This window comes from Puma concolor, chromosome A3, assembly GCF_028749965.1.
Source record: "Puma concolor isolate L17-30 chromosome A3, mPumCon1.1.hap2, whole genome shotgun sequence".
NCBI lineage: Eukaryota > Metazoa > Chordata > Mammalia > Carnivora > Felidae > Puma > Puma concolor.
Genome location: NC_141669.1, coordinates 40,587,504 through 41,105,000, shown reverse-complemented (window position 1 = coordinate 41,105,000; position 517,497 = coordinate 40,587,504). Strand labels below are relative to the sequence as shown.

Genomic DNA, 517,497 nt, shown 5'->3' with positions numbered 1-517,497 from the left:
AGTTTTGCAAGGTTTTTGTTGAGTTTTGAGTGTCTAGGGTATAAGTTTGAAGTGCTCTTCTATAGTGCCTGTCTTTATTTCCTGCTTGGATATAATTTCTTTGTGCTGAAGGTGTTCTGGAAGGAGTTTAATGTCATGACCCTACAGAACCCAAGAAAAATAATGTATAGTGAAGAAGATGCCCTTCAGAGAATGTTCGAAACTATATTTGTTTCTATTCTGTGTGAATTATGGAACACAATGTGTGTTTAAGAATCCCAAAGTAACTCCCGCTAAGCCATAACTGTGTGTAGGATATTTACAGACCTCACACTCCTGGATATTTCATCACGGAGAACAATGGAATTTGGGATTTGACTGAAATGTAGAATCTATCTCATGACTTCCTCAGATTGTTTTTCATTCCATTTGCTAAAATATTTCAGCTCTTTTGAACAAAAAGAAACACCTATGATTTTTGTAGCTACAGTCGTAAGATACAATATCTGTATTTTATACAATGTCTCCAGTGAAGTACACAGATTTGTATCTAGATTGTATTGTTACTTAAAAAAAAAAAGAAAAAGAAAACATTTGGAACCCAGGTTTGTTACTTAACAGAGTAGCCGGTTCTTATTACATTTATTAGACTCAGATAATATAAAAAGTCCTTTCTCCCTTTGGCCCCCAAAGAAATGTAGCTTAGGGTAGCAGATCCAATATTACAGTAACTGAAGTAACACAAAACTGCATCCCATTATCTATTTAAGGGCAAGTAAATGGGGAGTTGGTCAAGGGGAAGGGGAGTGGAAGGAGGTGGCTGGAGAAAAAAGGTCAGAGTGGGATCCCTACCATTGAACATTGTTCAATAAAAAATAAGGCTAGGGGCACCTGGGTGGCTCAGTCAACCGACTGAGTGTCTGACTTTGGCCCAGGTCATGATCTCACAGTTCGTGGGTTCGAGCCCCGCATCGGGCTCTGTGCTGACAGCTCAGAACCCAGAGCCTGCTTCAGATTCTGTCTCTCGCTCTCTGCCCTCCCCTGCTCATGCTCTGCCTCTCTTTGTCTCAAAAATCAACATAAAAAAAATTGTTTAAATAAGTCTAGTATAACTGGGATCTAATACAATTAGTACGGCCCTATGAAACTGGACTATATAAAAACTAAGCGTAAACGAGGAGTAGCCACTAAAAGCTCTTCAACAAAGTACCAGTTTAGTAAAGGAAAGCCTACAACAATGTTTATATAAGATACCTTGTGTTTTTAAAGTATATGCTTGCACAGCTTTGGAGGCACAAGTAAAACTTACTTCACGGGCAGTAATAAGTAAAACACTAGGTAAAAAGTTTCCCAGAATTATATGTTGAGGTTAATGCTGACACAAAGGTCATGCTTTTCTGTGCTCTTTATAAAGCTCCACTAGACACTTTAAAACCACAACAGATCTCCCTCGGACGGACATGGTAACCAAAGCCCTGTCCCCAGCTTGGAGTGGGAAGGCGTTTGCAGTTGGAATGCAAGTCGAGCAGCAGTTTCCAGACTTTCTGAGCTTTTGTGACAATGTTACGAAATTCTGTGGCTTTAAACATGGCCTTATCTGAGTAATTTCATCACAGTGTCCCAAAGCCATGTTCAAGTGACTTTGTTTTTCAGTATAGTGTAAAAATCCAATTTCTTGTGCCCATCAGCTTCAACCATGCTTAAGCATCTAAATGCTGCTTTATCTTTGTTTCAGAGTAATACTCATCAACTCTTCGTTCTTCTTTTTCTCAGCCCGTCTCTGTTAAATAATTGTTCTATAAGTATATGAGCCTGGGGAGTTACTTATTTAAGGAACCCCACAGCACGTCTCGTATATAAATGTTTGTTGCCACGTCCTTCAGATTTGAAAGACTATTCATCTCTCAGTGAAGCTGGCCTGCAGGCTAGAATCCACATGGCATTTTAGTCTGTTGTTATCAGGTCGGTAGTGCCTTGGTTAGGTTCCTCATCTTACAAAGTAGGATGCTCCCTGCAGGTCCCCGGGTTTTACAAAGTCGGTTGAACTTTACAGCAACTGGTAAAAGATTCAGTTAAAAAGAAACCCTTAAGGGGCATCTGGGTGGCCCAGTCAATTGAGCGTCAGACTTCAGCTCAGGTCATGATCTCGGGGTTTGTGAGTTTGAGTCCTGGATCAGGCTTGCTGCTGTCAGCCCAGAGCCCACTTTATATCCTCTGTCTCCCTCTCTCTCTGCCCCTCCTCTGCTCGCACTCCCTATCAAAAAATAAAATAAACATTAAAAAAACATATTAAAAAAAATAGAAACCCTTAAGTATGATTTTGTGTCCCTGATAATGTTCCTCGGCACACAGATCGCACACAGACATTGATGAGCACGCATAATGTGATTTGAAAACCCCTGTGGACGTGTGCACAAACCCCTGCAAGGGCCACTTTCCTCAGGCCTAGACTGACGATTTTTCTCTTCCAGTCTGAGAGGTCTTTACTAATCCTTTACAACGCACCAAGGACCTAGTCTTGACTTTGTTTCCTTTGTAGACAGTGGATGTGACCTGTGATTGGTTGGCTCCTCTGTCTACATAAGCCACCACCACTCCTGTCCTCTCTCCTCATTCATACCTTCTGAGCTCTCAGTAGGTACAGGGCTTTGGTCTAAGCCTAAGCATCATTTACAACTTGCAATTTTTACACACATTTCCCTGTAAGAGAATTTTTCAGAAACAATTTCCTAGAAGAGCCTTTCTCCCTCACCCAGTTGGGAACGTTTTCAGGATCACCAAGTCTTGCATTTCATAGAGAAGGCGTCCAATCCGCTCTGGTGAGTGAGCTTATCCTTTTTGCTTTCTTCTCTTCTTTTTTAAATTTATTTATTTAGAGAGAGAAGGAGAGAGAATCCAAAGCAGAATCCACCCTGTCCGCACAGAGCCCGATGCAGGTCTTGATCTCACAAACTGAGATCATGACCTGAGTCAACCACTCAACCAACTGAGCCATCAAGCACCCCTGAGCTATTCCTTTAAATCTTGCTGCCAGCTTTGAGCACGTTTCAAATTCTGCTGGACACATAAAACATCAGTCTGCATTTACTAGCAAAGCTGGCCCAAAACAGTTGGGACATCCTCTTCTGTAAATTGGAGGAATACCCAGCTCTCCTTTCAGACGCTCTGACCACACCCTATATAAAAGGTTTACGGGAGGTAGAAGCAGCAATATTCCTAGGGTGAGATTTTGTAATCCTAAATGAGCAGGTGGACCAGGCCGCTGGGAAGCAGGCCTCAGCCACTATCTCTAGGGAATGAAGACTTCATAGATTCTTACACCCTAGTCACGTAAACTATCCTGGCCAGTCTTGAATGCCTTTAATTTGGTCTATGACAGCCTCTCATGAGACTAGTTGCACCAATAAAAACAAATTTCGGCGGGCAGTTGGCTGGCTCAGTCGGTAGAGCACGGGACTTGATCTCGGGGTTGTGAGTTCAAGCCCTACATTAGGTGTAGAGATTACTTAAAATCTTCAGGGCGCCTCGGTGGCTCAGGCCGTTAACCATCTGACTTCAGCTCAGGTCATGATCTCGCGGTTTGTGGGTTCAATCCCAGCGTCGGGCTCTGTGCTGACAGCTTGGAGCCTGGGGCCTGCTTTGGATTATGTGTCTTCCTGTCTCTCTGCCCCCTGCTCTGCTCACATTCTGTCTCTCTCGAAAATATAAATAAATAAATATCTTCAAGAGAAAAAAATCAAGCCATTTTCGGATGTGCAGTACTGATTAAAGTCTGTCGAACTGCAAATGAGCGTGTCGGAGCAGCCGTTGGAGTGTGGCCCAGCTGGATGGCAGCCACCTTCTTAGCGGACTACTCCTAGAAGCAAAGCTACCTTGGAAAATATCACACTGACTGCACAGTAGCATTTTAGAATAAATTGCAGACATTATAACGGGCTCCCAGACTACACTGAACCCATATGTGGATTATTTTTTGTAACATCACCACTTGGCCACCCAGTTTTTCCGTGATTTCTGATCCGAATATATTCTTGGGTGCATATATAAATAAACTGTGTTACGCACATCACTTTTCATTCATGTGGATAACAGAGCTTGACTTCAGTGGCTGTATCGTATCACTGTAAGATCTAAGTAGTGTCCTTGGGGCGCCTGGGTGGCTCAGTCGGTCCGACTTGAGCTCAGGTCATGATATCGTGGTCCGTGGGTTCGAGCCCCATGTCGGGCTCTGTGCTGACAGCTTGGAGCCTGGAACCTGCTTCGGATTCTGTGTCTCCCTCTCTCTCTCTCTCTCTCTGCCCTTCCCCCACTCGCGCTCTGTTTCTCTCTCAAAAATAAATAAACGTTAAAAGAAAAAACTTACAAAAAGATATAAGTAATGCCCAACCACAGACTCAGACATCTGTGGTACCAGTGTCTTAGCTGTTCTGCAGGGAATTTTATAGTATCAAACACCCCATGAATATCTTATTTCTCCTCTTGTCCCTCTCTGCTTCCTTTCTATTTCCTTCTGGCTTCTGTCCGTGCATGTATGTTTCATTAATGCTTCCGGTGACACCCGAAGTTTTAGCTCCGTTTGCCTACAGAATTTTCAGGTCCCGCCCAGATTACCCTAAGACCCATTGCTGATGTCGTTTAGGAAGACCACCAAGATTATGCTGACCCTGAGAGGTGGAGGTGTGGCCTCAGTCCTCAGTCCAGAAAAGGACTTTGGAATACTCACTTACACTTACTTACAACTTCACAGGGCGAGTGAGACTGGAAGGAATTGGGAAGAACTCGCCAGAATTTCATCATCGGCGTGACATGAGCCCCACCCACCCAAGACCAGAGAGAGGACAAGGCTTTGCTCCTTATTAACTGTTTTTCCTCTTCAGGGTCCCTGTTGGCCTCTTGACTGTTGTTGGTTTTCCCTTTTTGAGCACCAAACTGCCTCCAGGTAATAGTAGGGTTAAAAGTGATGGTGGAGGGACACCTGGCTGGCTCGGTGGGTAGAGCATGTGACTCATCTCGGGGTTGTGAGTTCAAGCCCCGTGTTGGGTGTAGAGATTACTTAAAAATGAAATCTCGGGTCGCCTGGGTGGCGCAGTCGGTTAAGCATCCGACTTCAGCCAGGTCACGATCTCGCGGTCCGTGAGTTCGAGCCCCGCGTCGGGCTCTGGGCTGATGGCTCAGAGCCTGGAGCCTGTTTCCGATTCTGTGTCTCCCTCTCTCTCTGCCCCTCCCCCGTTCATGCTCTGTCTCTCTCTGTCCCAAAAATAAATGAAAGTTGAAAAAAAAAAATTAAAAAAAAAAAAAAATGAAATCTTTGGGGGCGCCTGGGTGGCGCAGTCGGTTAAGCGTCCGACTTCAGCCAGGTCACGATCTCGCGGTCCGGGAGTTCGAGCCCCGCGTCAGGCTCTGGGCTGATGGCTCGGAGCCTGGAGCCTGTTTCCGATTCTGTGTCTCCCTCTCTCTCTGACCCTCCCCCGTTCATGCTCTGTCTCTCTCTGTCCCAAAGATAAATAATAAAAAAAAAAAAAAAAAAAAAAGAAATCTTTAAAAAAAAAAAAAGTGGTGGTGGAAATCACAAAATGTTGGCCTCTGGCCTGAACAAGAGCTTTAACCTGGGGCTCTAGAGCTTGAGACAATGAAGTAGGGTATCTGGGAAGGAAGGTGGGGTATATATTTTAATAATACTTGAAGCATATTTCAATGAGACTTTTAATTCTTTGTAGAGTTTTTGTGCAAGTGTTCACCGTTCTGTGGTTACAGAGCACCAGACATGTCCACCTGAGTAAACTAAAACCCACCGTGTAGACTCTCACCCAGGTGTTTGTCCAGTGGCTCTCGTGCCAGACATTCTCTTCACCCTACTCTGTTTCAGATTGCCTTCAGCCCAGGATTGGCTAAGATTTCTTTTCTTTTCTTTTCTTTTTATGTTCATTTATTTTTTGAGAGAGAGACAGAGACAGAGTGTGAGTGGGGTAGGGACAGAGAGAGAGGGAGACACAGAATCCGAAGCGGGCTGTAGGCTGCAGGCTCTGGGCTCTGAGCTGTCAGCACAGAGCCCCACGTGGAGCTCGAACTCATGAACCATGAGATCATGACCTGAGCCAAAGTTGGATGCTCAACCAACTAAGCCACCCAGGAGCCCCAGGATTGGCTAAGATTTATTAAAGGATGCAACCAATACCGATTTTCACATCTTATTATACTGTTAAAAAGCAGACGTTGTATACATCATTATGAGGCATTTCAGGTAGAGTTTAGGGCAGTATTTGACAAAGTATTTGGAAATGCTCAGCTTTTAGATGTTTTCAATTCTGTAACCAGACATAACAGATGGCAATCAGGAGAAAGAATGGAGCAAGACTGGTGGAAAGAAGTGGTTGGAAAGATTACGATAAATGAGGAGAATTGATAAGAATTTTCAGTTTTAGATATTAGGGTTTAGGGGTGCCCGGGCGGCTTAGTTGGTTAAGCGCCCAACTCTTGATCAGCAAAGAGCCTGCTTGGGATTCTCTCTCTCTCCTCTCTGTCCCTCCCCTGCTCATGCTGTCTCTCTCTCTCTCTCTCTCTCTCTCTCTCTCTCTCAAAATAAATAAACATTAAAAAATTTAAAAACAAAGAAATTAGGGTTGAACTCATCATCTTGAGGTTCCCTCTCCCATTTCATAAGTACCCAAATCGTGCCTGAATTAGGAGGTAAGTCCTGGGCAATAATTGGTCAGCCCATTCCGGACAGGAGTCTGAAATTTGCAGAATTCCCTGGATCACTGGTATTGTTCACCCCAAAGGAGGAAGAGGAGAAGAGATGGTGTTCCTTGGTCAAAGGTTAAAATTTAAAATTCATGGTGAGGATTAAGAGATGCACAATTTTGTGTCAAGAGTAGTGGCTCGAAATCAAGGTGAGTTACAGGTGACGTTTGGGAGAAACCTGGAGAATGGGGCTCTGGAATTAAAGCTTAGAGTTGGAAAGGTCCAGTCTGCCTCTGAATGCAGAAGTCGCCATGGAAACACTCCTACCAAGGGAACACCCACCCCAGAAAAGGGAGAAGATGAAGTGCAGTGGTTGGGAGCACAGATGGGTTTCAATGTTGGATCTACCTGCTTAACGAGCTGTGTGGTCTTGGTCAAGTTAACCTGAATTAAAAAGCATGTCTATTTCCTCACTATTAAGTGAAGCTAATGATAGTATTAAATACTGTGTTAACATAGTGCTGGGTGCAAAGTAACCATTCAATAAACAGTAGGTGGCAGGTCAGAAGGCAGAGAACACAGCCCAAGATTCTCCTGGGAACAAATCCCAGAAGACAGAGCGCATGCACCTGGGTAAAGGCAATACATTGATTCAATTAGCCTGCCTACTGCAAACATTTGTAAAAGATTCTGGCAAAAATCTCCATGAGAATTAGTGACCTAGTAAAAATCACACACACACACACACACACACACACACACGCACACACACACACAAAGCCACAAGAATCTTTTTCTGAAGAGTTTGAGACCAGGGGGAGGGAGGCGTCACCCTACATCTGGTGATCATAGGTGTCAAAAAATAAGCACTGGTAGAGGCCTTCCCGAGGATCCTGTCACCTTTCCATTTACTCATCTGGTTGAGCCCTACTATGTGCCAGGCATTGTTCTCGGCACGTGGGGTTCTGCCGTGAACAAAGCGAAGATGCCCCAACTCATCACATACCACGACTTTCTGTTCTTGCAGTTGCTTAGACCAAAAGCTGTTGGAATCATTTTCTACTCTTCTTTTTCTTCGAACTTCACATCCATTTAATCAGCAAATCCTGTTGGCTCTCTTGCCACAACTTATCCAGGAACTGGACCCTTCCCACCACTTCCAGGGCTGTCCCTGGCCCACACCAGTGTCATCCCCTACAGGGTCGGGGCATGCTGCAGTGTGGCATCCCTGTCTCTTCCCACTCCCTCTCAGCACGGCGGCTGGAGGACCTCGCTAGAACTCAGGAGACCCCATCGCCAGGAGCCTCAAATCCCTGCAATGGTTCCCATCTCTCCGAGTGAAACCAGAGTTCTCATCAGGGCCCGGGGCCCCGCAGGATGTGGTTCCTGTTACTGTCCTGTGCCCACCCCCTGCTATCTTTATTCCCTCCACTCTGACCTTGCTGGCCGCCTTGCTGTTCCTCAGGCATACCACAACTTGGGGACCTTGGTCTCTGCAGTTGTCTTTTCTTGGAAAGGCCATGTTCCCTCACCTCCTACCCTTTGTCACTGATGCCTTCCCCAAACATCGAAGGAAAAATAGCCATCCCATGGGGCACCTGCGTGGCTCATTTGGTTAAGCATCTGACTTTGGCTCAGGTCACGATCTCACAGTTTGTGAGTTCGAGCCCCACATTGGGGTCTCTGCTGTCGGCATGGAGCCTGCTTTGGATCTTCTGTCCCCTTCTCTCTCTGCCCCTCCCTTGTTGGCTCTCTCTCTCTCTCTCTCTCTCAAAAAACAGCCATCCCATGCCCGCCCAGAATTCCCCCAGCCTGCTTTATTTCCCTGCTTTATTGCTTCCCCATGACTTGTATCAGCATCACCTTCCCGTCACACACACACATGCACACAGACACATGTAGACACACACACATAGACTCATGCACACACATACACGTAGACACACGCACACACACAAACATACATGTAGACACACATATATGTACATGGACATACAATCATGCATCCGTACACACATATAAACACACACACACGAATGCCAGCTCTCTATCTTTCACCACTATATCATTATATCTACAACAATGCTTGGCACATAGTAGGTGCTCCATAACTAAGGGATGAAAGAATGAACATTGTGGGCCAGGCTCTGTTAAGAGTGGTTTTCATGATTTTTAAAAATACATACTAGTATATCGGAGCACCTAGGTGGCTCAGTCAGTTGAGCGTCTGACTTCAGCTCATTATCTTCATGGTTCATGAGTTCAAGCCTCACGTCAGGCTCTGTGTGAGCAGCTCAGACCCTGGAGCCTGCTTCCACTTCTGTGTCTCCCTCTCTCTCTTCCCCTCCCCTGCTCGTGCTCTGTCTCTCTCTGTCTTTCAAAACTAAGCAAATGTTTAAAAAAAAATTTTTTTTTCCTTTTTTTCAAATTTTTTTTCAACGTTTTTATTTATTTTTGGGACAGAGAGAGACAGAGCATGAACGGGGGAGGGGCAGAGAGAGAGGGAGACACAGAATCGGAAACAGGCTCCAGGCTCCGAGCCATCAGCCCAGAGCCTGACGCGGGGCTCGAACTCACGGAGGGCGAGATCGTGACCTGGCTGAAGCCGACGCTTAACCGACTCCGCCACCCAGGCGCCCCTAAAAACAATTTTTTAAATACACACCAGTATAAAATACTCAGCCCCAGCGGAAGAGTCTGGCAGTTCTTCAAAACATTAAGTACAGAGTCACTGTATGAGCTAACAATTCCACTCCTAAGTATGCACCCAAGAGAATTAAAAACATATGTTCACACAAAAATGCAAACCTGAATGTTCACAGCAGCATTACTCATAATAGCCGAAGAGTGGAAACAACCCAAATGTCCCTCGAGTGGTGGAGGGACAGACCCAACATGATACATCCGCACAATGGAATATCACTTGGCCATAAAGAGGAATGAAGTCCTGACCCATGCTCCAACTTAGATGGGCCTTGGAGACATTATGCCAAGTGATGGAAGCTGGAAAGGCCACATACTATATGATTCCATTTAAATAAATGACCAGACAAATCCAGAGAGACAGAAGGTGGATTCGTGCTCCCCAGGGGCTGAGGGAGCAAAGGGTGGAGAGTGACTGACTGCTAATGGGTAAGGGTTTCTTTTTGGAGTGATGAAAATGTTCTAGAATAGGTAGCCGTGATGGCCGCACAATTCTGTGAATACACTAAAAACCACAGAATTAGACACACTTTAAGATGGTGAATTTTATGTAAACTTTAAAAAAAATTTTTAAATGTTTACTTGTTTTTGAGACAGAGAGAGAGCACAAGCAGGGGGAGGGGCAGAGAGAGAGGGAGACACAGAATCCGAAGCAGGCTCCAGGCTCTGAGCTGTCAGCACAGAGCCCTACGCAGGGCTCGAACTCATGAACCGTGAGATCATGACCTGAGCCAAAGTCAAGATGCTTAACCAACTGAGCCACCCAGGTGCCCCATATAAGCTTTTTTCTAAGGTTGATTTATTGGAGGAATCTTTACACCCAACGGGGGGCTTAATCATGGCCCCCAGATCAAGAATCACATGCTCATCCAACTGAGCCAGCCAGGCACCCCTTATATGAACTTTATCTCAAAAAAAAAAAAAAAAAAAAAAAAAGATGATGTTAGATATTCCTTTTTTTATAAAACTTTTATTTATTTTTTAGTAATCTCTACCCCCAGTGTGGGACTCAAACTCACGACCCCGAAATCAAGAGTCGCATGCTCTTTGAACTGCAGCCAGCTGCCCCGTGATGTCAGATATCCCTAATAACCCCATCTTACAGACGACGAGGGTAAGTTTAAGAGAGCAGCTCTGCCCTGGCACCCAGCGACCTTGCACATGTCCACATAGGCAGTCTGGCACAGGGGCCGTGGCCCGCCCAGCGCTTCCTCCTAGAGCAGCTGGAGAGAAGTGGCCTAGTGGGCCGCTGCCCTGGGGCCGATTCTCACCCACCTCCCTATCTTCCCGAAGCCTGCTGCGGGGCCATTTCTCGTCCCTCTTCCCGGTGCCCGAAGTGCAGCACTTTCCCCTTCTCCCTGCTTCCACAAGACGTCTGCAGGCCGCCGCCTAAGTCCATAAAGCTGCTAGGCTAGAGGTGACACTTGGCTTCTGCACGGCAGAGTGGCACCCTGCCTGTGCCATCTGCTCTCTGGGTCCCAGCTCGGTGCCATCCTGTGGGACTAGGGACACAAGGAGCTGGTGCCACGCTGACTTTGCTTTTGCTGCCCGTGTAGGTAACAAACATCCTGTCTGACCCCGTGTGCTCAGCGTCTCCTTCAGCCCAGCCCGTGGAGGTGTGGCTGGGCAGCCCCGCAGCTGAAGTGATGATCCTTGCAGGGCCGCCGGCCACCGCCCAGCTGCTGGGGAATGCTTAACACGAAGACGGCAGATCAAATAAATTTTCCAGGTCTCGTCACTGCCAGAGCCAAGATCCTGACCCAGGTGGTCTGACTCAAATCGGACAGAATGAAATCCATCTGGCATGATATCTGATATGACGGTAAATTAAAATTAGGACATTTCTAGAAAACACAAGATGATTTGTTCTTCTAATGTCCTTCTCCAACCCCTTCAAAATCTCTGCCTTATCTTTACTATGGCAAATTCAGAGGAGCCAAGAGCTCAGAAAAGTCTCTCTGGGAACATTTAGAAAGCCATCCTTGGGAAAATTTTGGGATAGACACTTAAAGCCACTTGATAACTTTTATAAACTCTGGCCCAGGAATACACATAAATTTCCTTCTCAGGATTAGGAATTAAACTGGTGGCCTTTACGCTATTATTTGAACATTGTTTCCAAAATCTAGCATTCCGCAGGCTGGAGGTCATCGCCCATTAGGAACATTTGAGTCGTGGCCCTTCACCTACGCCTTCTTCAATTACCAGCCTGGTCTTCCAGCTGTCTCTTCTGTCCTCAAGATGGACAAGCTTGGCTAATTGCTGGGAACGAGAGGCCGCAGCTCATGATACGTTTCTGCTTGTGTCTATGGTTGAAGGGATCACTTCAGCAGTGATGGGGGTAGGTGAGCCAGGGGCAGGGCTCCCTTTCTGGGTCTACGAGGCTGGCGATCAGTGCCCATGAATGGGCTCTGTGTTGACAAGGAGGCAGGGAGGCTCTGCTCAAGTGACAGGGCCAAGCTTGGGGAGAGTCAGGTCTGGGACTGAATCCCCCCTCCGGCCCAGGCTGGCTGTCTTAAGGGCAGAAATCCTGTCCCGGAAGGCACCTGGTGGTCTCACACAACTGGTCCAGGAAGGAGAGGTTTGGGGAGAACACTTACTTCTATGACCCCAGCCTGGGGACGAAGGTCCTTCCAGCGTTGAGAGCAGTAGAGCATTCTCTAGTGAGGGACTTCTGAATCTCCAAATCACGGTCTGAGCCAGGCCTCCCATTATCTCAGCAATGTCTACACCTTTTACTCAACAGTGATCTGAGTCAAGCCAGCAAGAACCAAGCTACTCTAGTGGAGCATTTCTCAAGGAACCTTGAAAAGGGGATGGCCTACTGTTGAAGGCTGAGCCCCAACATTGGCAGCTGACTTCGCAGTTCACCCACTGTAGCACAGGTGAGACGGTGACAGTTGCCACCCGATTTATCTACTGATTTTTAAATTAAAAGTCTTTTTTTTAATATTTATTTATTTTGAGGGGCACCTGGGTGGCTCAGTTGGTGGGGCATCCGACTTCGGCTCAGGTCATGATCTCATAGCTCATGAGTTTGAACCCTGCCTCAGGCTCTGTGCTAACAACTCAGAGCCTGGAGCCTGCTTCAGATTCCGTGTCTCCCTCTCTGCCCCTCCCTGCTCATGTTATGTCTCTCTCTCTCTCTCTCAAAAATAAATAAACATTAAAAAAAATTTTTTTAAAGATTTATTTATTTTAAGAGAGAGACAGTGAGAGTGGGAGAGGGGCAGACAGAGAGGATACCAAGCAGGCTCCACATTGCCAGCACAGAGCCCCATGCGGGGCTCGAACTCACAAACCATGAGATTGTGACCTGAGCCGAAATCAGACACTCAACCAACTGAGCTACCCAGGTGCCCCTAATTTAAAAAAATAATTTTTTTTTAGTGACCTCTACACTCATCGCGGGGCTCGAACTCACCACCTGGAGATAGAGAGTCACATGCTCCACCGACCCAGCCAGTCAGGCGCCCCTCTGAGCATTACAGCACCAGAGCTTATCTTTTTTGGGCCCTTATTGATCCAGGAATTTAGTTGTATTAATTTATTTCATCATTTCACTTACTTTGCTATCATCACCCCATTTTAGAAAGGAGGGAAATGAGGCCCAGGAGGGTAAGTACCCAGTCCAAAGCCACACAGTGCTTTCTGAGGCCAGCGGGGGCATGCTTCCCATCAGGGTGATGTTGGAGGGTCTTTATAGCAGGGGCCAGAATCTGAAGGGTAGGCCACTGTTGGGGAACCAACGAAGATGAAGTTTGGGCTGTGGCCACGTGGGGGCAGTGGATCAACACGAAATGCAAAGGCAGCCCCGTGCCCAGCCCTCAGCCCTTGCAGGCTCCCAAGGGGTCATTTGAATATTTATTTTCTAGGTTTCGCAGGCAGTAGTGGGAATTGGGTAAAAGTGTGGTGTCTGGGGCCCGACTGCCTGGTATCAAAGCTGCCTCCATTTCCCTTGCGGACCCATTCTCCTCCCCTGCAGTGGCTCCCCAGCAATGGCCAGAGAGGACTCCAAGCAATACGGAAAGAGTGGCAGTGCTTAACTGCTTGAAGCCAGGGGGCTGCAATTATCACAGTGAGCAGCAAGATTGAAGTGGCAGCCAGCAGGGTCAGGGCGGAGGAGAGTTATGGAGGCAGTTAAGAGAACTTGGCATAACCACAGGCAAAATAGTCAGTTAGCCAACAAGGGTACTATTCAAACTGAACCATGGAGCGAGAGGAAACATCAAGGGTCATGATGATGAAGCTAAGAGCAGTTGCTCCAATAAAAAGTCACACTGCCTTGTCCAGTTGCTACCCAAAGTCAGTTTTCAAAACCGGAACCCGCTGATTGAAGAAGAGTCTAGAACTCCAGGATTGAAGGACCCTGTAACATGAATGTGGTACTTGAATGTGTAATGATTCCTTCTGGCCTTCTCCCAGAGGGACTTATGGCTATTTGCTTGGGTCATTGGGCATTGGGAAAAGGAAAATACCCAAACATTTTGAGGACCACTGGCCACAGACTCCCAGTTGACTTTGATGACCTGAGACCCAAAATGTAATCACGGTCCCTTGTTAGAATAGGAACATATAGGAGGTTCCTGGGGGCCTCAGTCGGTGGAATGTGAAACTCTTGATCTCGGCTTGTGGGTTCAAGCCCCATATTGGGTGTAGAGATTACTTAAAAATAAAATCTTTTTTAAAAAAGAAGAAGAATAGGAGCATCTAGGGATCAGGTCAGAAATGGCAATAAATGGAGTTCTGGCCAAAGTCCAGTTCGGAGTAGATGCATTGAGGTTTGTGTTACCCAGTGGACATTTCTCCGTCTCCCAAAGTGTATTGGTAATAGACATACCTGCAAAGTCGCCTAATCCCTGCAGTTCTTTTCATTATAGCCATCTGGATGGGTATGTAATGGTATCTCAATGTGGTTTTAATTTACTATTCCAGATTAGCTAATGATATTCAGCATCTTCATATGCTTGTGAGCTATTTGCGTATCTTCTTTGGTGACGTGCCTACTTTGCCCATATTTTAATTGGGTCGTTTGTTTACTCAGTTCAGTTCTTTATATATTCTAGACACAAGCCCTTATCACATACATGACGTACAGATAATTTTTCCCACTGGCTTATCTTTCCATTTTCTTAATTGTGTCTTTCACAGAGCGAAGGTTTTTAGTTTTGATGAAGTTCAATGTTTTTTTCCTTTGATGGACCATTCCTTCAGTATCATGGCTAAGAATTCTTCGCCTAACCCCAGGTCACCAAGATTGTCTCCAATGTTCTCTTCTAAAAGCTTTATGGTTTTACTTTATATGTTTATATCTACAAATTTATTTTACCACGAAATTCTGTTACATCATCCAAGAACTATACAATTAATTTTTATTGAGCTTAAACTCACATAAAATAAAGTTAACCATTTTAGAGTACACAGTTCAGGGGCACCTGGGTGGCTCAGTTGGTTAATCGTCCAACTCTTGATTTGGGTTCAGGTCATGGTCTCACGGTTTGGGAGTTCAAGCCCTGCACTGGGCTCTGTCCTGAGAACATGAAGCCTGCTTGGGATTTTCTCCTCTCTCTCTCTCTGCTCCTTCCCTGCTCATTCTCTCTCTCTCTCAATAAATAAATAAGCTTAAAAAATAAAGTATACAGTTCAGTGGCTTTTAGTATATTCACAATATTATGACACCACCACCTCTATCTAGTTCCAAAACATTTCAATTCTCCAAAAAGAGAGAAAGAAAAAGAAAAAACCTGTACTGATTTTCCCCTCCCTGCAACCCCTAGCAACCACAACCATCTATCTGATTTCTGTTTCTATGGATTTACCTATCTTGACATTGCATAAAATAAAATCAAACAGTATGCGTTCTGTTACTTAGCATGTTTTCAGGGTTCATCCATGTTGTAGCATGTGTCAGTACTTCATTCCTTTTAGGGCACCTGGCTGACTCCGTTGGTAGAGCATGTGACTCTTGATCATAGAGCTGTGAGTTCGAGCCCCATAGTGGGGGTAGGGTTTACTTAAAAAAAAAAAAAAAAGTTAAAAAAATGTCATTTCTTTTTATGACTGAAAATACCCTGTCACTTATATATGCCACAATTTAGTTATCTATTCATCCATTGATGGATATTTGGGTTGTTTCCATCTTTTGGCTGTTACGAGTAATGCTGCTATGAATACAGTATATATGTACAAATATTTGCTTGAGTACTCGTTTTCAATTCTTTTGAGTCAGCAGAAGTGCTGGGTCATGTGGTAATTCTGTTTAACTTTTTGAAGAATAAACTGTTTTTCCACAGTGGCTGCACCATTTTACATTTGTACCAGCAAGGTATAAGAATTCCATTTTCTCTGGTGCCTGGGTGGCTCAGTCAGTTAAGCATCTGACTTTGGCTCAGGTCATGATCTCACGCTTTGTGAGTTCAAGTCCCACATCAGGTGAGCTCCAGCCCTACTTTGGAGAAAACACAAGCCTTGCTTCTCCCTCCTTTTCTCTCTCTCTCTCTCTGCTCCTCATGATATTCTCTCTCTCTTTCTCTCTCTCTCTGCCCCTCGCTCATTTGCTCCCTCTCTCTCTTTATAAACAAACAATCTTCATCCTAAGTGGGTATGTAGTAGTATCTCATTGTGTTTTTGATTTACATTTTCGTAATGACTGATGATGTTGAACATCTTTTTCTGTCATTATTGGCAATTTGTTTGTCTTCTTGCCTTCTTTGGAGAAATATCTATTCGTGTCCTCTGATGCACAAATGTTTTTAATGCCCCTATAATCAATTTTGACTTAACTTTTTAAAGCATTTTTTTAATGTTTATTTATTTTTGAGAGAGAGAGACAGAGCACAAGCAGGCAAGGGGCAGAGAGAGAGAGGGAGACACAGAATCGGAAGCAGGTTCCAGGCTCTGAGCTGTCAGCACAGAGACCGACATGGGGCTCGAACGCACAAACTGTGAGATCATGGCCTGCAGTCAGATGCTTACCCAACTGAGCCACCCAGGTGCCTCAATTTTGACTTAATTTTAATTTATTTATTTTTTCCACGTTTATTTATTTTTTTGGGGACAGAGAGAGACAGAGCATGAACGGGGGAGGGGCAGAGAGAGAGGGAGACACAGAATCGGAAACAGGCTCCAGGCTCCGAGCCATCAGCCCAGAGCCTGACGCAGGGCTCGAACTCACGGACCGTGAGATCGTAACCTGGCTGAAGTCGGACGCTTAACCGACTGCACCACCCAGGCGCCCCTTGACTTAATTTTAAAAAATAAGGCATGAGGGGGCACCTGGGTGGCTCGGTCAGCTAAGTGTCTGACTCTTGATTTTGGCTCAGGGCACGATTTCATGGTTCATGAGTTTGTGCCCCACATCAGGCTCCATCAGCCTGCTTGGGATTCTCTCTCTCCCTCCGTTTGTCCCTCCCCAGCTATCACACAATGCACTCTCTCTCACACACACACAAAATAAATTAAATACACATATTTCTTAAAGTAAGGCACCAGGCAGGCACCTGGCCAGATCAGTTGGTGGAGATGTGACCCTTTATCTCTGGGTTGTGAGTTTGAGCTCCAAGTTGGGTGTAGAGATTACTCAAAAAAATTTTTTTAATTGTTTTTAATGTTTATTTTTGAGAGAGAGAAAGAGAGACTGAGAGTGAGCAGGGGAGGAGCAGAGAGAGAGGGAGACACAGAATCTGAAGCAGATCCCAGCCTCTGACCTGTCAACACAGAACCTGACATGGGGCTCAAACTCATGGACCGCAAGGTCATGACCTGAGCTGAAGTTGGACGCTTGACTGAGCCACCCAGACGCCCCTCAAAAATAAAATCTTTAGGGGCGCCTGGTGGCTCAATTAGTTGGGCATCTGACTTGATTTCAGCTTAGGGCATAATCTCATGGTTATGGGTTCCGCCCTGAGTTGGGCTCTGCATTGACAGTCTGGAGCCTACTTGGGATTCTCTCTCCCCCTGTCTCTGCCCCTCCCAAGTAGTCCCCTGGCTCTCTCTCAAAACAATTAATAAATAAGTAAACATTAATTTTTTTAATAAAATAGAATCTTTTAAAAAATCTTTAAAATAAAATAAACCATGAAGTTTAAGTCAAAGTGGGTTTTTTGTTTGTTTATGGATTAGAATTGTTCCAATATTATTTGTTGAAAAGATTATCCTTCCTCCATTGCACCAATGTCAAAAATCAAATCTCCATGTTTCTGTGGATACATTTCTGAACTCTCTATCCTATTTCATTGGTCTGCACATCTAAACATTCACCAATAGCACAATGTATTGATTACATTAGCTTTTTTTTTTTTTTAAGATTTTATTTTAAGTAATCTCTACACCCAACATGGGGCTTGAACTCACAACACTGAGATCAAGAGTCACATGCTCTATCGACTGAGCCAGCTAGGCACCCCTTGATTACTTTAGTTTCTTTTTTTTTTCTTTTTTTTTTTTTTAGTTTATTTATTTATTTGGAGAGACAGAGCAAGGGAAGGGCAGAGAGAGAGAGAGAGAGAGAGAGAGGGAGAGAGAGAATCCCAAGCGGACTCTACGCTGTCAGCACAAAGCCCAACACAGGGCTCAATCTCATAAATGGTGAGATCATGACCTGAGCTGAAATCAAGAGTTGGACACCCCAAGATTACTTTAGCTTTAAAATAGGTTGTGTAGGGGCACCTGGGTGGCTCAGTCAGTTAAGCATTCGACTTTGGGTCAGGCCACCATCCTGCAGTTCGTGAGGTCAAGCCCTGAGTTGGGCTGTCTGCTGTAAGCACAGTGCCTGCTTCTTCAGATCCTCTGTCCCCCTCTCTCTCTCCCCACCCCCCTTCAAAATAAATAAACATTTTAAACAAACAAACAAACAAACAAATAATATGGGGCACCTGATGTTGGCTCAGGTCATGATCTCACAGTTTGTGAAATCGAGCCCTGCGTCAGGCTCTGTGCTGACAGCATGGAGCCTGCTTGGGATTTTCTCTCTCCTCTCTCTGCCCCTCTCCTGCTCATGCTCACTCTCTCTCAAAATAAATAAATAAACTTTAAAAATAAATGAATAAATAAATAAGCAGGTTGTATAATTTCTTCAATTTCACTCTTCTTTTCCAAGATTATGTTAGCTATTTCAAAAAAAAAAGATTTTTAGCTATTCCTAGCCTTTACATATCAATTTTATTTATTTTATTTTTTCAAAATATTTTATTTTTAAGTAACCTCTATACCCAATGTGGGACTTGAATTCACAACCTCTAGATCAAGAGTCTCATGCTCCACCAACTGAGACAGCCAGGCACCCCTTTATATCAACTTCAGAATCATCTCATCTATGTCTACAAAAAACCTTAATGGGATTTTTGTTGGAATTGAGTTTAATGGATTTAGGGAGAACTAACATCTTTACTGTGTTAAGCATGCCAGGTCATGAACATGGTATGTTTCCCCATTTTTAAAAAAACTTTATTTTTGAATAATCTCTACGCCTAATGTGGGGCTTGAACCTATAACCCTGAGATCAAGAGTCATGTGCTCTACCAACTGAGCAAGCCAGGCACTCTCCTCCATTTATTTAGATCTTCTTTGATGAGTTTCATCAGGGTGTAGTTTTCCTGGGCATGTGTTATTAGATTTATACCTAAGCATTTCATTTTTTCGTATTATAAATGGTATTAATTTCTTTCTATATTTTGGTTTCCACTTGTGCATTGCTAGCATATACAAATATGATTTCCTTTTGTGTATTGGCCTTGTATCCTGTGACCTTGCTAAATTTACTTATTAGTTTAAGGAGTTTTTTTGTTGAGACCTTGGGATTTTCTATGCAGACCGTCACGTTATCTGATAATAGAAACAGTTTTATCTCCTCCTTTCCAAACTCTATGCCTTTTATTTCTTTTCTCTGCTAACCAAGATTCAATTTTGAGCCATTTTTAGTCACAACATTTCTGACACCAAATGTGTGAGTTTTTTCCACACCAACAATCTCTCTGACCAGCTGGGTGTCCTACATTTAATTCATTTCTGACACTAACTACCCAGAGTTAGCACAGACCACACAGGTTAAGGGCTAAGTCCCACAAGACTCTCTCGCCCTCCCCCTGGCCTCAGATATCAGTCACAAGTCCCAGGTTGCCATCTGCATTTCTGATAAACAAGCTTGTCAGTTTGTGTAACTTACTAGAATGGCTCACAGGATTCAGGGAAACGCTTTACTTACTATCATCAAATTATTATTAAGAATAATACTCAGAGGGGTGCCTGGGTGGCTCTGTTGGTTGAGCTCAGCTCTTGATTTCAGCTCAGGTCATGATCTCGTGGTTCGTGAGTTTGAGCCCCACATCAGGCTCTGTGCTGCCAGCGCAGAGCCTGCTTGGGATTCTCTCTCTCTGCTCCTACCCTGCTTGCTCTCTCTCTCAAAATAAATAAACTTAAAAAAGATTTTTTTAAAAAATACTACTCAGAAACAGCCAAATGGAAGCGGTGCCTGAGGCAAGGTATGGCGGAAGGGTCTCAGAGCTTCGATGCCTTCTCTGGGTGTGCCACCTTCCTGGCACCTCAATGTTATCAGCATCCTGGAAGCTCTCTGAACTCTATCATTTTGGGGTTTTACGGAAATTTCATTATGTGGGCATAGTTGACTAAATCACTGGCAGCTGAGGGGCACCTGGCTGGCTCAGTCAGTTAAGCCTCGGACTCTTGTTGTAGCCTCAGGTCACGATCTTAACAGTTGGTGGGATCGAGCCCCAAGTCGGGCTCTGCTCTGACAGTGCAGAGCCTACTTGGAATTCTCTCTCTCCTTCTCTCTCTCTCTCTCTGCCCCTCCCTGGCTTGCACGTGCTCGTGCACACTCGCTTATTCTCTCTCTCTCAATAAACAAACAAACAAACAAACAAACATTTTTAAAAACATCATTGGCAGTTGGTGATTAACTTAACCTCCAGCCTCTTTCCCTTACCCAAAGGTTGGGGAGGAGGGAGGTGGAGGAGGAAGTAAGGCTGAAAGTTCCAACCACCTAATCATACCTTTGTCTTTCTGGTGACCAGCATTCATCCTGAAGCTATCCAGAGGTCTGCTAAGAGTTGCCTCATTAGGGCAAAAGATGCTCTCATGTTTGCTAACGGGAAGTTCCCTGAGATTTAGGAGCTCCGTGTCAGGCCAAATATATATTTCTCGCTGTATCACAGGTTACAAAACAACTCAAACTTCTTTCCTGGGGACTCCTTCTGGCGCTCTCACTTGCTTGCTCTAGGGAAATCCAGTTGCCTTAGGAGCTGCCCAGTGGAGAGGTCCACATGGCAAAGAGCTATGGCAGGCCTCTAGTCAACACCCAGTGAGGAACTGAGACCCTCAGAAAAACAACCCTGATACAACAACTTGAGAAAGCTTAGAAGCAGACCCTTCAGCCACAGTCAAGTATTGGGTGAATCCTCAACTACTTCTCTATCCCAAGACAAGCAGACGTGTGTGGTGATGACAGGGGTGGGGGCGCTGAAAGAGAATGATGTCAGTGACAGGCCCTCAGGAGGGAACCACTGGCTTCACTAGCAGAGAGGGGTGACCTTCACACTCAGCAAGGCAAGAAGGCTGGGACTTGGTCCTAGGCCATGCTCCACAGTGCGGGACCAGCATACCTGGTTGGGCTAACGGACTGGCATGGTGCTCTTGGCAGATCAGGTGGTCGAAGTCCGGGTTCAAGGTCAGAACAGTCCTATGGCTCCAAGATGGCCCTGGAGGGACAGGAATCCTGGAGGGATTCATTAAACTGGGAAGTCAGAGAGCCACATCGTGGGTGGCCTGTCCACAGGCCCTGGTTGTTGTCAGGGCAAAATTCACAGGCAGAGGTTGACGAAGGTGCATGAGACCTGCAGGGGCCTACGGACTGGGCAGTGTCTTGGACCAATGGCTTGGAGCAGTAACTGGAACTAACGTAAATTCTGAAATCCTGACCTTAGGGAGAAGGGGCCACAGGGGGGAGGATCAGAGCAGTGGTGGAGATGGGAGTCATTGGCCCTATGACTCACCAGCCTTCCACAGACAGCTGAGCTGATGTTTTTTTTTAATTAAAAAAAAATGTTTTTTTAAACGTCTTATTTATTTTTGAGAAAGAGAGAGAGAGACAGAGACAGAACTCGAGCAGGGGAGGGACAGAGAGAGAGGAGACACAGAATCCAAAGCAGGCTCCAGACTCTGAGCCGTCAGCACAGAGCCTGACACGGGACTCAAACTCATGAACCGTGAGAGCATGACCTGAGCCAAAGTTGGACGCTGAACCAACTGAGCCACCCAGGCTCCCCTGATTCTGTTGTGTTTTGTTTTTTTTTTTAAGATTTCATTTTTAAGTAATTTCTCCACCCAGTGTGGGACTGGAACTCACAACCCCAAGATCAAGAGTCACATGCTCTACCAACTGAGCCAGCCAGGAGCCCCATGAATTTTCCATTTTTATTTAACAAATACTTTTTTTTTTTTTTTTAATTTTTTTTTTTTCAACGTTTATTTATTTTTGGGACAGAGAGAGACAGAGCATGAACGGGGGAGGGGCAGAGAGAGAGGGAGACACAGAACCGGAAACAGGCTCCAGGCTCTGAGCCATCCGCCCAGAGCCTGACGCGGGGCTCGAACTCACGGACCGCGAGATCGTGACCTGGCTGAAATCGGACGCTTAACCGACTGCGCCACCCAGGCGCCCCAACAAATACTTTTTTAAGACTAACTATGTATCAATAAGCACTTCAAACTCATTGACTTATTTAATCTTCACAGCAGCCCCCTGAGGGAGGGACGGTTATTCACTCCATTTTCCACGTGAGGATTCTAAAGCAATGGAGAGATTAAGTATCTTGCTCAAGGTTACTCAGGACAGGGATCCAAGTACTATCAGCCAGCCTCTGGAGTACTTGTACTTGACCACCAGGAGAGAAAATAATCACATTCCAAATTGGAAATCTCTATTATTTTTTCCTGATTTTGAAAGTAACTAAAGAGATATGAAAATATTTGAACAAGGGGTGCCTGGGTGGCTCAGTCAGTTAAGCATCTCACTCTTGGTTTCAGCTCAAGTCATGATATCATGGTTCATGGGTTTGAGCCCCGCTTGGGGCTCTGTGCTGACAGCTCAGAGTCTGCTTGGGATTCTGTCTGTCTCTCCCTCTCTCCCACCCCTCCCCTGCTCTTTTTCTCTCTCTCCCTCTCTCTCAAAATAAATAAACTTTTAAAAATATTTGAACAACATAAAAGGGTATACACAGAAATAGAAAATTAGCCTATGCTATGAATAGAGATGTGGACGTAGAGTCTACATATAGTTTTTAACACTATGGTTCATAAAGAGCTCTTTGGAGATTAAGTCAACAAGTCATAATGATGACAGCCAGGCTAGTGTGTCATGAGCCCAGGAAGTGGGGGAAGAAGAGTCTGGAAGTGGTGTTGAGTAGCCTGCGGGGCTCTAGAATGGAAAGCAGCGAAGGGCATACGGCGGGGCTCTGAGGACACCCACGGGAAGGAGGCACGGCACTTGCAAATATTCCAGTCCAGTGCTGGGCCTTTAGGGGTGCAGCCTCCCCCTCAGCCGTGGGCACAGCTGGGCCTCGAACTGGCAGGATGCAGGGGACATCCAGCCCAGGGAGATCTGCCCCCTGTCCCCCCTGCTCCCTGCCTGCTGCCTGGGTCTAGGGTTGGCAGGGGAGAGCTCACTTGTCAGGATCCCCACCCAGCTTCCCCTAATGAGCCCCAAAGGAGCTCCAGCTGTCAATCAGCCGGCTCCCAGCACGACCTTCGCATCAGGAACAGGCTATGGACACAGACGCCGGCACAGCAGCAGCAGGTCTGTCCAGAAGGGCGGTGACTAAGGACGTGGCAACGTCGTGGAGGGGCCAGCGCCCGTCCCCACCTCCAGAGATGAGGATCCTGGGCTCTAAGGAGAGCAAGGTCCCTGAAAAATCAGAATGTTTTCCTTCCCTGACACTTCCAAGGTGACCGAGACTGCTTTCCTCCTCAGGTCCCTGCGGAGTGTGAGGTTTCTGTGGGAGAGTGTGAAGCTTGCGGCCTAGGGAGGTAGCGCTCTCGCAGGGACGGGGAGAACAGGAAGAACAGATAGGCCCGGGGAGGACGGCAGGATGCGTGAAGCCGCAGGCAGAGAGGCTGGGGAGAGCCAGAGCAGAGTGGGTCTCGGGAGCCGCTGGAGATGCCACGGCCCGCTGTCCGTCAGTCCTGCTGGCTTGGGGAACCTGCTGCCCAGGGCCATGCATCGAACCACGACGTCTGGGTCTGGAGTGCCTTGCTCAGGTGCTCTTGGTGTCGGGAAGGGTATTAGGTTCTGCGGCCCACATTCAAGGAGGGACACAGGAACACTTGTGGGCGGGATCACTAAGGGCCTCTTTAGAAGCTGCTGCCCACAGTCCACGTTCGCCCCCCCCCCCAAATTCACGTCCGGATCTCATGCAAAATACATTCACTCTTTTTTCCAAGGTCCCCCAAAGTCTTTTTCCATTACAGCATCAGCTCAAAGTCCAGAATTTCATCTCCCAGGTCACGATCAGGTGTAGATGAAGCTCCTCAGGTGCACTTCCCGTACTCAGCCGTGGTCGGGCTCTGGGAATTTGTGCAACGAAAGAGGAAAGATATTTGCCCCCCCCGCCCCCACATGCGGTGGACACAGATGGGCTAGCTGCTGTAGACGTCCCTGTTGAAAAAGCAAAACAATGAGAGACAAAGGAAATCACTGGTACAGGGAAATCCTGAAATTGGGGCGCCTGGGTGGCTCAGTCAAGCATCTGACTTCGGCTCAGGTCATGATCTCGCGGTTCATGAATTCGAGCCCCGCGTGGAGCTCTGTGCTGACAGCTCAGAGCCTGAAGCCTGCTTTGGAATCTGTGTCTCCCTCTCTCTCTCTCTGCCCCACCCCCACTCATGTGTGTGTGTGTGTGTGTGTGTGTGTGTGTGTGCGCGCGCGCGCGCGCGCGTGCGCACTCTCTGTCTTTCTCAAAAATAAACATTAAAGAAAAGTGCATGTGAATCTACAATTGTCTTGAAAAGTGAAGGAAAAAAAAACTTAATGAAAAGGTTACATAGATTACACAAAGATGAAGAGGAAAATGATCCAGAATGGCAAGAGAAGGAGGCAAGGAGATAGAAAATATGAAGAGAAGTTTACAAAACAAGAAAGGTAGAATGGGAAAGTCCAGCATATGTCCATCAGAACTCCAGAAGGAGAGACTAGAGAGGATGGAAGGGTGATATCGTTGAATGGCTAAGAGACTTCTATGTACTGAAACAGACCAGACTCGCAGCTGCAGGAAATAAGACAAATAAAAAGAAGCCAACATCTGGACGCAGTGCAGTGAATTGCGGAGCTGCTGACATAGAGCTTATCTAAGAGTATCTTTTTAGAAGACCACAGAAAATGGTCAGGTCACCTACCAAGAAACTACAATTAGATAGTCAGTAGATTTCTCATAGCAATTATGGAAGCCAGAAGGTGGTGAAATATCTTTTTCTTAAAAATATAAGTGCTTGTCACTTTTTTCGTTTCTTTTTTTCCAAATAGATTTTCTTTTTAGAGCAGCTTTAGGTTCACAACAAAACCGAACAGAGAGTACAGAGTTCCCATGTATTCCACATGAGCCCAGGGTGGTGCATTTGTTACAACTGACAACCCTGAAAGGACACGTCATTGTCACCGAAAGTCCATGTTTACATTAGAGGTCGCTCTTCGTGTTGAACATTCTATGGGTTTTGACAAATGTACAACGACATGTGTCCACCATTGTAGGTTACAGAGTTGTTTCATTGCCCTAAAAATCCTCTGCTCCGCCTGTTCATCTCTCCCTCTCCCAATCCGTAGCAACCACTGATCCTTTTCCTGTCTCCATAGCTTTCTTTGCCTTTTCCCAAATGTCAGATAGTGGGAATCATACAGTATACGGCCTTTTCAGATTGGCTTCTTTCTCTTAGGAATAAGCATTTAAGAGTCCCCTATGTCTTTTCATGGCTTGATAGCTCATTTCTTTTTAGTGCTGAATAATATTCTACTGTCTGGATGTACCGCTGTTTATTTATCCGTCTTGGTTGCTTCCCGGTTTGGGCGTCTTGGTTGTGTCCCAGCTTGGGCAATTATGAATAAAACTGTTATAAACATCCTTGTTCAGGTTCTTGTGTTGACATAAGTTTTGAATTCATTTGGGTAAATACCAAGGAATCCAATTGCTAGATTAATATCTTTTTGTAAGTAGCTTTACTGAAATATGATTCACATGCCATATGATTCACCCATTTAAAGTACTCAATTCGAGGGGCACCTGGGTGGCTCTCTCGGTTAAGTGTCTGACTTTGGCTCAGGTCATGATCGCACAGTTTGTGAGTTTAAGCCCCACATCAGGCTTTGCACTGAGTGTACTGAGCCTGCTTGGGATTCTCTCTCTCTCCCTCTCCCTCTCCCTCTGCCCCTTCCCCACTCAAAATAAATAAAACAAACAAACAAAAAGTATGTACACAATTCAATGTTTTTAGTATAGTCATGGGGTTGTACAGTTATTAGTACAATCAACTTTAGGACATTTTTATCCCGCCTAAAAGGAATCCCACATCCACTAGCTGTCACTTCCCAGTCTCTCCTCTCTTCCTCCAGCCCCAAACAATTACCAGTCTGCTTTCTGTCTCTACAGATTTCCCTGTTCTGAATATTTCATATAAATGGAATCACACTATATGTGGTCTTTGAGTCTAAGCTCTTTCAGTTAGCCTGCTTTCATGTTGTATGGATCAATAGTTTCTTTCTTTCTTTCTTTCTTTCTTTCTTTCTTTCTTTCTTTCTGCTGAATAACATTCCATTGTATGGATATATCACATTTTGTTTATCCATTCATCAGTTGATGAACATTTAAGCGGTTTCCACTTTTTGGCTGTTATGAATAATGGTACTATAAACATTCGCATAAAAGTTTTTGTGTGGACATTTCTCTTGAAATAGATATTTAGGGATGGAATTGCCGGACCATATGATAACTCTATGTCAACATTTTAAAAAAATTTTTTAAATTATTTTTCTTTGTTTTTGAGAGGCAGAGAGAGACAGAGCGCATGTGGGGGAGGGGCAGAGAGAGAGGGAGACACAGAATCCGAAGCAGGCTCCAGGCTCCAAGCTATCAGCACAGAGCCCGATGCGGGGCTCAAACTCAAACTGTGAGATCATGACCTGAGCGGAAGCCGGGCGCTCAACCGACTGAGCCACCCAGGCGACCCCTATGTCAAAATTTTTGATGAACAGCCATACTGTTCTCCAAAATAGCTGCACTATTTTACATCAATAATAAGTGAGGGTTCCAATGACTCCAAATCCTTGCTGACACTTGTTATTGCCCATCTATTTCATTGTAACCATTTTAGTGGATTTGAAGTGGTATCTCTTTGTGATTTTGATTTGCATTTCCTTAATGATTGATGATATTGAGCATCTTCTCACATGCTTATTTAAAATGATCTCTTTAAAGGGCCAAGAGGAAAAGAAATACCTTCTTTTCAAGAAGAAGGAGGAAATCAACAGCTTCAGAGAAACAAAATGGGGAAAATGGTAAAGAGTAGACACATACAAAGGATGCAGTCGTGGGGTCAGAATCCTTCAGCACAGAGCCTGTGTTGGGGTTCTCCTGCAAGCGATTTATTGAGATAGTACTCTAAGGAGGAACCTTAGGAAGGAAATGAGGGACGCAAGAGTCAGCTGAAGTCCACCAACAGACTAATCCCACGGGGAGCTCTGGAGCACAAATGGCCCTTCCGAGTTGTCCCACTCTGATGCAAGGGGGCTGGCCTTATGTCCCAGCCCTCCCATCATTGGCTAGTAGTCATTGGCACTCCGTCCTCAAGGCAGGGCTGTGAGGTTTGGGCAGACCACACTCACTGCAGCTAGAGGAGTGGGCACACCAACCCAGGGAGAGAGATCTGGGTGGGGTACTGACAGTGTCTCCTCCTGTACTTCAGGAAGAAGAAAACGGAAACGCAAAAAGAAATAGCGAAGAAATCTGTACGTATATCGGAAATCTGAATATGTACTGTATATTATAATTAATTATTCTAATGCATAATTTGTAGAGTTAACCACAAAACTAAAATACTGGACAAATACACAAGATCCTTGGATTTTTTTCAAAAAGAGTGTTAAGATACTATCTCCACACTTTCTTATGTATACCTGGCTACTAAAAGAATGTAAAAGTGTATATGAATTCCCTACTAGCAGAAGGAAAAGATGGCAAAACAAAATTAAAATGTCATTGTTTTAAAAAGCCCCAAAAAGGGGCACCTGGGTGGCTCAGTTGGTTGATCATCTGACTTCAGCTCATGGCTAGTGGATTCAAGGCCTGTGTCCGGCTCTGTGCTGGCTGTGCAGAGCCTGCTTGGGATTCCCTCTCTCCCTCCTTCTCTGCCCCTCCCCCTCTTGCGCTCGCTCTCTCTCAAAAGAAATAAACTTTAAAAATAAAGAAGACTACACCATAAAATGTTAAAATCATATCAAAAAAGAAAAAAGAAAAAGGCAAAAAAAGAAAAAATGACATTTTGTTTTTATTAATGGTATTTTATTTTATTTTATTTGTGTCTCTGATTTCTAGTGAGAAATTTTTCATAGATCTGTGGACTGTTCATGATTCCTGTTTATAGCTTTTGTCCATTTCTTTTTAGATTCAGCCCCCCTCCCTCATTGATGAGTAAGAAAGAATTCTTTACATATTCTCCCCACAAATCTTTTATTGGCACGTGTGCTGCAAATGTGTGCTCCTTCCTTTCTGATATTCAACCAAACAAAGACGCTATTGGGTCAAACCTTCTTTTTTAAGTTACCTCTACACCCAACATGAGGCTCAAACTCATGACCCTGAGATCAAGAGTCGCATGCTTCACTGACTGAGCCAGCTAGGTGCCCCGGGGTCCAACATTTTTGGAATTTACCTTTGGACGCAATGATTTTTTCTTTCTTTTGATTCAGTAATACACACATATAACTTAGAAAGTCAAACAATGGCTAAAAGTCTAAGAAAATCATGAGTCTCCTGGTTCTTCCCTTCTCTCCCCTTTTCTTCCTGCCCCAACTCCCTAGCAGCAACCGCTTTCAATTATTCTCATTTTCTCTTAGCATTTACCTCTATATTTTTAGATAACATGTATGTTCTGCTAGCCCTTGATAATCAGTTTTACTTATTATCCCTTCAGTCTTCACTGACTTTCACTTTCTCCCTTCACTTTCTCCCATTGTGGCAGAAAGGGGCGTTAGCTCTCAAACTTACACTTCCCTCCTTCCTATGTCCTTTTTTTTTCTTACGTTTATTTCTTTATTTTGAGAGAGAGAGAGAGAGAGAGCACGCAAGGGCAAGAGAGAATCACAAGAAGGCTCCGTGCTGTCCATGCAAAGCACAATGTGGGTCTCAGTCTCAGGAAGCATGAGGTCATGACCTGGGCTGAAATCAAGAGTCAGATGCTTAAGCGACTGAGCCTCCCAAAGCACCCCTTCCCTTAGCTTTCAAATGTATCACGCTTTTGGGGCGCCTGGGTGGCTCAGTCGGTAAAGTATCTGACTTCGGCTCAGATCATGATGATTCGTGAGTTTGAGCCCCGTGTCGGGCTCTGTGCTGACAGCTCAGAGCCTGGAGCCTGCTTCGGATTCAGTGTCTCCCTCTCTCTCTGCCCCTCCCCCACTCTCTCTCTCTCTCTCTCTCTCTCTCTCTCAAGAATAAATAAAAAACATTAAAAAATTAAAAATAAATAAACAAACAAATAAATAAATGTATCACACTTTTGCAGGGCGCCTGGGTGGCTCAGCCGGTTAAGCATCCAACTTCAGCTCAGGTCATGATCTTGTGGTTTGTGGGTTGGAGCCCCGCGTCCAGCTCTGTGCTGACAGCTGGGAGCCTGGCGCCTGTTTCGAATTCTGTGTCTTCTTCTCTCTCTGCCCTTCCCCTGCTCATGCTCTGTCTCTCTGTCTCTGTCTCTCAAAAATAAATAAACATTAAATTTTTTTTGATGTATCACAGTTTTTGGTGAAATAATCGGTGTTTCCATTATTATACCTATGAAATACTGTTCACAACTAAGCCAGGTGAAGTATTTGGATTACATTTCCTTTTCTTTCTTTCTTTTTTCCTTTTTCCTTTCTTTCTTTCTTTTTTCCTTTTTTCTTTCTTCTTTTTTTGATTACCTTTTTTAAAATTACATTTCATTTCTAACATTATTTTTTGTGTTTGCCTCATTCTTTTTTTTTAATTTATTTTTCTTTTTTTTTTTCAATTTTTTTTTTCAACGTTTATTTATTTTTGGGACAGAGAGAGACAGAGCATGAACGGGGGAGGGTCAGAGAGAGAGGGAGACACAGAATCGGAAACAGGCTCCAGGCTCTGAGCCATCAGCCCAGAGCCTGACGCGGGGCTCGAACTCACGGATCGCGAGATCGTGACCTGGCTGAAGTCGGGCGCTTAACCGACTGCGCCACCCAGGCGCCCCTATTTATTTTTCTTTTTTTGGGGACTCTTGATTTCGGCTTAGGTCAGGATCTCACGGTTCATGAGATTGAGCCCTACATTCGGGCTCTATGCTGACAGCACGGAGCCTGCTTGGGATTCTCTCTCTCCTTCTCTCTCTGCCCCTCCCAAATGTTTATTTACTATAAACATTTACAACTAAAATAGAATTTATATTTAATGTTTTTTTAAAAATGTTATTTTTAAGTGATCTCTACACCCATCATGGGGCTTGAACTCACAACCCCGAGATCAAGAGTCGCAACCCTCCATCAACTGAACCAGCCAGCTGCCCCTGCCTCATTCTTATTTGTTTAGCTTTCTCCAAGTCTCTGGCCAAGGTTTCCTCTGCATTCCCACAGCTCCATACAATGCGTCTTGTTATGATTTTCCATAGGTTCAAATATATCCCGTCCATTGTTTTCCTGAAGACATTCATCTAGATTTCTCTGTCCTTTGTCCCTTTGCTCCGATCTGAACTGGTTGGTTTCTAGGTCTGATACACAATAGCCTTCTGAGAAAGGACACGTTGTTTTGTGTGTTTATTTGCTGTTTGGTTCATTTTTTACTTTGAAAATCTGAAAATGTCTTTATGTATACCTAACTGATAGTGTGGCTAAGCCAAGATTTGGGGTTAAAAGGCACCGTCGCTTAGAATTTTGTTTACTTTTCAATGTTGCCATTCCTTTTAAAATTAAGTACCATCCTATCTTACTTGAATAAATGTAGCATCTTATCTCTCTGAGAGTATTAATTATAATGTTTTTGAGGTTTTCTTTTGTTCATCCATCTTGAACTTAGAAGTCTCCCCCTGTCCTGCACCACCCCCGACCCCGTGCCCATTGAAACTAAATTCTAAATAGGCATATTCTGTTGCTATTTAGCCTCGGGTCACCACAGTGGATGCACCTGAAATGATCCTCAGGCTTTAGTCCCTTGAGGACTTTCTAGAAACTGCACATACTCTCCCTCACACCCAGATGTGTTGATACAGTGGGTCTGGGGCAGGGCTCAGGAATGTAAGCCCTCCAAGGCATTCTCACCTGAGTGTCTCCCCCTGGAAGGAATCATGCCTCTGGGCGTCTTGGGAATTAAGTCAGATTAGAGCTCTGGTCTATCTCAGACTTTGGAATTCACCCATCTGGGCCTCAGTTTCCTAGTCTTCAAAGCAGAGATAATATCTAGTCACCTTCCTCACCCCGTGTTATGGGGACTAATTGAGATGACGTCCAAGGAAATCTCTGTAAACCACTCAGACCTCTCGATACATCAGTACTGGGAAGATCTGTCTGCATTAGCAGGCTGAGGTCTGTGTGTGAGTCCCGCAGTGTACCATGTGACTGACGCTCTTTGGCTTCCAGGCCCCCGACAGTGAACTGCAGAGTTTGGACTGTCTGCCCATCAGAATCACCCGCGGACGGCAGTGTCCACCTCCGGAGATTTTTGGATCTAGTAGGTCTGCAGTAGGGCCTGAGCATCCGTTTGTTTCAAGACGCTTCCGGAATGAGTCTTATGCGCAGCCTAGGCTGAGCCACAGGCTAGGTGATCTGGAAGGCCTCTGTCAATTCTAAAAATAATCCAAGGCCTGCTGGGGTTTGCCAGGCCAGAAACACAGATGGTGGTACCGGATGGGCTGGGGCGAGCGCAGCAGTTTTTGGCTCCTGCATCTCTGCTCAACTCCGGCAGGACCCTCTCCCGGGCCAGCCGGGCCCTCGATTCACCGTGGCTAGAGCAGCTCAAGCTGCAAGGGGTCACAGCTGTGCACCTGGCAGGCAGCCCCGAGACACTGATCCTAGCAGCCTGCTGAGACTCCGGGCAGGCAGCTGCGGCTGGGGTGGGGGGCAGCTGCCTGGGGGGCCGGCTTAGTGCTGAAAAGCTTGCAAACCTTGGGGAGTGAGGACTTCCAGCTGGGAGGTGTATTTTAAAAAACACATTTTTGAAAGTTTTTTGAATGCATTAAAGTAACGCATGATCAATGTAAAAAACTTCAAAAATATAGAACAAGGTAAGGGAAACCCCACCCCCCCACACACAGCCAAAACTCACACAAAGTATTACTATCCAGCTACAATCACTGTTAACGTTTTGGAATATTTCCCAATGTCCATACATGTCATGACCCTGACAGTGATGTGTTGAATGTTTACTCGAGGGCAGGCACAAGCTGAACTGTGGGTGGGTTGCCTCAGGAGGTCTCCACAGGACGCAAGGAGGGAGGTACTCCCATGACTCCTTTCTTACAGATGCAGAAACCAACAACGAACCTGCCCAAGGTCAACTCTAGAAGGTGCTAGACTTCAAGCCCAAGTCTCTCTGGCCTCAGCACTCTACCACTCACTTCTCCTCCTCCTCCTCCTCCTTCTCCTTCCCCTCCCCCCTCCTCCTTCTCCTTCTTCTCCTTGTTCTTCTCCTTCTCCTTTTAAGTTTATTAATTTATTTTTGATAGACAGAGAAGGCAGAGAGAGAAGGCGAGAGAGAGAGAGAGAGAGAGAGGGAAAGAGAGAATCCCAAGCAGCCTCCACACTGTCAGTGCAGAGCCCGATGTGGGGCTCATTCTCAAGAACTGTGAGGTCATGACTTGAGCCAAAATCAAGAGTCTGTCACTTAACTTCCTGAGCCACGCAGGCATTCTCTACCACTCACTTCTACCACTGCTAAAGTCGATATGACACACATTTAAAGTATTGTCCTCCCTTGGGGCGCCTGGGTGGCTCAGTTGGTTCAGTGTCCGACTTCGGCTCAGGTCATGATTTCATGGTTCGTGGGTTCAAGCCCCGCATTGGGCTCTGTGCTGACAGCTCAGAGCCTGGAGTCTGTTTCAGATTCTGTGTTTCCCTCTCTCTCTCTGCCCTCCCCCACTTGCGCTCTGTCTCCCTCTGTCTCAAAAATGAATAAACATTAAAAATTTTTTTTTTGTAATTACATAAAGTATTGCCCTTCAAAAGAGAGTTGTGTCCTCTTTCCCCTTAAAATCTCCTGGGCTTTCCCCAGCATCATTAAAATGCTTCTTTAGATTCACTAGTAATCAAAGAAAAGCAAATCAAAGGAAGTTACCATTTTTCACATAACATATTGACAATACTTAAAAATATTACACACATGCATAGGAGGATTTTTTAAATGTTCAAATGCCTTGATGCAGTAATCCCGTTTCTAGAACCGTGTCCTAAGGAAATAGAGAGGGAGGGGAAGGTTTATTTACAAAACCACCCGTTGCAGCATTATTTAGAGCTGTGAAAAATGCTATGGAAAATTTCAATGTATAACATGCAGACTTCAGAAAATTATGCCAGCACTAAAAATTATAGCATAACGTATATTTCATGGTACATGAACAAAGTAGGGTATGATCCTGATTTGTCAAGTTTGCAAAATAAATCCATATAAATTAAACCAAAAAATTGAACGCTTCTTGTTACCCAGTAATATATAAAGGTGGAGGACAGAGTCTCTCGAAATGCATGGGGTACGTTTACGATGGGCTGATTTCAAATGTAAGTATACGGGGTGCCTGCCTGGCTTAGTTGGTAGATCTTGGGGTTGTGAGTTCAAGCCCCATGTGGGCATAGAGCTTACGTTAAAAGATATATATGGGTTTATGGCATACTCCCAATTCCCTTTGCGGGGAGTGGGCCCTGACAAACTGCGCAGAAATCGACAGCTAAGCAAGTTCAAGGACAGACCTGTGTGAGGGCCAGAAGGGACCTGCCCAAGTAAGATCATGAGTCAGGGCAAAAAAACAAAAAACAGAAAACAAAACAAAACCTGGTTTCAAACATGTGCCTCAGAACCACAGTGCCAGGGACAGAGACTTTAAATTACAGGTGCCAATCTGCAAGCAAGTTGCTTCTCCCACAGGTAACCGTGAGGTGCGGCTGCCTGAAGAGTGGCAGAAGGCTGTGTTTATTTAATGATGGTTAATGACACTCTTGAGCAATGCTGGAGAGACCAGGGTTTGCACATACGAATAGGAACAGCCTAGAAGAACAGTCCAATAATTGTATTTCTGAGTGGTGGGATTTACCGATAATTTCTATACTCTTTATATTTCTGTATTTCCTAAAATTTTTACTCTGAATATTAAATAATAGTTTTAAAAATTTAATAATAGTTTTAACATTTTTACATATTAAATAATATTTTAAAAATTGTCTTAAGGAAAATTCAAATACAGCAAATGTAAAGAGGTAGGGCACCTGGCTGGCTCAGTCGGTTAAGCATCCGACTTCAGCTCAGGTCATGACCTCGCGGTTCATGGGTTTGAGCCCCGCATTGGATTCTGTGCTGAGAGCTCAGAGCCCGGAGCCTGCTTCGGATTCTGTCTCCATCTCTCTCTGCCCCTTCCCTGCTCGCGTTCTGTCCCTCTCTCTCTTAAATGTAAACAAAACATTAAAAATTAATGTAAATTAATGAAAATGAAACTTCATGTGTCCATAACTTAGTTTCAACGTTTCTCAACATTCTGCCAATCTTACTTCATCTATCCATACCCCAACTTCGTTTGTTTGTTTTCTGGAGTATTTTAAAGGAAATCCCAATTGTCCCATCTTAGGCCAGTGGAAGCCCCTTCAGGGTGTCCCCTGTGCCCTTTTGAAATGACTCCATTTGAGGCGCCTGGGTGGCTCAGTCAGTTGGGTGTCTGACTTCGGCTCAGGTCATGATCTCACGGTTTGTGAGTTCGAGCTCTGTTCGGGCTCTGTGCTGACAGTTCAGAGCCTGGAGCCTACTTTGGATTCTGTGTCTCCCTCTCTCTCTGCCCCTCCCCTGCTCATGCTCTGTCTCTCTCTCTCTCTTAAAATGAAATGACTCCATTTGTCTTTTATAGCTTCAGTGCTTTTGATACAATATGATGTCGCTGCATGTGATGGATTGGTTTTTAAATGGTCACAAATTCTTTTCATTACTGTATGCATGCCCCTTTGCAATATGGCTGCAGCTTCTCCCATCAGGTTGCATTTTGAGATGATGAAAATGTTCCAAAATTGAATGTGGCAATAGTCACACTTCTCTGTAAATGTACTAATAGCCACTGAACTGAACACTTGCAATTGTATGTGAAATACATTTCAATAAAGCTGTTTAAAATTTTGTGTAGGGGCACCTGGCTGGCTCAGTGGGCAGAGCTGATCTTGGGATTGCAAATTCAAGCTCTACGTTGGGTGTAGAGATTACTTAAAAATAAAATCTTTAGGGGCTCCTGGGTGGCTCAGTTGGTTAAGCGTCCAACTTCGGCTCAGGTCACGATCTCATGGCTTGTGGATTTGAGCCCCATGTTGGGCTCTGTGCTGACAGCACAGAGCCTGGAGCCTGCTTCGGATTCTGTGTCTCCCTCTCTCTCTGCCTCTCCCTGGCTCGTGCTCTGTCTCTCTGTCTCTCAAAAACAAATAAACATTAAAAAAATTTTTTTAATAAAATCTTTAAAAAAATAAATAAAAATAAAAATTTTGTGTAAAGAAATCAATTACATTAAGCTAAGCTTAACTATTTTTTTTTTTTTTACTATTTTTTAAAGGAAGTTTGGCTAAAAAGTCATTTTTAGTTTTCAGTAGGGGAAAAAACACACATATTGCACATCACATCTCACTAACATCTTCTATAGTAGAAATTTGTAATGAGACTAGATCTTCTTGGATGATGTAAAATATCCAAGTAAGAATTCTTTTTTAAGTTTATTTATTTAGAGATATTTTATTTATTTATTTTGAGATATAGGGGAGGGGTGGGGCAGAGGGTAAGGAGGAGGTGCAGAGAGAGAAAGGGAGAGAGAGAATCCCAAGCAGTCTCCACACTGTCAGTGCAGAGCCTGACGCAGGGCTCTCTCCTATCTCCAGATATGATCACATGGTGGTTGATTAAGGCTTCAGGAGGTAAAATTTGAGGGGACACAAACAGCCATAGAGTTTCTCACTGCTTTTTACATCTATGCAGTATTTGATTGCATGAATGTAACATTTAATCAGTTCCTTATTGATGGACTTTTGTATTATTTACAGTCTTTTTTATTACAAATAGTGTACAAAATGCCCCTTGTTTGTATGTGAGATCGTAGTCTTACCTGTGAGTCTTTGGGATAGATTTCCTAGAAGTAGGATTGCTAAATCAAAGGATAAATGCATAGTTAATTTTGCTAGATATTGCCAAATTGCCTTCCATAAAGATTGTATCACTCTGCATTCCATGAGAAACATATAAGAGAGCCCAACTCCCCACATCTCACCATCAGAGTATGTTGTCAAACTTTTGGATTTTTGCCAATCTGATAGGAAAGAAATGTTATTTCAGAGTAATTTTAATATGCACTTCCTTTATTATAAAAAAGTTTGAGCATCTTTGCCATTTGCATTTCTTTTCCTATCTATGTTCATATATTGATCTCATTTTAAAAATCAGGAATACTTCATATCATACATTAAGAGCATTAGCCCTTTGTGATATAACTTATAAATACTTTTTCCCAGTTCATCAATTTGCCTTTTGAAAATTTACGTTCTCTCTCTTTCTCCCTGCAAAAGCATATTTACATCTACATAGTAAAGTTTATTAACCTTTTCTTCTGTTTCTTCTGATTTATCAAATTATTGTTTCCCCCACTCCCAAGTTATAAGGAAATGCACTCCAGTTTCTTTCTAGTATTTATACGTTTTCATTTTTCATATTTATTTGTTTATTTCTTAAATGTTGATTTATTTTTGAGAGGGGGGTAAGAGAGAGAGGGGGACAGAGGATCTGAAGTAGACTCTGCAGTGACAGCAGCGAGCCCAATGTGGGGCTCGAACTCACGAACTGTGAGATCATGATTGACACTAACCCACTGAGCCACCCACGTGTCCCCATGTTTCACATTTAGATCTCCTACTCATTTATTATTTATCCCAATGCATGAGAATAATGGATCTCATGTTATCTTTTTCCATATGGGTACACGGTTGTCTCAACTGGGAGTTGTCCAGTGTGTTTCCATATGGGTACACAGTTGTCTCAACACCATTTATTTAAAAGTTTGTCTTTTCCCCCACTGATTTGAGATACATCCTTTGTTGCATGCCAAATTTCCTTTTGCACTTAGGTCTATTTCTGGATTTTTTCTCTCTCTCTTTCTCTCTTTTTTTAAGTAGGCTCCATGCCCAATGTGGGGCTTGAACTCACGACCCCAAGAGGGAGAGTCACATGCTCCACTTACTGAGCCAGCCTGGCGTCCCTATTTCTGGATTTTCTATTCAATTCCATCCATCTGTCCTTCTGTCTGTTCACGTGTCACTTCTATACTGTCTTAGTCATACAGACTTTAATGTTCTAATTTCTTGGAGGCTAGCCTCTCCATGTTTCTATTCCTTGTTTATTCTCCTATAACATATTTATATTATAAACTTGTTTGGTTCTATGAAAACGAAAAAGCAAAACCCGATGGTAATTTCCATTGAAATCATGATTAATGCATCACATACATTAGAGAGAATTGACATCTTTATGATAGTAAGCCCTTCTATTCAAGAGCATGGTACATCTTTCCATTTGTTCAAGTCCACTTTTGTATCTTTTATGTATGTTTTGTAGTTTCCACCAATATAGCATTTGGACATTTCTTTTAGGTCTGCGCGAGATATTTTATTTTATTTTTGCTACTTTATTTTTATTTGTTTAAAATTTTTTTTTAACGCTTATTTATTTTTGAGACAGAGAGAGACAGAGCATGAACGGGGGAGGGTCAGAGAGAGAGAGAAGGAGACACAGAATCCGAAACAGGCTCCAGGCTCTGAGCTGTCAGTACAGAGCCCAATGCGGGGCTCGAACTCACGAACTGCGAGATCATGACCTGAGCCGAAGTCAGAGGCTTAACCGACTGAGCCACCCAGGCGCCCCTATTTTTATTTGTTTAAATGTTTATTCACTTTGAGAGAGAGAGAGAGTGTGCGTAAGCACGAGTTGGGGAGGGGCAGAGAGAGGGAGAGAGAGAATCCCAGGCAGGCTCCACACTGTCAGTAGAGAGCCCAATTTGGGGCTGGAGCTCATGAGCCATGAGATCATGACCTGAGCTGAAATTAAGAGTTAGATGCTTAACCAACTGAGCCACCCAGGCTCCCCTTGCTACTTTGTTTTTCAAGGTTTAAAAAAAAAAATTTTTTTTTAAGTACACTCTGTGCCCAGCATGGGGCTTGACCTCACCACCCAGGAGATCAAGAATCACATGCTCTACCAACTGAGCCAGCCAGGCACCCCTTTGCTATTTTAAATGAATCTTCTCTTTCATTATATTTTCTAATTGTTTAGTGTTTGTGTATATGAAGGTTGTCGATTTCTAATGTTGATTTTATATCATGTTACTTTACTAAATTTTCTTAAATAATTTTCTTATTGTTATGATTATTTTCCTTTCAACTCTTTTGGATGTTCCACCTGAATAATTATATTATCTGCAAACAGAGATAGGTTTTTGCTTTTTTGTTTGTTTGTTGTTTGTTTTGTTTTGTGTTTTTGCTGCGAAAAGCCTTATTGTTTCCGCTTGGTGCATGACTTGGGTGGGGGCTCCAAGGTGGTTGAAAGCCTCTTGGTGGCTGCAAGGGAAAGGTCAGGCAGAAGCCCAGACAACAGGGGAGTGCCGGAGGAACCACTTCAAAGTCTGCCAGAGTATGCACACTGTTAGTCTTACTTGAGGGATGAACCTTTATTTTTTAACGCTTATTTATTTTTGAGAGAGAGAGAGACAGAGTATAAGGCGGGGAGGGGCACAGAGAGGGAGACACAGAATCTGAAGAAGGCTCCAGGCACTGAGCTGTCAGCACAGAGCCCAACGCGGGGCTCGAACTCACGAACTGTGAGATCATGACCTGATCGCTTAACCGAGCTACCCAGGTGCCCCGGGGAGTGAGCCTTTTGAAGAGATCCTTGTCCAGCCTAGTGGCTGACCAGCCTGCAGAGGTGAGTCAGGTGGTTGCCATCATCTTGATGAGTTTCCCCTCCTCATCTAGGAAGTGGTTCTCCAGAAAGTCTCAGATGTGGGGGTCTGCGTGGGCAGAACCCCAAGCTTGCGGTTGTCAAAGGCCCTGGTTTGGGTTTTTCTCCAGGGGCACGGTGTTTTCTCCTCCTCCTCCCTTTTTGTTTAATCTAGTTATTTTGAGAGAGAGAGAGAACACAAGCTGCGGAGGGCCAGAGAGAGAAGGAGTTCTCACTGCACCGACAGTGAAGAGCCTGATGCAGGACTCGAACTCACCAACTGTGAGATCATGATCTGAGCCAAAACTAAGAGTCTGATGCTTAATGGACAGAGCCACTGGGGTGCCCCAGGGCACAGTGTTTTCTATGGTGTCCAGGGCTTAGCCCCACTCATCTTGGGGTGGCTTCTGCAGGTCTAGAAGAGAGCCACACCCTCCAGAGCCACAACCTCATGCTCAAAATAGAAGCCCAGGAGAGACAGGGGTTGACGATGCAGGTGCAGGTCGTCCAGGTGGTTGACGATGGCCTCCATGTAGGTGGAATAATTCGAATTTGGGAGCTCAAGTTGGTTGGTGACAAGTGGCTAAGCACAAAAAATGGTGTTAGCTGGTCTGGGAGGCAAGGGGATGGACGAGGAGATGGTCTGGAGATGGGAATGGAGAGGATATTGGGGGGTGTTCCTAGGCGGGTAGAAGGGGAATCCCTGGGTCTGTCCCATCCAAATACTATCAAAGCAAAAGACATCTGCAGACTGCCAGGTGTGCTGCCAAACGGAGATCCTTTCTCTCTTCTTTTCCAATTATTGTATTTCTTGTCTAAAATGCTTTCTCTTGTGTATGTTTTGGCTGATACTTCCAAAATCATGTTAAATCATAGTGGAGACACTAGCAGCACTGTTCCTGACTTCAGTATTTCTATATTAAGTAAGATAAGATGCTAACTTTTGGGCAGTTAAATATATAAAAACCAGGTTTGAATTGTGTCAAGTGCCTTTTTTCCATTATCTTGTAGGTCTTCCTGGAAGCAGACAAAAGATCGCCTTTGGGGAAGGTGATTCCAGAGAACAAGAGTGAAGAAGACAGAAATAGGGAGGGACACCTGGCTAGCTTTGTTGGTAAAGCATGTGACTCTTGATCTCAGGGTCATGAGTCCAAGCCCCACGTTGGGCGTAGAGCTTACTTAAATTTAAAAAAGTGAGAGGGGCACCTGGGTGGCTCAGTAGGTTAAGCGTCTGGCTTCGGCTCAGGTCATGAGCTCATGGCTCGTGGGTTGGAGCCCTGCACCGGGCTCTGTGCTGACAGCTCGGAGTCTCGAGCCTGCTTCAGATTCTGTGTGTCCCTCTCTCTGCCCCTCCCTCACTCGTACTCTCGCACTCTCCCTCTCAAAAATAAATAAACATTAAAAAAATTTTTTTTAAGTGAGAGAGAGAGAAACGAAGAAAAAGAGAGAGTACAAGGATGCATTGATGAACTGGCCACCACAATACGTAACTAGTGCTTGATTCTGTGGGACCATCTGAGAAGCCTGGAGGAGCTTTTGTCCACTGGCTATTGCCCCTATTGATGAAGATTCCTCACACTTCAGGATTGTACACGTATAACTAGGGAGAAACATCTCATGGCACCGTGTCCCAGAAGCCCTGGAACAGACAATATTTATTTTCTCACAGTTTTCTATGAGTCAGGAGGGCAGGAGGAAATTAGCTGAGTGGTCTTGGCTCAGAATCTTTCATGTGAGTGTAATCAGGGTATCTATAAGTTCTGCAGTCATTTGGAGGCTTAACTGGGGCTGGAGGATTCACTTTCAAGATGATTCATTCACATGGATATTGGCTGGAAGCCTCAGTTCCTCATCACATGGGCTTGTGGTTGCTTAAGTGTTCTCACAACATGGCAGCTAACTTCCCTCAGAACAAAAAAGAGACATTAGGCTCCGCCTCCTGAAGCAAGGAATGTGAAAGAATTTGTGGACATATTTTTTCTAAGAGTTTTTATTTTTTTAATTTTTCTTTTTTTTTTTAATGTTTATTTTTGCTGGGGGGGGAGGGACAGAGAAAGAGAGGAAGACACAGAGGCAGGCTCCAGGCTCTGAAGCAGGCTCCAGGCTGCGAGCTGTCAGCACAGAGTCCAACATGGGGCTTGAACTCATGAACCTGAGTAGAAGTTGGATGCTTAACTGACTGAGCCACTCAGGCACCACTAAGATTTTTTATTTTTTTTTTAATGTATATTTATCCTTGAGGGAGAGAGAGAGCATGAGTGCAAGCAGAGGAGGGACAGAGAGAGAGAGAGAGAGAGAGAGAGAGAGAATGCCAAGCGGGCTCCTCACTGACAGTGCAGAGCCCGACACAGGCCTTCACAAACTGTAGGATCATGACCTGAGCTGAAATCAAGAGTCAGATGCTTAACCAACTAAGCTACCCAGATGCCCCAAGATTTTATTTTTAAATAATCTCTACACCCAGCTTGGGGCCCCAACTTATAACCCTGAGATCAAGAGTCACATGCTCTACCAAATGTGTGGACATATTTTAAATTCAGCACGGCACTCCATGATAACATAGTTCCAATAGATCTGGACTATCTCAACATCCCGAAGAGCATCACCTTGGTCCACTATAATAGTGCATAGTGTTAAGTGGACCCTGTGAGGAAGAAATAGCAAGTCATGCTCACCAGAGAAGTGAGGTTAAATCCTTGGGAGATTCTGGCCCCACCACATTAGTAAAGTGTTTAAAGATCCACTGATAAGGAAGCACAACACTTTGATAGCCATTTTGGGTTTTGGAGATAGAATGTTTCATAATGGGGAGAACTGCTCTGACCTATTTATTGGATCACTTGGAAGGCTGACAACACTGGGTGGGGCCCAGGACAAGAAAAGTCTACAACTGACTCCCATGACATTGCAAGCAACCCTGCCATTGGACCATGTAATCCAGGAGACTGTGATAATGGAGGTTCCTACGGTGAGAAAAGACCTGTGAGGAGTGCATGGCAAATCCAAGACTATAAAACAGCTCCTAATGCTCCCGGACCATGACGGAGATGAAAAATCTGACTATGGGACATCGAGTGACCACGTGGCCAGAACTGCCTGTCATGACCCGGTTTCTCTCAGACCTACCAAGTTATAAGTTTGAGTGAGCCTGGCAGCAACTCATCATAAAATTTAAGTAGTGCCTATCAAGTTGGGCCAGAGGCCAAAGTAAGCTACCCAAGCACTTAGAGCCCTGTGTCACCCTCCTCTGATGCACCGATGCCTCTTCCTGAGACTACAAGCTCAAGATAGAAGCAAAAGGTTAAGGCTGATTCTTGGGTGAACTGCCTTGCTATGTGGGTATAAGCCAAAAGTGGACTGCTGGTACAGTACTGTCTCACCCAGGAGTGACTCTGAAAAAGTATTGGGGGGGGGAGTTCCTACCAATGGTGAGAACTTTGGGTGATACATCTGGTCACCTACTCTGTGTAGAAAGAGAAGTAGCCAAAGGTGAAAATATACAGAGTTGAAGGCAGTGGCAAATGGCTTCATTGACCAAGAACCTGAAAGGAAATTGGGGACAGGGTCTTGGAAAGGAGAGAGTAGATCAGTAGTCTGTGAAAATTTTATGTAAAGGTTCAGAGCAACTACTTTTGATTTCCAGGCCATAGAGTTGCTATTGCAACTACTCAACTCTGCTGTTGTAGTGCAAAAGCAGCCATAAACAACAACAAGTAAATAAATGATCATGGCTTTGTTCCCATAAAACTTTATTTATAAACAGACAGTGGGTGGATTTGGTCTGTGGTCTTTAAGTTTGCCAGTGCTTCATATTGATGGACCTAAGGAAGTGGCCAAATATGTGAATATTTTTGTACTGCATTTCGATGACCACACAAGAGCATCCACCCCCAGAAAAGCCACCAGACAACCAAACAGACAGAATGACTCAGGCAGTGGACGACAGCCAACCTGTTATCATCTACTCCAGTGTTGACCCAATCGGCTCAGGAATGGAAGAGTCATTGTGGCAGGTTTGGAGACTATGAATGGGCCCGAAGCAGGAGCTCCAAACCACCAAAGCTGGTCTAGCTACCACTGCTATGCAATGCCTAACCTGCCAGCAGCAGAAGCCAATGCTGGGGCCCCGATATAGCACCATCCCTCAAGGAAACCAATCAGCCACTGGGTGCCAAGCTGATTATCGGGTCCCTCTGAAAGGTGTGTTGCTTCCTCTTGACAGGAATTAATACATGTCATAGACATAGTCTTGCTTTTCTGCCTGCAGTAAAACGCCCTAACTGAGGACTTATGGAGTAATCTACCAGTAGGGAATTAATTCTGCATAACATCACTTCTGACCCAAGAGATCCAATTTACAGCAAGGAGGATATGGCAGTGGCTACATGATGATGGCATCTGCTGATCCTATCGCATACCATACCACTCAGAAGCCTCTGGACTGATAAAATGATGGAATAGCCTTTTGAAGGTGTAGCTGAAGTACCAGCTTAGAGATGATACTCAATAAGAACGGGACATTATCCTCCAGGATGCAATATACATCTTACATCAATGACCATTATATGGTATTGTGTCCACAACAGACAGACCACGTGAGTCAGGAAACCAAGGAATAAGAGTCAGAGTGGACCCGCTTTCCATTACTTCCACTGACCTACTTGGAAAATTGTAGCCCCGTATTCCCTCTATTTTAAGTTCTGGAGCTCCTGGTTCCTAGAGAAGAATGCTTCCTCTAGGGGACAGAGTAAATGTTCCCTATCGCTACTGCCCAGTCACTTTGGGTTCCTTGTGACAAGAGACTAGCAAGAAAGGAAAGACATAGCCATACTGTCATGGGGTTAACTAACTAATTGTGATCATCAGAAGGAGAGAGGCCGTACTCAATCCAGGTAGGAAAGAATGCATTTTCACCCAAGAGATTCACTGAAAATTCTCTTGCTGCTCCCTCGTCAACATTTATGGTAAATGGATAAAGGAAGTAGCTGTATTCTAAGAAAGTATGGTGACTATGGGCTCAGACTATTCCAGTATGCAGGATCTGGGCCATCCATCGGGTGAGCCATCTAGATTGCAGGTAAGAGAAATTTCAGACTAGAATGTGTTGTAAGGAGGGAGATTGTGGAATGAGTCGAGCTGAAGCAAGGGCTGTAGATGATCTTGCTAACCTTTTAAAAGTTCTCCCAGGAAATGAGATCATTCAGAAACCTAGAGCTGTTCCCAGATGAAGCGAACTGACTACAGAAAGGAAGCAGATCCAGATGGTGCAAGGGACAGACTATAGTGGATGCTGTGGTGTGCCACACAGAATTCCCCCTTTAGGACTCAGACACTCATCTCCTCGGCCACCAGTATTGGCTACCAATGGCTCATGGCTGAATCTTTCCCTAGAAATAGCTCTGGGCAAAGGGGAGTGGCCTTGCGCAAGACTTTGCCCCCACTCTCACGGCAGCCCATATTCAATGAGTAGACAGTGTAAGAGAACAAGGGTCTGGCTCCTTGCCTCAATCTGGGGCAAATCTAAAGGAATATTCCAGCTCCAGAACTCCCTGTGGGATCGAGGGAGTCTTCTGTTGCAACTGCTTTACAGTTCAGCTTTTCTATGGAACTCAACCCAGCCTGGTTCCCTCACTTGCAGATGTCGTTCCCGTCCCCAGAAACTTGCACACAAATCTTCTCAGAATCTGTTTCCTGAGAGCCTGACCTAAAACCGTTCTTCTAGCACTCACTTTCCACTCTTCCTTACAGCTGTGATACAGGATATATGACCCAGACTTTGGCAAGCGCACATCCTCACTTTGGACCTTGAATCAGGAGTCAATGAAGCAGAATCATGGCACGTGCTCATTGGTGCACTGGTAGTTGCGGCCTGGTAGAGCTCCCCTGGGGAGCAGGGCTGCAGGTCAGCAGCACCAGCCACCGTACAGAGCCAGCAATGGGGGAGGTGGAAACCGCTGTAAAGTGCCAGCCATGGCAAATGTGTCTTGCCCACATCAATTCTGCAACATGCTTTTGTCTCCTTTTATCTTTTTACTATTTTTTCAACATTTTATGAATTGTCCATTTTCTATTAAAAAAAGCACAATTTTTTTCAATATATATTTGCATGAACCTAATACATGTATACACACAAACACACATACCTACACACAGACAATGTAGAAGGTAATAGACCCATTCCCTATTAATTTATCTCCAGAAAATAGCACTGCTTACTGCTTGGTGCATATTGCTTCAAATTGTTGGGGGTGGAGGGAACCAATATTCCTTTCATAATTTGGAAAAGTGATAGTAGATTAATACTATTTAAAAACCCAAAAGAGGGGCTCCTGGGTGGCTCAGTTGGTTGAGCATCCAGCTTTGGCTCGGGTGATGATTTCACGGTTTGTGAGTGTGAACTCCACATCAGGCTTGCGACTGTCAGCACATAGTCCACTTCAGATCCTCTGTCCCCCTCTCTGTCTCTCTCTCTCTCTCAAAAATAAAAATAAAAATAAATAAATAAATACCCAAAAGATGGGGTGCCTGGCTGGCTTAGTCGGGAGAGCGTGCAACACTTGATCTCAAGGTCATGAGTTCAAGCCCTGTGTTGGAGCCTACTTAAAAATGATAAATAAATAAATAAATAAATAACCCCCCAAAATGATAGGAATTGGGATTGGCAAGTTTATACCAGAATTTGGTTGATCATAGGGCTCTGGTAGCAAAAATTAGTTCCCTTTATCAAAACTGGGTATGCCCCACTTTGAGATACTGGAATTCTTCCTTCCTTCCTTTCCTTTCCTTTCCTTCCTTCCTTCCTTCCTTCCTTCCTTCCTTCCTTCCTTCCTTTCTTTCTTTCTTTCTTTAAGATTTTTAAGTAATCTCTGCACCCAATGTGAGGCTCAAACTCACAATCCCGATATTAAGAGTCCCACGCTCCACCGACTGAGCCAGCCAGGTGCCTCAACACTGGAATATGTTTTAAGCTGCTGTTAGAGGAAAGGACTAGAGTGCCACCTCCTTTTTCAAAATCAGAGAGAAAAAGAAAATATCACTTATGTAATTTTGCTGAGAACGATAACACAAAATGATCAGAAGCTGGAAAGTCCACAGTAAACCGTGAAAGGAAAGTGAACTTATTAGAGGAAAATACTAAATAATAAGACTTATGCTGATAAATTGTCATCTCCTCTATACTTCATATTTCATATTTCCCCAATTGGAAACTGGGCCAAAGGTGTCCTTGACAACTGATTTGGCTGTATAATCAGGAGCAGACAGGACAACCCGTGGTTGTTTCCCTATTTCATAGATGAGGAAACCAAGGCTTCAGGACATTAACTTGACCTTGCTAGAATCACATAGTAATTATCAGAGCCCAAATGCAAGCCCAAATCCTCATGACTTTGGATTTTGCCTGTTCTCCACCTTAAGAACGCAGGAAAGATGGGTTCCTTGCACAACTTTATTTTTTAAGTCCAAAGAATGCTTAATAATCATTTATTGGGATGATTCAGTGGGATTTTTATAGATGGGAAAATTCTTCAACTCATTGACTTGAGTAGGCTGTGTCCTCTTGCTCAAATCTTAACTCATCCATAAAAATGACTTAACTCCGTATTTACGAAAAGACTAAATGGCATAGCTGGGAAAATTCATTATGACCACAGCAGATACACCAGGAACCTACCGTAGCAATGTGAACAGCCCTTCAAATGTATACTTCTATATTAAGCTTGGTGGTGCATGCCAGGAAACTTTTGGACCACCTGGAAGGAATATTCATTCCTTCAGAAATAGTAAACCAAAAAATACAACCCGGGAAAAAATTTCATCAGGTAGTTAATGGCTTGTAAAAGGAATCCAAAACAAAAAAGTAAATATTTTCTGCAAACTACTTGCTGGTGAATAATATAATAAATACTACAGGCTATAAACACCTTGTTTCCTCACAAGCTTTGTAAATTTGAGTGATACACATGGCATCTGAAACGTTTCATCCCTACCCCTGTAGAGAGTAGTGGCATAAAGCAACGAGAACACCACAAACAGTCTTTGTTGCAAGCACTAAACTCTGACATGATAGTGCGAAAGCAGTGAAGGCACCGTGTAAACTTAGCATGGCTATCTCTGTTCCATTAAAACCTGATTTATCAACACTGAGATTTGAATCTGATATAATTTTCATATCACAAACTATTTTCCTTCTTTGATTTATTTGGGAACCATTTGAAAATGTAAAAAAAAAAAAAAAACCCAAAATATTCTTAGCTCACAGGACTTATGAAAACAGTCAGGAGGCTGTAGTCTGCCTGCTTTGAACAGTTGCTTTTTGTTAGGCCTCTTTGCCTGATGTTGTTAGTCACCAAACGCCCCAAGAGGATAAAACAGTAGTAAATATAAACTCCCTTCAGTGAACTTTCCTTCTCTTTGACTCCTTAAGTCCTGGCTGATTTGATTGACTCTGATGCCTTCAAATCAGCTGGGTTTTGTTGTTGTCGTTTTATTTTAGCATTTTATCCAACATTTATAATGGTTCTTGTTTTTTTTTTTTTTTAAGTTTATGTATTTATTTGAGAAAGAATGAGAGGGAGAGACCATGAGTGGGGGAAGGGCAGAGAGAGAGAGAGAGAGAGAGGGAGAATCCCAAGCAGGCTCCACACGGACAGCACGCAGAGCCTGACGTGGGGCTCAATCTCACAAGCTGTGAGATCATGACCTGAGCCAAGATCGAGAGTTGGATGCTTAACCAACTGAACCACCCAGGGGCCCCTATAGTGGTTCTTGATGGAAAAGTCAATTTGACCTTAGTATTCCATTAGAATGGAAAGCAGAAGTCTATATACATTAATTTTAATCTGCTACTTTCACTATCACGAGCCTCTTTCCACATTGACAAGCATTTTCACAATGTCATAACATTCCATTGGATGAATGCATCATGATTTTATGTAACAATTCCCTATCTGGGAACAATGAGATTGTTTCCAGCTTTTTACTATGATGAACACATTTCCGTAGGTTTACTTGTGCGCCTGGTTATTTTCTTAGTATAAAATCCTAGAAGTGTATAGATGAGTGCACACATTTAAAGGTTTTTAATAGCTATTGCCAAACTTCCCTTCAGAAATGTGACACAACCATGCCCAGCAGCTGTATGTTTTACAGCACAGGGCCCAGTGCTGGGTGTTATTGTTTTCTGCCTTTGGCAATCTAGGAGATGAAAAATGGTATCTCTTGCTGTTTCAGTTTGCATTTCTTCAAGGTTGATAGGTGTGGCTGGCTGATAATGGCTCACTCCCAAAGATATGTCCAAGTACTAATCCCTGGAACCTGTGAATGTTACCTTATAAGGAAAAGGGGTCTTGCAGATGTGATTAAGTTAAGGATCTCTAGTGGGGAGATTATCCAAGATTATCTGGGTGGGCCCTAAATGACATCACAAGTGTCCTTCCTTATAAGAAGGAAGCAGAGAGAGATTTGACAGACAAAGGAGGAGGCAATGTGACCACAGAGGCTGAAGGTGGAGTGATGGGATGTGACAGAATGCTGGCAGCTACCAGAAGCTGGAAGAAGCAAGGAATATATTCTCTCTAGAGCCTCAGGAGGGAATTCGGCCCTGCTAACACCTTGATTTTGATTTAGTGAAACTCATTTTGGACTTCCTGTCTCCACACAGTGAGATAATGCATTTCTGGTGTTTTAAGCCACCAAGTTTGTGGTGCTTTGTTACAGCAACCATGGCAAACTAATATGTTTTACGGACCACATGAAAAACTTTGTTTTAAAAACATATAGGGGTGCCTGGGTGGCTCAGTCAGTTGAGTTTCAGACTCTTGATTTCGGCTCAGGTCATGGTCTTTCATGAGTTCATGAGTTGGAGCCCCACATGGGGCTCTGTGCTAAGTGCCTCTTGGGATTCTCTCACTCTCCCTCTGCCCCTCCCTGCTCACACTTGTGCTCTCTCTCTCTCAAAAAATAAACAACAACAACAACAAAATACCCGTCACCCATTTAAAAAACTTATAAAATTGAAATAGCACACAATAATGTGAACAGTACAATTCTATATGTGTGAAAATAAATTTGAATATTTGTGTATGTGTTTACACATGCCCAGGAAAAATGTCTAGAAGGATACACCTAACAAGTAACAGTGCTTAACAGGAGGGAGGTGTGGCAAGCCAGAAAGAGGTACTTTTGCTTTTACTCAAGATACTACTGGAGATCCATGGATATTGTTTGAAGAAGCTTTGAGACTGCATTCATGTATTAATTGTGTAAACAGGAGATAAGGCATCTCTGGTTGCTACAAACAACAAAATATGTAGAAAGCAGAACAAGACAGGCTCCTCTCCTCTCCACTTTCTCGGATGTATTTTTTGATAACTTGCGCATCTTCTCAGACTTTTTTCTGCGCAGGAACAAACACATGTATGCAATTTTTAAAAGACAAAAATGAATGAGTGCCATATACACTGACTTTCATTTAATGTTTCTCCAAAAATCAGTGTAGGATCCATATGCGCAGGGGCCTCATTCTGTTGGGCTGGTTGCTCTGCTGCAGGGGCCGGGCACTCGCTGTAAGACCCAGAACTCACCTTGCCAACCTCCCCGCTGCTTTGCACTTCCTTGTATCTGTGACTTTATCCCTTTGGGGAGGAATCGCTGTAGAAAACTCCCCTGGCAGTTTTGAAAACAGTTTTATTCCCATACTGCCTTTCAGTCTGGTCTTAAAATGGATGCTCTCACCACCAACAGTTCCTACTGTAGATGACACGGGATCTACTTTTTAAAACTTTCCGGAACTGGTTGGAGAGGGATGCTAGCTTAATGTAATTACAAGAGGCATTTCTTTAAGTAAGCATGAGACTGGTTGGGTATTTTTTTTTTATATGCTCCTTGGCTACCGAGGCAGCTTTGTGAACGACTCCAGAGATCACCAGCACACAATTTTCCTTCGCAACGAACCAAATCCGAACCCTTTCTGAAACCAAGACTGTTGTTCGCTTAAGGAAGGACCCGGTCGGGAACTATGGGGCGCAGGTGATCTATGGGATTTTAGTGGCCGGTGACGTTAGGCACCTGAACAAGGTCAAAAACCCGGGCTAGGGAGGGGGCGCGTTGGAACCCCACGGGAGCAGGAGCAGAAGGCCACCCGGCGTATTCCGGGATGCCATAAATAGGCCCGATCCTCTGCCCCACGCATCTGGCGAGGGCGAGCAGGCTGGCGGGGTCCAGTGCTCCGAGGAACTCCAGGCAGCGAGTGTCCGCGGCCAGTCTGTGTGTCCGAAGCTTTCCCGCAGGGGGCAGTGCCGCCCGCCAGCCCGCCGATGCGGTGGGAGGGGTGTGTGGAAGCGGTGAGGAGTTGTGGGGGTTCTTTGGAAGAAAGTTAGGGGATGCTTAGGGGGCGGGAGGGGTGGGCCGGAGGGTGGGGAAGGACCGCCGGGGGTGCGTGGCGAGGCGCAAGGGAGGGGGCCAGGACGAGGCTGGGGGCGCGGGGGTGTGCGCGGCGGGGAGGCGCAGCCCCCGGAAGGTGTGAGTGAGCGGTGTGCGAGTGTGAATGCGAGTGAGTGTGTGCGCGCCGGAGCTCTCTGGGTTCCGCGAGGCGCGCGGGTGTCAGCTTGCAGCCGGGGCTCCTCCCTCCGGCCCCCCTGCCCAGCCCGGCGATCCCTCCTTCCTTCGCCGCTCGCCCCTCCCCGGTGGGCCAGGCGCTGGGACGCCCCGGCGGAGCAGGCGGCGGCGGCGAGTTGGGGAGCCCTGGGCTGGGCGCTGCCGGAGGGGCCCGAGCCGAGCCGCCCCCGCCCCGGCCCGGCCGCGCCGGCCCGCTTCCCGCGGGGCCACGCCCTGTCAAACTTTGTTGCTGCGGCCGCCGCGGCGGCGAGCCAAGCGGGCAGGCGAGCGGGAGGGAGGGAGGGGCGGGCGCCGGGCCGGGCCGGGCCGGGCGCGGGCGGCGAGGGGCTCGGAGAGCGGCGGCCCCGGCCCGCGGCCCCACCATGCCCCAGCTCGGCGGCGGCGGCGGCGGGGGAGGCGGCGGCGGCGGCGGCGGCTCGGGCGCCGGGGCGGCCGGCGGAGGGGACGACCTCGGGGCGAACGACGAGCTGATCCCCTTCCAAGACGAGGGGGGCGAGGAGCAGGAGCCGAGCAGCGACAGTGCCTCGGCGCAGCGGGACCTGGACGAGGTCAAGTCGTCCCTGGTCAACGAGTCGGAGAACCAGAGCAGCAGCTCGGACTCGGAGGTAAGGAGGCTCCCGGGGCCGACCCCGGGGGACCCCGGCCCCGCGCCCGCTCACCCGCCCTCGCCTTTGTGTCTCCTCCGCAGGCGGAGAGGCGCCCGCAGCCCGCCCGGGACGCCTTCCAGAAGCCGCGGGACTATTTCGCCGAAGGTACGTGCGGGTCTGGGCAGCCCCCACGCGCGGGCCCCGCTGCGCCCAGCGCCTCCGCTCAGGCCGCCCACGGTTCCCCTCGCCCCGTGGCCGTGCCCCTGCTCTCCGTCCCCCGCGGCCACAGCCGTCCTGGAGCGCGGTCCCCTCCCCGGGTCCCCTGCTGCTACGCTGTCCCGGCGGCCCGGGCCTCACCCCCGCCTCGGTCTCACCCGCAGTGAGAAGGCCCCAGGACGGCGCGTTCTTTAAGGGCCCCCCGTACCCTGGGTACCCGTTCCTGATGATCCCGGACTTGAGCAGTCCGTACCTCTCCAACGGACCCCTGTCCCCGGGAGGAGCGCGCACGGTGAGTGAGGGTCGGGCCGCGCCGGGGCGGGTGGGGGGCCGGGCCGGCGGGATGCGCCCCCGGGCTCGGCGACGGGGTGGGGGATGGGGCCGTCTCGGGAGGATCCTGGGCAGAACGAGTTTGCGGAGTTGAACTATTCTGTGGCTGCCGAGCGTTAGGCTGCGCTGGCCAGTGCTTGCAGGAAAGTAAAGTTCCTTTAAAATTTACCCTTCTACTGGGGAAGAGGCTTTGGGGTCCATTTCTGGGGGTCTTCCCTGGCCTCCCAAATTCTTTGCTGGTAGTAAAGGAGAACTTGGATTTGTGCCCGCTTTTGGACGGGGGTGGGGGGGGGTGTCTCGCTTTCCTTCCTGGAAATCCGTCAGCTTTCCCTGGCAGTTGGGCAGTGGGCTGGGGGAGCTGGCTTGGCGACGTTGCCCCCGACTCCAGTTTCACTGGGCTGCTGCGAGTTCGTTCCTAAGAAACCCAGTATTCGTGGCGGATTATTCACACCCCCCTCCCTACCCCCAGCCGTCGAGCGGGGGCCTCAACTGTTCTGTGGAGCTTGGGATTTTAAACTCGCCTAGATGATTTCGAGGGTGACCCGAGGCATTCTTCAAGTTGAGGAACTTGGCTTTTTCCCCCTTTGTTGCCGGCTTTTCTCATTTAAAGCGAGCGCTGCGACACTTTAAACCTGTTAATGGGCGCGCATTGTGTGCTGCGCGCTGGCATTTAGAGCCGTGATTAAGCAAATTGACCGGGCCCCAGACGACGTGCAAATGAGGGCGGATTCCATCGCCCCCTCCCTGGCCCTAAACTCGCGCCCCCCGCGTCGCGAGGGGAGCAGCCCTGGGCAGGCAAGGCCTTTGTGTCCCCCGAGCCGCCGCCACCTCACCCCACCCCAGGGCCAGCTGCTCAGGTGCTAGGTCCGATAGCAGATCTTCGGTGAGCACCTACCTACTGAGACTGTGACTGTTGTCGGACTCTTGCGCGCCGCCGTCCCTTGGGTCCCACGAGCACCGTAGTGGTTCTCTTTGCTTGCCAGTGCACGCCAGTTCGTTCTTTTTTCGGGGGCGGGAGGTGTTGGCGCCTCAGGAGCAGGCCTGACAAACTCACTTTATGCTTAAGCTGTCCTTAAATAATGGTCGTAATTAAAGGGCCGCCTGAGAAACGCTCTGTACTGAATGGGCGCTCCCTACTGTCATGGTACAGGGTCGATGGAGAGTGGAGGCGCTCTCCTGGCCGGAAGGGATGTGAGAGTGGAGGTGGGGGGCTCTGACCTGGGGAGAGGGGCGTGGGACCACACACCTTCATCTTTCTAGCCGGGAAAGCCCCGCAGCTTTGTCCCTTCTTTGGAGCACCCCGGGAAGTCCTGAATATAAGCTGGATATGGGCGTCTGACTGGTGCCTTTTCTCATTCATATTGAAAGTGGGTAAAGTAAAAAGTTGAGCAAAACAAGCTGCAGCGACTTTGTTTAGGTGTTCACTGATTCTCTTCCTTGTGCACCGATGTAGCTGAGTTCTAAAAGGGTTTTGGAAGCTCAGGTTTGCTAGGGTTCCTGTAACAAAGCCCCATTTTTCCATTTACCATTAGATGTCTAGAGAGAGGAGTCTGGGAGGCATTAACGGCTGTGAGTCAGCACTGATCCAGGTCCTGGTGCAGATCAAGTCACCAGAAGTGTCCCAAATATGACCAGTTTTTCCCTCAAGCAGGCTGTTCCTTCCACCTACCCGTTTCTCTTTGGGGTGCTTTGACTCTGCCTCTTTGAAGGAGAACCCTGACAACTGCCTGTCTTCATCTGTTGCTCCCCCCACCCCCACCCCAAAGCCTCAGGGGGACTGGTTTTCTGTTTGTGTCGGTTCCCGTCTTTCCACCATCTTCTACTGCCCTTCTTTCCTTCTTCCATCTTACATGTTCTTTTGCCTCAGAACTTCCACAGGCTGATTTCTTGCTGGTCCCGGGCATTCCTGATTACCAAATCCAGGCCTGCGTGGGAATTTTGGAGCCCTCCTTGGAGAAGCCAACCTTCTCCTCTGCATGTCTGACTGTCCCTGCTCATTCCTGCAGCTGTTCACTGCCCTGGCCCATGTCACCATCCTTCTTTTAAGCCTCCAGGGACACTCAAGTCCCTGTTGTCGACCTTTCCTAACGATCTTAGTGTATCCTGTCCCACTCTCCTATATAATCTGGTCTCCCTGGTGAACTTCCCGTATAGAAGTAAGTTCAATCTCCCTGTAGTTTCTGTGCCCCTTCTGTGCCTTTAATTGTGTTAGGCCTGCCTGGTTCAATAGTTTATTGATATACTGGGGGAGTTTCCTGCAGTTAGCTGAGCTCAATAGAACCTGCTAATTTTGACCCTATCCTTGAACATCATGGGCTTTTCAGAAAGCAAGTGAGGAAACACTTAAGCACTTGATTGTCTGGACTATAGGGTCAAGATGATGCTTTTCCTGTGGATGATTATATGAACGTAATTAATGTGATTTTCACGGTAGGCAAACTATAGGTGCAGACCAAGTGGTCCTCTTTTGGGGTCCAAGCCTGGTAAAATGAATGTACATAGATAAGGGGTAGAAGAGGGGAGAGGGAGGTAACTGAAGCTGGACGCAGAGGGGTGCCTGGAATATATGATCTGCTCTCCCTTTTGGCATCCTGGGTCTTTTTTTGTTTTACTACTAGATTTCACAACCTTAGGCGTTGCTACTCTAAAACCTCTAAGTAGTACAAAACTGGGTGACTTCAGTTCTGTGCTGTTCTCACACTTTCTGGAAATACCAAGCCACAAGCAAAAGTAGGGGTTGGCTGGAGGTTTTCAGGGTGTTAATTGGCCCTAGGAATAGCAAGCAAGAGGGCTGCCGCACCCTCATGCACTGGCATAATTCCTGCTGGGATGACTGGGGGCTGGCCAGTCCCGCAGTTGGGACTTGTCTTCCCCATGCGTTACCTTTGCCCTCCACTCTGGTTTGGCTGGGAGGCTGGGAAGTGGCCTCTTCCTGAGGCTCTTTAGAGAAGAGGTCCCCTTAGCCTGGGGTGTGTGCCAAGCCTCCAAGCCATGATTCATTCTCCTCTGGAGCCCTGGGGACCCTGTGGCCTATGAAGAGATGAATAACTGCCACAAACCGTCTTTCACTCCCTCCAAAAGCCACCCTGAAATGACACATTCATTCATGAAAAGGCTTCACAAGTTTACTAAACCACCTTGGTGCTGTTGACTAGTTTTTTTGTTAGGAAAATGTAAGCCAACACAGAGGAAAGTGGATGTCAAAAATAGTGTAAGACTGGGGCGCCTGGGTGGCTCACTGGGTTAAGCATTCGACTTCAGCTCAGGTCATGACCTCTTGGTTCGTGGGTTCGAGCCCTGCGTCGGGCTCTGTGCTGACAGCTCAGAGCCTGGAGCCTGCTTCAGATTCTGTGTCTCCCTCTCTCTCTCAAAAATAAATAAATGTTAAAGAGTTAAAAAAAAAAATAGTGTAAGACTAATAAGAGCCAAAAAGAAAATGTTGAATGTGGTTCGGTGACTTAGCTATGAAATGGTAGAGGGTAGTTTGACCGCGACGTGTGCTAATGGCATTTTGGAAAAGAACACTTCTGGGTAGAGTTATCAAGGGAGTCTATGGCTTGGGGTTCCAGTTCATTAATTTAAGAAGCACTGTCATGCAGCTCAAGCATCGCATTGCTGGCACCTTTCTTGGAGACCATCTCGACTCAGGCTTCTGTATGAAGTTGTTCTGTTCTCCAAACGTGTGCATGTTTTTCAGTCCTTCCTATCCTGTCGCTTCCCATGGGAGGTCTTGCAAGTATCCTGGATGCTCTTGTTTTCTGCCCGACATGAAGGAACCCAAGCAGAAATCTATGTGTACAGATAGAGAAGTTGTCTGTCTTTAGAAGCTGTGTGTAAAAGCTGATAAGTAAATCTTTTTCTTCTGGAAGATCAGTATAAACATGCTGCTTTTGGTAAAATTCTTTAAAGCCATTTCATCTAAATATAACTTCTGTTCCATGTTTTTCTAAATATAACTCAGGGTTTAATGAGGGTTTTTTTTACATGGAATGAGCTTTTGCAAGGGCCCTGCCTGTGTGGCGGAACTTTTGGCACTTGGATTGCTGGGACAAATGAGGAGCAGTTCGGTGGAGGGGACTTGAACCCTGTCAGTCCTGTCAGTCTTTTTTCTTTGAGTAGGTGGATCTGGCAGGGTTACCTGACTTGCTTTACTGTTGGAAAGTTATAGGCTGGTCTCATTCTTCATCGATCTCACTTCTTGGGATTCTTGAGGAGAAAGTAGGTTGGTACACTAACAAAAAGTAACCTTTAACATAGTGTTCCTGCCTTTATAGTGATGTGCAAAGTTACAAAATTGTGACCTAAAAAATGACATAATGATGGACTCACTGGAAGATGCAATAATCCAAATATATATAATGCAGATATCCTACTTATATTCCAATTTATTTATTTTTTAAAAATGTTTCATTTATGTATTTGAGAGCAAGAAAGAGAGGGAGCGTGTGTGCACATGCGAGTCAGGGTAGGGCGGAGAGAGAAGGAGGGAGAGAGAATCCCAAGCAGGCTCCATGCTGTCAGCGCAGAGCCCGACACAGGGCTTGAACCCATGAACCCACGAACTGTGAGATCATGACCTGAGCCGAAACCAAGAATTGGATGCTTAACCAACTGAGTCACCCAGGTGTCCAATATAGTCATTCCAATTTAGAGTCAACTTTACTTGCCAAACTGGGGAAATTTAGATTGGCATTCTTAAGATTCATTCATAATTCTTCAATTTCATCTGATATTTACTGAGGACCTATCATGGCAGTGGCTCAAGGATATGGGAGATATGATGAAGTAGATCCAGCTTTGCCCTAAAGGGCTTAAAAATTGAAGTAGTGTTGGGGCACCTGGGTGGCTCAGTCGGTTGAGTGTCTGACTTCAGCTCAGGTCATGATCTCACAGTCTGTGAGTTCGAGCCCCGCATCGGGCTCTGTGCTGACAGCTCCAAGCCTGGAGCCTGCTTCAGATTCTGTGCTTCCCTCTCTCTCTGCCCCTCTCCCGCTTAATGCTCTCTGTCTGTCTGTCTGTCTCTCTCTCAAAAAGTAAATAAACATCAAAAAAAAAAATAAGCTTCTTGAAGAAAAGTTGTTTTGGGCTAGCATGATCAAGGAACTTAGGGAGAAGAAATTGTTTGAAACTAGTCCCTGAGGTGCCTGGTTAGCTGAGTTGGTAAAGCATGTGACTCCTTATCTTGGGGTTGTGAGTTCAAGTCCCACACTGGGTGTAGAGATTACTTAAAAAATAAAATCTTTAAAAACAAACAAACAACTAGTCCCTGAAACTCAGTCATTCTTTATTTTATTTTTTTTTAATGTTTATTTATTTTTGAGAGAGGGAGAGAGACAGAGCGTGAACAGATGACAGGGATGCAGAGAGAGAGGGAGACATAGAATCCAAAGCAGGCTCCAGGCTCTGAGCTGTCAGCACAGATCCCAACACGGGGCTCGAACCCATGAGCTGCGAGATCATGACCTGAGCCGAAGTCGGACACTTAACCGACTGAGCCACCCAGCACCCCAGTCATTCTTTAATTCAATGTAATTCTTGTTAATTATAAAAAAATTTTAAACATGCAGGAGTGAGAAGTGTTAAGTCTTCCTTCACCCCAATCATGAGGTGGAAGGCAGCACTGGGAGAGCAAAGGCAAAAAGTTCAGGGCTGTCTGGGGTAATACAAGTTACTCCATTTGGCTGCATGATGAGGGGCCAGGGCATGGGATGCCTTGAATGTCATGAAAGAATCTGGGCTTACTCCGGAAGTGGCTGAGAACCATAGAAAATTACACTGGGAAGTGATGTGGCTAGTACGTTTGCCTAGACTATAGTGATTGGAGGGAGAAGATCTGAAAGGAGCTACAAGGGTTAGGAGACTCACAGGAGTCTGGGGTGATGTGAAAAGTCTCCCAAGAGTAACTGGATGGAGAGGAAGGGTAAGATGGGAGAGACTGGAATGGTGACTTGAATTTATTCGGGGAGGGGAAGTAACCGGTGGCAGAAAGTGGCTGATGTCACACTTAACTCTTGATGTCTGAGCCTCGGTGCCTCCGAGGGAATGACTTCTTCCATGTGGGACCCTGGTGTGCCATCTTTGCCTCCCCCACCCCCCACGCGGAACGGATGCTCATTGACTATTTTGGCAACAGCAGAACTCACAGGCTGCGAGGGTCTTTCATTTGGAGGAACTGCTAAGTTTCATTGGAGACACCTGGGGTGTGAGCAGGTGATGCGTGGATAGTTAAAACTGCAGCCTCGGGATGATGCAAGGGAGCCAGAGAAGAAGGGACAGGCTGCTCCGAGCAGAGAAAGAAGTCCCTGAGGCAGGATGGAAAGGAGCTTTTGCCAAGGTAAGAGGAGCGACCAGGTCCTGTGACGTTAAGGAAGCTGGTCCTCACTGTCAGATGCCACAGAGAGGGGAGACAAGAAGACGGTGGAATGAAGAGAAGCTTTGGGAATTTAGCAACAGGAAGCTATTGGTGACCACTGAGACCAGCAGTTCAGGCAACGGGAGTGATGAAGCCGGGGAGGCAGAGGTACTAGCTCAGCACTTCCCAGTTGGGTGCCCAGGTGCTGTGTTGTGGACTGGTCCCAGGTAGTGGCCCATCCCTCACTTAGCCGGAAACCCAGACCAGACTTCCCTCTCTACCCCTGTGTACCTTACACATTTCCTGTCTACTGTCACCTGGACAACCCATTTAAGATGTTTGGCTATGGCAAGTAGAGGGAAGGGAAGAGCCGTGGGCCTTGTGGAGGGTGTGTTTGGGATGCTGGCGTGGGAGCCTGTTTGTAGGGCAGTAGGCTAGGGTGGAAGATGAATGGAGAAGACGAGGGGGAAGGGAAATGAGAATGGAACTGGGAAGAAGGCAGTCTTCTTTCATGGATGGAGGACGCTCAGCAGTAGATGTCCTTCCAGTTTTACAGACTTGCCCAAGAGTTGAAGATGGGGATGCATGTGCAGAGGTGGAGCTGGCCGAAATTGAGGGGCAGTGCCTTGGATGGTTGGATGGCTTTGTGTTCTCAAATCAGGGCAGGGTGGCTGGAGCGGGGGTCTTGGACACGTCGTCAGTACGGGCCCTTCCTCTTCACCCCACTATAAAACCAAAAATGTTGGGAACCTTCTAGCTACATGTTAAATGATGAACCTTTGGGCATTGATTGGAAGATAGGACCCACCTGGTAAGTGTTTCCTCTTTTTAATGTCTGGGGCTGGCTGATTTTGAAGGATGATAAAGGTGGAATCAAAATACAACTCCTTTGCTGTCAGGAGCAGATACTGAGGTATGATAAATAATTGGGGCTGGAAAAGGACTGACTGCTTAAAAGCTTATAGAAAACTGCCCCCAATTGGCTAATCTGATCATGTATTTTAGGAGGTTTTTAAATGTCTCACATGTTTATTATTATTTTTTAATGTTTATTTATTTTTGAGAGAGAGAGAGGGAGAGGGGCAGAGAGAGAGGGAAAGAGAGCATCCCAAGCAGGCTCCGCACTGTCAGTGCAGAGCCCAACGTGGGGCTCGATCTCACGAATCGAGATGAGATCATGACCTGAGCCGAAGTCAAGAGTCAGACACTTAACCGACTGAGCCACCCAGGTGCCCCATTATATGTTCCATGTTTTATTGTTTTCTCCCAAACTGGATTGGATTTAAGGGACAGTGATATAAATGCAATTTCCCAACCCTCGGCATTCGGGGATGAAGGGAACACAGGGAAGTAAAGGGGGCTTGCCTTTTCCTCTCTACCACATGTGCTACTTAGTGAACAGCTCTGGGATGCTGTACAGTTTCTTTCTTAGACTCATAAGTTGTTAGAATGCTCTGAGTTGTTAGCTCAGTTGACAGGTACCTTTAAGGTTCTAAAATAAATTTCAGAATCTTAAATCTTTTCTTTTCATTATGTATGTAGCCTACAGATTTTCATGGGAAGATGAACAGTTTGTTTAGAAATACATTTCAGAGTTTGAAAATAAAATCCTACAAATGTCTTCCTAGACATGGCCCTTTTCAGGACCTTTTGTGGAAGTGATAAGGGGTGCTAACTTTAGTTATCTGGAGTCCTCAGGACAGGAAATGAACTCACATTCATGCTTTCAAACTGTGCTATAGCATTTTGAAGTTGGCTTTTTTTTTTTTAATGTTTATTTATTTATTTTGAGAGTGAAAGAGAGAGTGTGTGTGTGAGCAGGGGAGAGGGGCAGAGGGAGAGAGAAATCCCAAGCAGGCTCCACACTCAGCACAGAGCCCAGCATGGGGCTCAATCTCATGACCCTGGGATCATGCTCTGAGCCAAAATCAGGAGTCGGACGCTTAACCAACTGAGCCACCCATACACCCCAGAACTATAGCATTTTAGAACTCTGTCTCATTCAAGAGGAACAAGGCGCCAAGTGTTCACCATAATTGTGGAAGGTAACCATGAAATAAATATAAACAAAGAATTCCCAAAAGAAGAAACTACAAATGACCACCACATGTGTGAAACTGTGTTCAACCTCCCAGGTAGTCAAACGATGCTAGAAAAGAAAAGAATCTTTTTTGTTTTATTTTCTTTTGGTTTTTTGGCCCGCCAAATTACCAGAGATTTTGTCTTAATGAGATTTTTAAATGCTGGCAAACGTATGGTAAAGTGGGTGCTCTCATTTGCTCTTCCTGAGGGGCGTTAAGAGCTCCACCCCATTTGGAAAGCGCTTGGCAGTAGCTGCTAAAACCTTAATATTTCTCATAGCTTCTGACCTGCTATGAAATAGATACTTATTCCTATTTTGCTGCTGTGCAGGCAGATTAGTAGAGGTCAAGTATCGTGTTCAAGGTCATGCTACTGATAATCGACCGGTGCAAAGATTTGAACTTAGTTGTGAGTTTAAAGTCTAGGTGTTCCCCGTTCCACCCTTGTGACTTTACCCACAGGCCTGATGTAACTAACTCCTCCTCTTGGGAGGACAGCTGACCTTTGTTTCGCAGTTCAGAAATCCTGATGTGAGTTACCAGTTGGGGTGGAGGGTGGCACATTTGTTCCGACTTTATGAACCAGACCTGGGAATGTGCCTTCCCAAATAGACCGTGTGTGAGTGAGTGGCTGGGGTTTGAGTTGTTCTATCACGACTGTGCTCCGGAAGACTTAAATAACCTTTAATGGGTGGCCCCCAGAGCTTTACCACCACTCATTACCCTCTTTGGGAGAAAAAAGTGGTTATCTACTAACATTGGAACTGTTTTGAACTTGGGACAGTTTTTCCTTGTTGAAGTGGGCGAGGGTTGGAAGATTACACAGTGTGTCTTTGGTGTGGAAGAAGGGGGAGGCATAAACGTGCTTGCTACCCCCTGCCACTTGGATTACAACATAGTTTGGTTAATAAACCGAACTCTGGTGAACCGAGCATGCAAATATTATTTCCCTGTTATTTATTTTATAAAATACTCTATAAATTGGTTGCCTTTTTAAAGCTAAGTTAAAAATCAGTCCCAGTCATTTATAACTATTACAGTAAGTTGAGTATTAAAGAAATAAATAACTAAACATTTACACAGAATTATTTTAAGAATTGCAGAGAATGTATTAGTCTCCTCCTTACTCCCCTTTCTGTGTGTGTGTGTGTGTGTGTGTGTGTGTGTGTGTGTGTGTGTGTAAGATGGTTTGACATCAGGATTCAGGTAATTCAGTGCTTTTTCTTTCACTTCCCAAATTATCTTTAGGTGGTTTCTTTTTGAAAACAATAGCATGGTGGAAAGATTAATTAGAAGGGCTTCTGAGTATGGTTGATAGAAGCTGGGGAGGCACTTGGGGTCCTAAGTAAGCCCTTCTTGAGATCTGGCTATTGCAAGACACTAAATCTTAGTGAGATAAATGTCTTAAACCTCATACAGTGAATGGGGTCATTATTTGTAGGAACGTCTATAAAAAAATGTGTGGAAAACAAAAAAACATAAATATGAGAGATAGAAACTGTGATTAAAAAATTTTTAAAAATATATGGATCTAGGGCTGCCCGGCTGGCTCAGTGAGTGGAGCATGTGACTCTTGGTCTCAGGGTTGTGAGTTCAAGCTCCATACTGGGCATAGAGCTTACTTTAAAAAAAAAAAAAAAAAAAAAAAAAAGATGGATCTAACAATGAGGAAGAAAAAAGAAGTAGGAATCAATGGTGTGAAAAGTGGATCAGTTTACAAGTCCATATTTGTTGGCAGTAGTGACTTCTGATGTTTGGGACTACATTCTTCTCCATAAATTGCAAAAAGTGTACATTGGGGTCACTAAGGTCAGATTTATAACACATACCTGCTAGGGTGGGTTGGGTGTTCTTCCCTCAGGTTCCTCTGCAAGGACCCTCTGCCTGGGTACCCTGTAGCCCTCTGAGCTGGAAGGGAGCATCCGGCCCGGCCCACCCCACCCATGAGGAGCATAAGCTCAGGATGATCGTGAACTTGCCTGGATCAAACAGTTAGGAAGAATGGAAGCAGGACTAGGACTTGCTCAGCTGCATCACTGGGCTTTACTTTCTCCACTGCTCCGAGGGGTCTACAGCAAGCCCTGCAGAAAGCAGTGCTACAGGGAAAGCACACCTCAAAATACTTCTTTATTAAACTGTAACACCTGACTCATGAAAAGTGACTTACAAGGGCACCTGGGTGGCTCATCGGTTGGGTGTCCAACTTCAGCTCAGGTCAGGATCTTGCAGTTCATGAGTTCGAGGCCTGTGTCAGGCTGTGTGCTGACAGCTCAGAACCTGGAACCTGCTTCAGATTCTGTGTTTCCCTCTCTCTCTGCCCCTCCCCCGCTTGCATTCTGTCTCCATCTCTCTCTCTCTCTCTCTCTCTCTCTCTCTCTCTCTCTCAAAAATTAAAACATTAAAAAAATTAAAAAAAAAAGTGACTCACAGACATTTGTTGAATGTTGACAGCATGAATATTTAACATCAACATTTAAAAAAAACAGCCCTATAAGCACCTGCAGTGTTCCAGGGCACTATGTCACACTGTTTACAACTGTTACCACACGGGACACTTGCGTGACTGCTACCGGAAGCTCTCTTTTATCCCTGAGTAAGCTGCGATAGAGCCTAAGTGCGGGGCCAGGATCACCTGTGTGGGAAGTGTTAGGGCCATCATTCCAGCCACAGTCCTAGACTGTCCCTGTACTGAGAGTTGGCAACCAAGTTAATGTGAAAATGCCATTTGGAACAATTCACAAAGCAGTAGTGTGTACAAGTAAGAGATGAGCGAGGAGTAACATCTCTGCATTTGTTCCTTTCGGTGTCATTTCCAGCCCTATCACAGAGGAGGCACTTTTAATCCCTGCTTCTGCCTGGGATAGTCAGAACTTTAATGGCTGGTCTCTTTACAGTTTCAGAGATGGAGTTAATTGTTGTCTCCATCTTTCTTTGCCTTGCTGTGCACTGCAGCTTTGCTTAATCTATTCCCTCCAATCCCCCTTGTGTTTTTCTTCTCACATCTTGAGGCAGTAAACTTGGTTCCTTAGATACCGTATATGTAAGATCGTCATGTGCATCTGTTGACTTGGTCTGTGGTCTGTTGTCTGCTTCCTACTCCTGACCAGCCCCACTCTGTTGCACATGTATGCGTTTTTTCTTCCTTTCTTTCTTTCTTTCTTTTTTTTTTTTTTAAGATTTTATTTTCAAGCAGCCTCTACACCCAACGTGGGACTCAAACCCACAACCGTGAGATGAAGAGTCACACGCTCCACCACCAACTGAGCCAGCCAGGCACCCCAGAGTATGACTTTCTGTGTATATTGGATAGAGTCTTTGCTTATCTATTTAACTGTTTTCTAGGAGGAATCCATGGAGGAGAGGTAGAGCATTAGAGCAGGAGTGTTAAAGATATGTGACACGAAAACACTTGACACCATAAGCTTTTGTGTTGTAAAATGCTTGTCCGGGAGGGAGATGCTGGTGCTGAAGCTTGGAGTTGGAAAGGGATCATGATAGCAGGGGTGTTCCCAGACCCTCCTAAGGAGAGTTAATGCAGGGAGGGGCTGGGATGGTAAGAGCACCTGGAGTTTGGGAAAGCCCCTTAATAAGCAGTTGCTTTTGCTTGACATTGAAAGAGGAGAGAGGAACTTGTGTGGAGAGCAGTGCAAGGCCTGAGGGGTAGAGGAGCAAACTGACAGGCCGCTCCTTTTCCCTCTGGGAGGCAATCTGGCTAAAGGGTCTGAGACTTGAGTCTTGGCCTTGAATCTCAGCCCAGCCATGGTCTGGCTCTGTGCCCCTGTGGCCCTAGGGCACTCTTTGGCAAAATGGGGATAATGGTGTATTTGAAGGTTACTGGATTAAAATTTTGGCTAAATAGACTGCATTTGAAAACCAGGGTTTGTACAAGGCTAAAACTAAATGCATCATAGAATCTCTGGGATATAAAAAGAAATGACTAATGTCATCAGAATAATTCATAGTATTATTACAACTTTATTAAGATGTTTAGCGGCCAAGACTTTTAGTCAATATCTTAAAAAGTGGATGTTTTCTTGCACTATTTTAAAATATTTTTTTTAAGTTTATTTATTTATTTAGAAAGAGAGAGCACGAGGGAGAGAGAATCCCAAACAGGCTCTGTGCTGTGAGCATGAAGCCTGATGCAGGGCTCTATCCCACTACTGAACCACCCAGGCATCCCTTGAAATATTTTTATAGGAAATGCTCAAATGGTATAGTCATGGGAGAACCAGGAATGCTTAAACAAAAGTAATTAGCACATCAACTTTCAGTACTTAATGCAGATTTTGGGCTTACATGGTTATCAGTTGCCTTTGGAAAGAGTTACATATTACTGTAACAATTGCCAGTTTATGTGAATTATTAATTAGTTGTCAACAGAATGATATATACAATTAGTTCATATATATGGAGTATATATGTTAATTAATTTTAACTTTTTATTTTGAGATAATTTCAGACACAGAGAAAGTACAAGATAGTATGAGGAATTCCCATGTGTTTTCCTCTAGATTTCACCAAATGTTAACATTTGCTACGTTTTATTTATCTTTCTTTCTATAACTTTTTCTTTGAACCATTTGAGAGTAAGTTGCAAATACAATGCTCCTTTACCCCTAGGCAACTTCATGTATAGGTCTAAAAACGGATAACCATTACCACAATATAGTTATCAAAATCAGGAAATTTTGTCCTACTGTCTCATCTATAGACCTTATTCCAATTTTGCCGGTTGTCTTCTCAATGTCTTTTCTAGCAAAAGAAAATATTTAAAAGAATTTGGGGGCACCTGGCTGGCTCAGTGGGTGGAGCATTTGACTCTTGATCTTGGGGTTGTGAGTTCAAGACCCATGTTGGGTGTAGAGATTACTTAAGAATAAAATCTTAGGGGTGACCAGATGGCTCAGTCAATTAAGCATCCGACTCTTGATTTTGGCTCAGGTCATGATCTCGTGGTTCGTGGGAAGTAGCCCCTGGTCATATTGGGATTCTTTTTTTCCCTCTCTCTCTGCTCCTTCCCTGCTCTGTCTTTCTCTCTCTCAAAGTAAATAAATAAACATTTAAAAATAATAATAAATCCTTAAAAAAAAATTGGGGGATGGGGTGTCCAGAATGAGCCAAGGTCATGTGGTATACTTGGTTGTGTGTCTTTAGACTCCTTCAATCTAGAACAGCTCCTCAGTCTGTTTTGTGTCTCTCGTGTTCTTGACTTTTGGAGATTACAAGCCATTTATTTTGTAAAAGGACCTTGAATTCTGCTTTTCTTCAGATGTTTCTTCACGAGTAGGTTCAGGTTGTATATTTTGGGCATGAACCCTGTGTAGTTGATAGCATGCCCTTCTCGGTGCTTCTCCTCATGAGACGCCATCTATTTTTCCCACTACAGTTGATGTTCCTTATGATCACTTGATAAAAATTATGTCTGCCAGGTTTCTCCAAGGAAGTTACTATTTCTCCTCTTTGTAATTAGTGTCTTGTGGGAAGATAACTTCGTGACTATGTAAATAACCCGTTTCTCATCAAACTTTCATCCATCGTTTTTAATATCCATTGGTGTTTCTTGCCAGAAATAATTATTACTCTGGGAGTGGCCAAATTGATGGTCACATTTTGAACGTTTGACATTGTCGTGGGAGAATAGTAATTTCACAGCTCTGTAAGTGCCTAGATTGTTTCTGTGTTGCTGTACAGCATATTTGTGAATTCACGGTTTTGAAATCTTGTGAAATATTGAGGTAGCAACAGTGACATTCTTCTCTACATTCTTCATAGGATGTAAAGAACTTCCTAATTAGATTTTTAGGTTTTTATCTGATGACTCCTATGGAGTTTTCTCACAGTCTGGATTTTGTTAAATGCAACCCCATGATATCCTATAACATGTTTTTCTGTCCTTTGTAATTCCTGAAAATTGTTAGCCGGATTTAGATTTTTGTTTTAAAGTGAATTGGTTTTGGGGCGCCTGGGTGGCGCAGTCGGTTAAGCGTCCGACTTCAGCCAGGTCACGATCTCGCGGTCCGCGAGTTCGAGCCCCGCGTCAGGCTCTGGGCTGATGGCTCGGAGCCTGGAGCCTGTTTCCGATTCTGTGTCTCCCTCTCTCTCTGCCCCTCCCCCGTTCATGCTCTGTCTCTCTCTGTCCCATAAATAAATAAAAACGTTGAAAAAAAAAATTTGAAAAAAAAATAAAGTGAATTGGTTTTATTGTTGAATTGAATTATTTATTTAGTGATTTTTGATTCAGGCAGCATCCCATCCAGCAAGTAGAGGGGAGTTGCCTAGATTTAGATTCTTGATCTGGATTTCTCTCTCTTTTTCTCCTTTTTAATTTGCAAGTCTTTTTCATAGATGTTGTCCTTATATCATGAGACACTTAATGTCTGGTTGTCTCTCTGTGAAATTAGCAGCCACCGATGATCAGTCACGTCCATTATTTACTTCATTAGCAGTTTTGAAATGGTTATAGTCTGTTTGTGTCATTCCTTGTTTATCTGTCAGCTATAGTATTTAAAAAAATTTTTTAAGTGTTTTATTTATTTTTGAGAGAGATGGGGGGGAGGGGCAGAGAGAGAGAGAGAGAGGGAGACAGAGGATCCAAAATGGTTCTGCGCTAATGGCAGAGAGCCTGATGTGGGGGTTGGAACCCACAAACTGTGAGGTCATGACCTGAGCCAAAGTCAGATATTCAACTGGTTGAGCCACCCAGGTGCCCCTCAGCTATACTGTTTTTTAATAGAGGAACTATCTCCGGGGGCACCTGGGTGGCTCAGTCGGTTGAGCATCCAACTTCAGCTCAGGTCATGATCTCACAGTCCATAAGTTCAAGCCCTGCGTCAGGCTCTGTGCTGACAGCTTGGAGCCTGGAGCCTGCTTCCGATTCTGTCTCCCTCTCTCTCTGCCCCTAACCCACTCACATTCTGTCTCTGTCTGTCTCAAAAATAAACATTAAAAAAAAAAAAGAGAGAGAAACTATCCCTTATAAACTATTAGTTAACTTAGATCAAAGATCAGCAAACTAAGGTTTACAGTCTAAATCCAGCCTGCTACTTATTTTTGTAAATAAAGTTTTATTAGAACACAGCCATGCTCATTTGTTTGCATATTGTCTATGACTGCTTTTCAATACAAGGGCTTAGGGGTGTAGTCACCACTGAGACCATTTGCAGCCCACAGAACTGAAAAGATCTATATAGCCCATTGTAGAAAAAGTGTACTGATCCCTATAGGTCATAAGGGGAAAGCAATTTACACGCTTCCTTCTTTCCCTTTCTTTACTAGTTTTCCATTTGGTTTCTTATTACCTGCAAAGGTGACCAATGAAGTTATTTTTTAAAACATTATGAACTCATGGATTTCAACCTATTTCATGTATTTCAATCCATTTATAAATATTATTTTTATTGATTTCAAATTGTTCCATCTTTACCTGGTGGGAGCCTCTTCAGGTTGGCTCCAGAGTCCTTTGGATACAATTCTAGTGGTCTTTGATGTTTCCCTGTTTAGTGTTATGGCAGGATGTTCCAAGTTCATCTTGCACATTTCCCATCCCAGACCAGCTATTTCTAGAAGGAGCTCTGATTCCTTGTAGTGAAATATGTTGTTTAGACACCATAGTATGAATGCTAAGGGTGCTTATAGGTTCTTTTTTTTTTAAGTTTATTTATTTTAAGAGAGAGAGAGAGAGAGAAAATCCCAAGCAGGCACCATACTGTCACTACAGAGCTCGACTTGGGGCTCGATCTCACGAACTGTGCATCATGACCTGGGTGGAGATCAAGAGTTGAATGCCTTACCAACTGTGCTACCCAGGTGCCTTTAAGGGTGCACATATAGTTTCTGAACGTTATTCTACTTAAACTTTTTTTTTTTTTTTTTTTTTTTTAAGTAGGCTCAATGCAGGTCTTCAACTCAAGACTCTGAGATCAAGACCTTAGCTGATATCAAGAGTCGGATACTTAACTGACTGAGCCACCCAGGTGCCCCCCTCCTTTTATAAAATTCTTAAAAATTTTTTTTGAATGTTTATTTATTTTTGAGAGAGAGAGAGTGTGTTTGTGTGCATGCGTGTGTGCGTGCATGAGCGGGGGAGGAGCAGAGAGAGAGGGAGATACAGAATCCAAAACCGGCTCCAGGCTCTGAACTGTCAGTACAGAGCCTGGTAGAGGGCTTGAACCCATGAGCTGGGAGATCGTGACCTGAGCTGAAGTCGGACGCTTAACTGACTGAGCCACCCAGGCACCCCTAAACTCTTTTTTTTTTTTTTTTGAAGTTATTCTGTTTAATGTTACAAGCACACCAAGCAATTCCATAGAGTTTAGAAGTAGAATGCCAATTGTAATTTAAAAACATTTATACGCACTTGTTCGAAAAGTATATACTGTTCTTTTTAAAAAAAATTTTTTTTAAGTTTATTTATTTTGAGAGAGAGAAAAAGAGAGAGAGCAGAGGAGGGGCAGAGAGAGTGAGAGAAAGAGCCTGAATAGGGGCTTGAACCCATGAACCGTGAGATGACCTGAGCTGAAATCAAAAGTCGGACACTTATTCAACTGAGCCACCCAGGTACCCCTACTGTTCTCTTTTTTAATGTAATCTTAATGTTAGTAATGCAGTTAATTAATCCTATTTAATAATTGTAGGTGTACATTGTAATTGTTTTCTGTAAAAGATTAATATGTTTCATGCTTATATTTTATTCTTTCAATAAAAAATAACATAATTCTGCCAACAGGTAACGTTTCAAGAGATAAAGCTCATAAGGAGATTTCCACTAAACTAAACCTGTTTTTTGAAAGGGCATGTTCAGATAATGATGACGAATCCAAACATGCTTCATTTTTTTATTTTTCACCTTGTTACATTACTTAAATATGTTGGTCACCCCTGTCACCACATGATCATTGATCAGGCAGAAGTTCACCCTTCTGAAGATTGAAGCTGAAGCTAAGTAACATTTCCATTGAATGCTGAGGCCAAGGCCATATTTTGATATATTCCTAGGACCTACCTCATAGTTGCAAAGATTAATTAAGTTGTACACAAGCATGGAGAACAGTGTCTGGTACAATAAGGGCTTTGTTAAGGTAAACTCATTATTAGCAGTTCTGAGATATTGTTAAAAACAACAACAACAACAAAACCACAAACTTTTTTTTAAACTAAACTTTATGCCCAGGGTGGAGCCCAGCGCAGGGCTTGAACTCACGACCCTGAGATCAAGACCTGAGCTGAGATCAAGAGTCGGATGCTTAACCGACTGAGTCACTCAGGTGCCCATTAGCTCCTATAAAATTTAGTCTTTATACCACACCATTCGTTGGGCACTTACTGATACTCAGTTTTGGATTGCTACTTTTCTAGAATCCATATTCTTATGCACCCTGGCTGTCCTCTGTCCCTTTTGATCATTGTCACCCCTAGCACAGTACCTTGTATACAAAATTTGCACAGGTGTATTTGTTATTTATTTACATTTCCTTCTTTATGCATCATGTGTAATAAACAGCAAAATCTGTCTTCCTCCCGGACATTTTAGGCTAACAAGGGCAATCTTTGTTCACGTCTGGCATCTTTCAGGGTTTAATCTTTGTAAAGTTGATCATTGGTGGTTGATCATTTTTACTTTACATTTTTGAAGGTTTTCTCAATTCATCCCAGTACTGAGGCTGTACATACATCTTTTCAAAAATAAAGCAGATGTCTGTGCTGGAGGTAGACCTTTGAATCTGGCCTGCTGGTTTCTAGCTGTGGATTTTCCTTCATCTGTGATACTGGGAGTGTGTCAGCAGTTGTGGAAGCCATATGTTTTTATAGGTCTGTGCCAAGGAAAATACTTTAGAATTACATTAGCAACTCCAAGGTATTTTGGCTGTTCTGAGAGGACACATAGTTTTCCAGTTCTATGAACAAGAGCTTTTGTTTTATACGGAAGGTTCTTGTAGGCTATGAGAACAATAGTGCCTCTATCAGCATTTCCCAGAGTAACATCCTTGGGATGTTAATAGGTAGGGCATGCTCAGCCTTATTTCTGCAGGACTTCTTGGGCCTTTAACATGCTGGTGTATACCATGAATGTCTTTATTTTTATTTTTATTGATTTATTTAATTTTTAATTTTTAATTTTTATTTTTGAGAGAGAGACAGAGCATGAGCTGGGAAGGTTCAGAGAGAGGGGGAGACACAGAATATGAAGCAAGCTCCAGGCTCTGAGCTGTCAGCACAGAGCCGGACATGGGGCTTGAACCCATGGACTGTGAGATCATGACCGGAGCCGAAGTCAGACGCCCAACCCACTGAGCCACCCAGGCACCCCTACCATGAATCTCTTACAGGGGAGTGTATTATGCAGGATTCCTCCGGCCTTGTGTTTGGAATACTACACTCCCACTCCCCCCACAAGCGTAAGTCTCCCCTCCTGCTCTCTGCCTCCCAGACTCAGATGTGGTTGCTTGCTGCATGTTGATGAGCTCCCTTTACTGTTGGTAAATAGGTGGCCTAGTAATTATCTGATACTTGTCTTTGTATCCTAAACTTACTGAAGTCAGGGAGTGGCTCTGTTTTGTTCTTCATTGTAGTTATAGCACCAAGCATTTAGAAAACCCTCAATAAGGGGCGCCTGGGTGGCTCAGTCGGTTAGGCGGCCGACTTCAGCTCAGGTCATGATCTCGCGGTCCATGGGTTTGAGCCCCGCGTCGGGCTCTGTGCTGACAGCTCGGAGCCTGGAGCCTGTTTCAGATTCTGTGTCTCCCTCTCTCTGACCCTCCCCCATTCATGCTTTGTCTCTCTCTGTCTCAAAAAATAAATAAACATTAAAAAAATTAAAAAAAAAAAAAAAGAAAACCCTCAATAAGTATTTGTTAGATGGGGGTACCTGGGTGGCTCAGTCAGTGAAGCGTCCAACTCTTGATTTTGCCTCTGGTCATGATCTCACAGTTCCTAAGATCCAGCCCTGTATTGGGCTCTGCACTGCGGAGCCTGCTTTGGATTCTCTCTCTCTTCTCTCTGCCCCTCCCACTCTCATTCTCTCTCTCTCTCACTCTCAAAATAAATAAATAAACTGAAAAAAAAAAGTATTTGTTGGATGGATGAAGGAACCACAGGATCCTTCATTTCCGTGTGGCATCTCCTGGGACTGGTGTTCCACAGAACCCATTTTAGGAACCCTGGATGGGTCTGTGCTATCATTATATTCCTGGTACTTCATTTTAGTGTGAATAACTGGAATTCTGCAGCTCTTCATAATTCTACCTAATTTACTCAGCGCACTCAGCTAGCAGGGAACTGTCAGCGTATTCAAAGTTACGAGGCTCCATACCTGGAATAGCTTGTCTCCGTGGCGCAGAAGTGAGTCCGCCAGGAGCGGGTCCTTAGTTTCCTGATACCTGTCTCAGGGCCCATTACCCACTTGCCCGGCTGCAGCCCTATTCTAACAGTGTTCGTTACATAAATAGGAACTAGTGTTTCAGATTGTTAGGGGAGGGTGAAATCAGATGCCCCTTTGTACACTAATTAATGCGGGCAGAACAAGGTCCAGCTTGCTTTTCAAGTTCAAGTTTGGCTTATACGTGGTCCGGGGTGAAGATTATGATCGTGGGTAAATTAAAAACAAATGTTAAGTAAGTCATACTAAGGTAGAAAGAGAGTTCAGGATTCTTGTTTTTAAACACTCGGGGTAAACAGACCTCTCTCTAAGGTAGATACTTGCCTCCCCTCCTCCGCTTACCTCTCCATCTTCGTGATTATTCTTCCTTTGCACTTAGATTAGCAAGTGGGTAGGTACTTACGGATGGTCTCATATCCGTGTACACAAGCCTTGTCTGCCACGTGGCTAGCTCTTCTGAACTGGGAAAATCGAAGTTTTGTCAAACCTGCTAACGCACGAAGTCGAAGGGAAGCATGCGTGTGGCAAGCTGCCCTCTTCCTTAAGAATGGTCCACAGCCATCTGCTGCCCCAAGGCAGCTTCCTTTTCCTCAAGTGTGCTCAAGGTGAGTGTGCAGGGAGTGAGCACACAGAACCCCCTGTGTTCTTCTCCCCGCCCAGGCCGAGTCCTGAGCACACTTTTGACTAGACCTGGGGAGCTTGCCCTGGCAAATTTATGCACTAAATAGGACTCTGTATGTGCAAGCCAAATTAAGTCTGCAGGCAATCTTTATGAGCACAGTAACTGTTTCACAGATGTAAAGACGCCCAGAAGTCCCGTGTGTGTGTGTAATCTCGGTCCCTGTAAAGTTTCCATGAACACATTGCAGGGGCTGTACCTGCAAATGTGGTTCCTCTGTTCTTACCTTGCTTAACTCTTCACTATCAGCATAAGGCATCCTAGGATTCCATGTGTGTCCAAGTGTGCATGTGTATCAGTGTGTGTGTGTTCACAACTAGTTCTCAACCGGGGCAATTTTGACAAGGTCTGGAGACAGACCCTGTGGGTTGTTAAGACTTGGGGGGGATGCTCTTACCATCCAGTGGGTAGAGGCCGGGGCTGCTCCTTCACATCTTAAAATGTACTGATGGATGCTTCCTCACAAAAAAAAATTACATTGTTCCAATGTCCTTGTGCTGTGCTTGAGAAGCTCTGGTGTACAGATACGTATTGTGTACATATAGGAAATAAACCACGTGAGAGTGTGTGTGTGTGCGCGTGCGCGCGCGTGTGCATGCGTGTGTTTTTAAGAATGGACCTTAGGATTGGGGCGCCTGGGTGGCGCAGTCGGTTGAGCGTCCGACTTCAGCCAGGTCACGATCTCGCGGTCCGTGAGTTCGAGCCCCGCGTCAGGTTCTGGGCTGACAGCTCAGAGCCTGGAGCCTGTTTCCGATTCTGTGTCTCCCTGTCTCTCTCTGCCCCTCCCCCGTTCATGCTCTGTCTCTCTCTGTCCCAAAAATAAATAAACGTTGAAAAAAAAAAAAAAAAAAAAAGAATGGACCTTAGGGGCGTCTGGGTGGCTCAGTTGGTTGAGCGTCCGACTTCAGCTCAGGTCACGATCTCGCGGTCCGTGAGTTCGAGCCCCGCGTCGGGCTCTGTGCTGACCGCTCAGAGCCTGGAGCCTGTTTCGGATTCTGTGTCTCCCTCTTTCTCTGACCCTCCCCCGTTCATGCTCTGTCTCTCTCTGTCTCAAAAATAAATAAACGTTAAAAATTAAAAAAAAAAAAAAAAAAAAAAAAAAAAAGAATGGACCTTAGGGGCGTCTGGGTGGCTCAGTTGGTTGAGCGTCCGACTTCAGCTCAGGTCACGATCTCACGGTTCATGAGTTCAAGTCCCGCGTCAAGTTCTGTACTGACAGCCTGTGCTGGAGCCTGCTTTGGGTTCCATGTTTTCCCACTCATGCTTTGTCTCTCTCTCAAAAATAAATAAACATTAAAAAAAAAAAATTTAAGAATGGACCTTAGAGATGCTAGTTGGATTTTACTTGGCAGCTAAAGAAACCCAGCCCAGAGGGGTAAAGAGAGTTGCTGATTTCATGGAGCTGGTGAGAAACACAGCAGGACTGGTCCTTGAGGCTCTCTTCTTCCGAATAGTGCTTCTTGCAGTGATAACAGTTTTATTCTTTGATTGTTCTCTGTGTCCCTGAGAAGAATTGCATACCTTCCCTCATTAATCCTCGGAATGACCCTGCGGGGACTGTGGTTATTCCTGCTTTATTCTTGAGGAAAGCAGACTTGTCTGAGGCCACCCAACAATCCAGGGGCAGGGACTGGCAGAGAACCCAGATTTGCCCAGCTCCTATTAGGTGGCACTGCCTCCCACTGGGCCTCACTTGATGGCTTGTGTGAATTTGAGGGACGTGGCATGTACAGGGAAGACGCTGAACTGGGTGACCCACAGAGTTCTTCCCAGGGGTTGCATTCAAAGGCTGCAGTTTGGAAATGGTCACCAGTGCCAGAGTTTTGTGTCCAAGAAGCCCTGAGCTGTAGAACCCTCAGCCCTGCTGAGGAGGCCTCTGGGTGGAGAGCCGGCCCCACCTGCACCTGACCGGCCCAGGGCCCATTGGGTGGGGCAGGATGGGAGAGACCCTGACTGGCTTTCCGGCCCTCCCCTCCTTTCTCCCTCCTTCCCTGCTCAGGGGAGGTCCTGGGGTTAGTAGGAGGTGAGGGGCAATTAGTGGGAATTACTCATCATTTGTGTAGACACGGGGCACAGCTTTAGAGCTGCCTCCTGGGACCAGAGAAGCCGGGGAACTTCTGTCAGAATGTTGCATGGAAGACCAAGAGGAAAGCAAGCCTTCTGTGGGAAGGAAGGAAGGTAAGGAGCCTTCTCCTAGGGAGGTCAACTTTAGATACTCCCAGGTATGAGTGAGGAGCCAGCCACACAGCTGAGTGTGCACCGGCAGTGTGGGCAGAGGATGAGGACAGCGGCTGGGAGACTGGCAGGAAGCGGGGTCCAGTCCGTGACAGCGGCTCACAGCCCTCCCTCAGCCTCGTCTGTGCAGCCGCACTGAGGAACTGACCAGTGGACAGACTTCATTTTCTTCCCTTATCCTTCTGGCAGGAGGTGCTTTAAACATAAGCCATCCGCTCCCCTCCAGGATCCCTCTGTGCTTTTTGGTTTGGTGTCCAGGAGACCCTCATATAGACGGAATCACATAGATTCCGTGCGAAGGTGAAACCTGTCCAGAGCACCAAGATCCAGACCTTCCGTGGGCTGTTTTCGCACTTTACAGATGTGTTGTGAGGAGTTATGAGCCTGTTTAAAAATAATTTTTGACCAGGGGCGCCAGGGTGGCTCAGTCAATTAAGCATCCAACTTCGGCTCAGGTCATGATCTTGCTGTTCATGAGTTTGGGCCCTGCATCCGGCTCCACACTGACATTGATGAGCCTGCTTGGGATTCTCCCTCTTCTCCTCTCTCTCCACCCTTCTCCCACTTGTACACTCACTCTTTCTCTCTCTCTCTCTCTCTCAAAAATAAATAAATAAACTTAAAACGAAATTCTGACCAAACTTTTTACAAGAGAGGTTTGCGGGCTGAGAGAAGATCCATCCACATTGCAAGCCCTAAGAAAAATCATTGTGCTTTGAGTTGCCAAAATTACTCTTGTTTCAGCCAGAATAGTTCTGGGGATAATAGTTTTCCTATCTCTTTTTGGGGAAAAAAACAAAAACAATAAACAAAACAAAACAAAACTCTGGGGTTTTCTATCATTGATGTATCTTTCATCTGTGTGTCCTGCTTTAATAAAATGTTATTATGCCTCTCTGTAAGTGGATAGTTGAGCAGAATAGCAAGCTGATTTATCCCTCAGCTAGCCCTGCGATGAGGCCTGGTTCTTTGGAGATGGTCCAAAACCAAATAGCCACAGCTCACCTGCCGAAGGGCCTCCTGGCCCCGAGATGGGCTGGAGCCCCCACCCCGCCTTTCTGTCTGTCAGAAGGTTGTTCTCCATCCCAACAAAGATCTCTGTTATTGAAGAACCGTGCCTTTAAATCTGACTGTGTTTCCATCTCTGGTACAGACTGTCTTCCCTCAGGCAAGTTTCTGGCTCGGAGTTGGCTGCGAGGATGTGGAAGCACAATCGGGCTTTGTGGTGCAGGAGGGCTTTGCCGAGCCCTGCAAGGTGGGGTTCAGCCTTGTATAAATAAATAACAGCAAGCTAGCTTCAGGAAAAGGGGATTCCTGGAATGAGAGAGACTGGCGCTCGAGACAGGAAACTCTTCCTGGGGTTTCTGCAGCTTCTTGTAGCCTGTTGTCCTTTCTTAGGGCTTGCAGGAGGCCCTGGGGCCTGTGTTCTCCTCCTGGAGCTGCCCTGACTCCCTGCGTGCCTTGGACCAACCACTGACCTTCAGGAACCTGGCTTGGGCCCCTTTTGTGGTCCAAAGAGATACACTTTGCCCCTTGCGTGGCCCAGCTGCAGCCTCGGTAGAGTGAGCTCTGGGTTACTCAGGAACCAGTTAGGCAGATACCTGCCCTGTTTTGGCTTTTCTTCACTCCTTACATTTCGGTCGGTGATGTCCTCTCCAGAAGGAGCCCTGGAGACCAAGAAGGGCATACCTGGCTGCTTGCACTTTGGAAACTCTGTTAGAGTTCGAAGGGAGACCGGTTCAGGCATTCCTTCTGTTTTCCATACCATTGCCGGCCCTCTGGCTGGTTTTGAGTGTAAGCCTTTTGGCATCAGAGATGGGAGAAGCCCACAAGAAATTAAAGATCATATTTGGGCCTTCTTGGCTCAAGGCCCAGGGGCATGCTTAAGGAAAAGTGGGACATCTGGTTTCCCCCCTCACAGCAGGTCTGATCCTAGACCGAGTGTGCTGTTGGCCGAGCTGTCCCGGCAGCCTCCTCCTGCCATGCCCGGCAGTTTCCCTCTGTCCCTCACCAGGTCCTTCTTGGCCCGGTTTCTCCATCTATTGCGTAGGGGCCCAGTTTTTTCTCGAAGTGTGTCTCCTGCTCCCCGGTTGGCTCAGCTTACTCCTTTTCCCGTGGTGGTCCCTTGGTTCTCGGGTTTAAGAGCCCACCTGCCCAAAGGGCTTTCCTGAGCTGGCATACAGGCCCTGGTAGAGCCCTGAGACACTGTCATAAGAGGGAGGAAGGGCATTAGCTGCGTGTCCTATCTTCTGCCAAATCTTGCCTCCTTCTACCTAAAGACTAGGCTTGGGGGCGCCTGGGTGGCTCAGCGTCCGACTTCAGCTCAGGTCATGATCTTGCGGTCCGTGAGTTCGAGCCCCACATCGGGCTCTGGGCTGATGGCTCGGAGCCTGGAGCCTGCTTCCGATTCTGTGTCTCCCTCTCTCTCTGACCCTCCCCCGTTCATGCTCTGTCTCTCTCTGTCTCAAAAATAAATAAATGTTAAAAAAAAAAAAAATTAAAAAAAAAAGACTAGGCTTGGTTTTCTTTTCAAGTAAAAAAAATTAATAAACAGGAAAATTGACTTCTTGGTATACAGTTTTATAAATTTTAACACATATGGATTCCTGTGGCCACTACCGCAGTTCCAAATCCCTAAAAACTCCTCGTGCTACCCCTCTGCAGGTGTCCTCCCATCCCTCTTTGCCCTGGCAACCACTGCTGTGTCTCCAGCACTCTTCCTAAGGATTTGTTGGCCAAGTTACGGGCATCTTCCTAGAAACTTCATTGGTCCATAGTGGTATAAGGGAGAAACATGAAAATCAAGTCCACTCTCTGGAAAGCACCCCAGCATCCTTTGTCCTTTTTATTCCGGCTGCACTGAGCGCTCACGCCTACTAGTGCTCCTTCAGTATGGACAAAACAGTGTTAACCCAACCTTCTTCCTCCTCAGCTGCACCTACAGCATGACATTTTTTTATCCGTTCCATCCCTGTTTCCCTGCTTATAATAAAAACACTTCTCTTAGCCCAGTGCTTCAAAACTTTGATAAGAAGACACAGATGAATTCTAAGTGTAAAGGAATGCTGTCAACAACAACAACCCGGAGCTAGAGATTGCCCAAGGAAGAAAGATGAGTTGAACAAAAGTACACGGGAAACTCTTGGCCGTGGATTTGAGCCCATGTTTTATTTTTGAAGTTTTGGTACATCTTGGAAACAAAAAAGTTAAAAGGCTTGCTTTTGTTCTCGAAGATCATGTGCAAACATTAGAGAGAACCTGTTTAGTTGGTGTAGGACAAGGGTGGTTGTAGAGGTCTGTCTGGGCTCCCCTTGCCTGTATGGAAGAATTAGGACAGGACGTATGATCCATCAGCCCATAGACATGAATCCCCTTGCTGGGCTTGCTGTGGGGAATATGCCTGTGTCCTTCTAGCAAAGGATTTATCATCCCCCTTGCTCTCAGAAAAAAATCTTCCCCAACTTGCCCAAGTGCCCCTGTCCCCCTGCCCCCCTGCCCCTCTGCACTTGAACAGCTTCATCTCATGCGAGATGTTTCTCAGTTAGTGAAGTGTTGACTCCAGAATGTCCAGGATAAGTTGCAGGTGCCCAGTATCCTGGTAAAATTTCAGATTCTCCGGCAGTCTGGGGACTTGAAGGAACTCAGGGTACATTTTAGGGTACATAAAGTTTTAAAAATGGGATTCACTCAAAGTGATTGGCCCTTGCAAGAGGGGAACAGAAGTCGGTGTGTAGTTTCCTTGCAGGTGGGGAGAAGCTGAGCTGTTAGGGAGGGGAGGTGCTCCTGAGTGGGCGGGGCCGGTCTCTCGAGCTCCAAGCCCTCCCTTGGTCCCCTCCTGCCTCCTGGCAGCAGAAGATGACCGCCCGGGATGGTGGTCTCCAGTCTGGGGGGCCAGGTGAACACGTGAAGCACACAGGACATACAGAAGTCCCCATTCATACTCTTGTGCATATTCAGTCCATGTGAAAGGGTGAAAATGATTTTCCACACTGCGGGCTGAGCATCTGTGGTGATTAACTTATGAGGCCTGCACTCTGGGCCGACTCCTTGGCCAGATTGCGATCAAGGCCCTGGAAGGGGGCTGGGCCTGGCAGTGCCCTTATAAGAACTCAAGCTTCTGGTGGCCAGCCTGAGCCTGGGCTGGGAGTCAGGTGAGCAGTCCCAAGTGGGAGACAGAGGCCAAGGGTCTCACTAGGCGGGCCTGGCAAGGCAAGCTGGTGGTGAGCCATAGTCCTGGCAGACTGCCCTCAGAAACAGAAGTGTGGAGATCAAAGCTGTGAGGTACCCCAAAGGTTGAGAATTACTGGCCCACCAGAGTTCCCTGGAGCTCACCTCCTCACCCTTTTCTGAAAGTGCACATGCCCCGCCCCTGTGCCCAGAATCTCTAGGTCGCAGGATGCCGGAACTTGTATTTGTTAGAAGCTCGCCTTTAAAAGTTTGTGCATAGCTAGGTTGAGATGCCTTGCTTTGGGCAGTGGCAGGGTCGGCAGGCTGCTGTGTGGCTACAGGCGGAAGCCAGCCCCAGTCGGGAGGTCAGAGAGCAACAGTGTCAGACAGACCCCAGCTGGGCCACCCCTTGTTAGATACCAGATTCCCAAACCAGGGGGTCTCCTATTTTCTTGGTCTCTACAGATGGAGTGTCTCCTATATTTCTAGCTGAACAAAATCATTTCAGTCCATGGAGCAAGCCTTCCCGTGCTCTTTTGTTCTCACAGAAGACATTCTGGTTTCTCCTTTGAGATGATCTCTGGGGGCACTTTCTGTTGCTGTGGGGGTGGCTTGAGTCCCTGCCCCTGTGTGTACCTCAGTTGTGGTACTCCTCACTTTAATAGCTGTCAACTTGGTTCTGGATCATTTTTTGAGTTCCTGGCACGTAGGAGCTTCCTAACCAAATCTTATTAAATTTGATGTTTTAATGAAAGGCATTTTTTAACTCCCTGCCCTCTTTGCCACCATCCCCCCTGCTCATCAGAAGTATAGCTCCACTCTACCCAATAAAGGCCGCCATAGACTGGACCTGTAAGAAATCAGACCGAGGCCAGCCTCAGCACGCTCCTGAGAACCACTAAGATAAACACAAAATGCACTCTCGCCGAATTCTGAGAAGGAAAGGCCCTCAAAGGTCATAGGGTCCAGTGGCTCTCAACCCTGGCTGCACATTAGAATCATCTGGGGAGCTTTTAAAAAATGTTCATGCCCAACCCCCACCCTCTGAGATTTTGATTCAGTTGGTCTGGGGTGGGGCTCAGGCTTGCGTGGAATTTTCTTAAAGCTCCCCAGGGGCTTCTAATGCACAGCCAAGTTTGTAAACCACTGCCCTAGGCCAAAACTCCTCATAGAATAGTTGAATGAAAGGATTAAAAAGATCTCTGCCTGCCGAGGTGATGGCCCCCCAGTAAGACCAGGGCTGGTGGTAGGTTGCCAGCAACGCACCCTTGGATTCCCTAAGCCCCTTATCCTCCACAAGACTTGGCCTTGGACCATCCCTCCTTCCCGGAGACCAGAAGCAGACTCTGAACAGAATCCAGTTTTAAACCGATTAGTGGTACATGTAAGGAGACATGGTGTGATGGGCTCTGAATTAAGAACTCCTTTTCCCAGGCCATAGATTTGATTTCATATGTTGTATTAATTTGCTAGGGCTGCTGTGTCAACTGCCACAAACTGGGTGGCTTAGCACAACAGAAATGTCTTCTCTCACAGCTCTGGAGACTGAGAGTCTGAAATAAGGTGTCAGTTAGCAGGGTTAGTTCCCTCTGAGGGCTGTGAAGGAAGGCTCTGTTCTAGTCTGTCTCCTTTGCTTTCAGATGGCTGTCTTCTCTCTTGTCTCTTCACATTGTCCTCCCTCTGGGTGTGTCTGTCCAAATTTCTCCATTTGATAAGGACAGCAGTCATATTGGGTTAGGGCCCACCGTGACTTCATTTTCACTTGGGTCCCTCAGTGAAAACCCTACCTCTAAGGTTACATTCTGAGGTACAGGGGGTGACGGCTTTGACTATCTTTTTGGAGACATATACAGTTCGACCTATAACAAATATCATCCAAGCTTTCTCCTTTTTAAAAAGTTTTTATTTATGGGCATCTGGGTGGCTCAGTTGGTTAAGCAACCGACTTCGCCTCAGGTCATGATCTTGTGATTCATGAGTTCAAGCCCTGCATCGGGCTCTGTGCTGATAGCTCAGAGCCTGGAGCCTGCTTCGGGATTCTGTGTCTGCCTCTCTGTCTGCCCCTCCCCTAGTTGTGCTCTGTCCCTCTCTCAAAAATAAGTAAACATTTTAAAAAATAACAGAAAGTATTTATTTATGTATTTGTTTATTTTTTATTAACTTGTTTTATTTTTTATTTATTTTATTTTATTAAAAAAATTTTTTTTTAATGTTTTTATTTTTACTTTTGAGACAGAGAGAGACAGAGCATGAGCAGGGGAGGGGGCCAAGAGAGGGGGAGACACAGAATCTGAAGCAGGCTCCAGGCTCTGAGCTGTCAGCACAGAGCCCGACGTGGGGCTTGAACTCAACGGAGTGTGAGATCATGACCTGAGCTGAAGTTGGACACTTAACCGACTGAGCCACCCAGGTGCCCCTATTTTTAATTTTTTTAAGTTTACATCCAAATTAGCTAGCATATAGTGCAGCAATGATTTCAGGAGTAGATTCCTTAATGCCCCTTACCCGTTTACCCATCCCCCCTCTTACAACCCCTCCTGTAACCCTCAGTTTGTTCTCCATATTTATGAGTCTCTTCTGTTTTGTCCCCCTCCCTGTTTTTATATTATTTTTGTTTCCTTCCCTTATGTTCATCTGTTTTGTCTCTTAAAGTCCTCACATGGGTGAAGTCATATGATTTTTGTCTTTCTCTGACTGACTAATTTCACTTAGCGTAATACCCTCCCGTTCCATCCATGTAGTTGCAAATGTCAAGATTTCATTCTTTATGATTGCCGAGTAATACTCCATTGTGTGTGTGTGTACACACACATATATATGTGTGTGTATATATACACCACATTTTCTTTATCCATTCATCCATCGATGAACATTTGGGCTCTTTCCATACTTTGGCTACTGTTGATAGTGCTGCTATAAACATGGGGGTGCATGTGTCCCTTCAAAACAGCACACCTGTATCCCATGGATAAATGCCCAGTAGTGCAATTGCTGGGTTGTATGGTAGTTCTATTTTTAGTTTTTTGAGGAACCTCCATACTGTTTTCCAGAGTGGCTGCACCAGCTTGCATTCCCATATGTATTTATTTATTTAGAGCACATGAGTAGGGGAGGGCCAGAGAGAGGGAGAGAGAATCCTAAGATCATGACCTGAGCTGAAATCAAGAGTCAGACACTCAGCCGACTGAGCCACCCAGGCACCCCTCATCCAAGCTTTCTACCTTAACTGCAGCCTTTACTGAGTAGAGCCACATATTTTTCTTTGCACCCTCAAATTGCTCAGAGCACAGAGCCCAGGGCTGGTTGGTTATCAGCATCCAGCACTAACTTGCTGACAGACTGACATCTGTTCTCCTGGTTTTGGGTATACTTGGAGGATGATAGTTTATGGTCAGGCTCCCCCAGAGATGGATAGAATTCCTCTGATTTCCTCACGGTGGCAGAAGCAGCTGAGAGCCTGAAAGGAGAGGTGAACTAATGAGGGGTGGGCCTCCCCTGCCTAAGATAAAGGCCAGAGTCACACGCTGATGTTAAGCATCGGTTTGAGTGGATGCATTTGTACTCTGGAGGAGAGTGATGGAGGTGATGCGATGGTAGGTCTTGGGAATGTACATACATTATCACTGGTAAACAGGTTAGGGAGTAACAAGGGTGTGGAGAGGAGGCAGCGTTTCATTCCCATGGAAATTCTACATCAACTGCTTACTCCAGAGGCTGTTCTTTGCATGAGCCACTGTGGACAGAATTCAGGGAGGCTTCAAACACTTGGATGGGGAAAAAAATTACATTTCATTTTCACCAACTGACAATTTGTGTTTCCTTCGATGACGAATGGAGACAATAAACCATAGTGACCTGAGCAGTACCTGTGACTACCACCAATAGCAGCTGCAGAGATTTTTTTCCAATATGGTAGAGTTGTTGTAGATGTCTCTAAATATTGTTACCCTCATCACTGCTTCAGAATTAAGGTGGTTATGAGGCTTATGGATGAGTCTCACCTAATATGTTAATTAAATATTACCATGGCAAAAATTTTTAAATATTTTGATGACTGCAATTTATTGTAATTGGCTGCCTTTGTAACGTTATGTATTTAATTTGTGCATGTAATGCCATTCTACGGAAGGTCTGCAGGTTTCCCCAGGCTGCCAAGGGGTGGTCTGTGGCATTAAAGAGGTTAAGAAGCCTAGTTTTGTGTTTGTAATAACTCCTTCCTGTCCCCAGTGGGTAGGTAAATCCTATAAATGGAGATAATTCTAGATTACAGTCTTGACAGTCACTGATTTAGTTGATATTTGTATCTTTTATTTTGGGCTCCTTGGGGCTAAGCCATGTGTGTATGTGTGTGCATGTGCACTCACGTGGACTTACTTTCAAAGACGTCAAGGATTAAGTAAACATTTTAGAACAAGCCCGGCTTTAAATATGCCCTGCGGTGCTGTCGGGCCCTGTTTGGGAAAGCTGGTTCCTGCCTTCGCCAGCCAGTCTCCATTGAGCAAGTAGGGTATCACTTATTCCTCCCAGAGCCAAATGCACTGGGACATGCTCCCCTTGGTCACTCTGGAAATGTGCAAGCCTCGCACGGATGACTGAGCTGCCTGTGTTGGGACTTGAAACTTGGGCTCACAGAGCCAGTTCCAGGTGGCCCGGGACAATGCTGAGGGTGCCAGCTCCCAGGTCCTGGTGGGTGTGAACATGGTCTGATGGCAAAGGATTAGGTTTATGGGTTTTTTGGTGGAGTTTTGTTTTTTACTTTCCTTTTGAAATAATTAGACTCACAGGTAGTTTTTAAAAATAGTATGTGAGAGTCCTGGGATCTCTCCCCAGTTTCCCCCAGTGGTGACATCTTCTGCAGCTCAAACTCAATATTAAAACCAGGTCATTGACAATGATACGTTGCTGTTACCGTCAGCTGGATTATAGACCTTAATCGGTTCTCACCATTGTTCACATGCCTTCACTTAGGTGTGTGTTTGTATAGTTCTGTGCAGTTTTATCCCATGCAAAGATTCATGTAGCTACCACCATAATCACAATACAGAACCATTTGTAGAACATATTTTTAAAACTCAGTTGTGAGGCACGCAATGTAGTGAATTATTATCAGTTTTGTGAAAGCACAGCCCATCAGCCTCGAGGCTGGAGGTAGTGGTTTGATGCATCTCCAGGCCTGTGCAGCATTTGGACCCTGTGCTAGGTGTGTCTGCCATTTTCAAGGTCCAATCTGGACCTGGAGTCCATTCGGTGGAAGTTGTAGGAGGCAATGGTGCTCGTGCTCCGTAGGCACAGCATTCTGCATCCCAGGTTTGGGATCAGGGTGTTTCTCTGAGCTGGGGAGTGGGGGGTACAGCAAAAAAGAGGCAGGACACAAGGGCAGCATCCAACTCTTGGGGGTCCAGAGCTTCATAGGGGGTGAGAGGACAGTTAGGGAATAAAGAGATGCCCCGACTGGGCCTGGGTTGTAGGGAAAGGTCCTATCTTGGTGGGCATGGAGGTCCCCGGGAGCCCTCTCATCCTACCCTGCATCCCTGAATTGACTGTGCTGCTGGGCCTGTCTTCCAGATGCAAAATGGGGATGATAGTTGCTCCACTGCCTGTGCCGTTGTGAGGTCTGATTACCATGGTAGAAGGGAGGACACTTGATAGAAATTCCAGGGCACCCTCCAAACTAAGATGGTAACTTTCTCCCAAAGCCATGTGTTTATTGTGCCTTTGGCATCGCTCCGTTTACCAGGACATCTGATTAAGTGGGAACACTCCATTCTCTAACCACATGGGATAACAATGCTTACCATGTCTGGGTTTTCTGGTTTTAGCCATTTGGGGATACTGGTGCACATGTATCTATTGTTATTTTTTTGTTTGCTGGTTTTTCCCAGTTTCTTTGGTTCAGGTTTTCAGCTAATTACTTAACCTTTATAGTCAGCGATAACACCTAGCTGTGTACCTGCAGTCACACACCCCACCTTGCTTTCCTCCTGGCTGATTCCAGCAACATGGGGCTGCCCGTGGTAAGAACTGGTACCTGGTACAAGTCCAGCTCTCGTGAGCCGGTGTTGGGACACTAGACTGAGCTACAGAGGGGTGTGGGGAAGGATGATTTAGTTAGGTAGGCCTTCTCCAGTCTCTGCAGGGGCTCAGTGAACCCAAGGAGATGTAATGCTAGTGCTGGGAAATTGGGGGAGCCTCACTGCTGCCAAGCGTGCATATCATCCATCCACTGACTGTCTGGATGTAGACAGAGCTTAGGAGCTACAACCCTGGGCAGGTTATCAGAGGAGGGCCTCAAACCCATTTGTAAATATACTTTTTAAAAAAAGTTTATTTATTTATTTTTGAGAGAGAGAGAGAGAGAGAGAGAGAGAGAAAGCATGAGCTAGGGAGGGACAGAGAGAGGGAGAGAGAAGTATCCCAAGCAGGCTCCGCACTGTCAGTGCAGAGCCCGACAAGGGGCTCAATCCCATGAAGCATGAGATCATGACCTGAGCTGCAACCAAGAGTTTGACGCTTAACTGACTGAGCCGCCCAAGCGCCCCTGTAAATACACTTTCCGAAACTAAGCGTGTAGCAGGAAGCCAAGGTTGCCACCATCGCAGGACAGAAATCTAATTGAAATAACATCCTGTCTCCATTTCCGTCACTCACCTTACCCTGCCCATTAGTATCCATCTTCCAAAGGCACCATCATCTTGTAAGTTCATTTCTGGGAAAGCAGCAAACGCCGTCTTTCACTTCACTCCCGGAGCCTGAACTTCAATGCCTGATTCTCCGGGCCTCCCACCTCTGACCTCACCTGGTCGGATCGAGCTCACTTCTGATCAGTCCTGAGCCGCACCTCTTCCCCGCACTTAGCGTGCTTCTGCTTCCCTTCCAGATGCCATCCCGCAGCATTCGGTCCCTTTTCTAACAGTGTTGACTTGGATGACCCGAACTCCAGATTTGCCTGCTGTCAACATTTTCTCCTGTGTACCTCACAGTCACACACAATTCTTTTGGCACATAATTGTATAGCCTTATGACTTGTTTTTTATCTGTAAGTGATTAGTGAACAAGACAAAGCATATTGTGTTGTTCTCTTAATTGTTTCTGTGCTTAGTCTTCCTCTTCCTAACTAGGGGGAGGGCAGGGACCCTGTGCTACATTTTTGGTCTACTCTCGGGCACCCAGTGTGGCTGTGTGCATTCTCCATCATTACTTGCTGAGTGAGGAATACAGCCAACTCCCATCACGAAGTGCCAGACGGCTCTAGTCTGGGTCCTTATTCTGCAGGCTCTTCCAAAGCAAACTGGAATTTATAACTATAGGCTCCCTGGTTAGTAGTCATTAGCTTGGAATGCAAGGGGCTGACAATCAGGATATTTTAGCCGCTGGTTTGGTTCTACTTGAGCATGAGATAGTTAAACTCATTTTGAGATAACTGAAAGATGAGAATTAAAAAAAGGAACAATGTTGTAATTAAAAGTTGAGGTAGCTGAAACCTTTCTGCCCATTTGAGTCTAGAGCACGACAAGGTAGACTTGAAAGGTAAGGACCTCAGAGGGAGGAAGATGAGGTCCCAAGGGCTAACAGATAGCTAACTCCCTGGGAGGGCTCCCTCAGTCCCGCGAGTGGAGATGTTCCGTACCACCTTCCCTTCCGTGGGGAGACGAGCTGACTTTGCTCTCCCAAGCCGTCTTACGGTTGGGGCGGAGACCATGTGTTCCCTAAGTGGGCTTCATTTTTTAGAAGCATCAAGTCTGGCATTTTCAACAAAGTGAGCAATCTCTAACCATAGAATTGAGTCAGTTTGGGTAGGAGGTAGGCCTGTCCACCCTCCTGTATATTCATCAAAAGAAAATTGAGCAATATAAAAAAGAGAGAAAAAAATTTTGAGGAGCAAAAACCCGGCTCATGGTTTAGAGTGTCAATTCATGGGTCATTCCTGGCTGCCATAATACTGCTCTAAAGCAAGTCAGAATTTCCGATTACGTTCAGTAGCTCTTCTCGGTCACTTTGTCACTGTCCTCCTGCCGCTATCCAAAGACTTATTGTAAAGGGCGAGAGTTCTCTCTGATTCTTCTTACCTCTCTGTCTGCTAACTTGAGCGACTTCTCTCTCATACACATCTTAGCAATGAACATCCAAGAAAGTAAAACAGGGCCCAGGAAGCTCACCCAGAGTGGAGTTTTGAAAATTAGTTTTTCCCACCTGCACAGGAAGCCTGGGCACAGGAGGTGTGAAAAGCCTTTCTTCTCTCCCCTGTAGTCACTCCCAGTCTGGAGCCTGAGCAGAACAATGGGCAGGCAGCCTGTGGACAGAATAATTCCCTTGGGTTTTCTGCCTAGGAACATCTCAGAAAATGCACTCCTTGAAATTTTTTATTGGTGTTTGCCAAAGAATAGCGAGGCGGTGGGTTTTTCAGAGTTAGGGGAAGGATTGTATCAGAGTGATGTGGGGTGGGGCAGGGCAATTCTGGGTGATTCAGGTTGAGGTGGGGGGATTCTGTTTTAAAATGCAGATTCTTGGGGCGCCTGGGTGGCTCAGTCGGTTAAGCGTCCGACTTCAGCTCAGGTCACGATCTCGCGGCCCGCGAGTTCGAGCCCCGCGTCGGTCTCTGGGCTGACAGGTCAGAGCCTGGAGCTTGCTTCCGATTCTGTGTCTCCCTCTCTCTCTGCCCCTCCCCCGTTCATGCTGTGTCTCTCTCTGTCTCAAAAATAAATAAACGTTAAAAAAAAAAAAAATTGGGGCGCCTGGGTGGCTCAGTCGGTTGGGCGGCCGACTTCGGCTCAGGTCATGATCTTGCGGTCCGTGAGTTCGAGCCCCGCGTAGGGCTCTGTGCTGACCGCTCAGAGCCTGGAGCCTGTTTCAGATTCTGTGTCTCCCTCTCTCTGACCCTCCCCCATTCATGCTCTGTCTCTCTCTGTCTCAAAAATAAGTAAACGTTAAAAAAAAAAAAATTAAAAAAAAATAAATAAAATGCAGATTCTTGGACCTCACCCTTGGATGTTCTGAGCCCGGACTAGGAATCTCTTAAGGGTGACTCTGACAACAGCCAGGCCTGGAGACCTTGGGGTGTGTGCTCCCACTGACTGAGCCCAACAGTGGACTCATGAGAAGTTCTGCCCCCATCAAGAACCTTCAGAGCTTCTGTTGTGGGTAAATATTGGGGGTGCCAGTCCTCTCCGTATGGTCCATGGGAAATATCCCTTCTTGTAGTTCAAAAATAGTTGATGAACAGCAATCCCATGTGGTTAGACTGACAGACTCATGAAGTGGGGCTGACCGGGGCTTGTAGTTGAGCTCTCCTGTACGCTAGCTTTGCAGCTTTGGCCAAGCCATTTGGCCTTTCCAAATCTCCATCTTGTCATCTGTAGGGAGGGGATTGGGACATCACTATTGCAAGATTATTGTAATGCATGGAGATGAGACATGTCAAGTGTCTCTGGTACTCAGTAGCTGCTGTTTTTATCCTATAGGAAAAACCTTCCTTATCTCCCCCCACTCCACTTCTGGCTCCAAAACTCATCCTTTGTTACGGCTTGAGTCCTGGTGGCACCTTGGAGAGACCAGTTTGTCAGTCTTCACTGCTCCTGTGTCTTCTCCTGAACCATCCAGTGAGATGGACAGTGCTATCCCTCAAGGCCTGTTTGAAATGTCTCCTTGATGTTGCCTCCAGAAGGCAGATTTTAGTCACATACCCACCATGAGACTCCCACGGTGCTTCCCATCTCAAGTCACATTCAGCTGTATGTCCAGCTAAGCACACCCAACAGAGTTGTAGGACAGGTAGGTCCCAGGTGAAATTGTTCTAGTAATGAAGTGACATTCAGGTAATAGTGAGGGCTCCCTCACGTACTTTGTTCCATCCATACTTCTTGTTCCCAAACCCACCGGGCACTTTCTTGTCTCAGGGCCTCTGTTCTGTGCTTCCTTCACTGAGAACATTTTCCCCCATAACCGTGTGGCTCTGGTTTAACAGTCACCTCCCCAGTTCTCTGACCACCTGTTTCAAACCACAGTACCCCTCCCCCAGCCTTTCTTATCTTCCTCCCTGGCTTTATCTTACTCTGTAACACCCACCACCATCATTTGCCTCATCGTTCACCCCATTCCCTAGGATGTCAAACCCATAAGGCTTGTTCACTGATCTGTCTTTGCACCTGAAGAGTGCTGGGCAGAGAGTAGGTGCCCAATAAACCATTTAAAATATTTTATTTATTTATTTTGAGAGAGAGAGTGTGTGGTGGGTGACAGGGGCGGAGAGAAAGAGAGAGAGAGAATCCCAAGCAGGCTTCGTGTGCTGACAGTATACAGCCCAACATGGGGCTCGATCCCACACACCATGAGATCATAACCTGAGATGAAATCAAGAGCTGGACGCTTAACCAACTGAACCACCAGGCACCCCTTACCCTTTTCTTTAAAGTAACAATTTTTAATAAGTGGCAGCAGTATTTAAAAAGATTCAAATCTGCCCACTTTGCTCACACAAACCTTGTTTCCAGGGAAAAATTAAACTTGTCACGTAAATTGCCCTTTCAAAAGGAGAATGAAGATAACAAGGGGATAAGGGCACCTGGGTGGCTCAATCGGTTGAGCGTCCACTCTTGGTTTCATCTCAGGTCCTGATCCCAGGGTCATGGGATCGAGCCCTGTGTTGGGCTCTATGCTGAGCTTGGAGAATGCTTAAGATTCTCCCTCCCTCCCCTCCCCCTCCCTCTCTGTCCCTCTCCCTTGTTCTCCCCCCACCTCTAAAATTAAAAAACAAAACAAAACAAAGTGATCTTCTTGGCATGTTTTTTTGCTCAGTCTCAGGAGAGGGGGCCTCACCCAGGTGCCTGATTGAAACGATGTGTTCTGAGCATTGACACAAGCACCAACCTGCACGTGAACAGCTGAGGCGCCGGGGGGAGGAAGCACAGCGATGGGGTGTTGCATGATAGCCTGGCAGTGAGCATTGGAGGCAGGAGACCAACAAAAAAGGGGCACCATACAGGGATATTGAGAAGCACTTCAGTGAGGGAGTATTATTTTTATTGTTTTATATGGTGCCCATCGGTTGATCATTGAAACAATGACTTTGAATTATTAATAAAGATTACGTTGAGTCAAATATGCTTGTATATGAGGATAGGGGAATAGCAAATACGTTTAAAAAAACTCCCATCAAGTCAGTTTTTTTTTTTATGTTCATTTTTATTTTTGAAAGAGAGAGTGCAAGCAGGGGAGGGGCAGAAAGAGGGGGACAGAGGATCCAAAGTGGGTTCTGCCCTCACAGCAGTGAGCCCAGTGTGGGGCTCGAACTCACGAACCATGAGATCATGACCTGAGCCGAAGTCAGACGCTTAACCAACTGAGCCACCCAGGCACCTCTCAAGTCAGTTTTTAAAAATAGCAGCTTCACTGAGATAGAATTCCCATACCCTAAAATCTATCCTTTTGAGGGTACCACTCAGTGGCTTTTAGCATAGACACTGTTGTGCGACCATCACCAGTATCCAAGTTTGGGACATTTTCATCACCCCATCAGCACTCACCGCCCATCCTCCTTTCCCCCCCAGCCTCTGGCAACCACTAATCTGCTTTCTTTCTCTGTGTTAAGTGGAATAATTCAATATGCAGTCATCATGACTGACTTCTTTCACTTAGCATAATGTTTTCAAGGTCTGTCCATGTAGCACGTGTCAGTGCTTCATTCCTTTTTATGGCCGAGTAATATTCCATTGCATGGATATGCCACCTTTTGTTTATCAATTCATGCGTTGATAAGCATTTGGGTTCTTCCTAGTGTTTGGCTACCCACTGAGCCATTTTGAAATGTAATGAAAGTCTTCGTGCTAATGGGGTTTCCTGGCTCCTAAAACGGAGGGGGTGCTGCCCAGGTGAGCACGAGGATCTGTAGTTGTGCAGACATCGCATCTAGCTGGCTGTTGTCCACTCTGAAAGTGGGCCTTCTCCACTGTGCCGGTGTATGATGTGTATGATTACCGAGTGTTCTTCTCCTTTGATCAGTGAGTCACATCTGAACTCAGCGGCCTCCTTACCACCTCTCCATTCTCCACTCCTGCCCAGCTGGTTTCTTCACACGCTGCTCTTGAAGGCCTCCACCTTGCCCCCGCTTTCATGTGTTCTCTCTTACAGGGGCAAAGGATTCTTCAGCAAGCAACCCCACTGTTCCTGCTCAGGACCCTTAGATTAGCCAAGCTCTTCAGGCCTTTTTGACATTACTACCCTGAACTGTGTTTAACTGTGTGTTTTCTTTTTTGTATGTGTGATTATTTTCTCCATCACTACAGCATGGCACAGACAGTGTCTTGTAATGCCCTCGTCCTTGGGCTGGCCTCAAGCGTCTCACAGTGGGCTCTCTGTGCATGCTGGCTGGTTTGGTGTCTGGGAGTTACGAGCCCTTTGCCATGTAACTGGAGAGGTGGAGGTGTGAATGGAGGCACCTGCTTAGTTGTATAATGGTCTTTGGAGCAGGGATCGGGTTTAAATCATTTCGAATCCTCTTTTCACCTCTCGTTGTTAATTCCTGGAAGTGCATGGCTGAGCTAGCTGGAAAGTAACCTGAAGTTTGCTCAAAACTTAAACTATGGATTTTCTTTCTGACCATGCCTATCTGGGTATATTTCACAGAATAACAGCAGGTGCCCAGCCACCGTTCAGTGGGACCTTTGCTAACTCCCTCTCATTCCCTTTCCTGCTGGTCACAGTCTTGAGCATTTGCAGTTAGGATTGGGGGGTGGGTGTGACTTAAGGAAATCAGTAACAATGAGGTGCGGCCCCATTCTGGGTGGACCTGTCATTCTCTGTTCTCCCGGTGGATCAGGTAATCTGACATGAGCAGGCACCTCGGTTGAGTGTTTTCACTGCTTCTCAGTTGTCTGTATTCATTGTCTGCTGAGATAATAGTGAACAGAGAAAGAAGAAAATTAAAATAGGAAGCTGGGAAGGGCAGGAAGAGAATCAGGAGGCCTGGTACACAAAAGTTGGCTGTAACATGAGCCAGGATATGGAAGTATGACCAAGTACTTTTGACCATCTGAGTGCAGGCCCTCCGCATTTTCATTTCGGTTGGCTTGTCTCCTTGCCTCACTGTTACCAGCCATGTTTAGCTTAGTCTTTGTTGTTGTTGTTGTTTTTCTTTGGCTGTCATTCCTGAAGAAAAAGAAGATGGCCAGATGGATCTCTTGGAATCTGAGTTAGAGACTGGATGGGACAATGTCAACTTCCTTCTGATAAAAAATTTAGGAGTTTTTGTAGGAGATCCTCTCTTCTCTTCGCTGTAATGACAGGTGCTCTCAGCCTTCCCCCTTTATGGGCAAGGGTGTAATATGGTGATGTTTGTAGGGCTTATTAGAGCAAATGAAAAGGCTGGAGGCAGCCAACCTTGGAGGTACTGAGAGTAGGATCTCGCTGACTGCCTCAGGCATATCCTGCCCCATTGTGGGGCCAGAAGCACCAACTGGATTGGAAGCTCTTGGTTAGCAGTGTAGGCTTTGAGATCTAGGTTTGAGGCTCCCATCCTCCACTGACCGTGTGTTTACCTCCCTTGCGGCACATAGTGCTAAGAATAAGAAGTGAGATCTGGAAGCCTCTAAGCCCTACCAGTTCCTGCAGGTAGGTGTTTATTCAGTACCTCCCTCCCCGACATCTGCAGGGTCAGGAGACTGGGGGCTTGGCAGTTTCTTCCCCTGTTAGACAGCTCTACTGGTGGGGGGATTCCTCCTTCTGTTCAGCTGTTATCTTCTTCATTCCCCCTCTGGAGTCCCCCACCGTAGGTCTCACCATCTTCCGTATTCCTGGCTGTCAAGCCTTCCTGTCTCAGGGTAACTGGACCTTAGGTGGGCTGTGCCCTTCTTACCTTTACATATCCTGGCAAAAATAGTGGCTTCTGCGAGTTGCATGTTCCAAAGGAGGATCAGTGGATCCTGGTAACCTGATATGTGTACCAAATACACACACATACACACACACACACACACACACACATACATATGTATATGTATATATACATATATATGTATGTATATATATTTTTTTTTTTAAATTTTTTTTCAACGTTTATTTATTTTTGGGACAGAGAGAGACAGAGCATGAACGGGGGAGGGGCAGAGAGAGAGGGAGACACAGAATCGGAAACAGGCTCCAGGCTCTGAGCCATCAGCCCAGAGCCCGACGCGGGGCTCGAACCCACGGACCGCGAGATCGTGACCTGGCTGAAGTCGGACGCTTAACCGACTGCGCCACCCAGGCGCCCCTGTATATATATATTTTTTAATTTGAATTCCAAAGTCCATATCCACCACATTGTATTAAAAAAAACAATGGTAATCCTGTCACCTAACAAACCTGTTCTTAGTTGAGTGTTTCCTTTGTCTTTATTCTGATGAATCCATATTAATAGTTACACTCAGAGTGTGTACACAGAGTTTCGGTGGTTTCTTCATTCACTGTGCAGCAATTTGCCCCACAGCTCTTGGGGCTTTGTCTTGCCATGCCTAGAGCACAAACATCTCACAGTCATAGTAAGCACTGGGGTGACGGCATCTCATTCTGTGGAACAGATAGAAAACCATTTATTAACCAGTGGCACCAACCAGTCAGTTCTGACTGGATCAATGATGTCGTGGTCCCCTACCCCTGAGAGGAAAGCAGGGCACGGTGGGGTGGGGGAGGGGAAGCGTGAGGTAGTGCCACATTCCAGTGTCCCAGGAACATGTCCATGTGTAGGACAATGAGCTCTTTAGAGAGGCAAGGAATACGTTTTTGAACTGTTTTAATCTTTCAGACAAAAAAAAAAAAAAAAAGAAAGAAAGAAAACAGTGCCCTTTTTACATACTTTTCAGAATTTCCTGTGTTTCATATTAGCCGGTTACTGTTTTGGCTTCCTTTCATGGTAGTAAACACAGTTTGTTTTGTTTAGCTATTTCCTTCCCCCTCAAATACCATCACTGATCAATCCTGCCTTTGCCAGAGTCACACATTCACGGGTCTCTTTCCTTCCACCTCTCACCCCTCAATTCACTCCATTTGTTGAGCTCCTGCTAAGCACTAAAGATTCCAGAAGGGGGTAGGGGGACTGGTTGTAGGAGGGCAGTGGGTGCTGGAATCCCAGCATCTGGATGCTTCCACCCACCCTTTCAGAGGGCTCACTCTCTCCAGGCCAGGAATGCTGACATTTAATGAGCACCTACTAGATAGTTATTTGTCGATTTTGTATCTAGGAAATTGAGGTCTAGTTGAGTCACTAGAATCAGGTTGGCATGGCCTCGACTAAAGCTCTGGCTTAGCTGTGGTTGCCATCACTATCCTGTTTGAGCTTTGAGAGCCATGGAGATAGTCAGGGCTACATTTTTCTTTTCTTTTCTTTTCTTTTCTTTTCTTTTCTTTTCTTTTCTTTTCTTTTCTTTTCTTTTCTTTTCTTTTAATTTGAGAGAGAGAGAGAGAGAGAGAGAAAATCTCAAACAGTCTCCATCCTCAATGTGGAGCCCAACTTGGGGCTTGATCTCACAGTGGTGAGGTCATGACCTGGGCCAAAGTCAAGAGTCAGATGCTTAACTGACTGAGCCACCCAGGAGCCCCTAGGGCTGCATTTTAAAACAGTTGTCTTAGATGTCTCAAGTTAGGGGTCGTAGTGGAGCCTCAGCCAGCCCTACTGGGCTTGGGCCTCCTGACTGCAGTCCTCTGTGGGTGGGTGGTGTTTGGGTGGAGGAGACCATCAAGAAGAGGGTGGATTGGAGGAGAAAGGGGCTGTTAACCCAGGATGAGAAAAAGTGGCCACCAGGAGTGTTAGGGCCTTTCAGAGTCCCCTCCTGGGAAAAGTACAGGTCCCGGATGGTTGAGCTGATGTTAGTCGGACATTTTTGAGCTGCATTCTCTCCAAAGCCACCCACATTCTGCAGGCATTGTTTTCTTTTGCACCATAACAGTAAAAAGAGAATAGTTGCCTTTACTGCCACGTTAAAATCAATAGAGCCACTCACCTTGAACTCAACCCGATGTTGACCTTTCCAAAGAAATTGGGAACACCTGGAGTTTGTTTCCTCCCAGGTGGGCACAGATCAGTTTCTCATTTTCCATGGAATGAAACACAGTCTAAATGCTGGAGTAATGGTTCTCAAAAGTATCCGAATCACCTTGCCGGGCACCGCTCCCAGAGTGGGTGATGCAGTCGGTCTGGAGGGGGGCCTTGAAAAGTTCTCCAGGGATGATGGTGTTGCTGGTCCAGGACTGCACTCTGAACACCTCTCTCAGGTTTGGGCCTTGGTTCCCCCTCTTCACCTCCCAAAACCAACACAGTTAGTGTGGTAGAGAGCCATTGTCTGAGAGAGGATTTATTTGCCTTTCAGCCTAGAGTAGTCAAGAGACTTTGGCTAAGCCCCAGAGCTAAGCTGTCCCCTGGCTCTGCCCCTCACCCCTACCCCCGGGGCTGACCCCCTCCCATTACCTGCCACCCAGTGCGGGGATTAGAGCAGGGCCGAGTGAGCCACCCTGGTGCGGTGATGGGTTCCTCCTTTCAGCACGTGGAATTTAACAAGCTAAGTGTTTTCCATGGTAAGTGCATAGAAAAGATTTATCACTTTTTGAAAGAAAGAACTACAACTGTTCTCTTGAGTCATAACTGTTGTTAGATGTTGAATGAAAAAAAAAGGCAGTTAATGTTCTTTTCTTCTAAACAAATTCTCTGACTTTCCTTAGCTCTCCAAGACCCCTAGAGTTAATTTTTAATGGTTTCAAGGATGTGGGGGATTCTCACTCTCCTGCTGAGCGTGTAGCTCAGCAAAGGCCCTGGGAATAGCTCCGAGCCCAAGTAACTGGCCAGGTGGGGCAGAGGGGCATCCACTGGGGAGAGGGTCAAGGACACCCCCTTTGGGGAAGTGGGGGAGAGACATGTGGCATGTGGCTGGAATTCCAATGTTGAGCCCCCAGGCTTTTGATCTGCAGAGTGCTCCTTTTGGTTAGCTTTGGGTTGGTGATGTGTTAGCCCAGAACCTGGCTGCCTATCGTGTCTGCTTGCGGGACCCTCGCCATCTCAGCCTCATATGGCCAGACTCAGGCTGTTATCATACCCCCTCGAGTGTGCATTATAATCCCCACCCTAGTTAATCCTTGGTTGTCCATACTGCATTCCCCCTTGGCCCTCACTCCCAGTGACTCCCCAGCCTCTCAGGGTCACTGTTTCTGTTAACACCTCTGCCACCTGCTTAGTTTGCTCCTAAGTTTCTCACCTCAGCTATTACAGGAGTTCCCAGCCAGTCTCCAATCTATCCCCTTCCCAGTCTGTCCTTCCTCCCTCTGCCGTATCGCTATGCTAGCTACCTGCTGAGCCCAGACTGCTCCTCAAAGCCCTTGACAGTTTCCCATGGCCCATGAGAAAAATTTCTTGGCTTCAGAGCTTTCCCACCTGGGCCCATCCTGCCTGGCCAGAGTGAGAGCGCGGATGCGTGTGAGGGCCGTGACGGTCACGACAGCTCCTGAAAGGAGTGCGTTTGGCAAGCTGACGACTTGCCAGGGGACAGCCAGCAGGGAGAGGGCTTGCTGTTCTGGCCCCAAGCGTGAAGGGGGAAGAGAGTACCAGAGAACTGGGGGAAGAGGCTGTGTCACAGGCAGTGGGGGAAAGCCAGGGAGAAGAGCCCAGTCATAAGGAGCCTGGCTAAGAAAGGCCCCATTCCGGGCACTCAACTCTCCCTGGGGATAGCTAAATTGGCCTGGGGAGCCTCCCACATCTGCTTTTGATGGTGCTTGTTCAGGGCCCTTTGGAGCATTCTGGGATGCTAACCCTTAGGTTAACCCAGACTGCTGACAGCGTCTACAAGATTAGGTTTCAGAAGGAGTTGGGGCTTAAAAAACTTTGCCGAAGACAATAGATGGGCTTTTTAGTTTTGTTTTGAGTAAATAGAAAGGCAGTGTTCCTGATGCTTGGATCCATGATGTCTTTTTTTTAACTTTTTTTTAAAGTTTATTTTTTTAGTATTCTCTACACCCAACATGGGGCTCGAACTCACGACCCTGAGATCAAGAGCCTCATGTTCTTCCCACGGAGCCAGCAGGTGCCCTCATGTTGTCATTTTGATAGAGAAAATAGGAGCATCCCAAAGCCTATCTCAGCTCTGTTGAGGAGTGGAATCTAAAACAACACAGAAGGGAACATGGTCTGAGTCTAGGAGGATTGTTGGAGGGGCTGCTAATGTGTTCTCCTGTCCCATCAGAGCACCTGGGTGAATATTGGGTCAGTGCCATGACTCAGATGTTAAGAGAGAATTAGAACTACTGGAGCTTGCCCTGGGGGTTGGCGGGGGGGGGGGGGGGGGGCGGGCAGTGGTCAGGTCGGGGCACCCCGAGGTCCTGAGTCTTTTTTTTTTTCTTTTTTAAGTTTATTTATTTTGAGAGACAGAGAGAGAGCAAGCAGGGAAAGGACAGAAAGAGGGAGAGACAGAATCCCAAGCAGGCTCTGTGCTGTCAGCACAAAGCCCAGTGTGAGGCTCAAACTCACAAACTGTGAGATCATGACCTGAGCCGAGATCATGATTCAGATGCTTAACCGACTAAGCCACCCAGGTGCCCCGAGGTCCTGAGTCTTACCAGAGGCGAAGACACTTTGCTGAGCTCTGGAGGGAAGGAAGAGAGGGAGGTGATAGGAGCTGTGCTTTGAATAAGTTGAAGGGTGCCACAGGCTGAAAATTTCAGCTCTTTAGAAGGGCAGATCTGTCTAAAGGTAGAATAAGTACCCAGCATCGATAATAATAGTTGCTTATTTTTTTATGGGACACTTTACAGTTTGCAAAGCATTCTCATGAGAGGCGGTAGGCCCTCCTTCTCTGGAGGGATTCAAGTCCAGGGAGTTATGGTGTTCAGGGCATTCCAGCCCTCCTGAGACTAAGATGGGTCCACATGGGTGTTTCCCAAATGTGTATCAGAATTGTGCTTTTAAAAATATCCAGTATTAGGGGTGCCTGGGTGGCTTGGTCGGTTGGGCGTCCGACTTCAGCTCAGGTCATGATCTCACGGTCCGTGAGTTCGAGCCCCGCGTCGGGCTCTGTGCTGACAGCTCAGAGCTGGAGCCTGTTTCAGATTCTGTGTCTCCTTCTCTCTCTGTCTCAAAAATAAATAAAAGTTAAAAAAAAAATTAAAAAAAAAATCCAGTATCCTTCCTCTTCTCATAAGTGGCCTGAGGCGATCTCTGTAAGTGGTTGGCTATTCCCTTGACCCAGAAAACACTACAAAATCATGCAAATCAAGAGGTTCAAATCTTCATGTTCACTTTAAGAACACACATGAAATTGCCCAGGCCGCCAAGGGTATGCAGATCCGAAAAGCCATCAACTATCTGAAGGTTGTCTCTTTGCAGAGGCAATGTATGCCATTCTGTGACTGCAGTGGTGGGGCTGGTAGGTGTGCCCAGGCCAAACACTGGGGTGGGACACAGGGTCAGTGCCCCCCCCCCAAAAATAGTGCTGAAGTTTTACTGCACATGCTTAAAAATGCAGAGAGTAATGCTGAACTTCAGAGTTTAGAGGCGCCTGGTGGCTCAATTGGTTAAGCGTACGACTCTTGATTTTGGCTCAGGTCACAATCTCTGGATTGTGAGATAGAGCCATGTGTTGTGCTCTGTGATGGGCGTTGGAACCTGCTTAAGATTCTCTCCCTCTGCCCCTCTCCTGCTCTCTTTTGCTCTCTTTTGCTCTCTTTTGCTCTCTCTCTCTCTCTCTCTCTCTCTCTCTCTCAAATAAAAGGTATTTAGGTGTAGATTCTCTGATCATTGAGCACATCCAGGTGAGCAAAGTCCCCAAGATGCGGAATAGAATTTACAGAGCTCATGGTCAGATTAACCTGCACATGAGCTCTCCCTGCCACATTGAGATGATGCTTACCAAGAAAGAGCAGATTGTTCTAAACCAGAAGGGGAGGTTGCATAGAAGAAAAACATGTCCCAGAAGAAACTGAAGAAACAAAAACTGATGGCCTGGCAGTAAATTCTGCATAAAATAAATGCAAATAAAAGTAAAAACAGAAGAAAAAAATCATTATCTTGGGGATTGCCAAGACTTGCTGAATTGGGGGGAGGGGCCTGGGAATCTGTATTCGGTACAGGTAGCTCGTTTACCCAGCCTCCCTAGGAGAATGTCCACCACACGTGGCAGGTGGACACGTGCCTATCGTCTTCACCTCTGGATCCCCAGTGCCTGCCACACAGTAGGAGCTTGACAAATGTGTGCCGAGTCCCTGTGCTGACATTCGCCAACATGATTACCTTGATCTCTTCTGCTGCCTTCTATGTTGTCGATGGTGTGGCCGCACCAAACTCCTTCCTGCTCTTTAAACACACTGGAGGTGTGCACTCTGCCTGGCCTTTGCTCATACCACTTCCTCAGCCTGGATCTCTCTTCCACCTTTTCTGCTACAGAAGCCCCACGTTTTTGGTGCATGCGGCAATACGGTATGGTAGGCTGCATGCTATATGTTGCTAACCCTTCAAGCCAGCCCATGACATGTGCTGCCCCCTTCAACAGGTCTTCTTCAACCTTTTCTCCTGTGTCCCCACTAAGGAGAGAGGTCCTTGGAGCTTCTCTCAGGTTGTAACATTTTTTTTTTTTTTTTAGAGTTTATTTATTTTGAAGTGGGGGAGGAGCAGAGAGAGAGGGAAACAGAGAATCCGAAGCAGGCTCCGAACCATCAGTGCAGAGCCCGAGGCAGGGCTCCAACCCACGAACTGTGAGATTAAGAGCTGAGCTGAAACCAGGAGTTGGATGCTTAACTGACTGAGCCACCCAGGTGCCCCCTAGATTGTAACATTCTTGATAGCACCTAGGTGCCCTCCCTGATGCTTATCAATGAAAAAAAATTACTTTCCAGCTCAAAAATCTATGTATATGAATACACACACACACATCCATACATTTTTTTCTCCGAAAACAGAAATCTGCAGAGTTGAAATGAACGTGTTTGAGTTTAATGCTGAATTAAATGGCTTCGCCATGTGAAGTTATCACCGCCCGCTCAGCTCCTTACTCAGCTCAGGTCCTGGGTAAGGGATTTGAAAAGATGGAACTCCGTCCAGCATCATAATCCCGGAGTTTTTTGGATGCTCTTCTATGGAGGATACAGGCTCGGGAGCAGTTCTCTGGTTGTGAGCACCCCTTTTTCCTTTATCTTCTGGCCCACACTGGTCTCGTCTCCTTGCCTTTCACATTCTCCCAGAGGTTAGTGACCTTCTGAAGTGAGGCTTGAGGAAATAATAACCATAATAAGAGTACCAGCTGACCTCTTTGGAGTGTTTCCTATGCACCAGGAGCTGTTCCAAGTGTCTGTATGTATTCCCTCTTGGAATCTTCATAACAACCCTAGGAGGTTAGCACCTATCAGTCCTATTAGCCCTGTTTTACAGGTAGCAAGACTGAGGTGCTGTGAAGTTTTATGATTTGCTTAACGCCACGCGGCCAGCCTAGAACAAGTAGCTAGACTGCCTCCTCCCTTGCGGGTTTAGAGCACGTGATTCCCCAGGCGCAGCCCTAAGTCCCACCTTGCTAAGGGCTCATGACAGATGCTCACCTTGGAGACATGCAGAAGAGCTGCTATGGGGGCGGTCAGCTGTTTCTCCTGCTAGAAAGCGAGAAAGGGGAGGCCGGTGATTTAGGTTTCCTAAATTCCTAAGGCAGGCTGCCCTGGGGCCCCTCTGGACTTGGGGCTCTTGTAGGGAATTGGGAAGAGAGAAGTACGATGAGCAGGGGGCACCTGAGAGAGAGGGCTGGATCACCTGGTGAGCAGACCTGCCTAACAGGAGTGGCCGGCATGCTGGGGGGGGGGGGGGGGGGGGGAAGGGAGGCGGGAATACATTCCTTGTTCAGTTTGGTGTGTGGCCAGAAATGAAGTGTAGGTAAGTAAGCCACATCCTTTAAAATTGCCCAGGAAAAGGCCCTGCTTTGGAAGGTTGAAGGAGGTCTGGGAGGCTCTCCGAGGAATGTGTGCTTCTGTGCTGGGCCCCGGGTCCTGCTTGTTGGTGGTAGCAGCAAAGGGAATAAATAGCCCATGGGAACAAAGAATTATGTGATAGGGAGAGAGTCCACCACAGCAAGAGAATCCCGGGCAGCCCCCTGGGGCCGAGGAGAAGCATTCTCTTTTGTGATGGAATAATCCTAGAGGAGCAAGAGGCTGGAGGGGAAAGGAGGGAATCTGCTTGGAGGAGAAAGTTTGGGACTCAAGTGTGCCCCCAGCAAAGAGGACTGGTTTGCATCTTAAATCTAGGTTTATTGGTCCGGTGGTTATATGTACAGTGTCATCAGGGTATCACTGGTCCCCCCAGTACCTCACTCATTGATCACTAAGCAGGCATTTAGTGAGTGGCCTTTGCCTGGTGCCCAGACTGGGGGTACAGGGAAGGCATGCAAACATAGGCCCTATCCTCCAGAAGAACTGTCTCTTATGAGGAGACACAGAACTCTGGGTAACACAGCTAAACCGTGTTGGGTGAGCCCGGTGGTGTCTGAGGCCACACTGAGAGTCTCAGATATAAAATGCCTAAGGGTACAGGAAAAGGGAACAGTCAGAGACACCTTGAGGAGTAAGTGGTATTTCATTTGGAAAGGAGAGGCATAGACGGCAAGGAGAGGCAAGGCCCTCAGACCTGAACTCGACTGCCATGGATGGCCAGGGGGACGTCCCAGCCTCTCAGGACAGCCTGGGACCTGCAGGAGCTGCAGGCACAGGGGCCCTGATATTCGCTGTCTGTGAATTCGGGCCCAGATTTGGGCTCTGGATGCCCTTAAAAGACAAACAGGCCGCTGCTGGTCTGGGGTGGCAGGCGGCCTGTGGCAGGCAGGAGAGCCGGAGGGTGGCAGGAATGTGTTAACACCAGCAGCTGGCTGCTATCTGATCCTGGCCCTGCAGTGACTTCCGCTTCCCCCATTGTTAACATACCAGCCAGGCTCTGAACGAATGAATGAGTGGGTAGAAAGGGTTCCTGTGCGGGCTCTCACAGCCAGGATAAAATAACCCCAGCCTGCTGCTCTCCAGAGAACTTTCCCCTGGGGACCCCCAGGCGGGAAATGGCCCCAATGAGTAGAAGCCCAGTGATTATTAGTGTTTTTATTGGGACAGAATACCAGAATACATACTTTACAAAATAACCCCTCAAATGGCTTAAGTACTGCAAGTTACTTTTTATCTCCAGTGCAGGTCTGTAGCACCGTGCTTCATTCTGGGACCTAGATCTTTCCATCTAAAAGTTCTGCCATCTTTTGGAGCAGCGGTTCTCAACTACATCCAATCCTGGAGGAGGAAAGAGAGAGCACAGAATTCAGTCATAGTGGTTCCACTTAATTCCAAGGAAGGCTGAGAAATGTAGTCTTTTTGTGGGCCCAGGAAGAAAATAAAATGGCATTGTCTCTGCCACAGCACGGGTCCTGATTGCACCTCATGTGTGCCTGAAATACTAGGTTTCAAAAAGCATTTTACATGCGTGGAGGAAATCAACCAAGATAAGTATTTGCTCGTGGTATAAGTGCCTTTCAAGAAGGCAGCATGTTCATGGAGGTCATTATTGAATTTCCAACTGGTCCCACCATGTTAGTATAGACGGGAGTCATTTGCGATTCAACTTCCTATGATGGATGGTCCATGGTATCCCTAGTCCAACCTTTATGTCTCAGGCCTCAAGAGGAATGCTGCACACAGTCGAGTAATTCTTGTACACGATGGACTTTGTTTTGGATGATCCCAGTTCCTTCTTGGTGTCTTTTCTTCATCTCTGTTGCCTGCTGACTGTCAGACTGAAACCCCTGCTTGCTTGTATAGGGCAGAAAGTGTTATGTAGTCTGACTCTTAGGCGTGGCCAATAGGCATGTCTTTTAGTTCAGACCTGATTTGGGGTAGAATCGGTGGGTGAAGCAGTGGGTAGTTGTCACATGTCTGCCTGTGCCTAGCACTCTAGAAGATGCAAGAGGCCACGACCCCAGGCCACTTTCAGTGAATTTACCTGGTAATAGAGGCCAAAGTCAATCCAAATAGAAGGAGGGCTCGGTGAGGACAGCAAGTGTGTTTGCCAGTGGTCGCATGAGAGAGCCCAGCTCAAGGTAGAGAACGGCCCCAACAACTCTGTATGGCAGGCTTAGTTCTGGGGGCTTCAGTTTCAGCAGGTCTTAGACAAACAAATGATAGTGAGGGGTCTGTGGGAGGCCTGGGTCTGGAGGAAATGGAAGGTGATACTGCACATTGGCCACCATGACCTTTTTGTAACGTCGTGGGAAGGGGTGTGATGTAACCAGTAGTCCCAGCGGGAGGACGACGGGAAGATGAGGTCAGAGTGGAAGCCAGATGGAGTGAGGTGGGTCTCTGACTCAAGTGTAGAAGGAGAGCTTTCGGACCACTGTCGCAGTCCAAGAGCACGGCACACTGCTACCTCGCACAGCACCAGAAGGGTTCATGTGGAGTTTGGCAGACTCCATCTTAAGGCCGTGTCTTTGGGAGAGAAATTGGATTACAAGAAAAGTGAAGTGTCTGTGAGGGCTAGAAATCTGTAAGGATCTTTCTGTGGAGTAGGTCTTCAGCCAAGCTATGAAGGCCAGTCAGGACCTGGGCGGATGGAAGGGGGAGAGGGTTTCATAGCACATACACAATTAAATCATTACATTGTATACCTTAAACTTACACAATGTAATGTGTCAATTATATCTCAATAAATCTGCAAAAAAAAGGAGGGGAAGGCATTCTCGTCAGCAGAAGAACCCTAAAAGTAGGGCACAGAAAGGGGCCCGAGGAATGGGCTGAGGTGGCCTTGACCGCCAGGAGGAGGGGCTGGACCAGGCCTGGCAGAGGCAAAGTTACTGAAAGTAGAGTCTGGTTGAGGATCATGGGATAAATATTCCAGGGGAAGGTGACCTGAAGGTGATTTTAGAAAACTGGTGGAGAGTGCCCAGATTGGGTGTTGGAGGGGAATGAAGGGACAAGGGGCACATTTAAGAGTCAGCCTGGGGGCTCAGTCAGTTGAGCGTCTGACTTCGGCTCGGGTCATGATCTCGCAGTCTGTGAGTTCAAGCCCCGCATCGGGGCCTGCTTCGGATTCTGTGTCTCATTCTCTCCCTGCCCCTCCCCCACTTGTGCTCTGTCTCTGTCTGTCTCTCAAAAATAAAATAAATGTAAAAAATTAAATTAAAAAGAGTCAGCCTGCAGGAAAAAGGTCTATATAAGTCTTTGGTAGTTCTGGCGTCTTCATGATGGTGGTTATGAAGAGGCTTCCTTACAACCCCGGCCCTCAGAGTGTGAAGGTAGGAGGTCAGCTTCCTTACTTGGAGAGCCCAGTGGAGGATGATCTCATTCGTCCGTCCTTTCCTGGCCCATCCTTGCCAGGTGTAAGCACAGGGCCGCAGTGTTGGTCCTCTCCCAGTGATACCCCTGTGCTTGCTCTTGAGATGGGGATGGGATGGGGCAAGGCAGGCTCTCAGCAACGGTGCTTCCCTCTGTTTGAGAGCCCGGTCCTCCGCTGCTCTGCCTGGGCCCACCCATGTCATCAGGAAGCGGGCTTTTGCCGGTCGACTTGGCCCAAGAGCTCCTGTTATGGCCAGTTGTGAGGTCTCTCGCGTGAGCCCTCCCTGCTGATCCCCACGGCGAGGTGAAGACTCTCGTCATCTCAGAGAGGTCAAGGGCCTGTCCCAGATGTCACAGCAAGGTTGAGTGCCAGGGTCTGCCTGTGTCTCAGTTCTCTGAGTCCGCATTTGGAGCTCACGCCAGCACTCAGAATCTTTCTTAAGCTTGGACGAAGAATTTTATGTTCCTTAAGACTGTGACTGCCTAGGCAGGGAGCAGGAGACGCCTGGGAAATCAGCTTTAGGTGAGTGTGCATTAGGAACAAGACAGACGATCATAATACTTAGCCTGCACTGAGGACCCCCTCTGCCAGGCCGGCGTACTAACTCATGAATCCACGTCGCAGCATTTCACAGCTGAGGCAGCTGAGGCAGAGAAGTCTGAGTGAGTTGCCCAGCCCCAAGCAGGGGCATTTAACCTCGGGGCAGCTCGGGCTCCTCACAGAAGCTCACTTGGCTCAGGGTGGCCTTTGGTCCCCAGAGGGCTGTCCTGCCTGTGCTTGTGACTTTTCTCAGGAGGCTGCCTCGAGTGAGAGAATGGCCGTGTCCAAGCCTGAGGTGCTACACTGCGCTTAGACTGTGGCAGCTCATGGCCTATGGCGGCTTTTTGTGACTAGCTGGTAGGAGGGAACATGGTCAGAACTAAGAGGGCCCTCACTGTATGTGTCACTTCCATCGGTTGAAGCCCTGCCTCCTGGTCTGTTTGTGTTCTCTGCTGCCTCATTTTGACTTGAGCGTCATATTCTCTGAGGAGCCTGACTAGGAGATAAGGGTTTCCTTTCCAGTCAGGAGAGAGTACAGGGAAGATGTTTTCAGGGTCCCTCCAAAGTGATATGGAAAAGCTGAGGGCTTGCTCCAACCTGCTGTGACTCCTCCTTGCCCTCAGGGGGTGCTGTGGAGACTTGATGCCTCCTCTCTGAACACTCTTCCCACGTGGATGGGGAAAACAAGCGACGATAGCCTTAGATCTCATGGGACCACGCTTTCTGGATTTAACATGTTCATTTCTGTTGTTTCTATGATGCTTATTCTTTAGGTTGTATGATACAAATTTATGGTTTGATAAATATGATTACAAGACCATACGACATCCATTGTGCCTCCTGAATTAGCATAGGTGAAAATTTTGATTCTACAGAATTTAGGGTTAAAAGCTCTTGATTGTTTTTGATTCTTTTTATATGTCCAATGCGTTTGTATCTAGGATACTCCAAGAGCAAGTTCCCAAAAGGCATTTGCCTGAGTAATTCTATAAAACATCCACAGAATAGAAATAATAAATCCAGGAAGGAAAACGCTGGATAAGTAATGAATACATCATCCATACTGTTATCTTATTTGAATAGAAATCATTTGTTTTGTGCTAGATTTGTACTATACTGAGGAAACATCCACAACCCCCTACCCTCTTATACCCATGTACACTTTCTTTTCTCTGCATGTAAGTTGGTGCACACCCTGTATGAGTGTCTGCTCACATTGGGTGAGTGTAGTTTGGTGAAAACGCATCCCCAGCATCACTGTCGCCAATGACTGTGAACCAGATGGGATTTTGGAAGGACTGACCTTGGCATTGTCAGGTAGATGGAACGTGTCAGAAGGTCATCTTTTTCCTCTGACTCCTTTCTAATGTCCTCTATTCCCATGAGTGTTTAGTGTTGGTTTTTTTAAATTTTCCTTCTTTATAGAGCCTCCTGTCAGCTGTCAACTGGAGAGCTCTTGAAATTTGACTCACCCCAAGATTTAAAGCTCATATCTTATCTCTCCCAAAGGAATTTTATGGAAGAGCCCCTAAGCCAAAGGTATGACTGTCTAATAGTCGAATTTCAATCACATGGGACACATCAGAGAAGATGTGTTAAGAGGCTCTTCCTGCTGTCCTGTGAGTTACAGAAACTTAAGTTATCTCCCTGAGTCCTGTTTGTTTTTCCCCCTAAAAGTTTTATAGTTGTATGTTTCACATTTAAGTCTAGGATCCATTTTTAGTTACCTTTTGTATAAAGTGTGAAATTGAAGTTGATGTTGATGTTATTTGGTATCCAGTTGCTCCAGTACTGTTTGTTGAAAAAGCTACACGTTCTTCATTGAATTCACTGTGCTGTTATCAAAAATCACCTGGGCATATTTGTGTGGGGCTGATTGTGTGTTCTCTCTTTTGTCCCAATTGATCTGTGTGTATTTTTCTCTACCTCCATGCTGTCACAATTACTGTAGCTGTATAGTCATCCTTCACATTGGGAAGAAAGATTCCTTTATTCTTTTTCAAAGATTTTTAGACTCTTTTAGGGCCTTTCTCTCATGTTCACAGAGCAACTTACACGTGCATGTTCATAGCACCATTACTCAAAATAGCCACACACTGGAAACTACCCAGATATCCTTCAGTGATGAATAGTTGAACAAACTTTGGTACATCTATACCGTGGAACGCTTGCTCAACAGCAAGAAGGAACAAATCACCAATACACGCAACGATGTGGACGGACGTCGAGGACGTGACACTGTAAAAAAAAGCCAGTCTCCAACGCCTACAGACCGCACTGCTTATTCCACTTGCAGCACATTCTTGAAGGAATAAAACTAGAGATGGGAATGGTTAAGTGGTTGTCAGGAGTTAGAGATGGGGTAGGTGAATGGTGTCCCCATGAAGAGGGTAGCAAGAGGGAGTCTTGGAGGGAGAGTATAGTTTAGTATTTTGACTGTTGTGCTTACACACAGCTACACATGAAAGTTGCACGGACCCCACCACCACACACACGAGTGCTTGTGAAACTGGTAAAATCTGAGTAAGCTCTATGGGTTGCGCCACTGCTGCTCTCCTAGTTTTGATCATGTGCTGTAATTATTTATGCAGGATGTTCACGCTGGGGGAGTCTGTGAAGGGTGCGTGGGATCTCCCTACTCACCGCTTTTCAGTTTCGTGTCCGTCTTTAATTATTTCAAACTAAAAATTAGGAGAAAACACACGACAATGTTATGGTCTGTTTATGTTGTGTCAGTAATGGCAAATCTGTAAAAACACGGACACGCTGCCTCTGCAGAAGGAGGCAAGTGGCTTCTTCTGGTTCTATAGCGTTTTATTTCTTTAAAAAAAGAAAAAAAAGAAAAGAAACCAGCAAATATGACAAAATGCTAGCAATTGTGAATTTGGGTTGGTGGGTTTATTGGTTTTTATGTTTCTCTCTGTCCTTTTTTTTTTATATGTTTGAATTATTCTATAATTTAAAAAGTGAAATCGGTGCCTGTCTCCGTGTTATCTTGGTCTGTTCACAGAATTTGTCTGAACACTTAATATTTCTTTAGTAAAACTGCTACTCAGTCACAGACTTCTTCCTTCTCTCCATGAATTTACTAACTCCGGGTCGGGAAGCCTAAGAATGCAATCCATCTTTTTTACTATGACAAGCTAATTTAATTTTAATTGCTCTTTATAGTATTGCATTATGAGGAGGAACTATCTTTAATTATCTTTTTGGGGGGTTGTTTCTAAAGTAACGTGATCTCGGGAGCTGAGAATCACCCTTTCCAGAGTAGCCACCTGACTGTGAGCGTAAAATATTTGTACGCAACAGTGTAAATAGACTTCTCTGCTCCTCTGACTGGCAGAGCCTGCCCCTCCCTTGAAGCAATTAAAAGAATTCCAGGTGGGTGGTTCTCCCCTTCCTGGTCCTATTTAAACACACAAATGTCGTTTCAGAGATTTCTTCCCCCCCCCCTCTTGAAAACGCTGAGTGGCACAAGAATGGGACCAGGTTTCTCCAATCCTCATTTAAATATTGGCTGCGCCCTTTCGAGATCATTTTTCTTGGTGACATGTTAAACAATCTCAGGTCAGCCAGAGTCCTTAAAGGTCACCGTGGGTGTCAGGAATGCAGCCCTAACCAATGTACAAGATAGGCACACGGAGGCGCCCTTCAGCGACTCTGGCCCAGAGCCCTATCTTGCTATGAAAGAAAAGGGTATTCTGTTTATTTGTTGTTTGTTGGATTTGCGTTTCTACCTCTACCCCCTCAGCTTTCTCCATGCACTGCCATCGTCCGCTGCTGTTACCCACTTCGAGGTTGGTGGGGGTGGGGGCGGGTACTGTGTAGTTGGCGCCCAGAGATGCCATTGAAAGTGTAGAGAAGTCTTCACACTGCTCTTTGTGGAGTGGTGGCCTCCCTTCCCGTGGGCAAACCCCGGGGCTGGAGCCCTCCCGGCTGCCCAGTGGCTTTTGTGTGTGTGCAGCTTTCAGCTCCTGTCCATCAGTTTGAATGGGCCCATTCAAGGGCATTCATGCGCCTCGGAGACCCCGGCCGCCTGGACACAATCAGCTGAGAAGGGCGCTGTGGGCCCTGCACATGAGAATGCGCCTGCTCGGCCTGCCTCCAGAAGCCCTGATTGTTCGGCGGAGGCCGGGGCCCAGGAGTGAGCCCAGAGGGGTGACGCTGGACCGCCATTTGGGGCTCATTCACTCTGCGCACTTGGGGGCTCAGGGAGGGCGGGGTGGGAATACCTTGCAGCAAAGGAGGAATGTACAAGCTTGGACCTGCTTGAGCTTATCTTTGGCTCTGACCTTCAGCTTTTATCTTTGTGTATCACCCATCTGATCCCCTGCTTAAGAACGGAGACCTTGCCTTTTTTTTTTTTTTTTTTAATCATCTTCGTAGTAGTCTTCTGTACCGAGGCAGCCACCAAGTGCTTGTTGAATGAGTGAACTAGGCTGGTGCCCCTTCCAATTAGGCCTAGGGTACATGGATGGAAAGGTACTTTACTGTTCTTTGATGAGACTACAGTGTCCTCTGTTCCTGGGGTATGGACAACCTTCTGAAAGAACTCGATCGTCTCCTATTTGGAGGGAGAGTAGAATTGAGACGCTGAAGGGACAAAAGGACATTTTCAAGGTCACAAGTGGCCATGGAGAAGGGTCTCGTGGCAGCCAGGGACCTGCCTTCAGAATCTGGAAGCTCAGCCATAGGCTGGTTTGCAGGAAGGGGCAGTACCTTGGGCCGACTTGGAACCCGTTGGTGGTAAATGTGGATTTGGGAGCATGGACTTAATTGACTCCTTGTGGCTTGTGCCATTTGGCAGCCAGAGCCCTGGAAACCTCTGGCTCTTAGCTCTGGCTTGTGTCCTCACTGTGGTTTGCTCACCCTAGGGCCATGCTGAGAACAGCGGGGCGGGGGTGGGGGGGGAATAGGAGGCACAGACCGAAATGCCAAGGGGCCCTTGTGTTCCCCAGCTTTGCAAAATTGTGTGTGGTGATCACGGCAGCAGGAGTGGTATTAGCAGAAGAAATAGTGTCTTCCATTCTTTGGGAACTTACTGGGTACGTGCTTTCTGTGTAATACTTCATTTGACTCAAGCTATTTTACACACACACACACACACACACACACACGTAAAATATATGCATTATAAGGGCTTTAAGCACTTTGAGGTAGGAAAGATTATTATTCCCATTTACAGATGGAATAGCTGAGGCTCAGAAGTATTAAGTGGCTTCCTCAGGCTAGTGGCAGAGCTTCAGAGGAGACAAGGGCTCAGGCTCATCGCAGCCAAGGTGAGGGCTGGTGCAGAGAACCACGTGATTGTCATAATTTCTACTTCAGTAGAAACTAAGTTTAAAGAACTAAGGAGAAAAGGAAACACACACCTTTATTGGGGCCATGCCATTCAAAAAATAGAAATCGTAAGAAGTCTTTCAGAGCGTCACGATTTAGCTGGGAAATGTTACAACATTTACAAACGCCGGCAGCCAGAGGCACAGCAGCATCTGTGCTGAGGACAGGAAGAGAAGAACTTTCCTACATGTCACATAACCTGGGAAGGTGGTCACAAATCCACTGGGACAAATGCATGGCCTTTCCTCCTGGGGAAGGAGTTGATTTGCCCCATAGCTAATGGAAGGATATGGGTCCACTTAACGTGATGCCTGTTTCAAAACACCTGGCCCCAACAGCTTCTCTTGTAAGGCGCCAGCACTATGTAAGGACTTACAGACGTCTGTCCTGTGCCGGCTCAGACCAGGGCGGGCCGTGGAACTGGCTGTCAAATGGGATAGCACCCTCATAGGCTTAGCCAGCACTTGATGCAGAAGTGTGTGCCTGGTACTCTTCTAGTGAGTGCATCAAAGGTTGATTATTTCACTGGATGTGGCCAATTTCCTACAGAGGGACTTCATATTCAGCTGCATAGGGCAGAGCTATGCATAGGGAGGGGACAAAAATTCAACTCCAGGCCACAAGGAGAGATTGTTTTGCAGCATGGGACTTGGTGTAGTTCTGTTTTCACTGTGGTCCCAGAATCCACTTCTCCTCTGCCTCGGGGACTGTGTGCTGCTTTTGACCAGAGCGTTCTTTTGCTATGCAGCTGTGCAACCACCCTGTGTCTGGTGGCCGCTGCAGCTTCGGTGGTCTGTCTTTAGAGATCTGCCTCCCTCTCACCTAGCAGGCTATTTCAATCTAGCGAAGGTTGGTCAGACTGCAAATGACAAGGCATGTTTTCTTCCATCCTTGTTTCTAATTCTGTAAGCATTGGAAAGGTCTTCAGAAAGTTACTCAACCACCACGAGCTCAATTTTTTCATCTGCAAAATGGGGATGACCGTAGAAACAGTTGGGTTTAGATGAGATGGTACATGTGAGACATGCATATAATGATCTAGTAAAGTAATGACCTAGTAATGACCCAAAGCCTGGGGGAAGCTGAAGGTTATCATAGTCATTGTGGCCCCACTGACTGATCACTTTCAATATACAAGGATTGCAATGCCCTTGGCTTCTCTGCCCTTTTATCCTCATAGTTTATGGAGGGTGGAGCCCAGAGAGGACAGTGACTTGTCCAGTCTGGATGGACAGGTCTAGAAATTGGGAAGTTTCGTTCTAAGCAGTGTTTAGCCTGGACTGAATCCTGGACCATGGGTTTGTTCTTTGTTTCTTCTCTCTCTCTCTCTCTCTCTCTCTCTCTCTCTGTGTGTGTGTGTGTGTGTGTGTGTGTGTGTGTGTGTGTCTGAAAGACATCACTGGGACAGTTGGCAACAGTTGAATAAAGTCTGTAGATGATAGTATTGTATCAATGCTAACTTCCTGATTAGGCAAATAAACTGGTAATGCAAGAGAATGTCTTTTTTAGACAATGTACACTGAAGTGTTTAGAGGGGTATCTTGTGTGCAACGTAGTCTCAAATGTTTCAGAGAAAAAAACTGTATGGAGAGAGGACAGACTAAATATACACATTTGGGGTCTTTAGTAGGTGGCGTCCATTGCACTCATGTAACTTTTCAGTAGGTTTGAAACTATTTCAAAATAAAAAGTAAAAACAAAAACAAAAAACAACCCTCATCTGGTTAGGGCCCATGTGAAATAATAGCCCTTGGGTGTTAGAGTTATTGTAGAGCAGACCTGTGATCAAGGTGGTGTTTCTAGCAACTCCTGCCCTTGTGTGGTAGTGGGGGGTTTGTGTGAAAGGGTGCAGGTGGCCCTCAGGAGTTCAGTGAGACAGACTATCAAGTGAAGAAAGAAGAGGGTGGATAAACTAAGAATGGCCCGTGAACATGGTACCCTTCCACCAGCAAAGGAGGCATTACTCGGAAATGATGTGTGCAGGGAATAGGAGAAACTGAGTCTGGCAGGAGAATTAGCTCTGATTTGGGCCTTAGCAAGTGAATTGGGTTCAGATGACAGGGCAGTAGATGGGAGGGTCAGAAGCTCTAGGAGGGGGACTGGGACCATGTGGTGCTTTAAGACCAAACTTGAGGAGTGGGGTGTTGGAGGTGGGCTGCCAGGTGCCCTGGAACCCAGAGCTTGTGTGATCTACACAACTAGCCTCTACCTGTGTGCCACATCACAGTAGACACCTTGGGCATGGGTTGTTACAGAACCAGGAGGAAACCCCTGGCATGAGGTGTGGCACTGAATCCTCCTCGGGTCCTTGGGAGGTGGCAGCAGGGAGCTACTGCAGGCAGCGGAGTCTCCGTTGCCAGGGCCTTTGGTGTGCAGGTACCCTAGTTCAAGTTTAATCGCTCCACAATGCTGCTTTATCTGAAAGTAGCACATGAATGGTTCCTGTTGTAAAAGATTTAAACCGGACAGAAGGAACACACCCACGGCCTCCTCCAACCCGACCGCCCTCCCCCTTCCCAGTCCCGTCCCAGAGGTAACAGGTGTAGACAGCTCCTGCAGTCAGTCCTTCTTCAGAGTATCTGTGGAATCGTGTTTGCCGAATGGCTGGGACTGTGGGCTCTGGAGCCAGACTTCCCGCATTCTCGAACCACCTACAAACTAGCTGCAAACTTTGTAACTTTGGGCACGTTACCTACCCTCTTCGAAGCCTGCGTTCCCTCATCTGTAAAATGAGATTCTTCGTACAGACCTAACAGGGTTGTTGTGGACACTAAGTGAGTTGGCACCTGAAAAGTATTTAGAACAGGGCCTGGCATATAGTAACTGTCTCAAGAAATGTTAGCCGTCCTTATCTACCGATCTATAAGGGCCAATTTTTTTTTTGGTTAAAAAACAAAAAGTCCTAATGTGAATATTTTTATCAGTAGGGTTCTTAGTTGCAAACAGTAGCTCTCGGCTGGCCGATAGTGACGGAAATTTCTTTAAAAGACATCAGGGTGGTCCCCAGTCTTGCTGTGGGCCCAGACTGTGGACACCAGGCAGCAGCCCGGACCACGGCCACCATTATGCCCCAAAACCAGGCTGATAGCATCGCTGCAGTTAATGTTACTGGTGGCATTTGCAGGCCCCAGAGTGAGAGGTGGACCTGGCCCCCACCAGGACTTGAAGAAGGCAAGGATTCCTAGATAGGAGGGAGTTCAGATGCCAGGGGCCCAGCATCTCCCGGAATAGCATGTTATTCACCCGAGCTGTCAGTGTTCACAGACACACACTGACTCAGCCTTTTTCGTGGTTGCATAGTATTCCCAAGACGGACATTGATGTGCCTGAGCCTTCACCTAGCGATGAACCTGTAGGTTGTTGATGCTTTTCGCCCTGTTGCAACATACCCCACTGAGCACACTTGTACACGTATCTTTACGGCAAGGTGGCTTTTCTGTTGGATAGATTCTTAGACCTGGAAAAGTATAAGTGTATTCATTATTGTTCAAGTTAATATTTCTTGTATTCTGTGGACATCGAAGGACATTCTGAATATGAGTAAACCGCGTTTTAAGCAGTTTTTTTTAAAAATTGTGGTAAAATATACGTAGCCTAAAATGTACTATCTTAACCGTTCTTAAGCGAATGGTTAAGTACTTTCACACTGTTGTGCATCCATCACCACCATCCGTCTCCAGGACTTTCTTCATCTTCCCCCACTGAAATTCGGTCCCCACTGAACAGCTCCCAGTTCCCTCTCCCCATGGCAGCTCCCTTTCTACTTTGTGTCTTTGTGGCTTTGACTGTTATGCGGTTGTTAGAGCTTTATCACAAAAGTCATCTGTACGGGAGTGATTGTGGGAGGGCTGTGGGATGATTTCGATTGGGAACTTGGGCATTTTTGGAGAGGGGTGGGAGTGAGGCCTGGAGATCCCTCTGTTGGTAACAGCTCAGAACTTTTAAGCACTTGCAGCGTGCCCAGCATCCTGGCCTGCTCTGATGCTTCCTCCTGCAGCTGTACCTCAATGTCGCTGAGGGAGCTTTAACAATGCGGGGGGCCTGGGCTAGGCCCAGCAGTGGACCCCACACGTCAGCACTTTACAAGGCTCCAGGTGGTTCCATTGTACAGGCGAGGTCAAGAACCCCTGCTCGAGAGGATAGCTGCACTGAGTCACTACCCCCATCTGGGGTAGGGATTAGGATTATTCCTAATCTGGGGTGCCTGGGTGGCTCAGTCGGTTAAGCATTTGACCTCGGCTCAGGGTCATGATCTCACGGTTCACGAGTTCGAGCCCTGCATCAGGCTCTCTGTTGTCAGCACAGAGCCCTTGCAGATCCTCTGTCTCCCTCTCTCTCTGCCCCGCCCCCACACTCTCAAAAATAAACATTAAAAAAAAAAAATCCCAAATAGTGAAGTCTCTCCCATTAAAAAAAAAAAAAAAAAAAAAAAAAAAAAAAAAAAAGATTATTCCTAATGTACAGGTAGGAAACCAGGTCTGAGAAAGTGTTACACAGCCAGTGAAGGCAGACCCGCCTCCTGGCTCAGACCCCTAACTGCAGTGATTTTTACTGCTGTCCACCCATAGATGGAGAGGGGAAGAAAACCCTCTGCCCTCATAATGGAGGAGACTCCTGCCTCTTCCTCTTCCTCAGCCTCATCCACCTGCTTTCAGATTGCCCAAATGCCACATCTCTGGTCTCCCTGCTTGGGGTTCGCTCTGCCTAGAATGTTGTTACCCTCACTCCTCAGATAGTTTTGCTCACCTGCCCCAACTCTAAATTAGGCCTCCTGTTCTTTTTCTTGCAGAATGCTAGAAACAGTAAGTGATGATGTATTTATCTGCCTTGATTCCCCAGCTGCTGGCATACAGTAAGTTAGAGATGCATGGATGGGAAGAAAGCAGTAAGGACCAGGAGCACATGCACAGGTGGAAAGTCAAGAGAACTCCCTGCTCACTCAATCATGGCGCCTAAGAACACACATGAGAGTCGCCTGCTTTTCAGGGGCAGGTGAGGGGCTTGGACCAGCTGGCTATGACTTGCTCAGAGTTAGGGTTACCTTCTGAAACTAGGGACGACAGACAGCTCTCAGGTGCCTCACACGTCAGGGTCACAGGGGAGCCTGACACCTAGGGCTGCTGGGCCCAGCCCCAGACTTGGACTGAACTGGTGTGGGCATGGGTCTTTGGTGGGAGGCGAGGGTATGGCTGAGTGACGTGGGCTGGAAGGTCGGGGGAATGGGGGGAGAGGTGTGATGCCCCAGCAGGAGCTGGGTGGGGAATATGGTGCAGGAGGCTGGGTTGAAGCTGTCCCAGCTTGTATAAGCAGGCACCCTCAGCCAGACCAGAGGGCCCTGGAAGGTTATCAGGTGATTTCAGAGTCTGTGCTATGGCTCAGTGCTATGGGGGTTTCTCAAATGTTGGGCTTGACTCTTTTTTTTTTTTTTTTTAATTCTCTTTTCACCACATAAAAATGTGCAACCGAAATAAAATCTGTCTGATTAAATACCCCACATTTCAACATACTGGAGCCCAACCGATGCACTAACTAGAACTGCCAGGGTGGCTCACATTGGGGCAAATAAGTCCCCTGCCTTTTTGTCTGTGTTGGAATTCTTAGAAGTGAGGTATTAGTTAGGAAGCTTGTAGGTAGCCCCAGGTTTGTTAAATATTCAAGCATGCATAGAACGCTCACGTGCTATTGTGCAGATACTCACCTGTGCTCTTGGTGGGCCCGGCTTGGGGTGTCTTCATAGCTCAGTGGCCAGTTTAATAATGTATGATGTGTCACTTTGTGGAAGTGTCTCACGATGGTTGGTTACAGGCTTATTGTTGGGTTTGGGTGCATCGTTTGATTTCTACATTTGTGATTAGGACACAAGCAGTTGTTTTGTATTGTGGGAGACCAGTATTGCCTAGTGGTTAGGGTGTGGAGTCTGGTCTTGATTCCCACCTCTGCTGCCCACTACCTGTGTGGCCTTGGGTAAGTCACCTGGCCTCTCTGTGCCTCCTTTTCTTCATCTATTAAACGAGGATAATAATAGTATTATGAGCTTACGTAAGTACAGGTCAAGTGCTTAGAATAGTGTCTAGCAACTAATCATTATTGTCTAAGAATTTTCCATTGTTTCCAGTTTTGCTATCATTTTTAGTAATTATACTTTGAAAGAAAATAAGTCTACCACTATTTCAAGCCTTGGGTCAATTGAACTCCTGTGTTCTCAACCAGAGTAGTATTGCCTCCAAGGGGACAAAAAAAATCTAGCTATGACAGTGGTGCGCAGCCCTCCGAAGGGTCACTATAACATAAAGAGATACACAGTATATCTATGGTGTTAAGATTTCGTGGAGGAAGGAGAGCACAATTAGGAAAAAATGTCTACCACGGCTCCTTAAGGGGGGGTGATAATGAAAGAAAGGTTGAGAAACTCTGATTTACCTTAAAGACTATCCTAAGATCAAAAGGCAGCCTCCTGAAAGCCTGTTAGCATTAGCTACTACTTATCTGTGGAAATCGAGATTTTTCCCCCGTTCTCTGCAATTAAAAACAAAATTCAGAAAGAAATTACCAGTGTGGCTCAACCGCAACCTTGAATTTCAGGCTGCAGCAAAACACCTTTGTTCTTCTCCTTGACTTCTCTGATGTTTATGGTGAGGATTTGCATACTCATAACAAAAGTGCCACCCCCGTGTGAGGGTTCCACCAGCCTCCTGGTTGTGCAGGGTGGACACCGTGGTGACTCTGGTCAGGTTAGGTGGCAGGTAAGGCCTGTCTGTGGCCTGGGAGGTGAGGCAGCTGCTTTCCTGAGCCCCGGGCAAGGTAGCAGACACGGAGAGGGGCGTGCAGGGGTCCTGGAGTGTTGTGAGCTGTCTGCGGCACTCCTTAGAAAGGTTCAGGGCCCACGTGCAGTGTGACAAAAGACAAAGACCCTCTTTATTGCCACAAAGGTGGGTGGGGGGCTGAAGCCCCCAGATGGGGTACAGGCTTGAAAACCAAATCAAGTTGACCAACAACCTTAGGTTACAGTCACGTGGCATCTCCATTACTCCTGAATTTCCCGTTTGGGGTTTTATTAGCTTGTAGTCAAAGGCGACATTGTGAAGAAACCCAGATTAGAATTCAGCTTATAAAACAGCTGAGAGAGGGAGGAGGGTGGGATGGAAGAGCCAGGAACTGCGCAGCAAGTCGTCGAGAGGTTACTCAACAAAATCAGAACCCAAACGACCACTGTCTGTGTTCCTCGCGAGTAGGGAAGGAGCTCCGAGCAGGAACCCAGGGAGAGGCACAGGTAGCTCCTCATTTCTGTCCTCAGGCCTGGAGGGTCCTCCGATCTGGGAAGAATTTCCCACGGCCGGTGACTGGGTTGGGGCCTGGACAGCCTCCCACAAATATACTAATGAACAACACACCCTGGCCATGACTTTGCCAATTGGAAACAGCTTTGGGGCTCCGACATGAATGTGGAGCCTAATGCAGACCTGACGGGGGTTTCACCAGCTTATGGGAAAATAATGAATATCAGATAAGCAGTGTTCCCAATAAGTGAGCACTTTGGGGTAGCTTACCTGAGATGAGGAGGTGAAATGAACCTCTTCTTCCCAGCCCTGTAAGGAAAACAGGTTTGTTTTGGGGAGGGGCGGGTGCAGAAGAGGGGTGGTTCTATTTTACCAAATCAGAAGGTGAAGACAGCAGACTTGAGAGTTTGCGGTTTTCCCAGACTGAGGCTCCATCCAGCCTTCCTGCCTCTGGTGCCAGTGCCCGGTGCTGCCTGTCCCTGCCACCCGTGCTGAGTGGCTGTTCCTCCTGGTTCAAGTTAGAGTCGTAGGTTCCCAAGGACGAAATTGTAATCCGATCCCCACCCCAACTCACTATGGTGACCTCAGTATGTGTCTTAGCCATTTTGTACTTCAGATTCTCTGTCTACAAAATGGCAACCTGCTGATCTTTTTTTTTTTTAATGTGGAAGAGACAATAAAATGAAATCCCAGTTCTAACAGCCAGAAACTGTGAGCCATTTAAAATTTTGTCTGTCTTATGTTTATGAGAAAGGATAAAATAGCAGATACCTAAACCAACACCAGGGACTCCTTTAAAAGCTCAAATTCTAGGGCAGAGGTTCTTAATTCTGGCTGCACGTTAGCGTCAACTGGGGAGATTGTGAGAAACACTAGTCCCTGAGCCCCACCCCAGACCAATTAAATTATAATCTCTGGGAAGGGAAGTCTAAGCATCTCTGTGTTTTGAAAGGCTCTCTCTGGGTCAGTCTAATGGGCAGCCCTGGTTGGGAACCATTGTTTGGAGTATGCCAGTGGATGTAAAGCTTTCAGGCTTTATTTCCAGAAACACTGGGCAAGATCATTTTTCCCTTTATCTCTTTATGTAATTAATGGCTTAAAAAATACATCCTATGTATTTATTTAATTGAGATAAAATTTATCTCTAAAATTCACCCTCTTATGAAAGTGAACAAGTTGGTGGTTTTATTATACTCACAGAATTGTATAATCATCAACACTACCTTGCTCTAGAACATTTTCATCACCCCAAAAAGAAACTCTTATCTGTTAACATTCCCTCCCTCTTATCTTCTTCCTCCAACCCTGGCAAGCACTAATCTATATTTTGTCTCTCTGGAGTTGCCAGTTCTGAACATTTCATATAAATGGTGTCATAGAGGGGCGCCTGGGTGGCTCAGTCAGTTAAGTGTCCAACTTCAGCTCAGGTCATGATCTCACAGTTCGTGGGTTCAAGCCCTGCCTCGGGCTCTGTGCTGGCAGTTTGGAGCCTGGAACCTGCTTCAGATTCTGTGTCTCCCTCTCTCTCTCTGTCCCTCCCCAGCTTGTGTTCTCTCTCTCTCTCTCTCTCTCTCTCTCTCTCTCTTTCTCAAAAATAAACATTATAAAAAAATTTTTTTAATAATAAAATAAATGGAGTCACAGAACGTGTATCCTTTTGTGAGTGGCTTCTTTAACGTAACATAATTTTTTCAAGGTTTATTCATATTATAGGATGAATCAGTACGCATTCCTTTTTTATGGCCCAATAGTATTCTGTTGCATGGATATACCACGTTTTGTTTATCCACTCATCTTTTTTAAAAAACTTTTTTAATGTTTATTTTTGATAAAGAGAGAGACAGTGTGAATGGGGGAGAGGCAAAGAGAGAGGGAGACACAGAATCCGAAGCAGGCTCCGGGCTCTGAGCTCTCAGCACAGAGCCCGACAGGGCTTGAACTCTAGAACTGTGAGATCATGACCTGAGCCAAAGTTGAACACTTATCTGCTTCACAGACTGAGCCACCCAGGTGCCTCCATCCAATCATCTGTTGATATATGTTTGTGGTATTCCCACTTTTTGACTATTATGAACAGTGTTGTTATGAACATTGTGTACAAGTTTTTGTGTGAAAATACACATGCATTTTCAATTCTTTTGGGTATATAGCTAGGAGTGGAAGTGCTGGGTCATACAGGAACTCTATGTTTAAACATTTGAGGAATTGCCAGCCTTTTTTCGATGTAGCTCACCAATTTACACTGCCTCTAGTAGCATGTAAAGAGTAGTTTACTGTCACTATTTTTCTCTCAGGTCTAGAGCTGAAGGCAGTTGATAAAGTGTGTATTGAAAGTCTTTGTTGGGGCGCCTGGGTGGTTCAGTTGGTTAAGTGTCCGACTTCAGCTCAGGTCATGATCTCGCGGTCCGTGGGTTCGAGCCTCGCGTCGGGCTCTGTGCTGACAGCTCAGAGCCTGGAGCCTGTTTCAGATTCTGTGTCTCCCTCTTTCTCTGACCCTCCCCTGTTCATGCTCTCTCTCTGTCTGTCTCAAAAATAAATAAATGTTAAAAAAAAATTAAAGAAAAAGAAAGTCTTTGTTTTCCCACAACAGAGGTACTACACCTCTGTTGGACCTATTGTCAACTAAACACTGAGTATTTTTTAAGTCTTGAAATGATAGATTTGCGTGCAGGTATATTGTATGCACCTGCACTCTGGGGGAATTGATATTTTAATTTTAATTTAATTTAATTTAATTTAATTTAATTTAATTTAATTTAATTTAATTTAATTTTAGAGAGAGAGCATGTACAAGTGGGAGAGAGGGGCAGAGGGAGAGAGACAGAGAGAAAGAGAGAGAATTCCTAGCAGGCTCAGCGTGGAGACTTATGTGGGGCTTGATCCCACGACCTTGGGATCATGACCTGAGCCAAAATCAGGAATCAGATGCTCAACCAACTGAGCCACCCAGGTGCCCCAGGATTGATATATTGATAGAAGCCTTTGGGGGCAGCAGGCAGGAGTGCTTCTCAGCTCATGTCCTTTATTCTAGTTTGTTCATATAAAGATTTCCAGGTGGTTTCTCCACTCTTGTACATTTTTAAAATAGTGGACATTATGTAAAAATTAAATTACCACTGCAGTTGGACCCTGGGGATTGATAAGTCACTGATAAGGACTGTCATCCACTTGGATGCTTTTTTTTAGAGCCCTGTTACTAAGAACTGACCAGCATTTCTTTCCTTGGCTTGACTCCCATCTGTAATTCACAGCTGACCTTTTATTATTGAGAAAGAAAGATAGTTCCAAATGAAGGTATAGCCATTTAGGAACATTAACTCTCACCTGTCGGGCTCCTGCATCCTGCCTGGAGGGGCTTGGGGCAGCGGCCATGGTGGAAGGTGAGGGCGTGTGTCCCTAGGACTGGCCCTGTGACTTGTCCGTTGGGATTCCATCCACCTTGTTGGGAAGTTAGTGGCTGTTCTTCTACTGACACAACATTGATCTTGCCTTGTTGGCGGCCCTTTTATCCCTGAGACCGTTTGTGTTGGATTTTGACCAGACAGGCTCTGCAGTCCTCCTGGGCCCTGTGGACTGTGACCACAGAATGTGTCAATGGGTTAGTGGTTTTGTGCCACGTTCAGATTCTGATAGAAGATGGTTAAGGTCATAATGCAAAAGCTGTATGAATATCTTGGTTCTGCTTGCATATTAGGGACAAAACAACAATCCTTCTTACTGATTAACCTGTCTGTTGATTAACTGCCACGTCCTGGGCTTCAGGATAGGTACTCTTCATAAGTTACTGTTTCATTTAATTTTCTGAAAAAGTCAATTCCAGAGCCTGTGATCCCTCAGCTAGCATGCGGCCCATACTGAATCGAGAGCGGGGTTTGTGCTAAACCAGACTAGCAAAATCTTGGCGAACTGAGGCCCTTTGATCTCAATAGACTTGTTTTAAAGGATTTTTTATGGGTTGAGAACTGTTCTTGGTGATAGAAATCCAGAGATAATGCCTCCCTTCAAAGAGCTTATAGTTGAGTAAGGGGGCCATCATTTATCTCATGCAACATAAAATTGTTGCATGTATTATAATTGTAGTAGGAGAAAATGAACCCGGGACACAAACTGATATCAGCTATTTGGTTCCAGCAGAAAAGGAAACACAGTCTTTTAAGTATTTGTTGTCAACACCGTGTACATTAAATCCAGTCTCCTAAATGTGAACAGTGACTCCACTCCCTGGTCAGAGATGCCATTTGGGGTGACGCTGGGAAGGAGCTGCATGATACGCTATCACCAAAAAATGTTTTAGCTACGTTTGTTTCTTCTACCAAGGTTTTCTCAGATATTTAAGAAGCATCCTCACTGATGCAGAAACAAATAGGGATTTCAACTGATTATTTTTTTTTTCAACGTTTATTTATTTTTGGGACAGAGAGAGACAGAGCATGAACGGGCGAGGGGCAGAGAGAGAGGGAGACACAGAATCGGAAACAGGCTCCAGGCTCCGAGCCATCAGCCCAGAGCCCGACGCGGGGCTCGAACTCACGTACCGCGAGATCGTGACCTGGCTGAAGTTGGACGCTTAACCGACTGTGCCACCCAGGCGCCCCTCAACTGATTATTTTAAAAGTAAATCTCGTCCTCTTTTATAATTGGTATGGGAAGAAACATTTCAGGATTGTTTATTCCTTGCTTCTCTAAATCTCATAAGCAGAGTTGATGCCCTGTTGTCTCCAACTGATTCAGGTCCAGGTTAGCACCTGCCTGCCTGACATGTGCACCTTGGTGATGGGAGGCCAGGAGTGGTCTGACTCCTTCTTGTCTCCTTTGTGCTGTTTTCTTCCTTGTTCCCAGCCACCGAGCTCTTCCCACTTTGAACCTTCCCTTGTGCTTCCCGTTCCCCACACTCTTCATCTGGGTAACCCCCTATCAGCTTCTGGGTCGCTTTCTTGGGAGGACTTCCCTGGTCCCATAACTTTAAAAAAGCTGTCACCTTTTTCTTTCTCACAGCTTCCTGCCCATTCTCCTTGTCTCAAACATAGGTGCACCTGCCAGGTATTTTGAATACCCACAGCTGTCAGGTATCTGTCTCTCCAGGAGCAAAACCCATGTTTAGTCTTTACCCTCATTTACAGAACATCCATCATGGCTTCTAGGCCATGGTTGGCCTAAGTGGGCCATGTACCTAGCACATGGTTGGTACTAAGTGGGTAGATATCTGGGAGAATGGATGGACTGGTGAATAGATTGGCAGGTGGCTGGGTTCCTTCCCGGAACAGATACTTGAGTGCAGTGACATGGCAGGCACTTTCAAGGTACTGGGCATGTAGCAGTGAATAAAATGTCAGTTCTCAAGTTGCTTACCTTCTGGTTGGGGAGAGAGACAATGAACAAATACACAATGCGTCAGGTGGCGATAAAGAAAAGAAAGCAGAGTAAGGCACGTAGAGGCTAAAGGTCAGGATGCTGTTGCACATGGGTGTTAGGAAAGGTCTTGCAGAGGTGATGTTTGGGCAGAGACCTGAAGGAAGTGAGGGAGTGAGCCAGATCTAATTCATCACAGAAAAGCTAAATTCTTACCATTCCTTGTTTTCAGAGTGATTTCTAGGTATGTGTTTATCTTGTCACACAAGCAGTTTTAGTTTTTGCCACAAGTCTGGAGCTGAATACTCGAAGTCCAGTGCAGGGGGAGCCTCTGGAATGGTAGCAGCTACCTTTTTTGGTGGAAGAAGCAGTTCCAGAAAGGAAAAAAAAGTTGTTTATGGACTACATTTAAAATTTTCATTTACATTTTTTATTTTTGACAGAGAGAAGGAACACGAGCAGGAGGAGGGGGGAAGGGCGGGGCTTGATCCCATGACCCTGGGATCATGACCTGAGCTGAAATGAAGAGTTGGATGCTCAACTGACTAAGCCACCCAGGTGCCCTTGGTCCCCAATTTTTTACCTTTAGTTTGTTTTTTATTATCTTGAGGAAGTGATAGGTCATGAAATTTTGATTTTATTTTTTCTTTTTCCCCTTGGGAGTCAATATGAAATTTATAAGAGCAAGGTTAGTTTTCAAAATATTCTGGGCTTCGCAGGTCCAGAAGCATTTGTATGTCATTGATTTCTTTTTCCTCCATATCTTTGATAGAATTTTACAGTAGTCACCAAATAATAGGGTCAGATATTTCTCTTAATCTAAAAAGTGCCACATTAAAACAGGTGCCTAGTTAGGAGAGTTTTCTCCAGTGGGGACAGATGAATGTACGCATCTAGTGAGAAAGCCGACGGGCCATGCAGGGAGGGCCTAGGTGGTGAATAAGGCCATAGATCCCTAGGCAGCATCCCAAGGAGGAAGGTGGTTGGGACTCACATGGAAACCCAAGTGACATCTTCACCTTCCTTTGCTCAAGCCTGTGGACACGGTTACACATGAGGTCACTGGCACTTGTCCTGTTTGGGTACATGAATGAGACAGGAAGACTCAGCTGGATGTTCTGTGGCCCCTTCCATGTCCCATCGTTTGGGGATGGGGCTGCGGTGCCAGGAGTTGCTGGCCGGCCTGCTTCTTTTCCTGTGATCTGCCCATTGTCCGTGCTCCTGGGAGGATCTGCTTGGACCCTGAATATCTGAAGGGACTTATTGGGTCAGAAGAGGGAGTAGAGAACTATAGGGAGGATGCTCAGAGGCGTCAGACCTGCAGAACCATCAGGACAGTGATTCTCAAAGTATGGTCCATGGACCTCTGCTTCAGAATCATCCCGGGTGCTTATTGAAATGCGAGTTCCTGTGTCTTCCCAAGGTACAGCATTGACACTGACAAGCTATCTCTCAGGGCTGGCTTGGGGAGTGCACCCTGGTAATAGGGAGCAACACCTTTGCATGGAAGCCTACTGCTGCAAATACTGCATTTTCAAATTATAAGATGACTCCCCCCACTTCCCAAAATGTATCCTACATGCACATTCCCCAGGAGTCCAGTGGAGCAGACGGGGAAATCAGTTAGAATGTTAATGAACTAGGAGTGCCTGGGTGGCTTAGTCTGTTAAGCGCCCAACTCTTGATTTCAGCTCAGGTCATGATCCCAGGGTCGTGAGGTCAAGCCTCACATCAGGCTCTGTGCTGTCAGCACAGATTCTCTCTTGGGATTCTCTCTCCCTCTCTCTCTGCCCCTCCTCAGTTCATGCTGGCTTGCTCTCTCAAAAATAAACATTAAAAAAAAAGGATGTTAATATATTAGGAAACTGTCTACCTTCTTTGAAAGGAACTCCATTTGAGATATGGAGGTCTCTTGGTAAGAAAAGACAGGATTTGAGGGATGCCTGGGTGGCTCAGTCGGTTAAGCGTCTGACTCTTGATCTGTGCTCAGGTCATGATCTCAAGGTTCATGAGTTTGAGCCCCTTATCAAGCTCTGTGCTGATGGTGCGGAGCTGGCTTGGGATTCTCTCTCTCTCTCTCTCTCTCTCTCTCTCTCTCTCTCTCTCTCAAAATAAATAAATAAACAAAAAGGAAGGAAGGAAGAGAAAGAAAGAAAGAAAGAAAGAAAGAAAGAAAGAAAGAAAGAAAAGAAAGAAAAGAAAGAAAGAAAAGGAAAGAAAAGAAAAAGAAAAAGAAAGGAAAGACAGCATTTGAATCTCCATATACCTAAAATCCTAGAGAAGGGGAGGATCTGGGAGGGTCTGTCTTAGGCTGCGCCCATGGGGACAGGACATAATCTTCCCAGGTCAGTGCTGATTCACCAGTACTTGAGTCCCAGCCCTGTGTCAGGCCTCATGGGGGGCACTCTTCGTGATATGGCCATCACTCACTCCTTATGGTGACCTCAGCTCTGCCTCTCCTTGCCTCCCAGGCCCCCTGTCTTGCCTGGCTCTTTCCCACACATACTGAATGTCCCCATCTTCATTCCAGATTCTCCTGGGAACTGTGTACCCTGTTGGGGAGGTCTTGGGCCTGTCATGGCTGCAGTCCCTCACTGGCACCCTGAAGTTTCTACCGATGGCCGGGATCTCTAGCAGTGTGTCAGGGTCATTGCCAGGTAGACAAGACGGATAAGAAGTGCAAGGGCCAGGGAGGGAGAGAACAGGGTTGCATTGGTACAGTAGCCAAGACAATAAAGACTGGAAAGCCAGAGGGAAAACAACCACTGTTTATAGAATGTCTACCTGGGAAACCCAAGAGGATCAAGCAAAACCCACCATAAACAATGGGACATAGCCAAGACCGTCCAAGGCAGGAAGTTTTCAGTAAGCCACTGAAGGAAGCGTCAGATGACAGTGTGGAGGGTTGGGTGCATCCGGGTTGTTCCCGACCCTTTGTCCTTGTCTGGTGGGACATCTCCCTTCCATGGGAGATGACAAAGGAGCAGCAACTTGAGGTTCTGAACAATAACACGGCTCCTGGAGTTCTGCCATGTGCCAGACCCGGTTCTAAACATGGATTTCAAATAATTTAATCCTCACACTGGTCCTGGGAGGTAGGGATCCCTAGTGAGCACCGTCCTCATCTTCCCATTTTCAGGTAGGGAAAGTGAAATGTGGGGAAGCAAGGAAACTGTCGCAGGGGTCACACTGCTCAGGAGTGCTAGAGCCCAGGGGCCGCACCAGGCTTCACCCACATGGTGCTGCCTCTTGCTACACAGCGTGATGGGTCTATTCCTGGAGACAGCTTTGCTTTTTCACTTTGAGAACAACCCCCACGTAGTGGGGGTTTGGCAACACTGCTGAATAAGCTCGGACAGTGTTCAGGCTTCAAGGCAGACAACATGGTCCTGAGAGCTCAGGGAATTTCGTTATCCAGGAATCCAAGTACTTTATTATTTACTGAGAGCCATTAAAACATAAACAATTCCTTCACTAATTAATTTGGGAATTGATTTCCCTGCCTGGAACCACCAAGATAGAGCATCTCAGCAGTTACCTATGTCTGTTCCGTGAGCTGGCAGGAGCATGCGTGGTGTGGCCACTAAAGTCTGTGACTTTAGGAAAGAGACTAAGCCCCTCTGAGCATCACAATCTTCATTCATGTAAAAAGAAAAGGCTGGGGGGGGGGCACCTGGGTGGTTTAGTCGGTTGAGCGTCCAACTCTTGATTTTGGCTCAGGTCATGATCCCAGGGTCGTGGGTTTGAGCTCCATGTTGGGCTCTGCACTGAGCATGGAGCCTGCTTAAGATTCTCTCTCTCTCTCTCTCTCTCTCTCTCTCTCTCTCTCTCTCTCTCTACCTCTGCCCCTCTCTTCCACTCTTGCTCTTTCTCTCTCTCTCTCTCTAAAATAAATTTTTTCAGGGGCATCTGGGTGGCTCAGTTGGTTAAGTGCCCGACTTTGGCTCAGGTCATGATCTCGTCATTCATGGGTTCAAGCCCTGCATCAGGGTCTGTGCTGATGGCTCAGGGCCTGGAGCCTGCTTTGGATTCTTTGTCTCCCTCCCTCCCTCTCTCTCTCTCTGCCTTCCCCTGCTCTTGCTCTGTCTGTCTGTCTCTCTTAAAAATAAATCAACATTAGAAAAAATTTTTTTAATTTTTTTTTAAGGAAAAGGCAGGGCACCTGTGTGGCCCAGTTGAATATCCAACTCTTGATTTAGGTTCAGGTCATGATCTCACGGTTGTGAGATTGAGCCCCACATTAGGCTCCACACTGAACATGGAGCCTGCTTGGAGTTCTCTCTCCCTCTCTCTCTCTGCCCCCCTTCCCCACTTGCAGTCTCTCTCTCTCTCTGTCTCCAAAAAAAAAAAAAAAAAAGCACCTAGGTTGATATTACTGAACTCAACAGGTCATTATGGGGATTAAATGAGCTGGTGCATGGAAGAGTCTAGAACAGTGCTGGCACATAGTAGGGTCTCTGTGTAGGTAAGTCTCTCCTCTGTTCTACCCAGGAAGTCATGAGGCTGTGAAGGGTTTCACAAACCATGATGAATGAGAAGACCTGCTCCTTGTCCTCCATTAGCTTATAATGTCAGTAAGAAGAGCTATCTGAAACCACAAACATTTAAATCATAATTCCAGGCGTGGGAAGAGAGACCTCACATAGCAGTGCCTGGGCAGTTGCACGATGCAGCGTTCAGAGCAGGCAGGACCCGTGGCCACTGTCCCAGTCTCCTTTCGGATATGGCCTGGGGCTGGAACTTTTTATAGAATTAAAGAACGTCATGTAAAAGGCCATATTTCCAGCACCTCTTGAAACAAGAGAGGTATAGAGGGTCTCAGAAGTGTCGCAGTGCAAGGCTCACACTCCTGCAGGGTAACAGCAGCACCCCTCTGATGGGCTGTACCCACCCCTCCCTCAGAGCCGAGTTGTCTGGGCTAAAGCCTGGGCCGGGCTCAAACGCTGGCCCCACCACTTAGCAGTGGGCATGACCTGGTCTCTCTCTACATCTGGGTAGTGATGTGCCTCCTACTAAGTCTTGTGGGTGTTCAATGGTTAGTTCAGGTGAAAGGCCGGGTGCAGGGCCTGCCTCCCAGGACACACCCGATAATTATTATTGTGGCTGCTGTTACTGTGGGGACTACACTCTGCCTGGCCCTGGGAAGCATTCGCATGTTCGACCTGTGGTTCTGGGGAAGGAAGGCTCACGAAGCCTGGGGTCTTGACGGTTTTTTCCAAGAGCTGTGTGTTGAAGAACCGTACTTGGGCGAGGGAGGAGAGAAGATGGAGCAGGGGGACCCGCAAGAGTAAAGTTTGGAGCGGGAAAGTGTGCGGTACCCAGTTGCTGCAGGTGCGTGCGGTCTTCCTACTGTTGAGAGTTTTCTCATGTTTCCGTGCAGGTGCACGTCAGTATCTTCAGTCCTTGAGGAGGGACGTCCTCAGTCACAGGCTGGGTGTGCACGGTCCTCGGTACAGCAACACCGACCCGCTGAGCCGGCTCTGGTCGGGGCCATGGTGGGGTCCAGACAGAGTCATGGGAAGGTCAGAGGACCCTCCTGTGTCGGTTACAGGATCAGGCAGTAGACCAGCCTTTTGAAACTCCCCCGAGACTAGAACCAGACACAACCCGTCCCCCCAGCAGAAGAGGCTGTTTGAATGGAGGAGTCCTGGAAGTGGGTGGGGTAGGCGATGAGGTGAAAGGGAGGTGCGCAGGCTGAGTCTGGGGAGATGAGGTGACCCAAGGGAAGCCCAGAAGATGGAGGGGAGAACAAAGAGAAGGAAGGAGAAACCTCCAGTTGTCTTGTGTGCTGGGGGCAATGGAGGTCTTTTAGGGCTGGATGTGGGAACGGACTGTAGCCTTTTGGATCCTGAACGGCTGCAACAGGAGACTGCTTTGGGCTTCAAAATGCTGAACTTGGGAGCGGCCTTTGTCTACCTCAGTTTCAGGTTCCGAAATTGTCTAATGGTCTTCATCACGGACAATCAGACGTATCCCCACAAATCAAGAATATGCTGTGATTCTACTCTTTCTCCATCCAAATGACACCTCCAAAAATATCCCTCGTGAAATCCCATGCCCTGATGTTTTATTTGGAAGTTAGGATCACTGTATTTATGTGTCAGCCATAAATACTTGGATGAGAGTATGAATTCCTAAGGGTCTGCCACTTCCGGCTGGTAGTATTAGATCCTTTGGAAGTGTCCTGTGTCGTAATATGCCAACAGATTTAGAATTTTAAGCAGTCATGGAAACAAACAGGTGTTCAGTGCAGCTAAAAATAAGTACCCTGGGAAGTGAAATTGGGGCCATGCCAAGGAGTTAAGGTGAGCAGCACTGTGCTTTAGGAGGTGGTCAAGACTGTGGGGAGAAAGCCAAGAAAAGAAAACCCTGCCCCCTCTCAGCACTCAGGAGTGTTCACCTTTCTCAGAATCTCTTGTCTGTCGTATTGGCCATTTTCATCCTCTCAACTGGAATTTCTTGCGACCCCAACCCCACATGCAGCTTTCCTGCCTAGATTTCCCAGTGAGAGGCCCAACCCAGCAGGGGCAGCTCCTGTGTGGGGACGGTGAGTGGGTGGCCTCCTCTTGTCCTAGGCGAGTGCGTCCCGCCGAGAGTCTCCTGGGGTGATGAGCGGTGTGAGGGTGACTGGGAGCGCTTTGCCTCAGCAGCCCGAACCTGGAGAGGACTTGGAGCCCAGACATTCCAGACCATTTAATCCTTCCCCTCCCGGGAAGGGCCTCAGCCACATCCTTCATGCCCTGTTGCCCTTCCTGAGGAGTGAAGGGTGGTGGCTGTCAGGGTGTCAAGGATGGAGAGTGACAAGTGGGGTAAACACAGCTTGTTACTACCAGATTCAGTTACCGGCAGTGCTTGAGGCTCAATGGCCAGGGACTTGTCCACCCCTTGAGGACAGGGCATCTTAGACAACACCAGCAGGGTTCTGGGAAGAGGGGTTACAAATGTCATGGGATAGTCTCATGAAGCTGATGTAGCAGGCAGAACTAATTATGTTATCTCAGCCTTTCATTGCTGGTAACTCTGAATCCGGAACCTTGCTTTGACCCTGACAATAACCAAAGTTCTACAGAAGACCTGTCTTTACGCCAAAGGCGTGATGTGTGATTCTGTTTGTTCAAAAACAAGCAAAAGTATATATGGTGATAAAGGGTAGAACAGTGGCTACCTTGGGGGCAGAGGAATGCTGACTGGGAAAGGGACATGCGAAAAACCTCGTAAAACGGGTTCTAGAAGGTTCCGTCTCTTCATCTGGCGGTGGTTACATGGGTTTATACATATGAAAAAGTAAGTTGAGCTGTACCTTTAAGATGTGTGCACATTACTGTATGTATATCAATAAATAAAAAAATGAAGGAAAACGTGCATAAAAACGAGGTCTATTAAGAGAAACACCTTGGCAACATTTGGTAGCCTAGCTTTTTTTTTTTTTTTTTTTTTTTACCACCCTCGGAGTTTGCTGTTTCGTGGCCCCAGGTCCTAAAATCTGACTTGGTTCAGCCAAGAAATCTAAAACACCAGCCACCTATGGAGAAATAAAGTAACCACAAGTCTCTTCCAAGTTTGACAGTCAAGAGAGTAACTTGGAAAGTGCCAGCCCTGCATCCTGAATGAGTCTCTCCATCATTCCACAGTTTAACAAAGTTATTGGGGCATCACGGTCAAGCTGACCCAACTTTAACTTGCTGCTCTGCCACTCAGTCGCCCTGGGACCTTCTAGAAAACTGTCGCCCTCTCTAAGGCCCAGTTTCTTCATCTGTGAATTGAGTGTTCCTCAGGGGGGTAGCTGCAAAGTACTCAGCTCAGTGCTCAGTACTTCGCCAGTGATGGGTGAAGTTAATGCTGCCACCACCTGCAGTCAGCTGCTGCTGATTGTCACTGTGGCCCTCATCGCTGAATCATGCAGGCTTGGAGGGCCTTCCGGGACCCGCACTGCTCTCCAGGGAGATGCTTTGCATCTCTGCAGTCGCTCTCCCAAACGCTTCCCACATGACCCAACTGTTCATACAGTTGGGGCTGCTCCAGGGCGCAGAGGCCCCCTCTGGCTTGGCAGGATGCTTTGGCTGGAGCCTCTGCTGGTTCTCAGAGCAGGAGCGTGGTCGAGTCGGACAACAGTGTACCCACGTTGAAGCAGCTGTGGCGAACATCTGGCTCTGATTATCTGGCTGGGAATGGCTGGGGGTGGGAGCGCCGTGATTTATAGATTGCTCCTCTGGCTGTAAATCCCATCTCTAATTGTGACTTCTCTGTCCCTAATTGTTTGCAGAGAAGAGAGGAGCTCAATGGCTTACAATCCCTGGCAGGGCCGGAGGCTGCTGGGGGGTGAGGTTTGTTGCTAGGACACCACCGTCTTTGTTTTGGTCCCTGCTCAGCAGTGTTTTTAAGGCCCTGTATACATTTCTCTGTATTGTTAATGTAATTTGTTCAGGCAGTGAACAGCCAAGTTCAGCCGAAGGAATCCGATACTCATAACAGAAACACCAGAGGCCAGGTTTTTGTGGTCAAATTAGGGTTTTGAGGCCTAGGAAGAGAATGAAATGTTTGAGCTGGGCCAGGGGGACAATCTCCCTTTCTCCTCTGTGCTAACGCTGGCCTGGGTTCAGCCTCCTTGCGGAGCTTGGCTTGGGGGGCACCACGTCCACCACATTCAGGGCTGTGTTAGGTGGGGAGCAGGGCTGCCCTTCTCCCAGAAAAGGAATGCAGATTTTATTCCAAAGGGATGAAAGGAGGCTCACAAAGTGTGGGTAAGTTGGGGCCCTCTCTGCCCAGCCTTCTCCTCACCCTGGCTCCAGGCACCTTTTATCTACCACTCCCGCCCCTGAATTACTGGACTGGTGCGGAAATCATAGTTGGGATCTGTCGAGAAGGTATGTAACTGTGCAAAATGCAATTGGCCCCTTTCCGTTGCCTGTGAAGACTCGATACCCCACTTACCACCTGGGAACTTCGCGCTCTGCTGTGCTCGGAGTTTTCCGGAATGATGGATTCCAAACAACTTTCAGTGAGTGGTTAGCGATGTTAACTCGGTTCATCCTACCTTCTTCATTTTGCCTCAAAACAAAACAAAACAAAACAAACACATCAGTCCACATTTTCTGCGCTTTCTTTTGCTTCTAGAATGCGTCCATGTTGTGAAATTAATCAGGCCAACATTTCCAACCCCTTTCCTGCCTGCATGCCTGCCTGCCTGCTTTGGAAGGATGCCTGGTGTGCACGCATCCGTCCATCCATTTAACAATTACTGAACACCTTCTGTGGTTACCAAGTAGAATATGATAGGGTCCTGGCCCTCAGGAGCTTAAAATGCAGGGGAACAAACAGGAAGACCAGTCTTTACAAAACATGTGACAAGTGGCTGGCAAAACAGAGTGGACCATCACCTGGAATACCTTCAGATTCTCTGTCTCCCCCCCCTCTCAAAATAAACCTTAAAAAGAATTTTTTTCTTTTAAATGAAAAAGGACTACTCAAGCCTGGAGGGGTGAGGGGGAGGCCCTGGTGAGGAGGTGTTCGGGCTGCGCCTCACAAGGGAACACTTAGCACGGGCTCTCGTCGTGGCCTGGAGCTCACTCTCCTTCCTTCCCTCTGTCCAGGGGCTGGAAGGACCCTGGGGAGGGGAGAGAGATGTCTTCTTGATGACCTCATTATCCCTAGAATGCTGGTGATTGGCCAGAAGTTTTCACAGGCTAACCATCTTCCATTCAGAAGGTGAATTGCATGTGTGTTGAGATTGACTCCTGGTGTAGACACCTCTTGCCCTCACTGTGTCTGGACTCTAACATCTTCAACTAAGAACACCCTTCTGCATGATGGGCATCTTCACTGAGCCTAAGCGTTCATAAATCACTTGACCAGATCATCCAGTGAACTATACTATTCTTGATCATTGCGAACACGAAATAGGCAGGATTGAAACCAACCAGGCAAATTATACCGACTTTCACCTGAAAAACGTAACCTGCTGTCTTAGCAAGATATTTGACTTTCATAAAACTAATTGTTCACAGAAGAGGAAAGTTAGGGTGTTCTATACTCTTAATTTCCAAGATCCTCATTTAAAGTGAAATGAGTCTGAAGGAGGGAAGCCACTTTCTGTTTCACTTTCTGTTCACCCTTGATGTCACGACTGGTGTCAGAGCTTCATGGCTTCTGGGCCCGTGTCCCAGCACCATGCTCTGAAGCCGTGTGACTTGCAACGTTCTACCGCTTACTAGTCTGTGCCTGTGTGCTTACCACTGCTTCTCAGGGTTCTGTTGGCATCGTTTACTCTTGGAGCAGTTTCTTGATACCCCCTACCCACCACTGACTTAGAAATTCCTTGCCCGATTGACTTCTGTACCCTTTCCCCCAATAATACCCTATACTAGCATTAAAGTAGCACTAGTTTATATTAAAACTGTTGTTTTCTCCTTTGCCTCCTCCATTAGATAATGAATTCCTTGGGATCAGAAATGGTGTTTTTCTGTCCCATGCCTGGAAGAGTACCTGCGAGGTGTTCACTGTGTATTTATGGGCTAAAAATTTCATGTATGTGTCTTTTATCCATTAAGAAATTTGGCTTTCCAGACGATAGATGCTCCCTCGTCAAAACGCTAAAATTAACTTTAGCCGTTTCAGTGGAAGTATTCTAAAATGCATCCTATACTTTTCTAACTTCTTAAATTATGAAGAGGGAATCTTTTTTGTTGCATTTTGTTTTGTTTTCGATGACTCAGGATCAGCTTTACGAACCCCAGTTTTATGCAGGGCTGAAGGGAAATGAATTTTTCACAGGCTTTTATGGTATTGTAAAACCATTATGTTTGAGTTGAAAGAACAAAAACTTTAAGCCATCTAGTTTATCTTATTTTACAGACCAGGAAAATGAGCTGGAGCCAGCAGCTAGGTCTTCTGAACTTCCTAACTGGGTGTATTTCGCATCATCTCACACCCCCGCCCACCTCTTCTTTCTGCCCTTCCCCCTCCCAAGTAATTGAAATGAGGCTGCTCTGTGTTCCCTGCAGTTGACTGCCTCAAGCTGGGAGGCTGTACATCTTTCTGGAAAGGTGAGGTGCTGAGATCTCTAACCTCTGTCTTGTCCATTTTTTGCTAATTCCCAGAGTTGGGAGTTAACGCCTCTCATCTAAATATTACACTTCTAGTGGATTAAGCTTCTATCATATAATCAAGATCTAAGAAGTGTTTAGTTTCACTGAAAAACTGACATAGTGTCCTTTATTAGAGTTCTTGCTCTTTTGTCTATGGGAGGGGTCCCTGGATCTTTACCTAAGGTTTACTAACTTGGTTAAAGAACAGTACTTGGTTTTTAGACAGCCTGATCGTTTTCAGATTAAGTGCAGGTGACCATCTAGGCAAAGGGAAACACTGAAGTAATAATACAGAAAGGTACTTTGTAATGGAGGGTAATGATGATGATATAAGATGTTCAGAAAAGGTTAAATGTGTTCTTTTTAAAAAAAAACATATGGGGGCGCCTGGGTGGCGCAGTCGGTTAAGCGTCCGACTTCAGCCAGGTCACGATCTCGCGTTCTGTGAGTTCGAGCCCCGCGTCAGGCTCTGGGCTGATGGCTCAGAGCCTGGAGCCTGTTTCCGATTCTGTGTCTCCCTCTCTCTCTGCCCCTCCCCCGTTCATGCTCTGTCTCTCTCTGTCCCAAAAATAAATAAACGTTGAAAAAAAATTTAAAAAAAAAAAAATAAAAAAAAACATATGTTCTTTACTTTCTGTTTAAAGAAAGATGCAGGATCAGAGAAAGGCAAAATTAAAACCATAATGAGGTGACAAATATTAAATTATGAGAATGCAGGTGTCAGCAAGGATATACATTAATAGATGATGCTTAAATCATTATAAATACCTTGAGGAATGTTTTGGCAATATCTAGTAATTGAAGATGCACAGGGATGCCTGGGTGGCTCAGTCAGTTAAACATCCGACTCTTGATTTCAGCTCAGGTCATGATTTCACAGTTGCATGAGTTTGAGCCCCACATAGGGCCCTGCGCTGACCATGCAGAGCCTGCTTGGGATTCTCTCTCACTCTCTGTCTCTCTCAAAAGAAATAAACGTTAAAAAAAAGTTGAAGATGCACATATCTTATGACCCAGCAGATCTCTCACATGTGGCACAAGAGACATGAACAAGAATAGCCTAAACTAGAACAACATAGTAGCTATTGATATAGAAAATAAATAGACACATAAACACAGCCATATAGTAGAATACAGGGAATTAACCAGATCTACATGTACTAACACACGAACACATTCCAAAAGTCTAATGTTAATTAGAAAAAGCAAGTGGCCAAAGAATACCTAAACTGTGCTGCCATTTATATGAATGTTTAAAACTCCCAAGAGAATGATAATCATATTGTGGTTATGTAGGAGAATTGTCCTGGTGCTTAGGAGATCCGTGCTGAGGTATATTGGAGGATAAGGTATCACAATGTCTATAAATTGCTTTCAAGTGGCTCAGCAAAATAAAAGTATGTGTGTGTACATGTATAGGGGAGAAAGGTAAACCTAAGGCAAATTTGGGAACATGTTAATGATGGTAAATCTGGTTGCAGGAAAGATGGGGTTTCATTATATTTCTCCTACAACGTTCCCATAAATTTGGAGTTTTTCAAAATAAAAAGTTGGAGAAAACCCCTAAATTGAGCCTGTAAATTGTAGATCGTGCATATGTAATGAAAGTATTAAAACATGCAGAGCGATGCTAAACAGCACGTTTGGAAAATAGTTATGTCTGGGGAAATGTATGGCTGAGACTGGGGGCTTTAGCTGTATTAGTATCACTTTATTTCTTTTTTCAAAAAAGTTAGGTGATGGGGTACCTGGGTGGCTCAGTTGGTTAAGCCTCAGACTCTTGATTTCGGCTCAGTTCATGATCACATGGTTCGTGGGTTCCAGCCCCGAGTCGGGCTCTGCACTGACAGCATGGAGCCCGGTTGGGATTCTCTCTCTTCCTCTCTCTGCCCCTCCCCCGCTCATGCACACACACGTGCACATGTGCGTGCTCTCTCAAATATAATTAATTAAAAAAATAAGGTGAGAATTCTAAGATCAATATGGGAAAATGTTACACTGTTTAATTTAAGTAATGGATATGTTAGTGTTTCTTTTTTATCTCTTTACATTAGATATCATTTTATTTACAGAGAGATGGTTCCTAACTGGAAATAACACTTTTTAAAACTACAATTAGGTAAATGAGTTAGTTTCATTTTTTAAATTAAAAATTATTGTTAGATAACTGATACCAAAACCCTGATACCAGACAAGGACACCATGAGAAAAGAAAATCACAGGCCAATATTCCTGGTGAATATAGTTGTAAAAATCTTCAAAAAAAATATTAGCAAACTGAATTCAACAATACATTAAAAGGGTCAAGTGGGATTTATTCCAGGAATGTAAGGATGGTTCAACATTTGCAAATCAGTGAGTATGATACACCACATTAGCAAAATAAAGGATAAAAAATCATATGATTGTCTCAGTAGATGCAGAAAAAGCATTTGACAAAATTATGATTCAAAAAAACCCTCTTTGGGTGTAGAGGAACATACCTCTCAAATAAAGGCCGTATATGACAAGCCCACACCTAACATTATACTGAATGGTGAAAAGCTGAAATTCTTTCCTCTAAGATCAGGAAAAGGAAGGAGTAAAACTGTCACTGTTTGCAAATGACATTATGTATGGAATACCCTGAAGATTCCATCAAAAAACTGTTAGAACTACTAAAGAAATTTCAGTAAAATCAATACAAAGATCAATACAGAAAAATCTGTTTGTATTTCTATACACCAATAATGAATTATCAGAAAGAAAAAAATTTTTCAGCCAGTTAAGTGTCCAACTTCAACTCAGGTCATGATCTCGCGGTTCGTGAGTTCGAGCCCCGTGTCGGGCTCTGTGCTGACAGCTCGGAGCCTGGAGCCTGCTTCGGATTCTGTGTCTCCCGCTCTGTCTGCCCCTCCCCGGCTCACGCTCTGTGTCTCTCTGTCTCAGTAATAAATAAGATGTGAGGGTGCGGGTATCCCCAGCTCCAACTGGATATAGGTGTGCTGAGAACAGCAAGGAGGGAGAAGAAGGAAGCCACGCCCAGGGAAAAGTGCACAGGGGACCACGGCGGTGAAGTACGGCAGACCGCAATTTAACATTGCGTGGCCTGCATTTGCTAAGTCTTCACAACGAACTTATTCTTTAGCCCTCAAAGCAACCCCCTGTGATGTGTGTGCTGGTCTTTATCTCTGCTGAACACTTGATGACACAGAGGCACAGATAAATGACTTCGCGGAGGTTGCCTGTTCGCAAGTGGCAAGGGCAGGATTTGACGCCGGGCAGACCTAGAGTCAGGGTTCTCGACGCTGAGTTCTGCTGCCCTTCGTGTCCATGCCGTTCCCATGTTTTGGTGGAAATCTAAGGCTGTAAGAGTTTGTCCCCCAACTTCTCTATCCTACCTGCCTTCCCATTCTCCTGATCACCTAAGGCAGTCTTCAGTTCCTCTTTCCCTCCTGTGTCCCATAATCATCATTCAGTCCCCAGGACCTGTTGAGTCTCTGCCACTGTCCTCCAATTGCAGAATCAACTCCAGCCCTTCCCTTTTTTTTATCCTCATTGTTTTTTAACCTGCTGCCACACCCTTTCTTCATACCACTGTCCTGCCTGCAACCCTCCAGAGCATCCGCACTGACCATACAATGAACACAGGGTCTCACTTCTAAGGCAGGGAGCAGAGAGTGGAGTTGGGTTCACATACCACCTCTGCCACTTTCTTACCCTGCAACTAATGCATGGTGTCCTCTGCAAGATGGGGACTTTGAGACGGTCAGATGTAGGAAAAAACGTGCATAGCGTGCTTGGGACAAGACAAGCGTTTGGGCCCAGAGTGAGTTAGTGCTGAGTCTTCTCTCCTATGTGGTTTTACTGTTTTTCTAGTATCTGCCTAAGAAAGCAAACTACAAAAGCCTTGCCTACTGAATATCTTTGGATTCCTCTTGGTCCCACACTGGTGCGCTTTGAGCTCTCATTACTGGTTTGGTCTCCTCTCTGCTTACAAAATCAAAACCACTCCTAGGACTCGACTCAAAGAGGGTCTCCCTGAGGCACTGGGGATCCGTTCCTCCCATAAACTACTAGAGCATTGGCCACCGGGACCCCACTTCTGGGTCTCCCAGACCATCCAAATTTCAGAAAACTTGGGTAAGGAGAGGGGTTGGCAGAACAACACCAGCTATATATAGCATTTGTACCAAGTGAAGAGATTAATTAATAGAAAAAACTACCCTCTACTATCTCCATAACTTCATTTCAAAAAGAAAAATTTAGTAACAATAATCAAGAAAAGGAGGGGCGCCTGGATGGTTCAGGTCATGATCTCCTGGCTTGTAGATTCAAGCCCAGTGTTGGGCTCTGTGCTCAGAGCCTGGAGCCTGCTTCGGGCTCTGTGTCTCCTCCTCTCTCTGCCCCTCCCCCACTCACGCGCTATCTCTGTCTCTCAAAAATAAACAAATGTAAAAAAAAAAACAATTTTTTTTTTTTTGAAAGAAAAGGCGGCGGTGGGGGTGCTGGGTGAGGAGAGAAAAGAAATCTACCCAGCCATGCAGAACGGTGCTGTAGGCTCTGTAAATGTAGCTTTAGGAAAAACTTTACCCTTAGTCCCTATTTCTACCATTTTGACAGGAACCACCGGTGTTGGCTACATCTTTGAATTCGTCTATGTCTTATTTCCCATCCTCCTTATAAGGTTTTGGGGTTCATGGCATTTGTCTTCACTGAGCAGTTTCTCAAATACTTAAGACATTTGATTGGCTTACAATCAGCCATAAACCATTTGGTGGTATTGGGTATTTGTTTTTTATTCAGTCATCATTGAGTAGCTGCTAGCAGTCTGGGGGTGTCTTAGGGACGGAGTTATAAGACAAGATCAGGTCCCCAGCCTGGTGGGACTGTATTTCAAGCGAGGGAGTGTCCAGTTATGGGTGAGGACGTGGTGCTGGGGAAGGAACAGCCTATGTGAGTATGGAACACAGACTGACTCCTAGGGAAGCCTTGAGGGAAGGGAAGGAAGAGTGGGTCGGGGCTCTGTCCAAGGTGTGCACCTGACTCAGGGTCCCCAAAGAGTTCTCAATGGTTTGGATTTAGTCAGGAAGCAAGGAAGCAGATGTTGAGATATGGGCTGCTGAGGTAACAGAGTTCTTAGAAATTAGGGCCTTGTTTTGAAGGAAGCTGGGGAACTATTGGAATAAGTGTGATATAATTCTAATTTTATAAAAGAAAGAAAAAAAAGAGAAAGAAAAGAAGGAAAGGAAGGAAGGCAGAAAAAGATGTGACCATCTGCATACATGTATGTTTATATGTGGGCGTACATTCTAGAAAGGAGGTAGGGAAGTTTCACACCGGTCTGGGGAGAAGCATGTACAGGGGGAATATTTCCTTGTGTTAATTGAGCTATTGGAAGAAAGGGAGGGAAAAGTAGTGTATATTAAAGAAAACTTGGATATTAAGGAAAGGTTTTTTTTCTTTTTCTTTTTTTCTTTTTTCTTTTTTCTTTTCCTTTTCCTTTTCCTTTTCCTTTTCCTTTTCCTTTTCCTTTTCCTTTTCCTTTTCCTTTTCCACATCACTTAGTAATCCTGTCACTCAAACATAATCATTCAAATATATTGGTCCAGCTTCTGGCAGACCTTTCTTGTGGTGTGTAAGTTTTATACTCCTTTCTTTAAGGGTCTTTGTTTCCTCTTTCTTTCTTTCTTTCTTTCTTTCTTTCTTTCTTTCTTTCTCTCTCTCTCTCTTTCTTTCTCTCCTTTTTTTGTGAGAGTGAGCACAAGCAGGGGAGGGGCAGAGAGAGAAGGGGACAGAATCCCAAGCAGGCTCCAGACTGTCAGTGCAGAGCCTGAGGAGGGGCTCAGACCCACGAACCGTGAGATCATGACCTGAGCCAAAATCAAGAGTCAGATGCTTAACCGACTGAGCCACCCAGGCTCCCCTAGACTTCTTTCTTTTTAACCATCAGTGTCTTCTTACTGAGGTGTAATTTGGAGTCTTGCTTTTTTCGTGTGATATTCTCCCATAACACGTCCATCTGACACACTTAACCATTCCTCTATTTTTAGAAATTTGTAGTTTTCTGGTATTTTACTGTCATAAATAATAATGCAAGGCGTGTCTATTACGTACAAAGCTTTTTTTCTGAATTTGGCATTATTACCCTAGATTCCCAGACATGGGCTTACGAGAGTAAAAAGCTAGGAACGTTTATACAGCTCTTCGTTGCCGAATTTCCTTGCAATGGGCTGACCCTGTTTATACCTCGGTCTCCCACAGAGTACCCATTCCTTCTGTACCTCTACACGGCACTCTCATTTTTGTGGGGCACAGTCAAACGGATTATAAGTCTTTAAAAAAAAGTAATAGCTTCAAGTTTTCACTGTTTTTCCTTGGCCCTACACTGTGTACAGTTGGCTTGGTTGTGTTGCCAGAGGAAAAGCCTGAGGGGGTGGGTGGATATAGCCTTCTAATTAGCTGTTAGTTTGTGTAAAGGAACAAATGTCTTAAGCTTTCCAAAACGTAGTCTAAGCTTGGATAGATCCCTTGACTTTTAAATGTCCGTTCCCTCAGGATTAGTGCTCTCTTCAGGGGGGAAGAACATATAAATGTTCCCAGAAACGTTATAGGGCACGTTGAAAATACTTTGAAACTGCAGGAATCTTGTTGACGGATGAGGTTGCTAAGCTAGCCTGAAGGAACAGCTCCTTTCTGTCACTGATGGTCAGCGCCCTTGGGAAATCAGGTCTGTTAGGATGCCTCCGACCCCAGGACTGCAATCCTGGCCCAGCCACAGAAGAACATCTCTTCTCCGAGGGCTGATGCTTCCTCCCAGCAGCCTTGTTTGTATTTCTTCTTTGAGTTGTAAGTGGGTTTTTCCATTCCTCAATTGCTCTTGGAGACCTGAGAATCACTTCGCATCTGAGAATAATTAATCACTAGCTGAGATCACAGGGCTATCTGGTCCAACAATTTGTTGTCTGGCCTCTGCCTGGACACCTGCAGTGATGGGGGCAGCCCAGAGCAGATTGAATTCCTCCTTGTCCACGTGACGGCCTTTCACTCTTCAGAAGACAGCCTTCTCCTGTTGTCTTCTCTTCACACTGAACATCTCTAGACAACATAGTTTTGAACATCTTCAGCCTGCTGCTCTAATCTGGATCTCCTGGAAGGGGGTGTATTTGAAAAGCAGAACACCATTCCCTAGGCACCATTGGAGGATGTCCGCCATTGAAGGAGCTTCCTGTTTCAGGCACCCGTGGGGCAGAATTGACTCCCCCAAAGTTATTGTCACATGTGTAACTGTGACATGTGCTGTCAGTTCAGTCATATCCCACTTCTATACCCTCGGTGGTGGGAGGTCTGTGGTTATAGTACTTTGTCTCTGTTAACTGTTGTCATGGATTTGCCCCCATTTTTCCGTAACATTTAGGGGTTATGTGTGCAGACTGTCAGGTCAGGATGGATTCAGATCCTACCCTGAGCTACTCAGATAGCTTCCCTGTGCCTATGCCTGTTTTCTCATATGTAAAATGGTAGGTACTCTGACCGCCCCACCTGAGATGGTCATTGTAAGGATTAACTGAGTTCATATTAGCACAGTACTTGGAACATTGCCTGGACATTGAAAGACAATAGACAAGTTAACTATCTGTCACTGTCACCCTGTTGAGATTCTTTGGTGTCTTCATTGTGTTCTCTTTAGGGCCAGCCAGGGAGCCTCCCAGATCAGCAGCCAACATGGCTCACGCCCCAGGGCTGAGTGGCTTAGAGCTGGAGAATTACGGCTCTTGTGCCTTTCCTTCTGGCCTGCCTGCCTTCTGTTTTTTTATTTTGAGGTTTATTTTGGCTTTGTTTTGTGCTTTATGTGTGTTTGGTTTTGTAATTGTTATTTTATTATTTTTTTAATGTTTTTTATTTTATTTTTGAGAGAGAGAGAGAGAGCAAGATCGCGTAAGCAGGGGAGGGGCAGAGACAGGGAGACAGAGGATCCGAAGCAGGCTCCACACTGACAGCAGAGAGTCAATGCGGGGCTCGAACTCATGAATGTGAGATCATGACCTGAGCCGAAGTTGGACCCTTAACCGACTGAGCCAGCCAGGCGACCCTGTAATTGTAATTTAAAATCTCAGGGGACTTAATAATACTGAACTTGACCCAATGGTGTGTGTAAATCCACCATGTCTTTCTTCACCGTTTCTCTTGAATCAGATTTTCTCCTCCGAGTTTCTGCGCTCACTTATTCATTACTCAACCAATACTGACTGTGCACCTTTGGTGGGGACCGTACTGTTCTGGACACGGGCCACAGGAGCGATCTGAGTGTCCTGATGAAACTGTCATTTCAGGGATATGGGTAGACATCAGGGATATGGGATATGGCCTCTGTGAGGTTGCGTTCACCCTTTGCATGAGGACCTTGAATTTGATCACTCCTGTTCAACATATGGCCATGAACCCACTTGAGATCATAACTGCTGTCCTTTCACCCTTCTTTCCACTGTTTTCTCTCCTGCCCACTAAGGAGCATCTCCTCCACTATTATTTTTCCTCAGTTGGCATACTCACAAAGAGCAACATCTCAAAAAATATAAATCTTGATGTTCCCCACCCAGTCGTAGTTGTCCTTAGAGTAGTTGTGATCATCCATCCAGCGCTTCAGATCTTGAATATGTTCATCTTTACCTCAACCTGGTTAGAGATCACAGCAACAGAGATTTAAAAGAGTGGGGTGTACTTAGAGCTTGGCCGCTATGATGTAGGAGAACAAAGCAGATTTGTTATTTTATCCTGGCCTGCAGAGTCAGCACACTGTTTTCTTGCTTGTTCTCTAAAGGGCTAAATTTAGATCTTATTTACTTATTTACTTACTTACTTATTACTTTATTTTTTACATACTGTGAAATTCACTCTTTGTGGAGTACATTTCTATAGGTTTTAACAAATTGTACCACCACACTTACGATCTAGAACAAGTCCACTCCGCCCCCCACCCCCCAAGTCCCTCTTGGCAACCCCGTTCAGTCAACACCTCCCCTACAGTTAGTCTCAAACCCCGGCAACCACTGTCTAGTCTCTATAGTTTTGCCTTTTCCAGAATGACATCTAAGTGGATTCATACAGTGCGTAGTCTTTTGAGTCTGGCTTCTCGTGTAGTCAAATGTATTTGAGACTCATTCACGTTGATACTTAAATCAGTAGCTCCTGTTCGTTACTGATTGGTATTCCATTGTGTGGATGAGCCTGTGTTTGCTGATCCATTCACCTGTTGAAGGACATTTGGATTCCTTCCAGTTTTTGGTGGTTCTGTATAAAACATTCACCTAAAATTTTTATGTGAGAGGATAATCTTTTAATAAGGCTTTTTGTCTTTGTGCTGATTTTACTTTTTACCTCTCTTGTTTAAAGGCTGCAGAAATTTTGGTAGAATGTTTCATAAATTACAGATGGCAGTGCAACTTTGGAAGGAATGCCTCCATTCTTGCAAAAAAAGAGATCTCAAGAATTCCCAAACAAATGCCGAAGCCTCTCTCATCTCTAAGAAGTACGGGTTTTGAACCACATTCACCATCCACTGGAATTCATTTTATGCCTGAAGTGGATTGTCTACTTAAATTTTCGTTCTTTGTTTTTGGGTTGATGTCTTTTTAAGTCACAAATGCACCACAATGCTGAGCAAATGATACAGATGCCAGAAGTCCAGGAATCACAGAACAAGGGTTTATCCTCTCAACTTTGGACATGTGGGAAGAAGGGTAAGGTGAGCCAGAGTGTGTAGACACACTGGCATTATTCTAGCACAAGGGGAGAGTGTGGGGAATGGGATGAGACCTGGGGATTTAACTTGTTTCTGAAGGGCATTCCCAAATCCTGCTCTGGAATAATTCCCCAACTACCATTTAATCAGCTCCATTAAACCCTGCCCTGTCTAGTGCACTGTGCTCCAGACACAGCTCTCCTGGGCTCTCAGTAATAGCTCAATTGTGTGTAAGTGACTGTGAAGAGGCTCTGTGTGCTGGATGAATAGCCCCCGTCTCCATGGAAACCGGTGCTGGCTGAGGGGCTGACCTTTGACCCACTTGTTGCCACCATACTGTTAACCACTGGTGCCTCTTGGGTGGAGAAAGAAAGCAAGGAAATGGCTGTCAAAGTTGTTTTTATTTTCCTTCAGTTGAAGCCTGGATCCACACTAAGTAGAAATAACACACCAATATTAGCTCAAAGCACTTGGATGTTCTGAGTTTAATTTACTTCTGGATTCTGCCTGTCCTCCCTTCCTCTCCCCCAAGCCTTTTCCGTATCTTACAGTGCACAACTCAGCCATGGGTGGTGGTATTGGTTTATCATCACTCTCTGGAGATGCCTGGGAGTATAGTTCCTAAGGGGCAGGGTGGAAAAGGAGCAGGTCCCCATACTGGGAGTCACCGTGGTGTGGCCATGGACACATTTCCTCTTTTGTACAATGGAGTGAATACTCTCTCTCAACCCAGACCCTCAAGGAACTTAGCTGAGATGTGGCCGAAGCATTACAACTGTAAGACTCACCATTAACCAAGGCATTAGGACCTTAAGGGCAAGGGTAAACCTTGTACCTTTTTAGTGATGATAAAAACCAAAAGCTTGGCCGCACAACAACCTGACAGGTCTGGCCAAGATGACTTTAGCAACGCTGAAGTGATTCCTCAGCTCAGGCCCCTCTGTGTCAGCAAGTATTTTAGTCCCCATGACACTTGCTGCACATAAGCAGGTTTCTTCTGGGCTCCATCCTTTGCTCTGAGCTAACTTGGGTCATCATGGTTGTCCTGGGCCCCTTGAAGACATCATAGACAGAATCAGGTCTGTCATTCCCAGGATTCCTTGCAGAGGGGTCTCTGACCTGGGTCAGACCCTGAGGGCTCCCCTCCTAGGGGTGTGTGTCTGGTTTGGATGGCGTGAACATGCTACTGTGTCCCTGGTGCCCAGAGGGAGGATTTCAAGAGAAGGTGTGTCAAGAGACTGGCAGGTGCTGGGCTTGTCAGGTTTCGGGCTAGAGCCACCCCGTAAGACAAGTCAGGTAATCTCTTGGAAAGGAAAATTTTTCCTTCTGTAAGTGGAAAAGGAAAACGACCCTTGGTTCCTACAGTACAGATTCCTTACTGAGGGTCGTTGGTGGTATGTATCTATCCCTAGGACAGTGTGTCATCCAGGGGCAAGTGGGAACACAAGAGCTAACAAGAACCCCAGTCTGAGTTCCTTGAAGGAAGTTAGTCAGAATGCAAAGTGACAGTTCCTCTTTTAGAGACAGAAGTCTCAAAACGTCCATGACTTTCCAGGAATTGTGGAGTGAGAGGGTTGGAAGGAGAACAGGGGACACTGGCCGTGATTGAGATTTCCCAATGCTTTGTTCCCTAAACCTGTCAACCATCATGGAGGTGTCAAAGCACCAGCTTCATCCTATATGTTATTTTTCGGACCTGAAGTCACTGTCGTGAGTTCTTTTATTAGGACTCTGATCTTGTATAATCCACATTACTTGGGGATACCACCATTACTACCGTAGGCTAATAAAGTAATGCTTTCTGTGTTTGCTTCCTCCCATCTTGCCTGACGTATGGTTGAGGAGGTCATTCTTTGAGGTAAAGTCTTAGGATGGAGAAGCCTAAAATACTTTCAGGGTCTTTAGTTACAGTTCTCAGATATTTATTAGAATTGGATAGTTTGTCAAGTGGAGATTTTTCTTTTTTTTAAATTTCCTGCAACTTGCCGCCAATACTTGGTCAAGCCTTGGACTCTACCATAGCCAAATCAAGGATGGGATGCCCATCCCTAGTTCCTGGTTGGAACTGTGTTCACCTGGAAGTCTGCAGTATGGCCACCTCTCAGTTCCTTACGTGATGGGGCTTTCATGGTGTGGAACAGCTGCTCTGTCTTGGGCTGCAGAAAGTCTGCGTGCACCCTGTGTAGGCACCCACAAGACCATTTGCTGAAAGCAGTTTAACGCTGTTTGCCATCCCCCGAAAGTACAATTATCAGCGTATGGACTATTTACAGGAGATCGGGTTGGGTTAGCATTCCCATTGCCCCAAGTTGTAGGGAGCCGGAAATACACATGCATTAACCCTGGGCCGGGGGTGGCGGGGAGAAATGAAAGTCCCTTCATTCTGCAGCTGTGTAAACAGTCCAGGGGGAGACAGCCTGCAGCTAAGGATAATGGGGAGGAAGGAGGGGTGCCATGTGCAGGGGCTGACCAATCAGGGGGCCTCCATGGGGGCCCTCCAGGACTCTGAGCATGATGGGGGAGGGGCTGGCACCATCAGGAGGCATGGGGGGTGCACAAGCTCCCAGATTTTTCACACGCAGAGGGCATACTCATGAAAGTAGGGGTGATGCTAAGCGACGAAAAGTGTAAACAGTCTGGGCCTACCTGACTGAAGGAAAGTGGAATGAGAGGAAGGTGATGCGGGAAGCCTGGGGAAGGGGGTGGCCTTCCAGATGAGTGCCTCTTCCCCCTGGACAGGCACTGGACCCCTGGGGGCAACATGAGGAGAGGCTCTCCTTGACTCAGGAGTGGGACATGAGCCCCATTCACAGAGTCCCTAAGCCGGTGGGAAGGAAAGGCCAGCACACCACCCTTTGTGTCCCAGGAGGAGTTTTGGAGGAAGAGGCAGAGAGCACCTGTGGTGGGAGGAGGGCCGAGGAGGCTTAGCTGGGGTATGTCTTCTAGATACTTAGGGAAGGGCCAGAGCAAACCGGCTAGAAATGGCAGCAACGGAGGGAGGAGACAGTGAAGCCAGACCCCAGGTGGAACCCCAGCCCTCACCAGGCCCTGCGTGCTCCTGGCTCCTCCATTTCCTCTGACACACAAGTAACTGTGGCAGCTCCCAGGGCGGCAAGTTAGGTGCAGCCGCTGTCCTGCAACCGGGGTCGCCACGCACTGCAGGGGCCACCGCTTGGGTTCCTCCGTTCACTCTTCATTCCAGCACTCATTTACAGATTGCCTTCTGTGTGCCAGTCCCTGTCCCAGGATCCGAGGTCAGGGCAGAAAAGCAGACAGTCCAGGGGCTGTGCTAGTGGGCCAGGGGCTACTTTAAACGGGAGGACTTTGCAGTGCCTATTTGGAGGTGCGTGCAACCTCCCTGCTCTACTGGCCCAGCAGGCAGGCCAAGGACCCCTTGCCACTCTGGTGCAGGCTCCCATCCAGGTAGGCACTGGGGCCCCGGCCCTCCCTCGGGTCCTTGTACCCATTCCCCCTGCTGCCATGAGGGCTGGAGCCCTGCTCTGCCATGGACACAGCCGGACAGGCAGATTCTGCCCCTCCTTTCCGGGCACAGGGCAGACCAGTTTTTCTCTTTATGCAAAGCTCTTCCCAGTTCCTCAGGAACTCTGTGACCCCAAATGCAGTGGGAGCAGTGGTTAGCCCAGGTCCGTCCCTGGCCCTCTGGATGACTTTGCATCAATCCCTGTAGGGCAACACTATCCAATAACAATATAACTTGAGCCATAGAGGTAATTTAAAATTTTCTAGTAGCCTCCGTAAAAAAAAAAAAAAATTAAAAGGAAACTACTACATTTTTATTTTAAAAAACTTTTTTAAGTTTGTTTATTTTGAGAAAGGGAGGAACAAAGCGAGAGAGAGAGAGAGAGAGAGAGAGAGAGAGAGAGAGAGAGAGAGAGAATCCCAGGCAGGCACTGCAGTCAGAGAAGAGCTTGATTCAGGGCTCGAACCCACGAACTGGAGGTCATGGCCAGAGCCGAAATCAAGAGCGGGACGCTCAACTGACTGAGCCACCCAGACACCCACCCCCTAAATTATTCCAGTTCATTTACAATATTATCATTTCAACATATAATCAATATAAAAATAATTACTAAGGTCATTCATGTTCGTTTTCCGTACGGTGTCTTTGATGTGTGTTTTACGTGTACCACACATCATTTTAAGTGCTGCAGTCACACGCGGCTTCCTGGGGCAGCTCCGGGAGACTGCCTTTCCTCATGGGCAGGATGGAGGGGATGCTGTCCCTTCACCTCCTCCCCTCTTGAATACAAACGAATGGGAGAGTGGGAGCATTAGGAGGCAGCGGAGATGTAGGATCTTATAACCTTTAGGCTGTCATCCCTGAAGGTGTGAATGGAAAAACCCAAAGGACTGATGTGGGAATTTCCCTCCTGATGGTGACAGTCACCATGTCACAAATGAGAGATAACTGAGAAACCCATATGGACAATTAAAGCCATAAATGGCCTAAAATGGTTGCATATGCTTATGGGCTAAGTTATTCAGGGGCAGAATTTAATGTCTCGCTGAAATTTGAGAAAGTAATCTTGCAGTTTAAAAAAAAAGGAGAGAGGGAAATGTGTTTTTTCCCTAAACCACGGTAACTGTAAAAACGTGTGACTTTCTGTTAAGTTGTATTTTAATAGAAATATTAAGTCTGTGGCTTTTGTTTTTGTTTTCAAGGAAATGGAGAAAGGAAGGAAACTGGAAGGTTTAAATTCGTTATGCTAGCTTTGGATTCTGCAAAATCAGGAAATCAGAAAGTACAAGTTCTCAGAGCAGTGACATTTAACTCCATGGGGAAGGGCACACCCAAGGTCACCCTTTTAAAGGGTTTGTCTTCCTTTTCAACGTTTTTATACAGCATGCCCTTTGGAGCTCAGCATTTTCCAGTGTGGGAACAGAAGTGGGAACACTAGGGTTTTCTCATCTGACTCTGAGAGTGCCCCATCCTCAGTGCCTTCTACATGATAGCACTGAATAGAAATTTGTTGACAGACTCACAGACTGTGGCTTGAGGAGGACACCCGGAGGATTGGGTGCATTTTTAAGCAGTCCTAGTTCCTGTGAGATAATTCAGGCCCCCAGGTATATTTTTAAATTTGTTGGTGACTTTAGAAACTTTTAAAATAAATTAAGTATAGGCACTTTATTTTTAGTATTTTAACTAAACTCTCTATTAGGACTTTATTTGGGCTTTAGGAATTGGACAACTACCTGGCTCTAGGAATAGCTTGTTTCTGTTTCTCTGTAAATATTCCTTTTCAAGTTTCTTTTTGCTTTCTTTCTTTTTTATGGCAAGGAAAGTTTTTGAATTATGCAGAGTCTAAAAACATCAAGCTATAAGAAGGTGATGAGAACTTCTTCCACTGTCTGGATCAGTTCAAATCCAACTAAGCATTTACCTACAGGACCCCAGCAGGAGGGAGACTTACATGTTACCCAGCAGGCCTTCCCCATCTCTGATCCTTTATGCTCCCTTAATCTGATCCCTTAATGCTCCCATGGGTGCCGTGAGGTTGGTAGCCTTATGGCTGCTGGCTTCCCTGGGGCATTCCTCCTAGCCCAGGGCTACCAACGGCCAATGTGGAACCCATGTCAGATAAAGCCCCAACCCAGTAAAATGCCAACATCCAGCCAAATCCCCACCTGTCCATTTGTGAACACATAGCACTCAAGAGTTTCCTCCCCTTCTTTTTCTGTGCGACGCCTCAAATAATGGCAAGGATGGTCCTACACTGCCTTGAGGAGTTTCTGGCTTCACTTCCTCATCCAAACCTGACACCGCGGCCATTATGACAATATGACTTCTGAAGCTGCACTCTGTCGGCTCCACATCTACTCTTACTCTAGGGGGCAGTCACTGAGGTATGTCTCCTGCCTTCCTCCTCCCCAAATGGAGCTCACCAGATGGCTCTCCGTTGCCATTTGTGGTGAGTGGGAAGGCCAGCACTGGTCCCCAGTCTCATGCTACTTGAAGACATTTTCCCCCTGAGCCTTTTGCTTGTGGGACCTACTCAGGTTTCTCCTTTTCTGTGCGGGATGTGTTGCTTGCATTTTTTCTCTTTGCGAATTTCTTTTTTTTTTTTTAATGTTTTATTTATTTTTGAGAGAGAGAGAGAGAGCACAAGCGGGAGGGGGAGTTGTCAGAGAGAGTGGGGAACAGAAGATTGAACGCGGGCTCTGCACTGGCAGTGGTGAGCCCCATGCGGGGCTCGAACTTACAAACCGGGGGATCATGACCGAGCCGAAGTCCGACGCTTAACCGACTGAGCCACCCAGGCGCCCCCTCTTTGCAAATTTCTAGTTTTCTGTCTCCTTCAAGAAATCTTCCCGAACACTCTCTCTCCCTTCTTTCTCTGCCTCTCTATTGTTAGAAGCAGCTATTTTGCCTCAGACTTCCCCGGTATGCTGCTGCATTTTTTTAAAAAACTCTTGAATGAAAGGGCATGGATTTTTTTTTTTCCTTTCCCCATTTAGATTACAGACCTCTCGAGTGGAGCCTCCTACAAGTCTTACAGACCTCAATGCAGCCAAGTGTCAGCACGCAGTAGTTATTCAACAATGAGTAACTTGAATTGGCTTCCACTTGAACCTCAGGTACCTTGGTTAACATGTGCAAGACTGGTATGCACTCAGCTGAAGCTTTTCCACCCTCAGTGTTTTTGTCATTTATTAATAATCATTTGGCATGGTGCTTCAAAAGAACTAATTCCAGAACGTGTTATGGCTACGGCTTGGCGTCATTACGTGCTTGAGATTCCCATGCTGCCTTTATGTGTTTTGATGAGAAGGGAGTACCGTGGTGTGTCCAGCTATCATTCAGAGGCGTGGACAAAACATGTGGCAATTTTAGCTTATTTCCAGGAATGGTGAAGCCAAATGGAGGCTTTTCAATAACTCAGATAGAGCTTCCACACTTAGTTTTGAGTCCCTAAGGAGCCATTTTGTACCTCACTCGTGAGGAGGCATTATGGGACATCTGTACTGGGTTGAAGGGGAAAGGGACTGTGGGGACATGCCCAGTGACGCTACATGGGGAATCTGTGTGTACCCACTATTTACAGGGGATCCATATTTTCGAAACTAAATAGCCCATTTCTCCTCTGAAACCACCGTCTGTGTCTGAACAGCACAAGAGGTACTGGAAGGTCAGCAAGGAAAGAGAGGGAGCAAAACGGGGGCGAGATGCTTGGACTGTGAGATGGGGAGATGAGAGTCACCTGGCTAAAGAGGCAGTCCCAAGGCAGGGGTCTCGGGGTCCAAGAGAACAGGATTCTTGCTCAGTGTGAAAGGTGAGCCAGGGTTTTTGGTTCACTCATTCATTCAGTAGGTATATGCTGAGCCACCCCTTCTATATGCCCTGCTCTATATGAGGAGCCAAGTATGCATATTTTGACACACAAGATACATGGTGCCTGTTCTCATGGGCAGTGCCAGCTAGCAGATTGGCCTTTAGAGTCAGACCCCTGCCGTCATGGACCACACGGTGAACAGCACCCCCTGGAGGTGTGAGACGTGGTGGGCAGAGGGTTCAGGATCCAGCCCCAGGGAAAGAACTAATGAGAAGGCAAACTGGAGTCCCAGCCCCCTAGTGAGGGTTCAGGGGGAAGCCACCCGTTAGTTCATTTGTTCGTTCATTCTTCTAACAACTATTTATTGAAGGCCTTTCCAGGGGCGTGACTTTTCAGTAAGGACTGAAAAGAGCCAACTGTCTAGCCACACAGGGAAAGAACATTCCAGGGAGAGGGGATGGTGAATGTGAATGTCCTCAGGCAGGATCATGACGGGCTTGTTTGAGGAAGCAAGGGAAGCAGTGTGGCCGCAGCAGAGTGCACAGGGGTCGGCAGGGGTGCATTGAAGGCGGTGTAGTCAGAAAGGGAAGTGAGGGCCAGTCGTGGGATTTTATAGGACACGGTGAGGACTTGGGTCATTTGCTTTGAGCAAGATGTGAAGCGTTAGAGGTGTGAGCACAGTGGTGAGGTGATCTCATCAATGTTTTTTTTTATTTTTTTATTTTTATTTATTTTTTTTTTTTAAATTTTTTTTTTTCAACGTTTATTTATTTTTGGGACAGAGAGAGACAGAGCATGAACGGGGGAGGGGCAGAGAGAGAGGGAGACACAGAATCGGAAACAGGCTCCAGGCTCTGAGCCATCAGCCCAGAGCCTGACGCGGGGCTCGAACTCACGGACCGCGAGATCGTGACCTGGCTGAAGTCGGATGCTTAACCGACTGCGCCACCCAGGTGCCCCTCATCAATGTTTTAACGGAGCTCCCAGGCTGCTGTGATAAAAGTAGACTGAAGGGGGAGGTAAGTGTAATTAGCAGGTCAGGGTAGTTCAGATGGTGGCAGTAGAGATGGGAGTGGGAAGAGTTGTCCGACTGTGGATGCATTTTGAAAGAGAAGTGAAGCAGGATTTTCTTGCTGAGGAAGAAAAGAGTCAAGAATACCTCCTGAGCAACAAACAGGAAGGATGGAAATGCCGTTAACCAAAACGGGGAAGCCAGGGACCAGCAGATCTGGGAGCAGGGGGACAACCAGGAGCTCTGTTTAGGACATGTTGCTTTTGAGCATTTTGGTCATCCAGTGGGGAAGGTGATGGGCAGTGGGTGAGTGAGTCTAGATTTCAGGGAGGAGGTCTGCCTTGGTGAAAGAGACTTTAGGGTCATCAGCAAATCGATGGCACCAAAAGCGTGAGACTGGAGGAGATCCCTGGGGGTTGGGGGGCTGAGTCCTGGGCACCACAGCTTTCACACACTGGAGAGGAGAGCAGGAACTGGTGACGGAGATTGAGAAGGAGCAGCCAGAGAGATAGGAGGATCAGGGACCTGGGGATCTGGGGACCTGGAGCCAAGGAAGAGAGTGAGTATATGAAAGAAGAGGGAGGGATCACCTGAGTCAGGTGCTGCTAAGAACCAAGTAAGGTGAGAGTTTGACCAAGGGGGGGGTCATTGCTATCCTCAAAAGAGCTATGGCAATGGAGTTCCCAAGATGGCCTAGGCACTCTGCTGGGTAGCAGGACAGATTCCAGAGCAGGGAATCAAAGCAGATACTGGGCAAAGCAGGCCCCTCTCCAAAATTCCAGGCATGCCAGGCCACTGAGGAGCCTCAGGAGAGTCCTTGGAACTCTGCACTGCAGGTTCCTGTGGCGAACAGGGCTGAGGCTCACTAGGGCCCAGGACTGGTTTCGGAGCATGAGACCTACGGGTTCCTCCTCAGAGTGCAAAGTGAAGGCAAGCCTCCTTCACCAGGCCTGTTACCATTCCTTCTGCCATCTTAGGTGGGGCAAGTGGGTGAAGAGACTTGCGCCGGCCACAGTGCAGACACAGAGCCCTGGACTGGCAACTAGCAACCATATGATGTAACCTCGAGCTCCTAGATCAGGCCCAAGACCTCTGTTTGTCATATAGAAACTGTTAGGGGGGCGCCTGGGTGGCTCGTTTGGTTAAGCATCCAACTTCGGCTCAGGTCATGATCTCACAGTCCGTGGGTTCGAGCCCCGTGTCGAGCTCTGTGCTGACAGCTCAGAGCCTGGTGCCTACTTCCTTGTCTCCGTCTGATGCCTGCTTTTGTGTCTCCATCTCTCTTTGCCCCTCTCCCCGCCCCCCCCTCAAAAATAAATAATAAACATTAAAAAAATTAAAGAAAAAGAAACTGTTAGAGGATGGCCTTGCCCCACGTGGGTATCAAGTGACTGGCCAGCTGTCCTTCCCACAAGACTGTCTGCATCTAAATGGCAGCCAGGTGTTCCTTCTGACTAGTGGCTTAGGGCAGAACCGTCTACATCCAGTGCTGACTCCATGCAATGGTGTTATTTATTGCTGCCGCTCGTGGTGGAGGCTGGCGTGGTTCTGGTCTCCAGATGTAACAGAGCCATCTCGAGAGCTTAAATCATACATCGGAAAGGAATTGATGACGGACATCTCAACACAAGTTGAGTGGGGTGGAGTCATACCTTCCAATTACGCACAAGCTTCACAGGCTTAAAGGAACCTTAAGCTGCTCTCAAAGGAAACCCAATTAGATCAAAATGGATTTAATTGCTTAATGAATTCTGAATGTGTTAAAATGTAAAGGCAAACCTGTTTGGGGGCCAGAGAGGGGAACGTACTACGATTGTCACATGCCTTTTTATGACAGTGAAGAAGGAAGCTCACCCCTTAACACACCCAGCCTCGCACCCATGGATGTCCCAAATTATATCATATATGCTTGGGTTATTGGCTGATTGACAGACCTAGGGACTAACATCCATTATCTCATTTGAGCCTCAACATAGTTCTAAGAATTAAGTGAAGCTGGTGTAATCACTCCTGTTTAATAGGCGATGAGCTGAGGCTTATCGGGGTGACAGAATTGCCCCTGGCAGGACCAGGCTGTCAACCCAGGTCTCCTGATTTCCACATCTGTCTGCTGCCTGGTGGGGGAGGGGATGTGGAAGTAGCCCCCTTGACAAGTGTATTCACGGATATTGCCACCGGCGTTTATTAATAACAGATGGGCCAAAGATTCAGCAGAACTACAATTCTAACGACTCCCAAGCATTTAACTCTCACGACATTTTTAATCTCGTGAAATTATGCCAGCAAGTCATTATCTGATACGTGCATCCCAAGAAGGGTTTCCTGTGCATCGGCTTGGTAGATGAGGATGACTAATAACCTTCCTTCCCTCCCGGACACTTGTAGGACCAGACCTTGTCACCACAGGTCCTGGCTACTCACCTGTTCTCTGTAAAGTGCGAATGCCAACAACTTTCAATGAGGTGTAAACCATTTGAATGGGAGGATTTTGTAGCTATTTTCTTCATAACTGAGACAGTTAATTGATTATGCTATCACGGAGTTCTGTTTGCCCCTACAGGGGCCCCTTCTGTCTTTATGCAGATGCTTGAGCAAGTACACAGACACCATATTCCTGGAGAAAATGATGAAAGTGAAACAAAGCTTCCCGGGACCTTGTCTCCCCAAAGACGGCCAAATTCACACAATACCTGTTGTTATTATAGTATATTACATATTACATATATTCTGGTATAAGTAGTTTGTTACCAATGTGTAGTAATATTACCATTGTTATTAATAGCCTCTCCCTCCTACACACACATTCATTCCTATACATCCTATTTCAGAAGATTTGTCTTTTTATTTCTTTTTAAAAGCTTATATACTTGGAGCATTTTACTTAAGAGTGAAAACAGGTATAGGAGACTGGAAAGCAACAGCAAAGCTCCAGTTTAGTCTTTAAATTCCAGAGCCTTATTAGAAGAAATCTCTTCCAATGATGAGACCTTTTTTTTTTCTTTTCCTGTGCCAGTGTGAATATTTTGAGAAACTTCGGATCAAACCTATTCAGATATTTTGTATTTAATTTGCAAAACTTAAACAAATGGACCTTTTCGATTCCATTGTTTCAGGATTCACAGGAAAAAACTAAAATAAAATCCAGTCTCCTTTTCAAGCAGCTAAATTTAAGTTTAAGCCAAAATTGTGAGGGTTTGAAAATCGGCTTTAAATTTAGAGCAAGCCCATGGTGAGGTTGTTCATGTGTCCTATGGCTCTGTAGAATTAGGCATTAATGTTGCAGCTGGATTCTATTCCTTTGTGAACATGCAAATTAACATCTTCAGTGGCTCCCTCCGCCTGCATACTTCTATACCAGGCTCCAAATGTGTTATTTGTTATTAAAATCACCATATTTATGTGTGGGGGTTTGCGGTGACTTCCCCAGATGCGCTGACCCTAATTGTAACCATACAGGTTATTCAAACATACTTGGTTATTTAAAACAGAAGAGAATCTAGGCCAGCGTGCGCTGTTGAGTGAAATGCAGAAGTGGAAGGAAGCTTTGTGGCACACTGCATTCAGTGCTGTTATGCTCTAAGAATGTGCCTTCCTCTGTTGGTTACATGAATGTGTAATTGACCTGGATCTTTCCAGGTGACTTATTTTTAAACCAGGAGTCATAATATAGTTACAAATCTTTAGGCTTTACTAATATTTGTTTTTTGTGAACGGAAAGTCTTGGGAACCTGCTAACTGGTTCCTGCAGTATGGAGGACAGGTGTTCCCCAAATGGGACTTCGGGGGAGTCTATGGGGTTTAATAACAAACAGTTGCCTGGTTATCTGGACTGTTGCTTGTCAAACTTGCAGGTGCGTGGAAACCACCTGAGGAGCTTGCTGAAATGCAGATTTCGATTCCCTAGGGCAGGAGAGGACCTGAGACTCTGCATTGCTAACGTACTCCCAGGTGCCGCTGTCGCTGCTTTGTGGAGCACACTTTGGGAAGCAAGGCCCTGGAGCCAAGCAAATAGGATCCAGTTTCCTAACTAGGGAGGGTCAGGCCCCCAAAAGACTGTTTCCATTGGTCCTAGATTTTTCTAGCCTCCTCCTCCGGCTCACACACATTTACATTTGCAGAAGAGAAAATGGTGAACATCTGACATTTGTTGAACTAATTCTGATCGTTCTGGGGCCCTTTGGGAGTTGAGGGAAGAAGAGCATCTCAGCCAATCCCCAATCCCCACCCCCAAAACCATCAAGATTGTGAGCATTGTGCTTGTATTTTTCCAAAAATGTGCATGATCATGGCGGATCCACCCACTCTGGCCTTATGATAACAGAGGCCACTCAGCCAAAAGTGAGTGATTGGCCCAGAATAAACCCACCCAGGGTGGCAGTCAGTTCTTACTGCCCTGTTTAGACCTGGCCTGAGGATTGACATTTCCTTTTACTGTCTCAAGTGAGAACTATCCTGGGCTTCTTCCAGCAACCCGTGTCTCCTCCCAGACTCTGCAATCCTGTGGGCGCTCCATAAATATTTGTTGACTGACTTGACTCATTCCCTGGACAAAAAAAAAAAAAAGAGGAAGTAGGGAAAAGGGGAGTGGACTTGATTTTCTATCTCTCCGAAGTATCATAAGGAAAGGCCCAGCCTAATGTCTGATTGTTCGCAGGATATAACTATTTTCATCGTATAAAGCAGCATTAAGACATTTAATTTTGGTTATTCATTAATTGCAGTTTCTTTCTTTGGATGCTGAAGGCAGAAAGCTGTTCCCTCCAGAATTTCCAACTGGGAATCCAGGAGAATCAGCCACTATGCCTGCATGACTGCTGGGAAAAAGTGGCCCCTCTCTGTCCCGTGATGTGCCCTGTTTCTTGTGCAGTTACCCTTGCAAGGGTGAGCAGAGGCTCTTTGGGGTGTTCCACATCCAACTTCTTGCTGGTTTGAGGGCTGGGTTTTTCCCTGGTTGGTTTGCTGTGAGAATCTAAGGATGTATTTGTTCTCTCATAATTGTACACTGTGCCTCCTTCCTTTTCTCCCCTCCAGAAGAGGAAGGGGGTTCCCTGGCTTTGACAGAGTGTGCCAGGAGAAGGGGGTTTGTTACAAGGAGCCCATGTAAAAACCCCTCTTCCTTAAGCTGGCCTGAACTGCCACTTAACAGTGTTCCCTGGGGTCTCTAGAACCCTCCTCAGAGTTGACGTAATTTTTGTCACTTCCAAGAACCCTTCCTGAAACAAAGCTTCCATGAAATGATTTGCTCCTGAGTCTGAACTCTGGTGGAGTGTTTTCTTCAGTGTTTTGCACATGGGCCTCCACCCAGGCCTTTTCAGAGGACAGTAGGAAACTCACGGGGTGGGGAAGAGCCCTCAGTTTCCTCAACTGTGAAAAGGAGATGATAATAGTTCTCTTGGGTATGAGGATTAAGCGAGTTTGCATGTGTAAAGACAGGACAGTGCTAGACAGAGGAGAAAGTTAAATGTTACTGTTTTTATGTGGTGGAACGTGTCCTGATGTGTAGTGTTCATCGATTTCCCGTTTTCCATGGTGTAAACACCCCCACCGTGACCAATTTCGAGCTATGGCGGCAGCGCTGAACAGAGTTAGGAACCGCTAATATACCAGTGCTGGCTGTCTCTAGCCCACCTTCAGGAGACGTCTGTGATAGCTGGGAGGCCGTCTCCCCCTACCTCACAGAGGAACTAGTAATTGGGCCTTTTTAAAAAGAACTCAGTGAGAAGATCCTGAACATAGACTGGTTCAAAATCAGGACTTTTAATAAACCTGTGTAATTTGTATTACACTGTTTTGTACAAGCCCCCAAGTTGTGTTGTCCCCTCCAAGGGAAATCCTGAATGCAGGGAATCAGGCACGTCTAGGGAACAGATAAAGAACCTTTGAGGGACACCTGGTTGGCTGTGTTAAGCTTCTGACTCTTGATTTCGGCTCAGGTCATGACCTCACGGTTTGTGGGTTCGAGCCCTGCTCTAGGTTCCATTCTGCGAACGGAGCCTGCTTGGGATGCTCCTCACTCCCCACCCTCCCCTGATTGTGCTTTCTCTTTCTCTCTCAAAATAAATAAACATTAAGGAAAAAAAAGAATTATTGAAAGAGTTTTCGGGAAAAGGAAAGTAGAAACAAGAGGCTCCGGAGGATAGTTTGAGTTCCGACTGAGCAACGGGAAGGCGGTAAAGAAATAACGAACAGCCCGATTCTCAAGAGCAGCTAAATTAGGGACCAAATGCCAAGAACATGGCCTGAGGCCACCGGTAGGGGGAGAGAGCTCAACCAGCCCCACTGCGGGAGTGAGACAGATGTTAGTTAGCATCAGGGTCCTGCTTTGTGTGTAGGAGGTTGGTGTGGTTTGTTTGTTTTGGGGTTTTGGTCTAATTTAACAATTTAGGAGTGGAAAGAAAAATTAAGCAATTATCATGCTGCCTGAATAATGTTTTGAAATAACCAAGAATAGGTCAGTGTATCAAGTGGGTAGGTCATTGCCCCCCTTAATGACCCATATCTGGGTATTGTCTAGAGGGATAACCAGTACTGTTCTCCGTACACAAAGAGAGGTCTTGTAGGAAAGAAATAAAAAGCCTCTGCGTTTTACTGTGCACAGTATATAATATAAACAGTGGGTGCTTAATACATGATTGTTTCAGTAAAGGCTTTTTTAGCAGCTGTACTCAATGAGGGGCGGGACCTGCCTAAGGTCACACAGCCGGTTGGGTGAAGTGACCAAGCCCAAGTCTCTGGGCCCGGCCTCAGCACTTCATAAGGGACCAGCCAGACAGAAGGGTTAATGAGGAGAGGATCAGACAACGGCTGTGTGTTAGATCCCCCTCCCTCACGTCTAAGATCACTCTTGTGAGTCTCTGCTTCTTGACGGCTCCCTGTTTCAGAAAATGTCACGATAAGGAGCTATGTTCTGCTACTCCTTAAACCAGCTGACCGTTTCTCATTCTCATGTAGATTGCATTTGAGAGAGACTCTAGCAGTTTCCCTGTTGGAGATGTTGTGTACGTGTTCGGAGGGGAAAGGGAGGGAGAAACAGGAAGGCTGAAGAGGTAGGTATAACAGAATGGACTGAGGGACCACATGGTCACCCAGGAGCACCCAGGAGCCCCAGATCTGTCCTCCCACAACATATACAGATTCCCCTGCACCTCTGGCTTCCCAGTGGTTCTCAGTTGAGAAACACTCAATCCTTCTGTTGAGGCTGTAGCCACGGACCTGAACTGGCAGCTGTGGGGACTGGCCCCTGAGCGGTGTCAGGACTCGTAGACAATTCGCATACGCTATTGCAGGCAGTTAAACCCTTTTCATAACGTGAAGACAGCTCTCCCGCACACAACACAAATGCTTGTGTGCTCCCGGTCTCCTTCCCGTTACACCTTAATCCGAGCCTCGGTGTGGCGCCTTGGCACGAACCTTCCAAAAGAGGCCCATGCCACGCACTTCTCTTCCCTGGGAGCCTGGGGAGTCCCTGGCTCCAGGGAGGGATAGGCTGAACCGAACCAAGAGGAAGAAGTCCATGGAAGAGTGTTGTGTGTAATGGAGAGGAGTTCCAGAAACATCTGCATACAAACAGTGTCATCTGAATAAGCGTGTGGTTCCTGAGCAGCCCACACCAGAAGCTCCGCCCGGAACCCTGGGCCTTTGCCCAGGCCCACCCCTACCTGGAGAGCCCTAGCCTGGACTCAGCCGCTCGTACCCAGCTTCATGGTGAGGCTCGTCCCAGAGCTTAGTCCCACCGCTCTTGGGGCGCAAAGTGCAGGCTAACCTTCTAGGGTTGAAGAGATGAGAGCCCAAGGGAGCAGTACTTTCCGATTTTAAAACCTCAGAAAACGTAAAAACTTGATCTTCATCACATAACTATAGGAAATTAAGGCTGGGGAAACAGCACAGCAGTTTTTCATAAGGCCTAAAATTAGAGCTACGCCACCCCCCAAGAGAGACCATAACTGTCATGGCCTGGAAGGGGTGGTCCCTGACCTCATGACCAATTTCCTTAAAAACAAGGTAGGACATATGGACAGTGCAGTGAGACTGTTGAACAGCACATTCTGAGCCTGTGTCACATTGAGTATAAACATGAGGGATCGTGTTTCCAAAGAAGAATCAGAAGGCCCCCGAAACCGCAGGGGTTTGAGATTACTCATTGTGTGGCAGACATACGGTGTAGTGTTTCATTAAAAAAAAAAAAAAAAAAAAAAAAGCGGGGGAGGGGGGGTGTTGGTGGTCATTTTCATGAGGAGTTTGGCACCAGGTCAGAAATGTAATTCCTGTTTTACCATTGTTCCTGAGGACAGAAACGGAACCTACTTACGATGGGTGGGAGGCTGGTTTGCACTGTCACTGGACCCACCTGGTGTGGCATCCATGCTTTGTCCTGTGTTGGTGAGTTCATGTGGAAAATCAGTGCACATACCAACCAGGTTCCTATGGATTGCCAGCATTGGGTTGAGCATCACAGGAGATTCAAAGATAAGTAAGACCGTGACTTACTCCGTGGGGGAGCTTTCTGTCTGACTTACTCCGTGGGGGAGCTTTCTGTCTGCCAGGCCAATATCAAGGGAACTAGACTAGTAGCTGAACTGACTGTTGGGCAGAGAAAAGTCAGTGTCTCAAGAGAGACATCTCTGAAAGAAGGAGGAGTGTTAGGGGCGCCTGGGTGGCTCAGTCAGTTGAGCATCCGACTTTGGCTTAGGTCATGATCTTGCAGTTTGTGAGTACAAGCCCCACGTCGGGCTCTGTGCTGACAGCTCAGAGCCTGGAGCCTGCTTCAGATTTTTAAAGTAGTCTCCACACCTACCATGGGGCTCGTACTGTATTCACAACCCTGAGATCAGACTTGCATGCTCTACTCCCTGAGCCAGCCAAGCGCCCTGATGGGGTAACTTTAGATCGAGGTAACACAACTAATAAGAGGTGTGGTCAGGATTCAGTCCTAGCTAGGCCAGACCCTGCTGTAGTCTATGACCTTCTGGGGTTTGGGGCAGGGAATAGCAGTAAGAACCCTTGAGTCTTTGGGACAGTTTAGACATTAGAAACACTAGGCCCAGCAAAGGGCAGAAAGCCCCACTGAGCACAGGGCAGTGGGACAAGTGCTTTATTTGAGGTTGTTGGTTTGTTTTTGTTTTTATTTTTAGTGTTTATTCATTTTTGAGAGAGAGAGACAGAGCACGAGCAGGGAGAGGCAGAGAGAGAAGGAGACACAGAATCCGAAGCAGGCTCCAGGCTCCAAGCTGTCAGCACGCACCCCAGCCTGGGGCTCGAACTCACAAATTGTGAGATCATGACCTGAGCCAAATGACCATGACTGGATGCTTAACCGACTGAGCCACCCAGGCGCCCCTTGAGGTTGTTCTTATATCATCTCATTGGAGATCATCATTTGTAGATTTGCTGCCACTGCAGACTGTAAGCCCTGCTCAAATCTCTGCAGCAATGACCGTGAAGAGATTCCCTTAACAGCACAGGGGCCCCCGGGGTGCTGTCTGGAAACACAGTTAATTCAGACTTGGAGTGGGTGTCAGTGTAAACGAGGAGGCTTCTGAATAATAAAACCTTTCTGAAGGAGCACAGGTAGGTTGCATTTGAACTTCACCAGGAATTAAAGCCAGCCTGGCCAAGGCTGTCTGAGCAAAGACCTGTGTGTGTCCATTACAGGTCAGCTGTGTTGTCACCCGCATCTGGAATGCACAGCCTTGTAAATATCCCTGTTGCAGTCTTTGTTGGCTTAATTTGTCCTATATGTAAAGAAAGGGTTTGCCCAGTAAAGGTAAACTCCAGCACCCCACCCAACCCACACTCTAATGAGTTTTGCTTGTGTAAACCATATTAATTGTGGTTGTTGCTTTTTAATTGTCCTTAAGTTTCTTGGATGTTAACTGCCTCAGGGCTGGAACTCTGGTTTCTGTTTCCACTGGGGGCTTTATTCCCAGCCCTGCCCCCAATAGCCTTACCAGTTTGCATCCTGCCCCCACCCACTCCCTGTTTGGTATTAGTTCTGTGAATAAAATGAGGATCAGAGAAATGGCCCAGACTAGGAGGGAAAAACAGGAGGGGAAACCAGAAAGTTTTCTTGTAGCTCAAGAGAAGAGGGACTGAGAGGGAGAAGAGGGATTGTGGTCTGGGGGATGTGGAGTTGGAGGGGTCCTATCAATATAAGGAAGGACCCCAACAGAGGTGTGGACAGCTAGGACTAGCTGCCTTGAGAGAAGAGTTGACACTGAAGAGTATCCAGAGGGTTCGGCCTCCTGATGAACGTGCTGGATCTAGTGCCTAGCGCACAAACTTGGTCCTCGACCCAGAGCTTGTTAGAAATGCAGCATCTAAGGCCCCATCCCAGACCTCTTGACTCAGAATCTGCATTTTAACAAGATCCAGGCTGATTCATACGAACATTCGCTTTGAGAGGCTCTGTTTTAGGACAAAGTTGCATTAGAATCACCTGGAGGAGATTTGTAAAATACTAATGCCCAGGCCTTTATCCTGCAGCCCAGCTGGGGCTGAGAAGGCAGTGGTTTAGGATGTTAAAGGGCCATTTCCATACCAGATACTTCCTGTTCTCTCCTCTTCCCCTTCTGACCTGCTGCTGCCTTTCCAGGTTCATGCACATGCGTGTACACCTGCACACGAGGGTAAGAAAATGGCATCGACGCAGAGTCACATCCGAAAGTTGCTTGAGTCAGGACTTGCCAAGAGAACCGGCAGCTTTCCCAGGAAGCCTCAGGGTCAGGGCCAGAGGCATCTGTGTCCTGCTGTATCCCCCGAGAGCTCAGTTTTACCTGGAGAAAGGAGGAAATCTAACTTGGGGGGCTGGGTCTGCCAGGCCTGCCCAAAGGCACCCCATCCTAGCACGTTAGCCCCTGGTCCCTGCAGGCCTGAATGCAGTCACCGCAGGGCCATGACATCCAGATTCGACCCAGTGGGGATCCTTTCCCCATTCCTTAGGCCCTTGCTAGGGAAGCGCACTCAGCCCACTTCAGTAGTCCTGCATGGGGAAGAGTCTGGGAGCCCCTGCCCTTGTGGGCAGTGATTGACTGGGCCTGGCGCCTGGAGCCTTTGTCTGAGCCCCTTGCATCCCTCCCCGGAGACCATTGTCTGGGTTGGTGGGTGTTAATCCACAGCCCCTGAGCCGCTGCCTGGCAAATGGGAGGTTAATGTGCAAACAGCAGGGAGCATTGTCAGCAAGTGAAGCTGGACAGCAAGTAGGAGGGAAATAGTTAAAATCCTATTCATGGTCTAGGAGTGGAGGGAGGGGTGGGCTCAGGAGCAGGCCCAGGCCTTGTGCTAATCTTGCTGGAATGTAACCAGTTTGGGCAGTTTCTGGCTTCGGTGTGCCCCTGCCTCAGGAGCTGGGCGTCCCTACAGTCCTCTACCTTGTGTAGGCCCAGCAGCCCAGGCACCTGAAGGTCACTCTTTATTTGAGCCTGCCAATCTTTAGGGGGTCGGAATTCGTTTAAATTGAGAGAATGGAGAGAGCTCCCTGCGACCCTAACTTGGCCCACAGCACTCCTCATGGGGAAGCGTCCTATCCGCAGCGGGAGTGGGGGTGCAAATCTACAGACCCTTTATCTGTTGCAGGAATTGGATGGGGGTAGGGGGTGGGCAGAAGAGAATGTTTGAGGAGAAAGACCCCAAACCTGTTTGGTCAGGCTGCGTCTCTGCCTGAAGGCCTGGGAATGCTGAGGGGGAAGCCCCAGCTTCCGGACACACAGAATTGTAACAGTGGGGCCTTGTGTGCCTATGGGAGTTACTAGTAGAGGGGGTCAAAAGGGGGGTCAGCTCACATGTCCTGTATTAATGCTTCACAAAGAGAATGTGTTCATGTGTCACATCTTCAATTTATAATCAATTTTTAAAACGTTCTCTATCTTGGAGCGCCTGGCTAGCTCATACATTAGAGTATGGAACTCTTGATCTCCAGGTTGGGAGTTCGAGCCCCGCGTTGGGCACAGAGTTTTTTTTAAAGAGTCTGTATCTTGGTCTGGGTGGTAGTTAAGTAATACGTATGTATTAAAAGTTTACTGGGCTATGTACAGGATTTGTGTACTTCTATATAAATTTTATACCTCCATTTAAAATTTTTTTTTAATGCTTATTTTTGAGAGAAAGGGAGACATTTAAATTTTTTTTTTTAATGCTTATTTTTGAGAGAGAGGGAGACACAGAATCTGAAGCAGACTCCAGGCTCTGAACTGTCAGCACAGAGCCCGACACGGGGCTTGAAACCGTGGGTCATGACCTGAGCTGAAGTCGGACGCTTAACCGACTGAGCCACCCAGGTGCCCCAAAAAGGTTTTTTTTTTAATCAAAATTTTAAAAAGAAAGAAAAAAGATTCCCTTCCAGCCCTTCAAGGCCTGGCCTGTGGGCCTCTCTGACTGCCCTGGGTGGCATGGGTGTCCGAGCTCCTGCCTTGTTGTTTGGAAACAGAATGAAGTCGCCCTCAGCCATACTCTGGGGCTTCCCCACCGCCATGGGCCACTTTGCTCTTGGGATTTGGAGGAAACACCAAAGGCAGCAGCTATAGGAAACAGCTCCCAGGGCCCTGCTTGGAGTGAGGTCACCTTCCCAGCCACACATGCCCTGGCCACCTGCCCAGCCCCAAGTGGCTTCCCCCGGAGCTGGAGCCTGCTGTGCGGTGGGAATGGCTCTCGGCAGGCAGGACAAACCCTGGATTCCTCCTCGGCTGCTGTCCACCAGCAAATCACCATTGGGAAGATCTGACATAATGAATTTCATGGTTCCTTCTGCCTCTGATTCCATGATTCACGATCAGGAAATATTTTCCTGAGAATTTTTCAGCCACGAGACTCAGTATAGCATTCAAATCCCGGCTCTACCACTCCTAGCTGGGTGGCCTTGGTTAAATTAAAACCTCTCTAATCTCAGTTTCCTCATATGTGAAATGGGAACAATAACACCGAGCTCATAGGCTTGACAAGAAGATTAAGTGAAAACTGATCGCATGTTGTATTCATCATCTGGGATAAAGGTTAGCCTCCAGCATCATCGTATTCAAAGCCACACGACACTGTGCCTCACAGTCTGGGGAACCCAGTCCTTCTCTGTACACAGTGTCCCCCTTAGGCCTGAGCTAGAGGAGCCTCTGCATGGACCCCCCCCCCCCCCCCCCCCCGCTTTACCAAGCCGGCTCTTTCACCCTCCTTCTTCCCTTCCCCTCAGACTAGAGCATCCATGGGGCCCAGAAGCCGAGAAGTGGGATTTTGAGACTGCCTCTGGTCCATCCTGCTGGGTGTGAGCTGAGCCCCTGGTGTGCACATTCCTAGACTGAGGGGGGGCCTAGGGGCTCTTTGTTTGTCTGGGGCTGAGGTGTCCTGGGCATTCCCATGTGTGGTCCCAAGACCTCATGATACAGGATGGAACTGAGGACAGGGCAGAAAGGAGAGGGTGCCAGGTCAGACTCTCCCACCGGCACCACTTTCTGGTCTGGAACTTGGAACTCTAGGAATTCTTAATTTGAGACTAGGGGCTCAAAGACACTGGGAAGATATTTGTCAAGGTAGGAAGGTAGAATGCATATAACATTTTGTTAGCTTGAGCTATAACTTTTATTTATTTTTTTTAAGTTTATTTTATTTTATTGAGAGCACAAGCTTGAGTGAGCACGAGTTGGGGAGGGGCAGAGATAGAGGGAGAGAGAGAGAATCCCAAGCAGGCTCTGTGCTATCAGTGCAGAATCTGACGTGGGGCTCAGTCCCATGAACTGGGAGATCATGACCTGTGCTGAAATTGAGTTGGACACGTAACCGACTGAGCCACCCAGGCACCCCTATAACTTTTAAATATGTCAGCATATGGGCTTCCATCTATATCTTGTCCTGGGCCTCACAGATTGTAGGGGTGGGCCACCCTGTGTGCCTGCCCATCTTTTCCCAAAGGGTAACGACCACTGACCTGTGAGACTTCCTCCATATTGTCTTTAGGAACACATTGCCCTAGATCCTTTCGGTTCAGAACTTTTGCTTATTTATTAATACATTAGTCTAGAATAGAGCCCTGCTCTGTGTAAATTGTCCAGGTGGCAATTTGATCTCCATTTTTCAAAGTCTAGGTCACATCCTACCTCTTATCCTTCACTACCCACTTGCACACTCCATAGCATTCATCACTTGGGGCGCAAGTCCTCTCTTCCCTACTGGGCTGTGGCCTCCTCCCAAACCACATTGGCTTTGTGTCCCCCACATCACCTCGCGCAGGGCTTGAGCACGCTAGATGCACAGCGAGTATTTGTGGAATGAGGGGTGAGCTCACTGCAGACTAATTAGTGTCCTGTGGGCCTGTGTTGATTTTCCTGAACTGCTGTGTCAGTCAGGGTCCGCCCCCCCCCCCTCCTTTCCATGTAAACCTTTTCAGACCCTGAAGAAAATTAGGCAGCCAGCCTCTAACAAGCCCAGCAAACCCCACGCTCATTTTTATTATCTTTGGGGTGGGTTTGCTTGGGAATTTGTAGAAAAACTTGTGTTTGCTGCTGCAAGGTGAATTTTTTGCATTCATGTATTCTTTCAGTGGTTTGGCCCCATGAAGCAGAAGGCCAGCCTGAGGGGAAATTGTGAAAGAATCCCAGTTTGTCTGTGGTGGTAGGAATTAAACAGCTTCTCTAGGCCTTGCCCTCAAACTTCAGCCCAGTTTACTATTGAAAATTGCGTCTCAAGGGGGTAAAGAGAGCCGTGGGATAATGGAGACTAAAGATTTGTGAGCTTTAGCCATTTTATTTTCTTTTTTCCTTGGACAATAATCTTTTGGGGAAAAAAAAAAACTTGGATGGAGACCCTTAGAACCACACAATTTTTCAAGATGAATCCAAGCCTCAAGTCGAGGCTTGATTCATTCTTTCTGAACAATGGACAGGCGGTGTGGGATGTTGACCGGGGATGAAAGGGGAGGGCAGAGAGTGCCCCTGAGCACCACACGCGCCTTGGGGGGAGCGTGAGGGAGGGGGCTCACAGAGGACCGGTGCACCCCTGCACACCTCTCAGGGCTCACCCAAATGGCAGGATTATCTCGCTTCTCCACTCCGGGACCACACCTGGAACTAAGACGTCCCCGGAGGGCAGGCCTTGCAAACTCACCCTCGTTCATTAAGGCCATCACTGCTCTGTCCACAGTGTGATAATAGCATAAACAAGAAGAAATGATGGTAATGGCTAATGACTCTCTAGATAATGGCTAATGACTCTCTAGTGCTTACGAGGAATCAGCACTGCCGTGTGCAGTAGCCTGGAATTTAAACAGAAGAGAGATTGATGTTTCTGATTCATCATTTTTTTGTTAAAGTTTATTTATTTATTTTGAGAGAGAGAATGTGTGTGAGCAGGGGAGGAGCAGGGAGAGGGGGAGGGGGGGGGGGAATCCCAAGCAGGCTCTGCACTGTCAGCACAGAGCCTGACACAGGGCTCGAACTCAAGAACCGTGAGATCATGACCTGAGCCAAAACTGAGAATCTGATGCTCAACCCACTGAGCCACCCAGACGCCCCCTGATTCATCATTTAAAGAAACCTTGTCTCTGAAGTTCAGATTAGGGCCTGGCCGTTTGTTAAAACCTGTTTGAAAGACGTTTTAGTGGTCATGTAACAAACAGATGCAAATAATGTGCTGTGTGATCTGTTCCACAGATACAGATGTAAAAGTAATAATCATCTGTCTTGCCTTCAGGAGGCTCAGGATCACCTCAGCCTTTGCTGGGTAGAACGAGTCCATCCAAATGGCAGACCGTCCTCCATGCTAAGGATGTAGAAGTAGTTCTGCTGGGATTTGGGGGTTTTATTGTAATTTCTACGCCTTTGCTCACCCTCAGTTATCACATCTACTGTGACAGGCCCCCAACAGGTCTGCTGAGATCTTCCCTGCCAATAACCTTTCTGCCATTTCTAATCAGTCTCTTTGTGGTTTACTTTTACAGTTACTGTGTAGTAGCTGAACATACACTCGAGAGCATTATTTTGGTTTTCAACTACTTACAGAATTATTTCTGGGGGGTGTGTGTGTGTGTTTTCCAAAGCCAATGCTTATAAAATTTACTTCTAATAATATCAGTAGAATTGTTTAAGCCCCTAAAACCCACCATAAAAGCGAACTGTAATACCAGAAGGCCCTCAGGCGAACCCTCTGGATTCCCCACGCCTGTGGCCACTCAGTGCAAGCATTAAAGCAAAGAGCATGTTCTGTGCGTTTGTGATTATGGAGCACATGAGCTTGGGCCACAGAGCCAACCTGCTGAAGAGTCTGCCATTGATACCTCCCTGGTTGGTACGAGAGGACGTTGTAAAGTGGGGGACAAATGACTCCACCGGTATCCATGTGTCTTGACAGCGGTCCTAAGTACCAGAAGATAGGCTTTGGCCGTAACCAAAAAGCAGCCTAAGCGATCAGGGCGAGTAGAAGCGGTTGTTGTCAAACCTAAGAAGGCTGTGCTGTGGGCTCAGGACTTCCTCTCCTAAGCCACTCCATCCTTTCCCCTAGGCCTCCAACGGGCCGCATGGCGGGAGGGAGAAAGCAGTCCGCAGGGTCAGAAGCTGTGGCTTGGAAGACCTTGTGTGCCTCGGTCTCCGGTACAGATGCAGGTGGTTCCAGGGCACTTCCCTCAAGGACTTGTTAAAGGTCCAGGCTCGAAGTCTCCCAGAAAGGTTTTCCCCTCAAGATGTTGCCAAAAGCAACAGAGAACAAACTGCAGAAGAATACATGGGTGACACGTGGCCACCCTAGGGTTTCCCAGGGACCCTGAAAGCAGAGAGCAGGAGTATGGAGATCGTGCCTGAGGCTGTCCTTGAGCAAGTCCTCTGGCAGGTTCCCTTTGGATACCCCTTGGGGACTGAGGAGTGGCCTAATCACTTGCTACTGCTGTGGCTTCGGATACCCTGCCCTTGCCCTGGATCTCCAGAAATAGCAGAGGCCGCTATAAGGGTCTTAGCGTCTGTCTCTCTTATGCACACTGTGATGGCTGTACAGCCTCCAGATGCACCTGGGGAGAGGGGAGGCCCCCTAGGACTCCTGGCCAGCATGGGCCACGAGCCAAAGGTGCCCAGGATGGTGTTCCAGCCCCGGGCAGAAGCAGCCTTTTGCCAAAAGCTCAGAGGTGTGAACAGTGAGACACTCAGAATAATGTGGGGTGACTGGCACGTGGAGGGAGGGTTTTATTGGCGGCTGGGGGCAGGTGGCTGGAGATGGCAGGAGCAGGCCAGGGACTTAATGCCCACTGAGCAGGCAGGTTTTGTTCTGCAAGCATTGGGGAGCCACCAGAGCTTTTGATGACACCATCAGTAGCGTGAAGGATGGGCTGGACTGAGGAAGGGTTGAGGTAAGAGGTCAGTTAAGGGTCTCTGTAGAGGTCCAGGGCAGCAATAAGGAGAACACACTAGGGCAGCGATTTGAGATATGAGTCAGAGTTAGGATGACAGGCCTTGGTTCCTCCATCAGATTTGAAGGTGAGGGAAGGAAAGAAGAAACCAAAAACTATGCCCAGGTTTTGTAGAATAGTCAGGGTGACCATATTCATGGTCTGCATTGGTTGTCTGGTATATTAGGGTTCTCCAGAGAAACAGAACCAATAAGGTGTGTGTGTGTGTGTGTGTGTGTGTGTGTGTGTGTGTGTGTGTGTGGACACATGATTATGGAGGCAGGTGAGTCAACAAGCTGGAGAACCAGGAGAGCCAGCGCTATTGTTTCCATGCAAAGGCTGACAGACGCAAGCCCCCAGAAGAGCTGTTGTTTCATTCTGAGTCCAAAGTCAGGAAGAAAGCCTGTGTCCCACTCCAAAGGTCATCCGGCAGGAAGGATTTTTCTCACTGGCCTTTTTGTTCTATTCAGGCCTTCAACTGATTGGATAGGGCCCACCTAATTGAGGGAAGGCAATCTGCTCTACTCAGATCTACCAATTCAAATGTTAATCTCATCCCCAAACACCCAGAATAATAATGTTGAGCAAATATTTGGGAACCCAATGCCCTAGGCAAGTTGACACTTAAAATTAACCATCACATCCAATATAATTGTTAAAAGTGTTCCCTTTCACTTGCAAAAGAATGCTGCTATGTAGGATACTAGGAAACTGGAGTGGTGCTGGGTTTTGATGAGTGTGTGTGGGATGGGGCTGCCTGTGGCAAGATGTAGAGGAGGCAGCTGGAAATGAGGGGCAAGGGGTTCAGGAGAAACATTGAGGGTAACCACAGAGATGAGAGTGATCACCATGTGGCTGCTGACCAGCCCGGGGGGTGGGCGAGAGAACACCAGTGGTAGGAGAGGGAAGTATAAAAACTAGCAGAAAGGGGGGAGGGCAGAATGTAAGGGTTTGTGAGGGAAGACACCTGAGACACGACATTGGATTTGGTTAAGAGGCCAGCAGCAACCTTAACAACAGCAGTGTCAGTGTTACGGAAGCCAGATTGCACTGGGCCAAGGAGTCAGAAGGAGTGGAAGGGACAAGAGTTCAGTGTCTTTGGTTTTTATAAGAAGACTATAGGGAAGAAGAGAGGTAGCAGCAGCAGGGACCCACCCAACTGTGGGACTGACCAACTGCACTGGTCTTCTTTCTTTGGAAGGAAAAATGGAAATCAAGGAAGAAGAAATTAATGACTTTGAGTCATGACTCAAACCATGACTTTGAGTTTAATTCAGTATTGTGTTTGAGTGACTCTGAATGAGTATGCCTGACCCCAAAGAATTGATAAGTAGTGTGGGACGTTTAAGAATACAGAAGAGAAGGGGCACCTGGGTGGCTCAGTTGGTTAAGTGTCCGACGTCAACTCACGTTGTGATCTCACAGTTCATGGGTTCGAGCCCTGAGTCGGGCTCTGCTTTGGTGGCAGAGAGCCTGCTTGGGAATCGCTCTTTCTCCCTCCCGCCGCCCCCCCCCCCCCGCCTTTGCCCCTTCCCCACTTGTGCGCTCGCTCTCTCTCAAAATAAATAAATAAACAAACATAAAAAAAAATAAAAGAATGCAACAGAGAAAACCAAGGTGAATCAAATAGAGAATTTGGCCAATTAACTGAGGGGGGGAAAAAAGCATTTGGATGAACCACACTTACCCAGTCTGGCTCTGTGTGCATGATGGGTCTTTGGACCCAGAGATGATATTGTCACCCAGTTCGGTGTTTGCCTTTCAGAGCCAGCGTATGGGGACCAGAGCCTCAGGAAGGAAGTGGCAGGGATATGGAAGCTTGGGGTCATCAGACGCAGGCCCTGAACAAGGCCTGACCATCTCCCAGCCCAGCTCCCCAAACAGCCTGTGAGAGAGTCAAGTTCTGTAACCAGCCTCATGCACCGGCTGTGCCTAGAGTTGGTGTGCTCCCAGGTCACTTGGGAAATGACATGAGATTCGAGAAATGCTTTAGGGCTTCTGTGCTCTGAAATGTACCCCCTTCCCCAATCCAACTAGCCTAGCCTGGATATTTGAAATTCCATAAAGACCAAGCCCTCAATTTGGTTGGAGAGATTGGGGAATGTGACACAGCCCCTCTCCCAACCCAGAAATGAGGCATGTAATGTGCTGACGCCATTAGGAATGTTCAAGGAATATGGTGAATTTGCCCAGTAATATCAGCAGGATTCACGGTTGCAGGCATTTCCCATCTAACCGCCCAAGCAAGGGCCGCTCTCAGGTTTTGGATACTCCATATTTACCAGAAACTTCCTCTTGGAGCATTATCCATATAATCGTTCTTCTGTAATAAAGATAGTATTCTGGGCAAGGATTTAGGCAGGGGTGAGACCTAGGTACCTGTCATACAGGAGCACTAAAAAGGTTGGTGGATGCTTGCTCTGGAGGAGAAGGAGAGTGGACAAGGGACAGGACCACAGATCCATGGATGCCATCTTTGGAAGAGAAGCCCAGGGTGTAGAACTGCAGAAAGTTATGCGGGGTGAGGGGGGGTGGTGGGGGCTGTAGGAGGAGGTGTTGTTAGCATCTGGAGAAAAGCTCACAATAGCATCACCTGGAGAGCTTTAAAAACAAACAAACAAAGGGATGCTTAGGCCCTACAAGAACAGTTAGACCATAATGGGGATGAGGGATAGGAATTCATTTTTGGGTTTTTTTTTTTTTAATGTTTATTTATTTTTGAGAGAGAGACCGATCAGAGTGGGGGGCAGGGTGGGCAGAGAGAGGAAAACACAGAATCTGAAGCAGGCTTCAGGCTCTGGACTGTCAGCACAGAGCCCGATGCAGGGCTCGAACTCACAAACTGCATGATCGTGACCTGAGCTGAAGTCGACGCTTAACTGACTGAGCCACCCAGGAGCCCCAGGAATCTGTTTTTTAGAGGTCCTCCAGGCAACTCTGATGCCCAGTGAGGTCCGAGCTCTCCAGCACATTGGCTTATCTCTACAGCTCTTCCCCTCTGAGGAGAATGGCACTCCAATCTTCCCCTTTGGGGGCTCCCTTCTGTGTTCAGGGAAGGGAAAGAGCAAGAGGAGAGCACCGAAGTGCAGGGCCAGCAGAGCGGACCCTTCCTCAACTGAGGACGGACGGGCCTGTGCAGCTGGCGGTCACAGCACCACGGGCCCAGCAAGCACATCTTGTCCTGGGAGCAGTGGAGATTCCTAAGTGGCTGAGATCACCCTTTTTCAGGCCCGAATGGGGATGGTTAGAAAGAATGGTCCGGGGCAGGATACTACTGTTCAAGGGGAAATAGCACGTGCAAGTTCAGAAATGTGAGACTGGAGGTTTGGATATAGATTCTACTGCTGTTGTTTTTTCGGATTGGTTTTGTCGGTCTTTAAAATGTCTAAGCAAAAAGTGATTTTCATTGCATGCGTTCGTTGTCACATTTTAAAAGCAGTGCACGTTTAGTCAAAAGAAGAAAAGAAAAATCACCCATAATTTTGTCATCCAGAGAAGTTCAGTTCACCTTTTAGAGTGATCTCTCTTCAGATCTCTCTCATCAAAACATACACAAAGATGCATATTTTTTTTTAAAATTTTTTAACGTTTATTTATTGAGACAGAGCGTGAATGGGGGAGGGTCAGAGAGAGAGGGAGACACAGAATCTGAAACAGGCTCCAGGCTCTGAGCTGTCAGCACAGAGCCCGACGCAGGGCTCGAACTCACCGACCGTGAGATCATGACCTGAGCCGAAGTCGGACGCCCAACCGACTGAGCCACCCAGGTGCCCCAAAGATGCATATTTTTTAAAAGTAGAATCAACACATGTTTTGTATACTGCTCTTTCACTTAACAGTATATAGTAAACACCTTTCTTTGTCTGTACATACTCACCTACTTCATAAATTCAGATAGCATAACTGCAGCATAATGTACTTAATATCTTTCGGCTATTATAAACAACGCTTCAGCGAACTTTCTTACAGTTACATTTTGCTCACATCCTTAATTATTTCCTTAAGATACATTCCTGCGGGTGGTAGACTTTCGGAAGACTTGGTACATATCTCCAAATTGCACAAGAAAGGTTTACTAATTTACTCTCCCACCAACAAGGTATGAAAAGTGCCCATGGTAATTAAAAAGGAGGAAAGCCTCTGCCAATTTGACGGACTAAAAGTATTTAACTCATTACTGAGTTCATAACATCTTAATCTCAAATTCTCAAAATCTCAAGAGGATCTTTTCTGTCAATCCCCCTAGGTTTCTGCCAACCCCCCTGGGTTTTCTAAGGCCGTTCCCTGATGTGGTTTTCAATATGACATGGTTTTGTTGTTGTTGTTGTTTTGTTTTTTGGTTTTTTTTTTTTGGAGCGGGGTGCAGGTGAGGGAGGGACAGAGAGAGAGAGGGAGAGAAACCGAGAGAAGTGGGGGCTCAAGATCACAGGATCAATATGGCATGTATCCTAATCCAGAGCCTTTGTTCCCCCTAGTCATTGGCCTAGCGTGCTTCCTGTGTTTGCATGGGAACCACCAGGGGGCAGTGTGGAACTGTGACCACACTCCATAGTGAAATCTTGATTAATACAATCATTCCTTTGTTGTGTGTTGTATTACTTCTGCTGGTTGGCATTCATAATGTTGATTTACTAAGAGAAATATTTTATCCCCTTCCAATTATTTTTATATTTTCCCCTGTAGTTTATATGTTGGTTGCAAAAAATAACCTGATCTGGTGTGCCTGGGTGGCTTAGTCGGTTGAGTGTCTAACTCTTGATTTCAGCTCAGGTCATGATCTCACAGTTTGTGATTCTCTCTCTCCTCTCTCTCTGCCCCTCCCCTGCTTGCCTGCATGCGCACACATGCTCGCTGTCTCTCTCTCTCTCTCTCTCTCTCTCTCTCTCTCTCTCTCGTTCTCTCTCTCTCTCTCTCTCTCTCTCAAAGATAAATAAATAAACTTTAAAAAATAATAATAACCTGATCCATACAAGCCCCAAGCTAAACTAATCACAGCTCTGCCAGTAGCCTGAGTGCCCTTATCTGACAAATGCCGGGATGGGCTGGAGGAGTGTTGCACTTATATTCTCCTCCAACACTAGTATAAATGAAAGTGCTAACAAGATGACAGGACTTGGGCAGGTTACTTAAATTCTCAATACCTTAATCTCTTCATCGGTTAAGTAGGGAAAATAATAGCATCAGCCTATGAGGCTGAGAGGGTTAAACGAAATAACACATGGAAATAGCTTGGTACAGTGCCTGGCACAAGATAACTAATCAGTAAATATTATCTTTAAAGAAATCTGTTTGCTCTTCTACACAGACAGTTTGCTGTCCTTGGCTCTTGCACTTACTTATCTGATTACCTGAAATGATACTAATATCAAACAATATGATTTCACTGAGCAACACAATTCCATTGCCATGGCCCCCACTACAGAAGACCTAAGATGTATCAAGTTATATTTTATAATCAACATGTACACTATAGGGGCAAATACAAAAACAGTTGGAAGCAGATTTGATATCAGCGAGTGCTTGATTTCATCAGTCTTACTGTATGAAGTAAATGGAATCTTGATTAGCTAGTAGATTCCCATTGGCAGTGGACAGACAGACCCATTCACTCTGTCCGTAGTCTTCCCAAAAGGCTGTGGCTACCACTGCTCTCACCCTGGGCCACCAAGATTAGGGTCTCTGGCAACAACCCCAGGAGCATGGCCACTGATGGTCTTTGGCTTTTGAATATATTTCTCCCCTGGAACTAGCTGGGAAGCAACACTTGGAGGGAGAGACACTCGAGTCCCTAATTAACTCTAAAACACGCCGCAGTAGTTACCAGGCACCTCTCACAAATGATGTACTGTGCCACGGGCCATGGTGATCCAAGGGACAAATGAATTCTGGTTCCTGTGCCCAAGAAGCTTAGGAGGAGGTAACACAGGATCCAAGAGTCTGGCTATGGGGCAGCAGAGTATGTGAATGACTGGGAGGAGGGACTGAACCAAGGCAGGGAGTGGTTAGGAAGCCATTGCAAAGGCAGGGGTGTTTGAAATGGACAAAATCCTGTGTCAGCCAATGGACAGGACTTAGTGACCGGCTAGCCAGCAAATAGTGAGGCAGAGGCAGGAGGGAAAGATTTCTAAGGTCTTGACTTGGGAGTGCACTAGCACTCTGAGTGGGTCTGAGTGAGAAGCATTTGGGAAGAAGATAGTGATGCGTCTTGGCACATGTTGACATTTCGATCTGCGTGCAGAACCTCTTCTGGTTCCTAGGGATATGGGGATATCCTCACCCATAATTTGCGCTAGCCTCCGCATGGCCTTAAACACGTGATTCTATAACAGTGTCCTTGAATGGCGCCCATACGCCACATGGCATCTATGTTATTTACCTAATGTTTTTCTTTGAGTTGACTCACTTTTTCCCCACTTTTTAAAAATGGAGCTTCAATTGGGGCACCTGAGTGGCTCAGGCAGGTAAGCAGCGGACTCCCGATTTCAGCTCAGGTAGTGACCTCACAGTTCGTGGGATCCAGCCCCACTACTAGTGCAGAGCCTGCTTCTGATTCTCTCTCTGCCTCTCTCTGTCCCTCCCTGGCTCGCGCTCACTCTGTCGCAAAATAAAGATATAAACTTTAAAAAAATGAAGAATCGAGCTTCATTTAAAGCAACAGTGTTCAAGACACGGGTTTTCCTTTTTTATATATAAAATATGTATGTATTTTAATGCCTGTTAGAACGAATAGTTTAAATACTAAAACAAAAATGGATATCATTTAATAGAATTGAAATGGGAACTGGGAAAGAGGTGCCAGACCCTCGGGAAGTGAGGAGGAGGAGGAGGAGACGTGTGAGTTTGGTGCCATGGTAAGATGTTTAAAGTATATATATACAGTCTACTCATAATAAATGTTCATTTCTTAGAGCCCTTCCACTATCCTATCCTAATTTCGGTGCCCTCACCTCAGTACAAATGCAGAGTCGTTCTGTAATGCCCTATAAGTGACCAACCCACTTGTGTCCACCTACCGCGCGCACACCAGGATGGGACGCGGGAATCTATACTTTAGGCTCCTTTATTAGGAGTGATGGTCCTGTGTGGAGATGGCCGGCATGGCCTTATTCTTAGCATCCTCTCTCGCCAGTAGGGTCAGAGAGCTCTCCCAGAACTGCACACCTATTGAGGGACCTCCCCAGACATGTCCCACTTCCTGGTGCCCGGGAGTTGTTGACTTTGGCCAGCCGCCGGCTGCAGGAGTGCTGGAGAAGGCTTCTGGAGAGAGGCCCTTGCAGCTCCGTGCGCTGAGAGGCGGCTCCAGGCCGCCTGGCTGTTCTTTTGTGTTGTGTGTTTTACTGGCCTACGATAAGCACTTCCTGTGCCCCATTGATTATACACAGATCCTGCTTCCTTTCTCCTCAATACCTGGGATGCTTTCCAGCTTCTCCTCCCACAGGGGAAAATCCATAAACTTCAGAATTCCCAGGCCTGCTCTTTGGTCAATGGGCTTCATGCAAGTCATCACTCTTTTTGCTATCCAGTCACATTCTTTGTGGTTCCTCCACCTCTGTCTGGAAACTTGAGTTCCTCAATGTGCCGGCCTGGAGACAAATGTTCCTGAGGCCTGGCCTTCCCCCACTCCCCCACCCCCCGGCCCCCATCTTACTAGCCAAGATATCTACATCGACCTTCAGGCTTAAATCAGACAGAATAAATAGACTGCACCTCCCAGATGAACTTGAATCAATTGTTAGTGGCTGCCTGGTGTACTGGGTTGAACATTCTGAGGTCTTCACATACACAGGGAAGAACACCATGATCTATTAGCAGTGTCCACCATGGGCACGAGGGGGTTGCAGCGGCATTCACGATCTGTATTTGATACCCTAAGATTCCAAGGTGAGACTGAAGCTTCTAGGTGACCAGAAACATGCTCTTGCACCTTTGGGTCATACCGTAACAGTCCGAAGCTCTGTATTCTAGTGCCAACTGGACATCAATGAGTTCATGACCATGGGAAATCCTAAATCCAGGAGCTTCCAGCAGGCTCGTCTCCCCCGCTTTTAAAATGAGGATGATGGGGGCGCCTGGATGGCTCAGCTGGTTAAGCATCTGACTTCAGCTCAGGCCATAATCTCCCGGTCTGTGGGTTCGAGCCCCACGTCGGTCTCTATGCTAACAGCTCAGAGCCTGGAGCCTGCTTCAGAATCTGTGTCTCCTTCTCTCTCTCTGCCCCTCCCCCACTCATGCTCTGTCTCTCAAAAATGAATAAACGTCAAAAAAATTAAACATAAATAGATAAAATGAGATGATAATACTGGCCTTATCTATCCATATCTAACGGTCATTAAGATGAAATGAGGTAATTAATATAAAATGCTTTAAGAAGTATGGGGCGCCTGGGTGGCTCAGTCAATTAAGCATCTGACTCTCGATCTCGGTTCAGGTCGTGATCTCACGATTCGTGAGTTTAAGCCCCGCGTCGGGCTCTGGGCTGACAGCTCAGAGCCTGCTTGAAATTCTCTCTCTCTCTCACTGTCTCAAGAAATAAATAAATAAACTTTTTAAAAAATGCTTTAAGAAGTAAAATAACTACAGAAGTGTATCTTGCCTGTGTGACCCAGCTCTTGTGCCACCTCCTGGATGAAGTCTTCCAGTCTTTCCATGAGAATCCTGCTCACCGTAACCCCTCTCTTCTGTGAACCTGTCATTTGCTGACTTACATTCTAGTTATTTAAGCACTCAAAAAAAAAACCTCCCCCATGGCACCTCACGCACCTGAACAGCCACCTTGTGTAGAAGGTGCCCATGTGACATTTATGGAGTGCTCTGTACAATTGCCATTGCTTCTCGACCAGTTCTATCAGGAAGGAGACAGTTCTGTAAGAATCGGAAGCCACCTGCCATCTTGAAATAGCTTAGTTTTTATATTTTACAAAGATATTTGTAGGGACAAGTGATGGGTGGACTGGGAGAGATAGGGAGGGAGACAGAAGCAGTGGTGCCACTATGGAGGAAGATTTGGGGCGCCTTCATCTCCATCCAACACCCTGTTCTTTGATGTAGACACCAGATGTTTTGTCCGTGTGAGACAAAGTGACCCGCACCACCACCCCCTTCAGACCGGCTTGCAGCCTCCTAGATAGAGTCTGGAGCAGAATCGAACCAGAGCCAGGAGATCAGAAGCAGACAGAAGGCTGCTGCAGCAGCCCTGTCGTGAAATAAGGAGGACCTGAATCCCTAGAATCTGGAAAGGGGCCTTGAATCCATGGAACTTCTTGGCCAACAGGAGGCGGGGAAAGCAAAGACGTGAAGGCGGATTCTGAGATTTCCCGCTAGAAAAACTGAAGGCATGGACTGGACAAAGAAAATTAATCTGGGATTAATTTTAATAGCTTTGCTTATTCTTGTTATGATATAGGACACGGTCATTGTAAAAATTTCTAATGAATAAGAAAAGCACCAAGAAAAAAGGAAATTTGCCTGAGTGCTGAAACCCAGTGGTGACATTGTGGTGACTGTCCTTACAGGTTCTTTAATTGGCTTTTCTCCCTGAACAGTTTGTCCGAGACATTTATTCAGGGCAATGCTGGTACATCAACCAGAGGGTACGAGGAGCCTGAAACCATAGGAGACCGGGGCGGGGGGCGGTTCCGTGCAGGAAACGTGTTTCCCCAGAGCTTCCAGATATGATGAGGCCTGAAGGACACCCACGGGATTTGGTAGGTACTAGGCCACTTCCCTTTCTCGGGTCCTCAGTGTCCTTGCAGGGACAGAGACAGGAGAGTTGCTGGAACAGAAGCCAGACTGGAAGGGGAGGAGGGAAAGCGCAGCCGTGCACCGTCCCCCGTGCTCACCCAGCTTGGAGCAGCAGCAGCTTCCTGGGCTCTCCTCTTCCCCTCCCACAGTCATCCACCCCATGAGCTGAGTCCTCGGCTCCTGTCAGATCTGCCCTTTATTCCCCCTGAGTGAAGGTCACGTGCACTGAAGGTTGCACAGAGCTTTGTAACTCGTGAGAAGCCACAGAGACCCCTCTCCTGCACAGCTCACCCAGCCTTCCATTATACCTGCAGATGCCATACCAATTCCATCCCTCCCCGCCACCTCGTACCCCCGCCTCATAAGCCTGCTTCCTCTTGTCTACGCACATCTCGTCTAGCCCTCAAATCGCTACCTACACATGTGGCAGTTCCCAGCCCCACTTGCAGCAAGAGAAATGCAAATTGGAAATAAGGAGCTACTTACTGTTTTCCACTTGTCCGTTTGGTGTCGACCAGTTAAGTTTGAGGACACTAGGCAAGGGTCTAAGCTCTCTTCTATGTTACTGGTGGCAGTGTAGACAGAGAAGTTCGAGAATACTTCTCAAAACCTAAATGGACGTACCTTTGACCTAGCAATTCCCCTCCCAGCTGGAAACGTATCCTGCAGCTGTTTTCATACGTGAGCGTAATGATGAGTGTTTGAGGATGTTCATTGCAGCAAAAGACCAGGAGGCACTTACATGTCTGTGAATATGGACTGTGTATTAGAGTATGGCCTTTCTGTACAGTGGATACCATGGAGTCATTACACGGAATTGAATCGGCTCTAACATGTTGCTACATGATCAAGATGGGGGTGCGTATGTGCAGGCCAGAGAACAGGGCCCAAAGCTGTGCCACGGCAGAGGTTCTCTCGGCCGCATCCGAGCCCACGGTGGGGGCCAGGACAGATGATCTTACGCGGAGGGAGGGGAGTGCTGCCATCATGCACCAGACAGGGCCATGACAAGACCCGAGGCAGAAGGGAGAGGAGGAGGGGTCAGGCAGGGTTCGACGCAGGGAAAGGAGGGCCAGGCGTCCAAGGTCAGTTCCTACAAAGAAGCTTCTCTGTGTGGGTACACTGTCAGGCACTGAGCACGGAAGCTGCCCGGGCCCAGCAAACCCCAAGATCACAGCCAGTGTGAGAGGCCACAGAGACTGAGGAGGCCTATAGCTCTAGGCTTCAGAAATGATGACCCAAAAGCAGTTTGTTTCACTTTGACTGTTTTTTTTGAATGCCCAGTGCTCTGGGGGCAGAGGTTCCCTGCTCCTTCTAAAAGGAGCATGCAGGGGCGCCTGGGTGGCGCAGTCGGTTAAGCGTCCGACTTCAGCCAGGTCACGATCTCGCTGTCCGTGGGTTCGAGCCCCGCGTCAGGCTCTGGGCTGATGGCTCAGAGCCTGGAGCCTGTTTCCGATTCTGTGTCTCCCTCTCTCTCTGCCCCTTCCCCGTTCATGCTCTGTCTCTCTCTGTCCCAAAAATAAATAAACGTTGAAAAAAAAATTTTTTTTTAAAAAATAAAAAAAATAAATAAATAAAAGGAGCATGCAGCTGCCAGAAAGATCTGCCTGGCCAAGTGTCCGACTCTGCATCAAGACCTTGGGCCCACTTCAGCCGAGGGCCACATGTATGAGAGCCTTCCAGCCGTCTGTGGGCAGAACCAGAAGCCCCCGTCCGCCAGGGCCCCTCAGCACCTGTCCGCAGGCAGTGGGTGATAGAGCCTGCTGCTACCTAGGAAGCCATTAGCTTCTCTTCCCATCCCTGCCATCAGGGACTCACCATGGTATCTTGACATCAGCCATGGTGGGAATATTTACACTTGTGGGTGGATCCCAGCAAATACTACAAAGCTAGGTTTGTGTTTGTGTTTTTGTTTTTGCTTAGAGGGCTGGCCGTCACACATTTACTAACACACCACTGAGCAGGACCTCTCATGTGAAGCGCCATGAGAGGAGTGAATGGTCCAACTCTATGTTAATTAGCTCTTCCTTGACCCTGGGTAAAATGCAGGTAATAGGCCCGTTGAACAAAAGGAAATTTAAGTCCTGGGGACTAAACACCTGTTTCCTAAGAGCTCTCCACGTGCTCAGCCCTTTGGTTAGTCCTTTCACAAGTGACTGCTGCACTAAATTAAAAAGAATTCTGCCAGATAGTAGGTGCTATTATTCCCATGTCACCGGTGAGAAACCAGAGGTTCTGAAGGGTGAGGTCGCTTCCTCAGGTACACAGCTTGTAAATGGGGACCAGCGAGGATTCCTGAGTCTATTTATTGAGTACCTCAACGCAGTCTCCACTCCCAGGAACCCACTGTGGTTTAATCAGACATTTCATTTTTTTTCTTCCAGATGGGAGGCCATCTGGTCCAGGTCCCTGCCTTCAGGCCAGTAAAATACTCCCATTTTAAAGGTGAAATGATCGAGTCCAGAGAGGTTAGAACGAGCCTGGGACTCTGTTCTCTACTTTCCATGCTATATCCTTCCAACACTGGGAATTGGCCTCTGCAGGGAGCCAGTTTTCATTTTTTATTTTTTTAGAAATTTTTGTAAGTTTGTTTATTTTTGAGAGACAGAAAGAGACTGAGCACCAGCAGGGCAGGGGCAGAGAGAGAGAGAGAGAGAGGGAAACACAGAATCCAAGAAGCAGGCTCCAGGCTCTGAGCTGTCAGCACAGAGCCCAATATGGGGCTCAAACCCACAAACAGTGATATCATGACCTGGGCCAAAGTCAGACACCCAACCATATGAGCCACCCAGGCGCCCCTGTTTTTAAAAACCAACCTTTGGTCAAGTCTGGTATGCAGAATTGCCAGATTCTCTGAGTTGGAAGAGGAAGAGAATGGTTTAAGGCCATCCGGGAAAGAAGGGAGATTATTTGAGGGTATGGGCAGGGAATAGGTGTTTATGGGAAAACTGAAACCCATCCAACCCACTCTTGAGTTTACTCTTCAGTCATGAAATATTTTTAGAGCCCCCTCCACTGCCAGTACACAGGAGGGGCTCCAAAAATATTTGCTGACTTAAATGCTGTGACAGGTGCCTCAAGAAAAAAGTCATTTCATTGGTTTAAAACATTGCAAAAATGCGGTTCTAAATAACTTTTCCAAGGAAAATTATGTGTGTTGTATTACATGAAAAAAGGATCTTGTATTAAGACATTTGGATTTATTTGTAACAGCTCACCTATTAACAGAAACTTAAGAAGGAACCCCACCTTCTGCCCATGAGTAAAACAAAATCGTGATTGTGTTTGGGATTTAGTGCCATCCACAGAACGAAGCAAATGCAGAAACTACTCATCTTGAGAAAAGAAAATAAGGGAGAGGAGTGTAAACTTTGCTTTTTATACTTTCGCTCTTGGAACTTTGTCTAATCCATCATGTTTGGAAACCAGTTCTCCTAAATACTTTCATTTTATCTTGTTCAGTGATTTCCTGAAATGAAACATTTGTTCTTAGTTGGGAGAGCGGTTCTGTCTCCCCACTAATGAGCCCATTGCTCAATGTTGGTAGACTTTCAAATTGAGATCAACTTATGTCCATTCTGACAGAAGACAGAGGATCTTAAACAGGCCTCCAGGAACTGGCAGGGTTGGGTATCAGAGCCTCCAAGCTGCATTTACAGATTCTTGGCAATAGTAGGCCAATTAACGTAAGAACCAATCACTCAAGAGTGAAAAGAAACTCCGTTAAATGCGTTCCACATCTCCAAAGGATTCAGGAAGAGGCTGGACAACCCAGTGTTACAGATGTGGAAACTAGGGCTTAGGAGTTTGGTAAACGCTTAAGCTCAAAGCGAGACAGGGTCTGGAAGCATGAATGCTGGCTTCTGGGCGAGGAACTGGGGATGTGGATGTGACCCTTGAGGAGCTAACAGTCCAAGAGACAGACAGAATTTGCAAGTGGATAACAGCCACACAGCATGACGAGTGCCATGGGAACGCCAAGCTGGCACAGAGGTGAGAGTGCCTGGCTCCTGTGGGGAGCTGCAGAAGGCTTGTCTGGGAAGGTGACCTTGGGACAGGGTTTTGAAGAAGAGGTTAGAGATTCCTGCTGGTAAAGGATACTCCAGGCTGCGGAGCAGCTGATCAAATGGCACAGAATATTGTAGGAACTTGAGTGCAGTTGGCGTCGGTGGGTGATGGAGGAGCAGGGGAGCCCTGAGGGATGAAGGCTGGAAAGATAGGTTGGCACCGGATTGCTGAGGACTTTGGGGGGCCCAGCAACCAACTAGGAAAGGATTTTTTTAAGCAAGGAAGATATCTGATGAGTTAGGTGTTTTTGTTGTTGTTGTTGTTTTAAGTAGGCTCCACACCCGATGTGGGTCTCGATCTCACAACCCTGAGGTTAAGGGTCACGTGCTCTACTGCCTGAGACAGCCAGGTGCACCCCGATGACTTAGTTTTTAGAAGATAAACTAGCGTTGAATTCGGGAAGCCACTGCAGTGGTCCTGATTCTATCCCCATCCCCAATTGTGGCAGAATGGAGAGTAAAGAGAAACTGATCACTGGTTCACATGTTTTTAGAATACGATTCTTCATGTTAAAAAAAAAAAAAAATTGCATTTTGCCCAATGTCCTTGTCACTCTGTGGTGGACAGCCTGTGGGGTTGGGTTTCTGGCCTGTTTTGCTGGGTGGCTACACCATGCAGTTTGCTAAGAGGGCGGTCTGGGGAAGAAAGCCCTCTTCTCTGTTCCAGGGGCCCTGGCTTTGGGGTCCCAGAGTGTCTGTTTATCACTGGGGACCAGAGATGCAGGAAAGATTGGTCATCTCCACTGGCAAGCTTCTGCTACTGAAGGGTAAAACCTGTGAGACGGTAAAGCCAGGGGGAAGAGCTCAAGAAGTGGACGAAATTCTGTGGAATGGCGTGTTCTCACCTGGGAAACTTTTGGAGAGGACTTCTTTCCTCGCTTCCAACTGTAGTGCACTTCGGCGAGCTCTGCTCTTGGCTTCTGTAACATGAAGCTTTGCTTCCTCTCTTGCCTGGGCCCTGCCTAAAGGGTTTTCTGTGAGAACCTGTGAATGGGAAGACTGTGGGTGGTACCCAGAGTCCTGTAGAGTCCTGTCCACGCCAAAGCAAGCTTGGAACAGGGGCAGATATGGCTGGGCGGGGGGAGGGGGAGGGGGGGGTCCCTACCTTCTGGGAGGTGGAGGGTTAATCTCCATAGCTCATTGGCAGTTCTGCCTCCGTACGGGGCATGCTGGGATTTCCTCCCAGCTGTTTTACATCATGAAGATTTGTATGTTGGGGAAATTCCAGGGCACAGCTGCAATTAATCTGCTGCACAGTCTTCAAGCTAAGCAGGGATCCTGTAGGACCGATTCTCTGCCTCCCTGCAGGAAAGGAGGTTCTGGCTCTTTGGTGAGAGCGCCCTTCAGAGGGACCCTTCCCTGGGGCCAAGTCGAATGGAAATAGCCCACCTGGCCAAGTATTCACGGCAAGGAGGGCACTAAGGGCACTAAAGAGGGGCCCCAGAAGCAGAAAGGGACCCAGAGCATAAAGAAAAAGAGGTACAGCCCCCTTTATAAAGAGTAAAGCCAAAATAACACTGATAGCAGCCCTTGAGAAAAATACCACAAAAAAAACTTTTTGTTCACTCTCCCTTAGGAATGTTGAAGTCAAAATCTTAAGAGACTCATAGTTTGCATTCCACAATACAGTACAAGAACGAACAAGCCACCGTGACCAAATAGGGTTTACCTGCGGCATGCAAGGATGCTTTCGTGTAAGAAAATCTATCACTATGTATACATCTCACAACTGAGTCAGACAGGTTCTAAACCACAGCCTCAGTCTACCTAACTGTGAACCATAAGTTCCCCAAGTGTGTTCTATGGAACCCCAATCCCCAGAAAGAGTTTCCCAAATTCAGTCAGATCAGGAAACTGCCTATCTGTCCTGTCTCAGAGAGTCACAACATACGGTAGCATATTAAGCAGCATGAGTAAATCGAGAGTGGTAGTACTCACCATTTGAGTCTAGTTTTCTCTTTCTGAGTATCAGAAGAGAATACTTACCTCCTAGTCAGCATCCCATGTGTGGTGGCCGTTGCTATCACTTGGCAGTCAGTTGCACTGGTGCCACACAGCTTCCATGGTCTACATTCCAAAGAGCATCCCGGGCAGGGAGGCAGCCCGCCGGCCCATCCTCACTGCGCTACAGCCTGTGCATGATAACACTGGTCAGGAGCCGGTTGTGGTCAGTTGGATGGAAAACCTAGACTAGGCTTGGAGAAACCTAGCATTTTTAATTTGCCCACGTGCCATTACCATACAAAGAATCTAAGCTCAGCCACATCTCTCTTACTCCCCAGATAACTGATTGTGGGCTGACTTCAGATGAGAATTGCAGCCAAAGAGAGTTTTGTTGCCCCTAAACATTGGGGTACGCCTGACCCAGGAATTCAGAACTGCCCGGCTACCTCCACAGATCTGGTGCTGAGGTGGGAGAGGCTTACAGAGGTGCTGCCGCAGGTCCCTGCTGCCCTGATCTGTGGTTCTGGGAAGCTCAGCTGTCCCTTTCGAATGCTCCTTTCTTCAGAATTGCGATCCAGGGGAGTTTGATGGCGAAGCTGCAGTGGGCCCCTGCGTCTTTTTATAGGTCTTTCCCCACCACCCCGCATCACGTGTTTCAAAATCTTAAAAAGGCAGAAAAGTAGAAAGGGGGAAGGGACTATCCTCTATTTCTTTATCGAATGAATCCTTCCTTGTACACATGCACACCCACACCACCCCCGCCCCCCACCCCCCAGATTTCCTGGAGCGGGAAAGGTCCTGGGCCAGATGTCCACCACTGCCAAAACCACTCTCCCCACCTGTCTGACAGATCTCTATGGGGCCGGGCTTCGGTCGTGGACAAGGCTAAAGATTTTTACACACTTCTAAGCTTCCAGGTCTCTGTTAAAGTCATTGAGTGAGAGGGAACCCTACAGAGATACGAGGACAGTGTGGTCTCTTCCTCCCCCTGGAAGTCCAGGCAGTGGGTAGGTAAGACACCAAGCATGTGATGGACAACCAAACACAGTAGCTATTACTAAAAGCACTTTCTCTGAGTGTGTGTGTGTGTGTGTGTGTGTGTGTGTGTGTGTGTCCATATGTATATCTGTACCTTGATAGCCCCGGCCTGAAGGCAGACCCTCATGGAGCTCATAGTAGAGCAGTGGTTCCCATTGGGGGACGGTTTTCCCACTCCCAGAGACATTTGGCAAAGTCTGGAGACCTTTTTGGTTGTCACAAATGGGCAGGAGAGTGGGCGCTACTGGCTTTTGGTGGGCAGAGGCCAGGGATGCCGCTAAATATCCTGCAGTGCACAGGACAGCCCCCACAATATCCCAAAATGTCACTAGTGCCATGGTTGAGAAGCCCTGAACTAGACTCCTAGAAGCCTGCTCTGCCTAACAACTCAAAAGGTCCACTAATAATGTTCTTTCCCAAACTAGGATTCAGATGGATTCCTATTTGATCTAAGAACATCCCTGGCCAGCAAGAATGAGGAGTGTTCAGCGTGTGTCTTTATGACGTCAATTAGGGAAACCAGATGCTGGTAGAGTTGGTGGGTCTCAGGAGCCCCTTCTACTATGTTTCATATTGGGGTGGATTTGGGGTACTTCTTTTCGCACGTGATAGTTGTGATTGTAGTTCAACTTCAAGAAAAACGGATAAATGCTCAGGTTGTTGCTTCTAGAGAAACAGTGTGATGAACGGTGTAAGCTTGGGTCACCTCAAGCGTCCCTACAGGAGAACATTGGTGTGTATATATTCATTCAGCTCTGAGGTTGCCAGCCCTGGGCGAGACAGAAAGGGAAGGAGAAAAACCCATGGGAGCAAAGAAAAGGCTGGGGGGGTGGGGTTCGAGAAGGTGATGTGATGACTGCTGTCGCAGTGAACAGCATGGAGTTGAAGCCAAGAGACTTCAACTTCAGTTCCCATCATAAATTTGGGCTAGTCACTCACCCTGTTTACCTCCATTAGCTCATCTGAAAAATTTGGGACAGTCACCCCTACTTGCAATAGCAGGGTTGTTGTGAAGAGGAAACTGGTTTATGTGTGTGGAAATGCTTTGGAAACTGCCAGTATGGCACAGATGTTATTCACTGAGGAAATGAGGGCTTTTTTTTTTTAATGTTTATGTATTTATTTTTGAGAGCCTGCATGAGAGTGCATGTGCACACGCGAGCAAACAGGGGAGGAGCAGAGAGAGAGAATCCCAAGCAGGCTCTGAGCTGTCGGTGTGGAGCCCGACTCGGGGCTCACACTCACAATCTGAGATCATGACCTGAGCCAAAATCAAGATTTGGGTGCCTAACCTACTGAGCCACCCAGGCACCCCAGGAAATGAGTTTTAACTCATGATTCCAGTATTTGTCCAGTGTTTTTAATTTGCCAAAGGCATTGAAATCCCAGTTAGTTTATCTACAAAGCGTAGGCTCTGGGTAAGGAAGAAGACAGGTGGGGGTGGGACGAATCAGCAGAATGAAGGGACAGGGATGATACTCGGTGTGGCCTCATGGATGGAGGGGCAGACAACAGAGGGCCCAGAGTGAAGACTGCCCTCATTTATAGCACCCCCACAACCCCCTTTTGTTCCCACCCCCCAAGCCTCCCACAGCCAGGCCTGATTGGTCCATCCCACCTGCTGTCTGTGCTACTCACTGGCCCTTTGTAGATGTGTCCTAGGGCCATTATCCTTGCCTGTGGACATTGTTTTGAAAGCCCAGACCCTGCCCACTCAGTCCATATTTGTGGACTCTTTGATGGAAAGCAAAGGGGCACGGCCCATCCTAGTTTTCTGATCCTGTGCACATAGCTCAAGGCCAACTCACGATTTCTTTTTCCCTGAAATTGAGTGACCAGAGCAAGGGATAACTCAGAAACTTATTTCTGTCTATGAAACTCTTCCTGGAGCCATCATTTCCTATTGGAGGTGTAATTTCCAAAGTAACCTCAAGAATTTTGCAAAGAGTCTGCATAGCTGGTCTGCTGCCCAGAAACACCATGTCAGTGTTGACACTAAGACAACATGTATGCTTTGCCCTTGGCAAAGACTAATGGTTTGCTTACGAAAATACTAGCTGCCATTTATCAAATGTCTCCCACGTGCGAAGCATTGTGTTCAATACTTGACATTGTCCCTAATCCTTCTAACAACCTATAAAGTTATTGAGAGTAGCCTTGCCTTACAGATGCAGAAGCCGAGACTCAGAGTTGTTAAGATGCTTGTCCAGAGTTGCACAGCCTACACTGGCAGAGTGAGACCCTGAACCCATGAGCGTTTGACTCCAGACCCCAGGCGGGCTCACCCAGTGCCCCTCTTAGCCTCTCCACTCATTCCTTTCCAGCCCTTGCCAAAGACTGCCATGCCAGGGTTGAGGAGAGGCTTTTTTAAATTATTTTATTTTTTATCTTAGGGAGAGAGAGCGCGTGAGCAGGGGATAGGGGCAGAAAGAGGGAGAGAGAGAGAAAGTCTCTAGCAGGCTTCATGCTCAGCTCAGAGCCCAGTGCAAGGTCTCAATCCCTTGACCCTGAGATCATGACCTGAGCCGAAATCAAGTTCGTTGCTCAAATGACAGAGCTACCCAGGTGCCCCAAGAAGAAGCTTTTTGTTTAAAGAAAGTATGTGCATGTGTATGTTGAGGGTTTGCTGTTTGGTTTGGATTTTCTGCAATAATACAGGGTAAGGTACTGGATAATCTTTTCAAGGCTGAGAAACACTGTAGCTAGAAGTTAAATCAGCATCGTTGAGTACGGACAGATATTACCCATGACCCTGCGAGTGTCGGGCAGATGGTTTTTATTCATTCCTTCACCAAATACTTCTGGAGGCTATTTCTTAGGGAGTATTGTGTGTGATGGGAATGAATGGGGCAGGATCACCATGTGGGAGCCCTTGGTCCCTAGATGTGCCCTGCTTGTCCCATGACTAGAGCAGGGAGAGCTTGACCCTCAGCGATATAGGTTCTTTGGACACTTTGGCTGGTTGTCCTGTTGTGTGTCCCCCACAACATGACAGAGGGGGCAGGTGATGGTAGTGGTGATTCTGAGTGTGTGCTCTCCCCTGAGATAATCATCTGGACACTGAGCAAGGAAGGAGCACGTGCGGTCACGGAGAACCAGCAGCAGCCTACCTGCACAGCTCCTCCTCTGCTCACTTGGGGGTGCTCGCGAGGCCTCATCTCACCAGATGCCTTGTGTTTTCTATCCCCTGTGCAGTACCTACAGATGAAATGGCCCCTCCTCGATGTCCCATCCAGTGCCACAGTCAAGGACACCAGGTCACCATCCCCGGCACACTTGGTAAGTCTGTTTCCCCTTCAAGTGCCAAAGGGATCTTCTCGCTCCCCTCACCCCATGTTGTTGCATCCCATAGACCATCCCGAAGCTGATGGGGTCTGGCGGTGTTGCCCCAAGTGTGTGTCTCAGGAGAAGAGCTGAGCAGTTGGGGTGTGGCCGTGTTACCTGTACGCTTTTCCACCCCTTCCACCTCAACACACACGCACATACCAGCTGTGATGTCGTATGATTAGAAATGCCGGCACCAACCCTGGCTGGTTCCCTGGTCCTTGCCGCTTCCCTAAGAACCCCTCTGCCCCCTCCACCTGGGCAGCGGTGTTCCTTCTCTCTTTTGGAGCTCGTTCTACATTGCTGCCACTTCTCATTGTTGCTGGCAGCAACAGTTGAAGAGGCTCTGTGCAAACGAAAACCCCAGTGGGGCAGCTGAGACCTTTGTGCCAAGCCCTGTGACAACTCAGGTCCCAAAGGAAGATCTGGATGGTCCTGGGAGGTGGGAGCAATGAGGTCCAAGCAGGTCTCGCCTCCTCAGGGCTTGCGGTGGACTGAAATAGACAAGAGATGGTCCTGGGACATTGCATTCCAGGACTTTTCTTAGGAGCTTGGGGCCTCCCTAGCCTTAAGACCCACACACCCCTCAAGCTAACTGGTGTTATGCATTGTACAGTGAGCCTCTGAGTCCTAGAGGGTACAGCTAGAAGGAACCCCACTGGCATGACCTATGCATTTTATAGACAAGGAGACCTGGGAAACATAGTGTTTTTAGAAACATTATTATGGAAAATTTCACCTGTTCCCTTTCACCCACACACCTCCTCCTACTACACTGGGTTGCTTTAAAATAAATCCCAGACATATTATTTCATCTCATTCAGGACATCTTAAGATACCCTGACAGTCCTTTTTCATTTAAAAGCTGAGAGTCTAGATATACAGAGAAGATAATTCGGGCTCAGCGAGCCTGTATGATTTCCAGTACATGTGAGAGCAGTTTACAGTGACAGAGCCCTTGGAAGTTTATAAAGCAGTGTCCTGTGTAGTTGTCAGATGACTGTCGCTGCCATCCACTGGGGAGACAAGTGGGGAGAGCTGGTTTCCGCCATCTCTAGGAGAGACCAGTGACTGTGTAGGGAACGGTGAGCAGCCAGCCATCTGGTTCAGGCCGCCCTAGGAACAGGCCGGGGTCGCGTCTCTGGTCCCCCAGAGTCCTGTGTGGGATGGCGTAGCGCGAGGTCCCGATGCCCTCTAGTGGTCGGTCCCAGTGGAGGACACGACTTCCCACATCTACCCTGCCACAGACCTGGCTTGTTGTCCCCTCCAGGCACAGCTGTCTCTCTTCAACTGTTTCAAATCTTTGCTCACCCCCCCACCTATCCTGTGGCATCCCCCAGACCACTGCAGTGGACCCCGAGATGGCAGGGCCCTCTCTCCTCTCTTCCCTCCACATATTCTCTCTGCATATTGTCTAAAATCTCCCCTACTTTTTTAGTAAGTTTTTATTTGTTTGTTTGTTTGTTTGTTTTGAGAGAGAGAGAGAGCAGGGGAGGGGCAGAGAGAGAGGGAGAGAGAAGATCCCAAGCAAGCTCCATGTTGTCAGCACAGAGCCCAACGTGAGGTTCGAACACCCGAACCGTGAGGTCATGACTTGAGCTGAAATCAAGAGTTGGATGCCCAACAGACTGAGCCACCCAGGCGCCCCTCTATCTACTTTAGAGGAAGTGAGTTCCCTTTAAAACTAGCATGGGGACTCATTGAGCTTCCCATCCTTCCTGCTGCGCAGAGCAATCTGTCTCTGGAAAATAAAATGAAATGTGTCCAGACCTCCTCCTGCTGCGAGCTTTATCTGATTTCCCATGTGGTGTCCACCACTGGCTTCTCCCACAAGAGCAGGACTTCCACCTCTGCCTCTGCATCGTTCGTTCTGCCAACCCACCGCGGCCGGGCTCGGCCCGGCTCAGCGACTGCGTCGCATGCCTCAGTCCAAGCGTTTCCCCTGCTTTTCCTCAACGCAGGTGGCATCGGACAGTGTTTGCAACGCTCTGCTTCCTGGACTCGGGCTTTCGTGACTCCAGAGGCCTGTATGCACACACGCTAACAGTTCCAGGCCCTCTCTACACCTGCATTCTCTTTCTGGACTATTTTCCTCAAATAAGTCAAGGTCCCCATTCTCACTTATTACCTCCATGTGAGTGACCTAAAGATACATGAAATCGCTAACCTCTCAGCAAGGTTCTGTGCCCATGGCTCCACCAGCCAGGCAGACGCCCATCCCCTGCAGATAGTGCTCTGCAAAAACTAATCCAGCTTGGCGGTCGAACAGGGGCCCCTAATTTGTCAGCGTGGAGAAGCATGAACAGTGGCTACGTTACACCGTAGGTGACAAAACGGCTAATTTTCTAGTAGGTTGTGTACTATCGCACTGTATATTCTGCTATAGTAAAGCAGGGGCACCTGGGTGGCTCTGTGGGTTGAGTGTCCGACTCTTGAATTCAGCTCAGGTCACGATCTCCGGGTCATGGGCTTGAGCCCTGCATTGGGCTCTGCCCTCAGCATGGAGCCTGCTTAAGATTCTCTCTCTCTCTCTCTCTCTCTCTCTCTCTCTCTCTCTCCCTCTCTCCCTCTCTCTTTCTCTCTCTTTGTCCCTCCAGCACAACCTCCGCTCAAGTTAAAAAAAAAAAAAAAAGCAGAGGGGAGCCTGACTGGCTCAGTTGGTTGAGTGTCCAACTCTTAAATTCAGCTCATGATCCCAGAGTCATGGGCTCAGCACTGAGCATGGAACCTGCTTAAGATACTCTCTCTCTCTCTCTCTCTCTCTCTCTCTCTCTCTCTGCCCCTCCCACCCCCGTCTCAAGTTTAAAAAAAAAGAAAAAAAGCAGAAGGGAGCCTGACTGGCTCAGTCAGTGGAGCATCTTAATCTCAGTGTTGTAAGTTGAAGCCCCATATTAAGTGCAGAGATGACTTAAGAATAAAAAAAAAATTGGGGCACCTGGGTGGCTCAGTTGGTTAAGCGGCCGACTTCAGCTCAGGTCATGATCTCGCGGTCCGTGAGTTCGAGCCCCGCATCGGGCTCTGTGCTGACAGCTCAGAGCCTGGAGCCTGTTTCAGATTCTGTGTCTCCCTCTCTCTGACCCTCCCCTGTTCATGCTCTGTCTCTCTCTGTCTCAAAAATAAATAAATGTTAAAAAAAAAATTTTTTTAATAAAAAAATAAAAATTTTAAAAAGGCATAAACGAGCCTCAAAAGCTCAAGGAAGGAAAATTTATGGGCAAAAACCTTAACATTAACTTGAAATCCTACAGTTTGGGAGAAGACCCCCCCCCTTCTCAATTTTCGGGTTGGAGCGTCTCATTCCAACTTCTGAGATACATGTATGTGTGGGAGCAAAGCCTGACACACCTGGGGGGGACCATCTATGTGCCAGAGAATGTATAACACCGTGGGTGTGAATCCCAGCTCCTCCTCTTCCTATCGGTACAGCTTTAGCCACATTTCCTCATTTCTCATTGCTTTGGTTTCCTCGTCTACAAAATGGAATAGAAGAGGGCTCGATCTCAAGAGTCGTGTGCAAACGAACCAGTGCGTTGTAATGATTTTAGAATTGCGCCTGACACGAAGTAAGCCCTCAGTAACTGTCAGCTCACTGCGGGTGCCATCCCCACTTACCGTTGCTGTTATTAAGACAAGGAAAGAGCAATTAAAATACTGCTTAATTAGCAGATGAAAAGGTGATGAGGGCCCGCGGTAGGTGCCAGTTCAAGTGGACGGATCACGAGGGTAAGAGAGATAATGAGCTTATAGAATCTCACAATTACTCTCCCAAGGATATGATTTAATTGGTCTGAGGCGGTGTTGGTATCTTCGTTTTTTAAGTTCACCCAGGAGGTTCTTAGGGGCAGCCAGAATGGAGAATCCTTGCCCTAATCACAAATCAGAGGCCAAAGGGAAGGAGCTAGAGACAACCCCAGTTTGCTAGGTGCCGGCTTCTCTAGGCTGGAGGCGTAAGCAGAACTTGGAGGTTCCCGGAAGTAGTTGTGGAGGTTTGGACACTGGTGTTTTTATTAGAAAGTTGAAGACGCTTGCTTATGAAGTTGCATTTAGAATCACGAGCAGAATATTTTAAGATGAGGTTGGCCCCGGGAGAAGGGCAAGTGAAGGAAACTGCCTGCGTACTTGGCAGAGATTTAGTGAGTCGTGTCAAAGCTGCCTGTCAAGGAAATGTGTATAAACAAGCCATAACTGAGCCAGGGTGGGGATGGAGTTAAGTGTTATTACTGCTTGGGTTTTATGCCTTAAAAACAAGCTCTAAAAACCGAATAGCTGTGATATTTTCTATGTAACGATTTGTAATATCTGATCACTGTAATCTCCTTGCACGTAGACTGTTACCCAGACCGTTACCATGGCCCCATGTGCCTGGCCCCCGTCTTTTCCCTCTTCTCTCCCTGGAGCACTGTGCCCAGCCACACAAAACAAATATATGCACTTCCAGAACATAACCAACTCGAAGATAGGAATCCCACCTGCTTTGGTCACGTTCATTCACCCAGCGCTTATTGTTAACACCTAACACAGAGTAGGTACTTGTAGAACATTTGTGAATGAATGGAAGAATAAATGATGGGGGAAAGGTTGATACCCCTTCTAAAGCCCTCTCTCCTTCTTGCTCCATTCCCTCTTCTCCTACAGGACTTTTTTTTTTTTTTAACTGAATCTGTTTTTGAACCCATAAACGTAATGCCCGTGTTGTGTAAAACACTTGGGAAGATGCAAAGTGCACAGAAAGAGCCCCATAATCCCACAACCCACACATGTTTTGTTATACAGCATTTCGTTCTCTTCTGTGTTTGTGTGTGTGTGTGTGTGTGTGTGTGTGTGTGTGTGTGTGTGTGCGTGCACCTGTAACTTGCTTTCTAGAAGATGACCAAAATGTTTCCTTTAAATAGTAAGCTCCCCATTCTGCCATTAAATATTGGGCCGCTCTCAGAAGCAACTGTCGGATTGTCAAGCCAGTGCCTGGAAGCCCTCCTCTGAAGAACAGCCGCCTCGCTGCTTCGCCTTCGAGCTGAGAAGTCTGACTTTGCTTAACATGCCAGTTCTCAATTTAAAACATTTATCGAGGGGGCACCTGGCTGGGTCAGTCCGTTAAGCATCCGACTCTTGATTTCTATTCAGGTTATGATCTCACAGTTAATGAGATCAAGTCTCACATCGGGTTCTGCACTGACACTATGGAGCCTGCTTGGGATTCTTTCTCTTCCTCTCTCTCTCTCTCTCTCTCTCTCTCTCTCTCTCTCTCTCTGCCCCTCCCCCACTTGCACGCTTGCACCCGTGTGCTCTCTCTCAAAAATGAATAAACAAAAAAAATTATTGAGGTTTCCCTTTAAAAAATTTTTTTTAATGTTTTTATTTATTTTTGAGACAGAGAGTGACAGAGCATGAGCAGGAGAGGAGCAGAGAGAGGGGGAGACACAGAATCTGAAGCAGGCTCCAGGCTCCGAGCTGTCAGCACAGAGCCCGATGTGGGGCTCAAACTCACAGAGTGTGAGATCGTGACCTGAGCCGAAGTCGGTCGCTCAACCAACTGAACCACCCAGGCACCCCTAGGTTTTCCTTTTTAAATTGTGCATAGTTTCTCCATATTCTTACTGGTATACCTGCTGTGGACCCAAAATACTTCAAAGCTCACCACATAGCTTGTTGCTGCTTTGGTTTGCCTCCAATACTGATTTCAATTCTTATTGTGCAGTATTAATTCTTTATTTGGGTATAATTTTAAACTTTCAGAAATATTACAAGAATAATACAAGGACTCCCATATTTTTTTTTTTTTAATTTTGAGAGCGAGCAAGCAGGGGAGGGGCAAAGAGAGAGGGAGAGAGAATCCCAAGCAGGCTCTGAGCTGTCAGTACAGAGCCCACTGTGGGGCCCAAACTCACAAACCACAAGATCATGACCTGAGCCGAAATCAGGAGTTGGACACTTAACCTACTGAACCACCTAGGCACCGTAGGAACTCCCATATACATTTATCCAGATTCAGAAATTTTTGTCCCATGCTTTGTCCCTCTCTCTTTGTGTGTGTGTGTGTGTGTGTGTGTGTGTGTGTGTGTGTACATGCATATATACACATGTACATATATGTACAGATTTTTTTAACAATTTGAGAGTAAGTTGGAGACACTATGCCCCTTTATCCCTGGATACTTGGGATGTATCTCCTAAGAACAAAGATATTGCCTTACAATGACTGCAGTACAGTTATCAAAATCAAGAAGTGAACATTTCACATTACTCTCTAACCCATGGTATATATTCAAACTTTGGCAAATGTCCCAATGGTATCCATTACAACCATGTGCTTTTCCCTGGCCAGAGTCCAATCCAGGATCATACGTGGCATTTACCTGCCATGTCCCTTGTCTCCTTTTATCTAGCAGGGTCCCTCAGCCTTTGTCTTTCCTGACCTTGATGTTTTTTGAGAAGTACTGAGCAGCTATTGTAGAATGTCCTCCCTCTAGGGTTTGTCTGTTTTCTCCTGGTTAGGCTCCAGTCATGTGTCTTCAGCAAGAACACTACTGCACTGATGTTGTGTCCTCCTCAGTGCCTCACATTGGGGGGGCAGGCTCCCGGTGTCCATCTGTCCCCATAGTGGAGATGTCAGCTTTAATCATTCGGTTAAGTTGGTGTCTGCCGTGTGTTTCCACTGTGAAGTGGCTCTTTCTCCGTTTGTAACTAATAAGTACTCTCTGTAGGGAGACGCTTTGCAGCCGTGTGCGTGTCCTGTTTTTCATCAGACTTTCACCCTCTAGTTTGGGCAGTCATTGGGGATTACCTGCCTCCATCCCTTTACTAGTTTCTGCTATGGAGAAGTTAGCTTTGGGAGATTCTTACTCTGTCTCCCAGCTCATGAATCTTACTATAGAGCAGCAGAGCAGTCATTGTGACAAGTCCAGTCTGTGCACCGAAAACACTCTGGAAAAGATGACAAGGTGTAGAGGACAGAAGCTACGAAAACAGTCAACAGATGTGTCCCTGCAAAAGAGACCGAGCCAATGAAAACGACAAAAGGCAGTGAGAGAGGTGAAGCCGGGCTTTAGAAACAAACACTTGAATTTATAGATCAGAAGAGTTCACCTGAAGAGAGTGGGGAGAGAGAATCCCAAGCAGGCTCCGCACTGTCAGTGCAGAGCCCAATGTGGGGCTCGAACTCACAAATCATGATATGACCTGAGCCGAAATCAAGAGTTGAATTCTTAACCGACTGAGCCACCCAGGCGCCCCTCTTTTGCCATTTTCAATGCCAGCAAACACAAGGGCAGAGAAGGAGAGTTTTGATAAGGAAAAAGATTTATCTCAAGAATTTTATGCACAGTCCACTTTGCGAGGACCTCAAAAATGTGACACTGCTTGGAAGGACCTGAAACGCATTCCAGTTCTCTAAACCTGGTCTCACCCGTTGCCCCACAGAGACTCTTGGTTTATCTTTACGTCTTCTGTCCTGCAGCACAACTGCTTCCCGCGGGTGAGGAGCCCAGAAAGCATTTGTTAATACAGTCACATGGAGCCCCGTGTCCTCATTTCTTCTTTCTGCTCCAGTCCACTGGCCTCCCTGTGGTTCTTCAAACATGCTGAGCACACTGCCCACCTCAAAGCCACTGCACTGGTGTTCCTTCTGCCAAAATGCTCTTCCCCTGTCTATCCACACATCTAGCACCCCACTTCCTTCAGGTATTTATTCAAAAGTCGTTTTCTGCTTGAGGCTTTCCCTGTTCAACCTGCGTCACAACCCACACTCCCTTCGCCCTTGACTTAGTTTTTCTCCTTAGCATTTCTCACTATTACTGCGCGGTTTATGTTACTTATATTCCATCTCTCCAATTAGAATATAAGTACCATGAGAATAGATATTTCTGCCTAAATAGATGAGTCTCTAGTGCATTCACAAGACCTAGAGCAAGCAACTGCTGGCATATAGGACGTACAATATAAATACCTGTTGCTCTTTGCTCTCTCTCTCTCTCTCTCTCTCTCTTTTTTTTTTTTTTTTTTTTTTGTTAGCGAAACAAGAAAGGAATTTATCCTACTGCTTTTATTGTTGTGATCAGTGTTTTCTGCAGAGCCAGGCAGTTAAGCAATCCATCTATGTCATCAGAGACCCCGAGTCTTCTGTCTCTGCTCTATCAGCCTCCAGCCCTTTGGCTGCCCAACTCAGTGCCTACGGTACAGACAGTCTCCACAAACATTTACCCAATACATAAAAGTGTAGATTTCCATTTCTCTCAGTAGAGGAAAAATCCATATAGGAGACACATAACTTCAGACTTCCTTCCCTTAATAGGATACAACGACAGAATGGCAAAAAGCTTACATTTTGCCTTTCAAGTAGTATTTGTTAGAGGTGTGTGTTTGTGTGTGTGTGTGTGTGTGTGTGTGTGTGTGTGTGTGTGTGTGTGCGCGCGCGCGCGCAGAGAGAATTGAGGTCCCCCCCCCCCACCAATTTTGATTAGGTTCCTATGTGGCCCCTGTTCTATTATATATAAATCTTTCAATCTTATTTGCTGCACTAACAACTGGCCAACTCCCTTTGGGATATTTTACTAATTTTTTTTTTTTAACGTTTATTTATTTTTTGAGACAGAGAGAGACAGAGCATGAATGGGGGAGGGTCAGAGAGAGGGAGACACAGAATCTGAAACAGGCTCCAGGCTCTGAGCTGTCAGCACAGAGCCCGACGCGGGGCTCGAACTCACGGACTGTGAGATCATGACCTGAGCCGAAGTCGGCCGCTTAACCGACTGAGCCACCCAGGCGCCCCTATTTTACTAATTTTAAGAAAGACATGGGGCTAATTTAGAGACAGGTGGCCAGAAAACAGTGAGGAGTCCAGAGACTGTGGCATATGAGGGAAACAGAAGACTTCAGAGAACAAGGTGTTTGTCTTCCAATGCTTGATGAGTTCTCGTCAGAGAGAGGGAATACTGATTTTATTAAGTGATATGCCCATCTATAGGGCTAGGAAAGAAACACGTAAGGAACTTAAGGAAACAGTTCCTAGGGCCTGAAATAGGGTACATGCAAAGAAAGTTGTTCTCTCTCCAAGCTTGAGCAGTGAATCCAGTTAGTTGTCTCCAAAAAGTTGTGCACACACAGGATGTTCCATTGAGGTACAGGTCAGAGGTAAAAACACTGTCACTAAAATCATTAGGAAGAAGTTCATCATTACTGTATGGAATGTGAGGGGGGATCAATAGCATGAACTTCACCTACTTGTTGGTTCTCAGCAAATGACAGTTCACCTGAGCCCAGCTACATCGATTTTCAATTTGCCGAGTTTTGTTTTTTTTTTAAGTTTATTTATGTATTTTGAGAGAGAGAGAGCACGAGTTGGGTAGGGGCAGAGAGAGAGGAAGAGAGGATTCCAAGCAGGCTCCGTGCTGTCAGCAGAGCCCAACACGGGGCTCGACTCACAAACTGTGAGATCGTGACCTGAGCTGAGATCAAGAGTCAGATGCTTAATGAACTGAGCCTCCCAGGCGCCCCACAAATTACCTAGTTTTAAGTAAAATAACCCATGAGGAAATGGACAAGTAGCTTTGAAAGATTCCTGCAATAAACTTAGATTGAAAATCCTACTAAGAACACAAACCAAAGGAACAAATAAGCAAACAAACAAAACATGGTAGAACTGACACTTTTTATTAAGTTGTGTGGTCAAAAAAAAATTTAGAGACCCCTGGCCCAGCTGATCGTCTGTCACTGTTAGAATTGGAGTTAACACTGAACTTTGTAGCGGGGGCCAGCAAGTCCTTGGAAATCCTCTTTCTTTGGCAGTTGACTGTTCTCAGCAGATAGCCCTGCGTTGGGAGAAACCAGTCCTCTTCTGGCCTTCATGACCACTTCAGACCCTCTTCCTCCCTACGGGCATTACAACGCTGTGAATAGGCTGATATTTTAGCAATTATTCCAGTTTCTTTCCCCCCACCCCCCTGAGCCCTGTGGTTAGGCATAGTCTCTTGAACACAGTTCCAGCCCCCACAGAGAAGGTTGTTTCCATCAGTAAACAGACAAATGGATGTAGATAGATTAGAGTTTTTAAATACATAAAATCAGATACAGTTAGCAACCTATTGGAACTCTCAGTATCTTTCCTGGGCAGTCTGTTGGCCAGTCTGTGCTGCTTTATGAGTGGTACCACAAAGCCAAGACTCATCTTTGCCTGATCTAAGAAACCTTATCCTTTTGATCTCTGAAATCAGGATCAGGAAGAAAAGACAATAGTGAATGAACAATAGGAGCCAGGAGGCTTTGTGGATGTCTCCAATGACCAGTTGAAGGAGAGGGGACTTGTGGAGGGATGGTCTCTCTGGCTGTGCTAGAGCTGTGTGGCGTTAGCTTTACTTTAAACTTGAAATTAAGTCTTTGATGGTGGGAGAGGAGGCATTGCTTCCTCAAGGACCCGGAGTTTAAGGAACTTTGGCTTGGACCAACTCTAGAAACAGATTAAAACATTCGAGGAGGACTTGAACTGGAAAAGGGTTGGGTATACGTGACTGCAGAAGGATTCAGGTCCTTCTGAATGGCTGTGAGATGCTCTTCCTCAGGTAAATCTGGACTCAGCTACTGTGCTAAGTGAACCCCGTGGCTTCGCCTGTGCGCATTATTTGTACTGAGGTTTCCCATTGGGAGGTGCAGAGTGGTTCCTGATATTCCTACACTTGGCCTGAGTTTATGCTGTGGACATCCTGCCACTGAGGGTGGCTGAGAGGAGAAAAGAGTGGGAACTTTTACTGGAACAGTAGCCTCTAAGGAGAACCTTCCCTGGGGAGGCAATTCTCAATTATCAGGCCCAGAGGCCACATCTTCCAGACTGATCAAGGAAAAGTTTACCCTCCTTTCTCTTTCTGTGAACCCACCACCTCCCAGTCCATTTTCTGGACAATGATGCCACCTAATGGGAACCAGTAATAACTTTCAGAGCATTTAAGTGAGGATGCCTACCTTTTTAATATAACTCACATTTCTCTGCTTTGTACCTTGCTACCTATTCAGTGCTGTTTGCAAGCTTCTGGTGAGGTCAGGCTCACCAGTACATAGGCAGTCAGGATTTCACAATACTGTTAAGTATTTTTAGATGGCCATAAATACATATATCAAAGAATCATACTGTACACTTCAAATAGATTTCAGTTTTGTCAATTATACCTCAGAAAAGCTGAAAAAAACATTAATTAAAAAAAATTGGTGGGGCACCTGGGTGGCCAGGTCATGATCTCACAGTCTGAGTTCAAGCCCCGCGTTAGGCTCTGTGCTGACAGCTCAGAGCCTGGAGCCTGCTTCGGATTCTGTGTCTCCCTCTCTCTCTGCCTCTCCCCCACTCGTTCTCTCTCTCTCTCTCTCTCTCTCTCTCTCTCTCAAAAATAAACATTCAAAAAATTTTTTAAAAATTGGTACAAATGATGTAAATTAATGTAAATAAAAAACCAGATGTACACAAAGTAGAAATGAATGGAGATATACCAAAATGATAATAGGGGCTGGATTAGGCTAGTGTGGTTGTGTTTTCTAAATGCTTTATAATACAATTTGTGGGGTTTTTTTTTTGATTAATCATAAGTGTACTTTTTTATATAGACAGTAATTACAGTTGGAAAATACAGAAATAGAAACAAGAAAAACAAAATCACCCATAACTCCACCACTCAGACATACCTACTGCTTACATTTTGGTGGGTTTCTTGTCTTTTTTTTTTTTTTTTTTTTAACATAGCGTTTATGTATTTTTTTTCTTAATTGTAATCATTCTGTGTGATTCTTTTATCATTTACTATTACTTTAGTAATCATTCTGTTGCTTTTATGATACCAAAAAATCATCCTTTAGACAAAGCTGTTTCCAGGAAACCCTAATGCACCATTTAAATACATTAGGTTCCAAGAAACCTGACCTTAAAATAATTCTTATACTCTTATTTGTGCTGTTTGTTCGTGTACATAGAGATACCTTCAAAAGCCAGTCAGGGAACAGGAAAAAAAGTAAGGAAATGATTTTAGAATTTATAGGTAAAAGTCAACTGAGCCCACTGGGATTGAGAGGTGATAGGAAGTGGTTCCAGATCCACAGCACCTGGTCATGTGCCAGCGCCACCTAGTGGTGTGGGTTATGAACAGTCTGAACTCTCTGCCTCGCATAGGCGGGTCTGGGAGCTGGACTCTCCTGGCTGGGGACCTTGCTTCAGTATTCTGCCTCTTCTCTCTGCTTAGCCTACTGAAAATAGAGCAAGACTACCTGTCAGCACACGGATATATAGACATACGGATCGAGATTTGCATTAGGAGCACCAAATGGGCACTGTGAGAAAGAAAGAAAGGGCTCCCAGAGTCTATGAAATGAAAAATTCAAATGGAAAGACAGCAGTTTGGAAACGTAGCCCTTGGGCTGCCTCCAGATCATCCTCCATATTGCACATCTCTTTTCAGAGCAAATCTCTTCTCCACTTGTATGTAATTCATTTACCTTATTATGCAGGAAAATGTATGTCAGTCCTTTCTGGCAGATATATGTTTGGGCTCTTGGGGAGGCAGGTAGGACCAGAGAAAACACTCTGGTTTGTTAAAGCTCTAAACGGCTGACATGAATCCAGTTCTGCCATTTAGTAGCTCTGTGAACTTGGCTATGGCTAAGCCACTTAATCTTTCTGAGCTGTTTCTTCATCCCTCGAATGGGGTCATCACAGCTTCTTTGCTAGGTTATAAGGAATAGATGTATTGCCTAGCCCTGTGCTTGTAGTGAAGGGCTCAATAAATTGTAGCTCTTTTTTTTTTATATAATAAAACCCTGATTGTTAACTCAGATTGGATTAAAACAATTTAATTCAGTTCACCAATTCTAGGACTTACAGGTTTTTCCCACTTTAAATCTCAGAAATCAGGATGTGTCAGTGGCATGCCAGTGGTTTTTTTCCTTCTTAACAGTTCTATAAAATAATGGTACTTCTTGCATTTGCTGGTGTTTTCAAGGAAATGTGGTAATTAGGTTAGCTGTGTTTGAAGTGCTACAGGGAGACCTGTTTTAAGTGCTCTTGGATTGTGTCTGTAAAGCCTGAACATGACAGCTGATTCCATGAGGTCTCACGGTGACAATTCCCCACTGGTCTGTTTCCCAGCCTCAGACTTGAGCTTGTGAGCTACTATTTCTATGAAATTTATTTGGAAAGGGTGTGTTGAACCTTTTAAACTTCACTGAGATTACACAGAGCACAGATGATAACTCAATCACCTATATATAGCATTTTGTACTGCACAGCATACATGGAGTAAATATATGTTTTTTTAAAGAGTAGGTATGTGGGAAGGTGAGTGTAATCCCTCCTCTAATTCTGTTGGTTCTGTCCCTGCTGTGTAGACTGCTACTTTCTTTCCAGGGCTGTCTGAGGGCTGGATGGGCTATTGCATGGAAAATACCTGGCACATATTGGACACAGTAAATAACAGCGGATTGTATTCTCTGTCTCCTTGGTAACTATGCCTAGTTTTTTTCTCTGTTTCAGTCTAATAAAGTTCCTGTTGTTCAGCCCCCGCATCACATGCACCCGTTGACGCCCCTCATCACCTACAGCAACGACCACTTCTCCCCTGGCTCCCCTCCCACACATCTCTCCCCAGAGATTGATCCAAAGACAGGTGAGTCATCTGCCGCCCAGGCTGGCCCCTGTGCAGAGAGCTCCAGTGGGGCAGGCTTGTCTTCTCAGGGAACATAATGACCCTGGAATCGGCAGCCCTGGGTTCAGGTCATGTCTTCAACTCCCAAGAGCCCATAACCCTGCCTACTGACATTAGCCCTTTCAGTGTTTTCATCCACACCTCCTGTGTCCCTTCCGCATCATCGAGGCATTGTGAGGATTAAAGGAAATTCTATGAGGCAGTGTCAGGGCCTGGCTCCACAGTAAGGAGATGGCACTCTTCTGCCATAGATTCTTTACTTTATTTAGACTCTCTTAATACTTTGGGGTGCAATGAGCTGGAAGTGGGGGTGGGTGGGAATCTTTTTCACTGACCTTGAACTCTAGCCCAGCTGGAGGCTGTGCCTTCCTAAACCAAGACCTTTGCCTTACACTGAACATTTTCAAATAGAGTTACCAATCTAGCCAGACTTCTAAGTATAGCTTTAAAGAGGTAAGGCCGAGCTGGATTTTTCTTTTCTTTTTTCTTTTCTTTTCTTCTCTTTTTTTTGAATTGCTCACCAGAACTGACCATCTTAGGGAAACATAGCTTCATCAAATTCCCAGAGTTGCAGTGGCTCAAAGTATTTTTGGAACCCCCCTTTAAGGAAATCAAAGTTACTGTAAGTTACAAATAATGAGGAGGACAAAAGTGGAATAGAAATCCAAAGTTTACTTCTCCATGAATGAGGCAGGTTTTCTAAAGGGGTAGTTAGCTGATGACTCCGGAGAATGTCTTGGGTCTCTCAGTCCAAGATTTCTGGCCCCTTTCTTGGATGACTCCTATGTAAGCAGCTGGAAATTACTCCTGCTGATAGGTGGGATCCATGTAGCCAGAGAGAGCTGGCTGTGTTTGTCCTGCCTTCCTTGAATATGTCCTTGACTCACCAGCCAGCAGAGCTGGAGAGATGACAGAAGGCAAGGACAATGAAAGGCCTTCCGTGCTCCAGCACACTTGGGGACATGGGGCAAGGGACTTCCCATTTGGTGTTATTTTAAGGTGCTTTGGTAGGGCCAGGGAACAGTCTGACACATGTCTCTTTGAAGCAGGAATCCCCCGGCCCCCTCACCCATCTGAGCTGTCTCCATATTACCCACTGTCTCCTGGAGCTGTCGGACAAATCCCTCATCCTCTCGGCTGGCTCGTCCCGCAGTAAGGAAACTAGCAGACTTTCTTACCCTCCTTCTTCCTCATGCTGTGCTCGGCCTCCTGTACCTCCAGCGTGCTCTGGGATCTGTGTGCAGCACCCCCACCTCCCACAGTGGAGCTCTCTCATCAAAGCCCACAGCTCAGACCTCCCTTCTCTCCCTTGGGCAGCTAGCTCCCCACTCTTACTTCCTACTTCCTGCCCTCTGTCTTTCATCCTTTCTTCCAGCCCCCTCTCCTTCCCTGTCCTGAACAGTCCCATTGTAACCAGTATGCTGACCAGATTTCCGTGCTCCCGGCCCTTATAGGCAAGGACAGCCCATGTACTCCCTTCCTCCTGGTGGCTTCCGGCACCCCTACCCTGCCCTCGCCATGAACGCCTCAATGTCCAGGTGAGTCCCGGGACTGGGGGCTGTGAGCATGAAGTTCCCTTGCAGTGAATGGTCCTCTACTCGTGTCCTTGTCATTTGTGACCATGAAAAGCTTTCTCTTGGCCCTAAACTGGGAGGCACGGGCTCACCTTTTCTCCCCACCCCTCTTTGCTGAGGCGCCTCCTCGCACATACTGTATGGTCGGAATGGAGACCACAGACTCGGCTCGTTCTTTGCCCATCTCTCTAAGGGAAGAATTTCAAAGCCCTAGTACTCAGCATCCCCACACGTCCCCCCACCTGCTGGGCTTTGTGGCACTGAAGCCAGAGACTGGAGATGATTAGTGTTTCCTGAAGTGATGTCAGGAGAGGGAACAGCAAAGGGGGCTCCTGTCCCAGGGGCCAGATCTACCTGACAATGGTACCTGTGGTCACAAAGGAAGTGGAACCCACGGCATATGGTGTGGTTCCCCATTGCGGACACTGGCCTCTGACCCGCCACACCTTCTTTTGGATTTTCATCCTACCTGCATCCAGTACGAAATACAGGAGTCCTGTGCGTTTGTGTGGGAAGGGGAGGTTTGTTGGGTGTTTCCCAAACCTGGTTCTGTCGAGGTCAGTGAATGGGCTTCCATTCCTCAAAGTCTGCCGTGGCAGAGGTATTTACCGAGCTCTGCCATAAAGGCAGGCAGCCACCAGGTCCTCTGCCGGGTGACAAGCATTCAGCCTGAACCCTCGTGTTGTCCACTTGTCTCCCCCCTGATACACAGCCTGGTTTCCAGTCGGTTCTCTCCTCACATGGTGGCTCCGGCCCATCCTGGTCTGCCCACCTCAGGGATTCCCCACCCCGCCATCGTCTCCCCCATTGTCAAGCAGGAGCCAGCACCCTCCAGCCTGAGCCCCGCCGTGAGCGCGTGAGTATCAGGCAGCCTGGATGGGATGGTGGCCAGTCTCCAAGCGGCAGATGCCATTTATTTTTCTCCCTGGTGGCATTTAGCAGGCAGCCAGCAGCCTCCCTCAGCCATACCCTTTCTCCTAGGAATTGCTCCCTTTGACTCTCTGTGTCCCCACCCTCTCAGACATCTTTTCTCACAGTGAGGAGAGTTTTACAGACAGGATTTAGAGGCTGAAAGAGGACCTGAGAATGCTTTTGGCTTCCTTCCCCCTCTCCCTTATGCATGAAAACATGAGCCCTTAAGGGAGGATTTTCTCCAGGTCCATAGCTGACCGGTAGCGGAGTTGAGACTACCAGCAAGGCCTGTGCTGTGTCCACTGAGCCATGAAGACAGCAGGAAAGCCAAAGTCCACGCCTCATGGCGGGGAGACTCCCTCTTGCTTCTGCCCAAAGCGCCCTGCCCCCTTTCCTCTCTATCACCTGTGACAGGGGGCTCTCACCAGCTCCTCTGCTCCTTCAGGAGCCTTTCATAGACTATGGCCTGAGGTCATCCCAAGGCTGAGGGCTGCTTGTGGAAGACACTCGGGGGCTGTAAGCAGCCGTGGCAACTTGAATGGATGACAGCCGGTCATCCCTCCTCCCCGCGGGCACTCGTGAGGGGCATGGATTGCGGGTCAGGTGACAGGGTGACCACTGACTCTTGCTAACCGACAGCTTTGTGACTCCCCAGGAAATCACCAGTCACGGTGAAAAAGGAAGAAGAAAAGAAACCCCACGTGAAGAAGCCTCTTAATGCCTTCATGTTATATATGAAGGAGATGAGGGCCAAGGTGGTGGCCGAGTGCACCCTGAAGGAGAGCGCGGCCATTAACCAAATCCTGGGAAGAAAGGTAGGATCCGCTGTTTCCCTCCAGGCTGTGCGGGTCAGCGACCCCCGCATTCCTGCTCCCCGTCATCTCTGACCCTCTCTCCGCAGTGGCACAACTTGTCCCGAGAAGAACAGGCCAAGTACTATGAACTGGCCCGGAAGGAGCGGCAACTTCACTCCCAGCTCTACCCGACCTGGTCAGCCCGGGACAACTACGTACGTGTCCCCTCGGGCCCCGACGGCAGCGTCTGCGAGAGGAAGCGGGGAGGGGGACGTGGCTGCATTTATAGAGGACACTTAAGGCCAGGGAGAGGCTCTATTGCTCTAGAAATAAGGAAGGCATTTTAATTCTCAGGAGGTCAACAAGCACATGGTGTTGACATCCTATGGACCGAGGTAAATCTGTACCCTCTCATTTGAGGTGGATTCAGCCTTCGAGTCCATAAGTCAAGGTGCAGTGCGAGCTATGTTCTGGCTCTGGTGGCAAGGGTGTCACCAGCCAAGGGTTCTGAACCTGGGGCTTGGAGAACAATGTATGAGCCTCAGCTGGCATTTTTTTCTAATGTTTATTTTTAAAAGAGAGAGTACAAGCAGGGGACGGGCAGAGAGAGAGGGAGACAGAATCCAAAGCAGGCTCTGCTCTGTCAGCCCAAAGCCCGACATGGGCCTCGAACCCATGAGCCATGAGATCATGACCTGAGCCAAAGTTGAACGCTCAACCGACTGAGCCACCTCAGCTGGCATTTCTAATAACTCTTCGAAACAAGACAGATTTTGTATGTCTGTTCTTATTTGCTTTTTTTTTTTCTTTCTGGTGAGAGGCCTCAGAACTGCCTTAGATTTTCAGTGGGGCCTGAGTCCCCTCAAAAAAGATCGAGAATCACACTGGAGCAGTGCCCAAGGGCACTGAAGGGTGAGGCCTTCCAAGGAGGCCAGGACACTGGGTTGGAGGGGGAAGAATCGAATGGGGAAGGGAAGGCACCTTCCAGGAAGGCTCCTCAGAGGCTTCTGTGGAGAGTGTGACCTGAGTGACTCCCCTCCACCCCCAGCTTCTCACCCAGGGTCAAGGGCAGTATGGGCAGTATGTTCTGTCCCCCTAAAGAGCTGTCCCTGGTTACCCCTTTCTTTGGCCATAATTTTCAGGGTAAGAAAAAGAAGAGGAAGAGAGAAAAGCAGCTGTCACAGACACAGTCCCAGCAGCAAGTCCAAGAGGCAGAGGGTGAGTCCTAAGGAGGGCGCTGGCTCTTCTTCCCGCCGTCACACTCGCGCTTGCCTGTGGGTTGTTCCTGGCTCTCTGAAGGGTACAGCGACAGCGCTGTTTCATAATAGCTGCCATTTTCAGGGCCTCTGCCTCTTGGGAGCCTCTTGCATACCCAGGTGAGTGTTCTTATTATCCCCTTTTTAGAGATGGCAGATTAAGAGGCTCAGAGAAGTTGGATCTTCCCAGTCATTCCGCTTGTTAAATGGCGGAGGCAGGATTTGATCCCAGCACTCTCCCACTTCAAAGCCTAGGCATTCAGTTCAGCTGAGTTGCATCTTATTTGAGGGTTCTCAAATAAATGTATAAGGTAAAAATTGGAGATATTTGAAATGACCTCTGGAATTCAGTCGGGAAGGGGGCGCAGCAGAGACCGACATGCCACCTATTTGTGAATCCAATAGAAGCAGGTTTCCTGCAAGGTTTGGTTGGTCGAACCCCGAAAGAGTTTGCTTGGTATGGGGACCGCTTTGTGCCAAAATGATGTGCTCTGTCTTTTCACACTGCGGCCACACCTGGCACGGAGATGCTCATGCGGTGACAGGCGTTTAGGTCATGCCCCTCACTTTGTGCCCCCACCTCATGCACACCTCTGGACGAGTGTAGAGCAGCTGGTACCAACATGCTGTTACTCTCTTCTTCCTCCCTTTCTCTTTCTTTTCTTTCGTCTATATAATTTGTACATTCGTTTACGTACGAGGACACATAAGTAAAGTGTGTACGTGCTGCCCAACCCACCGTATACCTCCCTGGTTAGCAGGTGCTGTGCCCTCTCTGATAGCACCCTAAGGCAGAGATTTTAAGGCACATTGAATGGAGATCTGTCTCCCGCAGTGGTAAGATTTAGGCAAGGAAGGTGACGGTGCGATAGACCGAGCTGTTTTCCCTGCTATCAGATGCTGAATAGGTCTTTGTCACTTTGACGTTGCCCCTTCTCCGTGCTCTAGGTGTCCCTGAATGCAGCTTCCTGGTCTTGAAAGCCTCAGATGTAATTTCAGGCCCTCCCTCCCCTCCCACTGAGCATCCTTGTGTTCTGCCTCACCCACAGCCACTAGCTGCTCAGCCTTTCGTGTATCTTTTTTCCCCCGTAGGTGCTCTGGCCTCCAAGAGCAAGAAGCCATGTGTTCAGTACCTGCCCCCCGAGAAGTCGTGTGACAGCCCTGCCTCTTCCCACGGCAGCATGCTCGACTCCCCGGCCACCCCCTCCGCGGCCTTGGCGTCGCCTGCTGCCCCTGCTGCAACCCACTCGGAGCAAGCCCAGCCCCTCTCCCTCACCACCAAGCCGGAGAGCCGGGCCCAGCTGGCTCTACACTCGGCCGCCTTCCTGTCCGCTAAGGCGACAGCCACCTCCTCTGGCCAGATGGGCAGCCAGCCCCCACTCCTCTCCCGGCCCCTCCCCCTCGGGTCCCTGCCCACAGCTCTGCTGACTTCCCCCCCCTCCTTCCCCACCACGCTCCATGCCCACCAGGCCCTCCCGGTCCTCCAGGCCCAGCCTCTTTCCTTGGTTACCAAGTCTGCCCACTGAGCTGCCCCCTGACCTATGCAGGCTGTCAAGTGACTCGTCAAGTAGTAATGATTCAGAAGAAACAACGGGGGAAAAAAAAAAAAAAGGAAACTTTATTGGTCAATATTTGACCACTCTGGACTGTTCTGTAAAGTGACTGGTAACAACAGCACTTTACGTTTTGTAGATGTAACCAGTAGCTGATCTTGAGGCTTTTTTAAAAAACAAAACAAAACAAAACAAAAAAAAAAAATCTTTAAAAGAAAGAGAACTGAAAAGTAGCGTGTTATTCTTCCTGTATGTGCAGTGGTGGATGGGCCTGGGCAGAAGACCCCCTTCTCTCTACCTCTTTCACTTTCTGCCCTGCTCCCTGTTCTCATCGCTCCCACGTGCCCCCCTCCCTTCCCAGTCCGCATGTTGGCCATCTCTGGGCCTCTAGCCTGCTGCCTCTTCATCTAGATGGCGCTCCTGGACATTTTCTTTTCCCTCACCAAGTGTTTCTCCTTTGCTCAGCTCCGTGGGTTCTTGCCTTCATCTCCGTCCTCTGCCCAGGGTAAGGCTGTCATCACGTGAGAAGCCACCTTTGCCTGATTTGTCTCCACCAGCATCCCTTTTTCCTCAGTGGGCCCTAACCCAACAACCTCCAGCTTTTGGTGGGAAGAGAGGTCCTCCGAAATGGTTCTTCCCCCACATTTAAAGGGATTCAAGGTGCCTGCCACTTCCTTGGTGAAGAAGTCTCTGTGCCACCCCCTCACCAGTCCAGACCTCTTCTCCTGGTCCCAGAGTGGCAGACGAGACCTGGCCCCCAGGCCTGGCTCTTGTCCCCTGGGTCAGTGCTAGCACAATCTGCCAAAGGTCGAAACTCCCTCCTCCCTCCCCCCATCACCTCACATGCTTCTTCTGTGTGTATTTCTTTTTGTTTTTATGGGGTTTTTTGGAGCAATTTAAACTTCCAGTTGTTTATTTTCACAAAAGAAAATAAAATTGCAGTTGCAAGACCTTTTCTGAGTATTTTAGTCCTTCTGTTGAATCAAGCCCCCATCTTCATACCAAGCCGTGTGCTGGATTTTTGTGGGGCCCGGGGAGGGGAGAATATGAAAACATGCCTGACGGAAAAATGCAACCCAACGTTCAGCCTCAAATGTACAGAGACCAGTCAGCATCAATAACTGAGATCCAAAGAGAGGAATCTTTATTTTCATTTATCTTATAATTGCCAAGATATAAGGGGGGCCTTTGTCATTTTGCATGGTACCTAACACCACCATTAATTTCTTGTCTAACAGCTTTATTGAGCTCTAATTCACATAACATGCGATTTACCCATTTGAAGTATACAATTCAGTGGGTTTTGTATGTTCAAACTTGTGCATCCATCATCACAGTCAATTTTAGGACATTTTCACTGCCTCAAAAAGGAACCGAAAACCCTTTAGAAGACATCCCTAATTCCTCCCCTCAACCCCCACAGTCCCAGGCGACCACAAATCTATTTTCTGTCTCTGGATTTGTCTACTCTGGACACGTCATTTTTTTTTTTTTTTTTTAAGCTTGTTTATTGAGAGAGAGAGAGAGCACAAGCCGGTGAGGCACAGAGAGAAGGAAAAACAGAATCCCAAGCAGGCTCCACGCCATCAACACAGAGCCCAATGTACAGCTCAAACTTGCAAACTGTGAGATCATGACCTGAGCCGAGATCAACAGTTCGATGCTTAACTGAGCCACCAAGGCACCCCTGCACATGTCATTTAAATGGGACCATACGGGGGGCTGGCTCAGTCAGAAGATCATGTGCCTCCTGATCTCAGGGACATGAGTTCAGGCCCCATGTTGGGTGTAGAGATCACTTAAATAAATAAAAGTTTTTAAAAAATAATAAATGGGATCATACAACACATGGTCCTTTTTCATTGACTTCTTTCAGCCTATGATTTTCAAGGGTCATCCATGTTGTAGCATGTCTCAGTACTTCATTCCCTTTTCTACTTGTGATGGTACAACATATGTAATATAAAATTTGCCATTTTAAGGGTGCCTGGGTGGCTCACGTAAGTTAAGCATCAACTCTTCATTTCAGCTCAGGTCATGATCTCACAGTTCATGGGTTTGAACCCCGCATCAGGTCCAGACTGACTGTGCCAGAGCCTGCTTGGGATTCTCCCTCTCTGCTCCTCCCCTGCTCACACACACACTCTCCCTCCCTCTCTCTTATAAAATAAACAAACATTTTAAAAATCTGTGGTTTTGTATTTAAAAAATTTTTTAATTAAAAAAAAATTTGCCATTTTAACTATTTGTAAATGTACTCAGTGGCACTCATTACATTCACAATGTTGTGTCACCACCAACACTATTTGCAAAACTTCATCACCCCAAACAGAATCTACATAACCATTAAGCAATAACCTCCCTCCATCCCACTGCCCCCCCCCACCCCAGCCCCTGGTAAACTCTAATCTACTTTCCATCAAATTTCCTTGAATTTGCCTATTCCAAATAGTCTATGTAAGTGGAATCATCAAACATTCGTCCTTTTGTGCCTGGCTTATTCGACTTAAATCAATGTTCTCCAGGCCATCCACTTTGTAGCATGTATCCAAATATGTTTCCTTTTTTATTTATTTTTTTTTTTTTGAGCTTTGCTAAAATACTTCAGTCTTCCTTTACCTTTTTGAGTACTTGCCAGGTTTTTTTTTGTTTTGTTTTGTTTTGTTTTTTTGTTTTGTTTTACCCTACTCAGACATAGCTTTTTTTTTTATTATAAATGTATATAATATAAAATTTACCATTTTAACTTAAAAAAAAATTTAATGTTTATTTTTGAGAGAGAGAGACAGAGCATGAGCGGGGAAGGGGCAGAAAGAGAAGGAGACACAGACTACGAAGCAGGCTCTAGGTTCTGAGCTGTTAGCACACACAGAGCCCGACGCAGGGGTCAACCCAAGAACTGTGAGATCATGACCCGAGCCGAAATCAAGAGTTAGACACCTAACCAACTGAGCCACCCAGGCGCCCCTTTTTTAACTTTTTAAATGGACAATTTAATGGTGTTAAGTACATTCACAACATCATGCACCATAACCACTGTCAATTTCCAGAACTATTTCATCATCCAAAACACAAACTACTCATTAAACACTAACTCCCCCTGACCCCCAGACTTCACGAACCTCTAATCTACTTTCTATTTATGAATTTTCCTATTCTCAGTTATCTCCTATAAATAGAATCCTACAATATTTTTGTCCTTTTGTGTCTGGCTTATTTCACTTAGCACAATGCTTTCAAGATTCATCTACATTGTGGCACATATCAAAATTTGATTCCCTTTTACAGCTGAATAATCCATTATGTATACAAGCCATTGTTTATCCGCTCATCTATTGATGAGTACATGGAGTTTTTTTATACCTTTTGGCTATTGTGAACTGCTTTGAACATATGAGTATGTTTGAGTCCCTGTGTTCAGTTCTTTAGGGTGTATATCTAGGAGTGGAATGGCTGGGTCATACGGTTAACTCTGTGTCAACTTTTTGAGGAATTGCCAAACTGTTTTCCATAGCAGCTGCACCATTTTACATTCCAACCAGCAATATATGAGGGTCCAATTTCTCCACATCCTTACCAGCACAGTTTTTCTTTCTTTGTTTGTTTGTTATAGCTATCCTGGTAGGTATGAAGTGGCATTTCAGTGTGATTTTGATATGTATGTAATACTAATAATGTTGAGCATCTCTTCACATGCTTATTAGACAGTTTTCCCAGACTATTCTATTTGTTGAAAAGACTTCTGTCTTAGCACACCCTTATTGGAAATCAGCTGACCATAAATGTAGAGGCTGATTTCTGGACTCTATTGACTTCTATCCAACTCATCTATATGTCTTTATGCCAGTACCACACTGTCCTGATTACTGTAGCTCTGTAGTAAGTTTTATTTTTTTAACAATGTTTATTTTTGAGGGGGGGAGGGGTAGATTACTTACTTAAAAACTTTTTTAAAAAATCTTTAAAAAAAAAAAAGGTTCATTTATCAATTCACTTCTTTTAGCCAGAACAGTCACATTTCTGAAATAATTTGGTAAAAGATTTCTCACTTCTCTGTGATTCTTATTCTCTCCTCAGTAATGAGTGTGTGAGAGAGAGATTTCTTACAACAGGAAAACATTGAGAAGCATGTTAAAGAGTTTTTAAATAACAAAGTACTTGGTCCTGAAAACTATATTTATGCCACGTACTGTTCCTTGAAATTCTGAAGACTTTCAACTGACTAGAACTACATGGCATATAACCTAAAGATTGTACTCAACAGACTATTACAGTGTTATTTCCCCTGGTGGTTGTAGTATTTTTTGGTAGGATTACATTTCAACCTTAGTTAACTGGAATATTTTCTGATGTACTTTTGTGTCTCACAAAGACTTATGTCCTGGACATCATTTACTCCTAATCTGGCTCTACTCCAGCCTCATCACCTGCCATTTTCCTTATTGTCTGTTATCTGGCAATCCTGTCCTCGTCTTTAAGACTTACACGAAATGTCATGTTCCCACCTGCCTCCAGACCTTTGCACACACTGTACACTCAGCCAGGAGAGCTCACCTTTTCCCCTCAACTTCACCTGGGAAATACACTCTTTGGCTCTCAGCCCAAAAGTCCCTTTCTCAACAGAGATCACAGTTTCGGCACTTTGCTTTCTTGGCATTTCTTAGAATGCATACTCACACACACACAATTTCCATAAATAATTAATATTTGTATTCTCCACTAGATTACATGCTCCATTAAGTTAGCTCGCCTGGCAAATGTTTATAAAAGGATTTCAAGCGGTAATTAATGTATAAACAACAGCACTTTAAACAGTGGGATACAACTATTTACCCAATAATATCAACTTGGAGGAAAATGGATATGCATAGAAAAAAATACACCAATTAAGACAGAAAAGAAAATGAATGCTTTTGTATTTGTTTAAAAAAAACTCACGCTAGATGGGAACACAACAAAGGTAAGTGGTAACCTGTAGAATGGTAGGGAGCAAAAACTTTCTAATGTATACCTCTTTTTTTTTTGTATACCTCTTTTTTAATATCCCATTTTGATTTCTGAACCATTAGAATATATTACCTAATCAAAAATATTAAATGTTTGCAAGACAGAAAATACACTAAAACTTTAATAGTGATTATCCTGGAAGAGTGGGACAACGATTTTGTTTTCTATTTCTACAGGTTCACTAAATTTTCTACAGTGAATATGAGTAATTTCCATGACCAGAAAAAGCATGTATTTTTTGGAAAAGATCTCTGGGGACCTCGGAGAGCAGTTTCTGTGGGGTCGGGAAAGAGAGGAGCTGGGATGGGAAGACTCCCGCTACAAAGGTGGCAGGATGGGTGTCTGTTTCCAGATAGGAGACACCAGAGTACAGCACGTTTGTGTGCTACAGCGAAAGAACCACGAGAAAGGGAGAAGTTCAAAATGTGAACACAGGTTGGAGCCAAGAGGGGCCGAACCCCAGTGACGTCACTCCCATGGGATCACCCGCGGACCAGGGAGCTCCTGTTCGACCTGTATCGTCTCGGAAGTACAAGGGGAGAGAAGAAAAGGAGAGTGATGTTTGTAGCGGCTGCTATGCAGAGAAGAAACCTGGAAAAGGAGGAGACTGTTAGATGCCTGCACTGAAGAATTGGACCACAGCACAGAGTAAGAGAGGAACCACCAGACGCTCAGGCCTTTTCGTAAGCTCCTCCCTTCGCCTGAGCGTGCGGCGGAAGACGCACGCAGGAAGGGGCGGAGCCAAGGGCACTAAGAGCGCGCACGCGCGGGTCTCGCGAGAGCAGTAGAGGGCGGAAGCACAGTTAGTGCAGGATGCGGTTCCTGGTTGCGTTGATCGTGCTGAGCGTCGTAGTGGCGGGTAAGACCCCCCCCCCAACTCCCACCCCAAATAATCCCACTCTCACCCCTAGGCCCACCATCCTCACCGCCCCGGGTCGCTCTCTGAGCTCGCTACTTCCCTGCCGTAGTCACTCCTCCGCTTGCTATCACCCACCTCCCCCGTTTGCCAGTTGCCTCGGTTTCATCTAGCTTTGAGGGCTCCCTTCTCTTGGCCTCCCTCTCTTCAGGGCCAACTGGTTTCTCTGTTTCAGTAGACCTACCGCTAGAAAACTCTAGCCAGTCGCAGCCTCAGGCTACGGGAGACGGCTCTAGCAAGGGGAAGTCCCAGGTGCAGTCCACAGAAGATGACTCTAACAAGGAGAAGCCCCAGCTTCAGTCCACGGGAGTTAACTCTAACAAGAAGTCTCAACTGCAGTCCTCGGGAGACGGCTCTAGCAAGGTGAATCCACAGCCACAGTCCACGGGAGACGGCTCTAGCAAGGTGGATCCCCAGCCACAGTCCACGGGAGACGGCTCTAGCAAGGTGGATCCCCAGCCACAGTCCACGGGAGACGGCTCTAGTAAGGTGGATCCCCAGCCACAGTCCACGGGAGACGGCTCTCGCAAGGTGGATCCCCAGCCACAGTCCACGGGAGACGGCTCTCGCAAGGTGGATCCCCAGCCACAGTCCACGGGAGACGGCTCTCGCAAGGTGGATCCCCAGCCACAGTCCACGGGAGACGGCTCTCGCAAGGTGGATCCCCAGCCACAGTCCACGGGAGACGGCTCTAGCAAGGTGGATCCCCAGCCACAGTCCACGGGAGAGGGCTCTCACCAGGTGGATCCCCAGCCACAGTCCACGGGAGAGGGCTCTCGCAAGGTGGATCCCCAGCCACAGTCCACGGGAGACGGCTCTCGCCAGGTGGATCCCCAGCCACAGTCCACGGGAGAGGGCTCTCGCCAGGTGGATCCCCAGCCACAGTCCACGGGAGACGGCTCTCGCCAGGTGGATCCCCAGCCACAGTCCACGGGAGAGGGCTCTCGCAAGGTGGATCCCCAGCCACAGTCCACGGGAGAGGGCTCTCGCAAGGTGGATACCCAGCCGCAGTCCTCTGGAGACGGCTCTCGCAAGGTGAATACCCAGCCGCAGTCCTCTGGAGACGGCTCTCGCAAGGTGAATACCCAGCCACAGTCCACGGAAGATGGCTCTAGCAAGGTGGAGTCTCAGCCACAGTCCGTGGGAGACAGCCCTAGTAAGGTAAAGCCCCAACCGCAGTCCACAGGACAGGGCTCCAGCAAGCAGAAGCCCCAGTCCCAGACAACGGGAGATGACCCTAGCAAGGAGAAGCTGCAGCAGCAGTCCTTGAACTCCAACAAGCTGGTCTCCAACCCCTCCTCTGATAACAAGGAACCCACCAATCCTGACTTAAACATACCAGCTGACAAAGATACCTCTCTGCATGCTTCTAGAGGTGAATCTGGGGAGACAGTATTACTGGACTCTGACCCCACTTCTCCACAGCAGGAGAGAGAAGGTAAGTCTTCAGAGCTTACAGAAGATGTGGAGCCCAAGAAGGCTGAGGAAGGCGATACAGAGCCTGAAGGTTCACCGCCCCAAGAAGAGAAAGAGATGCCCGGCCTTGCCTCCAGTGAGAACCGTGAAGGAACACTTTTGGATTCCATGGGTAGGGAGAATGATGACCTTTATAAAGACAGTCTTGGAAGTGCCAGTGCAGAGAGCAGCCACTTCTTTGCATATCTGGTGACCGCAGCCATACTTGTTGCTGTCCTCTATATTGCCTATCACAACAAGCGGAAGGTAAGTCAAGAGTTGCCTTAAGAAGAGGAATGGGATTTCCTCCACCCTGAAAGTTTGGTGTGTGGGCCGGTATCTATCACTCATCTGCCTATGAGCACTGGGGATTTTAAGACAAACTTCAGTTTATCCTCAGATTCTGCTACGGCTCTCTACTCTCATTTTATAAATGATTTGTTTTCATGTCAGATACCTTTGAGTGCCCTCTGCTGCTGTATTAGGTGCTAAGTAAGGACATTATTGTGATCTGACCTGAATTGGGGTCTCCTCCCATAATCTTAAACTTAGGTCCTTCCTTTACAGCCTTAGAGAACCTGAGTACCTGACAGTTCGTAAATACAGTACTCTGAAGATGGTGAATGATTTCTAGTTTCCTTTCCCAAGCTTTTACCTTCCGTCTGCAATGGCAGAAAGAGTGGTTACATAGTCTTTGACATCAACAGCAGAGAGCCCAGGGACTGTCTTCTACAGTCAGTTGAGTTTCTGATTAGAAGAATGGCCAGAAATTGCATGGAGACACTCATCTTTTACTACTTTAGCAATGTTTGGTGTACAGTAATATCTGTTGCTTAGCAACCACTCTGATGACAAAATGATTGCATTTCGTATTGAGTCCTAAGAATTTAGCAGTTTCTACAGCCTGGTTAAAATTGGAGCGTTCAATTTGTCAATATGCCTATGACTGTAAGGAATGAGGGAAGACGTTTAACAAAAAGGTGTTCCTTATTCTACAACCAGAAAGTAACCGTAGATGTGAAAGTGGTAAGGTTAAAGTGGAGCAAGTGTGGGGTGAAAAAGTACATTTGCAGATAAGAAATGATTATTGCTTGTGAGTAAAAAAGGAGTGTCTTATCCTAGAGCTTTCTGGGGAGGAGTTGGCAGATCTTTGTACTCTTGAGTAAATCATATAGACTCCCACAAGCCAAAGCCCAGAACAGTCTTCTTCCCATCTGTTACTTCATACTTAGTAGTATAAAAGATTCTGAGGTGACTGGAGGCCCTGTCCTCCTTAAAATTGTCATAACTTAAAGAGGTCTCTTTGTGGGTGTACTACTCTTTCACTGTCAGGGTCCTTAACAAATGTACTACCAGGTGATTACCTCTGATTTCAGAGACTGAGATCTGTCATTGTAGAGTCACTTGTTAATTTCATTTTCCTTTCCCCAGATTATTGCTTTTGTGCTAGAAGGAAAAAGATCTAAAGTTACTCGACGGCCAAAGGCCAGTGATTACCAGCGTTTGGACCAGAAGGTAAGGAAAGAAGCCCCAGGTCTGTGGGAGGGATAGGCAGTCTCAGATAGGCCCAGCAGAGCACTTATATTTGACACGATGGCCGTTGCCCCACCCTTTGCGGACCACAAAGTAGAGATGTCCATATGTACGTGTCTGCAATATGAGAGCTAGTAGAGACCTCCACGTGCTGTAAGTCAGCTCCCTCCCTTGACAGAAGAGGAAATTCAGGCCCAGAAACCTGATTCCTCCTCCCCGCCCCCGCACCGAAGTTCCCACTACAAATTTGTGTCAAAATCAAGACCTGATGGCAACCCCCTAGGCACCCATCCTGTGCTTTTTGCACCGAACCAACACTTCACAAATTTTAGTAGGCACATGAATCACCCTGGGAATTGTATTGAAAAGTCTGACTGATTACATATGGGTGGAATCTCTGCTTCTACGTTTCTAGGAAGTTCCCAGGTGACATCACATGCTGTGGAGCCATGCTTTAGGTAGCAGAGCATTTGATTACACTCCCCGAATACCAGTGAGTCCAGAAACATCTAGGCCTCCAACTCTAGAGATCAGCCCTACTAAACTGTGGACTCGATTTCCTAAGTGCAGCCAACTCACGCCTGCCAGAAAATAAAGCATTCTTTCCACCCCACAGAGTAGGAGCTGAGCAGGATTCTCTCCAAAAGCAGCCTGAGTGGGAACAGGGTATTTCCACTGCCTTGCCAGCACACACCCCTCCTTTCCCCTTCTATGTAAGGACAGTCAGGACATTGGTAAATAGTACTTGGTGGCTTGACTGTAAGTTTTCCTAAGACTCCCTACAGGTAACGCAGTTCACATGTATAGCCCATACCAGCAACAGAATAAACCACTCAGCTCCAAACACCTTTGCTAACTAGCCCAGTAGGTCAACTTCACAATTTAGCCTTGGCCTAGTACCTTTCCGGATAATTGACTTTAAGGATTCATTTCCCTTTCCTAATTAAAATGCACATGTAAACAATTCAAAACAACACAGAAATACTACAAAGCAGAGACCAGGATTTCCATATTCCTTTCACCAAGTGTGTATCTTTCTAGTATATGTTTGATTTCAAACTGACTTTAAAAATAATTTTAGTGCTTTTATTTTACCGATTGCTCTTTGTATGTTAGAGCGGCAGCTTATCTTAATTCTGAATTTTTTCCCTGAACTGCAACTCCTATAGGATCTTGCATTCCCCTAGATTCATAGCAGTGAGGTGTATTCCCCTGGAAGGAGATTAATGTCACAAATGAATTGTGTTGCTCTCGTTTCAGATTTGATTTCTGTGTTCTTGAGAACTTTGTCCTCCCTGCTGATTTGTTTTTAAATCAAGAGAAATGAAGAAAAAAAAGTACTGTGACCTAAGAGACACCCCCTCCTCTAGGGTTTGGTGGCAAATCGGGCCTGGCAGAGGCGGGGGGGTATTGCTTAGCTTTTTGCACCTGCACTTTGGTGACCTTGTACTCCTGTGTCCCCATCACCTATGCTGGTGTCTTCCATCCTTTCCTCCTCTGAGTGTGAGTAGAGGGAGCATGTGGGAAGCCAGCTATGACCAAAGGGAGACCTCAGCCCCAGGCAGGCTACTGCTGCTGACTGCCTTCCCTTGGGCCTTGGCCCTTTCATAGTTACCCCTTGAAAACAGCATTGCACCCACCACAAGTTATCTTTGCAGACCTAGGAGAAAACTCACCTGCAGGTTGAGGTGCTTCTATACCAAGGCCTCATCTGGAGGGACGTGCCCTACAAAAGATGTAGAAGGTGAATGCTGACGGGCAAAGGGCTACTTTGAATACGTAATTCTCTTCAAAGGCTTCAGCAGCAAACCCAAACAGCTTTTAAAAAGTGCTTTATTGCCTGCAGTCCAACCTGTCTAGTGTAAGTTCTTCACATTTTCCTGATATTTTCGTATTACTTAAGACAAAGTGAGTCAAATTCCATTTGGTTGTACTGAGCATAAAACTGAACTTGGGGATTCTGGAAGTAAAGCTGTAAAGCCACGGTTCCCGTCACAGATTTTTTAAAATATAGTTATGATTATTGAAAATACTGTGCTTGTCTATACTCATAATTGTAACAGGAACTTTTTAAAATAGGGTGAGCTCATACTTTGCAGCAGAAAATGTGCAGGAGGGTTTGGTTTTGACCTGCATTATTTTCCTAGGGTTTTATGAAAGGTTTCCCATAAACTCTGTTTGACATTTGTTGCCTAAAATAGACAAATTAGACTTGTAGTCAGAAACTAACTGTACTGTCTCTTTTACCTTAATCTAGTTAATGGTTCTGTATCTGATATAGGATGTCAAGGGTAATTAGTAAAAACTCTCCTTCCATTCCATGTCAGAGGTTGTTAAAACTTCAGAAATTCAGAGAGTTCCCCTGGGGTAACTGAGGGTAGTGTTTTGGATCATGCTGTGGTTTGAAGTTTTACTTAAGTCCGTTCTAGCTGTGCTACCTATTATAGAGAGCCTAGAGAGAGTTGTTCTGCAGAGAAAAAATGGAATTAGAATAGCTGATCTCAGGGAAATACAAAGAATGTGGGAAGTGAGGGGTGGGATGAATTCTGTGCTGCTGAAGTCATTCTGCAGAAAGGACCATCCTGTTGGCACATTACCTTGCACCTCACTTAAAACAGCATGGCTTTGAGTTGAGATTTATGGAGACAAGGAATAAATGAATGATCTCGGCGTCATGCCCTCTTCCTGTGCATCAGTCTTATAACACTTTCCTCTGAGGAATTTTCTGTCCGGCTCTCCTAGCATTCTATAAAACCACAGTTCCCCTTTGCCTACCTTTCCTTCTCCCCTCTGATGTTTTCTGTTTCTCCGTCTACACTAGCACCTTTCCTTCTACCTTTATGCATGCCCAGATTTCCCGTTCCCATCCATCCTGTTTGTTACTCCTTCCCTTCGTAACCTTTGTACACTCATGTCGGTCCCTGTCTTCCTACTAGTAGTGTTTTTCCTGAGGTTCAGATCGCCAAAGGTAATGGCTTATTCTCAAAGCTTAGTCTTGTTCTGGATAGAACTGAACATTATTGACCATCCAAATTGAAATTCCCCCCTTCTGGTTTCTTTGACTGACTGTCCTGGCTTCTAAGAACTTTGCTTTACCCTGTGCTGGTGGGGGAAGAGAGCTCTCAAAGGCTGGTTTCTCTCTTCCTTCATCTTCCCAGAAATTCATCCATCCCTCATCCTCTGAGTGAGTGACTCCCAAGTATTTATCCTTGGCCTGGTTCCCAAAGAACCAAATCCTGTTGTGTGCTGTTAGTTTGCTCTGTTGGCACTAAAAACTGAAGTTCTCTCTAATACCCATTAAGCTGCCCATCTCACCTGCCCATTTTATTTGTCTAAGCTCCAAACTATGTGGTCTTTTACCATTTTTATCTGTTACAACAGACCTATCCATTAACAACAACGACAACAACAACAGAAAGTCTCCAGTATAATCTTTCTTTCCATTTTCCTTGCTTTCCTGTTGCACCCCCACCATTTCACTTCTCTCCTGAATTCCCAACCCGCCCAAGAGGCATCCTAACTGGTCCTCCTGTCCATCTTCTGTCATGTACAGATTGATCTTTCCAAAATCCTTGCCCTGATCTAAAGCTTCTGTCTACCTCTCATGGCTTAGAGAATCTAGCTTTATAGACTGTAGTGTTCAGGACTCTGCAGATGGGCACTTTCTTGCCAGGTTTTCTCTGCATCCTGCCCAGGCCAAAGGCTCCTCTTGTCAGGCCCATCTAGGCCTCTGTGCCTTTTTGTTGTTGCTGTGCCCTCCATTCCCTGGCTTCCGTGGTTGTTCTTCAGTCAGGGCACACTCCTTTCTCTTCTTTCACTTGCCTCCCCAGATGTTTCTTCAGGCCCCAGCTCAGGTTTTTCCATGCACCTTCTTAACTCCTCCACCACGTGATTGTTGGCTCTTTCCATTCTATTCTAATAACTTAATAATGCCAATCACAAATTTTATAACTCCAGCAAAAAAGAGCAGACTTATCTGATGTCTGTATCTGGTCTCTCCTCCCCAAAACGAAGCTACTTGCAGGAGTGCCCTTGGCACCACCTGCATAGCTGCCTAGTGTAGTGACACCCCCTAGGTACTTCAGGAGTTCACTGTCTTCTTGCAGAGACATTTTCCTTGTTCAGGACGTCTGAATGTGACTTACCTGACATCTCATACAGCTCTTCCTGGCTACTGGTTGCTGTCCCTTACTGATAGACTTTGCTTGTAAGGAGGGTGAGTAGAAAGAAAGATTGGTTTCAGGAACCAAGAGGGTTGGCACCAAGTGGATGCAGAAGGATTCTGTGGAGTCCGCATAGTTCCCTTTTTTGAGCATCTGAGAAGTATCGTTTCTTGTGCTAAAAGAGTACAATAGAATTTAAGCTTCATTGTAGAAATTACACTGAAGGAACTTTCTTTTTTTTTTTTTTAATTTTTTTTTTTCAACATTTATTTTTTGGGAGAGAGGCAGAGCATGAACGGGTGAGGGGCAGAGAGAGAGGGAGACACAGAATGGGAAACAGGCTCCAGGCTCTGAGCCATCAGCCCAGAGCCCGACACGGGGCTCGAACTCACGGACCGCGAGATCGTGACCTGGCTGGAGTCGGACGCTTAACCGACTGCGCCACCCAGGCGCCCCATGAAGGAACTTTCTGACACCAGCGGAAAACTTTTCTCAGTAGTTGTCCTTTTGAAGATAAACTATTGATAGCATGTTTTTCTAGAGGTGGTGTGGATGAGGGTGAGCTGGCTTGAGGCATCTCTCAAGGTGGGGGCGGGGGGGGGGAAGGGTAGGGGTGGGCAGGGAAGTCCCTGGAGCCACGAGAAGCACCGCTATCTAGACAGCTATGTCTTTCCTGCCCCAGCCTTTGGTTGAAAATTGATTTCTAGTAGGAGGAATCTGTGTTTCAGTCATGGATGTCAGTAGAGGGGTTTCGTTTCTTGCTACAGATTACTGAGTAGAATTATTTGAAGATGCTCTTCTGGACTCTGGGGGAACGAAGGCCAGTCTATCTAGAAAGGCTACAACAACTCGGAAAGACCTGACAATGAGCTATATGTATGCTGACGTTTCTTTTCCCATAATGGCTTTTAATGAAACGTTTGGTGATAGAATTATAAACCTCTAGAATTCCCCTGATGGTGATTCTCATTTTTTTCTCTACTTCATGTCATCTAAATCAAAAAAGGAAGCCTGCTTCTTGTTTTTACAAGGTAACTTGATACATAATGCTGTTATGTATGTGTGATGAAAGCTAGCACGCTTCACACGTGTTCTGAATCACTTGAACGGGGAAGAGTATCTTGTACACCAGACACCAGATCCTGGTGTTCTTCCAGCTGTTTTCTGAGAAGTCTTGCTGAGAAGGTTGCCTTTGACATTGCCTTGCTTAAGGAAGAATCCTGGGAAGATTTCCAGGTTCCATTTAACTATTCATCCAGAGCAAGACAGAATCTCAACTCACCTAGTTCCTCAAGACACCTGTGAATTTCCTAAATGTCCCAGTTGAGAAACTCCTCCGTAATAGTGTTGGGTCTGAGCTGTGTAGCTACAAGCTGCCAACAAAAGCAGCCTCCTCACACTTAGATATTCCTTTAATTCAGAAGTTTCTCATGTTAAATAAATGATTGTTGAAGTTGTCTCCCTTTTTTGTTTACCGGATTAGTAGAGTGCCACTGTTTTTGCAATGTTTTATATTTTCAGCTTTTTTAACTTAACTATATGATTACTTAATTTTATTTTTTTAAAGCTTATTTGGTCTAATGATAAGTATTTTTCAGTACGTAATGTTTTCCTGAGCTTCTCTGAATGCCGTTTCAATGTAGTTTTGTATCACTGCACAGAAACCAAAATAAGTTTCAAATATTAAAGCTATAAAAACATTAAATTTATTAAAATGGCAATCAAATTGATAGAAATAAGGCCTGATACAAGTGAAAGGTCATTAAAAAAAAAAAAAACTTCAGCCTTTGTTCACCTTTCCATCCAGTCCCCCCCCGTATGTACCAATAAATGGGAACACCATCCCTGACCTTTGTACACTCGTTACGTAGCTTTCCACATTCTGATCCTGACTGATTTCCAGCCCCACTCCTCCCTGCCAGGCAGCCCATGTTCTAGGTCTAGGAGGTGGCTGGGTTATTTGTCTTACAGTCAGTTACCTCTGTGGTTGTCATCTGCTGTAACCTTGGCCTGGAACGTTCTTTCAGTCTGCTTCAACCCCCATGAACTCATCTTTCCAGTCCAGTGTTGTAACTGCTAACATCACCCTTTGCTGTGGATTTTTGGAAGATAAACTTTTGAGGCTCAGGTACTGAGCTCCATGAGGGTATCTTGGTGCTGACCCAGTGGAGACCCAATGTTACCGTGAAAATAAGGAAGACAAACCTAGGGCCTGGCTGCATGTGAATTGGATATTTCAATATATACTGCGCTAACGTCTTTACCCCCAACTCCCACAACCACGTTGAGACTACCCTAGGTGTTTCCCCACCCTCTGAAAGAGCCACTGGAACCAACAAAAACAGGCTCTCTGGGGGCCTCTGAACCCACGGAACTACAACCAAAACCATGCCCAGGTTTTGACAAAAACCTCTCTAGGCACCCTTTTCCAACAGCAGTATGGAGCTCCTTTGGTGCAGCAAGGAGAATGAAGAGAAGTCTCAGGACATCTGGCCCAATCTGCTTCAGCTGACCAAGACTACGGAGGGTTCTGTCCACCTGACCAAAAGAATATTCAGTTGGACTCTTCTGGGTTGGGAGGCGATGGGAGCGCAGTGTGCAAAGCACTGCTTGACCAAACGGGCTGCCCAAGTCACTGGGCCACCCCGGGCCTTTTACCAGGGATAGCAGTGTTAGCTCTGAGCAATCACCTGCCCAGCTGGAAGAGGTGCAACTTGAGAACTGTGATTGAAGAATTGTGACCTGTGTGTCAGACCTCTTCAGAAATCAAAAACAGAGTAGAGTGCCTTATGTGAGGAAAGAACGAGTACAGGAAGACATTATGGCTAAGTCCAGGGCTGTGCCATAGCACCAGCCAAATTCCTCAGACTCCACTCTGGACTAATTCTTCTGAGCCTGGATCCTTGAATTGAGATTCTTAAGGTCTAGGTACAAGTTCCGCTTCAGGATGGTGCTGCTGCATAGTAGGGCCCCTTGCAAGGCCCCCACCAACCCACAGGTGAAGACATCCTGGCCTAGGAGACAAGAGCACAGGCCCATGAGCATCTTCCCCAAGCGGGGGGACAGGGAGCAAAGGCTCTCCTGTTCATCCCTCCAAGCTAGGCCACCCACAGATGGCTTTACATCAGGACCAGGGTCCATAGCCTGCTGGGGTAGCCCATCCCAATGTGGAAGGCTGCAGGGGACAGTAGGATCTGCAGACAGAACAGAGTACTTTGGGTGACCGGGAGGCCTGGGGTTGTAGGCCCTAGAGAAATGGGGCAGTGTACCTGTCAAGTAGAGGTTGGGAATGGGGCTTTGGGCCCTCATGGAGGTCATCACATGAGGATGTAGGCGGTCCAGGTCATGGCTGGCCCCATAGCAGGCACCCCAGGGAGCAGCCAGATAGAACTGGTAGGTCAGCGGGGACCCTCCAACCACACTCTCCACCTGAGGAGACAAAAGGCAGCAGAGTGGGAGTGGGGCCTTGTGAGATCCTCGTTTCCTCCCTTTTCTGTTCTCCTCAACTGAACTGTATGCCTGCATGGGTTCCCTGCCCTTCCCTGGAGCTTAGTTATTTCAGGGCTTTATTTCCCTCCCCAAAAGAAAGAGCAGAAATGGCACCGAGAGGTATGTTGTCACTACCACATGGTCTGCCCGCCTACCTTCCCCTCCAGCTGTGGGAACAGTCTCATGACAACCGACATAGAGGCTTCAACAAAGGAGTTTTTGAGTGTTTCATAGTCGCTGTTCCGCTTTCCCTCTGCCTTCTCCTGCCACTCTTCAAACCACTCATAGCAGGTGGGCACCAGTACGATCATCGTGGACCGGTCTGGGGACACAGCTGGGGTTACTAATGCCAGGCCCCTTCCCTGCTCCGGCCCCCGTGCCGCCCCCGACCGAAAGGCCCACCTGGGAACCGGTCCTCCCAAGTGGGATCCTTGGCTGAGGAGGCGGCAATGAAGAGGATGGGCAAGTGCTCTGCAGCCTTTTCCCTGGGCATCGAGACGTAATGCTCCATCCTGAGGGCGAGGGCTGTGGCTGTCGATGCCAGGCCTTGGCTCCTCACTGCCACTGCCCCAAGGACAGGCCAGCCCCCGGGACCCCCCACAGGGATGAAGCTGAGGCCCGCTCCGTAACTGCTGCGGATTCTCCAGCGTCAGAGGAGGAGGCAAGAGCCCCATGGGCTGTGGGCCCCAGCTGACACCCTCCCCCCCCCCCCCCACCCCATGCACACACACGCCTTACGCCTTGTCGAAGTCTGTGTCAAAATACACAAAGTAGTTGGTGGACTGCAGCCCCAAGTCCTCCTTGGTGCCTCGTAGGCCGATGAAAACACAGAAGGCGCTCAAGCCAGGCCGCACCATCTCCAGCTGCTGCCTCACACCTGCCGAAGTGGAGGTGAGGGCCATGTGAACACAGCCGGCAGGGGGAGCCACTCCCTGCCTGGAAGAATTTGCTTGCTTTATCTGCAGCCTCACCCTCGGCGACCAGCCTAGCACCTGGCCATCTTCACAACTCTTGTTTTAATACTAAAATAACAGTGTTGACAGGGCCTGCTCTTCTCTGACTTCTGCCTGGTAAGAACACACCCCCGGGCTCCCACTCCTCTGCCCACCCCCCACTTCTGCTCTAAGTTCCCTTGAAGGCCCAGGAGGCCCAGCTTCTCTAAGCTGGCTCAGTGCCTGCAATCTTCCCTATTGGCTTTAAGTTACGAGCAGATTACTGGGCTCCACACTATACAGACCATACGTACGAACAGTAGTTTGTTATAAGCCTTGATTTCCATATTACATTGAATACAAGCCATCTAGGGGCACCTGGGTGACTCAGCTGGTTAAGCATCTGACTTCGGCTCAGGTCATGATCTCGCGGTTTGTGAGTTTGAGCCCCGTGTCGGGCACTGTCCTGACAGCTCAGAGCCTGGAGCCTGCTTTGGATTCTGTGTCTCCCTCTCTTTCTGCCCCTCTCCTGCGCGTGCACTCGCTCTGTCTCTCTCTCTCTCCCTCCCTTAAAATAAGCATTAAAAAAAAAAAAATGTAGGGGCGCCTGGCTAGCTCAGTTGAGTGTCTGACTTCGGCTCAGGTCATGATCTCACAGTTCGTGGGTTCAAGCCCCACGTCAGGCTCTGTGCTGACAGCTCAAGCCTGGAGCCTGCTTTGGATTCTGTGTCGCCTTCTCTCTGCCCCTCCCCTGCTCACACTCTCCCTCTGTCTCTGAAAAATAAAATAAATGTTAAAAACAATTTTTAAAAATACCACCCCTCCTGAAATAGGTGTTCAAATAGTAACTATAAAGGAACAACCAGATTCACCATTAAGACAACAACAAAATGAAGATTTCAAAATAAAAAAAGCATTAAAAAAGAATACAAGCCATCCAATGAGCAAATATACATAATTCCTAGTGTGCTGAACAGGCTGAACAAGACTTCAAAATGGTAAGCAACGCAGATGAACAAATGCCAACACCGTTCCTGCCAGCTGGCATTTTAGGTTCAGGTAGGGGAAGAGGGAAGAGCACTGTGGAAGCAAGAGCCTCTGTGACAGCCATCTGATGTCCCCTGGAGCTAAGCAGCTGGGCTCCCCCACCTCGCAACAAATGACCCCAGACCAGCCTTCTGGAAATGGCTCCCACAAAGTCTTACCTTTGTTCCCATTCCCAGGACCACCACCTGCCTGAGGGGTAACTGGGCCACTGGCTACTGTGCCTAATTTGTTAAACAAGTACTTGTTGAGGACCTAAAATGTGCTGAATCCTCTGCTAGGCTTTGGGGACACTACAAGGAATCAGATATGATGCCTGTCTCCTGGAAAAGAGGCTTTCCTGAAAGAAGCTGGCTTTCCTAATAGAGGCTACAAAGAGCTGAGTGCTATGTGTAGGGTGACCATAGGATTTATCATCCAAAACAGGCTTTTGAGAGTGAAAGGAGGCGGGATAGCAATTCCAGTAGGACCACAAGTAAGAGACTGACAGACCACTGGGCCATGGGGGCGCCATCAGGACAGAAGGGGAATGTGGGTTTCCACCGCCACAGGGAGGGATGGCGGGCTGCCCTGGGGCCGTAGGAGCACCTTCTCACCCGGGTTCCAGCATCTGGGGCTCATCTCACTGCCGGCTCCCCCTCTCCAGGTGGGATGGGGGTGATCATGGAGAAAACAGGGGGCCCAGGAGTGAAACCATCTAGGTCTCCAGAGGCCCTTAAGAACAGTAACTACCCCACCTAGCCCTTCCTTTCCCTTTTTCTCCAACTAGAAGGATGGGATCCAGGAACCACATACCTGGCAGAAAAATAGAACCTTGGGTCCCAAATAAGGCACACAATTATATCCAGGCTTTTTTCTCCATGCCAGCCTCAGCTTCCCTTATTGATACTGTCCGATGAGTCTTCCCCACTCAAACAACTTCCTCTCCAAACCATCCCCAGGAACCTCCTGAAGGCCCAGCAGTGGACTTAAGAAAAGTGCTCCTATTCACAGAGGCTCCCTCTGCCTGACCACCCCACCTCCACACGACTCCAGCCAGCACTGCCTGCCCCAAAGGCCACCAGACATCTGGTTCTCAACTCTGAGAGGTAGATAGACCTATGAGAACCCCCACCCCCAAAGCAGGTGGAAACAAAGGAGTCCCAGCACCTGGGGGTCTCCGGAGTTAAGCATCTTGGCTGCCACTGCCTGAAACGCTCTCAAACGGGGATTCATCTGAGGCAACATCCAACTGCTCCTCCTAAGGGGGCAAATGGTTTTTCAGCCAGGTGGGGTTTGTGCCATTAGATTAGATACACAAAAGCAGTAAACACTGTAACTAGAGAAGGGAGGGCAAGCTAAACTTGTAACTCCTGACAGGGCGCCCTGGGGAGGAGGCAGGCAGGAGGAGGGGCACTGGGACCCATCAGAGCCAGGGTTCAGGGGACCCGGGAGGCAGGGAGGCAGGAAGTACCAAACGCAAAGTCTGCCAGCTGCCCTGCCACCGGCCAGTCTGCCACACCCCACACAGTGTGAGGGAGGACAGGCCTTCTCTGGCAACAGACGCCAGTTGAGGCCCAGCTGAGTGAAGCTCCACGTTTCTCAGTCCGGACGGGGCCAAGGACCCAGGCTTTCAAGTCAGAACCACCAGTGTTCTCATCTCAGCTTTGCTGCTTTCACCTGGGTGGCCTTGGGAAGTCACTTCACCTGTATGGGTCTCACTTCTCCTCCGGCCCCATAAACATCAGGATGATGACATCTGTCTCCCAGGTGGCAGTGAGGATCACGTGCCACGACAAAGGTAAAGCCTCTCACACAGACTTACCGAGGAAGGGCTCACCCACAGATAAGCCTACTGCCCCTCACCCCCCAAAACCAGGCTTTTATTATGTTTGGACACAGCCTATTAGAAGAGAAGACTGCATTGAGGGTTATTTCTGTCCAGGCCACAGATTTCAAGCACAAGCCCAGAGCTCAAGGGACAGAAGAAAGCCAGAAGGGTACTCCCGCAGCTTCAGCCCCAGCAAGTAGCTGGTTCTTGAAAGAGGTTAAAAAAAAAAAAAAAATAGAACCTTGGGTCCCAAATAAAGCACACAACAATTATAGCAAGACTTTCTTCTCCATGCCGGCCTTAGCTTCCTTAACTGACGTCAGACCAGGCTTTCCCACTCAAAGTAAGTGAAGAATTCAGGGAAAAAAGTAGGATTCAAACCACAAACCCAAGCAGCGTTCCTTTAGGACGCTACCCACCATCATGAACTATTAGCTCTAAGATCTGGGGAAGCTGAAAACAGGCAACAGACTTGAAAGAGAAGAGGGCAAAGCGGGTGAGGTTATAGGGGATAAGGGGTAAATATGCCAAGGACGGAATGAGAGATAAGGACCGAGGGGTCTGTGGGGGTGATTCAATACAAAGAAAGCTGCTTCCCAACCCCTAAACACAGAGGTCTTGCTGGGAACAGATGCTAGAGATGGTGTGCTCGTGCTCACCTGTTCTGCTTAAGGATGGTCACAGGGCAGTCAAGAGGAGCAAGAACACCAGCCTGGCTGGGCAGGCTAGCCCCAGAGGGAGCACTGCTAGGAGCTTCGCAGAGCAAAGTAGCCCAGTCTTTTACCTGGCAGACAGCGGGCATTCTCTGGCAGTAGGTACTTGTAGGTATTGAAGAGTCCTGCGTTGGAGATCACGACGGGGCAATAGATGTTCACCAGCTCCTGACCCTTCTTCACAGTGACACCTGCAGGCACAAGAGCTTGGCTGAGGTTCTTTGCACTCCAGGTTTTACACAGATCTCTCCCAGCCTACACTTTATCTTCTTAGACCTGGGCATCCAGCCCAGCTATGGTCAGGCAGGCAGGCTCCAGGCAAAACTGCAAAGCAAGTGAAACATCCTCAAGCATTCTCCGCCTAACCCCACAGTCACTTGTGCACTTACCTTCCCTGGCTCTCTCCCCACGCCATGTGGGCACCCTTTTCTGTAGCCAAACCTCCACACTAACCGTGACAAAGCTCATGGGCTGAAGCCCTTCCACTGGAATCCCAGGCCCTTCTTCACTGCTGCCAGACTTCTATTTCCAAAATACTCTGAGACCCTCCAATGACACCACAACCTCTGTAAGATAAACTCCAAAGTCTTATACCAGCCTTCCAAGATCTGGTCCCTTCTGTGTCTCCAGCCTTGTCTCTGGCCACACGCACTAAACTATTAGGTGGCACCATATCAAACAGCTGATAGTCAACCACTTTGACCTATAAAAACAGTAGCATTTTGGGGTTCAACCTACTTCCAGATGCCTAAAAATAGTCAGCTCTTTCATGCATCCGTGCCTTCGCACATTCTGTTCCCCCTGCCTGGAACATCCCAAAAGCTCGAGCTAGCTTCTTCTCACCCTTTATGACCTGCCTCAAGCACCTCTGCCCTCCTTCCTCCATCCTTAGTCTGTACCTTTGTATGACACTTTACATCTCAATGATCTTCCCTATGATTAGAAACTTCTTGAATTACAGATTTTCTTTATAGCCATCTCATCTTTTTATCTCCATTTTTTATCACCTAGCACCTGAAAAATACGAGTAATATTCTGAACTGAATTTAATTGAACTGATAAACCCACCTTGCTTCAAGGACCTCTTCTGGCTGGAAGAGGAACTTGCTTGTGGACATCAGAGAAAAATCTCACACAACCAACCACCTCTCCGGTCTCACCCAGCAACTTCCTAGTCTCTTCTACAAATGTATTCTCAGAGATCGCTGATGACCTTTTCTCCCTTGATTTTTTTGTGCAGTGGGCCATCCACACACCTCCTCCTTGAAAGACTTCTCTGGTGAATTCACTGTCACACCAGCCCTCTTCTTTCAGGTCTCTCTCTGTCTCCTTCCCTGATGTTTCTTTAAGCACCCCCTAATCATGGATGGCCTGTTCTGTTTACCAGAGTCCTTCCCTGCACACACCCTCTCCTCACAGAATTCATCCACGGTGGAATTCTGATGCTCTGGGCAGGTGGCAGTAAAGACCCGAGCCAGGATAACGAGATTCTAGGCTCCACTCTGCCATTTACAGGTTGAGGGCAGAGCATCTCGCTGGCCTCCACAATGCCCTTTCAAGTGCCCAGGTTATTTATTCATCCCACCAATCACTAAACAAACATGTATGGAGCCTCTATTATGTGCTAAGATCTAGAGGCATAAAGACACAGCCCCCAGGACGCCCGGATGGCTCAGTCAGTTAAGCATCTGGCTCTTGACTTTGGCTCAGGTCATGATCTCACAGTTTGTGGGTTCGAGCTCCACGTCAGGCTCTGTGCTGGTGGTGCACAGCCTGCTTGGGTTCTCTTCCTCTCCGTCTCTCTCTGCCCCTCCCCTATTGGTGTGCGCTCTCTCTCTCTCTCTCTCTCTCTCTCTCTCTCAAAATAAATAAACTTAAAAAAAAAAAAAAGACACAGCCCCTACATTCAAGGGGATCTTGGATTGCTGGATCCCTATTTTTGCCTATGGAATAAATGATCAAATACTGGTCTTTGGGGACCATGCAATCCTTTATCCTTCCTGCGTCCTTTCTAATCGCTTTCCCTGAGCCCCTGCTCTGGGCAATTTTGGCCCTGAACTCCCCGTGAGGAGGTCGGTTTTTCTATACCTTGTGCTTGTTTCTCTCTGCACCCCACTTCTCTCCCACCCCAGCCCAGGAGCCATGAAGCACGATGAGGGGCTCTCACCACAGGCTTTCCCAGTGGAGTCCAGCAACACACTCTGCACAGTAGCACTGGTCAGGACAGCGCCCCCGGCCCGCTGAATCACAGGGATGGTGTGGAAAGCGATCTCACTGGTACCCCCTCGGGGATAAAAGGCCCCTTCCATGTAGTGGTTCACCACCAGAGCGTGCATGGAGAAGGCACTGTGCCTGGGGGTCACACCTACAGAAGGAAGGAAGGGGCGATGAGGCAAGAGCAGGCGGCAGCAGCATTTAAAGAGGAAGACAGATTCCTGTCAAAAAGCATGCAAACCTCGGTCTGCCCACCCCAGGATCCAAATGATCCCCAGGGCTAAGGGCAGCCAGAGGGCCTATCTATTGCCATCCAAACACAGGGTACCTTACAGATCCGGGGGCCAGTGGGAATGTCCTCCCTCAAAGTGACATGCTGCTGAGACGAGGGAGGACACGGTTGGCTGAAAAGGAAAAGCATCCAGGGCATGGCGCAGGGAATGTGTGCCAGGGAGTCCAGCAGGTAGGTGGACAGACTTCTCACCCAAGAGCTCCAGAGGGCCTTGGGTTTATCCTGCTCCACTTCAGTCAGTCAGGCAGGTTCAGGAAGAAAGATTGAGAGCCAAGAGGGCAACACCTCCTCCTCCAGGAGCCGCCCAGGACTCCAGGCCAGTACCCACCGTAAGTGGGGAAGATGTAGCTGAGCACCGCCCGGAGCTCCGGGGAGGCCGGCAGCTGCCGCAGGACCTCATCCAGGCTCTGGGTGGAAGCACGAAGAAAGGCAGAGAAATGGGTGAGCAGCCCCCACTTGCTGAGGAGCTGAGCTATGCGCAATGGGAGGGTCTTCAACAAGATGGCCAGGACGACTCCATGGGACACCGCCTGAGAAAAAAAATAAGCAGCGAGGAGCCACTGTAACGGAATCACCATTCCAATGGCCTGCGTACCAGCCCAGCACCGGGGCCCAGCAACATTTAGCCCTGGCCGAACTTGGATTTTTAAAAATCTGTACTCTGTGAATTTTTCCCATTCCACATTCAGATGAGTCCTTTTCTGAATATAAATATATTTTCTGAATATATTTGGGCAGAGGCCAACTAGGGTAGGGCTAAGTTCAGGGCAGACTTGACCGGTCCTCCCTTTCTGCCTCGCCCACCGGTCACTGCACTAATGAAGGTCAGCCTTGTCGGGAATAAACGGGGGGTGGGGGTGGGGGGGTCCTCAGCACATCCATGTTACCTTAACCAGCTTTATATATTTGTCAATGGCAGCTTCCTCCTGGGGAAACTTCTCCTTGAGGCCCTGAATGTAAGCTTTCTTCCCACTGTACATGGGGAACTCTTTTCGGCCGTTGGGTCCTTCTAGTACCATGATGTCAAACGGAGAAGACAAGGCGACCCATTCCAGCTGCCCCTCAGTGATCTGGTCCAGGATAAGACGGCTACTCTTGCCCTCTTGCATGTGCCCGACATAATGGATTCCTGTTGGGAGACAGAAGAACAAGGTGTCATAGGGATAAGGGAGCTGATCCCTGGAACGGTAGATAAAAGAAGCGAAATGAAAGAGGTAGTCCTGCATGGCTGAGTCCGTGCCCGGAGAGTGCTACCCACAACTTTCTGTGGGGAGGTGCTGCAGCAGAAACCACCAGATCTCTACCCAGTTCAGCTCCCCGCGGTGATGGCTGTCAGACAAAGAAAGTGGTGCCCAGAGAGAAGCTGGGGCCTCCAGAACAACAGAAACGTCCAGTGTCATCCCACAGTGGCTGCTCCAAGCCTCCTAAAGATACAGCCATGTTCCCAACCCCTTCCCACACAAGCCTTACCTGTGTCAAATTCCAGGCCATTCTTTCCAAAAGTATGACAACAGCCTCCTGCCTTGGTATGTTGTTCCAGTACCAGAACTCGCTTGCCGGCTTTGGCTAGAATCGCAGCTGCAGCCAGGCCCCCAAAGCCACTGCCGATCACCACTGCATCCAGCTTCTTTGGCACTCGGCTGACTGAGAAAGCTGCAGCAGAGGGAAGAGTTAGAGGGTGAGCTTCTCAGGCAGGGGCAGCAAAAGAGCAAAGACACGGAAACCAAGGAAGGCTCTGCTAGCTTATACAATGCAAGAAAACTCCAGTGCAGTTTGGCATGAAGCAACCGACTAAAATATCTCACACATTGCACCTGGGAAATACTCAGGACCAGCCAGGCAGATTAAAGACAGTGATTTGGTCTTACTGGAGCCGATTTAACTAAAACCAATATGTACCTGGGGATTTTACCTACTTTAAAGAAAACAAACACAAACAGAAACAGAAAGCTGACAATAATAATACAGGCTGAGAAACTTAAGTGCAGATAGAGAGCTAGGGAAGAAAGAAACAAGGAAACGGGGGACACAGGAGAGTGCTGTGGGCAGACTGTGGCTCTTGGAATTGTCCATTCATAAGTCGGTTATCTTTGAAAAATACAGGGTCTGTAGGCACCAGTGGAACAGCCTGGTCCTATGATGGTTCTTCAAGATCCTGAAGCAGAGGCTTGAGCAGGACAGAGCTGAGAAATCATTGCACCACCCTTTCATATCAGAGAAGTCTGGAGGCAGAACTAAGGGATCAGCACCTAAGCAAGATAAAAGGACAGCACATGGTGCCACGTGGGCACTTCAACACGTGATCTGTTCTTTAAAGATCATTCTTGAACTGAGATTTGGAATTTTTCCAAGCTGCAAGAGAACTTGGGAAACTTTTAACTTTTCCAACATTTTTAGAAAAACGTCTAGGGCGCCTGGGTAGCTCAGTCGGTTAAGTGTTCGACTTCAGCTCAGGTCATGATCTCGCAGTCCCTGAGTTCGAGCCCCGCGTCGGGCTCTGGGCTGACAGCTCAGAGCCTGGAGCCTGCTTCGGATTCTGTGTCTCCCTCTCTCTCTGCCCCTCCCCTGCTCACACTCTGTCTCTCTCTCTCTCTCAAAAATAAACATTAAAAAAAGAAAAAAAAAAGAAAAACGTCTAGTGAAAAACACATTTTATATCACAATTCAAAATAGAAATAAGTATATAATCTAAATAACGGGAGTTGAAGTTTCACAATAACTGAAATAGAAGTATTACAGAACTATGTATGATGACTCTGATATTTTCTGTTCTACTACATTTTGAAATACAACCTACTAAATCCAGTTCATGATCCACTAATAGATCACACAACCTGGCTGGAAAAAGTTACATCAGTCATCTCATTTTTATTTTTTTTTTTAATTTTTTTTTAATGTTTATTCATTTTTTGATAGAGAGAGTGTGGGTGAGAGAGGGGCAGAGAGAGAGGGAGACACAGAATCTGAAGCAGGCTCCAGGCTCTGAACTGACAGCACAGAGCCCGACGTGGGGCTTTAACTCACGGACTGTGAGATCATGACCTGAGCTGAAGTCAGATGCTCAACCAACTGAGCCATCCAGGTGCCCCAGTCATCTCACTTCTAGACCAACCCGAGAGAAGTGGAGTAATTTGCTAATAATGGCTATGCAGTAAATTAATGACAGAATCCAAGCTAAAACCCTCATCTCAGAAGTTCAGACTAACAGTCTTTCCACTTAAAACAGTATTGTCTCCGCCTGTGTCACAAGATGTATCACACAGAATCCTAAAATTTACAAGTGGGAGGGATCTTGGAGATCAAAGAGGAGATCTAACTTTTTTTTCTTAAAGCAGCACAACCCTTTCTTTAAACCTTATGAGGAACCCCAAAGTATGTTCTAAAGATGATAGTGGAGATACTCTGGTTGACCAAAGAGCAGCTCTCAGCCTGAGGCACCCTGTTGAGCCTCTCCCAAAGTTTTAGAACCAACCATAAGAGTTGGGACGAGGCATAGCCACTCAAATCACTTGATGGGCGAAATACAATTTCCCACACAGGTTGGAAGAGATGTGCAGCTCCTCCATGCCCTTGAACCATGGGGGAGAGTAAGGGGGAAAGTTAAGGTCTTATAACCAAGTGGGGGAAAGGTCTCTTCTTGTCTATCCTGCGGGTCGTGGACCTGTTCCTGGCTATGCCATTGGTGAGGGAGCATGAGGCAGGCTGAGGGGCAAAACACAATCTAGTACCCGCCCCCCCCCCCCCCACACACACCCAACTCCAGGTGGGATCTGTGTGATAATCCTTGGACACTCCTGGCTACCCAAGAACAAAGGAAAAGGGTTTAAGTGCTTGCCATGGTGATGTGGGAAACTAAGGCAAATGAAAAATTAAATTCCCTTACTGCCTACAGCCCAATGACGAGTCCTTGAAATTGGTAGAGTGACCTCCCTGTCAGAGCTTAGCTGTTTCAATGATGGCACTTTGCTAGGGGCAAAAGAGAACCTGAGCTTAGCACTGTCACAACCTTGAGGACCCATCTTGTAAGTCTACTTCCTTTATCTCAATTACCCCAAAATATATGTTGGCAATCATACTCCAAGCGTATGGCCTCCCAATATACATCTATGTATAGATGTAACAGAACCTCTCATGACTGAGGTTCTGTTAAACGGTAATTGGTGTTTCCCTAGGAACAGCTCGCCCCTCAAGGTCCTAGAAATCTTGCTTCCAAAATACCTTAGCGACTTACTCTATCCCTGACCCCCTCCCAACCTGAGGGTATATAATGAGTTAACTGTCACAACCTCAGTGCAGCTCTTCCTGCCCATGGGTCCTGTCCCTGTGCTTTAATAAAATCACCTTTTTGCACCAAGAATTTTTTCTTGGCCCCAGGCTCAGGACCACCCCACCATCACCCCCAAAACTTCATCGCCATGACCTCAGAAAGCGGAGGACAGGACATAGTGGGGCCACTATGGCCTGGGGGCCTGCTTGGGCAAAGTCTGTCACCCGTAGGAGACACGAAAGCGGGGCGCCTCCACTTTCAAGGAAGCCCTCCCAGCACTTTACATATGGGGAAACTGAGGCCCAGGTGGGCAGCGGATCGCCGTGTTGGAATCGGAACGCAAACCTGAGAGGCCGCCCAAGTACAGCCTTGGAGCCCTTCTCGCTGACCTTGCTTGAGAACCTTTTTCCTGGCCTCTTTGTCGGTCACCAGCGGCGCGGAGGGCCGCCTGACGTCCTCGGAGAAGGGGTTCGGGGAGCCGCCTGCGAACGGCCGCAGGTGCCCTTTGCAGAGGACCGCCAACAGCGGCACAACCAGCAGCAGCAGCAGCAGCAGCGAAAGCCACATAGCGCCGGCGGGGCCCAAGGACGGGGTCCGCAGATACGACCCCCAGCCTGTACTGCAGTGCCCCCGCCGCGCGTATTTATCCTTCCCGGCCAGGAGGCGGGGGCAACATCGACCTTTGATCAGCCAGAACCTTTCCGGCCTGGAGCCAGGAGTCCGGCGCGGACTGGCCCTCCGGGCGGCTCGTACTCCTGCAGCGCCAAGTTTCCCAGGCTGCCGGGAGGCGGGGCGCTCCGGGCCCGGAGGCTGAGCCGGGACGCCGTGCGCACGCGCGGGGAGGGGCGGCCGGGGGCTGACGGAGACTGGGAAGGCCCGGGAGCCTTGGCCGCGGCCCGCGAGCCCCCAACTCTGCGGAGGACGCGTGGAGTGGAGATGGTCGTCCCGGACCTAGACCAGCCTGGGAGCTGCAGGCCCGAGAGAGAATCCCGCCCGGGGCCCAGGATGCCTGGGTTCTGGTCCGCGCTCTGCCGAGGGCTCGCCGAATGACCCGAGGCAAGTTGCTTACCTGTTTTCAGTACCTAGTGGCGAGGAGGTTTCCGTCCGGAATCCACACAGCCCCAGTCTGGCGGGGTTTCTTGATGGAGTGAGATTCCTGTTGAGATCGCGAGTCACAGCCGGCGAGCACCCAACCCTGTGCCCCCACCCCATCCCCATCCCGCGATGGCCAATCGTTCAGCCCTCGACCGCGGCGGCCCCGTGGATGGCGTTGCCTGCGGCGGGGGCCTGGAGGCGCCCCCAAGCCGCAGGTTGGGGCCCCACAGCACCTACCCTCCTTCCGTGGGGTAGTGAGGGTCGGGGAGCTGCCAGCGACAAGCCTGATGAAAGGATTAAAGAAGGACTGTCAGACCTACGTGGTCATTTGTATTTAACGTATGGACCCAGTTACTGTATTAAATACCTATTCAGAGAGTGAAAGCTCCAGCAGGAAGTTTGAAAATCATATCCCTTAATGTAGCTCCTTGCCTAAAGTGGGTGCACCATAAATCCTTAATTTGGTAAAGGATCCGTCCTTAGAGCAAGGCCATTTCCTTGGGCCCAACTATAAGGAACTAGCCTAATGTTGCTGGGAGTGACTTCTTAACTTCCATTACTTGCTTATTTGACAGAATTTTTGCTCTTTTCTGTCTCTGATACAGATACTAACTGTACCTGTTGAAGCCCCCAGAGTTCCAGCCAGACCTGAGGCACTAGCAGGTGTGTGAAGCCGGTCATACTTCTAGCTGCTTGATTCATTTCATACACAGAAACAGAAGAGGCTGCTTGATGTCGCTCTTACCATACCTGCCTGTCACCTTCCCAGCGTTGGCTGATGTGTGAGTGTTTTGTTATATGGTGTCATGGAGGTCAAGGAGAAGGGAAAGGAAAGGGAACCAGATGCTGAGACCTCAGAGGATACAGTGAGAGAGAGCTAATTCCTGAGGTACCATGACCACCGAACACTGTCCTCCCCCCTTAATTAGAGTTACCCAAACGTCCAGCCTAATAGCCAGGAAATATTCCCATTCTTGGTGCTGGGAATCAGTGCATCTTGGCAGAGATTCTAGTTTGTTATTGGCAGCCAGTTCTTAGGGAATCCGGATCATGTTCCCACAGTGGGGAGCTGACTTCAAAGAGAGGCCACCCTCCTTCCTAAGTTACCCACATCTGTGAAGCGTGATTGTCAGTCAGTGGTGGACTGTCTGCCCACCTACGATCCAGATTGTTATAACAGGCATCCATGATGTCTAGCTCCTCCATGGTAGGTTATGGGCCTGTCCAGCCCCCTTCCCAAGGCGGGCTTGTAGGATGACCGCCTTAGAGTTAGCCACACTGGCTAACATGTACCATATTGGCGTTCACTGGCAAGGCAACGTGTTGGATTTTGATTTTCTATCATCATAGGAACCAGGCCTAGTATTCTAAGCCCCCAGACCCAACCCGTGTCTGAGACTTAAGCAAAGCCTAAGCATTTCAGCTAAGACCACCCACCAGGATGCCACCATTTGATAAGTTGCCCCCAAATCCCAGTGACTTCATGGTTAGAACTGACCCTACCACTTAACAGCGGTGCTTCTGCCTTCTGGACACTTGAGAATCCAACCCTCAGACTCCTACACCATCCCCTTCTTGTCATCGGGTGGCACGGATAGTAAGAGTTAGGATTTGGCTAAAGCAGCTGATTTATTCAGAGTAAGTTTCTTGCTTAAAAATTTTTAAAGTCAGTTTTTCTTAACAGAGGCTTTACCGAATGATGAAACTAGCTTTCTTTTTTTTCTTTTTTTTTTTTTAACAGTGCTGAGACTTCAGAGACTTCAGGGACTTCTTTCAGTACTCGCGGAAACCTCCCACACCCTGGTGATGGCACACAGGGACTGTTTTCCTACTCTTAGCCTGAATGACTGCCAAGAAGGAAGGCAAAGGCGGAACAGTTGGGTGTCAGGCTTTCTCCATATTTCTAATCCTTATTAAACTCCTTTCTGAGCCCAAGGACAAAGCTCACTTAACAAATGACTTTGAATCATGAATGAAAACTCTTGCTCTTTCCATGAGAAAGAATTAAGAGATGGACAGGTAAGCAAGTACTTCGATTTAGGGAAGAAGGTGTTGGTTGGGGATATATTGTTAATAGTGGTAACACAGAGGATGTATCACTAGAATGTAGAACTTTCGAAATGTTACAGGAAAACTTTCATTATAATGTTCTTTGTTCTATTAGGAGAAGCTTCTATTCATTCACCTCTGGGTCAGTTGCCTTTGCTGGTAGCTTGTGTTCTAAGTGGGTCATGGGATTTTGTTTTGGATTTGCTTGGGTGAGAGAAGAAGTTCAATGAGGAATCCCCCAAGGTATTTGTGACTCATCAGTTTGTTACTGTATTGACCCTTTGCCACACATATGCTTTGGCTTGATTATCCTCAGGACTCGGAGTCCAGGGTGATGACTTGTGAGTCTGGAAGCTGACTCTACCTCCCTTTCTCCCTCCCTTGTCCAGAAATGGTCTTACAGGGACCCTGTGGGATTTATTAGCCTCTGGGATAAAGCCTTTGCTTTGGGAGTCCAGGAAGGTTTTCTCTACTCTACTACAGAGAGAAGCCTTTGGCCACTGGAAGGGACTGAATTGGAGAGGGAAAGGAAGGATGAAATGAATCCTGAGTACACAGACCCCTACAGGGAGTTGTTCAGCATAATGAATCATCACATATTTTTGAGAACGCATTTTGTGCCAAATACTCTGCTAATGGGTGTCAGAAACAGGAAAGAAGTATAAGAGAAGATTCCTCCACTCAAAGCAGCAGAGTGTGATTTAAAGATAGACTGTGTTGGGGGGAAGTAAAAATTCTAGGTACCGGCCACCTGGGTGGCTCATTCGGTTGAATGTCTGACTTCAGATCAGGTCATGATCTCACGGTTTGTGAGTTGGAGCCCTGCATTGGACTCGCTGCTGTCAGCACGGAGCCTGCTTCAGATCCTCTGTCCCCCCCTCTCTCTGCCCTTGCCCCACTTGTACTCTTTCAAAAATAAATAAACATTAAAACAAGAAAAAAACTCTAGGTACAATTTCAGCATACTCACAAAGAAGGAGTCACAAGACTTACTACTTACAGACCCCAGAAACGCGGCAGGGGTGAATGTGCAGAGGGGGCAGGGAGCCTAGGTAAGGGTGGTCCTCAGTACCAGATCATGAGCAAGTACCCCTATTGCTCATAAGGTGGAGGTCACTGACTTCTCTTGGGCTCAACTCTAAGTGATTATTTTCAAAGATGCCCCAGAAAAAGCAAAGCAGGCACTCGTAGCAGGAATCCTAAGCCCGGGTCCCTGTCTAAATGTCCAGACTCTGGCTGTAAGCAGGTTTGTCGTACTGTCAGCCCTGAGGAAGCAACTCAGAAGAGCTGTTTCCTCATCATGCGGGCCTTTGGCAGGGAGCTTGTGCCGCCCACAGGACTGGCTGCAGGGCTGAGAGAAGGGGAGAGACCCTTGTAGTGTGGCCCCAGTGGGTAAGGTGGGCCACCTTGAGGAGATGCAGCTGATCTTAAAGGGGCCGGAGGACGCAAGAGGTGGCGGTAGGGGCGTATTCTGGAGGAAAACCACACAACCAGAGGGATGGAGGCGAGAGGAACTACAGCAAGGGTGTTCACGGGGGCGAAGTGGGCAATAACGGTGAGAAGGCATCGGAGTACCTGTGTGGCTCAGTTGGTTGAGGAGCTGACTCTTGATTTCGGCCCAGGTAATGATCTCACAGTTCATGGGGTGGAGTCCTATGTCGGGGCTGGGCTGACCTGCTTGAGATTCTCTCCCTCTTTCTCTGCCCCTCTCCCATCTTTAAAAATAAATAAGTAAACACTGTCAAAAAAAAATTCATGAGGGGGCATCATGAGGCCAGCGACAGAGGAGTTTTTTCAGCCATGGTGTGTTTCGGCAGCCATTCCTGTGTCCTCGTCATAAAAGAATCAAAGCTCTGTTTAAGGAGTAGTAGTTGGCAAACGTATGTGAGAAGGATTAGAGTAACAGAATAAGCTGGAATTCTACAGCTTTGACAAAAGCACTGATTTTTTTTTTTTTACTAGTTTTAATTAGTTTCTTGTGTTTATTTAAAAAAAATTTTTAGGGGCGCCTGGGTGGCGCAGTTGGTTAAGCGTCCAACTTCAGCCAGGTCACGATCTCGCAGTCCATGAGTTCGAGCCCCACGTCAGGCTCTGGGCTGATGGCTCAGAGCCTGGAGCCTGTTTCCGATTCTGTGTCTCCCTCTCTCTCTGCCCCTCCCCCATTCATGCTCTGTCTCTCTCTGTCCCAAAAATAAATAAATGTTGAAAAAAAATTAAAAAAAAAAAATTTTTAATGTCTATTTATTTTTGAGAGAGAGAGAGAGACAACGCTAGTGGGGGAGGGCAGAGAATGAGGGAAACACAGAATCCGAAGCAGGCTCCAGGCTCCAAGCTGTCAGCACAGAGCCCGACGCGGGGCTCGAACTCACAAACCGTGAGATCATGACCTGAGCCAAAGTCAGACACTTAACCAACTGAGCCACCCAGGCGCCCCTCTTTTATTTATTTTAGAGAAAATAACACATTCACATGGTTCAGACTCCAAAAAGCATGGAGGATGTATCTATAGTGAAAAAACTGCCTTCTACTCTTGTGCCCCGGCCACCCAGTTTTCTTCTGGAGGCCAAGTCACTGCTTCTTTGGGTATAATTCTGGACAACGTCTTGGCAGAGCAAAGCAAATGTATTTGTGTATTTTCTGAAAATACACATGGTAAAATAGCATATATACTCTGCCCTTTGCTTTTTTCACTTGATATATCACGTGGATCGTTCCATATTGTCCACAAAGTACTTTCTTATTCATTTTCTTTATGGCTATATTGGATCTCGTTGAGTTAATGTGCTTTCATTTGTTTAGCTAGTCCTTTAGTGGGCATTTGGGGTTTTTCTAGCCTTTTGCCATTACAAACAGTGCTACTGTGAACAGTGCTATAAGCATGTCATTTTGCACACGGACAAGTATATCTGTTGGGTAAATTCCTAGAATGCAGTTGCAGACCCAAAATGCACAAAGTGTATCTGATTCTGTCAGATATTATCAAGCTGTAGGGATGGAAACAGTTTACCGTTCAGAGTGTTCTAACACTTAGTTTGCTAGCCGACACAGTTAGTTTGCTAGCCGACACAGCGTGTTATCACACTTTTTGATATTTGCTAATATGATAAGTGAAAAATATTATCTCAGAGTAGATTTTTAAAAATTTTTTTGTTTTAATGTTTATTTTTTTTTATTTTTTATTTAAAAAAAATTTTTTTTCTTAATGTTTTTATTTATTTTTGAGACAGAGAGAGACAGAGCATGAGCGGGGGAGGGGCAGAGAGAGAGGGAGACACAGAATCCAAAGCAGGCTCCAGGCTCTGAGCCGTCAGCACAGAGCCCGATGCGGGGCTCGAACTCACAGACTGTGAGATCATGACCTGAGCCGAAGTCGGACGCTCAACCGACTGAGCCACCCAGGCGCCCCAATGTTTATTTATTTTTGAGAGAGACAATGTGCGAGCAGGGGAGGGGCAGAGAGACACAGAATCCGAAGCAGGCTCCAGGCTCTGAGCTGTCAGCACAGAGCCTGATGCGGGGCTCGAACTCATGAACTGTGAGATCATGACTTGAGTTGAGGTTGGACATTTAACCCAGGCACCCCAATCTCAGAGTAGTTTTATTTGACATTTCTCATATTTTTTTTAAGTTTATTTATTTATTCTGAGAGAGAGAACAAGAGAACAAGCGGGGGAGGGACAGAGAGATGGGGAGAGAGAATCCCAAGCAAGCTCTGCTCACGAACCATCAGATCATGACCTGAGCTGAAATCAAGAGTCTGTTGCTTAACTGACTGAGCCACCCAGGTGCCCCTGACCTTTCTCTTATGAGTGCGGTTGAGCATTTTTTTTGTATGTTTCAGTACTATTCGTGTTTCCTTTTCTGTAAGCTGTCCATATCCATGCCCGTCTTTCTACTGGGTCGGGTTTCTTTCCCTAACTGATTTGTAGGATTTTATTTCCAACATTATTAGTAAAATTAGCCCTGTATTGGTAATCTGAATTGCAAAAGTTGGTCAAGTGGTTTTTTTTACCCTCTGATGGGGCAAGGTTTAGCCAAAGGTAAGGGAACTGCCTGACTGAGCTTTACTTACTCAGAGCCCTGAGATGTTTCACGGAGCCAAGAAATCCGAGATAGCATTAACTAAGCTTTTTGCAGTTTTTCTTAAGACGAGATTAAGCAGGGGCGCCTGGGTGGCTCCGTCGGTTGAGCATCCGGCTTCGGCTCAGGTCATGATCTCGCAGTTTGCGAGTTCGAGCCCCGCATCGGGCTCTGTGCTGTCAGTTCAGAGCCTGGAGCCTGCTTCAGATTCTGTGTCTCCCTCTCTCTCTGCCCCTCCCCCGCTCACGCTCTGTCTCTCTCTGTCTCTCAAAAAATGAATAAACGTTAAAAAAAAATTTAAAAAAAACCCAAAAAACCAGATGAAGCAGAAGTTTTCCCTTACAGTGTTCCTTGTAGTTGACTTCTCAGGAGTTCAGCCATTTTTGTGTGTGTGGTATTGCGAAAAGGTGTGACATTTAAGCTGTCAACTTTGGAAGACCTATATGTGCCCAAGAGGTTGATCCTGCTTTGTCTTACAGGTTGAAAGTGTGTGTGCTGTGTGTCCTCCACCATATGACAAGGAAAACAGTGTTCTTCAGGCTTTCAGAGGAATTCCTGTACGTATCACCCAACTCCAGTACCTCCTGCCAATGCAGGCTTTTGTTGCGAGTTTGTGGTGCCGGGCACACAGCACGGCACAGACCTTGCTTCCAGGAACTCACACTTGGGAGCAGAGGTGTGGGGCACAAACTTGCAAAACAACCTCTAGCCAGTAAGATAATTGCGCTAGTGAAGCAGACTGTAAAGTGCAGTGGGAATACCAAAGGCACACCACAGTCTCAATGGAGTGACGTGAAGTTTTATTTACTCTTCAAGGAGAGCACATGCTTGTCCCCACATCGCGCAACTTGTACATCAGAGCGGGAGTTTTCCATGTGCTTCTCTTTTAAGATTGGCTTTAATCAACCCATCCTTCTGGTCTCCAGTTCCAAGGGTGGGAATTGGTTGTGTGGACGGAGGGGTGTGGATTCGCCCTCACACTAAAGGTCAGCTGCCCCTACAGATCTCAGAGTTGAAGAACCATGGCATCCTCCGGGCCCTGACTGCAGAAGCGAATGGATGGGAGCCAGGTGGTAAGGTCCCCTTCAGGGCCCTTGGAGCCTGGGTGGGACCCAAGTCAGAGCTCCCCATGTCTATTCTTCATCATTTGTACTTCTTTCACTACTTGTCCTATACAACTTGATAGATTTATCATTCTTCAAGGAAAATTAGAATCAACTCTGGATTAGGAGTCAAAAGGCTTGAGTCCTGATCTAGCTCTGCTCGTGGCTTACTGTGTACTTTTAGGCAAGTCATATCATCTTTGTGTCTACAGTGGGAATATCAATGCCTCCTTTATCCTCAGAGGGATACTGTGACAATAAAATGATTTCAGTGCATGTGAAAAGCCTTAGAGAAAGTATCCTATTTTATCGGCTTTATGATTCTCTCATGTACTGTATTTAAAGCTCATTTCACTTGCTGATTTATGACACAGAAATGCCCACTCATAGTTGAGAAACACCAATTCTGGAATCCCATGTCTCTGGGTTAAGTGCTGCTTCTGCCCACCAGCTATAGGATCATGAGCCACGTTTCTTAACCTTCTAACCTTTACTTACTTTATCTATGAAGCTGGGCGTGCATCAGACAGAATTGCTGTGTAACAGGAATTGTGTAAGGAATAAGTGAGCTAAGTAAGGTAAAGTGCTTAGCACACAGACTATAAATCTCATTGTATTGTCATCTTTAAATTCCGCAAACTGAAAATATAATCTCCAGAAATATGGGGCTTGCTAAAAATATTCTAATGTAGAAAAACTATTTGGAGATCTATGAAGTTTCTTCTAATAGAATTTTAACAGGGCACCTGGGTGGCTCAGTCAGTTGAGCATCTGACTTCGGCTCAGGTCTTGATCTTGTGGTTCATGAGTTTGAACGCACTTTGGATCTTCTGTCCCCCACTTTCTGCACCTGCCCCGCTCGTGCTGTCTCTTAAAAATAAATAAACATTTAAAAAAGAAAAAGAATTTTGGGGTGCCTAGTTGGCTGAGCTGGTTAAGCATCCGACTTTAGCTCAGGTCATGATCTCATGGTTTGTGAGTTTGAGCCCCATGTCGGGCTCTGTGCTGACAGCTCAGAACCTAGAGCCTTCTTCGGATTCTGTGTCTCCTTCTCTCTCTTTGCCCCTACCCCACTCACACTCTGTCTCTCTCTCCCTCTCTCTCAAAAACAAACATTTTAAAAAACCCAGAATTTTATCTTCACTGTGTGATGACAAACCTAACATTTATTAGACATCTTGCTTTAAATGCTAAAATATTTTATATTTCAGTACAACTGGCAGCTATATGCCAGATATTTTTAATCGCATTGAATGATTACACTTTTCTTCAGATTGCTCTCAGCTCATTTAAATTGATAGGGTTATGAGGCACCTGACTGGCTCAGACATACTGTGTAACTCTTGATCTTGAGGTCATGAGTTCGAGCCTCACGTATAGAGATTACTTTAAAAAAATAAAATTTTGGGGACGCCTGGGTGGCTCAGTTATGCGTCCGATTTAGACTTAGGTCATGATCTTGCAGTTTGTGAGTTCGAGCCCCACATCAGTCTCTCTGCTGTCAGCGTGGAGCCTGCTTCAGATCCTCTGTCTCCCTCTGTCTCTGCCCCTCCCTCTCTCTCTCTCAAAAATAAACATTTAGGGGCGCCTGGGTGGCTCAGTCAGTTAAGCGTCCGACTCTTGATTTCAGGTCAGGGCATGATCTCACGTTCTGTGAGTTCAGGTCCGTGTTGGGCTCCATGCTGAGTGCAGAGCCAGCTTGGGATTCTCCCTCTTTCATTGCCCCTCCCCCACTTGTACACGTGCTCTCTCTCTCTCTCTCAAAATAAATTTTAAAAAATAAACTTAAAAAGACAGAAACTTCTTAAAATAAATAAACATTGAAAAAATAAAATCTTTAAAAATTAGATAGATAGATGGGGCGCCTGGGTGGCGCAGTCGGTTAAGCGTCCGACTTCAGCCAGGTCACGATCTCGTGGTCCGTGAGTTCGAGCCCCGCGTCGGGCTCTGGGCTGATGGCTCAGAGCCTGGAGCCTGTTTCCTCCCTCTCTCTGCCCCTCCCCCGTTCATGCTCTGTCTCTCTCTGTCCCAAAAATAAATAAACGTTGAAAAAAAAAATTAGATAGATAGATAGATAGATAGATAAGCAAGCTTACTAACTCAGCAATGCTGTTTCCTGTGTAAGTGAAAGAGAGCCCAAATAAAGGAGGCAGTTGAAAGAGGAAGAAAGATAAAGACCTGTGCTAATGTGAGCTGCATTCACTATCCTGAAGATTTGTGTTTTGCCTCCACTTTTTTCTGTTAGTCAGGGGGGCATTAGTATTTAATGTCAGGATCATCTTTGGATGGAGGAGGAGTCTCCCTGGTTCCAAGAGGAAGGGGAGGAGATGCTCTTGCGTGCCTTGGACATTTGTCCCCAGTGTTTAGGCACCGGAGTGCAGTTGCCGGCTGGGACCTTATATTTCCTATTGACCAACCTGCAATCTCAGCAGATTCGTACACCTTCCTGGTGAGGTTTCTCCTCCTGACTCACAAGCTTCTGGCAAGTTCTTGGTAGGTGAGGGTATGTGGGGTGAAAAGTTGACCAAGTTGCTTGGAACGAGGGCCTGTGGTGTGAAGAGTCCGTGAAGCTGGGTGTTGGTGAGGGTGAGGGGTGACGAGGCCCTTGTCAGCACCATAATGAGCAGTCCCCACTGCCACTCCACTCTTCTCTTTGTTCAACCGCTTTCTCCCTCCTTTGCATCTCCCCGGGGTCCAGCATGCTGGAAGGAAGTTTTATTTTTTTCACCATCCAAGGTCAGACAGTCTGTATCCTGGTGAAGTGATCTAGCTTGGGAGCCCTGAGGCTCGGGGTCCCAGTCCACTCCAGACGGGGGCTGGCAAGATTGAATTTCCTAGAAATCCAGACCCATGTCCCCTGCTGCCACTACCCACTGCTCCCCTGGACCTGAACCCAGGACTGTCAGTAATACTAGCTGACACATACTGAGTACCCATCTTTGGGCCACATTCTGCCCTGAGAAGCTAAGGAGTCACGCCCCTCCTCGTGGCAGTGAGTGATGGCACATAGTCCGTGCCTCGCCCACGGAAGCACCGCTGGGGAGCGGCAGAGGGAAGGTGCCCGCCGGCACTTGGCTCTGGAGTGTGCTGTCAGTAACAGCCCTCCATGGCTTCCCAGCAGCACTCTCTTCCTCGATATCTGTTAGTGGTTTGAGTTTCTGGTAGCATTTTATTGATTTTATTTTATTAGCAAGTATATTTTCAAAACAGTTAATTGTCCTGTGCTATCCTCAGTCAAGACTGCATGGCCGAGAGGAGCTGCCCCCTCACTTTTACCACTGGAGGTAGAGGCTGGAGGGGTCGTGATTTGGGGTCTTGGACTCAAGTGTCTCTGTTTTCTCCATTATTTGTTGATTTCCTCTCTCGCAAACGGGAAAAGCCCGCGGCAGGACGTGCCACCAGCAGTCTGGGCTAAAGAGTGACAGCTGTGGTTTGGAGAAAGGGCTGGGTGGTGGCTATAGAGAACCTATCTTGCTGCTTGTTTTCTCCTGCTTTTCCAGTGCTTTCATTCATTTAGCAAACATTTGTTGAACACCTGCCCTGGGTCAGGCACTGAGCTAGGTTCTGGAGAACCCTGTCCTCATGTAGCTCCCAGTGTAGTGGGAGAGACCATTCCAGCACTGACGAGCACTGGGTGTCAGGAGTTTACAGAGGAGTGACTCCCAATCCAGATTTAATGAAGTCAAAGAAGGTGTGTGGGTGAGGGCCGGCATCAGAGTTAACTGGGGTGCTGACTTTGCGGTGGCAGAACTGTCTGTGCAGAGGCACCGAAGGTGGGAGGTGTGGAGGGATTCTGCATGCCCTACGGGACAGCTAGAGATGCAAGAGAGACCCAGACTGTGAACGTATTTAGATGCTGTGCTGAAGAGTTTGGGTTTTATCTTGAGAATTATGGAGAATCCCTGGAGGGTTTTGAGCAGGGGGCTGACATCAAAGGGGGCTGCCTTTTTGAACATTCACACTGGCAGCCGTGTGGAGAGGGTACCTGAGGGCAATGAGATCCAAGACAGGCAACCAAGGCGGGGGCTGCAGCAGCGATCCAGATATACCTAGATCTCAGAGGGTCTCCCTTTCTCACTGTTACAGCTGTGAGTGTGGAGGTGCTCAGAGCCCAAGAAGAATGGGAAGCTGTGGACAACATCCGGACGGAGACAGGTAACCACGGGAACGGCACTGTCTCCACACAGCCCAGCTGCTAGGAAGGGTGCCATCCACATGTGTGGCTAACATTTTTGTGACTCTGAGATTAGGAGACAATTACTGAGCATTTTCATTTTAGCCCTTTGACATAGAATAAAATATCTTCCCAAATCCAGAGATGATGACATTCTGCCTCTGGAGGAAATGGGGACGAATGCCATGGGGAAAGGGCTGCCATCCACTCACACCTGAGAGAAGACAGGGAGGACCTTGGCCAGGGTCAACTTCTGCAGGGTGATGAGATTGGGCAGAAGGATGGAGGCCAGCAGCCAGGGTCCCTGCCTAAGGTTGTTCACTGTACGGGGAGGTCTCTGGAGATAGGGGCTGAAGCCACCTGCTGGATGGCTCTGAGGGCTGGGTGAAAATGGTCTCACTTCCTTTTTTGACAGGTTTGGATGGAGCTATAAGAGGGTAGAACTGGGACCCATACCTGGCTTGAGTTTCCCTGGGGCTCCTGAAAAGTCATTACAATGGACTGTATCAGTCATCACCTATATTTGCTAACTGATAATTAATTCCCTGTGGACAGTACCAAAGGACAGAAAGGGGGTCATTCACATACAGGGTGTGAGAAGGGGCAAAGTAGCAGTTAGGAAAGGCCCCTAAACAGACCTTGGCATGCTCCCACAGGGGCACCTACTCCAGTCAGTGAGTTGCCTCCTCACAGATGAGTGGAATTTAGGGACCCCCCCTCCCCCACCCCCCGCAGGTCAGATCTGTCCCTACTCAGCTGCAGAGGTCAGCCTGGCAAGCCTCTGAACAGCCTGGTCTTAAAAGGGAGCTGGCCCAGCAGATAATGGTAGCCCCTTGAAAAAGAATTGGTTTTAGCTGTAGGTATCTGACGTTTGCAACTGAAGGCCAGCTTTTGGCTTAGAGGTGACAACCAGAGGGCCCTCAGTAAATGTTCGCGGATGGAATGACTACTGTTATAAATCCTGGAGTGTCTTCCCCTTTGCTATAGGTCAGGCCAGCTCAGACCAGCCTGGGCAGCTAATCTCCTTCAATGAAGCCCTGCAGCATTTCCAGACTGTGGACCTCTCTTCCTTCAAGGTATGAAAGTACTTTTGGGGTCTCAGGCAAAGCACCTTCTTCCCGGGGCCCAGGTTTCTATCCCACACTGGGCAAGCTAGATTGAAGCTTCCGGTTGAGGACCCTACCTCACCTAAGAAATCTTAGAGCACAGAATCAGGGGTAGCTAAGGACCCATGCTTCATACAGGACCCCAGTGGCCTTTTGGGGACTGTGCCCCAGAGTTCTTATGGCCCTGTCATCCAGAGGTCTGTGTTGCAGCTCCCTGTTCTTCCTCTGGAATCAAATGCTAGATGGCTCCTTAGGGAAGCAAGGCATCCTGTCTAGAAAGCTGAGTAATCCATGGCCATTGTAGAAAAATCTTCTGTTCCCTCAGGGAACCAGAAGTGATTTGAGAATTTTAAAAATATGTGAGGATTTTAAAACATTGAGGAGAATTTTATTTTTTTTTTATTTTTTTTTTTAATGTTTATTTTTTATTTTTGAGACAGAGAGAGACAGAGCATGAACGGGGGAGGGGCAGAGAGAGAGGGAGACACAGAATCAGAAGCAGGCTCCAGGCTCTGAGCTGTCAGCCCAGAGCCTGACGTGGGGCTCGAACTCACGGACCGCGAGATCGTGACCTGAGCTGAAGTCGGACCCTTAACCGACTGAGCCACCCAGGCGCCCCGAGGAGAATTTTAAAAACATTGAGGAGAATAAAAGCTCGAGGGCTTTCTGGAGCATCTTGAGTGACTACGAGTAATTTTAGAGGATTGTGATTGCAGATCTTCAACCTAAAACCAGGTTTAAGAAAGGCTGCAAAGACAAGAATCAGGTTGGTTTTTAGGACCCAGAGAGCCAGAAGCTACCAAAACCAGAAAATTCTAATACCTGCTGCAGTGGCCCTTGAGGCATAAGTCAGCACCACCTGGTTTAGGAGGTGCTGGTTGTGGTATGGACAGAACGCTCCAGCTACCCCTCAGGTATCCGGCTCCAAAAAAGTCCCCACTAAACACGCCTCCCCGCTGGCTCCCTCACCCTGGAAGTTGAGAGGACCTGTGAAACTTTATAATTTATGTTCTTTCCAGAAAGAGATAGACCTACAAAAGGGAAAGCGGCCCTGCCGGGAAACCTGGCCTGGCTTCTGTCAGACCAAAGCGGGGGTCCCCGCGTCAGCCATCTCTAGCCTCCTTGGCGGTCGGTGGAATAGGTAGCTCTGGAGAAACCCGGAGGAGCAAATGCAGACAACGGGCTAATAATGCCTATATCTCTTTCCTACTCACAAAAATCCTGGGGGCCAGAAGAGCCTGTCTCCAGAGATTGAGCAGGTGTTTCACAGCTTCGACCCCCTTTCACTGGCCCACAGCCCAGCCAGGTAGTTGGGGGAGCTACTTCTTTCTGCAAGAACAGTCCCTGTACTGATCCTAAAGGTCAGTTTATTAAGGCAGGTGAACTCAGAGGGGCGCCTGAGTGGCTCAGTTGGTTGAGCGTCCATCTCTTCATTTCAGCTCAGATCATGACCCCAGGGTTGTGGAATCGAGCCCTGCATCGGGCTCTGCACTGAGCATGGAGCCTGCTTGGGATTCTCTCTTTCCCTCTGCCCCTCTCCCCTGCTCATGCTATCCCTCTCTCTCCCTAAAATTAAAAAAATAAATAAAAATAATGGGGCGCCTGGGTGGCACAGTCGGTTAAGCGTCCGACTTCAGCCAGGTCACGATCTCGCGGTCCGTGAGTTCGAGCCCCGCGTCGGGCTCTGGGCTGATGGCTCAGAGCCTGGAGCCTGTTTCCGATTCTGTGTTTCCCTCTCTCTCTGCCCCTCCCCCGTTCATGTTCTGTCTCTCTCTGTCCCCAAAAAAATAAATAAAAAACGTTGAAAAAAAAAATTTAAAAAAATAAATAAATAAACAAACAAACAAACAAACAAACAAACAAGCAGGTGAACTCAGCCCTCTGCTCATTGCCTGCGATTTCCTCCCCAGAAAAGAATTCAGCCAACTATTCGAAGGACTGGGCTCGCTGCCCTCCGGCACTGCCTCTTCGGTCCTCCAAAGCTCCACCAGGGCCTCCGTGAAGAAAGGGACTTGGTCCTGACCATTGCTCAGTGTGAGTGCACGGGTGCTGCATCTGTGGTCAGGCAGAGAGCACTGTTTGCCCACCTGTTGTTGAGGCTAAGCCAGAGGTCTTTCATGTACCATGTCGTGGGGGAGAGCGGGAGCCGCGGGATGAAAATGGGGGAGAACACAGTGACGAGTACAGTCCAGATCTACCTTGTATCAACCATTTTCTGAGAAACACTCAGTCATCCCTTCAGAGGCCAGCAATCCGACGGGGGGGGGCGGGATGTGTTTTTGGGTAGGTGGCCTGGATAACCAAGACCCAATGCATGGCCGAGTCCTCCAGACCATCTATAAGAAGCTGACTGGCTCCAAGTTTGACTGTGCCCTCTACGGAGACCACTGGGAAGATCTGGGCTTTCAGGGTAAGAGACAGGAATGGTTCATCTTTTCCTTGACCCCTGATTCCACCACTAGAGCAAGAGCCCAGACAGTCTTCTTCCTATCATGCCAACACCCTGAGACTGGATATCTTGGGGGGAAGCATTCCAGGAAGGGGGTATGGGAAATGCAAAGGCCCTGAGGTGAGCATGTTCACTATGCTTGAGAAGTAGCAAGGAGTGTGACTGAAGTGAAAAGATCACTTGTGGCCTTACAGGCCATTGTCAAACATTTACTCTAAGTGAGACAGAAAGCATCAGAGTGATAGGATTTGGAATCTAGTGTTTTCTTTTTCCTCATTCCTTTTAACACAGATAAAAATTTTGCTTTATGCTATTTTATTTTTTGAGTGAAACAAAATGATTTCAGCTATTTTGGGATCATACAACTCTTTTTTCAAAATCGTATCAAGTTACATTTATATAGAATAGGAAAATGTCTTCATTTAAAAAGGAAGTTTTAGGGGCGCCTGGGTGGCTCAGTCGGTTGGGCGGCCGACTTCGGCTCAGGTCATGATCTCGCGGTCCGTGAGTTCGAGCCCCGCATCAGGCTCTGTGCTGACAGCTCAGAGCCTGGAGCCTGTTTCAGATTCTGTGTCTCCCTCTCTCTGACCCTCCCCCATTCATGCTCCGTCTCTCTCTGTCTCAAAAATAAATAAACATTAAAAAAAAAAAATTAGAAAAAAAAAAGGAAGTTTTAGGGGTACTTGGGTGGCTCAGTCAGTTAAAACATCCCTGCTCTTGATTTTAGATCAGGTCATTATCTCACGGTTCATGGGTTCAAGCCCTTGGGATTCTCTTTCCCTGTCTCTCTGTCCCTTCCCCACTTGTGTGTGCACATGCTCGCTCTCTCTCTCTCTCTGAAAATAAAATAAATAGGAAATTTTACATACCTATAACTAATTGGTCCATTGGCATTGACAACATGTTTAAATTCCTTTATCCTCCCTCATCTATAATATAATTATCTTAAAATTTTCCTCCATATGCAATGAAAATCATGTCAGTGTTAGGATTTTTGTTTTAACCATCAAACAATTTTAAAAACTCAAAAGGAGGAGCAAAGTCTGCTGTATTTGCCCGTATGTTTACTCTTTCCATTGCTCTGTCTTCCTTTTTGATATTCTGAGATTTCTTCTTTTATCATTTCCTTTCATTTTCAAGAACTTCCTTTAGCCATTTTCTAAAGTAGTCCTGCTGGTGATAAATTAGTTTCAGGTGTATAATAATAGTGTTTCAACAATTCCATCTAGTACTCAGTGCTCATCAAGATAAATGTACTCTTTTTTTCTTTAAGTTTATTTATTTATTTTGAGAGAGACAGAGACAGCGTGAGCAGGGGAGGGGCAGAGAGAGAGCGCGCAAGAGAGAGACAGACAGAGAGAATCCCAAGCAGGTTCCTTGCTGGCAGTGCGGAACCTGTCATGGGGCTCAAACTCACTCATGGAACCGTGAAATCATAACCTGAGCTGAAACCAAGAGTCGGACACTGAACCGACTGAACCACCCAGGCACCCTGTTCGGCCTCCGCTGATGCCACTGGCTAAGAGGGGCACAGGTACCAAATTACATGACTCATTACAGGAGTCCCATGTAGACTTCATTGACATCGCAAGGGTAGGGGGGCTCACTCCCAGCTCCCAGTTTGCTGAAACTACCTTGGTGGAACTAAGGGGCACCTTGTTACAGTCAGGCAGGGATGGAAGTCTAGACTCCCCACTTGGCCTGTAGCAAAGGTAATCAAGTCCTTGAAGCCCACGGGAGGAGGGACTTCATTTGGCATTGCTCGCCATCACCCTCCATGTCCTCATCTCTGTTGCAGGAGCGAATCCGGCCACAGACCTGAGAGGAGCAGGCTTCCTTGCCCTCCTGCACCTGCTGTACCTGGTGATGGACTCGAAGACTTTGCTGATGGCCCAGGAGATTTTCCGCCTGTCTCGTCACCATATCCAGGTGGGGCTTTGCTGGGAAGCCAGAGAAAGGGCTGTGGACCCAGGATCCGGGTGCATGATGCTCCTGAGCTATCAGGAGAGCCTCACGGGGGCTGTCTCTAGTGGTTGAGGGCTCTCAGGACAACTGGGGCCAAACCAGGACCAGGCTTCCCCCGCCAGCCTGACCTGCGCTGGAATCTGAGCTCTACCACTTGTTAGCCTGTGTCTCAAGCAAGTGCTTTAACTCCTCAGAGCCTTGGTTTTTTTCATCCATAGAATGGAAATCACGAACACTTCAGCTGGACAGTTGGGAAAATTAAATGAGGTTGTATATGGAAGCGCTAGGCGTAGCTGTGATATTAATGTGTCAACTCATTACCCTCCCTGAGGAAATCCCTTCAACAGTATTAGTAGGTTCTCCTGACCCTAAAGGAGAAGAGTTAGTCTTTATGTGCCCCAGAGGAGGAGATTTGCCTGTGAGGGTCAGGTGACACATGGTCTTACTGACAGGCCAGAAGTGGCTTCCTGTAGCCCTCGGTCTGTCCAAGCCTTCTTTGGAGTTAGGTTTCACGTTTTTCCCAGGTAGTAAAAGGTGGTAGTTCTACCATTTTGTTTTGTTTTGTTTTGTTTATTTTTTTTAAAGATTTTACTTTAAAATAATCTGTACACCCAATTTGGGGCTCAAATTCATAACCCCAAGATCAAGACTAGCATGCTCCATGAACTGAGCCATCTAGGTGCACCATCCCACCATTTTAGAAAACAAATTTGACCTGTTTCCTGCCATTCATCTATGCCAGATGCATGGAACATGGAATTTATCCACTATACACAAAATTTTAAGTTATTTATTTATGTATTTATTTTGAGAGAGACTGAGCAGGAGAAAGGCAGAGGGAGAGGGAGAGGGAGAATCTTAAGCAGGCTCTGTGCTGTCAGTGAAGAACTTGACTCGGGGCTCGAATTCACAAACTGTGAGATCATGACCTGAGCCGAAATCAAGACTCAGACACTCACTGACTGAGCTTAACTGACTGGGGCCCCCACGAAACAAATTTTTATTCAGCATTCCGTATGCTACTTATTGTGCTTAGTGCTTGGGATACATCAGAGGACAAAGTAAAGATCCTTCTAGCACAGAAGACAAGGCAGTGAGACTAACATGTAAAGGAATGATCAAGTATGCCCAAAGGTGGTAAGTGCTAAAGGGAAAGAACAAGTAGGGTAAGGTTAGGGTGCTCAAGGTAGCTCTCATGAGAGGGAGGGACTTAAACTAGACCTTGAAGGAGGTGAAGGTGTTGGCCCTTCACCTGGGGGAGGGCACTCCACGCAGAGGGAGTGACAAGAGCAAAGGTGCTGAGGAAGGAGTATGTCTGGCATGTGAAGGGATAGCAGGAAACCAGCTGGAGTGGAAGGAGCCCGGGAGAACAGTCGGGAGGGAGGTCATACAGCTAACGGGGACCAGATGGCAGAGGGCCTGGTAGGTTATGATGAGGACTTTTGATTTTACTCTGAATAAAGTGAGGGTTTTCAGCAGCCTGGAGTACATGATGCAACTCAACATTTTTAAATGTATCCTCTCAGTGGCTAGGTTGAGAATAGTCTGTAGGGAGAGCTTTTATAATCCAGTCAGAGATGATGGGTGTTTTCAGAGGAGGTGTTGTGAAGTAGTCAGATTCTGGATATGGGATCTTGAGCGTATGGGCTTAAGAAAGTAGAGCTAGTTGGGGTACCTGGCTGGCTCAGTTGGAAGGGCATGTGACTCTTGGTCTTGGGGTTATGAATTCAAGGCCCATGTTGGAGGGAGAGTTTGCTTTAAAAAGAAAGAAAGAAAGAAAGAAAGGAAGGAAGAAAGAAAGAAAAAGAAAGAAAGAAAATAGAACCAGCATATTTTTCTGATGGATTGATTATGGGTGTGAGAAAAAAAGATTTTTAATCTGAGCAACTGGAAAGATAGAGTGGCCATCAACTGAAATAGAAAAGAGAGAGCAAGGTTGGGGGGTTCAGTCTGCCATACAAATTTTATTTTACTTTTTAAGTGTCCATTCACTTATTTTGAGAGAGAGCACAAGTGCAGGAGAGGCGGAGAGGGAGAGAGAGAGAGAGAGAGAGAGAGAGAGAGAGAGAGAGAGACAGAGAATCCTAAGCAGGCTCCATGCTCAGCACAGAGCCTAACACGTGGCTCAATCTCACAAGTCTTGAGATCATGACCCGAGCCAAAATCAAGAGTCAGACACAACCGACTGAGCCACCTGGACGCTCCGCCATACAAATTTTATATTGAGGTTATGCATGTTTGGTAAGAGCACCACAAAAGAGCAGTGGCCTTCTCTGTGCCTCAGCTCAGGAGCACGTAATGCCAACATGTCTTACTGCTGGTAAGGTTAACCTTGATCATGTGGTTAAGGTGTCTGCCAGGTTTCTACACTGTAGAGTTATTATTTTTCCCCTTTGTAATTAGTAACTGTCTTGGGGAAGATACTTTGAGACTGCGCAAATACTCTGTTTTTATATCAGCGTATATAGATATTTATCTTTTTCTATGGGTTATAACCCAATAGTATCGTTACTTATTTTGTTGCTCACATTGTTTCAAGGTCTTCGGCCATTTTCGGAGCTCTTTCAGGTGGGCACCTGTGCCCTTACAGTGTGCCCTTTTCTGAGCACTGTTTAGCTTTCTGGACTGCAGAAAATGCTCTGGTCTCATCTTGTATTTTCCCCATATGATTTCCAGGCCTGGAATCACCCACTTCTCTAAGGAGCTCTTGCTCTTTTAGTTGGAGAATGACATTTAGAAAGCAAGCGTTGAGGGCCAGGTGTTCTCACTGCTAGTAAGTTCTGACCCTTCCAGGCCCTCTCTGTGGACAGAGCCCGGAATACACACATGTGCTACAGGTTCGTTCCCAGCCCTGATAGGGGAGGTCTACGGAGGCGAGTGTACCTGTCCCAGCCCTGGTGCAGGAAGGTGGTGTGCTTTGATACTGCCTGAGGGAGGGGAGCCCAAGAACAGTGGCTGAGCATCAGACCTGCAACACTTGCATCAGATCATCTTACCCTAGAGGGTTGGAGGTGGGCAGGCCTGAGTTGCCAAAACAGACCATTGCAGTAACAGTGTGGCTGGCCGTGTTTTGTGGTTCTCACAATCTCAATTTCTTCCTTCTTGTCAAATGAGAAAGTAATTCCAACCCTGCAGAATTATTCTAAGTTAGAGATAAACTATGTAAAGTGCCAAGCAACAGCCATTCAGTGAGTGTTATCAAAATAACTTAAAAAAATTTTTTTGGAAGTTTATTTATTTTGAGACAGAGCAAGCAAGGAAGGGCAGAGAGAGAAGGAGAGAGAATCCTAAGCAGGCTCTGCACTGTTAGCGTGGACACGGGGCTTGATCTCATGGTTTGTGAGATCATGACCTGAGCCAAAATCAAGAATCAGACACTTAACAGACTGAGTCACCCAAGTGCCCCTCAATGTAATTGATTTCCGTGAGTAAAAATACACGTTATACATGTTATGTGTAATAATACATACATAAATACATCTTATGTTTTTAAAGTCAGTTGAATACATATCTGTGTGTGCATGAGGGCACACATACACATACACACACACAACTGTTAGTAAAGTAGATGCCTTTTTAATTTTTAATTTATTTTATTTTAGTGTGTGTATATGTGTGTCTTAGGTGGATCCCTTTTTTCATCCAAAACTTCTTGAATACAAAACAAGTTATCATATGGTTCCTGCCACTGGGACACTTTTTCTTTCTTTCTTTTTCTTTTTTTTAATTGTTTATTTATTTATTTGGAGAGAGAGAGAGAGAGTGAGAGTGAGTGTGTGTGTGTGTGTGTGTGTGTGTGTGTGTGTGTGTGTGTGTGAGCGGGGAGGGGCAGAGGAGACAGAGAGAGAAAGAGAATCCCAAGCAGGCTCCACACTGTCAGCACAGAACCTGAGGCAAACTGTATGATCATGACCTGAGTCAATATCAAGAGTCCGATACTTAGCCAACTGAGCCACCCACGCGCCCCCTGGGGCAGTTTTACATTTCTGATGTCTACTGAATATCTCTGTATCTTTGGGAGGAAAAGCACCCATTAAGTTTTAAGGCTTCACTTATGCCTGTCTGTTCCAGGAAACACTGGAAGAGGCAAGAGTGGGACTTCACAAGTATCTGGTCTTGAGATATATCAGGGGCCTCACAGGGTGAGAATGTGGGCATGTTCTGTGGTCTTCACGATGCAGGGAGGTAATGTCTGGGGTAAGTTTGAGAACCGTACCTGGTAGCTTATGCCGTGGTCCCCTCTCTTGAAGTTGAGGAGTACCTCAGCAATCCAGCCCCTCATTTTAGAGGCATGGAAATGGAGACCCAGAGAAACCAAATGACTTGCTGAAGGTCCCACGGCTAATTGGTATTTCCTATGAGTTATCTCTGACCTCATTGTCTCCCTTCTTGTGATGTACGAAAACTCTGTTGTAAGAGCTGCCTACAGGAAAATGGATGCCAGGGTGGAGGGTATTGCCAACTCCGAATACCTCATTTGTTTTTAAGGACAGGCTTGAGGGAGGTGAGGGAGCAAGCCATCCAGATGTCTATGGGAGGGACATCCCAGGCAGAGGGAGCAGCAGGATGAGAGAGAGAGTACTGGGTACTTGATCTGCACGGACCCAGACTGACTGCTTTGACCAGTCCGTTTCTCATCCCTTCACTGGCTGGCCTTTATGGAACTTACTGGGGATTTATGTTTACTCCACAATATGCATGTTGGCCAGTAAGATGGAACAGCAGTTTAACCTAATAAGAGGGCTGGTATCAGGAAGCTAGATCCTGGTTCCATCTGCAGTATTATTATGGGGCTATGATGTAAGTCACTTAACCTCTCCGGGCCTTAGCGTGCTCTTCTATGAAATAAGGGCCTTGGCCTAAACAATTCTAAGGTCCCTCCCAGATTAATTTTAAAATTCCTTGAAGTAAAAGCAATGCCAAGATTTTAAAGTAAAGCTTCACCTCAGGCCCTTATGAACCTTGAAAACACCGTTTTCCAGGAGGCGTGTGCGAGATCAGAGTAACAGCTGGGGGCCAAAGCTCTGCCAGCAGCTGGTCCTGTACTCTCCTGAGGGGAAACGTAAAGCCCCACGTACCCACGGTACATCCTGCTAAAGGGGAACTGGCAAAAAAGTACAAATGCCGGGGCGCTTGGGTGGCTCAGTTGGTTGAGCGGCTGACTTCGGCTCAGGTCATGATCTCACGGTCCGTGAGTTCGAGCCCTGCGTCGGGCTCTATGCTAACAGCTCAGAGCCTGGAGCCTGTTTCAGAATCTGTGTCTCCCTCTCTCTGACCCTCCCCCGTTCATGCTCTGTCTCTGTCTCAAAAATAAATAAACGTTAAAAAAAAAAAAAAAAAAGTACAAATGCCAGCGTAGGGGGGCAGACTCCCACGAATCCCAGCAGTATGGAAGTGTTTAGCCCACACCATGCGGAGAAGGGGTGCTGTCACAGACACCGAGGGGTGCAGGGCACATCGGGCTACTTGCTGGCAGGCGAGGAAGCACCTTATGGTAATGCTTGCTCACATACACACTTCAATAGCCTTCCGCGCACTTTCCATGCCTTGTTTCATTCCGCCAACATGACAGGCCTGCAAAGAGGTAGGGTAGAGATGATCCTTATAGATCTCTTTTCCAGGCAGAGAAATGTGAGGGTCAGAGAGGTAAAGCTAGTAAGTGGTGAAGTGGGGCCTGGGACCTACACCTCCTGACAGCTAGCCCAGCAGTGGGCTCCTCATAGCAGCAGTCGTCAGCCGGCAACTCACTTCAGAGTCACCTAGGGGGTGCAGGTGCCCAGGCCCCTCCCCAGACTACTGAATTGAATCTCCAGGGATGGAGCCATGTCAGCAGCCACCCCAAAAAACGATCTGGTCTTCTTTGCATCAGTATTCAAAGGTGGTTAAGCCAGAATGTGACAGACAAAAATGTCCAGGTCTGGCTTCCTCCGCTGTCTTTCAGTCCGTTCCTCAACACAGCCTCAGTATAGTATTTTAGCTCTAGGCAACACTTGTCAGGGGCCAAGGAACTGCTGAAGAAAAGGAGGCATTTAGATCTGAATTCCAGTTTTTCACTGCTTTTTAGTAAGTGGGCTTGGTAACAGTGTTCTCAAGAGTGAGCAAACACTGGGTTTCGATCCTCTGTTAATTATGTTGCTACCATATTCTTGTTCCCGTGTTTATTTTTAGACTGAAAAAAGTCTAGGGAGGGAGCAATCTTATACGAGTATATATGGTAATTAAGTAGGCAATACATGAAGGTATAAATGCATTGCTGCTGACCTCAGCTACTCATGTTGAGGAAAGGATAATTATGAACATTTGTTAACACTTCCTTAGGCCGGCACTGTGCTTAGTATTTTGCATATGCGATCTAATTGCTCGCGACGATAACTCTGAGTAGGTTGTGGAATAGATAATAGAAAATGTGAACTGTAGGTAATAAAACCGATCTCATAGCATTTTTGTAATGAATAGTGACTCGACTCCACCCAGCTTGGCCCTTTTGTCAAGGTCCCCAGGACCACCCCTAGGTTCGATGATTGACTGGGAAGATTCACAAGACTTGGCCTATAGTCACACTCATAGCTATGATTTATAGGAAAATCAGCAAAGGGAAGGAGTGCGTGGGACAAATCCACGGGAAATCGGGCATGAGCTTCCTTCCAAGAGTCTTCTTCCGGTAGAACCACACGGGAAACACTTAATTCCTCCAGTATCGAATCACGCAGCACAGGAAATGTTGCCAGCCAGGGCAGCTCACTAGAGATTCAGTACCCAAGGTTTTATGGGGGCAGTCGTGCACACACCCTCTGTGTAGCACACACCAAAATTCCAGAGTCAGAGAAAAAGCAGATATTCAGCATAAACCACATTGTACAGTTAAGGCACATGAGTCATCCTGAGGGGATGGTGGAAACCCTCCCAAAATCCAAGTTCCCAGGTGCCAGCCAAAGGCCACCCTTGCAGGCAGGTTTTTCTAAGGACAGCAGTCTCAGGTCTGGTGCGTTAACTCTTTCCTGCGCAGTCCTCAATGTTATTTCCTTTTTGGTTCTAAGAAACGGGAAAGCTAAGTCTCATAGAGTTTGGGTGGCCTTCCTAAGGACACACAGCCAGCAGGCGTCCAGGCCAAGATCTGGAGCCCAGATGTCATGAAGACCCCAAGGAAAATCTTTGCGGAGCCAGAAGACCGTCTACAGTTCAGTGCTGTCAGATAGTTCAGTGTAGAACTTTCTGCAATGAAGGGAGTGTTCTTTATTGGCACTGCTCAATACAGTAGCTAGCTACTCAGCACAGATGGCTATTGAGCACTCTATATATAACGAATAGGACTCAGGACTTCAGTTTTGTTTTTCAAAAAAATTTTAAGTTTACTTATTTATTTTGAGAGAGAGAGAGAGAGTAGGGGAGGGGCAGAGAGAGAGGGAGAGAGAGAATTCCAACCAGGCTCCCTGCTGTCAGCGCCGAGCCCCACTCGGGGCTTCATCTCATAACTGTGAAATCATGACCTGAGCCGAGATCAAGAGTCAGACGCTTCACCGATTGAGACCCTTGGGCGTCACGGGAGTTCAGTGTTTTTTCAACTAAGGAGTTGAATTTTTGTTTATGTTTGTTTGTTTGTTTGTTTGTTTGTTTTGAAAGAGAGAACCAGCAGGGGGAGCAGAGAGAGAGAAGGAGACAGGATCTGAAGCAGGCTCTGTGCTGACAGCATAGAGCTTAATATGGGGCTCAAACTCATGAACCATGAGATCATGACCTGAGTCAAAGTCGGAGACTTAACCGGCTAAGCCACCCAGGTGTTCCGAGGAGTCGGATTTTTAGTTTTGCTTAATTTTTAACTAATTTATATGAATTTTAAGTTTATTTACTTATTTAGAGAGAGCACAAGTGGGGCAGGGGTAGAGAGAGAGAGAGAGAATCCCAAGCTCAATGGGATGAGATTGGGAGAGCCCGATGCGGGGCTGGAATCACAAACTGTGAGGTCATGACTGGAGCTGAAGTCGGACGCTTAGCCGACTGAGCCACCCAGGTGCCCCTAATTTTTAACTAATTTAAGTCGCTCTTTGTGGCTACTTGCTACCCTACTGGACAGCACAGTTCTGCATCATAATGTAATGGCTTTTTCTTAGGGGAAGCAGATGGGATAAAGAGACTTTGGCTCTTGTTCCCAACTAAGGAGTGTACTGATCTGTGTGTGCCCCTCAGGGGGTGTCCTTGGGTATGTGCAACGGTAGAAACTAACATGTAAAGAGCCGGGCTGCCACTGACCCTGTGCCCGCTCCATTCCAGCAATTCCCCTTCTGTTTGATGTCCGTGAATATCACCCGCATCGCAATCCAGGCCTTAAGGGAGGAATGTCTCTCCAGGTGAGTCCCCACGCTGGTCAACCCCAGCCAGCTGATGAGAGCCACCCAGCAGAACCTGGTTCCCTCCCACCCCCTGCCCCATTCTCCCAGCCCCTCTCCCAGAGCCCCAACAGAGTCCAGTCCCAGCAGAGTCCAACCCTACCCTGAGGTGAAGGCTGCCTGAGGAAAGGCTCCCTGGGGGAATGGAGGGCAGGAGGCACCTGGCTGTCAGCTTGTCTGCTGCGGGGCGGGTCACCCCCCCCCCCCCACCCATGTGCTATAGGGAGTGCAACCGGCAGCAAAAGGTGATCCCGGTGGTGAACAGCTTCTACGCCGCCACCTTCCTCCGCCTCGCACACGTTTGGAGGACTCAGCAGAAGACCATCGCAGACTGCGGCTTTGTCCTCAAAGGTGTGCTCTTTTGTCTTGACCTAGGAGGTCTGAACTCCTAGGGTCCCCAGGTTCAGGGACCCCAGGATAGTTGCTAGACTGGTTTGGGTTACAGTTCCCTCCCCCTCCCCCCCCCATTCACACTTTCTCAAACTCCAGCTTCCCAAAGTGTCCGTCAGCCCACCCTCTGGAGCCTGCCACCTCTCCTCCCTTTCTGACCTCAGATCATATTTACTGAATCAAAAGCTGGGTCCATCGGGTGGACTGACCATTCAAAGTCGAGACTGCCCTGGTCAAGGTAGAATGTGCAGTTCCTGTGGCTTCCCTGGTCCGTCAGCCTCCCTCTCTGGAGAGCTCTCCACCTTGGACCCTTTCACCCTTCTCTCCACAGGGTCTGGGTTGGGGGGTGCCCCCAGAGCTGCTAGGCCTGGACTGGTGTGCAGCCCAAAGCCCCCTCAAGCCTTTTGTTCTCCATTCCTCTGTTCCAGACTTGGAGGTGTTGGCCAAGAAGAGCCCGAGGCGGCTGCTCAAGACCCTGGAAATCTACCTGGCTGGAGTGTCAAAGGGACAGGCCTCATTGTTGGGAACACAGAAGTGCTGTGGGCCACAAGCCTCTCACTCCAGGGATCTCACCTTCACAGGCGTGTGTGACCTGCCACCACATTCATCCAAAGGCACGCGGCTGATCTGACCAACCGGAGGCTGATAGAAAGACCCAGCTGCTGGGCCACGGGGGCTTTGGAAGGGCACTTGGCACATTATGCCAAGTGTATGCCGGCTGGACCTCCTTGGCGAATCCAAGGACCCTCACCCGTGTGAGACATTAGGGACAGTTAGACTCATCCCATTCCCCACAGACCTGCCTCCAGAGCGATGAACTTGCCATAATTGGAATTGAGCTACTTTAGAGTTGGTTTCCAGGTAATCCCAGTGAGTGAACGGATCATGAGGCAGGAAAGCCCTACCTGGATGTTCTACATATCTGCACATCGAAAGATATGCCCACACAGAGGTGCCAGAATTCTGACTCCCTGGACGGCAGGCTCTCAGGCCCCGGGTGCCCACAGGACAGGGACCCTGTGGCTAGAATTCGAAGGGAGGAGCAGTGGCAGCAGCCAACAGGGGACAGCACGAACCAGAGCAACAGGTCTTCCTCTTCCTCCACCAGGCTGATATGGGGCCCCTCTGGGGTTTCTGGCCTTGCACTCACCCCACCCTCACGTCTCCCCATGCCTCAGCCCCGCTGTTGAGGATACAGAATCGCCTTTCGGCTGGGTGTCTCCACTGCTGCCCATCCCCACTGCCCACCAGCTGGGCACCCCACTACTGCACAAACCCCACCCCATGAAGGTGTGCGGTTGCCACCAGGGATGGTTTTCTGGCCTGGATGAAGGAAGAGGCTCACACATCGGCAGTTTTTGAATAAAAGAATTGTCCTAGGCCAAGGGCCCCAGGTGTTTTCCTCCAGCCTGGTAGAGCCAGGTGCTCCAGCCCAGTGACAGCACCGGTCCCGGGCTCCAGGAGAGAAGGGTGCTCTGCCCTGGCCAGGCCCCTGCTGAGGGCATAGATATCCATTTGTACTTACAGGCCCAGAGACTCCTCGCACACTCTAGCCGGTGGGCAAGGTGGCCCTGACTCGTGAAGATTGCTGTAAGGCATCCACAGGTTTTCCCATATGTGCTTCTGGGGAAGCTCGTAGCTCCGTTGTTTCATTCCTCCAGGCCAGGGTTTCCTTCGCTGGGCAGCAGGGGGCAGTCGAGACCCCACTACACTGCTCTCCTGTCCTCTGTACTCCCTCCAGTAGACCCACTGAAGACCACTGTCCAGGCCTTGCAGGCCTCGCTAAGTCTAACCCCCTGGAGCTGGGGTCCATCACAGAGGTGGGGATGATAGCCAGCCACCCAGGCAGGAAACAGCAGGGACCTCCCCACTGCTGTCAGCAGGATGCCTCAACTCTGCAGTTTGCCTCGCACAGCACCATCTTGGCCAGACCTGAACTAATCCTTCGTCTGCTTTTCTTCCTCCAGTCTGGGTGCTTAGCTGGCCTGCAGGGGGGCAGGGAGCTTTGTTGGGCTTGGTGGAGCCGGAACACGGAAAGGCTACAGCTCAGCCCCCACTTCAGAGTCAGGTTCCATAGTTCCCTTCCTGCAGATTCCTTCCCCTGGCTCTCAGACCGGAAGCCTAACTCAGCCTACCTGATGGTGAATGCCCAGGCTGCAGCGTGTTCAGGGAGCAGTCCGCATGGGCCTCTAGCTGAAGGGGAGGCAGTCCTTTCTAATCAAGTCACTCCCGGTGTAATGCTCTCCAGGGCACTCAGCTTCAGACCTTGGGACATTACCAACAACACAGTCCAGGGATTAAGTTGTGGTTCTGTTGGGGAAGGGCGAGGGGGGGGCCGAAACACTCTGAAAGTGGATGCAAAAATCTTAACCTGTGCTTTTTTTCTTGGGAAGGGCCTACCTAGACCTTCCATGGGAGACAAAATGCTTCGCCACCCTAAAAACATTGGAGCCATGGATTTGGTGCAGCCCTCACTCTCTCCTTTGCAAATCATCCCTGCACATGCTGTCTGTATAGGCTGACAGCTCCACCGAGGGCAGGCTGGGGGTGCTATGCAGGGGAGGTGATTTTTCTGTGCTGCTTTGCACGAAATCAACAAGATGAACTTGGTCAGAATTTGTTTGGGATGGAAGAATCCAGCAGGTCAGAGCTCAGAAGCCACAGAGCCCTTAGAGCCCAGGGGTGAGGGCAGGTCAGGATAGTCACAGCCCTGCCTGGCCTCATTAACTCAAGTCCAGGCTTACCCATCCGTGCTCTTTCCCACCCTAGATCCTGCCCCCCAGGGTGGGGCCACATTGGGTGACTGTGTTCTCCTCCTATTTAGCTATCTAAGCTCTTTGATATTCCAGCCATCACACCATTGCACAAGAGAATGAACTAAGGTCTGTCTTTTCCTAGACAAGGAAAAGCAACTTGCCCAGGATGAAATAGAGGCAGAGTGTAAACCAGAACCCGTGACTCCACACTAGTGTGGGGCTCTCCCCCAGCCCTACAGGGGCCCTGTGCTCATTGGCCTAACATGATACGACGTGCCTATGAGGTGACAGGCCAGACTTCTGCACAGCAGTGAGAAGCAAGCCTCTTGATCGGCAAGCGTGTCGTTTGGAAGCCGCCTCACCATGGTTAATTACAGCAGCTGAGGAAAGACTAGCTTGAAGAGAAATGTATCCCGAGCCCATTGCCACAACCTTGTCCCAGTGGGGAATGCGTGACTGAACTGAACCCCTGGCTGAAAGCTATCCTGAGGCCTGGTGCTGGGCCGCTTCCCTACTGGGTTCACAGCACTACCTGCCCAGAGGGAATCCTGGCCCCTCTGCCTCAATCATGCAAAGTCAGTGGGGGGATCGTCACTGGGTCGGTCCTCCTCTGCCCCAGTGTGTGGGTAAGCCCTGGTGGACGGGTGGGGAGTGAGAATTAGCTGAGAGCAGAGAGCTGGGGAGGCACTTGTCTCCTTTATTGAACGTCCTCAGGGGCACCTCAGCACTGACCAGGCAGCCAGAGTAGGAGAAAGCGGGCAGGAGGCCGGGGGCAGGGAGATGCCCACTCTCATTTCCAGTCCTTGAAGAATTGCTTGAAGATGGGACTCTCGCGGCCCTGGGGCAGAATCTCCACCTGCAGGAAGAACAGGGGAGAAGGATAGCCCACGAGGTTCCACCCCGGCCTCCACCAGGCAAGGCCAAAGCCACGGACGAGGGTGCTGGGCCCCAGCCCTGAGTCCACAACGGCTCTCCGGGCCAGGAATGCTTCTCCAGGTAAGCCAAGAGATGAGAAAGAAGATTATGGGGACATGAGCTGAGAAAACATCGCCTCAAGAACTCGTGTGTGCAGTTTGATAGACGCACTAGTCACAGATGAGCCTTCGGAAAGACTCATGGAGTCCTGCTGGTGCAACAAGGGGTGTACGGGCCAGGGACAACGGCCCAGAGGAGACACACAAGCTCTGCAAAGGCACACCCGCTCTCTGGGCTGCCAGGGAGGGGCTGCCCAGCATCCTCTTGCTTTTAAATGTTTAAGGATTAAGAGGGGCTTTCCCACTGGATGGTAGGGAGGCCAGACTGCTCCTGACTGTGCTCGAGGATTTCCTGCCCTCTTCCCCCAGTCTTTGGGGCAAGAGGCCACGAGAAGAGTCCCAGGAGGGGGAGTTGGGGCACAAGGCGCCTCCTCACCTGAGTGTTGGGGGCATAACGCATGCGAGAGATGAAGTCCTCCGCCACCTGGAGAGCTGCCTGCCGCTCCTTCTCGTTAGCTTTTCGCCCTGGATCAATAGGAAGGGGATTTTTTGTTTTTTAAGAGCAGGGATTCTCTCTAGTTCACATCCCATTTTCTCAAGGAAATTTAAGGGGAGGTCCGTAGAACAGCCGGCCACTTTTTAAATAAACGGACCAGGAGGGTTGCAAGACCCTGAGGAGGTCTTTGGAGCCGTGAGGTCAACCTCTTGAGACTTTTCTCAACCCAGCAGCTCCAAGTGATATGAAAGCTGCTCTTTCCGCCTCCTCTAATCAAAACCTTCTGCTCGGACCGAGGGCCCACGGATATTCAGAGAGAGCACTAGTGTTCCCGTGGCATGAGACCCTAAATCTAGAGCCCCGCCCCAGGACACCTCACCTCTGGAGCCTATCAACTGTACCACTGACAAGTATCAACAAGTATCAAGCCTTTTGTGTAAAACTAAATAGGACAAAAGGGTGTGATTTATTAGTCTTCCTCCCACAATGCCAGATAGCTGACCTCAGCCTAATGGGTACGTAGGCCATTAGGTAGGCCACCAAAGACCTTATAAAAAGGAAGAGCATCCAGTTATCCATTTCCTCCTGTGGGCAGTTCCTTTAATGCAAGCTATACTCTAGCTTAAGGCAAAGTACTTCTCTTCTTGGCTCCCAGCGTTGTTTTCTTCTCCGGTTTCTCTTTCCAGAATGGTTCGGTTCTTTGCTTGGGGTTAAATTCCCTTCCGTGGGTATCTGGGAACCTCTCATGCCTGGAACTGGTCCCATGGGAAAGGGACCCCGTGGCAGCCCCAGTGCACAATCTCCACCCATCCCCGCCCAACTCGTAGAAAGCCACCATGCTGTCGGCCGCTCTGGCCCTTCCCCGAAGGGGAACACCTTATCATTCCTCATCTTCCTTGGATGACCTTATCCTTGGAACTATCCTTGGAACACCTTATCCTTCCTCATCTTCCTTCCTAGGGCCGGGGGTTTCTCTTGGCTTCAGTTGTCCCCACAAATATCTATTGAGCAAATGCTATTTAGTCACGACACTAGAGATGATACGGTTCCTGCTTTCGGGAAATGTATAATCTGGTCAGGGAGGTAAGACACGCTCAAGAAAAAGCAAGCATGGAGAAGTAAAGAGGCCCCCAGGGTCACTCAGAGGTTCCGAGTTTTGTTTCAACATTTTCAGAGTTAAACCAAGTGGACAAGTTTACACACAACAGTGTTTCTATCCCCAGCCAATACAATCTCTTGGAAAAACAAGTTCCACTAGTTCATTTCCCAGTGCATAAAGTGGGATTTAGTTTACCTAAAATCTCTCTGTCGCACCCATGGGCAGAATGGCAAGACTGGGATCCCAGCAGCCCTCAAGGGCCTAGGAGTGTTCTAGAACAGTGGTCCTCAAAATGTGCTCCTGGACCAGCAGAAAGGCCTGGGAACTGGTTAGATATCCAAACTCGGGGGGTGGAGGCGGGTAGCCATCTGTTTTAAGAGGCCCTCCAGTTATTCTAAAGCATGCTTGAGTTTCAGAACCATTGCCTGGAATTTAGGGGGGGCTGAGAACAGCACAGAGAAAGCCCTCAGGGCCTCCCTGGGGCTGGTTTTGAAAGCAGTCAGGCAGGCCGAGCCCTCTGACGGGAAGCGTGCCCAGCTCAGAGCAGCTGCGGCGGTGTTGGGCTAGCATGGAGAAGCCACACGTACCCTTCCAAATGTAGATCTTGCCACAGAGCCCATTGTCCAGCACGAAGCAGTCATCAGACAGCAGCAGCTCAAGGGCAAAGGGACTGGAGTCAGCCACCTTGGTCAGGTTCATCTGTCCAGTGGCGTCGGAGACCTGGGGGAGGATGGGCAGTGCCAGATCCCACCCCCTGCTCCCAACACACAGCCCTAAGCTCCACCCCTGCACCATGGCCCCAGCCTGAGGACTCGGGGCAGATAGCACTGACGGGCAAATCGTAGGCACCCCACCCCTCACATCACCCTCAATCACCGTAGCACCGAGGCCCTGCCTCCACTTAGGTGGATTCCAAATTACAAATGGATGCAAAGAATCCGAAAAAGTAAAGCTCAGCTTTGGCTTCACACCTCCTTCTCCAACAATGGGCCACAAGTGAAGTGGCTTTTATCTCCTCAGGAGGGCCGGACATCTGTCCATTTCCCATCCTCACCTCACACCAAGCCCTGAATAAACCACCATGCTGCCCGGCTCAACGTTCCCAGGGCTTTCTCTTCTCCCTTCAGCAGCCCCTGCCTGGGCACAGCACAGGCCCACAGTGCCCACCTTATACAGAGCCGCGGCCTGGGCGTTTGTCCGGTCAGCTGTCAGGTCTTCCTCAGGGTTCCCCTCCTTCAGAGCAGGCTTGGGGCCCAGGACCTACAGGGGCCAGGGCAGGCCAGGTTTCCAGGGATTCCTGGGCACCTGCCCCAAACCTTCCCAACCCATCATGCCCAAGGCCACCACCTCTGGCAGGGGACTAACTGCATCCTGCACAAGAGCACCCGGCAGAGGTGAGTGAGGCCACTGGTCCATCCACCCAGAGGGATTCTTTACTCTGAGTCACACAAGGGCACCCAGTGAGCTAGCCACAGCCCTAAGCAGTACCCCAGACCGCCCACTCCTACCCCTGCCATCTTCTACTGACCACCCTCCTCACCCCAGCTTCTCCCGGCTGCCCACCCTAATGTCCCCCGACCTGGATCATCTCAGCAGGCTCTTCCCCATCAGTGACAATCTCCACCTGGGCTTTGCCCTGTCGCTCACTGTCCCTGATGGCCAGGGCCAGGTCTCGTGCCTTATTGCGCTCCAGGATGTTGGATTTTCCACCACACCAGGCGAAGATGTTCTGGAGGGAAGTACAGAGGCTCAGCTGCTTGCATCCATCCTGTTGACTGGATGGAGGGGGCGGGGGGGGGGGGGCGCTGGGGGGGAGTGGTTCCTGATGAACTGCCCCCTGAATCGACACTCTTGGCAAGAGTAATTCTCCGCCCAGCCCCCATCTCCTTCCTGATTTATGTTTCTCCACATTGCTTATCCGCATATACTTAAAGGTCTTTATCTTGTTTGTAATCTAGCTCCCCTGCCTAGAAAGTAAGCTTCATTAGGGCATGGGTGTTTTGTGTTGTTTTGCTTTGCTTTGTTCACTGCTGCATGCCCAGGACTAAAACAGAGACTGGCATGTATTTAGGCAGAAAATAAGTATTGAATGAACGAATGAATGAATGAGTGAACGGGTCAATGCCATCTTTGAGCCCAGTGTCTCACACTGCTACCTGCACCCTGCTGAGCTGGTCCCCTCCCTCTAGCTCACTGCTGCCGACACTCCTAACCGCTTCTGGGTTGGCTTCCTGCCTCAAACCTTCAGCACAAGATGTGGTCCAGACTCCTCAGACAGTCTCCTGACCTATGTCTCAGGCAACTTAACAATTTTTGCTCCTCCCATTGCTCCTGTCCCCACTCAGGGTCCCAGTCAAGCTAGACCCTTCCCTGCTGTCAGCATGCCTGCACCTTCCCCCAGCTCAATGCCTCAGCCTCAGCTCACCTGTCCTTTCACCTCAAAAGGTATTTCCCCCTCCGTAAAGGTCTAGTCAAATGGCACCTTCCTGGGACAAGGGCTTCAGCTCAAGCTAGAGGGATGTCTCCCTGCCCCAAACTCCCTCAGCACATGCCCCTGCCTCTCTTAGAGCCCTCATCACATCCTACCGTACATTACAGCAAGTGACAAGCCTGTCTCGGCAGCCTCCCAAGGGCAGACAATTTGTAGTCCCCACGCTGGCTCAGGGTGGGCATCACAGACTCGCTGAGTGAACAACATTAACGAATGGTGTGGCTGGCAGCTAACTCAGAACTACAAAGGCTCCACGAGAAGAAGAGAGTAGCTTCCAGTGTTAGACACTATGGCTGGATGGCAGAGGGAAGTTTCTGTCCTTTGGAATATAAGATGTTTGCTAATGGCCGGAACGGCTGCTCCCCTTCTCCCCGGCCTCCTGGTCCCTGCCCCCTTATGACACCGGTGCCGACCTGGCACCGCTCAGCCCCTGGCAGCGCTCAGCCCCGCCCCGCCTGCCCACCTGGCCCAAGTCCAGGATGAAGCAGTCCCCGGTGTTGAAGCTGTCCCAGCTCAGCGGCCGCTCGGTGGCACGGATGTTCTTCTTCCCCTTCACCTGGTACAGTTTCTTGATGGCAGCTGGAGTGGCCCCCGGAGAGGTCTTGTGAAACGCTGACTCCACTCCACCTTCCTGCAGCCCAGATGGGACGACCTGAGAGCACTGACAGGAGGCCCGCAGCCCGCCGCACCCACTCCCGGCAGGAGATGGGCAGATAGGTGGGGGAGGACCCAGGCCAGAGGGCACCTGGGCCTTTTTTGCAGGGTGAGAACCGGCTGGAAGGAGGAGGGGCTCTGAGAGGAGCCACAGGGTAAGGGTGCTGGGAGGCGGGCTCTGACCTGGTACTTGAGGCCACGCGGGAAGTAGCTCATGAAGAGGTCGGACTCGTTGCCCTGCACCTCTCGGTGCTGCACGGGTCGCTCCCCGAGCAGGGTGTTGAGATGCACGGCTAGCACGGCACAGGCCCCCTGCTCATCCCGGGATGACTGCTGGCCTGGGTTGGGTGGGAAGTGGCAGAGCCAGGCCCATGAGACCCAAGCCCGACTCCGGGCCAGGCCACACCCCCAACTCGTCCCCCAGCTCCCTTACCTATCCACAGGTGCAGGTGGGAGAGCTCCTCCGGGCCGTTGTGCAGCACTAGGTAGGAGTCCCCCGAGAAGAAGATGCCCTGATTCTCACGTGCCACCGGCACTGGCTTCAGCTTCTCCACCCGCCATACGTGCAGGCCGGGATCCTGCACCGAGGCTGGGAACGGAGAGCCACTGCAGGAGGGAAGAGGGTTGGCAGTGCTGGCCAGGGCCCATGAGGAGTGGACCCAAGCAGAGAGAGCTGGGCAGACCTGGGTGGGCCAAGGGGCTGTGGTGTGGGGGTGAGGGGAGCTGTGAGGAGCCCTTAGGGGCAAAGCAGGGGAGCGATGAGAGGGGAGGGGCACAGCCTACCTCTGGGGGAGGTGCGTATACATGCTGTTTCCGGTTCTGAAAAGACAGAAGAAGCCATTATGATTACAAATGTTATGACAACCACCCTTCACATTGGTCTGGGGGGGGCATTCCAGGTGTCACATGCAATCATATACATTAACTACTTCATCTCCAATAGCACAAGAGGAGATTACCCTGGCTCCATTATGCAGGCAAAGAAACTGAGGCTTAGAAAGTCTGAAGTTCAAAGTCACAAAGCTTATGAATGGCTAATGAAAACTAGGTCTCTGGGGCACCCGGGTGGCTCAGTCAGTTGAGCATCTGACTCTCGATTTCAGCTCAGGTCCAGATCCCAAGGTCATGGGATCGAGCCCTGAGTTGAGCTCTGCATGGAGCATGGAGCCTGCTTGGGATTCTGTCTCTCTCTCTCTCTTCCTCTGCCCTGCTCCCCTGCTCACGCACTCACACTCTCTTTCTCTCTGTCTTTAAAAAACGAAAACAAAAACTAGGTCCCTGACTCCTGGGCCAACTGGCCAGTGTCTTCCCCTTGCTGTGACCTCTCAGCCATGCCTCTCTTCTGCTTCCAGCCCCTAACTCTGGGTGTTGCATGAGGCGACATACGGCTCTCTAAGCAATAACTGCTTATATTAGAAACGTCTAAAATCAATAATTTAAGTTATAGAAACACCATAGAAACACCAAAGAAGGAAAAGCAAATTAAACACAAAATAATCAGAAGACAGTAAATAATAAAAGTAAGAGCAGAAATTAATAGAAATAAAAAAGAGAGAAAGTCAATGAAGCTGGTTTTTGGGAAAAAAAATCAATAATATTGATCAACCTTTAGACAAATTAGGGAGATGACACAAATTTACAATTCGTAAATAAGAGAGGTAACTCACTGCAGATTCTACAAATATTAAAAGGATAAAGAGAATATTACAAAAACTTATGCCAGTATATTCAACAACATACATGAAATGGGCAAATTCCTTAAAGGATACAAATTATAAAGTTCACTCATGAGAAAATAGATGACCTGAATAGTTCTAATATATATTAAAGAAGTTGCATTTGTACTCAAGCCACCTGTCCCCACACCCCCCAATTCCAGTCCTGGTACATTCTACCAAAAATTTAAGGAAGACATAATACCAATTCTACACAAACTTTTGCAGAAAATAGGAGAGAATACTTCCCAGTTCATCCTATGCCACCAACATTAACCTGATATAACAAACCAGATAAATATGTTATAAAAGAAAAGACTAGGGGCGCCTGGGTGGCGCAGTCGGTTAAGCGTCCGACTTCAGCCAGGTCACGATTTCGCGGTCCGTGAGTTCGAGCCCCGCGTCAGGCTCTGGGCTGATGGCTCAGAGCCTGGAGCCTGTTTCCGATTCTGTGTCTCCCTCTCTCTCTGCCCCTCCCCCGTTCATGCTCTGTCTCTCTCTGTCCCAAAAATAAATAAAAAACGTTGAAAAAAAATTAAAAAAAAAAAAAAGAAAAGACTAGACCAATGTCCTTCATGAACATAGACATAAAAAATACTAACAAAATACGGGGCACCTGGGTGGCTCAGTCGGTTGAGCAGCCAACTTCAGCTGAGGTCATGATCTCAACATTTGTGAGTTCAAGCCCCACGTTGGGCTCTGTGCTGACAGCTCAGAGCCTGGATCCTGCTTGGGATTATTTCTCCTGCTCTCTCTGCCCCTCCCCCACTCACGCTCTGTCTCTCAATACTGAATAAAAGTTAAAAAAAATTTTTTTTTAAATATATTAACAAAATTTTAGCATATGGGGGCACCTGGGTGGCTCAGTCTGCTTAGCAGACAACTTCGGCCCAGGTCATGATCTCAAGGTTTGTGAGTTTGGGCCCCACATCAGGCTCTGTGCTAACAGCTCAGAGCTTCGAGGTGAAAGGGCGGGCCTACGCTGGCCGACTCCATCTTGTTCTGTGTCCTTCACCTAGACCACGCCTCCTCCCCTTGAGTAACCTCCCTCTCACCCATTCAAACTTCCTGATCAAAACACCCCCAGCGACCTGCGTAACAGGACTCTGACCCTTCCCCAGCCAATCAGCCGAGGCCACGCCCCTTCCCCAGCCAATCGGCTGCCCCTAGACCCCTATAAAACCTTTGTGCTTTTGAAACTCGCTCTCTCTCCCTGGTATCTCACCGCTGCATTGGTGCAGGTAGGGGACTGAGCTCGAGCTAGCTCGAATAAAGGCTCTTTTGCTTTTGCATCGGACTCGGCTCCCTGGTGGTCTTTGGGGATCATGAATTGTGGGCATAACAGAGGCTGCTTCAGATTCTGTGTCTCCCTCTCTCTCTGCCCCTCCCCCACTCTCTCTCTCTCTGAAAAATAAACATTAAAAAAATTTACAAGAAATTTTTTAGCATATGCAAATCGATAATATATAAAAAGTATAAGTCACCATGATTAAATGGGGTTTATCCCCAGAATGCAAAGTTGGTTTAACATCTGAAAATCAACGGTGCTTGAGTGGCTCAGTCAGTTAGGCATCCAACCTTGGCTGGGGTCATGATCTCCTGGTTCAAGAGTGCGAGCTGCACCCCCACCCCCACCCCCATCACCCCCGTCAGGCTCTGCACTGGTGCTGAGCCTGCTTGGGATTCTCTCCCTTCCTCTCTCTCTACCCTTTCCCCATATTCTCTCTCTCTCTCAAAATAAATACATAAACTTAAAAAAAGTTTTGTTTAAAAAATAAAAAATAATAAAATTAAATACAATTTTAAAAAATCTGAAAATCAATATAATTCACCTTATTAATTATATATATATGAAAAAAAACTCTCTAAAAACCTGATATACAAAGGAAGCCATTTTAGATTTCTCTCTTTTTTTTTATGTCTATTTGTTTATTTTGAAAGAGAGAAAGAAGGCAAGCAGGGGAGGGTCAGAGAGAGGGAGAGAGAGAATCCCAAGCAGGCTCTATGCTCAGCACAGAGCCAGCCACAGGTCTCGAACCCATGAAACCATGAAATCATGACCTGAGCCAAAAACAAGTCAGATACTTACTTAACTGACTCAGCCACCTGGTGAGCCCCAGAACCATGAGTTTTAATGTTAAGGAATGCAGGTAGTAGGAGAATTGATCGATATCATAAGGGCAAGATGGCTTCCTTTATTTTTTTTTTTTATTTTTTAATGTTTATTTTTGAGAGAGAGAGAGAGAGAGAGAGAGATAGAGACAGAGTGTCAGCAGGAGAGGGGCAGAGAGAGAGGGAGACACAGAATCTGAAGCAGGCTCCAGGCTCTGAGCTGTCAGCACAGAGCCGGACACAGGGCTCAAACCCACAGACCACAAGATCATGACCTGAGCTAAAGTCAGACGCCTAAAAAACTGAGCCACCCAGGTGCCCCAAGATGGTTTCCTTTAGGCTACTCATTTATAAGACAGGTGTACAGTGTATGGGTGAGCCATAAATCAGACCTTTGGGTTTTGTTTTGTTTTGTTTGTTTACTTTTCTTTTTTAATTTCAAATTTCTATTTAAATGCTAGTTAGTTACCATATGGTAAAATTGACTTCGGGAGTAGAATTTAGTGATTCATTACTTACAAAGAACACCCAATGCTCATCACAAGTACCCTCCTTAATACCCATTACCCATTTATACCATCCCTCTGCCCCACCTCCCCTCCAGCAACCCTGAGTTTGTTCTCTATAGTTAAGAGTCTCTTATGGTTTGCTGCTCTCCCTCTCTTCCCCTTCCCCATGATCATCTGTTTTGTTTATTAAATTTCACATATGAGTGAAATCATACAATATTTGTCTTTCTCTGACTTATTTCACTTACAGGTTTTTGGTTTAAACAAAGTTTACGTACAGTCATGCTGACTTAGAAATCTGGGGGCATATGGGTGACTGAGTTGGTCACTCAACCGGCTGACTCACTCGGGATTCTGTGTCTCCCTCTCTCTCTCTCTCTGCCCCTCCCCCACTCAGTCTCTTTCTCTCCCAAAATAAACTTAAAAAAAATAATTATCAAAAAGAAACCTCATGGTTCCTGCCTATATGCTAATCTATAATCTCTCGAGCTTTTGCAAGATACAGAAAGGTATATAATCCTGTAAAAACTGTTTATTCTCTGGAGCACTTTCTTCCCTGTGAAGAGTGTCTCCAGGGTAGCTGTCCAGCTGTCCTAACTTGAGTTCAAATAAAACTCTTTCTTTCTTTTAGAGATTCTAAAAGGTTTGTTCATTTTGTATTGACAATATGTACATGTCTATATGTATATGTATATACATATGTATGTATATATATATATGTATGTTGCATTGACAATATATACGTGTGTGTGCATGTATATAACCATCTCAATAGATTCAGAAAAAGCATTTACTAAAATTCGACATCAATTCCTGACTAAAAAACCAAAACAGGGGCGCCTGGGTGGCTCAGTCAGTTAAGCCTCCAACTTCGGCTCAGGTCATGATCTCACAGTTTGTGAGTTTGAGCTCCGCGTTGGGCTCTGTGCTGACAGCTCAGAGCCTGGAGCCTGCTTCAGATTCTGTGTCTCCTTCTCTCTCTCTCCCCCTCCTCAACTCGTGCTCTGTCTCTCTCTCTCTCTCTCTCTCTCTCTCTCAGAAGTAAATAAACATTTAAAAAAATTTTTTTAAAAAGCTGTTGGAAGCAGTACAAAGGCCAAAAACATATTTACAAAACAAAACAAAACAAAAAAACTTTCACCAAACTAGGAATAAAAAGGAACTTCCTCAACCTGATAAAAGGCACCTACCAAAAACAAACACAGAAACACAAAATCTTTCTAGAGCTAACACTTAGTTCCTTCCCTAATTCTCAACTCTCCCTGGGGAATCCCACCCATTCCCAGGCATCAACTCGCACTTCTGTATGCCCAGCTTCCCCTCAAATGCTTCTCTGCAAGGGCCAAGTGCAGGCCATGCCAAGATGGGCCACTTTGGTATGAACATTATTTTTGAGTTAAAAGCAACCAAAACCCAACCAATTCAGGAAAAGTGGTTTATCTCTCCCTTATCTGCCTGCTTACACCAGGAAGAGAGCCTTTAACAGATTTTTCTTGACCTAAGAAACTTACCTACATCATAGGGTGACCTTGGTTTTCCAAGCATCTCCCTTCACCTTCCTGCTAATGGTCTTTCTCCCCTTTGTATCCTTAAACTCTACCCCTCTCCTTAGTTCCTCAGTCTTGTTGCTCCCCTGTGTTTGGAATTTCCATGTCTGTGTGGATTCCCCATATGTACACTATTAAATTTGATTTTCTCCTGTTAATCTGTCTCATGTCAATATGATTCTAAGTCCAGCTAGAAGGACCTTGAGGGGCAGAGGAAATTTTTCTTCCCCAACCCCTAAACATCATGTTTCTTCTATAGGTTCAATGAGAGCAACCTTTTTTTTGACAGCTTACCCAGGAAAAAAGAATGGTAAAGGCAAACACTTAAAAAATATTTTTTTTTTGGGGCGCCTGGGTGGCGCAGTCGGTTAAGCGTCCGACTTCAGCCAGGTCACGATCTCGCGGTCCAGGAGTTCGAGCCCCGCGTCAGGCCCTGGGCTGATGGCTCAGAGCCTGGAGCCTGTTTCCGATTCTGTGTCTCCCTCTCTCTCTGCCCCTCCCCCGTTCATGCTCTGTCTCTCTCTGTCCTAAAAATAAATAAACGTTGGAAAAAATATATATATTTTTTTTAATTCGGCAAATGCAGTAACTTCAGCTCCACTCACTATCTCTTTCCTATATTCCCATTACTAGCGAGTTTCTTTTTCTTTTTCTTTTTCTTTTTTTTTTTGGCTTAAAATGCACAGCCCACGGGGCGCCTGGGTGGCTCAGTCAGTTGAGCGTCCGACTTCGGCTCAGGGCATGATCTCGCGGTCTGTGAGTTCGAGCCCCGCATGGGGCTCTGTGCTGACGGCTCAGAGCCTGGAGCCTGCTTCGGATTCTGTGTCTCCCTCTCTCTCTGCCCCTCCCCCGCTCATGCTCTGTCTCTCTCTGTCAAAAATAAATAAAACATTAAAAAAAATTAAAATGCACAGCCCACACTACCAACCACTGCAACACAATTCACACTGTGCACGTGAACAGCTTTTGTAAGGTGAGCCTCTGTGACACAGGGTAAGGGCCTGGGGGATTTCAAGGTGAGGAGGCAAACTGGCACCTTAGGGAGATTCTTAGGGCCCAAGGAAGTGGGAAGGGCCAACAGCCCTCTTTAGAGGGGTTGAGTCTGAGTGGAAAACAGAACAGAAACAGGAGCAGTGGTAATGGATGTAAGATGCTAGGTGAATCATGACTTCTTTTCCATTCCTAACTAACAACATTGCTGGAGGCGTTTTTTCAGAACCGCACTTTCCCAAAGCAGAAGGCAGTGAGGCGGTAGGTAGTTTGGGGGAGGGAACCCTTGTTTCTCCATTCACAGGTCACATGCCATGCCCACATCCCCTACAGCAGGCTGCTCAGCCTGTGACTCAGGTCCGAAGCAAGGGAAGCAGCTGCCTTACCCCCCACGCACCACGCCCCAGCCAGTGGAGAGAGCTGGGGAACAGAGATGGTGTGACAGACAAGACAAGAGGGTCAACTGTTAGCTTTACTATTTTTCCTTCTGTGCTACCAATCTGAGAGCTCGGGCCATAACTCAAAAGCAGGTAGCCCATGGGTGGGACTACAGGCCTCCCAGAGCCACTGCAGGGTTTTGACGAAAGGGGCTTGGCCGCCTGCTTCTTCATCACCCTGGCAACCTGTTCAAGTTACCCTGGGATCCTATAAAAACACAGATGCTCCAGTTCCAGGCCTGGAGATTTTGATTCCACAGGTGTGGAGAGGGGCGTGTGCATCTGCATTTTGAACATATGTTCCAGGTGATTCTGTGCTGCCAGTTAACTGTCCAGAAAGGCATCTCACCCCTGCCCGTATGTTAGAATCATCAAGCTCAAAAAAATCCCAATGTCCGGGCCACACACCAGACAAGTTAAAATCAGACTCTCTGGGATGCAGCCTGGACATCGTGTTTGAGAAGTCCCAGGTGACTCACTCAGGGCTGAAACTCCTGCTGTCCCATCGGACCCCTGCCCCCCCTGACTCCCGGCTCTCCCAGGTGAGGGGCCCCCTGACACGAGGCCTTCTCACTCCTCTCCCTTCCAGCCGCTCTGCCCAAGGCCACAGCTCCTTGAGCTTTCTCAGTAGCACATCCACCCCTCGTCCATCAACGCCACACCACCCTCCAGGCCCGTACCAAACCCCAGCTGTCCAAGGAGCCTTCCAGGACATTCGGTAGCCTCAGCCTTCTGGGACTTCTCCCAGCAGCCCCCTCACTCAGGAGCGTGTACTTCAGTCTCTGTTTGCAGGTGTCTTATACCTTCACGCCTCAGCCAGAGCAGCAGACTTGCCTGACCCTCCTGCATTCCTCAAGTGGCCCACGACAGGGTCTATTCAATTCCACACAAAGTCTACCCTGGGAACATGGCACTGGGCAGAATGAGGGTGGTGAGGATGGTGGGGCACAGAAATGAGGAAGAACCATCCGTGTCTCATGGTCTGACTGGAGGGGGCAGGCAAGGAGGGAGCCGTCACACCCAGCGGGGCCACAGACAAACTTTCTCTAGGTGGAGAATGTCACAGAATCACAGATGTCAGCATCAGAAGGAGCCTAAATGCTCTGCATCTGCCTCCCAACACATGCTCATACACACACAGTGCAAGAATCCCTTCTATGGCATCCCTCACCATCCTCCTCTTGAACACTTCTGGTGATGGGGAACTCACCACCTCACAAGGCAGCCTCCTCCATATATACCTTTTAGGTTAAAACCTTTGCTTCCACCCACTTTGCCGTAGTGCACTAAGTTATGGATCTGCCAGCCTCCCCCACTAGACTATAAAGGCCTTTTGGGCAGAGACGGTATTTTGCCTCTCTAGCTGGAACCTGAAGGGGAGTAAAATATACCACCCCAAAATAAGCCTCTTTGGTCTGATGATTATACTTTAAACTGGCTAGTTTTCTTTCTTACTTTTTCTTTTAAAATGACTATTTTTAAGAAGCTGCAGATACAGGTGAAGTTCTGAAAACCAAGTAGAAGTTGCCCTATGTAGGAGATGTTTACATTTATAAGGAAATCTCCATAGGTGAGGGTATCTCCCCACTAGATCAGGGAGACCCTGGTGGCCAGCCCTCACTGGCCTAAGAGGGTCCCAGCCAACAAGTCCCAGGGGCCGACTCCCTCACCCACCCTCGCCACTTTCACCTTTCCGCAGCTCTCCTTCCTCCCGCTTCTGCTTTTCAGGCTCCAGTGCCTCCCTGCCCGCCCCACCCAGCTTCTCACTTTGAATCAAAGGAGAAAGCAGCCATGTAAACCTGCATAACAATCTTGCCCTTGTTTACCACGCCCTTCCCGGTAACCTCCCGTAACAGACCCCCAGCATCTCTTGTCTTTAGCAGAGATGGTTATTTAAGGTGATGGCTTCATTTCAGGGAGTTTTCCTGGGTCTCTCCCAAGTATTCAAGAGGTATATACATTATTAAACTTTTGGTTTTCTCCTATTAATCTGTCTTATATCAATTCAATAGACTGGCCAAACTCCTTAGACGGGAAGAAGGGAAAACTTTCCCACCGCTGCAAGCCCCACCCTGTGCCTGGCACCCTGCAGGCGCTCGGAGGGTGCGTCAGAGGCACAGGACCTGTGGGGGCTCACTAGAGCAGCTGGAGCCAGAGAGAGAGAAAGAGAGAGAGAGAGAGAGATTTCACAGGCTGGGACAGGCTGCAGCCCCGGAGGCAGAAAGCAGAGGCTGGGGAATCCAGTGAGACTGTCAAGGGGCCAGGGGTTGGGCAGGATGCACACGGAGCATCCACAACCTGGACTTAGGAAGGGACTTGCCTTTGAGGACACCCTGGGGGACCTGCGGGGGCGAGGTGTCACCATGATGCGTACTTTTAAGGCAATGCTTGACAACTGTCAGAGCAACAGCAGTCCTCCGGTGCTCTCTCTGCCCTCCTCAGACGCTGACTCTGTTGACCGCTACAGGTCCCTTCACCTCACAGTCCATTTGCCCCTAGTTCTAAAATGAAACAGCTACCCCTCTCCCCAAGAGAGGGTAGAAGGGTGATTGTCAACTCTAAAAATGGCAACAAGTCTTTCCAGCCTGGGATGGGGGCATTCAGGAAAGGAGCTGGGTCCAGAGGCCTCGCCTGGGGACTCCTTGGCCAGTGCTCTTTCCCCTGACACCAAGTGGGATCCCTCCTCCACCTTCCTCCCCCCCCCCCCCCCCGCCCCGTCTTCTCCCCTTCCCCTACCCCAGGCCAAGGACCAGACCCCAGCAGAAGTCTTGCTGAATTTGCAAAACAGTGCGCTGTGCTACAGTTTGAATTCCTGCTGGGAAGGAAGTCCTGCTCTCCCCCTCCCCCCACCACTGCAGTCCACCAGTCTACGGTCGGGCCAGCCCCGTCTTAGGGACAGGCATCCTCAAATCTGGCAGGAGGTCGGGCACCACCTCTCCCACCAGCCCGGACACGCCTGACCCTGGAGTTGTTTGTCTGTATCCCGAGCCCAACCCACCTTCCTTCGGGGCAGCCGTGGGGCTCCAGACAGACAATACATGTACCTGGAGGCTGGCACAAAGCTGCCAGGAAAGCGGGCTGGGGGACCAGAAGTCCTGGACAAAGCGGCTTCCAGAAATGCGAGTCTCTGTTTCCAGACCCTGACGGCCAGCCCTCACCCCTCTAAGAGGGTCCCAGCCAGCAAGTCCCAGGGGCCCACTCTCCCTCAGCCACCTTGCCACTTTCACCTTTCCGCAGCTCTCCTTCCTCCCTCTTCTGCTTTTCAGGCTCTTCTGCCTCCCGCCCCGCCTCACCCAGCTTCTCACTTCACAGGTCCCCTCCCTGGCTGCCCCGCCCACATGCTCCCCCCCCCCCCCCCCCGCTTCTGCCCCCACCCTGCAGACCTTGTCCCCTCCCTCGCGGGGGACAGTGCCGAGGGGCTGGCCTCTCTGCACGGAGAGCCCCGGGAAAACTACCACACTCACCAGCCTCCGGCGTTCGTGTCTGCCTGCCCCCGGCCTCTGTGGGTTAGTCACATTTCCTGGGTGGGGTCACTGCCTCTGCAGGACTTTTTCCTCCTCCCCCAGACTTGTCTTTCTCCTTGCCCACAAAGCATCCATTTGATTTGGTTGTTTGTTTTTTTTTTTTAAGCTCACTAATGAGGGAGTGTCTGGGGTCTAGGAAACATTCTTTGCTGTGTCCTGCAGGCCAAATACCTCTCGAGTCTACCTTGGGTCGTTCTTCTTGTTCACCAGATGTTTACTGACACAGTCTGGGCACTGGGCGCTCTGAGGGTCAGCCATAAAATGAAGGGTGGTTCGGGGCGCCTGGTTGGCTCACTCGGTAGAGCATGTGACTCATGATCTTGGGATTGTGAGTTCGAGCCCCACATTGAGCATAGAGCGTACTTTAAAAAATGAAAACAAACATAAAAAGAAGGGTGGTTCTGGCTCAACCCAGGGGCATCTTGCCTACATCACATCATAGGACCCTAGAGCTAGTCTTGTCCAACTTGCTCGCACACTTTCTAAAGGAGGATACCTGAGAGCCTGAGAGCACAGGTGGCTTGCACAGGGATGGGACTCAGGTCACATAGGAACGGGAAGGAGGGGCAGTGTAAAGGAAGCTTCCATTTCCTTCTGAATCCTTGTAGAGGTATGAAGCAGAGTCTGTGTGTGCCCCAGGAGAAGGTGGGCACCCAGTTAGCCACACTTGTGCTCCTCAGCCTAGGACTCCGGTCTGTCTGTCCTGGACACAGGTCTGCCCTGGCCCAAGGCTGGTCCACAGGCTCATTAGAGATAAAGCTCAGGCTTTAGGGTCAAGGCCCCACCCAGGAGGCAGCAAGTCGGGCAGTGGAACTAAGTCAATCCACGTGTCAAAATTTCTGGACCAGAGCAAGATGGGACGTTTTCTTCAGAGAATGCAGACTAGCAGGCATCTGAGTGTCTCCACGGCCAAACTGCTGGCCTTAAAAATAGGGTAATCTGGGAGCACCTGGGTGGCTCAGTCGGTTAAGCGTCCGACTTCAGCCAGGTCACGATCTCGCGGTCCGTGAGTTCGAGCCCCGCGTCGGGCTCTGGGCTGATGGCTCAGAGCCTGGAGCCTGCTTCCGATTCTGTGTCTCCCTGTCTCTCTGCCCCTCCCCCGTTCATGCTCTGTCTCTCTCTGTCTCAAAAATAAATGTTAAAAAAAAAAAAAAAATAGGGTAATCTGGGTTGTAATATCAGCAAGAGGCTTGTCCTCACAAGAATCAGAGACTGGGCAGATAACCTGGCAGAATGGAAAGAGTTGAACAGTTTGGCTACTTACTGGCTGTATTTAGTCTCCTAGAGCCTCACTGTGCCCGATCTGTAAAATGGGCATAAAGATAAATGCAAAGATTGACATCATAAAATTAATTAGCAAATAGATACTCAGTCAGCCTAGACTTCTTTTTCTTCCCCCCAAAGAGAATTTACTAGGGGACCCCAATACATGTGCCAGGCACCTCAGGAAGTAGTCCCCCCCCAACCCCCACCTCCCACCATGAACTCAGGGTGGAGCCGACAGGGGCATGGGAAGTTAAACCACACATCACCACCCCTTGTCCAGCCTTCTCTCCCACCCTAGCAAGGTTTACCCACTCTAGTCTGCACTGGCACATAACCAGGGTGGCTTTTAGGTTCTGGACTCTGTGCATGACCAAGGACACAAGGACAACTGGGAGTCACTGTTCTCCACATTTGAGCCTCACTTGGCTAAATTTGGCCCCATCACCACAAAAATCAAAAGAGGTTTGCAAATTAACAATGAAACAAGAGCAGATCACTCAACCTGGGAATCCCAAGCACCTTGGAACTCAAACAATGCTAAAGACATTATCTGGTAACCAGACTCTAAAACTTCTTTTTTTTGGTTTTTTGGTTTGTGTGTGTGTGTGTGTGTGTGTGTGTGTGTGTGTGTGTTTAAACCAGACTCACATTTTTCCTCTCCCTCCGGTCTCCCCCAGCAGGAATGCTCAGTTTGTCCCAGATGGAGTAAAATAAAACATTTCTTTAGCAAGCGTCCGCCCTCTCCCACCCCTCCTTTCGGGAAGTGGGAAGACGCAATTAGGCAAGCGGGTGTGCCCCAAAGAGGAGAGGGAGGAGAGGGCACCCCAGGAGGCGGCCCTGGGCCAGCTGAGCCTCTCCGACTTCTATAGGGGAACCTGGCGCTGGCGGTCAGACCTTGGAATGCTACTTGCCTAACAGCACCTTGCTTGGTAGCTTGGGGCCCTCCCCCCACATGGGAATCAGAGAGGGGCCCAGCTTGGGTGGGGGCGGGGGAGGTTTGCTGCTGAGCCGGCCGCATCCAAGTGGACCTAGAATTGAGGTGGGTATTGGGGAGGCTAACAACAGCTATGCAGTGCAGAAAATTCTGCCAGGGGATTGCAGTGTCCAGATCCTTGGTCTCAATCAAGCTCTAACTACTGTTATCTGTCCCTGCTGCTGTCTGACCCATGAGTGCCTGCTATGTACTCAGTGCTTTATTGTTATTATTATTAGTTTTTAGAAAGAGAGAGGGAATCCCTAGCAGGCTCCATGCTCAGCGCAGTGCCGGCTGCAGGGCTCAATCCAATGACCCCGGGATCATGACCTGAGCCGAAATCAAGAGTTCCACACTCAACCTACTGAGCCACCCAGGCCCCCTGTACTCAGTGCTACTACCACTACTATAGGAGGTGGTTCTGTCCTCAGGCCTACTACCGTCATAATTATGCATAATTATGCTTAATGGACAGAGAAGTGTCCGGGAGGCTCAGAGGAGGTGACTTGTCCAGGGTCACACTGCCAGTTCAGTAGCAGAAGCAGGATTCTAGCCCAGGCTGGTCTAGCTTCAAAGCTGATGTTAGACCTGCAATACCTCACCCTTCTCTTTTTCTTTTTTCTTTTTTTTTTTTAATTTTAGTTTTCATTTTTGAGAGAGAGAGAGAGAGAGAGAGAGAGAGAGAGAGAGAGTGTGAGCGGGGGTGGGGCAGAGAGAGGGAGTCACAGAATCTGAAGCAGGCTGCAGGCTCTGAGCTGTCAGCACAGAGTTGGATCATCTCCTGGTCCTGAGTTCAAGCCCCACATTGGGAGTAGAGTTTACTTTTAAAAAATAAATAGAAGGGGCGCCTGGGTGGCGCAGTCGGTTAAGCGTCCGACTTCAGCCAGGTCACGATCTCGCGGTCCGTGAGTTCGAGCCCCGCGTCAGGCTCTGGGCTGATGGCTCAGAGCCTGGAGCCTGTTTCCAATTCTGTGTCTCCCTGTCTCTCTGCCCCTCCCCCGTTCATGCTCTGTCTCTCTCTGTCCCAAAAATAAATAAACGTTGAAAAAAAAATTAAAAAAAAATAAATAAATAAAATAAAATAAATAGGGGCACCTGGGTGGCTCAGTCGGTTAAGTGTCAGACTCTTGATTTAGGTTCAGGTCATGATCTCGAGGTTCCTGGGTTCGAGCCCCACATCGGACTCTGTGCTGAAATTGCAGAGCCTGCTTGGGATTCTCTCTCTCCCTCCCTCTCTCTCTCTCTGCCCCTCCTCGGCTTGCTCTCTATCGATAAATAAATAAATAAACATTAAAAAACTTTTAAAAATTAATTAATTAAATTTATTAAAAAAAAAATCCAACCAGCTTGAATTTCACTGAGGCCCCACTGATGGGGTTAGAGAAGCAGTTGAAAGCTTGGTTCTACCCCTTTCCATCTAGGCCATGCTGGGCAACCACACTTCACTGAGCAGTGCTTAGAAACCTCCACTTGTCCACCGTCCTCGGACAACTGCTCACCCTGCAGACTCAGCTGAAATATCTGTCCCCTGAAATGTGCAGCGATCCCTGCCTCCCTCCTCTGTGGTCCCCAGTACTCTGAGCGTCAAGGCCTCTGGACTATCTGGGTCCACAGCTTCCATGGGAAAACTTTTCAACCATACCCCACTAGCAAAGGTGGAATTGTATCCACGGGTGATCGAGTTGCCCCTGGCCCGCTTCCCAACAATTGTGGCCTGCCAAAGCCCAGCTAGGCATAGTCTTCCCAGAGCATTCCCATTTTCTACATTTTTTAGGTAAAATTGACAGTGAAATGCACAAATCATAATCATATAGCTCAATGAGTTTTGGCATATGCAAACACCCAAGTAAACCAACATCCTACCAAGATATAAAGCACTTCCACCCCCGTAGAGAGTTCCCTTGCCACCACTTTTTATCATCTACTCCATGTGTGCCTCTCCCAACACACCGTTGGCTCTTCCAGCCCAGGAGCTATGTCAGGTTATCCTTGTGAACTAAAGTGTCCAAGGGCAAGCCATCTTAAGATGGGCCACTTTGGCACAAAGATTATATTGAGTTAAAAAGCAAGACGAACCTGGACGGGTCACTCGGTTAAGCATCTGGCTCTTGATTCTGGCTCAGGTTATGATCTCATGGTTTGGGAGTTTAAGCCTTGCATTGGGCTCTACACTGACAGTGCAATACCCGCTTGGGGTTCTCTCTCTCTCTCTCTCTCTCTCTCTCTCTGCCCCTCCCCTCCTCTAAATAATCATTTTTAAAAAAGCAATCAAAACCTAGCAGATTCAGGAAAACCTCTTTACTCCCTTTCCCTTCCAGATGCCTAAAAAGAATTTAGATAGAGGGCCTGCTCCAGAAAGACAGCTATCACTATGAATAACTACATTATACTATGAACTAGATATAGTAGATAGGAAGGAACCTAACAAGGCCTGTTTGAGCAAAGTCCTGTATATCCCATTGTTTCTGAGTGGCCTAGAAAACATTTACCAAACGTTTACTTTTTTTCATCATCCTGTGAGTTGCATTCTTTCCCTTTGAAGCCCCAGAGCCCTATCACCTTCTCCTTAATTCAGAATGACATATATATATCTCATTTTGCCTGTCTCTGGAATTTCCATGTCTATGTGGGTTCCCCATATGTACGCTACGAAATTTGATTTTCTCTTGTTAATCTGTCTCATGTCAATTTGATTTTTAGTCCCACTAGAAGGATCTTGAAGGGGACAAGAAATACTTGCTCCCCCACAGACCCTGGCACCCTGTAACACATCTAGCAGGTAACAGACACTCAAAAAAAATTATTATTATTATTATTTTTACTAAATGTATTAACAGATTAGAGAGCAAAATTCCCACATTCTTGAATGGCCCCAAGGTATTGTCACCTTGGGAAAGTCACTTAAGCCTTCTGAGCCAAGGTTCCTTGACTGTGAAGGGAAGACAATAACCCAGCCATCCTACCTTAGGGGATTGTGGGTATCCAGTAAGATGACCCATGGGAGGTTCTTTGAAAAGAATAAAGGCCTAGACACACGCAAGCTGCTGTTACCATTATTATTAATAAACTCCTACTTCTAGGACAAACATCTGGCTGAAGGAAACCAAGAGAGAGGCATCCAACACTGACTTCTGGGTTTGGCTACTTGGGCTCTGGCCAATGTCTGGAGCCACCCAAGCTGTCCAGCTCTCTGCTTCTGTGTTCATGGACCCAGGCTTATGGATTGATTTCCGGGGCTAAGAATTTCCTGAAATTGCAAAGGATTCTCCCTAATTGAGTTCCCAACCTGGCTTCTAACTACCCTGCCATATGGTCCTCTCCTGGTCTGTTTCCCATCTGTAAAATGCAGGCACCAGACAAGGAGTCCCTTCTGGGTCCTCTGACTCCAATCCAGAGGCACAGCTCAGGCTGAGATGTTGCATTTCCTCAGCCTGGAAAGCTGGCAGAGATCTGTTGCAACACTTAAAATTCCAACAATCAAAATTCCCCCAAAAATTCCTTTGAAGGCATTGACTCAGGATGGGTCTAGCCTTTATATTTGATCTGTAATAAATTTTTCTAGATCATTTCAACCAGCTCTGAGGAATGGCCAGGGGTCTGGGCTACCATATTTTCTTTTTCTTTTTTTTCTTTAAGTTTTCTTATTTACTTTGAGAGAGACAGAGTGTATGCCTGTGCACACAAGCACGAGGAGGGGCAGAGAGAGAGGTGAGAGTGCAAGCAAGCTCTGTAGTCAGCACAGAGCCCGATGTGGGGCTCAGTCCCATGAGAAGTAAGATCATGACCTGAACTGAAATCAAGAGTTGAATGTTTAACTGACTTAGCCACCCAGGTGTCCCATGAACTGCCATATTTTCTTTTAAAAGTTATTTTTAAATTTTTTAATATTTATTTATTTTTTTTATTTTTTTTTTTTTAATTTTTTTTTTCAACGTTTATTTATTTTTGGGACAGAGAGAGACAGAGCATGAACGGGGGAGGGGCAGAGAGAGAGGGAGACACAGAATCGGAAACAGGCCCCAGGCTCTGAGCCATCAGCCCAGAGCCCGACGCGGGGCTCGAACTCACGGACCGCGAGATCGTGACCTGGCTGAAGTCGGACGCTTAACCGACTGCGCCACCCAGGCGCCCCAATATTTATTTATTTTTGAGAGAGAGACAGAGCGTGAGTGGGGAAGAGGCAGAGGGAGACACAGAATCTGAAGCAGGCTCCAGGCTCCGAGCTGTCAGCACAGAGCCCCACGTGGGGCTCGAACTCACAAACCACGAGATCATGACCTGAGCCAATGTCAGATTGCTTAACCAACTGAGCCACCCAGGGGCCCCATGCCATATTTTCTGAATAAAGCTGTTGAGTGCTCAGAGACATTCTGGGCAGTGACATGCTGGAATTCCTTGGTGACCTCTTGGAAAGTGGGACTGTCCAGTACAGCATGAATGAGTGGGTCAGGAAGAGATCCGGTGGAGCATTGTGGTGGCAAGGAGGGCACCAGGCAACTGGGGCAGGAAGGGAAGGGAGGAAAGAAAGAAAGAAAGAAAGAAAGAAAGGAAGGAAGGAAGGAAGGAAGGAAGGAAGGAAGGAAGGAAGGAAGAAAGAAAGAGAGAAAGAGAGAAGGAAGGAGAGAAAGAGAAAGATTTATTTCAAAATAATAATAGACTCACAAGAACTTGCAAAAAACACTATGGAGTTCTGATACATGCTACAACCTGGATAAACTTTAAAAAATTTAAAACATTATGCTAAGTGAAAGAATCCCATCACAAAAAACCATGTATTATATGATTTCATGAAATGTCCAGAATAAGCAAATCTGTGGAAATAAATAGTAGATTAATGGTTGCCTAGGGCTGGAGGGGATAAGGTGGTTTAGGGGGTACCTGCTAATAGGTACAGGCTACTTTTTGGGGTGATGAAAATGTTCTGAAATTAAATTGTGGTGATAGTTGCACAAGTCTGTAAATATACTAAAAAATGTTAAATTCTACACTCAATAAAGCAGTCAACAAACACCCAAAGGGCTTTGTAACCTTTGAGCGGTAAGGCCATCCTTGACCCATTTGCACCCCACTTTTTTTTTTTTTTAATTTTTTTTTTTCAACGTTTATTTATTTTTGGGACAGAGAGAGACAGAGCATGAACAGGGGAGGGGCAGAGAGAGGGAGACATAGAATCGGAAACAGGCTCCAGGCTCTGAGCCATCAGCCCAGAGCCTGACGCGGGGCTCGAACTCACGGACCGTGAGATCGTGACCTGGCTGAAGCCAGACGCTTAACCGACTGCGCCACCCAGGCGCCCCTGCACCCCACTTTAAAAATATAGTATAGACAGGGGTGCCTGGGTGGCTCAGTCGGTTAAGCGCTGACTTCGGCTCAGGTCATGATCTCGCGGTCTGTGAGTTTGGGCCCGTGTCAGGCTCTGTGCTGACTGCTCAGAGCCTGGAGCCTGCTTCAGATTCTGTCTCCCTCTCTCTCTGCCCCTCCTCCACTCATGCTTGTCTCTCTCTCTCTCTCTCTCTGTCAAAAATAAATAAACATTAAAAAATATATATATATATAGTATAGACAGGTCCCATGTGTCTACCACCCAGCTTCTCCTGATGGAGACATCTTACATAATTATAGTAAATGTACCACCTTCCCCTTTAAAAAATGAAACTCCTGAAGGCCCCAAGCCTTTTCTCCAGTGTCTCAGGTTCAAATTCTCATGATAGTAACTCCTCACCCATGCCCTGAACTTTATACTTTGCAAAACACTCCCACCCCCAGATGGTAACTATACTTAGTGATAGCTATATACTTATGGTAATAAACATTTCCTAATATATATAATTGTCAGTTGTACACCTGAGACTAATATAATGGTCTAATACAATTGACTAATAATTGTATGTCACTATACTTCAATTAAAAAAAAAAAAAAACTCCAAAAAACCGACCTCCAAACCCCATTTATGTGAACTGCAAACTGTGAAACACGGTTAGCCAATTTCTTGGTTTTCTTCTTCACAAGAAACCTCGTCCCTCCCTGAGTTCCTTCCCTCTGTAAGGCTGCCAAATTTGGCAAATAAGAATTTTACCTGTCAACCCTATGAGGCAGTCAACTCTAACATATGCTCAGCCAGTGCCGGGAGGGTCTGTTCTTCATTTTGAGAGAGTTCGCAGACTCTTTCAAGAACTGAAAGGGTTCTTGGACCTCCCCTTGCCCAGCGTGGTCCACAGGCCTGGGCTGGGTCTTCCAGGCCGAGTCCTCACTCTGGCCTTTCCTTTCCCAAGTTTACATTCGGCCTGGCTCTGCCTGACACCAGGGCCGACTGCAGCCAGAAGTCTCAGCTCTTGGTGCCTCAGTTTGCCCATCTAGAGGCTGGTCTTGCAGGGGCCGCTGAGGCCATGGAAAGGGCCACAGCGATCCCGGTCGGAGCTGCGAGTCCCGCGCCAGGACTATTGTCCAGATCCAGGACAATGAAAAATTAGGATGGCAACACGCCAGACTTGGCTGGGGTGGGACACGCCACCTCCGGCCCCATCCAGGCCGGAACCCCAGTCCGAACTGCAAGTTCCGGTAGGAGTGGGCCACGGGGCGGGGCCTCGGGAGCTGTGGTCTGCGACTTCAGTGCCAATCCCCAGGCGAGTGAGCCCTCAGGCATGAGTCAGGAGGACCGGGACAGCACATTAGACCTCTGGACGCACAGACTCAAGCACTCGCAGGCCGTGCCGGCCCGCCCCCGTGAACTACAAATCCCAGCAGGCAGTGGACTGCGGGGCGGGGCCTCGGAGACCAGGACGCTCAGGACCGGAAGAGATTGACGGGCGTGATGGGATCTTCCATCGTTGGATGGTGGCTTCCCCGGTACGGAGGAGAGGATCTTCTCTCCCGCCAGCCCAGCTCCCCGCCGCCCCTGCACACACTGCTCGACCACGGCGTCGCGGGTCCGAGCCCTCCTCCGCTAACCGGAGCCCGGACCCGCCTTCCCCGCGAGCCTGGGCAGCTACGGAAAGGGAATATGTGTTGTCCCCTCGGCGGTAGGGGGATGCAGAGTTCGCCTTCCTGACCTCTCCACCATCTCCTAGAACGAACTCCTTTTCCCAGGAGGGAAGAGTCAGCCCGGACCCTGAGACGGGACTAAGCCTTTTAGGGTCCTTGTACGGGCTGCAAGTCTCTTGGAGAAGCTCCGGGAAGGCCTGGGTTCTCCCGGTCCTGGATGTATGTCCGGATGTTCGGGGCCTGGTTTCGGACCACTGTCAGTGCCTGCGCCCAGGCATTAGCTTTACATGGCAGAGTTTGATAAGGCTGAGGGGCTGCCAGGAAGTTATAAGCAGGCAGTCTCATTCAGTAGGTTTCTCTCAAAATGGTCTGCTCACGGCTCGGGGTCAAGGGCCAGACTCTTGTCCTAACTTCCTGGTTATCCAAGGATCGTCTGAGGCATTACAGAAGAGACTTACCTAATCCGTTCAGTACAAGTCAGGAACTCAGTCCAGTCTGCTCAGTACGATGAGCTCACTTCATCCACCTTCCAGAGCCAAGGCAGTGTCTCTCCAGAGGCCTCTTCTCAGCTGATTTCTGGCTCCCAAGTGGGGATTCAGGTTACACCTGTATCGGGAGCAGTGACACCACAGTGGCCAGCAACACATTGGACTTTCTGTCTCCAGCCCTATTTTCAGCTTGTACACTTTCTGATCTGATCATGTACTGCTGTGTCCCTGATCATCAAGGTTTATAGGAAAATATCTAAGGTATAGCCACAACCCTGTAATGCCAGTGAGATTTTATTCTTCTGTAGTTAGGTCGAACCAGCTGTTTCCTAGAAACGTTTCATTTAATCTTGGAATAGTTAGAAACCACTCTAGAAAGGATATTCAAAGTAGATTGCCCAGGTTCCCTTGGTAACAGGAGTGGGGGTCATATTAATTAGTCAAGTGGTCTCTAAGCATGCCCATTTCTGTCTGGGAAATTCTCAAAGCCTCGGTTTTCCAAGTATTTTTGTTAAGACAACATGTCGTTTGTTACATAGCCCCTCTGCCCCTAGAGACGAGAGATAGATACCATGGAAACTTGGAGACAACCTTGCCCCAGTCCCTGGACTCTTTAATAAGACTCTCCTGTGATAGCGAACTTCTGCATTCCTGGGCTGAGCACTGGACTCTGGAATCAGTTAGAGCCTGTGTCACTTGCCTGCCATATGCCAAAAGCCATTTTATGCCTGTCCCTGTTTCCTGAAGATCCAGCCTACAGGGCACAGGTAAAGTCACAGGGCAGTGTCAATTAGGTCATCACAGGGAATGTGGCTAAGGGTAAGGTGCAACAAAAGTTGGATTCTTTCCCCTTCAGAGCCATGGGAGCGACTCAGGAACATACCTATTCTGTACATGAAAGTACCTGCCTGCACCTATACTGCTTCTACATCCTGATGCAACTGCAAGATTCCCATTTTGACAGGGTTATTCTTGGCACATGAATGTTTTAAATAAAAGTTTGTTAAAACCGTCATTTAAAGCACAGAGGGGCACCTGGCCGGCTCAGTCAGTACAGCATGTAGCTCTTGGTCTCGGGGTTGTAAGTTCAAGCCCCAGGTTGGGTGTGCAGATTACTTAAAAATAAAATCTTAAAAAAAATAATAAAATCATAAACAGAAACTCATTGTCTTAATAACACCTTCTATCTTGTTTGCACATGTTTTTAAAATCTTCCATTTGTGTAGAGCGTCACAGATTTCTGCAAGGTCCTGGCATCAACAGCAGGTGGTAATTAACCTGGGTTGGTGGTCCTGCAGGCCACGCCCCTTCCTCTGTCTGCCTATCCTCAGGATAAGGACAGGCAGCCACGCTTCTCTTCACCACCAGGGGCCGCCCTTTCCCGTAGAACATCTGCGGACCTGTAGCGGACCGGGCCGGGGTGAGGGGATCGAGGGCTCTAGTCCCGCGTGTAAGATTGGATGTCCCTGGCCCAAGGCCCAGCATCCACCTCTGCTTGAGTCTCAATTTTTCCGTTGGTAAAGGTGGGGAGGGTGACCTCAGGGCCCTCCACACCCATCAAGGAAGGATGTGGGGATGGAGACACATCCGCTAGCGGCAGTGCCTGGTCTCTCCGAAGGGGGAGTAAAAGGCCAGGCCGGTTTTCCGTAATCTCTGTGTTCACCAGTCCTAGGAGAAAGAAACAAGGAAGCAGCAGGAGTAGCAGATATCTGGCTCACTGGCTCTGAGCTGAAGAGGGAAACCTAGGCAGGTCCATATTACATCTGTCCAGGGAGATAGGGGGTGGAGGAATGAGGGGGTAGAGTGCAGAGAGGGAGGGGAGAGGAGTAGATGCCCTCCCCCCCTCCCCCCCACCCCACAGGAAGGTAAATAGAGGAAAAGAACCAGTAGGGTAAGGGCACAGTCAGTCACGGATACCCAGAGAAGAGTCCTTGGTAATCCATCAGTATTTAGGGAAGAGAGTTGTTTGCAGGTAAACAGGAAAAGGGTCTCCAGACACTGTGCTTAATGGAGGCCTAGTGGGTGGTGACCAATGGGCAGTAAAGGAGCAAGCTATGGCCTTTCGGAAGAGAGAGACCAAAGATGTTTGCAGAGAGGCAGACTTTTTCTTTTTTTTTTAATTCTTACTTACATGTCCCTCTCTCCTTATAAAATGTAGGCTTCAGAGGTCAGGGATTTTTTTTCTGCCATTCTGTGCAGTCTTTCCAGTGCCCAGGCCAATGCCCAGCACATAGTAGGTGCTCACAGAGAGGCAGACTTTGAGTGAGATTTGAGTATGTAGCTCAAATATTTGTTGAGAGCCTCTTATGTGCCAAGCTGTGGGCTGGGCACTTGGAATTTGGCTGTGAACTGAACAGATACAGTCGCTACCCATTTACAGGGCTTCCAGTCGAGTGGGAGTCCCTAGTGTAGCTCTGAAATAAACCTCTAGATCTAATTATGGGGGGAGCCGCAAGAGAGGGTGTATTGTAAGGGAGAGACAGACTGCCCTGGTCTGGGACCCCTGCTGAGGGTCACATAAGCTGTGGCCTGAAGGACAAGGGAGGAAAGGGGACAGAGTGTTCCAGCAAAAGAATGGCAAGTGTGCAGCCTCTAGAAAAGGCTAGAAAGGGATGAAAGAAGCCATGTAACATTATAAGCATTTGCAGCCACCCTGCCCCCTACCCCCACCTTATCCAGGCTTCCCAAACCCTGGGACACTGCCCGGGCTCTCTATCCAGGTGCTCCTTTGTAGAATCTGGGCAGTGGGCTAATGGATCAAGTTTAAAAATAGCTGAAGAAGTTATGGTGATCTTCATAATCAGGCCCAGGTGGAGGGGAGAGGGCTGGGGTCTGGCGAAGGCAAGTGTGCTTCCACCATCTGTGAAGAGAGCATTGCCAGTTGCAGAGCTGAGCTGAGGAAAGCGGTGCCGGGTGGGGGTGGGGTAAGAGTTTTTGAACTATTACATACACAGAGTCCTTTTTTCCTTTTTACTGCTGTTGCTATACATTAAGCGTGCTTTCCCTCTTTGTTATATTCCCTAAGGACTGAATAAAGATCTGAATTTCTTCCAACTGGAATTTCCTGAAGTCAGCAGGGTGCAGAATGGGCCCTCCCCCCACCTGCATCCTGTATTCACCTCAAAGAGAAGTTGAGTGTGAGTCCACGGGGGAAAATGGAGGGGCTAGGGCAGGAGAAGCAGGTAGGGGCCTGATCTTACAAGGTGACAGAGACATTTGGTCTTTATTCAAGGAGCCATGGTGTGTCCCTTATGGGTTTTAGGCAGAGCTGGGACATGACCAAATCTGCTATGAGCAAAGGCTCAGGGACAGGGAAGGGCAGGGTGTGTGGGACGGAGGCAGGTGGCAGGTGGTACTGGCTCGTGCTCTTTACCCTGGAGACCTACAAAGCTGGCGTCAACTGTCAGGCCCCACCCTAACCCTTGGAAAATCTGAAGGAAAATAGTGTTCCGGCCTCCAGAAAAATACAGAGACATGCTACACACCAATCTTTATCACTTTCAGGGAGATAGAGGGAGGGTCCCTGAGATTAACTTTAACCCAACCACAGAGTTCAATTGGACTCAGGCTCCACCTGCTCAGGTAAAAATATCTTGAGAATTCCTTCTCCCTGACTCCTCACAGGACCTTGTTTATAACTTCCAGGTCTCCCCTCTCCAGCCCTGCAGTTCAGGCTTGTCTCATGCCACTGACTTGGCCCTAGCCTCATGTTCAGAAACTTCTACGATCTATCCCACCCTTTCCACTTGCCTCTATGGATTCCTGTTCCCCTGGAAGAAGAATTCCTGTATTATCAACACCCTCTGGGTTTTTTTTTTCCCCACCTTTCCCAGTACTTTCCTGGCTAAGGAAAAGCTGGCTGTCGTAAGGTAGCCCCACACCCTGACGACCTCCCCTGGGCCACCTCCAGGGCCCTGCTTGTCCCTAATGCATCTAATGCATCCCCCCCCCCCCCCCCCCCCCCCCCGCTTCCTCACATTTGAAATCCAGGTTATCTCCCTCTCCTTCCCTTGCTTCTTTCTTCTTCTGTTGTTGCCGTTGTTGTTTACATTTGTATTGACTGATTTTTTTAATTGTAAAAATAATTAATATTTGTCATAAACACAGTCTCAGGATAGAAATATAAAGCTATGACACTTCTTTCTACCCGGTCTGACCTTTGTAGGAGACACCCACTATGCCTGGCCTCAGAGTTTGAGCTTCTGTGGTCTCAACTCTGGAGTTCTTAACTGAAAGTAAGACAAACCCACCCTAGCTAGTTGAGGCGTAAAAACAATTTATTAAAGATATTCTGTAGCTCACAGCATCTCCTGGAGGACCAGAAAAACAGCCAGAAACAATGGCTCAAAAGTCAGGGCCAAGTTGGCCTGGTGGAGGCACCTCTGGGCATAGACAAAACTATTGCCAACACCACTCACCTGGGCCCTGGTGGTCCCAAGGGGGTCTCAACCTCCTCAGCCTCCAGAAGTAGGATACAGAGGTCATCCCCTCCCCAGGGCGGTTTCCTCTTGGTGCCTGCTTCAGACACAAAGTCTAACACGGGGGCATGTGACTGGCTGAATGCCTGCATCCCAGCTGCAAAGGAGGCTGGGAAGACATCGCTGGGCTCCTGTGGATGGAATCAGGATTTATAAGGTGGAGAATGCCCCAAATGCAGGACATGCTCACTGGCCAGAAAGAATGGCTCAGGTCCCCTTCTATTCTCTAGGAGTCCAGCCGTCCCCATCTCCTGCTCCGCATGCTCACCCCTGAGAACTCTGGCCACAGCCTGCTTGCCTTCCTCCTCCTTCTCACAGTGCTTCCCACTTTGCTACACCAGGGATCCCGGCTAGACCGCACCACCCACCGTGTCCGATGGTAACATCTATGTGAAGCAGGACACCGCTGTCTCAGGGAAAGCTGATATTTATTTTGTGGGTGCTGTGTGTTTCTTGTGCCATCACCTCATTTGACCCTCAGAAGCTCCCTCACTAAAAGGAACCCCTACTGACATCCCCATTTACACGAGAGGAAACTCAAGCCCAGAGATTGAACATCTTGGGTGTGCCCTCTCCATCACTTGTAGTGGCCCCTTGAGAGCAGGGTCTGTGTCACGTTCTTTCCCTGCTGGGGACCCCTTTGTTCCAAACAAGCAAAAGTCCATATGTGATTCTAAAAATGTCCTAGAAGTTACAGGTTCTCAGACTGTTTCCTATATAACAGAGTTTCCCAAACTTGACTTGATAAGATTGATCTAGGATGTTTATTTGTTAAAAATAATATAGGGGCGCCTGGGTGGCGCAGTCGGTTAAGTGTCCGACTTCAGCCAGGTCACGATATCGCGGTCCGGGAGTTCGAGCCCCGCGTCGGGCTCTGGGCTGATGGCTCAGAGCCTGGAGCCTGTTTCCGATTCTGTGTCTCCCTCTCTCTCTGCCCCTCCCCCGTTCATGCTCTGTCTCTCTCTGTCCCAAAAATAAATAAACGTTGAAAAAAAAATTAAAAAAAATAATAATAATATAGATTCCTGGGGCACCTGGGTGGCTCAGTCAGTGATCTCAGTCGGTGATCTTCGGCTCAGGTCGTGATCTCACCGTTCGTGGGTTGAGGCCTAAGTCAGGCTCTGTGCTGACAGCTCAGAGCCTGGAGCCAGCTTTGGATTCTGTCTGCCTCTCTCTCTGTCCCTACCCAGCTCATGCTCATGCTCTGTCTCAAAACTAAATATATATACACACACACACACACACACACACACACACATATATATGTGTGTGTGTGTGTATATATATATATATATATATATATATATATTCCCAATTCCCTCCTGGAGCATCCAATCCATAAGATCTCAGGTAAGGGGGGAGGGTGCCTGGGTGACTCAGTTGCTTAAGTGTCCACCTCTTGGTTTCAGCTCAGGTCATGATCTTACGAATTATGAGTTCTATCCCCTGCTTGGGATTCTCTATCTTCCTCTCTCTCAGCCCTCCCCCACTCATGCTCTCTGTCTCGGTCTCTCTCAAAAATAAATAAATATATTTTAAAAAAAGATCTCATGGAAGGTCTGAGAATCTAAGACTTTTAACAAGTTCTCTAGCGATTCTTGTGATCATGCAAATAAGGGAAACAGTGCTCTGGAGAGCTGTTTTCTTAGGGTGGATTTAGACTATTCTGGACCTACAAATTACAGCCTGTTCCCATTAGAGATCAGTAACCGAGGTCTGGAAAATGTGGAGAATCACTGCGTGCTATGCAAGAGCCTTAGAACAGGCACTGGGTGCTACCAGACAATGGGGCATTGCAACCAAAATGTGACCTTCCAGCAATACCACTTCTAGGAATTCATGCTGAGGGAATAGCTATGCACAAAGCAGTCCTGTGCCAGAGGAGAAAGAGGTTGTCCAAATCTGCCTGTGTAATTAGTAAGAAGCACAGTCCTCACCGCACAGGGCTGGCCAGTGTGAGACAAAGCCACGAGGCAGGCCTCCTTCCACCCCCTTCTTCCTAATCTGTCCAGGCCAGTGCCCCCACCCAGATGGCACGATTCCATCCTCTGTGCCTGTGACCCTTTCACTCACCCTGCTCATGGCATTTGCCTATGCAAAGCCCCAAACAGAAGGGGGGGGGTGTGGCTGAGGCAAGGGGGGTACTTACTGGGAAACCCACTCAGTTTGGGTTGGCAGTGGGGCTGATATCTAGAGCCTCCTGCTGTAGACTTTGATCTGCTGACCTTGTCCCATAGAAAGTCCCCTTCATGAGGGAGGTTGCCCCCTGCAATACAGTCCAAATGTGGAACAAAGGTCAAATGGGGAGTGGAGGTTAGGGAGGAGACCCCTGTCCCTGACCCAGACCTAGATTGTTTCTTTGTTTTTGTTCTCTCAGTTTTTCCCACTGTACCACATGGGCTCCCTGTTAAGCCACCCCAGTGATTTTTCATAGCTTCTTAAAGTGCCCTTTGGCCTGTAGGTCCCAGGAGTCATCTGGTCTTCCTCTCTGAAGGTTGTGGCCAGCTCAACCCTGGGGTTCTCTCCCCAGTGTCCCTAGCCCCATGGCCTCCAAAGATGTAAGCACGTGACCTTCACTTCTTTGTGCCAACAGCCAGGACATCACCAAAATAATAAACAGGCAAGTTACAGTGCCCTAGAAAAGTCTTACATTCATGATCCTCATCTGTGTTTCCTCAGTCCCTGGTTTAAACAAAGTCAGACGCCAGGCCCTTCTTTTTGCCCCAACACTTCTCAGATATTAATGTTCTAAAATTCACTCAAGTAACAGAACACCTGAACGTCATGGGCTCCTTAAGGAAGCCATGTTTACCGCTGTGTCTAATTCCCTCACAGGAAAGGAGGGTAAGGATTCAGGCCTAGATGAGATGCAGGATTGCCTGGTGGTTAGTGCACAGGCAAAGCTTGGGTTGAATCTCACCTCCAATACTTACTAATTGTCAACCTTGGGAAAGCCACCCAATTTCTCAAAGCCTCTGAGCTATGTGGACTGAACTGTACCCCTTCTTCATTCATCTATTGAAGCCCTGGCCCCCAGTGTGGCTATATTTGAAGACAGGATCTTTAGGGAGGTAATTAAAGTTAAATGAGGTCATAAGGGTAGAGCCCTGATTCAATAAGACTGGTGTCCTTATAAGAAGAGATCAGAGATAGCTCTCTCTATGCACGCAGAGAGCATAGGCCAGAAGTTGTCTGTCTGCAAGGCAGGAAGAGAACTCTCATCAGAAACCAACTCTGGGGGCGCCTGAGTGGCTCAGTTGGTTGAGCGTCTGACTGGCTCAGGTCACGATCTCACAGTTTGTGGGTTTGAGCCCTGTGTCAGGCTCTGTGCTGACAGCTCAGAGGCTGGAGACTGCTTTGGATTCTGTGTCTCCCTCTCTCTCTGCCCCTCCCCCACTTGTGCTCTGTCTCTGTCTCTGTCTCTCTCTCTCAAAAATAAATAAACATTAAAAATTTTTAAAAAAGAAAAAAGAAACCAACTCTGATGGCACACTGATCTTGGGCATTTAGCTTCCAGAACAGTGACAAAATAAATTTCTCTAGTTCAAGCCACCTCATCTGTGGTATTCTGTGATGGCAGCCTGATCTAATACACTCAGTTTCCTCTTCTGAAAAACAGGGATTAAACTAGCATTTGCATCATGAGGCTATTCTAAGAATCCAATAGGAAATACACATGCCTGCTTATTCAGTTTTCCTATAACATCTTTAGCACCTAAATAGTGCCTGGCAGATAATGGATGTTCAATAAATACTTATTCGGTGAATAAATACATCCATCCATAAAGGAAGCTGTCATACTAAATACATATGCATATTTCTAAGCTTTTCATTAACCTCTACTTCTGTGATCATTGACGACCAGTCACCAGGAAAGGACAGCAAGCATAAAGCGTTTAAGAAAAGTGCAAGGCTGGTCTCTCATTTTCAGCTGGATCTGCCCATTAATGTCATATCTTCTGTGAGGTGGGAAAGGCCAGTCTGGATGATCCTTCAATGAGCTTCTGGGAGGAGGACGCACTGATCAGGGAGCTGCAGTAGGCCTCTGAGCCCTGGTCTAGCCTTGTGGGCCTGAGGCCCTGGGGCAGAGGAGAGAGCCCTTCCTCCTGTGGAGCAGAAGGGCTGGAGACTGGGGACCACAGCACGGGAAGGCAATGTGGGGGAGGTTATGGGAGCCTCTGGGGTAACTTGGTCTGGGGTTAGAGGACACAGCAGGCCCACCTTCCTGGTGCTTGTGAGATGCAAATGATGAGAACAATAGGGCCTCTGTCCCCAGGCCATTTGTGGCAGAACCTCTGCTCAAGGGAGGCATTGCTGCTTCTGCTGGGCCATGGTGAGAGTTAGTTCTGGGGCAGCCCGAGGTGCACAGACCTGCCCACCCCTTGGGGCCCAGGAATCTTCCCAGGGAGAGGCATCCCAGCTGCACTGACTACCCCCTTATGCCCCTCTCTCTTTGCAGGACAAGCTCAGGGGAAGCAAGCCCCGGTGAGTACTCTGCTCCGCTCTTTCCTCTGCCTCCTCTCTGATCTCTACCTCGCTGCCCCTTTCCTGGGCACGGCCCTACCTGCCCAGTAAGACCATTCATGTACTTCTACCCCGCTGTGAGCGCTAGGGCTCCCCCACTACCAGCTTCACTGGGGCACCAACTCATCCAGCTGTGTACCCACCGGGCACTGGCTCTGCCCCCGGGACTGTTCTTCCTGCTGTCCTGATCCCAGGCCAGTGCCACACAACTCCAGGGGGCGCCATTCACGTAGTCATGGATGTGAATGTCCTGGGAATTGTGCAGTGTCTGGCTGACACAAACTCAAGGGCCTCTTGGGCAGAGTTGACTAGAGTCTGATTGCAGGTTGGGGCCACCCCTTCCATCTCCCAGATGTGGAGGTAAGTGACAGTGGGCAAGAGGGGCCCCCTGCAAGCAGAATGGGGTCCCCTGCAAGTACAGTCTCTTCTGAATGGCTCCGGACCCCTCCTGCCCGTTGTAGTCCAGCACTACTAAGTCACCGGGGCCTAGCCTTTCCATCTGTCTTGCTCAGAATTTGGGGTGCATGGGGTAGGGGATTGTCATAGCTGGAACTTAGCCGGGAGGCCCCCTTATTTTCAAAACGCCCACCTCACTGGCCCTGCTGCAGTGTTGGAAAGGTTGGTCATGAATGGTTCCTTTGAGTTGAGTGAATCACTGAGGCCCTACTGTAAAAGTGCAGATGGTTTATTATATTGGGGACAGAGAGTAAGTCATTGTGGGGTGGGGGTGGGGGTGCTGGGAGATAAGCCCAGTCTCATCAGTCCCCTGTCCAGATTCCCCAGCTTGGAAAAAAGATGTCCCCAGCCCATGTCCTCTGCCTGCCTCTGGGACCTGGAGACACACAGTAAGTATAGCTGCTGAGACTAGAGGGGAGGGAGGTGGGACGCCGCAGCTACCACTGGTCCTGCTCCTCTTCTAGCCCTTCCAGAAAGCCCAGGAGGAGGAGGAAGAGGAGGAAGATAAATATGAGCTGCCCCCCTGTGAGGCTCTACCCCTCAGTCTTGTCCCTGCCCACCTTCCTGGCACCGAGGAGGACTCTTTGTACTTGGGTAGGGGTTGGGAAGGTGAGGAAGGGAGCTGGGTGGTCAGGCAGGACAGAGGGTCCCCACAAGAAAAGAGGGTGCAGACCTTGCCTCTTCTCCCTTTGTATGTGCTGGGCCACGGAAGGGGGGGTTGGGGGTGAGGCCTCAGCTGGCAGTTGCTGAAGCCTCTGGGCTAGGCAGAGAGAGAGGATGGAGAGGAGGAGGCAGGGGGGAGAAAGGCAGGAGGGAGAGTGGGAAGGGGAGAGCCTGGAGGGGCACTGTAACCAAGGCAACGGTGGGAAAGCAGGAGGCCCCACAGGGTCCCCGGGGCCTCCTCTGAGATCCCGCGCACTCCTGGAGCCAGGGTAGGGATGCCAGGAGAGCCGGGGCTGCCGCTGGCATCCCACCCCCAGGGCTCCTTGACTCGGTGGGGATAGGAAAACTGGCTGCCTCCAGTTGCCATGGAGATGGGGCTGTGGGGAAGCCAGTGAGGGGCAGGGGGAGGGGGAGGAGGAAATAAAGGCTAGGTAGGGGGTGGGAGGAAAACAGGAACCTGTGTGGGAGGAACCCACGCCCCCACAATGCTTGGGGCCTTTTCCAGACCACCCTGGCCCCCCGGGCCCATGCAAGTCACCGCCACCGCCACCGCGACCCCAGCCCCAGCCCACAACGGTGAATAACACCCCCTCAAGTGCCTCCTTCCCCCGCCCCCCCACCTCACCCCAGGCTACCGTTTCCCAGTGAGTAAATCTAAGAGGCAACTCATCCGCAAGATTCCCCCACATCTGCATTCTAGAAGTCCCTGAAAAATTAGATGTGTCAGAAGCAGAGCCCTGTTACCAGCGGCTGCTCCCTTCCCCTCCCCCTTCCCGGTCATTCCCCCCACCCCCACCAGTCAGCGTCCAGGGACTCACCCTTCCGGTGGAGCTGGGAGGGCTGGAAGGCCAGGCTGCCCCTCCCTGGACCCTGGAGCCTGAGGACCCCTCCCTGCCTAGAGAGTGAAGAAATCCCTCACTTGGCTGCCATCACGGCCAGCTGGAAAGGCCCACTGGGCTTGAGAAAAGCTTATGGGCTTGGAAGTTACCACTTTCATCATATATTTTATTGGAATAAAAAGAAAAAAAACAGGGAGAGATTCACAACAAAGAGCACAAAGCAGAGGCAAAGAGTTACCTCTGTACATTAGTTCTTGTACTGCAGTGGTTTTAAGGCCGCGCAGATATATTTAACCCCACTGCATCCCACCCCACCATGTTGCCTTTCCCATGCCCCAGTTCCTCTCCCTTCTCCCACCCCTAACCCTGCTCTCCCTCCCGCCCATTGTGCCCACAGCTGAAGGCAATACTGAGCCTGCAGGAGGCTAGGAAGCAGGGACAGCCCTTTGGGAAGCAAGGTAATGAGGACTTCCTATCTCTTTTAGAGGCCCACCCACTCCCTACCCTGAGATGGGGCGTCCTGGCCCCCTCAGGGCAGACTAGGGTTCCGGCTACTTGGGCTCATGCTTTGCCTGGTCACTGCACTCCTCCAGCTGTTCCTCATTTTTACCTGAGGAAAAATTCCCCATCCCCGCTAAGGCTGGCAGTTCAGGAGGACCCTAAGGTCTGGAGACCAGAAATGCTTTGGCTGAGATCACAAAAAAGCAGAGTCCCCGACTTCCAGGTCCTGTTCTGCACCTGCTGTGCTTTCTGGGTCCGGCAAGGGACACTCCAGGATGAAGAGATCTGAGGGCAGCTTCCCCTGCCTGGGGGACCCTCACTATTGAAACACATCTGAGTGTCATGTCCCTGTCGAAGTGGCTCTTTGGCCACCGGTCTCTGATCCCATCCATGTCATTATTGCTACCACTGTCCAGAGACTTTGCCTGTGATAAGGGCCCTGAGGCCTGTGAACCCAGAACCCTGGGATATCAGGACAGTGAGGGACCTCAGTCAGCACATTTTTGTCTGAACATGGCCCAAGAAGAGCAGTCTCCTGCCTAAGGTCAAACAGCTAACTTGAGGCACGTTCACGTTTACTGTGCTCGGTGGTTGGTAAACCTTCGTGACCTTGAGGGTGGTTTTGACTTGGGGAACAGCCCAAAGTCATTTGGAGCAAGCCTGGCAAATCATTTGGGAGGTCAAGCCAGGCAACACCACCGGGGGGTGTGAAGTAAGGCGATCGGAGCTTAGGGTGGCTTTCTCCTGGAGCTTCAAAGCTGACTCTGAGAATCCCTTCAGATGAGTTCCAAAGATACTCCGTCCTTCCAGCCTAAGTTTCACTGAATTCTTTTCTCCCTGTGCTCATGACTGGTGGTTTCTCCTTTACCTCCAGAGTTGGCTACACCGTCCAGAATGGTGAGTGACCTCTCTCTCAGTCCCCACTCATCCTCTAGGGTTCTGGCTAGGAAGTTGGCAAAGTTGGGGTAGGGGGCCTTGGGAGGGCCAGGAAATAGCCCTAAAACCAAGGGAAAAGGTCCAGAGCAGAGTCGTTCCTGTTTGCCACAGGCCCCTGACAAGGTGTAAGCCAGCTGTCATATGCCGTCCAAGGCTACTGGAGAAGCCTGGCCTCTGGGCTCCTCCTGGACACCCAAATTCTATGAGAGCTGGGGCCTATAGGCACCTCTGAAGGGGAAGGTGCTCATGGGTGCCCCCTCCCAGGCAAAGGAGCAACTTTAATCATTCTAGCTAGCTCTCAGAAAGAGGTCCAGCTTGTGGTGGTGGTGGGGGGAAGATGTCCATAGCCCCCCCACCCCAAGTGATGGCTTCACCCTCCCTCCCATTTGCTGGTCAAACTCTTAGGTGCCAAGCCCTCCAAAGAAATCTGATGAGAACATCTACCTGGAATGTGAGCCCAGTCCAGGTGAATACCTCCCTCTACCCCAGATCCATCTTGCCTGAGGCCTTCAGCTGCTCACAACAGGACACATTCTGGCTCTGTCTTCTTGCCTTGTCTTCCCCACTACCCCACCAATACACATTTGCTTTTGGACACCCACATGGACACCCACGCTTCGGCCTTTCATCCAGGTTGACCCCTACTGTGCATACTAGAGGGGGAACCCCCTTAAAGCAAGGGTTGCATGGGCTTCCCCACTGGTTGGAAGGACTCCCTGAGAGCCCGGGCTGCTGAGAGACAGCAGGCCTGCAGGCATCTGCACCCCTCCCTGGTCGGTGTGGATTTCCTTGCCTGATACCCAGTCTCCAGCCCAGCCTGCTTTCACTGTTTTAGTCCTGGCCTTGACTCGAACTCTGAGCTCTCAAGTCCTGATGCCCCCAGACCCTCTTCCAAGGACATCAGTGGTGCCCAGGTGAGTGCCCACCAGGGATGTGTGTGTGTACATGAGAGATGGCCAACTTAAGCTTCCCCAGCTCTGACCCTGGGATCTCTGGGTTCACTGAGTTCTTTCCCTTAAGATAAAATCCTGAGCCACTGGGGCTGAGCGCCCCAGCTTAGAGCCACTTTCTTCCTCAACTTGTTCCCCACAGGTCCACCGTAGCCCCCCAGGAAGCTTGGAATGTAAGAGGCTAGTAGCCAGGGGAGAAGTAACCTGGGGCGGGGGGTGGGGGAGCTCAGGGAGGGACTACAGGCCCAGGGGGTGGGCCTACAGGACCGAGACTTTCTGACCAGCCCTCCTGTGTCCCAGGGAGCAGCGAACGGCACTTCTAAAGGTGAGTAGAAGCATCTTCAGCATGAACCCCAGGCAGTCCTTCCAGGGCCCACCTTTCCAGCCTCTCATGCCCCACTTGGCTGTGGGAGTCCTCACAGCTCTGACTTCAGCTGGGAGCAGGCCTGAGGGGATCCCACTGTGCATTTGCCAGGGTCTGCACCAAAGCAGGAAGTTCCTAGCCCGTATCTCAAGATCATCCCTCATTTGGAGGTCACTCGTGGCCTAGCTGGTAGGTCCTACCAGAGTCCAAGACCTGGAGAGGAGGGATGAAGCACTGGGTGCTCTGCTTGGGGCTTCAGGCCTATGTGCACCGCCCTCTAACCTCGCCCACCTCTGCAGCTGGGCCCAAAGCCTTCTTTGCCTAATCCCCAACCAGCCTCAGCTCTACAATCTGCTTCTTCCAGCAGGAAGGAGATCCTCTCTTTCCTGCATAGCACCCACGCGGAGCACCTCAGCTGCTGAGGTGAGAAGGGGCAGGGAGAAGGCTCTGGAGGAGGCCTGCAGGGCCTCTTGGCGGCAGGTGGGGTGGGTGCGGCTCACCATTGCGAGGATCATGTTTTGAACATGTGTGTGCAGCACCCTGCTGGGCACCACACACAGACACATCTCTGTTCTGCTTGTGCAGACTCAGTCTAGGGAACTGAGATGTGAACACGACCGCAGGGCAGGGTTCTCTGTTCCCCAGCCCCTCTCCACTGTCGTGGCACATCTGTGAATGGCTGCTTGTGTGTGTATACAGGACAGCAGCCTTCTGGGTCAGCCTTGGTACTCAGGGAACTGTGACCGCCATGCTGTTGAGAGTGCCCTGCTCCAATTCCAAAAGGTGGGCAACTGCAGCCCCCCTGGGCTTTCTCGGAAACCCTTCTGCTCACCAGCTGTGGCTGGCTGAGCAGGTGGGGATGGGAGGGCAAGGGGGGTGCTGGCCATTTGCGGGCCAGGGCTGCAGGCAGACGGTTGGGAGACGAGGTTGATGGATGGGGTCTCCTCCACAGGATGGGGCCTACACTGTGCGCCCCAGCTCAGAGCCTCATGGCTCACAGCCCCTTACCCTGGCAGTGCTTCTCCATGGCCGGGTCTTCAACATTCCCATCCGGCGGCTGGATGGTGGGAGCCACTATGCCCTGGGCCGGGAGGGCAAGAACCACGAGGAGGTGGGTGCTGGAGGAGGATGGGGGCTACAAAGCAAGGAGGGCACAGCACAGTCACATGCTGGGCCCTGCCAGGAGCATTTGCCCAGGGGAAAACCCACATTTTGCATTTTTTTTCTGGATTGGGTGGAAATGAGAGTGGCCAGTGACTTGAATTCCTTCCCAGAGGTCTGCCTTCCTCTGGGGGAGGCACCCCTCTTGTAGGGCTCCATCTGCCCAAGGCCCGGTGGGGGGCATTGGGCCTGCCATGAACCCAGTTAGGAGGAGGGCAGGGCCCGGGTAGTCCAGGTTCCTGCCCATCCCAAGGATTTAACTTTGTGCCTGGCACTTGCGGAGGCTTACGTGCTGGAGGACCTGGGCAGAGGCATGGCCCCAAAGTTATTTCTACCCGGCCTGGGAAATATGAGCCTGGCTAAACATGCCCGTGGGTGCAGTTGCAAGAAAGTTGTGCAGGGTCTGGAACCTGGCAGCAGAAAGGCAGTGGTGCTTCATGGGGCAAACAAGAAGGAAAGTATTTAGAAAAATGTCAACAAACCCCCTCCCCAGAGCTCCTCAGTTCCTTCAGGAAGTTTCTCCCAGCATGAGGCTCAGGGGACTCACTGATGCCCCTCATTCCTGTCCAGCTGTTCTCCTCCGTGGCTGCCATGGTCCGGCACTACACACAGCACCCGCTGCCCCTTGTGGACAGACACAGCGGTAGCCGTCAGCTCACCTGCCTGCTCTTCCCCACCAAGCCCTGATGCCATGGCGGACTGTACACAGCCACCTCTGGCCCCGTAGTTTGCTCCTTGCCGGGGCCATCCTGGGCTGTCTCCCTCTTGCCTCTCCCAAGTCTCCACCCTTCCAGACCCTCCCCACCCCCTTGCCCCAGTCCCTGCAGGCCTGGATGAGAGGCTTTGGGAAAGGTTGCCCAGAGGCAGCAAGAGCCCCTGAGACCCCACCCCATGTTCACCTGGAGCCTGGCACTGCCCTGCCCTGCTGCATCTCCAAGGATTGGAAGCAGGCATCACGCATTCCCAGCCCCCAGGCATGGCTGTGTCTGCACTGTTTACTAGAGCCTCCCAAGCTGCTTTGGATGAAAGCCTCCCCGGGGAAGCTGAGCCTCAGGGAAACAGCCCGGGGTACTGCTTGGACACAAAGAGAATCCTTTCACATTCTTTCGGGGACTTAACACAGGGCTGGCATCTTTCCTTACACTGTACATGGTCCGCTTTCAATAAATATTTGTTGAGTGAATTCTTGAATCTGCTGAGTGAAGCAGAGGCAGTCTCTGTGAGGCCTCCATGAGGTTTCAAGGTTCTTAAGTGTCCCAGGGCACAGACTGGGCCTGGGAGTGATGGAGCCGTGGTGGCCAGGCCAGGGCAAGAAGGGCCAGCCCCGTTTCTGCCCCTGATCGGGTCTTTTGCCCTTAGCCGGTCAGTGGAGGCCAGCCCGGGGTGGCTGATTTTTGTTTTATTTTGTTTGTGGAGGTCAGAGTGGAGAAGGGGTAGGAAACGCTTGGCGCTGTCTCTGCCGCCCCATTAAATGAAGAGCACGGACTTAGTTAAGTACTTGTCCACCACTATTTGCCGTATCGTGTTCCCCCAGGGAGGAATGAATCTGACTTTGCTCACTCGGTGTTGTCTAGAGTAGGGGAAACAGGAGTACCCCAGGAAGCAAATGGGTAATTGACATGCCAGTGCTAAGATCAAAAGCTACGGAAAGCCCAAGGGTGGAGTTCAGAGAAGGCAAGAGGCCGAGTGCAAAGCCGCCTGCGTGCCCGGCGGGAAGGTCAGCCGCCGCTCAGGGACCCTGGAGGGTCCGAGAATGACGCGCGGCCGGCAGGCGGGCGGGGCGGCGGCAGCACTGGGCTGGGGGCGCCGCCGGGCCCTGGCGCAGCGCCGGGAACACCCCGTGCCGGAAGCGCCATGTGACCGTGACTGCGCAGAAGCCGTGAGCGCCGCGAAACAAAGGGCGTCTCTAAGGCCGTCTGGCGCTCAGGATGGCACGGAGGGCCGGACCTCCTACCCCCAGGCCGGGCCCCCGGACTCTGGCGGGCAGGGAGGCCCCGGATCGCGCCCAGGCCCTGGCGGGAGCGCGGGGAGATGGCAGAGGAGTGCCCCGGGGCACCGTGAGATGCAAGTGCGATATCGGGGCCAAGGTCGTGGGGCGTTGGCGGTTTTCTCCGTCACTGCCGGCTCTGACAGATTACCCGCTCCTTAATGTCTGTAACAGAGGCGGCGATAATTGTCCCTACGCAATTATCCTAGGGGGAGGAGGCTTAGGTAAGGCGCTCTCTGGAAAGCGGGGAGGACAGTGCAGGCGTCCCCTGGTGGGGAGGGCCATAGCGCCTCTCCCCCAGACGAACACACACGGGAATTCGGGTCAGTGACTGACACTTTCAAGTCCCAGCAGGGATGTAGTTTCTGGCCAGGCCACCTGGAAGAGGAGCAGCATGTGGCAGGTGGCACAGGGCCAGGTGAGGGTGGGCACAGCTGTGTGATGTGAGGAGGGGATTAGCAGCTGGAGACGCCCGCAGAAGCAGGGGGACAGGAGGTCCAAGGACGGCTTCCCTGGCTTTGTTAGTCAGCCCTGGCTCCCTCTGGGCCTTCCCCTACCTGACCAGGTGGGAACTCAGGGGCTGGAGAGGGTGGAGAGCCCAACTTCCGGGTGGGCCTCAAGGTACAATCAGATTCTGGCATCTCCCACCAGATTCTCAGCTTTGACTTTTCTTGAGGAGTTCTCTCCCCTAGGGCCGGCTTTTTCTAGCCCTGAATTCGCCTAGCCCCAAAGCCAGCTGGCCCGTGGGGGTAGCGGAGACCACAGCACAGAGCTCTTGAGTTGGTGACCTGACAGAGACTCTGCTTGGTTCCAGTTGGAGAACTAATTTTCAGGAACTAGCCTCACCCCTTCCCTCCCTGGGGAAAAAGAGAGGCGGTTCAGTCCAGGCAGTGGAAACAGCCTGTGATGAGGGCCATTGAGGGCCAAAAAAGAGCTTGGTCTAGAGAGTGACTCAGTTTAGCTAGTACCTCCTCACCCTGCACGTCACACGTGGATGTCCCCTATTCCAGGAAGCCTTCCCAGATCCCCAAACCTGGGCTCAGGCACTTAGGACACCTTCCAGCAATTGCCTTTTCACTCCCAGGAAAGAACCAAGCTACTACTGCCCATTATTGTGTATTCAGGACCTGGAATACAATAGATGCCAAAATCTGTTGAGAGTCACTGAATAGGTCAAGTCTACCCTAAATTCCTCTAAAGCTGTTTGTTAATATTCCTTAATCAGATCTTCCTTGGTGAGAGAAAAGTCCAACCTAGTTCTGTCCAGTGATAAAAGAGAATGGTGTGTGGGGGAGAGTGGTGGTCCAGGGGAGCCTGAGAAGCCTCCATAATGAATGTGGGCAAAGGGAAGCCATCGAGGTTCAGAGCAAGGGTGGGTGCAGGAGGGGTAGTATTTCAGGAGGGTCTCTCTAGCTGTGAAGTGCTGAGTGGTTTGGAGAGGCAGCACAGGGGTAGGGAGAATAATCAGGGCCTGCAGATACTTCTGTGATTTAGGTGAGAGATGACATCCTTTGATTTTTTGCCGTGCCAGTGTCCGTCCATACCCCATCCCATTTCTTCTCACCTGACAGGCCAGACTCTAGAAATTTCCAGGCAGAGTCACTAACTGGGGGACCAAGTCTGGGAGAAATACCATTTGGTATCCATTTGGTGAAGAAGCCCATGTATTACCACGAGTGTTTGCCTGTCTCCATCTGCCATGAAGGGCCTGTAGGACAGGGGACAAAGGAAGTATGCAACCAGGAAATGCATGAAAGTCGTGGCTGCCCACCCTGGCAAGACCACACCTGCTGGGGCTGGGAGTGTGCTCTCTGCCACCATTCAGCAAGCTTTCAGCTTTGGTTTCTAAAGCAGCAACCTGACCTTGGGCAAAAAACATGGGCTCTATAGTCTAAAGGACCCAAGTTTGAACATGGCTCAGTTACTCGCAGCCTGTGTGACCTTAACTTCTGTCTCTTTTACTTTTAAAATGAGGCTAGGGGTGCCCGTGGTTCAGTTGGTTCAGTGTGTCTGACTCTTGACTTTGCCTCAGGTCATCTCACCGTTGGTGAGCCCTGCATCGGGCTCTGCCCTGACAGCCTGGCATCTCGTAGCAGGCTTGGGATTCTCTCTCCCTCTCTCTGCTGCTCCAGTGAGTATGCATGCTCTCTGTCTCTCTCAAAATAAATAAACTTAAAAAAAAAAATTTAAAATGAAGCTAATAATATCTACTTCTTAGGGTTACTGTGAGAATGAGAAATAATGTATGTAATATATACTTAGCCTAATGCAGAGCCTGACATATAGTGGAGCCAAATGATTGGTACCTAATAATAATCCTGTGAATAGGCCAAGCCTGGTTCTGGTCCCACTTACATGATCCCTTTTCTTTTTTTTCTTTTTCTTTTTAATTTTTTTTAATGTTTTTATTTTATTTTTGAGAGAGAGAGACAGACAGAGAGACAGAGTGCAAGCAGCGGAGGGGCACATACAGAATCTAAAACAGTCTCCAGGCTCTGAGCCATCAGCACAGGGCCTGACGCTAGCTCGCACCCATGAACCACAAGATCATGACCTGAGCCAAAGTATGACAGCAACCCAGGCGCCCCAGCATGATCCCTTTTCATGGGCCCTTTCTTTCTTTCTTTCTTTCTTTCTTTCTTTCTTTCTTTCTTTCTTTCTTTCTCAGAGGTTTTTTTTGTTTTGTTTTTTAATGTTTATTTTTGAGAGAGAGAGAAACAAAGCATGAATTGGGGAGGAGCAGAGAGAGAGGGAGACACAGAATCCGAAGCAGGCTCCAGGCTCTGAGCTGTCAGCACAGAGCCTGACACAGGGCTTGAACTCATGAACCGTGAGATCATGACCTGAGCCACAGTCAGACGCTTAACTGACTGAGCCACCCAGGCACTCTAACAGGCTCTTTCAGACTTGGGCTTCCCCAACACACACACACACACACACACACACACACACACACACACGCATAAACACACACACATACATGCAACCTTTAGATATTGTAGGTACTATGATTATTGCTTTGTCTGCCCACCTGGCTTTCCCATCCCCCCTCCTCCTGGTAATGCCATCTACTTCCCTCACCATAGGACCAGGCATGTGACCTAGGTCTGGCTAGGACCAAAGCAGGCCCAATCAAAAGCCTTCTCTGAGATAGATATATTGATGTTGACAGAGAGAGAAGCCCTTTTTCTAAGCCTGAGTTTGGGCTGCAAATGGCTGGCGTCCCCACCACATGGACAGAACCTATCTGCAAAAGTCAGGCAAAGACAAAGAGCAAGTATCTTGGAGACACTGGGTTCTGCCCCAAGGTCACAGCTTTTGCTATTGTGCCCCTCCCAGCTATGTGAGCTAGAAACCCTTTTTGGTTTAAGCTGGTGGGAGTATGGCTTCTGATATTTGTAAAGAAGACTCCTGCCTGCCACAGGCACTTGTGTCCTTGAAGTTTGGGGGCATCACAGGTTTTTCTGAGCAGTTAGTTGTAAAACCAGAGTTTAGACTTGTCCGACAGGCTCTAGATCTACCATAAATTATGTCACACATCCCACACATCAATCACAAGTATTTACAGAGTGCATATTATATGGCAGGCAACAAACTAGCATCTCGTTCTCCCTCCACAGCTACTAAAGGACTTCTTCTCCCCACTTTCACTCCCAATCTCTAAGGATCCTTGAGTTAAGAGGACATAAAAAACAGTTCTCTCCACGAGTCTGGGAGAACACATTCACCATCTTTCCAGAATCAATACTCCCAGAATCCTCCTCATGTGCCAAAGATGTGAGAGGAACCAGCTAGCTCCCTACCTATTTACCTACCTACCTACCTACCGTGGTCTGCTCAGCATGGAGTTAAGTCCTATTCCTGGTCCAGAGCCCTGTGACCGAGTTTCTGCCTGCACCCTACTCTGAGCGACAGGTTTCTGCTTCCTTTACAGCTGCAGTGACCATTTATAGGGATACTGAGGTCATTTTAAAAGTGTGTTGTTTTTTTTTTTTTTAATCTAGATTGACCCCAGATGTCTCCTTTGTTTAGTTTGCAAGTCTTGTTGAAGAGACAGAGGGATGTTGGGAACAGAAGGACTTCAGGACAGTGGTTTCCAAATCTGGTCCTCAGAACACCCATGGACCATGATGATGACATCACCAGTTGGTGACAAAAAAGGAGAAAAACGCAATTCCCAGAATGAGCTCTTCCCGAAGCAAAATTATTCCATTTAAAGGACCATCTTTTAAAGGGAAATCAAGTTCTTCCTCCTTTTTTGGTATTAAATTATACTTTCTTTTAAGTCACTTAATTTTGCTAGGCCCCATCTTTAAAATGGAATAGGAGAAAGGAACGCCTGGGTGGCTCAGTCAGCTAAGCGTCCGGCTTCGGCCCAGGTCATGATCCAACGGTTTGTGAGTTCAAAACCTGCATCAGTCTCTCTGCTGTCAGCACAGAGCCCATTTGGATCCTCTGTCCCCCCCCCCCCCCGCCCCTTCCCCAGCCATGCATACGCGCTCTCCTATCTCTCTCAAAAAAATTAAACAATTAATGAAGTAAAATGGAATAGGAAAGGCAGGGGAAAATAAAATAAAATGCAATAGGAGGGGCAGGGTGCTTGGCTTAAGTAACCTCCAAGGGCCTTTCCAACCTCGATATCTTCAGGGCCTGGGGCTAATTGCATGCTGCCTGGGACTGTGTGTCTTTCACAGCCTGGCCTACCTCCTTCTATGCTCTCTACTTCTCTACCCCCCCAATCCCCTCCAGTCCTCCCTGCTCAGCCTCACAAGGTTTGCCCTCTCAGCTGAGATCTCTTACGCGCTCCTTGCGGAGAAGCACCCCCTCCACAGAGCGTTTTGGATTAAATGAAAACCCAGGAGATATAGCTTATAAAAGGCAAATGTAGGTTTGGAATAGTCTAATGTTTGTCCTGAGATAATGAGTGGATCAGCCCAGTCTCCATTAAAGCCTGGAAGTTAGGGCAGAGGGTCTGAGACCAGGAGCGAAAACCCAAGAACAAACACCGAGGCAGGGGCTGCATGGAGGGGAGAGCATTGAAAGAGAAAGTTCTAGCAGAAGAATGCTGTCATGGACTCCTACAGCACCTGAGCTGGGGAACCATCTTATCCATCTTGTCCTGTCTCCTCACGTTGCAGATGAGGAAATTAAGGCCCAGGAAGGGGACAGGAGTCTGTGATTGGTTGGGGGTGGGGGTGTGTACATTTTTTCTCTAGCAGCACAAGTCTGGGTAAGGCCTGGACATGGGGACCAGCTGAGGAAGACTTGGAAACTGAGTCCAGGAGAAGCTGGAAGCACTAGGTTAGGGCTGACCCAGGCCTCCCATGAACCCTTGTGTCCCTGCCCCCCCGTCTGCCTTCTCTGCTTTAGCCCTCCAGGGTCTCCTTTCCTTTGCCCATTGCCGTCAACTCAGCTCTCAGGACATCACAGATAGCAGGCCTGGTGCGCTTGGAGCAGGAGGACACTGGCAAGAGAGAGCACTGGCAGTAGAGTGAGGAGGACTGATGGGTGCCTTCCAGAATCCCCAGAAACTCTACATGCCCCTTTGAGAAGCTCCAGGCAGAAGGGAGCCGGTATGGCACTTAACACTGAGAACATGCACTGTTGTGCCCCAGGAGGAGTCAGGGACACAGGAGCTGTGGGGCAGTTCTCACGGATTCTATAAATCCCACACGCTGGAGAGAATAACAGAAGGGGAATCCCTCTGTGAACCACCTGTCACATTCAACCCTGAGGTGAATCATTAATAAATCAAGGGTGAGATGAAAGGCTACAATGAAAGTCTCCATGATACACATCTGGCCCACATCTGTAGCACCTGCTGCTATTGGTAGAGGGTCATTTTTAGTGGTAAAGTGGTGATATCAGGGGGCACCTGGGTGGCTCAGTCAGTTGAGCATCTGACTTCGGCTCAGGTCATGATCTCTTGGTTCGTGAGTTCGAGCCCTGCATCGGGCTCTGTGCTGACAGCTTGGAGCCTGGAGCCTGCTTTGGATTCTGTGTCTCCCTCTCTTTCTGCTCCTCCCCTGCTCACGCTCTGTCTCTCTCTCAAAAATAAAGATTCAAAAAAAATTTTTTTAAGTGGTGATATCAGGGGCCAGAGAGGAACCAGCTCCAAAGTCCCCACATTTACCTGGGAGATACCGCCAACTTTAGGAAGGCTTCCAGCAAGGAGACCTTGGGCAGCCTGGGTGACCTCCCAGGGCCCTCAGCTGTGCCTGTCCTTGATCACACAGGCCATATGCTGCCTGGGAAGCTGGGAATTGGGGCAGCTGGCTGACCTGGAAATGGAGAGTCTGCGGAGCCCCGGGCTTGCCAGCTCCTCCTCGCCACCCTCTCCCCAAGAGCAAGAAGCAAGGCTAGGAGGCTCCTGGGAGCCTCCTGCCTAATTCCCAGGGCCTGGCAGCCAGCTCTGCAGCTGATGCAAGGCCAGAGGTGGGTGAGCTCAGCCTGCCTCCAGGACATGGAGCTTCTTGTACCCCTCCGCACTCTAGAAAACATACCCATTGACTCCCTTCTGCCTTGGACTACTAGGTCTGTAGTTCCATTCCTTCTGGAAGCAGAGCAGGGTCACCTGAAGATCTGGGAGCAGTTGCTGCTTGGAGCTGGGGTAGCGCTGAGCATTTCTGAGTTAGTCCAGCTCCCCTGCAAGGGCAGCCTGTGAACAGAGCTGGGCCCTAGAGCCCCGCTCCCAGGGGACCTGTTCAAAGAGGGTCTGGGCACCTGTTGGCCCTCAAGTTCTGTCAAATGCTGGCCCAATTCCCCTCCTCAGGGAGGTCAGACCCTCTTATCCTGTTAGAGGGTAGACTTACCCCCACTGGCCCTCACCCTCACTTTCGATGCCCAGGCTGAAGGTAGGAATGCCCAGGCCACCCTCCTGAGTCATCATCAGCTCAAGACGAAGATTCATTCAGCATCAGTTTACTAAGAGCTCAGTGATGTAACAGGACGTGTAATAACAACACGGATAATGTGTGCCACATTTTACAAAGTGCTTTCATGATTAATTAGCGCTCCAAGGGATGGTGCCATGATGCAGGGAAGCCCCAGACGAAGCAGCTAAGGCCCAGAGAGTTCTGGCAGAACCAGGAGTCACATCCACAGGGTCTTCCCGTGTCCTCACGCTGCCTTCATTCTGACCCCCAGGCACACATCTGAGCAACAGGCAGCCTTCCGCAAGCAGACTGGGTCACTGGGACCCCGCCGAGGCCGACGAACTTTTCTCAGGGGCGCCGGGGATCCGGTGGAGGAGGCTGGGAGGACAAGTTGTGGATTTGGGGGGCGGGGTACGCCGGGAGCCATGCCTGTCTGAGAAGGCCTGGAGACATTCTGGGAGCACAGAGATGGGAGGAGGGTGCTCGGAGCATTCACGTGGCAGCCCCTGTGTGTCAGCTGCTCCCACAGACCAGGGCTCACGGGCCACACCAACCTCAGGCTGCCACCAGCTGGGTTGGGGTCGCTGCCTGGGGGTTGAAGCAGGCTTCAGGACCGGCCCCTGCATTCTGGCTCAGGACCCGTGAGAGTGGCCACTGCTGGCCTCCCTGTCCATGCCAGGGTCAAACGAGGCCTTCCTTGTCATCTGCCACCATGCTATTTGGGCCTGACCTTTGCCCTCAGCCGTGCCTCAGCCATACGCACATCCTCATGACCCTTGCCCACTTTACTAGCACTGCTTGTCGCTGACGAAACTTGTGAGGCTGCTGAGCTCAGGCCCCCCGGGCTTGCAGGCCAGTGAGCACACGGTGCCCTGCGCCAGAGGGGACAGCCTGTGCCGACTGCGCCCCCCCAACCCCGACTCCACCAGGCTCCCAGGCCTGGTGGAAAGCTCTGTGCCAGAGCTGGAGGCAAAGAGAGAGGCAGGTGTGCCCTTCTCATTGGAAGGACGCGGACATGAGACACCCGGGTCCAGCCGCCACACCAGGCCCGGCCTGCAGGGCACTCCAAGCCCTTCGGTCTGCTCTCATCTCCCTTCACCGGCCCCTCATGCTCAGAAGAAGGGTATCTGAGGGAGGAAACCCAATGCAAAGCCAGCTCCCGGCTCTGTCCCAACCTCGAACCGATTCCTAGAACCACTTTTCAGTTGGAATTATATTTACTGTTAGATATTATAATCACAGGTCATTCGGGGCGCCTGGGTGGCTCAGTCGGTTAAGCGGCCGACTTCGGCTCGGGTCATGATCTCACGGTCCGTGAGTTCGAGCCCCGCGTCGGGCTCTGTGCTGCCAGCTCAGAGCCTGGAGCCTGTTTCAGAATCTGTGTCTCCCTCTCTCTGACCCTCCCCTGTTCATGCTCTGTCTCTCCCGGTCTCAAAAATAAATAAAATGTTAAAAAAAAATTAAAAAAAAAATAATCACAGGTCATTCAATTAAAAAGCCATAAAAGAGTATTTAGTACAGAGAAAGATGGTGTCCCTCCCGTACCTTTTGCTCAGCTGCTCTGTTCTCCTCCCCAGAGAAAAGCAGTGTTACTGGTTTCTTGTGTATCTTTCCAGAGATAAGCTAGATTAACCATGGGATTTTTATTATCAGAGCTTGCATAGCAAGGTCACATCTTGCTCAACTTTTCTGCCTGAGATGAGGAAGGATAAACTCCCCTGCTTCGAACATTCCCTGAGAATGGACAGGAAGTGACCAGAGATTAACCTCCCCGACAGGCCCACGGTCCGGGTTCTCTCCCCTTCACTACCCTCCACCTGTTACTTTGCCAGATGCCCAAGGCGAGAGTGAAGGACAGATGGCACTGGCCTCGTTTCTTAGGAAAGCTGAGGAGCCGAGATGTTAAGGAGCCTTGAGGTCTCACGCTTCAGGCTGGAGCACCCTGGTTTTCCCATGACATTCACGTCACCTTCTAAATGACCCTGAGTTCTTAAATATCTTTTTACCCCAGCCAGACTACGGACATTTGAAGGGCAGGGTCAAGGACCCTTCTGCCACCCTCTCTGAGCTGGACTCTGAGCTGGGCCCTGTGGGGCACCCCAGCAGTGGTAAACAACGTTGGCTGCATCAAATGAGAGAAGCAGGGGACATGCTCTCCTTCTAGGGGCATCCCGCGACCCTGAAGTTTGCTACCTGGACGCACGCACATCCCTGACCACCAAACTCCCTGAGCCACAGGCCTGTGCCTTATTAGTTCTTTTCTTGCGTAGTTGGCTCAGTTAATGGCCCTGCTCAGAAGGCCAAGGTCGTGGGTTGACTCCGCAGGGGTGGAGTCATCCTGTGGCGAAACATTCTGTTCCTTGCCCGTGAACTATATAGAGTGTTGCAAGTTACAACTGGATGACAAAAAGAGATTGTCCCTCCACGAAATGCAAAGTATACAGTTGTCTATCTGAAGGGGGTGACCTCCTTTGTGATCCCCAACTCCTCCCCACCCCCCCACCCCCACTATGATCCCTGGGGTTACTCTGGGGTGAGCCCTGGTGCATCCTCCTGTTCTATCTTATATGTAAAGTCTCACTTCAGTAAAGCAGGTCTCTCTGAAGGTTGTAATGTGCCCAGAATGATTAGGCTCTGAGAAAACAGAGTAATAAGAAGGGACAGTGGCTTCAAAAAGTATGAGTTGTACCTGTTTAGTGATGCGGGAACAAGAGGGAGGCTTTATTGATTTCAGGGAACAGAAAGCATCGGCGGTGGCTGTTGTGTGAATTGAGGCTCAGTTCTACAGTGGGGTGGGGGGGCCCTGGGGAGGGAGGGCCGGCAGGGAGGCCCATGACCATGACCAGAGGGGGTGCTGACTTGAGAGGATCGAAGGCCGTGCTGCTGGAGGGGCAAGAACAGATGACGGTCGGGGGCTACAATCAGAGGGGATACCTGTGTATGGAGAAGGATGAGGGAATGGCAAATCTAAGGTGTGGCAGGTCAGGGGTCACAGAAAAGGAAGCTGGGGCTCCACCAGATGCCAGAACATCTATGTACATACACAAGAACGCATCTCTTCCAACAACTGACTCCTCTTCCTGCTTCCTCATTCTGCTTAGGGTGTCACCATGTTGATGGACCAGGACACCCGGTCTGGGCCCAGGACCTCCCCTGACTCTCACAAGGCTCCCCGGAGACCAGATCTCTATTGTGGGATCTCAGGCCCCATCTGTGTTCCTGGAATTCCAAATGTGGCCTCCTTCTGAGCCCTGTCCCCCACCCTCACCCCCACCCTGCCCCCACCATTGCCTTGTTCCCGCTAGATTTCCATCACAGGTGGCTGTGTGAGGTCAGGATAAACCTAATTTGGAGTGCAAGATGACTGTTGCATTCACTTGGATGGAATTCATTTGTTGAACAATTGGCCATTGAAAATGGTGGTGGCCTTTCTTTAATATAGCCATAATACCACTCCTCCAGAGAAACTGTTGACAAAGTAGTCATACATCACCTACGTGTAGGCTGAACCCAGTCTGTCAATAACACTAGCAGCAACAACACCTCACCTGGCCTCTGGGCCTCCACTCTTCCTTGGTTCCCTTCTTTTTCACTGGCCCCTCCTTCACCATATATCTTTTTGGTTCTTCTTCATCTTCCTGGTGCCTAACATTGGAGCGCCCCAGGACTCAGTCATTCTTTTTTATCTATCCTTGCTCAAACTAGGTGACCTCATCCGTGAAATGAGGTCCATCTCTCTAGGCTGACTGCAACTATGTTTTTGCTTTTAAATGTTTACTCATGTGGAGAGAGAGAGAGAGGGAGAGGAAGAGAGAGCACAAGAGGAGGACGGGCAGAGAGAGAGGGAGAGAGAGAGAGAATCCCAAGCAGGCTCTGCCCTATCAGCGCAGAGCCTGATGCAGGGCTCAAACCCGTGAACTGTGAGATCATGACCTGAGCTGAAACCAAGAGTTGGACGCTTAAACGACTGAGCCCCCCAGGTGCCCCTGACAGCAACTATGTTTATATCTCCAGCCCTGGCCTGTCCCCTGAACTCTAGGCTTGAATACTCAACTGTCTACTCAATGCCTTGACCTGGACATCTAATAGACATGGCCAACACACTATCCAAAATCAAACCCTATTATTGTGCCCCTAAACCTGCTCCTTCCACAGTCTTCTTGTAGTGGAAACTCTGGCAGATGATCTTCCTTTTTGTAATGCAAGTTGTAACGCAACTTAAGCTTTGATTGCCAAGGTATCACTTCCAAGAGGCATCTAATTCTCCTAGCAAGCGACAGGACTGGACAAAGAACTGGGCCGCTCCCTGGACTGAGGCTCCTTTATTTCAGAGATTTTGGCTGATTTTGATAACTGATCATTTTGGGCCACTTGCCTTTTCTCTTCCCGTGCTTTAAATTCCCACTTTTGTGTTTTAAAGTCACCAAGACAGGGGCGCCTGGGTGGCTCAGTCGGTTAAGCGTCCGACTTCAGCTCAGGTCACGATCTCACGGTCCGTGGGTTCGAGCCCCGCATCGGGCTCTGGGCTGATGATGGCTCAGAGCCTGGAGCCTGCTTCTGATTCTATGTCTCCCTCTCTCTCTGCCCCTCCCCCGTTCATGCTCTGTCTCTCTCTGTCTCAAAAATAAATAAACGTTAAAAAAAAAAAAAAAAGTCACCAAGACAGAGGGAGTCCATGAAACCCTAGGCCTCTACCCTTGACCCCAGGCCTGCATGTACATTCTCTCGCTCGCTCTCTCTCTCTCTCCCCCTGTGACCTCACTGTGTGGCCCCAAGTATGCTATGTAACTTCCAGGTCCTGTAAGTAATAAACCTTTATTTATTTTTTTAAATTTCCTGATGATTATTGCTGAAGAGTGTCTTGCAATCATTGTAAGAACTACAAGAGCTGGTCCCACCACAGCATTGGTTATTGAGAGGCTGAAATAGGCACACAGCACTTCCCTAGCTCAGTAAATAGCTATGTGGCACCTTCATTCTTCTGATGCTCAGATCAAAATTGGTTCCAGGACTCTTCCTTGACGTGTTTCTTCGTGGTCAATATATCAGCAATGTATCTTCATGGTCAGTATATCAGCATATCCCATTGGCTCCGCCTTCAAAATATATCCACCATCGCCCCACTTGCCAGTATTCTTAGGCTTTGACCATGGCCTACCAGGCTCTCATCATCTGGTCTGCCTCCACGTCCCTGGCTTCATCTCCTGCCACTCCCCCTACTTGGCTCCTGCCACACGGGCCTTCTGGCTACTCCTCAGACCCGCAGCCCACTCCTGCCTGGAGGCCTTGGCACTGCTGTCCTCTTGGCTTGGAATTCCCTCCCCGGGCACCCGCAGGGCTGGCTCTCTCATTCCTTTTGGTCTCTGTTTAAATGTCACCTCCTCAGTGAGACCTCCCTGAACCACCCTATTTAAGATTGCAAACTTTCCCACATTCCAGTCTCTAGACTCCTCTTTACTCTCTTCATAGCACTTAACCACCACATGGGATATCATATATGCGTTTGTGTGTGCACATATCAACATTGAAGATATTACATCTTTCTGGGGCACCTGGATGGCTCAGTCGGTTGAGCATCTGACTCCTGGTTTCAACTCAGGTCATGATCTCACGGTTGGGGAGTTCAAGCCCCTCATTGGGCTCTGAGCTGACAGAGCCTGCTTGGGATTCTCTTTCTCCCTCTCTCTCTGCCCCTCCCGCCACTCTCTCACTCTCTCAAAATAAATAAACTTAAGAAAAAGCATTTAAGAAAAGATATTACATCTTTCTTGGTTGTTTACTATCTGCCTCTCCCCTGTAGAGACTCCGCGAGGGTGGAGAATTTGTCTGAATTGTGTACAGCTAGACTCCAGCATCCAGAACCATTCCTGGCACATAGTTCCATAGTTATTAAAGTTGTTAAATGAATCATCAGGCTTAGAGAGGCTAAATTCGTTCCCCAAGGCCACACCACTAGCATATGTAGAAACTCAGAGGGTTAACTAACTTGCCCAGGGTCAGAGAGTGAGGTGCAAAGTTGAGATTCAAGCCCAGGTCTGAATTAACTACCGTGCTTTCTACCCCTCCGCCCTCCCAAGGCCAACTACCTGGATTCACCCAACTGCCGCCTTCCTGAACAGCAGCCTTTCTCTGGCTGCAATTCATGCTTTAGAAAGCATAATAGTTTATGTACTTTGTTTAATTATAGTGTACTACATGGTTGCCCTAGAAAAAAGGAAAATATTTTTTAAAAATTAGAAAGAAAAAAAATTACCAATTGCCCAGAATCCAGAGACCACCATGGTTACTACATTGCTGTTTAATTCCAGTCTTTTCTATGACAATTGTGCATAACAGAGATCATCATTATAATCCTGGCCACAAATCCTTGGTTCTAATCCCAACAAAAAAGAAGCAAAAGCATATAATGGGCATAGAAAGACAAGCAGGCTTTGGATAGAGGACATATGGACATGAAGTCTCCCCAAGTAGGGTCGGACAAGCAGGAATGGACACGAGGGATCTGAGGGAGGGGCAGGCAGGAACGATGGGGATGGCTGTCTCAATAGGAGCACTGAGGAAAGTGAGAGACATGGCCAAGTGGGAGGAAGGTGTGGAGAGCTGAGAACCGCAGCTCAGGCTGCGGAATTTGGACCCAACGAAAGAAGCCTCCAACAATTCCTGAGTGTGGGGTGGAGATACTAGAAGGAGGGAGACATTGTGAGATAAAATGTGTTCTCATCAGAGATAATTCAGACAGAAGCAGTTGAACTAAATGTCAAGGTCACAAGAAGGGGAGGAGTCAGAAATCACTCCCAAGGTGAGTGGCGGAGTGACCGGGTGAAGAGCGGTGGCTTTATCAAGACTCAGAAAGCAGGGAAGGGGCCTGAGGGACTCAGTTCTGGTTGTTGAGAATTGGCAGGGAGCAGTTCTACAAGCTACAACGTCTTAAGGGGGTTGTAAGCACAGGTGTTTCCCTGAGAAGAGGAGACTGGTGAGGGAAACTAAGGCTGGAGAAGTAGGTACCAGGACATTCTCTAGCCCAGGCTCTCTGAAGGCACTGCCTGCCAGACCGAACCTGCACTCACTTGCCTCGTCTGCAGGGCCCAGCACACCCCGGCCCAGTGGCATCCTCCCGCCTTCCTTCTCCTGCCCCCAGGAGGGCCTTCCACTGCCGCTGGACCAGCACCTTCTCCAGCACTCAGCTTGCTTCCAGGTGCTGGGTCCCCGTCCTCCCGCATTGGCTCCTGTGTCTTGCTCCCCAAACACACCCTCAGCTCCCCGGCCTCTTTGCTACGTATGCCTGGAGCCATAGCAGCAGGCACCCAGCAGAAGCTTCACAAATGCCTCTTGACTTGACTTCTCTTTCTCTTCTCTCTCCATCCAATCCCTGGCTCTGTCAGCTTCACTCCCCACCGATGGCCAGCAGTCAGTGTTGACTCTAAGAGCTGCAGGTAACCTTGGGGTATTTGTGTCCACCATCACTGACCGCAGCTGACTTAGCCCTGTAAGGCTGCTTTCTAGTGCAGACTCCTAGAACAACTACTCAGGCCAACTTTAACATGCCAGTGATCCCCCGCGGGGTTCGGATTCAGATGCAGATTCTGGTTCAGTGGCCTGGGGTGAGCCAGAGATCCTGCTGTTGTTTCTAACAACTTCCAGCAGATACTGCTGGGCAACACCTGGAGTCATAGGGACCTGGGTGACTTCTGGAAGTCACTTTAATCCCTCTGGCCCCAGTGTTCTCATCTGCTGAATAGGGCTCTGACCACTTCACTGGGTTACCCAGTGGTCAAATGAGTTAGTGCTTGTGAAAATAAAATAGAAACCAAAGTCACCGAACAAATGTCAGACGTCACCATCTATCTCCAGTGTTGCTGTCGGGATGAATGTGATAAAATACACAAAAGGCCTTAGCAGGTGTGCAATAGATATTAGTAGCTCCCCTCCAGAGGCTGCAGGGTTGCAGATAGAGATGCTTTCTCAAAGTCAAGGCAAATAAGGAGTCACTCTGGGCTGGAGTGAGGCAGGGGGGTGGAGAAGAGGAAACGTGTTAAGGATACGCAGCTCCATGACACCTGGCCACGGCACAGCTAAGAAAGCACAGGCCTGGGCCTCTCCAAGGGTCCCTACTCACTGCCCCCTCCACCCCCCGCAAAGCAAAACTCTGTCCCTAGAATCCAGTCACAGTGCCCATGCTCTGTCCTACGAGCCAAAACCAGCTCAGTTCCCAGGTCTGCTCTGGCTCTTGACTTTAATTCTTATACTTGCCCTGCTTGTCTGACCCCTCTTAGCCTGGGGAATCTGGCGCTGACCTTGACCACATCTCTTCATCTTACCCCATTGCCCATGACTCCTGTTACAGCTTCTGCTGTTAGTGACAGATTGCCATACTGATGCCAGCCTGTTCCAGGCGGGGTCCCATTCTGCCTGATCCGTATGATAGGTTGGACACCCACGGCAATCTCACAGCCATTTACAATGGGATGAGTGTGAAAGCCATTACCAGCAGTGGGTGACTATGCGTGGTGACTAATGGGTTACCTGCGCCAAGGGAGTGGTAGGAGTTGAAAATAATTCTAGGTTTCAGGTCCAGGAGGTGGAATGATGAGCTCAACTAGGAGCGTTGAGCTTGGGGGCCAGCCCGGGTGAGGCAGCAAAGCGGACCTTTCTCTCTGGAAGTTGGAAGTGTGGGACTGGAGATACTAGAGAGGTCAGGTGGAAGTGGGGGCTTAGAGACACCCATACAGATGTAATTGTTGAATCTGTGTAGAGATAAAAGAGACTGAGGATCAGACGTTGGGGAACATTGCTGTCCACCCATAGAGCCAAAATTAATTCTCAGGACAGGGTCATGCTGACCAGGTCTCTCAAACAGACTGTGTTCTCTCTCAGGCCCCAGATGGCTCCCTCCAGATCCTTTCATGGAGGTGGGTATTGGGCAGCTGGCAGGAAGGCAGTCAGGCTCCAATCTCACTTTTACAACAGGTCTCAAATTTAAACTTTTGATGTTTTTTCCAAATAGGATTATAGATATAGTCCACAGAGTAGCCCTGCAAGAAATGAAAGAAAGACACTGATGAATCAGATTTAAATGTGTGGCTTAGTGACTGGCCTTGCTGCCTGTAACACACAATGGATTCATATTTCTTTAAAATCCTGTGAAAAGTACAATTATACCTTATTGTACCTTTTATGTTAAAGCATTAATTACAGGTGAGCATTTACATTTTTTTAATGTTTTTATTAATTTATTTTTGAGACAGAGACAGAGCATGAGCAGGGGAGGGACAGAGAGAGAGGGAGACATAGAATCCGAAGCAGGCTCCAGGCTCTGAGCTGTCAGCACAGAGCCCCACGCGGGGCTCGAACTCAGAAACCATGAGATCGTGACCTGGGCCGAAGTCAGACGCTCAACCGACTGAGCCACCCAGGTGCCCCATACAGGTGAACATTTAAAGTATGGGGGCGCCTGGGTGGCGCAGTCGGCTAAGCGTCCGACTTCAGCCAGGTCACGATCTCGCGGTCCGTGAGTTCGAGCCCCACGTCGGGCTCTGGGCTGACGGCTCAGAGCCTGGAGCCTGTTTCCGATTCTGTGTCTCCCTCTCTCTCTGCCCCTCCCCCGTTCATGCTCTGTCTCTCTCTGTCCCAAAAATAAATAAACGTTGAAAAAAAAAATAAAGTATACCACATGTTCTAATCCTAACCTAGTACTCTTCATCGTTTCAGAAAGCAGCCCCCCAAATCGGAAGTGGGCAGGACTGTCTGCTTCTGCTTCGAACCCAGACAGCCCAGAAGTCCAGCTCCTGTGGTCTTCAGGGATTTCACCGTCCAGCCTGAGTTACCAGCTCATGTTCGCAGCTACTTGGGAAGTCATCTGTCCCGGAGTCTGGATTCACCTGGACTCGAATTATTATCATGTTTTTAATTTTAGAAAGAGAGAGCACAGGCAAACAGGGAGTGGAGAGAGGGAGAGAGAGAGAGAGAGAGAGAGAGAGAGAGAGAGACTCTTAAGCAGGATCCATGCTCAGTGTGGAACCCACGACCCTGGGATCATGACCTGAGCTGAAATTAAGACTGGGATGCTCAACTGACTGAGCCACCCAGGCGCCCCTCAAAATATTTTTTTAATTTCACTTCCCACCTCAAGCTTAAATTAACCTTTACAAAAAAATTTTCCATTACTCAAAAAAGCTTCATTTTTATTTATCTTATTTTATTTTTTAATTTACATCCAAGTTAGTTAGCATATAGTGAAAAAAGCTTCGTTTTTAAATTTAGTTTTCTGACTCTGTGCTTGTATTCTGTCCTTCAAAACTTTCAAAGATTTTCTGCTCCTCAGTGAGGACGCACACTCAGTCCCCTCACGGCCACAGCAGGCACGGAACCACCAAAGGCCCTGCTGACATATTTGTTCATTTGAGACAACCTCATAGGAAGGTGAGGTCTCACAGCACCAACTCCTCGATGCCGGCCTGGGCACACCCACACGCACATTTTGGTGCTTTCCTAACCTTCTTGGTATAAAGGTCAACAATTCTACTACCAGGGACAGCCTGGTTTCCTTAGAGGCTGTGTTGTAGACCCACCTGGGAAGGTATTTCAGACACTGGACCATTCTAAATGCCTCCAGACACTGTCCCCAGAAAATTAAAAAAAAAAAAAATTTTTTTAGTTGTGGTAAAATACATGTAACATAAAATTTACCATCTTAGCCACTTTTAAGTATAGGGTTGAGTAATGGTAAGCACGTTCACGTTGTTGTGCAACCAAATTCTTGAATTGTTTTCATCTTACAAAACTGAAATTCTGCATCTGTGAAATAACAACGCCCCCTTCCCCCCACCCCAGCCCCAGGTGGGGCTGCGTACATTGCATGCATCTATCTCCCTTATTATGTTTATCCATTTATCTATTGATGGACACTTGGGATGCTTCCACCTTTTGGCTATTGTAAATAATGCTGCTGTGAACGTGGGGGTAGAAATACCTCTTCAAGACTCTGCTTTCAATTCTTTGGGATGTATAGCCAGAGATGGAATTGCCAGATCATATAATAATTCTAGTTTTAATATTTTGAGGGACCACAACACTGCTTTCCATAGTGGCTGCACCGTTTCACATTCTCACCAATAATGTATGAATCTCCTATTTCCCCAAAGCCTCACCAACACTTATTCTCTGTTTGTTTGTTTGTTTTTATAGTTGCTACCCTAATGGGTATAAATTGATATCTCCTTGTGATTTTGATTCACATTTCCCTAATGATTAGTGATACTGCGTTATTGAACATCTTTTCGTGTGCTTATAGGCCATTTGTATATCTTCTTTGGAGAAACGTCAACTCAAGTCCTCCACCTATTTTTTTTTTTAAGTTTATTTATTTTTGAGAGAAAGAGAAAGCAAGTGCAGGGGTGGGGGCGGGGGGGGGGGGGCGGATACAGAGGATCCGAAGCGGGCTCTGTGCTGACAGCAAAGAGGCCGACGTGGGGCTTGGACCCACAAACAGCAAGATCATGATCTGGACTGAAGTCAGACACTTACCCGACTGAGCCACCCAGGTGCCCCTTTACCCATTTTTTAATGGAGTCATTTGTTTTCTATTTTGTTGTCCAGTGTAGTTCTTTATATACTGGATCTTAATCCCTTATCTGATGTAAGATTTGCCCATATTTTTTCCCATTTCATAGTTTGCCTTTTCACACTGTGGTGTCTTCTGATGCACAGAGGTTTTTCCTTTTGAGGGAGTCTAATTTATATATTTTTACTTCTGTTGTTTATACATTCAGTGTCACATGTAAGAAACTGTTACCAAATCTAATGTCATGAAGCTTTTCCCGTGTTTACTTTTAAGAGTTTTATAATAATCTTTAAAAGAAATTTTTTTTAATGTTTCTTTATTTTTGAGAGAGATAGAGAGTGAGTAGGGGAGGGGCAGAAAGAGAGGGAGACACAGAATGCAGAGTAGGCTCCAGGCTCTGGGCTGTCAGCACAGAGCCCAACGTGGGGCTTGAACTCACGAACCGTGAGATCATGAACTGAGCCAAAGTTGGACGCTTAACTGACTGAGCCACCCAGGTGCCCCAGTATAATAATCTTTTATTTATTTATTTATTTATTTATTTATTTATTTAGAGCACGGTGGGGGGGGAGGGGCATTTAATTTTCTGGAGACAGTGTCTGGGGGGGGAGGGAGGGGAAGGGAGAGAGGGAAAGAGAATCCCAATGTTTAATGTTTGCTTATTTTTTTAGGGAGAGAGAGAGAGATGGAGTGCGAGCAGGAGAGGGGCAGAGAGAGAGGGAGACACAGAATCCAAAGCAGTCTCCAGGCTCCTGGAGCCTGACATGTGGCTCGAACTCACGGACTGCAAGATCATGACCTAAGCTGAAGTCGGATGCTTAAGTGACTGAGCACCCACGCATCCTACCCAGGTACCCCTTCTAAGAGTTTTATAGTTTCAGCTCTTATGTTTACATCTTTCACCCGTTTTGAGTTAATTTCGTATATGATATAAGGTGAGGCCTCTTTTGTTCTTAAAACATTTTTTTTTTCTGACTATAAAATTAACCCATGTTCATTGTAGAAAACTTGGAAAAGTATAGCCAAATAAAAACCATCCCTAATCAGTCGTGTGCTGACAAAACCACTTGATTTATAGTATTTATTCACTTCTGTGACATAAATACTCCCACCGTTGTCAATTTTGACCAACTTCAAACCAGCAGTGTGACATCACTAAATGCAGGAAGGAAAGAGGTGTGTGCAGCTGGCTCTCACACCACTGCCACCGACTCACCACTTGCCCACAGCGACAGTTTGTGTATGTGGCAGTCACTTACAGTCCGCTATCCAATGGCCATTTCCTTCCCCTTCTCATTTAGCCGCTTCCATGACGGCATGGGATGTCGTGTGATCTACTGACTTAGTGCCGGCCAATGAGATTGAGAATAAGGCTTTCTAGGGGAATTGGAGAAAGAATTTTCCTCTCTGATGAATTTAAAGAAGCATGCTAAAAAGGTCCTTCTCTGCCCCCCTGCTGTTCTCTTGTTTCCTGCCTTTGGATGGGATTTTGTGAGTACTAGTGCTTCAGGCTGATGCAGCCATCTTGTGACTATGAGGCAAGACTGGGAGAATTTTAGATATGTCACCTTAGCACCTAGACTTTGTGGAACCACTGAACTAAACCTTGGAAATGCCTTATTTTCAGATTTCTTAAGGAAATAACAGATTTGTTATGGTTTAAGCCAGGGATCAGCGCTTCTTTTCTGTAAAGAACCAGACAGTAAATATTTTAGGCTTTGCGGAACACACAATGTCTATCTCAACTACTTAACTCTGCTGCTGGAGCATGCAAACAGCCATGCACGATGCATAATGGAAAGAGCATGGCTGTGCTCCAGTAAAACTTCCTTATGGACACTGAGCCTTGAATTTCATAGAATCTTAACATGTCACAAAATCTCATTCTTCTTTTGATTTCTGTTCAATCATTAAAAAATTTTAAAACCATTCTTGGCTCATGTGCTCTACAAAAACAGGTGACAGTCCGGATTTGGCTTGTGGGCCAGTTTGCTCACTCCAGGCACAAGCCCCCACTAGTTGGGTATTCTGTTACCACAGAAAGCGATGGTAGTCCTGCTTTATAAAGGACTGTCCTTAAACACACATGTGCGAAGTCTCACCCACTTTTAATGCCAGGAGTCAGAGGGGCAGAGCTTATGTGCCTCTTCGGTGAATTTCCCCAGCGTTAATCAATGTGTGCCAGAAAACGTATCGAACACGTTGAGACTAGGATAACATAATTTGGGGCATAAATTGAGGCCTGGATATGCAAGACTGTGTCTGGCAGCTGATTTGCCTGAATGACTGAGCAGACTTCTCGGAAAGCTCACATCCCAAAGGCATGACCAGCTTGGCCCAGAAAAAAGTTGTTGGAGGAGAGTCATGGCTGTTGGAGGAGAGAGGCCCAGTGTGTCAGGTTGGAAATACAAAAAGCGAAAACCCTTTTTATTCTTCAAATTGGTGTGGCCGCAGGTGGCTTTAGGGCCCTTCCAACAAGTGTAACACAAAAGAGATGAACCAAGTCTTTTCCCATTTTGCAATAGAACAACGTGCCATGTTGGCATCACAACATGCCACTATCTCCCAGAACCTGGTGGTGCCCAGAAGATACCCAGTGGGAGATTTGAGGCAGCCCTAATGCCAGAGAGGAGCCCATGTATTCCTAAGTCCTTGTGAACCGCCCCTGAAAGATTCCCAAATTCTTGAGGAGCACTTTGCTGGGCAACCTTCTTACTTAAGTACGTCAGTGTTTCTCCCACGGCCTTCCCATTCAGTGCCCTCCTGGAGACTTGCCCACTGTCCCTCTGCCTGCTCCAGCTTTTGCATGTACACTGTCTTCTCCCTCACCTAATCCAATAGCATCATAGACTCAGAAGTTTCCTGTGGACACCAGCTCCTACCCCAGGAGCTGTGATGACTACTTTTTCGTCCTATCCCCTCCCTCTCATTTCTGCCCTTATGATGACCAACAAGATGGGGAGAATAAAAAGAGCCCCAGATTTCAATCTCCTCTTTCCTAGCTGTGGTAGATCCTAAGGGACTATCCATCTCCTTTCCTAGGGACTGCCCTTCCCCATCTCTATGACCATGGGAGCTGCCATGTTAGTAAAACATGACTCCACCCCCACCACACTGTTGGACCCTCTACGCCAGCCATGGCCTCTACTCTCTTTGCCAAAGTTAATTGGTTTAGGAGGGACACTTGACTCAAACTGGACTAATGGTCACTTCGTAGCATTAAAAGCTGAATCCTAGACCGGCTGTGCAAAAAAAAACAAAAAACAAAACAAAACAAACAAAAAAAAAACCAAGATACTCCCCTGTTTACACCGTGGAGCCCCCAGGAACTTGAGGTAGGAGGCAGCAGGTACTACTCACTTGGAGTAAGGTTAAAACTGGGCATAAAAACAGGAGAACTAATTAAATGTGGATTTAAGAAGCCATTAGACTCCCTAACTCCTCCCGCACTGCCCTTAGTGAGTGGCGGTCCCTCCTCTACCCCAGCAGGAGACACTAGAGACTTCCATTAGGAAAGGATAAAATCAGATTTCTGGACTGAGAGACATCGGTCACAGTTGGGGGCCCAGGTGGCATATTGGAAACAGGAGGTTTAAGCACGGACATCCTACATACGAAATGAGGAGACCACCGCCTCTCTTCCCCCATTCCACAGTCAGAACACTGGCAGGCTTCTTCCCTCTGAGCATGAGACTGGCAGAAACTGTTCTGGCAAATTTGACCAAGCCCGAGAAAAAAGACCTAGAGATACTGACATCAGAGGTTTCCCAATGAACTGGCCCAGCCAGATCACTCTGCAATCAAGTCCCCGTTGGCAAGCCCCACATATGTACGTGGGGCTTCTAATTCACTTTTCTGTGCCCCACTCTTAAATATGTGTGCAGACAAGACATCCCCAGGATGCTGGTCAGGTGAGACACCATGACCACCCCACATATCAGTCCTGAAGAGCAGTCCACACAAGACAGGACCAGGTCCGGGAGCCTGGATGGCTCAGTCGGTTAAACGTCCGACTTCAGCTCTGGTCATGATCTCACAGTTCGTGGGTTCAAGCCCCACATCAGGCTCTGTGCTGACAGCTCAGAGCCTGGAACCTGCTTCAGATTCTGTGTCTCTTTCTCTCTCTTTACCCCTCCCCTGCACACACTCTGTCTCTCTTTCTCTCTCTCTCTCAAAAATAAATAAACATTAAAAAAAAAAAAAAAGACAGGACCAGGTCAAAGGCACTGGGAGAGATTTCTTCAAGATGATGAAATTGATGGAGATCCATTGCATCTGAACATGTTGAGAACTCCTGTCATTCTGGGGGCAGGGAGGAGCTTGGGATTGAATTAACAAGAAGTGCATAGATAACCAGGCAACTGAAAAAACAAGACGCTTAGTGACTCTGCGGAAAATAGAATTGCGAAGGAACGGGAACATAAGCCACCGGGATGATGAAGAGGTGTGTGTGAGGGGGTGACGGGGTGTGGTCTGTGGGAAGTCAGTCCTCACCCTCCATAATGAGAAGTCAATTTATAGCACCTGAAACTCTTCCATGGCTGCCAGGGGCAACACCACTAGCTTTCTAATCAATTCTCCCTTTTCGCTTAAACTTGTCAGAGTTGTCTTTTCCTGCTGAAAACAGAAAGAATCACAGCTAAAATGTTACCCAAGAGATATTTGCCAGTCACTTCCTATTCCCGGGCTGGGGGCTCCCCACCCATATAACAAGATCCTATTCTTTGATTCTGCGCACCTTTTAATCGTCAACCTTCCTCATCTCCTCTCCTCCTACTCAGCCTTTCTACCAGCCATCTGCCACACCCACTTACCAAAACTGAACTTCCTTTGAGGGGGTGTGCCCTGGCCCACATTGTGTCACAGTGAAAGATGTTGACAAACCCTGCATGGAGGACAGCCTGCTGAGGCAATCCCTGGGGGAAGGGCTGGGGGGAAGAACAGAGTTTCCAGTATGTGGGTGTGGTTCTACTGCTCCCCAGTCCTGGGCTTTCAGTTTTGATTGCCTACACTTTAAGTTGCGAGTGGATTTATTTATAATTTTTATCTCATCTGCATTTTAGACACATTTGAATCGACTTTACAAAACTAATAAAATATAGGCAAAGACAATTACAAAATACAGATCTAGGGGCTCCCGGGTGGCTCAGTCGGTTGAGCATCCAACTTCGGCTCAGGTCATGATCTCACAGCTCGTGGGTTCAAGCCCCACGTCAGGCTCTATGCTGACACCTCAGAGCCTGGAGCCTGCTTTGGATTGTGTCTCCTTCTCTCTCTGCCCCTCCCCTGCTCATGCTCTGTCTCTCAAAAATAAATAAATGTTAAATTTTTTTTTTTTTAATTTTTTTTTTCCACGTTTATTTATTTTTGGGACAGAGAGAGACAGAGCATGAACGGGGAGGGGCAGAGAGAGAGGGAGACACAGAATCGGAAACAGGCTCCAGGCTCTGAGCCATCAGCCCAGAGCCTGACGCGGGGCTCGAACTCACGGACCGCGAGATCGTGACCTGGCTGAAGTCGGACGCTTAACCGACTGCGCCACCCAGGCGCCCCTAAATTTTTTTTTTTTAAATACAGACCTAAAGTCCAATAAAAAGTGCAGACAAATGAATGTCTCAAGAAGACTGTGATGATGCACTGATATAATGAAGTGGTAAATCTTGTTCCAAGTCCATTGGTAGGTAAGACGCAATAAAAGTCACATAATTTTGGAGTCACTCCGCTTTCAAAACACATTTATTGACTACTAAATCAGTCTGGTTTATGTTCGGCTGCACATAACAGAAAAGAAGCTAACAACTGTTTCTTTTGAGGGTGAAAGAAGTCTGGAAGTAGAGAAAACAGGGTTAGTACGATGCCTTTCTGGTCATTGGGAAGCCAAGATCCCTTATTATTCAACATGGCTCTTCAAGTCACAGCTATCACAATTGCATTTCAGGTAGAAGTAAAGATGAAGAGTGAGGAAGGTATCTCCCTTCTGTTTTAAGGATGCTTCCAGAAAGTCCCACAGAATACTTCCGCTAACATTTAGTGTACTGAATGTAATCACACGGACAAACCTGGCTACAAAGGAATCTAGAAAATGTCTTTTGGGTGGGCGTAACACTACCCCAAATGAAATCACTAATGAATACTGACGTAGGCAACAAGCAGTTTCTGCTACTAACACAATGTGGCAGGTGCTTCTGGGCCCAAGAAATACAAAGATGGGGTCGTCTGGGTGGCTTGGTAGGTTAAATGTCTGTTGATTTTGGCTCAGGTCATGATCTCACAGTTCGTGAATTCCAGCCCTGCATTGGGCTCTGCACTAATGGTGCAGAGCCTGCTTGGGATTCTCCGTTTCCCTCGCTCTCTGTCCCTCATCTGCTCTCTCTCTCTCTCTCATAAGTAAATAAATAAACATAAAAAAAAAAAAAACAAGGGTGAAGACAACACAGTCCTCACCCTTAAGGAATTCACAAATTTTAGGAAATCACTAATCATCAACTGAATATTATTACCATTAGAAACAACGTTTTGTAAAAAAAATTTTTTTTTTCAACGTTTATTTATTTTTGGGACAGAGAGAGACAGAGCATGAACGGGGGAGGGGCAGAGAGAGAGGGAGACACAGAATCGGAAACAGGCTCCAGGCTCTGAGCCATCAGCCCAGAGCCTGACGCGGGGCTCGAACTCACGGACCGCGAGATCGTGACCTGGCTGAAGTCGGACGCTTAACCGACTGCGCCACCCAGGCGCCCCAGAAACAACGTTTTGTAAAGATGTGAACAAAGAATTGTGGGAGGAGAAATGAGGTAGCGACGAGTTGTCCAGAGAGACAGGGAAAAATTCATAGTGACAGTGACACCAGAACTGGGGCTTCAACAGAAGAGCAATTCAGAGAGGAGAAAGCATTCTGGATGCAGGAAAGAGTGTGCACAAAGGAAAGAGTTAAGACAGGTGGGTTCTCCCGGGCCGGGATTAGGATTCGTTTTGTATGTCTGTAAAATAGAGTCATCAGAGTCCTGGTGGAAGATAAGGCCAAAAGAAGGTGGTAAAGGGCCAAAACCTTCCATTGAAAGGATTCTGGAGGGAATGGGAAGCCCTGAAGGTTTATAAGCAGAGATTTCATGGGGTCAGGTCCTTATGTTCAAAAGAGAACCACGGAATAGAGAAATAATGAACTAAGACAGAAGGACAGGGGAAGCAGGGCGACCAGCTAAAGGGTAAGCTAATTGTTTAAGTGATACGCATTAAAGACCTGAACCAGTCAGGGCAGCACACAGGTTTGGAGAGGGAATGGTTCTGAGAAACAAAAGTTGGCTTATCCCAGGCTATAGGGAGAGTGTCTGGCACTGCTCTGGGCACTGGAAATTCAGTGGTGGCTGAGGCAGATGTGCTTCCTGCCCTCAGGGAACTCATGTCTGGGAGGGAGGGGTACCAACGAACTGAGCAATTTAAACACAACACACAATTTAAACACGCTTGTCAAGTACAATCGTGCCCAGTGCGGTTGGGGCGGGGTGGGAATCAGAGATGAAGGACAAGCAAAGCCTGGGAATTAGGGCTAGATCTGTCCATTCGGATGTAGCCACCTTGGACGCTGGCTTGCACTAAGGCTTCTTTAGGTGCCCGATGCCCTGCCCCCACCGGCCAGTCCCTAGGGGCATGCATGATCGGTTAAGTCTTCCGGTAGTGAGGGCGTTTCCCCAGGCACCTGAGAAGAAAGTTCAGAGTCCCTCTGGCCTAGAATAACACCCCATGACAGTAAGGGCATGGGAAGGGATGAACTCTCTTTCCTGAAGCGCAGGTGGGAATGTGTAACTAGCTAGAGCTTTCTGGAAGGCAACTTGGCAATCAATTTAAAATACCTTGGGAATATACATTCCCTTGACCCAGTGATTCTTCTAGGAACCTATCTCAGAGAAATCATTGAGGAGGTATGCAAGCAGTTTATATTAGCAAAAAACTGGAAATGACCTTATTGTCTAACGATTGAGAATTTGCCAAGTAAATTCATCTGATTGAATCCTATGTAGCCATTAACATCCACCACACTCATGTTTGTTTTTTGTTTTTTGTTTTTTAAGATTTTATTTTGATCATCTCCACACCCAACGTGGGCCTCGAACTCATGACCTCTAAATCAAGAGTCACCTGCCTTACTGCCTGAGCCAGCCAGGTACCCCGAGTGTAGTCATTTTAATATATATTTTGAGTGGGTGTGTGAATAAGAGAATTTTCTTTTTATTATGGAGTAAACTGTTTTGGTTCAGTTTTGAACAACACAAGTATTTACGTTAAATTCTTGTATATACTGGGAAAACTCTGGATAGGAAATTTCAGTTTAAGTTACAAATACAGTTGGTTTCTAAATTATTTATAAATACACTTCTTCAAAGATAGAGGCTGTGCTGCATACAAATTTCCTGCAAGGAATTATTTCACTTCAAATCATTTCCATTCAGGTAGTACATCTACTGTAATATATTTGAAAGTTTATTTATTTATTTGGGGGGACGGGGCAAAGAGAGAGGGAAAGAGAGAATCCCAAGCAGGCTTCATGCTCGGCACACCGAGCCCGACTCAGGGTTCAATACCATAACTGTGAGCCAAAAATCAAGAGTCAGTCACTTAACCAACTGAGTCACCTAGGCACCCCTGTAATATATCTAATTATATCTGCATTATATATTGTATTTTCAGGGATTGAATTACTAGTGTGCTTTAACTATAGTTGATTATATTTCTCAATTTTATTTCTTTACGTTTTTATTTTGAAGAGATGGAGAAAGCACAAACAAGGGAGAGGGGCAGAGGGAGAGAGAGAGAATCCTAAGCAGGCTCCACACTAAGCATGGAGCCTGACGCTTGGAATCTTGAGATCATGACCTGAGCTGAAAGCAAGATCTGGTCTCAACTGACTGAGCTACCCTGCCCCATGGTGGATTATATTCCTAATATAATTAATCTAGAATGTATTATTTTAGTATATGGGTTACTTAAATCATTATATTTTTAAGGTGGAAAACAGATTAATGAAGTACATTACAAATACATTTTTGAAAGTGTGATACCTTAGAATAGCAATAGACAAATACCTAGGAAATCTAACAGTCCAGAATTTCTAATTATCTGGCGTGTTCCAAGTCTGATCTATACTTGGTTATTGAACTTCTAGTGGATTACAAAAATTTGAAGCATGCCAAAAATTGTCAAGAATAAAAGTAAAAAACAAAAATACATTTGCTCTCAATTCCACCTTTCAGAGACAATTAACTATTGACTGGGGACCATTATTCCAGATGTTTCTATCTGCAAATACAGAGATAAGAATGAGAATAAAAGAAAGTGTGTGTTTGTGTCTCTGTAGGTGAAAACAAGAAATAGTTTTAAAGAGAAAGGAAATACCCACCATAGCATTACCAAAAAAATGGGATCATATTTTTCTTTTAAACGAAAGCATGACATTTATCAGGAGGAAAAACTTGAAGGAATTCATGAACTCCAGAAAATAATTCTTGACACCAGCTTCCTAAAAATAACCCTTTAAATTAAAAAAAAAAAAAGATAACATTAAGAGCTTTGAGTTATTTTTAAAAGCATGTTTCACCTTTAGGCATTAGCAATTGACTTCCAGCCAACAAACATGAGGAAATTAACACACTTCTACTTTCTCCCATTTCCTCTTCCGCTGCCCCCTCCTAATTTTTTGGTTGTGTCATTTTCACATAAGAAAGGTTAATAATATTTGCATTCCATTCTTTTACCACAATTCCCACAGTTGTCTGTTTGTCTCTGTGTATAAATGGCACTGGTGTTCATTATTGTTCTTTTTCCATGACTTCTCCATTCCTATGTTTGGAGTCATCCCTTCACTGGTGGGATTTTGTCATCAAGTAGTCTTTTTTTTATATAGGTCTTGTGGATTCTTGCATGCTTTAAAGGGTCTGTGTCATGATACTTAAAGGGCAAATTGAACAAAAATTCTTGGGTTATTCTTTCCCTCAGATCTTTTTAGACATTGCTCCTTTGTCTTCTTACAATGAATGTTGCTTTGGGGAAAGCCAAAGGCTAACTGACATTTTTTTTTTAATTTTTTTAATTAAAAAAAAAATTTTTTTTGAGAGAGAGACAGAAAGCGAGCGAGTAGGGCAGGGGCTGAAAGAGAAGGAGAGACAGAGAATCCCAGGCATGAAGTCACGAACTGTGAGATCATGACCTGAGGTGGACACTTAACTGACTGAGCCACCCAGGCACCCCTGACATTTATTCCTTGTATATGACTTGCTTCTTCTCCTTGGAGATATATATATATATATATATATATATATATATATATATATATATATATATACTGGAAAGGGGCGGAGAGAGGCAGAGAGAATCCCGAGCAAGCTCCACACTGTCAACACAGAGCCCAACTTGGGGCTTGACCCCGTGAACTGTGAGATCATGACCTGAGCGGAAACCAAGAGTCAGCCGCTTAACGGACTGAGCCACCCAGGTGCTCCTCCTGGTATATATTTAAAATTCTTTCTTTGGCTCTGAAATTCAGCAACTTCACCAATATATACTTTAATCAGTGTGTTGTTTAGGATAGAAATTCATACAGAAACCCAAAATAACAGTGGCTTTAAGAAAGAGAAATGGGGCACCTGGGTGGCTCGGTCTGTTAAGCATCTGACTCTTGATTTCAGCTCAGGTCATGATCTCACAGTTGGTGACATCGAGCCCCCTGTCTGTCTCTGTGCTGTCAACATGGAGCCTGCTTGGGATTCTCTCTCTCTCTCTCTCTCTCTCTCTCTCTCTCACTCTCTGCCCTTCCCCCACCTCTTTCTCAAAATACATAAATAAACATTAAAAAAATAAAATGTTTCCTTTAAAAAATAAATAAGAGAAATGTATTAGTTTCTCATTTAATGATATAAACTGATATAGTAGCAATTCTCTATCGAAATCCTGAGGTTCAGGGTCTTTCTATTTTTTTGCTTTACCATCCCTAGGGAGCTGTCCTTGTCCATATACCAAGATGCATACTCTAGCCAATAGGAAGGGGGAAAGGGAAAAAGATCAATCACATTCCTTCCCTTTAAGGATGCACCCAGAAGTTGCACACAGTAATCTTTTGCTCACATCCCACTGGACAGAACTTGGTCATATGACCCTCCCTAACCAGGAGAAATCCTGGGAAATACAGTCCTTATTCTGGGTGACTATATACCCAGCTACAAACATTCCACTATAATGGAAGAAGAGAGAATGAACACTGGAGAAAAACTAGCAAATTTTGCTGTGATCAATCTGTATCAGTTTTTTCCTAGGGTGTGTTCTGTCTTTTCAATCTGTAGATTCAAATATTTATCTTCTGGAAGGTTTCTAGAACATTCATGAGTATTTTTTTTCTATTCCATTTATTGTGCTTTTTACTTCAGGAATGCCAAGAATACATCTTTTGTACTTCTGTGTATCTTTTTTATTTTAACCTTTGTATCTGTATTTGTACCCTTTATACATGCCTTTCACAGTCATCATCTTTTTTCTAAATATTTACAATGCTTTCTTTTTGTTTCATTTTCATTTGTGTTCTCAATTGTATTCATTCAGAAATCTTTTTCCATTGTATTTATTCCAGTTTTTATTGCTTCTAATGGTGTACTTATCTCTGTGATATTACTGTGATATTTTCTTCCTTCTTCCTTCTTCCAGCCTACTTTTCACCTCCTTCTGTGGCCTTAGAATCTCTTCTTCTTCGCACTCTTGCATCTTTTCTTTGAGCTGTCTTGTCAAAGAGAGACTCTCTCATCTCACATTAAGATCATGGAGAATTATTTGTTGGACTCTGTTTCCTGACATAACCCTTCTTCTGATGTAAGTTTTTCATCTGCTTTTTACTTATGTGTCTCTCCTTTTTTGGGAGATGAAGGCATTTTATGACCCAGGAACAGAGTGAGAGAAAGGAGCTGCAGGTGTACCATTCAGGACACAGACTTACTCTCCCCCCACCCCACACCCCACCCACCAAGGTTAACCTTTTGTTATTTATACTTCCAGACAGAAATGCATAATTTTCCCTTACAAAACAAGATGACAATATACATTCTATTTTACAATCTGTTTTCTTCATGTCATATGTGTCATATATGTTTTATGTCATTAAATCTATTTCTCCCACATTATGTAAGTAGTGGCATTGCACTCCATGGGCATGATGTATCATATTTTTTTTTTAACCCAATCTCTTGGCAGACATTTCCATTGTTTCCAGTAATTTACTTTTTTTTTTAAGCTTATTTATTTATTTTGAGAGACACAGAATGCAAGTGGGAGAGGGGCAGAGAGAAAGGAGGACAGAGGATCCAAAGTGAGTTCAGTGCTGACAGCAGAGCCTGATGCAGGGCTCGAACTCACAAACCATGGGATCATGACCTGAGCCAAAGTCAGCCTCTTAACCGACTGAGCCACCCAGGCACCCCAGTACTTTACTATTGTAATCAATCTGATGCATAATTTAAAATCATTTATTTTGACTCTCTGGACTGAAAGCTAAAGTTGTGGAGGATCTCATGGATTCTCACTTTTTCTTTCTCCTCTTTTATTGAGATATAATTCACATACCATTAAATCTACACTTTTAAAGTATACTGCTTACTGGTTTTTAGTATATTCAAAGAGATGTGTAACCATCACTATTGTCTACTTCCAGAACATTTTCATCACCCCTCCCCCCAAAAAAACATACCAATTAGCAGTCACCCCCATTTCCTCTCCTAGCTCCTGGCAACCTCTAATCTACTTTCTGTCTCTGGATTTGCTTATTCTGGACATTTCATACAAATGTAATCATATAATGAGTGGTCTTTTGCAACTGGCTACTTTCACTTAGCATAATGATTTTAAGGTTGGCTCATGTTGCAGCATATATCAGTACTTTACTACTTTTTATGGTCAAAAATATTTCATTATATGAATACAGCACATTTTGTTTATCCATTCATCAGTTGATGGACATTTGGGTGGTTTCCACCTTTAGGCTAAGATAAAAAAAAAAGCTGCTATGAACATTTGTATGCAAGTTTCTGTGAACCTATATTTTTAATTCTCGAAGGTGTATACCCACTAGTGGAATTGCTGGGTCAGATGATAGGGTAGAATTATTCTTAATCCCTGTGTTTCTAATTCCACATGATATCACCAGCCCCTCTGTGATGTGTGCCCCCAAGAAAAGAGCTTTTCAGATGTAGTTTCTACAGAGACTGAATCTATAGTTTCCTGCTTGGGCTGGTGGTCACCTTGGTTTAAGGGGTGGAGGAAGAGGCCTAGGATTTAATATTTAACAATAGCTGATTTCATCCTATGCCTTGACCCCACTTTACACAGTATCTGGTGCCTTCCTGGGCTCTGCAGATACTTTAAGTCATATGTTCCTCCACTTTGCTAACTTAGTTGCCTTTCACTGCCTTAGGAGTTAGACCCTTTTATATTTCTTCACTGTCGTTTTAGGGTTTTGGGGAGGAGAGGCTACAAATACCAGCTTGTTTACTGAAAATTGCACTAATTATGCATAAGTCTTTCTGACTATTGCTCATCTTTGAAAAAAGAGCGGCTCTTTGTTAAAAATTAGTTTAGAGAAAGATGAGGCAAGTGATCTGGACAGACTACAGTCATGTTTTTTTTAATGTTTATTCATTTATTTTTGAGAGAGAGAGAGAGGGTGCATGCATGAGAGAGAAGAGGGGAGGGGCAGAGAGAGGGAGAGAGAGAACCCCAAGCAGGCTCCAAGCTGCCAGAGCAGAGCTCAATGCAGAGCTCGATCCCATGAATTGTGAGATCATGACCTGAGCCAAAATCAGGAGTCAGATGCTCAACTAACTGAGCTACCCAGGTGCCTCTCGACAGACCACAGTTTTAAATTATTTATTTTCTTTGAGCATTGTCCCCAAATCTGTTTTTGCTTTGTCTGGGGCCACATTCCCCTAGTTTCCAGGATGTAGGAAATCAGTGTGGTAATACTCCCTAAGATAGACTTTGTCTTAGTCTATTTGGGCTGTTATAAGAAAACACCACTGACTGGGGGGCTTGAACAACAAACATTGATTTCTCAACAGTTCTGGAGGCTGGGAAGTCCAAGATCAAGGCGCCGGCAGATTAGGTGTCTGATGAGATCCCACTTCTTGGTTCATAGATGGGCATCTTCTCTCTGTGTCTATATGAGGTAGAAAGGGTGAGAGAGTTCTCTGGGGGGGGGGGGTCTCTTTTAAAAGGGCACTAATCTCATTCATGAGGCTTTCACCCTCATTACCTAATCACCTCCCAAAAGCCCCACCTCCAAATACCATCACTTCAGGGATTAGGTCTCAACATAGGAATTTTGAGGGAACACAAACATTCAGTGCATACCAGGCTTTCTGTTACTGTTGATAATTACTGTTCCCTCTTCCCGCCTCCTTTATCCCCCCTCACCTCTAGCAGATTCCCTCAGGTAGGAGGCTTGGACATAGATAATGAACATGGCACTTATACCTGACTTCTCTATTTCCTCCTCCTTACTGACTACATCCTGAAGGCTGGAGTTACTTCTCTGGAGTCATTCCAAATGTTGCCTTATGGTTCTGAACAATGAACCATTAAGATGGGCTTTTCCAGAACAATGCCCTTACCTTTACTTAGCAGTCAACAGCTTCTTCATGTCATAGAAGCTGGAGACAGGTACAAGGATGTTCAATACCAGCTGTAATAACAAAAAGCAGGAAACGTACAAATGATAGCTACAAGGAGTGTGAGTAAATACAGGGTCACATATTGAAACAATGGAATGCAATTCATCGATAAAAATGAGTGAACTAGGGGCACCTGGGTGGCTCAGTCGGTTAAGCAGCTGACTTTGGCTCAGGTCATGACCTCACAGTTTGTGAGTTCGAGCCCGGTGTCAGGCTCTGTGCTGACAGCTCAGAGCCTGGAGCCTGCTTCAGATTCTGTGTCTCCCTCTCTCTCTACCCCTCCCCCGCTCACACTATGTTTCTGTCTCTTTCTCAAAAATAATCATTAAAAAAAATAAAAAATAAATGAGTGAACTATGTAGCTGCACACAGCAGCATTGATGGGTCTTAAAAACATACAGTAAAAAGAAAAAAAAAAAGTCATGGAAGAATATACATTCTGTGATTTCCGTAAGTGCAAAAATTCCCTCAACTTGCAATATATGTGTAGGAAAACATACATGAACAAATCTCTAAAGAAAAAGAAGGGAATGATTAAATCAGAATTCAGGATAGTAGGTACTGCTTGGAGGGAGAGGAAGGGATATGATTGGACAAGCCTACACAGGACTTTTTTTTTTTTTTTTAACGTTTATTTATTTTTGAGACAGAGAGAGACAGAGCATGAATGGGGGAGAGTCAGAGAGAGGGAGACACAGAATCCGAAACAGGCTCTGAGCGGTCAGCACAGAGCCCAACGCGGGGCTCAAGCTCACGGACCTCGAGATCATGACCTGAGCCGAAGTCGGCCGCTCAACCGACTGAGCCACCCAGGTGCCCCATACACAGGACCTTTCTAAGGCACTACTTGAGTCAGATTTTTTTTAAAGCAGGTTGGTAGGTACATGTGTTCATTTAACTTCTATTAGTTAAATTGTTCATATATGTTAAGTACATTCTTTTGTTAGCATGAAATTTCACAAAAAAATGGAGTGATTACTCTCTTTTTTCTCCTCTTTTAAAAGATGGATTTGGGGGCGCCTGGGTGGCTTAGTCTGTTGAGCGTCCGCCTTCAGCTCAGGTCACTATCTCGTGGCTCATGAGTTCAAGCCGAGTCAGGCTCCGTCCGTGCTAACAGCTCAGAGCCTGGAGCCTGCTTCAGATTCTGTGTCTCTCTCTCTCGCTGCCCTCCCCCGCTCACGCTTTTCTCTCTCTCTCTCCCAAAAATAAGTAAACATTAAAAAAAAAAAAAAAGATGGAGTTGTTTCTCTTTTTCATTCTTTGGAGGGTTTTAGGGTGGGGAGAAGAGTAAAAAATGTCTCTCCTCATCTTTATCAATGACTCTTGCCCCAGAGATTTGAATAATTCTCATGCATAACCATGTAAAGGCATGGCCATTATGGACTTGGGTTTCCATATAACATTGAAGAGAGTCCATGGAAAACTGACATAAAGAAGTTTTGTGACTTCCAGGATTGCTTCTTTTTGAAACCCTTGAAGGGAAAATGGCTTTACTTCAAAAAATGGCTCACGCACTTGTTTGGAAAGACAGCAAGGCAGGGTTGCTGCAACAGTGCATGCAGAGGAAGAAGTTAGGGGGACTTCACCTCTGCCTGGGCCTCGATGACTCCCAGCGAGAGAAGTGGAGAGAGAGAGTGCACAGGAGTCTAGGGGAGAGGCAGTCTAGGCGAGCACTCACTGGCCCAAGGTGAGACCTGCCTGAGCCGGTGCCCGAGTGGACCCATGCCCATCTCAAAGGGCATGATGCCTGCCGGAAGGGTGGATATTTTTTTACCACTCAGGAGCACTGGATCTGTTCATGCCAGAACAAATATTGAGTTGAGCAGTGAGTGCTCCGAGCCATGGCCTGAAAGAGCCTTCGTGTTAGGACTTGGTGGATAGACAGGGGTAGGAGGGAGGAGTGAACATGCCAAGAGAGGTCAGCAGAATCGGGCAGTGCCTGGGAGGGAATTTGGACTTTACCCTGAGCAATGAAGAGCCGTTAAAGGGTTTAAGCCAGAAAGAGGCAGGATAAGAATTGACTGGCAAAGTATGTAATTAAAAAAGGCTGGGAAGACTTCAACAATTTATTTCAAGGAATCTATACTGCATTAATCACATCAGCACCTACACAGATTATAGTCATGTCCATATGTGGTAAAACAACACACTTTCACTCTGCGGACAATACTTGATGCACATCCATATTCAGAGAACCTTTGCAAAACTCTGTGCCCACACCTTCCACTCGCCTGAGGCTCTGGGGCTCATAAGGTAAACACTGCCAGTCCAGTTAATGTTAATGCTAAAGTGTTCTTCTTGACAACAATTAGCAACAAGTTCAGCTTTTTGCCTTAGGTTAAGCCCCTAGCCCCCACACGGCACACGGGAGGAATGCTTGTCTTCTTATCTGTAAAGGACACACATCCAAATCACAGGCCTGCTGTTGCTTCTAACCATGTAAATCTATGCAAACACTAAAGGAGGAACTAATTCACAACACGTGTCTATACCACTTAGGACTGTTAGCAAAACTAATAAATAGCATTGGGACACCAGTTTTGAATTTGCTTGCCTCTTTTATGCTCACATCTGCGGAGGTGGCTGCTGTGACCGCAAAGGGAATTAACGACCTAATTAGGTAATCTTTGTTTAGTATCCACGTCCTGCAAGAAGTTCAATGAGAGCAGGGGTCATGTCTGTCTTGTTTTTACCCTGGTATGCCTGGTGCCTAGAAGAGTGGCCAGCATGTGTTAAACGTGCCAGTTGTATTTATTGAATACATTGTGAGTATGCTTTTACAAGTGAGGACACCAAGGCTTAAAGATGTTAAATAGCTTACCAACTATTAGGTCACCAGCTAATCCAAACTCACATCTGTTGGACTTCATCTTCTTACTGGCTCCCAAACTGTCTAAGGTTTTATAAGGATCACATAGCTTGGTCAAGTTTCCAGCTATTAAATAGAAAGCTATTGAAAGATTCATTAACACCTTGAAAGGTCTTAGCCATTTTCAGGACATAAGATCGAATTCAGAGGTGGGCAGTAGTAGAATGGTTATGTTTAAACTTGCTATGTTTCATGAAGGTACAACATTGAGAAATTCATACCTGGCATTTACGAACGAAAGCTGCCTTAGAACTCGGAGGAAGTATTGTTAGGAATTTGCCCAACTCAATCGTCCTAAGCTTGTTATCAGTAAAGAAGGTGTTTTCATTAAAATAGAGATCAGGGGCGCCTGGGTGGCGCAGTCGGTTGAGCGTCCGACTTCAGCCAGGTCACGATCTCGCGGTCCATGAGTTTGAGCCCTGCGTCAGGCTCTGGGCTGATGGCTCGGAGCCTGGAGCCTGTTTCCGATTCTGTGTCTCCCTCTCTCTCTGCCCCTCCCCCGTTCATGCTCTGTCTCTCTCTGTCCCAAAAATAAATAAACGTTGAAAAAAAAATTTAAAAAAAAAAAATAGAGATCAGTGTGGTTTTATGGCTCTTTTTCCTCAACTGCAACCTTTATTGAGGGGGAGCTCCAGTTTTCTTGGGCCACTTGGCACTCATCATTTTTTTAGTGTTTCTTTATTTTTGAGAGAAAGAGAGAGCAGGGGAGGGGCAGAGAGAGAGGAGGACAGAGGATCTGAAGTGGGCGCTGAACTGACAGCAGTGAGCCGATGCGGAGCTCAGACTCAAGAACTGTGAGATCATGACTTGAGCCTAACTGACCGAGCACCCAGGTGCCCCAAATATTTATTTACTTATTTATTTAGAGACTTGGGGAGGGGCAGAGAGGGGAAAACAGAGGATCTGAAGCAGGCTCCATGCTGACCCAGAGAGCCTGGGGTTCGAGCTCACCGAACCGAGATCATGACCCGAGCCAAAGTCAGACGCTTGCACCCCTGAGCCACCCAGGCACCCCCGGCACTCAATATTCTTAACTTGCCTGAAAATCATTGCCCAGAGAGGCCTGGGTCCTGATCCCAGTCCCTTCCTCACATTCAGCCTGGCCTGGGCACACCCCTGTTAAATATTCAATACCCCAAGGCCTGCAGAAGAAGCATAGGAAAGTAAGAGTATCATTGCCCATAGGAAGGATATTGAAGTAATTGTGCAAGCCACCTATGGTGAGAGAGGGAAGTTAAGTGTCTGGGAAAGGCTCCATTGGGAGCAAGTAACAAGTCCTGGCCTATTCTCATCTCATCCCATTTCTAGGCAGGAGCTAGCTAAGCGGCCAGGTAGGCCCTCGGCCAAACAACACAAGAACAAGTGATGTGTGAACGTGCAGGTATTACCCCGATGGCCAGACAAGCCCACATCTCATCTTCTCTCTGGGTTCGGTCATCCAGAGTGTGGCTGCAAGGGAAACTGCAAACACCAGCCCGAGACTTCATACTTTCTCTCCTCACTGCAGCCAGGGTAGAGGTCAAGGCGCAAAGGTCTCAGGAACTTGAATTTCATGTGTTTTAGAAACAAACACTGGCAAAGATTTTGATGGTCTCTGAGTCATCTCTGATGTGCAAAATGTTTTCATATATACCTTCCTGCTGACATAAATAGAACTGTATTATTATTCCCAGGTTGGAGGCAAACAAAGGGATTTTTTCATTAAAATCCCTTTACACGTTACCGTGTAAAGCCCCGTCATTGCCCCCAAAACCCACCTCTTGGTGGACTGTTGATCCGTCATGGTGTTCAGTTTTTCTGCCTCTTCAAGCTGATCATTTACCACTTTTATGTTTGGTGTATCAGCACTTGGAGAATTGACGAGCACTTTGGAGTCCCAGTCCAGAAAAAAAGCACGTTTATTCACTGACATACACACAGACACGTGCGCACACACAGAGTTGTATACTAGCACGTGCTAGAATTATTGAGGCTCCCAAAGAGTTTTGTTTATGTGGTTATGTCTATCAGTATTTACTGTATTCAGTATTAAAGTGGGAAATTGTAGAAATGTTAATTCACTCATTAAAAAGAACCTCCCAAAATAAAATACAATAAAATACAATAAAAAGAAACCCATTACATGTTAACATCAGAGTGGTGATGCCATCCCATGCCACGTAGCCTCTGGAAAGCTCCACTGCACACTCAGCATGAGGACAGAGAAAGCAAATAATATTTTAACATTGTTGTGAAAATAGTTTTAAATGCACAGTCCCCCTGGAAGGGTCTTGAAGACCCTTGGAGGGGGGTCCTTGAACCACACTTTGGGAACTGCTATCTAGATCATTCTCCTCAAGCACCGGCTTCCCAATCCTTCAGAATCAAGTTTCAGTCCCTTGCCCTTTTTGCTGCTTCCTCCTCACCTCTCCACTCACCCCCTAGCACCTGCCTGCCTGCCTGCCCGAGCCCTCCAGCCCAGAGTTTGTCTCTAATACATTTGAAAGCTTTGTTCTCTTCCCTCAAAGTCCCCTTGCCTGGAAGGTCCTTGTCCTCTTCCACCCACCTCGTGGCTCAGTGTTCATTCCCACCACCAGACTCCTGAGATGCTCTTCCCACACTGTCCTCACTCAGCAACCTTGGGTTGTGACTCTGCTCTACAGGTGATTCCAGAGATGAGCCTGGGATCAGGGGACAGCTTGGATTCGAACCCTGAGTCTGCCTCTCTAGCTTTGCTTACATTTTTTCATTGGAATAAAAAATTACACAGTAGCATATGCTCCTTGAAGGAAAAAGAATAGGGACATGTATAAGGCAAACAGAGGTGTTTCCTCCTTTGTTCTCTTCACCTCCCACTCCCTGGAGGGTAACCACTGTGGAGAGCTTGTCAGGTGTCCTTCCAGACCTTTTCATCCACATACACATGAGTAAGCTTCTTTTTATTTTTCTATTTTTTATAAAGGAGAGACCATATCATACCTATGTCCAAGGACTTGCTTTTTTCTTCCTTCCTCCCTCTCTCCATTCCTTCCTTCCTTCCTTCCTTCCTTCCTTCCTTCCTTTTTTTTCTTTCATCTTTCTTTTTTCCCTTCTTTCTTGAAAAGTCATCATAGATACTCTTTGAATAGATCTACTACATTCTTTTACTTTTCAGTTTTTTTTCCAACAAAAACAAGTTTCATTTATTTGAACGGTCTCATTAAATAAGTCCACAAGAGTAACAAACCTCAGGACAAAGCACATTTGGACAAAAAGCCTAGTGTTCTGGGGGGAGCTTGGCTGGCTCAGTCAGTAGAACACATGACCTGATGTCAGGGTTGTAAGTTTGGGCCCATGTTGGGTATAGAGATTACTTAAAAATAAAACCTTAAAATAATTTTCAAAAAATTAAAAAAATATATATAACCTTAAAAAAAAGTCTAGTGTTCTGAGTTGGGACAAATGTCCAATCAGCAATTGGACCAGAACCCCGTAATATTTAAACTCACTTTACTTTTTACTCTATATATTTAAATAACTTAAAGAAAAACTCTAATTCAGAAATGTGGAAAAAAGGTACACTAGAAAGAAAATAATTTGAATAGTTTAGAGACCCAGTTTATACCATAGGAGGAAAATAACTAAAGCCATTTGTGCTAAAGTTTTCTGTAAGAGAAAAAGCCTCACCGGGGCGCCTGGGTGGCGCAGTCGGTTAAGCGTCCGACTTCAGCCAGGTCACGATCTCGCGGTCCGTGAGTTCGAGCCCCGCGTCAGGCTCTGGGCTGATGGCTCGGAGCCTGGAGCCTGTTTCCGATTCTGTGTCTCCCTCTCTCTCTGCCCCTCCCCCGTTCATGCTCTGTCTCTCTCTGTCCCTAAAATAAATAAACGTTGAAAAAAAAATTAAAAAAAAAGCCTCACCAACAAATTAAGAACTAAATGCTCTGGGGCACGTAGGTGGTTCGGTCGGTTGAGCATCCAACTTTGGGTCAGGTCATGATCTCGAGGTTCATGAGTTCAAGCCCCACATCGGGCTCTGTGCTGACAGTTCAGAGCCTGCTTCAGATCCTCTGTCCCTCTCTCTGCCCCTCTCCTGCTTGCACTCCCTTAACAAAAAAAAAAAAAAAAGAATTAAGTGCTCTGTCAGGCTGTCCTGCCCTGGGTAATGTCTCCTTCTCCCCTGTATTGCTTTAGATGCCCACTCCTCAGTTATTCAGAACGCTTTCTTGTCCCTCACCCAAACCCTCTCCCATGTATTTATGAGTAAATACATATGCCAAGTGGATAATTTTCTTTAAAAAGGGTATTCCTGCCCCACTTTCCAAATACTATTGGCTTGAGCTTATCTTATTTTTGCAGCTTAAAGACTCAACAAAACCAACCATGAGGGAGTAGGCAGGATCTCCCCACTTCTGTGAGGGGGCTCCTTGTGTCTTGGGCTGGGTGAAGTGCTAGAAAAGTATAATTGCCCCCATTCCAGAGACAAGAAGGGCACCCGAGAAATCAAGTCCCAGCCTCCTCTCTGTTTTCAGAGCGCTGCGGAGATTGCAGACAAAGCCAGTTAGGGAAGAATGTATTTTGAACTTTTAAGTTCCTTTTTATACCGAAATTTAAATTTTTAATTATTATATAAATCGTAAACCCATCAGTTTTCTCCTTTTACCGCTTTTGTATTTCCTTGGTCTTGCTTGGAAAGAGCTTTCATAATCTTAAGATTTAAAAAAAAGTTCACTTCTACTTATTTCCAGTACTTTCTCTTTCTTTAATGTTTATTTATTTATTTTGAGAGAGAAAGAGAGTGCAGGCACGAGCGCATGTGAGCGTGCAAATGAGGGCAGGGAAAGAGAGAAAGGGAAAGAGAGTATCCAGGCAGGTTCCATGCTCAGCGCTGGTCTCACGACCAAGAGATCACGACCTGAGCTGAAATCAAGAGTCAGACGCTTAACCGTTTAACCAACCAAGCCACCCAGGTGCCCCTATTTCTAGTATTTTTCATGTGGTTTTGCCCTTCAATCCATTTGGAATCATTTGGGGATCTTTTCCCAAATTTATGGGTCAATTAATCCCTCTAGTAGCATTTCTCCATTTATTGAAATGCCCCCTTTAACAAGTAAAATATTCTTTAAGTCCCAGCTGTTTCTAGATTGTATCCTGTTCTGTTGATATGTTCCACTGATTCTGTGTCTGCACTGCATTATTTTTATTACTATAGCTTCAAGGTATATTTTGATATCTAAAAGGATGTCTTCTTGGGGCACCTGTGTGGCCCAGTCGGTTGAGCTTCTGACTCTTGATTTAGGTTCACGTCATGATCTCACAGGTTGTGAGATCGAGCTCAGCATCGGGCTCTGTGCTGACACCTCAGAGCCTGGAGCCTGTTTCAGATTCTGTGTTCTCCCTCTCTCTCTGCCTCTCCCCTGCTCATGCTTGTGTCTCTCTCTCTCAAAAATAAAATAAACATTAGGGAAAAAAACAAAAAGAGGAGGAGGACACTTGTTGGGATGAGGACTGGGGGTTATATATAAGTGATGAATCACTAAATTCTATGCCTGAAATTATTATTACACTATATGTTAACTAACTTGGATTTAAATTTTTAAAAATTAAAAAAAAAAAGAAGAGGAGATTTAATGCAGGGAATTGGTGACTGGAAATGGAAGGACTAAGAAGCCTAATGCAAGAACAGGAAGTTACTCTACCGGGGGTGCAATAAGAGGAGGAAGTAATATTGCTAACGCCCAGAGATGGAGTCATGTGGTGGGATCTAGAAGTACATGGAGGCTGCCTGATGGAAACTGGGACCACGGAATGACAGCCTGTAGAGCAGATGTGGGTGGGAGATATAGTTGTTGCCAGAGACACCACAGGAAGCAAAGAGAGAGGAATGGGGGGAAAATACTCTGTTTTCTCTCCTCATCCCTCTCTCTAAGCTCCCACTACTGCTTCCCTTTGGGCTGAATCAACCTGGAAGCCAGAGAGCAAGGGAGCCTGGGAAATGTAGTCCTCTGTGATCCAGCATAGACAATAGGAAAGACAGGGAATTAATCCGAGCCACAGCCACAAACCAGTTGTGTGACCTTGGGAAAGTTGCTTAACTTTCCTCAGTTTCCTCCTCCAAAAAGTGGGGATAAATAATAGTAGTACTTACCTCAAGGATTAGACTATCACCTGAAAGCATTTAACAGTATTATTTATTATTATTATTCTGTAAAATGAAGTAACAATACTTATCTTGCAGAGTTATGGTCAACAATAAAGTGAGGTAATGACTATCACATGTTTGCATGGTGTCGTGTAAATGGTTCTGGGTACTTCACAAATGTTAGTCTCCTTGTGGCTCCAGTGTCTCATCCTTAGTACATACTTAATAATGTGTAGAGCTGACAATAATAATGGCCCTCACGGGGGGAGGAGACGGCCTCCTGAGAGTCGGGAGGGATATTCTTGTCCTGCTGGAGAGCTAGGGGGACTCTGGGGGCCAGGGCTTTAGGTCTGGGCAACACATAGCCCTGCATCAACCAGTACACCCACACATGGAGATGCATTTGGAATGACATCCTTTGGGGCGCCTGGGTGGCTCAGTCGGTTAAGCGGCCGACTTCGGCTCAGGTCATGATCTCGCGGTCCGTGAGTTCGAGCGTCGCGTCGGGCTCTGTGCTGACAGCTCAGAGCCTGGAGCCTGTTTCAGATTCTGTGTCTCCCTCTCTCTGACCCTCCCCCGTTCATGCTCTGTCTCTCTCTGTCTCAAAAATCAATAAACGTTAAAAAAAAAAAAAAAAAAACAGGAATGGCATCCTGCATCCTTTTCGGAGGTTTCTTCTCCTGCTGCCATTGGTACCCCCCACAAAAAAAAGTGTATTTATTTTTGAGAGAGAAAGAGAACGAGAGAGACAGAAAGAGAGTGCACGTGCATGTGCACAAGTAGGGGAGGAACAGATAGAAAGGCAGAGAGGGAATCCCAAGCAGGCTCTGAGCTCTCAGCACAGAGCCCGATGCTCATGAACCGTGAGATCATAACCTGAGCCAAAATCAAGAGTCGGACGCTTAACTGACTGAGCCACTCAGGTGCTTCTGGTGCCCCCCTTTTTTAAAAAGTTTAGCCTGTTCCTATTGACTTATGATGATACCTGTGCATTTCTGTGTTCCCATGTGTGGTGTGAACATTCACGAGTGTAAAATCTTTGTGTGTGTTGAGTACTTTACCACTTATGGACATGGTCCCATCCAGTCCTCCCGACAAGCTAAGCAGACAGGGCAAGCTTCATCATCCCTGTTGAATGGCAGTGGAAGCCAAGACTTCAAGAACACAAGTGGCAAAAGCCCAAAAGCCCACTGGGACGTGGGACAAAACCATTCCACTCTAACTCGGGACTCTTCCTACTAATATCCCAGGCCGCCTCCCACTAGCACATGTGAGTTAGCACCTGTGCATGCATGCACCCCAAACGTGCAATAGATTCAATATCTCTGCTGGAAAGTTCCATGCCTTATGAATTTTAGTATTCCCTGCCATAGATAAAGTGCCTGGCAGCTAGGAATTAATAAGTGATTGTGAAATTGACTTGATCTTGACTCCTGAACTGGATCATCGTGGGGGAGAGAGAGAAGGTGCATCAGTGAAGATCGCGGCCAGAGCCAGAGTTCAAAACCAGCTTGACTGAACTCTAACACTGGTCTGGCCCTTGATTCTGGTTCTGCGCATACCCTTTTGGGTCACCCACAGAGCAGAGGGGCCTGGTCACTAGGAAAGGCTGAGATGCCCAGGGAAATGGATCTGCCCGCCTGGCTCTGCCCCAGGACGTGTAACAGTTCCTTCTGGGGAGTGGAGGCCCTGGCAGGCAAGAGCTTGCTATAAAATAACAGTGCTAATCAACCAACTGCTTTCGCTGCCCACCCAGGACCTGGCATCCACACTGGTCCCTGGGAAACCAGTCGGAGCAGACGCCTTATTCGTGTGGGCATGGAGTGCTGGCAGGGAGCATGGAACACTAGAAATTAGAATAAAATGGATCACCATTAGGGCATCACTATTTGCCAGGCACTTCTACAAAAATATATTTGGTTCTACTCTTCACTCAGCCAAGGCATGGCCCTGCTGGACTCTGACTCAGCTCATTGCACTTGCTTCAGCTATGAACTTGCTCCCCTGTGACATTTTGCAGATCTTACATACTCAATGATTTGGCTTGGCTTTGCTTCTCTGTGTTCTTTCTCTTTATCCTGAAATAGGAGGCCACAGTGTCCTGTCCTGTCAGCCTAAAAGACTTCTGAAGCAGGGGCATGGGGGTGGGCCCAGCATAGGTGGCCCAAGCAGCTGTCCACACCACTCTTATATGCTTTCAAGAATCCTGATGGCTGCCTCATTCTCCCCTCTGCCCACAGAAGTCTCAGCACCCTTGAGAATCAACAGGAAAAGGCAGGATCATGAATTACACTATGAGCAGTGGGTGAGAAGAATAAAAGTTAAAGGCCTCTCAATGGACTTTGAGATTCTACACAGCCTGCCCCCAGTATCTCTCAGGCCTCATTTCCTCTTACTCTCCTCCCACATCACTCATCACTGTTCCTGGAACATGCCACGCCCACTCCTGCCCCAGGGCCTTTGCACCACTCTTCAGCCAGATAGTCCCATGCTCCCTCCTGCTTTCTGTTCCAATATCACTTTCTCCCCAAGACCTTCCTTGACCACCCTCTCTACAACTGCAAACCCCCTGTCGCACCCCATTCTCCCCCCTCCGCTGCTTTTTCGTTGGCACCTCTTGCCATCCACCTTACTGATCTCCGTGATTTCTCTCCCTGCCTCAGCAGCTTTGTCTGTATCTCCAGCACTAGAAACACTGCCTGGCCATTGCACGTGCTCAGTACTATTTGTTAAATTCCTACGTGAATGAGGCTAGACCGTGAGTTGACATCAGGTGTGTATGGTTCAGGTCAGCCCCCCTCCCTCCTGGGCCTGACTCTGTTCATCTGTCTAATGATGAGAGGACATGTGCTTCTGTGCAAGCTGCCTTCCTGTGGTAATAATTGATGAGTCCAGACAATATCCTCTTACCACCCCAGAGAGGCCCAAACAGAAGGCAATGAGGCAACGGAGGCAGGAAGCAGCTCCCGGATGACTAACTGGGATCTCAAGTGCTGATCCTTACAGGCCTCAGTGAGGCTCACGATTGTTAGCTATTGAGATTCACGTGGCTTCCTGGCCTGACCTGGCCCTAGATGGCTATGAGGCACACTTGAAAAAATAATGCTATCTTAGGGAGTTGCCACTGAGGCCTGGAAAAGGACTAGAGATTTGCTGAACTCTGTCCAGAAATTTTGCAAAGGTAGACTTGGTTCAATCCTTATAAGGACCCCCTCTGTGTCAGGCGCTGTTCTAGAAGCATAGAGCGGCGATCCCGAGGCCTTGCCCTGTTTGTTTGCTTGGGAGTCCTGGGATGCCATCCATTCCCAAGGCCTGGGGCCTGCTTTCCTTCCCCCTCCTGCTCTCCCGTCTCTCAAATCTCCCCTGATCTGCCAGCTATATCTAGACGGTTAGATCCCCTTCATCTCGAAAACAGAACAACGGTACGACAACCTGCCCCCCACCCCTGCCAGGCCAGTGGGACCATAGCACTGGTTTCCCCATGTCCCCCTCCTCATCCTAGTCACATCAACCCTGTATTGCCGTCCAGCTTTCGAGGGAACTCCAAATCCCTCCCTCATGACCACCTGCCTGTGTTCAGTCCCATCATTTCTTAACAAATCTGCCTTCTATACCTGTTGGGCTACGTGCCTCAGTGGCCCCCAATGAATTGTAGGCCTCCGTGTTCAGCACATTCATGCCTTGGCCCTGTCTGAACCGTCTCTCCCTTCCCTTCCCTCTGCTTCTGCGGCTCATTGTGGATAAATCGACTCTCGTCTTCAAGGGGAGGCAGGCTTCTCAGTTCCCAGCCCTTGAGAAACTCTCCACTGCCTAGAACGCCTGCTCCACGAGTGCATCGCCATTGGTACCACACATATCTTTGCACGTAACCGTTGGCTGTCTGGGGTTGTCTGATGTCTATGTATACAGTCTCTGCAAGAGAATGTAAACTCCTTGCGGGCAGAGACAACTTTTATCTTTCTGCAGCCAATTTGGCACAGCACCCAACTCACTGGGCAATCAATCTATGACAGATTCGACCCGGATTTATGGAATTGTGACATTTGAAAAGAATACATTTGGAAAAATGGGTATTGGTTTGTAGATCTTAAGAGGAAAATGTAGGGGCGCCTGGGTGGCTCGGTCGGTTAGGCGTCCGACTTCAACTCAGGTCATGATCTTGCGGTTAGTGCGTTTGAGCCCCACGTCGGGCTCTGTGCTGACAGCTCAGAGCCTGGAGCCTGCTTCAGATTCTGTGTCTTCCTCTCTCTCTGCCCCTCCCCTACTTGCACTCTGTCTCTCTCTGTCTCTTGAAAATAAATAAATGTTAAAAAAAAAATTTTAAGAGGAATATGTAGAATCCAAGGTTGTATTACGGTCTGAATACTACAATTTAAATTTTTTTTTTAACGTTTATTTATTTTTGAGACAGAGAGAGATAGAGCATGAACGGGGGAGGGTCAGAGAGAGAGGGAGACACAGAATCTGAAACAGGCTCCAGGCTCTGAGCTGTCAGCACAGAGCCCAACGTGGGGCTCGAACCCACGGACTGGGAGATCGTGACCTGAGCCGAAGTCGGACGCTTGACTGACTGAGCCACCCAGGAGCTCCTGAATACTACAATTTAAACTCTGTATTCATATGTGTAAAACTGAAAGGCCATTGGTAAAAAAAAAAAAAAAAAAAAAAAAAAAAAAAAAGAATTGTGTGTTAGGGTTGTTAGGTTATGAGTGATGTGTTCAAATAGTCTGTGAATACTGTTCGTGCATTGTTTATGCATTTGAAAAGATTTTTAAAAATTCATGGAGGGCTTTAAGTGTCGCTGAAACATTTCACTCTTGGGTACAAACTCATTACGTTTTTCTTAGGAAATAAGAGGGTAGGGGAATGGCGTAGGCAGGATTGGCTGTCCTTTAGAGACTTTGCTCAAGTCATATTTATACATAAATAGCTGAGCAAAGGCAAGTCCAATTTTGCCTGCAAATGTTAATTCCCTGGGGATGGGGCAGAAAAATAAACAGTTTAAAATAACCAAATGAAATCATGTGAGCTATAAAGATTTTTTTTTTTTTCTTTTTCAGCAAGAATGGGAAGTGCATGCCCCTGGAGTTTCCTGGTGTTTTGTGCCCTGAAGCTCCAGCAGTGGGGAGTGTGGCTGGGAGAGGCCCAGTGCACAGTCCAGCCAGGCAAGGGCTGCTCTGGGTACCAGCTTCCTCTGAGTCTTTAACCTTTTTGACATGCTTATTTTATCCATATCAGACTATGGGCTCTCAGAGATGAGACTGTATTCTTCCCGCCAAAGGCGTGGCCCTACAGCACACCTAAATATCTAAGAGGACTTGAGAGGTCGTGGATCCAACCCCATCATCAGACACAGGAGGACCAGGCTCAGAGAACGAGGCATGTGCCGAGGCCACACAGCCCTAGGGTGCTGTGTATGTTTGTTTTTTGTTCATTTATTTGTTTATTTTAAAAATTGTTTTAATGTCGACTTATTTTTGAGAAAGAGAGAGGGAAAGACAGATCGTGAGCAGGGGAAGGGCAGAGAGAGAGGGAGACACAGAATCTGGAGCAGGCCCCGGCTCCGAGCTCCTGGCTGTCAGCACAGAGCCCGATGCGGGGCTCGAACCCACGAACTGTGAGATCATGACCTGAGCGGAAGTTGGATTCTCACCCAGCTGAGCAACCTCTGGGGGGCTGTGTTTAGAGAGCTGGGAAGTGCTCAAGCCCTGCCCCCACAGTGTTGCTACTCAGCTCCGGTATTTAGAACTTTCCTCTGATAAATGTGTGTTGAGCATATATCCTCTAGACCAGAAAGATGGCAAAAGGCCAACAATAAACAAACCATGCTCCCTAACATTAAGGAGCTCTGGGTTCAGCAGGAGAGAGGCTGCAAGTTCACAGACAACCAGAATACAAAGGGGAAAGGAGGAAGAGCCGACAGAGGAACACACAAAGGAAAAGGAGCCCTCTGAGGAGGTGGGCCAAGGGAGGCTCTGTTGGCATTAAGCTGGCTTGAAGGGGTTCAGCTTGCAGATGAAGTCAGAGGCACCCCATCCTGTTGCATTCATTTAACAAATACTTACTGATCGCCCACTACCACACGCCTGGGCACTTGAGAAGCAAATCTCTCCCCTCGTGGAGCTTACATTCAAGTAAGAGTAGGGACCGACACCACATGAGATACAGAAGTAGAAGTAGGTTAGATGGGCTGGTGAGAATGTAAAATTGTGTATCCACTGTGGAAAACAGTATGGTGGTTCCTCAAAAAAGTAAACATAGAATTATCATTTCATCCAGCAGTTCCACTTCTGGATATCTACTCACCCCATGCCAAAATCTGGGGTAAGAGTGGTCCAAACAGAGGGATCAGCAAGTACAAAAGGTGTGAGGCAGAAACAGCGAGGAGACTCCTGTGCCAGAGCCATTGCCATGAGAATCCACTGGTTTATCTCTGTGCCTCTTCGGGCGATTCCAATGGTACCAGGGAAACTGCTTAATAGCAGAGCTGGGAAAACCCTTCCTCGGCCCAGGGCAGGAAACGCACAGTGCATAAGGGTTTACCTGGCAGAGGGATTGGGGGAATGATCTGGCTGTATTAAACTTGTAGCAAAGTCACCATAGACTCTAGCTATTAACTTTCTTTGGGGAACATGATTGCTCAGAGCATAAGACTTGCATGTGACCATAGCTTCATTTCTTTGGAAACAATTCTGCTAGGACAGGAACTGAGAATTCTTTCTCCGTGACCTCTGGGTGAGTTTGTGTTCTGATGAGAACACTGGTTTGCATTTCTCATTAAGCTGCTCTCATAGCTCCTGGGTTTGGAAGAGGCTATTGTCATTAAACTCTTTTATGACTTTCACCCCCAACAAACTAAGGGTAAAGGTGAATAAAGAACTCGCTCAAGTTAGAACACTCCAATGCCCCAAGATGATTCCTGTTCATAAAACCTGAAGTTTCATGCCAGGGCATTACATAAAAATAAAGCCCCAATAGCCAAGTGCAAATTACATCATTATAGACAATGCTGTGAAATGAAGTCTTTCTTTCAAGATACTTTAATTGCCAGATGCAAAAGATAGTTCTTTTCTTGTTAATACTTCGCCATGGCTAATACCTACTGTAGCTGCATTAAAGGCTCTGAGGCATTTCTGCCAAGATGTGATGGCCAAGAACCAGTGATGCCTTCGGACGGAGCTCTTTCTAACCTGCCAGCCCCGCCATCTTGCCCTGGCCTGCACGCCAGCTGCCCGACTCAGTCTGATTTGCAGCTACCATTAGTCTGTCCTCGTGGAGAGGCTAACGCTCACATTATACGCAGTTTTTAGAAAAACTGGCTTAAAGTTTAATGCTGAGGGATGTTGTAGACCTAAAAGTGTTCTCTGGAGGGATCTTCTCTGAATTTTCTGCTAGAACCCAATGTGTCTAAGCCACAGTGTTATGGAAAATGCATAGGAAGGAACAGGAGACAGGAAGTCTGAGGTTTAGCCATGGCTCACCTCCGTGCTGGTTTTCTTTTGTCTGCTTAACCCAATGCGGAGCTGCTCCTAACTCTTCTCTGCCCTGTCTTATGCTGCAGGAGGCTGGCCTGTACAGACCACAACAGGTTCCCTTGCTTGCTGGCTTTAATGAGGTCAATGAGCGTCTCCCATCAGGAGAGACAGGGTGGCTGTTGTTCCCCTGACTTCTTCCTGGGTCTCTGGGGGCTGCTGACTCCTCCCACTGCAGATCTCTCTCCAGGTTCTGGTAACTGTGCCCTCTTCTCTCTTTCTCAGGGCCGGGTAGTGTCCCCAAATACCTCACTGTCCCTTGCAGTTTCCCTACAGCCTGTCCTCACTTTTGTAAAGAGTACTGAATCCTGCTGAAATTCCCCAGAGTCTGTCCTCAGGTTCCTGCCAGCACCCTGACTGTTGCAGCCACTAAGGAGTTGGGTGACCCTAGTCACGGCAACTTAGGCACCTAAGTCTTGGTTTCCTCATCTTTAAAATGGAAATAAAGGGGGGGGGGGTGCCTGGGTGGCTCAGTCAGTTAAGTGTCCAACATCAGCTCAGGTCATGATCTCGTGATTCGTGAGTTTGAGCCCCACATTGGGTTCTGTGCTGACAGCTCGGAGCCTGGAACCTGCTTCCGATTCTGTGTCTCCCTCTCTCTCTGCTCCTCCCCCGCTCACACTCTGTCTCTCTCTCTCTCTCTCTCTCTCTCAAAAATAAACATTAAAAAAATTTTTTTAAATAAAATAAAATGGAGGGGCACCTGGGTGGCTCAGTTGGTTAAGCGTCCAACTTCGGCTCAGGTCATGATCTCGCGGCTCGTGAGTTCGAGCCCCGCGTCCGGGCTCTGCGCTGACAGCTCAGAGCCTGGAGCCTGCTTTGGATTCTGTGTCTCCTTCTCTCTCTGCCCCTCCCCTACTTGTGCTCTGTATCTCTCTATCAAAAATAAATAAATGTGAAAAGAAAATTAAAAAAAATAAAATAAAATGGAGATAAAGGGACACCTGGGTGGTTCAGTCAGTTAAGCATCCAACTTCGGCTCAGGTCATGATTCTCAGGGTTTGTGAGCCCAGCCCCGCATTCGGCTCTGTGCTGACAGCTCCGAGCCTGCCTTCAATTCTCTGTCTCCTTCTCTCTCTGCCCCTCCCCGACTCTCTCTCCCTCTCTCAAAAATAAACATTTTTTTAAAATATAAAAATAAATAAAATGGAGATAAAAATGCCCATTCTTACACACTTGTTCTACAGAGTATTCATAAGGTTTAAAGTGACTATAAAGCATGAAACAAACATGTTTCCAAAACAGATACACTTTCTAAGCTTCACCATTCCAGGAATGCCTAGAAATAACCTGCTATCTTTTCTACATCCGGACACTGCTACCAAGAAGCAGGCACTTGGAATGATTTTTCTAAAATATGCATGGGTTTTTATCGAATACCCAAAGGCTAACGAACTTCACCGTGGCACACATCAAACACATTAGGTAGCTAATAATACATTTATCCTAAAATCTATGTCAAATGCAGGAAGACAGATAACACAAAACCATTTTGCATATTTTGGACTCATCAGGGTAGTTAACAATTAGCATTTTACTAGAAAAAAAATCTAAGCATAAATACTGGCATATTTTTCATTTTGGATAAATAAAACTAGCTTTGTTACCACCATTGGCTACCAAGAAGCAACCTGGTGTAGGAAAAAGGATATCATCAGACTTAAAAGATGGGTCCTAAGTGTCAGTTCTGACTCATCCTGTATGTGTGACCTCAAATAAAGCATTTAGTCCCTGTAATGTTTTTTATCAGATCTGTAAAACGGTGGTGAGAGTTGCCTCCCTTACTTACACAGATGGTAACAGTGCAAGTTCCCTGTACGTGAAATTGGACTATTTGCTATTGCTCCCCCAAGGCTTCTTCAAATACGTCATCTCTCCGATTATTCTCATCTGATTAAGATAAGTGGAGGCACAGAAGGCTGTTCCGATTTAAGACTCGGAGGGGGATGGCGTAGGTCTTGGGGGAAGACGGTGGAGGAGGCAGAAAGAGGGCCAGATGTCCCCATTAATCCTGCAGTGAAGAGATTTTAGCCACCCGAGGCTGGCTGCAGGCCAGACACAGAAGTGAGTTCAGCGGTGAGCAAGACCAGTCCTTGCCCTCGAGGACTTTACCCTTTAGCCAGAGAGCTAACTGTACCCCACAGAAAATCGTTGAACAGGGGGTTAGAATCGCCAAATTGTGCGGTTCACCTGATGCTCCAAAATCACGGTACACTGGAGTATCTGCATCAGGCCACAAAGAAGAGGCCTCCGGGGGAGCCTGGGGGCAGGGCTGGGGATGTGAGCACTGAGCATCCGGCAGGGAGGAGGCTGGCTGTGGGGAAGGGAAACGACTTTGGGAAGGTGAGAAGGGCCCAGATTGCCAGGGCCTCAGAGCCAGGCTTCATAATGTTTATTTCTACACATTAGGAAACAGAAAACCACTGCACAGTTCTGAGCAGAGTCCTGAGGTGGGAGTGGATTTTTAGGAAGATGGGTTTTGTAGAGATGGGCCAGATAAAGTGATAGAAAAGACTGCAGAAAAAGATTTTTTTCCCACTCTTTTAAAGAAACCTAAATATTTGCACTATAACCCATGAATTAGGATAGACATTTCTGCTTCCTGTCAAAGACAAGTCCTTCCCAGAATATTTGTTTTCCTTTTTTTTTTTTTTTTTTTTTCTAAGTAAGCTCCTCACCCAATGTGGGGCTCAAACCCCAGACATCAAGAGTCGATTGCTCTACCAACAGAGCCAGCCAGGCACCCCTGCCTTCCCTTTAAATGAAGTTTATTTACCCCTGAAAACAAGACGTTTACACTACTGTGAGGTGACTGTCATGGCCTACAGGTCCTAAATCAGACGGGGTCTCTGTTTAAGGCTATGAAGAGTTACAACCACAAATTCCCCACTTGTCATACTCAAGTGATCGTGTGTGTGTGTGTGTGTGTGTGTGTGTGTGTGTGTGTATACATTAAAAAAAAAACCCATTGGGGCTTACATCATATTAACCCATTGGTATTTGAGAGATGACCACTGAGGTTCAACTCAGTACTTTTTTATTTTTTGTAATCAGCTTTCCTTTATTATCGGCTCACCCTGCAGACTGGGTTCAGCAGCTGAAGCCTTTCTGGCTGTCAGGCCCAGATTGGCTCTCAGAAGCACCTGGATGGCCTCTCTCACTAGCCAACGACCTTTTTGTCTCAGGTCCAAGTTGTTTATTTACCTTTCCTAGACTATTTGGGTCATTAAAAGAAATGTATTAGTTTGCTTTTTCAATTCTCTATTCCCTAGAATTTTACTTCCTTATTTTATATATGGGAGGATAAAGAAATTATGCTGAGTGATTTTTAGCAGATTTGGGGGGAGGGCAGGGCGGGAGGGCCTAATCTGAAATAGAGAAAAGAGGGAATTATCCTTTCATTTGTTTTTTAGTTTTTATTTTCTTCCCTGCATTGTCATATTCACCATCATGTTGTGAAATGCGACACTCAGTGGCACAGAATATATGGAAGGCACTGACTGACCTACATAAACGTCAAGATTCCTGCCCTCTGGGGGTTTGCAGTCCAGGCAGGCAGACTGTCTGGAATAAGCTATACATCCTGAGTCAGAACAGACTCCTCCTCTAGAGGAGGGCGAGGGTCAAAGGCTGAGGGGGGCAGGGAAGGTTTGGAGGAGGCGGGGGTCCTGCAGGCTCTGCTGGGGGTACCTGGGCATGGGGGAGTGCCGAGTGGGGCCACCATGGAGGCCAGTGCAGGCTGGCAGTGTCTGAAGGACGTGGCTCGGGGAGTGCGCCAGAGGAGAGGTGTGTGTGTTGGGGTGTGTGCGTGTGGGGGGGTGATAACTCTGAGAAAGCAGGCTCGTGTCCCAGAGCAGGGACTTGGAATCCCCACTCTGTGCCCTGCTTCAGGGGTCCTGAGCCCTGAAACTGTGCTGGAAATGGGGTGAGTTTGTGCAGGCTTCTGCAGAGATGGCCACGGAGGCCAGAGGAGCTTGGGGAGAGCTTTACATGCCATGTTTTGGTTTTGGATTTTATTCTGTGGAAGCCATAGAGTTTGGGGGCCAAAAAGAGAGGTGCAGAAGACAGGTACTGTGTGTGGCGTTTTTGTTGTTGCTGCTTGGTTTGGTTTTTTTTTTTTTATTAAAAAAAATTTTTTTTGATGTTTATTTATTTTTGAGAGAGACAGAGACAGAGACAGAGCACAAGCAGGGGAGGAGCAGAGAGAGAGGGAGACAGAATCGGAAACAGGCTCCAGGCTCTGGGCGGTCAGCACACAGCCCGACATGGGGCTCGAACTCACAAACCGCCAGATCATGACCTGAGCCAAAATCAGATGCGCAACTGACTGAGCCACCCAGGTGCCCCTGGTTTTTATTTTGTAAAGATTGACCCAGCTGTGGGGGGGTTGGAATGAGGAGGAACACAAGCAGGGAGATGATTTCAGTCCTTTGTGGTTCAGGCATGAAGGGGAAAAGGCCCAAAAACGATGATGGAATGGGCAGGGGAAATATTTAAAGAGAAGAATTGGCAAGCGTTTGAGATTGCATGTGATTGGGGAAGAAAAGAGAACTACCAGTGCGTCAAAGTGACTGGGGCCTCAGCCAGGCCAAACGCAACTAGGTTTATGCACACTCCTTGCTTAGGTCTATAACTTACTGCTTTTAGCAACAGACTTTGCTTACAGACTGCCCCACTTACCGATGCCAGAGAAGCATTTTCTTGAAGGATCAATGGGCCTTCTTAAAAGGGTGTATGAGTGACCAACAAACTTTGGGTTCCTTCATAGACTGAGAAGCTGAGCCAGAACACCCTACTGAGCTGACAGTGACCAAACATAAAAGTGTTTCCAGGAGAAAGTCACAGTAGGCCTTACAGATTCATCAGGTTTCATTGGTACATCTTTCTTTTAAATGATGTTTATAAGGGCAACATAAAACCATAGAAGAGAGTGATGGAAATGAGAGAAAGCATTTCCATTTTTGGCTTTGGCATATGGATTCCTGAATAATCGTATTGATCAAGGCAGCAAAATGTCCCCAAATAAAAGTCGGTATTTGTTGAAAGCCTACTACAATCAAGACACTCTGGGAGTGTCATTGAGTGCAAAGGCAAGTTATTTCCAACAAGGAAATTAATGTTTTTTAATACCACTCTCAGTTGAGGAAATATCAAAACTTTTATTATTTTGAAAAGAAAAGAAATGGGTTACTCAGAATGTTGTTTCCAGATATCTGCTTGGTTTTCACTGGGCTTTTGTCTCGGGGTCAACAGAGCTTGCTCCTGTAGGGGGCCCTAAGTGGTGGGTATGAGCTGGACAGACCCCATGCAGGCCACAAGGGGAGATGCTTTAAGTCTCCTGGGCCATGTTGTCACTTCTTGCGCTCAAAAGTGGGAGCCATGGCCTTGTAAATGGACAGGTTCCTCTCTGGCTGTGCCTGAAAGCTCCTTTCTAATAGGTCTGATAGAACCCGAAGATGAACGTAGCAGGGATGAGCCTTGGGACCAGGTGGGAAGCTGGGAATCCCTTGGGAAAATCAATTCAGTGTTATCTATGAATGTAGAAATGTATAAACCTTAGGACCCAGAAATAACCCCAGAGCAACTCTTGACCATGGCCCCAGGAGTCACGTGCAAGAATGTTCGTAGCAGCACTGCCAGCGACAGCAAAAAACAGCAACAACCTAAACATCTGTTGAGAGGAGAAGGGAGAAGAAAATGGCAGAGTAGTCCCATGGTAGAATGTTCTACAGCTGCATGCCACAGCATGGACAAGTGTCACAAGCAGCATGTTGCGTGGTGAGAAAAACAAGTCAAAGAATACATACCATGTACTTTATTTTATATCAAGTTCAAATGCATGCAAAACAAGCATATTTTTAGGGTAAAATTATGAAGAAAAGTAAGGGAATAATGAACAGAAATTTGGGAGGGGGCCAGGATGGGGAGAGGGTGGAGGAGAGGTACCCTGTGGGGCTTCAGTGGTGGGCGGGTTGTAACCTCTATCTAAGTTGGGCTGTAGGTAGTTGGATGTCTGTGTTTTACATTTTGCCCAGATGATTATTCTTTTGTATGCATTTAACATTTGATTTTGAAAACCTAGATAGGGGCGGAAGTCTCCTGCAAAAGATGTGATTGCAAAGCCTTATCCTCATCATCCCGGAACTCATCAACTCTCTCTGTTTAACCATCACACAAACAAAACGAAAAGGCCAAGTATATGTACGGAGCAAATATAGACGGAGAGGCGTGAGCCAAGAGCCTCGAGATACTCTGTCTTCTGGGTCGCGTTTGCCTTTCACATTGCTTCTTTTTTATATTTCATTTACGATTGCGGTCAAAAACATTTCTTGAGTATCTCCTGCGCTAGGCCTGGCTTCAGTAATCAGGACCAGACAGTGGAGAGCAAGAGCGACATGGTGGAGAAAACAAAATTAAGCAATACGGATAAACCAGGGCAGGTGGCGCACAGAAGTACAGGTGGCTAAGGGAGCACGTGGCAGCAGACAACCACGGAGCCTTGGGAGATAGCTGTACTTCAGAGAGTAATAACAGACGCTTACTGCGTGTTGGACCAGGTTCGAAGCACTTTAAGCATTCTGTACACCATAAGTCAATTCACTGAATCCTCACAACCCTGAAGAGGTAGGTGCTATCATTATCCCCATTTTGCAGCTGAGGAAGTTAAAGGACACGGGGGGGGGGGGGGGGGGGGGTTAAGTGACTAGCCCAAGGTCACACAGCGAGGAAGTGCTGAGCCAGGATTCAAACCTGGGCACGCTGGTGTCCTTAAGCACCGCACTCTGCCCCTTAGGCTTCCCTAAGAAAGTGGCATTCTGGCTGATAGCTGAGATGTGAAGAGCAGGCAGGCCGGTACAGAGGAGGGCGATGAGAGTTCTGGGCAGAGGGCCCGTGTATGTATCACTTGAAGGTGTTACAAGGAGCTAAAATAAATATTTAACCACAAAAAATGTGAAAGAGCCATCCAGCTGAGAACAGTCTGCCTTCATTTCTTTTCTCTCTTTCTTTTTTTCCCCAGACTCGGCCTAGAAGTAGCAAGGCAGGGATGAGGTGAGGTCTGGGGGAGGTGGTTCAAGCTCTACCCTGGGGCCAGGGCTCCGAGGTTTCTAAAGGCCCATGGCAACAACTGCCAGGGCTCCTGGGAAAGTCCCCAGGCATCCAGGATCCTGTGGCTTTGGCAGTCCCTCTGTCCCCTCTTGGCCTCGTTTCCCAAATGGACCCAACATCAATCAAGGACAAGAACCTAAGGCACGACCTAGCAAACAGCTGGCAGACTATTTTTAAAATCCAATTTAAAGTTGTGTATGTGTAAGCCCCAGTGTATTTCTCTGGGGGATTCTATCTTTCAAGTGGAAAAAATTTTTTTTTAAGTCAAATAAGGTAATCTCTATTTTGATTCCCATCAAGCCCTAGTGCAGGGCCCCGCAGCCTACCGTAAGTGCTAATCCACATTAAGCACAGGCAACTTGGAGCTCGGGAGTCAGGGCGACTCCAGGACGCAGAGACAAAGGTCAGGACTGCTGATATTTATCGTGTTAACACTGTTAGTGTGTGTTTTGCTTTGTCCGGCAGAAGGGAAGAAATAGAAGACATTAATTATGGCTGCTGGAGGGTGGGGAGAGCGAGCCTTCTGGGATCTGTCCATCTGTTGTCCAGCTTCCTGAATCTTGGACTCTCTCTGGCCCCTTCCAAAAGAAAAAATATGAAAGCACTCAGAAGAAACGAGAGTGAGGCGAGAGCAAGGTCTGGGGCAGCGAATGGGGCAGAGAAAATAAGAGGGAGGGTGGAGAGGGGTAGGGTGGAGAGGGGTGGGGACGCAGCCGCCAGCACTTGACAACGCCTGCTTGTCTAACTGCGGCCACTGTTTTTTTGGTGTTCTACCGCCAGGCCTTGGCTTCAGGCGCCAGTGGCAAGATAAAGCATCTTGTCCCCGCGCCAGCAGCACGGCGTATCCTGTGAGGATGACAGCATTTTGCTTCTTCTAACAAATGCCTTTTGCATTCAGCAACCCAGATTTATTTGTCTGGGCTTTTCTTCTTTCTGAGGCCTACGCTGGCTAGATACATCTAGGGAAGGATTTCTCCAGCTTTTTTTCTTTTTCTTCCTATTTTTTTTTTTTTCCAGGCACTTGCTAAGTTTCACTTTTTCTCTCAAACAAACAAATTCCAGGATAACCCCAAACGACCCTTGGCTACCTGAAGAGTCAAGCCTGCTGTGGCCACCAACCCAGTCCATGTCATCATCCAACATCCTTGCTTGGTGAACATTTTCAGTCACTGGAAGGAGACAGCAATGCTGGACAGGCTTCCTGGGGTAGGGATGGGCCTGGAGCAAAAGGAAGCTTCTGACAGAAAGACTTTATACTTTGCTTGTGATGAGACCCAGGGAGGCGCTGCAGGAGGCTGCTCTCAGGAAAGAAGGAGGTTCTGTTAGGAGGGGAGCAGGGCAGGGAGCCAAGTCAGAGGAAGGCTTTTCAGACAAACCATGAGCCTATAAATGTAACCTCCCAGGGCTCCCCGTCACCAGGGTCTGCAGCAATGAAGTGGTCACAGTTTCACCAGGCAGCTCATGTCCAAGTCTCAATCACTAGAAAAGTCATTCTTGGGGTGCCTGGGTGGCTCATTCAGTTAAGCACCCGATTCTGGATTTCGGCTCAGGTCATGATCTCATGGTTTGTGGGATCAAGTCCTGAGTTGGGCCCTGTGCTGACAGTGTGGAGCCTGCTTGGGATTCTCCCTCTCTCTGTCTCTCTCTCTCTCTCTGCCCCTCCCCTGCTCATGCTCTTTCTCTCTGCCTCTCTCTCTTTGTCTCTGTCTCACAAATAAGTGAACTTAAAAAAATACATAAAATTTGTTTTTTACAAAGTCACTGTTGTATTGAATTAGTGGACATCAAGCCCTAAGCACATGCAGGGTCTGGTGCATGGTTAGGTGCTCTCTAAAAATGAGCCAGTATCATGAGTGTTATTGAGCAGAAAGCTGCCTCCCACAAATATTTAGCCATTGGCCCAGTGCTCTCTTCTAAAGCAACCTGGTCCATGTCTGATCCCCTGTTTCCATTTCCGTGATAAACATCTTGAGTGTTTTCCAGCATGTGTGATCCTGCGTGACTTTCAGAAACAGCACTATCATTGCTCTCTATAGACGATTCAAGTCATCAATGGCCCTTTTTGAACATTTTAATCCTGGTGCCCAGGATTGAATCCAAAATTTCAAGTAGCATCTGATCATCCAAGAATACAGTGGAAAAGCACCCCTTGAATTCTCTCACCTATTTAGGCACAAACCATTATGCAGGAATGTGTGAAAGGCTGAAAATATGAAGATGAATAAAACATAGTGCCTGCTATTTGCAAAAGCCCCAAATGGGGCGACTTATTGTCACACCCAATGGATTAACAAGTTGTGGTCTGTTCACGCAATGGAATATTATACGGCCATGGAAATGAACTATGGCTTCACACAACAATATGGATGACTCACAAACATGATGTTGATTAACATTTATTTAATTTCATTTTATTGAGAGATACAAAGAGACAGTGTGAGCGGGAGAGGGGCAGGGAGAAGGGAGTCACAGATTCCAAAGCAGGGTCCAGGCTCTGAGTTGTCAGCACAGAGCTCAACACAGGGCGTGAACTCATAAACCATTAGATCATGACCTGAGCCGAAGTCGGATGCTTAGCCGACTGAGCCACCCAGGTGCCCCAAACATGATGTTGATTAAAAGCCAGACACGAAAAAAATATAAATAAAATAAAAGCCAGACATACGATTTTTTGGCCTTTTTTTTTTTAATTTACAAAAACAGCCAAAACTAATCAATGATTTTGAAAGACTGGATAGTGGTTGCCTTGGGAAGGGAGATGGAGAGTATAAGAGAGCACAGGGAGGGCTCTGGGATGCTGTAATGCTTGGCTTCTTCACCTGGGTGCTGATTGCATGACTATGTTTAGTTGGTGAAAAGTCTGTGAGGTACACATTTATAACATGTGCATTCTTCCTCATGGATGTTGTGTATCAATAAGAAGCTAAGGAAGAGAGGCGTCCGGGTGGCTCAGTTGGTTAAGCATCTAACTCTGGGTTTCAGCTCAGGTCTTGATCTCAGGGTTCATGGGTTCCAGCCCCACGTGGAGCTCTGCAGCTGACAGTACAGACCCTGCTTGGGATTCTCTCTCTCACCCTCTCTCTCTGCCCCTCCCCCATTCATGTGAGTGCCCACACACGCGCGCTCTCTCTCTCTCTCTCTCTCTCTCTGTCTCTCAAAATAAATAAGCTTAAAAAAAAAAGTAGTTGGGGTTCCTGGGTGGCTCAGTTGGTTAAGTGGCCGACTCTTGATATCAGCTCAGGTCATGATCTCAGGGTTCCTATGTTCGAGCCCTACATCCAGGTTGTGCACTGACCGTGTGGAGCCTGCTTGGGATTCTCTCTCCCGCTATCTCTCTGCCCCTCCCCTGATCGTGCTCTCACTCTCTCTCTCTCTCTCACCCTCTCACTCTCTCTCTCTCCCCCTCTAAATAAATAAATAAATAAATAAAAACTTAAAAAAATTGTATTTAAAAAAAAGAAGTTAAGGGGCTCCTGGGTGGCTCAGTTGGTTGGGCGGTCGACTTCGGCTCAGGTCATGATCTCACAGTCTGTGAGTTCGAGCCCCGCATCGGGCTCTGTGCTGACAGCTCGGAGCCTGGAGCCTGTTTCAGATTCTGTGTCTCCCTCTCTCTCTGACCCTCCCCCGTTCATGCTCTGTCTCTCTATGTGTCAAAAATAAATAAACGTCAAATAAAAAAAAAATTAAAAAAAAAAAGAAGTTAAGGGGATAATAGGATCAAGTTAATTGGAGGAGACAGTGAGATAACTTCAGTTCAGCATGGCAGGTGCCATGAAGAGAAATATAAAATGTGTGATACAGTGAGACAGACAGAAGAAGGAGCAATAGCCAAGACTCAGGGATGGAACAGGGTCAGTGAGGCCTCTTCGAGGGACCCTGGTGCTAAACAGAAGCTGAACCTCATCCTTGGACTGAATACTTGGGAAAGAAGGCGAATATAGCTTAAATATATTTATAGAGAGAAGGCTGAGATGTTAAAGGCACTCCACATGGGGGCCTTGCTTGTTCCTCGGAGCAAGACCAGAGAGGTCACAAAGATGAGAGTAGAAGTAAGATGTGAGAAATGAACATGGCGATAATTTAGAATAATAGGGATGAGAGCCAGAGCCAACAAAGGGTAAGTAAAAATAAATTGATGGGTGGCACAGAGAGAGCCCAGTGGAGGTATAAACCCCTACTTGGAATGGGGCCATGCTCATTGGTTAGGTGGTTTTTTTCAGGAGCAAAACCGGAAAATCCAGGGTTGGGATTTTACTGGGCAGATGTAGCAAAAGAAGGGCAATTGGCACTGGTGAGGGAGTAGCTTCAAAAATCTCCCAGTGTCCAGCCAGGAGCAGGGAACAGTCATCTGTGACCCCAGTCCCTCCTGTTCTTCTCACGGCTCTGATCATTCACTCCTTAGCCTCACTGTGGGTCCTCTGCCCCTACGTAGCTCAAAAATAGGTGATCTGTAGAGTCCCACCTTGAACCAGGCATTTTTGTTTTTCGGTCTACACGACTTCCTTATACTCCATTTTCACTACCACCTGATCTGATCTGTTCCATCTCCAACTCAGAATTTGTTGAGCTCCATACTTCTATGTCTATTCGACATGATCAAATTCAATGTGTTCCTCAACTCAACGCATTCAAAACTGAACTCATTATTTTCTTCCCCATCCTCTTCTGGTCTCTAGCCCTCTCCTTCCTTCTGTGTGTTTCCTTGAGCAGCATCACCATCCACTCAGCTGCCCAAGGCAGATGGCGGGGCCTCCTCATCCAATCAGGCACTGTGGCTTTCAGTTGTCCTTTTTAATAACTCTCCTACTGATATGAGGCATTCTCCACCCCCACCATCACCACCTAAATTTGAGCCCTGCTCTGTTGCAAAAACCTCTGACCAAGTGTCCTGACTCTAGTCTCACATCTCCCCTCCATCCTCCAGCCTGCTGCCTGGGTGGTCTTCCTAAAACCCCAATGATCTGGTCACAATGCTTTTATCAGTACAACTAAAACAAGGTGGTCCTGTGGCTGGACAAACCATAGTCTCCCACCTAAGGGATCCTACTTCTTACTCTTCCTTATCCCTCCAGATTCCTTGTCTGCTTTTAAAATATTTAAGAAAAGTCTTCCATTCACATGGTACAAATGTGGAAAAGCATCAAATAAAAAGCAAAATTTATTTTTTTCCTCCCTCCAACCCCCCAGTGCCACTCTCCAAGTTACCGACACTTCTTACGTGGTCTTCCTGAAAAAAAGTCTGCATATACCTGTACGTGTTTTAAAATTTAACACAAATGAGATCACATTACTGTGCACATTGTTTTGTTGTTTTTTTTTTAATTTTTTTTTTCAACGTTTATTTATTTTTGGGACAGAGAGAGACAGAGCATGAACGGGGGAGGGGCAGAGAGAGAGGGAGACACAGAATCAGAAACAGGCTCCAGGCTCCGAGCCATCAGCCCAGAGCCCGACGCGGGGCTCGAACTCACGGACCGCGAGATCGTGACCTGGCTGAAGTCGGACGCTTAACCGACTGCGCCACCCAGGCGCCCCCATTGTTTTGTTTAAAAAACACATTTAGAAGATCTTTCCATGTTCTATCTCACGTTTTAATGATTGCATACTTTTCCTTCGCATGGCTGTATTTAACTGGTCCCCTGCTGATGGATGTGTAAGTGCTCTACAGTTTTTTGTTATTACAAACAATGTTGCAGGGATCATGGTTTTGCACATGGTTTTGGCATAATTTTGCCAGTATGTCCCTAGGGCAAATTCCTAGGGGTAGAATTGCTGAGTCAATGAAAACAAGCATTCAAAATGTTGACAGACATTGCTAAATTGCCCTCTAGAAGAGTTGAATCTGTTTACACTCCCAGGAACAGTACATGAGGGTGCCTATTTCACCATAATCTTGTGAACACTGGCCATTCCCAAACTTTTATTCGTTTGCTGAGTTGATAGATCGCAAATGGAATCTCATTGTTTCGTGATGCATTTTTTTAAAGCTATGAGTGAGGTTGAATATTTGTCACATATCCACTAGCTGTTTGTGTTTCTTGTAGATTGCTCATATCCTCTGCCTTTTGGGTATTTGAACCATGGTCTAGTCTCCCAGGGAAGTTAACAGATTGATAGAATTCCATGAATTTTTTTTTAATGTTTATTTATTTTTGAGAGAGAGAGAAAGAGTGTGAGTAGGGGAGGGGCAGAGAGAAAGGGAGACAGAATCCGGAGCAGGCTCCAGGCTCTGAGCAAGCTGTCAGCACAGAGCCTGACGTGGGGCTCGAACCAACAAACCGCGAGATCATGACCTGGGCCGAAGTTGGGCGCTTAACCGACTGAGCCACCCAGGCACCCCAAATTCCATGAATTTTATCTTTGCCCAAATATGAGCCTCAAGCAATCCGAGGATTGAGTGGCCCCTGAAAGTTCAAGTAAGGGCCTACTCCTGGAACTTTCTGTCCAGTGATGTTTGGCCCAACCAGCTGAACCCTCTCTACCTCTTGTGCAACCATCACCCCAAAAAGAAACCCCATACTCATTAGCAATCACTCTCCATTCCCTTTTCCTCTCGGTCCCTGGCCACCACTATTCTAATTTCTGTTTCTGTAGATTTGTCTACTCTGGACATTTCACATACATGGAATCATATAAAATGTAGTCCTTTGCCACTGGCTTCTTTCACTTAGCATAATGCTTTCAACGTTCATCCATGTTGCAGTATGTGTCAGAACTTCATTCCTTTTTATGGCCAAATAATTTTCTACGGGATGGCTATGCCACATGTCGTTTCTCTGTTCATCTGTCGACGGATATTCAGTTTGTTTCCCCCTTTCAGCTATCATGAAAAAGCTGCTATGAACACTTGTGTACAAATTTTTGTGTGAATATGTTTTAACTCTCTTGAATACATATATATATATACGTATATATATGTATATATATATATATATACGTATATATATACGTATATATATATATACATATATATATATATATATATATATATATATATATATATATGCCTAAGAGTGGAATGCTGGCTCATATAATAACTGTTTCACTTTGTGAGAAATGACCAAACTGTTTTCCATTTTCCATTTCCACCAGCAATATATCAGTGTTCTAATTTCTCCACATCCTTGCCAACACTTGTTATTACCTCTTTTATTTCACCCATGCTAGTGGGTGTGAAGTGGTATCTCGTTGCGGTTTCGATTTGCATTTCTCCGATGGCTAATAATATGAACATCTTTTCCTGTCCTTATTGGACATTTGTATGCCTTCACGGAGAAATGTCTATTCAACTGCTTTGCCCATGTTAGAGTTATATTTCTTATCTTTTTCTTGTTGAGTTGTAGGAGTTACTTATATATTCTGGATACTAAGCCATTGCCAGATAGATGATTTATGAATATTTTCTCCCATTCTGTGGGCTGTCTCTTCATTTTGTTGATAGTTACCTTTAAGAACGAAAAGTTTTTAATTTTGAGGAAGTCTGATTTATTTATTTCTACTTTGGTTGCTTATACTTTTGGTGTCATATCCGAGAAACCACTGTCTAGTCCGAGATCATGAAGAGTTACTCCTGTGTTTGTTCTTCTAGGAGTTGTGTAGTTTCAGCTCTTACGTTTAGATGTTTGATCTATTTTAATTTTTGTATATGGTGTGAGGTATGGACCCACTTTCATTCTTTGGCATGTGCCTATTCAGTTGTTCTGATACCGTTCATTGAAAAGATTCTTCCTTCTCCCGTTGAATGGTCTTGGCACCTCTGTCAAACAACAATTAGCCATAGATGTATGGGTTTATTTCTGGACTCTCAATCCAATTCCTCTAAACTTTCTTTAATGTGCTTTATTACTTTAATATATATATATTTAAAATAAGCTTAAAGAAATAACTGTAAAGAGGAAGGGATATCTGTATTCATTATTCAGCTCGCAAGAGGAAAACCTACATGGGGTCCATTTACTATTAAAAATTATCTTCAGTGATTTGGTTGCTTAGAGCAAGAGCAAAAATTGAGTGTGGTACAAGAGTCTTCACTACCCACTCCCCCGCTTCATGTGTTGCCAGGTGTGTCTGAGGGAACTTCAGGATGGACACGTGGCAGGAGGCCAAGGGGAGAGGGTCAGAGTCTGGCCAAATCACAGGTGGTAGCAGTGGGCCTGGGCATGGGCAAGAGTCCAAGGAGAGGGCAGCATCGGTACATATCGGGCCATACCCGTAAGGGCTACCCATGGGGTAGTTTGTGTAAGTTGGTTCTCAGGGCCTCGCCAGAGTTTAGACACCATGAATGTACTCCAATCTCCAAGTAAAATTCTCATTCCAAAGGAATGACTAGGGGAGCACCTCTGTAATAGATAGATACCACGGAGCCACAGGAAGCTGGCATTTTCCTGTGGCTCTGGACCACAGGTAGTGAATTTGCAGGTCTTGAGCAATTCTCCCAAATAGGTACTTGTCCAGCAAGGGCCACTTACTGTCCAAGGTCCAAGATCACCTTAAAGGATAACAGATAGTGGCATTCACTAGTATGTTTTGCCCCCAGAATAAAGGTGAAGCACCACACAGACCCACAATCATGACCTCACATACTCCCTGTGTTCCTTAAGTACGTGTGGCCATGATTGTGTGTCTATATGGTACTTCACCTTTAGGGCTCAGAATGTGTGGTCAGCTGGTGTTCTTGGTTCCCAAGTTGGGAGGCCATCTTCACACTACTTACAGCTTGCCTCCGGGCAGTGAGGGCAGCGCCTGCTTCACCATCCCTCTTTGCCCACGCTTCTCCCATACCCAGTGTCTAGAAGCCCATCAAAGTGAGACTATTCCTTGTCAGAGGCAGAGACTCAAGTCTATACTCGTCCATAGACAAAGCCTTATAGTCAGTGGGGTTACGGACTTCATCTAGTATGCTTCTAGGGACTTAAAATTTCATTCCAATCCTCAAAGTGAATGAAAGCAAGGCTGACTTCCAGACAGAGTACAGGTAATTTGGACCCTGATTTATGAACTCCAGCATTAACAATAACCCTTCAAAGATTCCAATAGCTCAGTGTCTCTCAACTGGGGAGCTCATTTTCCATTGTCACAACTTGAGGGAGTGGGGCCAGGTACTATGGTCATCTAATGGGTAGAGGTCGAGGATACTGCTACATATCCTATAATGCACAGAATAACTCCCCATAACAAAGAATTATCCAGCACACGATGTCAATACTGTGAATGTTGGAGAAACCCTACAAAATATCTGATTGATAGCATCAGCACACTATGAGGGACCAGAGAATGATCATACTTTTACTAACATTTCTGCATGCTACTGGCTCACATAGAGTTTCTGCCTGGACCATCCTGAGTTGTCTCTTTTACAATCACTTCCAAATAAACTCTAAATAATTCGAGGTTCAAATCTTGGAGTACCCTCTCCTCTCAAACGGGTGTATGTAGGTATTCTTTTAATTGTTGTGGCTTTTTAACTCCAAAAATAATGTTTTAAAATTATATGCTACCAGGGGCACCCAGATGGCTTCGTCGCTTAGGCATCTGACTTCGGCTCGGGTCATGATCTTGCAGTTCGTGGGTTTGCGCCCTGCATCAGGCTCTGTGGTGACAGCTCAGAGTCTGGAGCCTGCTTCAGATTCTGTGTTTCCCTCTCTCTGCCCTTCCCCAGCTCACATTCTGTCTGTCTGTCTCTCTCTCTCAGAAATAAATAAACATTTAAAAAAGTTAAAATTATATGCTACCAGTATATATATGTATATATTTTAATGTTTATTCATTTTTTGAGATGGAGAGAGACAGAGCATGAGCAGGGGAAGGGCAGAGAGAGAGGGAGACACAGAATCTGAAGCAGGCTCCGAGCTGTCAGCACAGAGCCTGATGTAGGTCTCGAACTCATGAACCGTAAGATCACAACCTGAGCCGAAATCGACCACTTAACTGACTGAGCCACGCAGGCATCCCTACTACCAGTATATTTTAAATTAGATATCTAAAGTTTTTCATCACAAGTATATTTGAAAGGTTGTAACTTTGGGGCACCTGGGTGGCTCAGTCAGTTAAGTGTCCTACTCTTGATTTGGGCTCAGGTCATGAGCTCAGTTCAGTTCAAGAGATCTAGCCCCAGGTGGGGCTCTGTGCTGACAGTGCAGAGCCTACTTGGGACTCTCTGTCTTCCTCTCTCACTGCCCCTACTCCGCTCATGCTCTCCTCCTCCCCCACTCTCTAAACAAACAAACAAACATTAAAAAAAGGTTGTAACTTTCTGGGAATGCAAGCTGGTATAGCCACTCTGGAAAACAGTATGGAGGTTCCTCAAAAAACTAAAAATAGAACTACCCTATGACCCAGCAATTGCACTACTAGGCATTTATCCACAGGATACAGGTGTGCTGTTTCAAAGGGACACATGCACCCCCATATTTATAGCAGCACTATCAACAATAGCCAAAGTAAAGAAAGAGCCCAAATGTCCATCGATGGATGAATGGATAAAGAAGATGTGATATACATATACAATGGAGTATTACTCGGCAATCAAAAAGAATGAAATCTTGCCATTTGCAACTACAGGGATGGAACTGGAGGGTATTATGCTAAGTGAAATTAGTCAGAAAAAGACAAAAATCATATGAATTCACTCATATGAGGACTTTAAGAGACAAAACTGATGAACATAAGGGAAGGGAAACAAAAATAATATAAAAACAGGGAGGGGGACAAAACAGAAGAGACTCATAAATATGGAGAACAAACTGAGGGTTACTGGATGGGTTGTGGGAGGGGGGATGGGTTAAATGGGTAAAAGGCACTAAGGCATCTACTCCCGAAATCATTGTTGCACTATATGCTAACTAATTTGGATGTAAATTTTAAAAAATAAAAAATAAAATAAAAAAAGACAAAAAGAAAAAAAGAAATGAATAAACAGATTAAAGGTGTAATTAAAAAGAAAAAAAGGTTGTAACTTTCAACATATTTTAATTAAAAAAATTTTTTTAATGTTTATTTATTCTTGAGACAGAGACAGAGTGTGAACAGGGGAGGGGCAGAGAGAGAGGGAGACATAGAATCTGAAACAGGCTCCAGGCTCTGAGCTGTCAGCACAGAGCCCAACGCAGGGCTCGAACCCACAAACTGTAAGATCATGACCTGAGCCGAAGTTGGACGCTCAACCAACTGAGCCACCCAGGTGCCCCCAACATATTTTAAATATTGGCATTTAAAATATAATAAACCATCACTCTTAAATATGTCCAATGGAATCTAAATACCATAGAGTTAATACTCATTTTAGAAAACACATGAACAAAAAGTAATAATAAATAAAAATTAAAATATATTAACAAATTCCTCTTTAAGAGTGCAAAAATTCATATTGTTCCTTTTTCTCTGTGAACTCCAATCTATTCCCTAACAGAATCTTATACTACTGAAATATATTTTATATTTTATTTTGAAAGTTTTTTATTCATCACTCTATCATGTACTCTGTTCTAAAGTGTGTATATAAATTGAAATATATTAGAAAATGTTTATTATAAGTCTCTGAGAATCAGCCAAATTTCCTTTGGCTTGACTTACCAAGATAATAATAAGTACATGATTCATCTAAATCATAAATGCATTATAATCTTTCATAATTATCACTCAAAAAAGGAAAAATATATAATCGTGTGTGTGTGTGTGTGTGTGTGTGTGTGTGTGTGTGTAACGAAGTGGGTGGGTTTTTTCTTCCTTATTAGTTTATTTTTTAAGTTATTTATTTTTGAGAGAGAGAGCGTATGAGCACACCCACCCACAATTGTGGGGGGGGGGGTGGAGACGAGAGGGAAGAGGAGAGAGAGAGAATCCCAAGCAGGCTCCACACTGACTGTCAGCACAGAGCCTGATGCAGGGCTCAAACTCATGAACCATGATTTTGTGACTTGAGCTGAAGTTGGATGCTTAACCAACTGAGCCACCCAGGCACCCCTTCCCTTAATTAAAGTCCATGGAAGACTATTACATATTGCAAGAAAGAGACAAGATTCATTATTGATTCTAATCTGTTTTTCATTTTACAGGTATAAGCACTAAGGAAACTTGTTCATATAAATAGATATGAAAAGTTTTGTTAGAGCAATTTTACTAAGTGTTCTTAATTCCTTCTAAATGCCAAAAAAAAAAAAAACAACACAAAACACCCCACCACACAACAAAACCATATAGTGATTTATCATACAAAAGTATGTGTAATGATCAATTTGCTAATAATGTCATTAAGTCATCCAGTTATGTAGAAAACAAAGGATTAAAGAAGATTTACCTTGAAAAAGATTTGTTAATTATTGGAATCACTCATTTTCTCAATACCTATACCAATATTTCAGTGTGTTCCCTTGTTTAGCACCCCAATGTGGGATTCAGCTGGGTGAGAGGTCTTCCTTTTCTAAATACACTTAAGAGAAGGGCCACTGTGAAAGGGACTTGGGAGAATGGGAACCCACTCTTTCATCTCAGGTCTATTATCAGGCAGATTCATTTTAGAAAATAGCTGATATGGAAGTTGGGGGATCTGGAAATTGATTCATTTAAAACTACCAATATCTACACAGACCTTGGAAGTTTCATGTATCCTATTCCAGTTTGCAGAGTGCTGGTCTAGATACTTGCTTCTCACTGTGGTGCATAGTCCGGATCAGCACCTCCTGGGAGCTTGTTAGAAATGCAGAATCCTGTTAAAATATGTGATTTAAAACGATCCTCAGGTGATTTGTATGCACATTAAAGTTTGAGAATCCACTGCTTCCCACAAAGGTGTCCACGGTCCTGAAGAATAACATTCTCTTCATATATATATAATAGGGATCTTGCAGGCCTCTTGAACATGTAAGGTTATCACCATTGATTCAATCAACAATTGGCTAGCCCAGTAGTTTTCAACCCCGGTTGTCCATTAGAATCACCTTTTGCTTTGAAAACCTACCTGTGCCTTGTCCCAAGCACAGAGATTCTGACTTAATAAATCTACAGGTTTAGGCATCACTTGATTTAAAGTGCTCCAGCGGATTCTAAAGTGCAGCCAGGGCTGAAACCACAACACTATTCCTTTGAATTATGTATTCGAGAAAGGTTACCCATTACTCTGAATCCCAGCTGATGCATTTGCCAAAGGACTCCAGAAACACATCCTACTAGATCTAATCTACATACAAGCTAATCCATGACAGTTGGGTTGATGTCTGCAACCCAGCTGGAAGCCTGGAAGGAAGGCACCAATGTAGGAACCTTCACAAAGGAAATCATGATCCCAGCAGGACACACTGGGTGATCACTCTGGCAGATCATCCCATGAACCCTCTGAGATGGTTTATAAAGGGTAACATCACTCAGACCATGTTTGGGGGCAAAGACCAGAACCCTGCTTCCCAGTGTCTGAGAATATCTCAACCTCATAGATCCTCACCATGGCCTGGTTTGTATGCTCTTCCTCTGCTAGGCCTTTAATCACAGAATACAGTTAAGCCAAACTCTCTTCACATTTCTCCTTTGTGGATTGCCTTTTTCAGTTAAATGGGATTGTAAGAACATCAACTATTCAGGCTTCCTAGGGGAGCCTGAGGACTGAAAAGTTATCAAAGTATGGCAAAAACCCCAGCAAGTGTATAAGGTCTCTGTGAATTGTGAAGGCAATGTCATTGAGGACAGGGCCAAGTTCTTCCAGTTGCCCCACCACACCATCAATCTCTGCCCTAGGGGCAGCTGTGTCCTCCCACAGAGTAGAGTTGGGGGACAAAAGATACAAGAATTCCTTCCTACTTCTACTCCAACATCCTTAGTTGCCCAGGGAATGGGGCAGGATCTTCCTTTGGCTGCCTGTGGAGGCAGTTTATAGTGGAAGGACCCTGAGGCCAAATCAGGTATCAGTTAGTGGGAAGTCAAGCCACAATCACTAAGCCAAAAAAAAAATTTTTTTTTAAGTGGGGAAAAATGAGAGGAAAAGGGAGGTCAGGAAGGCCCAGGCACCAAGCAAACAAAGCTGGAAGCAAAAGCAAGTAGGTGTACTAGTCGGACAGAGTTGGCATTCATCCGGGGGCAGATTTTGCCCTGAATTCAGGGCAAGTCTAAACTAGGACCAGTCTCAAAAGATGAGTATGTGCCTTCCTGAAGTGTTGGGGTGAGGTCTAAAGAGGTAAGTCCCCAAATGATAGCTTGTTTGTGGAAATGGCATTGGCTTTCAGATAAAAGTTGAGGATGGCTGGTGGTAAGTCTACATAATAGCAAAAACAATTTCAATCTGTCCCAATAAAGATACTAATGATTCAAGTGGACATGACTGTAGACAATAGCCAAGTGGCGGGACTAAGCAGCAATAGAAATGGTGAGAATAAATTCTTACAGGAGTCTCTTGATTAATGAGCTGTAGCCTTTGACAGCAGATACCCACATGAATGGCATCATTAAGAAATTCTGGAAAGCATCATCAGAATCACGAAAGCTTTACCAGAGGCCAAACTCATAGAAGAGCTAAAGACTGAGCATCCAATTATTTAGATTCCTCCTCTGCCCTTCCCTCACATGGAGTGTGCCTCCTTGCTCCCAAACTTACCATACAAATGAATTAATTTACTGATCAGTGCGGTTAAGCATCTTTTCACGTTTATTGACAATTTGCATTTCCTCGTTGATGAATTACATTCTTTTTCCTAGTTTTCAGTGGGCTGTTTGTCATTTTCTTATCAATTGGTACTAACCCTTTGTCATATGTGTTGCAAATGTTTTCTCCTATTGTTTGTCTTTGGATTTTACTTATAATTTTTTTAATGTTTATTTATTTTTGAGAGAGAGAGAGAGAGAGAGAGAGAGACAGAGTGTGAGTGGGGGAGGAGCAGAGAGAGGGAGACACAGAATCTGAAGCAGGCTCCAGGCTCTGAGCTGTCAGCACAGAGCCCGACGCAGGGCTCGAACTCACAAACCGTGAGATCATGACCTGTGCCGAAGTTGGACACTCAACCGACTAAGGCATCCAGGCACCCCGGATTTTACTTATATAGTAATTTTTCATTTTAATGTAGTTAAGTTTATCAGTGTTTTCCTTTGTGACTTCTGGATATTCTCTTTAAAAAAATTCTCCCAAGGGTAAAAAATATTCTCTTAACCTTTTTCATTTGTCATACTGACAAAATTTTTTTAAAAATATAATTTATTGTCAAGTTAGCTAACCTGCAGTGTGTACAGTGTGCTCTTGGCTTCAGAAGCATGATTCATTTCTTACATACAACACGCAGTGCTCATCTCAACAAGTGCTCTCCTCAATGCCCATCACCCATTTTCCCCTCTCCCTTGCCCCTCCCCCCAATCAACCTTTAGTTTGTTCTCTGTATCTAAGAGTCTCTTACGGTTTGCCTTCCTCTCTGTTTGAAACTATTGTTTTCCCCTTCCCTTCCCCCATGGTCTTCTGTTAAGTTTCTCAAATTCCACATATGAGTGGAAAACATATGATATCTGTCTTTCTCTGCCTGTCGTATTTCACTTATCATAACACCCTCCAGTTCCATCCACGTTGTTGCAAATGGCAAGATTTCATTCTTTCTCATTGCTGAGTAGTATTCCATTGTGTATATAATCCACATCTTTATCCATTCATCAGTTAACGGACATTGGGGCTCCTTCCATAATTTGGCTATTGTTGAAAGTGCTGCTATAAACATAGGGGTACATGTGCCCCGATGAATCAGCTCTCCTGTATCCTTTGGATAAATTCCTAGTAGTGCTATTGCTGGGTCCCAGGGTAGTTTTATTTTCAATTTTTTGAGGAACCTCTACACTGTTTTCCAGAGTGGCTGCACCAGTTTGCATTCCTACCAACAGTGCAAGAGGGTTTCGTTTCTCTACATCCTCGCCAACATCTGTTGTTTCCTGAGTTGTTAATTCTAACCACTCTGACAGGTGTAAAGTGGTATCTCAATATGGTTTTGATTTGTATTTCCTTGATGATGAGCGATGTTGAGCATCTTTTCATGTGTCTGTTGGCCATCTGGATGTCTTCTTTGGAAAAGTATCTATTCATGTCTTCTGCCCATTTCTTTATCGGATTGTTTGTTTTTCGGGTGTTGAGTTTGGTAAGTTTTTTTATAGATTTTTTATGTTAACTCTTTATCTGATACATCATTTGCAGATGTCTTCTCCCATTCCATCGGTTGCCTTTTAGTTTTGTTGATTGTTTCCTTTGCAGAGCAGAAGTTTTTTATCTTGATGAGGTCCCATACTGACAAAATTTTTTTTAAATGGTAACACTCAGCTCTGGCAAGAGAGTTGGGAAATGATATTGTCATACCCTCCTGGTAGGAATGTGAGTTGTGACAGCCACTTGGAAAGTAATCTGGCTGTAACTAATGATATGTAAAAATGCACATTTCCTTTGTCTCAGCAATTCCACTTTGGGACATCTTTTCCACAAAAATAAAAACATTGGTTCACAAAAGTATATGTACAAATATATTAGGTTCATCGGCATTGTGCAAAGGGCAAAAATGAGAAACAATTTGAATATCAACCAGTAAAGGTAACAGCTGAATGAACTGAATGGCAGTCATACTATCTATATTTCACTGTTATTAGAAAAACGAATTTGCAGAACAATGTGAATGTACTTAATGCCACAAAACTGTACATTTAAAAATGGTTAAAATTATAAATAGGCTTATTTTACTACAATAAAAAAAAGAAAAAAATAGAATGATTTATCTCCACAGTTTCTGGAAAAGTGGCCATGAAAATTTTTAAGAGAAAAATCCATGTTTCACATTACTTTCACATAAGTGACAGGATGGTTCTTCAGAATTTGACTAATCTTCTGAGCGTTAAGCAGCTGGAGGCTGTTCCAAGAGGGTCTCATTCAGTTCCCCAGTGTGTGCATGTGTGCCTGTTAATAGAAAAAGGAATGAAAGGATACAAACTAAATTTTACCATTAATTATCTCAGGGAATGTGAAGTATTTATTGTTTGACTTGTAACAAAGAGCGTGAATTTAGAGCTTAGACCTAGGCTCTCAAGTCCCAGCTTCACTAATGACTTGATATGTGACCTGGGTTACTTAAGCGCTAGCACCTTCATTTGTAGAACAGGAAGAGAAACAGTAACTTCTTCCTTAGTACTGTCATGAGGCACAGATATTAGAACAGTGACCACCACAATTAGATATAAATTATACATAATGTCATCATTATATAATTGTCTTTTTTAGTGTCTTCATTATACCCTATGCGTTCTTCATCCCTCACGACTTTAATTGGGATTGTCAAAGATGTGATTAAGAACTAGGAGAGAAAACGAGAAACGAAAGCAAATTCCAAGAAGCCTAAAAATGAGGGGATTCACGCTGTATTTGTTTCAGATCCCTCTACAGCTAGCTTGTGTCTGAGGCCATCTGAGATGTCTGAGCTTTGGCCCTATAGGACTGGAACAGTTACAGAGACATCTGGTCTAGATTTCTTTCTTCTTGGCCTGTCATCACATAGAAGGTACTCTTAAGATTCATAGCCTCACAGCTTTCTTCTCAATATCTCCACACCTCCTCTATTGCTCTTTGATATACCTAGTGTCATTTTCCTCTTTTCTCCTGCCCAAACACTCCTTGCACTGCAAATGCTTTCTCTTAGTTATTGGAACTCTCTTCTTCACTGGGAAACTGATAAGACCTGGAGTTGTTATAGTTGCTATGTGAGTCACAAACATTAGTTTATCCAATCCCAACCTTGCCTCTTTCAAAGACTACTGCCACATTAATATTCTTTGAGAAATCTGGAGCCTTTAGCCAGTGATTAGGTTTTTTCTTGTGCTTTACAACATTTCACATTCAACAAATCTCATTAATATTAAATATGAAATAAACCAATAACTTCTCGGGTTTATTTTACCCTTAAGGGCACTAATGTATGGAATCAGAAATCCCTTCTCAGAGCAGGATGGCAAAGAACTTCCCCGTTAGTAAAGAGCCCTCAATTTTATTGTAATGCTTGCAACTAAGATAAAACTGTAGCCCTTTTCATTGATTTTACATGAGCCCCAGGATTTCCTATTTCCCTATTTCCTTCTGCCATCCCTTATATTTATTTATTCTTTTTTAATGTCTCCTTTCCTCTCTCCAGCTCTTCTCGTTCCCTCTCCTCAAACATTCCTAATCACCTTCTGTGGGTCAGATAGTAACAAAGCTTGAGCAAAACAGACCACCTTCCCAGTGTCATGGAGCTTACAAATTACAGCAAGAAGTGCTGTAATTTCAAGTAGCACTTAGTAGGAAACACAGGACCCTGTGAGAAATTAGTGTAGGTGAAGGCTTCATCCAGGAAGTAGTAGCTGAGCTGGGGAGGAAGGATGAGGAGGAGTTAGCCAGGCATCTCCTCCCATTTAGAGCTCGGGGTGGGCGGGGACCAGGAATGTCATAGTACCAGTCCCTGGGTCTGCCTGCCAGAAGGGCTCATAAATATTTGTGGGAGTAAGGGACAATGTGAAAAATATAAAATCAATGAAAATGTCTCTGCCTTGATTCAAAACTAATCAATTAATGAATGTAACTGTTATTAATTAAAAGAAATCCAAAGTAAAAAGCAGAAAGGAGGAGAAAGTGGCATAAGATGAGCAGCCAAATCACATTCAGGATATATAGGGATTGTAGTTTCTAACCTAACAGCAATTAGAAGCCACTTAAGGGTTATTTTTTACAGATGATGTTTATTTATATTTTTATTTTTCAGAGAAAGAGACACGTACAGCGTGAGCAGGGGAGGGGCAGAGAGTGAGAGAGACACAGAATCCGAAGCAGGCTCCAGGCTGTCAGCACAGAGTCCGACGCGGGGCTCGAACTCACGAACCATGAGATCATGGCCTAAGCTGAAGTCAGCCGCTCGACTGAGCCACCCAGGTGGCTGATTTACAGCTGATGTTTAAAAAAAGTACCTATTATGTTCTAGATACTGAGCTGAAGACTTAACTTGCATGATTTTATTTAATCCTTGAAGCAATTATCCTATGATAGTACTATTAGTAAGCCAATTTTACAGACTGAGGACACTGAAATATAGCGGTTGTTTGCACTGCAATGTTACTAAGTGGCAGAGGCTTGACTCCAAAATTCCTCATTCTTAACCACTATATTACACATGCTATGAGCTACAAAGAAAAGTAGGTAAGCAAGTATGAACAGCTGATTCTAATCTCCTTGGCAGGAACAACCCCACTGTGGAGTTGGTAGCATAGGGGTATCAGGGTTTAATGAGCTAATCATTAAATTTAACTAATCCCCTTGTTCTGCCTCCATATTAATCAAATAACCTTCTAATTATATTCTGGCTTCCCATATAGATTTTTCTGCTGGGAGATAATACACTGACCAGCCTACACATGCAATTTGTTCCAGTGGGCAATTTTATTACTCATTGTGAGTTAATAAATTGGCATTCTGCTTAAAAATAAAAAAAGATGAAATACACTAAAACAAATTATGAAAGTCTTATACAGTTGCTTTTCAGTAGTTTAAAAATTAAAATAAAAATAACATGTTGTCTCTTTTGTGATTCAAACTTGCTGCCTGCTTTGAGTCACCATGGATGTGGTCAGGAAGTCTAGAGATGATGAGCCCTTTCTTAACCTTCTTTGTCAAAGCCTCTAGCATAGCCCAAGTGCTTCCATTGTTTCCCAGTGGCAAACTCCCACCTTTCCTCCCGCGCTGACAGGATTGTTCCTCAGAATTTAGCTAATTCTCTGAGAGTTAAGCAGCCGGAGGCTGCTCCAAGGGGTCTCATTCATCTCCCCGGGGTAACGTGCATCTAATCCTAGGAGCGGGCAGTTCCCGAGTAACATCATTAGACCCCATGTTAATGCACTCGGGGCCACTGGGACAGCAGCCCTTGTCAGACCTGCACTGAGTCACAGCCCCTGAACCAGAGGAAGTTGACACTTGCCCTCCTTTCCACTTGTGGGCTCATTCCAAACGGGGACTCCATGAAATCCGTTTCTGACTCCCTACTCCTTGTTGGCTCAAGTTTTGTTTTGTTCTTTTTTCTTCTCTCCCTAGAATTCCCTTCATGGGCAAAGCTGGAACAAACACAGGTGGATATTTTAAAGTGAAAGCTTCATGAAACGGACCTTATCAAGGTCCATTTCACCTTATCAAGAGATCTGGTTAATCACATACAAGGGCTAAAAAGGGCTTCTCCCCCAAGAAAAATATCAAAAGGACACTCTAAACATCGATTATTTTTCCCTCAAAGACATAGGAAAGTCCGCAAGTGCAAGGTCAGCCTTGTGAGAGGCCTCCTTTCTTGGACAGAGAGAAGGCCAGAGCTGAAGGGGCAGGAGCGCGGCCTCCACTGCAAGAGCAACAAAGGGTAAGGGCCTCTTTCAGAAACTTTAGCGCTGGGGTGCAAGTAGGACGGCAATCGTTTGAATCGATGACAGAACTCTCGTTATTCTCCTTTTCGGCCATTTTCAACACCGAGGCATTAACCAATAAATTACTAGCAAGCCTCAGAATTCCAAGTCGGCAGCAGCGCGCGGGGCGCGGATGAATAAGGCCGTAAGAAGAATCGTGCGCTGGTCAGCCAAAATGGCCACTTTCACATGGCTGAGGGCCACCGGCTCCCTGTCACCAGGGCATCTTAAGGCGGGGCGGCCGGAAAGACCCTCAGGCATAGCTTGAGGACAAAACCTCCGCCGATTCCCGCAGTCACCGCTGGGGGACGCGACCTCGCGGCCAGATAGCCCGGTCAACGGTCGGAAGGGAGGTGCCATGTCACAGCAAGGGGAACAGGCCCATAAAGTCCACGTCGCATTTCCTCCCACTCCGAACACGGAAGGGCACGAGGACGCGGTATACTCGCATGTCCACTTTATCCCTTGTTATAAGTGCTTAAGATAACTAAATATTCGCAGGAGGGGCGAATCCGCTTCCGCCCCCTGCCTCGCAGAGTGGTTCAGCCCGAGCTCCCGCGTCCGCGCACCGCCCCTTCTGCCTGCCTCCGCGCGAGTGGCGCAGTGGCGCGCGGCGCCGAGGGGCGGGGCTCGGGCCGGGCGCGCGCTGGCGCTGTGTATAAATACTGGGCCGCACCGCCCGCCGCCTCGTTCGCTCCGCGCCGCCCGCCCGAGCAGATTAGAGCGCTGTCCTCTTGTGCACTTCGCAGCCGTTGCCTCGCCGCTCCCTTTTTCCTCAACGCCGCTTAATACTCACCGCTACGAACCCCAACATGAACGGGCAGCTCAACGGTTTTCACGAGGCGTTCATCGAGGAGGGCACGTTCCTCTTCACCTCAGAGTCTGTGGGGGAAGGCCACCCAGGTGAGGTGACGGGCCCTGGAGGGAAGTGAGAGGCGGGGCGTGGGCAGGGCCGGGCCCGGCCGGCCGAGTCCGGCCGGCGACGGTGCCCGTGCTAGTTGCCTTCACCCGCCGGGCGGTGGGAAGAGCGGCGGCCGCGCGCCTTCCTCGTGGCGCCGCCGGTGCCGAGCGCGTGGCCGCCGCTCCCCTCCCCCTTCCTCCCCTGCCCTCTCCTCCCCTCCCTTCCCATCCGGCCGCGCGCCTCGGCATGCGGAAGATTCTAGAAAACGAGAAGGGCGGGGGCCGGGACAGCTGTGCTCTACCCAGGGAGGGCACTATTTCCTCATCTCCGCCCTGCCGTCTGAAAGCCCTCGAGTGGGCGACCGGCCCCGAGAGCTCGCCGCCGGCCCTCGGGAGCGCGCGCCCCGCATTGCAGCCGCAACCACGTGTTTGCCGCATGTGGCATCCGGGCGAGGGGGAGCCGTCGGGCTACCGGAGCGCTCGGGTGTGCGGAGTGGGGGGCCCGTGCCTCGGGACGTCTGCCGAGTCCGTTAATTCTTGCCTTGGGCCATTACGGTACCCAGGAGAATACGGATGTGTCCTTCGGCAGTATATGGCCTTGCCGTCAAGGTGACAGCCTCCAACTAAATATAGCGCGGGTTGGGGAAGGCCTGCCTTATTTGGACCATGTTTGAAAAGGATTGGAAGCATGAATTAAGTGTAAGCTGCCATTGGGTTGGATTTCCCTTTAAAGTCTTTGGTGCTTTACCGTTGGGCAGGGTTTTACCGAACATCTCCTTCTCTGGGCTTTGTCCACTAGTCCGCCATTATGGAGATCAATTTACACGTGAACGAGTAAAGCTATTTCAAGGAACTTTGAATCTCAGTCTAGTAAAGACGAGTCTTTTGCTCTACTGGTTCTACCTTTTCTTAGGATGACCACAGTGATCTGGTAATCTAGTCTAATGGCTTTAAAGATGCATTTCTCTAGTAAGTCTCCTGTGCCTATGATGAAATCCCACAAGCAGCCCAGTGATCTAGGAGAGGACAGACCCCAAGATCCTGATGAGTGAAGGTCAGGTGTTCTGGTGTGGGTTACCCACCTTCCCTCAGTTTTGAGAATTTGACAGGTTATTTGGCCCACCTTTTATTAATTTAATACTTTAAGTCAGGCGTTTATACCAGTTTGTAGATTAAGTCTTGAACTTCTGATTTGACTGCAATGTACATTTTGCTTTAATTGTTCCGGATGATTGTAGAAAATTCAGGAAAGTGATCTCTCTGGGAGAGGGATTTCTGTTCTCTCTGTTTTTAATAAATGGTGATACAGTCGGGGAGGAAACAAGGATTCAGAATACATGGGACATTTCCCAGTCTATTCAGCTCCTATTCCTGGACTACTCCTTTGGCAAATCAAAAATGTTTCCCTGCTTTGCTTTTGGGTTTGAGGATAAACACTTCAATTTGATTAACTTGAGTTATATGGCTGTTCTGCATAACAGTGGAAATTGTTCTGCCTGGGAACTTAATTTTTCAAAATGTCTGAAATACTTAAGAGATGGAATAGAGTCCTCCTAAGGTGTAAAGTGCATATATCACAATGAATTTAAATATGTTAAACGTGCTGGGTATTCTGGCTAATCTGAATTGGTGAGCTTGTGGTGCAGCTATATTAAGACTATGGTATCAAGTTTTCAAGTAACATGCAGTATTATATCCAGCATTTATTCTTCAGTCAAAAGGTTTCTGGTAAAGCAGTGCTCTATTTAGCAGTTAAGATCTCCATACTTTGAATTGCTGAATTGTATGCTTGAAAATGGTTAAGTTCGTAAATTTGTGTTCTGTAGGTTTCACCACAATTTTTGAAAGAAAGCTTTCCCAAAGATCTTTACAGCTGTGTTTATAAGGGCATGACAGTGAGATTGTCTGTTGACCATGAGACAAATTGAGACAAATTTTTTCCCCAGATAAGATTTGTGACCAGATCAGCGATGCTGTCCTGGATGCCCACCTTCAGCAGGACCCTGATGCCAAAGTGGCTTGTGGTAGGTTCTAAACATTGCTTACCAACTGATGAAAAGGTAATCTCATGGAAATTACTTTGTAAGAGTGGCATTTGATTGTGCATTTCTCTTTTATTAGAAACTGTTGCTAAAACTGGAATGATCCTTCTTGCTGGGGAAATTACGTCCAGAGCTGCTGTTGATTACCAGAAAGTGGTTCGTGAAACCATTAAACACATTGGATATGATGATTCTTCCAAAGGTGTGTTTTAATGAATTGGCTTTTCTAAGCTCATTTTTCCGGATATTTTCAACACTCTCTAGCTCTTTTACTTTAAAGTTTATTTATTTTGAGAGAGAGAGTCTGAGTGCATGCCAACAGGAGGGGGAGCAAAAATCCCAGACAGGCTCCTTGACCTGTCAGTGCAGAGTCTGACGTGGGGCTTGATCCCACATGAGATCTCAGTTAGCGAAAACAAGTACTAATGCAGGTCTTTCCTAAAAGTGAAGTGATGAAACCATAACTTTCAAAACGTGGGGGAATACCTGTATTTGATTTCTATAGCAGTATTTGAAATTTCAAATAACTTGTAAATAGAAGGCATGGGTATTGCTATGGTTTTTTTTTTTTTTTCTCCTTTTTCTTAAGACATTGTTTTGTTTGTAGGGTTTGACTACAAGACTTGTAATGTGCTGGTAGCGTTGGAGCAACAGTCACCAGATATTGCTCAAGGTGTTCATCTTGACCGGAATGAGGAAGACATTGGTGCAGGAGACCAGGTAGCTTGGTAGACTCTATTTGCATCTCTTCTAATGTGAAATTGTGAAGCTTGGATTGATCACATTGGTGACTTTTTCCTTTTTTAGGGTTTGATGTTTGGTTATGCCACTGATGAAACGGAGGAATGTATGCCTTTAACTATTGTCTTAGCACACAAGCTCAATGCCAAACTGGCTGAACTACGCCGCAATGGCACTTTGCCTTGGTTACGCCCAGATTCTAAAACTCAAGTAAGTGATGATCATAAAGATAGATTACACATACCGCTTTGGCACAGAACATCAGTAATGTTTTTACTAAAGACTAGTATTTATCTTGTTGTATTGTCACTTAGCTTTGCCTTGGTTCTCTATCCTATCTAGTAAACTGATGTTCTGATCATTTGCTTTGCCTTCAAGGTGACTGTGCAGTACATGCAGGATCGAGGTGCTGTGCTTCCCATCAGAGTCCACACAATTGTTATATCTGTTCAGCATGATGAAGAAGTTTGTCTTGATGAGATGAGGGATGCCCTAAAGGAGAAAGTCATCAAAGCTGTTGTACCTGCAAAATACCTTGATGAGGACACAATCTATCATCTACAGCCAAGTGGCAGATTTGTTATTGGTGGGCCTCAGGTAAGGCCTTGCAGTATCAATTCCATTTACTTTTTTGGATTTTCTGTAATGGTTACTTGCAAATTTGGCTGCTACCACCTTTTTTTCTAGATTTGTTAAGTCTGCATGTGAATTTTCTGAGGATGTTTGTTGAGTGATACAGAAATAGGTATTTAGGAAGCTTGATCTAGAACCATTTATTGGAAAGGATTAGGCATAAAGTGACTTGAATTCTTTAATTTCAGGGTGATGCTGGTTTGACTGGCCGGAAGATCATTGTGGACACTTATGGTGGTTGGGGAGCTCATGGAGGAGGTGCCTTTTCAGGAAAGGATTATACCAAGGTGGACCGTTCAGCTGCTTATGCTGCTCGTTGGGTGGCAAAATCCCTTGTTAAAGGAGGTCTGTGCAGAAGGGTTCTTGTGCAGGTATATACTTTCTTACATAATTGGAATGATTAGAAGGCATGCTAGTGGGAGGGCTTATAGTGTAGTTACTTCTGTTTTTTAAATACCAGCGTATTGTACAAATGGGTGGGTCTCTTAATCACTGACTTTTATGACATTTGAATCCTTTTAGGTCTCTTATGCTATTGGAGTTTCTCATCCATTGTCTATCTCCATTTTCCATTATGGCACCTCTCAGAAGAGTGAGAGAGAGCTATTAGAGATTGTGAAGAAGAATTTTGACCTCCGCCCTGGGGTCATTGTCAGGTAAAGATGGTAAAGCCTATTGTTAGTGAAAAATGAGGGGGTGTGTGTGTGTGTGTGTGTGTGTGTGTGTGTGTGTGTGTGTGTGTGTGTATTTTGAGATCTGTTCAAATCGGAGAAGGTGAAGGTGGGTGTGAAGACTCCTCAAGTGGGGAAACCTTTTAATTCCTAGAACGGTTGATGTTACCTAAGTTGCCTTTAGTAAAGGCTTATATTAAGAAAAATCTAAAATTACAGTGTTCCATTGCTTAGATTAACCACCCTAGAAAAAGTCTTTCACGTTTGATATTGGGCTTTGTGCTCATGTTATCTAGGGATGTTTATTTTACTTAAATTAGTACAGATAAGTGGGGATATTTATTCAAGACCGCTATAAAGAAAATATAAACAGGGTTTGGGCATGGGACCTTGGTAAGTATGCCATGATCTCAGATGAGCTTTTTGACACTTGGAATTTCTCAGAATAATGACAAATTTTCATATTTGTTGAGCCAAGGATGGAAAAACAAGAACTGTAGTTACTAATAAGGACTGTGCGAGGAGTTTGGACACCAGGGAAGTAACAAACACTTCTGCCACAAACTTTTTTCCTAGCAAACCCCAGAGAACTGAACTCATTTGCCAGAACTCTTGAAAATGAGTCTTGCTGATTGTTTTGCTTTATTTTAATTGAATGCTACATATTAAGTTACGGACTTGTATATTCCAGGGATCTGGATCTGAAGAAGCCAATTTATCAGAGGACTGCAGCCTATGGCCACTTTGGTAGGGACAGCTTCCCATGGGAAGTGCCCAAAAAGCTTAAATATTGAAAGTGTTAGCCTTTTTTCCCCAGACTTGTTGGCGTAGGCTACAGAGAAGCCTTCAAGCTCTGAGGGAAAGGGCCCTTCTTCCTAAATTTTCCTGTCCTCTTTCAGCTCCTGATCAGTTGCAGTCACTCTAGTCAATGACATGAATTTTAGCTTGTGTGGGGGACTGTAAGTTGGGCTTGCTATTCTGTCCCTAGGTGTTTTGTTCACCATTATAATGAATTTAGTGAGCATAGGTGATCCATGTAACTGCCTAGAAACAAACCAACAACACTGTAGTAAATAATGCTTTGAAATTGAACCTTTGTGCCCTATCACCCAACCTTCTAAAATCCTAATTGCATTGACTTTCCCACCAAATGCTGAAAATGTCCTGTAATGTGCACGTAAAGTATTTGTAGTTCCATTATAGCCTGTCTGGCAATGCCATAGCCCTGTCAGCATGAATTTGTAATGTCTTGAGCTCTATTCAGAATGTGAAGCCTTCCCTTATCTTCCTTATAACTTGATCCATTTCTAATTATGTAGCTCTTTGTCAGGGAGTGTTCCCTATCCAATCATTCTTGCATGTAACGCAAGTTCCAGTTGGAGCTCTAGCCTGACGTTAAAAAAAAAAAAAAAAAGGCAGTTACCATTAAACCATCTCCCTGGTGCTTATGCTCTTAATTGCCATCTCTTAAATAGCACCAAATCAAAATCTCTCCACTTTTCAGCTGTCTTTTGGAGGACGTACGTAATAAGGTTTTTATTTAGTAAACCAATCCTATGCATGGTTTCAGCACTAGCCAAACCACCAACTCCTAGCTCTAGAAAAACAGGCACTTGGCACCCTTGTGATGTCATACAGAGAAGTCACAGGGCAGTACCTGAGGGTCTGTAGGTTGCACACTTTGGTACCAGATAACTTTTTTTTTCTTTATAAGAAAGACTGAGTACTCCACACTGCACAATAATTCCTCCCAGGGTTTTAACTTTGTTTTATTTTCAAAACCAGGTCCAATGAGCTTTCTGAACAGCTGGTGTAGCTACAGAGAAACCAGCTTCCTTCAGAGAGCAGTGCTTTTGGCGGGGAGGAGGAAATCCCTTCATACTTGAACATTTTCTAATTGCTTATTTATTGTATTCTGGGGTATGGCGTAAGTACAGAGAAGCCATCACCTCAGATGGCAGCTTTTAAAAGATTTTTTTTTTTTTTTTTTTTTTTTTTTTTTCCTCAACACCATGATTCCTTTAACAACATGTTTCCAGCATTCCCAGGTAGGCCAAGGTGTCCTACAGAAAAACCTTGGGTTAGACCTACAGGGGGTCTGGCTGGTGTTAATAGAAGGGAGGGCAGAGCTGGTGCGGCTGGCCATGGAGAAAGCTGACTTGGCTGGTGTGGTACAGAGAAGCCAGCTTGTTTACATGCTTATTCCATGACTGCTTGCCCTAAGCAGAAAGTGCCTTTCAGGATCTATTTTTGGAGGTTTATTACGTATGTCTGGTTCTCAATTCCAACAGTTTAATGAAGATCTAAATAAAATGCTAGGTTCTACCTTAATTGTGTCCATTATTCTTTGGTTTGAATATGACCTGAGAACATACTCCTTATCCCTGAATAATTGTAATCCTTCCCATGGTTCAGGGAAATCACCTCAAACCCCTTCATCCAGGACTGCAGGCGTTTCAATAGGTTTGTATATCCTATTCCTAGCACTAAGAAAAACCTCCCAAGATCTTCCCTGTCTAGCATTGCTTTTTTTGGTCGACGCAGTGGACAAAATCTATATGTCCTTACTATGTAGCAGCTACTTAACTGCCAGTAACATTTAAAAACTGTCCAAGATTAAGGATGTAAAAGGGACAGTAATGTTTAGTCTTGAAAATTTAAACCTCTTTTCATCTTTCCAATGTAGGGGGGAAAAGTTTATTATGCCTGAAGTGTTAATCCCTTTATTATAAACAGGTGTTAAAGGCTGCAAGTTCCATGTTCAGTACATGACACAGCAAAATTTGAGCAGTGGTGAGGGGCCAGCTTCTAAACATTTTGTGAGCTACAGTGAAAAATTGAGCGCAATTACAGTGATGATGTTACTACAAGTTTCTAAAACCCTTATTCTAAATTTGTGGCAGTTTGTAGGGGTTCACAACAGCTTGAACCATCCCTTTTTAACCAGGAGCTAAAAGTAGAGACCGGAGCCACTTGGCACAGGTTTACACCAGCATGTATGCAATCATGTGGTTCATCTTTACTGTTGATCTTAAAATGTGAAACCCAAAAGAATGCTTGATTACACCTATCTAGAGGCTTAAATATAACTATATTGGCAGGGGGGCAAGGTTAAGTCCTGGTATCGTTTAAAGTTTCAAAAAGCTCTTAGATGCCAGTGCACTGCTGGCCAAATAAGGGGGATAGGGATGCACTGGATGCCTATAGGCGGTCGGATAGCACTAGAGAAATTAAGGTTAGGTTCAGTATTTGCTTCTGCCTAACGGGAAAAAATTATTTAAAAAATGAGGGTGAAGAAATAGTGACCAGCCCAGGGAGAAGAGTAGAAGCAAAGGTAAAATGGAGTGATGGTGATTATAAGTGGTTGAAGATCAAAGCATGAATATGGTATGGGAGGAAAGCTCAATGTGCAGGTTAAAAGGAAATCTGTACTGGACTTTATACAGTTTAAAGGAACAACTTGGTCTGGGACAAATGCTGAGAGGAGAAATAGAACACTAAGGCCTAGCAAAAAGGACATTGATAGTCCATTTCCATAACAGCTGCACAAGACCTGATTTCTAGTGAAATCTGAATCCAGATTTACTGTTGAATAGCTTTTTTTAAACAGTATTAAGATGACCACCTGTCCTCTCCATCCCATCCCAACATTTTCATTGGGAAGAAGAGGTGATGCACTAACAGGTTTGGGACAGTAGCATCCTTGCCTATATTACAACTACCACGGAGTCCCTTCCCCAAAAAGCAGTCATGTAATGGGCAGGGCGTGGGGGGACTGCAGGGGAAGAGATGGCTGAACTTAAAAGGACACGGTGCCGAGGTATATTGTGTCACAGATCTGCAAAACTATTGAAAACCAGTGTTTCCCCACACTTATCAAGTGACCAAGATACCTCGTGGCACTGTTATTGCTAGCTAACCCACACAAATGCCTTGTAAGAATGAGGTCCCACTTGACTTCAGTGGGATGCGCTTATTCAGGCCCAACTTGCACAACTGTATCTGCTCAGGTCTGTCTCCAACTAGATTAGAACGCAGAGGTAGTAGAAATGAATAGATTCAAGAGGTAGAACTGATGCAACCTGAAATTTAAGAAATGTGAGAAAAAAGGAAGAATCAAGGCTGAGGACTCAGGTGGCTTGGTCAAAAAATGCCATTCACTAATGAGAAGGAGGCCTGAGTTGGGGATGAATAGAAGTTGTTAGAGTTTGAAAGCTTTGTGGGATATCCAGATGGAGCTAGTTAGATACATAGGTCTAGGGCGCAGGAGAGAAATTTAGGCAGCATCACTGGAAACCACTGGAGAGGACATCATCATCCCAAGTGTGTACAGTGAGAAGGCAGCTGCCTAGGAAAGACCCCCTGAGACCACTGTCCAAGGAAGTAGGGTACGGTGGGGTGGGGTGAGGCATGGGAAGCGAAGCCTGAAAACACAGATGTAATCCTTTATCAAAGTTACTGGGACTGCCAATATACTGCCATGACCGTCTTTACTGCAAGACCATGAGCACCCAGAGCAGGGGCCTTTTTTCTTCCTTTTTCTCTATGCATTCTTACTTTCTAGCCCAATGCCAGGCTTTTGAGTTTTCAAGGAATTGAGGTGCCTCCTGTGTCCCCCTGTACATCGAAGCCTACAAAATAACGGCAAACATGCCTTAATCCCTCACCAAGTTTGGTTAATTCTCTTTACATCACTTTGTGCTCACAAAAGGGTAGAAGGATGCTAAAATTTAATTTTGAGAGAATGCTAAAGCTTATTTTGAGAGAGCTAGTACCAATCATCTAAATTTCCTTATTTAACTTGGTCCTACCTATTCTCATAGCTGCTACTGAAAAACTCACTGGCTATAATAGGAACAATAAAGGAACCACAACAGTAGGGAAGAGAAAATTACTCTGTGCGTTTAGAACTTGATCACCATCCTAATCTTACCTGTAATTAACAAGACAAGTTTTAGGCTAACACTATTTCATGATTCTTGTCCGTGAGTCTGCAAATTACAAGAGGCAGGGTACATCTCTTATGAGGGTTGTCTTTGAAATTATACGATCTCTGAGCCTTACTTTCTCCAACTGTAAAATAGGGGACTACTGGCCACTAAGGGTTAAATGAAATAATGAAGGCATATAACAAGTACTTGAGAACAGTTTGGCATTATTGTTATCATGGCACATAAATCTCTTTCCCCAAGGAGCTGGTCACTTTAAACCTGACTCTTAGCCCTTTATGCTAGAATGGCTGTCCTAGCCCCTCAACCTTGAATTGATAAATTTTATCCTTGCTTTACTTTCTTGGCTCCTCTAAGATATCCTCTCTGAATTTAAAAGAACTATGAATAAAGAAGAAAAATATATAAAATATCAATTTCTTCACATTTCCAATGCATAGGTTGACGGTCCTATGACTGGCTGCTCCCACATCTGTACCAAACATCTGCCCCCCCTCAGAACTCTGAGTGCACAGGGTCAGAATTTGGCTCAGGGGGATCAGAATTCGAAGAATCTGTGTTTGAATGACTTGACTCTCCAACTGGCTCAAAGGGTCGCAAGTTTGCATAAGTCACCTCTTGGGCCAGCTGCTCCAGGGAAGGGCGGCCTAATACCAGATTTCGAAGTGAGATACAAGTCATCAGGAAGCTGAAAAAGAAGAAAAAGGCCAGCCAGTCCAAACTCCTGTTTCTACATAGGGATTCCTGCTGAACCCCTCATGGCCACCTGGTCCTACCTTCTTTCACTCAGGCATAAATGAAAATCTCCCCCCGGTGACCCACCCATCCCAGCTGGAAGGGCACACCACTCCTTATATGGTCCAGTAAAGGATTCTAGAGTGAGGTAGGAATAACCCACAGGGAGGCTGGCGGTGAGCTGAGGCAGAACAAGACGGCAGGCCATCAGACACAGATCATTCAGTCTTCCATTACATCAGGGGGAAAAGAATGGAGAGGAAAAAGTATTTAGCACTAGACTGTCCTTTCTTGGGATTGTCCCTCCCGTTACCTTCACCAGAGAAAATTTACCCAACTTGCAAACATCTGACGGCAATGACCAGTACTGCTGTCAGTATAACTCACCTGCGGCGAAAGATATAGAGCTTCCGTAGCAAGAAGCGGAAGAGCCGCTCATGGAAAGGGGTATTTCTCCGGCGTTCAAGCTCTTGGAGCCGTCGCTGGCGTCTAAGAAAAGTCTGAACCAGAGGTGTTGGCTCAGGGCCCCCTTTTACTTCCCCTTCCAGCAGAGGTTGCAGTTCTGGAGGTAGAGGCCCCATTTCTGCCCAGAAGATGGCAAAAAGAGGAATCACTGAGGTCATTCTCTCTTTTAGAACTCTCCTTTCACCAGCCAGAAACTTCAAGTTCATTCTTTAGTGGCTAGATCCTCATTCACAACCCTGACTTATAACCAGGTGCTTTCTTAGCCCAACTCTTCATATACTCACCAGTTCCATTCTCCACCTTCTCCTTTAATTCTTGCAGATATGCCAGGTCTTGCTCCAGTGCAAGCTCCGTAGTGTTGACATAGATGTACATGTAGCAGGAAGGACTGGGTGACATCGTATATACCTTATGGTACTCACCAGCAGGCAACTGACAAGGGAAAAGAAATGGACATACTTCACTCTCTAACCTTTCCCAGGCAGCCTATGGGCTTCCTACATTCCCCACCCCAACCCACCCCCCCTTCCCCCCTACCTAGACATCTTTCTTTTCATTGTATTTTGGAGTCCGAAGGAACTGACTTCTAGAATCCTGGATGAGGCTGTTCACAGCCCTGGGGACCCTTGATTTTTGAGCTCCCACTTTGGAGTCTATAGTAAATCGACTCCACTCATCTAAACTTTTCTGCCATTGTTAATTCCAGCAAAATACCTGCATTTTTTCTCCCTCCTGAAGAGTCTGATTCTTTTGTTCTGCCACCAGCTCCACAATCACCTCCCCCTGCAGCAGCTGAATGCTAGTGTTGCCCAGGTCTTCACTCACAAAATTCTCCAGATGCAGCCCTGCCAGGGGCAACAAAGTTCCCCAGCTTACCCCATGGAAGATGAAATAATTCCCTTTACCACTACCACCCTTCAGGTCGCAAGAACATTCCTCCCATCAGGAATGCCCCTCCCCTCTCCATCACAGGCAATGTCGCTGGCCAAGGAAACCACAGGGAAAAACAGCAAAGGTTCTTTGCTTTCCTCCATACCAGGGAAATCTGCAATGAAAACCACCTCAGTGTGGTTGTCCAGGCTGCTCTTGATTTCCTGTAACTTGGTCCTCCAGGGAGACAGGTCCATCAACAGTGGCTGCAGCCAAGATGTACGCTGGAATGGGGACCAGGCGGCCTGCACGATGTCCACACGAGGGTCAAAAATCCTTAGGAAAGAAAACCATGTTCTAAAGAGACCACAGCACCTACCCACCAGAATTTCTGGTTCTGTTCCCTTCATCACTGCTCCCAGATAGAGGGAACAGGGTTTCCAAACAGAAGAAATGGCTTATGTCAGCATATTATTGCCAGTCTGGGGCAGAGAGAGAAGGAGAAAGAGATTCTGGAGCATTGGGAAGAATGGGGGTTAGTGGCCACCTGAGGAGAATTGTGTTAACAGCATCTTAGGAAAAAAAAAAAAAAAAAAAAAAAAAGTCAGTTACCTTTTCTGCTGGTTGATGGTGCCCCCTGCTGGAAACAATCAGCTATGCCCACAACCAAGTCAACAGGGACATGCACCAGAGGACAGACAGCCTTTCAAGCAAGACAACACTGGGGAGCATGGGCTGTTCATCTTGGCAAAAGGAGTGGGACTTCATTTTTCCCCTTCTCTGTTCCCTGTGCCCACCTCTGCTGGAAGCGGTCATTGATGGAGACCCAAATATCAAAGTAGATCTGGGGCTCAGTGACATTGTACTTGGGAAGCAGTTGGCTCAGGCAAGTAGCATATTGCTTCAGCATGTCTGCATGATCCTTCCATCGTCGGCTCTGTGTGAATACCTGCCCCAAACCCCCACATTAGTCCCACCTCATCATTATCAACCTCCCAGATGGGTCATGCACTGTCAATGGCACTAAGAGAGTCCTGTCTGGTGCCTATTTTGACCAGGAAAAAAAAAACCCTGAACTCGTCTCTGGGGAAGAATTGTTTATTGCTGGGCTTGATATACTTACCTTTCCTAAATCTAATTTCAATTCAAAGGAAGTGAATGACACTGCCCTATTTGAACTCACACAAAAGAAGAGTCAACCTGGCTCCTGAGAGGACAGAGTGGGCAGAGCGGACCCAAATTTGTTTTATTTTATAATTATATTTAGGACCAAATCAGACCCCAATGCTCAAGGGAGCTCTGAAGAACAGTAAGTTGTCAGCATCAGACATCTCACCCCAGGGTTAAGGTAGCCCAGCTCGCCAGTGCGGCCGTCACGGTAGGTGATCTTCACGTGCTGGTGGGAGCGCGAGTGTACCATCATGTCCCAGGAATAGCCATACAGCCCATTTGTCCAGTTGTTATAGCCCTGAAAAAGCAGGACAGAGGCAATCAGCCCAACAGTTCTCCTAACCCCATTCTCAACCGACACGGCCCCATACTTCCCTAACGTTGTGACCTCTGCCACTTCCCAACCTAACCCCCAGCCCACACATACCTGGGTGAGGAAATGAGAATAGGGCAGGAAGAGCTGCTCCAGGAGGTAGAGCAGGGTGAAGGCGGCACCGAGCTGATGGCGCAGCCCTGGCTTCTGGCCACCTTTGGCTCGGCTCCTCTTATATACGCAGGACACACTGGGCTGAGGGGCAGCCTTGAGGGGCAGCAGTTCTTGCAGCCTTTCAGGGAAGTGAGATACTAGCTTCCGGGGCCACTCAGGGTAGCAGAAGAGAGGGCTGCTGGCGAGCATGACGTACGGGAACATACCTAGGAAGGCAGGGAGAAAATAAGCGTTTCAGGAGTTTGGTTGCAGGGAACATGGGTAATCCCCTCCACTCCCCTACTTCAGGAAGCCTCTCCCAGGTATTCTACTTGTGACGAAAGAAGTTCTTAACTAGAGGATTCTTACTTCCCCGAGATTCCTTCCTACACAACACGCTAGTTGAGCCCAGAGGCCCCAGTCCTCTCTTCCTGTTTACTGCCATTTTCCAGTGACTACATCTGGCTCAGTTTAACTCCAATTCCCGTCACCATCTCCCACTCCCAGACAATGTCTCCGGCCAGTCCCTCCCCGCAAACCTGTGGCTTCCCATCTCCTACCAGACCACAGGTACTGACCGATGCTGAAAAGCTGGGAATTCATGCAGTGGAAGTAGGACACGAAGAGGAGGCCAATGGACCTCGAGGCATCAAAGAAGAGCAGGAAACCGGCTGAGAGGTCGAGCAGCAGTCCACACCAGTGCACCACTAGCAGACTAGTCATCTCCTCGGACAATACCAGTCTGTAGAGACCAGGAACAAATGTCAGGCACCAGCCCACCGGAGAACCCAGCATTCACAGCAAACTCCACCACCCTGTCCTTGCCAAAGGATGTACCATAGCAGGTGGGTAGAACTCTGCACAAAGACACCCTATGGGAGTTTCCAACCCCTTTTCATTTCCACGCACTTTAGCGGTTCAATTTTTTTCCACATGCCCTATGTAATAAGTTAGGGCAGATTCCACAGAGCAAATCTGATTGAGAAGTGAGTGTACTTTGGGGAGTAGGTGTTTTTTTTTTAACGTTTATTTTTATTATTTTTAAAAAAGAAATTTTTTTTTAACATTTATTCATTTCTGAGAGGTGGAGAGAGACAGAGCATGAGTACGGGAGGGGCAGAGAGAGAGGCAGACACAGAATCCAAGGCTGGCTCCAGGCTCTGAGCTGTCAGCACAGAGCTTGATGCAGGGCTCGAACTCACAGACTGAGATCATGACCTGAGCTAAAGTCAGATGCTTAACCGACTGAGCCACCCAGATGCCCCTAATGTTTATTTTTGAGACACACACACACACACACACACACACACACACACACACACATACACACACAGTATGAGCGGGGAAGGAGCAGAGAGGGAGACAGAATCCAAAGTAGGGTAAGCTGTCAGCACAGAGCCTGATACAGGGCTCAAACCTACGAACCGTGAGATCATGACTTGAGCCAAAGTCTGAATCTTAACTGACTGAACCACCCAGGAACCCCGGGAGTAGATTCTTCATGGAGTTTATAAATGAGAAGAAACTGGGGTACCTGGGTGGCTCAGCTGGTTAAGAGTCCGACTTGGGTTCAGGTCATGATCTCGTGGTTCCTGGGTTCCAGCCCTACATGGGGCTGAGTGCAGAGCCTGCTTCTGATTCTGTCTCCCTCTCTCTGCCCCTCCTCCCCAGCTCATTCTCTCTGTCAGAAAATAAACATTTAAGAAGGAAGAAAGGAAGGAAGGGAGGGAGGGAGGGAGGGAGGGAGGGAGGGAGGAAGGAAGGAAGGAAGGAAGGAAGGAAGGAAGGAAGGAAGGAGGGAAGGAAGGAAGGAAGGAGGGAAGGAAGGAAGGAAGGAGGGAAGGAAGGAAGGGAGGAATTTTAAAAGGTGAATGCCTGACAGGGGCACCTGGGTGGCTCAGTGGATTAAAGCATCCGACTCTTGATTTCATCTCAGGTCACGATCCCACAGTTCATGAGTTCGAGCCCTGCGTCAGGTTCCACACTGAACGTGCAGAGCCTGTTTGGGATTTTTCTCTCTCTCCTTCTCTCTCTGCCCTTCCTGTGCAAGGGCTCACTCTTTCTCAAAATAAATAAACATACTTAAAAAATAAAAAAATAAAAAGTGAATGCCTAACATAATAAAGTCAAACTTTTGGAACTGGGAAAGAACAGGGAAAAAGAAAGAATAAAGTAAAAGAGGCAAGGAAAAACAGAAGGAAAGGAGAATTCAAGAGAGGCAAACCTCCGTTTTCTAAAGAGCTTGCAACAATGATTTGTCAGGGCAGGGCCACTGACTGTCCATCTATGTACACTGGCTGAGGAGTTCCGGCGAGAGGCCGGGGCGGCAACACAAGGCACCACCTATGGCGGCTGCAGGGAGCACGGACTCATTCACCAACTCACTTCATTCTGACTTTCGTCTTTTAGTTTGTTCCCTTTGTTCTTGCCCAGGGACAGGTAGGCCTAGATCTTTCGGTATCACTGACTCTGCCTTCTGCTGAATAGGAAGATGAGTGGCCAGAGGAAAGCATGTGGCAAATTCAGGCAAAGCAGGGAGGGCAGTTGTTACCATAAGCCTGGGGGAGGTGAGTCACCTGCTGTGTACCTGTGCCTCAACGAAAACTCTGCCCTGACTGCCACTCACTTGAAGGGACTGAAGAGCCAGTGCCGGGACAGGTACTCCATGGAATAGCCTTCAACCCAGTCTGCGTCCAGCTTTTTCACACCCGCAATGAAGTACACAATGAAGATCTGCAAACACAAAATGCAAAACGAACATTCAAACAAAAAAAAGAACCCCGTTTTCTACAGACTACTGGCAATAACACAAGTTCTGATCTGAGTTCAGGGCCTAAGGAAGATTAGATTCACTCAACTGGGATAGTCACTCACCCAACAAGTATTTATTGACATTCTACCAATGCCAGGCACAGTATTAGGTACCAAAGAAAGTCATGAAGCATATATCTCTCATAAGGATGTCAATCTAGCAGGGATAAAGCTCTATTCTTTCCATGACAAGGTAAGAGAACCCAGAGACTAGGGGACTGGGAACAACAGAAGAGGCGGCCTAGCTTTCCAGCAAAAGGAATCCAAGGAGGCAGAGAACAGTGGGGTCTGGCAGCAGGATGGCCACACTGACAGTGGGTATCAAAGATCACCTCCCTCTTTCCTCAAATCCTGTACCTGGCCCCGCAGCACAGCATAGTTCCAAAGGGGCACGTGGGCATTCTGCTTACGGGCATTCAGCAGGCCGTCCACAGACCTACACGAAGAGAAGCAAGCAGTAAGGAGAGCTTCTTAGTCCAGCACATTTCCACCTTTCTTTTTAAATGTAATAACCTCTCTATCCCAGGAAGTCTTCCCATATCCTCTTAGGTTCTCCGGGCTATTCTAAAGGTCTTTTAGAATTACATAAGCAAATTTAACAGTGACTAGGTCATGACAGAAATGTTACTAGTGAGTGATAATGACAAAGAGTTCAGTGTTTACCATTAGTTAGTAAATTAGTTTGTCCTAATGGAACAAATCAGGGAAGGGACCATAGTGCTAGAATATGACTGAATTTGAAAAAGAATGAATTTGAGAAGAACGGTTGAAAAGCTAAAGGTATATGTAAACGTATACTGCATTAAAAAAAAAAATTCCAAAATCCAAGACAAACTGACATTTCATAGACCTAGATGCCAGGATGTAGTGCTGGAGGGTACCTGCTAACAGCTACCTTGGGAGAGATACCCAAGACACTAAGACTAGATGTATTCTAGGGAGGCAGCAGCAAAACAGGTTTTCAAGAACACAATGAATAAGCAGAGAAGTTGGGGAAGGGGCAGTTTACACTTGTGGTCAAGAGCACTGCAGTCTGTAGTTAAGGAGACCTGGATTCTCACTTGTGCCTCTTAGCCTGGTGGATGACCTTAGGCCAATCCTTCCCTATGCCTTAGTTTCCTCATTTATAAATAGAACAGCACTATAGACCTCATGGCATTGTAATGAGGAAAAATTTAAAGTATTTAGTATAGTGTCTGGCCATGTGCAAAGCTTTCAGTAAAGGATAGGTATTTTTTCAAATTGTGTAAAAATTATAAAAATGAATCTTTTCAGGAGTATTGTCAAAACTGTCTTAATTTTATATGATCAGAGCTGGCTATTTTGAATGAATTTAAAGATTTACCAAAGGGGTATCTGTATGTTATATTAATAAATGAAAGTTAATTAATGACTGATAAATCAGTAACACACTCAACATTTGAGATTTTTTTTCCCTATACCCATCTTACTGACATTTCATATTTGCATATTTGCTTTCACTTAATGGGGAGGATCCCTAGAGATCATCCGCCCTGCCACCCTGTCTCCAAATCCCTTCACCACCTCCCATGAAAGATGGTCGCCTAAGCCGGAGGTGGGGGAGGGTTACCTCCTCCCAGGACAGCACTGCTGAGCGGCCCTGATGGGCCCTCTCCTTCTGATATGACTCTGCCTCACAGCAACCGCTACTCTTGGCTCTAACTCTGCCCCCCTGGGCTCACACAGAGAAAGTCTGCTCCCTCTTCCACATGACCACCCTTGAGGTATCTGAAAACATCTATGTCTGGCTTTAGTCTTCTCTTCTTCTAAGAGGATTACAGGAATTGGATAGATCAAGGCACCTGGGGAGATACGGAAAGAGTGGAGGGTTGGGAATGGAGCCATCTTCCTTTTTGTCATCCCAAGTGCCCCAACTCACTGATCCTTCCCCCTCCCGAATTCATCCGAATCAAAATGTGACCCTGTAACCACACTTTGCAAAGCACGGTTGAAAATATGCTTGCTGGGGCAAATTCTAGGACCTCACTGGGCCCCTATCACCAGTAACCATCCTGACCCAGCCAACCCTTCCCCCTTTCCCCTAGACTCATACCAGTAGTGGTTCGCATCCATGAATGTCAGCTGAAAGGCCAACAAACCATACAGATAGGAGTGGTTGTTCCATGACGTCTTGTCCAGGAGAAACACATACCAGTATGGCAGCAGGAATAACACACAGCTTATCCGGTAGCACAGGCCCAGCATCATGCCCAGTGCCCCTGGGATTTGTGGGGGAGAGGATTAAGAGGTCAAAGGGTCACCACAGGCCCAGCTCCCCTGGGACAGGCTGTGGGTGGGATCAAGAAAAGTCATAGGACATTTTATCATCGGGTAAAACTAAATGAAAATTAAATGTTACTCTAATATTTTAAAAAGACTTATGGGATCACAGCTCAGATGACACACAGGTCAGCAAGATGAAATTATGAATCACAGCAGAAGTGAAATAATGAACCCAAGACTTTGGTCATTCACCAGCATGCTTTGTATTTCTTTGTTTTAGGTAGGCCAGGTAATACTCCCATCTCTCCCACACTTTCCCTCACCCAGAAACATGACGGTATAGACAAGATACATCCAGTCAAGTGGTAGTGGCTGCAGGGCATCCAGCAAGGGGAAGCGGCAAACCTCCAGCCCATCCAGGTATCTTCGGTCTAGGGAGCTGAGCCCCCGTTCCTGGGGAATGTCCAACACCATCATCAGCCCTGAGAAGGTAGTCAAGGAGGGGCCGTTAGGCCTCAGCAAAGGAAGAGGTGGAATACACGGGAATACAGTGGAATGCACCCAGCTCCAGGGTCAGACTTCTTACCTAACCCTGGCTCTGCCACTCACTCATTCCCTCAACAATAATTACTGAGCGCCTACTCTGTGCTAAGCATTATGCCGGTTATGTGATCTCAGACGGCCACCGCACCTCACTGAGCTAATTCTTCATTCCCTATTTGAGAAAGGGGCTCATCTTTTACAGGGTTACAAAGAGGATTAAATGAGAAAAGTGTACAAAACACTATAAATACTGTTTAGGTTTTGATAACTTAAAGTCTGTCCTACGAGGCATAGAAAGTGTTCTAGGGTGGTGCTTCTCAAACTGTTTCACTTCCTAGCACGCCCAGAATATAGTACTTGGCTTACACACTAGAGCAAACAAAAGCAGCTACTCAGGTCAGGAGGACAGTTCCAGTTTAGGCAGGGTTTCTCAACCTCGGGACAATCACATTTTAGTCTGGTTAATTATTTGCTGGGAGGGGCTCTCCTGTGTACCATTAGGTCACAGCATCCCTGGCTCCTAAGTACACACCGGTCCGTGGCCAACTACTTCCTCTTCCCCAAGTTGTGACAAATAAAAATGTCTCCTGGACAGCAAAACTGCCACCAGTTGAGAACCACTGGGCTAAGGGGATGGATATCTCAGCACATCTGTAACCCGTTCCAAGCATCCTTGTGTGGCCTATGAGTTAGGAAACTCTGGATTCAGGATTCACAGCCAAAATGTCTGCCCTGTCACCTAGCCATTTCTCTGAGGTCTAGTCCTCAGTATAGTTACTGGGCAACTTCATGCCACAAGCAAAATGGGTCTCTGTTCTTCTGCCTCTGTATTTCCTATGACCTCAGATCATAGGATTTCTGGCCTCCAAACCCTAATCAGAGACAAAGCTGGATTTGATCCTAAACTCCACAAAGATCTCTTCCAGGATATCAGTATCTTCAGCTCTAAGGAAAAGGGAGGCAAATCACTAAGTAACCAAGAAATGCACAAAGGAGGATTGTTATTCTCTCACCCAGCACCACACTGGCCCCTCCCAGAAACCGGACTTACCAAAGAGAAAACGGAAGACGGCCAGGCTGGCAGGATCCGTTGGTCGGTTCAGCAGGGTCACCAGCCTCCCCCAGCTGGAAACATCTGTCCACTCAAAACCCAAGAGTTTCGCCATTCCGCTGCCCTGACTGGGCCCTGAAGTCCGTCCAGCCTTGTCTTTCTGTACTTTATCTGCAAACAACAGAGAAGGCGTGTGTGCAGGTGTGGGGATGGAAGTGCTTTAAAATCGACTTCTCCCCAAATCACAGAAATCACAGCCCCAACAGCCCCAGGGTTTCTGCCTACCAGGTCATCCCACAGATTCCTAAGTACTCTAACACACTTGCAGTGCAACCCCTCCTCTGGATCCTCCAATGCCCCAGAACCTCTCGCGCCCTGAGTGTCATCATCAGCCCAAATCCTCGGACTGCAATCTCTCTCTACAAGCTCCTTCCGAACAGAGGCCCCCTTCCCGGGGACCCACAGGGCAGTGCTACCGCCCCCGCCCCCGCCCCTCTGACACCAGCGTCCCTCTCTCTCTCTCTCTGTGCCGCAGGGGAGGACTCTGAGCCTACGTGAGTCCGACGGGGCCCGCGCGGACCGGGCAGACACCGCCATAGCTCCAAGGAGGTAACACCGCCACAGACGCGGCGCTGGAGCAAGGTGCGCCCGACGGATCACTTCCCTGAGCCCCGCCTCCCCGACACATCAGCACGCGCGCGGCTGGCCGCAAAGCGCCGGGACTGTCGTGGAGGGCTTTGGCCAGCTGCGCCGACTCCCTGCTTGGCGGCAAAGGGAGGAGCGAAGAGCCTTAGTGCAAGCGAGCCAGCGCCTCAGCGGGCGTCGCCTTGCTTTGTGACAGAGGAGGGGTGAGGATACCCTAGACCCGCCTCGTTTCAGCCGCCAGACCTGTCTCTCCCCCGAAGCGTTCCGAAGCCCCTCTATGCCTTCAGCCTTAAGATATCGCGGAATTCTGGCAACTTCCCTGGGCTCCTCCTGCCCCCATTAGGCGTCTCCAGGTTATGGTGTCCCTGCGGTGCTCCCAGACATGAGCGATGCGGGCGCAAATGTCAGACTGTTCCCCAGAAAGGTTGACCTCTGAGTTGAGGACACACCTCAAAGGGCTATCCCGGCATAGGGAGAGGGTGCGAGTTACTTTATTCTCTCTTCCGGTACCTGCCAGGGACCAGAGGTTTGAAATCAGCTGGGGAAGCGCACAACTGCAGAGGGGATGTAGAATATGGGCAGTGTGTAGATAAAGTGTGGTCGATCAGGGAGGATTCCTAGAGAGGTGAGGCTTGACCAGCACTGTAATATCTATTTACTGCGCTGGGATTGGCCAACTGCATCACTGGACGGCATCCTAGAACAGCGGTTCTCACATTGTTTTGGTCTCAGGACACTTTGACCCAGGTGCACATTATTGAGAACCCTAAAGAGCTTTTATTTACGTGGGTTTTCTTTTTCCACGTTTACCATATTAGAAATGTACACTGAGAAATGTTTAAAATATGTATTGATTCGCTTAAAAAGACAGAAATAAGCCCATTATACGTTTACATAAATAACATTTTAAAAAATGTTTATGTTTGAAGGAGACAGCTGGGAAGGGGCGGGTAGAGAAGATCTAAAGCAGGCTCCCCGCTGACAGCAGAGAGCCCCATGTGGGCGCTGGAATTCATGAACTGTGAGATCACGGCCTGAGCCGAAGTCAGATGCTGAGCAGACTGAGCCACCAAGGTGCCCCTACAGAAATAACGTTTTTATGCAAAAAGTATATTTCCCACAAAAAGTTACACAAGTAACACTACTACTACTACAGTAGTACTGTATTGTTTTACACGCAAATCTCTTTAATGTGTGCCTTAATTGGAAACAGCTAGATTCTCCTATCTGCTTCTGGATTTGATCTGGTGTTGAATGAAGTATATGAAGGAAATCTGGCCTCATAGATACTCAGTTGTAAAAGGAAAAAAAACATTTTAATAACTTTTTTAGATAATTGTGGGTCTCCATCTTTGATACCTCACCTAAACTTAAAACTGGTAGTTTTTTAAAGGTTAGTTGGATGTGACTCTGAAACCAGATCAATGAACTTTTATGCTTTGTTGCATTAAATCACGGTATATCTTATACTTTGAATGGACCTTTTACAAAATCATGCATTTAGTCATTTGGAAAACATTGTTTCACTGAGTTATGCTGCTCTTCCAAATTCAGAGTCTTTTAAATGTTGGGAAGCTGCCAAGCTCACAGTGGCAGATACAAGTTTTCCAAAACTTTAATTTTCACTTGAAAGCTCAAATTTTATCATTGGCAACAAATGCTGTCTATTGTTTTCCTTTAAGGAACAGTCACACTCCTTTCTTTTTTCAAAAACTATCTGCCAAATGTGCCAGTTGGAATAACCATAGTCTGTCCAATATCCTCAAGTAAAATGATGTTTCATTTTTTTAAAAAGAAAGAAAAGGGGGTGCCTGGGTGACTCAGTCAGTTAAGCGTCCCACTCTAGATCTCAACTCAGGTCATGATCTCCTGATTCGTGAGACTGAGTCCCACATTGGGCTCTGTGCTGACAGTGTGGAGCCTGCTTGAGATTCTCTCCCTCCCTCTCTGCCCCTCCCCCGTACATGCTTCCTCTCTGTCTCTCTGAAAATAAATAAATAAGCATGAAAAAAAAGTCTTAAAGAAAAAAAAACCCCAAAGATACCCAACATCTTATTTTATTAGGGAATTGCAAATTAAAACAATGAGAGAATTATCAGAATGGTTGAAATCCAAAGCACCACCACCAACTAATGCTGGCGAAGATGTGGAACAACAGGAAGTCTACTTCATTGCTGATAGGAATGCAAAATGGTATATAGCCCCTTTGGAAAAACAGTTTAGAAGTTTCTTAACAAAACTAAACATGGTTTTACCATGTGATCCAGCAGTTGTGCTCCTTGGCATTTACCCAAATGAAAAGTTATGCCCACACAAAAGCTGTGCCCAAATGTAAAGCAGCGTTATTCATAACTGCCCAAACTTGGAAGCAACCGAGATGTCCTTCAATAGGTGAGTGGATAAACAAACTGACACATCCATACAATGGAATAGTCAGTGATACAATGAAATGAGCTACCAAGCCACAAAAAGACCTGGGGAACCTTAAATGCCTATCCCTAGGTGAAAGAAACCAATCTGAAAAGGCTATATATGGTATGACCCAAACTGATAACCCTGGAAAAGACAACTGGTTTTAAGGCAAAAGATCTGTGGTTGCCAGGAACTGGGGGAAGGGAGGGAGAGATGACTAGATGGAGCACATGGGGTTTCTAGAGAAGTGAAACTATTCTGTATGATACTGTAATGGTATCATGGTACATACATGTCATTATACATTTGGCAAAACCCATAGAATGTGAACCCTAATTAAACTGTGGGCTTTGTTAATAATAATGTATCAATATTAGCTCATCAATTGTAACAAATATACCACACTAATGCAAGATGTTAATAATGGGAGAAAAATGGGAGAGGGCTAAGAGGTGTATGGGAGTTGTCACATTTTAACTACACAAGTGGTTTTTCTTAGAACAACTGTGAGACGGCCGTCATCCTTGGGTATGCAAGGCGCTGTGTGCGTATTTCCCATTTCTTCACCCAAAATAGTAAAGGATGTGTACCCCAGTGTCAAGAATTAATAAAATTAATAATTTATACTGCTTCAGGGTGCCTGGGTGGCTTAGTTGGTTAAGCATCCAACTCTTGATTTAGGCTCAGGTCATGATCTCATGGTTCATGGGTTCAACCCCACCACGTCAGGCTCTGCGCTGACAGTGTGAAGCCTGCTTGGGATTATCTTCTCTCCCTCTCTCTCCGCCCTTCCCCTGCTTGTGTGTGCGTTCTCTCTCAAAATAAATTTTTTTAAAAAAATGTGTACTGCTTCACTAGGGATGTCCTTAATTGAAAATGGCATTATTTGGGGCGCCTGGGTGGCGCAGTCGGTTAAGCGTCCGACTTCAGCCAGGTCACGATCTTGCGGTCCGTGAGTTTGAGCCCCGCGTCAGGCTCTGGGCTGATGGCTCAGAGCCTGGAGCCTGTTTCCGATTCTGTGTCTCCCTCTCTCTGCCCCTCCCCCGTTCATGCTCTGTCTCTCTCTGTCCCAAAAATAAATAAACGTTGGGAAAAAAAAATTTAAAAAAAAAAAAAAGAAAATGGCATTATTTGAAAATGCAAGTGCACAGCAGGGAGGAATACAATGACTACTACAATTTGGTGTCTCATTCCTGCTAAGTTGCCAACAATTTTATTACCCATGGTTGCTTTTGTATCATCAGTGCAAATTGCTTTCGTACCAGTGCAAATGGCAACATAATTAAAAGGACAAATAATGGATCCATATTATTACAAAGGTAGTTTTGTCCTTGAAGACTCCAGGGTTTTGTGGACCATGTGTTGAGAACAATTATCCTAAAGGGAAGGAATGTCAGGAATCGATGTAAAAGTAGGGATTACTAGGGACAGATGTGTTTGGCAGGTAGAATCACTGGGCTAACTGTTCCTGCGGCTGAGGGTCTGGCCCACTTCTAGGTTATCCTAACAGACAGGGTAGGCCAAGTCACTTTGGAAGCCATTGATCTATTTATAGGGGGGAATCACTTAATCTGCTGTCAGCCCCAGTCCAAATGAATTTGGTGTGGGTTGGAAAGTTTGGGCTAGCTCTTCTAAGACCACTCAAATTAGATGGTTCCATTAAATTCAGCAATTATGATCTGTTATGTGACAAGAACTGTACAGGTTACAGAGAAAGAAACAAATTAGTAAGCTGTGGCCTCTGTCCTCTTCCTTGAAGGACAAAGAAACATAATAATAAAAGAATATAGAAATAATAGGATAATAACAGAATATATAAAATTCTGTGTATTTTTTAAAGTTTATTTATTTTGAGAGAGAGAGTACGTGCACATGTGGGGGGGAGGGGGCAGAGAGAGGGAGAGAGAATACCAAGCAGACTCCATGCTTTCAGCACAGAGCCTAATGCGGGCTTGATCCCACGAACTGTGAGATCATGACATGAGCCAAAATCATAAGTCAGATGCGTAACATACTGAGCCACCCAGGCACCCCTATAAAGTCCTAAGTATTAAGTGGGGTTTAAAGTACTGTGGGAGCATTGAGGAGGAAATGAATTATGACTGGAGAACTCAGGAAAGTTTTCTGAAAACGTGAGCTGGACTTTGAAGGATGAGTATAATTTTGAGAGAAAAGAGGGAAATCAAAAGTTCTTAGTAGTCTTGGGTGAACGAAGAGCATTCTGGGTAAGAGAAGTACAGCTAATAAATGAGCTGTGGTAACTCAGTACCTCTCCACCCCATGATTTTAACTTGTTTTTGTTGAAGGGGTTGATTTCCAGTTTATCCTTTCAGGACCAGTATACAAAGACCCATGCCAGTTAGCATTCGTTTATCCATAAAATGGCCCAAAATCCAGGAAAGAGATTTCTTCATGGATCTTTTCTAATAAAAATTATCTTTTTATATGCACTGGAGACAAAGAAGCCCTCTTTCAGATCTCTTGATTCAGTACCCCAAACATTAAATGAGTACCTACTATGGTTAGGGCATATATTATTTTCTACAAGGGTACCAAAGTGAAGACATAGCCCCTATCTTCATAGAAGTTAGTCTTGGAGGAGTCAAATGTATATGCAGCTAATGGCAAAGCGTATTATAGATTCTATAAAAGATAAAATGTAATGGAGATCAGAAGAGGAAGAAGTTAACTTCAATGGGGAAATCTTGAAGGCTTCACGCAAGCAATGTCTTAAATATGAATAGACTTAGTGATGAGTGAAGCAGGATATTTGCTCATCATAAGAAAAGTCTGCTTGAACAAAGATATAAAAGGGGATGGTGTGGGGGCTCCTGGGTGGCTCAGTCAGTTGGGCGTCCGACTTTCTGCTTAGATCATGATCTCACAGTTTGTGGGTTCGAGCCCCATGTCGGGCTCTGTGCTGACAGCTGAGAGACTAGAGCCTGCTTCAGATTCTGTGTCTCCCTCTCTCTCTGCCCCTTCCCCACTCGCACTCTGTCTCTGTCTCTCTCAAAAATAAATAAACAAAAAGTTTAAAAAAGGGGGGGGGATGGTGTGTTTGAGGAAGCACATATAATTTGGTATGATTGAAGGGAGTGGGAGGTGAGTCTCATGGGAGATAAGCTTTGAAAACTAGGTTAAAAAGAATCTTGGGATGCCAAACCGGGAACTTTGGGCTTTACTCTGGGGACCAGGTGGAGCGTACTCAAATCTGTGTTTGGGAAGATAACAAGCAGCCCTATGAGGAATGGATGGGAAAAGAATGGTCAGTTTGGAGGTGGACGGAATTGTCCAGAGAGGAGATAATACTGGTGTTACCTAGGAAGCAGGAGCTGGTGTGGAAAGGAGAGAGTGGATAGAGAGATGTGACCAAGATAGAATCAAGACTTAGTGATGTCCCATTGTGGATGTAGGATGGTTTAGGGATCCCTAGCTTGGGAAACTGGGGGTTTCCCAAGAATGGGAGTACTACTACCCAGCAGGAGGAGTATGGGGAAAAGATAAAGGGCTTGCTTTGACTGTCAGAGGTGTCTGGGGAGAGGGCATTGGAGACGGGGTAGTAACAATTGAAAGCAAGGTCAGGGCTGGAGATACAGATTTGGGGATCATCCAGAAATGGCTGCTATAAATGGCTCCATAAAGCGTTGCACTTCCCTAGAGAGACCAGGGTTTCAGCCTTAGAACTATTGACATTTTGGTCTATGTAATTCTTTGTTGTGAGAGAGCTGTAGGAAATTTGGCACCCTTGGCCTCTACCCGCTGGATGCCAGTAGGATTTGGACACAAAAGAGGCCTTGGCAGTGGTGAGAGCTTTATGATCCCTCAGGAAGCAATTCCAGTTGTGCCTCCTGAATGTGCCTTTCCTTACTTTCTAGCCTTTCCCCAGAGAGGGAGTAAACTGCCCACTTGGGCCATAAGTAAGAAGACTGGGACAGATGTCAGTGTACCTCCAAAGTTTGCCTGGTTGCTTTGCAGACTGTTAACTATTCCTCTTCCACTATTTTCTCATTCTACTTTCTCCATTAGTTTCTTTTTTCATTCATAAAGTGGTTTAGTAGAAATATAGAAATATATATCCATACCGTTTAATCCAAATAATAACCCTGCAAAGCACCTTCATTCTTCTTCCCATTTTGCAGATGAAGAAACTGAAGCTCCCAGAGGGAAGTGGCTTGCCCAAGACTCTACAGCCAAGGAGTAGTAGAGCTGATACCCAAATCTTCTGATCACATAGGGACGGAGAATATTCTTCATCACACCGTGATTGCTTCTTTGACTGCCACTCCTACCACCTAGCATTTTTCTTTTCAGAGTGACTGATATTCCATCTCTCCTGGGATAGAGCCTTCCTTAACTGTAAGGGAATCGATGACTTGTTTCTCTTCTTGCACCCTGCCCATATTATCATTTCTTTTTCCTTTCTTTTTCTTTTCTTTTCTTCTCAAGTAAGCTCTAGGCCCAATGGGGGGCTTTAACTCATGACCTCAAGATCAAGAGGCACATCCTCTTCTGACTGAGCCAGCCAGGCACCCCCATCCGCATAGTACCATTTCTGCTCATTGTGCATTGTTTGGTGCCTTACTGAGTGTCTCATCTTGTGAGGGCATTAGCAAGGTGGTCTTCTGCCCAAGGGTAGCATTGTGATGTTTGCACAGTGAGGTGAGGCCAAGCCTGCAGGGATTCTGCATGGTGAAGACAAGGTGGAACAGGTTGCAGTCCCAACTCTGGGCCCTAGAGAATCTCCCTAATGGCTGCTGGATCTAGGCCAAGGGTCAGCTCCCTCAGGGACATCGATGTATATCCAAGGCTGGCAGTGGCATGCTAGACCCCAGTAACTCCTCAACTACTGTCACCTTGATTTCCACCCTGGAAATCCTCCTTCATTTCTTTCTGCTCTTCTCAGACATTCTACTCTGGCCCTTTGTTTCTTGGCACCTTTCATGTTCCCCTATCCACCATTGCCTTAGCATTTGGACATTTTTTTTTTTTTTTTTTTTTTGAGAGAGAGAGGGCGCCAGTGAGCTAGGGACACACAGAGAGAATCCTGTGAGGGGCAAAGAGAGAGGAAGAGAGACACAGAGAAGGGGGACTGACCCAAAGCAGGGCTCCAGCTCACCCGAAGTGAAGCTCGTGCTCATCTGAGGTGGGACTAGAACTGATGAACCATGAGATCCTGACCTGAGCCTAAGTCAGATGCTTAAGCGACTGAGCCATCCAGGCGCCCTGGCATTCTTAATAATAGTAATCACAATAGCCACCATTTACTGAGGGTTTTTTCAGTGCCAGGCACAGACAGTGAGGTAACTGAGGCTTAGAGATGTCACATAAGTCTATCTAAGGTCACACAAATATTAAGGTATGGATCAGCATGTCTAATAGTAAAAGAAAAGAAACAGGTGAAATTAATTTTATCAATTTTTTTTTTCAACGTTTATTTATTTTTGGGACAGAGAGAGACAGAGCATGAACGGGGGAGGGGCAGAGAGAGAGGGAGACACAGAATCGGAAACAGGCTCCAGGCTCTGAGCCATCAGCCCAGAGCCCGACGCGGGGCTCGAACTCCCGGACCGCGAGATCGTGACCTGGCTGAAGTCGTACGCTTAAGTGACTGCGCCACCCAGGCGCCCCTCAATTTTTAAAATTTAATTCAATATAGTACAACATTATTTCAACATGTCATCAGTATGTAAAATGACTAGTGAGATATTTACATTCTTTTTTGCATAACAACTCTTTGAAATACAGAGTGTACTTTATTTACTCTTACATCACTTCTCAGTTCATTCTAATATGTTTAAATTTTTTTTGAGAGAGAGAGAGTAGGGGAGGGGCAGAGAGAGAGAGAGAGACAGAGAGAGACAGAGAATCTGAAATAGACTCCGCACTATCAGGGCTTTGCCTGAGGATGTGGGGCTTGAATACAAGAGCCATGAGATCATGATCTGAGCCAAAGTCAACCACTGAGCCTCCCAGGGGCCCCTCACTTCTCAGTTCAGATTAGCCATAGTTCAAGTACTATGTTCACAGTATACAGTACATAGTACTATGTGCACATGAGGTCAGTGGCTACTGTACTGGACAGCACAAGTACAGATCAAGGATTCTGACCCACCTCCACTTGACCACTTTATAGATTTTTTTTTTAATGTTATTTATTTTTGAGACAGAGAGACGGAGCATGAATGGGGGAGGGGCAGAGAGAGAGGGAGACAGAGAATCTGAAGCAGGCTCCAGGCTCCGAGCTGTCAGCACAGAGCCCCACGCGGGGCTTGAACTCACTAATGGTGAGATCATGACCTGAGCTGAAGTCGGATGCTGAACCTACTGAGCCACCCAGGCGCCTCTACTTTATAGCTTTTCTAAGGATGGTGAAAGCAGGCTGGTACTGTCCATCGAAATTCAGGTTTGCAAAATATAATAATATCTAAACTGGGATAAGATTTCATTATAAAGTAGAATAAAGTGTCTCAAAACTGAGGTCCAAAATTTGTTAAATCCTTTGAAAAAGCATGTGTTAGAGAAGCTGACATTTCCCTCTTAGAACTGATACTTCTGGGATGGGACAGGAATGTTTGTTCCCTTTTGCGTGACCCTGTTATTGTTCTGTCTTCATAAATACCATCCAGGAAGACTGGATTTTCTCTGGCCTGGAGCCAGGTGGTGGAAAAATCCTTTGCCCTGGGGCCCTTCTCTGGTCCATAGGGCAGGCATCTGACCATTTCTGACTCGGCTCACCAACCCCTCATAGTGGCTCCTGAAGGGATTGTTGAACTCTGGGAGGAAAGAAGGGGTTGGTTAGCCATCATTTCCTGGTTATAACAGTGGATAGGTCTTTGTTCTGGACACTTTGCCAGGCACACTGCATGTGCTATCCTTTTATACCTCCCCACCATCCTCTGACATCATCATTAGCACCTGCAAAACCCAGAGAGGTGAAGAGGTTCATTCAGGGTCACACAGCTAATAACCCAGAGCTTTCTGACACCACAGCCAAAGATCACAGCATTCCAGACTTTGGAGGTTTTAATACTTTCTGACCACCCATAAACATGGGAACAAGGGTTGCCGGCAAGAAATTTTCATATCTGTGTTCTGTTTCTATGTTAATTAGCCCTGGCAGGGTGCTTAGGGTTGATTTCAGTCTGTAAGTTTTGGGGTCAGATATTCAGGACATTAAAAGAGAGAGAGAGAGAGAGACAGCTTCCCTTTCTATATCGGGAGGTCCAGCGTCAGGAAACCTAGGAGGGCTGCTTGATCTTTCTTTTCTTGTTCCTGATGAGTTAGAAGACCTTTGGTGCCCGGGAGCCCTGTTGCTTTAAGCCTAAGCCCTGGTTTGGGAGGAGACTGGGAGGGCAATGGAGGGTGCCCGCCTACCTGGGGGAACCTGCCGGAGGTGAGGCTGGAACCGCTCGGGATGCGAGGTGGGCGGGGGCAGGCTGAAAGTTGGAGCAAGCAGGAAGTGAGCCGAGGGCCGCCCGGGAGGAAACAGACTAGGCGAGTTTGCCGCTGACAGGCCTGAGCCGCTTGGAGACATGGTGAGCGAGCTGGAAACCAGGAAGGGGCTGATTCAAAGACGGGCCAGAGTGGGCTGGGGGCTGGGGATCAGGAGAGCGCGGGGGCAAAGTCGGAGGGCTGGGCCAGGGCTGACTGGCCTTTCTCCTTTGACAACTTGACTGCAAAAAGTTCGGAGCTGCCTGGGCGGGTGTTCCTGCTTCTTCTCTACTCCCTCCCCTGACCTCTGTGCCGGCCTGGAGCAGGGTTTCGGTGGGGGTGGGGGATCCGAATTCCAGGCGAGGAGCTGCTGAGAGGCCTTTCATCTCCTCCTCCAGCCCTCCAGCCGCCGGGTGTTGTGACACCCCTGGGCAGCACCTCTGAAGTTCTCAGGGCGGATTCCAGCCCAGCGGCAGAAAGCCCCCCCCCCTCCCCCCCGCGCGCCTCCCGCCTGTCTTTCACTTTAGCCCTAACCCCAGGAATCTGTCTCTCTGCCGGGTCTGAGGAATCAGCCCCCTCTCCATAAACGTGAGGAAGAGAACTAAGGATTTGTAAAAGAACCAGAAGTTGGATTTCTGTGATAACCCATTTAGTTTGGACCCACTGCTCCAAGCCTGTTTCAAGAGGTCTAGTGGGTCAGGGTGGGAGGAGCTTAATAATGGTTTTCCCTCCTTGTTCAAAAACCTTATCATCAGCCAGGGCAGACTGGCCCTCCATTTCCCCCAACACCCAGGCTGCTGTTTTTATTTAATATCTGCTTAAGCAGGCAGTCGTGGCTTGGTGCCTGCGCATGGTGCTGTGTGGTGGGGAAAGCAGAAGTTTGTGGCGCAATGACTGTCCCTCATGGGGCCTGGTGAGGGACTTAGAGCCTGGTTGCTGTTGCTCTGGGTCACAGCAGTTAGGCTGGAGCCTGGGACCCGAACTGCTCTCCAGCTACTCTCTTGCAGGGAAGGGGGGGTGTGCTAGCTGAGGGTGTTCTGCTGCCCAGCACACATATTTGTAACAAGGACCCTTTGGTAAGTAATGGTTTAGGGTTTCTACTTTGTAAGATGCCTGCTCAGCAGTTCCCTCTAACCCAATCAGAGGAGCAAGGAAACAGTGGAGAGGGATTTAGTGCTGTGTTTCTTTTCCTCATCAGGGGCCCTGAGAACCTGAAAAGAAATTTGATCCAGTCTGTCTAGCATCAGCACTCAACTTCTGAGACTTAAAAATGCATTTATTTTTTGATTACATGAGTAATACATGAAAACATTCTTTTTGTAAACAGTTCAAACATTAAAAAAAAAAAAAAAAAAAGCTAAAGTCCATCATAGGCCTTCTCCTCCTCCGGCCTCTGAGGCTGAGTCTCAGTTCCTCCACTGCTTGACCTAATTAACCCCTGTGTTGCTGCCCAGGAGGAGGCCAGTGGAGGTGGAGGAAATGATCGTGTACGGAACCTGCAGAGTGAGGTGGAAGGAGTCAAGAATATCATGACCCAGAATGTGGAGCGGATCCTGGCCCGAGGAGAAAACCTGGACCATCTCCGCAACAAGACAGAGGATCTGGAAGCCACAGTGAGATGGGGAGCCCACTGGGGGTAGAAGAAGAGAGGGGAGGGTAGGATTGTTGAGGTTTGGGGGTTGGTGGTGTTGGGGGCAAAATGAATAGGAGGAAAGTCTGCCTTTTCACTTGTTTTGGGAATTGATGAGCGAGTCCCCAGTTCTGATTCTGCTGTATTCCACTGATTGGGACTGGGATCCAGGGAAGGGGTCCAACGACTGGGGAGGGTGGATGGGGCTGACTGTTGGAGGTATTTTCTGAGACAGACGACCCCGGTCAGGCCTTGCATTCTTAGGCTTCTCTCCCATGAAACTGATTTTTCTCTTTGAAGGCTTCCCTTGACAATCATTTGGACCTGACCTCCCCAGGGCAAAAATATTGGCTCTGGAAAATCCTCCTAGGGCCTTTGGCCTTCTCTGGGAGTTATTTGGCAGGGGGTAGAAAACTGCTGGAGTTTTGCTGAGTCTGCTTTCAAAAGAAGCTGGGAAGAGCAGTGAAATTCTTTGATCAAAGGGTCCTCTGCTAACTGAAGGCTAGAATAATATCTCCCACACATCTTGCTAGACCTCATTCCTCTCTCTCTCCAGCCAGGGGCTGAAGCCAGCTGCTCAGGGAGGGAGTAACTCTAACAAAGTAACTCCAATAAAGGCTGGAGCCTAAGGTTCCACATCCACAGGGAGAGACTGGCCGTGGCTTTCTGAGTCCTGTGTGTAATCTTGGGTATAGGTCCTTTGTCTCCTATCTCCCTGGGACTTAGTGTTTCTTTCCATAGCCTAATCAGGGGAGCATGGCCCAGGGAAACTTAATTTCTGCAACTTGAGTTGAGGAGAAAGAGCAGTTTCTGTCACCTCCAACCTCCATGCTGCCCTGGCCCACCCTCCAGCCTCAGTAGTCCCCGTGGGGTGAGGGGTCATGCATCCAGGGAGATGTGACCATCTGGAGCTTGCACCCCTTGGCCCCAGTGTGTGCCCTCCCAAGGTGGATCGTGCAGACAGTATCGCACCCCTGGGTGTGAGCATAGGTGCTTCAAGGTGCATGATGGTGCAGGGTAAGAAGAGAAGGGGGAAAGCAGGGGGCCAAAGGGAGTCCAAGAACTCTAAATTTGAACGTGGCCCACCAGACTGTCATGAAGGCAGGAGGACAGAACATTTTTTGTCTAACAGTCTGTTATTCCAACTGATCACTTAAGTATTTAGATGTACGGCGTGTGGGCCTCTGTTCCAGTGGGAGGATGCACTGGTTCACTCTGCCTTATCCCCCAACAGTCGGAGCACTTCAAGACCACGTCACAGAAGGTGGCTCGGAAGTTCTGGTGGAAGAACGTGAAGATGATTGTCCTCATCTGTGTGATTGTTTTTATCATCATCCTCCTCATCGTGCTCTTTGCCACCCATGCCATCCCAACTTAGGGAGCCCCTCCCCTGCCCCCCGTCCTCCTCTTCAGGGAAGCCCTCCATAGTGGGTGCCAAGAAGGGCCCTCTCTCCCATCCTCAGCAGGAAATGCTGCTCTGTCCTCCCGCCCCTCATTCTGAGGCCCTGCTGCCATACTGTCTGCCCCAGGGAGCACCTTGGTCCCCTGGAAGGAGAGAGCCGGACCATGGCTGCATTTCATGGGCTCTCAGAGTTGGTTGGAGAGACACCCAGAAGGCCCAGCATGTGGCTGGGAAACTGATGGTGGCCAGTGGGCAATAAAGACCTTTCAGTATCCCTACACATGTGAGGTAATTTCTCCCCTTCCATTTTGCCTTTGGCCCTTCTATTTCTTTTCCCCCTGGGCACACCTTCTGGCTGAGATTCTCGTATTTGAGGTCCACATTGTTGGAGGGGTAGAGAGTGTATATTTGGAGAAGAAAGATGGAGCCTCCTCATTCTTCTCTATTATCCACAGGTCTCAAGAACCAGAATTTTCTGAGGGTCTCAGCAAATGGAAAATTCAAAATCATTTTAGGGTGGTATGCAAGACTCCTAAGTGTCCATCTTGGGTCTTGCCACGTCCCTTTGTTACTTTTCTGCAGGAAGCGTTAGCCGAGACAGCCTGAGGGCCTCCTGCCTCTCCTGTCATTGCCATCTCTCTTCTGTGGCCCTGTTGCAGTTGAGTGAGGGGTTGGAGGAACCGGGCGCTTTTCCTTCTCTTTGGTTCTTCAAAGTTCTTTTTTTTTTTTTTTTTTTAAGTAATCTCTACAACCTATCGTGGGGCTTATCCTCACAACCCCGAGATCAAGAGTCTCATGCTCTTCCGACTGAGCCAGCTGGGTGCCCCTGGTTCTACAAAGTTCTTTTGTCTTTTGTCTGCCCCTGCCCCTGTGGGACTTAGCAGGGCCTCTGGGTCTCAGCTGAGGGGGCAAGCATCTCTCCCCATGTCTCGTGGTTGGGCCCAGTCAGTGTCATAGGACAGGGCCTATGGCCCTCCTTCCCCTCCATGTACAATGGGCCTCTTTGTCTTTGGGCTTCCCTCCTCCCCACCAGGTTCCACCTCATTGCCACTCTTTCCTCTCTCTTGGTTTGGGGAAAGGGTTCTTGTCATCTCTGTCCCTATTTCTCCCCTGGGCTTTCCAGTATTAAAAAAAACAAAAAACAAACAAACAAAAAAAAACCCTGTTTTGGGGAGGGGGTGTAGAAGGAACAGGTTTGGGAGACAGAATCTGGGACTCCTACTGGCAAGTCCTGAAATCATACTCTGAAAGCCAGGGAGGAAAAAGAAAAAAAAAAAGCCCTCTGGGCTGTCTTTGTCCTCCTAGGTCCTCCTAGGTCAGACTACAGCTATCCTCTCTCCTCAGGCCACTCCTGGACTCAAGGTCCACAGAACTGGGGTGAAACCTCTTCCCTGGGACCCAGAGTGCCCAGGGTGGGGATGAGGGCTGTGCTCACAGGGGCTCAACCCAAGGAGGGAAGTCCTCAACCTCCTTCCTCAAGAGCAGCCACAGTTGTGTTGGGGGTGGCAGGGGGTGGGGTGGAGAACAGGTGGCTGTGACTTGTTTGCAGCAGTGAGAGGAGAGGGCGAGAACGGGTAGAGTCAGGAAGGCTCTGGAGGGGTGGCCTCGCCCATCTTCTGATGGAGGAGCAGGGTCATATGAGGGCAGGACTGCAGCTGCCCTTGTGGTGAAGAGGGAAATACAGAAAAGCCAGAACTAGCACCTTCTTCATGGGGGTCCGTTTTCTTTTTTAAGCGAGGCGCCATTCACACAACATACAGTGTATACGTGTATGTACAATTGTAACACACAGCGGTGCCGTTTCAAAGTAGACAATTCAGTGGTAGGTAGTGCATTCACAATGTTGATTGTGAATAAACTTTCTTTCGTTCCAAAACTTTCTTGTGGAGTCGGTTTTTGGGTACCGGTGGCATGCATTCACCGAGGTGGCAGAGACCCCGCCTGGCTGGCGGTCCGCGTCGTCTCTAGCACAGCGCCATCGCTGTGGCACTGGGACGGTTGCTTGTTGCGGGCGATGCCTGTCTCCAGAGCCCATTTCACTGGGCCCCCCGACGTGTGGGGGTGCCGAGCGCAGAACGAGCCCCGGGCTGCTCAGGCGCAGGCGCCCGGTTCCGGGGGCTGGGGAGCCAGGCGAAGCTGGGCCGGACGCCTGCAGCTTTCGCTTTTCGTTGGCCCGGGTGCGGGCTCGGGGCAGGCGCGCCCCCCGCCCCCGCGGCCGCGGCCCCGCCCCTCCGCTTCCTCCCGGGTGTGTGGCACCGCGGCCGCTCGGCGACAGAGGAGCGGGAGCCGGCCCAGCGGCGGCAGCAGCGATGGTGAGGGCCCCGGGCGGGGCGGAGCCGACCGCGCAGGGAGGCAATGGGCGACGTGTGGGTGGGAGGCCGGAGTCTGAAGTCCGAGGTGGGAGGCGACCTCCGGGATCCGCGCCGGTCCCCCGGTGAGGTGGCCACCGCCGGGAGCAGGATGGGGGCCAGAGCCTCCACTCGGGGCGCGCGGGCTGGGGAGAGAAAGTTTGGCCGCCTTGGCGCAGTGAGCGCGACTCGGGCTCCCCCCTTCCCTGAGCCTCGCGGTTACGGAGTCAGACTCCAGGCTGAGATCCTGGTCGTGGCCACTTACTGGCTGGCTCTGTGAGCCCGGGCAAGTCACTTAACCTTCCTGAGCCTCCTTTTCCGCATCTGTGAAGTGGGGTCAGCAATACCCGCCTCGCAGGTCCTTGTGAGGTTAAGGGAGATCCAATGGCAGAGCCCTGCCTGGCACTCAGAACCTTCTCCTGAGAAGTGGTAGGTAATGTGATGACCTCTTCAGCCTTTCCTGGAGCTGTGAAGAGCCAAGTGTGGCCTGGGAGTTGGAAACCTGAGCAGATGGGCTGCCAGAGGCTCTGCCAGCCCCATGGCAGGGTGTTGGAGGGCACACTCCTTCCCCTGGGGAAAGATCAAGGGAGATGTTTACCATGAAAGTTCCACTGAAGTTACCAGAGTGTGGCACAGGCCTGACTCCTAACCTCTGCCTAGGGACACATTCTGGAGGTGAGTCATCCCCCACTCCTGCTGTAGACTCTGGCCTGTGTCCCCACTTGCCAGCTATGAGGCAAAGGTGTCAGGAACAGGTGGTGCCAGTTGCTTCCTCTGTCCCCTGGACTCCTGGGAAGATGGGCTGGGCAGGAAGCAGGCTCGGTGCTTTAAGATTCTGCCCTGGAGAAGCTGGCAGAGGTGTGATGGATGTGGCCTGGCTGGGGGTTATGATGCCTGGATGGCCTCATCTCTAGGGAACTGGAGGCAGGAAGAGGAAGTGGGGCAGGAAGGTTGCACTGAGCTCTAAGGCCACGCCAGGAAACTGAGGGAGGCTCCAAGAATGGGACAGAGCTCAGAGCCCACTTCCTAGCATGCAGGGCAAGGGATCAGCCAGGGCTAGGGGTGGGCTTCCAGTTGGCCTCTAGCACTTGGGGAGAAGAGGAAACTCCTGAAATGAAGGCTGAGGCCAGGATAATTTACTGAGGGGTACTGGAAAACTCTGGCACTCTCATAGGCTCATCTGAGGCAAATCGTGAATCAGAGCCCATGGAAGGTACATTGACCTTTCTCCCCTACCCGTCTCCTAGCCCCATCCCTCTGTTTCTTTCAGTCTTGCCCCTTTCTCTGCCCCCAGCGCTTTCCCTTCCTTCTTCCACCCCCTTCCCTCCTTGGTCTTTCTTCCTTGTCCTCCTCTGATTCATTCAATCAACAAGTATTTCTTGGGCATTTCTTCTGTGCCAGTCATGGTGGCAGGTATAGGTGATAGAGCAGGAACAAAGAGTGATGGGAAAGATGACAACTGAATGGGTAAGAGCTTGAATTCATTCATCTTCTGGATGGTCCTCTCGTATGCACTGTCCAGTGAATGTGGGTTTTGAACCGTGGGCTTCCCTCGTGTGCGCACCAGTGGAACTGGCAGCATCAGAAGGTCTGGGGAGTCTTTACTAGCCAGCTAAAGTATTTGACCTCCCTGTACTTGCATTCACTTTAGCACAGTGGTTAAGAATGTGATTCTTGGAGTTTACAGTGTATTGGTTCAACTCCCAGATCGTCTAGTTACTGCCTCTGTGACCTTGGACAGATGGTTTAACCCCTCTGAGCCTCAGTTTCTTATAAAACTGGGAGAACAGCATGCCTTCAGTGGGTTGTGAGGATTAAATAAGATACGGAGGACAAACAGCAGGCAGTGCTTAGCTCTGTGTCCATTGAATGGTGGCCGTTATTACTGTCAGGATGTACAGCCTTCTCAGCAGCCTGTAGTGCTTGATGGAAATACTCGATGCAGGTAATCAAAGGCCCCTGTAAAGTTAGAGACAATTAAGCACACAGGTTTGCAATAAGGAAGAGCTTGCTTGGCTGTGTATTTTGTAAAAATATCTAAGAGGTTTTAATGATCACACATATTGTGTAGTTCTTGAGATCTGACTGCTAAGAAAAAAACATCAGTGAGGGAAGATTGGGCTCCATTAATGACAATAGCTCTTGTTTATTGAGCACTTAGTATGCGACAGGTATTGTGACAAGCACTTTGTTTGTAACATGTCACGGGCCCTAGCTAACATTATGGTAGATATTATTCTTGTCACCACTTTACGGACGAGGCAGTGGAGGATCAGAAAGGTCATGTAGTGGACGAGTGGCAGAGGCAAGATTTGAAGGAACCCAGGGCTGCAATGCTGAGCCCTCGTTCTTAACTCTCAGCTCAGGTAAGTGCGGAGTAGGAAGGAGCTGATACACCCCTTTGCTGCCCCAGTCCTCTGACTAGAACAACGGTGACAGCTGGAATAGGGGTTCTTGGGCACTAGCCAAGAAAGAAAGGAGACGGGAGAGTTACAACAGGGAGGTTTGGGAAAGCTTTGTTTTCAGAGGCACCTAGGGTATTTGGCCTGGAGAAACCGGAGATGTTTGAGGGTTGAAGGCAGGATATTCTGTACAGAGGGCTAACGGTCTATCAAGAACATTTCCTGTGTCACTGCCACCCCCTGTCTGCCAACCATGCTGATGCTCCCCCTCCACTGCACAGCCTCAGCCCTGCAGACCCCAAGCAGGGCTGGCAAGTGCCCCTCCCACCCATCCTTCCTCTCTATGCTTTTTGCTCCCCACTACCTGGCAACCCCACACCCCTGCTGGTGGCATTTGTCCGCCTCTTCTGGCTGTTCTCTCTGCCTGGGAGTTTTCTCACTGCCGTGTACCACCAATAGAGAAATTATTCTGAAGCCCCTCTCCAGTGTCCCCCGCTTGGCTCAGAAGTCTACACTAGGTCGTGTTCTGTTCCTCCAAGTGACTGTCCCCTTCTTGACTTTTACCGCGTGTGTTCTCTGGCCCCACCCTGCCCCCCTCCGCCCTTACCCTCTGCCTGGTGTGTCTTTGCCTGAGTGCCCCAACTCCACCCCATCCTGTAAGGGCTCATCCACCTGGTCTGTCTCAGTTCACAGGAATCCACTCTCTGGGTATGAGATCACTGGGTATGTGTATCTCACAGCACAGCCCTTCACTCTTCTCTCATGATGTCCTATATGTCTCTTTCCCTCAGTCTATAGTGGGCTTCTTAAGAACAGGCACAATTCATTCAGAAATTTTTTTCTGCGTGTCCACTGTGTGCCAGGCACTATGTTGAGTTCACTGTGGCAGGTGTAGTGTGGCCCTGCCTTCTGGTCCCTTACCTCCTTCCACATTCTGTGGTTATTTCTCACTGTGCCAGTAGGGACCTATGCATACAGTGTCCTTTTTCTGCTAGTTGAGAGAGGACCCAGGAGGGGTCCCAAGGAGGGACTTGAGCCCGGGGCCTCTGTGTTCCCTGGAGCGAATGTGTTCTTTTAGGCCTGGTCCCACCTTGGCTCCGGACAGGCCTGGCTTCGCAGTGGGGGGAGGAGGCTGCAGATTGCAGCAGGAAGCACAGCCAACTCTCTTGGGGAATGTGACCCAATGTCACCCCACGTTGGAGAATAAGAGAATAATAGCTGGAGTTTTCAGAGTAGAAACACAGTCATATTCAGCATCCCACCAACCTCTAGCAGTGATTGTCATTTCAGATCTTTGTCCATTCTCAAGTTTTTGCCTTGGGCTGTTATGAATGGGGGGATGACTTGTGCCATGTGAATGCGAACTATGTGAGCTTGTTGACTAACGTGGTAGTAATAAGAGTGGTGATGATTACTGGGGAAAAGTTAGCGACGGGGGCAGCTTCCCTGCTCTCTGCATTATTGCTTTGTTCCCCAGTTTCTGCTCCCCCAGCCTGTGAGTGCACCCCTCTGTCATAGTTTGCCTGCCCCCTCTCCAAGCAGGTTGCTTTTCTAAGCTCATGGGTAAATATTGACCTACTTGGGTTTCAGATGCCTGCCCCACGAAACTCCTGCTGGGCTAGATAAACACACTGGGAAAACATCTCTTGAGACTAAGAGCTGCTCTTGGATAGGCTACAATGCGATGACCCGCTCAATGAGTCCTTGCAATGGTCAGCACTGTGCTGGCCCCCCCAGGCCACCAGGATGGGGGGCAGACAGAGGTAGCCCTTCCCCCTGGGGCCTGTGGTCTAGCTGGGAAGATAGGACTCATGTACTGGGAATGCTTGGAAGTTGTGTGCAAGACAGCTGCAAGGATCCTGAATGCGGATTCTTGCCTGAGTAGGAGTAGCTCTCCGTGAACACCGGATCCCTCCCCTTTCTCTGGTTTTAAGTGGAATTCAGTCAAGTGCCAAAATGTCTGCTGCAGACAATGGGCAATATGGTCTGGCAGGAAAGGGAGCTTGGCTAGTGCTCTGTGGGGAGGAGATGAGAACAGGGACGGGCTGTGGGGGAACTAGGCTGGGAGAAGGGAGTTGCTGTGGTTTGTTAATCTGCTGGTATTCATCTCCCTGACATGTCCCTGGACCTGCTCCTGGACTTCCAGCTTTTACTGGGGCCTCCTGCCCTAGATCTCACTCAGTTGCGTGTGTCCAAAGCCCAGTCCCTTTCTTGCTTGTGATGCATGCTCTCTTCCTCTCTCCTGTTCTCTCAGCCCCCCACCACCTCCCCACTTGAACCCTGCATCTGCCTTCCTCTGAAATTACCTGGGTTCTTCTGTCTGGTGTGGTTGCTGCCCAAGCTGAGAAGTCTAAGAGTAGGTCTCATCTCTGTGAGTTGGACCCTAGTGAAGACAGTGGGTGGCTGGAAGGCTAAGGCCAAAGTCCAGGGAGGCTGAGGTTCCCAGGCAGACAGGGAATCAGTTTTGAGCACTGATATGGGAGCAGGGCCATCCCAGGAGGCAGAAGTGGCCTGACCAGTCAGAGGGAGGGTTGATCTTCCCAGTTTGTTTCTCTGTGTGTGTCTGTGGGGTTAGGCAGAACCTATGATGTGTGGTGGTCTGAAGTGACCTTCCTAGCCCTGTGGGGGTAGATCTCCTCCCCGTCTGGCTTCTAGCCATGTAGCTTGGTGCCCTCTTCTTTGGTGCTTCCTTAGGCCAGTGGGAAGCCACAGGGCAGGTACACATTGGGGAGAGGCCATCCTAGAGCAGGTGAGCAAAGTACCTGCTTTGTGGGAGGGTGAGATTCTGGGAGGTTTCCATCCTGAGGCATCTTAGAGGATGCTGAGATGCTGAAAGCCAAGGCTGACCTAGGACCTGCCTTGATGGGCAAGGAGAAGAAGCTGTGAGAGCAGAGGCAAGCCACACACACTCAGAAGACTGGTCCTTCCCTCTGTACATATCATACCCTTGCATGTAAGATGCTGTTACCCTATCCATACATCATCCCCACCCCACACACAGTGGGGGCAAGGAGGCCGCTAGGTCTCAGGATCAGGTGGGGGCCTCCTGCAGTTCTGACCTTGGGCTTGGCGCCCAGGCAGGGAAAGAGTTGGAACGGTGCCAGCGGCAGGCGGACGAGGTGACGGAAATCATGCTCAACAACTTCGACAAGGTCCTGGAGCGCGATGGAAAACTGGCAGAGCTGGAGCAGCGTTCTGACCAACTCCTGGACATGGTGTGAGGCCTGGGGAAGCAGGGATGGGGGAGGGAGAGGCCAGAAGGGGTCCTCAGAGAGAAAGTTCTCAGGCCGTGCTCAGGGTCTCCTTGGTGGGGTCTGAGGCTTGCCTGTGGGGCAGTGTGAGGCCTGTGAGTTTGTTGAGGCACCTTTAGCCTAGATATGCTCCAGGTAGGCCTCATGAAGTAAGAAGTCCTTCGTATGGAGCTGTGGAGCTTTGTAAAGGGCTGGTATTATTAACTGGGGGTGAGTCTGTAGGGCTGTGAGTCAAGGGCTACACCAGTGTCTGACACCAAGAGTCAGGCTGGGAGGATTCCAGGGCAGGCTATGTGGAGAAGGGGAGCAGACAGGCTGGGAAGATGCAGAAGGAGACTAGGCCCTTCCGGGGAGGTGAGGTTGGGAGACCGTGGCCCTGGATCTCTAGGGGAACCACTAACTCCCACCCTGTGTCTGGCGATGTCCACAGAGCTCAGCCTTCAGCAAGACAACCAAGACCCTGGCCCAGAAGAAGAGCTGGGAGAACATCCGATGCCGGATCTACTTGGGGCTGGTGGTGGGTGGCGGCCTGCTCGTCATCCTGATTGTGCTCCTGGCCATGTTTCTCCCACAGAGCAGTGAGGGCAGCAGTGCCCCACAGGCCCAGGACGCAGGCGCTGCCTCAGGGCCTGGGGACTGACCCAGCTGGGCCTGAGGAGAGGCCGATGGCCATACTGGCTGGTTCTGGTCTCCAGAGAACCCTGGTGTTTGCTCCCACCTGAGCCACCCAACTGAGTGCTGAAGAGCATCCCTGATGTGTGCACCTTTGCATCTCCTATCACGCCACAGACTGGCCCTTGAGGGCAGCCTGCTGCACTGGCCATGCCAGGCCAGCCCCACCTGGAGCTCAGTAAAAGCTGCTGTTTGGTTAAAAGCTGCTGTTTGGCTAAAAGCTGGAGTGTCTGTGTGTGTGTATGTCTGAAGCTCTCCAGGTTGCCTATACTCCTGGGGTTGCTTAGAAAGTCTACCGTCCAAGGGACTTTATCCCTGGGAGATGGCCCCTCTCCTTTCCCTTCCATACTTGATTCAGCCCTACCCAGACAGATCCTTCTGGAGTACAGGTGGAAAGACAGAATGGTTCTCAAACCTGACCCTTCAACCAGCACCCTCTGAGCCTGTTTCCCTAGGAATGAAATCTATTATTTTTCTGATGTCTTGAGGATACTCAGTATAGGACTCCAGGAGAAGAAAGTACTTCAAAGATGTTTATATGACAAGGCTCTCACCTTTGGATAGGCTTTTCCCTCTCTGAACCCCACCCCCCTCCCCAGCTCAATTTCTCTATGTTCTTCCTCAAGCTTGACACCTGATTACAGATGAGGCAGACAGCAGTGAAAAAGGGAAGGGCTTCAAAGGTGCAGCAGTGCGCAGTCACAAGGGACGGCCTAGGGTTTGCCCTGTAGGAAAGGATTTGGCCTTTTCAGAGCTCCATGGCCACACAGGGCCAAGCAGGCAGTGCCTTCAGGGTCACAGGAAAGATGATGAAAGAGTAAAGGCCATGGAAGAAGGAAAGAAGGTCCTACCAAGACTGAGGAAGCTGGGCAATCTCTGCCTGGCTACTTGACTGCCTCTCAAACTCAAGTGTGGGTGGAAGGAAAATTCAGGGTCAAGTATGTAACAGAAGCAGTTCCTTGTTAGGCAGAGTGAGGACTACTGACAGAGAAATAAGAACAAACCTGAGAGTTGTGTGGAGCTTTACCCATCACAGGGCTTGTTACTTCTACTGGGCTCATTACCATCTTCTTTTCCTGAGAAAGATGGAGAAAAACACTTGGCCCTGCAGTTGGTCAGCAAAACCACTTAGAGGTCACGTTAATTTGGGCAAGCCACTTCCAGGACTTGGGTTTTACATATGTAAAAAGGGACATACTTAACTCCCAGAACAATCATGAGGATTGTTTATACTGAGTGTAAAACATCCATCAATGTAATGGTTCTGGATGCCAAATAAATGGTAGCTATCATCCAAATCATTTAGTGCAGTAGTCCTCAGCCTAGCCTCACAGTAGGAATCACCTGTAGAGGGGCGGCTGGCTGGCTCAGTCAGTAGAGCATGCGACTCTTGATCTCATCATGGTTGTGTGAGTTCAAGCCCCATGATGGTGTGCAGCCTACTTCAAACAAACAAACAAACAAATTAATAAATAAATAGAATCCCCTGTAGAACTTCTAAAAACACCACCCCTAGGCCTCAATCAGTACCAGAGCTAAGATTTAAACCCAAGTTTGTGGGATGCCTGGGCACACACGTTAGCCACTGCCCTACACAGCCGCCTTATGGGGCCTAGATCTGTTAAGTCAGAATCTTTGAGGGTATCTGTCGCAGGGTTATTTTCTCTTAAAGCTGCAACCCCTCATTCTCCCTCCAGGATATTCATGGGTAGCCAGGGATGCAAACCACCTTTTGAATCCAAGCCAAAGATTTTACAGAAGCTAGGGGAGAAGTTGAACAACGGGCTGAAGGTCACACACATAGTCCCATGAGCCGGTAAAGTCCCAGATTTCCCGGCAGGGATCTTTCCTCTTTCGGTTGGGAAGTTTTGCTTTGCTCTTTACTGGGCCTAATAGAGAAGAAATGAACAGGAAATTTTTGTTTTGTGGGTATGGGAGGAATCAAGCGCCAACTCCTGAACCAACTAGAGTGCAGGAGGTGCAGAAGTACCTGGCGGGGCCGGACAGAGCAGCGGGAAACGCGGTGATTCCAGGTTCGCAGTACCCTCAGCCCCTAGGCCAGCGCCTCCCTTTCTCGGAGGGCCTTTAACACCTGTGCGTCCTAACCCCGCTGAACCGCAGCGCGGACTCAGGACCCCCTACAGCCTCGACACTTCCCTTTTCACCGCTCTGTGGACGCGAATTACGCGACACTCCCACGTACCTACCCCAGGTTAGGAGTCCAAAACAGACGTTTCCGGACCAGCCCCAGATCCTGCCATTGGCTTTAGCCTTTGGTCACCTGACTTACTCGAGCCAACGAGAGGCGGCAGAATTAATACTTCCGCTTTCAGTGCGGCAAACGAGCCTCTGTTCCCGCCTTTCGGGTGCTCTGATTGGTCTTCCTCTCTCAGCTCGGCAATTTATTGGCCAGAGCCACGGGGCCGCAGTCCAGCGGGGTTCGAGGGCTGTGTGAGACAGCACCGCTGCGATGGCGTCCTATTTCGATGAACATGACTGCGAGCCGTTGGATTCCGAGCAGCAGGCCCGAACCAATATGCTGCTGGAGCTCGCAAGGTGGGTACGCGATGCTGGGAGGTGGGGGCGCAGGCAGCAGGTTTCTGGGCTGGGGCTGGCTGGAGAAGGCTGATTATATAGGGCCTCCATTCTGAGGAGGAAGGATGAGTAATCTGGAGAGTTAGTCCAGAGACGAGATTCGAGGGAGATCAATAATTTGGATCATACATAGACGGGCCGGGCAAAGAGATTGTGGGAAAGACTGTAACTGGAGAGTAGGGGCAGTAGGGAGCGGGAAGGCAGCCGGTTGTAGCAGGTGAGGGAGAATATGGGTGATGGGGGTAAGGGAAGGGCCGTGTGGGTGTGAGTAGGTACATTAGTTAGGAACACCAAGCACGGCAGCCAGCGCTGCCACTGGGAATCTGGCTTTACCAGGTCATTCCTACATAGCCTGAGTAACTTCTAAGCCTGTTGCCTCATGTGTAAAATGGGACTAAACTGCTTGCATGCTTGGGGTTGTCTTATAGCAGCTGTAAACCACTTCCCACTGTGCTTTTTATCTAGTGAGTACTTCTGCAGGGTACTAGCTGCAGGGCATTTATTTGCTATAATGCCTAGTGGGCTGTTGGGGCAAAGAGAAAGTATGGTTTTCTGTGGTTCTGACCATGCGCCGTTCTTCCCAGGTCACTTTTCAATAGGATGGACTTTGAAGACTTGGGGTTGGTAGTAGATTGGGAACATCACCTGCCTCCACCTGCTGCCAAAGCTGTGGTTGAGAACCTTCCTAGGAGAGTCATCAGGGGCTCTCAGGCCGGTGAGAACACTAATTCTTTCCACTGTTTGGGGCAGGTTTGTCAGACCCACTCCCTCCCAAGCTAGACTGGTCCGGCCCTTCAGTTTTCCAGGTCAGGTTGGGGCAAGAATGTCCTTGAAGAGTGGGAGCTGGGAGGTAGGGCCTGTAGCGGCTCTCCTGATCAGCACTCCCTCCTAAAGAGCTCAAGTGCCCCGTGTGTCTTTTGGAATTGGAGGAGGAGGAGACTGCCATTGAGATGCCTTGCCATCACCTCTTCCATTCCAGCTGCATTCTGCCCTGGCTAAGCAAGGTACTACTTCCTTTTTCTCAGCCCTCACTTGCCCTGGGCCCAGTTCTCAAGCCTCTCAAGTTCTGTTTATGAACTGTTAGGGGATCAGAAAAGGGAGAGGGGTAGGGGTGGGTATTGGGAGCAGGGGACGAATATTAACTTATGAATACCAGACTTGGGCCGGAACACTGTCCTCCTTTCCTCAGACAAATTCCTGCCCCTTGTGCCGCCATGAGCTGCCCACTGATGATGACACTTACGAGGAACATAGACGAGATAAGGTAGGGGCTGGTGGTAAGTGGAGAGGGTGGTAATGGGGCCCCCCAGTCGCTGTCCTTTTGTTCTCATTTCCTACCTTAGCAGGTCTGGGTAGGCCTCAGGGTCCTTGGCTCTTGTCGTCTTCCTGGTGACTCTGGTGAGGGGCAAGAGCCTTGGCAATGCACATGCTAGGAGCCTGAAAACAGTGATAGCTCCATGATAGCTGTCCCATTGCTCCACCCACAGGCCTTCACATATGGCTCATGCCCACTGTGCTCTCTTTCCTTCAGGCTCGCAAGCAGCAGCAAAAGCACCGACTTGAGAACCTCCACGGAGCCATGTACACATGAGGTGCCTGGGGCTGAGTACCAGTCCTCCACATCTTTCTCTTGCACCTCAAACCCTCATTAAAATTTTCTTTACCCACCCTGCACTGCATTGCTCACAAGCCTGGGCAGGGGTTCCGTACCCTCCATGAGGTCCCTACTGCTACTGGGGAAGGTGGTCCTGAACCACAGAAAGCACCAGGCTGTGTGTCCCTTCCTGTTAAGTGTACACACTGCTCAGTCTGGCCTGAGAGAAGTGGAGCCCAGGTCAAAAACCTGGCTACTAGATCAGCCAGGGCTTGGGCCTGTGCATTCATTGTTGGAAAGCAAAATGTGTCAGGGTCTGGCATCCAATAGTTACTTACAGATGGTAAAGAAAAAAAAGAGAGCCTACATCTCTCTCCCCTGCAATTTTTAGTAAATCTTGGAATCCCACAGGCTTTCTTTAGCTTCATTGTGAAAACTGCTCCTATCAGTTTGAAGTTGCTCCGTGGATTCCCTCCGCCCCCACCTCTGCCCCACCCCAGTATTACCTACTGAGGAAGCAAACTTCAAACCACACTCTTGAGTAGAAGAAGGATCAGGTCAGTTCTTTAGACTGTTTAAAGTCCTAGAAAGGGTTTCAGGCCCTTGAGGGGTATTTGGATAGCACCTGGCAGTCTTTATTCTTGGCAGCCCTGTTCTCAAAGAGCTGTGGCCACTCAGGACTCTCTCTGGGGGCAGGGGATTTTGCCCATCCTTTGCCTAGGGAAAGCCATCCTGGGTTAGTCTCTCTCTTGACTCTTCAGAACAGACTACAAACATGCAAATTAGAATTCTTTTAATAGATATATATATATATAGATATATATATATATATGTATATATATATAAAAGTACTAAAATACCCACATGGTTCTGCTGTGTTATTTGCCCGAAAGAAAGAAAAGGGCAGAGTGAAGAATCCCAGTGCAGCTCAGTGGGCCCCAAAGTGGGCCTTCCCACAGTCTAAGGAGTGCCTATCCCTCCACCCCAAATTCTATCCTCTTGCTGTTCCCAGCCCCCAATTCCTGCAGCAGGAAACCCCAGTGGTTTGGCTTCGGCACTGGGGAGTAGAAGGCACCTGAAGGGCTGGCTGGGTGAAATAAGAATATGTGACCTTTGAACATAAAAACAACAGTGCAGAGTAAGGGAGTAGGTTGTGTGCAGCCCAGGCACCTGCCGGGCCTGTTCCTCCATGGCACGGGTGGGTGTGGGATGGCCACTGCTCCAGCAGCAAGGAAGCCTATATCCCGACAACACTTTCTCAAAACCATTTTTGGTACAAAATAAATGCAAAGTTATGAGGTGGGGAGCTGGTGAGGTTGGCCCGGCCACCCTCCCCAGACCTCAGATCATGGCGATGCTTTCGGGGGCACAGGTGAGGTGAGTGGAGGTGCGACCGCTCCCAGAGGACTTGGCGGCCCGACCAGGGGCAGGCTGCAGCGCAGCCACCAGCGTCTCTGATGACACTGCTCCGAATTCATAGCTGAAAGTGCCGTAGAAAATGAGGATGTCAATGACAAACACCCACTCGCACAGGGCTGCCCCATGCTGCAGCTGAGAGCTCTCGTGCATAAAGAAGACCGCACCTGGAATGGGGCTAAGGAAATGTTCAGTAGGATGTGTGGAAGCCTGTTGACACTCCTACCTTCCTAGATAGATAACTAGGCTGGGGCCAAGAGCCAGGTCTCACCTCCTGGGAGGGTAAGTAGGAAACCACACTGGGCAGTATTTTCTGGATATATGTGTACCAAGCTCTCCCCCAACCCCCCAATGCCCCCCCCCCCCCCCCCCCCCAGGTCTTGGGTGGGGAAAGGCTGAGCTAGAGGATTGGTTCCTGGCTGCCCTGTCCTGGAAGGATACTGAGGATCAGGGTGACAAAGGCGATGGCTGCCAGCACAATCCGCACGTAGGCCATAGCCAGGTCCTGGGGGGCGGTGGCCCCGTGGTAGCAGAGGGCACAGTGCAGGCAGACAAAGAGCAGCCCGGCGGAGAAGGCCACACCAGTTCCGATGTAGTGCAGAGACTTAGCATGATCCACCTGGTCCGGAGAGAGCACCCATCTGTGAAGCAGCCCTACCTCCTCCACCCCCATCCCCTTTCCCTCTCAGACCCCCCTATCCCCACCCTCAGCCTTGTAGGGCTGTCTCTGTAGCTTGGGGCAACCTTCAGGGGACTGAGGGCACCCGTTCGTGAAAGTTCAAGAGGCAGGCAGGCGGGCACACCTGGAAGTTGCCGACCACCACAAGGCCCGCAGCGTTGGTGCAGCCTGTGATGAGTGTTGTGGTGTTGACCCAGGAATGACGACTCTGCTCCAGGAGCTGCCCGTAGCGCAGCAGGCAGATCAGAGCCACTGGGGGAAGACAGCACAGGTGGGGCCAGCACTGGTGCTCTCCTCCCACCCCAGCCTGGCCCAGCCAGCCCACCAACTGCCCCGGCCTCTGCCCCTGCCCCCCACTCTGGTCTGAGGGCCAAAGGGAATAGAAGGGCAGGTGGTGAACTGGGTGTCCTCAGCCTCCAGCCAGCAGGGTGGCTGTGTGAGACACTTTGGCCCTTGTTCAAGAACAGGAGAGACATGACTCCTCTTGCCTTAGCCCTTGGTGGGGGTGGGCCGCACTAGGCAAGGGCTTCCTGGGCCCTTCTGGGAGGGGGGTGGGGGAGTGGGTTGGATTGGGCTGGGCTGGCTAGGGGGGGCTGAGGGCACAACTCACCCATGAAAGCACCCATGTTGCCAATGAGGCTGAAGAGGCAGCTCTCTGGGGGATATGTGCCACACTTGCTGGGGGGGGGGGGGGCAAGGACAGAGTGAGAGAGGAGCAGGAGCACTAGCACCCCCATTCTGGCCCATCTGTCTCTTGCTTTAACCGTGCCTGTTCCTTAGCAGCAAGCCACTGATTTAGGAGAAGGGCCAGTTGTGTTCTATAAACAACTGGCTGCAGGCTGGGCCCTCCCCCAAAGCAGAGCACATGTGTGTGATGGGTAAGGGAGTGTCCAGGATTGCTGGGCAGAGCCCAAGACTCCTTGGACTCCCTGAGACTGTCAAGGTCTGCGGCCAGTCTGGCTTTCCTTGGGCCAGAACTGGGCTGGGCAATCAGAGGGCTTCAGCTTAAATCCAGGTGCCTCCACTTACTAGCTGTGTGACCTGGACGGATGACATAACAGTCTGTTTCCTTGCCTATAAAACAGTGAGAACGATAGCTGCCTCAGTGTCAGGAGGATTAAACAGTGTTCTGCGCGTAAAGCATTCAGCACAGGGCCTGGCACACAGTGATTGGCAAGTAGTATTGTTATTAAGTGCTTTTAATATACTTACTATTTCTGAGACCCAGGGATAGGGGTTTGAGGGGCTGGGGTCTCCCTTACCTGCCCAGAGTCCAGGCCTTACCTGATGAGGGGGACATCATCCAGGGTGCAGCAAGTCTTGGGGCCCCCTTGTTCAGCGGGGTCAGGAGAGCAGGACTCGTTGTAGGACCTGGCAGGCAGGACAGAGAGTAGACTGGGGGAAAGAGGTTCTCCCAGCCTGTACCCTCCGGCTTCTCAGAGACTACCCTCCCAGTATTCTCTTGGCAGGGGCAGGAGAGCCCACCTCCCTGAACTGGCCTGAGACAGATGCCAAAGGGGTGAAGGGATGGTGGGAAATAGGTGGATGGGCTTGAAGTCATGCCTGGGGAGGGGCAGGCATTGCCAGTGTCAGCTAAGAGCAGTGAGGGCCAGGGTCTCCAACTGGCTTGCTCACAACAGCCCCGACCCAAGAGGGAGCAGAGATGAAGGGAGCTTTAGAGGGAGGCTGTCTGCAGAGTGCGCCATACCAGTTCTCCACAGGGCATGCGTGGCGGTTCATCACGGCCATGGCATACCTGCGGGAGCAGAACTGTCACCTCACACCCGTGACCCTCCCAGCCCAGCTTTCCCCCCTACTGACTCTTCTCTCTTGATTCTGGCCCCATTCAGCCTCATTGTCCTTGTTGGGGACTCAAGTTGGGGTGGCCTGAGAACTGACACCACATCAGAATAGCATGGCCTCAAACTAGAGGACCTCGGGGTGTCCCTGGCTAGAAGTATGTCAGGGTCGTCATACTGGACAGCGGCGGTGCCAGCTCGCCCGAAGTAGCTCTGTGCCCAGGCACCAGGCCAGGCTTTGGAGACAGCTAGAGTGATCCTGGGTACCACCCCAGAGCCTGCACAGGACAAGGGGCTCTGTGTGTGCCATGAAGCTCCTGTTGGGTCCTGGCTGGGCCCTATCCTCCTCAGCATGGGCCCATTCTGTCCCCCGTTGTCTTCCCCCTTCCTCTATTTACTCACACAGTCCATAGGCCAGTGATAGAGAATGCTGACAAGCTGACAGGAAGGAGGATCCAGGCGGTCATGAGGGAGGGGAGCCAGGGTGGTGGTGGTGTGGGGGGAAGGGCAAGAGGTAGGTGGGAAAGAGGGGGCCGGCCCAGCTACCTTAGGGTACTTCGCCAAAACCATCAGCGGCCCAGGCCTGGTGGAGAGAGACAGGTCAAAGTCCAGGGTCCAGTGACTGGCCAAGGCCGGTGGTGGGCAGAAGGTGGTCCACACCTGATTCACAGCTTCTGCTGGGGCTCTGAGGGCCTACATTTTGGGCTGAGCCCACGCCAACACGTGGACACCTTCTGGCATCCCCCGGGGGCCTCCGCGTTCCACCCGAAAGCCACCGGTGGGCCCAGGCACTCAGGCGGGGCCGTAACATCTGGGGAGGGAGTCGCGCTCCCTCGCCTGCGGGACCGGGCTGGGGGAAGGGTGCGGTTAGGGCAGTCGAGGGGGCCGCGCCGAGGAGAGCCTGAGAGCGGGTGCCGGTCCCGGCGGAGCGGCAGCCACGCGCAGGCAACCACCTGACCGCCGGCGCCCCGGGGGAGAGGTGGGTTCGCGCAGGAAGCGCGGCTCGGCCCCCGCCCGCGTGGGCGCACGGAAAGCGCCCCGGGAGCCGGGGACTCGAGCCTCCCCAGGGGCCCAGTACGCACCTCCCTGGAGCGCCCCGCCGCCTCCGCTCCCTGCTCGGCCACGCTTGGTATGGTCTCTGGCTGCGGCCCTCGGAGCAGCCCTGGAGGGTTTAAAGGGCCGAGCGGCCCCGCCCCTGTCGCCCGGGCAGCGCCGCGCCGCCCGCCGGGACGTGGAGTCCGCGCCGCCCCGCGCGGGGCCGGAGACTACAACTCCCGAGCCCCCGCGCCCGCGCTGCGGTGCAAGCGTGGATGGCGCCCCGACTTCGGGGGACCTGAGCGCCGAGGGCTGAGCCGTGGGACTCGGGTGGAGGCTCTGACTCCGAGATGCCGATAGTCCCGCGTACCCTGTTCCTGCGGTGGAAGCTTCGGGAGGCGGGAAGCTCCGGGGCTGCATCGCTGTGATTGCCATCGCGTACAAGGCTGGTGGAAGCCTCCCTTCGCCGCTGGGCACATTTTTGCAGCCTGGACTGTCCGGCAGTGAGACTTTCGGGAGCCTCCCTCAATGTGGCCGGGCCTGCCTCTCTGTTCTGGGCGAGGTGGGTCCGCGGAGAAGCGAGCACAAAACCTTGGCTGTTAAGTTTCAAGCGCCTTGGATTTGGCTTATGCTTCCCCTCCGCCCAGCAAACCCTGGAGGAGGGCTACTTTCATCAGATACTTTTTTTTTTTTAATGTTTATTTTTGAGAGAGACAAAGTAGGAGTGTGGGAAGGGCAGAGACAGAGAGGGAGACACAGAATCCGAAACAGGCTGCAGGCTCCGAGCTGTCAGCACAGAGCCTGATGCGGGGCTCGAACTTGGGACCGCTGAGATCATGACCTGAGCTGAAGTTGGACGCCCAACCGACTGGCCCATCCAGGCGCCCCCAGATACTTTTTATTTTCAAGGTACAAGTACACAAAGTACTGTCAGTGTCATGTTTCCCGACTGATGAGCGCTTACTCGAAACAAGGCCACAGAGATCAGTGGATATCTATGGTCACACATGGCCAGGTGTTGGTAAGAGAGGCAGGCTGGAGACCCAGAGCAATCTGGGAAGAGGAAACAGGATAGCGTGGGAATAAATTACCATTGGCTTCACCAAAATGTACAGGCCAAGGGTGCCTTCCTGGACATTCTTTTCATGATAAAAAAAAAAAAAGAGTGGGAATACTTCTTTTTCACATACCCAAAGGGAACAGAGGCCCAGGCTGCCAGGAATAGGGGAAGCTTAGGTGTGGCAGCACTGGTGAGTTGAAGGTAATGTGCAGAAACAGGGGCCCTGTACTGTGGGGAAAATGGAGATATACTGGGAAAGGGCTTGAAGGAGCAACCTTTTTTTTGACCCAGTGGAAGGTAAAAATAGAAACAGGAAATCTGTGGGAGAGCCCTTTTCTGAATTGCAGCAGGACAAGTAGTTAAAGCAGGGCCAATAAGTATGGCTGTGCAGAGAAATCACTGTACAATGAAATCACTGGCTGAATGGACTAGTGGGGTATAAAATACAGTTCACTTTCTGGCCGCCATGTTCTGTGCCCCAGAATACAGAGGTGCCTCTTGCTAATTCACAGAGAAGCACCACCTTCCTGCCCAGGTGTGTTCCCATTGGAGCAGACACCTTCTTTTCACCTGCCCAATGGTACTGTGAAACCTCAGCATTTCCTACCTCATTGGAAGTTTTGCAAGTCTTAGTCAACACTTAACTACACTCAGTTGAGCTGGGTTTGAGTTGCTGTCCAACCGTTATCATGGGAAGACCTGAGAAGCTACTTAGGTCCTAAACTGGCTGTTCTAATGTAAAGTAGAGGTAAGACAAGCACTCTAGAACTGTGACCGAGACAGATTTTGGCTTAATATGACAATCTCAGTAGTCCCTAAAGTAGAATTACCCCAAGACAGGACTCCCTATGACAGAAGGGCTCTTTGTGTGTAGTCGGTAGGGAGGAGTCACTTATCAGAAAACAAGTGGGACCAGACATCTTTAATAGTCCCTTCTAGCTTTAATGCTACGTGAGTCTAGTTGTTATGCTCCAACCAGGACAGTTCTTAAAATAGTCAAGGCAAAGCAAGAGATGAGATTTCAAGTGCTGATTTGGTGGTGCTGAATGACTTTAGGGCAGGCATTTAATCTGTACTTCTCTTATGTACACAAGTGATTTCAAAACTCTTGGCAAAAACAGTGCTGTAAAAATAGTTAAGTTTATTGCTCAAAAAGAATACTGTTTTTGAAAAGTACCTTTCTTCCAGGATTTTCAAATAATTTGCACACTTCACTTCATTAATCCATCCACACAGCAGAAACATTGGAAATGAGGAAACAGAAGAACAGATGGCTTGTTACACATTTAACACCACAACTCAACCAGTTGAGCAACCAACCTCTCATCTGGTGGCACTGAGAAGGCAAAGGAGCCATTTACTCAGGTTTTTACTTCTAGCGTCACTCTAACTACTGGAGAAATTTGGGGTACGTGCCTATGGCGTCTTGGCCATCTGATTTCCCAGGGACAGGGCAGGAATTCAATGAGGGGGCTTAAAATGTTTCAAATAATTGTCAACATTCCATGCTGATTCTCCCAGAAGGCTCAGAGGTAGGAAGAGAATTGTCCTCCTTCCTCTTCCTATATGCAAGGGCCTCAGTTACACTTGGGAACCGGCTGGGGATCCACTACTCTACTATCCACGCATCCTGGCAAATGCACAGCAGGCTGGATAGTCACTACCCCAAACGGTTTCTTCCAGCCCCACAGGCTGATCTCTAGTTGGCAGTGTCTTGCAGAGTGGATCATGAAGGTGGAATGCCCCTTTCAGAGTCTCATCCACAGGGAGAAGTGTTTGTTATTGCCCACATTGGTCCTACCGGCTGGCCAAGCTCCACAGACTCCTACACTCAGTACAAAAAGCTTTACGTTCTTCTTTTCCATTCTTGCATTACATTCTTCAAAGACTTCTATGCTTGCCAACTGGCTAGAACTCAAACTCTAGTGTTTACTCTTATACAGCCGAAAGCCCCTAAAAACTCCAGATTCCTTCTATTTATAATATCAGCCATCATGGCCCAGGAAACACAAACCCTTAAACTCCAAGGCCTACCCTCGGTAAGAACATTCATGGGCGTGAGATAGGTCTATGAGGCTCCCAGACTTTTTTTTTTAGACAGCCAAAAAAGTACCTAGTCAAATTAGGATTGATTCTGAAGCAGCCTGCCAGAAAGCTCCAGTTAGTCCGACATGGTTGCCACTGTACCAAATAGCCATGGCAGACCTCTCTGTGACATCTCTAGAGCCCATGGGAAATGCTCTGGAACATGCTCCTTGATGGCGAAGCACTGATTTTTGAAAACTGCCGGAAGATGTCTGGAGGCAAGTCTGGTGAATACACTAGATGGTGCCAGTACCATCATGGAGCCCCGCTGAGGGGTGGCAACAAGCAAAGAGCCTGAGCTAGAAGGCTGTCAGCTGGTAGAAGGCCATCACCAGAGAAGCATTTCAGGCACATCTGGAGCAGTGGCAGCAGCATCACCAACAGGCCTCCCCTAGAGGACAACCTCTCATTTCAGTACCAGACTTAGTGGTTTCTAGTCCTGCTGCTTAAATTAGCTAAGAGTTAGGATGCTTTCTTGGGTGGAAAATATGAGTCTCTTACCTGAGAGTGTGAGGATTACATGACAAACACATAAAAGGTCACAATAGGTACACACTTCCCTTCTCACAAACAGGAATGGAGGCTAAAATTTCAGGTGCCATGCCCCCAACCTCTTCTTCTGGTCTTGTTTCTAAATTCTGTAATAAATCCGTGAAACAGGCCATCCAGTTGTGAGAAGACAGATGCAAAAAGTATTTCCAGACTAGGAAGCCTAAGAGTTCCAGTGAAATCCTATGTCCAAGTAGGAAGGTCAGTTGAAGAGCTGGAAGACTAAAATCCCCAGTCCTCTGAGCTGCAGGAAGATTGGGGATAGAGTATGGCACAGCCTCCCTGACCTGGGAGGCTCTGGAGGGTAGTTAACATTAGAAGTCAAAAGGCACTTCCAGCCAGGCTGAGTTAAGTAGAGGGCAGACTTTCTCCTCTGAAAGTAGAACCGAGCCCAGGACTGGCAAGTTAAGGCATTTAACCTTAGGCCAGCTCTGTGGGTCAGGAACCTTCTGGTCCCTGGCCTAACTTATCCACCTCACTCACCTTCCCAGAATTCCTCCAGTACTGCAAGCTGTGGCTTGCTAGATTCTAATGATGTAGTTTAAGTAGCTGCCTTGCCCCATTCCTGAGGCGGTAGATTTTCAGGGGTGTAGGGCACAAACCAACAGTGCCCTCAGGTGTCCTTTAAGAGAAAAGCTGCTGAGATGGAAAGGCCAGACTAATCTTGAGACCCTGATGTAGAGAAACCCCCAGGGCAGGGGGACTTTGGTTTCAAGAAGTCTTAGTGTTCATGGGCTCACTTAAACCCCATACTTCAAGTCACTGAGGTCAGGTCAGTTGCTGGAAATCTGAAGTGGCTTGGAACTGCAGTGCACAGGATGTCTTGTGGACTTCTCAGATCTCAACCTAACCCTGCATTAGGGAGAATGTTCACTGAGGTGAAAGCAGTATTTCTAGGATCTTTAGTCTAAGGATCTCAGTTTATATACTCTTGGGAGATAGGAAAGGAAAAAGACTGAGGCAGGGGAAGGGCAGAGGAAAGAGGCTCATTTTACTGCCCTTTGGGCCTTTTCTTCTTCCTCCTCCTCCTCCTCCTCCTCCTCCTCCTCCTCCTCCTCTTCTTCTTCTTTTTTGCAACTACGGCTCCCAATAGGCAATTATTGCTTATGTTGAATTTCCCTTTGTATGTACATGCAAGACTGTTATATCACATTGGGAGAGTCGTTTCAAGCTTGTTTTGCTGATCCCTCTCTAGCCTGAGCAGAGGATGGTCTGTTCACAGCTGGGGAGGCTGAAAACTGGAATCCTGTAGCCATAACCAAGGCAGGTTGTGCTGCAGGGAACCCTTGCAGTTTAGTTCTGCCATCATCTTCTAGCTCTATCTAGACAGTGCAAAGCAGGGGGGTCTGAGAGGAATCTGCAAAAGCCATGCAATCTGCAAAATGAAAATCTCCCACTTCACTGGTATCAGAGTAAGTGGGAGAGCTTGTCCACAAGGTAGACCTGCAGAACTCCCCACCTCCACAGTCCTGAGCAGTTGGGAGGTGCACAGTCATATTGGGAGGTAGGGTGGAACTCATGGATTCTGAGACCAAAAGAGGAGAGAATGGAAAGAACAAAGAAACAGCTGAAAAAAAAAGACCTAGGAAAACGTGGATGGAAGTGAGAAGCTAGGAACAAAGGAACCATGAAGCAACAAACACAGTTCAGTGAGCTGGGTGGAGTGCAGCAGCTAGCTGTCCTATGGCATCTGACCTCAGTAAGAAAGCAGCATGTTACCACAAGCTATTATAAACCTCAGTTCTCCCTGGAATCTCTGCTTCCAGGACACCAAGCTAGCCAAACAAAATTTTTGAATTCCAGAATACTAGGCTGGTCAAATGGGCCAAGATACAACAAAGAATGGCTGCAAAGGAGGTGGCCAGGCTTGTCCCTGCAAGACCTTATTCCTATGGATGTGTCAGCTTGGGGTGTGTCAGTGTGTGCGTGTGTGTGTGTGTGTGTGTGTGTGTGTGTGTGTGTATGTGTGTGTCTCGAGATCAGTTCAAACTGGTCTTGGCACCCCCAAACCAGGAGTGAGCTCCCTGGGCAGTGAATCCAGCCTGGTGAGAATGCCTTCAGTCTGGTCAATGTCGGCTCTGGCGCTTTGCAATCTCCTCCTGGATGCGCAACTTGAGGGCCTCTCGCAGGGGTGGGTCCAGAGGCGTGTGTGCTGACACCTCCTCACTCACCCTTCCTGGATCATCGTCCTACGTGGAGGAAGAGTTGGGAAGCTCAGGGCCTGGCCTCTTCTGGAAGGGCGACCTGCCCTGTCCCTAGACAACACTCTCACAGAACTCCATTTGACTCACAGCTTCTTGCCAGTGCCTGTCATTTCCCAGGTGTCCCCTGTAATAGTGATTTTCACCTGGGGGCCACATGCCCTCCCTGTTGCCCGCTGAGAATCACTGTGTGACAGGCGTGAGTTGTGCTCAAAACATCACCCAGCAGTCTATGCTCCTAACTGGAGCCGACACTTCCCACTGGCCCTGAGGAAAACAGTGGCTCAGGCTCTGGCAGTGATTTCTAGCATGGCCCAGGACCTTCAGGCTGCAGCTGCTTCCATGAGGCATACCTGATACACGATAACTGAGGTGACCTCTCCGCTGTCTGCCTCATATTCTAAACAGAAGAGCTGATGGCCAGAAGGCTCTGGCTCGGAGCTGCCACTACTGCTGCTTTCACCGGATTCCTCACAGTCTGGATTGCTTGGGTGGGTAGAGCCATCTGGAGGGATGAATCACAGTGAGAGGGAAGAGGGGAGGGCTGTTGGAGCCCCTGCCCACATGTGTGAAACATGAAAACATACCATAAAGAAAGTCCCAATCTTCCTATGGACCCTGTATGTGTGTGCATGTATCAAGTGTGCTACCAATCAGTAGTTTCCTTTACCTTTGTATCCTTGCTCTGGGGCCAGCAGTCTTGTCACACACACAGTAGATATACAATGTACGTCACATAGTAGATATACAATGTACCTTCGCAGGAAAGTAGTGGAGAGGTGGATACAGCCCTGCCTGGGTTCAAATACAGGCTCTGCCATTTATTAGCTCTGAGATCTTGGGCAAGTTACTTAATCTCTCTGTGCCTCTTTCCTCACTGTGAAACAAATGATAATAGTTTCCGACTTATGATATCGGATGATATCATATCGAATGATATCGAATGAACATACCCAAGATCTAACGCTAAACAAATTTAGTAATGCTAAACAAATCTAGTGCCAAGTTAGGTACTGTTATCTCTAGGTATCTGGGAAGCTTGAGAAATGGCTTTTATTGTTTTTCTCTAAAGAAAAAACCATTTTAAATACTGACTTTTGAGTTTCATTCCACAAGTATGTCCTGGTCAAGTACAGCTGTGCCAAGCTTTCTCTCCGTCACAGGGTGAGAACTCTCAAGTATAGCATGGTGGGCAAACCAGTAGACAAACAACTTCTTGCCGGCTCCCAGGTATTTCCTGTAATAGTGATGCTTAACTGGGGGCCATGGAGCCTTCCCTGTTTTCAGGGAGATTCAGGGAGCGGAGAATGGGGAGCGTCGAGGTGGGGGTTCCGGGAAGGGACGACATGAACTGAGCCTTGGGGAATAAAAAGTGTTTTTTTTTGTTTTGGTTTTTTTTTTCCATTTAAAGAAAAGAGTGCATAAAGGCAAAGGGCTGGGGGCCGAAAGAGCGCGCGGGCTGGAGGAGGCAGGCGGGGTGGGCGGCCTCACCTCGGTGTCGCGGCAGGTACACCTGCAGGTCGGGCTTTCGGGGCCGCGTCGGCGCCGGCGTGTGCCGCCTCCTCGCCTTCTCCTTGGCTGCTTGTTTCACCTTCTTGTCATAGTCGTCCCTGCGGGGAGCCGAGCGGGAGTCAGAGACTGCCGGGCCAAGCTAGGCTGGGGGTGGCGGCGGCGGGGCGGGGCGGTACCGGGCGAGTTGGTTTCGTCGGATGTGGTGCACGAAGCCGTGGCTCATGTCCAGACGCCCGCCCGGCTTGCAGCAGAGTCCCGGCCCGGGATCCGGCGTCGATTCCATCTGGAGCCTTGGGGTCGGAGCCGCAGCGAATCAACGGCCCCAACGGCCGCCCTCCCGCCTGGCGAGCTTCGCACCCCGACTTCCGGCCCCCGGCCCTGGACCCGCCCCGAAAGAGCCTGCAGGGCCAAGCGGCCCGGCGCGCGGAGTTGCCTGCGCGGGTGCTGGGATGGGGCATGCGCGGCTTCCACTCTCCGTCGGGGCTTTTCTTTGTGAAATTAGCAATAGGAAACAGGACTTAGGCTTACTGCTGATGCATCAGAAAATTCAGAAAAACACAAACGCTGACTCCACTCAGCGTTAGGTGCGGAGTCTTCCTTTGCTTTTTGTGTGATAAAATGCTGTGAAACTCCCATCGCCAGTTGCGTGACCTCGGCTATTGAGCTCCGGTGCCTCAGTTTCCTCATTTGTGAACAAGGTAACTGAGAGCATCTACCTCAAAAGAGGTTGTGAGGAGGTAAGTGCCCTGGCAGGGCACAGAGCAGCACCCCGCCACCAGGCAGCCCCAGGAAGACTGCTGGGGACCGGGACACCCCTTCCAAACGGCGAAGCTCCTGAGCCCACCCTACCCATGTCTTAACTCTCCCTGCAGAAGGACTCAGCGCTTGTAGAATATGCATGACTGGTTTTCTAGTCTTTTTTTTTTTTTTTTTTGATGTTTACTTATTTATTTTGAGAGAGAGAGCAACAGCACAGGAGTTGGAGGCGGGAGGGGCAGAGACAGAGGGAGAGAATCCCAAGTAGGCTCTGTGCTCTCAGCATGCAGAACCCGCCGTGGGGCTCCATCCAGCACTGTGGGATCATGACCTGACCCAAAATCGAGAGTCAGAGGCTTAACCGACTGAACCACCGAGGCGCCCCAACAGCTTCTACACCAATGAAAGGTTCCCCCTCTGTCAGCTGCAAATTTTGGGAAAGGTGGCAGTAGGCCCGCATGGTGTTCTCAGGCCCCCGCCCAGACCTAAAGGGACCACAAGAGGTGCAGCACTTCCCAGAAGTTTCTCCAGGGGAAATGTGTCCACAATGCGGACTCGTAGAGAGCTCTGGGCTGGCTAACAGCGCCGCTCCTGATTGGGTGCCTGCCGCGCGCTCTGGCGTGCTTTGAGCTTGCGCAGAACGACCCGGCCGGTAGTGGCAATGTCCGGCCGGTCCAAGCGTGAGTCTCGTGGTTCCACCCGCGGGAAGCGCGAGTCCGAGTCGAGGGGCAGCTCGGGTCGCGTCAAGCGGGAGCGAGATCGGGAGCGGGAGACAGAGGCGCCGAGCTCCCGGGGCAGCCCCGTGCGTGTGAAGCGGGAGGTCGAGCCTGTGAGCGCGCGCGAGGCCCCGACGCCGGTCGTCCCGGCGGTGCGAGTGAAGCGGGAGCGCGAGGCTGACGAGGACTCCGAGCCTGAGCGGGAGGTGCGAGGTGCGCGGGGCTGGGCCGGGCGCGGGCTCCACTCTTGGGTTCTCCTTTTCCTCTCGACTCCCTTTCCTTGGGAGTGAGGGTGGGGGTGGGGCATTCACCCTCCACTGTCGGCGACAGGCCTCCACTGCGTTTTAACGAGGACAGCACTAGTCTTAGTGAAAACCGCACCTTTGATGTTTTAACAACAGTAGAAATAACAGCATCTGCCCTTTATCGAATACCTAACGTGTGCCAGGCGCTGTGCTAATTACTTTTGTACATAACTGGAAAATCACTTACTAAATTATGTTATCTCCTTCAGTGTTTACAAAACACCTGATTTGTGAGTTCTGTTGTATTTGGAATGTGACCATGTAGCGTCAAGATCCTGAACCCTGGGCACCTCCGCCACACTGCTTTGCCATTCTTTACCTGGACTGAGGCACTGTGGTTTGGGAAAGTGGGTTTTACGTGGCTGTCCCTATGAAAATTAGTGGAGGTAGTTCTGGAGGCTGTGACCTTTGGGAGCCATTCTAACAACTGCTAGTGAGTCTTAACTCCCTTCCATGACTGCAGCCTTTTGCCAGACTTCTCTGGATTCCTGCTTCGCCTGACACTCTCTGATTCCTAGAGACCTCTTTACCCATCCTTGGCTTCCTTTTAGTGGGCTGCCTTTTCCAATTTGTTGATATCCTATCAGTTGTTAAGTACATTTCCACCACTTGTGAAGCTTTCCCTTTTCACTGCAATTACATTTCCTTCACTGAACTTGAAACTCCTGACTTGAACCTGTTCCTATATACTTGCTTTGTGGAGAGTTAGTAAAAGCCTACTGAAGTAGCAGGTGAATATATCACTATACTTACATGCTAAGGGTGGGATTCATGGGAGGAGTTCCTAGTTCTCCAAGACTTTATAATTCTGCCTTCTGGTCCTGGTTATCTGTATATGATTATATTTTAACATTAACTCTTAAAGTTCTTACAGTCTTCTGTTTGACATATTTTTGTATTACACGGAGGGTCCAGAATAGCACCTTACTCATAGAAAGTGCTTAATAAATATTTTTGAGTAATTAATAATTTCAGGGCATTCTTTGCCCTTCTTAAATACCTTATCAGCTTCTGGTTTCCCTTTCTTTGGAAGAGAAATTGTTTTTTAGGTATCTCGCTTAGTTGTGATAAAGGAGATTATTTTCTTTGGAACAGGCTAGAATCCCAGTTGCTATTCTGGCTTGTCTCCCCTCCCCCCCCCCCCCCCCCGCCACCCCAACTCCCTTTTATTTTTATGGTGAAATAGATCACAGGTACTAAGATGGATTGAATATAATGCACAATTATAGTTTAAAGAAGAAAGAGCAATCCCTATCAAAATAACACCAGCATTCTTCACAGAGCTAGAACAAACAATCCTAAGATTTGTATGGAACCAGAAAAGACCCCCAATAGCCAAAGCAATCTTGAAAAAGAAAACCGAAGCTCGAGGCATCACACTCTCAGACTTCAGGCTGTATTACAAAGCTGTAATCATCAAGACAGGATGGTACTGACACAAAAGCAGACACTCTGATCAATGGAACAGAATAGAGAACCCAGAAATGGACCCACAAACTTATGGCCAACTAATCTTTGACAAAGCAGGAAAGAACATCCAATGGAATAAAGACAGTCTCTTCAAATGGTGCTGGGAAAACTGGACAGTGACATGCAGAAAAATGAACCTGGACCACTTTCTTACACCATACACAAAAATGAACTCAAAATGGATGAAAGACCTAAATGTAAGACAGGAAGCCATCAAAATCCTAGAGAAGAAAGCAGGCAAAAACCTCTTTGACCTCAGCCGCAGCAACTTCTTACTCAAGACATCTCCGGACGCAAGGGAAACAAAAGCAAAAGTGAACTATTGGGACCTCATCAAAATAAGAAGCTTCTGCACAGCAAAGAAAACAATTAGCAAAACTAAAAGGCAACTGACAGAATGGGAGAAAATATTTGCAAATGACATATCAGATAAAGGGTTAGTGTCCAAAATCGATAAAGTACTTATCAAACAACACTCGAAAAACAAATAATCTAGTGAAGAAATGGGCAAAAGACACGAATAGACACTTCTTCAAAGAAGACATCCAGATGGCAAACAGACACATGAAAAAATGCTCAATCAACATCACTCATCATCAGGGAAAGACAAATCAAAACCACTATGAGATACCATGTCACACCTTTCAGAATGGCTAACGTTAACAACTCAGGCAAAAACAGATGTTGGCGATGATGTGGAGAAAGAGGATCTCTTTTGCATTGTTGGTGGGAATGCAGAGTGGTGCAGCCACTCTGGAGAACAGTATGGAGGTTCCTCCAAAAATTAAAGCTACCCTACGACTCAGCAATTGCTCTACTAGGTATTTACCCAAGGGATACAGGTGTGCTGTTTCAAAGGGACACATGCACCCCCATGTTTATAGCAGCACTATCGACAATAGCCAAGGTATGGAAAGAGCCCAAATGTCCATCGATGGATGAATGGATAAAGATGTGTATATATATATATGTATATATATTTCTTTCCTTCTGTGGTAGATATGAAGTGGTGTATTATTGTCCAGGGAAATTTGCATTTTCTTGGTCGTTGAGGATATTTTCCTCATTTTCTGTTGGGTTGTCTTTTATTGTTTCACCAATTTCTTTATGTAATCTGCAAATGAATCGTTTTTTGGTTCTATGAGTTTCACATATATTCTCCCAATTTGGCACTTGTTCCATTAGTGGGCTTTTTGGTGTATTGCCATGCCTCCTGTGTAGGAGCTCATCCTGTTTAGTTTTTCTCATTTCTGGGTTTCTTTGTACTAGTAGTTCACCCTGAGTACTGGTTTCCCATTTTCACAGCCTGTGATGATTTTCCTTTCAGCAAAGAATGGCCGCGTGGATTCTGAGGACCGGAGGAGCCGCCATTGCCCGTACCTGGATACCATTAACAGGTTAGTAGGACAGGGATGTCAAGGGCAGCACAGAATGATGGAATCTATGCAGGAAGTGCATAGATTTGACTCTATGTCAAATGATCACAAATTTTATTCTTTTTAAGGCTTTCTGCCCAGAAGATTGTGCTTCTTGCCGTATTTATCTTTGTCTTTTAATATAAAGTGTTAGGGGGCATTTTTTTTTTTAAGGGTGGGCACATGCATAAAGAGCTTTTAGCTTAGTTTGAATTTGTTTGGTGGAATAACAGAGTGCATAGTGTACTTAAAATGATGGTAGCAAATTTAAATGTTTTTTGAGCACTCACTACGTGCTAGGTACTACTCTAGGTGGCTGGAATTCAACAGAGAAAAGAAAAACAGGTATGTCCTAAAACAGAGGTAGTTACCTCATCCCTGTTTCTTTTCTTTGATTCCAGATGGCATCTTACAGTGCTTTTCAACTTATGCTCTAAGGTTGTAGTGCTAATAGAAGTTTTCTTAGTAGTGGAGTTACTCTTTATTTTTTTTTATTTTTAATTTTTTTTTTTAACGTTTATTTATTTTTGAGACAGAGGGAGACAGAGCATGAACGGGGGAGGGTCAGAGGGAGAGAGAGGGAGACACAGAATCTGAAATAGGCTCCAGGCTCTGAGCTGTCAGCACAGAGCCCAACGCGGGGCTTGAATTCACGAACCGCGAGATCATGACCTGAGCTGAAGTCGGAAGCTTAACTGACTGAGCCACCCAGGCGCCCTGTGGAGTTACTCTTTATAAGGGCTATCTGTTGTGGCAGGCACAAGCCATTTATGGCTAATGACTTGAAACATGGCTTGAGGAACCAAGTTTCAAATTTTATTATTTTTTTTAAATGTTTATTTTTGAGAGAGAGAGAAAGAGAGAGCACGAGAGCATGTGCACAAGTTGGGGAGGGGCAGAGAGAGAGGGAGAGAATCCCCAGCAGGCTCCACACTGCCAGTGCAGAGCCCGACCTAAGGCTTGAACCCATGAACCGTGAGGTCATGACCTGAGCACAATCAAGAGTCAGATGCTTAACTAACTGAGCCACCCAGGTGTCCCAAATTTTAATTATTTAGAAATTTCAGTATCAACTTGTGGCTCTTGCTTCCTTTAATGGACAGTATAGCTTTCCTGGGACCAGTAACAATTAATTAGAGTTAATATTTGAGGAGAAATCTCTTTGTCACCTTTGGATTCAATAAAAGTAAAGTTTTTTTGTCCCTTAATCTGCCTGGTACTCATATAGCATTACTTTGCCGTTGAATAAGTAGATCGATTTGTAGGTATTCTCCTAATATTCAGGTTTCCCATTTACTTTTATGGACAAAAATAGGTTTTTCTTCTATAAAAGGGTTTGTTCACTCTTGATATCCTTCCACCCCCAGCCTTTTAATTTGGAATGCTGTTGAGGTCCTGTCACTTTAGTCCTACTTGTAGCTTTTCCTCCAGAGAAAGCGACTGCAATGAAAGGTTCTCTACTGGTTGTAAATTTAAAAAAAAGAAAAAAGATGGTCGCTGGCATTATGTGTCTAGTATAGATACTTTGACACTGCTTTGGGACTTGGTGGGTGAGGTTGCTATAGTAAATGTTGAGGAGAGGAATAGTTAATGTTTCTCACAGTTTATAGAAGGTTGTTGAACTATCTCTGAAGGATGCTATGTGACATTGTGCAGTGTGGAGCCAATGCTGCTTCTCTTGAGTGCTTTCCTAGACCTCTGTCCCTATTAATTGTTTTTTTCTTTGGTTTGGTTATTTTAGGAGTGTGCTGGACTTTGACTTTGAGAAACTGTGTTCCATCTCCCTTTCACATATCAATGCATATGCCTGTCTGGTGTGTGGCAAGTACTTTCAGGGTAAATAAGCATTGTGCATTTTATTTTATTTGTTTTAAATGTTTAAACAATGTTTATTTGTTTTTGAGAGAGAGAGAGAGGGATCGTGAGCTGGGGAGAGGCAGAGAGAGAGGGAGAGAGAGAATCCTAAGCAGGCTCCATGTTGTCAGTGTTGAGCCCTATGTCGGGGCTCGATTTCATGAACCGTGAGATCATGAGCTGACCTGAGACCAAGAGTCAGATGCTTAACTGACTGAGCCACCCAGGCTCCCCAGTGTTGTGCATTTTAAACTTGTGAAGTTTTCAGCGCCAGCTACAGGTCTCCTCTAGAGAGATTTTTTTTTTCTTCAGTTTTTAATGTTTATTTTTGAGAGAGAGAGACAGAGCTCAAGCGGGTGAGGGGCAGAGAGGGAGGGAGACACAGAATCTGAAGCAGGCTCCAAACTCTGAGTTGTCAGCACAGAGCCTGATGTAGGGCTTGAATCCATGAACCGTGAGATCGTGACCTGAGCTGAGGTCGGACGCTTAACCAACTATGCCACCCACCCGGCCCTCTCTAACCAGTGTCTTAATGCCATCCAAGGAATAAAGTACTAATGTGCTATTCTTTCTTGCTAACTTTTGTGGTGAGAAAAGTTCATGTAGGAGATTCATTGCACAGATGGTGTAGTACTTTGTTTTTGCCAATATTAATACATTCCAGTACAAAATACTGAAGGAAAATCAAATCTGATTTGTCTCTTTCTGGCATCTGCCCTACACTGCCTTTCATTCTTCCCTACAGGCCGGGGTTTGAAGTCTCATGCCTACATTCACAGTGTCCAGTTTAGCCACCATGTCTTCCTCAACCTCCACACCCTCAAGTTTTACTGCCTTCCAGATAACTATGAGATCATCGATTCCTCGCTGGAGGATATCACAGTATGTATCCAGGAGGCTGGTTTGGAACTAGTTCTCTTGGGGGCCAGCCTAGGGCTCCTGGGGATTTGCCCGCCCCGAGGTTAGGGAAGAATCTCCATTTCTCGGGCTTGGAGAGGCTCCTTTCCCTTTGGGAGCAGCAAGAGAGACCTTAGTAAGAAGGTCTGGATTCATAATTGTGGCCTATGGTCTGCAATCTAGCGGCTGTTTCTGCTTCTAACATTGTGGGTTAGGACTAAAGAAATGCAGCTACTTTCTAATTGGGGTGAAAGCATTTTTGTGAAGTATATTACCTTCCACACTTTGGAGGAAGGATATGAATTAGGCCTGGTGTAGGATAGTGGATACCAAGCTGCATACCAGCTCATGACTACTTTTGATATGATGCAGGCCAAATGGCCAGTGCCTCCCATCTGTGGGCTCTGGTGTGTGATCTGTGCCAAGAGTCATTGTACTTAAGAGATCATAGAAGGTCTTCTTGGGTTTGATTAATGTTGGAACTATTGATTATTGTTTATTTTTTAGCAAGTGTCTGTGTATTCATGCTGAATGCTTTGTTCATTTTTAAGGAAAGCTTAGTGTCGAGTGTTTGAAACACTATGCTACTTTTGTAAATTTTATATGCCTGTTAATAGTTGAGGTTAAAGTAGTTATGGATGGTAATTAGAGAGAGGAACTGAAGTAAGTACAAGGTCCCCCAGAGACTTAGTAGAGACCTCCCTGCAGCCCTTTATGTGATGACCCTTATAGGTTTAGGACCGGGGAAGGTTCTGCTCTTGCCCCTCCAGCCATAGGGAGTATCAGATCTCAGATTTGCACAGAGGTGGGGAGGCATTCCTGCTTCTGCGCTGGGTCCGTACCAGTCCTGTGTGAGGTCTCACCTGACACTCAGACTCCTGCTGCCTGCAGAGACGTGTGTGTCCTCCGGTTTTGGACCGTTGTTTATCATGGAGTTGGCCAGATGTGAGGTCTGAAGAAAGACCTGGGGATTCAGTGATTTTGGGTTAAACACAGAGATCCCCTTCTAGATTAGTAAGGAGAGGGCCTGTTCAATGTTACCTCAGCTTTTATACCTATTGTTGGGAGCTCTTTGGTTGGGAGCCCTTTGGTTGTGTGATGAGACATTCATGACCAAAGTATTTTTTGTTTTTGACAAAAATTGCTATTTCACATAGCTCTTGTGAACTCTGTAGACAGTCCTGAAACATCTTGGAATTTTCTTTTGCTTTGCAGTATGTGTTGAAGCCCACTTTCACAAAGCAGCAGATTGCAAACTTGGACAAGCAAGCCAAATTGTCCCGGGCATATGATGGGACCACTTATCTGCCGGGTATCGTGGGCTTGAATAACATAAAGGCCAATGACTATGCCAACGCTGTGCTTCAGGTAGGATCAAGATGGGAACAGTGATGGGGAGAGGAGGTAACCTGAGAACACTGTGAAGGTCAGCCAAGAAGTGACTGCCTTCTGGTAGAGTCAAATGGTACCTGGAGACACCAAGTCTTGCTGAGGATTCTACTTAACTATTTGCACCAAACATAACATTCCTATGTCTGCTCAAAGGGCTGTTGCCCGATGGTGAGGCTTTTTCTAGCCTCTGGGCTCATGGCCTCTGTAGTTTTCAGGGAATGAAGGATAGAATGAGTGTGTGGCCTGGCAGTACCGAATAAGAAACACATGTGTTAGATGATGCATCTTTTCTTTTTTTAATAGCGCAGATGTTCCTTGTGCTGGGTATCTGAGGTCTTGATCCTGCTCCTGTGCTTAAGCTCCAAAGTGGGGCATACAGAAAGCCAAAGTTCTCCTGTTTGCAATTAAGTTTTGTTTTCTAAAAAATTAACGAGTTGGGGTGCTTGGGTGGCTCAGTTGGTTAAGGGTCCGACTCTTGATTTCGGCTCAGGTCATAATCTCACAGTTCGTGGGTTTGAGCCTTGCATTGAGCTCTGTGCTGGCAGTATGGAGCCTGCTTGGGATTCTTTCTCTCTCTGTTCCTCCCCCACTCACTCAAAAATAAATAAACATTAAAAAATTATGAGTATTACGTATACATTGTAGAAAAATTAGAACATGTTAGTAAGCACAATTAAGAACATTAACAATAATCTTGCTTCGTTTACCACAAAAATTAATTAAAAATTATAAACATAAACACTTAAGGGATGGGTGGAAGATGTAGAAAGTATAAAGAATGAAGGCTTCATTCTTTCCTTTCTCTAGTACTCTGTCCTGCTTAAAATGTATGAAATCAATACAGGCACACTTTATTTTATTGTGCTTCACTTTATTGTGCCTCACAGACATTGTGCTTTTTACAAATTGAAGGTTTGTGGCAACCCTGTGTCAAGGAACTCCTTCAGCACCATTTTCCTGACAACATTTGCTCACTTCGTGACTATGTCACATTTTGGTAATCCTTGCAATGTTTTAGGCTTGTTACTATACATATAAAATATACATATATATGTATATGTATTATGTGTAGGTATGTGGTCATATGCATATACTATATATGTATATGTATATTTTGTAGCTTATTTATTGGGGGGGCAGGGCAGAGAGAAGAGAGAGAATTCCAAGCAGGCTTTGCAGTGTTAACACAGAGCCTGATGTGGGACTCATACCCACGAACTCATGAGGCCATTACCCAAGCCAAAGTCAAGAGTCGGATGTTTAACCAACTGAGCCACCCAGGCACCCCTGTTAATTATATTTGAATTCCTGCAATTTCATGGTAAAACTTGAGTGGATGAGGAGTTGCTTCTTATGTCTGAGCAAAGAATGGGGTTTCTTGAGATGGAATCTACTGGTGAAGACACTGTGAGGATTGTTGAAATGACAAAGGATTTGGAATGTTACATAAACTTGGATGACAAAGCAATAACAAGGTTGGAGAGGATTGACTCCAATTTTGAAAGTTCTGCTGTGGGTAAAATACTAACAAACAGCATCACATGCCGGGGGGAAATTGTTCATGCAAGGAAGAGTCTGTTGATGCGGCAAACTTCATTGTCGTCTTGTTTTAATAAACTGCTGGAGTCACCCCGGCTTCAGCAACATGATCAGTCAGTAGCTCTCAGCATGGAGGCAAGACCCTCCACCAGTATAAAGATGACTCACTGAAAGCTCAGATGTTGGAGGGCATCTGGGCTGCCCAGTCAGTTCAGCATCTGACTCTTGATTTCAGCTCAGATCATGATCTCACAGTTGCTAAGATCAGGCCCTGCATTAGGCCCTGCGTCAGACTCTGCACTGACAGTACAGAGCCTTCTGGGGATTCTCTCTCTCTCCCTTTCTCTTTCTGCCCCTCCCCCTTGTGGGTGCACATTTGCTCGCTCTCTTAAAAAAATAAAAAAAAAAAACTCAGATGATAGCATTTTTTTAGCAATAAAGTAATTTTTTTTAACGTTTATAGATTTTGGAGAGTGGGGGAAGGGCAGAGTGAGAGAGAGAAAATCCCGAGAAGACTTCACACTGTCAGCGCAGAGTCCTACTCGGGGTTTGATCCCATGAACCATGAGATCATGACCTGAGCTGAAATCAAGAGTTGGGCGCTTAACCGACTGAGCCACCCAGGTGCCCCTAAATTACTTAACTTAAAAAGTATTTTTAAATTAAGGTATGCACGTTGTTTTTTTAGACAGAGGCTATTGCACACTTAATAGACTATAGTATAGTAGAAACATAACCTTATGATGGACTGGGAAACCAAAAAATCCCTTTGACTCTCTTTATTGTATTATTAGCTTTATTGTAGTGGTCTGAAACCGAACCTGTAATACCTCCGAAATATGCCTGTACATATTCTTGTTCAGCATCTTTAATGATTACATGTTAATTCAATTCGTGAATGAATTATAGTTTATTTAACCATCATATCTTGTATTAATGCATTTAGGGCCTAGATTCTAGGCTGTAGGCTGTTTGTAGCAATTTACAAACCCATCAGCAACACAAAAGAGAGTTCTTCATCTTGCATTGTGTCTGTTACACTTATTTTTTTCCCATTTTGATACATTTAACCTACCTTTTGTTTATTCACTTCTAAAGTTGATTACTTGTATTTTTTCAAGTGTTGATGGGCCGTGTGCTCGTTTTTCTGTTGGTAGTTTATTTTGCTGAACTCTGAAAAATATGTATTAGTGTTTTTCTGTTATATATGTTACAAAGATTTCCTTCTAGTTCTTATTTGGCCTTTAAACTTTGATTATGGTATTTTTGCATAAAGAATTTGGATAAAAAATTATGAAAGTGTATCTGTCAGTTTTGGCATCTGCCACTGATGTCATACCTAGACCCTGGAAAGGTTAAATGCTTAAGTAGAGAGAAAAAGACTTACAGGTTGAACAGATAGGATTTGAACATGGTCAGTACAGTTAGCCTTGGCTTTGTGAGGGGTTTTAGTTCCCATAGGAAGTTTTTATTTTTAAAATAAGTAGACGAACAAATCCTCTGTGATATAATTGCCACTACAATGGGATTGAATGGACGAAGTATTCCATCTGGAGGCTGAATGATTTCCGTCTGACACATACTTTTTTGTATTGTTGCTAAAAGCAGAGAGCAGCCTCCCTCCACAGCTTGGATAAGTGAGAACTAGGATGAACTTTGTCCATACTTCTTTCTTTCTTTATTAATTTATTTTTGTAAAGTTTATTTATTTATTTTGAGAGAGACAGAGAGTGCATGTGTCCACACATGTGCAGGGGAGGGCGAGAGAGGGGAAAGGAGAGAGAAAATCCCAAGCAGGCTTCACCCTGTCAGTGCGGAGCCCAACATGGGGCTCGAATTCACAAACTGAGATCATGACCTGAGCCGAAATCAAGAGTTCATCGCTCAACCAACTGAGCCACTCAGCCCCCATACTTCTTTCCTTTAGATAATAACCCTTTTTTTTTTAGTAATTATTCTCTAGGCATGAAGTCCTTGTTTATTTAGGTGAGCTAAGCTTGTAGGGGCTTTCCCAATCACCTCTGTTGCAGTATTCCCTGTGTCCTGAGTTGTCTTCCTCTAAGATGCCTAGGTTTATTGTATTTAGCAGAAACCTCTATCCTCCTTTCTAAACGGATTACCTTGCCAAAGAAAGTTGTGCTCATAGTAAGCACAGTGCTGTTAAGGATTCACAAACCCATCAGGAGGGACCTGTAGGGAGATGGCATTTATTTAGGGCCTGTTCTGTGGTTTCCCTCCCAGTTTTGTAGCTCATACTAATGAGCTTTATTTCTTCCTGAACCAACATGGCTAGTCTTTTTTTTTTTTTTTTTTTTTTTATTTATATATGAAATTTATTGTCAAATTGGTTTCCATACAACACCCAGTGCTCATCCCAAAAGGTGCCCTCCTCAGTACCCATCACCCACCCTCTCCTCCCTCCCACCCCCCATCAACCCTTAGTTTGTTCTCAGTTCTCAACAGTCTCTTATGCTTTGGCTCTCTCCCACTCTAACCTCTTTTTTTTTTTTTTTTTTGTTCCCCTCCCCCATGGGTTTCTCTTAAGTTTCTCAGGATCCACATAAGAGTGAAACCATATGGTATCTGTCTTTCTCTGTATGGCTTATTTCACTTAGCATCACACTCTCCAGTTCCATCCACGTTGCTACAAAAGGCCATATTTCATTTTTTCTCATTGCCACGTAGTACTCCATTGTGTATATAAACCACAATTTCTTTATCCATTCATCAGTTGATGGACATTTAGGCTCTTTCCATAATTTGGCTATTGTTGAGAGTGCTGCTATGAACATTGGGGTACAAGTGCCCCTATGCATCAGTACTCCTGTGTCCCTTGGATAAATTCCTAGCAGTGCTATTGCTGGGTCATAGGGTAGGTCTATTTTTAATTTTCTGAGGAACCTCCACACTGCTTTCCAGAGCGGCTGCACCAATTTGCATTCCCACCAACAGTGCAAGAGGGTTCCCGTTTCTCCACATCCTCTCCAGCATCTATAGTCTCCTGATTTGTTCATTTTGGCCACTCTGACTGGCGTGAGGTGATATCTGAGTGTGGTTTTGATTTGTATTTCCCTGATAAGGAGCGACGCTGAACATCTTTTCATGTGCCTGTTGGCCATCCGGATGTCTTCTTTAGAGAAGTGTCTATTCATGTTTTCTGCCCATTTCTTCACTGGGTTATTTGCTTTTCGGGTGTGGAGTTTGGTGAGCTCTTTATAGATTTTGGATACTAGCCCTTTGTCCGATATGTCATTTGCAAATATCTTTTCCCATTCCGTTGGTTGCCTTTTAGTTTTGTTGGTTGTTTCCTTTGCTGTGCAGAAGCTTTTGATCTTCATAAGGTCCCAGTAATTCACTTTTGCTTTTAATTCCCTTGCCTTTGGGGATGTGTCGAGGAAGAGATTGCTACGGCTGAGGTCAGAGAGGTCTTTTCCTGCTTTCTCCTCTAAGGTTTTGATGGTTTCCTGTCTCACATTCAGGTCCTTTATCCATTTTGAGTTTATTTTTGTGAATGGTGTGAGAAAGTGGTCTAGTTTCAACCTTCTGCATGTTGCTGTCCAGTTCTCCCAGCACCATTTGTTAAAGAGACTGTCTTTTTTCCATTGGATGTTCTTTCCTGCTTTGTCAAAGATGAGTTGGCCATACGTTTGTGGGTCTAGTTCTGGGGTTTCTATTCTATTCCATTGGTCTATGTGTCTGTTTTTGTGCCAACATGGCTAGTCTTTATCTTTCTTTAACGAGGTAAAATTTATTATTATTATTATTATTATTGTTACTATTTTAATTTAAATTTTAGTTAACATACAGTGCAATATTGGTTTCAGGAGCAGAATTCAGTGATTCATCAGTTACATACAACACTCAGTGCTCATCATAGCGTGTGTCCTCCTTAGTACCCATCTCCCACCCACCTCCCTCCATTATCCATAGCTTGTTCTGTATCATTAAGAGTCTCTTGTGGTTTGTTTCCTTCTCTTCACCCCCCTGCCCTGCCCATTCCCATATGTTCATCTGTGTTGTTTCTTAAGTTCCACATATGAGTGAAATCATATGGTATTTGTCTTTCTCTGATTGACTTATTTTGCTTTGCATAATACATTCCGGCTTCATCCACGTCATTGCAGATGGCAAGATTTCATTCTTTTTGATGGCCAACAAATACTTCATTGTGTTTATATACACCACATCTTCTTTATTCATTCATCAATCGATGGACATTTGGGCTCTCTCCATAGTTTGGCTATTGTTGATAATGCTGCTGCTGTATACATTGGTGTGCATGTACCCTTTTGCATCTGTATTTTTGTATCCTTTGGATAAATAAATACCTAATGGTGCAATTGCTGGATTGCAGAGTAGTTCTGTTTGGTAAAATTTATTTTTGTTCTCCTAAACCTTTTGGCCATTTTTGATCATAACAGAATTAATCACTTTTATATATATGTTCATTTTGTATCATTTTTATATATAATTATATTAATTTTTGTTATTTTATTTTATATTTATTTATTATCACTCTTTCAATAAATACCACACTTGGGAAAAACACTAAACTTTATTAAGATGACTTTCATGTTATTTAAAAAAAATTTTTTAATGGTTTTATTTATTTTTGAGAGAGAGAGAGACAGTACTAGTAAGGGAGGGACAGAGAAAGAGAGAGACACAGAATCCAAAGCAGACTCCAGCGTCTGAGCTGTCAGCACAAGAGCCCAACACAGGGTCTAAACTCGTGCATGGCAAGATCATGACCTGAGTCTAACTGAAGTTAGATGTTTAACCGACTAAGCCACCCAGGCACCCCATTTTTTTAAAGTTTTTTTTTAATGTTTTTATTTGTTTTTTAGAGAGAGAGACGAGTACTAATGAGGGAGGGACAGAGAGAGAGGCAGACACAGAATCTGAAGCAGACTCCATGCTCTGAGCTGTCGACACAGAGCCCAGATTTTATAACATTTTTTTTTTTTTTAATTTTTTTTTTTTCCAACGTTTATTTATTTTTGGGACAGAGAGAGACAGAGCATGAACGGGCGAGGGGCAGAGAGAGAGGGAGACACAGAATCGGAAACAGGCTCCAGGCTCTGAGCCATCAGCCCAGAGCCCGACGCGGGGCTCGAACTCACGGACCGCGAGATCGTGACCTGGCTGAAGTCGGACGCTTAACCGACTGCGCCACCCAGGCGCCCCCAGAGCCCAGATTTTAATGTGCATTTGAGAGATGGGAGAAGTTTGGCCTCCAGATAGTTATCTCTGCCCTAGCCAAATGGAATGTTTGGATTTCTAGCTTTTAATTCCTATGAATGCAAATATAGTCACAAACCTAATTAGAATAAATGAAGGAAATTATTAAATAAGTTGGTCAGTGAATAGGGACTTGAATTATTTTTTATAAAAAATTATTTATTTTTAGAGCGAGAGAGTGCACGAGAGGGAGGCAGAAGGGGAGAGAATCTTAAGCAGGCTCCATGCTTAGTGCAGAGGCTGATGCGGGGCTCAATCCCATTACCCTGGGATTATGATCTAAGTTGAAATCAGGAGTTGGATGCTCATCCAACTGAGCCACCTAGGCGTCTGAATACTTTTTTTCTTTTTTTTTTTTAAACTTCTTGGTTGGGTTGCCTGGCTGGCTCATTTGGTGGAACGGGTGCCTCTTGATCTCAGGGTTTTAAGTTTGAGCCCCATGTTGGATATACAGATTGCTTAAAAAAAATTCTCTAAAATAAAAAAAAATAATAAATAAAAAACTTCATATCCAAAACAAAGTATCTGCACAACTGGACTTTATGTGAAACTTAGCACAGAGGATGTTTCTATAATAATGTGAACTTTAAACATAAGCATTTCCTTTTGACTCTTGGAGGCCATCACAGGCCTGGTTCTATAAGAGCTTGGCTCCCAGGGTTGTGCGTGGGGGCCCTTCGCAGGGGCTCTGGATTAATTGGCTGAAGTATTTGACTTCCAGGCTTTGTCTAATGTTCCTCCTCTCCGGAACTACTTCCTGGAAGAAGACAATTATAAGAACATCAAGCGTCCTCCAGGGGATATCATGTTCTTGTTGGTCCAGCGTTTTGGAGAGCTGATGAGAAAGCTCTGGAACCCCCGAAATTTTAAGGCACACGTGTCTCCCCATGAGATGCTTCAGGCTGTTGTCCTTTGCAGCAAGAAGACCTTTCAGATCACCAAGCAAGGTAAGGAACAAGTCATTCATATTTTGTCTTTTTTTTTAAACCTTTTTTTTTTTTAAATGTTTATTTTGAAGGAGAGAGAGAGAGCGTGAGCGTACGAGCATGAGTGGGGGGAGGGGCAGACAGAGGAGGAGACACAGATCCGAAGCAGGCTCTGGGCTCTGAGCTGTTAGCACAGAGCCCAACGCGGGGCTGGAACTCATGAGCCATGAGACCATGACCTGAATTGAAGTTGAATGCTTAACCGACTGAGCCACCCAGGCACCCCAGTCATTCATATTTTCTGATGTTAGGGCAACAAAATTAGTTTGATGAGCAAATTTACTTGTACTTGCTGTAAACCTTGTAGTAACCAGGTGAGTATCCAGTTCATCATATGATTATGTTCCTGATTCTTCTTTCATCAGCCTGCCCTGTTCAGAGTCCTGAGATTTCAGCTGGATAGAAAGTCTGTCATATGTAGTAAACTAAACTGTATGGTTCTGGGGGAAAACCAGGAGGCTGGGAAAGGTGCCAACCCTTAAGCACTTGCCACATTTGTTTCTCATTTTGTCATGTTGCAGGCTAGATATTCCAATGACCTGTTTTGACTGTTTTCATCCCTCCAAGTCCAAATAGTTATTGCCGTGTGAGTAATGTGGACACTGTAGCTCTTACTACCTGGATCTCATACAGTATCCTCTGGCCTCATGTCAGTTTGTTCATCATCCATTCCTGTTGCTAGTAGGTTTTAAGGCTGCAGGGATAAGCAACAGTTTTTTTCTTCCAGGAGCTCCCATTCTAGTGGGGAAGATAGTTGTGTAAAAAGGTGAGCACAGGGTGGTAAGCGCTGTGATTGAGGAAGGGAAGTATGCTCTGGGAGGGAGTGTGGAGCAGGGAACCCTGGCTGAGCACATGGGAGGTCGTATGGAGTCAGAGTGGAGGAAGAGCTAGCTGAGTTCCAGGCACAGAGGAGATAGGTTGGGGCTGGGCATTCCAGGTTAAAGAGGACACTGCCAACAGGAGCGTGGATATGCCAGGAACAGACACAAGGCTGCCAGTAGCCAGGCGCTTGGATTCCGGGGGACAGTGTGAGAGCTGAAGTGGAGGTGCGAGAGAGGGACTGGATTGTCGGGTTTATGTGCCCCTAGAAGGAGATGGGTTATATCCTGACAACAGTAGGGGCTTTTAAGCCAAGATGTGATGTCAGATTTAGGTTTTATTTATTTATTATTATTATTATTATTATTATTATTATTATTTTTATGTTTATTTTTGAGAGAAACAGAGACAGAGTGTGAGCAGGGTAGGAGCAGAGAGAGGGAGACACAGAATCCGAAGCAGGCTTCAGGCTCTGAGCTGTCAGCACAGACCCCGATATGGGGCTGGAACTCACGAGCCATGAGATCATGACCTGAGCTGAAGTCGGACACTTAACCGACCCAGCCACCCAGGCGCCCCACAGACTTAGGTTTTATAAACAAGATTCTGGCCAAGGAGTGATTTAGAGGGGAAATTCAATACTGGCTTTTGATGGGTGGTGAGATACACATTTGAAGTAGAGATGATAATGGAAGGTCCTGGTTGGGTCAGAGATCCCAGGGAGAGAGCAAAGATCAGAAGACTAAGAGCTTGACCTTGAGGAGTGCCAGCATTTAATGTCCAAACAGAGGAGGACGCCCAGAGGACAGGATGGTGTTGCCTGAAAGGAAGAAGGAAAACCAGGAATGTGGCATCATGCCAGCCAGCGCATGGTTTGGACTATACTAATTTGCAGCTTCAAAATGCCTCACCCTTCCTTCTTTCCCAGGGGATGGAGTTGACTTTCTGTCCTGGTTTCTGAATGCTCTACACTCAGCTCTGGGGGGCACAAAGAAGAAAAAGAAGAGTAAGTCATGTTATTTTGTAAAAGGCAGCTCTTTTTTTGTTTGCTTCCTTTTATAGGCACTTTGCAACTTCCCATCCTTTTCTTAACTTTTTATTTTTTTGTGTTAGGGTAGTGTCTGTGTATACATGGACTAAATTTTATTCCTGAATAGGTTCCTCTCCATTTTTTTTTTTTTTTAAATTAATTTTTTTTAATTTTTTTTAACATTTTTAATTTATTTTTGAGACAGAGAGAGACAGAGTATGAACGGGGGAGGGGCAGAGAGAGAGGGAGACACAGAATCGGAAGCAGGCTGCAGGCTCTGAGCCATCAGCCCAGAGCCCGACGCGGGGCTCGAACTCACGGACCGTGAGATCGTGACCTGAGCTGAAGTCGGACGCTTAACCGACTGAGCCACCCAGGCGCCCCTCCTCTCCATTTTTAAAAATTAGGATATGGTTATATCCAATGGCATGTTTAATACATGGAAATAGATATAATAATGCTCTAAAATCCTGACCTAGTTCCAAACTGAGGGGCTGGGCAGCATGTTGTCGACTGCTAGTCTCCTGGCAGTGCAAGAGTTAATGTGAAGAGGACTCACTGCATGGTTTGCCTGGCTTCTAAGTTGACTGGTAAAGCAGAGTAAAAGCTAGTTCCTTCCCCTGGGCCTATACTTGGGAGAAATGAGGCTTGCTTCCGTATTGATTCTCAGACTTTAAGTCCGATGGTCTCTTTTTTTTTTTTTTAAATTTTTTTTTTTTTTTTTCCAACGTTTATTTATTTTTGGGACAGAGAGAGACAGAGCATGAACGGGGGAGGGGCAGAGAGAGAGGGAGACACAGAATCGGAAACAGGCTCCAGGCTCTGAGCCATCAGCCCAGAGCCTGACGCAGGGCTCGAACTCACGGACCGCGAGATCGTGACCTGGTTGAAGTCGGACGCTTAACCGACTGCGCCACCCAGGCGCCCCAGTCCGATGGTCTCTTAACATCCATGTTGGCATAGCAGTAGTTAGACAGTTTTCATGAATGCCAGAAATAGTTGTTAGCTTAGAGAGTGCTGAGCTAGATAAATAATTTTGGAGACCTAATGCAGCTTTTTCCTTGTCCTTTTTCTCTGTTCTGCTGGTGTTAATGTTTATTAATGTGGAATTGTGGGCTGATGCTCTGCCAGATGGCCCTACCATCTCTACCAGGTGTCTTCAACCTGAGTTCTGTAACTTGTGTCCTATTAGGATTCTAGAACCCTGTTGTACTTTCTGTCTCAGTGCTTTGGTTCTGTTCTGCTCTGTCCCTCAGTCTGCATTTTTGTTTTATGTCCAGTGCAGGGTGGACTTTATCTTCCTTTGCACACAGCATAAGGTTATGGGAAAGTCTTTGGATGTATCTTGTTTTGCTTGTGATTTTTTCTGTGATTCATAAGTCTCTAGGGTTTATAAATCATTCATTTCATTCATTCATTAAGATGCACTTAATTTTTCTCCTATGGGACAGGCCCTGTGCTAGAGGGTATCTTATGGAGAAGGCAGACAAAAAGTAATTATTTACACAAATAATGGTGAAGGTACCATGGTGGTATATGTTGCAAAGGTACTTCTGTGTTTACTGAGAGCTTTGAGTCTTAGCTGGACAATGCTGGTTTATTTCATAAATTTAGAAGTTAGGACTATATTCTGGAAATGCTTTCCAACCTGACAGAATTTGCATTTTGATTTCTGTTTGTACAGCCATTGTGACTGATGTTTTCCAGGGTTCCATGAGGATCTTCACTAAAAAGCTGCCTCATCCTGATCTGGTGAGTGGGGGTTGAAACTGACTCTTGGCCTGATTTATCTTACCTGAGGGGATTCAGGGTTGACAGAGAGAGGCTTAGAGGTCTATCAAGGCCTCTTGTCTCAAGATGAGGTTCTCCAAAAACGCTTGTCAAGTGACAGCTCCTCGTGCGTTTGTTGCACCAGTGCGCTTAAGTTGGGCAGTTACAGTAGGGTAAAAGTCTTGCTGGTTTAAGTGGTCTGGCCATTGGGTGGTGCTGGTGTGATTTTTCAGAAAGCTCAGATAAGCCTTCTAGATCATCTAAAAGGGTTTTAAATAGTCTGGTATTTAAATACAATCTCTCTAGTGTCTTCTGGGTGGCTTAGTCAGTTGAACATTTGACTCTTCATTTTGGCTCAGGTCATGGTCTCAGGGTCATGGAATTGAGCCCTGTGTCAGGCTCTGCGCTGAGCATGGAGCCTGCTTAAGATTCTTTCTCTCTCTCCGTCTCCCATGCTTTCTCTCTCTCTCTCTCTCTCTCTCTCTCTCTCAAAAAATTTAAAAAGCCATCTCTCTGAGGATGGAAGTCCCTCAGTGTTTGCATTACTCTACCCAGGCAGCGATGCTGTCCATGAAATGCCCAGTCTCTTGGGCGCTGTCTTCACTCCGATACAAAATGAATAAAAACATTGTTTCTTTGTGTGTGTGGTGGTATGCATACTGCTCACATTCCTTCCCTCCTTTTTCTTCTTCCTCATTTCTAGCCAGCAGAAGAAAAAGAGCAGCTGCTGCATAATGATGAGTACCAGGAGACAATGGTGGAGTCCACCTTCATGTACCTGACACTGGATCTCCCTACCGCTCCCCTCTACAAGGACGAGAAGGAGCAGCTCATTATCCCTCAGGTGCCGCTCTTCAACATCCTGGCCAAATTCAACGGCATCACCGAGAAGGTAGTCCATTTGCACAGCTGCCCTGCTGATGCTCCTTTCTCTCTCTGGACTTTTTTCAGTTTCTTTTTATAGTTGGAAGTCGCCACGTTTGTGGAATGCATTTATTAAAAACGTATTGTGTGTATTGAGTCTCCCAAACTCCACGCTGTTTCTAGCTGGTCACCCCAACTCTTCGCTTGATTGGCAGTGCCCTCTCTTACACTTCTCATATGTTCCTTTCAGCCATCTGCCTCTGGGTAGGATGGAGAAAGGAGCGGGTATTTAGGATAGTAGAAATTTAAAAATTTTTAAAAAAATGTAGTGTCAGTATTCAAGTGGAAAAAAATAGAGCTAAAATATAGATGAAATAATTTGTTCTTACTATCATATTACTTTTTATTAAGTTAAAAGTGTCTTCTTATCTACTGAGTTAACTGTTTCTCAGTTTAATTCCCTTCTTTATCCTAGACAAATTTAATCCTTTCTGTTCTTTACTGGGAGAATTTTTTTCACCTGATGTCTCATTCCAAACCCTTTCTGCTCTTTCTCTTCATTAGCTAAGTTTCTTTTGTTTTCAGATATTAAATAGCAACAGAAAACTCACTAAACTAAAAGAGGAACTTTATTGGAAGGCATCTCTTGAAGGTCTTAGGGAGACTTGAACAGAGCAGGACTTGGGAAGGACAGAACTAGGGTGACAGGGTTCTCAGAAGTGGCGGTCTATTGATTGTCCCTTGCACAGGCTGCCATTACCTTACTTCAGTTGCTCCAAGGCCCAGCCTTCTGCTACTCTGCTTCAGGATTCCTAGTGGGTTGAAAGGACCACTTGAATCAGGTGTCCTTTCTGTTCAGGGATCCTGTGAATCAGGGCCTTTCCTTGAAAAGGCGGAATTGGGAGCTAGGCAGCTCACGCCTAAAACACGCCTTTACTAACCTCCATCTCTGTTTCCGTTCAGTGTCCAAGTCCATTGCCAGGTACTGTTAGCAAGTTTAATAAGCAAAACAAGCCCTGGATATCCTTGTACAGTGGCACCTGCCCGTGTCACACCCACACACGTGTGTGTACACACACGCTCAGAGATAGGTAAGGTGTCGAACACTGTCTTTTAGAGACTCATTTTGGGATGGTGAAAGAGAGACCTTAGGGTTTGTAGTAGCTCAGTTTGTTTATTTTATGGTTTTAAGTGTCAGAACCAGGAATCTAGACTCAGATTTTTCATCTGACTTTTTCAGCCGTACTACTTGGTCCCTCTTATCACTGTTTGTTCAAATTTAAGTAATATTAAGATTCCCATGAACCCTCAGTATTGACTTAAATTTATTCTTTTTTTTTCTTTTGCAATGTCCTTATTTATATCTTTATATTTTAAGGTGATACCGTATGTAATGCATATGTACAAATTTTATTTTTTTCTGCTTATTTTTTTACATCCAAGTTAGTTAATATATGGTGTGATTAAATTTATTCTTCTATGTTAACCACCTTAGTATGCGTGTAAATGTTGGTATAAGCTCCTTACACCTACAGCTTGTAAGCAAGTATGAAATTATAACAAATTTACAATGTAGACAAATAAAACTTTGAGACCAATAAAATTGATTAACAGTACTATTACAGTGTAATATGTAGTCAAAGCCAAATCGTTCCTTGCTATTTGAATGTGGTACTTATGTCCATGGTGAAAGTCTTTCCTCAGGCTTTCTCAGGAACTCCTGAGAAACCTTTGTTAAGTTAGGCCGTGACATCATTTAGGTATTAAATCCTTCGCTAGTCTGAGAGATGATTAAAAAGAATGCTTATTTATTTATTTAATTTCAATTTTAGTTAATATACAGTGCTGTATTGGTGTCAGTGATTCATCACTTACATGCAATACGCAGTGTTCATTATGAGTGCCCTCCTTAATACCTGTCACTCATCTAGCCCATCCTCCACCCATATCCCCCTCTCACCCCTCAGTTTGTTCTCTATCATGAAGAGTCTCTTGTGGTTTGTTTCCTTCCCTCTTGAAAAGAGTGGTTTTGATGTCAACTTGATCATAGATTCAGATGTGGGCAGTGAAATCTCTTAGCATTTACCTGATTAAAAAAAACGTTTTGCTTTTAATACAGTATTTTATTTCAACCACACAGAGGTTACTTGATACCAACAAAAAAGACATTTTTTCCAGTAGTGCTTATACCCTTAGATGATCAAAGATTTACCTGAAAGGTATAGCTATGATGTGTGTACTAGAGACAGAAAGCTTATTTCTCCAGTGCTCTCAGGTTATATATCATGTGACAAGGGAACTTGATTTTTAAAAAAGTAATAGCTTTATTGAGATATAATTCATACACTATACATTTAACCCACTTAAAGTTATATAATTCAGTGGGTTTTACTGTATCCACAGACATGTGCTACCACCACCACAATTAGTTGTAGAACATTTTCCTCATTAGTGTTTTCATTACCCTTTGGTTACCAACCTCCTCGTCTCCCCCAACCATAGGCAACTACTCATCTACTTTCTGTCTCTGTGGATTTGCCCATTCTGGACATGTCCTGTAATGGAATCCTTGTAATGTGCTCTTCTGGGATTTGCTTCTTTCACTTAGCATAATGCTTTCAAGGTTCATCCATGGTGTAGCATGTATCACTACTTCATTCCTTTTTGTGGCCAAATTAGATCCCATTGTATGAATAGACCATATTTTGTTCATCCATTCGTCAGTTGCTGGACATTTGGGATCGTTTCTACCTTTTGGCTACTGTGAATAATGCTGCCATAAAAGTCTACAGGTTGTTCTGTGAACATGTTTTCATTTCTCTTGAGTGATGAATAAGAAGTGGAATTGCTGGGCTATATGGTAACTCTTATGTTTAGCTGTTTGAGGAACTGCCAGACTGTTTTTCCAAAGTGGCTACACCATGTTGTATTCCCATCAGCAGTGTATGAGTGCTCCAGTTTGTCTACATCTTCACCAACACTTGTGAATTTACAACACTTGTGAATATATCTCACACTTGTGAAGTACAACACTTTGTATTTCCCTGATGACTAATGCTGTTAAGCATCTTTTCACGTGCTCGTTGGACATTTGTATATCATCTTTGGAGAAATGTCTATTCAGGTCCTTTGTGCATTTTTAAATTGGGTTATCTTTTTATTATTGAGTTGTAAGAATGCTTTATATAATCTAGATACTGTTCCTTATCAGATGTCTGATTTTACAAGCATTTCTCCTCTTATATAGATTGCGTTTTCACCATCTTGATAGTACCATTTGAAGCACAGAAGTTTCAAGTTTTGACGAAATACCGTCTAGGTGTTGTTTTGAAGCGTGTGATTTTGTTTTCATATGTAAGAATAGATTGTCAAATCCTAGGTCATGAAAATTTACCCTTATGTTTTCTTCTAAGAGTTTTGTAGTTTCCGTTCTTCCATTTTCTGGAATATCCTCATTGATGAAGGGGCCCTCACTGCTTCAGAAGTACTAATTCCATGGCAGTATGCCTTTACTGAATAGTCGGCAACTTCTTCCTTATTTTGAATTAAGTGATGCTCTCATGGTTTTGTTTTAATTCTGCAGCTTTTAATAACTCCTCTTTTTCATTTGACATTTTTGTTTTCCTTGTAGAAATGGATACCCATATTGCTATGGGTAGAATTCAGCAGCATGTTCATGTACTGGCTTAAACATGTTCCGCACTTGTATTTTAGGTAGTCTTAGTCGTGTTACTGTTCCTAAGATCTTAACATGGCTTCTGCAATCAGGTGTCTTCTGAATTCTTAAGTGTAAGGCAGAATTATATTTAAAAATCCAAACCAAAACAAAACTCCTGCCCCTGTCCTGATACTCCAACACTAATTTGATAATTTTCTTCTCCCCCGTCTCTCTCTCTCTAGGAATATAAGACCTACAAGGAAAACTTTCTAAAGCGCTTCCAGCTCACCAAGCTGCCTCCGTATCTAATCTTTTGTATTAAGAGATTCACTAAGAACAATTTCTTTGTGGAGAAGAATCCAACTATTGTCAACTTCCCTATTACGTGAGTATTACCCTGCTTCTCTTACTCTCAGGGAGAGTGAGCCTAAATTTTTTATATTTTTATACTATTATTAATTTTGGACTGTCTTATTTAGAGATTGCTGGGAATAGAGCCTACATACACTATGTAAGTTAAGAGTTCTTGGAAGGATACAAATATTTCAGGGACCTCAGGGATAGATGTGTCCCTAGAGGCAGTCCTTCTTTCTCCTCCTTGCCTGTTGCTTGCTGGGAAATGTAGTCTTTCCATATAGGGAAAACTGGATGAAAGCAGGGCAGGACAGGTAGGATTCTGCCTGGCTTCGAAGATGACCCCGAGTCTGTCCATCTGTTTGCTGGTCATTGCATCTTCTGGCATACTGTGGTTAGGCATGGACAATGGGGATGGTTCCAGATTTGTCTTGCCATCTTGGGGTCCTTCTGTCTTATTTTTTGCCAGGTGAAATCTGGAATGTGTTTAATTTCTATTGGTGAGAAACATAAATTTTGATGTGTAGTCTTATTTTTAGTTTATCATGCAGTTGTTTCTTTATGAACATTTATGAGTATTTTAATGCAAACTGGGAGGAGTTGTACCAGATGCTTTTAATTTGCTACTTTCTAACTCAGAAATCTGCAAGATCCTTTTGGAGATAGACAGTTGGTTTTCAGTTCTCAAGAGACATGGTTTTCACACTCTGAAGAAGATCTCTCTGAGAACCCGGAGAGACCTGGTGGAAGGGCTAGCAGGAGGAAGTGTGGGTCTCTGTGTGCTGGCATTTAGGTAAGGAAGAGTGGAGCCCTAAGACACTGTCTTATTGAGAAGGATTCGGGTGGATATATGATAGGATTAACTTGTTGTTTAGCTCATTAGGGTTGTTGTTTTTAAACCTTCACAGAGTAGTTTGGGAGCTCTAATGTATCCATGCTCGTCCCTTCTTTTCTTTCTCTCTCCGTCCCTCTCCGTCCCTCTCCGTTTCTCAGTTCCCCAAACCATATCAAGACTGCCAGTTTTCTCTTTTGAAAACGGTTCCATGGGGTGCCTGGCTGGCTCAGTAGGTGGAGCATGCGACTCTTGATCTTGGCATTGTGAGTTCAAGTCTCATGTTGGGTATAGAGATTACTTTAAAAAGTAAAATCTTTAAAAAAAAAAAGAAAAGAAAGAAAGAAAGAAAATGGTTCTAATTCTTAATTCTTTGTAGTGTTTAAGGGGGTAGTATCTGAAATTAAAGAGGCCTGAGTTCTGTACCATCCTAGCTTTGTGACTTTGGACAGGTCATTTGCATATTTTCTGGATTTATTCTCACATGGGCAAAATGAGAGGCTTGGCCTAGATGAATCCTACAGGTCCTTCCAGGTATAGCATTTTATTTTTCCTGGTTCAGAGATCACCAAGAATCTGAGTTGAAGAGAGGTAACCTTTGTAGTTAGCATTACAGGGGAACCTCTTACTTGCTTTTCCCAGACTCTTCTTCACTAGCATCTTGTCTATGTGATAAATAGAGTGAAATTGGGGCCCATGGAAGCCAGCTCTCTGCCACCTTGAGTGGACCACAGAGAACCTTCCTTTGAAGGCCCATGTATTGGGGATTTCTTTCAGAACTGGACTCTTATGAATTGCCACAGTCACCAGTGTGTTCCTGGTAGGAGGGAGTGCTCTTGACTCCAGGGCAGTTCCCGGGGAGGGAGGACTATGTATTGATAATGGTTCTTGCTCAGTCACCACAGAGATATCATTCATTACCCCATTGGTTTCTTTTTTTTTTTTTTTTTTTTTTTTAATTTTTTTTTTTTTTTTTTAACGTTTATTTATTTTTTTGAGGCAGGGAGAGACAGGGCATGAACAGGGGAGGAGCAGAGAGAGAGGGAGACACAGAATCCGAAACAGGCTCCAGGCTCTGAGCTGTCAGCACAGAGCCCGACGCGGGGCTCAAACTCACGGACCGTGAGATCATGACCTGAGCCGAAGTCGGACGCTTAACCGACCAAGCCACCCAGGCGCCCCAACCCATTGGTTTCTTTTATGTTGCACCTGGGGTATGTTTATTTGGCTACCGGTTGCATTTAGGTTTTTGGTAACTGACTTCAGTAGTTTGTCCTTTGGAAAGCTTACTTTGGAGAAGTTGAGAAAAAGGCAACTTCTTAACTAGTTAGCCTTTTAGAGACTAATTCTGGAAACCTGCACTTTAAGTACTTCATGCACTGTAATTACTTGTAGAGTAACATGGTTCCAGATTAGCCAAAGTCTCCACTTGTTGAAAAGGACCCTTTTCTTTTCTATTTTTTCTTTTTTAAAATTTATATCCAAGTTAGTTAACATATAGTGTAATAATGATATCAGGAACAGAATTTAGTGGTTCATCACTTACATATAACACCCAGTGCTCATCCCAACAATTATCTTCCTTAATGGCCCTTGCCCATTTAGCTCATCCCCCCACCCAAAACACCTCCAGCAACCCTCAGTTTGTTCTCTGTATTTAAGAGTCTCTTATGGTTTGTCTCCCTCCCTGTTTCTACATTATTTTTGCTTCCCTTCCATTATGTTCATCTGTTTTGTATCTTAAATTCCACATATGTGTGAAGTCATGTGATATGACTTGTCTTTGTCTGACTTATTTCGCTTAGTATAATACACTCTCATTCCATCCATATTGTTGCAAATGGTAAGATTTCATTCTTTTTGACCACCGAGTAATATTCCATTGTGTGTGTGTGTGTGTGTGTGTGTGTGTGTGTGTGTGTGTGTGTGTACACACACACACACACACACACCCCACATGTATATATGTATACACACACACACACCACATTTTCTTTATTCTTTCATCAGTGGATGGACGTTGGACTCTTTCCATAGTTTGGCTATTGTTGATAGCTCTGTGATAAACATTGGGGTGCATGTGTCCCTTCAAAACAGCATACCTGTATCCCTTGGATAAATACCTAGTAGTGCAATTGCTGGGTCGTAGGGTAGTTCTATTTTTAATTTTTTGAGGAAACTCCATGTTTTCCAGAGTGCACCAGTTTGCAGTCCCACCAGCAGTGAGAAAGGGTTCCTTTTTCTCCACATCCTCTCCAACATCTGTTGTTGCCTGAGTTGTTAATTTTAGCCATTCTAACAGGTGTGCGGTCTTAGAGTGGTTTTAATTTGTATTTCCCTAATGATGAGTGATGTTGAGCATTTTTTCATGTGTGTGTTTGCCATCTGGATAAGACGTCTTCTTTGGAAAAGTGTGTATTGTGTCTTCCCATTTCTTCACTAGATTATTTTGTTTTTCAGGTGTTGAGTTTGGTAAGTTTTTTATAGACTTTTTATGCTAACTCTTTATCTGATATGTCATTTGCAAAATATCTTCTCCCATTTCATCGGTTACCTTTTAGTTCTGCTGATTGTTTTCTTTTTTTAAATTTTTTTTTTTTTTCAACGTTTATTTATTTTTGGGACAGAGAGAGACAGAGCATGAATGGGGGAGGGGCAGAGAGAGAGGGAGACACAGAATCGGAAACAGGCTCCAGGCTCTGAGCCATCAGCCCAGAGCCCGACGCGGGGCTCGAACCCACGGACTGCGAGATCGTGACCTGGCTGAAGTCGGACGCTTAACCGACTGCGCCACCCAGGCGCCCCTCTGCTGATTGTTTTCTTTGCTGTGCAGAAGCTTTTTGTCTTGATGATGTCCCAGTAGTTCAGTTTTGCTTTTGTTTCCCTTGTCTCTGGAGACGTGTCAAGTAAGAAGTTGCTATGGCTGAGGTCAAAGAAGTTGTTGCCTGTTTTCTCATCTAGGATTTTGATAGCTTCCTGTCTTACATTTAGGTCTTTTATCCATTTTGAGTTTATTTTGTGTATGGTGTAAGAAAGTGGTCCAGGTTCATTCTGCATGTTGCTGTCCAGTTTTCCCAAAACCATTTGCTGAAGAGACTTTTTTCCATTGGATATTCTTTGCTACTTTGTCAAAGATTAGTTGGCCATATGTTTGTGGGTTCATTTCTGGGTTCTCTATTCTGTTCCATTGATCTGAGTGTCTGCTTTGTGCCAGTACCATACTGTCTTGTAGATTACAGCTTTGTAATACAGCTTGAAGTCTGGAATTGTGATGTTTCCAGCTTTGGTTTTCTTTTTCAGGACTGCTTTGGCTATTTTGGGGTCTTTTCTGGTTCCATACAAATTTTAGGATTGTTCTAGCTCTGTGAAGAATGCTGGTGTTATTTTGATAGGGATTGAGAAAAGGACCCTTTCCATACCTAATTTTTCTCCTGTGTTTTATTCCATACACATCTTCTTACTACCAGAGATCAGTCATTCTTGCACTGATTAGATGCCTTCTGCTGGTTTGGAGATAGGGGTTTTGGGAGCACAGGTTTAAGGTTGCACTTCCAGCTAATGAGGTGTTTTCTAAATTGGACTGTTGTGATTGGGAGGTGAGTGTGGCATGCTCCTTTGGCTAGTTTCTAAAATGAAATGATTTAACGTGTATTCATTCATTTTTGCCACTTCCAACAGTTTTGGTTCAGTCATGAAAACATGAGTATTGATACTCCTGAGAATTTCTCTAGGACTTGTTCAGACAAATAAGCGTGGGCAGGTGTTGTTAAAGCTGAGGAGAAGGTACTATGGGAAGACAGCCCTTAGCATCCAGTAGGTGTTCTGGCTATCTGGAGTTCACATGGATTTCTTGGGACTCATATCTAAATTATCTTTAACGATAGGGGCGCCTGGGTGGCTCAGTTGGTTGAGTGTCAGACTTCAGCTCAGGTCATGATCTTACTGCCCGTGAGTTCACTGGCCGTGTGGTGGGCTCTGTGCTGACAGCTCAGAGCCTGGAGCCTGCTTCAGGTTCTGTGTTTCCCTCTCTCTGCTCCTCCCCCACTTGTGCTCGCGCGCGCTCTCTCTCTCTCTCTCTCTCTCTCTCTCTCTCTCTCTCTCTCAAAAATAAATAAACATTAAAAAGGAAAACTTAAATTCTCTTTTAACAATAAATGTTGCAATCTGTATTGTACGTTGCCTGTAGAAATAAATAGCTATCACTAGCACATAGAAAGCTATGTAGAGCAAAGATGCGGTTTTTGTATTTTGGACAGGTAGTATATTCATAGTTTATGTGACCACATACGTGGTCACGGTTACCATTTCTTGTGAATCCTTCAGAGATGATGTTATTGTATTTCATATTTTGAGTGGTGGTACCTCAGACAGCACCATATCCATTCTACAGAGATTAGAAACATGATACAGTTTCTCTTACTTGTGTTAACTGTCACTCTGTCTCCCTGTTTAACTGTTGGAAAGTTCTTCACAATTGTCTTTGTTCCATCTTCATAGTTAACATTTATCATAGCACTTTACTTCACGATAACTGGTGTTTATGCTTCAGGCAGTAGATAGAATCCAACAAATAAAACACAAAGGCAGATTTTATTCCAGATTCAAGAATGCTTCTCTATATTTGAAAGTGAATGTGGAGATATTAAAAATAAAATGGATATTTCTAAGTCCCAATTGAAAGAACCTAGTCAGTAGTTTCTTTTGGCAACCAGAACTGTAAATTAGGATGCTGTGGAGTAGCCAAGATGGGCCACATAAAGAAGAGAAAGCTGGGCTACCAAAGGAGGAGGAGAACAAAGCTGTTGTCAGAAGCAGAAAAGAGGGCAAGTGGCTCCCTTGGATCTTGCTGCTTCTCCAGGGCTTGGTTCTAGCCGCATCTCTTACTCTGAATACCTTGAGTAAACTCCCCTTTTTGTGCTGGAGCTACTGGTCTGCCTGGTTTGCCATATTGAAATAGTTCAAATGATCATGCACAGTGGCAACTCACAGAATCATAATGGCAGGCCCTTCACAGCCAGAGGCTAGGGACCAGGCGTCCCCAAACATTGTGGCTGCGGGATTCCTGGACGGGGCAGAGGGTAAGGTGTTAGACTTGGCCTCTCCTTTCATCTCACTGTCCCAGAGGAGATGGTGACGCTCATTCTCATATCACACAAGAGCCTTAGGTTGTGTAACCTGCTTAAACTCACACATGGCTCTGAAGGGGCAGAGCCCTCATTCCATTTCTAATCTGAAGGACTCTAGGCTGTGCCTTTTTAGTGGTTAGACGTGCTTCTAAAATGTACTTTTCCTGTAGAGCCAGTCTTTCTAGTTTAACTCATTTTTGTGGCAAAGTATGTGAATTTCCCCCAACCTGGGCTTCCATGGCTCTGCCAGCCTGCCTTGTTTCAGGTCCTAAACTAGGGTCCAATAACTCTGTGGTCCACTGGTGTAGGACAGCTAACCTCTGTATCCTTTGATCTTTTGGCTTTCTTTTCTTCATCACCAGAAATGTGGATCTGAGAGAATACTTGTCTGAAGAAGTACAAGCAGTACACAAAAATACCACGTACGACCTCATCGCCAACATCGTCCATGATGGCAAGCCCTCTGAGGGCTCCTACCGGATCCATGTGCTTCATCATGTGAGTGGTAAAAATGGTGGTTGTTCCTTTGGCATTTCAATGGGCAGCTCTCTTCAGTCTGTCCTCTCTTGACCTTGACTTTGGAGCTCTGCAAGTAATAGAGCTGTCAGTGGTGAGTTTTAGGCAGTGGTTCTCAATTTTGGCTGCACATTGGACTCACCTAGGGAGATTTTAAAATCCTGATGCCTGGGCCACTCCAGGCCAAGTACATTAGAACAATGGAATTTATGCCCGTTGGTTTTCACCTGGAATAGAGGTCAGGGATGCTGCTAAATATCCTACAGTGCATAGGTAGCCCCCGTAACAATTAATTTATCTGGCTCAAAATGTCAGTCAGAGTTAAGAGACTGCATTAGATTATCGGGAGGTGGGAGCCAGGCATCATGATGTTTAAAGTTATCTAGGAGATTCCATTGTGAAGCCAAGGTTGAACACCACTGTCCTAGACTAGAGCCTTACCACCTGAAGTGGAGTGAATCCTCTTTCTAGCAGCATTGACATCATATGAGAACTCACTAGAAATGCGGAATCTTAGGCTCCACCCAAACCAACTGAATCAGAATTCACATTTTAACAAGACCCTCTGGTATATAATTAAAGTTTATGAAGCACTGGTCTAAAGGCTTCCTTTCAGCTAAAAAAAACTTTTTTGAATTTGTCTCAAACTGAAAAGGATGAAACATGTACTTAAGATATATTTGGTATCACACAGGTTATTAGCACAGATTGTTTTTATTTGATTAGTCGTCTGGGACTATGAGTTTAATAATAACTAGCTCTGTTTGTCAAGCATTTTACTGTGCACTAGAAAGTATGCCAAGTGCTCAGTGTATGTTCATCTTATTTGTACTTTTAAAATACACCTATAAGACAGGTGTTAATGGTACCATTCTTTTCTATTTTAGCGTTTATTAAAAAAAATTTTTTTTAATGTTTATTCATTTTTTTGAGAGAGAGCATGAGTGGGGTGGGGCAGAGAGAGAAAGAGACACAGAATCCAAAGCAGGCTCCAAGGCTCTGAGCTGTCAGCACAGAGCCCGGCGTGGGGCTCAAACCCACGAACTGTGAGATCATGACCTGAGCTGAAATCAGATGCTTAACTGACCGAGCCACCCAGGCACCCCATGTTTATTTATTTATTTTGAGAAAGAGAGAGCCTGTGCATGTGCTAGAGGGGGAGGGGCAGTGACAGGGAGAGAGAGAATCCCAAGCAGGCTCTGCATTACCAGCATGGATCCTGACCTGGAGCTAGAACCCACGAACTGTGAGATCACGACCTGAGCTGAAACCAAGAGTTAGATGTCCTACCAACTGAGCCACCCAGGCACCCTACCTACCTTTTCTTTTCTTTTCTTTTTTTTTTTTTTTAAATTACAAACAAGGAAACCTAGGCTCAGAGTTTGAGTAATTTATCTGAAGTTGATAGATTTGGGCTTTGAACCCAGATAATTAGTTCCACCATGTTCTTAACCACTACTTGAAACAGGAATGGGGACTTGATTACATGATCTTGAGCTTTAACAAAAGCTCAAGGTTTTGTATATTCTGAACTTTTGACTATCTGGAATATCTGTAGTCTGTAGTATCTGTCTTTGGCATTTCTTTGAAGTTTGGATGGATGAGGCAGGTGAGCTTCCAGAAGTGCCTCTGCCATAATCCAGAAACTTCTTTTCCCCCTTGTTTATGGCAGCATGAAGTAAGGTAGATTTTGCTGAATTTGCTGCATGGGTTTTATAGTCCAAAGGAAATGGGTTACTATTGTGAACAGTGTCCATGAAGGACACTTTTCTTGGCTGTTGCTGTGCTCTCTGGCATTGGGGGTGGGGATGTCTACTTTTAAGTTTTCCCAGTAGTTAACATTGCACCTCCTAACTGTGTCTAATCTAACATTTATGGGCAACAAGGAGTCATCTTAGGTGAGGAGTAGAGGGCTTCCTCTTTTTTCTCTTTATTGCCCATCTAAATTCTTTTTTTTTTTTTTTTTTTTTTACATTTATTTATGTTTGAGAGACAGAGGACAAGTGGGGGAGGGGCAGAGAGAGAGGAAGACACAGAATCCGAAGCAGGCTCCAGTCTCCGAGCTTTCAGCACAGAGCCCAACTCGGGGCTTGAACTCACAAACCGTGAGATCATGACCTGAGCCGAAGTCAGAAGCTTAACTGAGTGAGCCACCCAGGCGCCCCTCCCCATCTAAATTCTTAAAAGTGTTGGGAGACTCCACTGTACTTCGAGGAATCCAAGGCAGGGATTGAGTTTGCCAAGATCAGCACCCCAAGAACTCTTTAAATTGAATGATGGCAGCAGAAGTCATGCACCCTCTTAATATGACTCTTGCTGAGTGATAGTCTAGTGGCTGTTCTGATTTTTCTCGCTTTTTGCTGCAGTCTTTTCTTTCTACACCTTTTGGTTTTAAGGAGCAGACTAACCCATTTCTTCATACTTTTTTGCAGGGGACAGGCAAATGGTATGAATTACAAGACCTCCAGGTGACTGACATCCTTCCCCAGATGATCACGCTGTCGGAGGCTTACATTCAGGTGGGTTGGGCATGAACTTGGTGAGTGTTGAACAGACGGGGTGTGAGGCCGGTGAGAGGAATGATGTGAGTCAAGGCAGGAAGTGGGATTGAGTTAAAGCCTTGGTTAGACTGGGTACCTGTTGGGATGCACTGAGGAGTGAGGTGGGGCCAAGATCAGATGGCCCTGAGAGCCCAGGAGGGATTGTCAGAAAAGAGAAGGGCAGGGAATCTTAGAAGATTTATGGATGAGCAAGGGGGTTATATGTGTGGCTAGGTTAGTTTTACAGAGGTATGTGATTTGGTTTCAAGGAGGAAGAGCTTAGAATCATCAGGACACCCAACTAGGAGTTGGCTCTCAAGCTTTCCCCAGCATCCTAAGTCAAGTTAGCACTCTTTGTGACCCCATGCGCTTTCTGCATGTCTTTACTAGAACACCAACCTTATTTTAACTGTCTTCTCTATTGGATTGAGAACTCGTGGAGCAGAGTATCTCTACTTCTTATAACCGTTCTGGTACCTAACAAAGAAGGAAGACTGAGACTAAGAAAAAGCAATAGCCTTATAAAAAGGAAGGGAGACGCTTTTCATTCTAGAAATAAGTCTTTTTTTTTTTTTTAAGTTTTTAATGTTTTTATTTATTTTTGAGACAGAGAGAGCATGAGCAGGGGAGGGGCAGAGAGAGAGAGGGAGACACAGAATCTGAAGCAGGCTCCAGGCTCTGAGCTGTCAGCACAGAGCCTGACGCGGGGCTTGAACTTATGGACTGTGAGATCGTGACCTGAGCTGAAGTCGGACGCTTAACCAGCTGAGCCACCCAGGCGCCCCTAGAGATAACTCTTTCTTTAATGACTTTGTCTATGGTTATAGGCTTAATTACGAGTTCATTTTTAGAAAGTGAGTTTGGGATGGAAAGTGAGGAGAGAAGCAAAAGGGACTTTTCTGAAAGATTATTACGGGTTAGTTTCAGGGGACATACAGATATGGAAGTGGAGGGACAGGTTGTCCATTGCTTAGGGTAGGAGAGGTACTTGATAGATATGTGTGGATGAATGCCAGCTACTTCATGTCTGTTGTATTAATTTCTTACAGATTTGGAAGAGGCGAGATAATGATGAGACCAACCAGCAGGGGGCTTGAAGGAGGAGTTTAGGGCTTTGCTCCCTGGGGCTTTGGCTGAAGATGTAGTAGTATCAGAGTTATTGCTGAACGTAGGCCGACTGGCACATTCCCTGGGCCAACCCGTTTTGTGGGTTCTGGTTCACATCAGAGCGTCAGAGGGGCCCGCCCACCTGGGATGGCTCTGGGCTGCCACCCGGCTGCTCTTTCATCAGGTGATTATAGATCGATGCTCCTTTCTCCTTTCTGTCTAGCTCCCCCTAGCTTCAGCAGGCCAGAACTCTTTTTACAGATGTGTGTTATTTATTTCTGGGTATCTGGGAGTAGCTGAAGGACCAGATAATATCTTCTAAGCATCAGAGCCTCAGGATTCTAGGAATAAGAGCATGAAGCCAGCAACATCCTTCTTCCATCATAGGTATTTTTCCCGTGGTTCCTGATGTGTTTTTTGGAGTGGATTAAATGTTTTCCTGTTTTTAAACCAGCCTCTTGTTTTATATCCTTCCCTTAGGCTATTTATCTGCTTGCGGGTGCTTTGTCATTTGGGATGCAGTTTGTCTCTAGGTAACGAAATAGCTGACTAAAAGCAGTGAGTTATTTTGCCTAGCTCGATGTCTGGAGGTAGGTGGTTTCAGCCTACAGTGCAGGGGTGTGTGAGGGAGGAGGGAAGAAAGGAAGGTAGGAAGAGCATCTGACTGCAGTACAATTCTGAGAAAGCCTCAGCCAGGCCAATGGGGAGCCCAGAGCAAAGAGTGCTGGTCAGAAGAATGATTCAGAGATGGCTTTCTTCAAGTTCAGTCATTGATTAGGAACAGTCTGGAGAAAGGTTCACCTTCATTTAGTTGTATAAACTGGACATTTATGCAGGAGTCCTCCTCCCCCTGCCCCCATTTTCCTAGTCTAATCTATTACCAAGTCCTGTCAATTTAATCTTGTGTCTCTTGAATCTCCCTACTTTCATCAACTCTTCCACTGTCTAGTCTGAGCTAGTGCCACCTTAGTCCAGGTCCAGTTAGAAGAGAGAAACCATTCAGTAACTTGATCAGGGAAAGCTTAATTTCAAGAATTATTAACTGTAACCGGGGATTGAAGTAACGAGGGATTGGCTGGTAACGAGAACTCTGAAGAATGTAGGAATAGCAGGTATAAGGAACAGCTGCTACCTGGGGCTGACATGGTGTCTGAGGCTGAGATCCAGATCTTGCTGAAAGTCTGACGGCTGGAACCTGTCAGAGGTCTTTCTAGTGCGTTTATGGGGAGGCGTCTCACTCCTCTTCTAAACTACCTGAGGAGGAGAGGAGTGCTGGGTGAAGCTGGTGTGTACTGTAGGAGCCAGGCACCGGAGACTGCGAGCACCACGACAGCCTGCTGCTGGAGAAGGCTGCACGTGTTGCTTTCGAGTGAGCACACTGGAACTGGGACGCAGAGCCCTGTGTTCCTGTAGGCTGTCTCCAGCACCCTCTTTAGACAAAGCATTGATGGCAGCTGGCAAGGAAAAATCTAAAGGGCTCGAATTCACCTTCACAGAGCAGGCAAAAAGGGTTGAATTTGGAGTTGAGAGGCACTAAATTGGTAATAGGTACAGTCCACCCCTCGATGACTCAGCTTCCATTTATGCACATTTGAACTCCTATGCAACAGCAGCAAAACAATTCTGTATTTCTGCCTAACAAAAAACTGCTCCCCTTCTTACAAGTGAATAAGTTTTCAACCTTTCCCAAAATGAGACGTCCTAAGAGTCCTGTATCAACCGATGGCTATATCGGTTACTCTTCTGATCCAGTCATAGTCCCACTGAATATTCTGTTACCTAAAGACTAAATTGTGAAGTTAATTTCCAACACGTGGTTTATAAAATGAAAGTGGAGGGGCGCCTGGGTAGCTCAGTTGGTTGAGCGTCCGACCTCGGCTCAGGTCACGATCTCGCGGTCTGTGGGTTCGAGCCCCGCGTCAGGCTCTGGGCTGATGGCTCGGAGCCTGAAGCCTGCTTCCGATTCTGTGTCTCCCTCTCTCTCTGCCCCTCCCCCATTCAAGCTCTGTCTCTCTCTGTCTCAAAAATAAATAAATGTTAAAAAAAAAAAAGTGGAAAGGAGAGAAAAAATGGTTTCCATCTACACATTATCATGTGTATATAACAAGCAAGTAGAAAATAAAGTTACAGTCAGTATTTCTGTAACAGGGCAAAGGCTGCAATTGATATGCATACTTCTTCCATTCTTCCTTCTGAATCTAGTCTGCCCTCAGCCCAAGCCTGAGCTGGTTGGAGCTGTGTACGTGGGAGGGTGACCCAGATCTTTAGTCCCTAAGGACCTGACTAATCATCCTGCCCCCCCACCCCCTTTGGGTTGCTGTAGTTTTCTGTTAACCTTTACTACTGGACATAGGCCATCTTGCCTGCATTTTGTAAGAGCAACCCAATTTTATCTTGGGAATCAGGATCAGTCACTCTGACAAGGCGATGACACTCTCCACCTGTCCCTCCCTGCCCCCCCTCCCCCCCCCCCCCCCCCGCCTAGTTGGGTTAGTAGCATAAAGAGCCCCAAATGTCCATGTGATAGTCAGCTCTTCTGAGTGGAACCATTATTGTTTTCTCTGGTGGAAGCATTTCTCTCTTGGGAATGAAGATCTCTAAACAAGTAAAGCTTAAAGTTGCTGGGACAGAAGCAAAAATCCTGCAGGGTTGTTAGGTGTAAAAGAGGAATCACACCAACATCCACCCATTTTTTAGATCTATGTATTTTGGCGATGGGGGAGAGAGCACCATATAATGAGTCAAAGCATGTACTGCATCCTGTAAGATGAGCACGGGCTGGTATTGTAGCCGAGTTTTCAGTAAGCCATTCTACCTTTCAGTGAGGCTAGCTCCTTCCAGATGATAGGTGTATGTGTTAAGTCCAGTTAAATCTATGGACATGAGCCCATTGTTGAGCATCCTTTGCTGTGAAGATAGTTCCTTCACCGGTTGCTGCATGAAATGCCAAGATGGTTGATAAGGCATTCTGAGAATCCATGGGATGGTGTTGCTGCTAGAAACATGGGCAGGGAAGGCAAATCCATATCCAGAATGTGTTTCTCTTCCTCTGAGGACAGATCTCTGCCTCCATAACAGAGGGTATAATCAGCCTGCACCAGGTAGCTGGCTGATGCCCACAAGGAATAGTGCCATACTCACTGTTAATTCTTGCTGTTGGCAAATTAGATATTCAGAAATACTGCTCAGGTCAGGGGGAGGGGAAGTCTGTGTTGTTGAGCCCATGTATAAGCCTGTGTTGGCACACAAATGTGGTATATGTTGTCTCCAGAAGCAAAAAAAACCCCAAAAAACAAAAAACCCTACCAAACATTGGCCCTTTTTCTTTGGACCTGCCCGGGCAGGTGGTAGGGTTGTGGTGACAGGTGCTGTGAAGTACAGCAACTTGTCTTTCACAAAGGAGGGGATATTTTGTTATACTCTAGACCACACTGTAGACCCCAGAAACTTCTCTGAGGTGGCAGGCCCCTGAACTGTTCTAGGGTTAAATCTCACTCTCTTGTTTGCTTATGTCTTACTAAGATATCTAAAGTACCTGGGGCATCTGTGTCTCAGTTGCTTAAGTGTCTGACTCTTGGTTTCAGCTTAGGCTATGATCTCATGGCTCGTGGGTTTGAGCCCCATGTCAGGCTCTGCAGCTGGCAGAGCGGAGCCTGCTTGGGATTCTTTCTCTCTTTGCCTCCCTTTTGGTCCCTCCCCCACTCGCACTGTCTGTCTCTCTCAAAATAAAACTTAAAAAAAATACTTGTTATTTCCTGTTCTTCAAATAACATCATCATAATGTCAATAGTATAGTACACTAGTGTGATATTTTGTGGAAGTCAGGGTGATCAAGATGTCTGTGAATGGTATTATTGTAGAGCAGGAGAATAGACCTTGTCCTGAGGCAACACTGTGAAGGTGTACTGTTGGGCTTGCCAGGTGAAAGCAACTATTTCTGGTGAGCTTTATAAACTGGTATGGAGAGAAAGGAGCCAAAGCAGCATGCCAAGGGCCAGGGGCAGTGCTGTGTCAGTAAAGATATTGTATCTGGGACAATAGCTTCAGTTGGAGTCCCCATCTGATCCATGTGACTTCTGCACAGGCCCTGTCATTCTAGTGTAAGCTCTTGCTAGTTTCTGTTTACAGTGGTCCTCTAACAGGTCTCATCCCATTCCCTTGTCCCCTCCCCCAAATTCATTCACACTTTGGCCAGACCAGTCCTTTAAAGCACACACCTAACCAAGTGTTTCTCCCCCATACCCCGATCTCCCACTGAAGACATTTTGTTGGCTCTTAGGATAAAGATGGAAGTCCTTAGCCTCTCAGCCTCACTTGGGAAGTTTCTTCTGGTCCTTGATCCCAGGCTCACTGTCATTCGTTCCATCGCTCAGATGTGCCACAAAATGCAGGCCTTTATGCCATCTGCTTCCTCTGCTAGGGGTGCTCTTTCCCTTTTAACTTGCTCTTTCTTCACCTCTCTGACCTCTCATACCTCCTCAGTACCGTTTATCTCTGATTGATAGCACGTATCACACCTGAGGTATTCGTTTTTTTTCCCCCCTGTGATTCTTTGATTAGTGTCTGTCTTCCCAGCTAGACTCTAAGTTCCAAAAGGGCAGATAGGAACTGTCTCTTTTGTGCCCAGCCCTAGGGAAATGCTTGGTACTTAAGAGTTAGTTGTTAATGTTCATCGAGCAAATTATATAGTGCTAAGTCTGTGTTCTCCATACCCTTCTTTCACACAAATATTTTTCTCTCTTTAAACCCACCCAAGATGGTGACAATAGACACCATTCCCTGAAAGGGTGGGGACCACTGTCAGAGCTGACTGTCATGTTCTGTGTGCAGAAGCTTCAGGTCCTTTGTGGGTGACATGTGGCTTCCACCACTGCTGTCTAAACCAGAGTCATATGTTTTTATGACTGTGATCTCCACATTTGCTTCCACTTTTGGAGCCTTCAGGCTCTGGCTGGTCTGAACCATACATGAGAAAGAAGTGGAATTCATGTTTTCTTAGCCAGAAGTCACAAAAAAAAGATAGACACGTGGAAAACACAACCTAAATATAAAAGACATGACAGGGTAAAGTTTGGGGGGGAGGGGTACAAAAAGTTGTTTAATTTATGAAAGCACAGGGACAGGATCCATGGGCAGAAAGAGCTGCCATGACGGTAAATTTTGCAACATGAAGTAAAGAAATGAATATACCTGATATCTTTTTACTGACAAGACAATAAAAAGAGTATTTCCATGGAAAATGGGGCAAAAGCCCCAAATAGACATTTCATAAAAGGTAAAGTGTAAATGGCCAATGAACATGTAAAAAAGTTCACTTAGTAACTGAAGAAATGCAAAGTAGAGCAACCGGGGAGGTCATTTTTATATTTTAGATTAGCAAAGATTTGAAAGATTGCTACTACTTAGCTTTGTTGAGAGTGGAGAAGGGGTACGCGTTTGCTATTGGGATAGAAATTGGTACAGCTGGTGCAGAGGGGTAGTTCGGTAATGCAGCCTATATTAAAAGTAAAGATGTGCATAGTTTTTGTCCCCAAAAGTTCATGTCTTGGGATTGACTTCAAGAAAATAGACTAGTAAATAAAGATGTAAGAGCCAGGATTTTTATTTTCCACCACACTGTTGACAGTAGTTGTTTAAAAAAGGGAAGAGTTTATATCCAGAAAAAAATATATCATGTGGCAGTTACCGGTGATGACAGATGACTATTTTGACCTGGAAAGATGATTTTTATTTTATTTTATTTTATTTTATTTTATTTTATTTTATTTTATTTTATTTTATTCTTATTTTACTTATTATTTTTATTATCTTTTAAAGATTAAAAAATTTTTTTTAATGGTTTTTAAATTTATTTTTGAGAGAGAAAGAGTGCAAGTGAGGGAGGAGCAGAGAGAGAGGGAGACACAGAAACTGAAGCAGACTCCAGGCTCTGAGCTGTCAGCACAGAGCCCAGCGCAGGGCTTGAACTGACGAACTGTGAGATCATGACCTGAGCTGAAGGTGGACACTTAACTGACTAAGCCACCCAGGCGCTCCTTAAGATTCTATTTTTAAGTAATCTCTACACCCAGTGGGGTTCAAACTCACAATCCTGAGATCAAGAATCACACTCTCCACTGACTGAGGCAGGTGCCCCCCAAAAGATTATTTTTAAATGAAGAAAGCAGTTGTTCAGTTTACAAAGCAGCATGTGTAGGATGTTTCCATTGTTGTAAATCTGTTGTGTCTATTTTTGTGTATGTGCAGAGAAAAGTTTGGAATGGCCTATAGTAAAATGTTATAATGATTGTGTTGTGGATTTTAAATCTGTTATTAATCAGGGGGACATAAAAGTAACTGTCTTTATTTCTTTATAACTGAATTCATTTTGGCTCTTAAGCCCCCAAAATATAATATTTCCATTTGAAAGTGACTCAGTTCCTTGTTTAATAGTCAGCTCCTCTTGGGTTCCTAACCACTGGATCCTCCTTCCCTTTTCTCTGGGAATGATTTACCAGCTGCCCGGTCATGAGGAGAGGTATTGGTGATGGTGCTCTCCCTGGTCCTCTAGGTCTCCCTCTCCATGTGCCTGCTCTTCTCAAGGTCCACAAGATCTGTCAGTGCTTTGTCCCCAGTCACGGGCTCTTGTGGGCCCACCATTTTGTCCAGAGCTGATTTGGATGGCCTCTTGGGCTATGGGGGTGGAGTTGCTCTTCTGTGTGACTGCAGGGAGCACCCTCTGAGGCAGTCCTCAGGCCTATCTGCCTAGGTCCCTCTGTAAGGCTGTGTTTTGTACTCTTTCTAATCTCCTGTTGGAGGCAGCCTTCTCTAAAGGACTTGTGTTCTCCTCATGCTGCACCCTGGAAAGTCCTCTCTGCTCTTAGGCCCCCACACCTCCTGGGGCTTCTCCTTTCCCACCCTGCTCTGGGGGTGCAGGATACTGGGTGTGTCTCAGGGACCCTCTGAGTCTCAGCTGTAGCCACTTCCTGCAGTTCTCTCCTTCCACCGGCTGCTCGATTCCTGACCTCCTGTTGAATGAAGCCTCCTCTTCCATTATCAGGAGCTCGTTCCCACGCTGGCTTCAGTGGTAAATTATTTTGTTTATTTTTTAAACTGTTTATTTATTTATTTTGAGAGACAGAGAGAGAGGGGAAGGGGCAGAGAGAGAATCCCAAGCAGGCTCCGCACTGTCAGCACAAAGCCCGATGTGGGGCTCAAACCCTCGAGCCGTGAGATCGTGACCTGAGCCGAGAGATCATGACCTGAGCCGAAGTCGGACACTTAATCAACTGAGCCACCTAGATGCCCCTTTGGTGGTAAATTATCAGTGCGTCACCTCCTTCATGCTTTGTCTCACCGTCTTCACAGCCAAGTTTTTAAAAAATTTGAAACTCTCTTCTCTTGTAGAAGAGAGTCTTAGTCTTGTAATTGAAATAATGGCTTCCAAGACAATCGACTGCTGTAGTTTTACAAAAATCCTCTTAAAAGTTCAAATTCAAAGGCCAAGGATTTGTGTACAACATCCTTACCCCAAGAGCACATTGTATAGAAAGCTTTTCCCTGGAGCTTGAATGGCACAGATGTGGGGAAAATGGGTTGAAAATGTCCTGTCTGTAGCTCAGTGTCAAAGTATACATCCTGCTCTAGTCCTTTTCTGGGATCGGTAGGATTGTGGGTGATTTCCACTCCTTTCTGAGTTTTCAATACTAAACATGTATTTCTTTCATAACAGGACACATGACAAAAGTTCTTTTATAAATAAAGAGGCACTTCCAGGCACCTAGATCTTTAATGGTAAAGGTTTATTCAGTTTTTTGTTTTGGTGTGTATTTTGAGGTTTTGGTACCCTAACCACCTCATCTCATCACAATGAGTGGACTCTTTGGGAGAAGGGGTGGGGGCAGGCTGGAAGCCATTACAGGATGCACTGTGGGCATCTACTCTGTGAAGGAGGAGAATGACTAGGTACCCTTGGCGGGGGGGGGGGGGGGGGCATCTTAAACAACTGTGTCTTTTTCCTTTTAGTATGAAGCAATAGATGTTATTAGAATTGTTACAGGTATTGTAGTACAGAGGAACCGATTTTTAGCACGCGCCCCAACTGAGCTTTGAGGGGAGAAATCCTAGCAGAAATGGAATCACGCTGGAATTTCAGTCAAAAGTTGGAAACTCACCTTACAAAAAGATAAAAAGAAAACCCCTTTTTACATCTTAAAGTGACAGCTCTTAAGCTGCAGAACATTTCAAATAATGAAAGTTTCTCCAGTCAGCTTCACACCATGCTTGAGCCCTGCTGTGTCCATTCTTGACACTTCAGCGACCTGATTTTTTAAAAAAAGTTTGACTTCATCTATCCATCTTTTATGGTACTTTATGTTCCCATTTTTTTTTTATTCTTCTGAATTTGAACTTTGTGAAAGTATTAGCAAAATAATTGTAAAAGCCAGTATCTTGCCCACGTGGAGATCAAGTGAGGCAGGCCCCAGCTTCTACCCCGTTGTCGTCTGGGAGCCAGGGAGGGACTGTGTGGCTGATGGGTTCCCCTGGACCCAGCTCCTGGGTGTTGTAGGAACTGGACTGGCTCCAGCGCAGTGTGAAGTCTGGCCGGAAGTTCCCAGGCCGGAGGCCCCCTCTTGCAGACCTCCTTCAGAAGATGCTGCCTTGGCTGTACCTCACACCCAGAGAGGATGGAAGTCGCACTGGCTTGGGCTGTGGCTAGAGACAGGACAGGTAAGACTGACACAGGACTGAGGTTACAAGCTGCAGGTTTGTGGTGCACCAACTTAACGTCTTTCTGAGGAAAGGAGGTGGGGAAGGTGACTGTGGGAGTGAAGGGTGTTTCTCAGTGTGGGCAGGGGGCAGGGAGCCTGAGGAGGAGCCTTGTCACATGCAAGAACCCAAGAATCCTAGAGACCACCTTATTTGATCCTCCTTTGCCTCTGAGGAGAATGAGAGGCAGGGAGGGGGCAACATATCTTGGCTGGGGATCCATGGCCAGTTGATGGCAGAGTTGGGATCAGAGCTCAGGTCCTCTGTGTCAATCCGTTGCTTTTCCTGTTTCAACAGGCTGGAAGACCCAGCTCTTCCTGGTCCTGGAAGCCCTGGTTGCTGGGGAGAGGACACTGTCCTGGTCCCCTGGGCAGCTCCCCGGCCCTCAGGGTTCCCCCCAGCTGTCATTAGGATGGAGGGAAACATTAATCTGGTCCCTGTGGGATAGGTCTGAGTTGGGGCAGACACTCCCTCCCCCACAGGGGCTTGTGATTCAGGAGCAGGAAGAGTCAGAACCTGGGGCTTGAGCTCTAGGAGGGCATGGGGTTCATTGTTTTATTCCCATCTGTAGATCTTGTGCCTAGAATATGGCCTGGCCAAAGGCACCCACGTTTTTTTAAAAAAATGAGTGAACAAATGGATAAATGGCTGTCATGTTAGGGGCTGGCTCTGAGCATATTGGCAAAGTGGGCCAGGTTTGTTCTCATTGACACTTCAAGCCCATGGTTGCTATGTCTGTCGCTCTCAGGGTCATTTCCCTGTCCTGGGGCACCTGGTCACAGAGGCTGCATCTGACTCGCCCCTCACACTCCAAGGTGCTACCTCTGACTTGGACAACGATAGGGAGAGAGACGTGCGTCTCTGGAAGGTGGGATCCGATGATGGTGGGGCTCCTGGCATCGGAGGAGACAACATTTTTGTGGAGCAAAGTCTGATTTCCCCTGAACCTCAGGAAAGGTTGGGCTTGGTACATCAAATACAGAGCATCAGTGGGTGCAGAGGGTGGCTGCAGCTCCCCTTGAGGGCCTGGGACAGGGCAGGGGAGGTGGGAGCTGGGCCTGGCACCAGCAGCAAGGATTCTGAGGAGAGGGTGTGAGAGAGGCCATTCTTGAAGTGGTGTCGTCAGCGACCCTCAGAAGCCTTGAGCTGTGGCCTGTGAGGAGGAGCATAGGGCAACCAGCAGTACTGGGCACCTCTTCCTGCTTGGGGAGCAGGGGGCTCCCTGTCCCGATGGGTGAAGGACCCACCCACCTCTTCCTCCCCTCAACTAGAAAGCCTGGACTCACCTGGCATGGCTTTGAGTTCTCATCAGAAGTGAGGAACGTGGATGCACTGGAGAGGACTGGACGTAGTCCCACACGCCCCCAGGACCTGCCACAGGGACAGCATGAGGGCCTGAGGCTTGTTCCCCATTCCCAGTTCCGAGGGGGACAGGAAGCTCCAGCTGGAAGGGGCAGCTTGCCACCTGCCACCTGGTGGGTGCTCTTGGTGTGAGACCTCTTGAGCCACTCCTGAGCCATGGGCCTTCTGGGTTTAGGGCCTGCAGAGGTAGGGTGCTTGCCCCAGAACACTCACTTTGCACCCCTTGCCGAGCACACACTGCTCAGTGAACAACCCCCGTCCCCAAATGTGCATCAGACCACACTCCTTAAAGCTGCCCTTCCCATATGTCTCCTTTTCTGTTGTTTTGTGGCTTTTTCTTGACCCATCCAAGACTATCTTTTCTGTGTTAAAACAGCATGGGGGGGACCTCCCAGTCCTGGGCCTGCCCTGCTGGGGTTGCCCTGGGCCCAGAGGAGCAGGGCCTCTGAAGATCATGGACGAGAGAGGGTGGGGGCTCTGGGATCTGAGGAAAGTCCCAGCACCAGCTGGGAGGGTGAGCATACCTGGCAGGTGGTGTGGGCATCCCCACCCCTGGACACTAGGGTCTGCAGCTGGGGCATGTGCTGCTCCACAAATTGTTCACACTGAGGAAGGGGACAGAAACAGGCGTGGGGTAGAACCGGGCCCATTGCAAGACTCTCCCACCTAACCATCCTGGCCTCTCCCCTTATCTGGATCTCCCCAGGGCTCCCTCCTGACCCAGTGGAGATCCAGCCATTGGCCTCCACTGAGCAGCTCTGGCTGTGAACGAGCCGGCATGGGCTGAAATGGAGGGTTTCTGTTGGGAAAGCCAGAGACACTGGAGATGAGGGCTTTGAAACTCAGGCACAGGGGCTGACCTGTGCCACCAACTCCCCATCCCCCCCCAATTTAAAGCTCTTCTGGTCTTGGCAACCTGATGTTGGTGGGCAGTGGGGAGCCCTAAACATCATTGAGCAGGGCGGTACCATACAGAAACCTGCCTCCTGAGAAGGTAGTCATTAGGCTTCCCTCAGGGTTTTACTTTGTGAAGGGAATTTACTGCATGGACTCTGAGTCCTGGACTCTAGGACCTTCAAGCCCAGCCCTCTCCATAGGTGGGTTTGTCCCCAGTGAGTCACATTGAGAGGAGGGATGGGGCGAAGACAGGATGGGGGCCTTGGAGAGAAGGCCAGGCCCCCTCCTGCTCCAGTGGGCCTGGTGTTATTCAGCTCCTCATAGATAACTGGGCCTCATTCTTTGCCCAGGAGGGAGGCCTGCAGGTCCTCTGGAGCCCGAGCCCTTCTTCCAGAGGCAACTTGTGACCGTAGCAGGTTTTGCCCTGAGTTATTGTTCCGTGTTTTTTTTGGTCCCTGGCCTGTCCGTCTGAGCTCCTCAAGGGCAGTGGTCAGACCACTCTGTGTGTCTCTGACTGGGAAGACTTTCCTGGGCTCAACCGCTACTGTGGGCAGGCCCAGGGTCCCAAGTCCCCCACGTGCCTGTCCCGCACCTTTTGCCTGTCTAGCCAGGAGCTGAGGCAGGCCTGGCGTATTGCCTGCAGCATGGCTGGCCCACTGCTGTTCCCTGCCTGGCTGGTTACAAACATGCAGAGGTGGCACGTGGACTCTTCAGGTAGCCATTCTCCGGGCAGGGACTCCAGAGCTGTGAGGACTAGAGAGGACACAGTGAAGACTGCTCCGCAGAGGTACTCAGTTCCTGTCCTGCTTGGTGCAGTGCGGGGGGGGGGGGGACTGGGGAGGGGGAGGGCGGTGCAAGGCCAGGGGCAGGGGAAGAAAAGAGTGGGCAGTGGGAGGGGGCTGAGGCAGCAGGCTCACCTGGGCCAGCACCGTCCTCGTTGGAGCAGCGGAGGACGAGGCCACAGACCAGCTGGGGCAGCACGCGGCCCAGCAGTGCATCCAGCAGGAGGACGGTGTAGCGCTCGGCCAGGCACTGGCAGATGCCCCCCACCACCAGGGGTACAATGTGACACACCTGGCCCACGGTCATGGCCAGCACACCCTGGGGTGGGGGCAGAGAGAGGGCGGGGTGGGACCTTCCCTGGCAGGATCTACCGTGCCCAGCGCTAGTGGTTCTACCCTGTTCTCTTCTGGGAGGGAGAAGGATTATGCCGGGCATTGGAGAGTCCAAGGGGCCTGGCCAGAGTAACTAAGTGAGTGCAGGACCAAGGTGCAGACCCAGCCCTGGAATTGCTGGCCCTGGAATTGCTGAAAGGAGCATGGCCAGCCCAGACAGGTGAGCGTCACCAAGGCCATATGGTGGCCCGGGGCATAGGTGCAATCAGACCTGTGTCTTCTCCCTGCAGACCCAGGGCTTGCTATGTTTCCCTGAAGGTGGATTAGCTCTCATTTGTGGCTTCTGGAGCCAGCATGTCCCTGGTTTCAGGAGCCCCTGGGGGAAGCAAGGAGTTTCCCCAGCCCACGCGGATCCCGAACTCAGCCTCCCAGCTGAAGGGCAAGGAGAGAGGCAGAGGTGACGAGCACTCTGGCTCATTCGCTCATCCTTTATTCATTCAATCAATACGCGTAAAGAAGCTGGATGCCACAGACTGGCCTTGGGTCTACCCCTGCTCGCGGCCCCACTGCCCCCATTGCTGGGAAGGTGGAGTTGGGAGCCGGACACAGTGAACTGCACATCTCTGGGGTGTCTTACCTTCCAAAGGGATACATTTCACCAAATACTCGCACCTGCTTGTGTCAGAATCCACACTTGGCTCAACCTCCCCACTTTAGTGACAGAGGAGTGGTCCTGCTCTATCAAAGGCCAGCCTGTGGCGCACTGGACACCTGCCCCTACCTTCTCAAGTACTTCACCCCCATGTTACGCTCTCCCCCCACCTCACTGCTTCTCCCACCTGCTGGCCAGTCTCATCGGCACACAAACATGACTCACTTGTCTCTGCCTCCCTTCCTGGAGAAGCTTCTTGAAGGAATTGTGGATATTTGCCATTCTACTTCTTGCCCTCCCTTCTCCCTGGGGCCCACTCCATTCGGGCCTCTGTCCCCATCACACTGGTCGTGCCTGCCTCCACCTCACAGCAGCTCTCAGCCTCTCCTTCTTGAAATGCTTCCTTCTCTCTCTGCTTCTGTGACATCACGCCATGCTGTGCCCTCCCCTCCCCTCCCGCTCCTTCCTGGCTGTTGCCTATGCTCTGGTGCTGGCATTTCCCCTTGCTGAACCAGGCCTTCTCCTCCACCCTGTCCACACCATGTCCCTGGATGTCCCTACTCTTTCCCTCAGATTTAAATCTTGTCCACAGCCAGCAACTCTCAGATGGATGTCTCTGGACCTGAGCTTTCCCCTGAGGCTTGGGGGTATTCAGCTACCTGCTTAACATCTCCTTTTGTAGGGCACAGAGGCGTCTTGGACTTCATGGCTAAGGAGCGCTTTAGTTTTCTGGCCAAGCCTGTATATTCTCAAGTTTATGCATCTCAACTGGTGGCGTCACCAAAGAGCCCGTTCCTCAAGCCAGTCGTCCATCCTAGATCCTCACTCCCCAGGCCCCTTCCGTCACCCAGTCCCAGTGAGCCCGCCTTCTCTCACTGTGGTGACTGCAATCATCTCCTTAATGTTCTCCTTTCATTCTTGCCTCCCACCTGCCCAATCCGCTCTTCAAACTATAGGAGAGCCATCTTTCTAAAGCGCGAATCAGATCACGGCATCCCCCTGCTTGAAATCCTTCCAGAGCTGCAGATTGCATTCACAACAAAAGCCAGTGTTTCCTAACTTGGCTTAGATATTTCCGCATGGCCCGGCAGTGCCTGCCCCTCTGTCCCCTTCTCTGACTGCTCTGCTGGGGCCCACCTGCCATGGCCACACTGGCTCTCTGTTCCTCAGGCTTGCCATGCCTGTTCTTGACCGCGACCCTTCCTCTGCCAGGGCCTTGTCCTCTTAATCCCCACCTCCCCAGAAACTCTCCCTGACCAACCAGCTCAGCCCCTCTCGTCATCTGTTTTGATTCTCTGCTCTGAACCTAACTGCAAAAACCCTTTCCCCCCACAGTGCCAACTTGGGAAAGTGGGGACCTTGTCCGCTGCTATGAGCCCTCAGTGCCAGGAGGCCTGCAAGCTGCCATCTGGGAAGAGCTCAGGGGGCAGGGCCTCACTACCTTGTACCCTATTCCAAGGCAGGGCAGCCCTGGGCCGAGGAGACCCTGGGTGATGGTCACTACAGGTCTGGGAGACTCCCAAGTTTGGCGCGGGTAAGGATGGGGAATGCACCTGCAGAAATTCTCCTTTTGCCAAATTAAAGCACCTTTTCTATGGAGACAACTGGGATTCTTTGCTATCAGATGATGAGCAGCTGGAGGACAAGACCTGGGTCTTTTTCATTTTTGTTCAAAGTAGGGACAATGCCTGGCATAGATGGGGGGCTTTACAATTGTTGAATGAACCCTAGCCCCCAGAGCCTGAGCCTGAGCTCTGGGGTCCCTTGTGAGGGGGCAATGCACCGATGTCTCCCCCCTGCCTACTTCTCTTGATGGGTGTGAGGAAGGGTGGGGGAGGGTGGAGCTGTGGAAGGGCCTGCAGAGCAGAGTAGCTCCGAGTATTCCTGGATGCCTCACCTTGGGAATCACGGCTTGGATTCGCTTGATCAGCATCCTGCAGAGCCAGCAGAAGGGGAGGGGGATGGGGAACCGCTGCTCCATGAGGTCCTTGGGGAGAGAATCGCCTCCAGGTGAGGCCTGCTGGGCTGGACACCTGGAGAAGGCATTCTCCGGGCTCCGCCTCCTCCTTTCCCCTTCCTGCTTTAGGCCCTGCTTACAGCTTCTTTTCCCTTTCTGGCTCTGCCCTTCCCAGAGCAAACACTTATGGGCCTTGGCTGTGGCCCCAGCTCTCTGGATTCCCATCTGTCTGGTATGAGGGGCCAGCAGTGCAGGGGGCCTCCCTCACCTGTGTATGAGGCCCAGGCCTCGCCTGGAGGGCTCTGGGCAGCACGGGGAGGGTCAGCTTGTCCAGCAGGGGGTCTGACAGCTCTGGCTCTTGCCCTGGCTCCGGACGCTCAGGTCTGCACAGGCCCAGGTACTTGCAGATGACCTTTGGGTTCTAGGGCACAATGCAGGGTGAGGGAGGGAGCCCACTTCCGCCCAGCCTGGCTCAAGGACTTGTACTAAGACCACTGGCTTTAAGCCTGGAGTGGAGGCCAGCAGGCTGGTTGGGAGCTGTGGCTTAGGGTTCTGTGGCGAGGTGGGGGGAGCCCAAAGGCAGAGGTGGGACCGTGGGTGTTTGGTCAGGTGTCCGGGAACGTGTGTGAATGAGCACGAGGGTGTATGTTTGTGAGAATGGATGAGTGCAAGCATGGGTGTGAGAGTGTGTTTGTATGTATGAGTGATGGTGTGGGTTCTACATGAGACTGAGTGTGTAGTATGAGTGTGTGTGAAGGGTGTGAGAGTGTGTGGTGGGTCTTTATAAGCCCACCGTGCAGGCCCACTCTGTATGGTATAGCAGAGCAGGTAGGGCTGTGATCTGGGGCACCTGGCTGAGGACCACTGCATTTCCTGGAAAGGCCATGGGTAGGATTTGGGGGGGGGGGCTGGGGTGTTGTATGTGTGGGTAACTCGGCATGGGTGGGCATGGGGGCTGTGCAGGGAGGCAGGTTGGAGGTGAGGTTGCTGGGCTCTCACAATCTGGTTCTGGAAATAGTCGATGACCACTGGGAAGTAGGTGTCGAGCATGTGATGGCACTGGGGCACGAGCAGCTTCAAGGGGAGAACGTCACACTCACGCTCCAAGAATTTCCGTATCGAGTCCTGGGAGGCAGTGGGAGGCCGACAAGGTTGGAGAAGGGACAGTCAGGCTGGCCTCTCTGAGATCTGTCCCCACCCGAGTCCCTGGATGCAGGACCACCACCAGGCGGACTGGCCACCCTCTCCCAGGGCTCTAGAGTTCAGAGAGTGCCAAGGAATTAAGTAGTTGGATATAGGGAGGGGTCTTCCCCCTTAGGAAAGACGATTTCTGGCTGTGCTGCTGAGCTCACTCCCGGGCCCTCTCCTGGCCAGGAGGATCCTGGAGTCCCCAGGCAGACCTGGGCCTCACTTTTGGCCTGGAAATGGCTCCTATAGGGGGCTAACCTCTGTGCCCTGCTCTGTCCCCCAGCTGTTGGCCCATAAACTTCATCCAGGATTTGGGCCTCATCACCTGTAAAATGGCCTCCTTGGTCATCTTGGTGAGGATGCGGACGATGTCCTCGCATTCCTGGCACAGGTCATCCTGGGGAGGGGGCCCCAGGTGAGGCACTTGAGTGGGGGGCATGCCCCCAGCTCAGGTGTGTTAGGCTAACAGAGCAGGTAGAGGCTGACAGGACACTCTAAGGCACAGGCAACTGCCTCCCATCTTATTCCATCCCATCCCATCCCATCCCATCCCATCCCATCCCATCCCATCCCATCCCATCCCATCCCATCCCATCCCATCCCATCCCATCCATCATCCCATCCTATCCATCCCATCTTATCCCATCCCATCCCATCCTATCCATCACATCCCATCCATCCTATCCCTCCCCTAGTGGGGCTTGAATCCCCTCAGGTCCATCCAGAGGTTACCCAACACCCTTTATACCAGACTTCCAGTCTCGGTGCATCCATGGGTGGTACTCACGGCTCTTATGTAACCCCAGACTTCCTGTAGGCAGTGCCCCAGCGCTCTACACTGCAAGGCTTGCTCCAGGCTTTGGCACCAGAACTCAGGGCCCCGGGCACAAGTCAGAGATGAGGCGGTCCGGTCAGCTGCAGTTTGGGGCCAGAGCAACCTTGGAATTTAGGCCACATCTGGCACTCTGACTTCACCCAATCTCCAAATCCAATTTACTGGGAGCATTTGGCCATTAAACACGATGAAGTCAGATAGCTCTGCTTTCCTGCTCTAGTGCCCACCAGCTGTGGAACCTTGGACAAGTCCTGGAGCCTCTCCGAGCTCATCTTGAAATGGGGCTATTGTACAAAGTAGGGATATGCCTGCTTCAGAGCCAGAGCTCAGTAAGCGTGGAGATGCCCAGGATGTCTCACCTGGCCCCAGGTGAGAGGGAGGCGAGGAGAGGCTGGGGAGACTCACCAGCGCCTGGGCCACAGAGTGTGGAGAGCAGCAGCAGCCACGGCAGCAGGTGTGACTTGGCCATGTCACCTCCACAGCCTGGATACCCTGCTTGGGCGGGGGCCCTTATAGTAGGCGGGGAGGGGGGGGTGGCGGGGGAGGGGTGTGGGGGCAGGGCTCTGTGGGAGCAGCAGGGACCTCAGTGTTTGCCTTTGCCCTGGAGAGCCCTCCAGGTGCTTTGATCCCTGCCTCTTCTGAGCAGTGACACTCCTGCCAGCCACCGTCTCCACTACCGACTCCTGCTTGATGCCCAGTTCCCACTCTTCTGTCCTCCTGCCCTGAGTCCCATGAGCCTGGACTACTGGCGGCTTCTGAGTGTCCACATCTGGTCCCATCTCTCTGGGCTATGGAGGAGACTGAGGCAGGGCCAGGGCAACCAGAATGAGCCCCCTCCCATTTCTTCCCCCGTCCCTCAAGCCTCCTCCACTCTTGAGCAAGCTTTGAAGGGCTTCCTGCCTGGCTCTTGACCCTGGGCAAGCACTGAAGGAGCAAACCCAGGACCATCCTTGTGCACCTACCTCCACCCTCTCCTTACTCTTTTCCCAGAAAATTCCTCTGGTTCTAGGGACTCATGATTGTCATTACTCAAGAGAGCATTTACATGAAACGAACAAACAAAACCCCCCAAGGTCCCAAGAGTCTGAGACAAGCCTGTGGGGATGAGATTTCCAGAGTGTCTCTGAGCAGCCCTGTCCAGTGATGCTGCCTATGTCCCCTAGGGACCCCTCCAGGGTGGGGGCTGGGCACAGCAGGTGGTTCAGGAGAAAGAAAGTGTCCTCTGCAGCGCCACAGGCTCCAGGGTCAGGTCCCATGGTGTGGGGGGGGGGGGGCGCACCCTGGGGACAAGCTCACCACCTGCCAGGGGGCAGACACTACTGCGAGTGCAGGGGTAGAGGGCATTAGCTCCTTGTCACCATCTTGGCGATCAGTTTATCTGATGACTGAGGCACCCTCTGCAGTGGAGGCTCCTGGCGTCTGTTTTCCAAGAAGCGCCCTGATACTCATGGTGCCAGTGGGGCGGGAGTTAGTGCCACTGTGCACAGGATGGTCATGTGACATGCTGGGGGTCCCCCAGCCATTTGTGTGGTTTCTGTGGGCCTCAAGCCCCTGCCAGTATGAGAAACACAGTTGCCATCAGGGAGCGTGTGTCAATGGGTGATGAAAGATTAGGAACAGGGTGACGTGGGTACACTCCAGGGAGGTGGGATTGGAATGTGCTAGTAGTTTACTAGGTGTGGAACAAAGGAGCCAAGCCAGATGCAATCAGGACTGAGTGAGCAGCAAAGCGGGCTTTGCGGATGGCTGCCTCCAGGGGACACTGCTCAGGGGAGTCTCACAGCTCTAACAAGGAACTCTCAAGGCCAGTGGCATCCATGGTGGTTTCTCACTTAAGTCCCTGGGCAGAGCAGGTTGTCTTGGGTGGGGAGGCTCTGCTTCCCAAGGTCATTCGGGAGCCCAGGCTCCTCCCTCTGTCTGTCTTCCTGTCTGCAGGGCTGGAAATCCTCCCCGGGATCCTCTACCTCTGGCCGGCAGGGCAGGGAGAGGAAGACTGGAAGATATGAGGACAGTGTGGGGGCTGGGCCTGGGAGGGGTGCCCATCATTTCTGCTGTCAGCTCATTGTCCAGAACTCAGTCAGAGGTTCCTTTTAACCACATGGCAGGCTGGCAGGTACACTGTTCCTGTTTGCCCAAGGGAAAGGGGAATGGCGTTGGACACACAGCATGGTCTCACATCCACCCAAGTGAATACAAAACTGTGTGTTTTGTAGATAGCAGGTCTGTGGCTTCCATCGAATCCTCCAAGAGGGGTTGGATTCTCCCCACTGCTGAGAATTGTCATCCAAGAGCATAAATTAGAGAAAACCCAGAAAGCCAACCTTTGCAGAGACCCTGGCCCAGGTGGCGAGGTGGCGGGGGGAAGCAGGCAGCAGTGCGGGTGCCCTGCCTCATGGTCCCCAGGATGGTACCCGGGTCCCTTTGCTCCGACACCACTGTCACCACCATATCTGATTAAAGTTTGTCTTTTCATGGGTGGATGCAGCCTGCACAGATCTGTCCACTGCCTCCTGGCCCAAATTCTGGAAACAAAACAAAACAAAACAAAACAAAACAAAACAAAAAAACAAAAAACTCCAAACACTGTTAGCCATCCAGGATCTGGGACCCTCATGAACTTGAGTTTGTTGATAAGAGATGGCTCCCCTCTTGGTGTGTAGACAATTGACATTTCTGAAGGCCAGTTCCTGGTGATCACTCTGTTTTCGCTCCTGCCTCCTGCCTCTCACTGTGTCTACACTGGTCTGGGTCCCCATTGCGCCCACCAGTCTGTTCTTGCCTGCCCCCAGCAAGAAAGTGGCTTCGGCACCCTCCTGGAAGCAGAAGGCCCGTGGATCATCTCACTCCATCCCTGGCCAGAGCCAGCTAGACACCTGCCCCAAAGAGAATCAATCCACAGGCTCTGTGGAGTCCACTGGAGTTTGAATTGGGAGATCAGAGCTGTGTCAGCTGCTGGTGGGACAGCAAAGGTGTAAAGAGTCAAATTAATGGTGCATTGCAGAGAGGGGACTCAACTACTGAAGGCACACTGGCCTGCAGCAAATGAAGCCTCCCTTCACACCCTCTAGGGTGGCTGTTCTTGAAAAGCCAGAAAGGACAAACGTTGGTGAGGATGTGCAGAACTGGGACGCCAGTGTGTTACTGGCGGGAATGTGAAGAGGTACAGTTGCTGGAAAAGCAGACTGTGCAAAACAGTTCTTCACAAAGTTGTCCCTGCACTTAACTGCCACCAAATGATGTACCTAAAAATGATAAAAATGGTAAATTTCATCTATGTATATTTTACAACAATTCTGAAAAATTGATGATAGGAGGAAGAGAGAGAGAGAGAGGGAGAAAGCCAGCTGGGGTGGAGCAAAGTTTGTTTTTCTTTTTTCTTTCCTTTTCTTTTGTAAATGATTTCATTTTTTTTTTTTAAAGTTTACTTACTTATTTTGAAAGAGAGAGAGAGTATGCATGCACATGAGCAGGGGATGGTCAGAGAGAGAGGGAGAGCGAGAATCCCAAGCAGGCCCTGAGGCAGGGCTTGATCCCATGAACTGTGAGATAGTGACCTGAGCCAAAATGAAGAGTTGGATGCTCAACTGACTGAGCCACCCAGGCTCCCCAGTAAATGAATTCATTTTTAGTGCAGTGTAGTTGCCAGGCTTGATTCTCTGTCTGTGGAAAACGTGAGGAGTCTGGGCTAGACAGAACTGGGGGCTGACACGGACAGCAGGTATGTGCTGTTACAGGTTCTATGACCAAATCTTTGGGGTGTCCGTGTGGAGATGCAGGCGAGAGCCCCCTTCCTTGTCACTCCTCTGTGGCTCTGGGCTGCGTCCATGTGACATTGCTGCTCAGCACAGGCTCTGGGCTGCTCACCGGGGGCTTAAGACTGTTGTCCCTCACCATCCCCATCCCCATCTGGACTTGATTTATTCCCATGCAGTTTATGGTTTAGGAGTATAACCCAGGGAATGCCTGGAAATACCACCTTGGGAGGCCTCATAGCATTGCTTCTTTCTTCTAAGTTCTTTCCAATGAAGGAATTTCCCTGGGGAGGGAGGGAGGGCAGGGAAGCTTGGAGTTTACAACAGAATTCTCACTGATTGATTCATTTGACCAAATACTGGTTAATGGTCTGGGAGTTGGAAGCACAGTGGTCACTGTCCTTGTGGACTTCAAGAGCCTTGGGGGCCACAGAGCAGTGATTAGAGTAGGGGCAGCTGCCAGGCCCGGGAAGAGAGGGGAGGCTTTCTTGGTCGGGGGGGGGGGGTGGTGGTGGTGGTGGCGGGACCACTGGGCAGAGACTTCAGGAAGCCTAGGAGTTGGGCTGGTCAGATGGGTGTTGGGATCGGAGAAGCGCTCCGGGCAGAAGGAGCATCTCCTGCAAAGGCCTGGGAGGGAGCACGCTGGGCTGGTATAGGGCTTGTTTTGTTCTCATTCGATGGAGGAGGAAACTGAGGCTCCTTGCAAATAGTGACTGCAGAATATGGGGCTCAGTGTGTGGTGATGGCTGGCCTTTTAGCCTCTGCCCCATGTGGGGATACATTTCTTTTGTTTTAATTCATTCAGTTTGGTAATTTGCAAGGGAGCTCTCAGAAAGCACACAGTTGCCCTCCATACTCAGCCCGTCCATCTCCGTCTCCTACACCAACAGCCTTTGCCTACGCTTGCAAATCCGAATTAACATCTGCCATGTACAGGGCCTCATGGTTACTGGTCAGCGTTGCTGTGCGTGTTTTTGTTTTCTGTGACCAAAGGGTCTGATACAGGTAGAGGCTGTGGTGTCTAAAGGGGGTGTCTCTCTATAGAATGGGCACCCCCCAAATGTGGGGCAACGAGTGAGTGCAAGCTGGTGGCAAGGGAGGTGAAAGAATTCACCAGAGGCAGAACAAAGGAGACAGAAGTTTATCGAATGTACTGCATGCGAGTGGTGTGCAGGACAACAGAGGAGAGGCTGACTGCAAGGAGGTAGTGGAAGGAGGCTGTTTTTAAAGAGGGAAGGTGAGGAGGGATGACAATATTTGGAATTTTCTGTTATTTGGTAACTGCGCCTGGTTGTAAGTAGCCCATTGTTCAGTGGGGCCTATGGATATTTTGAGGTGGGTTGCCCCGTGGGCCTCTCTGTATTCAGCCAGGTGGTCACTGTGGGCCCTTTATACATTCATTCCATCTTTCAAGCCTGTTTGCCTAAAAACGGTCTCTATAGTGGCTTTTGGGAAGAACACAGTTTCTTGGTATTAGGAGAGCTGAGTCTCTGCCCTAGTGTCTGCTCCATGATTAGGTTAAGCCCATCCCCTTTACCAGTAATTACTTTGGGGTAAACATGTGTTCACGTTCTGGTCCAGCAGAAGTCCTCCGGGGGCTGCAAACGTGGGTGTATTTCTGAGCAATGTGTCCTTCCTGGTTAAAAGACTGTTGGGAACAAAATGCTTCTTTCTCCCTGTGGACATGCCCATGCAAAGATGTGATGTTGGAGTGATAGCCACTATACTGTCCCAAGGAAGGAGAGACAGGAGAAGCCCAGAGAAACAGTTCGGAGTCCTGACCTGTCAGAATTAAGTAATTCTGAATGCTTTTTGACTGCTCATACAATTTCTAGTGAGATATTTCTTGTGTGCAGCCCAAATAATCTAAACCAAAGACAGAATGAAGGGAAGAAGGAAGAAGGGAGAAAGCAAGAGAAGAAGGAAGTCAGCCAAATCTTTCCATCTTTTCTATGCAGATTAAATTCCATATCCTCCAAGGGGGTCTCTGAGTTCCCCCCACTGGAGTCCATCTCCCCTCCTCTTGTCCCCATTGAGCATCTGTCATTTGTGACAGCTCTTCGCTGTCAGGTTGCTTTCCTGGAAAGAGTGGGTCAGGCACTGTAACAGAGCAGTGGACGAGGCAAGATTCAGGTAGCAGGGTACATACTGACAAAAGCCAATATCCAAGTGAGGCCATAGGGGAAGCCAGAGTCATGTCAGTGATTCTGGGATGGAGCTGGTAGGTGAGGGGGGTGAGGGGGGGAGAGGTGGACTCAGAAGGGGTATAAGAAGCCCACTTTGAAGGCCTCTGGATCCAAGGTCTCACCAATCCTAGAAGCCAGAGATGCAAGTTGCCAGTGACTTTGGAGCTTCTCAAAGGATGGGGCCCATGTAGGGGTGATGCTGGGATGGGAGATTATGAGAAGTTTGTGAAGTTATGAATAGAAGATGGACATGAGGCAGAAAAGGAGATTAAAAAAATTAAAATCTGAGAAAAGAGGCCTGGGTGAAGCTGGGCCCCTCTTGTGGCCTGGGAACTTGAGAAATTGGTCAGAGGCAGTTCTGATGAGGTTTGCTAACTCTATGAGAAACCCTTGATCTCTCTTCTGTGTCACACTCTGAGTTATCACTCAGGTGGTGGGGACCATGTGGTCTGGAGTGTGAGCTCAGTTTTGATCAGGAACACCAGAGAGGTTCAAGAATCAGCCCTCCCCATCTGCAATGCCTAGTTGATCAGAGTGGTGCATCCAGGAGCTTCTATCCAAAACACAAAGCAGGTATGCTGCTCATTTCTAACCAACAGTCAGGCTTCCAGGGTCAGGAGGCTGCCCAAGCATTGGAAAGGGCTTTTAGAGTCAGTTGATACATAAAGTATGTCTGGAACATGTAGTTTAGAGGTATCCAGAGAGATGCATCCAAAATATTAGAGGAACCTATACCATGTGGAGCTCCTTCCAGTCATCCATCCATCCATGCATGCATCCAACCCATGTATCATTCAGATTTCCTTCAGTCACTTCTTCCTTCCAGATCAACTCCATCCATCCATCCATCCATCCATCCATCCATCCATCCATCATCCATCCATCCATCCATCCATCCATCCATCCATCCATCCAAAAAGACACAAGGAAGTAATGGACATGTCCACCTTCTTGACTGTCTCAACAGATTGATAGGTGCAGAGATGTAACAAAACTGACAAAGTTGTATACAATAAATGTATGCAGGTGAGTGTACTTTAACTATATCTCTAAGTTGGAAAAAGAAAGATAATTAGTATGTACCAGAAGGTCAAAATTGATAATAACTCAAAATATCTATCAACAGGACAGTAGATAAATTATGGAATATTTACACAGTGGAATAGTGCCTGGCAATAGAAACGAACAAACTCCTCACGCACACAATAGCATGCATGAATCTCTTACACATTAATGCTGATCAGACGTCAGACACAAGAGAATGCATCATGTCTCATTCTATTTACGTACATTACAATACTAGAGAAAACAGGACTATAGTGTTTAAGAGCATGTGCTCAGATGATTACTACAGAGTCAAGCAAGGTCATGAGTACCATTAAGGTCAGGGTAGCATTGCCATAAGGGAAGAGATGGAAGGGACTTCTGGGGTGCTGGCAGGGTTCTTGGCCAGAGTGGTGGTTACAGAGATGTTTCCTTCAAAGGAAACAATTGAGCTGCCCATTTTGTTTTGTGCACATTCCTGAATATGTTTTCCGTTCCATAATTAAGAACGGAACAACGTATGTGTATGTACTATGCTTGTATGGAAAGATAAAAGAAAGTTTTAACAGTAGTTTCCCCTGAGGAAGAGGCTATGGAATAGTGGGGTATGGTGGTGGGGAATGATTATATTTGATTTCCTTGTGCTTTTTGTAACTAAAAAATTTAAAGATTTTCCTCATGCTATCCATAAATAGAAGTGAAAAATTTTAAATCAGCAACTCGTTGATGATAGAACAGAGAAGGGAGAAAGAGCTGTCCAGTGGCAGGTGGTAGCATGGGGATCCAAGCAGAGTAGAAGAAAGAACCAGAAGGATGGCTGTGGGCATTTGTGAGTATGTGTGTGTTCAGTGGTACACAGAAAGATGGTACTTGCAGAGATGCAAAGCAGAGAGGGACTCCGCTATTGCTGGCATTGAAGACAGAGGGGGCCATGAGCCAGGGAATGCCAGCAGCCTCTAGGAGCTGAGAACGACCCTCAGCTGACAGACGGTAAGCAAATGGGAACTTCAGTCCTACAAGCCCAGGAAACTGAATTCTGCCAACAACCTGAATGACCTTGGAAGTAGATTCTTCCCAGATAAGAGCCTGAGCAGCCAACACCTTGATTTGGCCTTGGGAGACCCAGAGCAGAGGAACAGGTTGAGTCCACCCAGATTTCAGAAGAAGGAACGGTCAGGCCCTAAATGGGTGTTGTGTTAAGCTAGTATGTTTATGGTAATTGCTACAGCGACAAGAGAAAAATGATATAGCCATGGGCTGATGAGGGCAATTGAAGTGATTTCTCACCATGTTGCATGAGGGGGCCCTTGGAGACAACACTGTATGGGTCAGGGGCTTCTGGAAACAAAATGGAGAGAAACTCATAAAGGACACTGAGAGGCTGCATTTAAAAAAAAAATTTTTTTTAATGTCTTTATTTATTTTTGAGAGAGAGAGAGAGGCAGAGTGTGAGCAGGGGAGGAGCAGAGAGAGGGAGACACAGAATCTGAAGCAGGCTCCAGGCTCTGAGCAGTCAACCCAGAGCCCAACATGGGGCTTGAACTCACAAACTGTGAGATTATGACCTGAGCCGAAGTTGGACACCTAACCAACTAAGCCACCCAGGTGCCCTGCCCAAAGAGGCTGCATTATTGACCCAACTCCACTTGGACATGGGGAGTGATGGGAAAGACTGGCATTGAGCCTCCCAGCATAATCTGAGTCACCTTGACCATGATCTACTCTTCAAAGGTACGACTGCATCCTGCTGACCACAGCCCTGGCAGTTTCAATCATCGGGTTAACAGAAGGAACAAACGCATGTGCATGTGTGTATGTGTGCACATGCATGAATGCTCACCACACTCCCAGGGTACCCTGAATATATAGAGGACACAGTGCAGTGACGGAGATGCTCATCTCTGGTAGAGTATGTTAGTCCACTGCCACTTCTGTCTTTTATAGGAGGATTACAGGGATAATGAAAGCTGTCTCAGGCAGGGCTCAGTGCAGAAAACAGGACAACACCAGGGCTCTCAAGAGGAAGGGACTTGAAAGAAGGAATTACGTCCTTACAGACTCTAAGTAGGACTAAGGAGCTGGTTCTGGATTGGGCCTCAAGGAATAGGCCTAGAGCAATAGGTGTCTCTGAGGTTGCCCCTGAGTTCAGAGTTCAAGGACACACATCCAAAGCTGCCGTCTGGGGATTGCAAAGCCCAACTTAAGAAGCCTCTGGGTACTGGTAGGCCTCCTTCTCCCAAACCTCACATTTCCAGGACATTGCTTACCAGCCAAAACAGTCAGAAAGAGCCGGAGAGGCGGCCCTTGGGGTCAGTCTCCCACTCCCCACAGGGTTGCATCTGTCTGTAGATCCTGATTTCCTCCAGACCCAAGGTGCAATGAGTTCTGAGAAATGTGAGTGCAACTTTTCAACCTCTCCAGCAAGAAGGAGGGAAACACGAAGGGTGAGTCTAACCACCCAAAGGTAGACTTTGGGTAGCCACCCAAAGGTCTTTGTTCTTGCTTTCTTCTCTCTCGTTTGTATTTTGAGCGGTGAGCTACTGCTTGGAGTTCCTTTTTTTTTTTTTTATTATTATTTGATAAAAATGTTTACTTAAGTTTGTATTTAGAGTTAACAGTGAATCTCATGTTTACAGAAAGCTTGCACAGAGTACTTCGTTGGGTAACACAAATATCAGTATGGCCAAATGTTAACTCATTTCACTGATTGGATCAAAGTGATATTGGTAATATACAGTGTTCCCAAACAAGTGTAAACACATTTCCTAGAGTTATTTTATTTGTAAAAGAAAACATTATGTAATAAATAGAATTATATCCCCAAAAGATACATTATGAAAAAGTATAAAATTTAGGGGGGAAACCTTCAGTTCAGTTCTTTTTTATACGTCCCAGCTCATCATTCTTTCCCATTTTAAAAAGGATTCTTATTGTAGTTGTAAGTTTTGATCAGTGTTAAGGGTAAAACTAATTTGTTAAGTCATTCACAAATTATTAAAAATTTTTAAATGTTTAGTTTTTGAGAGAGAGAGAGAGACACAGAGTGAGAGTGGGGAGGGGCAAGAGAGAGAGGGAGACACGGAATCTGAAACAGACTCCAGGCTCTGAACTGTCAGCACAGAGCCGGACATGGTGTTCGAACCCACGAACCAGGAGATCATGACCTGAGCCGAAGTCGGACGCTTAACCAATTGGACCGCCCAGTGTCCCCAAATCATTCATATATTATTATTGATCATGAACTGTAAGTGGAACAAAGCAGCATTTCCAGTTGACAAATGCAACCTCAAGTATTTTGATGTCTCTTAAAACTGTAGCAACGAGAAAACTATTGACAAAGTACAACCAGGGATTGGTCTTCCCAAAATACACTGGAGTGTGTACTTTAAGTAAAAGGATGATTGCTTGAAGTAGCAAAGTTGGTAAGCAGGTACCAAGAGAACACAGGATCAGTTTGGAGAAGAGTATTTTCTAGAGCTCACATTATAATTGGATGGGATGAAAAGGGAAAATACAGGATAGTCTCACTCACAGAGGAAGTCACCCCAGCAGCCTGTATTGAGGTCATAACTTCTGACCAGAGGTTCCAGAAACCAAACATAGAATCATCACCGTGGAAAATGACGGCAGTAATCCTGAATGCTCACATAGAGAGGACCGTGAAAGAAGAAAGCTTCTGTGCCTCAGGCTTTGATCAGTTGCTGGATCTCTCAAAACATCAGCAAGGACCAAAATCCAAATTAAAATTATTGTAAAGAAAAAATGAAATTACAGTAAAGAAATAAAAATAGGTTTTGACACCTGAGTGGAGAGTTGGTGATTTTAGAGAAATGCAGGTGCTAATCTGCACAAACTATCAGGAAAGCTGGATAATGCAAAAAGCTGGCAGTAAAGGGAATCATTGGAGTAAATAGGCAGATGTAAATAATTGGAGTACAGAGGCCTCCAGAGCCTGAGGCCTAAAATTACACATCCCTGAAATAGAACAGAGTGGAAGTGGTCACTGAAAGTCAAAGATGGATGAATGCTAGTGAAATGTACACATAGTCCATAACATTCGGAAGGGAGTTTTTATTCTCATTCCAACTGTGAGGACATTTAGTACTGTTTCCCCAAGTATAACCAAGTAGAGCACAGTTAACATGGAGGCGCTGGTTTGGTCCAGTGAACAGAGCCATTCTGTAAAGTGAAAGCAGTTGTGTGTAGTTAAATTTCAGGCGGTCTGCTGAAATACACACACACAAACCCTGCTTCCCTGTTTTCTCTCCTGTGCTTTCTTTGCTGGGTCTTTCTGTGATGGTCTTCTGATTTCATTTCCTTTTTACTGCCTTTCATGAACTTCTGGTTCCCTGCATTCATTTTGTTGTGGCCACATGCCCCACGAATAAGCTCAGGGTCCTGGCACAGTGTGGGAGGAGGAACGATTCCTCGCAGCTCAACCTTCCTGGGAAGGCAGGTCTGTCCCATGGCTGCACCTGGGAGATGCTGAGGAAAGGTCCTGTGGTCACCTTGGCAGCCGCACTGCTGGAGCTTGGTTCCTGTGCCTGAGATTCTTCCCAGGACACTTTTGAGAGACACAAAAGATGACTTGGAAGAAAAAAAGGCCATGCTATGCTCATGGTTGGAAAAGTGACTAGAAAGGTGTAAACGTTCTTCATGTCAATGTTTCATTCTAACAAAATTAAAATGAGAATTACGATGTGATATTTTACTTATTGATTTAATTTCTAAAGTTAAGTATTGTCTTTAGTAGTTCATATATATTTAGTATATAAGGTATGCTTTATATATACTTTTGGTATATAAATTATTACAGTAATTAAAATATCTGCAGTGTAATTTCATTTTTCAATTGATTAATTAATTAATTAATTATCCCCCCCCCCCAACAACAACATAGTTGACACACAGTATTACATTAGTTTCAGGTGTACAACATAGAGATTTGACAGTCTGTATGTCACCACAGGGGAAACTACCAGCCATCACCATGCGATGTTATTGCAATACCATTGACTATATTCCATACGCTGTACGTATATTCCTGTGACTGTTTTGTGCCTGTGACTGATTCGGTCCATTACTGTATCTCCCACTCCCCTTTTTTCATTGTGTCCATCTCCTCAAGATGCTCCCCTCAGGCAACAATCAGTTTGTTCTCTGTTTTTATAGATCTGGTTCTGCCTTTTATTTGTTTTTTCATTTGTTTTGCTTTTAAGATTCCACATATAAGTGAGCTCATATGGTATTTGTCTTTCTCTGTTTTACTTCACTTGGCACGACACCCGTAGGTCTATTCCACGTTGTTGCAAATGGCAAGATCTCATTGTGTTTTTGGCTGAGTCAAATTCCACTGTGTGTATATACTACACCTTCTTCATCCACTCATCTATCCATGGACACTTGGGTTGCTTCCATATCTTGGCTATCGTAAATAATGCTGCAGTAAACATAGGGGTGCATGTATCTTTTTGAATAGTATTTTTGTTTTCTTTGAGTACATACCAAGTAAAAGAATTACTGGATCATATGGTATTTCCATTTGTAATTTTTTGAAGAACCTCCATACTGTTTCCAAAGTGGCTGCACCGATTTACAAGCCTGCCAACAGTGGGTGAAGACTCCCTTTTCTCCACACCCTCAGCAGCACTTGTTATTTCTTGTCTTTTTTATTCTAGCCATTTGATTTGTATTTCCTTGATGATTTGTGATGTTGAGCATCTTTTTTCTTTTGCAAGAGAGAGAGAGAGAGGTAGTGGGGTTGGGGCAGAGAGGGGGTGTGACCTGTGAGCTCACAGCTTGTGGGTTCGAGCCCCGCGTCGGGCTCTGTGCTGACAGCTCAGAGCCTGGAGCTTGCTTCGGATTCTGTGCCTCCCTCTCTCTCTCTGCCCCTAACCACTCACATTCTGTCTCTGTCTCTCTCAAAAATAAATAAACATTAAAAAATATTTTTTAAAAAAGAGAAACAACTATAAAACCTAGAAGAAAACAAGAGGATACCTTCATGGCCTTGGAGAAAGCCAAGATTTCTTAAAGAGGATACACAAAGCAATGACATTCACACAGGAAATCCTGAAGGGTCTGGGCTTGACTTGCAATGGGCCAATCCAGGGGACCCCATGAGTAGGAAGAAAATAGGACCCGTCTAGGTGCTCTTCACTGGGACTCCAGAGACTTGGGTGGAGGCTTGTGACTACTGAACCTCATCCTGTATCCCTCAACTCCCCAGGCAAGAACTTACTGGACTCTCTGGTCTTACCAAATACCCACAACAAAGATAGAAATGAGCCACCCTCCAGAGGCTTTTCCCCTTCATTAATGTGGTCTTCACACATTAGACCGAGGTCTGTACATGTGGTTAGAGAACAGGAAGCCTGCTGACAGCCGAGAAGTAACGCCTGGGCGGCTGTGAGAGGGGTAGCAGCTCCACACTGGATGCCTAGATAGAGACAGTGTGAGATGGGGGAAAACTACTTGGACTGTGGAGTTGGCCAGACCTAGGTTCTCATCCCCAGCCTTATCCTGTTAGGCTATGTGCCCTTGGGGCAATTCATTGGCCCTCTGAGTCCTGGTTTCCATACCTGAGGTGAACCAGTCTAACATCATTTGGTCATTTGGTCTGAGGGCTGTCCTAGGCATGGTGGGGGGGATGCTGTCAGCAGAAGTGACCCTGCCCTTGCGTGGGCCACCGTAGCTGCACACAGTGCAACGCTTCAAACTTACCTTTTCACAAAGAAGCTCCTTTTCCTGCTTTTCCTGCTTCCCAACCAGCCCTCAGCCTCCTAGGCCTGAAATATTGTAAGACTTTGGCCTTCTGTCTCCTCTATTTTCTGTATATCCTATCAAGTCTTCCTTCAAAATGCCTTTTAGCAAGAAGTCCTCCTGTAGCCTGTACTGCTACTGCCTACTGATTCCTGTTGCTTGCCCTCCTTCCTGGCAGAATCCCAATTTTGTTCGAAATGACAATGAAAGTCCAACAAAAGGCTTTCTTCCTTAAAGGCCTTTGCAGCTGGGGGTAGCTCTGAGACCCATGCATGAGATGGAGGCTAATGGGTTCTGGGAAAGATGTGCTTCCCTCAAATAGGTACCACCCCTTCCTGCTTCATTCTTTCTATTTTCCCATCTGGGATGGAGGACCTATGGCAGCCATCTTGAGATCTTCTCTGAAGACCTTATCCGAAGAAGGCGTTGTATCACTCATAGACTCTTGCACCAGCCATCAGAGGGCTTTTCCCAATTTCTGCTCTGCCAGAAAGCATTGTGAAAGCATCGTGGTGGACGCACGAGGCCAAAATCAAAGGACTCCAGTTATAGCTCATCCCTAAAGTAGAACAGTAAGCAACCTGTGGAAACGAGAAAGGAAATCTACATAGACTGATGTGGAACCATATTCATGATATTTTGTGAAACTAAAAAGGTTGCTTAAAAGTAGCCTTTTTGGTATATAATTATAAACTCATTCTGAAGTATATGCATTTTAAAGTGTGAATGGATATTCCTGTGAATCTTCAACAGGGTCGTTACATCTGCCTGATGAATTCTAGGTTGTATTTGTTTTCTCTTATCTGATCAACATATTTTTCAATAAAAATAGAAGTAGTGGACAAAAGAACTTAAAATGCTGAAATTCCATCTCCTTAATCTGGCATTCTGTGACTTCCACAATGGACAGGAATGAAGACACTGTGTGTGTGTGTGTGTGTGTGTGTGCACGCCTGCACGTGAGTGCCCACAAGTACACCAGTGTGAGCATTTATGAGTTTTTCAAAGTGTGTCAGTGTGTGCGTATATGTAAATGTGTGTATCTAGGGTCAATGAGTGTGTGTGAGTGTGTGCTCTGTGACTTAGTGTGTGAGTGCTTTGCAGAGTGTGTGGGTGTGAGTCACTGTGAGTGTGTAAGGAGTGTGATGTGAGCGAGCGTGTGTGTGGTGAGATGGTGGGTGTATCTGACCTCCTGGGCTCAAAGAGAACAGGCAGAAAGGATTCAGGAGCCCCAACTTTCTCAAGCCAGTCTGATCCATCATGGGGTACAGCAAGCCTGCCTTCCCCACCCTCCACTCTGCCCACCTTGAAGCAAAAAGGAATGACAATGAGGAGGGCCTCAGTCTGTCTGCAGAGGGGCCCATCTGTCTGTTTTTATTCTCCATGACAGCTGACCCCCAGGCTCTAACTGGCTGCTAAGCTGGCAATCCGCCTGGTCACACACCCTGAGAAGATGACCAGGTCAGCTACTCCCTCTCAATCCCTCCAAAGCTCCTTGAGCAAAAGGTTTTGTGGCCAATGATGTTAGGAAACCCAGAGAAATTGTGGGATCCACACGAGACGCTGGCGTGTTAAGGGTGCTGAGAAGTCCCTTGGGAGGGAAGCCTGTTGCACTTTCCTAGACTAGCATTCACTCTTGAGAGCAGGAACCCCTCTACCCCCCTCGACAACACCTGCTCACCTCCCATGGGAGGAGGCCTCACAGAAGCCACGTTGGGGAATGCTGACCCAGTCTACCTGGCACACCGCAGGCAGTAAAGCTTCCTCACCCACACACACATGTCACTGGGGCCCTGTGAACAGGTGACACTACACCCACTTCACAGGTAAGGGAACTGAGGCTCCAGGAGGTGGAGTATGTCGCTCAAGGTGCCCCCAGCTTGTCGGAGGCCTGCTTGCCTGGACTCCACCCTCTTTCCTTCTAGGCAGAAGCTGAGCAGAGAGCAGGGCTCTGAATGGGCTCAGGAAGTAGAGTATTTCAGAGAAAAAGGCCAGGCTGAGGCTCGGCACTAGCCCATGATGGGATTCCCGGGCAGGTGGAAGGCGTGGAGTGGTCCGAGCAGATACTGAAGGGGGACGGGGGGCTGGGAGGTGCTGAGGGGGCCTTGGCAGCTCGTCCTGGCTGCGTGCCTCTGCCGTCTCAGCAGCTGGAGGTGGGGGAAGGTTCTAGTCCAAGCAGGACCCCAGCCGGCCATGTGGCTGAGGTCAGGGCCCCTGCTCTCCGCACCCAGTTTCCTCCTCTGAGCCGCGAAGGAGGTGGGGGAAGGTTGCCAGACAAAAGGTGGGATGCCCAGTTTAATGCGAGTGTCAGGTAAACAGCAAACACATTTCAGTGTGAGTGTATTCCATGCAATCTTTGGACACACTTACACTAAACGGTGACTTATTTTCTATCTGATAGTGGATGTGACCTGCGCAGCCTGCATTTTCATTGCAGATGAGGCCAGTGACCTTCATGGCACAGATGAGGGGTCAGACCCGGGGCACTGGGACTAGATCCCTGTCTGGGGCTGACTTCCTTCGCACGGGCTGTTGTCTCTCCCTATGGACCAGGTGAGGGACGGCTGGGCTGAACCTGGCTCTGAGGGAAAAGCCTGCCTCCGTGATGGTGGCCAGGAGGCTGGTGAGGGGCTGGGGACCATGGTGTCTGTTGTGTCCATGCTTGGGGATTACCAAGCCAGAGAGCGGGACTGGGAGGAGCTGTTTGCATCTATACTGAGGGACCTGTCTCTATATGTGGCGGGGTCTGGTGGTGCTCCATTGGCTGAAATGGTTGGGGGAGAGCAGGGATACAGGAGGTGGCTGGTGGAGGGACACCAGCATAGACCCCTGGGAGAGGAGGGGAGGGAAGGGGGAAGGGGTGGGAAGCTCCAGGGCCAAGGGCCTACCTGAGCCCTCAGGTGCAGCGATTGCTCTGTCCATTAGCTCATCCTGGGGCAGGGTGGGGGGTGCATCATGGCAGCTGCTGCCCTCCAGCACCCCCACTCACTGGGAAAGCTCTAGCAGTGTGTGTGTGTGTGTGTGTGTGTGTGTGTGTGTGGCGGGGGAGGTGGAAGACAGCGTGGAGTCTCTGAGGAAACACTCCTCCCCCCACTTCTCCACAAACTGGTGTCTGTGTTTGTGGTAAAGCCAGTGACACGGGGACAAGGCCTATAAGAGGAGCAGGACCCGGCAAGGTCAGATTGCGAGGCGGCCAGCCACATAAAGCGGGGTGTGAAAGGTGCTTCAGCAGCTGCCCCACCATGACCTCCTGGGCCCTCCTGCTCCTTGCCTCAGTGCTCCTGGCCACCCCGGGTAAGGACATTCCCCCATGCACATCCTGGCAGCTACTTCTTAGCAGAGAGTAGGGACAGTCTGGAGACTGGGTTGGGCTGGGCCACCAGATTTGAACTCCTGGGGGAAGGCAAGAGAGAAAGAACGACCTCTGAAAGGAGATGAGGGTAGTGTTCTCTTAGAGCAGCTCCAAATCCGTGTGTGTGTGTGTGTGTGTGTGTGTGTGTGTGAGAGAGAGAGAGAGAGAGAGAGAGTACAGAAAAACAGAGACAAAGAGAGAAAAGAGGTCATTGGATGATGTTGGTGGGGGGGCGGGGGTGGGGGCAGATAATCTTCTCCTGTTTTCCAGAAAGAATTCAGAGTCTGTTGCACAGAGACTGGGTCCGAGCAGCTCCAGGGCGGAGCGCAAGGACAGGCCTCCTGGATTCCTCACAGATCCCTGCTCCTGGCCTGTTTTCTAGCTACCTCCTGGGCTCCCACCAGCCAGGAGATCTGTCTCCTTCCACTTGTGAAGGGGTGCTGATGGTGTTTCTTCCCCAGGGCTGACCTTTTCTGGTTTGAACCCTGAGGACAATGACTTGATGACCGCTGACTTGAGTCAGGAAAAGCAGTTCTTAGAGAGCTTGGTCCTGGAGTCCCCCCAGGTTGGTGGCTGGTTCCTTGCTCACTTCCCATAACCACCCCTTCACACATTGTCTCCTCCCTGGGAGCAGCAGGCAGGGCTGCACATCTCTGCTGGGCAGAGGGGAGGGGAGGCAGGGCTGTGGGCTGAAGATGCTGGTTTTGTGCACCATTGTGCCCGTGGCAAAGGTCGGGGGGCTACCTGGGTCTGGCTGAGCTCTCCCCAGGAGGGTCCCCTGGGTTCTGACCAGAGTAGAGAACTGGGTCAGGGGCTGCTCTGGGTGAGGTGCTGTGGGTGTGGGGCAGGGTCTGGGGTGTGTCAGCCCCACCAAGACTAGCAGGAAGGTGGGCAGGGACCAGCCAGCCTGCGTCAGGCCTGAAAGCACAGAGAGAATCTAGATGATCCTGCTGGCCTAGGAGACACCAGAGAGCTCCTCCTGGGTCCTTGCCAAGGGCTGTTGGGGTGTCTGAGACACTATCCCCACGCATTGTTTTCTGACAGGGTGACCAGCTGGCTATCACATGCAATATTTGTAAGAAGACAATCCAAGGTCTGAGAAAAGTCTTGGGACATAATATCACACAGGTGAGGCTTGTGATTTGGGGAGCCATTTGCAGGGCGGTCTAGGGCATGAGTGGGGCTTGTAGGACTAGGGGTGACACTGAGGAAGGGGCTGATCCCTGGTTGGGCCAGGGCTTCTCAGCAGGGGATCTGTGGGCCCCCTGGTATCTGGGACTGACTTCAGAGAATCCCTTGAAATCATGAAGCTCTGTGAGTGTGAAAGTAGGAAGAGGAGCGTGCGTGGTTTCCGTCCCATTGTCAAAGGAAATTTGTTCGTAGAGCAGGTAGGAATCTTTCCCCTTTGGCCCCTCCACGTGTGTCCAGGGACGAATTTTGTGAGATTGGTTCCATGGTGGCCTGGGCTAGACTGATATGCCCCAGATCTCCCAATTCCTAGCAGCATGGCTTGGCCAAGCCCTTAATGCTTTCTGAGCCTCAGTATTCTTTTCTGTTTAGTGGGATGGATCATAATCGCCCCTTGTAAGTTATCGAAGCCCTTTAAAGGAGCTGAGGGGTGGACGAGCTTAGCTCCATGCCTGGCCCTGAGCACCTGCTGAACAAGGGATGTGTTACTACCAAGAAGCTCTGCTTCCCCTCCCTCCCTCCCTCCCTCCTACCCTCCCTCCCTCCCTCCCTCCCTCCCTCTGCTTTGTTCCCTGATCCTGCTCAGCTCCCTGGCACTGCAGGGCCCACCCTCAGCCCTGAGAACTCAGCTTTATCCTTCTCCACTGGATGGTGGGAGAACATACGTCCAAGTGGAATGTGCCAAGACTCCAAGTGCTTTCTTTTCCTAACCTTCGTCACACAGCCCTGTGCACGAGCCCCGTCAGGCTGGGACCCAGGAAGCTTGGCAGGCAGAACCCTTCCTGTGGGTCTAGGAGCCGTGGGCGCTGTTCTCCACACAGAAGGCAGGGGGGCAGGATAATGATGTACAGGGGACTGGGACACTACAGGGTCAACTGTCCTTCTCTCAAGAGCCCCTCCTGGCCAGGCTTGGGCCAGGGCCTTGGTGCCTGGGCATGAGTTCTGATCCCTGCCTCTCTAGCCTCTGCTCCGTGGCCACTTGGCACCAGACCCTCCTCCCAGCATGACCTTGTTCATGCCCAGAGCCTAGAGCTGCTGGGGTCTGCAGGGGGCGGCAGTCCGGGGCCGAGCTCACCTGAATTCTCTGTCTTCCTATGGTGCTGTTACTGCAGGAAGCCATCAAACAGGTTGCGTCCCTGGTGTGCAGGCAGCTATATCCACTGGATGGTATTTGCAAGGATATAATCAATACATTTCTTGAAAAGATCACCCAGGGTATCATGAATGGGAAAAGCCCCGAGGAAATCTGTGTGAAACTCAGGTTGTGCAAACGTGAAAAAGGTGAGTGCAGAGGTGACAGCAGGGACTCATTCCTGGAGGGCCCACATCATGTCCCCACATGTGTACAATAAGGTTTCGACCCACAGAAATCCAGCTGTCATACACATCCCTCCAAGCTTCCCTGCAGTGAGATGTTACCCCCACCACTGTGTGGAAAGTGGGGAGAAGATGGGTAGGTGGGCTGCAGCTGGAACCGGTTGAGAAATACTCCAGGCCATCCTGGGGTGCCATCAGGTCCCCATCTCCGGTCAGCTGTGGACTTGAGCAAGTAGCTCAACCTCTGTGAGCTTGAGTTTCCTTCCTTGTGAAGGGATAGGAATCCGGATTTCTGATTTTCAACGAGGATTGAATGAAATGATTACGTGTAAAGAGGTTAAGACCAAGCAAGCGGCCTCAGACTGGGATATTCAAAGACATCAGAGCCCTGATTGAACTCCCATCCCCCGGCCTAGTATGGGATCCCTGGGCATCAGAGAGACAGGTCACATCTTTGCCCAGGACACTAGGGACCTGAGAGCTGAGCTCAGGAACCCCGCTGGCAGGGAGGGCTCTCAGTCTCTCCCTCCAGGGCTGCTCAGCTGTGCCCGCAGATCAGGCCACGGCTGCAGCACAGGGGCCGGGAAGGGCCCCTGATTGGCTCTGGCAGCTCGTGTAGCCCTGACTGAGGCTGTGGGACTTGATGCCGGCAGATCGGGGGTCACCTCATATTTTGAGGTTCCCACCATTTCCTGCGGTCAGAGTCTGCGGTTTTCATCTCTGAAGCCCCACAACCCACACAAACCCCTGACTGGGTTCCAGGAT

The 517,497-nt window shown here is 47.3% G+C and overlaps 16 protein-coding genes, 4 long non-coding RNA genes and 1 pseudogene across 46 annotated transcripts in view; 11 read left to right on the top strand and 10 right to left on the bottom strand.

Moving 5' to 3' along the window:
• Positions 1–50,743: 50,743 nt before the first annotated feature.
• Positions 50,744–209,492, top strand: TCF7L1 (transcription factor 7 like 1). 4 transcript variants are annotated; one of them, XM_086700715.1, is made up of 13 exons: positions 50,744–51,001; positions 51,085–51,148; positions 51,364–51,491; positions 149,497–149,616; positions 188,656–188,739; positions 202,280–202,412; positions 203,501–203,603; positions 203,906–203,989; positions 204,738–204,881; positions 205,593–205,752; positions 205,839–205,946; positions 206,874–206,949; positions 208,080–209,492. In XM_086700715.1, the coding sequence occupies exons 1-13, from the start codon at positions 50,759–50,761 to the stop codon at positions 208,511–208,513; spliced, it is 1,881 nt and encodes a 626-aa protein (XP_086556841.1). In that variant the 5' UTR covers positions 50,744–50,758; the 3' UTR covers positions 208,514–209,492. The 4 variants fall into 4 exon arrangements, with proteins under 4 accessions (XP_086556841.1, XP_086556840.1, XP_086556843.1 ...); XM_086700714.1 differs by having other exon boundaries at positions 203,498–203,603; XM_086700717.1 differs by lacking the exon at positions 149,497–149,616.
• On the bottom strand, positions 112,118–116,539 carry LOC147582410 (uncharacterized). Its single transcript, XR_015249084.1, has 4 exons — positions 116,136–116,539; positions 115,284–115,587; positions 112,829–113,042; positions 112,118–112,371 (listed from the first exon to the last, which is right to left on the bottom strand). It is a non-coding gene; the product is annotated as an uncharacterized LOC147582410 (long non-coding RNA).
• A 4,485-nt stretch (positions 209,493–213,977) lies between the features above and the next one.
• Positions 213,978–219,484, top strand: TGOLN2 (trans-golgi network protein 2). 7 transcript variants are annotated; one of them, XM_086700720.1, is made up of 8 exons: positions 213,978–214,406; positions 214,639–214,751; positions 214,791–215,162; positions 215,205–215,288; positions 215,373–215,456; positions 215,499–216,185; positions 217,350–217,433; positions 218,712–219,484. In XM_086700720.1, exons 1-8 carry the CDS (start codon positions 214,361–214,363, stop codon positions 218,715–218,717), a joined length of 1,476 nt encoding a protein of 491 aa, XP_086556846.1. In that variant the 5' UTR covers positions 213,978–214,360; the 3' UTR covers positions 218,718–219,484. The 7 variants fall into 7 exon arrangements, with proteins under 7 accessions (XP_086556846.1, XP_086556848.1, XP_086556849.1 ...); XM_086700722.1 differs by having other exon boundaries at positions 213,998–214,406; positions 214,639–215,162; positions 215,541–216,185; XM_086700718.1 differs by having other exon boundaries at positions 214,007–214,406; positions 214,639–215,162.
• Positions 219,485–223,297: 3,813 nt separating this feature from the next.
• Positions 223,298–237,159, bottom strand: RETSAT (retinol saturase). The gene is made up of 11 exons (XM_025932242.2): positions 236,765–237,159; positions 233,579–233,761; positions 232,996–233,237; positions 232,437–232,638; positions 231,770–231,967; positions 229,674–229,793; positions 225,842–225,980; positions 225,506–225,615; positions 225,259–225,425; positions 224,884–225,043; positions 223,298–224,628 (listed from the first exon to the last, which is right to left on the bottom strand). Exons 1-11 carry the CDS (start codon positions 236,940–236,942, stop codon positions 224,495–224,497), a joined length of 1,833 nt encoding a protein of 610 aa, XP_025788027.1. The 5' UTR covers positions 236,943–237,159; the 3' UTR covers positions 223,298–224,494.
• Positions 237,160–237,203: 44 nt separating this feature from the next.
• ELMOD3 (ELMO domain containing 3) lies at positions 237,204–264,551 on the top strand. 4 transcript variants are annotated; one of them, XM_086700706.1, is made up of 13 exons: positions 237,204–237,431; positions 238,105–238,133; positions 239,212–239,489; positions 244,079–244,156; positions 244,603–244,672; positions 248,789–248,857; positions 249,864–249,952; positions 251,893–252,016; positions 252,270–252,392; positions 254,230–254,360; positions 262,665–262,741; positions 263,004–263,131; positions 263,599–264,551. In XM_086700706.1, exons 3-13 carry the CDS (start codon positions 239,439–239,441, stop codon positions 263,799–263,801), a joined length of 1,143 nt encoding a protein of 380 aa, XP_086556832.1. In that variant the 5' UTR covers positions 237,204–237,431; positions 238,105–238,133; positions 239,212–239,438; the 3' UTR covers positions 263,802–264,551. The 4 variants fall into 4 exon arrangements, with proteins under 4 accessions (XP_086556832.1, XP_086556830.1, XP_086556831.1 ...); XM_086700704.1 differs by having other exon boundaries at positions 238,105–238,252; XM_086700705.1 differs by having other exon boundaries at positions 238,076–238,133.
• A 2,052-nt stretch (positions 264,552–266,603) lies between these two features.
• Positions 266,604–282,521, bottom strand: CAPG (capping actin protein, gelsolin like). Of its 7 annotated transcripts, none has more exons than XM_086700707.1 (10): positions 282,415–282,521; positions 272,424–272,459; positions 272,074–272,246; positions 271,824–271,978; positions 271,450–271,617; positions 270,075–270,224; positions 269,663–269,755; positions 269,083–269,215; positions 267,337–267,425; positions 266,604–266,782 (listed from the first exon to the last, which is right to left on the bottom strand). In XM_086700707.1, the coding sequence occupies exons 2-10, from the start codon at positions 272,444–272,446 to the stop codon at positions 266,717–266,719; spliced, it is 1,050 nt and encodes a 349-aa protein (XP_086556833.1). In that variant the 5' UTR covers positions 272,447–272,459; positions 282,415–282,521; the 3' UTR covers positions 266,604–266,716. The 7 variants fall into 7 exon arrangements, with proteins under 7 accessions (XP_086556833.1, XP_086556834.1, XP_086556835.1 ...); XM_086700708.1 differs by lacking the exon at positions 282,415–282,521 and adding an exon at positions 282,178–282,260; XM_086700709.1 differs by lacking the exon at positions 282,415–282,521 and adding an exon at positions 281,995–282,146.
• A 6,324-nt stretch (positions 282,522–288,845) lies between these two features.
• On the bottom strand, positions 288,846–291,510 carry LOC147582409 (uncharacterized). Its single transcript, XR_015249083.1, has 2 exons — positions 290,791–291,510; positions 288,846–289,210 (listed from the first exon to the last, which is right to left on the bottom strand). It is a non-coding gene; the product is annotated as an uncharacterized LOC147582409 (long non-coding RNA).
• Positions 291,511–300,991: 9,481 nt separating this feature from the next.
• Positions 300,992–308,238, top strand: SH2D6 (SH2 domain containing 6). Its single transcript, XM_086700702.1, is given in 16 exon segments — positions 300,992–301,015; positions 301,017–301,146; positions 301,960–302,030; positions 302,106–302,250; positions 302,810–302,880; positions 303,541–303,601; positions 304,519–304,541; positions 304,986–305,046; positions 305,416–305,494; positions 305,673–305,703; positions 305,831–305,855; positions 306,006–306,083; positions 306,259–306,317; positions 306,594–306,677; positions 306,847–307,005; positions 307,626–308,238. Coding segments are annotated over 16 exon segments (1,218 nt in total). The 3' UTR covers positions 307,743–308,238.
• Positions 308,239–309,135: 897 nt separating this feature from the next.
• LOC147582408 (uncharacterized) lies at positions 309,136–313,331 on the top strand. Its single transcript, XR_015249082.1, has 2 exons — positions 309,136–309,266; positions 313,047–313,331. It is a non-coding gene; the product is annotated as an uncharacterized LOC147582408 (long non-coding RNA).
• Positions 313,332–326,139: 12,808 nt separating this feature from the next.
• LOC147582407 (large ribosomal subunit protein eL34 pseudogene) lies at positions 326,140–326,514 on the bottom strand (annotated as a pseudogene).
• Positions 326,515–341,133: 14,619 nt separating this feature from the next.
• On the bottom strand, positions 341,134–384,704 carry LOC147582406 (uncharacterized). The gene is made up of 3 exons (XR_015249080.1): positions 378,368–384,704; positions 342,117–342,187; positions 341,134–341,662 (listed from the first exon to the last, which is right to left on the bottom strand). It is a non-coding gene; the product is annotated as an uncharacterized LOC147582406 (long non-coding RNA).
• Positions 384,705–386,856: 2,152 nt separating this feature from the next.
• On the top strand, positions 386,857–393,499 carry MAT2A (methionine adenosyltransferase 2A). The gene is made up of 9 exons (XM_025931825.2): positions 386,857–387,084; positions 389,028–389,105; positions 389,203–389,325; positions 389,731–389,843; positions 389,931–390,074; positions 390,243–390,461; positions 390,686–390,868; positions 391,020–391,153; positions 391,860–393,499. Exons 1-9 carry the CDS (start codon positions 386,994–386,996, stop codon positions 391,960–391,962), a joined length of 1,188 nt encoding a protein of 395 aa, XP_025787610.1. The 5' UTR covers positions 386,857–386,993; the 3' UTR covers positions 391,963–393,499.
• Positions 393,500–393,875: 376 nt separating this feature from the next.
• Positions 393,876–407,184, bottom strand: GGCX (gamma-glutamyl carboxylase). Of its 3 annotated transcripts, XM_025931871.2 has the most exons (15): positions 407,027–407,184; positions 406,473–406,643; positions 405,202–405,360; positions 404,709–404,874; positions 402,992–403,070; positions 402,450–402,556; positions 400,402–400,565; positions 399,785–400,050; positions 399,524–399,655; positions 398,985–399,136; positions 398,354–398,523; positions 398,032–398,162; positions 397,602–397,749; positions 397,240–397,435; positions 393,876–396,805 (listed from the first exon to the last, which is right to left on the bottom strand). In XM_025931871.2, exons 1-15 carry the CDS (start codon positions 407,067–407,069, stop codon positions 396,613–396,615), a joined length of 2,277 nt encoding a protein of 758 aa, XP_025787656.1. In that variant the 5' UTR covers positions 407,070–407,184; the 3' UTR covers positions 393,876–396,612. The 3 variants fall into 3 exon arrangements, with proteins under 3 accessions (XP_025787656.1, XP_086556792.1, XP_086556791.1); XM_086700666.1 differs by lacking the exons at positions 405,202–405,360; positions 406,473–406,643; positions 407,027–407,184 and adding an exon at positions 404,226–404,457 and having other exon boundaries at positions 404,709–404,868; XM_086700665.1 differs by lacking the exons at positions 404,709–404,874; positions 405,202–405,360; positions 406,473–406,643; positions 407,027–407,184 and adding an exon at positions 404,226–404,701.
• A 2,107-nt stretch (positions 407,185–409,291) lies between these two features.
• On the top strand, positions 409,292–420,270 carry VAMP8 (vesicle associated membrane protein 8). Of its 2 annotated transcripts, none has more exons than XM_086700701.1 (3): positions 409,292–409,310; positions 418,415–418,573; positions 419,825–420,270. In XM_086700701.1, the coding sequence occupies exons 1-3, from the start codon at positions 409,308–409,310 to the stop codon at positions 419,966–419,968; spliced, it is 306 nt and encodes a 101-aa protein (XP_086556827.1). In that variant the 5' UTR covers positions 409,292–409,307; the 3' UTR covers positions 419,969–420,270. The 2 variants fall into 2 exon arrangements, with proteins under 2 accessions (XP_086556827.1, XP_086556826.1); XM_086700700.1 differs by lacking the exon at positions 409,292–409,310 and adding an exon at positions 416,918–417,064.
• On the top strand, positions 420,157–428,885 carry VAMP5 (vesicle associated membrane protein 5). The gene is made up of 4 exons (XM_086702797.1): positions 420,157–420,186; positions 421,961–422,304; positions 427,744–427,957; positions 428,424–428,885. Exons 1-4 carry the CDS (start codon positions 420,157–420,159, stop codon positions 428,631–428,633), a joined length of 798 nt encoding a protein of 265 aa, XP_086558923.1. The 3' UTR covers positions 428,634–428,885.
• Positions 428,886–431,069: 2,184 nt separating this feature from the next.
• Positions 431,070–433,262, top strand: RNF181 (ring finger protein 181). Its single transcript, XM_025932217.2, has 5 exons — positions 431,070–431,221; positions 431,845–431,975; positions 432,155–432,264; positions 432,450–432,524; positions 432,792–433,262. Exons 1-5 carry the CDS (start codon positions 431,136–431,138, stop codon positions 432,849–432,851), a joined length of 462 nt encoding a protein of 153 aa, XP_025788002.1. The 5' UTR covers positions 431,070–431,135; the 3' UTR covers positions 432,852–433,262.
• A 368-nt stretch (positions 433,263–433,630) lies between these two features.
• TMEM150A (transmembrane protein 150A) lies at positions 433,631–437,956 on the bottom strand. Of its 3 annotated transcripts, none has more exons than XM_086700693.1 (8): positions 437,831–437,956; positions 437,151–437,331; positions 436,658–436,705; positions 436,234–436,320; positions 435,560–435,627; positions 435,074–435,201; positions 434,712–434,889; positions 433,631–434,437 (listed from the first exon to the last, which is right to left on the bottom strand). In XM_086700693.1, the coding sequence occupies exons 2-8, from the start codon at positions 437,213–437,215 to the stop codon at positions 434,196–434,198; spliced, it is 816 nt and encodes a 271-aa protein (XP_086556819.1). In that variant the 5' UTR covers positions 437,216–437,331; positions 437,831–437,956; the 3' UTR covers positions 433,631–434,195. The 3 variants fall into 3 exon arrangements, with proteins under 3 accessions (XP_086556819.1, XP_086556821.1, XP_086556820.1); XM_086700695.1 differs by having other exon boundaries at positions 437,295–437,331; positions 437,831–437,940; XM_086700694.1 differs by lacking the exon at positions 437,831–437,956 and adding an exon at positions 437,409–437,809.
• A 4,547-nt stretch (positions 437,957–442,503) lies between these two features.
• On the bottom strand, positions 442,504–445,574 carry CA3H2orf68 (chromosome A3 C2orf68 homolog). The gene is made up of 4 exons (XM_086700698.1): positions 445,367–445,574; positions 445,170–445,288; positions 444,032–444,183; positions 442,504–443,666 (listed from the first exon to the last, which is right to left on the bottom strand). The coding sequence occupies exons 1-4, from the start codon at positions 445,471–445,473 to the stop codon at positions 443,544–443,546; spliced, it is 501 nt and encodes a 166-aa protein (XP_086556824.1). The 5' UTR covers positions 445,474–445,574; the 3' UTR covers positions 442,504–443,543.
• A 997-nt stretch (positions 445,575–446,571) lies between these two features.
• On the top strand, positions 446,572–480,827 carry USP39 (ubiquitin specific peptidase 39). The gene is made up of 13 exons (XM_025931921.2): positions 446,572–446,875; positions 449,765–449,834; positions 451,594–451,688; positions 452,452–452,588; positions 453,819–453,971; positions 461,497–461,722; positions 463,509–463,586; positions 465,295–465,362; positions 466,084–466,272; positions 470,145–470,287; positions 476,577–476,712; positions 479,163–479,249; positions 480,320–480,827. The coding sequence occupies exons 1-13, from the start codon at positions 446,608–446,610 to the stop codon at positions 480,365–480,367; spliced, it is 1,698 nt and encodes a 565-aa protein (XP_025787706.1). The 5' UTR covers positions 446,572–446,607; the 3' UTR covers positions 480,368–480,827.
• A 7,312-nt stretch (positions 480,828–488,139) lies between these two features.
• Positions 488,140–497,634, bottom strand: SFTPB (surfactant protein B). 4 transcript variants are annotated; one of them, XM_086700682.1, is made up of 11 exons: positions 497,537–497,634; positions 497,084–497,211; positions 496,622–496,693; positions 496,108–496,233; positions 495,377–495,529; positions 495,049–495,138; positions 492,302–492,485; positions 491,977–492,137; positions 491,012–491,092; positions 490,412–490,496; positions 488,140–490,278 (listed from the first exon to the last, which is right to left on the bottom strand). In XM_086700682.1, exons 1-10 carry the CDS (start codon positions 497,598–497,600, stop codon positions 490,434–490,436), a joined length of 1,122 nt encoding a protein of 373 aa, XP_086556808.1. In that variant the 5' UTR covers positions 497,601–497,634; the 3' UTR covers positions 488,140–490,278; positions 490,412–490,433. The 4 variants fall into 4 exon arrangements, with proteins under 4 accessions (XP_086556808.1, XP_086556809.1, XP_086556810.1 ...); XM_086700683.1 differs by having other exon boundaries at positions 488,140–489,464; XM_086700684.1 differs by having other exon boundaries at positions 488,140–489,071.
• Positions 497,635–514,026: 16,392 nt separating this feature from the next.
• LOC147582405 (antimicrobial peptide NK-lysin-like) overlaps positions 514,027–517,497 on the top strand; it is a 3,740-nt gene continuing 269 nt past the window's right edge. Inside the window, exons 1-4 of the mRNA XM_086699836.1 lie at positions 514,027–514,169; positions 514,689–514,792; positions 515,272–515,355; positions 516,528–516,696. Of these exons, the coding sequence (XP_086555962.1) occupies positions 514,118–514,169; positions 514,689–514,792; positions 515,272–515,355; positions 516,528–516,696 (409 nt within the window). The 5' untranslated portion in view covers positions 514,027–514,117. The remainder of the gene's footprint in view (positions 514,170–514,688; positions 514,793–515,271; positions 515,356–516,527; positions 516,697–517,497) is intronic.

Excerpts from the sequence above, each read along its gene's own strand:
- TCF7L1 (XM_086700714.1), top strand. The coding sequence starts at position 50,759 with ATGCCCCAGCTCGGCGGCGGCGGCGGCGGGGGAGGCGGCGGCGGCGGC. Across the intron at positions 51,149-51,363 it reads GCGGGACTATTTCGCCGAAG|TGAGAAGGCCCCAGGACGGC; the intron begins GTACGTGCGGGT and ends TCTCACCCGCAG. Across the intron at positions 51,492-149,496 it reads CCCCGGGAGGAGCGCGCACG|ATTACAGACCTCTCGAGTGG; the intron begins GTGAGTGAGGGT and ends TTCCCCATTTAG.
- TMEM150A (XM_086700693.1), bottom strand. The coding sequence starts at position 437,215 with ATGACCGCCTGGATCCTCCTTCCTGTCAGCTTGTCAGCATTCTCTATC. Across the intron at positions 436,321-436,657 it reads GCATGCCCTGTGGAGAACTG|GTCCTACAACGAGTCCTGCT; the intron begins GTATGGCGCACT and ends CCTGCCTGCCAG. Across the intron at positions 435,202-435,559 it reads CAACATGGGTGCTTTCATGG|TGGCTCTGATCTGCCTGCTG; the intron begins GTGAGTTGTGCC and ends GTCTTCCCCCAG.
- USP39 (XM_025931921.2), top strand. The coding sequence starts at position 446,608 with ATGTCCGGCCGGTCCAAGCGTGAGTCTCGTGGTTCCACCCGCGGGAAG. Across the intron at positions 463,587-465,294 it reads CACAAAGAAGAAAAAGAAGA|CCATTGTGACTGATGTTTTC; the intron begins GTAAGTCATGTT and ends CTGTTTGTACAG. Across the intron at positions 465,363-466,083 it reads AGCTGCCTCATCCTGATCTG|CCAGCAGAAGAAAAAGAGCA; the intron begins GTGAGTGGGGGT and ends CCTCATTTCTAG.
- RNF181 (XM_025932217.2), top strand. The coding sequence starts at position 431,136 with ATGGCGTCCTATTTCGATGAACATGACTGCGAGCCGTTGGATTCCGAG. Across the intron at positions 431,222-431,844 it reads ATGCTGCTGGAGCTCGCAAG|GTCACTTTTCAATAGGATGG; the intron begins GTGGGTACGCGA and ends CGTTCTTCCCAG. Across the intron at positions 432,525-432,791 it reads AGGAACATAGACGAGATAAG|GCTCGCAAGCAGCAGCAAAA; the intron begins GTAGGGGCTGGT and ends TCTTTCCTTCAG.
- SFTPB (XM_086700682.1), bottom strand. The coding sequence starts at position 497,600 with ATGGCCAAGTCACACCTGCTGCCGTGGCTGCTGCTGCTCTCCACACTC. Across the intron at positions 495,139-495,376 it reads GGCCTGGGCCTCATACACAG|GACCTCATGGAGCAGCGGTT; the intron begins GTGAGGGAGGCC and ends TCTCTCCCCAAG. Across the intron at positions 490,497-491,011 it reads ATGCCCACACCACCTGCCAG|GTCCTGGGGGCGTGTGGGAC; the intron begins GTATGCTCACCC and ends TCCCTGTGGCAG.
- CA3H2orf68 (XM_086700698.1), bottom strand. The coding sequence starts at position 445,473 with ATGGAATCGACGCCGGATCCCGGGCCGGGACTCTGCTGCAAGCCGGGC. Across the intron at positions 445,289-445,366 it reads CGACGAAACCAACTCGCCCG|GGACGACTATGACAAGAAGG; the intron begins GTACCGCCCCGC and ends GGCTCCCCGCAG. Across the intron at positions 443,667-444,031 it reads CCTCAGTTATCGTGTATCAG|GACGATGATCCAGGAAGGGT; the intron begins GTATGCCTCATG and ends TCCTCCACGTAG.
- VAMP5 (XM_086702797.1), top strand. The coding sequence starts at position 420,157 with ATGGCTGCATTTCATGGGCTCTCAGAGTTG. Across the intron at positions 420,187-421,960 it reads TTCATGGGCTCTCAGAGTTG|CACAGCGCCATCGCTGTGGC; the intron begins GTTGGAGAGACA and ends CGTCGTCTCTAG. Across the intron at positions 427,958-428,423 it reads CTGACCAACTCCTGGACATG|AGCTCAGCCTTCAGCAAGAC; the intron begins GTGTGAGGCCTG and ends CGATGTCCACAG.
- VAMP8 (XM_086700701.1), top strand. Across the intron at positions 418,574-419,824 it reads CAGAGGATCTGGAAGCCACA|TCGGAGCACTTCAAGACCAC; the intron begins GTGAGATGGGGA and ends ATCCCCCAACAG.
- CAPG (XM_086700707.1), bottom strand. The coding sequence starts at position 272,446 with ATGTATACGCACCTCCCCCAGAG. Across the intron at positions 270,225-271,449 it reads TCATCCTGGACTTGGGCCAG|AACATCTTCGCCTGGTGTGG; the intron begins GTGGGCAGGCGG and ends ACTTCCCTCCAG. Across the intron at positions 269,756-270,074 it reads AGCCTGCTGAGATGATCCAG|GTCCTGGGCCCCAAGCCTGC; the intron begins GTCGGGGGACAT and ends TGGCCCCTGTAG.
- ELMOD3 (XM_086700706.1), top strand. The coding sequence starts at position 239,439 with ATGAATGAAAACTCTTGCTCTTTCCATGAGAAAGAATTAAGAGATGGA. Across the intron at positions 244,673-248,788 it reads GAATGGATGGGAGCCAGGTG|CTGTGAGTGTGGAGGTGCTC; the intron begins GTAAGGTCCCCT and ends TCACTGTTACAG. Across the intron at positions 263,132-263,598 it reads CTGCGGCTTTGTCCTCAAAG|ACTTGGAGGTGTTGGCCAAG; the intron begins GTGTGCTCTTTT and ends CCTCTGTTCCAG.
- GGCX (XM_025931871.2), bottom strand. The coding sequence starts at position 407,069 with ATGGCGGTGTCTGCCCGGTCCGCGCGGGCCCCGTCGGACTCAC. Across the intron at positions 399,656-399,784 it reads ATTCTCATTTCCTCACCCAG|GGCTATAACAACTGGACAAA; the intron begins GTATGTGTGGGC and ends CTGCTTTTTCAG. Across the intron at positions 398,163-398,353 it reads TTTCATTGCAGATTTCCCTG|GGCTGCATCTGGAGAATTTT; the intron begins GTATGGAGGAAA and ends TGCCCCTGGCAG.
- RETSAT (XM_025932242.2), bottom strand. The coding sequence starts at position 236,942 with ATGTGGCTTTCGCTGCTGCTGCTGCTGCTGCTGGTTGTGCCGCTGTTG. Across the intron at positions 233,238-233,578 it reads TGGCCTGGAATTTGACACAG|GAATCCATTATGTCGGGCAC; the intron begins GTAAGGCTTGTG and ends GTCTCCCAACAG. Across the intron at positions 225,044-225,258 it reads TCCCACAGCTGGAGGGGAAG|GTGGAGAGTGTGGTTGGAGG; the intron begins GTAGGCGGGCAG and ends TTGTCTCCTCAG.
- MAT2A (XM_025931825.2), top strand. The coding sequence starts at position 386,994 with ATGAACGGGCAGCTCAACGGTTTTCACGAGGCGTTCATCGAGGAGGGC. Across the intron at positions 389,326-389,730 it reads ATATGATGATTCTTCCAAAG|GGTTTGACTACAAGACTTGT; the intron begins GTGTGTTTTAAT and ends TTTTGTTTGTAG. Across the intron at positions 389,844-389,930 it reads ACATTGGTGCAGGAGACCAG|GGTTTGATGTTTGGTTATGC; the intron begins GTAGCTTGGTAG and ends TTCCTTTTTTAG.
- TGOLN2 (XM_086700718.1), top strand. The coding sequence starts at position 214,361 with ATGCGGTTCCTGGTTGCGTTGATCGTGCTGAGCGTCGTAGTGGCGG. Across the intron at positions 215,163-215,204 it reads CGGGAGACGGCTCTAGCAAG|GTGGATCCCCAGCCACAGTC; the intron begins GTGGATCCCCAG and ends GGCTCTCACCAG. Across the intron at positions 215,289-215,372 it reads CGGGAGACGGCTCTCGCCAG|GTGGATCCCCAGCCACAGTC; the intron begins GTGGATCCCCAG and ends GGCTCTCGCCAG.